This window comes from Meleagris gallopavo, chromosome 1 (assembly GCF_905368555.1).
Source record: "Meleagris gallopavo chromosome 1, MGAL_WU_HG_1.1, whole genome shotgun sequence".
Taxonomy (NCBI): domain Eukaryota; kingdom Metazoa; phylum Chordata; class Aves; order Galliformes; family Phasianidae; genus Meleagris; species Meleagris gallopavo.
Window position 1 is genome coordinate 64,153,901 of NC_139404.1, and position 510,165 is coordinate 64,664,065.

The following is a 510,165-nucleotide window of genomic DNA, read 5'->3' on the forward strand; positions in this document are numbered from 1 at the left end:
AAGTTTCTCTTTTATTTTACAAAATGTTGTGCCTCGCAGAGTAACCTACACCAATGTCCAGTTATCAAAGCTTCATTTTTGCTTTTTTTATCCTATCTATTCCACTTTGAAAGATTGTTTCAAATTCTTTTCAACATTTAATACTGAATAATTTATAGCCTACATTTACTTTTAGTGAGTATATACTCACATTTCAAATTGTCCTAAAGCTTAAGTAGTCCTTAATAGCAAAGTACTTATAGATGTATCCCTTAAAATCATTTTTGCTAACCTGAACAATTCAGAATTTTCTAATTTTAAATAGATTGTTTCCTTGCTCCTTCTGCAGGACTAGATCCAAATTTACTACAGTTTCAATTAATATTCACTGAAAATTAATAACTATAGTTGGGAATTTATCTGTTAAATTCCAACTTTCCTTCATTCTGTCTTTCCCCAGTATTGTTCCCAGCCATACATGAATCAAGGACAGTCTTTTTACTGACCTATTCTTGATCTGATTAGCTTTCAAATTTACATCCTAATATCCAGCTGATGAGGGGTTTTTTTGGTTGGTTGATTGGTTGTTATTTTTTGTTGCTGTTTTGTTTTTTCCCCTCTCTTCAGTTTCAATCTTTGACTTTGCCCTTCTGCCTCATTTTTTTTTTCCTCTCTACTTAAACCAAGCTTAACTCAGCAACAAAATGAGGACCAGAAAAGCAGTTACAAAAAATCCAGAGCATACAGGTGAGGTGAATAAAGATTAGTCTATCAACAGCATTTCATTGGTGTGCCCCCAGATGGAAAACATCTAGTGGAGTCCTTAGGAAGCTGCTTTGCAAAAAACTTAAAGGCTTATGTGAATTGCATATTATCAGTAAATAAATAAAAGAGCTATGTAAAGAGCTATTGTCTTCAAGAATAAGAACATTCTTTTTTTCTTGGAAAAAGTAAGCTTCTAAAAAGGGTAGGTAATTTTTTTTTTTTTTTTAATTGAAGCGTATTGGATGAAATCTTACATCTTCTTTTTCATTCAGCTCAGCATCAACAAAAATCAATCTGAGGGGAAAAAAAAAAGGCAAAAACCTGGAAGCTTTTAGCTGAACCAGTTAGTTTAGTGATGTTGTGTGTAATGGTAAATATTGTTCAGTAAACTTTAGCAGTATAGATATTACCTGTCTCATTTATGATAAGAGTTTTGATGTAGAGTATGGTTATATATCTTATTAAACATGGTAAGAAGAATTCTTTAAAATTATAATATGTAATTTTCTGATATTTGTATGTTAAAGAAATACAGTGAAACTTGTTGGTAGCTATGAAAATATGCAAGATCTCAAAATGTCTTTATAACAAACTATTTCTATAGGTCCTATTAGATAGCAGATTCTGATACAACTGTTAAAGTATAATGGAGCAGGAGGGAAGAATCACGTTGAAACAAAAGTAATGATGAAAAAGAAGTGTTAGCTTTCATGCTTAGGTCTATCGTAGTCTTCCTCTAAGGAAAATAATAAACAGAAGGAAAGCCTTCTGTTTCCACTGACTTTATCTTTAAACACTTTTCTGTGTATAATCCTTTCTCCCGACCTTCTGCCCTACAGGCTACAGTGTAATTTAAATGGGGCTATAGTAACTTGTGTGCTTGCTGGTCCTACTGTTTTTCTCTCAAGTCTTGGCAGATTTTTTTATACTACTGACAGCTATTTTTTCGATGTTTCTTTCAGTTCTGTATGAAAGTGCTTGGCTTCAATTCCTTTTGATTTAATCTGCTGGTTTGGGTGTGGTTTTTGTTTTTTTTTTGTTTGTTTTTTGTTTTTTTTGTTTTTTTTTGTTTTTTTTTTTTTTTTTTTTTTTGTGTGTGTGTTTTTGTGTGTTGTTGTGTTGTTGTGTTGTTTTTTTGTTGTGTTTTGTTTCCATATAAACAAAAATTATTGTTGGAAAACCACAAGAGTGATACCATATTGATCCTGGACTCCTTCACTAGCCAGACTGTAGTAGAGTATGGTTTGTGTTTGCAGGGTGACAGTGACTGATATTAGTTTATTCTTTGCACCAGACAATAGGCAGATATTTTGGTAGTTCTCTGCAGCTTCTGTGAAACTTCAAGCTGAGTTGACATAATAGTGTTTATTAATATGACTCTGTGGCATACGTTCCTGGAATACTGTGTATTGCTGTTCCCATAAATACATGTGTGTTACTCATTGTGAGGTGTGCATTTCTGTTTAGTGTGTGCCAGGAACTAATGGGAGAGCTTTGTCCTGCTATTTCATCAGCCTTTAAAATAAGGGTTGTTCAGTATGTTTATATAGAAATCATTTAGCTCAATAGATTCAAACAGACCCCACAAGAATCAGCAATCACAAGAAACCTTGTTCTGCGCTTCTTGTTTAAGGATATGTAAGTTAACGTAGCTCAACCAGAATGTTGTTAGTCTGTAAGTATTTAATGAAATGTTTCTGATAAACAATTCCTTCAAAGTAATCTGTAGGAAAAATACCTCCAGAGATCTGGAGTAAATTTATAAACCAGAGATAAGAAGGGAGGATGCTGGATGACTTTTTTTAATTTTCATTTTGGCTTGTTAAGTCTGCACATTTGAACATTTTCTATTCTATTTGAGCACTTCCTTTATTGATGAAGCTTCCTTTGGGCAGCAATGACATATTAGGGATTCAAAATTCATACCTTGTCAAAACAGAGCTATTTTTACTGAGCCAACACAACACAATTTGATTCATAATTGAAAGGTGAGTTTACGTGGGGTTTAAGTCCTGTTTAGTGAAAACGAAAATATGTATGCCCTTTAATGACAAAAAATGTATCATGTTTATCTAAAGGTTTCATCAGGAGCAATTGAAGCATGTAAGCTTCTCTTGAGGAGGTGGAAAGCTCCTTCATTCTCTTTCCAAGAAAAACTCAGGAACTATTGCATGAGTGTTTTCAAGAAGAATAAAAATACTAGAAATCAAGGGGACCTTCCTTGGTTTACTGTAGTGCTTGGGGAACTAGCCTGGATCCAGGATCTGTTGCTCCTTTTCTATCTTGTTTCATATGCTTTCTTAATTCTTCAAGTACTTCCACTCTCTTCTTGTTGATGTTATACAGTGGAACGTCAAAACATCTGCTGTAACCATCAGAAGTTAATAGCGTCTGTAATCAAGGCTGGCAGCACAAGACCAGTTTGCATATGTCTGTGGGTTTGCTCAAAGCTAGTAAGCTGTGCTGCAAGGAAATGGTTCATGTTACATTGTTTTGGAGCAAAGTGTAGTTAAATCATGGCTATCTAAAACCAATCTGATACACATGCTCTTTCAAATTCCTTGAGGCTCTTTAGCATGTTTGTATGATCTTTCGTTCAAGTTAGTGTTATTATTTGGACCGATATGTAGTTTTGTAAGGGAATCTTATTTTGATTTTGCTTCCTAAAGAAAGCAAGACGGAAGAAGCTAAGAATGTATATTGTAGAACAGGTGTTTCAGTAAGGAATTTTATGTGACCTTTGTTTGATCTTGTCACTGTAGTAGATAATTTCATAAAAATCTCTGTTAAAACCCTAAAAGGAAATGTTAGTAATTATTAGGAAAACAAAAGAGATTAAAATAGGAGACATCGTTGTGCCAACATGGAAATCCATGGTTTGCCCATCCTTCTGAGTAAAGAGTATGCTTATTTTCCCTTAATATCAAAAAGGGCATCATAGAACTAGAGTGGGTTTAAAAAAAAAAAAAAGGCATTCTCATACATATGCTATGCAATTATCATCCCTACTGCCTGAGTAATTTAGACTTCTCCACATTGAAAATGTTTTGGAGGGGATAGGTCAGTGTTGGTATTAAATGAGGTCTTGGGTAGCTTACCATCTTTTTCAACTGAATGGACCTAATTGGAGACAAGCTCAGAATATGGGATGATTTTTATTTATTTTTTTTCCCAGGAAATTGAGAGCAGACTTGTGGAATTTCTTCAGAAAGGATGTGGCTCTGGGAAATTTGTGCACCAAGGGGAGCCTGTGTATGTATTCAGAACACTTAAATCACATCAGGTTCAGGAAATAAGTTGAGCTGAAACTATCAGATGGAAGGATACTTAGTAGTAGTAGTACTGTATAGACTTTCCTTCCTCACCCCCTCTTTATAACTGCTGTGGATTGTGGATTGTTTTTTGGTCCTTTTTTTTTTTTAATTATTATTACTTTATTGTTCATTGGGAAGCATATTCCATCTTGTGATCTTGGATTAATATTTGCACCAGTTGAATGGTCTCTTTCTGAGCATATGTCTAAAACTTGTATGTAGAGATGTTCTGTACTAATGTGTGGAAGAACTTCTTTACGGTAAGGATGATGGAACTCTGAAACAGATTGCCTAAAGAGACTGTGGAGTTGTCTTCTACGGAAATATTCAAGACCTGTCTGAACACCTACACATGCAACCTATTGTACAGAACCTGCTTTAGCAGGGGAGTTGGACTTGATCTCTTGAGATCTCTTCTAACCCTTGTGATTCTGTGTGATTATGGCATGCAATTAATCAATTAAGATGAACAAAAGAACTATAGTATTTCTTATGGATATTCAATTTTTGCTTTTAATGTCTTTGCTTTCCCTGTATGCATGTTAAGATTGGTATCTACTTTAATAGTTCACCTTTTGGTACTGAAACACATTTTTTCCATCTACTAATTTATGCATAGTGAAATATCTGAACCTTATATAAATAAGTATCTTTAACACTGAGGCTGCTATAATCACTTCAATAGGCTTTCTATTGTATTCAGATGCTTCATAAGCTCTTTGGCTAAGACTAGTTTGTTGAACGTATTTTGAACATGCTCTTCTTTTAATACAGAGTATCAGATGTACTCTTCTATTCCATGGATAATACTCCATAGTGTTTTTTTTTTTTTGGTATTGGGTGGTTTTGATTTTGCTTATTTCATCCTTCCTTTAATTTCCTACTCAAATTCTTGTTCAAGGCACTGTGTTTGTGACCAAACTGAAGAGCTGCTGCTTCTTTATCTTATTCCTTTCAGAAGTGATATTCTTTTAAGAAGATACAATCTTAAAAACAAACAAACAAAAAACCCGAACCTGTTGAATTCGCATAGAAAAATCCTCAAAGCAATGTGCAATTAGCAGTTACATTAATGTAATCTTAAATTACATAGGTGAATGTTGATAAGACGTTTATTTTCGGTACTGTTTACTTATATTTAAAATACTCCTAATGAAAGATACTGCCTAATTTCCAGCCTTCACTGGTCACTTTTAGTTCTAGGGCAGCAGAAATAAGATTTTTGCCCATTTCTAATGCAGCAGTGAAAGCTAACAAGGTTACCATTTTACCGTACCACTCATTTCAGGACTATGCCCATGGGAAATCCAAATACTCTCTAACTTTGATTTTTGGGCATCATTCACTCAAAATAACAGAGCTAGGTTTAAAATGTGGGTCTGTGCTTGCACAGCGTAGGAATGCACTGCTAGCATCTATAGTATCCAGTGCCAGACTATAGTCCTGAGCTGGCATTTATTTTCCATGTGATTATGCTCTTTTAGTATTGTTCTTTCACCTTTTTGTCATAAATGGGAGTGAAAAAGATAAGTCTGCTGTCTACACGTTGAGAAGAGGAAATATTGTTTGTGCGTCACCTGGTCAGTTAATATTAATGTGCTCCATCTAACACAGTGTTCTGTACAATAGTGTATGAAGGATTTTTCACCCTTGCTTTCCAAATAATTATGTTTCAAGAATCGGTTTCTATTTGCACCGGTGACAAAATAAAATCATAGTTTTTTCTGCTGCTGTATAGTTTTTCTTATCAATTCCTTTTCTCATAAATACTCATTCTGAAGTACTCAACAACCTTAGGAAGCCATGTGACCCTTTCCTCCCCTTTATTACTGCCTACCAGAAGTTGGCTCCCACTATATAAAAGGAGAACTTTAGACCATTCATAGCTTATCTTACTTGCAATAAGCCAACAGATGAAGTTCCTCCTTGACCCTGCAGCTGATCATGAAACTGTCAGGAGAGAGTTATGCACTTCAAGAAGGCATAAATCACATAGTTAATCATAATTAAACCTGCGGAAGCTAAGAATCAGTTAAAGGCACAAAACCTTTCTAGCAGGCATTGCAGCTGCTTTTTTTTTTTTTTTTTTTTTTTTTTTTTTTTTTTTTTGCAAATCCATCATTTGGAACAAGATAAGCATCCAGGGAAAAACAAATGCCTTTTGCTTAAATGCACAAGACTTTCAAGATAGAGGTGGTTACCTGAAATCCCAGCTCTAAATAATTCAATTTGCTTTATTTAAAACAAACATTATAGATGAGGATAGGTGAGGGATTGATTATTTATTTATTTGCTGTTGAAATCATACTTCTAATGTTGCCTGTCCTGCTCAACCCAACTGAAATTGTTTGAAAACACTATTTTCCAGACTAGTAAAAATCTATGAGAATGAATGTGCTAATGGAAACCAGCACAGGCCTGGACTCTGAGGGAATGTGCAAGATGCAAGCCTGAGCCTTCATTTTGCAACTTAAATTCTAAGTGTAAAGTTTCCTGCACTCAGATATTTGAGTCCAATATTAAAATATTGGTTAACAGATTTTCCTGTGCCTTTTGCCTCAGGGACTTGGAGCAAGTGGAGCAAGTGCAGTACTTCTCTATTCAAACAAAACTACTGAAAGTAGGACTTGGCACAAAAACAATATACTTCTTTATTGAAGGGGAAGAGGGGAAAATGTTCCATACTGGGATAAAACCAGGCCCATTACCTTTATGGTTTTTAAAAAGTGGCCATAGAGAGAAAGAGGGGAAGAGGAAAATCAAGATCTCGAGAATAAAGACTTGAACCTGAATCTTCCTTGTTCAGGATGAGTGTCAAGGTCCGCTGAATTATTGGTCTCTATGGCATATTTTTTTCTATAAACTTTCTGAAGTAGTTTCATTTTCTTTAAAGAAACATTCACTGAAGAAGGTGGTTTATACCTCATTGAATCCAGTGTCCGTAGTAAATGGACATTCTGTGACAATAGGACTGTTTCGCATCAAGGCCCAGTGGGTTTTAGCTGCTTCCAAGGGTGGAAGTGCTGCATGAAAGAGAACAGCCCCAAAGTACCCAGCAATAAGGCCAGGCAACTGATACAGAAGTCACCTTAATGCCAGTGTAAGTACTGATAAGGGACAAGGGGAAGGGAAACCTGAAACTCCCTTGCATTATGGAAGTAGTATGAAGGGACATGGTTTAGTGGGGAAATATTGATGGTAGGTGGATGGCTGAACTGGGTGACCTTGGAAATCTATTCCAACCTTGGTGATTCTAAGACTCTAAGTGCCCTAAGTACTGAATTTTTCTGTTACTTTGCTTTTCCATGTCTGTTATTCTGTCTCTATGGTTTTCACTGGAAATTACACTTCTCCTCATGAAATTTGCTTTATTCCTGGTACTGTTCCATGAAAAGTTTTGCTCTTTTATGAGTCAACAGTTTCTGACAAAATCATTAAACCCAATCATTAGCAACCCCTCAATCAAACTGCTTTTGGCATACTGCATTGCAGAGCTTCTGTACAAAAAGAGAATGCATACTGCTGTGCATTACTCCAGCAACTCCAGGTACCACATAAGTTCTAGCATAAATTTTTTTTTAATGTTTGCCCCTTTATTTCCACATAATTTTGGGAATAAAATCCTTGATGCAAACACTTCTTGAGCGCTGTCAGTTCTGAAATGTCTGATTACTTGTCTGTGTTATTCAGAAAGTCACAGAATCACAGAATGGCCAGGGTTGGAAGGGACCTCAAGGATCATGAGTCTTCAACCCCCTGCCACATGCAGAGCCACCAACCTCCACATTTAATACCAGACCAGGCTGCCCAGGGCCCCATTCAATCTGGCCTTGAACACCTTCAGGGACTGGGCATCTCTCTCTCTGAATTTACAGATCAGAGTGAGATTAGATGAATGCATTGCTGCTTTCTGGTTGTAGGCCCTATTTAATAGTTTCTTTGACTCCTTTCAAAATGTGCAACATGACACTGTGTAAGGACTCTGTCTGGAGCGCCTCCTTGTCTTCTCTCTTTTTTTGTGTGTATATTTTCAGCTAACTCTTCCTAGAAACAATCTGGGATAAGAACATGTGTAGCAAAGATCTACTATGCCAGGAGAGTATCCTCATCTACAAGAGGAGTGAATTCAGTCTGTATTTAACTCCTCTGAGAAAAAGATGTAGAGAAATATTGGGAATTGAAAAGGTGTTTGTTAGATATTGCTAAAGTACTACGGATTTGAACAAACAAAAACAACCACCAGCAAACCCCTCCAACTGACATTTAATGAGGACTTTATCTTTCCATAGAGATTTGCTGGGGGAAAAATAACCTCTTTCGTTTTAAATAATGATTAAAAAACTTACAGAAAAGTGGGTCTTTCCACTGATGGCCTCCAGCATCTGCTGATGTCCAGCAGATGGTGCTGAGGAAAGCTGATTTTCTTACGTACAAAAACAATAATGGATGTTGTTATTGGATATACTTCTCCCCATTGTTCAATGCACTTTACATTGCCACTGCTCCATGTGTGCTGAGTGACATGGAAGGAGTGTTACTCAGCAGTCACTCAAGATGGAAAAATGATAGTTCTGTTCTCTAATGAGGTATTGTAACCCTCCTCAGGAAATGCTGCATTTCTCATTTAGCACACAGCCATAGAGTACTTTGTCTATTGTAAAACTGCAAAGCCAGCTAAAGACAGTTTGTGAAATGCCTCCTGTGCCCTGATAAACTGTGGCTGAACTTGAGTAGTGCACCAGTATCCCAAACCTGATAGTTTTGCCTTGCAGAAATTTACCAGAAACCTTTGATTTCACTGAAAATCATTTTATTAGCTAGCTGGTAGAGCTGACTAAATTAAAGAATCTGAAAGCATTTGTGACAGCAAAAGATAGATGAAATCACCAAGACAATTGAATTGTATTTGCGGTGGAATATAAACATTATGAAACGATTAAATTCACAGGCTATTTTGATTCTCTTGTTTGTGTCCTACAGTTTAAAATACTGAGGCCATCAATTCTGGAAGCCTCTTTAGCTTAAAATGTCTAGAGCTATCAAGTCTTCTGTAGATGTAAATTGTATAAAGCCTTTGGCATGAACCAAAGCTGAGACAAAGTAGCTGCAGACCTAGTTCTGTAGGTGCTGATCCAAAGTACTTGGTGGAAAGGGTCTAAATGACATCCATATATTTACTTAGAATAGTAGCTCTGATATTTGTACCATAGACATTGTTGGTCTAATAATTAAGTTTTCTAGATATCTGAGCAGAGGGACTACATAAGTCCTTTTACATTTTGAGAAAAGTAAAGACAAAGTAGAGCAGAATTGGAGATACGGAGGAACAGGGGAACGAAGTGGGAGGCACACAGTATGGGTCTCATGGGAAAAGCAGCGAGTGAGTCAGATCTTGGACTTCAGAAAGCAAGATGCTGCCATGAAGCACCGCAAGGAGAAAGTAGAATAGGAGGTGGCTCCTGCAATTAGCACGGACATTTGTTTTTGAATGATCTCCCCATTTGGAGACCATTCAGCAGGACTTACCTGCCTGTTCTTTACTTAGATGGGAAAAGTAAAGGGTGGGTGTCCTGTGATCAACAACTAAGGGAAAGGCTGTCTGATGACTTGTAGTTAAGACTTGTAAATCTGTGTTAATTTCCCTGTTTTGTGTAAACTTCCTGTGAAAACAAGGAGAACAGCCTCCTTGTTCCTAACTTTGTTATCAAAAGTATTAAAAACTCTTCATTATTTCAGCAAAGACTTAAGTTGAAGAGGGAGAGGTTCTCTTCCATCAGTAGCAATGTATGTGTAAACTCGAAAGAGAATATATTTTTCACAGTGGAGAATAGATACTGCTGGAGACAGAATAAATATCTTTTAAAATGTAAATGAAATTAGGAAATTCTGCAAAAAAAAAAAAAATCTGATTTTTAAAGACAACAGATTTTTTTTTTTTTTTTTTAAATCCAAGTGAAATCAAATCAATCAAAGTTGTTTCTTTCTGTATTGGTTTTTTACTGGCTTGATATTAATTACTTACTGCAGGCTTAGCGGCCATTATATTTATTTGTGTTGTTATGACTCTAAATTATAACATCACATCTTGCATTGTTTTGACTTTGGAAAAATAAATATTGGGCAGCTGTATTCTGTAACTTGCAGAATGAAATGCAGCACCTGTATCCTTATTTGAATAATTAGAATGTTTAGTACTCTAATAATGGGCTCAATAAACTCAAATATCAATGCACACTATGCAGTGGAGTTCAGTGAGGAGATTCAGGACTAGTGCTGTCTACAAGGCTTTTGCTGTACCACATGGGAAAACAGGCTGGTGTCCTGCAAATATGGCCACAGTAGTGCAGTGGGTATCTGCACTAGCAAGTTCTACCTTATAAGTAACTGCATGCCTGCATGTTTGATCTGGTTTGGGTGTGTATGTGACTTTCTGCAGGAATAAATACATGCACACAAGGAAACATCATAAAGGAAGATTAATATTGTGATCAGATTTGCTGCAGACTGGGAAGTAGAGGGTGCAGAGGTAGAGAGTCCCACCTGCAATGTGTGCTGTGGGATAGGACCCTGCACACTGCCATTGGAAATGCATTGCCCAGAGCCCTGCCTTGCCTGGGGAGATGTAGCAGGCATTTCTCCCACAGTGCAGAGTTATTATTTTATCTGGAAAGAATCCATGGCTGAAGTAGAAAGCCCTCATCCTAACTTCATGGTCAGACCTGTTCTTTGTACCTACTGCTCACTTTTGGTTAAGTGACTGGTAATCAAAGGGCATATGTTCTTATCCATTAAATGCCTTTTCTAAAACACTGTATTCAGCAGCATTTAACTGTATGTGCACCCAGTTTTTTGTATGGCCAAAAAGTGACTTCGGTGTTTTGAGAAATGGAAGAAGAGCCATCTGTATATTTCAAACCAAAATGACAAAATAACTTGATATATTTTTCTAGCACAGTCACGTGGTATCAAAAATGTTCTGTGGAGAAATTATTTTAGGCTATAAAATATTCTGTTTGTTTTTTCTGTCTACTGAGATAACAGCAGAATGTTTTGTCTACGCATATCCAGTCTTCATTAGCTGCTGGAAGATGTAAAACTGATTCAAACTTCTTGGAACTTCAGCCCAAAACAAGAATAATTTATAATGGTTTAGATTAGAAGTTTCTGAGAAAGGAACTTACTTTAATAACTGTGTTTTAGTTCATTGTTAGCTTAAAAAAATTTTAAGGGTTTATGGTTTTTAAAATATACATTATATTAATTGTTGTGAGTGATTGTGTTTCTTTGTTTTGGTTGTTTCCATCTATGTCTCTAGACCTTCCCTCGTGGATGAACCATTGGTACAATTAATTAATCCTGTTGCTCATCCTTATTTTGATAAGACCTCAGTGCCAAGAGTATGATCTTTTTTGAAGAGGCCCTATATAAACAGAATAAAATAGTCAATGCCTGAAGATTTCAGTTTCAAATGTGCCATGATCAGTGGATTATTACAAATAAACAAAATAAGTATTGCATAGACTTACAGCAGGTTTTTGTTTGGTTTATTTAATTAGATTAAATTTAAAGTAGATGTTGCTCAATAAAAGTGGAAGGAGATTATTTGATTAGGAAAACAATGAAAAGAGAAGACTCGAGAAGCACTGAAGTGAGCCCTGCAGGGAAGAAGAGAAAGAGAATTAAAGGAATAGTACATGTAAAGGAAAGTAGTTTGGAAAAGGAAAGCCCTGGAAACTGCACATCTGATTGCTGAAGAATAGGTGTTTTCCATAGTGTTTGATACTTGGTTCCCATGCCTCTCTTTAATTCCTTTTTTTCATATTAAAACTCTGACCATAGCAACATTAAAATTAAATGTATCTTTTAATACTGGTAATGTTTCAGTTAGTCACAGTTAGTGCCTATATTACTACACACACGAATATTTGGAGATGATTGTTTCTATATACTGTTTTTAGAGAGAGATTGTCAAGTGAAAATTTTAACCTAGAGTCTGGTCTCCCACATTGCTGCTTTTTAATGAAGTTGAGCCTGTACCGTCTGCTAGCCATACAAATTGCTTGGAGAACTTTCATGTTGCTATTCATGTAATAGCTGATGTGTAATTTATGTATTGTGTTTCTTCACTGATTCCAACAAAGACAAGAATTTTGTTGTTTTTCTGTAGTCACGACATCATCGCTATTAAAAAAAAAAGATGAAAAATAATTCAGTTCATTTCCTGTCATAAAACTGAAAGTCTGCACCTTAAAATGTAACAAAAAGCCATTAAAAACTGCCCACAAACAAGTAACAACTGTTTTGCTTCCAAAAATGGTTTATCAGATTAAGACAGCTGACTGGCCTTCCTAATGTTTATGCTTCAAACTTTTTCTGGTCTGTGGTTTGTTTAGTGGGATGCTTTTGTGTCACTGGCTGAAGCACTGGACCTGTAATTATGAGAAACATAGGTTTTTTTTATTATTATTTTTATTTTTTATTATTTTATTATGAAAAGAGCACAAAGAAAATATAGCTTCATTTTTACACTACCTTTAATATAAAAACTTCATGAGAGCTGAGAACATCAAATTCATACAGTTCACAGCAGCATTATTGAATCCTCCCTTACCTCTGAAAGATGTTGAATATCTTCCTGTTCTATAGAACATAGGGTCCATTTCCACTGCAGGGATCTGGTGTCTTCAGCTATTGTTTAGCTACTCCTACAATGCTGTAAAAATGAATTTGTGTTTGCAGAAGGCTCTGAGATGATCAAGAGAAAAGCGCTTAATAAGTACAAGGTATAATTATTAGCCAATGTTTAACAAGGTTTTATGATTAGCCTATTCTGCCTGTGTAAATAGTGTTTAACTTAGAGTTAATACAGAGTGGAGAACCACGCTCCCTGCTTCACTGCGTGTTACTCTTTACACTGAAACTCATCTTTTTTATCTTCAGACTGTGGCTGCTCAGTTTAGAATTCACAAATGAGGCTGCTTTGTTGATAAAAACATTGTTTATTTAAATCTTAAAAATAGGCAGGAAAGAGCCACTTGATTTCAACAGCTGCTTTTACAAGGGTGTCTTGGCAAGCAGTAGTTGCTTATTCAACCATCATTGCAGAATTAACTCATTAAGGTAAATTCAAAAATTTATTTAAGGTACTGTAAAGAAAATGTGTATTTAAAAACAAATCATGGAATCATAAAATTTCAGGGGGATGAAGGGACCTCAAGAGATGACTGAGTTCCCTACAATAGGTTGTGCATAAAGGCATCCAGATGGGTCTTGAATATCTCCAGAGAAGGAGATTCTCTAGGCAGCCTGCTCCAGTGCTCTGTCACCCTTACCATAAATAAGTTCTTCTGCATGTTTGTCTGGAACTTCCTATGTTCAAGTTCTAGGCCATTGTTCTATCACTACACGCCGCTGAGAAAAGCCTGGCTACACCCATTTGCCTCCACCTCCATTAGATATTTATAAATATTTATCAGAACTCCCCCCCCTCAGCTTTCTTTTCCCCAGGCTGAACAGATGGAGGTTACTCAGCCTTTCCTCATAAGGTAATTATCTAAGTTTGACATATTCCTGTAGTATGTTCTAGATAAATCTCTTTCCATCTTCAACTAGCAGTTCTCTGGTTTCTGAGGAGCTCCGTGGTTTTGCAGTATTGAAGTGCCCAATTGTTCTGATTTCCATTAGTATTTTCACCATCTCAGCAACAGACTACATGTGTACAAAAAGATTTCAGACCTGTCAGTGACCACATTAGAAATATGTTAGTTGATGAATTCTTGTTCAAATTACCATGCCAGTATTCCTCAGTGCCCCAGTTACTGCTGTGGATGCAATTCATACGCTTTGCTATTTAATGAAGGCATTCAAGGTAGCAAATTTGAACAAGTAGCAGAGTTACACTTGCAAGGAAGTAAGTGTCATGATCACACATGTGCATCTATCTCTCCACTCCATCTCATGTTGTGAGTTGTTGCGCAGTATTTATTCAAGATCTGTGCAGTAGTTTTGATAAGAATAAAAAATCTTTTGTACTCTATTGCTCCCCGTCAGCATCAGCACTCAGCAGCTTTTGGGTTCCAGTTCATTTGGAGTTTCTCTTTAGGTTATTTAAGCTGTTTTGTACTCTAGTATTTGAGGAGGAAAAAAAACATTTCTCTTTTAATTCAGGTGGGCAGGAGTTAAAGATAACAAAAAATGTTTAGGTATATATACATATTAACACCTTATAGTATCCAAGAGAACTTGTTAGGTTTGAGTGTTTCATAGTACTTTCCATCTCTAGCATGCATCTTCCTTTTTTGCCTGAAACCTGTCAGATTTCCATTGAGAAGATGCAGCAGCTTCTAATGCCTTTTGTTCTTTAATACATTTAAGTAATCCCAATGTACTAAAGAGAAGGGATGGGGTAAGGGAAGCAAACTAATAAACCTTAAGTCCTTGTCAACTTATTGAAAAGCAAAAGGTGTATCCCCATGAAGGTCATCTCAGGAATTGTCAGAGAAGCAGGATGTCCACCAGCCAGTTCTGCCCAGGGCAGCTATAAATAGAGATAATCCCCTCCCTAGTGCCAGCTAGATGCTAGATTTGCAAGCATGGCATTTACAGGCCAGCTCGGTTCAGGCAGATTCTGAGCAAGGCAGTAGGTGAGAAAAACAAACAAGTGATCTTCAGATCACAGGGGATGTAGAAAATCACAATGAACTCAGTATAGGAACAGAGTATTTGTGGCTTAAATAAATATGACTCCTGTGTCTGGTCCCATCCTGTCTTCTAAAAAGTGAGCAAGCATCAGTGAGTATTTCTCAAAGGCTTTTTTTCAACTTTAGTTTAGTTGGTCATGGATAAAGGAAAATTTTTCATTCAGTCAAGGAACCATTAACGTCTACTTTGAGATCTGAGAAGCTAATTCTAATACACTGATTATTAAGAAGCATGTTCAGTGTGTTTCTTTTCACCAGTTTCCCTTAAAATGTACTGCTAGCTTGGTGCTTTGTCTTTCTCCAAGAGTGAAACCAACATTAGCAGGTAACACTCACTAAAAACCATTTGCAGCACTTAGCAAAGACTTGTGAGTCTCCAGTTACATCTGCATTTTTGAGCTTCTAGTATTTGTATCAAATCAAACTTCAAGCACTATATGTGCTAAAATAACATTTCTTTTTTCTTTTTTCTTTTTTTTCTCTCATTTTGTTTCTCCATTTCTCATTTTCATTTCTCTCTTCTTTTAATTTCTCTCTCCTCTCTTTTCTTTCCCTTTCCCTTTCTTTCTTCTTTTCCCTCTTTTTTTTTTTTTTTTTTTTTTTTGTGTGTGTGTGTGTGTGTGTACACAGATTTCAGTGGTCACTGTAAATACTTATTTGCAAGAAGACTGTACCCACTGTTACAAGCTCACAGTCCAAAGGAGAGAAAAGGGAGAGTGGGAAATATGGCAAATATATGGGAAGCTCAAAGTAAGATCAGAACAGCAGAGATTCAATAAACAGCACTTCCAAAACAGCAAACATATGCCTATTACTGCACCTCTCCACAGCATCTTCAGAGGAGAAAGCTTGAAGGCAGTCTTGAAATCTGTCAGCTCTGTTGGAACACTCTTTAAAGCATTTAAAGCATTAAACACATTTCACTATAGAAAACAATATTATCTTTTTCTTCCCAGGCTGGTAGGTTGTGATGTTCTGTCATGTGTTTATTGGTTATGATACCTCACTCTTGCTCATATATTTGCTTTCGGTGAAACCAGTACTGCTTTACGGCCTTTAGATGGGCATCATTTGATTGCGATTATGCAGATTAAATATATTATATATATTAAATAGTCAAAACTTAGCTTGCTTTTACTTAGGTTTGACTTTGTTGGACTGCTAAAAGTTGTTATCCGAAGATAATATAGAGAGATACGCAGATAGACATCTGCTAAATAAATTAACATTGCCTTGTAGGAAGCTTAAGATTAGCATCTGCATTAGACCTAAGTACTATCAGTAGAGGTCTATTAACATCTCAAAAACAGCAATAACCTGTGTGCCATGGAAATGGGAGAGACGCATTTGTGGATGCTGTACTGCTGGGAAGGGCAGGGAGCTGTCAACAGGTAGACTTTTACTAAGGTTTTATCACATATTAGAAATTAATCTGAATTTTTGTGAGGGCATTAATCTATGTCTGTGAGCAAATACACGTATGGATTTCATATCATAAACCACAGAGCTGCAATTTTTTGCTTCTGTAGTAACTTCAAAATCATTTAGACTTTGGGAAACCATTCTGACTTTGTGTGTCAGCACCAGTATCTCTATGAGCTGTTGCCATTTAGGGGTATCTTATCATAGCCTGTTGTTTGTTTGGTTGTGTTTTGTGGGGATGGTTTAGTTAGTTTTTCTTCTGAGCAGTAAGAAATCCTTCAGTTTCCCATTAGAAAGCTGAATGTATTAAGTGACTAGGAGCCTCTACTTTCACTGTATTGAAGTTGCCTCTGCAACCACAGTCACTTAATGTAATAGAGGAGTTGTCATGGAGTTACCTGGTGCACAGTTTGTGCAGTCTGTGTACAACATGCTTCTGCAGTCTCCAGCAGAAGCTAATAATTCATGCTCCCAAGGCATGCAACATATGTTGGTGAATTTATTGGTTTTTAGCATCTTCTAAAATTTTCTTGTGATACCAGAATACCTAGTCTCATCTCTTCTCAGTTAGGAACTAAAGCTAATTGGATCTTTCCATATTTTTCTGTGTAAATTCCTCTGTGTCTTTAGAATTTGGAGTGGCTGCTTATATCCATGACAAGCAGCATATTGATGAGTGGTCTGTGATTAAAACCTGCTGCATGTTTTAAGAAGCACAAAGACAATATTGATAAAGGACCTTGAACACAATTTTAATTGCAAAACAAGGCCAGTTACTGTAGATTGCTTTTGATCTGCCAGGAGGTTTTGTTTTAGGGGTGTGTGTTCATAGGAATGGAAATACAAGCAGGCCAGCAGATGAGAAGCTGTGTTTGAGTGTTTCCTTGAGTTTTTTTGTAGTAGTTTTCATTTTTTTCCACTCCAGTTAAGGAACCTTCTTTTCTCTATTTCAGGTCATTCTCAAGTTTAGATGTGTGCACAGGGATTAAAAAATTTACCACTGATCCAGGTCTTCTTAAGAAACACGTTAAGAAAGCTTGTGAGTGGCTGTTGGCCGAATGATTATTAGAACTACTTATACCAAGAGGCAGGAAAGTGTGGAATTGATCAATAGTTACGTGTTTTCCTAAGAAGTCATTTAGTAAGTGATAGGGATTGTTAGGCTAAGCAAAAGAAAAATTCTTGTACAGGTTCTTTATTAAGATAATGCTAATGTAAATCTTGAGAATGTCTGCTGACGTCCAACAGTGACAGCACAATGTATTTCATATAGCCTTATATTCAGTTTACAGTAGCAGACGCCTTTGGGCAAACAGTCTCTCTTAAATTGTTTGTCTAATATAAGACGTTGGATTAACCAAGCTACCTTTTGTTAATTAAGCAAAGGCTTGCTATGTAGTCATGTAGTGTTAACTAGTACAAAAGCTTGTGGAAAAAAAATAAACACAGCAACTAAGCTGTTGTTCAGATTGTCAGAGCTTCCACCCAGACAAATCCTCAAAAAAAATAATAAAAAATCATGCCAATAGTACTGTCCTTAGTTTTGTTATTTGCTTCAAAACTGTACACAGTGAGTGCAAACTTTTTAGTATGTGCCAAAGTAGTTTGTTAAAATAACTATATCTGGTTACAGGCTTAGTTGAAGAATGTGATATGACTTTACTAATATGAGCATGTGACAAATAAAATAGCAACATACCATTTATGTTCAGCATATTCAAACTAGGCTTCCCACCCTGTTGACATGTGCCACCTCATCCAGTACCACAAATGGTTTCAGTGTCTGCTGTCTTTTCTCACTCTAGCCCTTTGTACAATTGTCAGTGTAAGTAGCGTGCAGACACAGGCTGGTTTATGGGATTTGAGAATAGACTAGGGACCGGCTTTTCGTTTTCTTAGGAACAAAAATCTCCCTTGTGGAAGGGCCCGCCTGCCAAGGCTTAGGTACTGCAGTGCAAACTCCTGCTGCTTGGCTCTGGGCACGCATGCTTACAGACCTCTGAGCGGCCAAGACCTAAATGCTCCGTTGTAAAGAGTATGTTTACTTTCTACAAACTGAAGACAAGGCTCTTGAAAACCTGATTTTAATAAAAGTTAAAGGTTAGCTAGATATTTAAAGGGGTGCGAGAATGGTTTACTTTATCCTACCTTTAAATGTTAAAGTTAGTTGGTAGAGCAAAGACAGCGCAGAAATTAATGGAGTGTATACATAAAATGGGAATACTGTCAGAGCCATTTTTTTCCAAGCATTGTGAATACTGCTGACGTAAAATGAAAGTTTTTTTTTTTTTAATTGCTGTACTCTTACGAGTACAAACATGTTGGAAAGTCAAAGTAATAGTTCTGGACACTCTTTGGAGAACCTGTAAAAAGAAAAGATACAGATTATGTCATTTTCATATTTGTAAATTATTTTGATTGTTTTAACTCAGAGTTGAAGGTTATTGAATCAGACGCTTTCGTGCAGAACCATGTGCCTGTACTCTACTTTTGAGGATCTAATTTTTTCTTGCTGTATTTTGTAGAACTGCATTCTTACCTAATAAGGGGTTTGAGAGAAATTTTAAAAATAAATCAAATTGACACTTGGATTTAATTATAAATTTCAAAGATAGGAACACAGTTCATATAACATTTCTGAATGAGGTCCATCTAACTAGTACACAATGAAAACAAAATTTATGAAATTTACATTCTTTGAGGAGCTCAGGTATGTTTTTGAGAATTTACATATTGATATGGAGGGATACCAAAACATTGATTTTTTTGAAATCAACAGGAAATTCCTAGTTCTCTGCAGAAATAAACCTGTGGCATCTAAACAAATCATTTGGTTTAGGGAATACATGCAAATAACCCTTTCTAGATCATTTAATGGAGGATCTTGTGAAAGAAGAATTAGTTACAACACTGTTGAATTTTCAGACATTACTGCTATACAACTTGTCTCTGGCCAGAGGAACTTAACCACGTCATTTGAAACTGACTCTCTGATAATGGAATTATGTAGATTATTTATCACATGACAGTGTAACATCCATGCACTTCAGTTTTTGACAGGTATATTTCTCATTCAATACATAGAGCTAGTCCTATGGTTACCAAGCTTTTGCCCAGAATGTGTCTCGTAACCACTCTGTAACAGAGCATGTTCCTAATGCACAAAATTCTTAATTCATGAAGTACATATTCCTTGCAAGCCAGTCAGTCAAAGCATTATTTTGCCTTACTGCAGATGTTTCTGCCAGCCTATAAAGTATCTTTGTATCTTCTGTGAAGACCTGCCACTTCCTTTTTATGAAGTTGTAGGTTCTAGGCACTCTCTTTTACATAAAACACGGTGCTAGACTCAATAAGCTTTCTCTTTAAGAATATCAGGGTGGTTTATAGAAAAGATTGGAGAGATACACATGCCATATCTACAAAAATGTAGTGAGAAATGTGAGCCTTCCAATATTATAGTCTCCAGAGTGCCTCTAATGGCATATTGAATGTAATCCAATGTTTTGCAGAACTCTGAAGCATGCTTTGTCTTCCTACTGTCACTACTTCCAATATTGATCATCAGTTTGAATGTATTTTTGAAGTCCACTTCAAGAACTTCGTGATTTACATGAAGATTGCCATTTTATTTCAGAAGTTTCTGATCTTTAAAATAATGGATGATTTTCTTAAAATACAAGTTAATAAAAAGTACACAAGAAGACAAAGGAAAGATGGGAGCAATGACTTTACACATCCTTTCAACATTTTCTTGAAGGAAATTGATGAGATGAAGGGGGTACGAGATTTTTTGAGACACTGGATCAGACAGCTGATGAAAGGGGAAAAATTGTAAGTACAGGTATAGAACTCAGTTCCCCTGGAGGGGAAGATCTGGCTAAAACAGGAAGAAAGAAATACCAGAGAAAAAAAGAAACAAGACAAAAACATGAAGAGTGGAGAACACTGGCCTGATCATGGAAATATCCTGAAGGAGAAACATGAAGAAGTGTTACATGAAGTAAGCGTTAGGCTAAAGTGGAGCTGGAATTTAGCAGAACTAGTGATGTGGAAGAGTAGCAAAGCTATTAGGGAAACCCTGAAAGCACAAAAATAGTTATGTTAACGGAATCACCGTACAAGTTTAAATACTGTTGTTAAATAATAAAGAATTTTTTTCTCTTTTTTGAACATTGAAGAACATATATAGTTGTTTTAGTAAATTTAGCATCATGAGAGTCTGAAAACAAATTATTGTGGAGACGCAGTTGGAACATTACAAATGTTTACAAAGGTACCTCTGAGATTGCTTTCCACAGGGGCACAACAGGCACTTTCACTGAAATATTAAACTGTCTCTACTGTAATATTGATATTTAACTCCTAAATGGGTGGAGATAGAATCTTCAAAACAATAACAAGAGCAATGAGCAACTGATAACAAGAGCAAAGTATTGTCTTTCATGTAGATAAAATAAATACTAGAGACAAAGAAGAAGTGAAAGAGGAAAGAATAGACTTCAAGGGATAGCCCAGAGGAAGATACAGTCCATCACTGAAGCTCTTTAGATCAGGAGGGTAGATCTGAGCCATGAATATCACGTGTACACATCCAACATATCATTTGCTCTGGGTTGCATTGGTTTTCTCTGAAAACAAAGCCTACTGAGATATTTACCAAACTTTCAACACTCATGGAGCTCTCCATGTTTCTAATGACTGAACACTTATTTTTCAAACTTACCTTGCAAGTTCTTCAAGAGATAATTACATTAGCTGTCTTACATTTGTGGGTCTTCTGTATTCAAACATTTAATGAGTTATTAATGAGATCTAATGCAACCAATCATAGCTCAAATTTCTTTACCATTTAGATACAAACCGAAGAGGTGAGTTTGTGCTGTATGTATAGCTCCAGATCTGCACTTCTGATACTGTACTTGAGGTTGCTGTCCATATTTTCAGTGAGTGAAAGGTATTTGATTGTTTTCACTACTGTTCAAATGTCAGTCTACAGCTGACATAATGTTTTATCTAGAAAATAATAATATTTCAGTCTTCTTCTGCCTTCCATGCATGAAGGTCATTTATCATAAAGATTTAAAAACTAATAATTCATTAGATTTTCCGCTATACTAGATCAAAAAAATGAATGGCTGTTAGAGTCCAGAATAATATTATCCCACAGTCCATAAATCATTTTAAATACAGAGATTCAGCAAGATCTTGGTTTATACTGGGTTATAAGATGTATACACAGATTCGTAAGCATTTTCTTCATATTATTAATTTTTCATGTACGCAATTTATTCATTACTAATACTGAATGACTGTTACAGAGTTCCTGCTTTGTGCAGGAATTCAGGACCATTGCAGAGCAATTAAGTTGCTTTAAAATCTCAGCAAAGCAGTAACAGGAAGTTAATTCAGTAAATTGAGAGAAGCTGTTGAATCCCTTGAGGGTAGAAAGGCCTTGAAAAGAGATCTTGACAAAGTAAAAGGCTGGGAAATCACCAACCACAATGAAGTTTAACAAGAGAGAGTGCCAGATCCTATATCTAAGATGGACCAACCCTGGACATACATATGAAGGGGATGAGAGGCAGGAGAGCAGCCCCATGGAAAAAGATCTGAGTGTTCTGTCCGACAGCAAGTTGAATTTTGGTCAGCACTGCACCCTGACAGCCAAAAGGACCAACCACGCCCTAGGGTGCAACAGGCCGAGGTCTGCCACTGGGCAATGGAAGGGTTTGTCCTGCTCTGCTCTAAACTGTGTCACCTCGAGCACTGTGCATGTTTGGAGCCATAATGTAAGAAGAGCATAAAGCTGTAAGAGACTGTCCAGGTGAGGGTTATGAAGATAGTGTCTAGAGGGGAAGATATGTGAAGAGTGGCTGAGGTCCCTTGGTTTGCTCAACTCATACAAGCGAAGGCTGTGGCGATGCTTCATGGCATTCTACAGCTCCTCACAGGGGAGCAGAGGAATAGGCACTGACAACCACAGGAACCTGAGGGAACAGCATGGAGCTATGTCAGAGGAGTGTCATGTTGGTGTTAGGAAAAGGGTCCGCACCAGAGGGCAGTGGGCATGGCACTCAAGGAGTGTTTGGACAATACTCTCAGACATGAGGTTTGAATTTTGGGTGATCCTGTGTAGAGTCAGAAATTGGATTCTGTGATCCTTGTGTGTCCCTTTCCAAATCAGAATATGCTAGGATTCTATATGCGTGCATGCCTTCTAGCTGATATGTTAAAGATGTCTTTCAGTGATTCTACAGTTTGCCATCTTTACAACTTAAGAAAGTTAGTGCTTTCATTATGTTATCTTGATTCCACTTTTGCCAGTATACTACTTCACTACATAAGAGATTCAATTGTTAGATTTAAGAAAAGAGACTTGTTGTTAGCTTTATGAAATTTAAGCTCACAACTCCAGGCATTCATGGATTTTTCTGCCTTGCAGCAGAGGAATTGCACTGATTCTAGGGGAGTTTTTATAGACTTACACTAGTATGAGTGGGAAAAAAAAAAAAACAACAAAACAAAAAAACAGCTTGGGAGTTCTACCCAGTAAGAATTGAAAATTCCCTGTTATTTGAAATCAAAATTCTATGTACTTGTCTGTTATGTAGAAATAGTTATCAACATTAAGAGAAGATAAGGAAGCAGGAGAGTGCAGCCAAATACCAGTGTACTTTGTACACTAGTGATAAAGGAAATAGCCTCTTGACCAAACCAAAAGCATGATAGTTGCCTGCCTTTGTGCTCTAAGAGTGCAACACCCATCAACATCTCTAAGTCTAAAACAAATAAACTTTAGGTGCAGTTTCCTACCTTGGCTATTATAAAAATCACAAGTGTATAGTTAAAGTACTTGCAAGTTAACAAAGTAAAATAGGAATAGTGACATAATGGGTCCGATCTTGTGTTGAGAATTATTTAAATAGGCTTTGTCTTCAATAGAGGTACAGAATCTGGCCCATATTTGGAGAATCACATTGAGAAAATACACTCAGCTGCTAGATGGTGATACGTAGAAGGTAGTGTGGCCAATAGACCAGCTGAATTGCCTCTACACCAGTGTACACAGTACAGGAGATAAAAAGGAGAAGATGAAAACTGTGGTGCAATGAGGAAACTATGATCTAATTGCTATCACATAAACATGATGGGAGAATTACACAACTGGAATACTAAGGCTGGGGGCTACAAGCGTTTAGAAAGGGTAAGGCAAGGCAGGAGGGGCGAGGCAGTTGCCTTCTATGCTAAGAAGTGGATATAATGTGAAGAGCTCTCTCTGAGAAGCACTCATGAACAGATTGAAAGCTTGTGGTGTAGAATTAGGGATTAGACCAGTGAAGGACATCTGGTGGTCGAGATCTACTACAGGCTGCCTGATTGAGGGAAACCTGTTGATGAGATCTTTTGCTTCTGCTTCAAAAGGTGTTGTGCTTGCAGGCTCTCCTCCTGATCGGGTATTTCAACCACTCAGATATCTCCCAGGAAAAAACACAGCAATCTGCAAGAAGATTCCTGGAGCCCATTGAGGATAACTTCCTGATCCAGATATTGGGCAAATCAACCAGAAGTGAAGCAGTATTGGACCTGGTGCTCACCAGTTCAGAGGATCATTAAAGAGGTTGAGATTGGAGGCAGTCTGGGATGTATGCCATAGCTGAGTTTGCAATCATAAGGAATATGAGCATGGCAAAGAACAGTCAGGACCCTGAAAGTCAGGAGAGTGGACTTCTGGCTGTTTAAAGAATTACTGGATGGGATCCCCTGGGAAACTGTCCTTAGGGATGTAGGATCAGAACAAAGCTGGCAGCTCTTTAAGGATGCCTTGCTGAGAGTGCACTTAATTCCCCAGCATAAGAAATCAAGCAGAGGAGGCAGGAAACAGGCATGGTTGAGCACAGACAACCTGAGGGAGAAGAAGAAAATGTACAGGCAGCAGAACCAGGAGTGTGTGCTCTGGGAAAAATACAGAGATGCCATCTAGAAATGCAGAGATGGAATCAGGAAAGAAGGCTTGGAACTGAATTTGGTGAGGGATGTGAAAAATAACAAGAAGAGATTCTGCAGGTAAATTGTTCAGAAAAGACAGAAATAAGAGAGTAACAACTCTGATAAATGAGAATTGAGAACAGGCCGTAATAGAGTAAGCTGAAGTAATTAAGTTCTTTGCTTCTGACTTCACTGGTAGATGAGTTACCCCCATCTCTCATGTCTGTGAACCTTTAGGCAGGAGTCAGAGGAATGAATTCCCTCCCACTGTAAGAAAAGAGAAAATATGAGACCGCCTCATGAGACTGAATGTGTACAAGCCTATGGCACCACATGGTATGCATCCCAGGGTCCTGAACAAACTGACTCATGCAGTTGCTGAGCTGCTTTCTGCCATATTTGAAAAGTCGTGACTGTCAGCTGAAATCCCTGGTGACTGGATAAAGGGAAGCATCACTCCAATTTTTTAAAAAAGGACCAAGGAAGGCAGGGGTATTACAAACCAGTGAGCCTCAAATCTGTGCCTGGGAAGATCGTGCAGCAGATCTTCCTGGAAGCAATGTTAAGGTGCCAGAATGTCTTGATGAAAGGAGGCTTGTTTACCTTCTTTATTATTAAGGGATTTTACTGTAGATGAGAAGCTTGCTGCTGAGCTGTTGTAGTTCTATGCATTTCATTTTGCAGGGTGGAGAGAAACTAACACAGTAATTTAGTGATCAAATTTGGATTGTATGCAGTCAGTAATTGTGCACTCTAGATTCAGTACCTGAGAGTTATGCAAAAAAAACCACAAGCATTTGCCTCTTCTGTGTTATGAATCTTAGTTCCACTCTTCTTTTTGTCTCCCTCTCTCTTTTTAATTGTACACTCTCTTCATATATTTTGTACATACAAGAATATGAGACCTGTTGAAACTTTGCATTCCTCTTCTCTAGAGCATGCAAAGCTTCCTCTCCCTTTAACTCACACTCGCTGAACATCCCTAGTGCTTTTTGCATACTCACAGAGGATCTGTGTAGGTAACAGCAATCTTTACCAAAGCTTCTCTACAAAAGACCATGACTTTTAAACTGTTTATTATTTGAGATTTTTCAAATCATATGATACTGGGCAATATGGCTATCAGTGATCCTAGAAGATTCCAGTTGCTTCAGAGTTTTATTTCTCTGTAAATGTAGATGGGCTTATGCCTTATTGCAATCAACCTCTCTTCTGTAAAACACCACTTCTAAGAAATAGAAAAAAGTGATGAAAACACATTTTCCTGTAGGGAGCTTTTTGCAAATCTATGTTCTTCTCTTGCCTTGTAAGGTTATCTGTTTGCTGAGCTTAAGTTACAGAAAAGCTGCTTGAATTCCCATGTTTTGTTTTTTCACTCAGCATTATTTTAAGGACTTTGTATGCAAAGACACGAGTTGATTGTTAGCCGAATCAAATACACATTATTAGTCATGTTGAGATGATACTAATATTTATACTTGAAATTATATGCAGTTCATATACAAAGAAACTCTGCAGCTCTTCTTTTTTTTGGTGTTTTTTGTGGTCTGCCCATTGCCCCCACCATCCTAAGTTTAAAAGCTTCAGTATGGTAGGGACAGGGGCTTGGCATGTGATCACTGTGCTGTGTCTTTGTGCTGGGGTCTTTGATACATCATTACAATAACAAGCATTATGTCACACAAATGTACAGTACTAAATAGATGGATGATGCAAGAAAGCAGGTTAACGGTCATGAGGTTATTAGATAATTTCTACTGCAACCAACAAGAAAAGATTTAGGCAAACTAAGTCCAGACAAAGTCAAAGCCTGAGGTGCCCTGGGGCCTGGACTGTTTGTGTGATGCCAAGTCTGCTGCCTGTTACAGCCAGGACCAACACCTTGTATCTATGGGTGTACAAGGCTTTGGGTGTTTTAAGTAGCTCAGCTGCCACAACTTTCCAAATGTTTCTCTTTGTGATTCTTGAGTCCAGCCTAGCTGTCAACAACAGTGGTACCTACGATGCCTTCTAAGGACTCAGGGCCTTGACCTCAATGGAGGGATCTGTCACCAATGTGCCCAGGCTCCGTTGCTCTCCTTGCTCCAGTAGACATTTGCAACTTTTCCTTCCACTTGAGGGTAGGCTGCCTGCTGGAACTTATTTAAGACCAAAGGATCAAAGACCCTTTTCTTTGTATTTTCATACAGGAGGACTGACACTCCGATGGGAAATCATTTTAGAGTAAAAAACTAAGACCATACCAGTATAGTGTAGTTAGGCTCTGTGCATTCAGGCATACTTGCAGGGAGAGATGAAGATAAAAAGGATAACCTGTGAAATAAAATATCATCCTTCCTTCCTAAAAGTGTGAAAGTACTTATTTTTCTTCCTTTTTCACCCTCCTCCTGGTGTTGTTATTTCTTAAGCCTTAGTTGTTACTTTACTGTACTGCTTTATTAGCTATTACTTGCTTCCTCCTATGACAGCAGACTTTACTATTGCAGCTATCAAAGTTGCCGTTGCTACTACTTTGGGGTTTAAGCTTCTTAAGGAAAAACACTATATAAGTAGGTACCTATTTAAAATTTGTCCATGTTTTCAGCATCTGAAATAATGGATTAACCTGATTTTCATTTGGATACAGCTAGTTTCTGAGAAAGTGGTTATTATTTATGCAAACAGCCAAAAGAAAGGTCCCTCAGAAAAGACAGGGTATGTTAATAGAAATGTGTATGTGGTGCTGTGTTCATTTAGCTCATCTGCTACACTCATGCACATGTTCTGATCCAGAAATAAGGCAGTAGTATTAGAGTGTTGCTATGCTGAGTTTGCCAGCCCAATAAATTGTGCCTTTTGTAGTAAAAGCTATTTTTTGCCATGCTGCAATGTTTTTTGTTTTTTTTTTATAAAATATTTTATTTTATTTTTATGTTATTTATTTTAATGTATTAAAATAGATTTCAGTTATTGTAATGTTTAAAGCCCAGACAGAAGAAGCGTACCGACTTGGTTTACTCCAACTGTTTTTCCCAGCCTGCTGCAGAGTTATGCAGCCATTTTTTACATGGGTTAAAATTACTATAAATATAAATGAAATAAGTCTCCTTATGAAATAATTTTACCAAGGAAATGAGAAAGGTACTGTCTTGAGGTAACAGCCAACTAGCGCAGAAACCGATTGTGTAAGGGAGTAGAGAATAAATATCTGGTGCTGTGATTCAACTGAAAAAGATGGTTATGCTGAGATATTTCACTGTAAAAGCCCATGTAAGTGACTGAAATGATAATTTATTTTATGTTTTGATAATACAGCTTGTAGATAAAAGATTCAAAATTTGTAAGTATTACACACTCTTCACCTCAGTTCTTTCTGTAGCTTAAGGTGATGGCATGTGGCAGGTGATGAGGAATTAAGCAGCATTAGAAAGACTTTTTGAATAGGAACAGTCTTTTGCTTTTCAGTTATCAGACTACCTTGTTGTGTTATAAATAGCAAGAATAGATTGTTAGATACACTCAGGAGGAAAGAGCGAAGGCAGGACAGGGAAGTAATAACTTATATGAGATATCAATCATATTTCCATCAGCAGAAAATAACTCATGATTCAAAAAAGCCTTCTTTATACTAGAATACATTGTTTAGAATTTTGTTTAAAGATTAAACAGAACATCTAACTTCTCAGCAGCTGCAACTTCCTGGCCTGATTTCCAATGGACATTCCATAAATAAAATATACATTTCAGAGCACCAGTTCTCTTCAGAAAAACCTATAGGCAGCTTTAGAAGAAAATTGTTTTTCAGCACAGTCTTATTAATTTGCCAGCTGAGCTATGCTTTTGCAGGGAAAGTGATGAGTAGGAAGTAGTTGAGCTGGCAAGTCGGAGTGAAGCACCTTGCAAAAACAAATGAGCAAAAGAAAAGAATCCCTGCAAAATCCAAAGCAGAATTTATGACAAGATTACTGTTCTGAACAGCAATGTATGACAGCACAGTGAGATTTCATTCAATCCACTGTCAGTAATCCTTCAAATAAAGATATGCATTTCATAGTAAACCTTTCTGCATAGCTTTCAAAGCCTTGCATGTTAGAAAGAAAATATACTGTGCACTATTCAATATTATCTATGGGGGGAAAAAAAAAAAAAGAGAGAAAAAAAAAGCTAGATGATAATCCCCCCATCATTTTCTTGGCACACAGGGCTATTTGCACATACTTCTACCAACCTCTTTTCTACTGCCTCTTCTGAGATGCCCTACAAATCCATATTGCAGAGTGTATCACAGATGGCTGTAGGCAGCCCTTCAGTAGACACAGGAGCAGGGGAAAGTACTCTCAGAAAAGGTTTTCCCGCCCTTGTTAAATTCTTGTGTCAGGAGAGAGGATTCACAGTATCTGAAAAGCTGCTTTGGAGCCAACAGAGACAGAAGGTAGACACACCATGCATTGCTTGTTGGCACCCTGTTTTAATCAACTGTACCTCTAAATATGTATCCTATTACCAGCATGTTTTAATTTCATGTACTTTGCTAGGTGTACCTCCTAACTTTCAGAACAGAGGTATCTGTACTATTTAACAGGCCAGGTGTGATTCCGTGGCTCTGTGGCCAAGTGGTACAACACAGTGTGTCTTGCATCTGTGAGCTTAATCTCATGTCCTTCCTCATGTTTTTAGCTCTTTCAAGTGAGGTATCTGCATCCAGGCTTCAAACCATGGGCAGTGCCTCATATGAGCTATCTCCTGAGCCAGGACCAAGCACTGACTGGGGAGAGCATGTCTTCAAATGCATGCCAGGGAACATGCTAAGAGCAAGATGGTACAGATGACTGTGGCCCAGCACTCAGTCTGTGTCCTGGCTTGGTTGTTTTTACTGGAATAGGCAGAGCACATAGCCAAAGAGGTCAGGATGAGAACACAGTGCTTGAATGTTTTAGCACACCAGGGACATTTGCCCTGCTGGCCTTGGCAATGTTTTCTCATGCACTGCTTCTGTGCATGTGCTCATTCTATTCCCCTTCTCCCTCCGCCCTGCCTGCTCCCTACCTTTTCATGCATGTCTAAGGGAGATGAGCTGCGCACAAAGTCTGTGAGTGTACTTGGTCCTCATCCTGTCCTCTAATGATTGGAAACACTTATTGAATTTAAATCTGTACAGCCGTGTGAAGGCCAGGCACATCTGGTTTGGGAGTTCCAGTCACAGACTTGGAAAGAGGGACTGAGACTCTACCATCTTTTAAAAAATAATGTTCCCAGGAATGTACAGAACTGCAAATACTCCCTGCAGCCCTGCCAAGGAGCCTGCAATAGTGTGTGTACTCCTCTGAACTTCTGAAGAAATCACAGTTTAATTTTGACTTGGTTTACTTCCAAGGTAATAGAGTTTTAACTTAGGCCACCCTGTGTTACACACAAGTGACTTTCCTTTGATGGGTAGTATATGCTGGTGGGGTACAAATACAAGCTATGGGCGAAAGTAGAAAACCTTCTTAAAGTGGAATTATAATTGTTACAAGTAATAATATCAAAATGAAATATTTTCTCTTGTGGCAGCAGTGTGGGCAGTAATACCATCACAAAAAAGACAGTGGTAGAAATTGTGATTTTTACTGTATGTTGACAAAGGTGGAAGTTGATTTCCCTCTTAATAGAATTTTCTTGGTTTTACGTAGGTGAGTTCATAACCGAATAAAATTCCTCCAGTGATCTATGAGTTTGCACCCTTCATCCAACAAGGTGAGAGCTTCTAGTGCCTGAAATGTTTTCCCAAGTTCTACAAAGGATCTTAAATTACTGAACAGTTTGAAAACTTTCCCAACACTGTATTTGTCTGTCCGTGCCTGGAAACTTGATGGAGTGGTAAAAATTTTGTCAGGATATCTTAGGCCGGACTTTGAAGGCTGATAATGTAGATTGATTTAGGCCAGCAATCCTTTTGGCACAAACATTCAAATCAGGAGTGTCATTGTGAAGAACTGTCAGAAAAGGGGTGCGTGCCATTGGGGGTTATTTAGTCTCTTTTATACTATATAGAGAAATTAGACAAAAAGAGATCGCCTTCTTAAAAGAACACTGCTAATGAGTTGGCTTCACAAATAAAAATCCAAAACAGGGGTCTGAGAACCTAGAAAACACACACAGTTGTAAAACTGTGCAAGAAGGAGCCACGCAGCTTCACAAACTCCAGAGTTTATGTATAGGAAAGCTGGAACAGAAGGGCTACCAGTGACAAATGGAGTCCTTTTTACTTGCTCTGTCATTATCTGTGTGGATATTACCAAAGACTACCTTCAATATGCCAACAAAGAAAACCTTCTATTATTCTAAGTTTTTTCTGTTATTCCTAGTTAATGACTGAAGCTTTATTTTAAGTGTTTACTGTAAGCTATGTTTGGATTCTCAATGTATAAACAAGCTATATTTTTTATACAAGGCTTATGCACATAAGACAAATACAGAACCTGACTGATTGTCTCTGTGTAGGAGAAATGCAGCTTACTCTATTATGAAAATTACTTTATTGTTTTGTTTGCTTGTTTTAAGAAGAATAAAATAGAGTCCACAACTAGAAATACATTTGTAGATTCATTAACAGGAAGAGCAACATGGAGCATATCTTTTGATCTAGAGTATGAGTACAGTGTGATTAGATATCAGGGTTTAGATGTCTTAACAACTTGGACCAATTGGCTGCCTATGTGGGTAATGTAACACATTTCCTACCTAACTCCTCCATCGCTTAAATGTTCATTGATACGAGAAAAACTTTAACTCATTTTGAAAACAGATTTTAGTGCAGCTTGACTCACACAGCTATTACTTCAAGTTCTCTACGACGCTCAATATGTAAAGGATAGATTGTCAAATACTGGGAACATGTAACAGAGCTTTTTAAAGAAGTGAGAAATAGATGTTAGCTTAAAATTAATTCAGTACACTTAATTCCATCTCCCAAGACATAACTAGAGAGATGGAAAAGATATGGTAATATGAATAGCAATTAAAATTACTTTGCCAGAAAATTTTATAGCCAAAGAAAGTGACCTTTTCTTCGATGGAAATCATTTGGTAGGGAGGTTGAAAGTAGCAAGGTGGATCCACATAGTCTCATATTTGGATCTGCGTCTAAACTTGGAGCCAGCATGTACCGCACTCAGAAAGTTATAGCAGAAGGGCTGACTTGAAAGTACAGCAGTTATTACTTATATCCATTTGCATGAATAAAAGTATGTGTCTTTCTTACTGACTATTGGTTAATCTAGATAAGAAAAAGTGCAACAATGCATCTAACAGAGGAAAAACATGTCTGTAAGCAAAACATTATTATTATTTTTTTTTTCCAGAAAGCAGATATTATTATTTTATATATATGTCAGCAGAGTATGTTTGATTGGGTTCAGCTCTTTCATATCTTGGCAGTATAGATTTCTGGCCTGGAGTCTGTTCATGTCTACTTGGTTGTATTTAAAGACCCTTGTAGGCCTAATAAATTAGGCTACTAAGGCACTCTCTAAACCAATATGTTCGTGGTTTTTTTGTGGAATAAGTAAGCTGGCACTTTAGATGGTTAGGATTACTTGACATGTTGAATAGACCAGTTCATGGAATGTCAGCTAAAACCTCCCCAATGTGATTCGCTATCTCTTCACCTTCTATTAACCCAGGCGAAAAAAGAACAAACAAACAAAACCAGCCACAATATTCTGCCAACTACCGTCTTTTATTTAGGGGAGGTTGCTGTTAATTTATAGTGCACTGTCCTTTTAGTTTCCACTGTGATTTTCTCATATTCATAGTTTTCAAATATGCGAGTAGTTTTACTATTTTGGTAGCAAGTTGTGGATAATCTATCACACACACTATTTTTGTGTGATTTCCCTCCATTTAATTTGTATATAAAGATGGGTTTATGGCAACATATGGACATGCATGAAAATTATGGATATCTTTTAAGCACAAGCAGGAATGCTTTTCTCATGGCCCATTAAGGATTTCAGATTTCAGATAACTTCAGCTTTTGTGTACAAAAATTTCAATATTAACGGTTTCTTGGCAGTTGGAGGTAATTGTGTGGTGACTAAAAGGCTGCTTCCACTATTTGCATTAGGCATTAGCTGATAAGTTTGAGACACAAGATTCATTTCAATCTTGGCAGCTGTCATCAGCTTATCTTCTTTATAAAAGTGATTGAAGTGTTTTTAAATTCATATGAAAAATAATGAATATGTAAGTATTAAAAAGTTAGTATATTCTGTAGTCTTACATAATCATTAAATACAAAAAATACATGTTAAGGGTCTCAAAAAAATCATAGTATTGTAAGTAACATTTATGCAGAGCAGGAAAAGAGGGTTACTACATTATTCAATCTTTTCTGAGTACAAGCAAGCAGCATTTTTAAACAGCTCTTTCACATAAGCTCTGTGCATAACTGTCCTGTTTTAGCTGATTACTAATATTTACTGGTATACCACTTCTTATCTTCCATCTCTTCTCTGGCCGTTATCCACTTTTCAGCTACTCCTCTGCGTCTTCTAACCTGTTGGACTTTTTTGGGAGGCAACTGACTGTGCTTTAGATTGTCTTTGAGTGCTGCCTTCATTTGTTGTTGAATTTCTACTAAGAAATTCATGACTTAAGTGTCATACACCTGTGTTCATAAGGAGCGTTCGCATTTATTGTGAATAACTGTGAAAATGCGTCTCAGTGTTTTGTAGCTCTGTGGCAGTGATGATGGAATATGTTTTGGAAACATAGTTCGTAAGACATTAATTGCTTACCATTTTCTTTTGACATGACAGAGAAGGTTCCATGTTTGCATTTCAGACAGTTAAATTCTTTTTTTCTTCATACTGATCTTTTCTGTAGAATTAGCTCCAACTCTCACCATTAAGAGCAAAATAAAATCACTATTCAGCCCATATTCTTATTCTTTGTTTTAATTTCCAAGTTTACATGTGCTGTAAAACTCAACAAGACGATTTCTGTTGTGAGACCTAGATACAAATTTATCATAGGGTATTACAAACATGATGGTGGTTATTTGGTTAGCCACCAATTTCCTTTCTCATGCTCTCAGTCTCAGATTACTTAACTATCATCTGGCATTCTCAGACATGCTAACTAATTGCCCTGTAGTAGACAAATAAAGAGCACATTTTACAAGTAAAGTGTGGGATGTACTAACGAATGTCAATTCATGCGTTGCCTGGATACAGCTTTTATTTGTGTTTAGGGTTATTTAATTAACTTCTTAATTGTCAGTACAGAGAATTGAAGCATACAGTCCAAAGTCTAGTCAATGGAAAAACTCAATAGACTGCAATCGACTTTGGCTCGGACATCTACTGCTACATTCATCAATAGTACTGTAGTACTGCAGTTGCAACATAAAAAACGAAAATTAAAAAGGGCTTAGGTGATGTTGGACCAGCTCATATGGTGGAGGAGAACATCACAGGGCATGCCAGATTAGTGGAAATCCATTTGAAGAGGGTATTGTTCTGTGTATTTAGATAAAAGGAAAAAGAAGTGTAGAACAGCCACTCAGGTGAACATGGTAGACTGCCTAATAGGCAAAGTATGAAGTACAAAGGGAAAGAGAACTATATGTGGTAGCAAGTAGTGATTGATCTCTGCCTGCTTTATAATGGTCTTTGCAGGAAAATCACAGAGTTTTGTACTGGCATATACTGCTCAACATTCAGCTAACAGAAGAGAGTATAAAGGATGTGTAGGTAACATTGGAAAACTGATTCATTGCTCCCTCTTCATGCACTTGTAGAAACACAGAGTAGCCATACCTTCATGTGTGCATTACCAGGCAAATTCACTTAATTTACCCAGGGAAGATGGGTGGAAATTAGATGAAAGGATCCAACCTTCATTGACAACCTGGAGCCAAGCATGATCCAATGAGTTATGATACGCAGAACTGCTAGATGGTAAATTTCCCACCATGTTACTGTAATCGTGTGGAAAGGGGAGAGATGGCAATGAGCACTTGAATATGCCCAAGAGCAGTGAAAATTCAAATGGTAAGGAATGAGTGGTAAAAAATATTAATGTAGAAGACAAGATCATCCACAGGAGATAAGAAGCATAGGGGATATATTGCTGCTGTCTTCCATGAGGCAGGCTGCCTAGAGATGTCACTCGAAGCTGTTGTCCAGCTCCAAATCTGAGGAGAGAAAAATAATAATAATAATAATAATAATAAAAGAGCAGTACCTGGATCAGCCTTAGTACAGACTCTCTCTTCCAAACCCCTCAGATAGCATGGTGGGTCAGAAACTGCCCTGGGATACCACTTGATTCCCTCCTTGATGTAGCAGAAGACATGAGGCTGTGGGATGGGGAGAGGGTGCAAGTGACTGGGGAGACACAGCAATGAGGGCTGAGAACCAGCAGGCACACAGCCAGTGCTCCTTCTTCCGTGGGATCAGAGGCAGAGGCAAACCAGAGCAAAGTGAGCTTTTCCTGCTCTTCTCTGGAGACAAGACTGATGGCATGCTGCGTGCCTTGTAGGTGTGTGTGCTCAACCTTGTAGGAGTAGAAACTTTGCATTTTGTTGGGAAGGTTTTATAGATAGGTGTGCACAAACCAATCAAACAAGAATACCCAACCCACACCTTTTCCAGCTGTTAGATTAGCTATTGATACACCTCTATACATAGGCCAAACACCATCTTTTTATTTTCACACTAAATCCTTTCTGATTTGTTGCAAAAGTGGAGGTTGACTCCTCTGCATCGCTGCCTGTGATGGACTTGATTCACATACTAACAGAATTAAGGTGTTTCTTGTACTGTAGCTTAATAAGAAAAAAATCTTCAGGATGTTTATTTGAGCGTTATTTACCAGACTTTGTTTATAAGAATACTCAAATCATCTAATCCTTGTATTTTTTGAGATTATGTGCAGCTGAAATATGAAAGAACTGTCTTTCAGGCAGATTTCCTTAAGTTCAGCATGATTTGCCCTAAATAAACTTCTACAGACTTATGGTAGCTACATAACAGTCCATCAGTCCTTCAGAAAAGTTGATACAAGTTTTATAATCTTTGTCTTCTTTCCTCAGATGATTTCTCAGAAGTCAGGAGTTTCTCACTAGAATCTCTTGCCTCATTATTTCCTTGCTGGTTCTTTGTTTTCTATTCCAAGAGTCTGGAATGCCACAATATTCTTCATTTACTTTTTGAGGAAGAAATGTCTGGCTGTCACATAAAAGATTCAGTATCTTGTTCCAAAAATTCATTGTATTTAATATTTTAACACACCAGTATTTCACCTAAACCAATATAACTAGTGTTTTTATAACAGTGATGGTATGAAGACTGAAGGGAAAGTAAGGTGTGTAGGGATATATTGCCTCCATTCTACAGCTTGCTTCTCTTAAAAAGAAATATGTAAAGAAGAAAATTGCTTCACAGTGCTGCTTTGTGCAGTTATCCCAGAATGACTGGAAGAATACAGTTTTAATAAAATATTCTAGGAGAATGCCCAATAATTCCTGACAAAAGCTTGTTTCCTTACTTTTGCCCTTCTGAGCTTATTAGAATAATGAGTAACTTTTCAACTGTGTGAGTGCCAACTAGCATGTTCTAAATAACAACATCAGAATGAAGGGTGCAGTACCCAAACCCAGAGGCCGGCATGTCCAAAACACAGGTTGGCGTGGGAAAGGCCTAAACCCCCTTTCTGTCATCCAGCGCCTCAAACAACAGCAGTCAGATTGCTAGCCTGCAGCAGGCATCTTGCTCTAACACCTAAAGCGTGCAGACATGATATTCGGTAACATCCACTAAAATACCAAGACAAGACCAGAACAACTAACATTGTTCATCGTCGTATAAAACATGAAGTACCTAAATCCAGTGTGGTTTTAGAGCCACTATATCCATAGCTCTTTGCTGCAAAAATGCTCACTTCCTTTGTCACAGACTGACATTAAGGAAGAGGTGCTAAGATCTTCCTCCTGCACTACGAAGGAAGTTTGTAATATGAAAGTGCCCCACAAAGGTAGCTTTCCAAGCCGCTTTTCCTCTTTGTACTCAGAATTCCAAATTTAGTATTTTGATGCTGTAACTCGAAAAAAAATCTCTAATATTAAATATATAAATATAAATAAATAAATTAATATTTTTTCACCCCCTTCTCCTTCACAAAAAAAGATCTCTGGAAATATCAGAAAGAAAATACTGCGCTCATTTCAAGCTGCAAACTAGACAAACTCTTTGCTCTTTATTTTGGTGAGCAGCTTGGACTCCCTTTCTCCATAACTAACCTGAACAAATATTATGCCTTAGATGACTTCAGGGGAACAAATTCCAAAACAAGCAAAGAAACAATAGACAACAAATTGTTTTATCATGGAAAAAGTAAGTACTTAATTATTCTTCTAAGAAAGATAGATCATCATTTGCAGGCTTTTTTTTTTTTTTCTTCCAGTATACAGAAGTAAAGTTTATACAGATTTTTAAGTTGGGAAGAAAAAAAAGTATACACAGTAGTTTTGAACTAGCTTCAGCCCTACTGTGCTGTGTACATAGTGTAATAATATCCTTAGCAAAACAAGGAATCGTTTATACAACCCCATGCTGCATAGGAACCCTGTAAATACTGGAATTTTACATAATGTAAAAGTGTCACGCTTTATAGAGGGTATTACATACTTTTGCTACCAGGAATGAAGTTTTGTGGTTAGTAAAAATATTAATCTATAGACCTGTTGCTGGTGTTGAGTAATACTGAATTTTAGAATACTTGTTCAAGTTCAGCCCCTTGTGTATCTCCTGCTTAGCAAAAAACACAGAGTCAGGTCAGCACTTCCATGTGTGCTGACCCTTTTCAGTCTTTTGTGATGATCCCCCAGCACAGACAAAGCAAGCACCTGCTTATTTCTTTCTTCCTTTAAAAGGGAAAGAAAGGAAGATAAAAGACCCTCAGCAAGTTTGCCGATGATACGAAGTTGGGAGGATTGGCTGACACGCCTGAAGGCTGTGCTGCCATTCAGCGAGACCTGGACAGGCTGGAGAGCTGGGCAGTAAGAAACCAGATGAGGTTCAACAAAAGCAAGTGTAGGGTCTTACACCTAGGGAGGAATAATTGCATGCACCAATACAGGCTGGGGGATGAGCTGCTGGAGAGGAGCTCTGCAGAGAGGGACCTGGGCGTCCTGGTGGACGACAGGTTGGCCATGAGCCAGCAGTGTGCCCTCGTGGCCAAAAAGGCCAATGGCATTCTGGGGTGCATTAAGAAGAGCGTGTCCAGCAGGTCGAGGGAGGTGATCCTCCCCCTCTACTCTGCCCTGGTAAGGCCTCATCTGGAGTACTGTGTCCAGTTCTGGGCTCCCCAGTACAAAAAAGACAGGGATCTCTTGGAAAGAGTCCAGTGGAGGGCCACAAAGGTGGTGAAGGGCCTGGAGCATCTCCCCTATGAAGAAAGGCTAAGTGAACTGGGTCTGTTTAGCCTTGAGAAAAGACGACTGAGAGGGGACCTGATCCAGGTTTATAAATATCTGAGGTGTGGCGGCCATAGCGGTGAGGCCAGTCTCTTTTCAGTGGTACGTGGAGACAGGACGAGGGGAAACGGACATAAGCTGCAGCACAGGAAGTTTCGCATGAATGTGCGTAAGAACTTCTTCACGGTGAGGGTGACGGAGCACTGGAACAGGCTGCCCAGGGAGGTTGTGGAGTCTCCTTCTCTGGAGATATTCAAGTCTCGCCTGGACGCCTACCTGTGCGACCTGGTGTAGGGAACCTGCTTTGGCAGGGGGGGATTGGTCTCGATGATCTCTAGAGGTCCCTTCCAACCCCTACAATTCTGTGATTCTGTGTGATTCTGTGACCCCATTATCTATCCATAAGAGCTCTTAAAATCTGATTAAAATCTGATGATGGTGGTGAACAGCTTCCCCGGCAACCTCAAAGCACAGCTCATGCAGTCTTTGGAGGAAGATTGAGAAGTGTCTCTCCTGGGATCCTTGGAGAACTGCAGTCACCTACACTAACTGCAACTTTTATACAGTGATCCAGCCTGGCACTGGATAAGATTAAGAGTTTTTTTTTGAATGATGACTGCTTACAAGTCTTTGTGTTACTTACAGTGTTTTGAGCCAGTCTTGTTGAGTGCAGCAGCGGGGGGGAAAAGAGCTCTGAGAGGACAAAAAAGTGGTGTGCCAATAAGACCTGGTGATCATGGCAAGGTTCAGCTATCCAGGTACAAGAAGGCTCAGGGGTCATTTAGTTAAGCTTATAGGCCAGAATACATGTTAGTCCCCAGGATTGCATTAACATTGCTGCCACTCTTTGGAAGAGTGACTGGACTCCAGCAGGTGTAAATGGTAGAGCAAATGTATAAATGTCTCACACTGGCAAGAGCAATCAACTTGTAGGAGAGGGAAATTTAAATCCTGTTAAGTTAATGAATAGTAGAGAGAGGCACAGATATTCAGCACCTCTGAAAATCCTAGTACTTACTCAGATATTTTACTATGGATCTAGATGCCTCTTTCTAGCCTTCCTCCCCCTGCTTATGAAATCTCAATTTCTCACCTGGATATCTCCAGTGTTTTTCCTGAGAAGATCTTTCTGTTTATCTTTTATGATAACTGTTTGCCTGATATTTAACCCAAAACAACTCTGTTATTGCAGTGGAAGAAGAGAACATCGCTGCTCCCAGGGGAAAGTTCTCTTCCCACGATTACCACAAGATGCTTCTGCTCAAAATAAGTCTCTTTTAATTCGATACAGCCTTGCATTGCTTTTTCTTACCTAACATCTTGGCTAATACTCTTCTGTGTTCCTCTTCCTGTACTGATCTGCATCCTGTGAATTTTGGTGATTTTGAAATCTTTTTCATTCTGATCCTGAGTGAACTCACATAGAGTGTGAATGTGAAAAAACATTGCACAGCCTCAATATAACCTGCTGCAAAGTGAGCATGGTCTGTTTGTTAGTTCCATTGTGTTTTATATGTAAAAATCCAGAGTTTTAACACAAAACCAAACAAGACTAGCCTGATTCAACTTGCTTTTTGTTGAGCTATTTTTGGAGGGTTTTTTTGCCACTCCTTCAGGAAGAAAATGTTTGATGAACCCGGCCTGTAAGAAACATAGGGCACTTTCATGCAGTGCATTAGGAATGGAATACAGAAACAATAATGTCTTTTTCCCCATCCATTAAATGTTTGGAACTCAGAGAGGCAGATAGCTGCTTTCCCACGCTGCTGCCTTAGTAAACATAAATAAGAAATTATGGGCTTTAGGTTTGATCCTAAAGTGTGCTGCTATCCTCTTAGATACGTCAAGTACCATCCCATTCCCACTAAGCCAGATAGGGAGATCTTCATCATTTGGTGGTATCTGACTTCAAGACATTGAGTGCTTACAGGCATGTGTGATATCCCATATCTATGAGGAAATTTCTTGTGGTTGATGTCCTTTGTTTCTACTCTTATTCACAATGCTGGTGTGTTCCTTTAAGATGACTGTAATCCACTGCAGAAGGCTCTTTTCCCTTGTTAGGTTTCTGTGCCATGGAGCTACTGAGCTTGCTTACAGACATGGGGCAGATCAGGGAGATACCAGAAAGGGAAAGGAGCCCGAAGATCATGTAGAGACACTACATGATGTAAGCCTCACAGGTTCTGAAATTTCTGAAAATTGCAGCAAACTGGACTGTATTAGCTGAAAATCAAGGACACAAAATCAAATCAAATCTGGAAGAACTACGTCTGCTAAAAAACAGCAGTTTGCTCATGGATTTTATCTCCCCTTACTTAGTAACCCCATGTTTAGAAGTTGCCTATAAAAGCTTTCATTCTTGGAAAATATGATTTTTTCTTTCTTTCTTTTTTTTTTTTTTTTTAAGAACTTCTTTGTTGCCTGTGGAGAGGCAGAAGGGAACTTTCTCTTCTCTGTACCTTCCACTGTTGGAGGAGGTTCAGGCAGAAGCACCTCAAGGCTCAGTCCTATTACATGATTCACAATTTCATTTAAGCCAATTAAAGTAAGATTTTTAATGGCTCCTATGTTCCATGCAAGAGTTCTAGTGACTCTGGAAAACTGTCCCACCTGTCAAATCAAATGGCTTCATAGATCTTTTTTTTTTTTTTTTTTTCATCCGGTAAAACCAGTAATCAAAACTCTCAGGGCTGTAGGGCTGTTAATCACAGGATGCTCGCATCCTTATTGCTAGTACCTTTGCTTACTCAGTAGAAAATTAAGTAGGAACAGGAGGACCAGCCTTGGTTTTGTGAGTAACCAAATTTATGCTCATAGTGTCTGAACTGAGGCTCATCTGAGCTGATTCAAAGGGAACTATCTCAATGTTTGGTTTTTATCCAGCATTTTTTGGCATAACAGCAGAACCAGGCCTAATACTGATGAGATAGGCCTGACACAGTTGTCAGCACTGGAACGAGAATCTGAGTATGCATCCAATATTAGACTAAGAGACACATTTCAGTAGATATAAGGTCTATTACAGTCCTTATTTGCTGTGGCACTTTGAGAATGGCTTATTTTTTCCTTCTTTTCATTTTTTTTCAGCTGCTGAATAAGAACAATATTCTCTCAGTTTAAAGTTTGATAGAATCCAAATGGAACTTCTGTAAGTACACTGTAGGTTTATTACATTACTGGACTTGGAATTTTACTCTCAAAAGAGTGCATTAATTATGTAAAGCAGACATGTAAAACTTAGAAATGCTAATGGAGCTCAAGCTATTAAAAAAAAAAACAACCCTGAGAGGTATGTTGGGACTCTGGGTTGTTGCTTCTGTACATTTGAGTGGCTTTGAACTGTCGCAATGATTTTGTAGTGTTCTTCAGGTGCTGGGTTGAACATCATTAGCTCTTGATAATTTCAAGAGTGGGTCACCAGAGGTGGACGTTATTACTGCTTGAAGAAGAGTGGGATGACAAGTCTGTCTTCCCACTGTGCTGAGTATGCCTGTGCTTGGTTCTGTCTCTGGCCTTGTATGCCATGTGGAAAACCTGTCCTCAAATGTGTGGCCAAAGACCACGTGGATCTTTCTAGGATTTCCACCTTTTTAAAAGATAGAAAGGATCACTAAGGATACTAGTTTTCTGGCTGTCATTTAACAGAAGATGGTTGTACTGATAGCACAAGGATACACATGTAAACCTGGACAAGTCTCTCCAACACTGCCCAGGGAATGTTTAGAAGAAAGATGATCAGAAACTGTCGGTACCCCAAGCCCTGGAGAAGGGTACTATAGGCAAGCATTAGACCTCATCCTACAGCATTGAATGTCACGAGTTTTCCACTGGCACAGAATGAGGAGAAAATTTGCAGCAACTCCTGGAGTCCCAGAAGAGAAGTATACAATAGGTGGACCACAGTTTCTGAATGGGGATCTTGTGAAAGATCACAGACTAAAATCCCTAATCTGAGTGTCTGCAAACTGGCAAAACCTAGATCCTAAATCTGTGGTTAAGATTTGTTTCTGAAAGAAGGTACCTAACTGAGCTTTAAATTGTTCCTAGACTTTTCTTCTTTGTTATTTTCCTACATTGTGTACAGAAGTCAAAGGTCCCATAGATAAGGTATTTGTTTGCAAGCTGAAATCCCAGAGTTGAAAGACCTGGGAAATAATCGTAATGGTCCTGAGGAAGGAAGCTAACCCACTTCCAGAGGATACTGATACAGAGACAGATCATTTGTTTTCACTAGAAAAGGAATAAATCTGTGGCAGAATCGTTTCCAAATGTTAAAGGTCAATCCAGTGAATTTTTATTTGAAACCTAAAAAGTTTTTGTAGAACTAACATAAAAATCCTGTGGCTGCAGTAGCTTAGGAATGGGTTATGGGAAATATTCACTTTTGAGCTAGTATTCAGTCTTTTTATGGTAAACAGCGGAGAGAGGAAAGCACTTAGTATTGAGGTTAGCTCATTTGATTGATTTTTAGATACTTGTTTAAGGATAAAATGAATTGCACCTTAAAAGCACTTCTCATTCAGAAGTTTAAGTGCATGGGTTAAATATAGACATAAAATTTGTACAGAATTACCACACCACAGATTGTAATTGATATGGGTTTTGTATAGCGTATTGCATGGTTTAGCCTTTTAGCTGGAACTTTCTGCCTCTTTTCTCTCTCAACTGAAGGGTTGTTTTGGCTATGAAATAAAACACTGCATGTAAAAATATTGGGAAAGAGAAAAAAAAATAAAAGCTATTGGAACAGCTCTTTAACACCCAATGGAAATTTTCTTCCCAAAATATTTTACATCAGTCGATACTCAAAAAAGGAAGTGTTTCTTGTTCAGTTTAAACAAGTAGTTTTCAACAGGGACTCTTCTACTAATTCTTTCTTTCCTACTAGTAAGGAACAAGGCCATTGAGTTCAAAAAGTGTATAACATGAGACATGTTAGACTGCTGTTTGTATCCAGTATCTATGTTATGGGTAAGTACAAGGTGGATATAATTGTAATTTGTTTTTTGTTAATTTCTTTATTTAAAATGATCTTGAAAATGCTGTCTGCTCATATAACAGAGAACCACTTAAAGCCATGCTAAGTTGTTGAAGTGATAGATATTTTTAAGTGCAATGTCCTGCACATGCACCAAATTATATTCTTTATCAGTGCTGATTTGTAGTACTTCCACACAGAAAACTCTACATTCTTCCTTTGCATACCTGAGATACCAAAGACAATATGATACTGAAAAAAAATTGATTTTTTTTTGTATTGTTCTCTTTGTTTTTCTTTAAATGCTACTTCCTTTATGTGAATGTTTTTAGAATTACATCAGGACAAGCTCCAAGGCAATTGCAACTCCATTGTGTTTCCTAACTCTTAAGTGTTTGACTTTGCACTCTCAATGTTATTTAATGTCAATTCTGCATGTAATACACATCCTGCTGAAAGTCTGAGTGCTTGAGTAGCTGCCACACACAGGTTCCAGTCCAGCAAGTGAATGAGGACTTTTTTTTCAGTGCTTCAAACTCCTTCATTTGTTCCCTAGGTGATGTGTCTGGCTCACAAGCTGATAGCCTTTGTCTCCCCATGGCATTCTTGCCAGGTGAGGTTAGAAGCAAGCTGTAGCTTGCATTTTGTCCAAAGTAGAGAGGCGATTTTTTGTTGTAAATCATGAAATAGTTTGGCTTTTGTTACTTGTGGAGCCAGGTTAAAAACCCAAATGGTGCTGCATTTTGCCCTGATAAGCAGCTGACTCAAACTGAGGGGTTTCTATCACCTCTCTTGTACCAGAGAGCTTAGCATCCCTAGAGCTGGAAATGATTTCTACACACTGATTAGTCTGCACTTTTTCACTTCTAGTTTCTTTTACTGCTCATATGCATTTTCTGTTTCTGACAACTGAGACATTTGTACACGAGTCATCCGAGGCCAGGCTGGACGGGACTCCAAGCAACATGGTCAAGCTGTAGATTCCCCTGTTCATTGCAGGAGAGTTGAACTAGATGGCCTTTAAGGGTCCCTTCCAACCTGTGTAATTATGTGATTCTCTGACTCGTCAGTTATTTGAGGAAGTTTGGTGTGATAGATGGAGTCAGTCCTAGCCGAAGAGAAGGCCTCCATGAGATGCTCCTGTTGTGATGGAGTTTTTAGGGAGAGTCCCCTTAGGAAGAGGAGAAGAAAAATGCCCCAACAGATTGCAATGTTATATGAAGGGCGTGAAGGGGAGAAGACTTGACACTTTAGAGTTCAGTTTGGGTTTGGAAGGACAAATGTGCCTGGGCTCTGTGATACGTCCCCCAGACTAATGAGTGACAAGCTGATGATTCCTTGCTTCCCACAAACTACTGGCAGTGCCTGCTTGATGCAACTAGAAGACTGCTGGCGATCTCTGTTACAGTGCCCTGCTGTTCACGCTCAGCTGAATGGAGCTCAATGCTCTTTAAGGTCACTTTCAAACTTAAGATGTTCTGTGATTATATGATTGCCCACCACTGCCCCAGAACCATTCCTCAGAGCTACTGCCCAGGCAGGCCAGTCCCTGTCTGGGCGCAGGCAGGGGCTCTGCCTTCCCAGAGCAGTCATTGTGTTTAGCCCTGCAGGATGGCACAGACTTTTATTGGCCCTTTCAGCATGTATGGGTTGTTCTTGATGGCAGCTGCTGTCCTCAAATAAAAGCTTTGCTTGTCTACATAAATGACATCCAATACAATCTCCTCAGCCACAAATCCTTCCATTTTATTATCGAAGGCCAAATACATCGGCCAGCTATCATTTGCCCTTGGTAAATCTATACTGACAGTTTACAGTTACTTTCTTTCATCTCTCCAGAAGTGAATTCCACTTAAAGGGCTTACTCCAAGGTTTTTCTAGGGACTGAAGTGAAGCTGGCCAGGCTGAAATTCCTCCAATTGTTCTTTTGGGCATTTTTTGAAGATGGACATAAAGTCTGCTTTCCACTAGGCATCACGACCTCCCCTGATCTCCATGACTTTTCAAAAATAATAGAGAGTAGCCTCACTATAAACTAACCAGCTCCCTCAGCATGCTTAGATGCAGCCCCTCTGGTCTCATGGGCCAATATGATCTGAGTTCTCACAGTCCCCGACTCAGTTTGCACCCACTGCTCATATTTCCTTTCTGTCTCATACTGCACCTTTAGAGACCAGGAAGACCTTGTTGGTACAGACTGGATCAAAGAAGGCTGTGAGTACACCTTATCTGCCCACTGTCACTGAGTCACCTACTACTTTCAGCAATAACCCATGTGCCTTTGATTTTGGCAACTACATTCCCCAGAGTTTTCAGAAAGAAAGCCCAGGCTTTCTGACCTAGACCATCCCTACAAATGCAGCTGTTGAGGTCTCAAGATCTTTATTTTCAGAATATTTTTCAGTACTTTGTTTTGGAACCTCAACAATTCTTTTAACTTCTGTTCATGTGTGCTATGACACAGTAACGTTCTGAACTGATTTAAAGTGATTTCAGAGACTTGGATGTAAAAGTAATGGAAGTGTTTATAATGAAAACATGTTCTTACAGTGCACCTATTTCAGAGCCACAATCTAAATTTTTTCCATGCAAAAACTATTTGATGCTTTCCAGAAAGAAGTTGTTTATCACTATTTGTTTCAGTGTGTGCATTCAAATGATACAAAATATAGAACTTTTAAAAAATATATATTTTTAGAATTATTTTTAAGAAACGATGTAGAGTTCTCCTTTATTCACTTCCTGCAACACGTGTTATGTTCTGACTCCCCATACAGTACTACAATACTTGAACTGATAAGATATTATTCCATTTAATGTCTTTGCTTCTCCCATGTACCCAATATTATCTTATTACTGTGTTTGTGGGCACCTGTTCCAAATTTTTCTGAACTATGCTAATTTGGCTTATTTAAAATTTTAAATTATTGCTCTTCTACCTTTATTTAATGGTCAAAGAGTGCAGCCAAAATGAACAAACCACTTCACTTATGGAAATAACTTGTACACTTTGATATAAGCTGTAGAAACATGTTATTAACTAATTTTCTCAAAACAAGTTTTAGACTTTGATTTTCTTTAAAGCTGTTAGGCTGAAAATCATCCTTACTTTTCATAGATCGTTGTGTTTTTGAGTGAGCACATCTTCCAAAACATATGAAATTCACATTTACTGACAGAAAAGAGCCATATTTTAGTATCGGTCACTCTCTTGACCTGACCTCTTCTTTTGGCCTGCAGCTCTCTTCTCAGAGTTGAGAGTAAATTTGCAATGGGAATCCACGAGTTCAAGTTTTGGTCATCCATTCAACTGAAAGGAGAGCTTGCTGTCTGTGAGCTGTGCTGCAGAATGTGGGAACTCAGCTTTCAGCACTTTAAAGGCTAGAGAACTGCTGTGGTGGTAAAGGTGGTAAAGCACTGTCAGGGCTATATGGTCCTTCCTTTCCTCTTATGTTTTTCTGGTTTCCTCCTTCTATTTGCTTTGGTGAAGGAAGAATCACAAAATCACAGAACCATATGGGTTGGAAGGGACATCTGGAGATCATCGACTCCAACCCTTTGCTAGAGCGCATTTCCTAGAGATGACCTGAAGCTGACTCAGAGGGTCATTCAAGCATGTGGAATGTTGCCTCAAAACTCAGCATAGTGTAAGCTACCAAGATACAATTCTTTAATCTGTATACTTTCAGCCAGCAGCATCTTATTCCGTGTATCTGTAGTGTGCAACTTGACTCAGACCTATTCATTAATGGAGAATGGAGGTGGCACCACAGAACCTACTGAAAGTTCTAAAAACAAAGTTATATGGTACCCATCTTTATTACAGTGCTGTAAATGACCATATGAGGCTGAAGACAAATTAATCAAGCTTCCTGTGTAAGCAAAACTTTCTGACAGAGTCAGCAGTAGTTTTATCTCCTCCCTAATTAAAGAGACATTATCTTAGTAAACGTTTCTTGTCAGATAGTTCCAGTTTATAACATTAGTCCACTAGTATCAAAGTGCTTCAATGTTCACTTGAGCTCATTGATGAGGAAGAACATTAGGGAAAGAAACAAGCAGCCAAACTTGTGTGTGCTGAAGGTACCTTAATCTTAAGTTTCATTTGATTATCAGCAGTCAGCAGTCAATAATGTGTTATGTGTATTTCAAATCCAAATAACTGAATTGATATGTTTTTCATTCTCATGGTCTCTGATTTCATTTTATTCAACAGACATGATTCTCAGACTCCAGAAGTACAACTTGCAACCATTTATTTTCCAGGATGGGGAATCAGAGTAACTATTCCCAACAGTGTGAAAAAGTTACTACTAAGAAATTTCCTTGGGAATAAGAAATACACTGTGGTTTCATACAGAGACCTGCTGCTGGATATGGTCAGTATTAACTTGGAGGCAGCATTAATCCCCAGTGGAGTACAGAGTATTGTTACCTTTAGGTTAGCCTTCTGGTTTTATGATTAATTTAAAAATGAATCCCTGCATAGTTGCTTTCCAAGGAAGAGCAGTATTTCTCAGAAGGCTCTAAGATGTTTGTTTCATAGAAGATTTTGCTGTATTTTACTTCTGTCTCTTTTCCTCATTTGAGTCAAGGAAGACACTGAATCAGCCTTTCGTGCAAGCTAGCAGCCTGTGATGATTTAATCTTCTGTATTCTAGGATTTGTATGTCTTTCCTACCATCTGATACCTATAGGGCACCGTTTTCATTCAGTATATTAATGAAAAAGGTCTTTCCATTTTTGTGCAACTATGTCTTTCTGGTTTTGGTCTTAAACAAATGTACTTTTACAAACCTGAATTTTAAAACCAAGGTGCTTATATCTTTACATCATTCTTTAAACAAATGCTTCCTGTATTTATTATGACTTAGAAGTTAAAAAAAAAAAAAAAAAAAAAAAACCTAGTTAAAATTACTGCCAGCAAAATAATCCAGCTTTAACAAAAGTTTTCTCTAATGGTTGTAGTGGTTACAGCCAGGTATGTGCCAGGACTTGCAATTCTCAGACACACGTTTCAACTACACTGTCACTTGAGATCTCTAGATTTCAGATTTTTGTTTAGGACGATACAGCTCACCATGTATTTTTTTCATGGTGATTGGACCAAATAAATATGAGGTCAAAGCATTTTGTTACCATCTCAAGATGCTGGTAAATAGCAACAGAAGAATGATATAGAACAGATGGATGTTCTCATTTGTTTAGCAGGAGAGTAATTTTCTGGAAATGGAAGGCTTCCAGCTCTGCTCTGTGGCAGTGCCTCATAGCATAATGTAAAGTGTAGAATATTGATATCTTTATCTGCTATCTACTTAGCTTACTGGGAAACAAAACAAAGCAAAAAGAAAAAAAAAAATAGGAGGGAATCATCAGTTCACGCTCAAGAAAAGGAGGGGATCACCTACAGAGGGAAAGAAGCCAGAAAAATATTAGAACATATCAGACTTTGTGAGCAGCTTTGTGAAAGACTACTTCTAGTAATATTTCCAATGAGAGATTTGACTATAGTTAGTTGAATTTTAATTTGTTAAATTAGTACTATTTTGAGATAATAATGTTTCAAAGAAAAACACATCTTAATTGAGGGTAGAGGGTAAGAATTCTTATAAGTCTGCTCTTTTTTTTTGAACTGCATTTTTATAGTAAGTTCTCTCTGGCTTTATGTTCTCATTTCAAATCTCATGGAGTAAAAACAACTTTGCCTGTGGGCTTTTTACACGGGACTTGTTACCAGAGTGATTAAACACAGGGCACTGCAGTTCAGTTCCTGCCTGTTAAAGTTTAATCCTCAGCCACTTTGTTGTTCTCTTACGTGCTTTGGACTACCGATGCCATAAAGCTGCATGGCATCTGTTAAAATTAAATTGTAACAGACTGATATAATATGTCTGAAACACCATGCAGAGTTAAGACCTATAGCTCGTTAACATGGATAATTACTACCTTGCAGAAGTCAAAATGTCTGTGTGCACAGCACCAGCCCTGGCTCAGTCACAGGCCTGCAGAGACCATGGACAGGCTGAGCTGCTCCACAGGACACACTTGGAAACTGCTGTACTCTTATGACAGCTTCAGCATTTTTGTATGCTGTCTGTTGTTAGAACAAACAAGCAAACCCAAACTCTGCAAATCTGGGACTAATCTGAAATATGAAAGATCTGTGGGGCCCAAAACCTCAAAAATAGAACTCAGGTTCAGAACCGAACTCCTAAATCAAAATGTATTACAAAGATCTCTGGATGGGTATTCAAAGATATGTAGTTATATACAAAAAGATATACTGAAAATAAATATCCAATGAGGATTACATTAGTAGATATTGGACTACACTGGTACTTAGAACATTAAAATTTCATTCCAGAAAATATTAAATCAAGCAAAATATGATGGCATCTTTACTGTCTTAACAGAAGCAAGGATATTGAACAAGGTATACAAGGTATTGGACAGTACTAACCACAGTGAACTAAATGTTCAGACATGCAGGAGGTCCTGCTTAGAAAAATATTGCTTCCTCTTGTGCTGAAAGGCCTGTTTGTTTCAGGACTTGAGAATACCATTTAGTTTCCTGTTTTTAGAGCCTGAACATATTGGAAAGGAAGCCCCGCCTTTCAGAATGCTCCAAGAAAAAAATCGAATGTTAATGATTTTTGTTTTTCCTGCTTAGAAGGATTTAACATGAAAACCTAATTTAATGAGACTTTACTGATCTTCCTCTCAAAATGTCAACTCTCAGGACTGTGTCACACAGTGATGTGCCCCGTGGCAGTGATGCCAGCAGTGAACAGATATCATGTCCAAGCATTGTAAATGTTTGCTTTGCTTTGATTTCCAAAATTTGGTCAAGAATAGCCCATCTATGTCCATGTGCCAAATCTACTGGAAGGTGACAAGATCCCTGATCTGACTAATTTTGTAGTCCAGTAATTTTGTAAGCTTATTTTTATTTTTTACTTATATTTTACTCCAGCAAACTACAACAGCAGGGTAATACACTAACAAAATCATACCCTTTGAGTGGTGAAGAAATTACCAAGAGCCTGATACTTAAAAGAAGTACCACTGCGAGTTGTTTGTTTGATAATGTTTATAATACTGTAAACAGTTCCTTTTAAAGGTGTATCCAAGTATCCAAGTCCTTTGGAGAATGAAAAGCACACATTGCTGAAAACGAGTGTAGGGTCTCCTGTTTTCCAATTTTTGGTCTTAAAAAAAACTTTGAATTGCAGTCTTGCCTCAAAGGATTAAAAAAGAATAGTGTTGTAACTCTTAGAAAGAGATAAAAGATGAGTTGTATAAATCTTACAAAAATTTTTTTGGAATAAGGGCTAGATTGAAATAAGTTGAGATTTTTTCTGGAGCTGACCCTTCCAAACCAAAATGAAAGACTCCAAAGAAAACTGGAGGCGAGAACTGCTCATTGGGATTTTTCTATTCTATTGTTTGTTTCATGCAGTAAAGCATGATTACTTAATTTAGAATCGATTGTATAGAATTATTAGATATACTGGGAAGAAAATAGTGATCTGAAAACCAAGACAGTGGGACTGAATATGGGAAAGGGCACAGTTTGAAGTTCAGACATAGAAGAAAGTGAAATGATGCACCCCAATATGCCATGCAGAACTACTCTAGGGACATCAGGCTTTTTAAAAGATAACAACAAGCTCTGTGAGTGGCGTGACTTTATAAAAAGCCTGGTTTTTTGAGATAGTTTAGTGGAGAAAAAAGAAGTACTACAAGTCTGGTACAACTACCAACCATGTTGATTTTCTTTGCATAGCTTATTGGCATTATCATCCACACACACACACACACACACACAAAAACAACATATATATATATATATATATATATATATATGTATATATATATATATACACTAAACTGAGCAACTTAAAAAAATTGAAAATGAGGTGGCAAGACTGCCTTGAAATAGCACACACAATAATTCTGCTATGTCCTATCACTTTTATGAGCCTTGTGCGTATTAAGAAATCCAAATCAAACATAGGCATTTACATAGTAGAACAGTTAAGAATAAGGAAGAGCTGCTGATTTAATCTGGGATTGTGGGTACAGGCTCAAGATACTACCATCCTAACGATCCATGCATATGACGTAGAAAATACAATTTTTGTTTTCAGCCAGCTTTGGGAAACATAAAGCAAAATTCCTAAGGCAAAGAACAGAAACTGCTGCTGAGAAGTAATGAGGAATATTAACAGTGACTTTTTAATGCTTCAGTTCAGTTTGAGACAGGATCTTGCTGTGCTTTTTTTTTTTTTTTTTTTTTTTGAGTGCACACCCCAATATTGTTATTAGCAGAAACGTAGATTCATTTCTAAGAGAAGTAGAGACTCTGCTAGCCTTAGTAATCTTTAATCTTTATTACTTGCATAGCTTGAGAAATAGAAATCAGATTACAAACAAACTGAATTTTTTCTGCTTAAGGAAAGATGCCTTTCATACAGCATTTATTAAGAACTATGGATTTTTGAAGGCTTTTTTAGGAAAATTTACAAGAGCCCATTAGTATGCTCTTGATAAAAATGTGTTTATATAAAACGTGTTAGGTAGAATCTAATTTTCAAGAACCCCACACATTAACATTATGTATCATCCAACTACATAAATTACATGGACCAGCATTTGCAATATATTCAAATGCAGTCTGGGGAAAATAAATACTATCTGAAATAACCCCAAAATCTGTGTCTTTTGCTTATAGATGGTTAAATCTCCCTATTCCTTCCTGTAGTAAAGATACTGCTGTAAAACTTACATAATTAAAATTCTAATTCTAACTGGAAGAAGCCAAAAAAGGGTTAACATTAGACGAGATCTTGAGCCATGAGGTAAACAGGAATGAATATGCCTGTGTTATAGGGAACATCTTAGTTATATTTGTGAAACCCAAATAGGAACCTGCTGAAGACAGTAACTCATTTCCAGCAACTCTCTTACAGTTTTCAGCAAAGCATGTGGCTAAAGCCCAGTTGCAAGCTGCATCGTGAGAGTAATTTATAATCCCTATGCAGTGTTTAACAGAATAGAAATATATGAGAAATAAAACACGCAAACAAAAATATAATACACATAGACAACTAAGGAGCCTGTTCTGCTTGAAAGCTAAACATCTTTAAATAGAGGTATTATAAGGCAAGAAATTTCAGACAACAAGAAATTATAATGAAATATATGAAATAGTTATAAACGTTGGCATTTCTTTCACAAATCTAAGGAGCAGCTAATTTTTTTTTAATGCTGATGTAACTTTAGTGTTTAATTGTAACAGATGAAGAAATTGGGCCAGCTGATTATTCCAGCTGTTTGGGCTGAGAGGTGTTATATGGAAAGGAATTACATCAATTAGAAGAGATAAAAATTAGATACTTATTATTTGATGTGTTTTCTGGGGCAAAGTGATTTTGCCTTCTCTTTCACTTCTTCACTTACAATTCTTTAATGCCTTGTTCTTTTCAGAAAGATGCCAGAAGTCATTTGGATATTTTTTTAAAGTTAATTTTGACTAGTCAGCAGTGCTTAGTACAAGATTGACTAAGATGGCTGCAACTAAATTATGATCTGATTCAAGCAAGAGCTTGAAGCTCTGGGTTCACAGGTGCTCACTGTCTGATGTCAACAGAAAAGGAGAAACTTGTTATATTGATCAATGGCTGTTTCTTCCTCCTTCTCTTGGGAAACAACTTTTTTTTTTCTATTTTTTATCTTTTCTTTTCTTTTTTTTTCTTCCCCCCTCTCCTTCCCAGGAGCCACAGGTAGAGCTGCTGCTCATGAAATGGTTGTGGGAGATTGACATTAAAGTCAGGTATTTCCTTACTGTTTAAGTTCATGAGCAAGTTTCAGTTGAGTTACTTGGACTTCTAAACTCAGATAGTCTGGATGGCAGTCCAGGTGCCACACAGATGGTGAGTTTGATCTTTTAATATGTCCTCTTAAAATCCTGATGGTATTAGTAGAGTTATTGTTTGTGTTAGCCCAAGAGTGCTAATGATTTCTTTTTCAGGACTTGAATAAAGTAGCCAGTTTAAAGCTTTTTTATGATGTGTACATCTTCATGTCTATATCTTCAAGATATATTTTCAAGAAGGTTTTTTTAGTTATTACTTTTTTTAAATTAAGTTGTGTGCTATCTTTGAAGAAGGTTCATTTTGTCTTGCCTTGCATTTACATGCTGGGATGTCCAAAAAGCTGGTCAGAATGCTAATGAACAGTAAATAGTTGATGAATTCACACAGAGGGGGGAAGAAAAAAAAAGAAAGATATCTCACTTTCTTTCTCACAGATGTTTACATTCTAGTCTCTTGGGGAACAAATGCCTACTCTTAGAAGGCTGAAAATTAGAGCAAAACTCAAATTTTGCTTCTCTGATCAGGAGCATTTTCAGGCATGCTTGGGAGCTCTGTAGCTTGGGAATTCAACTTTTGCAGCTCTCTCTATGTGACAATGATTGAACAGTAGCCAGGACATCTTTATTTTGTTTGAGTTTGGCTGTAGTTGATACGAGGTCTTTTCTTTTGGCTGCCAGATCCCCACTCCTAAATCATATATCTCTCTGAGAATCTAGCTATTCCAGGCTTTTTATTTGATTGGGATGACATCTTAAATATATATGGAAGTAGATAGATAGTTATTAGCTGAAGTCTTTCCTGATCTTTATGCCATTACATTTGCGAACTTAGATTTTTGGTTGTCTCTGAGATGTTGATTTTATTCTGAAAGCTCCCATATAATTTGACAGTTGCCTAACCTTCTGCATACCAGTTTAGGATAGAAATGCTAAAGCTGGAATTTCTTTGATGTAAGGGAGCCTATGAGCATCTGTGAACCTCGGAAAAGTTCCTCGCATGTGTTTTTTCACTCAAGATTTTGTCAGCAATATTTGTGGGGGATATTTGTTGCTGAGGGTTTAAAGGAATATCAAATGTGCCCATATCTCAGAATAAATGTGTGTTTCTCTTCTCTTGAACCTGGTGAACAGAAATGGTGAATGAAAATGCATGAGTGATATTATGCTTTCAAGTACTTTTTGGAGCACAGTTTTAAAACTGGAACTCTACTTAACACTCAGCTATGCAGCTATTTCTTCTACATTACTAAGCATAGTAAATATATCCATCAGAAAGTATAAGAATAGGTGCCTGTGAGTTTAGTAGAATAGTATGCAGAATCCCGTGGGTTGGCTTTGCATTTCAAAGAACAGCACTGTCACTTTCCACATAAGGTCTTCACATTACAAAGTGCTGATTGGAAATGTCTGACTGAAACAGAGTTTTTGAAGTGCAGAACTCCAGCTTGGGTGCTTCTTTGTTTCTTTCTTTTTTTTTTTTCTTTTTTCTTTTTTTTATTATTTCTGTTTTCTACTTCAAAAACACAATTCAAAATAATGCCAGAATTTCCTTTTCTGTTATTTAAAAAGTAGTAATAAACTTTTTGCTGTTAATTAAAATGAGTGAGCAGATATGATCTAAGATGGAAACGCTTGAACTTCTAAGTCAAGAACTGTATCTGATTTAAAGTTTTCCATTGGTCTCCACCTAGGAAAGGAGATGATAAAGATCCCTAAATGCAACTCTTACACCCTGACTTTGTGGATGACTAGATCTGACTCTGACACACAGAACTGTACATACAAAGCCTATTAAATATGAAGACCTACAACTGGATCTCCAGGAAATCAGTTGCATGCTGAAAACCCCTATGTCAATGGGGTTTAACTGTCAGCCTTGATCATGAAATGGAGGTCAACATTTTTTCTTAAAGTCTTACGTAAATGCACTTTCAGAAACCTCACTGTTTGTGTTTTGGAACTGAGCAGGGTCCAATTTTACTTTTCAACTGGAGTGGAATTATTTCAGGAGGTCATCTATTCTGGTTTTTGGCTTAACTCAAGAGGCCACAGGCTCATCTCAATGGCATATCTCTGTATGTCTGTAAAACAGTAACTCCCAGATATCAAACCTGCTTGCTTTCAGAACCTTAAGGGAAAGTCTTTGATAGCCAGAACTTCGTTGATTTTGCAGAAAAGCAGTAATAGGAAATGGGAGACACATGGAGCTTCTGCTCTCTCTTAGACACAATTTTGGTCTCATTAAATCAAAGACTTGGTTAATGGCCCCAGCATAACAGAATAGAAATGCTGTTTCTTGTAGTAGTTTAAAACATTATTCTGATTAACTAGCTCCTAGGAAAGTGTCAGTTATGAGAGATGGTGGAGAAAATGGGGGACGGCACGAAGCGTGCACCTAGATAGTTTGGTGAGAGTTAGAATGTCCTTCCTAAAATGAGAGCCAACAACTCAAATGCCATCAGTGAAAGAAGTGGATAGGAATGTGCAAACCCAAGAGAAGAGATTGATGTTACAGGGTAAAAATGGGCAGTGCAAAATGTAGCTTCTAGCCCTTTTGAACCAGAGTAATTTGGGTATTCGGCTTCCAGGAAGGAAGTAATGTTGGGACAAGTTCAAAGCAGTAAGGAGGCTGTAATGTGTGTAGCATGTCAGAGGTCTGCAGCAAGAAAAGATTCTGTAAGGTACACTTGAACACTGCTGTGCCTGTGGTGGGGAGGACTCCCTTCTTTGGAATGGGACAATGCAAGGGAATGGGGAGAAATTCTTTATCTTCACTGAAGCAGTAGAAGTGACAGTGATGTGAAAGACAGAGAACGGCTGGGAGTGAAGAAGGAGGATTTGTAGCAAAACTGATTTGGACTGTGAAGGAGAGACTCTGAAGGAAAGCAAGAAACTTCTATGGCATGCTTTGAGCTCATCTTACAGAAGCTACAGAGTGTGACCCTCACGTTAACTTCATTTCACAATGTTCCCTGCATGCTTTGTGTGACTTCCAAGTAACACATGACATCAGCAGACTTAATAAAAACCACCTGCTTGGTACATTTTATATTAAACTCTGCTAAAATCTCCAGTGCTATCAGGAACAGAGTATAATTAGTTTTCTCTAAATTTGCTGAGTGTTGTTAAATGGGTTCTTTCCTTAAGGAGAATAATGTAAACTTATATGCTTTACATCTAGATATTTGAAAATCATCGTTTGGCTGTACAGTCTTTTCCACTGATAAATATTTCTGTTCAAACTAACTCCTGATCCTCCTCTTGAACCTAGTTTCCTTCTAGCCACCTATGTTTCAAGAATGAATGAATGATCCCTGAGCACTAGGGAAGTATAGGGTGGGTGTAAATGGCCATCGATCTAGGGGGAGAGATCCAGTTCAACATTTTCCAGAAGGCCTCTTTAAACTTCAGGTTGCCTGGAATCTTTCAAATCAGACATGAAGCTATGTTTATACATCCCTCAACACAAGGAAGAAGCTGCTGTGAGCCAGAGGTAATTAAAATCAGCAGTTAAACTAACTGCTTCAAGAAAAGTTTGAGAAATTATTGCTTAGCTCTCTGCTAAGCAGATCCAAGGCATCTGAAGTTGTGATTTCACTGTTAAATATCTGTTAAATATTAGCTTAGTAATATAAGATAAGAAGGATCACTCTTTTCCCTGCTTTATTTTGACAAGCCTGTTCTTAATTTTCTTTAGTTGTCACAAAGTTCTGAGGAGAAAATAGGTGAACTCTTTCGCAGAAGCCTGTATTTTTTGAGGAGTCTGAGTTTCCTTTAAGAGCCACAAACGTAAGTCAGAACTCCTTTTAGTGTCTCCCTTGCTCTCCATTTTAATCTATTATTAACGAGTGAAGAGAGCTTCCCTCAAGGTAGTTTCAGTGTTTTGAGTTGAGCTGTTTGCAGGAAGTTTCTGAACTACTTTTTGCTTTATCACAAAAGATTCATGCATAAGGCTGGCTTCTGAAAACTTATTTTAGGACAGGGAAAGGAGTCATGACCCTGAAGTTTTACTGTTTATATCAGCAGAATGTCTTTGGCGTCTAGCTAGGAAACGAAAGGCCACTGGGCTCTGCTGGTTCTCTTGCTTATTTTCCAGAGTGCATTTTTCCAAACTTAGTAGAAAAAGATTTGCCTGAAGGGACACATAAATATGGAGATGTGAAAAACTTCTTAACATAAAAGTTCTGACTTTCAAGAGACAAAAATGAAAGAAGTGTCTTCCTCAGAGACTGGTGGTGAAAAGATGGCCTGAAGCTGGCCTCTGTGCTCTTCCCAGCAAGGAAGCCTTGAAGACTGCTGCTGGAACTCAAGGCTTCAAGGAATGAGTGCCCTGTGCCACCCAGTGCTGCCAGCAAAAGCTGAAGACATGTCACACTGCCTTTGTGGTCACTGTAGGAGCCAAGCTTAAAACATGGGGCTCAGTCTGGAAGTAAAAATGGTTGAGGTGCTGCTTCCACAGACTCCCTTGAATATTACCTGCAGTGAGGAAACAGGGGGAATGTCTCTCTCCTTGAGTGAGGATTTCTGCTTCAAGTGTTTTGGAAAGAAATGGAATAAACAAATATCATTTGCACTTAGTAGATTGTAATCAATACTACCCTTCTTTGCTGCCATCTTACAAGTTTGAGTGTTTCTCAGGCTCTTTTGAGGACAGACCATGAGGGCGTTATGATTCCTCTAACCTAGAAGCTGTTAAAGTAATTACATCTGGGTGAAAAATGAAAATATGTTATAGTCAAAGAAAAAAAACCTGCAGATTTGCTGACAGCAATCAGAGTTTCTAATGCTTCCTGAACTTCATATAAGTAAAAATTATTAGTAACCAAATGAAATGTTTAACTTTGCTCATCTAAGTCCAAATTCATAAACAGAAGTTATCTAGAAGTTTCATAAACTATTTGAACATTCAGGTCTAGACTTATACATATGCAATTCATATATGTAGCACAAAAATATCTTCACTTCTCCAATTTCCAGTAGTTCTGGAGGAAAGGTTTTTATCCAGTTGAAAACAGCATCTTCCTCTGCAAAAAGTTTGCTCATGGTAAGAGCAGCTGTGTCTCTTCTGATGAGTAAAAGAAATGTTACTTGCCCGTGTATTAAGAAATCTCAAGTTGAAGCCTGACTTTCCTCCCTTCCTGTTCAAATAGTGACTTTTTTCCTTTTTATTTCTTCCATGTTTCCAAGTCATTCTGGTGCCTCTTTCTTTTTAAGATTTCTGAGTTATGACTGAGAGTAATGGATCCTTCTTGGGGAAAAAAAAAAAAAGAAGTAAATGTGAAACCTTGGCCTGCTTGATTTTGCATGTTCAACCTTCAGTCAAAACAAATGTCATGTATATCACAGCAAATTCTGAAAACTAGTAACAGGGAGGGGGAGGGGGAGGGATGATCAGAAGTTATGCAAAAATGCACAGATGGAAAAGATATCAGTTTGAGGGCTGATAAAAGTTTTCTGACTTTCCTTCTGTTGTTGTGTGTGATATCTACTAGCATCGGGTTAAGAGAGAAGGAGGGCCAGCAAGTGCGTCTCATAGCAGTTGAGGCTGTGCTGTTAATGGACTTCTCTGGTTCTCTGCTTTTAGAACTCCAAAGGTGAGGCAGAGAAGCAAATTAATTAGTATATTGATATATACTATATGTCAAATAGTCACTTAATCACGCTTTTTTTAAAGAAATGGGGTAGCTACTGAAATTACACATGAATCTTGTAGCGATGGTATGTGTTCTGGAATTAAATCTGCTAGGGAAAGAGGTCTTCTATTTCCAGTATACTCTTAGTCAATATAACTATTTGTGCTGTTTTCCCATCACTTTTTCATAACAGGTTTTTGCACAAAGACTTTAAAAAAAAAAAAAAAAAAAAGAGAGGAAAGACAACTGTCCACGTAAAGTCATGCCCAAGACAACCAAGACAATAGACTCTGAGTTTGTAAACACATGCTTGTGAAATTATTAAGACAAAGAGTTTTTTGGGTTGAGAAGAGGAAAAGTCTGTGATCAACTAAAAACAATCACAATAGTAACAAGAGAAAACAGAAAAATATTGTCAGCATAATTATTTTGGAATTCTCACTTCTCTGCCCAGTGCTGCTTCTATGTAACACCCTATCATCTCAGGATAGATATGCATGGTTCAACATAACTCAAATCCACAAATGTTGTAAGTCTGGAAAACGTTTAAAATTTTTACTTAGTATACTATTCAAATGAACACAACCACACACAGTGAATTTTGCAATCCAGAACCACTAAAAAATGGATATCAATAAAATCACTTCCTAGCATTATGAAAATGGCTGTTCCTAAAAGGATCACAGATGTGATGATTATATATTTAACTTAGTTCCATCAGCCCAGAAAGGCACATAAAATATGTCACATTTTTAGTGATTTAGCATTGTTCCTTTCATTAATTAACCTTGTAAGCAGCATCATAAAACCTGTGATGAAGATAGCATGTGTAAATAAATCTGAGAGGAGCTGGCACTTTGGACAGCTTTTATATGTTAGTGTTCATTTAAGTTGTTAAACCTGCTGGTTCTTCATTGCCATTCTGCATTCTCCCCTCTTCTCACCTTGGAGCAAAATTCCCAATTCCTGACTGCCCATGGGAAGGAAGGAGGTGGTTGATGTCATTCTTGTGGCCAGATGGTCTGACCGCAAACTCCACTACTTCAGGAAAAGCCCAGACCCAAGCAGCCTCAGGGCTGTCCCTGTGTGGCCAGTGAGGACACACAGTGATAGAGACTTTTTCACAGTAGAGACCTGAAGCTTCACAGACTGCGTTTGAGTTTTAGTGAAATGGTGGCTTCTCCACTATTGCTGATATATTAGCATAAAGGAATTGAGTAACTCCAGTGACATGCATGCCAAATGCAAGGCCACAACATCATGATGCCCCCTAACAGTCACATAAGTTTATATCGCTAAGTTGAATTTTGAGTACATCTCCTGTTTTGGACTGTCATGGCATCACAGAATGAGATTCTGGCTTAGGCAGGTTTTGTTTTGCCATTGTCCTTAATGTTCCTTGTGTATGTAGGGCAAGAAATAAAAAGAAGTATGGGAACTTCTTTTAATTGAATTAGAAACATTGGTGGAAAAAGAGAAGTGGAAACAGACCACAGAACAGCAGTGGGGAAATTTACTATTCTTGTCCATGCCATTTGATCTTGTTTTCCTTAGATACTGAATTACACCTTTAGCTTGTGTACTTCATCTCTCTTTCACTGCCATCAGCTTTGTTCTGTTGCTGTTAGTTTGCAGAGAGTTAAGGTCTGACTCACTTTTTTTCTCATCTCTGAATTTAGAAAAGGACTTTCCTCTTTTAAACTTCACTTAAGAGTATTGGTATGAAGATGCTTTGGAAGCAGTGGCTTCTGACAAACCTTGTTTAGTCTACTGCTGAATTAATTATCTCTATAAAGGAACTTTGCAAATTTTAATTGTGGTGTTTCCACAAAATTGTTGAAATAAAGTGCTAATTGTGTGCATTTATGTACTTTTCATAGAGGAAAGAATTCTTATGGCCCAACTACAGAATTTAACGTTTCTTTAGAGTATATATATGCACTGTAAGATTTCTGCAATCCAAATCTATATTTGATGAATGTACAGTATGTGTTTTCTAGACTGTTCACTTTGCTGGTGGTGTGTGACAGAAGCACAGATTCACTCAAGTTGTAAATGAAATCCATCCTTAAAAGTATAGGTGAAAAAGTAGTGTTAGATTTAATTCCCATTGCATGACTCACTTCATTTTCACTTGTCTCTTTACCCTTGATTGAACAAACTGATATTTTAAATGCATTACAAATTTAATCAGAGGCATCAAATACAATACACAATGTTAAAATTACATCCAGGAAAACATCTGGGACTGTAGAATGGAAATTATTCTTGCATAAAAATTAGTTTCTATACTTTACTAGACTAATTGAATAAACAAAGTAATATTGAAGTTCCTCAGAAGTTTATATAACAGGTCATCTCCTGACATTTCCCAGATTGCAAAACAATGCATTGATCTTGAATAACTTCAGGGTTGACTCCACTGGACTTTTTCCTTTGTAGTTTGTTGAGAGTGTTCAGATGAGATCAGAGCAACTACTTTCATGTGCAAAATCATATGGTGTTAGGTTTCGGGGCTCAAGCTTTAGCCTTGTGAATTTTATTTTTTTTGATAGATCTATTTTTTTTTTTTTTTAAACTATAGCTTAGAAAGGAACAATCTCTTGAAATGAGGTTGATAATATTATTATTTCTTTACCAACGAATAATATAATACCCTGAATGTATCTGAAGCTATGTTGTTTATCTTCCTATAAAACATATAAATGGCTTAAGGTTTATAAAATATATATTTTTTCCTGAAACCAAACTCCAAGACATTGTTTTCTTTTCAAGTCTCCTCCATATGGAAGATATGCCACAGATGATGATGGTGCAAAAAACATAAGGATCAGTTCAAAATTCTGTTGACTAGCTAATTTCAAATATTCAGAAATTGCCTTTTTCACAATCTTTTTCTATATCGTAGTTATTTTCTATTTGTTTTTCAAATACTTAATAAATAGATACTGGATAACTTTCAATCAATCAGTGGTTTAATGAATATATACAATTCTCTTTCTTACTATGCTTGGAATTTGCTCAGTTACATTTATATACAAGAACTAAAAAAATGTGTAAACAGAAAACATCAGAAATCTCATATTTCCCACTAAACCATGTCCTTCAGTACAACAGTGAAACATTTCTTGAACACCTCCAGGGATGGTGACTCCACCACTTCCCTGGGCAGCCTATTCTGGTACCTGACTACAATCTGGTAGAATTGTTTCCTAACATTCAATCTGAATCTTCCCTGGCATAACTTGAGGCGATTTCCTCTAGTTCTATTACATTGGAGAAGCAGCCAATGCTCACCTCACCACAACCTCCCTTCAAGTAACTATACAGAGTGATGAAGTCACCCCTGAACCTCCTCTTCTCCAGACTGAATAATCCTAGCTCCCTCAATCACTCTTCATAAGGCCTGTGTTCCACACCCCTCACCAGCTCTGTTGCCTTTCTCTGAACACGCTCCAGGGCCTCAATGTCTTTCTTGCAGAGAGGGGCCCAAAAGAGGGGCAGTGCTGAGTACAGAGGGATGATCAGTTCCCTGCTACTGCTGGCAGCACTATTTCTGTTAAAGCCAGGATACCATTGGCCTTCTTGGCCACCTGGGCTCACAGCTGGTTCATGTTCAGCTGAGCGTTGAGTAATACCCCTCACTTCGTTTCCTTTACACCGTCTTTCAGCCACTCTGCCCCAGGCTTGTAGCCTTGCCTGGGGTTGTTGCGGCCAAAGTGCAGAACCCAGCACTTGGTCTTGTCAAACTTCATCCTCTTGGCCTCAGCACAGCTATTCAGACTGTCCAGATTCCTCTGTAGGGCCTTTCTACCCTCAGGCAGATCAACACTTCCTGCCAACTTGGTGTAATCTGCAAACTTGCTGAGGGTACACTCAATAACGTCATCCAGGTCATCAATAAAGATACTGAACAGGGCCAGTCAGAGTACCAACCCCTGCGGAACACTACTCATGACCGGTCATCAGCAGGATTTAACTCCATTCACTACCACTCTCTGGGCCCAGCCGTCCAGCCAGTTCTTCACCCAGCAAAGAGTGCACCTGTCCAAGACATGGGCTGCCAGCTTTTCCAGAATACACGGAAGACGGTATTGACGGCTTTGCTGTAGACTAGGCATCACCTTTTACACAGCATTCTCTGAGATGTCTTACTCTGTCTTGAGCTGGAAAATATATTTGAAACAGATTAGTCCTTCATTTAATTTGATATAGCCATATTCAAACCTACTCCATTCAGCTCTGATTGAATAGAGAGAGTAGCATCTTAGAATGTTACTTGTTACTTTAGCCCAATTTGTTTTGTGCTGAAGAACAAACACAGAAAAATCCAAGATTTTGTCTTCCACTAGCCCTTTTTTTCTTTTTTCTTAAACTCAGACATGAATGAAAGTCTTCTGTGAGTATTTCATTGTCCAAAAGCTGGAAAGTATTTGAAATCCAGAGGTCTGAAAAACTTATAAACAAATTCCTTCTGCTGTTGCTCTTATCTGCCACGGCTGATATTTTGCCTTTCTTCCCTTTTTGAAAACTACATTCTTCATGTATAAGGCTGGAAGAAAATGAGCCTGCATGAATAAATTGAACAGATGTGTCACTTTCTATTGTGGAGATAGAATAAGTAGCTATGTTTTATGCAAGTACTATCGAATTACGAACTGCACAATGCCAAAATACTCTTGCAGAAGCTGGCGGGCTCCCTTAGTAAGCTCAGCAGCTGTAAACCTGACTCTTTCTTTATGTGCTGACTACATGCTGAACAGTTTGAGCTCTGTCTTTAGTTTATGAATGTCTTTTGACTTTTGAGATATTTATTTAGTTTGAGAAAAGCTGTTGTTTTCATTGTAAGAAGAAAGTGAGTATCATCAGATTTTTTTTTATTGTTATTATTTTTGTATAAGTTTGCATTTATTCTTTTATTTTGTGGAGGATTTTTTAATGGTGGAGGTTTGCTTTTAAAATAAGAATTCAGAAACCATCTACATGTCTAGTTCAGAGAGAGATGAACAATGAAAACTGGATTCATTTCAGTCTGGTTAAGGACCTGGTTAAAATTCTGGCTTTCACTAGTAGTAGAGAATGTATTGTATTACTCACTTTCTTGGATTAGATGTAACAACTCTGTCAAAGCAAAAATACAAGTTATTTCCTTCTTTCATTTGTAATAGAGCCTGTTCTGAAGGTTATACTGAATTTGTGCCTTGTAAAACTTTCTTGCTGGAATTACAGCATTTAAGACAATAGAAAAGCCTAAAGTCCGATCTGTTTCTGAAAATGTAAGTACCTTATTGCATTTTCTTTTTGTTTTAGTTTAGGTGTAACAATTTTAGGGTACATGGGGAAAAAAAACTGCATTGACTAATTCTGTTCTGTCTTTCCAATAGTCTGCAGTTAAATAAACACAATTATTTCCTTTTATTCAAGCCTAATTTCTCGCTCTAAAGTTTGTATGAAATGTTACACAGCTGCTTTCGTAAGATCCAGAGATGGATCTATTCACAACACAGGTAAAGCAATTCCTGTGAACACTCTGTGCTCTAGAAGTGTTTTTGTGACAAAACTGAACATCCTTTGGGGGAAGATGCAAACATCCTTCAGTCAGTTGTGCCTTTGCTGTTGAAAAAATGAGCTTCAAAAGAAGCAGAAAGGCTCATCTTAAAATACCGGTAATTACTTTGAGAGTTTTATTACCAAAACTATAGAAGTTAAGAGCTTTACTGCTGTATGCTGCGCACTACTAAAATGGGAGGAGCTGACTGTGGACCTTGTTAAAAGTATCAGTGTAGACGCAGACATTTTAGAGTCATCCATAATAGATGTAAGTAGGTTGTGTACAATTGGGAATATGCATTCTCTGCAAGTCTGTGCTCGTTATTATTGTGTGACCTAGCTTTAACTCTGCATAGTCAATTAAAAGAACAGCTAAGTCAAGTGAAAGAGGCTATATGCATGTGTGTAGAAATTGCCCATTCCTTCATTGTAGCTTTCAAAATAGTAGTGGTGACTGAGGTTTTAAAAAAACACTTTATTAATCCTGAAAATGAGCCTTCACAAAGCAAATCGCTGACTGTATGCTTCTGGCTACAGTTTTAATTCAGCATCTTTGCTGTATATATTAGAAGACTATTTTTAACAATGTTCCTATATTGACAGGATCACTGCTTCATTTGGTGAACAAGATAGATAGTACTTGTTTAGTAATCTTGTGTTAACCACCACTACTAAAACACTGTCTGAAGAGAGAATTTATTTCTATTCTTGCTTTTTGGTAGTGTCCAGCAATGACTGTTTGAGTGATGCTTAGGCTTTCTTTTATTTTCACCCCAGGCCTGTGATGTAAGCGGTCGATATCATTATCTTTTTATATCACAAAAAAATGAAGCCCAGCCAGAATCAATTTGAAACTACACAATATTTTTTGATGCTTAATATGGGAAACCAATACTTTCCCAACATAAATTACAATCAGGATTTCTGTGGAATTTTATGTTCAACATTTGTAAAATCAAGGCACAGTATTAATGGCTACTGCTAAAATTATATATTTTTAATGTTTACTCAGTCTTTCACAGAGGCAGAATCAAAATCCAGTTATCTGGTCAGCTTTCATCTGTTGCAAGATTTTGCTTTTCCTTCCTCTATAACTCTTAATTTTAATGCCAAACCAAGAAACAATGTTCCAAATTTATGAATATTTTCTTGAGCTCCAGGGATTCTTATTTTCAAATCCCAGCTGACAGATCTCCCCTCCACCTTTTCTTCTAGCACCCAACAACTGCATTTTTTGCTCATCCAAAACTCAGCAATATTTCATTTCAGTAAGCAGAGACTGTTTCCACAGCACAAACAGTTCAGTGTTTCAGAAGGAAGTTATATTCTGCTCGTTCCATGGCATTCTGTCTGACAAACAAAAACAAAAACAAAAGCAAAAACAAAACACCAAAAACTGAGGGATTATTGAAACACCAGAAATTCTTTCTCCTTCATGGTTTCCCCAACTGGTCCCACTGTCTTTTCTCTCCCTTTCCAGCTGTCTGTCATTTTCCAATCCTCTATTTTTCTGCATCAAACTCTCTTTTCTGTTTTGCATTTGGTGAGATTGCTCACAGGGCTGGAAGGTGGGGGAATGAAGAGCTCAGAGGACATTCAGATGCCTGTCCTTCACTAGCTGGTAATACTGGTCACATGCTCAGTACTGACATGTCTGGGGTATTTTCACTACCTAATTGAAGAAAATTCCACTGAATTCCACGTGTGCAATGCGGTTTTTCAAGTGATTGTAACATGTTTGAGTTGGACCATGGTTCAAGGGGATGAAATGTTGTGCCTTCTGGCATTGGACCACCAAGTTAAGTTCAATTATTCAAAATTTGATTAATGCTTTGAAGTATTTAAATGACCTGAGGAATGAGCACTTAATTCTTTTAACAGAAGGGGAGGAGATAGGGCTCAAGTAACAACAGATATTTCCCTAACTTTGTGCTTAGGATTGACCAAACCATTTTGGCTGAAAATTTCCACATGAAATCAGCCTAAGGCATACACTCAACATGGGTAATATAAGTACCAGAGGCTTCACTGCATTACAGCTTTCTTGGTCTTCAAACAAACTCATATAAATTGAAAGTATTATGCAATCTTATTAGCAGACTGTTACCAGCCTGTTCACAACAAACCAGGTAGCATAACTGAAATTCCTAGATATGCTCTGATTGAGTTTCCTGTGATTTACTGCTGGCCTCCTTGTATTTCATTAAAAGAAGGGAGAAGGAAGGCCAGGCTTTCTTTTTTAAACTTAATCTGGTTTTCTGTGATTTTTCCCCAAAACGTAATGAATCGTATTGCAAAAACAATTTTTTTTTGTTGCACTCGGTTTCTTCTTCCACCTCTATACACTGTCCCTTTCTTTTAAATGATGATCTCTATAAACTTGACATTAGCAAATATGAAAGAATCAGAGACAGATTTCTCCTTAAATAATTTCATTTTGATTGTCTGGGAAAATGGCCCTGGTGACTGCTGTAAATATTTCAGTAAAATAATCTACAGATTTAATAATCTGCAACCACCAATGTCTACTGCTTCTGTCAACAGGTATAGATAGAATTCCCAAATAAAGTATCCGTTAAGTAAGATTTCCCTTCTAAACCAAATTTATGACTTAACCAAAATAGGTCACAGCCACAGATATTAAAAGTAAAATGAAAAACTGAAGTCATGGCCTAGCAGTAATGGGAACTGTTTTTATCTTGATATTACCAACATATTTTTCCAAACGGCACTGATTTGATCTCTTGGATATGTATGTAGCAAGGTACTCTAAGAATATTCACTTTATATCAGCTGTGTACTTGTCCTACAGATTAGTGAAGATATAGTTTACCTGAACTAAAACAATAAAATGAGTTCACTGGATTTTTAAATAAGTAAATAGTTGTTTCAGATTCTCCTTCAGACAAACTTAATTAAACAGCATAGAACTCTTCATGTTAAAATTTGGGGTATCCAGTCTGGGTTACACACCCACAAAGACAGGTTTCCCTCCAGCAAAGGCAAATTACGAAGCAAATCCCATAGCATATGGAGATAAAAAAGGCTGCCATGACTTCCATTCTATTCTGAAGCTATCATAAAATACAGCTTCAATCCTGAGCACAGTAGGCTGCTGATTTGTCTCAGCTGCTGCATTTTGTTTTCTTGTTTTCTAACATTCCCACGAGATATCACAGTATTTCTTTTTTCTTCATTCTCTGTTTACTATAGATACTATGGAACTTTCCTTGAAGGCACCTGCTGTAAGAAAAGCATTCAAGGCAACTTTGTGAAAATTTGATGTAGCCATTTTTCAATTAATTACTTATGTTAATAGACACCGAGCTTTCTAAATTCATTTTCAGGAACCTGTCCTGTTTTTCCAAAGTGCCATGTTCAGTAAGCCCTCTCTGAAAATCAAGAGATAGGTACCAAGTTTCAAGCCCTGTCACTGATCTGATGTGAGACTTCAAGCCAAGCATCTTTCATCTCAGTTCCCTCACTTGTAAATTGTGGATAACAGCCTTTTTTATACAACTGTATTAAAGCACCTGGAAGTCTAGTTGCAAAGCAATATATTTGTGATAAAATGTTCCTTACATCCCTTAAAGAAGCACATGTTCCAAAGATTAATGGCTTATAAACATTTCTGAAATCTCTGCAAGGTACTGTTTGGAATACTGAGAATCTATTATTAATAGATACTTATTCTGGGCTTTTTAAATACAAGCCATATTTTGCTGTGAGCTTTGCTGATGTTTCCCATGTGTTAGAAGACAGTTGGGGCATGTCTGCTTTTCACAGTTATGTCCTGAAGACCCTTTCTTATGAAAAACTACTGTCAAAAAAAGAATTGCATTTACAACACACATTGATAACATTTTCTAAAATCTCTTCCTCCTAGGTCACGATTGATTTCAGGGATTAAATTAAATACAAGATGTATAATTCCATCTCCAGTGTTGCAACTGTCATCCAAAACAGAGAGAAGAAAACTCTCTAACTCCAATGCGGTGTTAGAAAGCAGCATTTCTTTATTCCTCACGATATGTACCAGGTGACTTGACAAAACAAGTGAGCTTTCTGAGTTCAGGTTCTACATCTAAACAGTTAAAACATACATATGCAGTACATTGGCATACATATTCGTTCTTTTCCAATAACTCATTAATATATCCTTCTGTGCATGTGCTGTTTCATCTAGGGTGGTGGTATGATCACTTACTTTATCCCCATTTTCCCATCATCAACTTCATCATAGAGATTTTGGCTGACCTCTAGTTGTTTTTCTCCAATTTGGCAAACTTCCATTGCTTGTTAGGCCATAATGAGCAATTTCCAAAACAATATATGTGAAATCTGAGGAAAACGTCCTTGCACCTGGTGGATGTGAAAGATAAAAGTAGTCTATTATGACTCCAGTACTTCTTCTGAAACAGAATCTTTGAGGAAAACAATGCTGTTCACACACCATGCAAAGTTGAAATGGAAAGTTTTAGAACTAGCACTTGATTCTTTTTGCTAAACCAGTATATTGGTACTTAGATTAATATAGTGATCCCTACTGCTAAACAAACCAGCCTACATCACAACTCCTCCCATAATAACTGACTCATTATCCTTTTTAAGCTTCTTGGTCTACTTCTAAGGTGCCGATCACCCACTACTTCCAAGGAAGGCAGGTGGGGCTGTGCATGCTTGCTATCCCTCTGAGCTTAGCATCTAGCTAAGCTCACTTTCTGATATAGCCATGGATTAATTAGAAATTGCAATAGCAAATATGCTGAGTTGATCTATGTGTTTTGTTCTATTGTAATTATGTATTGAACCATTTTTATGACAGTTCATTTAATGCAGACTTTTTTTTGAAATAGCTGCACCACCAATTACTGTCTATACAATAGAACAGAATATCAGTGATTACATTTTATTCTGTTCCTGAGTTTTCTGAATTGACATAATCAGATGCAGTCGAATGCATTATGAATAGAGTCCTTCCTCGTTTTTGGCTTTTATGGGTAAATTCCTGTAGAAGGGAAGAAATTCTTTATGTTAAGATGTTTCCTTACATCCCACCCTGCGTGAAGTATTGCGAGAGATAAGCTGCAAATTAATGCTCATACTAGGTTCCATGGTAGTGTGTAGCAAGCTATTGTCCTGCAAGACAATTTGGTTTACCAAGAGTTAGTACTATTTTACATCCAGAGAAGCCTCTGACTTGATCCCCTCCAGAACTGGAGCCTGCATTGCGAAGTTGAGCTCCAGAATTAAATTTTACTTTTCATGGAATCCAACCATATACTATGCTATGTGTGTAGGTGTTAATCTATGAATATAGCTTTAAATCTTGGTTCTTAGGTCAAGACAGTATGTCCCAGGAGGTGGTGGAGTCACCATCCCTGGAAGTTTCAAGAAGGATGGAGATGAGAGGGATGTGGTTTGTAGGGATGGTGGTAATGGATTGATGGTTGGACTAGATAATCTTAGTGGTCTTTTCCAACCTTAATGATTCTATGACTCTATGCAATACCTTCTTATTTTGTTTGAACCTAGTCTGAGTTTTTCAGCTTTCTAGCAGCAGATTAAATCAAGCCTGTTCTGCATAGATTTATTTTTCATATCTCTGATACATACTCTGCATATATTAATGTTGCTGAGCTATATTGCCACAAAAGCTTTAGAAACCATGAGATGTCAGTTGAACTCATCACTGTTTCTTTCTAGGTAACAGTACGCACATGGTGGTTGAAAGATTTTTACTACCTATGTTAGAAATTAAACATTTTCTCGTTCGTATTTAATTAGATGTAATCTTATTTGCATTCACAATTTGAGAGTGAAGTCAAAATAATGGAAAATGAATTATATGATGGGAAATAAGACACTCTATTTTTTCAAAAGAAACTGTTGGAAATACATTGAAATTTCAGTACTAAGAGGTCAGTGGTTATTTGATGATAGAGCTAGCAAAAATATTGTTAAAAGTTGTGGCCTTTTATTTTTAGTTGTTTTATAGACTTCGATACTTTTGATATTTTTCCCATAATTTCTGTGCAGAGAGTGTTACGATCTCAAAGGTAGAATTAATGGGAACTCAAGTGGAGCCATCCACAAACTGAATCTGAGAGACAGCAAAAAGTTTATGAAAATAAATCTCAAGTATCTTCTGCTATTTAGCGTTAGTCGTATTGGACAGTATGGTGTCCTTGCAACTGAACTGTAGGGTCATATCTCAGATCTATGTCCAATCTCATGGATTCATGTCATTCAAGGAACAAACCTGCAGTTCACTTGTAATTTTAGCAGATCACACTCTGGTTCTTGTATGTTGACAGAGGGAGATCTTGATACTGCACTATGGTTCTGTTCCTCCATTGATTTTAGGGAACTCAGGGGAGGTTATTTGAAAAATTGGAATCAGTTGAAAGAAGTGTTAAAACTCCTGAATTCCCACTCTTTCCCAATATTGGCCTAATTCGTTTCCAGAGTGAAGAGCATCACCATTCCTTGTGACAAGAAATTGTGATACTTTTAAGGCTTTGTAGGTTAGGTTTAACAGAGTTGCACTCCTGGATGGTATGTTTTAAGGAAGGAGCCTCCCTTTATCTGAGTCTGTGGGAGCTTCACTGGCATCTTGTCTGCTGAAGATAGTTATTTGCACATCTGATGTTATTAAAATGTCCATGAAAACATTTTGTTGGAGCTTTTTAGTGCTACATTAACTTCACACAATGAATGACCATAGTTATAATTCTATCTGGAGCTGAGCTCAGTCAGCTGGACCAGCAAAAACCTACAGCTCTCATTCTCAGCTTTGGAAATTCAGAGCATCCATTTAGTACTAAAATCCCAAGGATATCTCTTGCAGCAATACTTGATTGGACTGGTAGCTATGGCAGCTGTGTGCTACTCTTGTGATGCTGCAAAATGGGCTGCTGTGTCAGCACTTTGCATGGATGGAGAGGCTTCAGGTTATACAAGACATATGTTGTTAATATTGAGTTACATTAAAGGAGCGATGCAAGTCCAGCCTCTGCTGCATGTGTCATGCAGTTATCTAGACCAAGATGTGCAGCCACTAGACATTCTGTGTTTTGTCAGCATGGATATTTGCAAAACAAGAGGAAGATTACCTGCTGTGATGTTGAGCCAATGGTCACTATTACGCTTTCACTGAACATTAACTTCTGCTGTGACTTTTCAAACATATTTAGCAAAAGGTGATCTTGCAAGCTTGAGCTATTAATTGTAATGAAGACCTGCTGCTGTTTACTCCACCAACTCTTCCCATAGGTATTGTTTGCTTGCATTTCTGTGTCAGGGTGATGACTACCCGTAAACTGTGCTCTGTCTGATGTCAGGTGGTTTCATGTGCCTTTCAGGAGAAAGACAGATTTTGGTGCTGATGGTAACTGTTAGCAGTTTATTACTAAATTCGCTTTTTCTTGTTATTATATTCTACTGTGTTGGTTAGATGAAGGGTTAAATTTAGCAGTCCCTTCCCATAAACTAGGGCAAACCATTTTGATATCAATGGGTTTCAATGTCACTAGTGGAAAATTTGGATCCTGTACTCTTGCTCAACAGTCAAAAGGCTGAAGTCCACCTGAAGACTTTATCACCAGAAATGCAGATAAAAGAGATGGGAGTCAAGAGGCTGAATGAAGGATGACAGGTCAGCATCTTGGGCACTCCCAGATGATGACACGAGGAAATCATGGAGGGCACTTTCAGACACTGAATCTAGCAGTATCATAAAATAGTTAGTGCAGTAAAGTAGTGAGTTAAACTAGTCACTCTCTATGGCATGTGAGATCAGAGCAGTGTGAAATCTTCCCACATGACTTCATGTGGCCCAGGCTGGTGAGGGCAGATAAGGCATCCTATATTTGTACCCAAGAAACTTCCTATCTAAGTCCTGCACCTTTTTCCCATGGAGTAGTTACACTGACTGCAGCCCCAAAACCTGTGACTTGAGCATCAATGAGCATTCAATGTCATTGTTCCACACTACTTCATGTTGAAGAGTGCTAAAACTAAAATATTGTAGGTGCAAGTAATTAATTAATGAAACTTCATAATAGGCATCATATAGTTCCTTATTGTTTGAATTCTTAAAGAAGATGTGGCTTTGAAACCAGTAGACCTGAATTTTACTAAACTTGCAGAGATGTATTTGGAAAAAATCCATTTAAATGACAAGACATTACAACTCTACACTTACTTAGAACAGCTTGATTTTTACAGGAAAGCACAGAGCTGTGCAATAAAATTAACACTATTTGAAGTCAGTTCCTCAGAAAGCATTATGAAATCTGAGAGGAAGTTTTAAAATGATTTTTTTTTTTTAAAGGAAGTGTTGAACTTCTCATTCCTGTGCCTTTTTATTTGTACATTTCACCTCAGTGAGAGTAGCAGTTGAGAAAATGCAGCTGAAGCCCAAAGGATTAATGAAAGGGAGGAAGAGGCAATTCTCTCTTCTGTTTGAGTACATTGGTGTCTTTCTTTAGAGCTAGTGATGAATGTGAAAGCTATAAAGACTAAGTGAGAAACTAAGAAGCTGGGACTTGAGAGAAAGAGCTACTTCCCAAAAGGACAGTAAAATGAGGAATGCTCTGTCAGTGAAGCTGCTGCGAGCAAAGTAGAAGTGAGTTTTAAAAAATCATCTTTTTAAGAAGACAGAAAAAGCAGGGCCCAGTTTGTAAAAGCAGGATGATGAAAGCAGGACAGTGGACTTAAAATTGGAAAAAAGAAAAGAAATAAAAGCAAACCAGGGGCTACATCCTTCCCATAAATTTCATATGTCTTTTCAGCCATTTTTGAAGTGTTTTTAGCTCCAGTAAAACAATGGTCCAAAGGACTGAAGACTTTTCCATATTAGTGGAAACTTCACTGACTTTAAAAGAAATTCAGTATGAAATTCTAACTAAGTGACTCATAGTATTTGGTCATTTCATTAGACCCCAAGAGGAAGGAAAACCTCCAAGTCTTCTCATCATCTTCTTTTTAGACTCTTAAAATCAATAGGAATTTTGCTACTTACCTAGCTCTACAAAAAATGGTGGCCATATCATGCTTCAATGTGCAACCTGAAACTATGATTTATACATTCACTCATATGAGTAAAACGTCCTGGCAGCAGTGCTGCTCCTCTAGTTCCCAGATGCTTGTTGCTTTCCTACTAGCTGCAAAAAATGAAGCTGGGTGAAAAACTTGGTTAGCAGAGACTGTCAGATAGCTGAAGAGACCACAATGACAAAAAGAGTGTGGCAGACCCAGCCAGGCCTGAGACGTGCAGCAATGGTTCTCCTTCAGCTTAAGAACATGGGAGAATTTTTCCTCCTGTCAGCATTCCTCCCCTGAGTGAGGACTGCAACCAGCCCCATAAGTGGTAGTGCTCACCCCTGGTTAACAGATATGCATGAATTTTAATGGCAGGGTGCCCCCAATGCCCTCAGTGTGGTGGTCCACATAAGTGACAACTGATGAGACTGCTCTACAGCCCTGCATGGCAGGAGTCTGAGGCAGTGGTGGCCTAGGTAATGGTTTAGAGTGGAATCTGTTGGTGGTTTTTTTTGTTTTTTTTTTTTTTGTTTTTTTTTTTGTTTGTTTGTTTTGTTTTTAACCTAGAACACTACATGAGAAGAAAAAAAGAAAAGAAGTAGGAGAACCAAACTAGGTTAATTCCCGACCTTTTTCAGATGCAGTTTCAATGATCCTAGCACATTAATGTTAACTAGCCTCTTCGTGCATATAGGCATGTTACTTTTCCCATTTACTCTTTAAGAATGAGAATTTAAGTTGATTTTGCTGAGAGATGGACTCCCAGTTCCAGGAAAGAGTCTTAATGTTCTCCTACCCCAAAGGTTAAGGCTTTAATCCTTTCCCTGGAGCTAAAACAAGCCAATGATAAAACTTTCCCACTACTTACAGAACGTAATTGTTTTCAGAATATTTTGAAAAGAATAAAAGCTACAGTTGAAAGTTTCCATTCAGTTCTCTTCCCTACTGGCTTGGGTGCTGCCATTGTTCTGATTTTTGCAAATACAAAAAAGATCCTGTAAAAGCATCTTATGTCATGGCATAATGTCATGGATTACTTTTACACACAGCTGAGTGGAAACATTGCCCTCCTCCTTTTCTCTGGCATGATAATAGTACTTATTGCATCTGGACTCACTGCCAATTATTCATCAAGACCCATACAGGGCAGATAAGTGCCCTATCTACCTACAAAGCACAAAGAGTACATGAGTGTGTATACATTAAACTTCGCTTGGGTTCCATTTTTCAGTTACTGAAAACAAGATATACAAGGACAACTTAAGTTATAAAAGAAATGACTTTCTGCTTAGATGGTGTCTAAATATTGTTCCAAGTGTCTCTGGCTTACAGTTTTATGTAATAATTTTTCTTTCTTTTTTTTTGCTGTTTGTTCTTTTTTCTTTTCTTGTTTGTTTGTTTGTATTTTTCTATCTTAATGCTAAGGATGCCAAGGAAGTTCTTGATTAGCTTAGCTGAATCAAAATCAAACATGGCTTGGCCATATTCCTTTTAGGACTCCATTATGATAATGTCTCTGGCCTTCTTACACAGCTAAATTACTTTGTGGTTTGAATGGTGAAGAAAGAGTCCTGATGTGTTTGCACTGTCAAAGTTTTCAACACTATACTGTACATTTCTCCTAAGAGCACTTTTGGAAAGAAAAATCCCTGTTGCCACGTGGCTAGACTTTAGGCAACTCTTCACAAGAGCAGGCTTCATAAAAGAGCTGGAACTGCCTTTTCTGTCTTCAAGAAGAGTTGAACAGAGTCTTACAATGTGATTTTAGTGAAATATTTAATTTAACTATACAGCTGTTAGTTGTTTATGCAAGGAGATAGAACAACGTGCTGCAGTTGAGCTTAGCATGAACAAAACTGAGCTGAAATATGGCTACAAAATGCAAAAGAAAGGCCTCTTCTCTCAATGCCATCTTCCAGCAAGAGTTATAAGCTCAAATTTCAGAATTGTTATTCATAATTTAGCTTGTGGATTATCTGGTCTTATTACTGAAATCAATGTACTTGTAAAGATCTTATAGCCTAATTCATCTGCTGGTTACATTAACAAACTTTTAAGTAGCTGACCTGAACATCTAAAGCCATTGTAATAGCTTCAAGTAAATGAAAAACTGTGAGGCTATGCCATTTAGTCAAATCTTCGGTGTGTGGGATTTCTAATATATCTTTGAACCCATGTGCTCCTGGGCCTGGAGGAAGTAACTCTATTGCGAAGATGCAGAGTATCAAGGCTCTCACATTCTCAGATATAGGCTTGGTCATTTAGAAGGTAATAGCAGTAGATGCATGTTTAATTAAAAGTTTCCAAATTCCAAAGCTTCATGTATCAAAGCCCAAATTGTGTTTTAGCAAAAGGTGCTCTCATTGAGAGCCAAAATTTTAATTGCACTTACTCCAAGTATCCATCCTAGCTTTTTCTGAATTTATTGATCAATCGAGATAGAGTTTAATAATAAACAGAAAGAAAAGAGGGGAAAAAAACTTAGAAAATGGGTTGGGTAGTATTCTGCAGATCTAACAGAAAATTTAGACCTTAATTTCTCTCAGATTTCAGTGAGCAGCTTTGCTGGCTGTGAAACTGACTTAGAGGTGGCCCTGAATCTTTATGTAAAAGTGTCTTTTGGGAATACTTAATTGTTTTTTCAAAGAAGTGTTTAAATACTGTAGGGTTTACTCACAATAATGGAAAATATGAGTATCTGACAGTATTAAAAAGATATTTGTAGCTGTGTCGGTCCAAGAGTGTGAACTGCCAACTTCAGACAGTACAGATAACACGATATCTTTTATTGAACCAAGAATTATTCATGTAATCTTTATATAATAATGCATTCAGCAGATGAACTTCTGAGTCCTCAAGCTTGAATGTTCTAAAATATTCTTGTTACAGTAAGAACTATCACAAAGTCTACCTTGTCTGCTTGTCTACACATGTTCAAAATGATGGATTAGTGGCTATTTTGGGTGCATTTTTACTGTAGTGCTATCTTAAGTCTCATTGAACTTGCGCAACTGTTTTTAACATTATAAACATGTAGCCATTACGTGCCAAACGGAACTATAATGTACTTTCTCCTTGCTCTAGTCACACTTCTGAAGGCTGTGTAATTTACACAGAGAGTGCTGTACAAATGTATTCTTGGTTTACTTTTGTTTACTGAACTTTGGTCAACCAGATAAATGAATTTCAAGAAAAGAACACAGCTATTTTTTTTCAACAGTGGAAAATAGCGCAAGCCTCTACAAAGTGACTATTATTGAAAGTGTCGTATCTGCAGAGACATACTTCAGTCAACTTTGTGTAGAGGAAAGGTTGTGTAAGCAATCTCTGCAATTATCAGTACATGATTGATAACATTTGCAGATGCCTAACCTTTAATTGCAAGCTTTTTATTGTTTGTATCAGCAGTTGTTATCACAGAATCACAGAGTTGGAAGGGACCTCAAGGTTCATGAGTCTCCAACCCCCCTGCCACATGCAGGGCCACCAACTTCCCCATTCAATACTAGACCAGGCTGCCCAGGGCCCCATGCAACCTGGTCTTGAACACCTTTGGGGACGGGGCATCCACAACTTCTCTGGGCAGCCTGCTCCAGCACCTCACCACTCTCTCTGCAAAGAACTTCCCCCTGACATCCAACCTAAATTTTCCCTCCTCCAACTTAAAACCATTTATACATCTATATACATATACATCATATAATATTATACATCTGTGGAGATGTATAATAATAGATCTAGCCTGCAAAGCTTACTGTGACTGTACATGGTCTGCAAATCTGTTCCACATGGAGTAGAAACTTGGGGCATGAGAAAATGAAAAGGGCAGGAGTAAAGTAACTATGGCAGAAGGGAATTCTCAGTTAGTACCCTGATGCTTTTACATGACAGTATTCCCAGAGACCAGGCCTTTAAGGGCAGCCAGATGTTTATACGCAGCTACAGACCTGGTCATCCTTGAGTAGTCTCAGTGAAGTAAGAGGGCAGTATTGCGTTCTGAATACAAATGGAGTAAAAATAGCAGTTCTCTCTCTGAGAAAATATTAAAGTTATCTCCCTGAGGACCAGCAGTTGTGTGTGACATTTCACAAAGGTTTTCACAAAGGATGCGAACTGGTCTCCACTGTACTAATGGAATTATCAGAAGTAGCAGAAGTACCACTTCAATTTTTCTTAAGGTTTCACAGGGGGAGAAGTTTAAAACTGCTGCCAGGCCTTCCTTGGAGCCCTCCAGATGGGGTCTGTCCAAGAGAGCATCTCCCCCACCAAGCCTGATCACTTTGTGGGCTGTGGTATATGGCTCTGGGCCTTCTTGGAAGAGAGAGTCTTGCAAGGAGCTTTTGTCACTTCATGATCACAAAAGACATAACAGTTCTGCTAAGTGGATGATACAAGGCTGCAAGAATCACAGAGGCCTTTATAAGGTACTTTGCTTTTTCATCTGGGAATCTCAGGGTACTCATAAATCTGAAGTTTATAGTGATAATTCTTAAAAACCATTTTCCTGCTGAAGGAGAAGACAAAATTATGCAGTTTGAGTATTTATTATCTTTGCTTCCAAAAGGAGGTTAGGGAGAGTCAGGCAATCTGCAGTTATATCTTTTCTTTTCCCCCTAATTTCAATGCAAACTTCAAACACCTGTAGGGACAGAGACCCACTGGGCAATCTGTGCCAGTTCCTCACCACCCTTGTTATAAAAACCATTTTTCTTATATTCAATGTAAATCTCCCCTTTTAGCTTGAAACCATTTCCTCTTGTCCTACCAAAACAGACCCTGCCAAGGAGAGTGTCCCCTTCTTTCTTACAGTCTCCCTTTAGATAGGGGAAGGAGACTTCTAATTATTTCTTCCGCTTTAAAATTGAATAGCAGAGATACATACCTCTATAGCAATACTTTCTGGTAAGTTCTGCAAGTAGCAGAGCCATTAATCTATGGCACTCTTGGGATGTGCTTCAAATTTATATACAGTGATCACATAATGCACCTCTGCAGTGTAACAGTGCATATGTTGCTGTACATAAGCCTTTGCTAGGAAGCAAAGAAGACTCAGACAAAACTGTCAGGAATAGAGAAAGCCTGCAGCAGCAATGAAACTGTGACCAAAAAAAAATGATCATGATCAGTCCCGGGTGTTGCCACCTATGATGTGGGCCTGTTAATGACTGCAGGAGAACTAGAAGTTAAAACTCTGCCAAACTCCAAATGAAGCTGAGATAAAGCATGGTGTAAGGAGTAAGTGGGATGTCAGCTATCAGATTCAGCGTTCCTGCTCATCACAAGGAAGTAAGAACTTAACTGTTGAGCAAGAAACCAAATTTGGGAGGTACAAGGAAAACAACAGCTGCCACAAAGCTGCTGATTTTGTGGTTATGATCTATACTGCTCACTTCTGGGCTTTGGGTGAAGAACCCATGGGGCACCCCTACATCTGTGCGAAGGGAGCAGACACTGCAGCTAGACATCAGTTTGGCAGCCTGAATATGTGCAGCTTCTGTGAGACTGGGGAAAGGAGTCTGCCTGGAAAAGCAGCTACTTCTACCTACATTTATTCTGGCTCCTCTCAGTTATCCATTCCTAGACAAATTCTTTTAAACACGGTGCCAAAATGGCAAGGTGCTGGTCAGTTTTCGCAAGCTGCCTGAATGACTCACCACATTTCTCAGATTACTGACTAAATATTACAAAAAAAAAAAAAAGAAAGAAAGAAAGAAAAAGAAAAAAGCCTACTGAGATTGAAAGCATTTGGCATGTCTCTGTTGTCACTTTTGTGAATCATAATAGCTCATTTATGGCATCTTTCTGCCTGTGGAACAATTCTTTGGTAGTAGCTGTCAAGATAGATGTATGGCTAAATGCAAGGAGGTGTCATAGCAGTTAGGCTGACTGTGATGGGGAGACAGTGCTGCTGCTCATACTTTCCAGGTGATGGTGTTGTGGTAAGCGGGGCAGATAGGGAAGAGAGTACAGGAGCTGAGGTGTGCAGCAATGCTGGAGTTTGCAGCTAGGGCTGTGGAGGCTGCCCTCACACAGGAGAATCCCAGAAGATACGAGTGTGCAGCAGATCCATTCAGGTGGAAGCTTCAGTGGAAGGAGTTGAGGGCAGTAGCATCTATTAATGCACTTGATGACACTGGAGCACCCAGTGTACCACTCCCCGGTTTCAGAGCAACAACCACTAGTGAACACGAGGAATTCAGTTTCTAGTCTTTGTGGGAAAACTCCATTGTTTCAGTGGGACCCGAGTAGCACTGTGAAGGGATTTGTGAGGCCTGTCCTCAGGCTGATCAGCAGAAAAGCTGGGTAATACTCTTGCTTAAATTCAAGACCTTTTGGAGAAGAATATGTTTAGGGTGAAAGGCAGTCCAGTGTCTGCTTACTACAGATCTGGCCCAACATGTCTTTGCTGTGGGTGTTATAACATTTTGATGAGTTAGGCTTTTGAAACATGAGGCTGAATTCATAATAGAGATGGCTTGGTTTAAATTAGAGGGATTTGGGTTGGTGAACAAAGTTCTGCCTATATAGAAATGAAAAGGCTGGCCTTGAGCCCTTTTATGTAAATATGTGCAGCAGAGGGCACTAGTATGTTGGTTTGTATCTGGTCACACACTGTCTAAAATGGGATTCACCAATAATATAGTGAGGGCTAAAAGCTAATTAATAGTAACAGCATACTATTAGAATATATGCTATTCTTCAGGGAAATAGGTATTACTCGTAAGTGAATAACTGGTTGTCATCTCTGGTGTGCAACATCCTTTTGAACTTTGGTCTGAATTTTTAAATTAAGCTCCCCTGAGAAATTGAGATTGCAATGAACAGGTATGAACACTTCAGCTAGCTTCCATACTGAAATGGCTGTTTAGCTCTCAGCAGCTGTTGAGAGTACAATTTAATTACAACAGCTGAGGGAAAGATTCTGCTAGGAATAATGTGATTTTAGTATAGGCCTAGAGAGCAGAACTAAAGGGCAAAAGGTTATTCGATTCTTCCAGTAAGTATGCAAAATTTGACAGTTATCAGGGATAAAGGATACAACTCATGGATGTGAAGTCATACCTTACTTGAAACACTTGTAATGAGGCATCTTGACAGGAGTTTCCTAAGAAGTCAGGTTGTTTGGAAAGCATGTCAAGATGTTGGCTGGGTAAGAGAATTGTAAATATGAGACAAAGCCATGAAGAATGAAGAACGGTTAGCAGTTTTCATTCAGCAGTCCTTTGGTAGCCGGACTTACCATTGTTTCATGATGGCTCTGTGTCTGTGAAATAGGTTTGCTAAGCTGTTCTGCTTCAAATATGCCCAGGTTTCAACAATTCTTTAATAAAAAACACTCCTACAAAGAAACCAAAGAGCAAATAAGCTAGTCAAAGACCAGCTCATTATAAGCTTCTGCAAGGTCAGCATTCAGAAAGAATTCAAGCAGCATTCTCTTAAACAGATCTTTTTTACCCAGAACTGTAGTACAGCTTGTTGATCTAGAATGGGAAATCTCTGTTCCTGACTATTGGTCATTACTATGAAAAGGACAATAAACTATTTGGAGGGGGGAAAAAAACAACAACAAAAACAAACAACAACAACAACAACAAACTGTGCCAAGCTGGCATCTTTCTCAAGAATTAAAGGTAGCTTAGTAAAACTGGGAAAAAAAGAAGTTTAGAAATTGGTAAATAAATATGTAAAGAAATTAGAAAGAGGACATCCTCCTGTGTGGATTTTTCCCAGCTCTCATTCTTTTTCTGTTCTTATGTTTATTGAAAATTCCAGTACTTTAATTTATCCTCTTAAATCTGTTCAAGACATTTAAGACAATTTAATGTCCATAGAACTGTAGTTTTGGCAGAAGTTGGTGGTGGAATCCAGTAAATATTACTGAATTTAGATAATGTTATAACATCTTAGAGTCCTTTCTTCTCCCACTTGTGACAACTTTTTGTCATGTGCATGGATACTAGATTAAGTTCTGTGAGGAGAAGTCATTGTTTCAATGAGCAATGATTAAGTCCTTAGTTTCAACATCCACAACTCTACACGCCAAAGAGACAGATTTGAGTTTCCTGTGTTCATACATGTGTCCTCATGTGTATGTTCTCTTTCTCCTCATAGTGGTCATCAAAATGAACTCTCGTAATTCAGAGAGAAAGATGAATGATGAAAATTTCTTAGATGAGAAATCAGAAAAAGTATTTTTATTTACATTACAAGCAAGGCCAAGCTGATCCTTAGTTTCGTTCAAATCCTTGGAATTCAGTGGATCACACAACTGATATAATTTCAGAAAAAAAGCTCACTGTAAACATGGGCAAAAAATATATAGTTTTGCCATAAATTATATCAAATTCAACACAATGGCTTTTGTCCTCTGTTTGCCTGGAAAGTGTCATCACAAATAGCAGTTCAGACACTTTACAGCTGAATAGCAAGAGAGATACTAGTCTGTTTCTCAGGCAGGTGTGGGAGAAGAGACTTACACATTTCCTGGTGTGAGGGAGTAGAAAGGAGGAATGTGTTTGTGTAAAAACAGAGGGGATGATGATGACAGGTCTGCATTACCCAGCTGAAAGGTCATTTGGGGCCATTCTTCCTGGGCATTCTTCGGAAAAAAAAACCAACCTGAAAAGATTTTAAAATGTACGTTGTTAATATGTTTTTAAAAAGGTTATTTTTTGAAATAAAGCTGAGCTTTAGGAGTCCAGAATTAAAGGAACAGAGAATAGAGTACTGGGGAGAAGTTACAGAAATGTTCAGCCCTAATCTTAAGTTCATGTAGGCTTTGTCAGCACTTCTCTTTTTTTCGTGGCAGTTACTGGTAATTTCAGTCATTTATTTAATTAGTCCTTGATACATGCATAGTTTGGAATAGAATAACACTCATGATTGTTTAATTATGTTTGTAGCTAAACTGTGATTAGCCAAAAACTTTTTTTCCTATCTAGGCCCCACTCACTTCTCTTTACTATATTAGTTACAAAAGTCTCCCCTTCATACATATGAACAAAACTCCAATAGACATTGTAGTAAATGTTGCACCGTGTCAGTCAAGGTCTTGCTACATAAACTTGTGAGGCAGAGGTGGTTTGAGAAAGGGAGCAGTGCAGTAATTCTGGCATATTCTTAGTTTCTATGAGTGACTACAATGACCACAAGGAAGTTATTTATCCTTTCCTACACCAGTAACAAGTCAAGTTTACGTGTATTTATGCTTATACCTGTCCTCAGCTTAATTAAGCTTTACAAATTTCACTCAACAGCTTTGATCAGTTTATTCAAACGCAAGGCATGACTGGAGAAAAATCCACTCTTAGTATTTACAAGAGCTGAGATGAATGTTGAGAGATCAAAAAAGGAGAAGTACAGGAGGAACACTACCCAATATCCTGGAAAATAATGTTCTGCACGTGCACATTCCCTGTCTGCTTTATCATCCTTACTTTCCCCCAAGGAAAGAAAACTAAGATGTAATGTCAAAAAGTAGGATATTTGGCCAATTTTAGAGAAAAAAAGCAAAATGCTGAAAAGTAGGACAATTCTACGAAAGTAGGACATCTTACTGCACATTAAGTACCTTTGGCTTATGCATATTGTATCACACTTACTTTACAAACACAATTAGTTCCAGTGACTTCAAAGTGGAGCTTCCCACATGAGCTGAGAAAGGTTTATCCCATACGATAAAACTGTAGTACCATGTGAAAATCAAACAGGATCAGAATACATATCCTGAAAAGAATCTGCATAACAGCTCTTAATGGTTGAGCTAATGTGAAAAAGAAAAATGACTGACACTTAGTTTAGAGATGAAATTAGAGGAGAAAAACAAAGTAGTTCAGTGAAGCTGGAGCAGATTACACAGATCAACATTCTAGATCTGAGCAGCTAAATATATGATCAGGATAGCTGTGCAAAACCTATGAATTTTATGTGCACTTAAGTTTAGCATAAAAGTGAGATCGTTCCAGTGTGAAAGGGTGAAAAAGATAGAGGATGATGAAAAAAAAGAGCAAAAGAATTTCATCCTTCTCATTACTTCTTCGTCATTATTGCATTAACTCAGGCATGTCCAATGTGCAGCCCAGCCCAGCTCATACTGCGGCTGCCCCCTGCCCTGTTGCCATCATGGTGGCTCTGCCCCACTGATCGGCCCAGCCCCTCAGCACCAATTGAACACTGGTGCTCTATTAACCCAGGGCTGAAAACCAGGGTACAGGATGCAGTGCAGTGGCAGCTCAAGTGATTGCAAATAAGTTTATGGATTTTCATATGTTCACTAAACACAATCCTCTGAACAGCAAAAAAATATGCAGCTGCACTTTCCATTTTGATACAGGAATTTGAGAATAAATTTTAAGATTACCAAAAAAATCATCCCATTTTTGGATGTACAAAAAGTACATGGAATAGCAAAGTTGAGGGCATGTTAATATGCAGAAACTTAATGCAACTCCAATTTGTTAATCCTTCCCTTCAAAATAAAAAGACGTGTGCAAGCAGGGCCTGCTTTGCCTGTCTGCTTCAACCAGAGATTTTCCGCAGAATCAGGGAATTGTAGGTGTTGAAAAGGACTTCTAGGGATCACCTTGTCAACTCCCCTGTTTAAGCAGGTTCCCCACAGCAGGTTGCACAGCGAACTGCTCAGTTTTGTTTGAGTACAGCCAAAATAATTTTTTCAACTGGCAGGAAGAAAGAACCAGTTCTCCTCTACAAGATTATCAATAGATACAATTTTAAAGAGGAAGTTTCCCTTCTTCTGTGTCCAAAACAAATACAAGCGTTCAAGGACTGAATGAACAAGAACTGTGTTCTTTCTTAATTTGAATTTTAGAAATTTAACAAAATTTCCAAACAAATTAAGAAAAGTGGTGGCCGGGAACAAAGGTCAGAGGAAGGAAATGGGAGAGAGTATCTTCTAAAATGCCATTTACATTGATGAAACAAGAAATTAGGTTCCCCTTAAAGCATTTAATAGATAGGAAGAAAAATGTGAATGCTCAAATGAAACTATGTCTGACCCACAAAGGATCTAGTTTTACTTCAAGTTAAACAGACAAAGCCTCAAACTTCAGAACTAGCAAGGCTGTAGGCTAATGAAAGTGTTTGCCACAGGGAAAGGTGATATCAGTTGAATGATGAAAACTGAAATCTTCAATATCACCTTATCGTCTCAAGGAATGAAGGTTCATCTCTGTTGACAAGGAGACATGAATAATATTGCTCGCCAGCTGAAAATGCCAATGTACAAATGCCTCCTAAGACACTGAAATGTGAAATGACACCTTTTTACAATCTCTATTATGGTAAGTAAAACTAACAGGAAAATGGGGGCAGACCATGACAATTGATGCTGATTACTAAAAGGTGCCATATCAGATTCAGGATTTCCAGGTACTGCATTCAAGCTATTTTCATCCGTTCCCCTTCCTATCTCCCCTGTCCAAAAATAAATGAATAAAAATAAAAATTGAATAATGATTTGATTTAAGCCCGCTTATATTATCTTGCAGCTATGTTATCTATTAGTAACTGAGATTCTACGTGTATGAAACTCAGTATAACAATAACAGGGATCTGCTGAATACATGGGTAACAAATTTCCAGGATGAAATTTAGTACTTTCAAGAAGTAGTGAATCCAAATATTTTCCAAGTCTAATTGTTCTTTGTTGACTCAATTTTTAATGACTATTTTAAAATAAGCTTAACAGTAGAAGATTGATCTTAATGAATGCCATCATTAATATGATGCTGCTGAGCCTTCAAAACATCTATTTTGTATACTTTTTACTATGTATCACTGAAATAATGCAGCTGTTTTAGTAGCCTGTTAAATCAGCAATAAACGAAGGGAGATAGACTGCCTACATGCTGAACTGCTGCACTAAAAAGGGAAGTCGTTGAGGACCCAAAGAGAACTGCAGTTTGCATTAAAGCCAGTTAATGGGCAAAGTACATTTACAAGCTCAACTGGAGGTATGACCAAAAGCTCCTAATATAACAAAAAGTGATGGGTAGATGGATTTGCTGCCATTAGCTTGCATGTAGGTCACATCAGAGCTTTATGGACCACCCCACTGCTGCAGAGGCTAACCGCCTCCTGCTAGCTCTGCCTGCTGAAAGCTGAAAGCAGAGAAGTAAGAAAAACAGTTGGGTGCATTTTGCCAAGTGTATCATAACTCTCAGTTTCTCCCTGTAAGATGAAGATTTTCTGAATTTTTACTAATCCCAAGCCAGAGAGACTATTTTCTTTGTGCTTTTTCTTCCTAAGGTTTGTAGTAGAATATGTGAACTCCCAACCAACTTGGATGAAATGTGAGGAGCAAAATTTCTTTTCTTTTGGCTTGTTATTTTATTTTGGCTTTTTTGTTTGAGATCTTCATCTTGCAATGTTAATATTGCACTGCTGTTCAATACAACTAGAACGGTAAAGGCAGCTGTAGAGATGCTACTTGGAAAACAGGCACAGTGCTTTGTAACATGGGACTGAGTAGCCCCCTAGAACTTCTAGCTGAGTAAATCAAATTTTACTCTTAGAAAAGGATTGGGAGAGGCTAGGAGAGGTGATATTTTTTATGTAAACTATTATCTAGTTTTTCTCTTTTTAGATGTTATCACAGGTTTCTGAGTGTAAGTGGGAGTGTTGGAGACTCTACGGAAAGAGGAAAACATCTGTAAACTGTAGGATTAATCTTCAAATGTTTGAGGAATTAGGATCAACTCTTTGTTCTCCTTCTCACCAGCCCTATCTGGGAAGGCTAATGGAATCTAATGGGAAGGCCTCAAGGGATTACCCAACACAATGAGGAAGATTTACAGGCCCAAATACTGTAATGTCCTCCAAAAAATCGGAGTTAGCATAAATGTAATATTTATCCAAATCTTTTGGCTTCTGAGACACTGGAGCTGCTTCATTTAAAATAAGGCTTCCAATAGCTCAGATAATGTGCTTTTGTAATTTTTCGAAGGGCTGCAGAAACTGAAAGTTCTTTTAGTACTTTTCTCAGAATAAAATTGCAGTAGAGGAAAGAGCTGGGGTTTCTTATAGGCACATGACCATTACTTACAAGTCCTTTAAAAGGGTTTTAATTCTGAAACTTCTTATTTAAAATAGAACTAAAATTAAAAAAAAAAAAAAAAAAAAACAAAAAACACATTGAATATGCCAGTACAAATTTTTCTGCAAGTGAAAGATGATTCACTGTTTTTTGTTTAAACAAATTCATTCTGATCCTTATCCTGTTACATTTAAGTTGATCTACTCACAGTATCTTTTGCAAATAATTTCTCTTCTTTTCCAACATGAATGTACTCATTATGAACTTCATTAATTACTAGATGATCCAGCTACAAGTATTTAGCAAGAAATAATACGACTTCATTTCTTAATCTGTGCAACTACATCAGTGCTCTGTAGGTACACAGATACATTGAAATGGTCTTTGATTTGTAAATAAATGTTTACTTAAAAGTAAGGCATGCTCTGTCTTACCAGTGAAAATCTCCCAGTCCTCAAATTATGCACAATATAAAATATTGTAAATACAACATCTGAGCAGCTGAACCTGACGTAGCATGTTCTTAATGATACTCACCTCCAAGTGACTTCATATATATAGGCAGATTTACTGGAATGAGCAGAAATACGCACTTAAAGTGGGTTAATGGAGTGAAGAAATTAAAAAAACATGGATTAGAGCTCTTGTGAAATTTTGGGCTGGAGTTACCGAAGCGTTCATAGAAATGGGTACATTTCTGCAAGCTGAAGAGAAGTTCAGGTAATCTAAATGAAGAAATTTTTAGGCTGACATTTCAGACTTTAAATTAAAAAAAATCCTTCCCCTGAGGACCTTGAGTTTTAAAGTCTACATAATTTATCTTAATCTCTCCTCATTTGTTTTCCCTTCTTACCTATGTATGATAAAGATTTAGGGGTAATATATATATATATATATATATAATGCTACTGGTGAATAAACAACTTTTAGCTGTGATTTCAGCAATTCCATTATCTGTTAAGACTTTTTTTTTAAAATTAGATAATTTAGCCATACTTTCTCTAAACATTAACCCTAATGACTGTGTTTGAAACCATTATCTGCACCCAGACTGAGAAGTCACTCGAGCCCTGAATGGATGCAATCATTTATCAGTAACCTCAGGAAATCCTTTTCAGCAAGTGTTTCCCACAACTATTATCTTTGTCGAGAGATTGTGCAACATACATATCAAATTTATTACCACTTTGCTTTCCCTATTACAATGCACAGTCCCTCTCTAAGCTGTCAGCTTTTCCATAGTTTTAGGCATGTCCATCTACCTTGTAGTTTCCCTCTTCCCCGATTTGGGTCTGACTCCTTTCTAAAGATCAGAGGAGAGGTCTAAAAAAATGCATATGTCTAAAAAAAAAATCCAACTGCCAAACATGCAGCTTGCAAACAAGTACCAAAACATCTTGAACTTTCCCAGCATAAGGGAGAGGTACCCAGTGCAGCAAAGGAAGATCATTATAGAGAAAAGGGTGGGATCTGTTGACAGAAAGTACGCTGTAAGTGCCATCAAACATTCCTTGTTCCTTTTTCCTCCCAGTGTTCTTTTTGCATATGAACTGCTTGTTCAGGATTTTACATTCAAAAAAATATGTTTGCCCTTGTATCTAGGAAGACAAGCAAATAAGCAGAGAAAATTTTGCCTAAATAAGTGAATGTTCCTATTCAAAATTCCGTGGCTAGATGAATGGATAAGTGACAACAGTGATGAATAAATAGTGCCTCGAACTGCCAAAATGCAGCATTAGAAAGTATAAACAAAGCCGTACTGAAAACAGATGGATTCATTTTAGGGTTTATCCCTTTTCAGTCAAGAGATGCTAATGAGGCAACTTCCCTCTGTACCCTGACCCTGACACGCTCTGTGCTAACACCAGTGAGGAGCTGGACTGGTGTTGGCTCTGAGTGCCAGCACACAGCTGCCTTTCCACAGGAGTAACTAACTACAACCAAAACGACAGAAAACACAGTTTTTTTCCTGCTGAAAAATGATAGGAGTGAATTGCAACAGGCAACAGAGATATGTAATTCCAGTAATTAGGTATTTGTGAGTATTTGTACTGGATTCATTGCCAAAAGCTAAAACATGGGGATTTGTTTGCTGGGAGTGGAAGGAGGAGGGTTTCTGACATGAAGAGAAAGCTGGTGGGATCTCGCAGGCATAGAAACTCTCTATCAAGTCAGACCCATTGCCTGTTTACGTTGCTGATAGCCAAAACTCCGTGAGTATGTAGGGCAGGTGCTGCCTCTACAGCAATTGGCAGAGAGATGATACTGCAACATTTTCTTAAGGAAACGATCCTTTCAGCTGCTTGTCTTAGAATCCAAGTAGCAAAGTTTGTTTGAAAAATGCAGGTTGTAGGAGTCCTGGTCTCCAACTCATTAAACCAAATCTTAAATATAATAAAGCCATACTTGAAGTAGAACTCCAGATTTGACAATTATGTGAATTTGGGAAGCTCTAGTCCAAATACTCAAAATATAATTAATTACCTGTGTGGACAAAAAGCCAAAAAGAAATGCATCTACCTGTGTGGCTACGTGGATTTAGGTACTGTTACTAGAAACAAACTATAAGGAAAAAAACATCCCCCACTCGCAATTGCTCTTAAAGTTCATAAGGGAACCTTGCAGTAGGGGGTTTAAAGCTTTCCATTGCTAATACTTTTTAGAGCCCACTGCTGCCTGCTGAGTTGTTCAGCTGTTTCCCTCAACAGCTTTCTCCTTGTGCCACTAATGACTCCAACAAAATTATTTGCTTTTCTTTAAAAATGTATTACCTAGAAACAAACGGTGTATCTGGCCTACGCTGCTAACAGACACAATACGTTCCAATAGAGCTGTATAAAGATGCTTTTCAACTGTATTTTTCTTCCATACACTGCAAAAACCACTTGTGGCCTTTGATCCTTCTCTGGGAGACTTGTGTATGACCTAGGTATAATTACGGCCTTCGCAGCCAGCACTGGTGGGATCTGTGTCGGGACACACCTGCAAGTTGCAATGTGTCTCATCTGTTGAAATAAGTGTTTTATAGCTATGTGAAAGGTAAAATAAATATATAACTGTAGAAAGTAGCATTATTTTAAAGAGAAACCAAGAGAACTTCTGTGAATTCACAGGCAGCAGGTAAATCAAAATGTAAACCAGAAGTATTTGCACAATCAAAGCATGATGCTCCCTTCTCTCCCTTCCTCTTTTCGTATGCAACAACTCACCTTCAATACAGTTATCTTACAAGGGTAACGGTAATGCAAAACATACATACATACATACATATACTTGCAGTACATTTTCTGATGCTTTTCATGTTATTGCTAAATGCAGAATTGAACCCCAGTTTGTTGAATGCACTGGAACAAGCATCATAAAAACTTTTTCTATGACTAGATACATTTGCTGAAAGGAATTTAATTGCATAATAACGTTGCTGCCTTATGCTGTCATTTCTTAGGTTGTCTGTAATCTAGTTTATTGGACTAAGTTCCTGGATGTCCTCTCCTACTATTCTAGATCATTCCTTATCCAAATACGATCATGTTACTAATGTAATTTTCTTTGTCCTACTGAGGGGGAAAAGATGTTTATTTGTTCATTTCGTGGAGATTTTGAAACCAAAATCATATCACAATCCTATTTCCTATCTTTCCCTAACCTTAATTCACTTTTATGTAGTCATTTGAAGAATGCCATCATGCTTGCACCTTCTTACCAAGGAGACTCTGGGTTTAGATGTATATTGTTTGTTGACCAAAGTAGGGGCTTCATAAAACTGCAGTAGAGCTATGTACCATACTCATCACCACATCTAGTAAGCTTACCTGATTGTTGTTGTAATTTTGTAGAATTAGATGGCACAATTGGTTTCCATCAGCAAGAATATGTTAATAGTGATATAAAGCAAGCAATTACTAAGTTTCTTGGGGATAGTTCAACCACAGGGAATATTCCTAATTTAAAGAAGCTTTAACTGCCAGTATATTTTTTCTTCTTAAACCTTTCTAACTTTGGATATCAAGTACAATAATAAATTCTATTCCCTGTTGTTCTTGTTCAGGGAACATGCCTAATCTTGGAATTACTGGCATCTGTACATCATTTCAGTGGTAAATTACAGTTGGGATATGCTAACCCCAAAGTGTGAGTAAAAACTCTTTCTGAATTATTGGAAGCTTCTTGGCACTTCACAATTGATTTATAGCAATTAGCTTAGTTCTCATGCTCTTTTGATAGCTTGTGTAAAATTAGTGTTGATTTCTCAGAACTAGAGTGATAGACAACTTTTCTGTTGAGAAAACATTTTGATGAAAATTACATTTCAACTAAACCTTATTTTATGCTAATCACCTTCCCTTTTTGACAACTTCCTCACTTTCTTCTCTCCAGCCCTCTCACTCCCTGCAGTATAAGCAGAGAAATGACGGAAACATTAAATTTTCCCACGCAGAAGATGTTAATGCCTTACCAGCTCAAAAATAATTTAAATTTCAAAACTATTTAAACTATTTTGATAAAAGATAATAAATGATATAAATATATTCATGACTAGAATTTATGATTTCATTTTAGATATCTTCTGCTCTGTTCTCTATTTCATTCTGCAACTACTGAAACAGGGACTTACCCCCCTCTCCTCCCCGCCCCAAAAAAAAGGATGTAACTCCAAATCAAAATTTATCTCTGTCACTAGTAAATATGGGTAGAGTAACTTTACACATCCCCCTGAAAACAATAATGAATAATGTCTGCCGTTAGAAGTTAAAAATCAACAGTTTCTCAAAATAAGTGTCTTCCAGGGTGTACATCTGTGACATAGCTGCCCAAGGAAGTCAGAGCTCTAGCTAGAGAAGGACTAACATTTTAGACAGTATTGTAATGTTTTAATATTTATGTACAGCAGGAATTTGACCTTTGACTGACACATTTTATGTTGTTTCGTTGATTTGTCTAATGACAACTATTGAAGATATGATTTCATATCTCTATGCTTCTCACTCAGTCAGGCCGAAACAGCTGAACCGTAGTGCAAATAAATGAAACTTTCATTGGGTTAATTAAGAATATTGCATGCTTAACTGAGACACCCTAATGAAATTCAGGAAAGCTTTTCCAAACTACCTTCTTCCTTATCTTAATTTTGGAAGTTTGGAATGCTTCTAAAACTTAGCAACAAATGATGTTTTCTAAATGCAATCTGATATCTGGAGGATAAAGTTCTGAAGAGAGAAAAACTAGGAGCTATTTTTAGGAGAAAATTCTTATTCTGTCTTTATACATAAAGAAAAATCAAAGCCGTACATCAACAAAAAGATCTCTCTGGAATCCATAGGATACATACCTATAAAGTGTTAGGAAAATCCCTTACTGCTTTGTGGAGTTCTTATGGATGCTAGGCATGGGGAAAAAAATTAATTAAAATGTTCTTTCTTAATCTGAATAATGAGCCTCAGAACGATCTTTTAGAACCTCACACTAATTAAGCTTCAACTTAGATTTTCCCTTAGAACCACTAAAGGAACTAGTGAAAGAACTTAGAATGCAATTGAAGTGGCAGAATTTGATAACTTAGCAGAATAGTTCTGCTTTAGTATAGAAAAAGAAACGAATGTCCTAATGTCTTCAGCTTCTTCAAGCAGTGATAAAATTCAAAATCTATTCATATCCTTCAAATACTAGGAAACATCCAGGAAATTTATGCTTATCAGTAAATCAAACAAATGGCACCAGCTACAGAACCATGCCTGTGTTCTTAACAATAAATGATAGAGCCAAACCTGCTCAAACTGGAGTCACAAATTCATTACCTCATTCAAGCTAACAGAGCTATTTTTCTAAATAAGAAATTTGGGTAATGCAAGCCATCTGTGTTTTGTTTGTTTGTTTGCTTTTTAAATCTAAATGTTCTTGCCACTCCATTTTTTACTGAGGGCTCAGTTTACGTTTAATAAACCATAGCTGCAATGCGCTTCCATATACTATCTAAAATGGTATATGCATATACATGTACGTCTGTATATACATATACGTGTATATAGGTATATAATGTTTTTTTCTGCTAAATACTGCCACATTTGCATTTTAGTAAGCAGGAAATCCAGGAGGATTACCACTTTCTTATCCCAAAAGACAGTGGAAATCACTTTACACGCCGAGGGCTATGTCTTGAACTTTTTTTAATGGGGAATTCCCATGTCACCACTACAAGAACTGCAGTTTTGATGCTCGTTGGTAGTGATGACATTACATCTCAACACTGGTAATGATGCAATCCAGAAGACTGTCACCTTCAGCCTTGTATTGGTTCAATAGGTCCTGATAAACTTGCATACAGTGTTCTTTCTGTTCCTGTCTGAGCATTTGTGGGACCCACACGGCACAAACTTTGCGATATTCTAACATTGCCAACATCATTTCTAACACAGCGAAGAGAATACGCAGCTTCGTGTAGAGTTCCCTGGTCATAATCCCCAGATTAATGTGAAAGAGCTGATCTAGACGCTCTTTCTTTCGAGGTTTGATAGTTGTACATGGCAATCCAGAACGGGATTTGTCTTTCACATCACTGTCATCACTGCTGAAGCACAACCACCCACCACCTCACTGTGCTCACATCCACTGTTTGATCTTCATAAATGTTCAGTAATTGTTGGTAAATGTCAACGAGTGCCATTTATTTCCAAATGGAGGAATGCAGTGACATGCCTTTGCTTCACACGCGCTTGCATATCAGACTCCATTCTGTCTCACTGCCCCTCTGCTGCCATCTGTCACGAGGCAACACAATGTAACAGAATATTGATGGGAAGGTTCAACCTCTACTGTCATCCCACCAACATCCACCTCTGACATCAGGGGCCAATGTAATAAAATGGGAGGCATTACTTCAAGAGCAGCCCTTATATTTCTAATGCTATTGCCAAGTGAATGATAATACGAAGTAGAAATAATAGAAAGATAATAGGAAGGAATGATTGTAAATATAGTTAGGTTATACATGATCTCGTGCTGCAGTCTATAACTGTCTGATGAAAGCATGATGTAGCACTTTTTGTGTTTAGTAACTGTTATCCTAATGGATATATCTGCTTTGAATAAGACAATTTTTCCTCCATGTCAAACATTTTCAGAATCATAACTCTTTGATTAGGAAAAAAAAAAACAACAAAAAAACAGCCTTTGAACAACAGATGAATATTCTTTTCCTTTCTTTAGTAAGATACGAATTATAAGTAAACTGATGATGAAATGATCTTTTGGGGATTTATGCTTCAAATTTTATGCGTAGGAACCTTTTTTATGACAAGTACAGGAGAAACTGATGCTTTTATTGTGGTATAATTATATTATCTAAACATTGGTCTGTAAGAGAGCAAGCAATTTCATATCTTCAGCTAATGTATCTCAATTTTGAATGTTCCTCTGCAGACATAGCCAAAATTAACTGCAACCACATATGTAGGATGCAGCAGCATCTTATTTTCCTTTCATATTATCACTCTCTAGCATCATAACAAGACTCAGAAACATTTCCTGATTTCCTGTGATGAGAGACTTGTTTTTATATCCTGAATGGATTTTCATATCTTTGGAGGAAAATCTTTCTTGTGTACATACACGTTCTTCATGTGATCAAAGTGAGGTAAGAAGATATATTCAGATCCTTCTGAGTATTTAATGAAGATGTTACAAGTCAAAAAAGCAAAAGGAGTCTATTACACCACCCTTCTCCATCTTGATCCGTATTTCAGTTTACAAGTGGACTCATTTTCTGAACTCTTAGATAGTCTCTCTCGTTTTGAAGTGGTTAAGCATGACTGTATTAATGTTGGCATTAAACACATGACTGTATCAATTATTTTTTTTTTAATCTTGAAAAGCAACTTTCACTCTGACAGTAAATTCCAGTTCAGTGGCTTATTCAGGATCAAGTCTTTTGCCAGACAAGACAGGGCTTGTAACTTTAGGGTTTCTATTAATGTGGTTTTTGTGTGTGTGTTTGATAGTTGTGTGTGTGTTGTGTTGCTAGTTTTCTTTTCTTTTCTCTCTCTCCCTTTAAAAAAAAAAATAAAATTACTCTTCCTTTTCGGTAGAGACAATTCAATATTTTCTGAAAAGAATGCTGCTTCAGAACTCTATTCTACCATCTTCATTTTCACAGTGTTTTCTGTTGTAGTATTTGGAAGAAAATAAAGACAGCTACTATAAAGCTACTATAATAGCTCTAACTGTTTAATTCTCTAAATAGAACACATCAGAAGCATGTCCCTATCATTCTACTGCACCACATGAATACTAAGATTTTCTTCATTTTTTTCCTACTTTTTCAATTCCCGTGACTTCACCTTAAAATGACAACTGCTGTAAATCCCAGACAAGAGAACCAAATAATTTTAACTAGGAGAATCAAGCCTTTCAGAAAAAGAAACAAAGTTATAGAAGGGAAGACAAAGGAACCCTGAGAAGTTCTGTACTTTCTATCCCAATATTGAAATCAGCTGTGGAGGTAATGTTAGATCTCCATTAAGCACTCACTGAGGTTTGAAACATATTTTTTTTTTCCTATACAGCAATTATAATCTATTACCTTTATCTTCCCAAAGTTATTGCTCTGAAGAAATAAGTGAAGGCATTAGCCTATTTTGTGTGGAAGAAGAAAGCCTTGGTAACCAGGATGGAAGGAATCTGTCTTTGAAAATAGTTAATCTCTATGAATGTTTAAAATTGCATGTAGGAGTTCATCGCAAATGGAGGCAGCAGAATCTTTCCCATGAAGGATAATGAGGCTTAATCACCAAAATGGCAAAAGGCATCTTAGATATCTGCACATATTCTTGGCTGAATCCTCTGCTGTAAGTTAGTAGTGACGTGGACTATTCCTGCCCCTAGAACCTCTCTTGACGTAGGCATAAAATCTAGCCTTGATTTTGGGCACTGTACAGTGAAAGCAGCCTGCCATAACTCCCAAGTGCACTGTCATTACAATTTTATCTGATATCATCTATTAGCTAAAATAATGTCATCTTCAGGTAGGGAGAAAAGAGGGAAATGTTGATCTGACTTCCAAAATTGATCCTAGCCTTTTGATAACTTCTGTTAACTGAGCCAAGCTCAGCATTTCCATGGTCAATAGGGAGAGACAGGTTCCCCCAGAGGGAGATTCAAAGTAAGAGTCCAATTTAGTCACTAAACTGTTGCCACGAGGAACACATCTCCCCCTCCCTAAGCTTGTTGAAGGGATCACAGGATCCTCACTGGGATAAAGTTGTCTTTTTTGAATATCTCATCACATGGCATCACTGAGATGCAATCTCACTATTCATGACATACAACATGTCAAAGCCACATAAAGCTCAACACACCATCATCTTTGGTTTCTGACCCTTTCTCTGACTGCATCTGTGTAACAACAAGCATGTACGTTAACATGCTGTGTCCGTGTTTTATGAATGTCCCAAATCTGGGTTTAACAATATTTTCTCAGGCACTGAGAAAGTCTGGGAATTTCAACTTGGCACACATTTGGAGCCAAAAATATAGAGGAGCAAATGGGCACATGAAAAACCTGGCCAAAATTCAGTGTCGTTATCCCAAATGTCATTCTGAATGTTCTCAGAGACTTTCAGACTCCTGATAGACTTGATCGTGCCAGTATATCTGAACCTAATGTGCTGGACCTGTCAGAAGCAAGTCCCAGTCAGCATATTAATTCATAAGCTTTATAAATATGATTCTTTAGAAGACTTTTGTCTTTGTGTTATGGATTTTTGTAATCTAAACTCAGAACTAACACCTACAGCAGTATCAGTCCTAGCCTATGTTCCATTACACACACCTGCGAGTAAGCATAGGAATGCCAATAACTACTAGTGTTACTAGAGGGATATTATATTTACTGTCATGTTTACTAACTGGGAAGCAGCATGTTATTTCTCAGTGCTCTATCAAAGTCTCTTTCATTGTCCTATAAGATAATACAATGATATCCAGAGTGTGGCTGTATGCTAACATTTTGTTTACTCAAATCCTACGTTGCACTTAACTGGCCTCCTATCCACAATATTTTTTTCAAAGTTTTCCCTTTTCCATCACACAAAATAGAGGTAATGGTCACATGATAATACATATCTAATTCAGCTTGCTAAACCATATCTACTATGACTTACTATTAACTACCATATAGTGATCCATCATTGCTGGATGTTTCCTGTTTTGCAGGTAACTGTTCTCTCACTTTAGAAACTGAAATACCTTCCTTCCCCCTCCCCCCCCTTTTATCAGTTGTGTTTACATCAGGGTCAGCTGTTGAATGAAACTTATGTGGTTTAAGATTTCATGATGAAATTGAAATGACTTGAATGATGTGAGAGATTGACTTAAGACATCTCAGATAGACTTGGGCAGTTTCTTCATTATGTATCAGACCCAGTTTCTAGCTAAAGTACAGCATGAAGAGCACCTCAATTCACAGTTTTGTTTGGCTTTAGGCTTAAATCCAGTGCACAGTGAGGAAGGGCTGAACTCTCCACTCCAGAGACTCACTCATTTCTTCTTTTACCTGAAGAATATTGGAGTACAGTAATATTTAGCAAAACCACTGAAAATGCTCCTTTCTTCCTATGTGAGATCCCATTCTAAATAATAAGTTATCTCATCATTATTGTGGTATTGCATTGTTAAAATATTCAGTTCAGATATGAATGGCATCGCAGTAAGTCCTCTACAAGGAATGCACGATAAACATGTCAGTTGAATGCACCTGAATACAGAGAAAGAAGGGAAAGGGAGGAGCTAAAATGTCTAAGTCCTGTTCTAATATAATTCTATATATTCCTTACGGAATCAGCCTCTGTTGAGCAAAGAGCAATTTAAATTTGTTTGATTCAATGTATAGCTGTGTAAATTAGACTTCAATTCAAACTAAATTGTGTCTAATTTTTTCTTTTACTCAAACAAAACGCAACATGATTTCCTTTCTTCTTAAATAATAGATAAAACATGACTTTTTTCCATAATATATTTCATTTTTCAATTTATAAAAAGATGCACTGGATGAAAAATTTCACAAGCTCTTGCAGTGATGATATTCCTGTGCCTTGCATGACCAGCTATCTAAAAAGAATGAAAGCATAAAAAGTTCTTTGTTTTCTTTCCAGAATCTGTTTATTTTTTCAGACTGAACTTTTATTTGTAAAATCTGTCAGACAAAAGAAATATCTCTGTTTGAGGTTTTTAGACGTAAAGGTTCTTGACAAATTTTATTCTTATATTTTAGCTAATACAAAGATTCATTATAAGGTAGGGGAAAATAAATGCCAAGCTGAACGCTTGAACTCAAAGTATGTTATTAAATGCATTGTGGGTGAACTTTTCCTGCCTAAGTAAAAACCAACAAACAAACAAAACCAACATTTTCTGGTAGGTATTTCAGATCTCTGGAATAGATCCATAGACAGCACTTGGGTACTTGGGCTAGGTGTTGAAGCTTAAGAGCTAAGAAAATGCCTCTTGACTGACATATCTTCATCTACGTGCATTATGGTTGTGAAAATGAGAGAAAATTCACAGAGAAGTGGGCCCTGAGGTCTCAGTGTGGATCTTATGTTTCACTTTTGCTCAGCATTAAGTCTCATTGTTTGAAATATACGTCTGAATTTTCTTTCTATTGTGGTGTGGTTTTGAAAGTGCACATAAACAGTGGAACAGATTGCGTTTCACCCAGAGTTAACTTACAGTAGCTACTTTGAATGGGATTTATACAGCAGTGATAACTTAACCTTACAGTGCCCTTCATCTTCCATGTGATGGCTATTGAACATTGGTGAGCAAAACAATGTCCTACATAGTGATTTTTATTTTGCACTGTATTTATGAACGAGGAATTGTTCCTTGACTTTAATTCTTTCATTTCAGTCTCCTGTTACTATACCTTTTCCTTGAGAGAATGACATATTTTAAATCCATCTCTTTTGTCTTTCTGCAACTTGAATTACCCGATATGGTAATGGATTTCTGTTTTCTCTAGTTCTTCTCTGCACAGTTCAGTGTTCCAAAATCCATTCAAGCTCCACCATTCCAAACTATCAAGAACCTCGCAAGGGGAGGTGTCACGGAAATTTTAGACATGTTTGGAATAGTAAAGTTGATCAAAACATTTTGTGAAACTTGGAAAATCTGATAAGGTTCTGAGTTTGTAACAGTCCAGGTTCTGGTTCACTCGGTTTTGGGTACATTCCGCAGTGTATTGTCAGGAGCTTCCACATGTAATAGCAATGTAAGAAACTAACTCCTAAAGTTGTTCCTGGCATTTTTCATTCAGTTTGGTTACATACCTGCAGTCTACAAAGAAAAACTTTTTGCAGTGCATTAGACGTAAGCACCAGTCCAGCAGCTCAGCACCTCTCCTGCTGGCTGAGGAAACACTACTGCTGCCTGACTGTTGTCCCTGTGATTGGTTGTGCCTCATCAAGCTGCTGCACATGGACTGGAGTCACAGCTTAAATCCAACCCCTGTACTCAGTCACCATACATAAACTTCATCTAGACAACTAATCTACTCCAAGCACAGGCACAAGGCAAGAGCTAAAATGTGTTTCATCTTCTAATAAACTGTTCACAATATTTGTCACTTAGAAAAGGAAAATTATTCAAATTCTGCAAAATTTACTTGGACATGAATGTTCATCTAGCCAGCAATGAGTGCTGAAATGAAATGTGAATGGAAAATGAATAATGAAATGGATGAAATGAAAGGTGAATGGAACTTCTAGACTATGTGTGTCACTGGAGCAGTGATCAAACTAAATTGTGGCAGTTAACTATGGCTTACTGAAATCTTCTGTAAAGGTGATGAAGTTAAGCTAATCTATGCAACTTTTAACTGTTAAAGTAAGGACAGACTGTCCCTCAAATTTGCTGCAAAAATGGTTGCTCAAGCACTGCTAATTAATTAAATTTGATTCTGAGGGAGAAGACTTTTGTCCATGGTGCATCTCTGTTGTTCCCTTATTTTAAAGAAGCATTATCTTAATTTACCCTTTTTTCACCCTTAATCATGAAGCAAAGAAATGCCCTTTGCTGATGTTTTCTATTTTCCTGAAACTTTTAATTTTGCTCTTCTGCATTTAAAAACAAGAACAACAACAATAAATATTAAACAGACTTCTCCAGAAAGTCTAGCCCACCACAATTGCTAACAGTAGTATTGATAGATACCCCGTAGCAGTTTTGGTTAAACCAAGTCTGTAAACCATGTAATCAGTGTGTTTTATGGATTGCACTTTCACTGACATTTTTCCCTTCCTTCAGGTGCAGGATCCTGTCCCCTTCAGCCTTCTGGACATCACTGCCTCCCTGGTAGAACAGCAGAACAGATGTTAACTACTGCAGCTGCCCTCTGTAAATGGCTCACTTTCTGCAGTGGCTCATCCACCTTCTGGCTGAACAGAAAAACAATCTGAAAGCAGTTATAATGCCATCCTCAAAGCCATCCTTCAAATGTGTGGAGTAGGAGAAGTGAAGGGTATGCAACAGACAGGTATGTGGTGGTGTGGAGAACCTGGATGCAGCTCCTGCAGCAAGTATCCCACAGGCAAGGACCAGAGGTTGCCTGTCATTGGGATGTAGAGATCTTCCTCCAACCCAAGGCTACAGAGTTACATGTCACAGGACTTGCACTGCGATCACTTGGTAGCAATTCATTAGAAAATATTCTGTGTCTTTCACATTGATGTGAAAATGTGTGAGCCCTATCACAAAGCATTCTGACCACATGCCAGCATCATAGAAGCCTCATTCTGGTGCCTGTCATTGCTGCATCATCTGGGCATTTTCATTCATTCTATGCATTTGTTATTTTAATCTTAAAATGCCCCTCTGTGCAATTCAGTTGAGATATTTCTGTTTTCAATAATACATTTTCCATAATGCTTTCCTTCCTCCTTCAGACCTCTCTGAAATCAAGCACTGCAGTCCACTGACATGTTGACAGTTTTACATGAATTAATGAAAAAGGAGTTGGAAGTGACTGACAAAGATTTGTTTATTATTATTAAACTGACTGTGAATCTAAGTTTCTCTACTGAAAAGAAAATTAAGAGAAGGAGGAATTGAAAAGAAAGTATCAATCCACAATGTATGATTAAGAATATATTCTATTCTTCAATTTATAATGAATAATTTTAAGAATTAAGGCTGCTGCCTGGAGGCAGAAATCCTTGTTCTGAATTGCATTCAGAACTGCTTAGTGGTATGGCTAATATGCTGAGAGGAAGTGAAAATGGATATTTCAACACAGTGAAAAATACTAGCTCAAAGTTGGACCTTTAATGGAAAAAGGAAAATATGAATCATCTCGGTAACAAAACAAGAAGATATATGGTGAAAAGGTAGTTGCTGGATAATTTCTTATCTACTTTTGTTCAGGTAAAAAGCTGAAATACAGAAGTCTAAGAGTCACATTAGTGACACCTCATCTTTTTGGAGCAACACACTGTGGAATGTGTTAGCTTCTTACCGTATCGCATCATGCTCGTGCTCTCATCATCTGCACACACTCCTGTTTCACACCCATGTTTCCTTTAACACTTCAGCCTTCCCCATCCTCTCAATGTTTGGCTGTGCCTGATCTGTAGTAACAGCGAAGCCTGGTGCTCACCAGGACTGGACTGCATGGCACAGGCCAGCTCAAACAAGGCTGCTTCCTCTTTCTGTTTTCCTGCCCAGAGAGGCCAGCCAACCAAAGATGAAATTCCTCCATTCCTAGAACATCTGGCTGAGCCTCTCAATGCTCATAATTATCCTCCCACTCCCAGCTCTCCGCAGGTGCAGGGAAGTGTAGTGAAGGTTCTGTGAGAGCACAGCTTTACAGTGGGTAAGTTCACCTATAAATCTCAAGTAAATGCGTGCCATATGATTTAACGTACATTTTTGGTTTTATAATTTTTGCTGACAGAGGATCTCACTGATAAAATGCCAGGTGGAATAATATCAGTTAAAAAACTTAGGACAAAACTTCCAAACTTTCAGTGAGTGCAGAACTATGTATTGCCATCAAAATCTACATCTCAACATCATATGCTGCCATATCACTAATGCCTTTACCATCTGTTTACCCTTGTTCACTTTTTATCCCTTCTCTCAACACAGGCTCTCATTTCTCAGCTGCTTTTTTGTCTTCACTCACTGCTCCTCCTTCGTCAGTCAGCCACTTGCTGCCCTCATCTCACACAGAAACCCCAGGAAAACCTTCCCATGCATTCCCTAGCAAGGGATGCTCTTGTAGTCCAAACGTGAATGTTGCCAGAGCCACAATCTGTTCCTTGTTTAGCTCAGCACAGTGCACCTAAGCAGATGGTGAGTAATGGCATGCAATGCCTACTTATCTTTCTGTGCTTTCCTCCATATGGTTCCTGTATTAGGGCTGGAAACAAACTGAAGGAGGTAGTATGAATAGGAAATGAATTCCATTAAGCTCCACAAAGTTGCTGTTAAAAATTGCTGTGTTTTTGTACTGATACAAGAGTGGTTGAGTCATTTCAGACCTGAGATGTGAATATACAGCTCCTCTGATGTTCGTAGGGTTACAACTACCTGTATCACATAAAAATGTTACGGTATGGTGCATCAGCTTGCAAGCCACTTGAGCATACTCTTCAGTTTCTCATTTTCTCATTAAAATAATCTCAAAGTAAGCATAAGATCTTGCTGCATTAATACATATTTAAATGTTCTGACATGATGCAGGACTACACAGTCCTAGAAATGGATGTTGCTTGCTCCTTTTGGTGGTGGTGGTAGATAATATTTAAAGATATGAAACAACCTGATATTAAAAAGGATGTGTTTAGATCATCTTAGATTTAGCTATATACTAAGGGGCTGCTTAAAAATGTCAAAATTTTAGGGTTCAGGATAGCATTCTCAAAAGAAGCCTATAAAGGTTTATGACTGTAGCTGTCACTACAAGCTGTAGCATTCAGTGAAACAACTTCCTAAATACCTAAAAGCCAGAATTACTTTACAGCTATTCTTGGTGTATTAATTTATCAGCCACTTGATGCCAAATCCCCAAGAGAGATTTATAACATGAGAGATGCACAAAGTACAGCAAGAACGTATCATCCAGCAGCAGCCCTGCAAATAGGGTAAAGGGAAAAGCAAGTCTTGGGTTCTTGTCCTATCTCCAGGGTTGGCTCATGGATTTTACACTGAAAAATGACAGGATAAATGACCAAAAAAAAAAAAAAAAAAAGGCAAAATAATCAAATCTGGGAGTAGAAACAAAATGCTCACCTTCCAGGAAGAAGGAAGAAAGGAAAAGAGGGCCTGGGTTTACTTTGCTTTCCTGATCTCAGATGTCTCGTTCATCTTTGCATACTCCACTGTAACCACCAGCCTGTAGGAGAACATGTGAAGCAGTCCAAACCTGAAATAAGGCCAACTTACAAGAAATAAATAAGGATTCTTCAGTTCCAAAAGGCAGCATGGCTCACCGGTGTAACACTGGCATGTACACTACAAGGACTGCTCCAAAAGTAATGCTTCCCTTTTTATTTTGTTTTCAAACTATGACAGAAATAGACATCAGTAGTATGGTAGTAGAGGTTGAACCTTTCCACCAATATTCCATTACATTTTGTTGCTGTACAATGGATGGCAGCAGAGGGGCAGTCTGACAAAATGACATCTGCCATGGAAGTGTGTATGAAGTAAAGGCGTGTCACTGAATTCCTCCGTGTGGAAAAATAATACTCATTGACATTCATTGACACTTTCTGAATGTTTCTGGAGACCAAACAGTAGATGTGAGCACAGTGAGGTGGTGGATGGCGTCTTTTAGCAGTAGTGTTGGCAACGTGAAAGACAAGTCATGTACCTATGGCCATGCCCAGCTATCACACTGTGAAACAAAGAGTGTCTCTATCAGCTCATCCACATGGGAATCAGCTAATGGTGATGATTATGCAGAAAAATACAGTTCTGTAGCTAAGAAACTGCTTTTTCAAACACTGTTACTGTGCTCTTTGTATCTGTTGCAGTTTCCATAGAAATAAATAGGAGTCATTACTTTCAGAGCAGCCAATGTACATATCATTGCAAAATTTCATTGCCTCAAACTTTCATGTGTTGCTAGAAGTTGTTTTCCAAATCCAGAGAAAACAAAACAAGTCTCTCCTCAATGATTCCACACTGCCCTGCACCACATACAGTTCCTGAGCAGCAGATGGCTCCTAGGGGCATCTTGGTTGCATGATAAGTGCTGGTGCTATGAATTGTTGCAGTGGGTTATGGAGGAATCTCAACTCCTTTGTTGATTTTTAGGGCATCTGGCAGCCCATGCTTTTGAGGGTGATATTATTTCCTTGATGATAGAACTGCATGGCTAATCCAATCCGACCTTGTAATGGACTGGTGGGATTCCTAATGAGCCATCATCAGCTCCTCCTGAGAGCTTCCTCTTCCCTCAGCCTACCTGCATTAGTAGCATGTGTGTGTGTAAGTGATCTCCAGCCATACGAAGATTTCAGTGAGCAGCTCACAGAGGCAAAGAAGGTGGCATCCACAAAAAGTGGAGATACTCAGGAGTAAGTATAGACACTTGGCTCCCTGTTCTTGCTTTGCTGGTTGGCTTATGTATTTAAAATATATTTTTATCTTATGTTTAACATCTACATTAGAAATCTTATATAAACCAGCCACTGGAGCAGGGGCTGAAATCTACGTGTCTCTGGCCCTCAATGAATGTTCCTGCCATGAGGGATACAGCTCCTCAGGTGATACAGGCAGAGGAACGTGCTTGTGGAGCCTGTCAGACACAAATTAGACATGGGGAATTCAGCTCTGCTGTCACTGAAAGACTCCTAGATGTACCCAGAAACATCAGGCGCTTGGTTTAATGCTGAAAGCAGAGGACTTATTGGTAGCTGAAAAATATTTGGATGCAGGTACCTTAAGATCAACCATGTATTTTTAAAATCGTACTAAATATTTATTTGCACCTTTAGGTATCTAAGTAACTGCAACAGTTTGATATCAGGTCGATTTAAATACTTGTGCTTCTTGCATGTTATTTTAAGACTTTTCCCTTAACAATATTTTTTCCACTCTAAAAGTGGCTTCCTAATGTGACTCAGAGGGAGACTGTCATTAGTAAGTCATTAATGAGCTTGTAACTTTGATTGTGTTCATTACATGTCGAGTAAGAATTATTTCAATGAAATAAATTACTTTTTTTTTTTTTTTTTGCCTAATCAGTAGGACAGGAATTCATGCTCAGCATCCCTTTACTCTGAAAATTTTGATCCTTTTGTTTGAAATACGTTAGCTGGAACTGTTACTTTCAGCCTGTATTTCTGTTTCTCAGCTATTAAAACAGAAATGCATTTTGTTTGTCTTACCAGGAAAAGGAACTTTGAAAATATCTGTCCTATTTCCTAGGCTGCCTCACTAGGGGGCTGCGTGCACACTTATGAATTACAAAAATAGAAGAAAAAAAAAGAAAACGTAAAACTATAGTGTACGTAAATGATTATTTAAAAATAATCATTTTCTGCTAGCATTTTTGGCAGCATGCACTCTGAGACACGCGATAATACAAAACTAGCCCAAAGACACTGCTGCATGTTAGTAAATACCACATGAGTTTTCAGGGTCATCACCCAGTACTGTCACAAAACAGGTTATGTCAGAGGCAAGCTGAGCATCAGCTTTGAAATTCCTGTTTGATCAACTGGTGACCTTCTTGAGCCTTCTGCAGAATATTTTTAAGCATTAGAAAGAAAATAGATGATGAGAAAGTCCAAGAAAACACTCTGTGTTTATAGGTGCAGTAGCTGGATCCTACAGTGAAATGAAAATGGGAAGTAGGGCCCCATCCTGCAAATATTCCTATATTCACTGAATTTTGTTTCTTCCAACCCCCATGGGACAGGGACAGCACTTCAGCCCCTTCACACTAAGGCAGAGCTTTTCTGAAGGACTCGAGTCTGCATTTGCAGGCCTCATTTTCTCACAGTTCAGCTTTGCTCCATGACTTGTTTGTACAACAAAGGTAAGCATAAAATAGGCCTTGCTCTAGAGGAGGGTGTTTCTAAGGTATTGCTTATGTATGTATGAATAAGCAGAGTATATTAATTTTCTGTAGACTAGCTTCATGTTCAGTATTGCAGTAAAAACTTATGTATAATGTGAAATCTCAGATGTGACAAAATAGTATCACCCTTTGAAGACTAGTTTCACTTCATTGGAAGTATTGAATACACTGTATTTTTAAAAGCTGTTAAATTACCAGTCAGTTGTAAACATCCTTTGACTATCCTGCAGTTAAAACTAGATGGAAGTTTGCATTTAAAATAAGGAAAAAATCCCTGAATATTTCACCCTCAACCTTGTAAGCAGCTCCATGGTGCCAGGACACACTACCTTCACCTGGAATCCACCTGAGCACAGTAATCTATATATCATAGAATCATAGAATGGTTTGGGTTGTTAGGGACTTTTAACATCATCTGATTCCAATCCCCTGCTATAGGAAGGGACACCTCCTCCTAGACCAAGTTGCTCAAAGCCCCATCCAGCCTGGCCTTTCAGGGAAGGGGCATTCACAGCCTCTCTGGGCAACTTGCTCCAGTGTATCACCACGTTCAAAGTAAAGAATATCATCCCAATATCTAGTCTAAATCTAGCTTCTTCCAATTTAAAACTATTTCCCCTCATCCTGTCACTACATGCCCTTATAAAAAGTCCCTCCCCAGTGCATATGTGTGTATTGATGAAAGATACACCCACAAAAAATACTATTAAAAAGTTATAAAAGAAGGATTCAGCCACACCCTTTCTTTCTCAAATCAGAATATTACTCTTTTATTATAACAAGACCACTCTAGTATGCCAATGGAAATTTTCATGAATTAATATATTTGATGAAGGTCCTCTTCATCAAATGGATCCTCCCCTCAATGTAGGACTTCAATTTTATTCAATGCATACTGCAATCATCCCATTATGAATAAAAGATTCTTGAAGATGTGAATGAAATGAAGCTAATGCAGTGTTGGCGTTGTGAGTATGCCTGCACTTAACCTCAAAATAGCACTACTTTTCTGCTGAAAAGTTGGATGAAAGTCGATGTAACTCGAACATCAACTACATTTCAGTGTCACTTTGACTATAAAATCACTGAGTCAGTGAGACAACTCACATGAAAAAATCTCTTGCTAGGGTTACACGGCAAATCTATCATTTTCACAACTTTAAATAGGATTTCATGTGATATTTGTTGTGAACTGCCAATGAAGTCATAAAAACATCTGTTTAAAAAAACAAACAAACATACTTTTACGTTCTCCAATAGACAGACAACCATAAATGTCATTCAATCTACTGGTCTTCATGTAACCTTTCCAGAATTTGGATGACCTAGAGGTGATGTGAATTCTTTGTTAAAGTTTTAAAATGTTTTGGAAAATATTTGTAAAATTATTTGAGAAAAGTGTCACTACTGTCCAAACCATTACTAATTGCAGTGTGTTTCACAAATAGGGGAAATTCAACTACGTTTGTTAAAGTAATATTCACAAAGCAGAGATAGAAAAATGTAGACAGAACTATCCACATATGTTGTGCAAAGTCAAAAGAATGTAAGAAAAAATTAATTAAAAGGAAGAAAGAAGTGATAAAAATGATCAAAATCTATGAATATGAATATTGAAGTAGAGACCAAGAGTGACACACACAAAGCTGGGTGAATAAGACATGGAGACAGTCTCTATTTCTCTTTCCCCCCAAGATGATGCAGTGTGGATTTGTTTCTCTCCACAGTTCCCCCAGTAGTGTCTCCTATCACTTCAGCTTAAACACAGCACTTCTGCATGATCTGGGACTTTCCTTTTGTTGTATTTCTTTTGGGAGGACAGCCTGTGCAACCTGCTAAGGATATGTATGTGCTTATTGTGGTTTCCCAGACCAGCTGCAGGCCACTGACTGTAACCGCAAACCAGCAGTGGTATGAGATGAGACCCTAGGGAAGTGTAGGCATACCAAACAAGTGGTGGCTACCCAATCCTGGACAGACAGGAGGGGCATGTAGCTGGGCTAAGCAGTCCTGTTATGAAATCTTTCCTGCCTTCCTTAAGAACTGGCCAGGGAAGACATTTCCCTAATTTAGATAGAGAATCATGTCTTCTGCAAAGATATTTCATGAAAAAGTCCCTTGGGTAGGTTAGATAAGAGTACAACCTGCTGGACATGGTAATGATGAAAGGCATTTCAACTTCTCCACTCATTTGACGTTTAACTTGGCAAAAAAAAAAGGGTTGCTTTGTCAAGAAATGACAACAGAGCCCATCACTATTAAGGAAGGAGTGATGCTGAGACGGACAATTATGACTTGGGGAAGTGTTGGCTGCCCCAAACCCACTGAGATCTCTTTGTTGTCCAGAGCGAATTGCTTTTGTTTTGTTTTGTTTTTCATCAACTTAATGTATTTTGACTTTCTATGTAATTGGACAATTGCCTTCCTTCTCCTCCAGACCTTCCAGTGATGGTACCCATGAAGCTTCATGGTTTCATCTTCTTTAAAGTCTAGAGGAAACTTCTACCATTAGTAAGAGAGATGGTTCTTCAGGTAGAAAATGGAAGGGTTTTGCCAGGTTTGTACCATAGAATAATATTATGCAAGTGGCAGTTTCTCTGGTGGATGGTGCTATTGCTCCAGCACACTTATACAATGGGGTATCACTAATGCCTCCATTTGGTGGATTAACTGCTTTGATTCTTAACTCTGTGATTTCTTCTGTTAAGTTGCTGACTGTTTTTTGTTTATTTTATGCCAGAATTGATGTTTCCAAGAAAACCTTCCTGAATATATTTTATTTATGGTAGTAAATTCTATCAATAGTACCTCTTCACTATCTTGGAAATACTTGCACAAAGGTGAGGGGTGTGAGACAGATGGATCATTGCACAGAGTTTTCCCCTACTTCATGCATCTTCTGAACAAAATCATAACCAAGGGACATAATATTTATTTCTATTTACTTTTTAATATACCAGAGCTTCACCTCTGGACTCTCATTCTTTTTAAAACAACAGGAAAATGATATCTAAATACATTGCTCTGATAACCTAATGATATGAAAATATTTATATTTTCTTTGGGTTATTGTAAGATTTCTATTCATTATAAGGAGCCTGACTTCACAAGTGCTGAAAAGCCCACATCCCCAGGATTTCAGTGAAGTCTTGAGCTGTTCACTTTCTTCAGCGGCAAAGTCAGCCTTCCAGAGGGTCTCTTCACCAGAGAAGGAAGATAGGATTTTCAGTTGCCTGTAACTATTTGTTCAAGATATTGCTTGAGATGTTCTTACCTATCAGTAGCTGTCTGGTGGAATAATATCTTGAATAATGAACTACAACCAACAACTTTTGCGTTTTTTGGTCAGTGCATGAGAAGTCTCCAAAATGAGAAGTGTTCCTTGTCTTCTGTGGAACCCACCTTCTGCTTGGCTCATCACCTACAGCTTTAAATGACTGCTGCCTTTTTGTTGAAGACCTTTAGAAGCAGAATGTGCAAAGCACCTGTAGATAGTCAGGAGATGAATAAGAGACAATTACTTCGTTTAATTCAGGAAAGTCAAAAAGCACATGCAGTCATTTCTCACATGGTACAGAATATTGGTACAATATTCAGCATCTTGGTATTGTGGACAAGTGAACTGATACAAATTCGAGTGTTCTTTGAGGAAATCTAGAGGTTATTATTTTAAGTAATAATAATAAAAATCTCCCTGATGTGAAAATTGAGATATCAGGAAAAAACAATCCATATACTTGAGTTCAGTAAGCCTCAGCAGACGGCTTGAGGCTGTCTGGTGCCTATCACACGAGGCTGGAAAGGTGCTGTCGTTGGCACAGTTGCCAGCTTCAGACAAACTCAGCTGCTGGTGGCCGAAGCCCTGATCCTCAGCGAAGCCCATCACTCCTCAATTGGCGGTGACCTCAGGGATCCAGACAGCAAAGCTCAGCAAGGTGCTTCAGTCATAACAACTGGGGTTGCAGCAAGGGTTTTTCTCTTGCTGGTAGGGTCCAACCACCACTGTAAGTGCTATTGCAAAGCTGTTCCATTAAATTTACCTAGAATGTGTCCAGCTAAAAAAAAAGGTGCAAAAGTAACAAAGGGGAGGTAAATTAAGATTTCAGTGAATGACAAAGGTTTGATCTATCTGAACTGCAGCTGTTGGTGCGTGTTGTCATCCACTGGTGAGGCCGCACCTCCAGTACTACGTTCAGTTTTGGGCCTCTCACTACAGGAAAGACATTGAAGCCCTGGAGTGTGTCCAGAGGAGGGCAATGAAGCTGTGAAGGGTTTGCAGCGCAAGTCTTTTGAGGAGCAGCTGAGGGAGCTGGGATTGATCAGTCTGGAGAAAGGGAGCTCAGGTAACGGTGATGAGAGGTAATGGCCTTAAGTTGTTCCAAGGGAAGTTCACACTGGATGTTAGGAAAAATTTCTTCTCAGGAGTAGTAAAGCCCTGGAATAGGCTGTGCAGGGAGGTGATGGATTCACTGTCCCTGAAAGGTGTTCAAGAAATGTGGTGATGCAGTGCTGAGGGCCATGGTTTTGTGGGCAATATTGGTGGTAAGTGGACGACTGGACTGGATGATCTTTTAGAGGTCTTTTACGACCTTAGTGGTTCAAATGATTCTATCCAGTACTGCAATATGTTTGTGCTGTTTTGATGCACCTAGACTTAAAAGGCATCTCTTGGGCACCAAATATTGGGAAGCCATTAGGAGTCACGTGCTCACTGCTCTTGGGACCCTGCTTCTGCCTCTGTGAAGTTGGCGTATTGTGCAGATGGAAACCAGCCCTGTTTCTCGAGGTGTATCTGGCAACCTGCTGATTGCTCTCTCACCCGCGCAAGCTGTGACCCTTTCCAGCTGTTCTTAATCTGGTCCCTTAACCTTTAATAAAAAAACACCCCACAAACATAACACACCAGCTTTCCGTTCCTCAGAGCCAAACTTTGCTAACAACATCTAGGTTGTTTTCAAACCTGGCTTCAAACATAAAAGTGACTAATAAATCTATATCCCATAATAGGCTGGAAGGCCATTATTTAAAAACATACTCGGTTTTTACGACCCATTTCTAGTGAAAATCCCAACCGCACCTCTCTGATGCTCCCCTTCTGCTGCTTACGTCCCAGATGATGGGCACGATAGCCAGAAAGACGCACCAGTAAATAAGTGAAGGCTATAAACCTGTCTCAGTTTAGCGATTTGTGTACGGGCGAGGGGGAAGAGAGCAAGGAAATTCAGTTTTCTAATCTGCTCATTTCCTGGCTCTTAGTGCTCTGTAACTTCCCAGCTGCCGATTCCGTTCCTCCGCGGTTGATGTCAGTGCATGCTGCTCCGTGCCCTGCAGTGGGACCGTGACGCTGGGGGGCTGCGGGCTGCCCCTGCCCTACGGCAGCACCCCGGGCACCCGGGGGCGGGCACAGCGCGGAGCCGGAGAGCCCGGGGCGCTGGAAGGAGCTTCGCCCGCTGGCTTCGGGATCCGGCTTCGGGCTTCCCATTAGAACAGCACCACAAATAGCAATCAATCATCATTCAAGAGCATCCATCTTCCTGACTTTTTTACGGCCTTCTAATTGCCCCCTCCCTGACAGGAGGATTTATGCCAGGCCCGGTACGGGGAGCTCTGCTGCCCGCCTGGCACCGCCGGCTCCTGCGGGGGAACGCGGAGCGGCCGCAGCCGCAACCCCCCCTTCTTCCTCCCGGCCGCCTATCTGCCGAATTGTCGCCTCCAGCAGCCCTCCGCGCTGCTCTCTCTGTTGCTCCGATCGGGCTGGGGCTTACTGCCGGGCTCTCAGCTGCCTCCGGGCCCGGGACGAGGAGCGGGCCTAACTCCCATCACCTGAATTTTCCGTGCAAAAGTCACGGACCGTCCCGGCGCCGTTCGAAAGGGAAACGCTTTCCCTCTCTCTTCCTCTTTCCCTTTCCCCGCTTCCCAAACAGGCTGCCTCACGGTCCCTCCCGCGGCTCCCGCTCCCCCAGCAGCACTCCCCGACCCCCGGCCCCGTGCCCTTTTCTCGCCCAGGTTCGGCTGTTTGTGTCCCCCCCCCTGCGGGGCACGGCCGGGCCCCTCCGGCGGGCAGCGCCCGGGGGGAGGTGATGGCCTAGAAACCGCGCGGCGCTCAGCGGCGGTGCGGCTGTGCCGCTCCCCTCTCTCGCTGCCCGCGGCTCTCCCTCTCCTCCCGCGGCGGTCGCGGAGCAGCGGGGGAGCCCCGTGCCCCCCATGTGTGGCGCGGGAGCTCTCAGGCTGCCGGAGGGCGCCCCGCGAAGAACGCCGGCGCTGGGGGCGGCCCCGACCCGCCGTCCCCCCGGCTCTCGGCGCTGACCGGGCCGGAGAAACCCCTCCGGCGACGGGTCCGTCGGGGCCGCGGCCGTCGGCGGCGGCGAGGCATCCTTCGGCGGGCGCCGCCGGACTGCACCGGGGCGTTGGGGCGGCCCCGGACTCGCTCCGGCCGCCGCCGGCGGTGACGGCGCGGCCGGCGCGGGGGAAGCTGGCGGCCGAGGGCGGCGCGGGGCCGCGGGGCCGGGGCTGGGGCTGGCTGACCCCCGGCGCCGTGCCCCTGGGGCTGGCGGGCGCCTTCCTGGGCGCGGGCCGCTACCTGCTGCGAGGCGGCGCGCGGCCGCGGACGGCGGCGCTGCTGCTGGCCGCCTGCTGCGGGGGGGAGGCGGTGGCGCGGACGGCGCTGGCGGCGGGGGAGGACCGGCGGCGCTCCCTGGCCGCCGCGGGGGTGGTGCTGAGCTGCCTGGCCGCCGCGACATGGCTGGTGCTGAGGCTGCGGCAGGGCGTCCTCATGCTCGCCGTCACTAGCGCGGCCAGGACCACGTCCCTCGTCGCCTTGGAGAGGGTCCCGGCGTCCTGGCGGCCCTACCTGGCCTACCTGCTGGGGCTGCTGGGCGTCCTGCTGGCCGGCTACGCCGAGCGGCTCTGGCCCCCGCGGCGGGCCGCCCCGCTGGCGGAGCCTCCCGCCGCCCCCCCGGCCGCGGACGAAGCCCCGGCGCTCAGGCGGCGGCGGCGGTCCAGCTCCATGATCTCCGCCGAGATGTCGGGCGGCGGCGGCGGCAAGAGCCACCGGCGGACCTCGCTGCCCTGCATCCCCCGCGAGCAGGTAAGGCGCGGCGAGCGGCGGCGGGGAGGGCGGCGGGGAGCGGAGCGCGGCTGCTGCCCCGAGGGGACGGGCACGCGGAGACGGGAGCCGCGGGACGGAGCTGCGGGCGGACCCCGGCCGCCCTGCCCCGGGCGCTGGGGACGGAGCTCGGAGCCGTTCTCGTCTCACAGCCCGGAGCGGGGTTTGCTCCTCGGGAGAGCGGCGGAAAGTTGAGGCGGATGTTACGGTACCACACCGCCGTGCCCCCGGAGTCCCGGCCGCCCCGCTGAACCGGCCCGGACCCGGCGGGGTGCCTGCGGGGCGCGGCGGGAGCGGCCCCTCATCGGGGCACGGATCGCCTCCCCTGCGAGCGGCCCGCCGTGCTTCGCTGCACTTTGCCTCCCCGGGGCTGTGCCTGACGCCGTCCCTCGGCTCGGCGTGCGAACCGACACGGGGTGCTGCCGTTCAGCTCAACTTTGCTGCCTTTAAGTGGCCGTGATTCGCACGGAGCGGGGAAAACTTTCTCGACGGTCACGCAGCCTTGTAAATGCGCACCTGAAAAAACGGGAGAAGAAACACACGGACATCTTTACCGCACGGCTGCAGAGAGCCCTGTCGCGGGCACGAGTTCGGCAGAGTTGCCTGCCCGTACCGCGTCCTTGTTTCTGTAGGGCTGCACCCCATCAGAGCCGTCCCCGGCCAGGCATGCAGCCCTGCGCGGTAGTGCATGGGGAAACCCGAGCAAAACTTTCTTTTCCAATCGGTTTTGCAAAAGACTCTGTGAGCAGCGCTCACCTGGAGCTGTTGCCCCACACCGAAGGTTTCACTCGGTCATTTAGTGGATGAGCACCACAGTGTTTTCTCGATAATGACACCGAACCAAACGGTGCGGGTGGGTGGTTTGTTTCTGGACATGGTTTGGTTGCATCCCTCTGTGGTCAGTTCTGACATTTGCTAGCAGAGGGCCTGACAGCCTGATACACCTGAGGCTTATTTTACAACCAATGTACTTATTGATTTAGTGTTTCTGTTTAGATGAACCAAATATTGACCACGACATCCCAGCAAATACGGTGTGAAAAAATAGAAGTTGGACTGAGTTCTGACTCTGTTTTCATACAAACTGGGAGAGAAAGGGATGGGAATGATTGGTAAATGCAATATGTAAGGCAAGGAATTAACATCGCTTCTCCTCAATGAAGCTCAGCTTTTCTGGTGGCTTTTTACAGCAAGCACTTGTAATGTTTTAAACACATTTCCATCCACTCTCACACTTTTCCAGTTCATGTGTTTGAGTGTAACCATTTGGGGATGGGGCTCCCTGGTTGTGGCCACATCGTTCTCTCCCTGACTGAGGCACTAACAGCATGGAGGGCTGCTGTGGACCGGAGGTGGTATCATGCTCTTCTTGTGCTCCCTGTAGGGCAGTGCCAGGTGTGACCCCATGCCAAATTGGGCTGCTGGGTGCTGGTGCTGCTCTGTGCACCCGCTGCAGGATTTTGGCAAATTTCGCTTTCTTTTGTTCTCGCTCAGTATTAATCAATAGCGAGATCTGGTGTTGCCTGCGTCACTGCGTGGTTTGAAATGGATCACTACTTCCACGTCTAGGGCGAGTTTTTCTCTCGTCTTTAAGCACGTTGTGGCTGTACGTGAATGGACTTCCTCAATAAGTGTGGCAGTGTGGAGGAACAGAGACCCCGGATCTTGGGGAAGTGCTGCAGGCAGTGGGGCTCTCCCACCTCCCAGCAAACAGAGCCTGTGTTTGTAGCCAAACATCATCTCCCTGTGGACTTACAGAAACCATAGGTAAATGTTTCTCTTTTGGACAGCTTTTAAATATAACTTGTTAAAAATAGAGAGGAGGGCTTTACAAGCAGGAGCGGGCTTGCTCTCACCCCTGGCATTAGAAACCATACCGTGCGCCCAAAGGCACTTGGTGGTGTGTCCAAGAGCCACCACCCATCTCTATCAGGAAATGGATCTGTGTCGTTGCACTGAAATGTCTGCTCACAGCTGCTGGATAACAGTAGGAGAGGTTTTAGAGGTGCTCCCCATCACCTCCCATGTATGCTTTCCCATTGCCAAGCACTTAAACTTTTATTTTCCTTCCCTCCCTGTTTGCTTCTGTGAATAGGAGAGTCTGCAAAAGTTGGAGCTTTCTCCAACTGAATTGAGTTTTGTTTGGTCACACATATATCAGTTACATTCTGTTTTTTTCCCCACTAGAACAAAAATTTGGATTTCTTTGGCCTTGTGATACAAAGGGCCGTACCAGGAATTGCAAAGCGACATCACAGAGAAGTGCATTAATATGGTTAAAATTAAGAGTACATAAGCTGTGCTTAAGCGACTCATAGGAATAGCTGCAAATGCGCGTGTGACTGTATATTACCCAGTCTGCTGAAACATCTCATCTGAATCGCTTGTCAGTTCCAAAAGGAGCTTAGAAAGTTTAGTTAAGAAAATCACCACCGCTACCGACGCGCACGCACACACTCAGATAGAACCTTCTTTAAGCTCTTAACAAGTTCTGATGTAATTCTAATTGGGGTCTCATTTTGATGCCTTCTCTCCCTCCAATTCATCCCGTTCCCTGGATGAAAGGTTCCGTGCTGCCATGTGTGTGTTTCCCATTCCCAGCCCGCTCCTGCCCGCAGCTGAGCACTGCTCCGGTGGTTCTGCCAGCACCGCTGAGGATGTGCAGCTCCTGCAGGGCTCAATTCAGCTCACCCAGTTCAGAGCAGGGAGAAATTGTGAATGGGTGAGAATGAGACAGACAATGAATGAATGAATGAATGAGCAGTTATTCCCCCCCCCCCCGCAAATGCATAAGCAGCTTTCGGTGTTTCTTCTTCAGGTTTCTGCAGACATTTTTACAGAGTGGTCTGTGTCTTGATGTTTAACAACCTTGTTTGGCCACTGTATTCTGGAGTGCTGGTGCCACCTGCCCTGCCTTTGACCAGCAGCCGTGGGAGCCTGGCGTGTCCCGCTCGGTGGCAGTGGAGGTGGCCCTGCTTGTCCTCATGGAAAGGCTCCTTGAGCCGTGAGCTCCCTATCACATGTATGGGGGACGGTGCTGTGACAGAGATGGTCAGAGATGGTGCTCCAGCAATAAGATCAGAGGAGTGGATGAGAAAAAGAAATAGATTTGTTGGATTTATTTTATTTTATTTTGAAGGAGAAATTCAGCCTTTATCTGTTCTTCCCCTTGTTTGGCAGTGAGAGCTCTGTCAGCGCAAGGAACATAACACTTTCCCCCTCCTCTCTTTCCTGGTTCTTTGATATACCCTTCTTTTATAGCCAATGGTTAGTGCTGCATATCCTGCCCCTTGACATGGGGGTAGGGTAGGTCTGCATGCAACACACTGAGATTTTAAGCACTGAAGAATTAAAAACAGATAAATGTGGACACTTCCTAATGCACATCTCCTATTAGACACAGGGTGCATTAACCTCCTTCTTCTAATACGTGTTACTGAGCTGTAATTCCTCCAATAAGATTTACTGGTGGTACCACTGGGGTCACCAGAAGCTGCCTAACACTGCGTAGCTGTCACCTGGCGACTGCTGCAACCCAACTGTGTGTGTGCTCTATGTAAGGCTCCAGGAGGAATCACGCTGCGATTCCAGATGTTTCATACATATATGTATAATATATATTATTATTATTATTTTGCATGATTTCATTTAGGCAAACCCATCTATGTGGGTTTTTTTGTTTTTTTTTTTTACTCTTTCAGCCTCACAAAAAAATTAAAAAACCTGCTGATTGAACTGTCACGGTAGACAAAAATAGAGTCTGACCTGATCGGATAAATCCAGAAATGGATTGGCCAAAAAAAAAAGTGAAGTCCAGCAGTGACTTTCAGCTCTTTCTGTGCGGTGTGAAAACGCGGAGCTGTGGGACTGACTGAAAGCCATCCTGTGTGCGCCGGCTGTCGTGTTAATTAAATAAACAGCCCAACAGTGACCTGTGTGTGTGTGAGAGGTGTTCTGCGGAGCTTCTCAGGGCTGGAGGGGAAAGCAGTGCTTTTTGACAGAGGGCTGCTGCAATCAAAGCGTTGGGTGAGGGGCTGTGATTTGTATAGGGAATGTTGGTAGAGATGTGCAGTTTAGAGCGGATGAGGGAATAAAGATGAAGGCCCGGAGAGCAAAGTGAGAGCTGTTCTTTGGGTGCTTTTTCCTTCTTCGTTGGTTCTGCAGAAGCTCCCGGATGGATCCTTTCCTCAGAGTCCCCTCTCAGCAGTGAGCACTGCAGCTTTGGACCCGTTTTTTAAAGTTTTGGGTTGTGCGTGGTTTTTTGTGAGCCCTGCCTCGGGTGCAGCGGGAGCATCAGCATCGGAGCAGGGATCTGTGACAGAGAGGGGAATATCGGTGTTCTCCTCTCTGAGCTGAATCCGGGAAACGAAATGAGATGGATCGAGGAAGGGCCGCTCTCTCCAGCTGCCTTCCCACCGCACGGCGCAGCGCGGGCCGGGCCAGGCCGTGGCCGCACCGCTCCCCTAGGGGGCACGCGAGGCCCTGCGCGGCGCAGGCAGCGCCAAAATCTGTCCGTGGTACTTAACGGGATGGCTTTTCCTTCTTTTTTCCTTTCTTTTTTTTTTTTTTCCTTCCTCCCTTCCCCCCGTGTGTTCCCCCCACATATCCACGTGATTAAAACTGCTTTTCGATTTTTCTTTTTTCTTTTTTTCCTTCTTTTTTTCTTTTCTTTTTCTTTTTTTGGAAGTCTTTGAAACTTTTAGGCTTTTGGAAGTTGGTTTACAAGCCACGTGAGTAGCTGGAAATCTTGGTGCAGAAAGGCTGCAAAGAATCTGCAAAAAAACCAGAAATCACCATTGCTTTATGTACAGCAGCATCTCATGATTCTTTGTCTGTACAGATGTTTATTAATAAATAAAATGGAAAACACTGCATGTGCAAAGAGATGCTGATGGAACAGCACTATTACTCCAGTCTTTCCTCACTGCTGCATGCTGTGCTACCCTACAGAGCTGCCAAACAGAAGGTGAAAATAGGGCCTGCAGGAAAGATATTGGTTGTGGGAGTTTGGCTGTGAAACTGCACTGTTACTTCTGAAACCTACCTGGAAAAAGACTTTGTGTCAGCTGGCAGCACTGGGCACTGAGAAACTGTGTGTGTCTTAACTACCTATCTATTTATAGATATATATATACACATAGACAAGTACATATATATATATACATATATATATAAAAATCTCTATATTTAAGTGCAGTAACTAAAAAAAATGGTTAACCTTTGGGTGGCTTATGGTGGCTAAATATTTCTCTTAGAAACACCTTAGCCTGACTGAGAGCTGTGTAAGATTTTACTATATCAATGTCTATTGGAAAATTGTAGAATTTGTTGTTTTCTGAAGATCGATTCACTGATAGCTGTTAGATTTCTGTTGTTTTCTTCTTTTGGTTTAACTAAACCTGTGTATTAGAATAACCTGATGGCCAGTTTCCCTAGTGTAAAAGTGTCAAAATTGTAGGGAAATGATGTAACAACTTTAAAACTGAATGTCACTTACTCTGAGTGCTATCCTTCTAGCTGCTGTTTGTTCACAAGCTTGCTTGTGAAATGAAATCCATATGGAAAGGTGTGAGTTTTTGAATGCCAAAGGTTAACCATGTTTTGAGTTCCTGCACTTAAGAGTTCCAGCAGGGCAGTTATACTTTCATACATCTCTGTATGCTGGAGCTGCACCTGTGGCACCAGCAAGAACCAGAGCTTTTCCTCACCCTGAAGAACAGACACTTCTGCTTCCTGAGAGACCCTCAGGAGCACTGTGTTTGTGTATCTGACCAGCAGGGAAAGAAGGAACATGTGAAGAGTGAGGTAGCAGCTGAGAGGTCGCATCTGAGCAATTTTTTTTTCTACTTTTAATCCAGATAGACTGGCCCAAGCTTTGCATAGCCTGAAGAATAAAACAATACCTCGTCTGTTTTTGTCTATTAAATGTCACTTCAGATATCAGCTAGAAAGGTGTAAATCTCTGCAGAAGGGCAGATCCAAAAGGTCTGCACAATCACATCCTATGTATTATCCCTCCGTTACTGCAGAGCTTCTAGAACTTTTAGTAGGAGAATTTTTTTCTTTTCTTATCATAGCCTGGTAGAGCCATTTCTGTGTTGGGGGTACTGAAATCCTTGCCCTGACACTCGTCAGGTGAGCAGTAGAAAGTGGTAGATGTTGGTGAAATTCTAAGATGCATTTCTCTTTAATTTTACTGGCAATGTTAACAACAGGTTGCCATTGAAAATGCGTGATTGCTGTATTTTGCACTGATAAGAAATTTCATTGTGCTTAGGTGGATTTATAATTGTAAAATAACAAATTGGATGTTTGAATCTGCAAATGTGGTTGCAACAATGTGGAGCTGTAGCGCCGCGTCTCACTCATATGAGACAGTGAACACCTTTAACTCCTAATGGAGACTTAGAGACTGTTCAGGAATATTTTAAATTTTGAATTACGGAAGGTATGGTTTGCTAAAAACGCTTTATATTTATTTTCCCTTTGTAGTATCTACTGGTAATACCTTTTCCCTGCCTCCACTAACTTCAGTTGAAATTGAGGGGTACCCTGTCCTACCAGAAGAGCAGGTTGATCCTTTTCGTTCAGTTTCATCATTAGTGAGCATGAGGGTGTGTTTCCAAACAGAGAGCTGCAGATAGTTGTTGGTTTTTGGTGTTTTTTTTTTTTTTTGTTTTTTTTTGTTTGTTTTTTTTTTGAGCAGATATCTACTCATTTTGTCTTCTTAAAGAATGAAATTCAAAGCGACCGTTGGTTGTGCTGCTTGGATTGTCACCTGAGATCTTGTGGTCTATTTTTATAAGTGTGTGCACGTCCATACATATTCATAAATCATACCTTTATATGTACATATTCATATGCAGGTGTGTGTATATATATGGAATCACAGAAACATAGAATCATTAAGGTTGGAAAAGACGTCTAAGATCATCTAGTCTCACCAACAACCCACCACTACCATGCCCACTAGCCAAGTTTCCCAGTGCCACATCCACGCTTGTTGTCGATAAATCTTCAGGGATGGTGACTGCACCACCTGCTTCAGCAGCCTGTTCTAATCTATTACCACTCTTTCTGAGGAGAAATGTTTCCTAATATCCAGCCTGAACCTCCCCTGGCACAACATGAGGCCATTCCCTCTCATCCTATTGCTGTTACTTGGGAGAAGAGGCTGACCCCCAGCTCACTGCAACCTCCTTTCAGGTGGTTGTAGAAAGCAATTAGGTCTCCCCTGAGCCTCCTCTTCTCCAGAGTGAACAATTCCAGTTCCTTCAGCCTCTCCTCGTAAGACTTGTGCTGCAGACCCTTCCCCAGCTTCTCAGAATAGTACATATTCAAATTAGAATTGGGATGATCATGGGGTTTTTTTTGGTCATTTTTTCTCCTGGTATTTTCCAAGAGCAGTTGTTATGGTATCATAGAGGGATGGGACTGTTTGTTTGTCTTTGAGAGTACAGTCTTGCAGATTGAGCTATATATGACACCATTCTTCCCAGATTTTTAACAATGATTTCTGATTTCACAGATAGGCATGTTTCTTAATACCTCACTCTCTGTAATCACCGCCTGACTTTTGATAGTTTTAATGTTGTGGTTTTTTTTTTTCCCAACTTGCTAAATTTTTCCTTTTTTGCTGTTAAGCGCTTCAGCAGTGACTTTGATAAGTGCATGTGTACTTACGTGCTCTTAGTGCATACATTCCAATATGACAGCTGAACTTGGTGCTACAGCTCAGTTCTAGAGGCGCCTGGCACTAGGTGCTTGCTTTATATGGTGCCTTTGGTACCTAGCCTGGCTTACCGCTAATTTTGGCCGTGACGTGGGACTGAGAGCTGGCTAGACGTGAGCAGCTGATAAGCTCTGTGTGCTGCCAGAGCCAGCGATGTTCTCATGGGCATAAATGGGAGCTTGTTCAGTGTGGAGCTCTGCCTGGTCAGAAGTGCGATAAGAGCAGTTGAAATAAATAGGAGACTTAAATTTTTGCAGATAAGAATGATGATCTTCAGTTGGCAAAACTTGTTCTGTTCTGTATCATGAATATATTACTGCTGCAGCGTACCTAGTTTCAAAGCAGCTGTCGACTGATTAGCGTTTGTTATTTATTAAGACAACTCAGAAAAATGAGTGGCAGAAATGCCACCTCTGTAGACTTTATTCCCAGAGATTCACTGTGTTTCTGTCGACTTCTAAATTCTTTAGGAGGTGAAACATTACAACGTAATTCTTACTCCATTACTGCTGTTATTTTAAGCTTAATTCATATGCATGGTCCATTCTTAAATGCAGTCCTAATTGTCTACTGATTTCATAAAAAGCTCAAATGAATAAACATTTTTTACTGGAGGATTTGGTGCTGTGCTTCCCATGTGTCTGTGAGGAGCTGAGTGGTGAAGAGGACTCAGCTCAGGGATTAGAGGGGGGATGAGGGTGGAAGGGGAACCTTACTCTTCCCAGTGAAAGTTCTCTGCTGTGATATGCAGACCTTTTTTGTTTGCATAACGCCCAGGAGTAGGCAGGTGTAGAACTAGGGGTATGCAGCTGGATTCCTTTGTTTTGGACAGTGCTGGCTGTGTCCAGGCCTTGCTGCAGACTGCCCTGAGAAACCGCTCAGTGGCAAATAGAAATATTGTCTGTGTCGCACTGATATTGAAAACTGCCTTCTGGGTTGCAGAAAACAATATGCTCATTCTTACTGAGCTTGCAGTCTTTGTGTCGAGCAGTGTAATAAAGGAGCATGTGATAATAGCGCAACAATTCGATGGGTCAGGGTGCCAGCACTTCAGCACATAGTCAAGCTTAAATTCCACTTGAGGATCCAAGCCTGTTGTTTCCTCTTGGCAAGGCACCTTTGGAGTCAGAGCCAGCTAATAGGAAATACTCAGCACTGGGGCTTAGCTGAAATTTAGGACATCCGAACCGAGCTTTCTGGGTACGTGTGATGTGGTGAGAGAGAGATGGCAAAAACGAAGTTTTTCAAGTGAAGCGGTAAAGAAAGATTGTTCATCTCCTTCCCTTAAATCTATCCAATCTTTATTTCACATTTCTTTTCTCATGTGCCTGGTGAATCAATCTAGTCCCAAAACGTGGGATGTTCTTCTTATGGTTAGATGGAAGGTACAGATTTGGGAACAGAATTGACCGTGAGGCAGATTCATTGTTTTTTGTTCCAGTGTTTTAGCTCTCATCATCCTTGAATCTAGATTTTTCTTTTCCTGTAGTATTTTTTTAATAGAAAAGAGAGAATATCCCTAACATTAACCTTAAAATGTCCTGACTTGAGGCTGTGATCTGCCCTTTGAGCAGGCTTTCAGGAAAGTCAGAATTTGAAATTCTATATTCATGTCTGGATGTGCTGTCTTGTTTAGATCTTTAAAATTTATTATTCTTTTGGGGGTTGCAGTAAAACTGTGATCAAAAGTGGTAAAATTCTTGGCCACGTATTAGTGCTGCTCCTTAACGGAAGGGAGCCTGCAACTTCAAATGTGCATACTTGTTTCATGTTCTGATTTGTTTCTAAATATTGTCTGTTCTTCATATAATTATGAGGAACACTGATTAAAAAAAAACAACAACACTGAAGTCAGTGTATTATAAATTTTACTGATATGCATTTAAAAAAGAAACAAAAAAAAAACAAAACCCAACACCCTGAATCCTCAGCTATTGGGAACTGTGTCAAGCCAGCTTCCTTTATAACCATGCCAGTTACTTTTCAGAACTTGACTTAGGGGCTTATAAGCCTTTTATTTGGGTAAGAATTCTAGAACTGAGATAAAATAATTGATCAGATCATCTTAAACATTCACAATAGCATGTTAACGAGGAGAGAACTTCAGTCAGAAACTTGAGTGCAGAAAGTTTATTTCTCTCTCTTGTGATCTGAGTGTACTGTAATCTGAAATGGTTCATCAGGGTTTGTAAGTATAATTGTGTCATATGCTGTCCTTGGAATGAATTTGCAGTTTCAGATGTTTTTAAACAAAATCTGCATATCCAAACTCTTATGTGTATGAATTTTTTCAAGTGATTGTTTAGTAAAAAATAACCCATGGCATTGATACCCACGTGCTCTGAGTTAACAGCTTACTTAGTGCCACTCTTCTAAGATGGTGATGAGTGGTTCAGTGTTGCATTTTAAGTTAGGAATGATTACTGTCGATGGCTGAGTGCTCCTTCCTTATTCTCTGTCTTCTAGTCCAGGAAATCTGAATCCTATCCCCCTACATTAAAGACAGGACAAAGAAATGAGGAGTGGGTTTTGGACACTCAGTTCTGCTTCTGTGTGTAAGGAAGCTGAGTTAGACTTGCTTCAGAGTGTGACCCACAAAACATTACCATCTTGCCTGGTGATAGCTTTTCCTTAGCTCATCTCACTGCTTTCCTTTCAACAAGATTCTAGAGCAGCTAATTTTTTTATTTGTTTGTTTGCTGAGCCAGAGAAATCCGTCTATGAGTCTGAATGTAAGGAGGTGATTATCTCTGATTTCAAGGGGCAAGTTATCTTGCTGTAAGAAATGCAAAGGCTTGAATGCAAGAATTCTTTGGTGCCTTGTAGGAAACTTCCATATAACGATGACAGATATGCTGTGGTTATAATATTTGATGTGAGTGTGAAGGGCTTGTAAATAAACAGAAAAGTAAAAAAAAAAAAAAAAAAAAAAAAAAAGCACTTTCAGAAAACCACGGATATAGTTTCCAAGTATTATGTGATATCTGACTTAAGAATGTATATTCATTTGAGAAAGATGTTTGAAAGTTTCCCATTTGCTAGCACCAAATCAAGAAATGCATTCAGTTGGTTACCACTCTTATTTCTCTTATTTCACCTCTCCTCATCTTTATGGAATTTCTTGGTTTTAACACTGCACTTTTTTAGTCCTTTCCATGCACAGTAGTGGCCTTTCACCTTTTTGGGACTGTTTGTTCTGAGTGATGGCTGAAGCGATAGCACGGCTCCTGTGACATCAGAAACATTTTTGTTGGCAGTTGTTCCTGATGAAAGACTCTATAATCTGACAGTGGTGAAGATGACTAAGTAGAGACAGATTTATGTGGAAATCTTATTAATACCCATAAAAGACAGAATGAAGGCATAAGAAATTTGGCTCCAAAAGAACAACCAAAAAATGCTCTGTTCTTAGAAGCATTTGGCACAGCTCCATCATGCCTTTTGTGGGAACTGGCTCTTTGTCTGGCCTAATCTCGATGCATTTTTTCCCTCCTTTTAAAGATTACTGAAAACTTCCACTTTTCCCTAACTTTCTCACAATAGAATAAAATTAATTTTCACTTTGTTAACGCACAAATCAGTTAATTATTTCAAAGACAATGCAAAACAGATGTCTTTTTTTTTGTTTCTCAGCAAATATTTAACAGTAGCTTTGCTGTGAGATCTTCCACCAAATGTCCCAAGATGTTGTATGTTGCTCTCATCATTAAGGCAATTTACAAGGGAGTAATATTGTTCAGCTACAGAATGTGATGGCTGGAAAGAAACTGCATCATGGATTGGAAATCATAATTCATTTCTTCAGTGTTTGGATCTGAGCTTATGCTGACTCTTCGAGAGCTGAGAACAGGATCTGAATTTCATAGTGGAGGTTCATCTGTTCATAGTGGGTTTTGTGGTTACAAACCTTAGAGTAGGTGGTTCTAGTTTTGTCACTTTGGGACTCAACTGAGCATTGTGTGTTTATTCCATCCTGTGTATGTATTCATTTTAGCCAGTCTATAGCTCTGTGACCCTCACTGGCTCCCCTGCCACTGGTACCAAGGCTTCCAAGAAAAGTGCCCTGCGTGGCACATAGCATGCTTATTTCACGTTTGCTGTTGACAGTGCAAGTCCCTCTATCCCTCACTGGAAAGAAATCCTCATTCAGCCTTTAATTCATTCAGCCTGATGTGTGGTGAATGTTGAAATGCGTGTGCAGTAAGAGGAGAGCCAACTCAGTGCCAGCAGTCAGCTGAAAGTTTCCTCCTAGTGGTTTTGATACTGGCCTGTGAATGCCTGTGATGCTTGGTGCATACTGAGCTACATGGGCTTGTCCTATGTAGCTGCAGTGGGGTTTCTACTTAAAATATTAATCTCAATTTTTACTATAAGACATAGTACATTCAGGCAAAAATCTGTTATAAACAAAATAGCTGAATGTGCTCTTTGCATGTGGGTAGAGCTTTTCATTGTGGAAATGGTTTCTGATATTCTGAACAATATTTCTTCCCAATTCCTGTTCCATATGTAATTGAAACAATTCCTGGTTTCCTTTAAATTATTTCTTTAATGAGCTAGGCATATAATTAGTCAAGACATTTTGTTTTAGATCTTTAAGTGATCCATGTGCCAGTGAGCATCTGGTACTTTTTCCATATATGTATTATTTTTCCCAGTGAGAACAGTATGCCAAGCTCACTCCTGATGTGAGCATATACTGATTCGAAATAGGAAGCAAAAAAGTATCTTTCAGGGCTGGCTTATGAGCAAGATCTTACTCTGTCTTTACTACTACGTCTTAAATGCATATAGATTTTAGTTCTTCTCTTAAAACTTGCTTTGATGTTATAACCCTTTCAGAGGAAAAAAAGCGACAACAAAAGTAAGAGGAAAACAGGAAGGAATCCCTGTCTGGATGAGAAAATCATTCATATCTTATAAAAATCTTCTCCATGAGTTGTTGCTTATGGACCTGGAGAGACAGCTCCCATGGACTATTCTTTGGCCTCTTTCTCTCATCTGCTGACAGTATGAGGTGTACATCTTTGCCCCACCATAGGTGGGATTGATACCCTGCAGATATCGGAGGTTCGTATCTGAAGTCCCAGGGCTGTGCTCCCATGACGGCAGTACTTGCCATGATGTTCTTCGGGTTCCTAAGATGGCATAGTTCTTCTTCATTAACTATTGGTAAAAATTCTGAAATGTCATCACCACCTGTCTTCTACTTCTGTTTTTGCTTTTTTGTGTCACTTTGGAGAGGGGCAATGCTACAAGAAAACACATTTTGTCAGGCCAGTCGGTTTTAAGTTGCTTTGTCAGATGCTTCCAAATAAAGCTGCCAGTATTGAAATCTGTTACTCCTTTGATGTTTAATATCAAATGTTGAATTGATGCTCTGCTATGCTGATTTTATGTAGCATTTTTACTGTTGTCCTCATCTTTAGGAAGCCCTACATACTTCTGGCCTTACCTTGTATGGTGCATCTTGTGTTCAACCTAAGCTGAACTTGGTGTGCAGTAAGAATGAACCTGTGGATAGACTCATCTCATGTCAGATTTCATATTAAACATGGCTGCGGAAAAGCTGTAGAAGTTAGTTAGTTCTTGTTGGCCCAGATGCAGGGGTGAGAGGTGGGGCACTGAAGTTGTGAGCTCTGTTTTAATATTGAGCTGCTCCAAGGTGAAGGGTTGCATTGCTTTTCTTTAGGTTTCAGGGAAGCTGAACTCTTCTTGAGTGAGCTGTATCTTGTTAGCCATAGTTGAGGTGATCAAAATACCACATTAAGTGAGCTGAAGAATCAGTGCCATATTATTCATTTGTCATACCTAACCTTAAGTCCTTCAAATGCGTGACTTGCTTGAGACTGGTTAGCTTCATGCTCAGCAAAATGAGCCAGTAGAGGAATTTGAATCGAACTTATTTTGAAGGGAAACATGTTTCTCTGTCTCCCCTTGCTTGCCACAGAGGCCAAACACATCACATCCGGTGTCCGTTGGAAGTCCAGAGTTCCCCCTGAATTCTTCTCGTACTTGACAGCTCCTCCCTGCTTTGTATATACAAACAACATTCTTTGAGGGGACTGGAGAGGGAGGACGTGGCTACAAACAAAACCCAGATCTTTTCTGATATGTCAGAAGATACCAGAAAAGAATAGCGTGCTCCACGTCTGCTGGTAGCTGACTTCTTTTTCATCCTGCCTATTTTGTAATAAAGGAGGATTGGTTTGGATGTTGGGAAAGCCTTTCTAGCAGTAACGGTAGTAAAGCACTTCAACAAGGGAAATTTCATATGTGTACATGAGAGGCTCTTTTAAAATAGACTTTTGGATATTCTTCTATGTGGATCTGGATGCTTTCTTTTTCTTAGGCCAGTGTTCCCAGAAAATAAACAGATAATTTCTTGCCTCTGCTGCTTTACCCTTCCTTGATTCAGGAGCTGCTATGCTGTTTGGTTTGCATTATCAAGTTGTGATTGGTGGCAGAGTTTTGTTTACTTTTCTTTTTTCTTCCCTTTCAATGGTAGCTTTGGGTCCCAGGTAGGCTTCTCACTGCTCTTTGTTTTGGCCGAGCTACAGATTGATTTATGAAGCTCGCTTGTTAGCTCAGTGCCTCTGTGCTGGCAGCAGGGTGCTTTGTGGTGTGAGTGAGATGGAGCGGCTGGGAGCTGGGTAAGAGACGGAAATCTGAAGGACGTGACAAAGCACCAAGGGCCAGGCCTTTCTGTCCCCACTTACGTCAGCTAGCAGAGCTCCAGTTTAGGGAGAGCTTTCACGTGAGGGAAGGCCTGGGGATGTGTTCAGGTCAAGTACGGCATGTTCGAGGTGTGACACCTCTCCACCCCATCCAGCAGTTCTTGCATGGTTACTTTTTTATACGCTTGTCACTCCATATTGAGTTTTCTTTTTTCTCTCTTCTTTTTTTCTTTTCTTTTTCTTTCTCTCTCTTTCTTTTTTTTTTCCTCTTTCATTTTCCTCTCCTCTCCTCTCCTCTCCTCTCCTCTCCTCTCCTCTCCTCTCCTCTCCTCTCCTCTCCTCTCCTCTCCTCTCCTCTCCTCTCCTCTCCTCTCCTCTCCTCTCCTCTCCTTCCCTCTCCCTCCCCCCCCCCTCCCTGTCCCCCTTCCCCTTCCCCTTCTTCTTTTTTCCCTCCCTCCCTCCCTCCCTTCCCTCCCTCCTTCCTTCCTTCCTTCCCTTCCTTCCTTCCTTCCGTCCTTCCATTCTTCCTTCCATTCTTCCTTCCATCCTTCCTTCTTTGGAGTTCCTTCAGCCTGAGCTCACTGGATGGTTCTTAAATGGCTATTAGAATCTCTGCCTGCCAACTGTAAAATTGCCCAATCAACTCCAGGAGATAACAATTCCCAGAGGATACCTCTGAATGCTTTGACAGTCATTAGGAATACGTCAGATGCCCTCAGGTATCTTTCTGACAAAGGAGTCTCGTTTTCAAAACTTACCTGCCTTGTTAAGAACTAAGTGTATGTACTATGATTTGTAATAAAAGCCCTCTTTTAAATTTGTGTTAATTCCTCTTAAAGAACTCCCAGTAAATGCTGCTCATCATAGAAATAAAGCAGCTTTGACTGCTTTATGAGAAGGTTTTTTAAAAAAATGTCTCAGATGAGGAAGAGTTTCTTAGTTGGATGAATGTCAGTAGGCTGGGGCAGTGTAGTCTAGAGCTGGAGCATTCCACTTTCCAGAGAAGTCTGGGAAGCACAATGAATTGGGGTCTGAGGACTGAACTGTGTATTCAGTGGGGAGGTGACAGCCTTGGAGAAAATAAGCTGTGACCAGAACTAAGATTTTCATTATTCTCCTTTAGATCAAAGGAAGAAAAGAGTGTGGTGTGTTTTGAACTGGAAAGATAAACCCCTTCCTTCCTTCTCATGCTAGGTTCCAAAACAGGGGGAATGGCATTTGGAAAGTGATGCTGACCACACCAGTGGCTTAAAATACCTGGTTAAAATTATTTCCAGAGACTTCTGTACCTTTGAAAATACAAAACTATATAGCTCTACATTATATTTAAGTTCCTTCATATGTCTTACCCTCCTTCCCCCGGACTGGGAAAGCAGAATTAATTAAAAAATAAAACAACCTCCCCTGCAAAAAACAAACCACCAACAAAATAAACAGGGAATATTGCATAGGATGATGCTTCTGTCATTCTGGTGCTTCCAGTTGTGAGTCTGCAGTGGCTAGAGGGCTGTTAATTGAATTACATCCTTGATATTTGTGTCTCTCTCCCTGTGCATGGGGCTCTGTGGACTTGGGCATCCTGGACTCAGAACAGGGATGTGAGGGTTGTGCTGTGGTCTCAGCAGTACAAGTGCAAATGACACAGTTCAGGACCAGGGCTGTGTTACGTAGAGAACATGTTTGCAAAGTGGAAGTGTTTATATATAGAATAAGTATATATGCCTATTTTTAATTGATGTGTGGGTACCTGCAGACCTATTAATAGATGAAAATAAGAAGAGGGGAGAGAGGAAATAAAGCACCACAGCTGTGATTTATAAAGATTGATGTGAAAACAAATTTACTCTGGTAATCAGAGGAAATTCTTTGTAAAGCATGTACAAGAAAGGTATTTTAACCCACCTCAATGATTTCCTGCCTGGCTGCATCCAAAGAAAATTAGATAGACTTCCCTCCTGCCCTACTCAAGGGTCACTTCCAAGTAACTATTTCTCTGCTCCCCCATTTCTGTTGACATGGGGTTTTATTGTTGTTTTTTTGTTTGTTTTTGACATTTTTCCTTTTCTTTTGTCGAATGTTTCTTAGCTGATCTTTTAACATGGTGTGTCAAACTGCATCTAAAATATTCATTGTTTTGGTTCAGCACTTAACTGTGAAATGTTCTCCAGGCACCATATATAACTGGAGAAATGGAGGGAGGAGACTTGAGCAAGTTCACCTGGTAAACACAGGGTGCAACGAGAGTTTGAAGCTAGCTTGTATGGCTTCCCAGGCTCATCTCATACAAGGTCAGCTGCTTGAAGGCTGTACTCTGGTTAATACCCTGCTAGTCCCTGAATTTCTCTTGTGTTCAATTATCTTTGTATTTGCTATTAAAGAGGATGTTTCTAACTTCACTTAATAAGATTCCTATTTCAATTGTCTGTCAAAAATGAGGATTAAGAAAATACACATCAGGGACTTTATTAGGTAAAAAATGGGGAAAAAAAGTGAAAGGAAAAAAAGAGGGAAAGTACTTCAGAAGTAGATGCTCTACTTTCTACTGCCCAGAGAAGTTTCCCTATTTTTTTTTTAAATTTTGTTTTGTTTTGTTTGTTTATTTTTTTGGCAACACAGTTTTGTATGCCTTGTCCTAATAAACCTTTGTCAGTGTGCATTGCAAACCACAAATACTCCATCTATCTGCAGGGAATAATAATAATTTGAAGAGCAACTGGAAATGAAAACAAATCTTGTTAATATAATCCATGACCTGACTTGATTTAACAAACAAACAAACAAACAAACAAAAGACACAATTGCCCTTAAAAACCTATTGAGATGCTGTTTCTGTATGGAGCTGTAGCTATTGTAGTGGCACGATGCAAGATGGGAAAGCATTTGCAAGAAACATAACCTGGAGGTCCTCTATCCTGTAACTGAACACGAACATTTGAAAGGAATGATAGATGAGCACTAAGCCAAAGATGTCATGCTGGGGCTTTTCATATTTTTCTCCAGTGATCATCTTAACATTTAATGAGGAGACTGATGTTTTCAAATGCCAGTTCATATTGTAAATGTAGCGTAAAAGACTGACTTGGGGGGAGAGGGGAAAGAATGAGGACCAACTGCTTGTGCAATGTTGAAGTAGCTCCAGCATTTAAAGGAATCAGAGGTCTTTGAGGGGGTCTGTGGTTAAGGGGCATTTTCTGCTGCATCACAACTGAGATGGTCTCATGGGGAGCTCTCTGGGTTCTTCCCCGGTGATTAAAACCACACTGCTAGGGGGGCGTGGTGATGTTGGGCCCCCAACTCTTTTTACCCTGGATACAGCAGACCCTGTATGTACCGCATGTTGTGTGGCTGTTGGTCCGTCTGTCTTGCTGTGTGGGCAGAGTCTAGCAAAAATACTATGAAAGCAGTCTTTTTGGAGCACGCTGGTTACTGAGACTGCGTGAAGGGAGGACAGGGAGGGAAAAGAACTCAGTCATTTGCCTGTGTAGGAGCGGGAGTCAGCATGAAGGTAACGGAAATTCCTCTTGATGTGGGAACAGGTCAGGAAATTACAGTCAGAGATGGAATAGCTTTGGAGAACGGCATCAGTAGGGCGCTTTTATCCAGCATTCTGCATGGTTTGGGGATTAAACTTCAGCTTGGGAATCAGATTTGACATCAGTTCTTGCCTGTTGCTCAACTGCTTTGGGCAGCTTATGCTGAAGTATCTGTGACTTCCTTTATAAATGGAATTACTGTGTCATTTTCCACATCCTTTGCTTTATTAATTTAGATCTTAAGTCAAAGCCCTGGTGTAAGAGTCTTTCTGGGGGAGGGCCTGACAAGGGATGTGCATATAATGATATCTGACATACGCGGGTCCCTAGTGTCGGAAGGAATTTGTAATTGCTGGAAATTACGTAGGAGAATACCTCTGGAGAGGGCCATTGCTTTGCAGAACTTTAATGAGATAAAAAGAGGGAAGGGATTCAGCCCAGACACAATGTAGTCTTAAGAGCTCACTGGGTCTTCCCAGCCTGAATCGTTATCATTGAGGCAGCAAAGTGTTAGCTGGTGGGCCAGCTCCTGCAGGACAAAGCACAGGGATCTCTAATAGAGCTGCTGCCCTGCATGGTGCCTTGGGGAAACTTGGAAAGCCTAGCTTGTGCCAGCATCGCCTGGTAGAATTAAATCCATTTCTGATGAGGTACTGGGTGCTGGAGTGAAGCAATCAACCCAAAACTACTTATGCTTCTGAAATAAATAGGGAAACTTCTGCAAAGCCACCAGCCTAAATCCTGACTCTTCTGTCCTCTCGCACTCAAATATGAGTAACCATGAGGCAAAGCAACTTCTGACAGACACACTTGCTGGGTGGCAGGGAGCATACCTCGCTGCGGGCAGCAGCCTTTCTGAAGTCTCTGTGGTGAGATACCCCTCACTTTTTTGTTGTTTCTGTCACATTGAGGCTACATGTTGTTCAGTAGCAGCAAAAACACCACTTCCAGTCTTCATTATCCTAGGGAGGTGTATTAAAACAGCTTGGAGGGTCTGGAGGCCTGGCAGCAAACTTGCAGTTGACAGCCTTGAAATGCCCTATCACTTATCACATCTCATCAGATCAGGTACATAATTTTATTCTCTGACAGTGGCTGATGCTGCTGATGTTCCTGCATTTTCCTTCCTAAAGGAAATGCTTGTGAGATTGTTTAGTTTGCTGATGCTGCTGTTGTTCTTGGGGCTGTTCTGCGCAGCTTATATCCCTCTTTCTTAAGCCAGTGGTGGTGCGATTGCTCCCAAGGGCTGCTGACTGCTGCATGGTGATAGCAGGGCTCTGCACACAAACACTGAACTGTTGCTCAGCTGCTCAGAGGTAACACCTAGTTCAGTCACCTCAGTTAACTTTGAAGCACAAGGTAAATTTCATGAAATTAATGGCCTCATACTCAAAACATTGCATACAAAGAAGTATTTTATATTCCAGGTGTTTTAAATTGCCTCCTTATTTATAAAAAGGGATACCTAATCAAAGTAACTATGAATAGCTTTTTGACCAAAACTGAAATTCATCTGGAATGTTTGTTTTGGGGAGAATGCTAGTAAAACTTTATTCTCGCTTGATATAAATGTTTTATTTCAAGAACACTTTGTAAGAACATTACTTGATTTACAAAGTTGAAGTGTAGGAAAAGGACAAGGAGATACCTAGGAGGGGCTGTGACAGGGAAAACAGCTTGTCTGCAAAGAGAGGAGTAGTTACAGCTAGCAGGAGAGCTGTGCCCTTAGCACAGGTGGGAGATGTACACCTAATAAGCATGCAAAAGGCCTCACTTGGCAACTGTGTGGCCATGCTGAGGCCCATGGTGACTTTCGTTCAAGATAAAAGTTCATGCTGTCAAGCTTTAATAAAATCCTATTTTAGTGAAGATAAAAGGAAGATTGTATGTTTTTCTCATGACATCAGCAATGAAAATAGGGTGATGAGTTTGGTGAATGGAAGCCTGTTTTTTAAGTGCTCTGGGTCTGCCTTTTAAACTTGTGGCAGCTAGATACCAACCACCTCCAAAGAGCCTGGGCTTGGCTGGCATCCTTCACAGTGAGAAGCAGTGGAAGGAGATCAGCATCCTCAACCACCTCACCTAAGAATGGATGCTAGCAGTAGAAGTAGGTCAACAGAGGGATTTTATTTTCCAAGGAAGGCTGTTCTGTCTGTCAGCCTTACAATTCTGTAAGTTGCTAATGAATCTATCATTTGACCTGTCATTAAATCTGCTGTATCTCATGGTGAGGTACAGGGTGCCACGCGGACAGGCAGTAGCCCCCATGATGGGCTTGTTGCAGAAATGTTAAGTCATGGCCTGAACCTGTGACTGAGCATCTGTTGGGAAGGCAGGACCAACCCAAGGGAGCTCAGGTGAATGCAGTGTACCTGAGTGACCAGAATGGGTGGAGTCAGGATCCACCCCTTCACAGACCTCATTTGAGGGTTGGTAGTGGAGACAAGAATACCTTATCGGGCATTCTTGTATATTTGAGGCCTTCCAAAGGTAAGTAGTTTTTTTTCCTTTGTTTCTGTATCCACATCTGCTGCATTTGGGCTTGTCCTTATTTGCTGTAGCTAAAGACTTATCTACCTTGCTTTACTGCTGTACTTTCCATCACATTATAGCATTACATGCTGGAGCCCCATCGCCTCTAGAGCTGGAGAGAGAAGGTCTGGATAGGTTGTAGCAAAGCCAACTTCCATTGATGTAATAATGATCAAGTATTTATTTTGTATTTTTTTTCCCTTCATGATAAGCACAGTTGGCTTAAGTAGCTTAGCAGGTGTGATGTGCTGTATGTCTTCCCCTCATATTAAATGTCTGCTTTTGGTTTATTTTTTCTGTACAGTCAGTCAGCAAAAGGCTAATACATGAAGGCAGCTTTTTATAGACAAAGCTGGATATCAGAGCCAGAGATGAAGCTTTCTCAGTTCTTCACTGTAACGTGTTTTATGCAGTTTTATGCTTTTTACTTTGTACAGTGGTATGGAATCGGAGTGCAAGAAACCAACAAAATGATTGCAATAACGTATGTAGTAACAAGCTCTGAAATGAAGCACACCTCTCCTGTCTCTTAAGGTTTATTCAGCCTTTTCCTCTTCAAACCTTTGTTTTTGCTATTCTTTCAGTTTATGCTAGGTGCTGTGCTTCCTTTCCAAGCTACCACAACAGAAACATTTTGGAACCTTTAACGTTTACATCTATACTAAAATTTTCATGAATACTTGAAGCCCAAGCAACTTGCTGCACTTCTCAACCTCCCTGCCCATTAGCGGCTCTTTTGTATGATGAATTTCTAAGGTCTTGTAGCAATTGGCTGGAATCACTTTGCTCAAAGAACAAGTGATAGGTAGTGCATAGGTACAGTAATTTGGACAGTACTTAACTCAGTTGGTTTGAGATCCAAAAATCGAGCAGGTCCTTTTTTTTTTTTTTTTCCTTGCTGGAAAAGGTAAGAGACTGCCAACTGCTCCCTTAAGTCCCATCAGAGATTCATTATCATTGCACTCTCTATCTTAAATTTTAAACAGAAGAAACGATTTACTAATTTAAAAGGGGACTTGTGTAATTTCAGTGTCTGCAACTTCTAAAAGACAGTCTCGACTACTAACATCCCAAATATGTCAAACTGTAATCACAGTCTGGACCAATTGCTACGACAAAATGGGAAGAGGCTTGAGAAATGAAAGTAATTACTGGCACGCTTACTGATAATGAGAGAGCATTTGTATTTTTAAAATTGAAAATGGGGAAAAAAAGGAAAAAAAGAAAAAGAGATAATTTTAAGACTAGGCACTGCAGGATGGCCAGGCAGAGGGCATGGTGCACATTTAAAAAGGAGCAGCAGACACTGTGACTGCTGACAAATGAAGCAGCAGCAGCATCGGAAGGGTTCTCAGGGCAGCAGGTTGTTTCTAGGAACTAAGATTACAGTGGTTATGCATACAGAAAAACTCCAAGTAGCTCACACACCCAGTTGTATATTTGTTTCATCTCTTTAGCATGGTTGGAATAAAAGTGCAGATATGTATATTGCTTCCTTGAACAATGCTAACTTTTAACTTCTTCTGCTTGATGTTGTAACCTGGGTGTTCTGTTTGGGGTGTGTGTGTGTACCTGGGGTTGTTTCTTTAAACGTGGTGTTGTAAAAGGAATACCACATACTTGGAATCTGTTAACAGGGAGTGTTACTGTGCATGACAGTGATTTATTGTACGATTAGGTTGTTGCTTCACTACGAAGAGAAAAGAACTGGCCTTGATCAAATTAACTGTTTTGTCAAACTTTTGTAGGGACTGGGGTGCATTGAAAAGAGTGTGGTCAGCTGATCAAGGAAGGTGATCCTCCCCTTCTACTCTGCCCAGGTGAGGCCACATGCGGAGTACTGTGTCCAGGTCTGGGCTCTCCTGGTCAAAAAAAGACAGGGATCTCCTAGAGAGAGTACAACAGAGGATGACAAAGGCGATTGAGGGCCTTGGAGCATCTCCCTTCTGAGGAAAGGCTGAGAGACCTGGGACAGTTCTTCCTGGGGAAGAGAAGGCTGAGAGAAGATCTCATCACTGCTTATAAATATCTGAAATGTGAGAGTCACGTCAGGGAGCGGCCAACAGCAGAACAAGGGGCACAGGAACAGGCTGCCTAGAGAGGTTGTGGAATCTCCTTCTCTGGAAATGTTGAAGACCTGCCTGGATGCCTTCCTGTGCAACCTTCTGTAGGGGACTGCTCTAGCAGGGGTTGGATTCCATGATCTTTGGGAGTCCCTCTCAACCCCTACAGTTCTGCAAACGCAGATTCCACCTATTTGAGAACTTATTTTCCTAATGGCAGTGTGTGTGGCAGAGCCCTGCATGATCTAGTAGCATTCACACCTTGTGTCTATGATTCTACTCAGGCTGGAGGGAACTGGGCTGGCCTGTTGCACCCAGCGTACGTCTCAGCCATGCACGGCAGCTCAGGAGTTTGTGGTGTACACAGTGCGACTCAGCATTGCTTTCTCCTTTATGTGTTTGAAGAACAAGAGGAAAGATGATTCAGTTGTCCAGGTCTCCATCCCAAGGAAGCACTGGCAGGGATCCTGTCAGAATTTAGATTGCTAATACAGGAAAAAATGTTTTGGCAACGCTTTTTTTTTTTTTTTTTTCCAGTCCAAAAAACTTCTACAATAAAATCTTGTTTCCTCTTTTTCAACATGAAAAAAAAATGATGTTTTCTTGGTTTGCGATTGTTTATCCCTCCCTTCATGCTCACCTTTGCTTTTTTCCTCCGGATGCAGAGACTTCTGCAAAACAGAACTGGAGGGGGAAAAAAAAAAGAAAAGAAAAGAAAAACATTTGTGAAATCAAGAACTTTGTGGGTTTGGGTTAATAGCAACTCTCTCTTGTGTCCTGCAGAAGGCTTACTGTTGCTGTGTTGTCATCTCTCATATGACAGCCTGGAGGTCTGTAGTGTGGTTGTGTGTGATAAGACTGACAGGCACAGTGGCATAATTAACACTGGAGGAAAGTGTTGGATTTGTTTCATGCACTAGTGTTGTATTTCCGGCATATTGTATGCATTTTCCTCTTATTGTGGTCTGACAGTGCACCCTGAGCTCATAACAATTTTTTCGTCCTGAGAACCCTCTCAAATCAAATCTGACTGTGGGACTTATAGGCCTCTAGGAGTTTAGGTTTGCTTCACAGCTAGAAAAAGTTACTTTTTCCATTAAAACAGGCATTAATTGGCTTTAAGGGACTTAAGATCTTTTTATCTTAAGAAACCTGTTCAGTAATAAGAAAAGCTTAAATTGTGATGATCTACTAATCAAAACTAAGATGCCTTGTTTTATGATGTTTCTGTAGCATTGAGCGTAATGAAAAATTATCTTTGTTAACAGAAGTAGGATGTGTGTCTTGATTCGTGATTCTCAATGAAAAAGTTCTGAATTAAATGTGTATGTATAAGTTTTTTCGAATCCTTTGAGTTTTTTTTTTATTGATTGCATGTTTAAAGTTTGATTGCAACATCAAATTGCTTGAAGGGATCATGTGTGCAGGATTTTTTCCTGCCTTCCCTATCTAAGTTTTCTTGAAGCTATGCGGACATTGGTACAAAATTCATCCTCTAGCCTTCAGGTTCATTCTTTCTTACAAGACTTGCTGTGCACAACTCTTTCATGTGGTGTCTCAAACATCTATCCCATAGTGGTGTCTGACTGCAAGCTGATTTTGATCTTTGGGGAAACCATAGTTAGGATGGTTTGAAATTGTGCGTGAAGCAGAAGTACATGTGCTGCTCTAATTACTGGATATAAATTGTTCATTTGTTGAAGAGTTTTTCTCCTTCTAAGAAAATTTGCTCAGATTCTTGCAGCGTGTACATTTATATTTTATACTTACATGTAGTGATATTCTACTGCATATATGTGCATCCTGATGTAAGGCTCTTGCTTACTTGGGAACTTTGGTACTTGGATGCTGTCTTGTCCTCTGTGCTTCAGTTTGATTGCAAATTCCAGCATTAATTCTTTGTTGACAGTTCATCAAGGACTTCAAGGGACACAATGCACTGGATCCTTAGCACAAACAATATTATAGTAAGAGGATGATTTGTCTGATGGGAAACGCAGAATGGTGAGCCCTGAACAACAATTTGAGCTACTTCAGGTTGTTCCATTAGGTTGTTATACCTGTAGAAATTTGTTGACTGTTAAGAACTTGATGAAAGCATTGACTGGGAATCATATGTATTCATTTTTTGTTACTTCCTGAAGGGAAGTTTGCAGATCCTTACACTGACGCATTCAGCTGCTTGGGTTTTGAAACAGGTTGGTGGTTTGTCCATTCCAAGAAGAGGCAAACTTAATTATGTAATTGGAAGATGTTAGTATGTAAGTGTACTCAAGTGAGAGGAGGATATGTGGGTTCCTTTTAGTTTTGAATCTTAAAGGTACATGCCCATAATTAAGAATAGGATACTTTTGTATTTTATTTCACTTATTTCTTTTTCTGATGAAGAACTATTCAGATCAACAGTCAGCATTACCTCTTTATTGTTCATGATGTTACAGTGATATTTAGAGGCCCCAGGCAAATCAAGATCACCTTGTACCTGGCAGTGTGTATATGTGTGCTTAAGAGATGTACCTTAATCTGATTTTTGTTTTTTATAGTATAAATAAACAGTGATATAACAGGGCAAAGTTGAACTTCCTAACGTGTTCATTACCTCTGGTCTCTAACCTAGAGATACGTGCACTTCTAGTACAGGTAGCTGCTGGAACCATGGCTCACTGATTGATTGGTGGGAGGTGATTTTACCCCTTTCTTTGCCTGTGGTAATGCCAATGGTGGTGACCTGGGGGGACCGCAGTGCCTGCTGGTGACAGCCTCTGCTGGTGATACCCTTGCTGTTGTGATTCCTTCCCTTGTTGATAAAAGCAGTGTAAGCTTTCCTGCTTGACAGAAGCCTTAGATCATTAAGCTCATTTAGTTTTAACTTCATTGGTGTGTTCAACTTCTTCTTTCTCTGAGGTCAGATGAGTTGTTTTCCATATGATTTTTCTCATAAAACCTCCGTGTTTGCAATACTGCTCACTTCCATTGTCTCCAGGTGACATAGACTTTGATATCTTGTTTCATATAGTATAGAGTATGTTTTTTACTGAAAACTTGAAGTGTTTATTTCTAGTTCTAACTTTGTAATATGGGGTTCTTACTTGCTGCAAGATCTTTCTTGATTAAAAAGCCAGTGAAAATAGGAACTTTGTTCCTGGTCCTGAGAACTAAGTTGATTACAGTTGCTAAAGCAGCTGTTGAGCCAGCTCCTTTAGAGAGACAAATGTATTGTAAATGTTAACAATGTTTATGTCCCCAGTGAACTTGTATTTGCAATTGTCTATGTTTAGGGATTTGGTAGGATTTATGCTCACTGATGTTTTGTTGTTGTTGTTGTTTGTTTTTTTCAGGTTCCTTTTAAATGTGCTTTTCACAGAGGCGTGGCTTACTAGAGATTAGTGTTGGCTATGGGCATGGTGATAGCTAGATACTTTGAGGAACTGTCTCAGAAGTTTGTAAGCAGAAGGAAAAGAATCTGTACTTTCAGTGCAAGAAGTTTTCAAAGATCTCTGCTTGTAAATTGACACGTGATTGTTGTCTTTGACATCTCTGAGCTCTCAGACTTAGTCCCAGGCAGCTTAAGTCCTTTGGGGTCAACCTGCCTTATGAGGTTTTTTTTTTTTTTTTATGAGTTGTCTCTCACTCTTGTGCTGCTACAGATTGCCCTGTGTGAAGAAAAGCTCTTGGTGAAAGTCAGGCCTGCTGTAGTGGTCTTGTTTCTTTGATGTTAGCAGTGCTGCAGGTCCTTACCTCAGCTCTGAGTTGCTGTTGTTTAGTAGTACACTTCTAAAACACTTAGTCCTACTGTTCATATATATCTATTAGCTAAGCTCTGTGAAAGATCTTGCTCTCTCTGTTGTAGTCAGAGTTGTTGAATGTACTTTGAATCTTTTGACAAATATGAAGAATAACAATAGAACAGCTTTTTGGTACACAGATCTGCTGCTTATTGTATCTTTTTTTATGTAGCTGAAAGGCTTATTGCAAGCTCCTCGGGAGGTGATACAATGTGCTATTGATTGTCTATGTGGCTTACTTAAGATTTGTTGCTGCTACCTGTACTATTTAGAAACTTGCTCCAACTGGCTTAGTATTAAACTTCCTCATGGAGCTTACACATTTCTGTTCAGCAAATATACTAGCTTTTGGGCTACTTTTACAGCCTTATCCAAATTACTGTCTTTAGAACAGTTTCCGCCGTGCATATGGTAGCTGGTCCGACATGAATTGCTGTGTTAGGAAGGAATAGCATCCCTAAAATTAAAAGTAATAAACTCATGTATTTTTCCTTTTCCATCTCTTTTTTAATGTCCCATTTGTATATGACAAGTCACAATTTCCTTGAGAAAGAGGAACTGAAATGGTGACAGGAAGACTTCAATAGCAAAAACAAAACAAAACAAAAAACAAGCAGGTCTCCAGTTATTTCTGCTAGCATAGACTGCTTTATTTTTTCACTATCTTACGTACTTTACTGGAAGTCACCAACTGTGTGTGTGGATTTTGTTCCTGAAAACTTCTAAACACACTAGATAAGAAATTTAAATAGATCTCCTAAATGCAGGAATGTGGCCACAGGGCTAGCTGTAGTAGCTAGTGCCAACTCATCAAAGGGAAAGTTTTAGAATGTTTAGTAGGCAAGAGTTTAGATGAATTGACCCATAGAAATCCTCTTGAGTTTATTATTTTGGATGTTACTAAGCATTACGTTTTATAGAATGTATCTGTGACTAACACTTGATTTGGGCAAGATTTGCTAAGTCAACCAGAAAGAACTAAATTCAGCTCAGAATAAAACTTCTCTTTAACAAGGCTGCAATGGAATGACAAAATAGGATGGATGTTACCATAGGGGGAGTTGGTAACTGTTTATCTTCGAAGGTACGTAGTTTCAATGGAAGCTGGTATTATGGTGGGAGTGGGAAAACGATGCATCCTAACATCTTTTGAAGGCTTATGTTGGATAAATAAGTGGGTCTGGTTGAAAAATAGCTGTTACGCTAGGTTGAATGAGGTCTTCAGCTTTCAAAAATGAAGATGAATTTCAAAATATTGAGCTTTTAGATATCTGTGAAGCGGTCCTGAAATTTATACCTGAGAATTGAGCATATGAAACTTACAACACGTTATTGCTGGACCCAGTGTTCTTGCCACATGTAGTGTGGATTGCAGGAGTTCCTAGGAACCTACTGGAAATTTACCTGGCTCATCCTCCTTATTGAGGTCTTCTGCGTTCCATCCTCTCAGAGAGGAGTCTTGGCTGACCAGAACCTGCTGTTGATGAACTGAAGTTTCAAATGAGCTTCCTGCAGAAAGGAAGGGCAGACAATTGCTTCTCCAAGAATATTCCAGACTTGCTGTTCATCTTCACACCTAGCTCTTCATGCAGCAGTGCATCCCAGCTGACTTCTTTGTCAGCTGTGGTAATTTGTTTTTCTTGCAGTGGAATAGGAGCTTCTGGTAAAGATGAAAAGTTACATGACTGAACAGAAAAGGCACTCAGATTTCTGCATGTCTTGTGTCTGATTTCTTTGCCAGTAGCTGTTGTGTGAAACATCGATACCAGTACACCTAGTCCTGCCCAGTTGCAGTGGTGCTGGATGTACTCCATCTTGCTTAAGGAAATAATATTCTTTTTATCCCTTCCCTGAGGGCAGAAGTCCTTCTGTGGTCCATTTAATTACTGCAGGTTATTGTGATTAAAATTTCCACTATAACAACAGGTGCCAGGAGTTGCAGAATACTTTCTTCTAGTGCCTGACTCAATGCTTACAGATTTCACTGGCACAATAGGGTTGGTCAGGAAGTGTTGTTTTTGTGTGTGTTTGTTTGTTTGTTTTGCCCCCGCTCCACTCTTACCAGCATAATTCTGTCAACAGAAGCTCAGGTGCACTTATTCCAAGCATGAAAGTCCTTTTAGTGCTGTTGCTAATCCTCCTGCAGAATCTTCTGCCAAAGTAAGCTCCACCTTGGCTAGACAATGCCACTTACTGGTATAGCAAAAGTAATCCATCTGGTCCTTTCCAAGATCCTGAAGCAGTCATGGCAGCACTTTGCTAGTCCGCAGGTGAGAGCTCTGACCTGCACCAGGGAGACTTTGTAAGCTGGAACCATATCTTGAACAATCCTTCCCCTTTGCAACTGGGTGAAATGTCATAAAGGGGTTGTAAAATTCCCCATAACTGACCTCAGGGAGATTGTGCAAGCTGCATCACAGCTTCCTAAAGTTTACTTTGCATTTCCCTCACCCAGAGAAAGTCAAGAATAGGAGACTAGTCTGCTGAGATGGTTGTATGCAAGAGAAGTTTTGTCCCACAGAGGTATGTCAGCTCCACGGTGTTGGCAGGATATATTAGCCTCTGTTGAACTTATTGTCGGGGGCTTGCTGTTATCGGTTCCTGAGGTAGCTAGTCACGTCTAGACGGTGGTGTAACAATATACTGTAAATCAAGCTTGAGATCATTTCAGCCTTGCACAGGAAACCTTCTCCCCAGTGCTCTGCAAGCGCAAACATCCATTGGTGTAACCAGAACCAGTCTGCGCTCCAGCAGGCTGCGATAGGCCATGGCTTCAGCATGTGCAGCGTCTCAGTGTGCCACTGACTGGAAGGAAGTTATATGTTCTTATTTTCACATCAAGTAAATACATTATTCAAAAGAATATTCTTTATTCTCATTTACTGCAACTGTGCATTTCACAGATCTGCTTTTAAAATGGGAAGGGATTGAAGGGACTTAAGAACTTCTATCCTCTTCTGAAGTATTGGCATTATTCCATTCTCCAGTATAGTGTCACAGCATGCTCCTAGCTTGTAGAGAGATTGGATCTGCAGCAGGCAACCTGAGCCTGCACTGGCACTGCCATTTCTTGGTTGTAACTTTATGCACAGTGTGGGGCACAGGGTCCCTTTCCCTTCTGTGCTGCATCTCTTCCCAATCTGGCATCCAAGACCAAGCTGCTGATTACTGCCAAGTCTTGAAAATGTTTGGCAACAGAATTCAGTTTTCTTACATTTATCTGTAAATTGCTGCTTCTTTAGCATCAAATTAAAAAATAGCCCAAAGTTCTGTGAACTGTAGTTGATCCTTAAAGCAGGCTTTTTTTGGTTTTGTTTGTTTTTCTCCTTGATTTGAACTTCATTATTGCAGGCTCTAGGAGTACATTGTGGGTTGAAAGAGGAGAAAGCTTTAAACACTAGTTATCTAGTTAATGAAATAATCTGTGATTGGGATCATATTCAAAATAATTCCATAGTTATTATGAAGCTCCAGCGCTTTTCCTTTCTATTTGCATTGAAAATGCAAACGTAATCCTTCTCTATGGGGAAAAAAATGAAAAAATGGAGAGTTCTCTACTCTAATACATCCTTCTTTCACACGTTTTGAAATCTGATAGGGATCAGGCTCTGTATGGTAGCAATAAACAGTTGCAGATCATACAGCCATATATGTACGTGTGTCTTGACTTTTTGTTTACTCTTCTACTCTCTCTTTGATCTTATCATGGCTTCTGGCAAGAAAAGCCATCAGCACATACAGAAACATGGTACTTGTTGGTGTCCCACTCTGTGCTACCCTGGCAAGAGATCTGTGCTTGTGGGCAACCGGTGCCCATGCTCGCAGATCTCCAGAGAACAAAATGGTGATGGCCAACTAAGCCATTTTCAATTTCCAACCTGCTCTTGTCCAGTACAGCTCTTCCTTACCACAGTGTTCCTGTTTTGACAGTTTTATCTGGTTTTCTGGCTTTTTGTTGTTGTTGTTGTTGTTGTTGTTGTTGTTGTTTTAAAGTCTAAAACACTGAGGAAGGTGAATTTTTTTCCAAACAGAGCAAGGGTTTTGATTAGGTGTAGGACCCCTTCTTCCCTTTGATGGAAATCCCAGGTGGAAGTTTCAAATTTCCTTTAACCTTGTTCTCAGGAAACTCTTCAGATCCCCAACCACAAGCTTCTCTCCCTACACACATGCCTTCCTTTTCTTATGTCTGCATCATACCAGCATGCTGTTTCCTGTTCTGCTTTAACACTGCTATTGGTTCCCCTCTTTCCTTCCTCTTTTTAGGGTTCTCTGTGCCACACGAGTTCCTAGATGGAACCTTGCAGGAATAATAACATGTCAGCTTTAGTCTGTCTTGTGGCAAGTGCTGACAATCACATCAAAATCCAGCAACTTGGCCATGTTCCAGTATTTGTACATATGCTTGCACAAGTGCAACTCTGCGTATGTGTGTGCATTCTAAATTTTTTTTTTCCTGGAAATAAATTATAATCAACTTTCCAAGTAAAAATGTGTACATTTTTATAATTTCCCCCCTCTTTTCTATGCCAAGTGTATCTTGGCTTTACCCAGCGACCTGATCAAAAACGTTAAAACACACTTAACCAGTATGCAGTGGCTACATTTATAGCATCTGACTTGAATGTTTGTTTCATAGTCTGGGTTGTAACAATCTGATTCTCAGACTGCCATTGACGTCAGTTTAATAGGAAAATTCAAATACAACCTTTATTAGATTTTCACTATTAAGTTAACAATAAAAACTTTCTACAGATGCCTTACATAGACGAGGCTGTTAACAGAAATATTACATTAATGAAAATCAGGCCTCCAGAAAGCAAGAGACTGGCTTATTTTTAAAATAATTTTACTTGCCATACTTTAGTTGACTAAAGTATTTTCTTTTTAATAATGCTAGTGGTTTAGATGTTAAGTATTGTTGAAGAAGCAATTTGTGGCCATTTGTGGTCCTGTTGTAAATCTCCCAGCTTTTCCAGAGCAGGAGAACCCTTCCAAAAATTCTTCATTTAATTGATGTAATTGTTTGCAACCTAAGATTTTTTTTTCCCCTCAGTTTCAGTCACGTGCTGTTTTTATCAATTCTTTCTTAGCCTACTCAGCCATAGTGTTCACTGTTAAATGGTAAAGTACTGGTACAATCTGAAAAGCTCTCTCTGGAGGTAACAGCTCAGATCAAGACATCGTGTGTCAGGCTTTGCACTACTTGCAGTAAAGTAGTCTCTGCCTTGAGGGCTGTGCAATGTATTGCAAGCAGATGGTGGGGAAGAAAAAATTACCTCTAAAAGGACAGAATATAAAGTAAATACATTCTGATGGAGTGATGTAGTTGACTTGTTTGTACTTAAATCAGAAAATCCAGGCATGGACTTACCAGAAGAGTCAAAGAGTATTTTGTCTCCCATGTTAGTGTTAATTAGTGTTTCTGTGACACATGATGTGATAAACCACCTCTTGCAGTCCAATAAAATATTTTGCTCATCATAAAAAAAAAAAAAAAGTAGGTGTGGAAATGTCTAGGAGGCTATTCAGTTTATTACCTTCCATTGTGGCGGGACTAATTTTACCTAAAATGTTCTGGACTGATGGTTGTAGTGACACTTAGGAAAGCTGAGGAACCTAGTCCAGGCCTTCAGTATTCCTTCTCCACCAAGGCTCTTTTAATGGCCAGTTGGAATCTTTCTGCATATGAAGTTCCAGTGGGCATGTAGAGCTGTTTGCTTTATCTTTTTAATGTTTAAGAAGCTTCTTGCCATGTCTCGTCATGGTCTTGTCATTCTATCATAGGTACTTAAAATATTCAGTTTTCTAGACTTATGCAATCAGTTCCTAGTCTGCAAACTCTCTTGTATATTGCTTGCAGGACAGTTCTATGTAAGCATAGGTAATTTTGTTGCTTTTTGGCATGAAATACTGATGTGGCTTTGACTGCATTTCACAGCAGCAAAGGATGATAAGTGAGCAGGGTTTCTGTGATCTGTAGTTATGTGGATAGTCTGCAACATCTGACTTTTGTACCGCAATTAGGGTGTGGGGAGGAAGACAACTTTCTCATTATTTATGTGGTCTCTGACAATGTGGTAAATCTTACTCAAAGATTAATCCTCGTAGAAGGCCTGAAGGGTTTGGCTTGGACTTGAGGAATTTGAATTTCCCAAGCCATATTTTAACAGCTTTGCAGTTCTATTGATGCTCGAAGAAAAATTAGTTATACCATTTTACTAAGTTGCACACTTTTGATGGAGAGTGCCTAGTTAAAATCAGATGACTTTGTTTTGGTAATAAAGGGTGCATGCAACGCTGGCCAGCGCTTAACATTTGTGTGTAGTCTGAACAGAGTACTTTTTGAAAAAATGAATCTGCCCAGAGTTTCAGTTACCTCAGTTTTTGTGTTGAATCTTGCATGTGGATGGAAGCAGTGGCTAGGTCTGGACACATCGTACGAAAGAGACAGGGAGCTATTTCTGTCTTTTCTCTTAAATCTTTCAAAGAAAAATGGGGAGGGAGAATGGAGAAAGAAGTGAAGAGAGATGAACAAAGAAAGGTGAAAAAAAATGAACAGGGAAGAAGCATGGAAGAAGAGAAGGAGCTTAGCTAGCGGCTATGCACGTGTTGTCATTTTAGTTGTCCCTTTATAGATAAATAATCACAACTTCCCCCTTACAAATGTGTTTGCCCACTGTGGAAGAAATAATGTCAGTGTGGATTGTGCTGTTCTTGTGAAATGTAAGTGTATTTGTAGGAAGCATTTTTTACACACACTGCACCTATATGAAGTTTGTTATAATTTGGCTGTTTGAGTAGAAGAATTTTTACCTCTAAGAGAAGTGTAAAAGGTCTACATATCTTTTTTTTTTTTTCCTCTTATCCTTATACATATATCCTTACACATGGTCTTAATCCTACATATCAACCTTCTACCAGAATGGATGGAGTATGTGCATTAACATCATGTATTGAGTTGCAGTGGCTGGTGTCGCACATTGAAATCTGAGTTGCTTCTTTCTCTGTGTCCCAGTGAAAGAATTAACTGATGTCTCTTCCTCTTGTGGAGAACAGCACATGTTCATCAGGTATCCATTTTCAAGGAATCCCCAGGACTCATTTTCCTTCCCCAGGATAGCTTCAAGTGGAGTTAATAAGCCTTCGTGCAGATGCGCCTCTCCATGGTGAGGTGTCTCAATGGATACCTTAGCTGGGATAACAGGTCTGTGCTTCTATCAAGCATTCTGGTTCATCGGTGCTGTGTGCTGTGCCTGAAACTAGCCAGGGACCCTATGGTGGATGCCCAAAGTGTCCGTGTTGCCAAGTGGTGCTGTGCTGGCACCAGCTTTGTCTCCATGGTAGTCTTTGAACCTTCTCCATCCCATAAACAAAGTGTAGTCCCAGCCTAGTCTGCCTGCATAGCTGAAGCTCTACGCACCAGTCTGCATCTCTTGTACTTTCGTCTTTGCCAGCTGAAATAATAAGGCCTTTAAATTGCTGTACTGTGTGCAGTTTTACATCCTTGGGGCACCCAAAACTATTAGACAGCACCTGAAGGAGGGCTATGAAGATGGGGGAGGATCCAGAGGGCAAGGTGTGTGAGGAGCCGATGAGGTGCCTTGGTTTGCTCAGGCAAGAGCAGAGGAGCTGAGGGGAGGCCTGATGGCGGCGGCAGCTCCTCAGAGGGAGCGGAGGGGCAGCGCTGAGCTCTGCTCTGTGTGACAGCGACAGGACCCGAGGGAACGGCTTGGAGCTGTGTCAGGGGAGGGGCAGCTGGGGGTTAGGGACAGGGTCTGCACCACAGGGCGGCGGGCGTTGAAGTGCCTGAGTTGCATTACTGTGCTTGAGGGATTTGTAGTAATTTAGCAGTTAATGCTATGCAAATAGGTATAAAAGGTGGCATTAAGGGCTTTGTCGTGAACTTCTGACACGTGATAAGAACAAATGAAGGGTGCCTTCTATCTGTCCTCCCACCACCCCCTCTTGAGAGCTTGGGATTTCATGAGGTGTGTTTTGGATGACTGTAGACTTGAATAAACACAGTTATTTTGCTCATCTGCCACTAAGATGACAATGTTCCATTGAAATGTTTGACAGTCTCAAGTAACTGACAGTTAATTCACATGTGCAGTGTTTATCTCCATGGTATGCCGTGTGACAACTTGGAAGTGACACCGATGTGCAGTGTGAATCTCTCTGTTTCCTCAGCGAGCTGTCAGGGGAGCCTGCAACATTTTGAAAACACTCCCCAGTTCTTGAATGTGAACAGAGGCTCTCTATTCTCAGCCATGTTATGCAGCTTTGTGTTTCATTACTCTTTTTAATCCTCAGTGAGGGCAGCATGCAAAAGTGCATCAGGATGGTGAGGACAAGGGATTTATATATTTGGATAAATCGAAACAAATGCTTTTAATTTTGGTCATGTCAGTTTAGTGGATGTCTTGCAAAAGTTCACACTTTTTTTTTCTTTTTAATTTGAAAGGTGTAACAACATTGGTTAATGTGACCGTGGGTAAATAATATAGGTTTTTCTACGTAACACTGTCAGCGCATGTGAGTAGTCATTATCTTGTTCATTTTTATCCTGTTGGCAGGTTGCTGTATAACTGCAAGGATCAATCTGAACCCAGAACACCATAGAACCTGATTTTAAGCCTTTGTTAAGAATGTAAAATCATTTTTTGCTGAATTTTCTGATCACCTCTTTTGCTTACGTAGCTAAGCAGTCAAATTTTCATTTGTGCTTTATTTGACTAGGGATGAGCTTTTATCTCAGGCAGGCAATGCACGTATTGCACAGGCATCTCAAGGATAAACTGGCTACAAAATTTCTGGAGAGGCTCTGAATACTTGTTTTGAAAGTGATTAATTTGCTGTACAACGCACAAATATCAAAAGGCAGATAGTCGTTGATGGTGGGTGGGAAAAATTACAATCATCTGTTTATTATAGTATACTTAAAAATCATCAAGAAGAAACCTTTCACTTGTTTACTACTTACAGTAAATTGTAGACTGATCTATTTTCAAGTCAGAGTGGCTTTCTGATTTTCATGGGTAAGCATGGTGTTTTGCATTATAAAGTTAGTGACAGGCTGTAATACATTCAGAATCTCTTTCCTTTTACAAAGTTCTTCAAATTTCTAGCAAATTGACTGTTCATTTGTCAATGTCACTTTAATCTTCAAAACAGATAGTGAACAACTCCATCTACTTTTTCCCACCTTTGCTTAGAAAAATAGGAGAAAAAGCATGGTTTGCTAAGATCTTTTATGATTTTATCCTTATTTTCATCTCTATTATAAATATAGTTTTCTATGTCTACAAGGTGTGAAGTTTTTACTGTCAAAGGGACTTGTTAAAGCTGATGCCATAACCATGGTGAGATTTTCTTCTATACTGACATTTAGGTAGGCTGAAAAATGTAGTCTTCTTAGCAAGCTAGATGTGTAAATTGAGTCTGGTTTTGGATTTAACTTAGTGTTTGGCATAATAGGACTCTTGACTCTTTAATGTCTGAGTTATTCCAGCCTTAACAACAAGCACAAAAAAAGAACAATCCTAAAAAATGTTGCAGCTACTTAAACTAAAAATTCACTTCTCTCCTATTAGCAACTGAGATTTATTTTTCTGTTTGACTAGCTGGATCCTTTGTTCGTGAGAATTGGCATCCTGCTGTGGTGTGGTATGTGTCCAGTAGTGAATGTGAACCTACATTGTAATGTCACAGCAGAGACGGCAGCGTGATTTATGACAGCACTGGGCAACTGTTGAGCTTTGAGAAGCTCAGGCATCCCATGGAGGTTGAGGGACAACTGACCTTGGGTTTCTACATAAGTGAAACCTGGGTTCAGCCCCCCGGTGTGGGATTGTGTCACAGTCTGGTTCTGTGCTGAGCCACCCCTGTGGTCCTGTGCTATGCTGCTCCTCCCCACACACTGAGGATTGAATAATTTAGCTGTGAAGGTTCCCTGGCTGCAGAGCACTGGTGACACAAACCACCTCCAAAGCAGTCTGTAAAGGCAGCTGCCATGGCATTCCCCTGGGCAATGATGGACTGCTGAGCTGAGGTGGGGCGTGAGGATGTGCATGAGGATGTCCCTCTGCAGGAGAGAATTCTCATCTACCCTCAGACACTGCAGCAGAGGCTTGGATGGTGTGAGGACCTATGCTGTCTGCTCAGATAGGGGAGCAAGGCCAGGCACATAGTCAAAAGATAATAGATGTGAACTGAGAAAGTCTAAGTAACAAAACCTATAGCGCTCAGAGTATCTAGGATAACCAGAGGCTCTTTCCATGGGTAATCGCAGTAGGATGGTAAAACAACACCTACGTAGCATCACAGAGATTGTTTTGCTTCATAACCTGATTTTCAGGACTGTAAAATACTGGCAGTAATTCCTAGGTGGTCTCTCGTGTGTGGTGATGTCAGCCACTTGGAGAATTAGTTTTGCTAAGCTTGCAGCTGCTGACTCATCTGTTTAAAGAAGTTGGTTCTTAATTTTCAGTGATAATAATATTTTCCCCCTAGTACAACAGTGGAGGAGAAAGAGCTGGTTATGAGGTTTAGCAGAGACTACCACAGCACAGGCTTTCCTTGCAGTCATTTAGCGTACCGCATATTTTAGTGGCTGTAATATACAGAAAGCTTCAGTTTCATGGTTCTTCTTGGAACTGATCCAGCTTGTGCTGTGAAAGTACAATTCAGCAGAAACCCTTCTTGAATATTTATTTATTTTTAGTATCCAAGAGTTCTGCATGTGGTACCCTGCATCCTCATGAGAAGAGTCCTAGCAGTGGTGCCTTGGCACTAACAAATGCCTTGATGTCACTGCTTGTTTTTTTTTTCACTTTTTTCTTTTTTTTTTTCTTTTTTTTAAATTAAATTGAGTAACAAAGTAAAGGCACCCTCTGCTTTCCTACTCTTAAAATCCAGTTTGCTCCTCTTCTCTGCCTCCTCCCAGCATCCCCTTGGGAACAAGAAGAAATGGTGTCTCTGGCAAAGGAATAGGTAGAGTTTGGTTGGTAAGTGGAACTGATTTAATTAAATCTCCTTTTCAGCTTCATAATAGATTCATTCAAGAAGGCAGAGGAGTAAGAATGTGGCTTCTGATTCTTTTTTTCCCTTCTCTTTCCCTCCTCTCTACTTCTGGTCAATCAGAGTAAAATGGCTTTCTAAATAAAATGCTTTTTTTGATGCAATTTTCTCTTGACATTTTGAAGAATAGACTGTGGTAAATTTTTACTTTTTGTCTAATTTTGATTTACCTGCTTTTGCCCCTTTCTCTGAGAATACTGAAAGACATTATTGTGTGCATAACAGTTGCTCTAGGTGCGTGCCAGTAAAACAGCACAGAATACAGATCTATTTAACACCACCTGAAACCTCACAAGAATTGAGCAATACAGACTTATTACCACAGAAATCTGTTTCCCATCCTAATTAGCTCATGGTCTCGTATTGTTAGATTTACTCTGCCAGTGCACTTTGGTTTTGTTATCTTGGCAATTGTTGATACTAGTGTTACTCAGAAAACTTGGATTTGAAATTTTGTTGAAATGCTTTTTCTTTTTGGAGCCAAAGTCTTTTGCAAGACTCATCAGTTTTGATACTGTCTTCTGAGGGGAATGTGTTTGAAAGAGAGTTTTGAAAAAATCTAGAGAGAATGTATGTGCTCATGGGTGTGCAGATATGTGAAGTGTGGTAGGCAGCTAAGGGACTGGCTTGAGATGTGGAAGACTTGGTTCAGCTTCCTGGTCTGTGTGGTACAGAGAGATGTGGGATGGAAAACTACTCTCTGACCTTTGAATTGGGTGGAGTAAAAACTCAATCAGCGGTTTCTTACCGCCAGGAGATTGCTCTGACTAATGACTTGCTTTCTTGAACTGGAAAGCATGGGTTTTTCATTTTCAGAATGAAATTGTTACACCACAATCATCTGTAAATGTTAGGCAGAAAACCTGGTTTTGCAAGATGGGATGACTTGGAGCAACAAATCTGAAGGTAGTAAACACAGGAGTAAGAATTATCCGTGTCTTAGTGTGTGTATATACACATATATATCTTTAGCACTGTATAAATTCTATAAGCAACCATCTAAACTGTTTTCCATATCAGAAGAAATATAACTTCTCTCTGACTGAACTGATGAACTCTGGCTCAAAAGTCCACCTCTGCTGTTAGGGCTATTTGAACTAATAGTAACTGAACTAACACTGCATCAGATTGAGAAGATCAAGTCTTCGATATTAAAAGACCGTGCTTGTGTACATAATCCATCTTCAGAGATGGAAAGTGTGTTCCAATATGCTTCCATGCTTGCCAAAAAAGATAATTTCCCACTTAATTTGCTGCTATTTTGCTTGTTTATTGTTGCCTTGAGAGAGAGCTTCACTGCCTATGAATTGTTCTGAGTTCAGTGGAAAATTCTACTCTCTGATTTAATGTAGTTTAAACTGAAAAACCCTATGGTTCATCAGTACGCTGTACCTCATCGATTTTCTGTGTTTTTGCTCTGTTGAACATCTTTCACTTGTCTTCGTATCTGTGCAGGAATGGATAGGTCAGCAGATTACACACATACATGAAGTCCAATGTATGTACTAAAAAGGGATGAGAAGTCCAGAACAAAGTAGAACAACCTGTTCTCTCTTCTAGAATTGAGCAAGGGCAATGATTTACTCTGTGTCTACCATTTATATAATAGTCTGTTCTCTAATCCACATAACTGCTTCCAAGAGGTAATTTGTTGCACGTAAGTAGATGTCTGACGCGGGAAGTTGAATGTTGACATTGCAAGAATCCTGCCTCCTGTGTAATCATTCTGGTGTAAACCCAGTGACAGCGTCAGGTTGTTTATTTTTCTTAGAACTGCTCTAGATTGCTGATCTTTTTTTTTCCCCCCGCTAGAAAGTCAATGTATATCCCTTTTGTACAATACAGTGCCTTTCTTTCCTTGGGAAACAGCTCTCTCGGTGTAATCAGAAACTTTATAAATGCTGTAGAACAGCTGTGCTCAACACAACAAAGACTTTGTTTACTTCGACATTATTTATTCATTATTGATTTGTTTCCTATTTTTTCCCAGTCTCCCAAAGTAATGCTGGCATGTTTGTTTGTTTGTTTCTTTCTAAAACTCCTTTGATGGATAATTCAGTCTTCTCTATGCAGCCTGGCATTCAGGAGCTTCATGATTCCTTTGAAGCTGAAATACCTACTGGGGCAGCATGAGGGGCTTGGGTGCCATAAAATGCATCACCAGGACAAGGTCTCTGTAAAAGCTGTTTGGTAAATGTTCTGATACAAGAGATTGCCGGATGAAACAATTCCTTCCTTCCTTAGTTGATCTGAAAAGTCACTGCCCTGAAGTGGATGTTCAGTCCATTCTGGATCACTGTTCCAGCTGTGGTCAGCTTGAAAGCTGATTATGGTCCAGAGAAGGAACAGGTATACTGTATGCACACGTGAATATGGCTAGATCTGCTTGGAAGCAGCTGTAGCAACTGGGTCAGTCCATTTCAGCTGATTAGACTGCCTGAGGTTGTAACATAATGGTGACATTGCAGTGAACCAGTCCACTCTCTTTTATAATATTTAAACTATTTAACTGCCACAGTGATTTATCTGAATTTTGGTAAACGTTTCCATTGCCATTCAGTAGCTGTAGTGTACTTTACTCAGCAAGCATCATTAAAAGGGATTTTTTAATTAACTGTATGTAATCTATGTTCCAGTAATGGGAGTTTAACTGATAAATTAATTTGTCCAAGCTGTGCTTATGCATAGCTTAATACAATATTGCACACACAAACACGTGCTCTCTTCCTTGCGCTCTCATTCTGTTTTTCTCTCTCTCTTTCTCTCTATCATCTCAATTACCAATTAGCTTGTTCTGCTTATTGGACTTAAATTCTCTAACTTGAGACTCCTGAAGTTGGAAATTTTTTAGCAAATATGTTGATTTTATTTTCTCAATGAAAATGCAAACATGCTAGAGCTGGGCAAAGTACATGTTAATTCTCTCATAACAACAAGGAAGAAAATGAGATCTTTTACTCTTCCATTGCAGGGGCTGCAAGTAGCTGTACTGCTAGCATGCTGCATGTTGCATGTAATGTCATCTTGTGCTATGAGGTAAAGAGCGTTGCATAATTAATTGCTATTGCAGTTCGAGAGTGCACATTCAAAACAAAAAAAACCCCATGAATTAGGCAATGAAACTTAAAACGTGGTCGGGAAATAGCTTGAAATTCCATTAAAAAGTAATGAAGCAACTTTTAAAGCAATATTTTTTTTTTCTTGAAGTTAATGGTGTTGGTACTGCAAGTAAGGCATTCTAGTGAATTCCAGTTGAGATGCCTGTGAAGATTGAAGTAGCTTAATTCAGGCATTTGTTTATCATTGGCATTGATTGGATGATAGCTACAGACCAGCTTTGGCCCAATACCTTTGTTTTGAGGCTGTGTGGACATTTTGTTACCCTTTTAATATTTTATCTAAAAAATATTGTGACAGATCCATATGTCTGTCCACCTCACCTCCTATACTGTGGTCTCACTTAACTCCTGAAATAGTTTTGCATCTCCTTATATGCACAGAAGAGAAATTACTTTGGACACACGGAATGGATAATCATCTTCAGTAAAGCTACAGAAGTCATGGCCCATCATCCATTGCTTTTATTAAGAATAATTTGATTCTGCAAATAAATTCTGTTGGAGATAAAGCATTGAAAAAAACAAACACTCCATCCCCCAAAACAGGAGTTAACAGCTAGGAGACAAACATAAAATAATTTTTTAAATGGGAAGTTTTAATCTTCTCTTCTAGTTCCTGAGCCTTTAAGGGACTTTCGAACCACATTTTCAAGCTTTAAAAAAATATTTTTTTTCCTACAAGCATGAGAACTTGAGATATCTTAAAATAAACAAAGCAAAAATCCTGCAACTGAGACTCTTGGATTTTCATTGAGTCTCATGATTCCAGCAGCTGGAGCTTTAGGAAAAAACACGAAGCTTTTAATAAAAGTCACCCCACCTAAATGGGTTAAATGTCTGGGCTTCTGTGAGATTACACATTGAAATTAAATGCAAGATACAGTAATGGGAGCAAGGCCATGAGCTGAGTTCCCATTACACATGTTTATTCAGACGGACAAAAAATTGAATTAAGGGAGTGCAAAGGAAGTGGGCAACATGAGGATGTGTGAAGTTTGAGGAATTTCTTCCTCTGGTTGTTAGCATTCCCTTCTTTATCCTTCAAGTCTGTGCTTTTGCCTTGACATTGTGCCTCTGATTTATAACGTTGTGTTTGTCCTTCCTTGTTTGTTGCAATAGAAAAGTGCAAGGATTCCCAAGCCTCTAAGCATGTAGGATCCTTGTTATCTACAGCTATTCTGTCTTCTGCAAACAAAGCTTCATCTTAAGATCTGGGGATTTGAGGAGAGAGCCAGGATGTGATGGCAGGTATGCCAAAGGGTTTGAAGAAGCTGTTGTGTGGGTGTGATGCAGAAACAGAACTGCTGCGTGCTTCAGCAGTGCTGGTTCTCTCATTTGTTTTCTGAGGCAAGTATTTGGTTTGTGTCGTCTTCTTTAAGTTTTGGGGTATATCAGGAGCAGCTGGAGAACTGGTTCTGAAATGCCTTGTGAGGAGCTGACCTATAGGCACACTGCAGCTATTTTTCTATTTGTCTCAAAACCCACAGCTCTCCCCCCTCCTCCCAGTTCCTAGGATGGACAAAAGCCATCCTCCAGCATAAATTCCGGGTTTCATACCTGCTGGCCAGAGTGTTCAGGCTGCCCCGAGACAGCTCAGCTCTCCCAAACATGCTTTGGAATAGGTGTAAGCACCTTATAGATAGTACGCCTTTCAATAAGAAATAGTTGTTAGGCTTGTTACCATAGGCAAAAAAAAAAAAAAAAAAAAAATCCTGTTTAACTGCAGAAGATTTAATTGCCAAGACGCAGAACAAACCTGTTTTCATGCACAGTGTAGCATTTCTCCCTCTTTTGCTGGAGTGAATGATTGCTGTGCAGTCAGATTCTGCACCTGGACTGTGCAAGATTGATCTGTGTCAACAAACTCAGTTATTGGAGCTGTATGATGCAGTTGGTATGGCTGATAGCCATGTAGCTTGAGCAGATGCCAACTAACTCCATGGTTCTTCTTTTCCTTTCAGTAAGGAATTCAGTAAAGGACCTGTTTTGTATAGTGGATGAGAGTTGCTTGCTTTTCGAAGATCTTCCTAAAATTGGGGAGGATTTGCAATGAATGCTTAGGACATCAAAAAATCCAACCCTACCAAGAAGTGCTTTGTTATTCAGTGTTGATGCTGTTGCTCTGGGAAGAAAAACCCTGTAATTTGCTAATTGGGCAGTTTGTTCTTTTGCGCGTTCCTTGCAGTTTTGCTTTTTGCTGGTGTGTGTGACAGATGCCTCCCAAGTCTTTCCATCCTCCTGTAGCAGACCAACTTTTTAGTCTGTGGAAGGTAACCTTATACATTAAGACTTATTTTTGTGGGAAAAGAATGTTGTATTGCTTTCAGTGTTTTTTCAGAACTATTGGTTTAGCATGGAAAAAGGAAAAGATTTGGTGTTTTTGTAGTTCTAGAATTGCTCCATGTTAAGCCTCTCTAAAGGGATATCTCTTTAATGGTTACTTCTGCCTATTCATGACTTCTGCACTTTTAAATTAAATGACTAAAAAGAGACTATATGTTGCTATTTGGAAATATGACGTGACTAAACTTGCTGTCAATTTCCCACAGTTTGCAATGTATGCAGGAGCTGCAAGTGAATCAGAGCGCAGGCTGATAAGCACACTATGTTAACCCTCTTTGATGCTCTGGGATTGGGAAATAAAGTACTTAGGTCACAGCAATGCCCAGGCGTTGTAACTGTTTGTCAACCCAGTTAGCCCAGCAGCAGATGGCTGAAGTGGAAACTGCAACTAGTGCATGTAGTAGAGTGCTGGGTGATGTGGGTAGTTCATTAGCACCTGCACTCCTGACTGTAGTTCATGCGGTCCTTAATGCGCTAGTTAAAAATAACTGAAAGCTTATTAGCCATTTATGTATGAGAGTAGAACGAGGGAACAGCGAAGGGGCTGACTTGGGAAGGTGAACAGAGGGCTTAAGTAGAATGTGCTTGAGATTGGGCTTCGTGGTGGGAGAGAACAGGCAGCCTGTGATTAAAACCTGGCCCAACAGCCCTACAGCTCCTTCCCCCACTCCTGAGGCTGGTCCTGTTGCTCTGCCTGTCTTGCCGGCCCTCTCACTTCCCGTGTTTCGAAGTCCTGCCAGGAATAGTGCATTTTATACGATGCCAAATGTATAAATTCCTCAGACCACTTGGTCTGGGAGGAATGTACTAATGGTGTGGCTGACTGAGTTTTAATCTGGGATGTTTTTAATTTTCAGACCATGTTAACTTATTTTAATCTGAAAATTACAAGATTTGTTTCAGTTCTCCAATTTATTGCTTCTTTAAATACTACTTATTTGCTTTTTCTTTGCATTTTTGAAAACAATTAACTCTTTCCAGTCCTCAGACCTCTGTTCTCCACCCTTGATAACTGGTAATGCAGTAGACTAAGTCTTCCTTGAAGATGTCAAAATCAGTGTATGTATTCTGGTTGGTTTCGGTCATGGATGATTTTTATTCCAGCAGTTGTTTATTAAAAATCCAACTAGGACTCCAGATTGTTAGCTCCTATTCAGAAGTGTTTAGTGTTGTGTAGAACTCACGTTGTAATGTTTTACAGCCATTCTCACTAGAAAGAGGTAAACTGCAAGCTGAGGGTGTGACTGAGCACCCTGTGGTATTTTTGTTCTTCACTGACGTAAGATCTAGTTTTGGAAATTTCCTTCTAGTCCATTCAAAAATTCTTTTTACAATAGTGTCAGACATCACCTATTATTGTGGCAGTGTCTACTTTTAGCACGAAGCAAGTGACTTTACTGACTGCCACCAGTGTCTTCAGGCCTAGTTTCTTGCCTGGAGTCATTGGAGGTAATCTGTGGGCCTACCCTCCAAGCCCTCAGCAAAGAATTTCTATTTCTGGAAAAGATATTGAACACATGGAAGTTCTGTTCCCTCATCTTATGTAGTTCTTTGTCTGGGTTAACTCGTTTCATATAAACATATTTGCTTTTTTAATTATGGTTTATTCCCAGTAGCAGGACCGTGACTGAACCATGATGCTGTTAGCAGATCTGTGATGCGATTATACCAGTCAAGAAGGAACAGTCAATTAGACAGCACATTTATTAAAATGTTGCAAACCTGGATCCCTGGACTGTGTCACTCAAAAGCACGCTGAGTGTCCCTGCTGTCCCAGAAGCTGCAGAAGTATTGTCCTGAACTTGGAGCTGCTCTCTAAACCTCAGAATAGTTTATGGCAATACATGTAGAAATTAGCTCAGAAAAAGGAGCATTGGTAAATTTATTGCTTTTTCAAGAGGTGGTGCCAGCACACCCAGTCAGTAACTGGAATGTGGACATACGTCTAAAGTGGTATGAATCAAGGAGCTTCACAGAAGTGAGAAGAATAAATCTTTGGTTCCTGTGTGTCATTTTGATTTTTGTTCTGTCTCACTTCTATTACAGATGTATTTGAGGTCTTTTCTCTTTTTTTTCTTTTCTTTTTTTTTTTTTTTTAAGTAGGATTTTTTTTTTCCAGCTCTTGCTATAGTCTTAACTCTGTTTAAATTCTTTCTTAGAAGATCTTTTGCTGTTTTTAGCCCTCACAGACTGCTGACTAGTTGTTGATGTAGAGACTGCCTGCTGGGTGCCAGTACAGGCTTCATATTGGCTGTTGGGGAGAGACAAGCTCTGCTTTGTTCTATGCTTTTTCATACTTTACCACCAATATGGTGGGCAGATGGCAGAAACACGAGCGCTGTGTAAATGAAACCCTAGGGCTGGGAGCAGGCTGAGAGGCAATGGACTGAGATGACTGGCTTGCCAGCAGGCACAGAATGCATGTCATCCCTGGGTGTACAGAAAAGGGGTGTGTGTGTGTAGTTTTTTTTCTAAAAGTTTCTGAAAGTGAGTGATTATGACAGAAACTGACCAAATCAGTTACAGATCCGTTGAATGTAATGAGAAGCAGGATGACCACTGTGCCTCCAGTTGTGCTGGGCAAGGCGGAGGAGAAAAGATGACATTTAGATCGCTTTGTTCTCTGCTCATTTATTCTGTTCTTGTAATGGTGGTTTTGGTGAGGCGCTGTAATAGGTAAGCAAAACAATGTTGCTTGTGCTTCTGTCCTGCAGAAATTGCATGTTTACAATACATGAAGGAGTCTGTACAGCACATTGTGACCTGTGTGCTAGGTAATTATGGAAATACCTCCACGGCACCTGTTCAAGTGCACTTCTGTGCTGACAGCGTTCTGTGGATGGGTGAATTCGTGCTAGTCTTGGTGCGGTGGCAGTTCAACAGGAGATACACAATACTAGCAGTAGGGCAGGACAGCCAAGACCTTTAGGGAAAAAAACCTTTCAGCTCTCTGATCAGCTAGCTTACAGTTGTCCTTCTTCCAAATTGCATGGGGGCAGGGATAGGCTTTCTTGACATTTTCTGCGCTGGGAAAGTCTAAGATGACTAGTCCATCTACGTTATACATAAACATTGGAGTAATGGTGGCTTGAAAAAGTATGCAAGTTACTGCCTTTTTTTTTTTTTTTTCTTTTTCTTTTTCCAAAGTTATCAGGCCACCCCTTTGCCTCTGGAGACTGGGAGCATTTGTGTCTTAATAACTAGCTCAAGTAAAGCTAAGAATAAACTTCTTGAGTTCTCACTATCACTCATGAAAATCAGCACCGCTCAACTGGTAATGCAGTATGAGAGCAATACCAGTCTTACACACTTGCATGCTGGTAAGGATTCATGTGGCAGAGCTGCTTGTTGAACCCTTTACAAACAGACCTCTACCATTCTAAAATAGTAGGTGAGAGTAAAAGGATTTTGGACCAGGACCCTAAATTGCTGATGGTCAACTTGCAATATGTTGCCCTCAAATAAATTCCTCATCATTCAGAAGCTGGATAATTTGATTGAAAATTTACTGATTAGTGCTGTATAGATTGATAGGAAGTGTTTTTTCTGGCTCTTCTGTTTAGCTGCCTGAACAAAAGCTGCAACTGGAACAAGGTCATGGGGTTAACAGAGCCTAATTCCATTACTTTCTTTGCTGCACAACTGTCTTAGTTTTTTATTTTCCTCCTTCCCTGTACTAGATCAAGATGAAATCCAAGCAGAAAAAGTGTTACTGTAATTTATTATCTACTTGAAGACAAGCATCATCCTATCCCACTTTTTCCCCTGGCTCACAAAAAAAAAAAAGAAAAAAAAAATTGAAAAAAGAAAAACATTGGGTCAAGTTAGCAGGATTGTTTTACCTCTCCTATTGTGTATGCTCCTCTGCATGGAACTTCATGTTGTATTACAGTAATTAACACTGCAAAAGAAAGTGTTCAGAAGCCTTGTTTTGAGTAAATGTTTAACTTTTGATAAATGCTGTATTGTTCTTGTGAGACAGCAGTACAAACATGTCACCATTTGGTGCCTTTCCAGCGTGCACGCCTTGTTCCTATGTGATGCTTTTGCTAAACTTGAATGAAATCAAGGTACATTAAGTACTTATCTGAAAGACAGAAATGGAATTCAGCCAATGCTCTTCAGAGTTGGGTTCATCTTGGTGTGAGACTTTCGTTGCCTGCAGCAGAATGAACTTGTCCTGCTACAGATCTCTCACTAGTTGTCCCGTTCATCTGGATGTGGTCCCATTGGTCTGTCTCTTGTCCGTAATTCTATGATGAGTAGAAATAGCATTGCACTGTTTTCTCTGCTGCCCAGATAAGACTAATAAGCGGAGTGTCTAGGTGGTGCTACTTGTTGAAGTATTGCTTTAGTAGTCAAATGCCAAGATGGGCTGTTTTGAATTGTGAGCTGCCCTGAAGGTGTGAGGAAGGATGTCTGATCGAAGAGATCAGTAGAACTGAGCTTTGGAGAGTAGACATGGAAAGTAAGGATGCTGGTATTTCAGAAAATAGAAGAGTGGCTCCTCTAAAAATACTTCAAATATCATCCAAGTAAAAAACAAAAGGCTATATGCATGTTTACCAAAAGGAGAAAAATTAACCACCGAACATCTTGACTTTTGGAAAGTTACAGTGCTATCTTCCATGTCAGTCAAAATTTCCCATGACAAACTTAATTAAAAGAAGCTAGCAACCATGAATTCAAAAGTACATTCTAGACCTGGCAGCAGATATGTGAGAATTGCTCTGATACAGATGTTTCTGCCACTGTCTTTCCCTCTCCTTTCCTTTCTGCTGTCAGACTATTTCTTCCTAATTTCTGGGAGAAGATTTGGAAACAAAGTATGTTTATGGGCACAAGTCATAAAAACTGCTTGGAGCAAATAACTTGACCATGAGGCACAAAAATGAGTACTAAGAAAAATGTACAGTTCTGTGCTTTAAGCCCAAGTTTGTTAAAAACAAAATGGAAAAAGCAGTATTTCTGCCTGACAATTATGCAGTAACAGCTGCCATGGCAAAATTGAGTCCTCTCCGAAGGAGGGCTGGACTTGCTGACATTAAAGATGAAACCCCTCAGCATATTCACCTGTACAGAATAAATAATGTGGAAGAATTAGTTTTGAAAATCCTAGCAACTTACCTTAGTGACTTGTTTTTGTGTTACTGCATGTTTGTTCTTTAAGTCAGTGAAATAAGGCTTCAGAGGTGACTTTTGGAAAGGTAATGCATGTGGTTGTTTGTGGTTTTTGTTGTTTTTTTGTTTGTGTGTGTGAAATGCAAATTACATCTGCATTGGAACATGTTTAAACAGGGCTACAGAATTGTCTAGAATGGATTTATCTTTTCTTGAAGAAATGGAATCAGGCAGAATCTTTCGTACTTTACATTTTTCTGGGAATCTGATGAATAACCCATGTTCGTAATACAAACCTCACGCTTCTATAGCACCCTAAAAACACTAGAACAGAATGCTTTTTAAGGATATTCTTATTTTAGCCTTTTTGTGTTTGCTTTTATTTCCACGTGAAAGCAAGACAGTGTAAGTACCTTTAACGTGTATATGATCACAGATCACAGTGTAATGAAAAATTTCTAATGCTCCATGTTGTTATCGAGTCAGTTGGTAGAGGTTGGCTGGGGGAGTGGATTTATCTAGCTGTTGCATCACCAGCACGTGGCTTCTGCAGATGTATCTCACCCTTCAGTACAGCCTGAATGTGTTTTGCATCTGAATTTGCCTAGTGATAGTGATTTGTTGATGGCTTGAGTTACTGCAGGCTTTCTTCCTAATAAATCAGTGTTGTTTCTGATCCTAAGTGATAGTCCTCTCTTTCTTACTGTGTTACTCAATTTGTTCTTCTGTATGAAAACATACTTTTTAAAACTGCTTTGACTAAATGAGAATCCTGCACAGCTTAAAGAAGAAGCCTTCACTCAGCCTTATCCACACTCTCTTTTTCTCTGATATTAGTATATTTCAGAATCACGATATGGCTGAAGATGGAAGGGACCTCTGTCCATCTGCTCCAAGCCCTGCTTTAGTAGGGACACCCAGAGCAGGGTGCCCAAAACCACATCCTGGCAGCTTTTAAAGATCTCCACAGAGGAGATCCCACAGTCCCTCTGGGCAAATCATGTCAGTGTTCTGTCACCTGCGCAGCATAGAAGTGCTGCCTGGTGTTTTGAGGGAACTGTTTTCCTTGCTAAAAAGAGCCTGGCTCCATCTTCTTTTCAACCTCCTTTATTAGTTGCTTCATCCATTCCAGAGGAGAGAGATGGAGAAGAAGCAATGATAGTTACGTTGTCTTTTGGGGAATGTGCAAGTGGTGAATCTCATATAGATACCTCAATTTCTCAAAATTGCCTTTAATCTGTTTTGAAAACGTTGTTTTTCTTTTCTTACTGTGCTTCACTGTCACTGAAGTTATATACTGTTCTCATGTATAGCTCAGTAAGAATGGTTTTGGGTAAGCAGGACTGGGCCTTTAATAATTTTTCTAGCTGAAAGAACAACAGCGAAACAGAGCTACAGCTCTGCATGCGTGGTTTCTGCAATTAAGGGCTGCAGCTGTTCTACTTTTTTTTTTTTTTTTGTCTCTGTGACGCAAATCAAAGTGCAGCAATGGTATTGCCTGAAGGGAGAGAGAAAGCTACTTGCTTGCTTCCCCGTGCTGATAGCTAAGCGGTGATGACAAGAAACTGGGGCAAAGGAAAGTTTAAAAGCAGAATTTGAATATTATAAATGACTGAAGATACACAGGTGCCTCTTCTTCAATGCAAAGGGAAATTAAACTGTGTGAATGTCAAAAGAAATAATGAGTTACCAAAAGAAAAATATGTAGGACTGTAAATCTTCTCTTGCTTAGAGGAATTTTGACATGTACAGTAGTTGGATTCTATGTATTATCAAATAGGTTACGGTTAATCCCATTTAAAATATGATTCATTTTTCTATACACATTTTTTTTTACACACCTTAAGAAACTAATTTTTTAACTTTATTTGAATCCTTTTTTTCATGTGTTTCAGTATTGTCCCTAATTATTTGACCCTGATGAGTAACCCCATCTTTTTATTTCTTGCATAGCTCTTAAAATGCTCACCGCAGAAGGAAATTATAAGGAAACAGAAGCAAGAACTGTATAAAAAAGCAGAGCTCTGGAGACAGAGGAGTAACTTGTCTCAGGACATACAGCAATTGGAGGGTAGAGTTGAGATGACCTGGATCATAACCAATTTATAGCTTTCTCTGCAAGCTTCTAGAGTGATTTGTGTGGTCATTCCGAGTTCTTCCATATTTGCTTGAGCTGTCTAGACTAAATTTCCTATGTGTTTTATTAAAGATAAATTTTGCAGCTGTTATATGGGACTCACTAGGAAGAAGCTAGAAATTCATTGGGGCATGAAAAGTGCCTGAAGAGGGAGTGGGAAGTTCTTCCAGGTTAGCTAATGAAGCTAGTGAAGTGAACTTTTATTATCTTATTTTGTGGTCAGTTTGAAGGAGCTTGTTAAAAGGATAACAAACAGCATGCATCTGATACCATATCTCATTACAGACTCTCAGATTTATAATCTAAACCAAGACTCCATGAGCAAAACAATGTGTTTCTCTGTTGTGAATCACAATGAACATTCAGCCATACATATACATAATCTCAGATCAGTAAAAGAAGAATCAGTTGTTGCAGGTGTAACTTAAAATGAACCATATCGTGGGAAGTGTTGGGCAAGCTGATGGCTTGTAGCCCGCTTGTGAATCTACTCTACTCAATTACGGTTGCCTGAGAGTAAAGTACTGAGTTAAGTCGAGACTTCTTCCAGCGGTGCTTGCGTCAACAAACCCACACACTGTAATAGGAAACAAATCCACATGTATTGTAAGACTGAGATTGAAGACTATTTTGTTTTAGATCCAGCTTTATTTTGTTAGTCAAGGCAAAACTAGATTGTAGGATTGAACAATTATCATCAATTTAACTAGTTTACAGGACTGACTTGAAATAAGGAAATAGTTTTAATATATGTTTATATGCTTGTTACTAACAATTTCATTGATAATAAAGAAGCTTGTTGACTCCTTTGTTGGGAGCTGGATTTTTGTCTTCGTTATCTTGACTGGAGTCCAGGGGAGTAAGGGTGCTTTGTAATGGTACTTTTAGGGCAAGATCCACAAAGTACTTGGGATTTTTTCAGGCATCTGCATCTTATTGGGTAGCCCACAAATGACCTAGCTATACTTATTCTTAATTCCTAAAGCATTATAATATTTTATGTATGGGATCAGTAGGATCCTCTTCCTGTAAATGTGCTTCAGTTATGGCTCAATTGTATGTGCCATTAGCATATTTTCACAAATCTTGCCTTTTAATGTAATTTTCACGTTTAGATGTAGTTCAGAGTGAGAACGTTTCTTTCTATTAGATCCAGTTGTACCTAAAGAAGGAAGCGAAATTAGGATTAGGATTGAAATATTTTTAGGATTTCTCCCTTTTCACAGAATCACAGAATGGCCAAGGTTGGAAGGGACCTCAGGGATCATGAATCTCCAAACCCCCTGCCACAGGCAGGGCCACCAACCTCCATATTTAATACTAGACCAGGCTGCCCAGGGCCCCATCCAACCTGGCCTTGAACACTTCCAGGGACGGGGCATCCACAATTTCTCTGGGCATCCTGTTCCAGCGCCTCACCACTCTCTCTGTGAAGAACTTCCTCCTGACATCCAACCTAAATCTTCCATCCCTCAACTTAAAACCGTTTCCCCTTGTCCTACAGTTATCAACCCTTTCGAAGAGTTGATTCCCCTCCTGTTTGTAGGCTCCCTTTAGGCACCAAAAGTCTGCAATGAGGTCACCCCGCAGCCTTGTGTTCTCCAGCCTGAACAAGCCCAGCTTCCTCAGCCTGTCTTTGTAGGAGAGGTGCTCCAGCCTCCTGATCATCTTTGTGGCCCTCCTCTGGATCCTCTCCAACAGCTCTCTGTCTTTTTTGTACTGGTGGCTCCAGACCTGGACACGGTACTACAGATGGGGCCTCACAAGAGCAGAGTAGAGAGGGACAATCATCTCCCTGTCCCTGCTGGCCACCCCTCTTCTGATGGAACTCAGGATACCATTTGCTTTCTGAGCTGTACACTGCTGGCTCATGTTAAGCTTTTCATCTATTAAGACCCCAGGTCCTTCTGTGCAGGGCTGCTCTCAAGGGCTCTACTTCCAGTGTGTATATGTGCCTGGGATTCCTCCAGCCCAAGTGCAAAACCTTACAAACTGTGTTGAACCTCATCAGGTTCACCCAGACCCACCTTTCAAGCCTGTTGAGGTCTCTTCTGTGAAAGGAAGTTGGAGCTTTACAATATATTCACTGTTTATTAACTCTATTTTCTAATCTTTGTTTCCTATAAATTTTGCTTATAGGCAGTAAGGTAATGAAGACTCATTAACCTTATATTGGCAAGCCCAATAATTCCTGCTGTTAATAGCAACTTCAATATTAAAACTTAATTAAAAATTTAAGCTAATCAATATGGCAGTGTTTCATCAAAAAACAAATAAAAAAAAAAACAAAAAACAACTAAACAATCTACATGGGGATACATGCATCGTTAACCTGATTTCAATAAAATTTAAAACTTTTCCTGCTGTTTATAGTTAAAGTAATGGAGTGCTAAAGACTTTCTACTGAGTCTAAGCTGACTCTCCTTTTTTATTACTTCCTGCTTCTAATCACCCTTGAGTTGGATTCATCTCAGCCACAGACCTAGCATTTAGCACCAAAAGACCTTGCCGTATTTGTAGGATTTTACAAGGCTTTGATACTCGTTTATCAGTGGGCAAACTTGCTGCTTGTGGTTGTATTTTTTTTTTTTTTGCAGTCGTCATTGTGAAGTGCAACTGAAGGTGGTATTCTGAAAGGACACATGCTTTCCTTTTTGTTTTTTTGGGGGGGAGTGGGAGATTGGGTTGTCACTGTGTCATTCACAACCCTGCTTTCCTCTGGTAGTAATGTCCATGTGCAGCTTTTAACTTATCTCCATGGTACTCTGGACTACATCTACACAAAGAATAGACTGCTATCAGGATCTGTAACGCCTTGTCTTGTGGGAGATGTCCTTATCTATGTAATTATTTATTTACAGCTGATTTCAGTGTGTGTGGAGTGCTGCTGAAGTGCAGGGTAGTGGTTTCTAGCTGTGCAGTCACCATGACCAACAGCTCTTGGCTGGGCTGTGGCACGTTCACCCTCTGGTAAGGTGATCTATTGCAAATTAGCAGGATTTGGTGAAGCTATTCAGTTCAGCTCAGTAAAATTAGTGGATTAAAGTCATTCAAAACCTTGAGTAATATTAGTGAAGGGATGAAATCAGGTCTGCTAAATTAGAAAACGCAAGCAGCTTCTTTAGTTGTCTCGCTAAAGGCATTTCAGGCCCTCCCACTTTGTGTTTAACTATCTGTGCTAAATAAAACCATCTCTTTTTTTTAATATTCAAAGAATCAATACTTTTTTTTTCCCAGATCCAGTTTTGTAGCAATATTTAGGGTAGATGTCCTAATTCTGCAAACCTACATAAATACATTCTGATTTTGTCAGCAGTTTAGCCCCTTTTTTAGAGAAAAGACCTTGTTTCTAAATAACTTAGTTTCAGATGCTGCTCCAAAGCCTCTTTCTGTGCATGAGGAAAGCTTTGAACACACTGAGATTTGTTCACTGGTTGTGAAAACGTCTGATCTACATCCAGAGTATAACACTAATGTGGTCCCCTGGGTCACTTACTGGGGAAGGTGAGGTATTAGATTTGCAGAGGAAATGCTCTCACACTTGCAGTTCACACTTGCTCTAAACAGATATGAAAATGCATTTTAATTTTGTTTTCTGAGACGCTGTGATTTTAAATGCGTAATGAAATCTGTGCTAATTTTATGGGGTTTAAAATAAATTCTAGTAGCCTACTGAAGTGAAGAGTTTCACTACTGTTTTCTCCCTTCGTCTTGCTTTCTCCTCCTCTCAGATTCTGCACTCTGCAGAAATTATGCCTGTAGAAAATAAGTAAACAAATACAATAAAGCTTTTCTGTAACTTCCAAAGCAGAGAATGGATCCTCTACTGGCTTGCAACATCTCTGAAATTTGTATTAATTAGACTGTCAAATGTAGGGATGATTATCATTGATGTTGCGTTTTGGCAGTGGAATTGTGGTCAGATACAACTTTATGGCACAGCAATTAGGCAACTGTGTTGAGCACAGTTGAATAACATAAGCTGCTTATAAGATCCCCTCCTCTAGCAGAGATGACAATTGGAAAGAAAACACTACACAAAATGTTTTGGCAGCCTTTCAGTTAACTAGTAGGTATTTCCTTACAGTCTTATTTCAGCCCTGCTAGTAGTCTCTGAGGAGACCTTGCTTAAGGCATCCCAGTTATCCATGTTTGTGCCCCTGTAATATTGCATTCAGAAAAAAAATACTGGTAAGCGGATTCAACTTTTATGGAATGCCACGAGAATCACTTTCAGGTTTATAGATTTGGTACTGAAATAAAAGTGGGATGGGGGAGAGAAGATGAATGCCTCTCAGATCCAGCTCCTCATACAGAGGTCTGGGAAAGAATAAAAGAGAATAGCTGAGTCCTCTTTTAAGTGGTTCAAAAACGCCAGTGTTTCTATTCTCTTCAGCTGCTGTAGTCTGGCATGGTGAGCAGTGAAGTACTGGCTATAGCCACATCCATACTTCAGTCTGCAAGAACATTTTATTTAGGTGTTGGATTTTTTTTCCCTTGAGATTTGTGATAACTGAGCATAGTGTACATTCCACATACTCTGAAAAGCGTTACTTATGTTGGGCTGGTATGTTTTCCACATCAAGGGTGGTGTGGCTGTGCCTGCTAATTGTAATAGGGATTGGGATAGTCTTTGCACCTTGCACAAAAGCAGTTTTAGTCTTGGCTGTGATCTCCTCTATTTGGAAACTCAGCAGTTGTATTAGTCAGTACAAGTGATTATTTGTGTGCTTGGATTTTTGGCATTTGCATATTATTTTTTTCCAAATTCAAGCCTTCAAATACTAAGAATTGTATCAGGATCAGTCTAATAGCAATGTGAAGGATTTGAATGCTAAAATGTTCTGTTTTCTAAATCTGTTTGTGTATCTTTTCAAAATAACTTTGCTTTGCATTTCTCTGTTTTTATATGAACTGCAGTTAAACTTGTTTTCCATTACTTTCAGTGTTTGGTATTTAACTTTCCAAATTTATTTTTTTTTTTGTTTGCTTGCTTCTTCCTCTTGGATACACTCAAGGGCAGGAACTTAGGGTTCAACTGCATTCTTTTTACCTAACTTACAATGTTAAAATGCTGTCACGGGAGCAATCAGATTTCTTTTCCTTATTTGCTCTTTGACTATTTAAAATGTTGGCTGAAGTGCCGAGAATCCTATCTAACACAGTGACTTTGTGGATTTGTGATGCAACAGTCTGTGCATATTTACCTGACTAAATGAGACCAATTTTTAGAGTGACTGGAAAGGAAAGGTTGAAAACAGGTAGGAATCAGAATTACACTCATTTATAAATAAATTACATCTACCACAAACGCTAGGCATGTGAGAGAAGATGTTTCAATTGAATTTTTTCTGTTCCTACTAATGACAGCCCATTATTGATCTAAGGGGATTTTTGAAATATTTTGATTCCGTTCTCTGTTCATGTCAGTGTAATTCTTTCTCATTTTCACAAACAAATATGAAAAATATCTGACTGCATTCAGAAGGTTCTCCATTTGCTCTGCATGTTTCTGGTAACTTTAGAAGACCTCCACCAATGGATCTAGAGATGCAGGCACACAACTGTCACCTGCACAAGGGGCCTTAGCTAGCACCCATATTTAACTTCTGTTGCCTTTGGCGAAAGATATTTTGGAGAACAGATGCAGAGGGCTTCTGATAAGGTTCCACATCTCTGTAGGTGGAAAGGTTATTTGCATGTTTTAGTGAGCATAACATCTTCAGCTTTCACAGTCTGATCTTTTCTTTCTCTGTTGTTTGATTTCTCTTTTCTCCTGTCAATCATTATCAGTAGCATGGGAAATTTTTAGGTTCGGGGCAATGCCAAAGGCATGTTTTATGTTGTTTTGCACTGGACCATCTTCCTGTGCCAACTGTGGTACAGCTATCTATGTGTCTGAAAGGAAATTGATCTTGTAAAGGTGTAATTTAAGATAAACAAGAAATAGAAGAATGGTCATTTGAGTGGCCATCTTATGAGGCATCCTAGGATATTACTGCAAGTTTTTCATGCCTCTTAAGTGCAACAGCCACAACACTTGTCTTTGACTGTGTTATTCATGTACACAAAACAAGAAAGGCAGTGGAAAGGAAGAATGATGCACAAGGTGTGATCTAAAGTATTTCATTTTTGCCACATGTGTTGATTTTAAATTCATGCATAGAGCAGCATGTGGCTTACTTGCAGTTCCGTGTAATTATCAAATGAGCCTTGCATGAGAGCAGACAACAGTAATCAGACAGTCAATTACTTACTAGTTCCTCTGCTTGATTTGCATCTCTTTTTCTGTGGCATGTTACAAGAAGTTTCTGAGAGGATTCTCAGAATATAAGAAATAAAATGACGAGTGAGAACTTTGGCTTTCATTGTCATTGAATCCAATGGAATTCTTTTAAATGTTTGCTCTCAAAGGTAAGTTTGTGGGTAGGAAGAGGAGGTGAGCATGAAGAACTTGTGGTGATTCCCATCTCAGGAGAAAATTTGGCATGCAACAAAGCACTTGGTGTGGAAAAAGCTCAGGAGTACATGGCAGTTATTGACTGTCCCTTTTGTTGTGACGTGCTGCCCCACCCCCCCCCCCCCCCCAATCCCCCCTTGAACTGATAGCTAGCAGGAATGACTGAGTACACATGGCTTTTGTAACACGGTGATAAATTGGTGGACAGTTGGACCATGATGGCTTCAAGAGTTACGTGTTCGCCATCAGTGCCCCAAGGCCATTTATGTTCTGTGTCAGTGGGGTGCATCTGAATACCATATGTCACGAAGACTAATGTCCTCACTCTTCCTTCTAATGGGTACGGCAGGCACTGCACGCTTGGAAATTTCCGTGCCTGCCTCCGAGATAAACAGTACCAGGGCCAGCTAATTGTGTGTGTTATTAAACACCAGAGCTGCTCACTTGTAAGGTGGATGCTGGCAATTAAAGAGAACCATCAAAGGGCTGCACAACAAAAATCTATTTTTCTGAGGAGGGGTTTGGGGCTAACAAGTGAGGAGGCTCTTATCCAGACTGCTTGCTGCTTTGCTATTAGAGGGAAGTATAGGTAAAGGACAGGAGTTGAAATGCCATAATTTTAAGAACTTTTCTTACTCAGTTGCAGAGGTCAGCCCAAGAAAGCAGTGAGAAAAATTGAATTTTTCTCCTAAGTGGAACTGAAAAACTTAGGTTTTAGAAGCGTACAGTCAGCTAATACAGTGCACAAAATCCTTTCTTGGCAAGAAGTCAGACTGCAGTGTGTATACTTTAAAGACCAGGGAATCCTGGTGCTGTATGTGTATGAGTAAGCAACGTATTACAGAGCAAGGCTGTTGGGTGAACACTGTGTAGCACATATTGGGTGGAGTCAATTACAGGGGTATGGTCCCGATGTAATGAATTTTTGGAATTAATTAATCTCTGAGCTGACAAAATTAAATGCTGCTACCTGCGTTTTTGCAGTCTTTCCCTTTCTTCCACTTGTTTTTATTGTGGTGGATTTAATGGAGTTCAAGGTAAACAGAGCAGTTTGTTGCTTTATTTCAGAAGCTGAATGCCTGTGGTTGAATGGCTAGTGTTGTAAATCAAAAGAAAAAGGCAGCAATGCAAAGAATAAAACATACAGATTACAGACACATTTGTTCTATCTTTTTGTGAGATTCAGGGAAAGGCTGACCATATGGTAACTGCTGTGACTATGGCTCTGTTCCTCGATATGTTTAGAAGTGCCAAAATGACTGCAGCATAGATGAGATTTTCATCCATTGACATTCATCCTTTCATTGAAATGTATTGCTTAAAAAAGTATGGGGGATGGTTGAATTTATGGAGCAGAGAATGATTGGTATTTGTTCTTTAAACAGTGAAGCTAAAATCTCGGAGGGCAGGACAGTGTCCGTGCAAATGGAAAGAACAGAAACCAGCTGGAAAAAGAGGTGGTCGTTTCCAAACCAGGTCAAATATACAAAGGCTCATATTACATAGTCTTACGTATTTGCTTGTCTGTGCTAAAGGATTCAGGATTTTTAGGGTATACTTAGCACGTGAGACAAAGTTTTCCATGTTGAGTACCTGTACTTGATGAATGCTTGAGCAAATAGCAAAGAATGAGTAGAAAAGACCAAAAATGCACATGCACTGGAGAAGGTAGAATCAAAACCTTAGCAAATCAGGAATATCTGAATGCTGTTATAAATTAGTTAGAAAGCTGTGTTTCTGGAACAGTGCTCTCCCTGAGATGTAAATTTACTGTTTAGAGAACTTAACTTTCAGAACATTCCACCAGTGTATTATGGTATGGTAGAATTTGAATTAATTCCTTCCACTGCCCCTTATGTTGTTGTTCTAAAAGAGAAATATTTTATTACATAGCGACTGTTTCACTACCACCCTTTTATGATTTGTACTGTATCTCTTACTTTTTTATTCTTCCAAGCATTTTCTAGCTTTAAAGAAGCTTCTTCAGACCAAGCATTATAGGTCTTTATCTCACATTATGGCTGCTGAATAAAAAAGATTGGGGTTGATCTGGTCAGTAAATCAGTACTGTAATTGAGAGTTGGACAAAAGTTCATTTTCTATACATTTGTTTTAAACATTAGGACGCTGCAGCTGAGCTATGGAACAAGATGCTACAATCTTCAGCATATCCCTGGTGTTTTGTTTCTGTTTTGTTTTCTCCCATGTAGTGATGGGTGATTTTGCATTTCTAGTCTGTATCAATCCCAGATTGATTCTGGGAGCTGAAGACAAGCTATCCTCCTGGTTTGGCAACTAGAAGTGGATAGTGAAAGGTAAGAAGGTGGCAATAAAAGGCTAAACATCTCCTGGAAGCTTAATAGTATAGGCCCAAAGTGGGGCATTTACAGCGTTAGGTAAAACAAAAATCTATTTTAATGGTAGGTTACAGTTATGCTTTCCCTCACATGCATGATCTTGCAGTTTAGCCACTAGTCCTGTGGGACTGAGTGGTATGTTCTGGAGTGAAGAACTTATAGTCCAATGGCAGGCTATGGCCACCATTTTATTCTCTAGAGCCTGTGGTAAGATTTCAGTCGTGTTCCCTGCCGCTATTCAATTTTGCTCTTGGGTGTGTATGGAAATTGTGGCTGGCCAAACTCAGGCAACCCTCAGCCCGATGATCTTCCCTGGAGAGATGTGAGAAGCAGAGGGTGTGATGTGCCAGGGCTGATGGCAGATCAAAGAATCGTTGAATCACAGAGTGGCTGGGGTAGTAAGGTATCTTAAAGATCACGCACTTCCCACCCCCTGCAATGGACAGGATTGCCATCCACTAGGTCAGGCTGCCCAGGGCCCCATCAGACCTGGCCTTGTTGCTGAGGAACTACATTTCTACAGTGTGTAATGGATTTGTGTGTTTATGCCGGAGCCCTGATGTGGGAGGCTGATGCTGAATGTGGAATGAAACCCACTAGCACACTACAATTCCTTTCTAGGGAGTGTGTCAGCTTCGATCAAATTTATCAAATTTCTCCCAGTTTAAGCTAGAAGGCTGGAGATCATATGTTTCCAGATTGTAATCTTCCAGTTTATCTCAACACTTCATACCTGGTAGTGCTTCAGGTTGAAAATATTATTGTCTGAAATAATTTGATGCCTGATTTGAATTATTTTTGAGTGAGTGTTGGTTTTGTTTCCTTGATTCATTCTAATCTTGCTTCCTGAAATCAATGGATTTTTGTGTAATAGGTGCACTGATTAATCCATGGTACACATCTGCTAACAGATGCCTTTGCAAGTCAGGCTAATTTGTTGAGTAAGTGGCAGATTTCTGATTACAATCTTCTTTCTCTGGCAGAGGGTAGTAATTTTATTTGATTGATATGGATAAAGGTGGGTTAAGTGGATCTCCTTGTTGCTTTTTAACAGAACTATAGATGGAGAAAAAACTTGACTTTCTTGGTAAACCCTGTTTATTCTCTATGGCATTAGCAGTCCTCTTGAAGGAGAGCTCATTACAAGATACAATCAGTCAGGTACTTGTATTTTCTCATTCTCAACCTGAAAAAAGTTGAAAGATCTATAATATTCTTTGTACTTTCTTATGGGTTTATTTGGAAATTTTTCCATTGTACTTCTATTTTTTTCTCCTTTTTCCCATAATAAAATTTGAATTTGGAAATGCATGTAAACTTGAAGAAGCAGACTTAATGATCGTCTCATCTGGCTTTCTAAAATAGTGCAAGGCACTGAGTCAGTTCTTGCCACTAATAAGTTGCGTCATTTTGCTAGGATCACAGTGTTCCAGTCTTAAAGCAAATAGTTCTAACCAGTTGTTACCATATATATGCATACACGTGGAGATACATGCACACAATACAATGTCTTCCTATCCAAAGATGATGGTTAATCTTGTTATTTGGGAGTAATGAATTAGAAAGCACCAGCTCGTTCCACTTTACTCCAGTCTTCACTTTCAGCGAGGGGGGAGATCTAAAACAAAGAAATTTGGAACACGGTGTTTTTAAAGATGATTCTAAGCATAAATGAGGAGAAATGTAGAGCCATTTTATGAAAAAAAAAAGTAGAGGACTTACCAGAGTAATTTTTTGTGATTTTATTTCCAGCATGTTAATGTATCATCTTTTAGATCCAATTTTGAAGTGATTTTTGTCCTACTTCTGAGTTCTGTTGCAATGCTGTAAGGTAAATTCTGCAGCCAGCTACATGTGTTCCCCCTCCCGGTTCTGCGCAGATGTTCACTGTGCTGAACATTTGATATGTTGATTTTGCAGACTTTATCAAATGGGAATGAAAAGCACCATTTTAACCCTGATTATTTTATGTCTGTTTATTTTCTTTTGCTTTGCCAGCAAACCTGGTTGGTTTTGCCATCAAGATTTTGTCAGGCTAAGTAAATAGCAATGTTTTAATGGCCCCACTGGTAGAAGACTCTCTTCAGATGGGAAAAGCAGGCTGCAAGGAGAAGCCAGCAGCATGTGACATGGACAGACAGTACAGCTGTGCAGGGACTCATGGCCAGAGGGGTTCAGTTGCTGAGAGAGGCCTGGAGGGGCGGGGGAGCTAAGGCTGAGGCAGGGGCAGGCCTTGGCTCCCATTTATTCCTGATAAGTGTGCTGAGCACCTGGCAGGGCAGTGTGGCAGTGTGAGTGCCGGCACTCTGAGTTCCCTCTGTGAAGAGTCAGGTTTAGGGCTTCAGGAGCCTGGATCTTCTTGCACTGAGGTAGCCAGACCCCAAGGCTTCTGTGGCTTTGTTCCCCAAGTCTTTGGTAATGCTGACCTCCCCACATTATTTTTCTGCTATTTGCCCCAGGCTTAATAGACAAGTTTGTACAGAAGGGACCACCAAACGAATCCTGAGATAATTGCTAAAAGCAAACTAAGGGTTGCTTTTTTGTTTGCTGTTTCAAATCATCTTAACAACTGCTGGGCTGTTGTTATTAATAAGTTAGGAGGAAAATCTGCAGTAGCTGTTCTCATTGTGACAGTGTTAAGAAGTGAATGTTAAAAAAATTAAAGGAGGGAAGAGGTTGTAGAGGGGCATTGGTGATGAAGAAGACAGGGGATGGCATTTGTCAGGTTACTGACCCTATACTGTTGAGAGTTCTGGCCTTCATGCTTAGAAGTTCTGTAGCTGCCTTTTGGTTGTACTTTATACATATGAAGTCTTAAAAAAAAAAATAAATAAATAAGGAGAAGAAAGATAAAAAGGCAGCTGACCTGTATAGCAGGAGCACTGCAGGGAGGTCAGTGACCTGCTTCTTTCAGCAATTAGCTTAACTATCAGAGTTCAAAGGAGGGTAAGGAGGTAATCAATAGAAACATTTAGTATCAAGGAAAAGAGAACCTTCAAAGGCTGCTCTGAAAGTAATCCCTCTTATTTTATTATATTGGCCCATGACGTCAGATACATATGTTGGCAGTAGAGGTTGAACCTTCCCAACAGTACTCCGTTATGTTTTGTTGCCCTTCAACAGATGGCAGCAGAGGGACAATGTGACAAAAGGTCATCTGACATAGAAGTGTGTATGAAGCAAAGGTGTGTTACTGAATTCCTCCATGCAGAAAAAGTGGCGCCCATTGACATTCATTTGCACTTGCTGAATGTTTATGGAGGCCAAACAGTGGATGTGGGCAAAGTGAAAGTTGGACTGCATGGGCAACATTTTTCTAGCAATGACACTGTCATAGCAGCTGTACAATACAACAGTGAGTCACCTTCATTAGTGCAGATTTTACAAGTGCAGCATGCATGCTCGCTGGCAAAAATGCATAGATAATGGTTGCAAAATAGTGTTTTGTAGGTGAGAATTTGCTCTATCAAATAGTGTTATTGTGCTCTTTGTATCTGTTGTGGTTTTCATGGAAATAAATAGGAGGCATTATTTTTGGAGCAATCTACATAAAGATCTTTCTGTTTATTTAGTAATTAAAAATATTAAATATTGAGGAATGGACTTAAAAACATCTTGATTTGGAGAGAGATTTGCTATGTGGTAAATCTCCATGGCCGCTCAGTTGGTGACAGCTGGTAAAGGATCAGTATGGGCACCAGGATAGCAGTGATTTTGTTACTGAGGTGTCACAGTGGCAGAAGGACAGCAGTGGCTGTGCCACCAAGGTTTCCCTCTGGCTGGAGGCAGCTATGGCAGCATCACATACATGTCAGAGTGACCAGGTCAACAATGTCTGCGTCACTTTAGTTTCACAGTAGAGAAAAAGGTGTCACATATCAGACTGGAGAGCAGTAGGTCCTGTATCACCATGATGGTCACCTTAGCCCATATGCTTATACAATCTGCACAAAAAAATCCATATTTTTTCTAGTCTGACATGGACTATCTTCACTTATCTGTGCATGGAAAAACAATTTAATGGTACATTTCTCCATGGTGATGTCTTGAACAGCTGAGCTGCCTGGATCAGCAACTATTTGCTCTGCTTTTGCATCAAGGTAAGAAATCCAAAGAAAGTAACCTCTGAGAAATAGGGCTTGCACAGCTACTTGGGGTCAGTGGAGGCCATACAGACATGATTGTTCCCAGCTCCCATGGGTGGCAGGATGATATTCTTCCAGAAGATATTTGATCTGCTGCAACGTGACTCGTCTTGTGCTCTGTGTAAAAGTCTTATAAAAGCCTTCAATAGTAACAGGATTTTAAGGAGAATTAGAAAGTCTGTCATAGACTACTGAAACAGCAAAGACTTGACAGGTAGATACGAAACGTGTATTTTGCACGGTTGTTTGATTGGACTCATTTTTCAGTTCCTTAGTTGGCAAAATTGGACAGCATAACTCAATACAAACACGAGAAGTTTTGACAGAAAAGAAACACAGCTCCACTTTCCCAAGCAGGTATATTATGGATTACTGTGATATTTACTTCGAATGATGGCATTCCGTAGTTACAAAGAAACAGCCTTTGTATATAATTGTTAAGATATACTTGTTATCTTGTGTACGTTTGTTTAACTTTTCCTAAACTATTTCCTTTTTAAACTTCCTTTTAAACTGAAGATATTTTGTCAGTATTACTTTCCAGTAGGCATTGAGATTTTTGGGCAAAATAGCAAATCTCAAACAGACATTTGTAGTAGGAGTGTGATAGTGGTTCCACACAGAAAATAGAGCTTAAAGAATCCTGCTTTCCGCTATGGAATAAAATGGAAAGTTACAGTATTTATGCTGAATTATTTACATGGATTTGTATGGTCTGGAAAGAGATACAACTTCTAGGTAACTTTTGTGCACTGTGATATCTTGCTAGTGAATATTTATGGTTGCCTTCTTTGTATGGAAAATACATTAACTCATGATAAAAGATCATGAAGTAATTTTTTTAGCTCTTTTTTTTACAGTTGGGCAAGAGTGTTTGTATAAATCATGGTTTTTGCTGTTTATGCTAAGAGCTTTTGAGCCTATCGACTGTTTGGAGCCAAACTGATCAGACAATAGAAGTGTATGGAATTCATTTGCTACCAGTTCTGTGGGGAAAATGGTGTCTGGGCAAAGGAGAGAGAAAAAGACACATTCCCTCCCTCTGACAATTGAAGGGAGAAACAGAAAATGACCTCAGATTGAGTATTACATGAGATCATCTGTGCAGGGTAGAGATGTTTAAGTCTCTTGTCACTGGGCTTTGCAGCATGTGCACCAACAGATACAAGAGATTGCAGACAGATATCCATAGCAAAGGGCACTCACTTAGCATTAGGGAAAACTACTTGCTCATAGTGAAAGGGTATGGTGGGAGGTCATGATTCTGAGGCAGAACAGTGTTCAGAAGTAGCGATGTTGTGCAGAATCCCATCTGGCTGTTGCTGAGTTAGCAGGAAGTACTCATGGTGTTATCATTAGAGTGGATTTACACACTTGACCCAAAATTATCTGTTTTCAAAGAGCAACCTTTCAGTGTGGCAGAGTGCAGGAAGTTATTTATTGTACAGCTGTTTTAAATTGAAACTTTGAGGATAATAGGACAATTCTCCATCTCCTCCCATCCCCCTCAAGTTGTCATGCAAGAGCACATTTTCCGTGACTCCATTCTTGTTTGAACATCAGGATATTGCATAAGCCTCTCTTGGGGAAAAGAGAATATGTAGAAGAAGAAAATGACCCACAAGGGCTATGAAGTGCAGCTTCACATATAGTGTCAATAACGAAGAACACTGGGGGGTGGGGGATAAATAGTGTGGTCATTTGAATGTTTTAATTAGTGGAGGCGGCAGCATTCAGTTCCAAGTTCTCACGCTGCTTTCTGCACAACCATGGGTGTATCTCCTAGCCTCTCTGCTCCTTCCTCCTGCTTTCAAATAGAGTTTTCCTTTTCCCTCATGGTTGCAATGTCATGGGCTGTGGGAGGACAAGACAGGAAATTGCAATGCAGATTTGTTTGCTGTTGTTTTCGTTTTACTTGTCTTTACCTGTGAAAATTTAGGTGAAGAAGTTGGTAAGGAAAAGAAAAAATATAAATAAACAGGCTAAGCTGTTAGACAACTTGTGCAAATTACACAGTGCACTTCAGGGAAGTAGCTTTGGTGACAATATCATATGACAAGTTTCATCCTAGACAAGAGAAGTTTAATACTCAGTACATTTACATAACTGATGCTGAGGGCAAGCATTCCTCAGTCACCCTGCATCCCTGTCAAAATAATCTGGAGTTCTCAGTGTTGCACAGTTTCAGGTAATACTGTTCTTTGTTGTGTGATCTTTGGTTCAGTGCTGCAGTTGAAGTCAGTGGCTCTGTTCATTTCAGTGACAAGTAAAATAAATATCTTTGGGCTCTTGTGAATCAGAAATTATACTTTTGAATTATATTACCAACTGCTTATGCATAATTTCCCTTTCTCTGCCTGAAATGTCATCATCTCTGAATTGGATGAAGCAATTCTTCAGTAGCCTGTAGTAGTGGAGGTGCTTAGGGCAGGAAGAGCAGGCTCTGGTCTCTCATTATAATATGGCCAGACTAGTGCAGAAGGTGTGCAAACAAACATATGCTTTTCATGTAGGTGTCAACATGTGCTGTATCCTTAAGAAAGAAAATGGCACCTCTGCTACATCTCTCAGAAGCAGAACTGGCCACTCACACATCTTGCCTGTTTGCAGATCATTGGGAGGGAGCTGCAGCAGTATCCTATTGGAAGCAGAAAGGTGATGGTGAAGGTGAACTGAGTGAGGTTCAGTTTGGTCTTTTCTGGCAGGAGACCAAATTATTTGGGTAACAAGAAGTCTCGGTTTTTTCTCCTATCCTTTGTCTTTGTCTCTTTTATTCTGGAGTGCACTATAGAAGCCTAGCCTGTGGATCAAAAGAAGTGAGCACATTGCATCCTTTATAACCCTCAAAATAGAAAAGTGTGAGGAGAAGTGACAAATAAACAGGGAGATGATTACACTCAAAGGGCTCATTTCTTTTGAAGTGCAAATGAACGGGATCAGTTACCCAATAAGCCCTGGCCACCTGCACAGCGCTTAAAAGGCATATTTACACCATTGTGAGAATCAGCGCAGATAGTGAAGTATCAACAGACGCTTCATTGATTTTGTGTCTAATTTCAGGAGGGAAAACAGACCTTTTAAAAGATGATGTCTGTTTGAGAAATTATCTTATATTGTTGAAGAATGTCAACTGTCAAATTGAGGGAAGATTGTCCCTTCTTTTGAAAGGTATCTCTCCTTAAGAGCCAGTGAGCTATAGCTCTACTACATGGTGCAGAAAAGGGAGCAGCCTGAGAGAATCTAGTACTATAAATCATTTACCTGAGACAAAATGTTGATAAGCATCATGGAGAAATCACCTCATTGTTTTATTATTCTAGTTAATGTGAACTGGCACTCTGTGTTTATTGCCCCTGCAATTAGAGTTTATGGAAGTTCCTCAAAGGGATGCCCTTGAATCTGATACTTAGTGACTGCTCCCTCTGCTGGTATAACAGCCTGTAACTGGAGCAATTCAGTTTCTTGCATAAATATTTGTATACAACCAACGTGTATCACGTTTCAAATTAACTGTTGCAAAACAACAGTTTTAAAAGCCAAAATAGGCTAACGTAACATCTTTGTGCTCAGGAGAGGAATTTGAAAATCATGGGATAGGAACTATTCTGAGGGTATTTTGTTTAAGTAAATATGGTTATTAACACTCACAATCCCTGCAGAAGTTTGTTTTTTTAAATCTTCACGTACAAGACTTGGGCTAATTATTATTATTCTTTTTTTCCAAAGAAAGATAAGATCTTGTCTTGTAGTTGAGATTCCAGCAGATGAGTATTTTTCAGAGAACCTCTGCTACCATGAGACTTTCTGTAGAATTGAAGTCAGTGAACATTGAAGAAAATATGGAATTTGCAGCCTGATTTCAGATTGCCTTTTGGGTTTACCAAGGATTTGCAAACCTGCATTTCATTGGAATGGTGATACTACTAAATGGAAGGTACCTGAAATCAGACAGCAGCAGATTAGGAAACTGTCAGTTTTGAAACAAATTGTTTCCTGTTTTCATAAATGAAACCTAAAATTCTGACGTAAGTTAAAGATCTTCTGATATGAAACAACCACAAAAGAAATGTAAGCGCTTGCTTCTCTGTCTTTTGGCAGTGGCTGAATATTTGCAAGTGTTGAGCCTATGGCATACCCAGGGGAGGGCACACTATAGCATGTGCACGATGTGCTTCTGGAAAGTATGGCATGTTCCTCTGGCAGAGTTTCTTTCCCTGTCTACTTCAACTATGCTTACTTTGGTATACTGTAGTTCCATCCATGCTTGCAGGACATGTGTTTTATTCTGAATTTTCATATTGCCAATAGAGAATTATAGCAGCTTCTTTGTCTACTCCTTATATATTTGCTGAAGTCTTAAAGCTTTGTATTAAGGCAAGGATCAAAATTCTTCTGGTCAAGAAGTGTGGGTTTTTTGGGTCTGACTTCAAACCTGTCAGACAGCATGAGACTAGCCACAGAGTCTTAAGTTTTTATTTATTGTCAGACTTGGTTCTTCTCTTCTCCCATTCTCCTGCTATTACTTTTTTTTTCCTAACTATTTTAAGAAGCAAAATGTGCTTAAAACTATTTTGTTTAAATTTTGATCTTTTTGAGGCAAAGTAAAGTGAAACCAACATACTTTTTGTCTGTTTTGATCGTAAGTTTTTATGGGATACAAAGCCTTATCTCTTCCAAGCAGATGGTGTACACCTTGTACACTAATGAGAATCATTAACTTGAAATCATTGTAAAAAAGGTTATCTTCAGTAGAGATAGGTGAGGAGTCAGAAGGATGGAAACACTGCAAAGGAACATTTTAAGTAGATCATTGATAATCTTTTTTATGGGCATGATTGAGTAAAAACTGAACACTTTGGCCTTGAACCAGAAGACCTCTGTAACTATGAGTGTAAAGCTCAAAAGTATAGAAATGAAGACTACAGTGATTTCGGTAAGGTTTTCTTTCCTTGCTTAAATTTGAGCACTCCTTACATGGTTCTGTGGACTGTGGCCCCTCTTGGGTGGATGGGGAAGGGAAGGATGGGAAACTGCAAACCTCTTAGTTCTGTTTGCCTGACATTTGGTTGTCCTCTGTTTGGCATATCCTAAATGGACTTCTTGCTTTGTCCCCATGTCCTCACTTGAATAAATCTGTCCTAAAAGTGGTGAAACAGTTTGGTTTTTGCAGACAGAAATTCATTCTTGGTCATGCTTCACTGGAGTTCCACAAAGGGTGAAGTCGTGCCAGATGTTTTCTAGCATGTCCTTCTCATAGGTCAGATGATCTTCTGTGTGCTCAGTTAGTACCAAAGTTATTCATTCCCACATGCTTTCCTAATAGCAACCTTGTCATTTGTGACCTCATACCTATCTATATTTGTGTTCTCAGCCTAAAACATGAAAGACTGAAAATTTAGATTTTACCAATAATTCTTCCTTGGAAAAAAGAAATAAATGCCATAAAATGTACAGGTTGGCTCATTGAAAAGAAATAACTTAGATTTCCAAGGTTCACTTTTCTGTTGGTTGTTATAATAGCATATTTTTTGTATTACTGTGCATGTAAATAAATAAAAAATAACGTTTTTATTCTAGGAATAAATGGACTCAAAAGTATCCAGAGGATGTAAAATGTAATAGAAAACAAAGAAACAAATACAGTAGTCTACAGTGTAAAACTTCATTTCTTTTTTCATAATTTTATTATTTGTTCAGTAATGGAAATACGATGTGGGTTAGTTTCCCAGAAAAATCTCCAGTTTCCTCATAGACGTTCTGTGATGTAACTCAGATTTGTCACAAACAGACCTATTTTCATGATGCTGTTTAGTGTAGCCTTAAGTTTCTTCTTTGTGAAAGAAGTTATTGCAAAACTGCAAAAGATTTAAAAAAATTAAAAATGTCCTTAGCTTGTGTGGTTGTTAGTGGTTTAGTGACAGTGTTCTAACTCTAAGCTGTAGTTTTTTAAGAGGAGAGGCACTCAGTGAAGAAGCAGAGAGAAGACTGAATCACTTAGGGAATAACTAGCAATTTTTCTGAGATTCCTCTTCAGTAACCATTGATGTTTTCCATGGCCATGAGTTGGCACTCCTAGGTCTGACTGTACCAAGCATTTTTCAGCAGAACACAACACAGTGTGGCGCAGAGCTGGCAGCCTCTAGCCTAGATTCTGCTGGCATCTGAGGCAAACTGAGTTTCCACTGAAAAATGTGGGCAAACCAAAGGTGAGATAAAATATATGAAGAACAGGTTTTGTAGGTTCTGGAATCTTACAAAATTGGGTGTTTAACTCTTTTGATCAGGCTTGTCTTTGATTGTAGGGAATCAATGTTGGTTTATAACTGGACTGAAGGTCATAGTCAAGTACGTGTTAGGATGTTGGACTTAATTTCCTCCTGAGGTTCCGTCCCACTAGCCTCTTTCTCTTATCCTATAAGCTATTAACTATTTGTATTTGAAACTATAGAAATTTTGTGATCACTAAGGTCTTTTGGTGGCTATTGAAAAAGGCAAACAGTGGTATTTACTGGCATTTCCATTAAGGTGACACATCTAAAAGTTGTGTGTATTCTCTCTTAGTACCCTGATTCTGCAAGAAATACTGCTGTGTGTGACTGGTTAGTTTTGGTTCAGTAGGTTCGTGGAGGATTTCTTCTCTTAAGAGTTTAGATCTACTCACTAGTTGGTGGCAACTTCAGCTGTACACCAAGGGAACGTGTTCCTCATACTTAAAGGATAATACAGAGGAAATGTGTTTCAGGCCTACGTCAGAAAACTTGCTTGCGAAAACCAGTGCATCAGTTCTCAACTTGTATTGCAAGTTGGGAATCCTCTAGAAAAGATATTTTGAGAGTTTATCTTCTAGAGATCTTGCTCATCTGGTGAACGTGAGGAAAGAAATGTAGACTAAAAGCAGATAAAGTTTCAGTCTGTTTTGAAAACAACTGAAATGGAAATCATGGTTTTGTTTTTTTCCATGACTAAAATACATACTCTCAGGGCTGTCGTATGAGCATGTGATATGAGAAAGTCTGTAAGCTATATCCGCTGGATCCAGAGGCTCAAGAAGTCAGAACTGGTAATTGATTTTGCATGTGCTTTTTTTTTTTTTTTTTTAATAACAGCATTGTAATAGCTCCCTTAGCTCTTTGTACGTTGGTTAAATGTGTTTGAGTGGGTCCCTCACATCTTTTGTACTTGCCAGTGATCTTGCAGAACATTATGAAAGTGGGAGAGGCAATCGTGCGAATTAAGCCTTAAATGAATAGCAGAATTAGGAGGGAAATTCTTGTCATGACAGTTACTTCTTACAAATGGACACAGTGATATCAAGCAATAAAATTTGGAGGTTTTTCCTCTACTCAGTGCTGAAGCTGTTTGTTAAGTAGAGAGTGTAAGGAAACATAACACGAAAAGTGGCTAGTGGATTACACTGGGATCTGAGGATCCTGAAGCTATCTTTCCTTGTGATTTCCTGTCAGTGATGAATTCTCCTCATGTCATCCTGTCTTTCCTCCTTGCACTTCACTAATCTGCATCAAAATAAAATCAGGGGCATGAAATCTGCTCTGTTTCCTGTAAACTCTGAAAGCCATTCCACAAACTATCCAGGCACTGCTTTTGTCTGACACATCTCACCTGTTTTAGTGTTTCTGGCTCACGTGCACATCTCAATATGCAGCCAAAGGAGAGGAAAGAAAATGCGTGTTCATTAAAGAAAAATTGGGAAAAAAAGAACTGTATTTCAAAATATCTGATGAGATTACTAGAAACAGTTGAGCGAAAGTTTTAAATTGCCTTGATAGCAGTGTTGTAAACCACAGACTGGAGGTATTGTTGCTCCATGTTAGACAGATGGTGACTGGCAAACTGAATGCCTCAGAGAACAAACTGGCCAATACTATGCAATTTGATCAATATTTGGTAATTTATTTTTTGCATCATAAGGACGCTTCATGATTTATTTTTGAATTTGTTTGTGTAAACAAAAATTCTTGCAGTGTATAAAGTAAAGCATCATTACACTGGACTCATTCTTTCTCTGCCTATAGGTATAAATAGAATGATGACGTCTTACTCTCTGTGTTCTGTGCATCATTCAAACAGTACGTCTGCTTTCCAGTCATAAAGCTTCCCCCATACGTGCTTTTTTGTTGAACACTGTGACTGCTCAAGAACACAGAATTCTTTGCAGCTGAAAGTAGTACCTTACTGCGGAATGGCAGCAGGGTACAAAATAATAAAAATAGTAATTTGATTCAGAATTGTAAGATTCCTAACTTCAGCTTCCTTCTAGAGGTGACTCATAGATGATGTTGGATTTGAAGGGGATATGTAATTTTATTTTTCCTGTGGTTGATCATGTAAGTTTTACTGAAGGGTGTGGTAGCTATTACACAGGAGCAAACACTATGTCCTGGTGGTGGTTTCACCCTGATGGGCAGCTGAATTTCACCAGACCACTTTCTTATTTGTCCTCCTCAAAGGGAAAGGGGGAGAAAATACAATAGAGAAGGTCCCAGTAGTTAGATAAGGATAGGGAGATCACATGCCAGTTACCATCATGGGCAAAACAGACTCAGTGTAGGAAAAGTAATTTATTGCCTATTGCTAACAGACTACAGCAGTGAGAAAGCCAAAGTAAACTAAAAGCACCTTCCTTGAAATAAACCCTATTCTACCACTTCTTCCCCAAGAGGGGTAAGGGAATGAAGAATGGGAGCAGTGCTTCATCTCTGCTGCTCCTTCATGGTCACTCTGCCTCTGCCCCACCATGGGTCCTCCTCACAGGTGGCAGCCCAGGGCTGCTCCTGCTGGGGTACCCAGGGCTGTGACTCCTTTAGGCCCCATCCTCTGCTGCACAGCAGTCTCCTCCATGGCTCTGTGTGTTGCCCATGGGCTGCAGGGGCACAGTCTGTTCCTCTGTGGGCCTCTCCTGGGCTGCAGGGAGTTGCTGCTCAGCGCCTTGAGCACCTCCTGCCCTTCTTGGTGCCTTGAAAGGCTGCTTCTTTCAGTTTCTTACTCCCCTCTCCCAGCTGCTGTTGCACAGTTGTTCCCTTCCTTAACTTTGCTCTCCCAGAGCATACCCGGTGTGGCTCATGGCTTGGCTGTGGCAGTGCCAAGTCTTTGTTGGAGCAGCTGGAGCTGGCTGTGGTCTGGCATGGGGCAGTGCTGGGCAGCGCTGCTCACAAGTCCGCCCTTGCAGCCTCCTGCTACCAAAACTTTGCCCCAGAAACCATATAGAATGGTAGAGTTGTCTTCAAAACGAATTTTTTTGAGGAAATCATGATACTAACTGTCATACAATCTGAAGAGAGATGTACTTATAAAATTCCAGTCCAGTTGATGAGATTTTGGAGGCTAAGGACTAGGCCTGCTGATGACTAAGAGTTGAATCATGCTGGGTTTCCCCTTAGATCAAAGAAACAGGTCTGTGGTTTCCTGGCCCTTCCAATGCTCTGTACCCAGCAGAAATGATTGAATTTCTAGTAAAGTCTCTTGACATTTCTCTGAGATGTTAAATCACTCTGAGAAACCTTTCTTTTTGAGTACTTTGTAATAAGGTTGTTTCAGTACGAATGCTTTTTCTTTTATCTCACACTGAGATCTGTTTCTTCATAGAGCAAGGATTTGGACTGGATGACCTCTGGAGGTCTCTTCTGATCAAAATTATTCAGTGACGTTTTTGAATAGACAAACTGCTGATGTCCAAACAAGTGGGAGCTCTGTTTACCATACGTACGTGCAGGGCATATCGATGTAAAAGCCTGTGCTGCAAGACTAAAAGCTGAAAATCTTATTTAATCATGCAATTCACATCTTTAATGAAGGCAAATGAGTTCATTTTAATGAGTGGGACAGAGCTAGCTGGAGGCTGGGCTGTTCTGCTGCATCTGCCGAAAGGAGATTGAGGTAATGGTGGGATTTCAAAGACATCAGTTTTAAATAGCAAGTGTTGCATTGGAAATGTGTGGTGCCACTTTAACGTGATCTAGACAATACTTTTCAGCACAGAATATTTTCCTTTGCCACAGCATATTTGAAAGGTCATTTATAACTTAGTATGTACTTTTACACTTGAAGTTGAAAAAGAAGGTTACTAGATTCTTTACTTTCCTGAAGAAGCCATTTTTATTTACTAGCTATCAACATTTTTTGTAGCTGAACTTCTTTCCCATGCTAGCTTCAAGGGAAAGTAATTTAATTGTTGTTTCTAAACAGATATACTTGAGAAAAATGTAGCCAGATAGATCAAAAATCAGTTGATGTTTTGTTATGTGCTTATTAGGTAGTATCATCTTCCTGCCCTCCCCTTCATTTATCAGCTGAAAACTTCTTTTGGTGAACTGAAAAAGTTGTGCATATCTCATTTCCTTTTTAGCACAAAATCAATGTGACAATACATTAGCCTAAATAAGTGAGCAGCTGTTCTAAGGCAAGGTCTTGGCACACAAATATTGTAATGACGTACAAAGACTATTATATGTACACCTAGAGAAATGTCCGTGTAATTCTTTTCCCCAAGGCTTAGAGGAAAAAAAATCTACTTGTTATCATGGTCACTGTTTGTAATGATAGTGTTTGCCAAAGTTTTCCACACAGCACTTCCTTTAGCTTGTTTCTATAACATCCTCTCTACCTTTTCACTTCTGTGAAGGTTTTGCCCCTAAAGAGATCCAATACAAAGAATTTAGTATGTGTTTCTTTTGCTCGTAACTGTCAAATCAGTAACAGATTGTCTGTTTTAGTGACATAGGATCATAATGTGAGTGCACGCTTTATTCTTAAGAGGAAACAATTGTGGTAATTTACTGGCAAATACTTAACTCTAAGGCAATCGGCAAAATGATTTGCCGATTTCTGCTAACCCAAAGGAAACCACAATCCAGTCTGTCTTGTATAGTTCCTGTGATTTTTCTCATACCAACAGCTGATGCTTTTTTTTCCCCTTCCTGTGACGTTACAGATAATTTACTTGGACAGCTTCTTGCCTTCAAATCAAGCATTCGTATTGGTTTATGTCAGAAGCTACTTTCTGCAGATACTTTTTGTATTGGCACATCTGATGCTTGGATTTTTTCATCTTCCTCAATTAATATACAGATTTAATTGTTCCTTTTTTACTGTATTTTTTACTGTAAACTTGAATGCTAGTAGCATTTTCAGCAGTTTAGAAGCTGCAGCTTCCATTTTTTTTAGATCTCATCTCTGCAGTTTTTGTTTTTGTTTTAAATATATACCAACACAAGCTTTTTAATACAAAGCTTCTGAGGCTTTGTGCTACAGTGGTATGATGCTGTCATGTTTAAACCAGACATCCTATTTCAGGGCCAATGTGGATGACTGAACCTTATTACCTAATATGAGAAGTTTTCCAGATGGTTTTGATGGACTGGGCAATTTGCACATTAAGTGAGAATTTGAACTGCATTTTAGAGAGTTTGTGTCTGCAGCCAATTCTAGCTCTGGGTAACAGATGAGCCATGCATTTTCTTGATGGAGTAGCTGTATGTCAGCTGGAGTTGAAACACCAGGGAGATTCAGTCACTCCTATGAAAATAAAAGCAGTACAAACAAACAAACAAACAAACAAAAAAACACAACATCATAACAACTAAGCCAACTAACCATACGAACAGAAACAAAAAAATTAGAAATGTTTGTGGTGTTTTGTTCTTTCTCTTGAGTGCCAATATAAGGGTAGCAGTGTTCAGTTTTGGAACTTAGTATATTTCCCGGTCTTTCCACAGAACTCTCCATCTAGAAAAACCTTGTCAGGAATACACAAGTGCCTTGGCTTTCGTTGAGTGACAGTCCCACTTCTGGGCCTTACTGTTTTTCTTTTTAAGTATACAGGAAGGATGGATTATCTAACTGTTTTTATTCACCCATGCTGAATTTCAATGCAGGCAAAAATCCCATCTGCCTCCTTTGGAAGTGCTTTGGCTGTCCATTTTCTTTTCTCTCCCAGAAGAGGGATTTTTCTGCTTACAAACTGGATTTCACAATCACAGAATCCATTTTCCAGATGTTTTGAGTGTAGCCTTTCCTAATGTGTTGAGTGCACTAACAAAAAAAAGTGATGCAGTTTGAAGAGCACGTTATAAAGAAAGTCACCTGAACCAATCTATAAATTATTATGTCTGTGTTGTTTGTCTTGTGAAAAGAACTTTATTTATTACTTCATCAAAGTTTTAATTTTTCAACGAGTGGAAAAGTTGCAATGACTTCCTCTTGTTTTGGAGAGTGAAAATAATTTTAAGCTGCATGGATTATTAGATAAAATGTCGCAATGGAGGGAAGCAGAGTTTGCTTTGTAGCTGATACTATGTTTATCTAGAAATGTGAGGCTTTGTTCAGCGCGAAACAGAGACAAATATATTTCATTTGCAGATGAAGATTATTACGTGCTGCCTTATTCCCTCACTATTTTGTAGTGGCTTTTTGTCATTGTTGTTGTAGTTGTTGTTATTTATTTATTCATTGCCCAATCACAGTAGTTATCTTAAACTCAAGTGGCTCCATTTTATATGAACACTGCTGTTAAATCATGGAATCGTTTCAGTTGGAAAGGACACTTAAAGGTCATCTAGTCCCACTCCCCACAGATCAGTTGCATAGTAAGCTATTAGGACTGATCCTGATGAAAACTGATATTTTGATTTTTTTTTTTTCAAGTGGTTTAATCTTTGTCACCAACTTAAAAAATAATATTTGTATAGTCACAAGACAGCACATGTATTAATTTGGGTGCGTTTTATCATTACAGTGGGTTCAACAAACTCTGTCCATAAACAGACAACGTGAAGGTGCTCACTGATTTTTCATTGCACCTCTTCACTTTTATGGTTTGCCCCTCCCTTGTTTTTTATACAACTCCTTGAAGTTGATATGAATCAAACTTTCTTCCAAGGAGGTATTTTAACCTAGAACATCTTCACAGTTGAGTTTTCATTGTTGTGTGTGGGCAGATTGTAAGGAAGTGCTGCTAGTTTGCAATGAGAGGACTAGAAAGAGGGCTGTGAGTCCCTTAAATGTTTTTCTGTGTGTTTGTTTAATTGTTGTTTTGTTGTTTTTTTTTTTCTTCCAAGAAACAAACAGAGAATCAGGTGCAGCTAGTATGGTTCATGAGGGGCAGATCTTGCTTGACCAAACTCATCCCCTTCTATGACCACTTAGTAAATGAGGGAAAGGCAGTGTGTGCAGTCTACCTAGACTTAAGCCCTTAAACTCTGTCTCCCACATTGTTCTCCTGGAGAAGCTGGCAGCCCAGGGCGAGGACAGGTATATTCTTTGCTGGATAAAGAACGGGCTGGAAGGCTGGGCCCAGAGAGTGGTGGTGAATGGAGTTAAACCCAGCTGATGATTGGTCACTAGTGGGCCTGAGGGATAGCTACTGGGGCTGGATCTATTTAATGTCTTTCTTGATGAGCTGTGTGAAGGAATTGAGTCTACCCTCAGTAAGTTGACAGATGACACCAAGTTGGGAAGATTTGTTGATTTACCTGAGAGTAGGAAGATTCTAGAGAAGGATCTGGATAGGCTGGATTGATGGGCTGAGGCCAACAGGATGAGTTTCCAGACGACCAAGTGCTGGGTCCTGTGCTTTGTTCACAGCAACCCCATGCAGTACTACAGGCTTGGGGTAGAGTGAGTGGCCAAGAAGGCCAACGGCATCCTGGCTTGTATCAGAAATAATGTGGCCAACAGTCTGGGGAGGTGATAATCCCTCTGTACTCAGCACTGATATCAAGCACTGGGTTTGGTTCTGGGCCCTCACTACAAGAAAGATGTCAAGGCCCTGGAGTGTGTGTAGAGAAGGGCAGTGAAGCCGGTAAAGGGTCTGGAGCACAAGTCTCATGAGGAACAGCTGAGGGAACTGGGACTGTTTAGTTTGGAGGCTCAGAGGTGACCTTATCTCAGCTCCCTGAAAGGAGGTTGTAGCAAGGTGAGGTTAGTCTCTTCTTTCAGGTAACTAGTGATGAGAGGTAATGGCCTTAAGTTGCATCATGGGAGATTCAGGCTAGATATTAGGAAAAACTTCTCAGAAGTAGTGATAAGGCATTGGAACAGGCTGCCCAGAGAGGTGGTAAAGTTATCATCCTTGGAGGCTTTCGACAAAAGCGTAAATTTGGTACTTAGTAACATGGTTTTGTGGGCATTTAGGTTGACGTTCTCTCTGTTTCTCTAACTAAAGGCCATGAGCATTTGGAGGACCTTCATAAACAGAGGTTTTATTGCCTGTAGCTTTCATGTTTTAACTTTAGGGGGTTCCATTTTTATTTCTGCTTATTATTTTTTACTTCTTTTGGCTGAAATTCTTTTTTGGTGACTGAAATGGGAAAAAAAAACAAAAGTGAAATCCTTCATACTAATGGTACTGCCTGTTGGTTGAAGTAGTGTCCCATAAAAGCTTGTGTTTAGATTTTCATGCCTGCTGCTTCTTTCCGTCATACTCAGTAAGTATGAGTCTTTTAATTATTCATGAACCTGAAATTTCAGGCTGTTAAGGGTAAAAGTGTTGCTCTATGGAGTGCTTGAGATCAAAGTAACAACAGTAGGAGGACACCACACACAGTATGAGAAGGCAAGTTTGGAACCTCTAGTCTTGTGTCCCGCTGAACCTCTGGTCTTGTGTCCTGCTGAATAAAACCTAATACCCCTTTTTTCCATTTGACTATTTTATATATCCCTTGTAATCATGGTATTTTATAGGGGATTTGCAAAGGCTTAGTCTTGGAAACTTCTGAAGTAATCTAGGTAGTCAAGAAATACAGTAAGAAAGTGCATGTGAGTGTGATTTAATTAATGCAAGATGGGATGCATTTTGTCCCCCTACTTACTGTCCTAATGAGAGAACTTGAGTGCTGATGCGTTTGAGATTGATTTGTTATGTCATCAGTCATTTATTGCAGTGGCTCAGTGGTTGCAAGAAACTGCTTTGTTTCTTTCTATTTTGGCAAGATCTAGCGAGCCATCCGGATGTCACTACTGTATTTAGAAGTGGTTGACCAATGGAAGATGAACTTTACCGGTCCAACTTGCTCATAATACAAAGAATTTATAGTTTAGTGCAAAAGGTGGGAACATAGTCCTGCTGAAGCCAGCGTGACCCTTTCCAGGGAGCACTGGCTTCAGCAGGGCTCCTGGGGACAGCTATGCTCTCCCAGGCAGCAATCTGATGAGAAGGAGACCTCTGCCAAACCAAAAGGGTAAGTGGAAGCAGCTGTGGAGCCTTGTCTTATCAGCTCCTTCTGCCAGTCTCTCAACTCTTAGGAGGCTCCCACTACAGCATCTGAATAGTAGAACTATGTTTCTCCAGGAATATAAACCCATATTTGTTTCTTTAGGTGGCTCTTCTCTTGAAAAAGCTATCTTACTGCAAGGAAATGGTTTTTAGAATAGGGTAGGGCTCAGAATCTTTGCCCCTCAACTTGTGCTATGTGCTCTTCTCTGTCCAGCTGGGCAGATTCTGTCTGCTTTTTCAGATAGTACCTACTAATGATGATGCCTTCATCTGAAATCTCTCTAGCTACTGAGATACTGAAATATATACCAGATGAGTTTGTACTGGGGGGGGGGGGGAAGGCAAATACGAAACATTGTAGTTCTGAGGCTCTCTTTTTCATGGAATCACAGAATAGCTTGAATTGAAAGGGACTTAAAGGGTCATCAGGTTTCAACCCTGCTGATGCAGACAGGGTTGCCAGGCCCTAGATCAGGGTTGTCCAGGGCCCCATCCATCCTGGCCTTGAATCTCTCCAGGGACAGTGCATCCTCAGCATCTTTGAGTAACCTGTAACAGCACCTCACTGCCCTATCCATGAAAAACATACGCCAACATGTAATGTAAATATTCCCTCCTTTGGTTTAAAGCCATTCCCCCTTGTCCTATCACTATCTGCCCATGTAAAGAGTTTCCTTCTTTCCTTTTCCTTTCTTTCCTTCCTGTTTATAATCTCCCTTTAAATATTGGAAGGCTGCAATGAGGTCTCCCTGCAGCCTTCTCTTCTTCAGGCTGAACAAGCCTAGCTCCTTTAGCCTGTCCTCATAGTGCTCCAGCCCTCTGATCATCTTCGTGATCCTCTCCAAAATCTCAACATCTTTCTCATGTTGGGGACCTGAGACCTGAACACAGTACTCCAGGTGGGGCCTCACATTGGAATCCTGCTGGCCACACCTCCTCTGATGCAGTCCAGGACACTACTGGCCTTCAGGGCTGCTGGCCTATGTTAAGTTTTTCATCTACTAGGACCCTAAGTACTTCTCAGGATGGGTACTCTCAAGAAGTTGTTCTTCCAGTCTGTATACATAACTGGATTGCCCCCAAACCAAGTGCAAAATCTTGCACTTTGCTTTGTTGTACCTCATTAGGTTCACAAGGGCCCATCCCTTTGGATGGCATCCCTTACTTCTGCTGTATCAACTACACCACTCAGTTTTGTATCATCAGCAAACTTGCTGCACATGCACTCAATCCCATCACATGTATCATTGATCAAGACACTAAAGAGTACCAATACCAAGACAGATCCCTGCCGTCAGTCCATCATAGAAAGCCACTAGATTGGTTAGGCATGACCTTCCCTGAAGCCATGCTGGTAGTCATGGATCACCTGCTTGTCCCTCACATGCCTTAAAATGTCTTCCAGGAGGATCTGTTCCATGATCTTCCCAGGCACAGAGGTGAGAATCACTGGCCTATAGTTCCCTTTTTCCTCCTTCCTCCCTTTCTTATAAATGGGAATGATGTTTCCCTTTTTCCTGTCCCTGGGGACTTCGCCAGACAGCCACGACTTTTCAAATATGATGGAGAGCAGCTCAGCAATCACCTCAACCAGCAGCCTTAGGCTCCCGGGGTACATGCCATCCAGCCCAATAGACTTGTTCACGCTCAGACTCGTGAGACAATCTCGAATTTGCTCTGCCCTTACATAGGGGAAAATTTGCTCCCCCAGTTCCTGCCAAGAGGTTCAGAGATGTGAGAAATATGAGAATCTGGTTGCCAGTGAAAACTGAGGCATTGTGTACCTCAACCTTCTCCATGTCTGTTGTAGCCAGTTTTCCTTTCTCATTTATCAGAGGAGGTATTCTCTCTGTGGCCTGTCTCTTCTGACTCATGTACCTATAGAACCCGTTCTTGTTTTTAACATCCGTTGCCAAGTTCAGTTCCATCTGTGCCTTGGCTTTCCTAATCCCATCTCTGCATGTCTGAACTGCATCCCTATATTCTTCCCAGGTGACAATGCCTGTACATTTCCTTCTTTTTCCTCAGTTTGACCAGCATATCCTTGCCAAGCCATGTTGGTTTCCTGCCTTCTCTGCCTGCTTTCTTATCATAAGGGGTGGAGAGCTCTTGGTGCTCTCAGAAAGGCATCCTTAGAAAGTAGCCAGCTTTGCTCCACTCCTTTAAGTCTAAGGACATGTTCCCAGGAGATCCTGTCCATCAATTCCTTAAAGAGCCCAAAGTTAGCTCTCCTGAAGTTCAGAGCCCTGACTCTACTTTTGCAATCCTTAGTGGAGCAACTCCATTTTCTGCATTTTGAAAAAGCTTTAACTGTGATGCGGTCACCTCAGTTTGATTCTAGTTGCTTTGACTAACTTAATGGAAGTGAAATAATAGGTATTTTTGTTATTGATGAAGGAAGAAAAAGTCTTTCTTTTACCCTTATCCATATTATCTAGCTTTTTTTTCAACATTTTGCTCCAGTGAGTAACATGGGTTACATCAAAGTTTGAAGAAGTCCATTAATGAGATGTTCATTGCATGTCAGTATTGCATGCTGTCTCAAGATATTACATTTTCAAATGTGTAATCTTTATCTGACTTTTGTTCTAACATAAACTTGATGAGAGGATATTGTATTAAGGAAAAACAATAAAAATATATCAGTAAAATGTTTATACAGTTAGCGAATGCCATGTATGGCATTTTTAGCTCAAAAATAAATGGAATAGTTTGTCTTCAGCAACTTGGGCCAAATATGGAGGAACTTCCTGGTTCTTAATTTCAATATTTTAATAATTTAAAACCAGATTCATACATTCAGATTCGTTACTAAATTTTCTTAGTCACAAGGAGATTTGCTTTCTACTATGCTCTGGAGCATGCAGCTCAAAGAAAAAAAAAACACCTCCCTTTTTACAGTAGCTAAGTGTTCACATCTGCTTGGACAGTAGCTTATGGCAGAGACATTAGAGGAAACAGTCTGTCAGCAAGACCCTCAGGAAAGTAATGGCCAGTCAGTATTACACAGAGAAAAATTTCTGGAGTTCTTTTCTTCCAGGTGAGTGGCGAAGCAAGAATTGGTAACTTTATAGTAAGAAGGAAAGAGATAATGGATACTAGAACGAATATTCTTCGGAGTATGAATGTTATCATCTTTTCAAAGCTATTAATTGCATGATGGCGTTAGTGTTACAGCAGGAGACCTAGGTGGTGTGGCTAGAAACTGCTACAGGCATTTACAGTAGGCTGTTGGGAGATGCTGTCATCTGCATTAACAGCTGCTAAATGGACCCTACCTGTAACTTTATGGATTTCTGAAATTATATTAATGTTGTTCTCTTTTTTTGTGTACAAAAATAAAGGTAGAATTTTATGTAGTCATAGGAAGTAAAATTGGAAGTTTGAGGTAAGTTCTGGTTTGCTTGGAAGAGTCATGGAAAGAGGGAGCTACCATAATCTGACTCCTTGCCCGTATTTGTATTTTACTCAGGATGTTTGGTGTAGTAGCAACAATAAAACCAACAGAAGTGCACAGTAAAACAAATCTAAGCTTATTTTGGCTTGGAGCTGACTAGACATTTAGTGCTGCTGAATTTTTTATCTGACTCCGTCAGCTTTAAGTTTACAAGTGAACAAGAGTCTGTAATTGTTTTAAGCTGGGACTCGATGGGTGTGTTTGTTTAAAATAAATACTCAAAATTCTGATATGCTAAGTAGAGTTTTGTTCTTTGTGATTATTATAACAAAAAGGACAAGAAATGCAGGTTTATGCTTGAACCTGTTCTCTCTCACTATGTATATAGTGGGCTCTGCGTTACTAAATATTCTGTGCTCACTTTGTATATTCTGCTGTTTTTTTTTCTGCCCTAAGGAATGGAACATTCATCCCACATGGCGTCAAAAAGTGATTTATGCTCTAGCACATTATTGTGTGGAAATCAGATTAGGAAAATATTTGGATAAGTTGTGGGGTTTTCAGACAGATCCAGATCTGTACACAGTAAGTGGCACGCTCGTTCCGTAGGTCATGTGTCCTAAAATCAGTGTTATTGAGAAAATAATGTCACTAGTATACTCTTACATTCTTTTGGGCATGTAAGAGCATTTTTAAAGAATTATCTAATAGAGTAGATTCCAAAAATATGCTTTTGATGAAAGTTAGAGTTGACATGTTATTTCATCTTGTGGCCTACAAGTTTGGTTAAAATATAGCTTCTTAAGGGTCTAAAATATCGTACGTTATGTCTGTACTATAAACAATAGGACTTCTAAACCAGGACCTGATAGCTGAATAAACCTGTAATATTTCACCATAGGGAAGATGTGTATTTAAAAATGTGTCATTGTATATGAGTAGAAGAGTCCTTGGAGAAGTTAATTCAAGAAGATTTTTTTGAAAATAGTATTTTAAAGTTGTTCCTGTTTGTTCATATTTCAGCAGCAGTTTTAGTCTTAGGGCAAGCATTTAAAAGAAATAATTTTCATTCTAGTAAGCAATAAATGAGTTATTTCATGTGAGCTTTATCACAGGGTTCTTCAATAAAGTAAGTATAGTGGCTTTTTCAGTGCAGATTCTTGAATGCTCTGTTAATATATACATACATGTGCAAGGTGGGTGGATTATCTGTGCCACGTCTGTAAAATATAGGCATATGTAACTGTCACTGTATTTCTTGTAGTTAAAGCCCCTTAAGAGACATAAACCATGAATTGGTATACGTAAAGACAAAGCTAAGAGTTAAATTGTGAGAAGGATATATACAAGTTTAAATTATCTATTTAATGTGTGCTTTCTTCTGTAGTGACAGTCAGGGTTTGGTAACAGCATTGTGTTGCAAATCTCTTCCATTGTTTTTGACATTGTCATCCTTGTTACCCTGTTACTATTACTGACTTTTTAATTTGTTTATGTATATGTGTTTTTGCAATATGTGGTTCCTCAGAACAATACATAAACCTCATTGAACTCCAGGAGAACAGTTTTCCGAGGCAGCATTGATGGTGCTTGCTTGTGATTCTTTTCTCTGTTTTTTGTGCTCTTGCTCACTGGGATTGCAGGAAGGCTGCAGAGAGCCTTTTGATGTCATAACGCTGCTGCTTGCACACTACAACTTTCTCACAGAAAAAAATAGTTGAAGCAATGCACTGCCTTCAAATGTTAAACACTGCACTTTTCTGACAGTTTGTCTTCTCAGGCTATAGGCCCTGAATGAGAAGTGCAAGTGCAGTTTGATGAATGCTTTTCTTAGCTTGAATGAAGAGAATCCAGCACATCCCCAATGGCATATGTTGTCAAGGCAGTTTTTGTGACATCTGTGCTTTGCAAATTACACTGGGGCCAACTGAGGTAACATCTTTGTATATGACCCAGCAAACGAGGCTGAGTCCTCAGCAATCCCAGCTTACCCTTCCATTTTCCTGATGTAGCAAATGGAAGATTTACAATCTTAAAGTCCACCAGGTGTTGGGCTCGACTTGTCTGCACCTGACGAGTTGTACCATCTTTCCAGTTCCAAGAGTTACATTCATTTCTAAACTTAATTTTTCATGCCTGTCTAATTGCTGACTACTCAGCATTCTGTTACCTGTAGAGAACAGCTTTTCCTCAGCGCTGACCCTTTCTGTTCTTCCTGACAGTGCTTATGTTTGCGGTGGTTCCTTGGCATCAGGCTTTTGGTTGTGGCCTTAAAGCCAGAAACTGGCACTGCGGTGCAGAGCTGTGTGAAAGGAGCCAGGGCAGTTTCCTTGAGGCTGGGAAGCTGTGGGAGGGCATGGCTGTACCTCCACAGATCTGTGTTCCTCTCTGACAACCACATCAGACCGTCTCTTTTTTTTTTTTTTTTTTTTTTCTTTTCACTTTTAATAAAGAAAAAGCTTTAGCATCCTCCTGGTTTCAAGAGACCTTTGGCAGAGGAGACTGATTTTAATTTGTGGTTTTATGCTGGTTCTGACTGGGGTGCTCTTTGTGGCTATGTGGTTCTAGCAGTTCAAGTTTCAATTTTTTCTGTTGGCAAATGCTTCAGGCATAACAGAAATTTTCTGTGTCTGTGAATAGAAGCGTTTTATTTACCTCTGATTCCTAAACCTTTGGGAAAATACTCCATATCTCTAAACTTCAGTGTTTCAAGTTTGCACTCTGTGTGTTGATTTCTTTTATCTTTTTGATTGCCCTAAATAATATTTTTGCATGTCTAGCACCACTTAGCAATGATAAACATTTTTGAGTTTTGTTTTAGTCTCCCTTTGTTCTTAAAGAAGTCACAAAGTCTTTCAAACCCTGAGGTAGGAAAGGGTGACTATCAAAGAAAATATGAAATTGTAAAGACATCCATGAGGTAAAATCCGTTCATGTTAATTAGGAAAGTACTGCAGCATATACTACTTATCCCGTTCCTCTGTATCCTTTGTAAATCGGAAGAGGTAGTTTAAACAGTATCTACCATAATGTTTTCCTTTGTTCTTAAGTAAAAAAAAAAAAAAAAAAAAAGTTTGCCATGTGTCCGTTTGATAGAAAGTAATGATTGTTTTCTGCCTTAATGACTTGGACACTCTCAGGTTCCCATTCTGTAAATTCTTCTACTCTCACATGCTGTGTGTTGCTCTACTGAGTTAGGATTTAATCGCACTATTTAGGCGTATGTGTGTGCTGGCTGCTGCAGGAACAGAAAAAGGACATCCCTGTGTGCATCTCTGCAAGTTCACCACAGCTGTGTTCAGTATAGAGAATCACAATAGGATTTTTTGTCTGCAGAATGTTGTAATGCTGTGTACTGTCGTGCTACTGGATAACCCCACCTTTAGCAAAATGGCTGGAGTAAGTGGTGGCATTTTAAAGATATCTGTAGGCTGTGATTTTTTTTGAGGATTTATCAGAGTTGATATTGTGTAGCTTTTTGCAGATTTTGCAAACCATATTTTGCAGGACTGGGGGAAGGTTGTGAAATTGCCTAGAAAGGATATGCTTTAAGTAAACAGTGCAACGGACTTGAGTTATATGCATTAATAGAAATACATAACTGATGGAAAAGACCTCAACATTGTGTAATAGCAATGATAAGTTACATTCCAAGATCCCAAGGCGTGTTACAGTCATTAATTAACTAGGAACAATAACTTCCTTTGATGACAAGTATTTTTTCCCTCTAATGAGGCACAAAGGATTAGATGCCTATCTAAAAGCAAAACATACTGTTCTTAAAAGATATTTTCAAAAGTGCCTGTTTTTTTTTTCCTCTATCCTTATTCACTTTCATTTACAGGTGTACTTCATTTTCTTGTTTCCACATTTACTTAAGTGTATCCTTCCTTAAGTGTGGTCTTTCACTGCTTTGTTGATAGCAGAAGAGTAAACAAGGCAGAAAATTTTTCTTTTAATAAAATAATATAAAATAGATATATAATAAATATAATATAATATATAATAAAATAAAAATTCAGTGAAATGTTTCAATGAAGAATTGGAAGCAGACGCTTGCAAGTAGTGAATTTTCATTGAGAACCTTATTTTTCTCTTCCCATAAAAATAGTTGCAAATATTTTTTTTTATCCTTACCAGCGTTTAGCTTCTTTTCGTCTAAAGAAAGGATATCAATTAAAGTGGAAGAAGATGATGTAATGTAAAACAAACAAACAAAAAAAAACCCACCAACCAACTGGCTACGTTTTTCTTGGTGAAGGAAGTAACAGATAACATTCTTTCTTGCTGTATGACCCATATGCTCACTTTTGTCCCATGGGGGTCTCAAGCTTATGCTTTCTTTCTATTTAACTTAAGGTTGAGCTAAGCAGACAAAATGTTATATATTGGCTATAGGTGTTCAGCCATCAGGAGAATGCAAGTTGGTCTCACAAACAGGAAGAGGTCAGCAAAATGCCACAAGAAGTAAACCCACTAAAGTTTCTCATTCCCCCCTCTCTACAGAGGACAGATGGTTCTGTGATTTACATATTTTTAATAGCCCTTCATGGGATGTTAAAGGAATGCTGCAGCTGAAGAAAGCCACTGACTGCAATAACGCCATGAATCAATATGCCAGACTGGTTCCTTCTCTTTGCAGGAAAGAAAAAAATAATGCAATCAGTAAGTTGTTCTGGTTTAGACTGGATAAAACAACGGCTGCTCTTGGGGCTTGTAAAGTTTGGAAGCCTCTTTAATATGGCCTGCTTAAAAATCTGTTTTCTCAAATCATGTCCAAATACTCTCTGTGAGCTCCCAGTCCCACCCTTTAGTCCAGTGCTGAGCCCTGCACCGTTATGCAATGCTTTTTGTGAAAACTGCCCACATGCCGTTCCTAGCAGACATCAACCTATATGTCAGAGGGCCAGGGCAACGTTGTTTTTTACGTCATTGTGGCTGTTTGTGAACTAAACCCTCTGAAAATTGCCTATTCTGTGGGGGATTCCTATGAAGGGGTCTTTTCATTGCTTTTGGCTAGTTTTTGTTTTCCGTCAGAACTTGACTGATTGAAAATTGGACTTTATGAAAACTGGCAATTGTAATGTGTTGGCCTTAAAAAGGGACTTCTTTGCTGAACAGGCTGATGCCAACTGACTTGTTCCTCAGAGCCTGTCCCCACCTTCTATGCTTGTAGCAACAGAAGGGGAAGGTTGTTCCTGGTAAGTAATCAACAGAGTGGACTGATGACTGACCTTACAAAGCTGAGTAGGTGAAAATGCTGTTCACACAAAAGCAGCCAGTCAAGATAGATGCTACAGCAATGTTGCTGTGCTATTTTGGATACCTGAACTGTATTTTTAAGAGCAGTCACTCATATCTCTTGAGACAGACTCATCTGTGAGCAACATCTACTTTATGTTGGCAATAAATCTTAGGAAGCACTTCTCAATATGTTTTTCCATTTCTACCTTTGCTTTCCACATCTCAGATCTTTCCTGTTTCTTGTGCTGGGTGGCTACTCTATTTGCTGATTATAAATGGCCCTCCTTTGTATCTCTACTTACAAAGGAAAAACAAGTGACGTACTAGACTCATTGAGTGATCCATCTCATGTCATATTGCTGTTAAACTAACAGAGAAATTGAATTTGGAAAGTCTAGTTACTAACTCTTGATGTAGAAAGTTAACATAATAAAAACAAAGACCAAAATACTCCTACTCCATAAAAGCAAACAAGATTCAGCTGTCTTCTCTCAACCATATATATACAAGGGCTGCTCTGAAAGTAATACCTCTGGTTTTATTCTTTTTTGGTCTGTGACATCAAAGGCAGATGTTGGTGGTATGGCATTAGAGGTTGAACCTTCCTGCCAATATTGCATTACATTTTGTTGCCATGAAATAGATGGCAGCAGAGGGGCAGTCTGACAAAATGGAGTCTGACACGAAGGTGCATTTGAAGCAAAAGTGTGTCATTAGTTCCTCCATGTGGAATAAATAGTACCCACTGGCATTTATCAATGCTTGCTGAACATTTCTGGAGAGCAAACAGTGGATGTGAGCACAGTGAGATGTTGGGTGGTACATTTCAGTATGATGGCATTGTGAAAGACAAACCATGTTCTGGACGGCCACACAGATTTTTATGAGCACAGCATGCAGGCTTTTTATCATCGCTGGCAAAAACACATACCTTATGATGTTGACTGTTCTGAAAAGTAGTGTTTTGTAGCTGAGAATCTGTCAAATAGTATTATTGTGTCTTTGTATACATTGTAGTCTCCATGGAAACAAATAGGAGGTGTTACTTTCAGAATCTCCTACATAGTTGACCACAACTTTGAGAGGAAGTCTAGTCTGGGCCAAAGGTAAAGGAGGTGGTGATCTTACAAGCTTTTATAGGAATCATATTGTGTGGTGAGCCTTTTTGAAAGCTGTCTGTAGTGAAGCAGGTAGTTTTTCTAGGTCTTAGACGCCCCTGTTCAACAGGGAACTGAGTTGGTAAATGATCCCTTCCGCAGGGAAGTAATATTGTCTCCTCTCCTTTGTGAATTTGATAAATCACATTTAAAAGATGGGCTTCCCGTTTTTAGACTCTTCAGCATCTTTAAGTAGAAATATACTATAAGGTAGTTGAGAAAGTTATGTTTATTGCTGTAAACCAAAGTCAGTTTGCTTTATGAACTTGAGAAGCTTTTTAATTAAATTTTTTTCTCTATCTTCTTCTGGTCTAATGCTGCTTTCAACAGTATTTGTGTGTTATTTTTCAAGACACTAGATTGTCCAGATTAAAGTATTTAAATTATGTTTGTGGAGAAATCAGTAAGAGTACAGTTCTATTAACAATTTAGACATTTGTACTGTGAGTACCTCTCCTTTCCTCACAGCATGTTGCCAATTGCACTTAAGTGATTATTCTGACGCATAGCATAGTATCACAGAATGATTTGAGCTGTAAGAGGTCTCAGGGGGCCCTGATCCAAGCTGTACAAAGCAGGGCCAGCTCTGAGCTCAGACCATGCTGCTCAAGGCCTTATCCTGTTGGGTCCTGTTGGGTCCTGAGAGTTGGCAAAGACAGAGACTGCACTGGCTTTCTGGGCTGCCTTCCCCACCTCCTGACTACCCCACATTAAGAAATTCTTTTTCACATACAATTTGAACCTCTCTGTTTTCCATTCCTGTCTGTTGTCTTTTGACAACCATGAAGAGGCTATCTTCATTTCTTGGATGCCCTCCCTGGATGCAGCCTAAAGCCATGTTATCCCCAGGCTGAACCATCCCAGCACTCTAAGGCTCTCCTCACAGGTCAGCTGCTGCAAGTCACAGCCATCTTGGAGGCCCTCTACTGAGCTTGTGATGATTTGTCGACAACATTCTTGTGCCTGGGGCCAAAAAAATTGACGTGGCATTCCAAGTATGGTCTAAGAAGTTCTAAGCAGAGGTGACAATCCCTCACTTTCCACAATTTACTAGCCATGCCCCTGTTGATGCAGCCAGGAGGCTGTTGGCCATCTATCTCTGTTGCAGGGCCATGCTGCCCATGCCCAGCTGCCCACATAGCCTCAGGCTGTTCTGCAGAACTGCTCCTTCAGTAGGCCAAGACCAGTCTGAGTGCCAGCAGGGGTTCTGCCTTCCCAGATCCCCACTGAATTTCACAGTGCCACTGTTGTCCTTTTCATCCAGTTATCTGGGTCCCTCTGGGTGGCAGCCTGTTTTCAGGCCTGCATCCCCCAAGTTGGTGTCATCTGCAAACTTGATAACACCTTTCATGATTTCCTTCAGATGATGGATAGAAAGATATGAGTCTTGTCAGTTTTCTCTAAGTATAGGAGAGTTAGCCCTGTCCGTGAATAAGGGGTGATAATTATAGAGAAACAAGACAAGTCATCTAACCAAAAGGCAAAAGCCATCATGAAGGTGATGTATGTAAGACGTGTGTGAGAAGGTTTAAAATAGGCTTTTTCTTCCATTTTTCCCAGCATTTTTTTAGTTAAACATACAAACTATGATTTTTAAAATAATGCTAATTTTAGGCTTTTAAATATTTACTAAGAATGGAAGTGATACAGTCTTTAATTTCAAATATTAAAAGATTATCTCTTGGGTTTCTCATTTTAAGTTGTTCCTGTAAATTCACAGAGTTTTAATAATTATCTTCCTGCTAGCTTTTTTTTTTGAGTTCTTGACAATGGGGATTGCAAGACTTTAGAAAAAAAGAGTAGGTGAACTTAAATGAAGGGCCAATGTGTCATGAGAGTCAGAATCCCAGAGGTTGAGCATTTAGCAGCTCTTGCTGATGGGAACCTCAGATCACAGACTCAGGAAAAACTGTTTAGAATCAGCGTCTCCTCTGTTGCTGGGGTTCTCTCTCCACTATTTGCCCCTTGCTTCCCCATCCCCTAAGTCCTGTGCCTAAACTGAAATTCAAGTTCAGTGAGTTTGGGTCTCAATTCTTGACTCCTTCATTGTAAGTGTTAATATGAAATAAATCTATGAATCACTATTCTTCATTTTTCAGATGAATATTGTAATTGATTGGGCTTCTTTGAATGGTATAGAAGTGATTGTTTTGATGTTTTCCAGTAATTGCAGGGAATCTGTATAGAACCGTGGCTTTTAAATTGATCTATATGTAACTTGTATTTTCTTACAGATTTTTTTTTTTTATTGACTAGTGGAATATTTGATTTTTTTTTTTTTTAAGACCTCAGATATTTGTATGATTGGTGATAAGGTAAAGACAGCTGTAAGACATTAATGTTCTGGCTATGTGCTGTGTGCATTGGTTGCAGCTGAAATTATTATGCTGATCTAGGAAATCACACATATGTTGAAGAAGCGAAGTTGAAGAAGAATTCCATAACAATTTTGTGATGCAATGGAGCAGTGGTGCAAAAGTGTCTTTGCTGCTCTGAGTAACAGTTGTTCTGTCAAATAATGGATGAACTTTCTTACTCTTTGACCTCTCTTGGTCTTTTGCAGAAGTCAATTTATCATGTGTATTCATACATACGCTTTTGGGGCAGCAAGTTTTTCCTTTCCTCTGCATTCGGAGGAATGAAAACATTTTGAAGGATACTTTAAACAGTATTTTTGTACCCAGACTTATTCCATCATATCCTTATTCAGTCATTTAAAGGCATCATTCCATTCTGAGATGGCCATAATCTTACTGCAGTGTCTTTGCACCTTCATCTCTTTGCCCATGTTTCAGAATGCCTTTTAATTTGTTTTTCCATTTCATGGAAAAATAGTTGTTATAAGATGCACCTACCCTCCTCCTACAGCCACACACACACGCTTCTGTAATGCGTGGCACGTTGTCTCAGCTTTGCTCAAGACTCAAAGTGCCATAGCGGGTTACAACTAATGATGTGTTATTCCTATTATGCTTGCTAAAGAATCATAGAATGGCTTATGTTGGAAGGGACCTTAGTGATCATCTAGTTCCAATCCCCTGCTATGGAGAGGATTGACACCCACTGGATCAGGTTGCCCCAAGCCCCATCCACTCTGGCCTCGAATTCTTCCAGGGGTGGGGCATCCACAGCTTCTCTGGGCAGCCTGTGCCAGTGCCTCACCACTGATAAACCATTTCTCTTAGAAAAGTTAACAGAAATAATGATTTCAAAGTCAGCAAGTTCATGTAGAAGATCAAAAGCAATTAGAAGAAAAACTTGAGCAATGAGGGACTTTTGTGTTTGCTTGATTACCTTTGGCAAAATTTTAAGTACTTATAAGGCAGGAATATAATTGAAGACAATGTCCAAGAAGCCCAACTCATGTTCCTGTTACTTTCATCTCATAAACAGACATTTCTTCTCTGCCCCATTTTAATCAAGCAACCCATAATCTAGAGGCTGCAGGGGCGCACCTGTCTTGAGTTTTAATGCCAGACTTTTTCTAGTGCTTAAACCCATACTATCCTCCTCTTCGTACTGTTTGTTGTTTAGTCAAGAGCATGAGGAAGATCTGAACTCCAGAATGGTCTTGTTGCTTCCTCACCTCCTATGTAGGCAAACTTCTAGAGCCATTTTATGGCTATCTGAGCTTTGCATTGTGTACCCATGTGTAATTCAGGTGCTGAATGTATTATTGTGACAGATGCTTAGCTAGCAAATTAGCTTTCTTTTGAAAGCTTGATTATGCATGTTCAGAGGCACTCTAAAATTTGTGGGTGTGCAGTTCCGTGTCATGGAGGCTGTCACTGTTCAGACTGGTCACCATCTTGTCACACCAATGGAAAAAAGTACTGTAAGTAGACTTTAGTTACTGTGATGTTAACCCTTTGTTTTGATCAGTAGTTGGTAATTCTGTTTGAATCCTTGAAATGTGTACTACTGAATGCTGTGCCTCACAGTTAATTTATTTTTGAGTAATAGTGACGCTAGTGATATATCTATTTGTCAACGTACAGAAAATATTAATTTTTTTAGTAGTTAGCAAAATACTTTAATAAGCTTCTCTGTGGCGTATTTTTTAGTGTATTTTTCCTCTTGTTCCTGATTTCAAGGGGGAAGGGAAGACTTCAAGGCTCTACTTGACTTCAGGAACAAAAGTGCATCTTGTACAGTTGTGTGCTACTCCCAGATTGCAGTATATGTGTTCATCTGATCTCTGTCTACTCGACTTAATTAAAACAGTGGAATGTTTGTTCAGTAGATAAAAACATTTCAGGGAGTTATTTAAATTAGTAAGTACTCTGCTTACTGTCGTTAAATGTCTTTCCCCTACTCATTCTCCTCTATTCCTTGCAGTGCCTAGTAGTGAGTGATATATAACTGTAAAATAATAACAGTTAGGTCACAGGTGGTTGAAGGCAAAACACTTAAATGAACGCTGAACCTCCTCACCATTCATTTGGAAGGTTCAGTGTGTGGGCTTTTGTTTTGTTTTAAAGAAAGTGCTTTCTAATTAAAAATACTGTTGTTTTTTTTTTGTTGTTGTTGTTGTTGTTTTTTGTTTTATTTTACATGCAGTTTTCATTCTGTTCCCATTTTCAATAAGAGAAGGTGATTGAATGTCCTGCTGCCTGCTTTTCCTCTTTCCCTTATGGCAGTGCTGCAGATGTCTGGACCAGCAGGTGATGGTCATGCTGAGGTGCCATAGCAAATGCCAAGCATAAGGCAGCTGTGCCATGGGTTCCTCTAGTCACTTGGTTTGCCAGGCGCAGTTCTGCTTCTCATAGATTATACCTGTTTTGGGGATAACATTCATGTCTCTCAATACCAGCACTGAGAGAAATTTTCAATTTTTTTTTTTTCTCTTAGTATATAACTTTCTTGCATGCCACTCCCTTGTACAGTTTTCTAGTGACTTAGATAGTATTTAAACCTAAAGCATAATTAGGCTACTTGGTACTCTCGTTCCCATTGAACTGGTATTATTTGCCTGTCCTTCTGAATCGTTATTCTCTTTCAAAGAGCTTAAAGACTTTGACTTTAGGAAGGTTCTGGCTCCTCTTTCTTTCATCAGTAATTTTTGTATCCTATGACAAACAAAACAATTTCTTCAGAAAGGAAATTCATGTAAGCTGGAATGATACAAGCAGTTCCCCCCTCACCAGCTGTGTATCTGCTTTATTGAGTTAGCTTCAGTTCTCCAGGCTATCATGAGAATTTTTGCTTAAGCTTTTGGCTTCAGGATGTTTGTAGGCTCTTGTAAGATCAAGGTCTCTGTGGCATGCTTGTGCTGCAGGGCACAAATGGTTTGTTGAGGTGTCTGTTGTGGCACTGACTGAGAGAATTCGTTTCACTTTATTTCAGCCATCATGAAGTTGTAGCTTGTCTAAAAACACCTTTCAGTTTACTAGGAGTAATTGGGGCAGACTCAGTAATGCATAAATATTTAATCGGTCATTCACTTTTCAGGGTATATCTGACTTTCAGTATGTTTTTTCCATCCTGTTTGTATGAAGTCTTCAGTAAAGGTTTGTATTTTTCCGTTTCTCAGATTTAATACCACAGCTATGAAATTTGTGGGTTTTTTTTGAAGATGAGTGGCTTGATGGGTTTTTTTGTTTGTTTGTTTGTTTGTTTTTACCTGTCCCTATAAGGGATCCAACTGTTCAACATCAGTGAAAGCAAAACATCATTTAATGTCTCCTGATTACTACCTGAATATCAAGTGCAAAGGCAAAAATGATGCATCACTTTATTTCATGCTTTTAGTTGTTCTTTTAATTTTATTAATTAATTTTCATAAGAAAAAAGCTCAGACCAGGAGGGCTTTCTGCATGCCCTAAGTAATTTTTTGTGTCAAAATGTCAATAAGCTTCTGGAAATCCCTGCTGCTTACATAACATGGAGAACCTGGTGACCAAATATGTAAGACGTCTAACATTTGTTTCACACCTAGTGTCTTGAAATGAAATGGAGAGCACAATTCATTGGTAGGAGTTATATGAATTCAATGTTAATTCATGACAATCCACCATTCTCACTAAGGTAGCTTGCCTAAACCAGTTCATAATTAGAAGATTTTTGGAAGACTCATTTCTGTTAGTTTTTACCTTGCTGCCTAGTGAAAAGCATCTTCCTCCCTTAAGAAAGATTTAAGAGGATCTGGATGAAGGGTGTTTTTTTGTGTTTTTTGTTTTGTTTTGTTTTGTTTTTGTAAACAAATGGAGCCAAGTGGTTGAAAATGGTTAATAAGCTGTCCATGTAGTATTATCTCCCCAAAATTTCACTGGTGCTTTGTTGTATATATGAAAAACTGGGTGCAAGTAGTGTTTATCATGTGCTTCCGTATGGATAATTTCTGTGGGATTTCTTCATTTAGCAACACATAGGGCAACAAGAAGGTGCACTGGGGAAAATGCACAGTGGTGTATTATTGGAGGAATGGTATGTGCTGTTTACACAAACCTGATTATGAGGAGGATGATTCAGGCTATTACTTTCTGATTTGCTTAACTGGACAACTTCAGCATTCTTTCTACATCTCGACATATTTAACTAAAAGATACCTTACTCTGTTTCTATTATGCATTTCCTGAAAGTGCAAAGAATTATCATTGCTTTTTAGAAAATATATGGTCTTTGCTAGGCAGTGCTAGAATCAAAGAGTCATAGAATCCTTAGAGTTGGAAGGGACCTTTAAAGGCCATCTAGTCCAACTCTCCTGCAGTGAAAAGGGACACCTACAGCTAGATCAGGTTGTTCAGAGCCCAGTCCAGCCTGCCTCTGAATGTTTCCAGGGATGGGGTATCCACTATGTCTCTGGGTGACCTGTTCCAGTGCCTCACCACCCTCAGTGTAAAAGAATTCTTACTAATATCCAACCTAAATCTACCCTCTTTAAGTTTAAAAATATTTCCCCTTGTCCTGATACCACAAACCCTGCTAATGGGTCTGTCTCCTTCTTTCCTGTAATTCCCCTTCAGATACTGAAAGAAAGAATTGCAGTGCTTCTCAAGAAATTGATATCAGTGAGAGATGATACCAGGTAAATTTATATATGAATGAGAGAGGTGCAAAACTTTCTCCTTTGCTTCAGACTTGATTTCAAAATAGCAGCTGACCGTTGCTTGAAAGGTAGGTGCTCTTCATTGCTCGTTTAGTCTTCAGAAATCTGTCTCCATTTGAATGGCCAGCCAGGTTTGGTCAGTGATGGCACACGTTTACAGTGGTGGCCATATTGTTTGGCTAATTTGAGCAAGAAGCAGGATGGCTTTATACCAGACTATTCAGTCACCATCAAAAAAAGTCTTCTGTACTAAGTACACAAAGGAGATTGCTCATATTTAAACAATGCCTTCATCTAGGGAAGATTTCTAAGGGTCTGTTTGGGGAATTATATTCAGGGCCCAAGTGGGTAACAAACACTGAATGGTGAACATCAATGCAAAAGATTTTGCATCTGGTAAATGTTTTCAGATGGCTCATTTTTCAGCTTTTCCTTATTCTGAATATTGCATGCATTCGTGCTTTCATCCCTGTATTTCTCCTGCCCAGTCATTTTTGTGTACAGCTGTATATGCTGGATAATACCACATTGTTTCCAGTGGCTTTATTTTCACTGAGGTTTTTTTTTTTCTTGGAATGAATTGTGTTTCAAAACTACTTGACAAGGCTGTATAATACCGTTCATGAAGCTGAATAATCTGAGAGGGAGAGTACGGGGGAGGAGAGCTATACAGGTGTAGGTATACAGCAAAATTATTTCAGATAGCAGAAGCTGCAGAGGAGTTGGCTTATGTAGCAGAAGCACTGAGGTTATCCGGAGAGCAGGGAAAGGGAGCCAGCTTGAGACGAGTGCAAATTTGTAGCAGGGGGAATAGGAAGAGAGCAGATCTGCGAAGTATGTTGGATGAAGTCCATAGGGAGCTTTACAAACCAAGAAAGATATTACTTATGCCGGGTCAGATTTCTTTCCACGCAGATGTTGTGTTAGCTCTTGCATTGTCATTATCTTGGATCTCTTTAGTGTGACTAATATTGCACAAATTTCAGATCTTATTTTCGTCTCTGTGCATGCTCAAATGCAAGGAGTAAAACTTGAAAAGCTTCCTCTGTTGCTTGTCCTTCCACTACCCCGAAGTAAAACCCTGAAACATGAAACCTACTTTCTCTACTAGATTTTAAAAGAACAAGTAGGGGTAAACATACTTTTGTTTACAAAATAGAACTAACCTGCGGGCTTTGCAGTTCAGAATACAGATCTGTAAATAGTTGAGTTGCTCCTTATGTTCTGCTGTATGATCAGAATGAGAAAAGTCATTTTTGAGCTTCCTTACTGCTTGTCTGTGATGGCTACCTTAACTCTACTGTGACTTAATGGAAGTCTAGCTGAAGAGCTGAGAACCTGAGTAGATAAGTTCTTTAGTAATGCCTCAGAAATGCTTGCTCTGTAAAGAAACTCTATTTATTTCAGTTTCCTTTAAAAAACTCACTCTGGTTCATTTTGTTTTATGTTCCATTCCTGTGTTTTTGTGACGTCCCTTTTTCTCCTAGCAACAGCTTATTTGAGAAGTGGTTTTTGATGCTGTATAGTATTCAGACAATGTGTATCCAGTGCCATGATCAAACCTGGCTTAGTGTAACTAGCTGGAGTTGCAAACATATGGTAATGACCATAAGGAATTGAACTAAAGCCTTGAGCTCCGGGCATAGTCTTTCCAGAAGAGGAAGGATCTGTCAACAGAATTGTAGCCCGTATGTAATTCCTACAAATCTGTGAGCGGGGAAATGCCAATACTTATTAGACCATGCATTAAATATCATTGACCAGATGTTCTGAGAGCTTTTTATTCATAGTGCTGCTAGCAATGAATGAGGTTTTATGCTCCCATTCTACATTTTTAAGTGAAGTGTAATGACATGTTTGAAAAGGAGAAATAGTGTAAGGCATGTCTTGCTGCCATTCACACTCCAAGACAGGTTTTGTTCCGTGGTATCTAAAGCTAATTATGCTCAAAATAAATATTGAACAGTACAGTCTCAAGTTGTATGGAATATGAAATTGCACAGTTAAGTGTAGTTGGTTCTTAATAAAATATATATCTCTCATTGCAGAGTGAATTTTTCAGAAAAAAAACAGCTCCTGAGATCCAGCCTTATCATTTCCTTGGAACTGTTATGTTTGTTCTTAGCCTTCCTTCATACGTGTGCGTTTAAATTCATGTTGCTTTTAAAGACTTCAGAAGGCTTCATGGAAAATCAGATGTGATATTCTGTATCCTATTTTGAAAACTTTTATTAGCCTACTCTACTTCCTTCTCAATTTTCTTCTTGTTTTACACTAAGGTGAATTACTTGCTGGAGTTTCTTATGTGTCTCTACTAATTGTAGGAGAGTTCTGCTTGTCTAGTTTAATTTAATACAGTGCATATTCAGCAACTTGTATGAAGTAATCCCAACTGAGATTCCTGTTTAAGATCATATAGGAGGACTTTGTTTTTCCCTCAGGTTATGTGCAGATTACACAAGTGCGCTGACAGAAGCCCAGGTGCATTCATCTAAGACTTCAGTCTGTTTGTACCTTTGAACTCAATGGTATACAAATAAATTAATCACATGATGTGTGAGCTTCCTGGTCTCCCTCAACTATGGTGGTCTGAGCCTAACATAATAATGTTTAGGTGGTGTGTTTGTTTGTTTGTTTTCTTTTTTAAAGTGCAAACCTTTGAATTGGAAAGGAATGCAGAACAGCATTCTTGAGAATGACATCCAAACTTCCAGTCTCGTTGGAGGCCTGTAGATAGTGCTGTTTCCCTTTCATCAGTACTTTGCCCCAGTGAAGGGATAGAGTGCACCTTCAGCAAATTTGCTGATAATACAAAGCTGGGAGGAATGGCTGATACACTAGAAGGGGAGCTGGGCAGAGAGAACCTGATGAGATTCAGGAAGGGTAAAGGTACTGTTCTGCACCTGGGGAAGAAAAACCACATGCATCAGTGCAGGTTAGAGACTGACATGATGGAAAGGAGCTCTGCAGAGAAGGACCTGGGTGTTCTGCTGGATAATAGGTTGGCCATGAGCCAGCAGTGTGCCTTTGTGGCCAAGAAGGCCAGTGGTATCCTGGGGTGCGTTAAAAAGAGCATGGCCAGAAGGTTGAGGGGAGGTGATCCTTCCCTTCTACTCTGCCGATGAGGCCATATCTGATATATTGTGTTCAGTTCTGGGCTCTCCAGTTCAAGAAAGACAGGGAACTTCTGAAGAGAATCCAGTAGAGGGTCACAGATATGATTATTAGGGGCTTGGAGCATCTCCCTTATGAGGAAGGACTGAAGACTATTCAGCATGGAGAAGACTGAAAGGGGATCCTGTCAGTGCTTACAAATATCTGATGGGCAGGTGTCAAGTGTATGGGGACAGGTCTTTTCAATGGTCCCCAGGGGCAGAAAAAGGGACAGTGAGCACAAACTGTAACATAGGAAGTTTCCCATGAGGAAGAACTTCTTTACTTTGATGGCAACAGAGCACTGGAACAGGCTATACAGGGAGGTTGTGGAGTCTCCTTCTCTGGAGATATTCAAAACCTTCCTGAACGCTTTCCTGTGTAATCTACTCCGGGAGACCTGCTTTAGCATTGGGGTTGAACTAGGTAGATTGCCAAACTTCCTTTCCAGCCCTTACAGTTTGGCAATTCTGTGATTTTGTGAAAAGTAAGAGAACTAGCATGGTTCAATTCATTTCAGATGTGGAATTAAATAATAAAAGGACAATACAAGGAAATCTAGAAATATCAAACCAATCTGTTTAAAACACTTGTGGAACCTTACTTATTAAAAGAATTTGCCACTTGTGTTATGTTAAATTAGCAGAGATTAATAAAAAAGATGCTAACCAAAATGATGTAAAGAGCTTGGTTTTCGGGACAAGCTGCTCTTGGGGTTAATTTGAAATGTTGTTGTTTTTTGGCCTAAGGTGATTTCTGCTCCCCTATCTTTTTTTTTTTAAATTTTAACTCAGTCACAAAGCCAGAGAATTCGATTACTCATTTTGCTCTGCTTTCCAGCTCTTAACATGCTTATGTTAACCATATAATTGGGCACTTCAGAATGCTAAGCAGATTAATTGATCGTTAAAAATATCCTGTTCCACTAATAAATTACATAAAACCTAGAACTCTGTAGTAATGTACTGTTTCCTGAGACCATCTTTCATGTAAAGTTGATTGAACAATAGAAGCTGAGAGAAAATACACTAAATGCAGAAAGAAGGGAGGAATCATTAGGATAGGATTGCAGACTGTCAAATAACCATCTGGATTGTTTTGCTTTCAGTACCCAGTCATCTTAAAATCTTAGTTCTGGAAAGGACATATGGTGTGATTTGTTCCAATTCTTCCCTATCATGGTCAAGCATGTTATGCATTCCTCTTCATAAAACAAACAAGTTTCTAATTCTTGACTTACTGAAGAAGTGTGGAACTCTGTAGGTATTGTAAATGCTTCTAGTGTTTGGTTGAAGCTTTCCTTTAAAATTCAAATTTGCTTAATAATAATTTTGATCTGATTAATCCTTTTCATGTAGTTTTTTCTTTAGTGGGAGGCTGTGTGTTAAATTTCACTAATTTGTTCTATGACAAAGGAAATTACTATAGCTTTGTCTGTTTGTTATTATTTCAGAGTTATTGCCCTTTTTCTTTTATTCTTTTCTTTTCTAAAATCTGTTTTATGTTCATTCCTTTGCAAATTCAATGGAAAGAATGTCTCAAGGCAAGGGGAAAACATGTCAAATATCAGGAGGAATGGAGTATGCATTCTCAGATTATGGCACTGATGATCCCCAAAGTGACTAACAGCCTTTTGCTTTTATTTTGGTAAAACCATTCAAAAGTCAGCCCTACTCTAAAATGACACCAAAAAATGGAAGTTGACCAGGCTGTCATTGAAATGCAAGAATATGCTGGTGTGGATTTCGGCAGCTTGCCTCTCCCTCTTGACTCTCCAGCTGAGCCTCTGGCAGCCTCTTGAAGGAGGAGTGACCTGGTGCCAGACTCTGGAGTCCCCAGAGTGTCAAAGCCTTGAAGATTGAACTTAAACAACAACAAACCGAGTAAAAGTACCAAATAGAGATTGAAAATCTTCCCTGAGAGTTTTCAAATGGCTCACATACTGGTCCATGTGTGCTGTTGGTGTAGTTTAGTTGAAACTGGGAATTTTGAACTTTAGAGGATTGCTACCACTGCCTGTAAAGCGTGTGTTGGATAAAGTGGGCTGATGATAAAGCTGCATGGCCTTTTTATGCTGCCAAAGACGACTAAACTTGATGTGGAGATCTGGGGCTGTAGTTCAGAAACAGATTTATTGTTAAATATGGCCTGTTAATAAGGAAGAATGTTTTCCTGCAGTCCACAGACAAAGATGACAAAATATCAAATACAGCATGCCAACGATTATAGTGGTTTATGTCTGTTCCCTGGCTCAGACTTAAATGACACTGAATGTAACATGCATTTTGCTGATTACTTCTTAGGAACTTTACTCTGATAATTTTTAGGTTCCTCCTAGATCCCTCTTCAAGGCAAAGATTGATTCGTAGTACTTGTCTTCGGAAAGAATTTCATTTCTGTTCAACAATGCCAGACTCTAGTTCATTCCTCAAAACCCCATTGAAGTTCACTTTTTTTTTTTCTCTCAGTAAAATTGCTATTTAATCTAATGTAAAATTGCCATGTTGCGTGCTAGCTTTTGTGCTAGGACAAACCACAGCCCTTTTTATAGATTGAAGTTATTGATTAAATAAGCAGTTGTTCTGCTATCCATCTATCTCCATTCTCAATAGTTTGGTTTTAAATTATTGGGTTTTGTTTTGGCTGAACTTCTGGGAATTTGCAAAAGGTAGCAAATGCGTTCGATCTTGATCTGTGTGTTTGAAGGTGATCTCTAAGGGAATAGAGAAGTAGATCATCCATGATCCAAGGATGAAAAACGACTTGACAGTCCCAGAGAGAGCTCAATTTGCAGACTCACCTTTCTCTCCATCTATATCTCTCTTTATATGTATCTCTAGTTATTTTTTTAAACAGCCTGCACTGCATCAGATCATTCAATTTAAGAAGTGTGTATCACCTGCTATCTCTGTTTCTCTAGCAGTGTGGATAAGGTACACCTCTGAAAATTGGTAACAGTATGTTGGTAGAAACTCAGTGATATCTTACCTTCTTGTGTGAAGAATCCTTCTATAAGTCAACCAGTTCCCATGGTTGCATGTCTGACTTAGAGCCACATGTGTTCAAAAATGAGGAAAAGAAAAAAGAAGGAGGCCCATTTTTGAGATCTGTGGCCTGAACTTTGGGAATATTTGAACTGAGCCCAATAATGTGAGCCTTAAGCCTGCAGCCAGTGCTTTCTTCCATGTATTTAATACAGGAAAATATATAACCATTATTTTATGGACTGCTTGTGCAGTTCTGATATAGCTGTTTGTAGTGGAAAGTAAGTTGTTCGCTTCACCCGAGTCCAGGAGGGGCTCTATGTAATGTTGAATTTGTGTGTATCTTCTGGCTTATTTATTAGTGTATCTTCCCAAGTTAGCAACTGCTGCTCTGGTGTGTAAACGCAGTAGTCCATTTCACAAAGTAATGATGTGTGCCTACATACTAGAGAACAGAACTGAGCTCAGACTTGGCATCAAGCCCTGATTTTTGTCACTTATGTTTTTTTTTTCCCCTTCATCTCCGTTCTGTCTTCCAGGCACTTCATCCAGTGGTGCTTCTGGGTTCCCCTGTTTTGGAACTACTGGATCACCTGGTTTTTGCTGGCTTACGCGCAATCTTTTCGTAGTTCCAAGTAAACACTGCGACAATTTCTACTCTAGCGTTTGTTGTTCCTGAGAGGTGTGTGTGGGGGGAGGATTGTAAAACAGAAAATGGATTGTTTTTACTGATGTTCTCTAGAACTCTTAATAATTTCTAGGCTTTAATTTGGGTCCAAATGTGAGCACATCTTGTATTTATTTTTTGGCTAGCGGAGCAAAGTGTGTGTTTGGAAAAGGACTCAGATTACACAGAGGCTGCTTGGACCACTGGCTTCAGCAGATGGAACTGCTTAGCAGATACTCACCCCTCCTCTGTGTTCCTCCTTAGAAGGTTTTTGCATACTAATGGCCAGCATTTAGATAGTGATGTTTTAGATCTCCTGTGTACAGCTGAGAAATAATACAGCAGATATGATAATCTGTGTAGTCTTTCTCCACCCTTCTGCGATGATGTTGATTATAAAACCAAAAAGCTATTCATTGATAAAATCTTTTGCAAGCAGGGGTCATTTGTCCATTTCCTGAGCCATGCATAAATCTATTGAGGATACTGTTTTTCTCAGGAAGAATTCTTCCTTTCTGTAATCTCTGTTCTATTTTCCATATGCTGTCCCTGGATTATGTCCAGGAAAAAAAATCGGGGGGGAGTGAAAAACCCCAAACACTAGAAAACCCCCCAACCAAACCAAACCCACCGGAACTTACCCCAGATTCAGTTGTTGCTAGCATTGATTTTCAGACTCCTATATATCTTTATATGGGGTGACTGCCAAGGCACTTTTCAAACACTCTGTTCCAGTTTCTTCTTGATGTAAGCAGCCTCAGACTTGAAGCTGCTTTGGAGTCGATTTACTTGATCAAGGATAACTGAGTTTGGACTTTGCTCTTTTTTTTTTTTTTTTTTTTTAGTGATCTACAACTCAGCATGGAAACACGTATTTTAGCTATTTAGTGAAGTTTTGCAAATAAATGCAAATTTACTTATTCACTTCTATCGCTTACAAGATTTATTTGAATTAAATTTCATTACAAGAAAATAAATAGTACTTCTGTCTGATACTTCATCGTCTTATGATAACAAAACACTCAAAAACCCTCAGATTCCCAAGTTTTTGTTAGAATTACTGTACTTGAAAGTGACTTGCTGGGAAATGGTGGAACGTGGCTGGAATCTTACTCTAATTATATGCAGAGCTGGCATTCTGATTGCTCCATCGCCAGCAGGATAGTCAGCCGGAATCTGAGAAAGAGAAGTGCTAGGGAGATAAGTCATGTTTAGAGGAATGGGAGGACTCCGAGAAACAGGATATGACACAGAGGCCATGGGAAAAAGTAAAAACTCCCCACTTGCCACAATCCCAGATGCTGCTGCTGAAGTTTCTCTTTCAGACCAAAGGGATGTGGGTCTTGGTGGGGTGGGTGCAGTGAGGAGGCTGTGTGGATAGGCGTGGGGCAGCTATGAGGAGCAGCTGGCATTTGGGGTCCTTCAATGATGCAGTCGTATATATGCTGTCAGTGTATGGTCTGTACTTAGTATGTGAGAAATGGTACTGGAATACAAATCTGTATTATTGTTTGGCAAAAGCAGCTGCTTGTAGATGCTGGGACAGTCACAAAAATGAGTAATTTTATGCTCAGGGAAGATTTGGGCCTGGAACAAAACACTGGGGATCTAAGGAGGAGCCCTTACTGTTGCTAATAAATATCCACTTAGGCAGATTTGTCACTCAAGTTTCTGAAAGTTTTGTGGCTCAATGAAAAGAACATTCTTTTATTTCTTGAGCAGCTGTTCTCCTAAATGGGTGCAGCTGTACCAGAGGGTCCATTGACACCAATTGCTTACTAATTTGTGTGTGTTGGTTGCAGGGGGTAAGTGCAGTCAATCCAAGCAGAACATTTTTTACTGGGAATACAGGGAAAGCTTAGAAAATCAAGGGCTGAGGCTTATTACATTGGAGCAAGCACAACTGCAGTGGATCTGGGACATTACTGTGAAAGCTTCTGTGGGATATGGAAGTTGGTTACAATTTGCAGTTAACTGAAACACAGATTTGCTGGAGCTATCTCTGTTTATTCCAGTGAGGGCAGACCTGCCACATGCAACATGGAAGTAATTTGAAAGATTTCCTATGGCAAGAACAACACCTTACATACGTAATGAGGGTTGTTTTTTTTTGGTTTGGTTTGGTTTGGTTTTTGTTAGAAGTATGTGAAAACAGGAGCTGCTAACTTTCAGGCAATTCAGAGCTGATTTTTTTCCTTATTCTCATTCCAAAGGGTTTTGGGGAAAGTGGAATGGAATGCTGTTTGGTATTTTTAATTGGAAGTGAGTGTGCATGTCAGTTTTAGAGACTCTTTTTTCCCTTCCCAAACAATCCCCTTCTAAACAGTGAACTTCCTAAATTCGCACCATTGGGAAAAAGAAGGTTTTAATCTTGGCTCTGCTGATAATTTGCTGCATAGCCTTGGAAAATCCATTCTATCTTCCTTTTGAAGGGATAAAATTATTCAATTGCCCAAAAAATATATTATAATCTTAAGGAAAGTATTTCAGTGGGTTGTTGTTGTTCCCCTAGACCTCTTTTGGAAAGTTGTTCTATTGTTTTTTTGATGTTTATTTTTTAGTAGGTGTGCCATTCACCTTTAGATTTAATCTATTTAATTCCTGTTTGGTGTAAAATACATGAAATGTCTTTGTGCTGCACTAGGACTTGGCAAGCCAATTGATTAATATAGGTTATAAATTCAGTCCCAGTGTAAACTACTGAAATCAACTGGAACTGCTTTTACATCTCAGAGGACATAGTTGATACCATTGCAGTTCAATGGGTAGAAAACAGGAGAAGGTTATCCAGATGAGTCTGTTTTCCTTTCAACAGTCAGTGCTTAACTTATCTAAAATTCCCAGGAATTACGTTTATTGATTTAAATTCTGCCAAGGGTTATAAATTGCTGGAAATTTTGACGTGCGCTTGCATTTCAATTGCATTCATAATAAGGTGGAGACTTTTATATATATATATATATATATATATATATATATATATATATATATTTTTTTTTTGTATATATATATATACCACTGCTGTTAAAATTATTCAGCGTTTGTGGGATCTTTTGCAGTGTATTTTATGTATTTCCACTGTCATTGCAAGGCCATCTACTTTCACTCCTGTTCCTACAATAGACAAATAGACAAATGTCCCTTCTCCTTTTTGCACAAAGAGAATCCACATCAAAGAAAGGTGAATGTCACTGCAAATTTACAACACTTCTTTGATAAACAGTTTGCAAAACATTTGATGCTTTTATGACCAACAGTGTGTTCATGGGCATGCCTAACAAGCAATAGTGTTTTGTGGTATCTCGTGCTTTAAAGAGTAAAGTGCAACATGTATTTAGAAGGCAGAGTTTTTAAATTAATATGCTATGCCTATTGGGAGAATAATGTGCTCTTTTAACACTTTCACAAACATCCCAGTATATTTTAGGTTGTTGCTGTTTACGTTGGTTCCAGTTTTCTGACATGTAAACTGGGATGGTACCTACTTTTGAATAATATATAGTGAGTGTATGCTAAGAAAATAATTAATATTTAGTGGCATTGGTAAATATGAATGAATACAACGTATCTTTCCAAAGGTACTGCAGTGTTGAGATCCATACCAAAATCAATAGACAATGGATATAAATACTTCAATAGTGGTAGTTGAGATGATACTTTCTGGTTTTTGGAAAATTGTTGTGGAAAACACAGTGCTGTACACTATTATTTTGTGATTTCTGTATTTTATACTTGTTTGGATACTAGGGACCATTTAAATTCAGTTAGTTTTGGGCAGGGAGGAAGTTTGATAGATCTGAAGTTTTTCATGGACTGCTGTGTAACTTAATAAAAAATGCCCATTTTAAGGGCAATGCTTTTGTTTCATCATTGTGGTATCAATAGATTATTCCTGTTAAATCAAATCCTATGATTCTTATCAGCCTTCTAGTTCATCTCCTATATACATTGACCATAACTACCACAGATTTGGGTCTCACCATATGCAAGAGCTTTTGCTCGTAACCCTTTTTTCTGTCCTAAGAAATAATTGGAACAGATGTCCTCCTTCAAGCTGCTTTCCTTATCCACTTACTCCTTTTTTCCTTTCTGTTATTATAAAGCATCTATTACAACATTTACTGTTTTTCTATTTAGTCCTGTGTCTGTTCTGGATATTTATCCTTGTACCAGAATTTCACCCCGAACTTTGAATAATTATTTTGAGTCCCAATAGATGTTATTAGAGATGACTCTGTCTGAAGCCTATGTAAGCAATGAAGCATTTTTTTTTATGTTTTTTTCTTTTTTTTCTTCTCTTTGCTTTGTGTTGAACAGGTGGGCATGATGCCTTGGCAGTCCTTTACAGCATATATATATATATGTATTTTTTAAGATCCACTGACAGCAGAGAGTTACTTATTTATGGATGATAGCCTTCTCATTTTAATTGAGCAGCAGCTTCCACACTCTAACTTCATGTATGGCTGTGTTACACAGGTAAATCCACATAAAAGCAGAACAAGTTCAGTTTATTGCATGAGTCTGCCTTTCTGTATATGCACAGCAGTGTTTGGCATTTAGGTGCTGCGTTCTTTCCTTCCCTTTATTGTGGGAATGGGTGTCACTTGGTTGCTTCTGTTCTTGGCCCTCTTTCAACGAAGTAGTGCACAGGAGGGCATGGGGTTTGTTGTTGCAGAAGGAAGCAAGGAAGGCTCCAGGTTCTGGGGGTAGGCTACCTTAAAACATGCTTGCTGTCCCATCTGCAGCTGGGATAGTGTAGTAAATGTCAAATACATTACATAGCCAAAAAAAAAAAAAACAAACAAAAAAAACCTTAAAACTGCTAAGAAAAGAAAATGACTTATAACTGAATTCTGTAAACCAATAATAACTTCAGTGCTTCACCACTGTTTTTTAATTCACCCATCTTGACTATAAATCATTTCAGCCACTGGTAAACTTGAAGTTTGTGGAAACTAACTGAATTGTGGGTTAGGGAATAGCTCTGATGTGAGGAGAAGGTTTCCAGCTTGCTGCTGTTTGACATGTAGAATATTCATGAATTTTCAGTTGTTAGATCACCAAACAGACTTGTGTCATAAATGCTGCTATCATTTTAGCAATATTTGAGGCACAAGGCTAAACTGAAAGCTTTTAATTTAGAGGGGAAAAGAACAGCATCCTATGGGCAGCACCACTGTGCTAGCTATATGTGGACTTAAAAAAACTTACAATACCAGCCCCCACCCAACCTCTTCAATAGCTTCTATCACCATATATCTGTTTATTTCTAATGGCTCTTTTAAATGACAGCTTCATAAACTGGAGTATCCAAAACAAAGGCCATGAAGTTTACTTTGGCCACCTCAAGTAAATTTTCCAAATCTAAACATCAGCAGTGCTTTTCATAAATCAGTCCAATGACGTCATCTTTCCAATTAGTGAGCTCTTATTTGTGTTCTGGCCTAAAAAGCTATTTGACCAGCTAATGTTTTAAGGTTTTGTAGTAGTCCAGACTTCTCACCAGTTCCAAGTAATGTGCTTGAAGTGGGAACACATTTATCAATAATTGCCACTTTTAAAGTGCAGATAGCAGACAGTGATTAATTTTCATCCCTCTTTATTGCCTACTAGGAACAACAAGCATTGTCTGCAGACTTTGAAATTGTTCATAATATGTTTTTCACTTTTCGTTGTTTAGGATGCAGGCGTCTATAATTGAATAAGTATTAACTGTTCTTCTGGGAGAGTGAAAAGAACAAAAATATACTGGGGAGGCTGTGTTTCCAGGAAAGGTAAAATGAGGTAGTGGTAGAGCTGGAAGTGAACTACCTGCCAGCCTAGGTGTGCTTGTGTTTTATTTCCCACAGCATGTTGAACTTTGGAAAAGGTCTACTTCAAATCATTCCACCTCTGCCTCCCTCTCCTACGTGTGAGCTGTGGGGATCAAACCCCTGCTGACAGGGAAGCTACCTGTAGTGCTGGGAAAAATGGCTCATTTACAGCCTATCTTTTTCTGTAGGTGAAAATGCTTCCTCTGTATGACATGGAAGAAAGAAATAGATTTACTCTGATAAGGCTTTAGCAAAATCCACCAACTGCCAAGAAACAGTCAAGCCAAGCAACAGTGTTCTTTCTTTTAATCGCATCTTCCTCTCCCTGTGTGGAAATAACAATAAGAGCTGACATGAGTTGAAAAAAGCCAGGAAATTTAGAGCTGAAGCTTAACTCCTATCCTTAGTTCACCCTAGCAACACATCTAGGCATTGCAACACAGATGCTATGTAAGGGCACACACTGGCAGTCCTGAAGTGTCAACTGTGATTGAATTCCTCTAAAGAGAAACCAAAAATTATCTTAAACACACAAACTATTCCATACGTGTATGTATGATGTACGATTTTGTTTATGCTAACGAAGTGACTTGCACCAGTGAGTGCTTACATGCTTGGCTTGAAATGCACAGATGCTCAAAATCCACATCTTTGAAACACTTTCCATCGCTGTCCTTTGAAAGAAACAGTGCTTGGGTTCCCATTATACTATTTCTATTCTTAAGCTTTCTTCATGCAGTGGTCTTTCACTGGGCCTGCTACTTCTCATTGCTGTGTCTCATCTTGTTGATAGTAGCAATGGAAGAATTGTGAGCTAAACAGTCCTTTTGCCATTTTTTTCCCCCTCAGTTTATATCTGAGACAAGTTAGAAGTCACACAGCCATTCGCTTGCAACAGACGCTAAAGATGCAGCATCAGAAGATGCTGAAGTCTGAATGTAATTCTAAGGTAGGCAATGCTGTAAGATACCTGCACGAAAATACAAGTGAGATACTTTCTTTGTTCTCTGCCTATTCTAATGGTATACTTTTTGTTTCCTGCTTGCCATTATCATGTGGACTTTGCTATAAAGGCTGAGCTATGAATTGATGGCAGAGTTGTTTGAAAATAGGGAAACTTTCTCTTAATGCTCCGTAAGAAATCTTCAGAGTCCTACGGAACACTCTCAGCAAACTGGTGAACCGGCCATCTTCTCCTTGGTGTACCAAGTGAGCATGTAATTGGAGGCGGGGCAGGGCATTATATCCAGTACTGAAACTGTTGAGTAGAGTGGGATGAAACCTTCCAGTGTAAACCAAAAACAAATTCTGGTAGACTTGAGACAGAAAGAGGGCCTTGATACTTGATACTCCAGATACTTGAGCTGGAGATGTCTAGTCAGTTGACTAGAATTCAAGTTCTTGTTGAGACAGCCGTGCAGTGTCTCTCTGCAATAAGATTTTTTGCCTTACCTTGTAAATCATAGAATCATTGAATCATAGAATGGCTTGGGCTAGAAGGGGCCTCGAGGATTATCAAGCTCCAGCCTGCTTGCTGCAGGCAGGGCCGCTGACCTTCATATTTGTTATTAAACTAGGTTGCTCAGGGCCCCATGGCAGCCTGTTCCATAGGCAAATAGGGTTGTGCTTTCAGTTATGACCAAATGGGCTTAGTGAGGTTTGATGTTTTTTTGTTTGCTGTTGTTTTTACTATGGGCCAAAAATTTTTTTTTTTCTTTTTCATAACTTTTGCAGTCAGTTGGATGAGTTCCTTTTTCTGGAGCATAAGATAGGTGGATTTGTGTGGGAGTTACAGGATTGGTTCAAGGGGGCTGTTCGGCTAGTTTGTCAACATTCCTTGTAGAGATATTGGAGAATCCAAAATGAACCTTATTTGGATGCGTTTCCAAATAATGGGTGTCCAGATGATGTTAAATATTCCTGAGACTTGATGCACTGTATATTAATTTGCCGAATATGGTTTCCATTGGAGGACTATGCCACATCTCTCTTGTGAACAGTGTTTTAGTTAGATGTTGCATGAGACAATTTCCAATTTGCTAAAATAAAAGATTCTGTCGCTTATCCATGTTTCATTTCAGGGATTTTTTTTTTGTTTGCTACTTTATGTGATGGTCTTTCCTGAGATATGCTGTTTTGGAAATATTTGGTCATTAAAGAGAATTTCAATTTCTTGTGCAACTTACCTAAGACTAGTCTGCAGAAGTGTTACAGTCATCTTGAGAGAAGATCAGATGTGTGGAACACTTGCTGACAGCCTAGTAGGAGCCAATCATTGTCCGGGGCACAAGACTGAGTAATTTCTGAAGTGGGTTAGATCCAGAAAGCTGAGTCTGCATGTTTCTTTGAGTGGCTGAAAATACTGGATTCATGCATTATCTGGGAGCTATAATAGGTAGCAGGTTTATCAGCTACACTGTTGAAGATTCTGTCTGATGATGCCCTTATCTCCCTGGTGCTACTGTTCCAGGGCAAGTGCCTTTTTTCACCCCTTAAGCAGTGGCTTCTCACATGTCTGAAGCAGAGGCCTTCTCCTCTCACTGTGATCACTTGAGGATGCCAAGATCAGCACGTGGTGGGAGCAGAATTTGGGTATTTCAGGTTTGCAGTGTGCAAGTAGAAAGAGGGAGCAAAGGGAAACTGTACCTCTGGGACTAGCATTAAACATGTTCTAAGGGGTATTTTTACAAGTTAAATCAAAACCTTGAAAAGAACGCAAAAAGTAATTTGAGCTCAGAAAGATGATAAGATAGAACTTGTGTGGAGTCTGCTACCAGAGTCCAGCATGAAAGTGAGTAAATTGGCTTACGTATAGGTGAGACAAGATAGCCTGGAATAACTGCATTCCAGCAAAATGGGACAAAGATTGCTTTTCAGCGTTGAAAAGCAGAAGTAGTGACAAATGCATGAACTGTAGAATTTTCTGTTGTTGTTGTTGAGGGGATATTACTGACATGGCCAGTGCTGATTTCCCAGCCTCATTGAGAATGCAGTGGTGGTAGATACATCTGCCTGTGCCACGTTCTGTAGGGTTTCCCTGAGCTGTAAGTCCTGAAGGGAATCACTTCTGGCACCCCTAACAGTTGTGTGTGGGATGAAACCTTGAAGAAGGGGAGTTTACTATAGACTATGGGACTGATACTTAATCCAGAACGCACATGACTGCAGTGCAGAAAGGTGCTCTGATGTCTAAAACATGAATCCAGGAGCAAGAATCTGCAACTGCACATGTCCTGGAAGGAGAAAAGAATTGACTTACAGAGATAGAAATTGATGATTAGCAGTGTGTTGTAGTACGTTTTGATATTCAGCACCCGCCACAGAGAGGGAAAGATAAATTAAGTGGAATGAAATAACATATGGCCAACTCCTAGCTAAAAGTTTATAGCATAGCTCTCAGTGGCAGGCTATATGTTCTGCGAACAGATTATGTCACCAATCTGACTTATACATTTAATTAAACACAGATATAGGGTTTTTGTTTTGGTTTGTTTTTTTTTTTTTTTTTTTTTTTTTGCAAGAAAGTAATCTGACTGAATCTAATCATACTGTTTTTGGTAAAACTGTAATTTCTGAGATGTGCTTTGAGCTTTGTGGAAATGTATTTTGTCTCCATAAGCTAAGAGTTTTTTAAAAATGCTTTCCAGAAGCTGAAAGACTTAAACCTTATTGTCAGCTCCATGCACAGTAATCTGCCTTGAGCTACATATAATGGGTTGAGCAGTTTTTAGGGACTGTAATTCTGATTAATTTAGAATAATTGCATAAAACTCACTTCAAGAATGCAACTTCTTGACAATTACAAAAGAAACTGCATTTCTGAGCATTCTGTGGTATCATGAGCAGATTTGCTCTATGTCAGCACTGCATTCTTCCTTCTCTGCAGCATAAATGGGAGAATTGCGGGTAGCAGTACATGTGACCATGTGGGTAAGAGTAGCCAGTAGGTCTGAGGGAGTTTAATATTCCTACCAGCGTTCTTGGGAGCCTGTGACCAGTGGTAAATAAGAGTGTCTTCTTATTGCAGAGTTTTCTTGTTGAAGAAAAAAAAAGTCTGAAAGCAGAAGATTTAATCTGGGCAATATATCCTATTTGAAGCTCATTCTCCTTCTATGAGTTTATGTGAAGACTTTGCCAGAAGAGAGTTCATGCATCCAGTGAGATAAAAGGCAGCTTGCCAGCAACTGCTTTTCCCCCTAGATCTTTTAGCTTTCTACTTGGTCTGAAATCTTTTTCAGGTGCACTTTCCCTCACTTGTGCTGCTCAAATTTGGACCATGCCTGGAGAATTTAAGCACTTCATAGAGGTGCACTGTGACAGGGCAGGAAGGAACAGGGCTGTGTTATCTGGAGTTTTGTCTTACCACAGAGCACGTGGATGTGAAAGGACTGAGTGTGGGGAAAGTTTTAAGGAGGTGATTAACTCCTGAACTGCTAATGTTTGATATAAATTAAAAAATATATATTATTAAAAAAACCCACCACCACCAACAAAAAGAACACAAGAAAGAAATCCGCAAGGGCTTAAGGGGATAGGATTGTTCTCCTGCAAATGAAAACATATTCTATTTATGGTTTGTACTCTGGGCAGGCTTTAGTAAAGTTTGCGTTAGAAAATGTCTAAGTTCACTGGAGTGCAGGAAAAAAAGCTGCTTCTCCGACTGCTGAGAAACCAAAGTGGCAGTCTGTTATTTCAGGGTATGTTCTGTTGTGAAGAGGAAGTACTGAGCGTGTGAATAGCTAATAATGTCAGAACACTATGTGATTGCCTAAAGTGTTTGCACTCTTTTTGATAAAGTTGCTATGTCAGTGTCCTTTATAATATCTAACGTACTGCACCGTAGCTGTTAATTTTTCTCTTCTTTGGATTAGGTTGTTTAACCTTTTTAATTTGCCTGTTGCTGATAGCAGGAGTCGTCAGTATGGTACTCTGTGTAGTTAGGAAGCTTGCAGAGCTCAGGGAATGCTTTGCTCAGCTCTTGAAAGGAATGGCTTGCAGTTGTTGAGCTTTTGGACCCAGGAGTTCTCAAATGAGTTCCCAGTGGAGCACATTATTATCTGTCAAATGCTGAAGAAATAGAAAGTAGGTCTGAGCAGGTGCAGAAGCAAAGTGTGAGAGAAAATGGAAAAGAAATAGAACCATTTCTGTGAGTAAAAATCAGGAAATATGCCATACTCTGTGAATTGCCATTGAGAAAGTAGAAAGCTGAAGAATGAATGAATTTTAATGTATAATGAAAATTTAATTGAATTTAGAGTTGTAGCACAGCAGTATTGTCTTGGCCAAGCTTTTGTCACATAACCATGCAAGTAAAAGAAGAGATGTTTAAGGCTCTTAGGAACTCAAAACTGATCTGTAACTTTTTTCATTACGTGGACATTGACCATGGGAGCACAAAACCTTCTTTTGTCTTTATATTACATTCTGGAGTGATTTTATTCTTTATTTTATTCTTTATTCAACTTGTTGAGATCACAGTGTGTGGTAATGTGATTTCTAACTTAAGTAACAGTTCTGCTGAACTATGAAATTTGCAGGTGTTCTGTTTACTCTCAGCAGTTCTCTAGATAATACCCTCCCATTTCCACTTCTTAAAATAATGCTAAGTAAGACAATCTGCCCCTCTCTTCCCTACACCTCCCTTGCAGCTACCATTTGTGACAGTGATCATTGGCACCAAAGAACAGCCACTGCTGGCTCCTGTATTTAGTTGCAGTAGTAGTACTAATGAGCTTATAGTGCAATTGATCCTGCTTGTTGGAATTTTATTCTGTTAGATGACCATCAGCTGTTGGAGACAAAGGCTAAAGATTTTGTCTCCTCCTTCCCGTAATGATAAAAGTCAGTATTTTTAAAAAATGCAGAGTTACCATTTTATTCTTTTTTTGTTTCATACTATTTGTTTATCTTTTCTTTAGTGACCTTTCTCCATTCAGAAAGGCTGCATGTGTCTTTGGACAGCTAATGATTTATTTAGGCTGGAAGCTATAGAGAACTGTTAGCTTTATTAAATGCAGTGATGGGGATTTCTGAAATTGCTCTGATGAAGGATTCATTTATGTAGTAGGGCTTCATCTTGCTCTTTAGGTAGTTTTAAGTTTGTATTTCTAAAGCATTCACAGTAATCTATTTACACACAATTTGGAAGTATATCAGATCTCTAAAATTATCCTACTAAATTATTGCAGCCAACTTTTAATGCAGGTCATAATTAGTTACTTGTTCCAGTGGGGAATTAAAATCAAGCTGTTAGGCTGTACATCTTTGTCAAAGAACAAAAGGCTGTGGCTAATTATTCTGGCGGTGTGGGACTGCTGTCTGACTCATGATGCAGGAAGGAGACCATTTGAAATACAATCTCTTAGGAACGTAGCTGTGTATTGCATCCATGTTGTGAGCTTAACAGGAAATGATGATGCCTTCCTGGCACGGAGTTACTGGCTAATTGTCTTTCAGATCACAGACACTACTGTGATACCTGTGTGGTAATTTAAATTTACATTCCATTTCTTGAAAGCTGTGATGTCATACAGTGTAGTACACACTAGATCATATGGGAAGAACAGCCATTAATGATATACTGGGAACAGTGGGAACATGGATAATTCAGAAGCTTCAAGCTTCCCAACTTAAATTTGCCTTATCAGACGCAGAACATTGCAGTGAAATCTCAGAGGCATTGTATCAGCCAATTCCAAACTACTGTAGTTATCAAATTATGTGTTTGGCTTGTAATCTTATTGACTATATAGGCAGTACTCATCATTGCTGTAGAGAGTACAACGAGAGCATCAGCATTACAATGAGCTTAGTCTGTGTGTCCGAATTCTCTTCTGGCGTGTCCTTCTCTCATTGCCTTACTCATTTGTAGCCTCTTGATTTCATTTCTCCACTGCATGGTCTGTAGCACTTACTTAGCAATTTATTTCTAACTTCAAAATAATTGTTATAATAGGTAAATGGCACACACTGATCTTGCTAAAGCATCCTTTTTTCTCATGAAGAGAAGGAAAGGAAATCACTTCAACCAAAATTCTCAGATGAACTCTGACTTGTTGGACCAAATATAAGTGCATCTTTCAGCATTAAAGGAGAAAGAAAAGAGAAAATGAGGGGGAAAAAAGAGCCTCCTTGCACATGAGCTTATTAATATAATGAGAAGAGGTTCCATAAAAGAAATCCTGGATGACTATAAGCATTATTGCCCTGGGCAGGCGTCTGACCTACTAAGTAATTTGATCAGAACATAAATATTGAAGTTCTAATTTGGCTCAGTGAGGACAAGCAGACCATAGGGTTACATCCTTGTACGTCAGTTACGTACTTGTTCTAAGATCCTGTGTATAGGAGGCGAAACTTTGCCAAAAGTCTTTATGGGACAGCTAAAGAAGAAAAGAACGCAGAATCTACAATGGTGAATGTATGCTGTCAGAAAGGTCTAATGGCAGACCCATTCACAACACACAGCTCTGTTCACCTAGGTGCATGAGGAGGCTTTTATTTTAGGAGTCGGAGTGCACAGCAAAAACTTTCTCAAATATGGATGCAATCAATAGGAGTGAAAGGGTTGAGTATGTCCAGAATGTGACGTGAATGAAAATGACAGACAGCAAAGGAAAAAAATTAGTTTTATGTATGCGTGTATATGTGCACATGTACAGTACATGGAAACTAAGTCAAATTTTATGGAAAAGGTCAGTTGTATGGAAGATGGTTAACACAATTCATGTAATGAGTGCACAGATGACAGCACTATATGAGGAAGGCTAGAGAGCATTCAGATGTTTTGGGGTAAACCTGACCCGATGAATTTCATGCCAGGATATGCTGGATCTGCTGGTGGCCATTTTTGTGAACACAAGGGATACAAACTTGTAGATTAGTGTTAGAATCTGTATTTAAAGTAGGTGAGTAGGAAGTTTTAGATACAGTTCTCAAAAAATACAGTGAAACAAAGTAGTCCAATGACATTACAGCACCTAGAATGGAAAAAAAAAAAAATCACCTGATGCTGGTGTTCAGTATTTTCACAAACAATTTAAATAATATACTTCAAGGAATGTTCATTAACTTTGAAGAATGCATGGAGTTAAGGGAGTCTGTCAGTGCCTTGCAGACCAGACTTGAACATCAAAATTGATCTGGGCAGGTTGCACTCGCAGTGTGGCAAATGCAGTACAATCCAGTTTGATAAGTGCAGATTGCTGTAGCTAGGCAATAGTAATGAGGACAGGGAACAATTTGCTCAGAGCAGCTATTTAGAAAAAAATCTGATTTTGTTGTGGATCACAGCCCATACTTGGAAAAATAATGTTATGTGGTTGTGAAAAAGGTTAGTGCTATAATGAATACCTAAGCCAAACTGTTGTGTCAGCAAGACAAATCACATAACCTTTCTGCTTTGCTCTGAACTTATTTGGCTTCAGAGGGCCCATGTCTAACTTTGGGCCTCACGCTCCAGGAAAGATATAAACCCAAGTCCAGAGGCGAGTACTTAAAATGACTGGAGATAAAGAAAACATGAGCTCTGAAGAAAGATTGACAGAATTTGAGCTGAGTTGAAAAAAGCTGGAGGAGTAACATGAGTCTTTAAAAGGTTCCCACAAAGAGGGAATAGTGATCTATTGCATAAGTTGAAAGAGAATAGGATTACTTGCACTGGCAATGGTACCAGTGCTGTCAAACAAAGAGAACTGAGTGTCTGTCAGGAATGTCACCACCATAAGTGATCCTGATTCAAGGTGGGATATATGACCTCAAGTAACTTAGAGGCTCCTACCAGTCGTCATTTGATTCAGCGATGACCATGCACTGACCCCCAGCATAGTAGCATAACTTTTAGCAATCAAAACCACTGAATGTAATTCCAGATGCTAGTTTGTAACTGACTCTTGCGCTTTTCAAATCATAAACCGATGTTAAATTTTGTTAGAGAAAAACATGGAGCAGAAAAGGATGGTTGAGAGAAGAGTGATGTCAGCCTTGTGCTCAAAATGAACCTGTTCTTCTGCATGGGCTGGCAGTTTCTCACTTACATCGATCCCTTGCAATAATTATGCACTTATATGTGTTGATGACCAATCTCTAAAATTCTTTATACTGTGATTTTTTTTTTCTCTAGATCAAAGCTAACTTGAGAAGAATGCACCCATACATACATATGCAACTTATCAAATTCATAAGAGTTCTTTATTTTGTCTTTGATTGCATCCATGTGAATGAATTGTAGTTTGACTTTTGAAGTTTCCTTTTGGATGAAGTTTGCCCATAATTTTTCCTTTAAGAATTATCAAGATGAATACTCTCACTCTTAATTAGAGCTTGATGTAGGAAACTGTTTCTGCAGTGAAGTTAAAAATTGTAAAGAGATATGCAAGCTGTTAAAAAAAAAACAAACAAAGCAACTGTTCAGCTTTGAGGTAGAAAGTGAAAAATATAATGTAGAAATACTGGGAAGTAAAGCTGTAACTAAGATTTCTGCTAAAACACTAGTACTTCCCAAGGTTCTATTTGTTTATTTATTTATTTATTGGTGCACTTTATTTACTACATCATTTTATCTCGGTGACCATTAGCTCAAATGCACATTCATTTAGCTAAAATTCTGAAACTGAATGCAAAGGTGAATAATTTTTAGAGTCTAGGAGCTATAGATATATCCTTTAAATGATTTCTTATTATCTTACATTTAAAGATGTGAATTGTTTATGATTTGTTACTAAATTTCTCATAGAAAGCAATTATTAAACTGTTGCTACAATACATATTGATATGTATATATATATATTGCTTTAATTTTAAATCCCTTTCTATTATTAGGGTAGAAGACATAATTACTGTCCTGCTGTACTCATCATTTGAAATGATGGGTTTGGGTTTTTTTGTTTGCTTGCTTTTTTAAACTGTTTTTAAAGAGCATCAGATGTGAGATTTTTAATGGCAGAAACGTGTGCCGTGAGTGTCATCTTCATCCTTGTTAAGAAAAGTACCACAAAGCACTGAGGCATAAGATTATCATCTGTTGCTTTACTTCCAAGCTCAGCAGAGCAAGCAAGCAAATGTTTCTGCATTTCTGCAGCTTTTAGGGCTTGTTAGTTGAGATGTTTAATACTGTATTCATTACCACATTTGCTTTACCAACAGATAGCAGAAAGGAAATTGCTCTTTGCTTTGAAATCCAACATGTTATAAATTGGCCAGAGCAGAGGATGACCAGCACTCTGCTACCACTTAGGTACCACACTGTTCAGTTTCTTAACAATTCTGTCAAATGCTAAATTAGTATTTTTCTCATGAGGATATCAGGATGCATAGGTTGATTGGAATTGTGTGAGGCACTCCTGTGTGCTCACAGCATCACCTGCTACTTCTGTCTTTCATAACATGAAGCAGAACAATAGTGTTCTTTAAGATTTCCAGCAGAAAATTACCAGTATCTTGCAGCTGTTCCATAGGATGCCTAACCATCGCGTGCCTTCCTTCCTTGCTGTGAAAACGTGGAAGTTGGAGCAGGTTTGTACAGCTGTGTGCCCTACATGTGTCCTATCGTGTGCCTGTTTAGCAGAGAGCAACTTTAGGAAGTGTCATAGATTGGGCTCGTGTCTGCTCTGTCCTCTGCACATTTGCTTGAGCCAGGACTCCGAGCAGAGCCAGGGCAAGTGCACGATGCCTGTTAGTGGTCTGGAGCTTTCCTTGCCAGGAGAAGTAGGTTTGAATGAGCCGGTGTGTCCAGACAGTGAAGTGCCGTGCAGGAATACAGCTGTGGTCTTGGAAAGCAGCATGGTTGTGCCTTGAGCAGCCGCTAATTAGGCTGGACAGTGTGCCACAATGACGTGGCCAGGCGGCTTCCTGCACCTGGGCTGGCTCCTGGAGCCTTGCACAATGTTGTAATTATACAGTGTAGACTTACCTAACTTGTTTTGCAGGAGCCCCAAACAGTTTCTGGTCTGGTAATGATTCTGGCTGCTAGTGATGTGGGGGAGATTTGACCTGATACCTGTGATCTGGCAAGTCCTACATCCTATTTCCAGAGATTTTGCATTCTTTGATATATAGCGTAATAATTATTATGGATTGCTGTGATTACTAAAGACAGCATCTGAGCCTTTTATTAAAAGGAGCAAACCTTTTGAGACTTGTAGGATTTAATGTTCTTGACCAGCTTGGTATCTCTGGGTAGCTGTTTCTTCTGCATTTGTAATAACTGGCAGATCTTCTTATTAAATTCAATATGAGAAAAAGCATATTTCCATCGAAATGAATACCTCAGGAATGAATTCTGTTTTGGTGGGAAACACTCCAATCTGTCTGTGCTGTTATTTTGTTCGGCATAGGAGTCCTTCCATATATTTTACTGTACTTGTTTTTGCACTTACTTGCAGTTCTGTGTAACAGAACCATATATAGGTATGTGTGCTTTTCTGTTCCCAAGCCTCTGCTAGTCAGTATGTGCTTGTCAGTGAACATGCACACACAAACTGAGCTCTTTAAAGTGCAATAAAATCAGTAAAATTTGGATTGACTATTCTATTTAAGCATTTCATTTTCTTTGTGATGTAACACAGCTTATTCATCCAAGTAATCTTCAATACCCCCAGTTCATTGGCACCACAGGCAAGTTGTTAAAACATTACCCAGTCACATTAAAAAACTACTCATTTTTCCAGCTTATCTTTTTCCTTTAAAGGCTAGATTTCTAGAAAAGTTGGTTTCTTTATTGGCCTTATTTCATTTAGAAAAAATTTTCTACTGGCAAAAATTTCATTACTGGAAATCAAGGATACTGCAAGTCCTTATTACCACCTGTCAGACGCATCTATTTGTCACTGCATTGCTAAATGTCTGCAGCAGCCCCAACAGTTATGGGACAATCCTTACCTTGTCATGTACAAGCCATGTGCTGTTCAAAACAATAGATTGAACTATATAACAACCAGTATATACAGTAACTATATAGCTCATGCTTTCAGATACTATCAGAAAGAAAGAATAATAATGATCCATATAATGTCCTATAAAAATTTGAGCCTTTTCTAGAGGGGTGACCAGTTCCCTATTTCTTACCATCATCCATGACCTCTGCACATCCCTTCCAAAAGTAATGAAGAATAATAGTTGTGATTCTGCTAGTAGTTTCACTGCTATCAACTTCCTTTCTTCTAGTCTTTGGCATCTATCTTTAGCGGGCTGGTAAAGTTAGCCTGGCAAAGTGAATTCTCATCTATAGGTACAGAAGAAGACATGCATATACCTGGCATGCTCTGCTTATTATTTATAGCAAAGAAATACTAGAAAGTTGGCCCAATCTTGAGATGAGTCTAAGGGAAAAACAGTAGCTGGTTGGTGTTAAAGTGAACATAGGTCTGGTTGTGTTGTAAATGGAGAAGGATGCTTGAAAAGGATCTTTTTTTTTTTTTTTTTTTTTTTCACAAAAGGCATATGTTCCTTAGGTTGCCAGCACATGTTCATAATTGTTCAGCTCCAGCTATGCTTAGATACCATGATTATAAAGATGAGAGTTACAGGTAAAAAAAGATTAATTCTTCCCAAGTTATTGATTGGAAGTATGCCTAAGCAGCATGTCATCTTCAAGTAACTGGAAGATCTGACTCCCTCTTCTCAGATCCTAATCTGACTTCAGTTATTCACTCCTCTGACCTTTCAGCTGCTCTGAAACTGAACCTTCACTAGTTCACGTGATCAGAGTTCATCTCAATAACATGCAGTAGATAAAAGTGTGAGACTTTTTTATCCTCCTTACCTTGGCTTTCAAAAGAGCACTGAATCATAGTTTTGCTCATAATATCCAATATGGTAAGTGATTTGGGTTTGGAGTACTTAAAATGCTTTAATCTGACCTGGAGGTGACTGCTGGCCTGTTGAATTTATGAAGAAGGTACTGCGGATTTGTGCTGAGAGCAAATTCCTCTTGTCAGTTAGACCGACAGTACAATAAATTTCCCAGTGACCATGTCAGTGATCATCTCTCTGCTTTGCTTGAAGTGGGATCATGGGATACATTTGAAAGGCAAAAGTCTGTAACAAAATGGTGTGAGCACCACTGTAGTGTCACACGTTGTATTTAAAAGCTACAGTGGCATCACGAAAAAAGAGAAGACTCAAAAGAAATATTTGAGGTTTTCAAAGAGTAGGTTTCCATGAATTATTCCAGGAGCTCTGCTTATTTTATTCAAAATAGGGAAAGAAATTGTTTATCTGGTACTATTAGTACATCACGTATATGAAAGCACTGTTTTATGCAGAAGAATCAGGGATGGGGGACGAGGAAAAGGTCTGATAAGTGGAATTTAAGCTTAGAGATAAAGTATGAAGGAAATAAGCACCAATTCAACCTGGTCTGAGGATATGTTAAGCTTTTCAGTTACCATGTTGCCACTGTCATTTTAAGTAGTCATTTTATCTGTTCTTTCTTTTAAGATAGTCAGGCATCTTGCTATATAAGATGAAGAATGTTGACACTTTTCTGGAGGAAGTCTAGTAAATATTAATATTCTGGCTTTGAACTCTGGGAAATCTCTTACAAATTACAAGTTTTAAAATGTCATAAAAACATCATGTGAAAATTAATTTTAAAGAACTCTTTGTGTGTTACAGTAAAAACCATCTGAACCACCCCATGCTAGAGATGTGTGGCCTCTGTTGTCTGCAGGTGCCCACTCTCCTCTGCCCTCAGCAGAAGGAAGAATTAAACACCATTTAATTCTTTGTGGAGTTAAAGTTCACTGAGTTGAAGCTGTCCCATGTGAATTCCACCATTTTTAGAGGCTGCTTTATGTGACAATCATACAGCTTAGTGATGTATAAGATATGCTCCTTTTTACTTGCCAATCCAGAAGACCAGATACCTTAAGTGTTGAGAAGTTTTTTGAGGCTGGTACATTTAATTTAAGCCACTTCTTCTCCCCAGGGTTTTATCCCATGTCACCCTAACAAGCAGTATTCATCAATCTTGTAGCTCAAGTCGTTGCTATGGAAAAAGTCTAGCACTGTTTTTTACATGGAGGTCTTTTATCCTTCCTCAGACAGAGGCGTGTTCTCTATTATTATCAGAAGTAAAAAAAAAAAAAAAAAGGACCTTATCTTCTTCTCTTTAACCTTACTAGCTTATGGGGTGGTTTATATATTAAAAAGCATATATTAATGTATTCATATACATTTATATATGTATTTATATATAAAAGGCAGTTAAAAAAAAATTAACTGCCTTTCTAAGGGAATACACTTAAGTATTCTTGGCAGAACATCAAAAGATTTTTGACATTCTGGCAGGAAGAACTCAGACAATAAGGATAGTGTTATACTGTACCTGTTGTAAGAGAGGCATTCTTTGGGAGGATGTTGAAGCCTTGCACTCATATTCTCTGCGCACTGTGAAAAACTACTTGCTTTAATGCTATGAAGGTGAAATGGCTCTATATAGGAAGAAACAGCTCGGAGAAAGGTAAATGTAGCAATGATGCTGGTATATTGAATGCTTGCTTGCTTTCTTGATTATAATTATATTTACCTTTCAAATTAAAGTATTTCCTCTAGGTTCATTCTATGACAAGACCAAAGCTGTGATTGAGTGCAGAGCTGGGGGTTGTGTGCTGGGAATCAGATATTCTGTTTGATGAAAAGTTGCTGTGTCTTTCTAGTTTTGTTGCATACTGGGCATAGGAGGGAAAGAGAAGTATTTCAGGGTGCTAGTTGTCTTCTGTTTTGTAGCACTAAGAACTCTTCAATTTAAAAGTATAGATTTTCATAGGACTATGGCATTAATCCAGTATCTGTTGAACAGCTGTCAGCCTTACGGCTACATGTTTTTTCACAGTTTTTGTTGTTGCATAGATGACATTGTTACACCTAATGCTGCTACTTTCTTCTTCTTGTTGTTGTCGTTTTGTATTTTAGAAAATCAGTTCTGTGACAGTTGTCACAAATAGGGATCAGTCGTTTCTGATGCACTCAGTCAAAGTGCTCTGCTATTGGCAGTAGGCAGAATAGCGTTAATTATAGGACATTAATAAGGACAAAAGTAGCAACTTACCCTTTTCAGCAGTCCATTAGCACTCTTGACTGATTAGCTCAAAAAGCACCAAGGGCTCCAGAGAAATCAGTCAGCAGTGAGTCAAGCCAAACCTTGAGTCAGCAGCGCACCACCCAGCTGTGGAAGCTCACCAGGAATCCATTGCCCTTACAAGAGCGTAGCTGGATCCTTCTCTCTGGGGCTCCTAAGGCTGCCCTCAATGTGCTGCAAGAAATCTCATTAAGCAGGAACAGGTCACCACTAAGATTGTGAGGAAATGTTTAGGAGATGGCTGAGTTCTTTTTGCTCTCCTCAGGCTTCCTAAAAGGCGATTATGGGGAAGGTGGAACCAAGTTTTTCTCAGAGATGTATATTACAATATATAGAGATAGCTGTTAGAGCAAGAGAAAATAAGATAGATAGAGTTTTTCTCATTATGGGTAGTTCTTTCCTTCCAGAACAACTGTGGCACATTTGCTTTGGAGATGGAAAGCTTACCTGGACCAACAACCTGAGCTAATCTAACATTGAAGAACCTAGTGCTTTGAGCAGGCACATGGAATAGAAAACCTCCAGAGGACCATTTCAAGCTATATTTCTCATTTTTTGATAAATTACGTATTTAAGTAGGTTGTCTGTCAATGATTAATAACCTTGTAGTTAATCCAAACTGAGATTTAACCATAATGTTTTAATTGTACTTCTTTCTTCAAGAACTCTGAGATTTCTAAGCTTGATGGCTTCATCTCTGGATTAGTAGGGCAAGGTTTCTCTTAGCATTCATAGGACTACTTGCTGCACTTCCTGCACTTGCTGGAAGTGAGATTACAGAGGGTTGAATTGTGTGGGTTTGTGCTTTGGAATGTAGGCTGCGACCGTATGTTGTAGTGTTTGCTACTTTCGGAGTGCATGTCCTCACCAGGAGCTGTGGCAGTGATGTACCAGCTTCTTTTCTGCATAGAATCCCCAAATTTGTGCCTAACATTGTGGGCCTTCAAGGCCACATGGTTTTTGCAGTGGTGGTAGTGTGCATTCTGGAAGTCCAGTACAGCAATTAATAGAGCTCTGTGTCTTTCCAGGTTTTTGTTTTTGCAAGAATGAAGGTGATAAAACACTTTAGACAAATGGATTGAGTTTTGTAGGCTCTGTGATACCAGAAAGACTCACTCACTTTTTTTCTAACTCTTTGTATCTCAAGTGCCATTCACCCAGGCTCTTATCTATCTAATGGATTCCTCATGTTCCTTCTGACAAAAAAAAAAAGTGATTAAAAAAAAAAAAAAAGTACTGGAAGTACTAATTTGCTGGCTATTTTTCCTTGTTACTTGTTTCCCTAGCAATTAGATTCAAAAGTAATGCATGAGTAACCTAGTAAATGCAGAGATTTTCCTGCTTGAAAGAAAGACAACATTGTCATGAATTTATTCTCTTTTAGGAGATTGAGAGCCTTACCACTCCCCAAGTTTTCCTTTTCACATTTCTCTCAGGGAATTCATTTTTTTTACCCCTGACATTTCTTGAAGTGAATGTTGAGTTTTTGTTTCTACTGTCATTAGGCTGACCTACCTGAAGGAAAAGTTCAGACCCTTCCAAGGAGAAGATCAAAGAGGTCAATTATAAATGAAAGGTAGGGGAAGGAGGGATATTTTCCTTCCTTGCTTCATCATTTTCACTGATGGAATCTGCAGAAGCAGAACAGTCTGGTGTTTGTAATGTTTGGGGATGGCTCTGTGTTTTCTGAGCTCATTATGGAAAAGAGCCAGATAGAGAGCTGGAGAAGTTAACAGCCTGCCCACGTGTTTAGAATGGGCTGGGGAAACTGCTTCAGGTTCCTATTTCCCTATCCCTGCCCACAAAAAAAAAAAAAAAAAAGGAGGGAAGGCAGGAGATTTCTTTTATGAAAGTGGAAAAAAAAGAAATAAAAAATTGAAAATTTTAAGAAAGAGAGATGGGAAAAATCTATTTTTCTCCCTCCTCTTTGGGGTCTGGTTCTAGAACCAAGTAGAGCATTTGAATAAGAAAATGACATGTTTGGGTTTTCAAACACTTGAATTTCAACTTTGCTGTTGGCCTCAGAAACTTGTAAAGAAGTCCAAAAGAAACAGTCTTCCTCTCCAAAGAGGTTTAGCTTGCATCATGTGTGCTCCTTTGCTTGTAGAGTCATGTTTAGTGATGTAATGAATAAAAATGTGGAAGTGGTATTTTTCAAATCGCACTCTCTTCCAACTCCAGCCATGGACAAATGAAATGAAGGACTGTTTATAGCCCATATTTGTCACTGTATAGATGAAAGCCAAAAACATTTGGCCTTATCTTGTTTTGTTTCATAAACTCTTGATAGATTCTCCCCTTCCACCCCCCCTGAAACCAGAGGGAAGAAAAATGTTGACTTTGGAAAGTATGATCTCTCCTGACAGGAGAGGCACTGATGTGTGGTTGACTTCTTTGGATTCCTTTCTGTTTTTCCTTTTTTTCATTTTGTTTTATCCCTCCAGCAGAAGCCAATTAATTGGGAGAAATCTTAAAACAATCTTTAGAAAGTGACTGCAATGGCAGCTCTGTAGTGCATACCTACTGACTGAAGGCTGTCCATTGGGTCGTGATGCAGGAAAGCAAAATGCTACATATCTTCAGCTTGAAAAGGTTTTCCTACCCTTAAGTTTTTGTATTTCTCCAGAGAATTAATAATTATCTGAAGTCAAGACCTTTTGTATCTTTTACACAGTCTTGTCAAAGAAATAATTCTGGGTGGCCTCTGTTGAGCAAGTTAGCAGATTTTTCGCATAATAGAATTTACTTACGTTAAAATGTGCAAGCTGACCTTGGCAAACCAGATGCAACTTGTGATATCGCTATGCTCATGGCAGTAATCAAAAGATATTGCTTAATTTCTTTCTTCTATTTGAAGCTTTCCAAAGCATAGTAGAAAGCTTGAGCTTTAAATAATGCTGTAGCAAAACACGATATATTTTTTTCTTGTTCCAGTTCTTTGCTTCTTGTTAGAATTTTGCCCTGTCCGTGTGGTTGTGTGTAGAGGAGGGAGAGACAGGTGCAATTTCTGCCCTATCTCTTCACCGTCTTTTCTCATCTTTTAGGAAGAGACATGGGGCCATCTACTTCAGTCATGAGAAGGGGGCTTGGAGGCAACAGCACTTCAGCTCTGCCAACCATTCCTCAGCTGCTTGGCTCAGAAGTGAACCTTCCTCCCCCTGGACAGGTTCACTTTTCTGTTCGGGAGCCTTTACGCGTAGGAAAGGAGATAGCAATATTTCTGATGACATGGTGACCATACAGGTGATTGTTATTGTAACAGCCGTCTTCAAGGGGGACGCCGCCATGCTGTCACTGCATATGATGGGCTCATACTAGCAACAGCGGGATAACTGGGTCTCTTTGCTGAGGAAGAGATTTGGTCTGAGGTACTCACGATTCTGTATTTACCACCAGGTGCGAGACAGTAAAATTATTTGGCATTTAATTTAAATATTTTGTTTTGAAGAGAGAAGGGATTATTTATTTATTTATTATTTATTTGTTTGTTTGTTTGTTTATTTAAAGGGAAAAAAGCTTAGATTTTTTGATAGAATTTAAATTCTAAGGCATAAGTAATTCTTGGCACTAGAACATACTTAGCTAAAGATTATACACTTTTGCAAAAACTTAGTGGTTTTTTTTTTTGAGATGTGCTTAAACTATGCAACTTTTTTATGCAATATGTGCAGAAGTGTATACAATTAGTCTTTGAAAGATGGTGGAAAGTAAGACCTGGTTTAGGGTCAAATTCAGGAGCTTTTGATGGTGAGAGAAAATGTCTTATGTGAGATATGAAAAGGTACTTTTTTATATAAAGTAGATTTTTTCATGTTGACCAGGTCACTAGAGCTACCACAAGTAGTAAGGATATTGTAGGAAGGATTTATGTTTCATCTTTTTTGTAATTAGTTGTTTTGATATTTTCAGATTTCATTCCTGGAACTCAGAATATGTACAAGCCTTACAGACTTATTTGTTGTAAAAAATAATAATTACCTCAATTCTGCGAATGAGGAGGAGAAAGTCACTTCTCTGAAGGCATGAAAAGCAAATTGAATTTTAAACCTTCCTTGTTTTTACAGTCTGCATGTACTCAGCTAATTAATGTAATGCAAACTGGACAAAGAAATATTTATTCCCTCTGTGTTTCCCCTGACCTGAGCACAAGCATCCACATCCTTCATTAAATCAGAGATCTGATAAAGATGTAGTCCAAAATGCAACTGCCCATTTACTCATAGACAGGCTCTGTTATAACGTGGTTTCTCACTTTTCTTTCCTCTACAGAAATAAATTATGTAGAAGTACCTACTGAACGACAGTACATGTCAGAAAATCCTCTGAGAGAGCATTCTTGAAAGCTCAAGTTAACAAGCTATCAGGCTAAAGGACAAGGTTCTGGAAAAATAGACTGCTAGGAAAACAAATTAATGAAGACATACATTTAGAAACTATGAGAAGTGTTTACCTTTTTTTCTTTTTTTTTCTTAAAGATAGCATATAGTTTCATAAGGTTATGAATGGGTGGTTTCTTCCTTCGGTTGGACACTGATGTTTCTACTGGATCAAGTGGAATTGTAGAATCACAGAATCACCAAAGTTGGAAAAGACCTCTAAGATCATCGAGTCCAACCACCCACCTATCACCAATATTTCCCACTAAACCACGTCCCTCAGTACAGCATCTAAACATTTCTTGAAAATGTCCATGTTTGGTGACTCCACCACCTTCCCGGGCAGCCCATTCCAAACACAACAAAACACAAACCTGAACCTAAAATCTTTTTTTATTATATTATACCAAGCTACCATTTCTGAGCCTGTTCATGTTGAATAATTTCACTTGTTCCTGCTTTTAAATATTTGCAAAACTTGAAGCAGAAACAGAAAGTTCTCACTTCTCTGACTGTATACCTTATAAAATTCATCTGAAAAACATTTTACAAGAATTTATTGAGCTTTCAGAAATAAGGAGAAGATTAGAATTGTGATAGCTTGTATGAACTTAACTAACCCACACTGCAGTACTCCTTCATTTTCACCCAATGTCCAAAGCCTTTAAACAATATGCATCTCCTACACATACCTGCATATTTATTTTCCTACAGCTTTCTTGATCCAATCATTGCACAGAAACCTGTGTTGGGTGTAAATTTGTGTTCTCTACTGAGGGAAGCAGCATTTTCTTGGATCGTATTTTTGAGACTGTCAGTATGTGTTTAGAGAATGAGTCAAGAGATTGCAGAAGGAAAAATTCAGGGTTAAGATAGGTGAATGATGCCCTAGAGTGCTGACTTTTTGTGCAGTACTAAGCAATTTGTTTAAAATCCAGATTCTTATAAGTGAGTTTCTGTTTTTATGACTGCCTGACTCCTTATTTTATTTACTGAATGCTTCCAGAGATCAATGGGAACTGTTTTGAATGTGGAAAGTGTTATATAACACCAGAAATTCTCAGAAATAAGCCTCAGATTTTTCATACTGTACCTTTCAAATCAGTAGATGTATTTGACCTGACACTCTTTGTCTTAGTCTTCTTCCTTAAGGAAGTCTTATTCAAATAAATATTGCCAAAGCTCACAGATACTATGGTTATGAATACTGAAAAAGAAAATAGGAGGATTGCCATAGCTTGGAGTTAAGACACCTTAGTGCTGCACACACTGAAGAAAATAGAACTGCTCATTCAGAAGCATTTGAACATTTGTAGGCAGCACGCAGAATAGGTGCTGAATGAGAAATGACTGTAGTGAGGTGCTTTGTGGTCATTTAATTAAGCTGTATGCCATACAATAGAAGAAAGAGTGAAGTAGAATTGCACTTTTGTGTTAGAAATGTCCCTGTGGATTTCCTTTTCCTTTTTCTTTTTCTTTTTTCCTTTTTCTTTTTTCCTTTTTCTTTTTTCCTTTTTCTTTTTTCCTTTTTCTTTTTTCCTTTTTCTTTTTTCCTTTTTTCTTTTTTCTTTTGCAGAATTTTTTTTTTTCATTTCTGAGTTTTCCATGGTACACGCCATAAGAGTTGGAAATGAGCATGCACTCTGTCATGTGGATGCTTCTCCCGGTTCTCACAGCTCATAACAATTCCTATTTGTCTTTTCTCTGGGTCGGATTTCTACTATTGATTCATTATCCTGCCCTGTTCTCAGTGCTAAGTAGTTCACCAGTGGCAAGTTTTGTTGAAGACCTTGGTCTACACATCCCTTACTCCATCCTGTTATCCACATTATGCTGACTCCATGTTTGTTTCACTCCATTGGTTCCTACCATGACCTGGCTAAATCTGCCCCTCTCTGAGTACCACCATGTTTCCCCAAACTTGTACATGCCCCAAACCTTTGATACTGCACATTTTTTTCCAGGACCGCTCCCTCACTTGTCCAGATCCTTGTATCTGTATTGTTTTGCAGTGGGTACAGCCTGACTCTAGATTTGGGGTACTCAGGCTTTTATTCTGGCAGTGACACTCAGTTTTCCCAGCAGAAGATGGGAAATGAAAGACTCTTTGCTCTGCACTCCCTTATTTTATCAGGGAGAAATTGCTGTTTAGTCATCTTCTCAAAAGTATTTAAAAATCCATGAAGGAGCTATTCCGCAGTCTGTAAGCACTAAGCACCACTGTTAATGAATGAAAGGAAATAAAACCAAAGCGAAGTTAGTGGTTGTAGTCCATAGCAAACGCTCAGGTAATTTTCCACAAAGGCACAGGGAGGCTTTCAAGCCGTTCTAGTGCTGGGCATTACTGCAGAAATCTAGCAACATTTTTCTTCGAAGCATTGGCCCCGAAGAACAAACATCACTGGCTTCGGGGAAGTCAAGTCAGCTTCAACGTGATGTCTCCTAACATTTGTTTTCTTTGCTGGATAATTAAGTACTGCGTGTTCTGAGCTGCCCAAACCTGTGTACGCGGCCATCTGCGCCTGCTGCCATATGCTTCCCTCAGCTTGCCGCAGCCAGATACTGTAAGTGCCTTTTCCAACTGGTGAGACCTAGCAAGGGGAGGATTATCTATCCTAACACCAAGACAGTATTTCTCTGGAGGAGCAGCAGGGGTGAAGGAAGAGGTCTGTTGGTTTTCATGCTTGCCACTTGCAGCATTTGAGGGTAATCCTTCTGCAGAGTGGCTGCCTCAGATACTGCATGCAAAAGACCTTGTAGCACAGTAAGTGCTGCATATGCAGGGAGATGTTTTTGGTTTTTTTTTTCCCCCTTTACTGATGTATCTTTTATTTTAAATTTAACAATTTCCTTTCTGCAGAGTAGAAGCAATATTCTTTGACACCCAGCTCTGTAGCTTTGCTTGATAGCATAGCAGCAGTTCTTCAGAAAACTGGGTTTTTTGTTTTTTTCCTCCTAGTCTTGTGCCTGTGAGCAGAAGTTGAGAGTTAAAGAGGTCATGCTCAGGTTTCCCTGCATCTTTATTTTTAGCTTCATAGATCATTTATGAGCAAACTTTGAAGATGTGTGCAACCAGTCAGTAGCGTGCATCCAGAATTTCTCATGGTTATCATTATCCATGTATATGTATGTGTGCTTAGATACGTAAATATATTATGCAGACTCCATGAAGAATCCCTTCAAAAGCATTGCTAGGCAATTTTTACCGTAAGAGTTAAAGATTTGAAGATTAGAGTCCCATGCACAGTTCCCATGGGCCTATTTTTAGTTTCTCTTATGGGAAGAATGGCAAAAAATAGACCAGGACTGTGATTCGGATTTAGTGCGCATAATGTTTATAGGTTAGCTGACAGGAGCGTATGCATGTGTATGTGCCACAGGACTTTAGTACTGCATTTCCTGGACATTCATTAACTGGACTCTGAGTAGAGCTACTGTAGTTTGAGTACTCACAACAGGAATTTTAACATGCCGCTGTACAATGCATCACAACTCTGAAATGATATTTGCAGCCTTGGTTACTGACCCGAAAGATCCATGTTTCTCCACCAAGAGGTTTCTTGAGTTCAGCAGTGTATTTCTGGATTTGTCCACAATGCTTTGCTCCTTCACTGCTCTCCCTTCTTACAGAAGATGGGGATGGGGAGAGGATGCACATGGGTTGTTGCATTTATAGCCTTCAAGTGCTCTAGTATACTACTGGTGCTGCATAAATTTAAACATTGGAGGTGATACGAAAGGCCCTTTCATCCTCTCTCGCTTCTATGGTTGCAGTTTTCACCGTCAGCTGCCTATGCTGGTTTTCTAATTTTTGTTTGTTCCAACAGGTCGTGCTCAGGCTGGAAGGCAATCATTATTCCAAAGTGTTAATTGCAGTGACTGTATGACTCTAAGAGTTCATGCACTGTGTTCTGATGCTCCTTTTCAAGCCATGGCTGCAGGGATCACATCTCTTCTCTGAAAAAAAAGTGCATTTAAGCATTAAGAGTTTTATCAGACCAACTTCTGCAGTAATTAACCTTTTCATGGAAATACTTGCCTCATGTTTTTCAGCTAACTTTCAACTGTAATTGTTCTCTACAAAATAAAATTCTTTGCCTGTTGACTTAGCATCTGAGAAGAAAAAAAATGAAAAAAAGTGAGCATCTGTGCAAGGTTCCCCATCCTGCGGACTTCATGCTTTTGTGTGGTTTGATAACTTATAAAAAGAAGTGATAGTACTGAAGTTAAAAATATTACTAACCTGTAAGTTGGAAAGAGAAAGCAAAAGCCACAGCTTTAAAAATTGGAGCAAGTACTGAAAATATTTCATGAATGCTCCATGCCCTTTCAGTTTTACACTTACAGAGTATTTGCACTTAAAAACAGAAGCTTGAAAAGTTCCCATTTGGAAATAAACAATAAAAGATCCAACCCTTTGTTGTTCATCACTCAGAATCATAGAACTGCTCAGGTAGGAAAAGACTTTATAGATCATCAAGCCTAACCACAACCTAACTGTTCTACCCTAACTGTAGCAACCCTCCGCTAAATCATGTCCCTGAGCACCACATCCAAACGGTTTTTAAACACATCCAGGGATGGTGACTCAACCACCTCCAAGGCCTTCACAAGCATTGTTGCCCTCCTTTGGAAAGGGCAACTTACTGGGAGACCAAACTAAACACTTCACTGCCTACAGTATGCAAGTTCATTGATGTGGCTCTTCATCCAGTGTGCTGGAAATGATCGTTCAAAGTTGGATTCACTGGCCATAAAGGAGCAAACTATTTGAACAACTCAAAAAGCAAACTTCTACCTTGCCCTCATTTTTCTGCCCCTCTTTGTCATTCTCTGTTTATGGAAGAGGGTTGAAGGAGGAAAGGCAAATATGTCTCTACTTCTGAGACTTTACTTGGATGGCAGAGATGCTGCATGCTGTGACCGCAGATCCAGCTTTGATGCTGCACCTATTTAAAATTTTATTTCTCTTCTCTGTGGCTGCAGCACCCCAACAGCACCGAAAACTGACACAGTGCCTACAGATTTAAAAGTAAAACAAATACATGAGGTAGAGCCAGTTTGGAGTGATAGATCATGAGGGTGGGATGGCCGTATCCCTTTAAAAAAGAAAAAAAAAAAAAAAAAAAAAAAAGGGCGTCATCAGATGTGTTTGCCTTCCATTTCTGCTCTTCTCCTGTCTATCTGAGAGCAGAAGACCCAGCAGGGAGGCCTGCCATCCCAGCCCCGCTCCCTGTGGTCTCCTTCACTGCCTCTCCTCAGCCACCACTTCCCAGCCTCCAGCCTCCAGTTGGGGTGGTGATGTCAGGCCTCGTAGCAGCAGCCCTGTTGCGAAGCTGTAAAGCATTATGCAGGGCGAATAAGAACTCTCTTATGAGGTTCTGCAGCTGGCTGGTTGCAGGCGCATAGCAGTGGGGATGTTTTGAGAGAAAGGCACTGCTTGACAAAGAACCCAGTCTCCTGATAAAGGTTTATACTGGCACTTCCCCGTGTTTATAATACCATATGCCAGGGGCATGGCCTCTTTTTTTCATCATATTGTTGTTTAACCTAATCAGCTCGTAGGTCAGGGAGTCTGAGAAGCAGAAACTTGATATCGATATTATTTTTTCCTTACATTTCTCAGGCTGGAGTTACAATATTATAGCTCAGTTTCATACATAAAGTGAAGGCAGTTTGTCAGGACCAATCATTTCTGTAATGTGAAGAAAATTTTATTTTTGAGAACTTTCTCAAAATTGACTATCACCTGCTTTTTTTTTTTTTTTTTTTTTTTTTTTGTGTGTGTGTGTGTAGATATTCGAGATTGTTGCTTGCTTGCTTTTTTCTTTAGTTTATCATTACAGGATAGTATAAGCATAGTTGTTTTCAAGGAGGATTTGGATGTGTTTTTAAAACTTCTTTCCCTTGCAACCTAACCTTAATAAGTTTTTCCTAGATCTAGGTATTAAGACTTGCATGATCATGCTGTTCTCCTATGAGTTACTTTGATAACTGGCACTTCAAATACTCATATTTGAACTTTATAGTCATTCAGAGTGATTGCTCAGTGAAATCTATAGTTCTGTCGATAGCTAGAAAGGCTTTGGGTCTGGTGTGACTGCTATTTTGGGAGCTTGTTATTTTCAGGACAGTAGCCCCTGAGTTCTCCAAACTGATATACAGCCCCTCATAAGCTGCATAAAACCGGGACACTTCCTTCAGCCCCAAAGAACTGAATTTGGGCTTGAGGAAAGTTTTATTGTGAACTGTTTCAACAAATAATATGCATGGCATGAGGGTGCATCCCTCCATTCACGTACTCTGAAAGTTGCATTTATGGCTTTTTGCAACTGTTGGTGTTAGAGCATCTCTTCGATTGTTGGAGGCTGAACTGTGGGTACAGCGCAGGCTGTGTTTTCCTAGGGCTGTACAAATTCTTCAGCAGTACCTCGTAGTCAACCTGGTGTGACTTTTTAGCAGTCAAAAGTTTGTTGGACAATGCACTGGCAAGAAAAAAAAATGAATATAAAACAGTCCTAGCTAGGAGATAGGCTATACAAAACAAACAAAACCAAAAATAAACAGCAGCAAAAGCTAGAAAGAAGCCTGGACTCTTCTTTTCACTTTCCTTACTGGCTCTTCAAGGTACAAATTATTTTCCTGTCCTATACCACCTCCGTATCTCAAGTCTCTGTAGTTATTTCTACAGCTGACTGTAAAGCACACACAAAATACTTGTGTTCTGAAAAAACCTTGTCAGTAAAATATTTGTTTTAATCATTGTATTTTAGTTTCCTTTGCTTTATCTGCTGTGTGCTAGAAACAACCTGCACAGTAAGAGTAGACTTTGCAGTTTTCAGTTTGCATTAAAAAGATATCTTTGTTTCCTTGTGCTTGCAAATGAAATTGTGAGCTATTGTGGACTATTATTTCAAATCCTTGTGCATCGCAAGTGACTTGCAGATTGTTTTTCATCTCCTTTCTCTTGGAAGGGATGGGTGGGATCCCCTACGTGAGCAATGGAGAGCCCAGAGCAAAAGGCAGAACAGCCGGGTGTTTGAGCATGTGAGCTGTGCTCACACCCCATCAGGCAGGCAACTGTGCACCGCTGAATCACTCTGCAATTGTTTTGTAGAGTTTTTCTCAACAGAGCCATTTATCTATTTGAGTGAGCTTTCAAGCCACTTTCTGTCACATGGGTGGGACAGGCTTTTTCTACCAATCTCAGCCAAGATCTGACAAAAAATCAGAGATTAACTGCATCCTGGTACAGCTGGGTTTTTGCTCTCAACTGAAGCTGCTGCTTCCTCTTGTTCCCACTGAGACTTGGGGACAACCATAAGAGATTGGTGAAGAAGAATGGAGCACCTAAAATTGCCCATTTAATCTCTATCTCTTGCTAGCTTGCTTAAGGATGTATCCCATGGTAGTAGGGTTGCCTTTAAATAACAAAATAAAAAAACGAAAAGGCACTTTTCTATTAATATGAGCAGTTAATATGAGGCAGACAAAATATGAACTCTGAGCCCTGTCCATTCTCATCTTTCCTTTGTTTCTTCAGTGCAGATTTGAAGGGCTGGTCATGGCCCTTTCTGGTCACAGAGGCTTAGATGATCTGATATTCAGTGAATATTTTATTCTGCAGATGTTCCTTCCATTATGTAAGATATATATTAATTAATAATGGAAGAGTTGGAAGATTCTCGGCTCTCTTACTAAGGGTTGGAGAGGAAATGCGTTCTCTCCTCAGTAAGCCAACCTCCCAGTCCTCGTGCATGACCCTCTGCACAGGGTGGGCTGGCACTGAGTGACGCAGCCAGCATATCAGATGTGTGTGATGTACACAGGAGATGTTTGGCTCAAGTCAGCATGTAAGCAGCATTAGAAAGGCTTTCTGTTGATATCTGTACAAGTAAAATTCCTCCCTGCTATGAAATTCTAGACCTATGACTCCCCCACATGCAGCAAAATAAAAACAGCCATCTGCTTGCCATGTTCTTAGTACATTCCTCTTTGGGGTTTGTTGTTTTTTCTCCCTTCTTTCTTCCAAGAAAGTTGACATCCCACTTCCAACCTCCTACTACTAGGATATTAACATAGATGGTAATCGAAACTAAAGATTGCTCCAGGAATAACTGCAGCCATTTTCTGTGCCACGAAGATGAAGCAACCTGTTCTAGATGCAGGTCCCCAGGTAGAGGTGAGTCTGTAGCCAGGAGGGTCTCTGCAGGAGATGGCTATCACGGTGCATCACAGGCAGAAAGACATGCAGACTTAGTCTCCCATCGTTTTGCACCTTGTTGCTATGTGACAGGCAGTGCCAGCTAGCTGAAGCGTTTGTGCTGAGGCTGAGAGTCCTCTAAGTTTGTGCCCCAGCTCAAGCCTGCTTTTAAGCGCATATTACTTGGTTCTTGTATGAGCTCCAAGGATATTCCCTCTTCTCCTCTGCCTCCCATTAAGTAACAAGATTACAGCAAACTGTTGGCCTAGATATAGCTTGCCGTGCTCCATGGGTTGTAGATCAGACTCTGACCTCATTCTGTCGTTGCTCCCTGATGTCTGCATTCTGTGAAATCTGCTGGGTCCTTTCTCCCTAGGGCTGTCTCTCAATGGCATCCTATTGTGCTGAGCTGAAGCATCCCCAGCCACTAGCGCAGGGCTGAGCTGGCTGCTGGGTGCATGCCTGGTACCCCTCGGCCTTGGGAAGGTTGCTGGTCTGGGAGGTGGGGAGTTTGGCTGCTCTCACAACGTGGAGAGATACCCAATGGCTGGATTTGTGCAGGGATTTCAGGAAAAATTTCCAAATGCAATTTGTTGTCCAAAAGAAGTAGCTTGAATATTTTGAAATACTCTGTGAGTGAAGTTTCATTACCAGCAAGCAGAAAAAACGATTTGGGTCAGTAAACCCTTTTGAGCCTGAAACTATAGTGTGGGTTTTTCCTCTTATTTTTCAGATTTTTAATTCCAATCCTATGTAGTAAAACAAAAAATGAAATGCTGTTATTCCTAGATACTGAAACAGGAGGTTCTGGTGTCCTTGAAGCGTCCTTCTGGTCCCTTCCAGTATTTGCATTCAAAATGAAATATTTTGTAAATTCATTATGGTTTCAGTTACCTCAAACTGAAACCATAATGAATTTGTGAGGATGTTACAGCTATGGTATCTGTGTAGCACATTTTTAACTGTCTCTCAAGCTCTTGAAATCAAAACTCAGCGTGTATTTGCACAGCAAGTCAGTAGGAATTTCTTGGTAGTCAGTCCTTTTGCAACAGCAGATAGTTCGGCAGTGGATAAGCTACTGGGTAAATTTTCACATGCTTTCTGACCTTTCTGATGCTGGCATTGGCTTGTCTTCTCAAGTAGCAACCAAGATAATCTGGCCCCTGAGATAAAGAAGAAGAGATAAAGTTATTCTTAGCAGTCTCTTGCTTTGGTTCTGGCATTTTGTTCTGTCCTGTCCATCCTCCTCGCAGGGTGGAAGGATGCAGCTTGTTTGTTATGGTTCACCATATCTACTATCCTAGCCTTCGATTTTGAGCAGAGCTGAGCTTTGCCCTTCGGGGCTTTCCCACCAGCACAAGGGCAACCTACTGTGTTCTGGAGCTGCTACAAATCCTCAGGTTTCAATCCTTGTGTTTGTTTGTTTCTCCCTTTACAGTCCTGGTAGTTGGAAGGCTCCTTTCTGACAAAGAGGAAATTTATCTCTTCCTTTTTTCCCCCTCGAATTCAGATTCCAGGAACTGGAATTTCTAAGAAAAAACATGAAATGCTTTGAGAATTATTGTCCCTTCAGACATAATCTGTACAACTGCAGAAAATCAGCATACGCATCTTTTGTAACTTGTGATGGAAGTGTTTAGTAATACCACAGGAAGAGGTTCCAAGTATTTTGAGTTTTATCTCTGTATTTTTATCTCCTTATTTCTTGCACCTCTGTGTTTAATACTGTGGAAAATGTTGATAGCATCATATATATGGAGACTGAATCCTACTTTTCAGTCATAGGGTCGACAAAGCATGCCATTATATGCTTTAAGCAAATTGTTGCCTGGCAGCCCTCCTGCTTTTTTATGGCCATATCTTCCTCATCTTCACACTGCAGGTTGCCACAGAGGAGAGCATTTTCTCTTCACTGCAAATATTCACTTCTGTGCATCTTCTTGGTACAAAATCCATTTCCTCCCACCAGACTGGCTGTCACTCCCAGTCCACCCTGAGCTTTCTGGATTTCTCCCTAACCAGCACTGGTGCTCAATATGACCTGCCTTTCACTGAGGATGACTGTAAGCCCTGGTCCCAGGACCACACCACGTGCGTTAGGGAAGAGGGGACGGATGTGGGGGAATAAATGTATTAGGATAGGAAAAATATTTAGTATGTATACATTCTTGTTTATGTTCTATATTTAGGTATGAGAAGGGAAGTGATTTTTTTTCCTCTTCTGCAGCTCTCTTAAACTTATAAAGCATCTGTTCCTCAGCTTTTGTCGCTGCTGCTTGAAGCAAGGTTGCTGGTGGCCCTGGTTCTCCTTTAAGGAGGCTTTATTCTGATCAAGGACCCACTGAGCCTACCAGAGGTGCACAGGCACCCTGCCTTCAACCCTCTGTTTTCCTCCTGTTTTGACACGTTTATGGAACAGGGGATTTGGTGCTAATAAAGTGGATAAACTGCAGTTTATCTACCATTTTTCCTTTTGAAAAAGGAATTACGTGGAAAAATGAAAAGGGGAAGAGAGAAAATAGTCTCCAATTCATGAAGCTCTGGTAGGGAATGCTTTTGTGCCAGAGATGCTTCATGAACCACAGTCACTATGAGTAAACTGGAAAGCTTCATGAGGATGCTTTATTCTCCTGGCATTTCAGCTCTGCAGCCCTTCCTCCCACTGTTAATCTCTGTGTTCCAGTGTGGAGCTGAAGTGGTTTTGCCATCTTTAAAACTTGGGGAAGGTTTAGGTCAGGTTTGGGGCAGAGCTGTTGAATTTCTTCTTCATTCAAGTAGTTTTCTCTAACTAAGGCCCTCGCTGAGTAGATGATTGCAGGCTGTTCTGCTACAAGCACAGGGGAGAAAGTTGCACTATTTTTGATCCTTTGAGGTTTCCTAGCTTTCCTGTTTTACTTTACTTTAAAAAAGGAAGGCTGTTGATATTTGAAGCCAGTCCTCTCTCTGATATTTAGAGGACTGAACAGTACATTTTCCAAAAGAGCGATAAGATCTGGCAGCTGAACATGAGAATAATTCAGTTCCCTGGTGTATTGCCTTGACTCCCCCAAAAAAGAACTTGGACATAAATAGTTGGTCAAAAAGAAGCCTATGGTCTCATCTCATGAGCTGGAGGTATTTAGATTCTGTTCTCAGTTTTACAGAACTGTGCTGGGTGAATGCCTCAGTTATTCATCTGTGAAAGGGAGATAAATGTTTTCCACAAGTTTGTAGGGTGATCTGGAAATAAGTGCTTTAGAAGTGGTTGATGCTAAGATTTATCTGATTTGCAGCTGATCCTTAATAACAGTGAGAGACTCAAAGCTATCTTACCAAGTTAGGATAATTGCATCTAACCTAATCTCCTGGACCAGCCTGGTTCCCAGGCATAGGAGCAAAAACAAAGGACAACATCAGGCCATGCTGCATTGATGGAAATACTGTTATTAGCATGAGTGCATCTGTCATCAATACAGATCTAGAGATCTCTTTCAGATAGTCACAGGACCAGATCTCCTCTGCTCTTTGTCACTTAGCAGTGGTATGGTTTTTTCTTCTCTTCCTTCTTTCTGTTTCCCCTTCCTCTTCCCCTTTTCTTTTCCTTTTCCTGTTCCCTTTCCTTTTCTTTTTCCTTCTAGCTAGAAATACAAGTACCTTTCCATCTGGACTCTCAGGGTTAGGGTAAAGTGATGTATTACTGTTTACAGAAATGACACTTGCTGAAGAAAAATATATATTTTAGAGAAGTTGAACATAGATGAAAAAAAATATTTGGGACATAGGAAGAAGTAGTTTAAATTACTTTTTCATCAAAGGTGATAGTAATGGTGATTGTAATGAGGTTGAATGGAAAAGAAAGCTTTGTTTTTGAAGGACTGTAGAACAGCTTGTCATTAGAAAAGGAAGTTCTTTTGTGTTTTTATTTTTAATCAAGTTTGTTACAGAATTTTATGTCAGCAACACACATAATCAGATTATGTGAGAAATAAATGTATAGGAAAGTAGGGGCCAGCAGTGAAGGGGCAGGTAGTTGTTCATATGAAAGAAAGCAAATTTCAGAACTTTTCATTTGAAATAGATGAAGATTTTTGATATGCAGCCACGGAAGTGGTTCTTAATTTTGTCGAGCCTATCTGATAAACGTAGTTTAGGCAGAAGATGTTTATTTCAATAGCAGAGTCACCCAAAAAAAAGAATGTTTCAACAACTTTCCAGCCATCCAGTTTAGCAGAACCAAAAATGTGGTCCTGAAACAGAGAACAGGGGCTGCCATACATCTCAAGCCCACTCTTATCTTCCTACATCAAAATCCCGCTTTCTGTGGGGGTCCCTTCCTTGCCGTGTTCTCAGTCACTCCAGAAGTCCACCCACTGTGTTCATTTGCACTGCGATACCCCCAAATGGCGTATATTCTATACATCCCTTATACATGCACTACGATAGAGTCTGCCGCTCTCGTGGGCTCTGGTTTTGCCGTTAGCAGTGTGACGCTATGGAAACACTGCCTGGGTGACCACGTGGAATTAAGTGCTGGCAGACAGTGTTGCAGGGGAATGTATTTTATGATATCCCTGTAGGACAATGTGCACTGTTTTATTGCTTCAAAAATAAAATCTTAGAAATAAAGCCTTTGAAGAGATGTACTGGTTTGAAAGGCAGGATTTAAAATCATGGAAAAAAAACTCCAGCCACTGTGAAAATCTACTTTGACTTCCAGAAACCTCCACTGAAGCTGCTCCCGTTGGAGGGGGAGAAGCTGAGTGGTGTTTCCCCCATGCACCACAAGCCCAGCATTCCTGTGCCTGACTTTTGTCTGTTTATATCCAGTATCTCTGCAATCCAGATGGGGAAGAGCACGTGTGACAGCGTGTGTGTGATTTGGAGCAGCAGATGGGTGCGAGTGACAAACTGTTGTGTGTGTAGGCACCTACCTAGAGATTACTCAGAGTCCTGCCTCTCTGTGTTGTTGTTTTGTTCCCATGCACCGTTATCAGGGAGGGTTCTGGCATGCAAGGCCTCACCTAACCTGACAAGGATCCTGAGCAGGCATCCTCATTCTGCTGTCTTTCAGTATGGCTGTCAATCAGTGATGTGCCTGCCATCTGAAGGAGCACTGATTGTGTTAAAAAATGGAGAGACAGAAAAGCAAGGTGGGATTGATTCTGCACTGCATCTCCTCAGTAAAGATATCCTGCATTGGTGCTTTGTTGTTCCCCATGTGGGCCTGTCATCCTGCGTTTCTTACCCTGTTTGAGCTGCTTTTCCTTATCCTGCTCTTAATCTGTATGTGTGCTGCATAAAGAGAAAAGCAATGGGAAGTTTGCTGAGAGAAGAGGTGGGTGTTTCTGCTGCTGTTGTACACCATGAGCTTTTGATGTCCTTGCTGCATGGGCATGCCCTTTTCAGCCAGTACAGGGCTTCACACCTTGTCCAAAGGCATGAAAATGATGCCACTTCCAGCAGCAGTGAAATTTACGGCCCAAATGTATTTTTATGTGCACTGTCACTCTGCATCTTTGGACAGAGAGGTCTAAAACCTGCATGTAATTTGCTCACCAGAGCATGTCTGGTGAACGTTAGCAGGGTGAGCAGTGCTGTGGTCACACACGTGTATGTGCTTACCGTGCTAGCAGTGCAGACAGTGCAGGGTTCAGTGTCTGTTCTTTCACTTCTCTGTGTGTTTGCTCTGCCAGCTCTAGTGTTGAGGCTGTACTGGAGTGCCAAGGCAGAACCTCACTCTGAGACAGGGAAGCACCACCATTGGGTGTCTTTGAGCCCCTAAGTCAGAGGTGGGTGATCCAGTCGTTGTGCTTTTTGGCCCAAAACATGCTCTGTAGCCAGGAATCTTCATGTGAATCCCTGCGTGAAATGATCATGATGACTGGGAAAGACCCCTGGTTACTGCTGGGCAGGGCTCTGATCCCACACGAGTGCCCTGCCTAGGACAGCTGGAGGAGATGCAGGAGCCGGGCTGCTGGGAAAGGGGGTGGGCGAAACATGTCGTGCTGGGAGAAGATCACTGAGCTGATTTAATTAGTTCTGTTTCACAGGATTCATTTTTGCTCGGGTCACTGCTACATTCATCTATTTGCTTTTTTTCCCCCCTCTTAGCAATAGACAAATGCAGGGTGATAATTAATTTGGCAGGTTGATTGAGATTGGGTGGTGGAGAGGGAAGTTTTCCTGGATGAGTGATGAGGCACTGCTGGTCGAGCTTAAAGTGAAAAGTCTGAAATAGAAAGTAGTTAGTATAAAATCCCCCCAAGGGTGTTTTTAAGCTGAATGTACTTTGAGTTTTGACATTGAGGTTTTTCAGCAAGCTACCAGGCTGTGTGCTGCGATTTTGGGACATTTGTTAGCTGGGATCTGGCTGTTGAAATGCCAGTGCTATTCTTCTGTGTTGGGAAACCTCATAGCTAGGAAAACATGGTATTAATGATAGAAGTCTGTGTGAGCATCAGGCTTGGAATTAGGGTTGGCAGGATGATGTTCTCTGTTTTCCAGGCAGCCCTGGGAGCCAAGGCTTCACCTGGGCAGGCGCAGTGCTGCTCCCATGCTGGTGGAAGTCACTGCTGGGCTGTCCTTCTAATATACTTGAGAGAGGCCTCATTCTTGATGTCTTGACATTTTTATTAATAAAGCCCTGGTCTCCCCCACTGTTATTTATCTTAATGAGCATCAGGAAAATTATCTCCTGAAACTTAAAAAAAAACAAACAACAACACATGTTTATGCCTCTCTGCTGCACCTACTTTAGCCTCACCAAGGGCTGATTATTGTGATTGTTGGGCTTTGTGCTTCACACCAGTCAGACATCACATTGCCACATTAAAAAGTTTGGTTTTCTCTTTTCAGTAAGTGCATGCAGTAGCAGCAGAGACCTGATTTGTTCTGCTGCTTACTGGATTTCCATTTCTGCGGGGGAACGGCAGTGCAGTGCTCGTTCATCTTCTCAGACCAAAGCGTTTGGTCCCCTTCATGCCCTTCCTTCTTGTAAGCAGCTGTCTGTTCTGGCGAGAGGTTCCAAGTTGGCAGCTATGCTAAAGCACCCTCCAGTATGCACAAAGAAAATGCAACGGAGACGCAAGCGAGTCATGCTTCATCCTTCCCACATCAGTGTGGCTAGGTTCTCTCACAGAAGAACCACTTCTGAAGAGTAAATGTCTGCTAAAGATTCCATATCTACTCAGTTCTAAGATTTTTGTTGTTTCTTTTTCCCCTGCTGAGATTGCCAGTAAGAATATTGGTGGTTTGACAAGGTTTTCTCTTTTCCTTTTTTTCTTCTTTTCCTATGAGGTAAACAGTTATCCACTGGGAATTGCATTGGGAAATTCCTGTTTATATATCGTGTGCCAGGAAGTACTCAACTGCTAGCTTAGTGCACTGATTGAACTAATTGAGACTCAGCTGCCTTCAATATGACCTTTCATGTTTTGAGTTAGCATTGTAATTCACCTAATATACTGAGAGCTTGACTGAAAAACACTTAAATGTCTTTCTGTTCTTCCAAAGTGTTTGTGATTGCTATGCAAAAAGAGTCCTCTGTATCTTCAAGGAACTGATTTCTCAGGAAGCAGGCACTCACAGAATCATAGAATCAGAATCACAGAATAGTTTAGGTTGTAGGGGACCTTAAAAATCATCCAGCTCCACACTCGTGTCGTGGGCAGGGCTGCCACCCACCGGATCAGGCTGCCCAGGGCCCCATCCAACTTGGCCTTGCAGAGATGGAGCATCCACAACTTCTCTGGGCAATCTGTGCCACTGCCTTACCACTCTCTGAGTAAAAAATTTCCTTCTAATATCTAATCTAAATCTCTCCTTTTTTAGTTTAAAGCCATTCTTCCTTGTTCTGTCAGTATCAGACTGTGTAACAAGTTGGTTCCCCTCCTGCTTATAAGCTCAAGGCAGCTTTATCTTCTCCAAGCTGAACAAGCCGAACTCCCTCAGCCTTTCTTCAGAGGTGAGGTGATCCATCTCTCTGATAATCTTTGTGGCCCTCCTCGGGACTCACATTCCTGTGTGTAGGTGGGCAACAAAGAATATTTTGCCTTCAAAGTTTTTGTTGAGTAATAACAGAAAAACTGTATAGTAAACTGGAATTTCTGAAAAGATTGAGAGGAAAAACTAAAGCAAAAACAGTATGAGTAACATATATTACACAGTAGATTTCTGGTAGAAGTGTTCAGATTCCTTGAAAAAAAGAAAAAAGAAAAAAATCAGAATTACATACCTAAAATGTGCTTTCAGGCTGTATGCTGGCTTTGCTGCAGCTGCTAGCAAGCTTTATCAAGCCTGTGCCAGGTTTGGTATTGTGACTGGAGTTCTTAAAGTGTAGTTAATGATTCCCAATGGAAAAAAGTAAATAAGCTTTCTGACTTTTTTGAGGAACTTAATTACACTAGAATGGACTCGACTGTGTAGCTTTGAAATCTGGTCACTTACTGTGTGTACTCTGAATAGTGAGCAAGGTTTAAATAGTAATTTTTTTCTTCTTTTTAATTTTCTATTCTTGCTCTTTTGCCAGCTTGCTGGTAGACTTAGGAGTCTTGGTAGTGCTATGTTTTCCTGACACTCCCATACCAAGGAATCTTCTTCCATGGATTACTGTCAGTGAATTATGGCTATGGCTAAGGCAGGAAAATATCAGAGGCTCATTTTTTATTTCACTAGAACAGATATTTTTTCTAGAGCTTTAGTTTTCATCACAGTGCTCAGAATGGGAAAGTGAGTAAATGGAAAATTTGGTGAATGCTTTGGCTTGTTGAATACTTATCCACCAGGTCAACATGCTGATTATTCATCCACCGGATCAGTTTAAGTGGATAAGAAATCTGCTTATGGTCATTTAAGTTGTTTTGTTCATTCATTACGGAAATCTTTTAAATATCCAGATAAGGCTATTAACTTAGGAAGCCTTTGCTAGGAGAAATCTGTTCCACATCTGCATTCATAACAGATCCACATCTGTTCCGTACTTAGAGGGTCACTGAATTAAAACAGTTACTTTTCTTTAAAAATAATGAAAAAAAAAAATCCAGATCTTTTCTGTAGTTTCTTACAGCTTTGCCTTCAAAACCCATTGTTTAAAATCCCTTTTGATGTATGAAAGATTAATAGGTACCTGAGAAATTCAATGGTAGGACTGAAAATAAGAAAAACCTGTAGGGATTTGTTTTACTACTGTCATCTGTTTAAGTAGTTGTGACAAAAATTTATATAAATCCAGAGACAGGGTGTGGAGGTGGATATTCCCCTGCCTTTTCTTTTTCCCACCTACATTTTTTATTTCACTTCATGCTTTTGAAAGCTAAACCTGCTCATTTCAAAAGATGGCAGGGAGCAATGGGCACAGGAGTTCCCTGCCGGGCCGCTTTGCTTTGCCATACATCTCCCTGCCTCCATGCAACGAAGCCAGCATCCCCGAAGAAGTCAGATGCAGTTTATTGTCTGGAAATACTCTAAAAGGTCATAAGCTGCCATGAGAAAAGTTCTCAAAAATGTAGTCTCTCTTGCTGTCTCGCCCAGCGCCAGATATGATCTCATGGCTTTTATTCCTTTGGAGCAGAGTCCCTTGGTAAGCACTCAGAATGGTTTCTTCTCTTGTCTTTCTGGTTGTCCTCCTCTGCCACAGCATCACCCAGCTCACATAGTACCCCGCTTTCTCCCTTCCATTCTGCCACCGTGGCTCTGTGTCGCGTTCTCTTCCTGCTGCATGTGTCTTTCCCCAGCACTCCAGCTTCAGGGGCTTCACCCCCTGCCTGTAGGGGATGCTTCTGTGAGGAAACTGCTCAGGCCTGTTCTTCCACGTCCCTGTCCCTGTCTGCAGTTCCAAGCAGCACCAAGATCCAAAGCAAAGCATTTTTTCTGGCTGCGCCTTGATTTAAAAATTGTATCTCTGCTTTCAGCTGTTGTCCAGCAGCCCTCAAACATTTGAAATGTCTTATTTGATGAGGAGGCAGCTGAAAGTCTGGTTTTTTTTCTACATAATTTATTCATTTAGTTAGCTAGTTGTCTTTTTCATTTTGACTCATTGGTTTACTTTCTTTAACCAGCCTCAAAACAGGGGCTGACCTTGATGGTTCACAGGGCTGTGAAGCATTGGGAGCTTTTGTGTGGAGAGCTTTCTTCCCACTGATAGCACAGCCAGAGCGATCAATGGGGCAAGCATGTGGCTCCCAGCTCTGGCTCTGACAGCTCATGCATGTGGCTGGCCCTGGGAGCTGGTGAGCAGCGGTGGGCAAGGGATTGTTTCCCAAGTATTGGAGCATTCTGCTCTCTGTGTGTCATGCCCTTGCATGTCCGTGTACATACATGCTCATCATGCAGCAAGGATGGTGTCCACACCAAAGCAATGCTCCCTAAGTCAGCGAGGTCAGTAGATGACCTTGTTTAGTCCCAGCAGAGCGCAGGGATCAGCCTGTTGCATAGAAGTAGTCCCCTTCAAAGTAGCATGTACAAAAAAATATGTACCTGACTCCTCTTAAGAAATGTTTCTTCTAATATGCAATCAAGGATATAATTTGTGCTGCTTTTTGTTATTGTTGTTGTTGTTGTTACTGAAAAAGAAATGTATTGGGAACATTTTGTGCCTACATGCTGGTAACAAACAGTTTCTTTTTACCGGTGGAAATATGATCCAGACTGAAGCATAGCTAATACCCATTCAGTCAGAGAATATGTATCAGACTGTGCAGCATTCAGCGCAAGCTGTAAGGAGGCAGTGTCAAAGAACTCAACAGTGAGACACTGTTTCACATCCTCAACATGCTCATTCAACAAAATCTCTTCCAAAGAGGGAAGATGTTATGCTCATGTTTATATACAGGCTCTGCTCTTTGGCAGAGGTTAAGGCCAGGTGCCAGCCTGTAAAATGGTTGGATGCTCCTATCTAGCGCTGCTGGACACTGGTCCCCAAAGTATAAGCAACTCCTAAAATTGCTGGCTGACACCCAGCCAGAACTTCTCAGAAGCTCATCAGCAATTAATTTTACTGCTGCTACATGTCCTGAATACTAATAGGAGTGATAAAAAGGCAGTTTTTTCCAGGTTCTCAGCTGTTCTGAGGAGCTTGGGTTATCCTATTTGTGTATTGCAGACAGTTCACCAGAGAATATTGGATGCCGACTGGTTGGCTTGCAGTCAGATGGGCCAGAGGACCTGTTTCTCTAGCATTCCTGTGCTCTGCTTTGTACTCACCTTTCATAGTCATCACTATTTAATTATCTTTATAGCTGTAAAAATACTGTGTATTTGTGAATGTGTGCCAAATACAATTCCAGAGCAATAGACTCTATAATCTGAATGGAATTAGAGTAGGCTCTAAATTGGTTTAAAGTCCTCTATTAAACATTAAGTATTTCTGCTTCATCAGTTCTCAGAAGTACTTAACATGAAAAGATTTGCTCATTCCCTTTAATAAAATTCTGTTCAGTATTATATTTACTTAAATAAAAAAAACCTGTGGTTTCCAAATGCTGTTGCATTCTGCTACTGGTCTCCTTCCCCTTCTTAATAATATATATGAAACTGCTTATATTTTAAATGCTTTATTCCCTCCATCTGCTCTTTATACCTAATTGTAGAAGTTATTTTATTAAGAATATGCCTTTTCTATCTTTTTTTTTTTTGTAAGTCATAGCATAGTTAGTAGTATTCCCAGTTCAAAGGTGCCAAAATTAAAACCAAAGCCAGAAAATACAATGAAGAGAAAAACAAGACCTAAAAAAACATTTATGAAGATTTGACTCGTCATTCTTCACTTGCTCTTTTGATTTATTCAGATCTTTTGCAGTATGCCTAGTTCACATTTGCCTGCAGTTCTTTAATACTGAGGAGGGTTAGAAATATGGCTTATGAATTTTAATGAAAGTTGAGATTTTTATGTAATCATATGCTGGGAGTTTCACTAAATCTCCAAATAGAAGTGCACTTAAAGAGGTGAGAGCTGAGCCAAAGATGCTAATTTTTCTACTTTAGCATAGGTATCTCAGCCCCTACTATTCCTTATTCCTTTGCAGGTATAATTGCATTAGTGTACATCTGGTTTGCATACTAATTTTAGTTGTACAGCCACAAAGTCTGGAGACTTCATAGTGTTTACAAGAAAAAAAAACAAAAACCTGCACTTTACTGCACAGGATCCCACCTTAAATACAGAGAGTGAACTAGCTCTGTCTCGTACCTCTTTTTCTCTTTGTGACTATGATTTTGATGTTAGGGTCTTTCCATTACTGTCCTCCTCCATTCCTGACCCTCATGTCTGGTTGATCCAGGAGAGAGAGAGGCTGTTTTCCCTATGGACCTGTTAGCCAATTTGTAGGGTAGAGAGAGCCAGCTGGCTTCCATGGAGCCCATCTTTTTAGGCATTCTTGAACATGCAGGAGTTGTTCTTGCTATTGAAAGTTGCCTTTCTCTTTGAGTTAAAACTGTCAGATCTAGGCTTCCAGGACAGTTTTGGATGAAATTCAAAGTAGATGCTTGCCTTCTGAGCAAGATAAACTTCATGTCAGCATATGTGAGTTTGATTTTGGCTTTATACTAACTTTTCTGCTGCTGCTACGCTTAACTCCAGCATGGTCAGTAATTGAGTAACCTGAAGTCATTTACCATGACTCTGGACCAAATCAATTCCTAGTAGTTTGGAGAGGAAATTGGAGGGTCTGGAACAAGCCTTCTGTTAGTGATAAACATAAATCTTCTACTTCCAAACGTGCTTTTATGTCTGCCTCTCTGTTTTCTTGCACACACCAATTAAATACGTTTTTTCCCCTCATATTCTGGTTTCAGAAGATTGACTCTGACTCAGGTAGTTTATGTGCGTTCTCTCTGTTTCTGACTGTTGTTATTATGGCTAACAAACTAGAAGGCTGTGCTGCTGTTCAGCAAGACCTGGACAGGCTGGAGAGTTGGGTGGAGACGTGATGAAATTCAGCAAGGGCAAGTAGGATCCTGAACCTGGGGAGAAATAACTGCATGCGTAAGTACAGGTTTAGGAAAGGAGCTGCAAAAGAGCTCTGCAGAGAAGAACCTGGACGTTCTGGTTGATAACAGATTGGCCATGAGCTGACAGTGTGCTCTTGTGGCCAAGAAGGCCAGTGGTATCCTGTGGTGTGTTAAAAAGAGCATTGAGGGAGGTGATCCTCCATATCTATTCTGTCTTGGTGAGGCCACATCTGGAGTTCTGTGTCCAGTTCTGGGCTCCTTTGTTCAGGAAAGACAAGGAACTTCTGAAGAGAGTTCACCAAAGGGCCACAACAATGATGAGGGGTCTGGAGTATCTCCCTTCTGAGGAAGGGCTGAGAGACCTGGGACTGTTCAGACTGGAGAAGAGAAGGCTGAGAGGGGATCTATCAATGCTTATAAATATGTAATGAGGGGGAGTTAAGTTTGATGATGCCAGGCTCTTTTCAGTGGTGCCCAGAAGCAGAAACAGAGATAATGGACAGAAACTGGAGCATAAGAAGTTTTATCTGAACATGAGGGTGTTTTGAGGGTAACAGAGCACTGAAACAGACTGGCCAGAGAGATCATGGAGTTTCTTTCACTGGAGATACTGAAAAACCTGTCTGGACGCATTCCTTTGTCATCCACTCAAGGGAACCTGCTTTAGCAGCAGAGTTGAACTGCCTTTCCAGAGGTCCCTTCCAACCCATACAATTCTTTGATTCATTTAGCACAGTGTGGCTTGTTGAGCTAAAGGGTGTCATACCTATCCAATTGTCCCTCTGTAGATTGTTGTAGGTTGACTTGACAGAGATTTTGTTACAATAGTTTTCTGTCTAAAAAATTGAACCCATTCTGTTAATGTACTCCATTTTTTTTTTTTTTTCTTCCTTCACTCCTTAGTTACTGTGGACCATTGCAGATATGCCAAGGACATTCTAGCATGACTTGAAAACTGTTTTCTAGAGTGTGAGGAAGAAATATATTTTAAAGCCAAGCATATTTTGGTAGATTACAAAAATCAGAGGAAAAATGTTAACTTCATAGAGTCATATATTTTATTACTATGCTTAAGAACTGTTTAGGGTTGACAAGAGCTCATAGTAGGCTATAACTCCTCTTTTCCTTCCTTTTGTTCTTCATTTTAGCTGGTAACAACCAGAGGAAATCAGTAGAAATTAGTATATATGGCATAGTACGTGACATTTAAAGAGAGAACAACGATGCTGCAATTCTTTTACACTAGGGTCAATGGATCTATCAGCAAAAATACAAATACATCTGATTCCAAGAAGACACATTTGTGGAGAAATTAAATGAAACATGGATTCATGGATGTAGCAGTTTGCTAATAAAACATTACCAGATTCATTGTCAAAATAAGCAAGGGGTTGCTCTACAGGTCACAATACATTTATCACGGTTGCCCCGTTGGTGACTTTGTCCTCTCTTCAGTAAGTGATTTTGGTAGTTAAATGCTGAAAAGTAAAGAAAGGAATAGTTGTTAGAGGCAATGGACTATCATCGTAGCTGCCTTATCTGACCTGACCAAAAGGCCCTTGAAAGTCACAGGAGAAGCAGCGAGGCACAACAGGGGGTGTAGTGGGGCAAAGGAATTGCAGGAGAGTGTTCCAGGAGCTGTCCAAGATGTGAAGCTTCAGACTGTGACTGAGGAACAGGGTGAACGAGTTGTGCTTGAAGTGACTGCGTGTTGCAGAGGTCTGGATGTGAGCTTGAGGATTGGTGGTGGTCACAGGTAACCACCTCTGCCACACATCAGCCTGGTTCCATGGGCCTTACTGGACCAGCCACCTTACCAGCTCCTCCAATGGAAATTGTAACTGAGCTTGACACTTAAACTGTGTTTCTTAATCTTCATGGTGTCAGTTAGGCCATCATTTGCTCTTCAGTAGACTGTGGACTTGGTGAGGATAGGAGCATGAAAAACCTTGCAGTGGGATCTCATGCTGAGTTGTTTTTTGAGGGTGTGATACGTGCTTCCAAGCATCTATAAGAGAACCACAACAACCACAGTCAAACCTGTAGCATTATGCCTTTTTTCTTAACTGTGAAATGGCATCTATTTTGTATTAAGTTCGTTGTTAGACATTGTTGGTAAAGATATCCTTTATCATACTGTAAGTAGCAGGTGGTAGCTTCATGCCAAATTACTTTTTCTTCAGCCAAGCAAATGAAAAAGGCGGACACCACTTCCCTTGAAGGTGTGGGGGCTGAGGAATTGAAACAGAAGAGATTTTGGTACAGAGGTGCAGGAGACAGAGAGGCAGCATAGGTATGAGGGTCTGAGCAGAGATTCTGTGAGGCACATAGCCTTTGCTGAATGCATCTCTTGTATCTTTTCCATTCTGATCATTTACCAAGAGGCCAGCTTTCATAAACATGAAAGCTCTGTTTAATACAGAAATGAGCAAACACTACAGTATGGAGAAACTGTCAGGAAACCTGACACAGCCAGTATTTCCACCAACAGAATATGAGAAAGGAAAATAATTGCATTAAAACAAGGCTAGTCATAAGGCTGTATTAGTTTGGGTTTTTTTACAGCATGAAACTTCTGACCTTTGATACCTGTGTGGCTAGTTTGTCTCAAATTATGAGAGTGGGCAATTATATGTAGTAAGTTACAGAAAATAAAGTGACTAAGAACAGTTGATGGAGAAGATACAGATTTCATATGAGATGTCTCTGCCTTTCCTCTTCTTTTCAAAAGTATTTTTAAGTCTCTTTTGTCCTAGGATGAATGTTTTTCAATAAGCATAGGTTGTAAATCTCTTTGCCTACCTCTAATGTGGGAGAAGGCATTTCCTTTAGGAAGGAACTTTGGGGGAGGGGAAAGGAATAAGAAAATGCTTACAACTGTAAGTCACCGAGTGTCATATTAACCCTCCTGTTGTCATGATTGTATTTTAATATTTGCATTAATCTGTGCTTTTCTGGGTAAGGCAAAGCTTACCCAGAAGAGATCCCTAGGCAACTGTGGAGCAGTGAGCTCCTGGGCTGGCACGTGTGTTGGCAGAACACTGAGAGGTACAACCTTTGTGCTGGGCAGCTTGGGCAGCACCACACTGTGCCTGGTCACTCGCTGCGGCCTTCCTAGGTTTTCTGACAGGTTTGAGAATAGCTTTGGTGTCAGTAGTTCACGTTTGCACGTAACCTGCAGGTACATATAGCAGTAATGAAGCCTACTGCATATCCTCTCTCCTCTTTTCTGTTCCCTCATCATGATTCACGTGGAAAGAACAGATGTATACAAACTGTATGTTGATTAGAGAAAGAGAGTGAGTGTCTGTGTTAGTATATTGTTATCGTAAAATCATAGAATGGGTTGGATTGGAAGGAACCTCAAGGATCATCGAGTTCCAACCCCCTGCCACAGGCATGGCTGTCAATTGCTAGTGCTGGATCACATTGCTCAAGGCCCCATGCAACCTAGCCTTGAACACCTGCAGGGACAGAGTATCCACAGCTTCACTGGGCAACCTGTTCCAGCAGCTCACCACTCTCTCAGTAAAAAATTTCCCCTTACATCATTATGAAATATATAAAGGTGTATGAAGTATATTATGAAGTGTAATAGAAAAAGATGAAGGCTCTTTTTTGCTGGGGTCCATCTTACAGAATTCAACGCCTGAATACTTTTCACAACACAGCCTGCTGAAGTGCTTTGCAGAGGATTTGAGAGCATAAGTTGGGCTGTAATTAATGCTTCTCTTCTCTTTAACTCGAGAGCCGCATACTACCATCACATATCTTCATAATTTCCACAAGAATCTATCATCTCTATACTCTGTCTTTACTTTCCTTTTATGCAATGACTCCCAACTTACCTTTTGAGGACTTGTTATTTACTTGTTTATTACCTTGAGAAGTTCTAGAATAATTCAGTGGTGAGACAAAAGTAAAGCTGTCACTGATTTTCATGCCTGTATAAAAAAAATACACTGCTACTTAACAAAGAGTCCACTGGATTTGATGATCTCATTGAAATGTCAGCTCTCCTTTTGCCAGTTCTACTGCAAAGATTTGGCTAACACTGAATCTGACAGTGGAAATTTTATTGGCACGAGCAGTGTCGTGCTCATGGTGATGCTCGATGTGATTTGGCTCTGACCATACAGGTACAAACTTACAATGACGCCTCCGAAGACTTCTCACTCTCATCATGAAGTTAAAAACTGTGTGAATTAAATCATAAAAGATTTTTTTTTTTCCTCTCAAAGGAAATTTTTGATGGACATCAAAGCATGAATGTTTCAACTAAAGCAAATTGCTGCAATTTATCACTTACCTGTGCTTTTCTTTGTGCTTTATTTTTAGCTCATGGGACATTCTGAATGGGATCACAAACGAGGACCCAGAGGATCACAGGTCAGTTATTTGATATTATGTATTTCTTTTTGTAAGTCTGAGGTATTCAAGCAGATTTTCTAAGATTGACAAAATTGTTCATTTTATTAATATGTGAAAGATTGAACCAGTAGAAAAAAGCATAAAACTGTCATAGCTTTCTCTACTGTAATTTCTGAGCTCTAATCCAAGCAGTTGAACCAAGCAGAGCTTAGTACTACAGCAGAAAGAAATTTATTTTAGTATCAGAAAGATGTATCACGTGCTGAAAAAGCATTTCTTACCCTACTGTATTCATCAAAATAGCAACACAAAGGAATGCAATTTCAAATAACGTGTGTTCTTTCAAAAAATCCTGACAAACTTGTAAAACTTGGATGGCCTTCTCATCTTCTTCAATAATAAAGGGATTAGTGGTGTTAGAAGTGTACAGGGAGGTGGGGGGAAACTATGCATAGTTACTGGTTTGCTGTTGACTCATCGCTGAAAAGAAGTTACGCTGTTACGGTTAATAGCATCACGCTGAAACTCTTTACAATTATCTGTAGAATTAGAATTACTGCAAGGGAGATACTGCTACTAATACGATGCTCATGAATTTTCATGCTTGGGAAAAGCAATATCTCCCATCTGGTACTGAAATTATATACATATGCTATTAGGTCTTCTGTGTTTTAGATTTGCTTTTATTTCAGATGAAAGATTTGTGAATATCTAAGTCTAAATGGATAATAAACAAGCCCTGCTGCTATGAAGATACCTGCTATTTGCAGCTTTAATTTCAGTAGGGTAGTTCTTGGAGTATCCTTCATATTCTCCCTTGCAAAAATCACTGGAGAAGCAGCCTTTTTATTGACAAAATATTGTATGTGAATCTGAAAGCTGCTATGTGTTTTGTTAATATACATGGTTTGCTATTTCCAGTGCAGAGCTCTTTTACTAAGCTGTCCTTTTACTTTCTTGCCCTTGTGATTGTAGAATTCTACATTTTTTTTCTTAAGATTTTTAATCTTCTGCCTCACATCTTACTTCAAATCCATCTTGAAATTTGCAGGATGTTTAGCATTTCATTATACAGTATAAGGTGGATTAAGATCTGATTTTTCCCGTAACAGCAAGCTAGTTTTCGATGGAAAGATAGAAATTTCAGAAAATTCTATCCAATTGTTTGAGAACTTTTCAAAACTGTTATGTCATGGTAACTCCTGAAAGCGTGTTCCTTCAAAACTGGAGAAAACTGGAGGAGGAAAGTAAACTTTTTACACAGGTAGATAGCGATAGGACAAGGGAGAACGGTTTTAAACTCAAAGAGGGGAGATTTAGATTAGGGGGTGAATTTTTCACTGAAAGGGTGGTGAGGTGTTGGAACAGGTTGTCCAGAGAGATTGTGATTGCCCTGTCCCTGGAGGTGTTCAAGCCCAGGTTGGATGGGGCCATGGGCAATCTGATCTAACGCCTGATTTAGTGGTTGGCAACTCTGTCTTTGGCATGGAGATTGAAACTAGATAATCTTTGAGGTAGGTCCTTTCCTACCCAAGCCATTCTATGATTCTGTGGTTCTGTGAAAATCTGTGTAGGTATTCATCTTCAAGTACATAGTTTTGATCAAGTTATTTCTCAGTACTCTTTTATTTTTTCCATGTGTGGGTGTTTTCCAAATTTCTAGAAAGTATTATAAATCTTGGAAGAATGTTGTAAATCTGTCAATCAGTATATACCACAGAAATGTTATGGGATCTTGAATAAGATGAGGGGAAAAAAAAAAAAGGATCCAAGCTCTCTAAGCAGCATGTGGTGTCATAATACCCTGTCACAGGAAATAACGAGAAGATTTTCAGTAGGGGAACAAAAAGAAGCTTATTTCATTGTATTATAGCCTCAGACTTACTTATATGACTATGAAAACTGTCTTACGAGAGCAAATGTTAAACATAATTTCTTTGAAGGTGAGAAAAAGTTGAGGACAATTTTTACATACAATATAAAAGATTGGAGGTTTCATCCTTTTGTGATTCAGTTGCATTGTTTCCAATTTCTATCCTTAGTAAACTTATCCTTTATTAAACAAAGTCCTGTTTAAAAATTAAGGTGAGTAATTTTCTTTAGAGATGGACTGGAAATTGCATGTGGGAACTGCCCTGTCATTGCTTGTGGGGTTTCCCTAGGTCTGAGGGGCTTTCCTCCAGCAGAAAAATAGGACTTGGAAAGAGAGGTGTTTATTGGCCAGTGACTGGGCAAGTAACAACAGGAGAAGCAAGGGGGTGTGGATTCTCTTGGTCTTCAGTGATCCTTCAAATGTTATGAGGAAAGTGGGAAGACAGATCTTAGGAAGCCACCTGTGTGTGTTTTAGCAATGTCACTTGAAAGCAAGTAGAACCACTGGGTTACCATAGTGTAAAATTAAAATTCACATATAAACTCATCAGATTATTCTACCTAGACTCATTAAGTAGAACTCTAATCCTGTCATGATTTATTTTAAAACTAGTAGATTTTCTATGGTTTATGTTTGAAATGTAAAAGAAAAATATTCTAGTGCATGTCATAGTTCTTAATGAACCATCTCAAAAATATGTTCATTTTTCTGCTTGTAGCAAACTGAAGAAGTTACAGGTAGCACTGATTGTCAGATAGTCTTAATCTTTTAGGAATTTCTGTTTTCAGGAATTTGTCTCCTCATAAGCATCTGTATTTCAGTAGAATATATGGGACACGTAAAAAAGTTTTACAGTGTTTAACTTGCTCCTGACTTCCACACCTGTGCCTCGCTGAGTCCATTACAGATTGCACACATAAGTACAGAGATCACTCTGAAAGTAATGCATCCTATTTATTTCCATGGAAACAGTTAGAAAGAGCACAATAGTACTATTTGGTAGAGCAACTTCTCAGCTACAAAATGTAATTTTCCAACATAGTCACCACCATTAGCTATGCATTTTTTGCCAGTGATGAACAAGAGCCTTCATGTCATGCTCATAAAAATCTGCACCAGCAGAAGTGATCCACTGTTTCACAGCTTCTCTGACAGTGTCATTGCTAGGAAAATGTTGCTCTTACAGTCCATTTTTCACTGGCCCCAACAGACAGAAGTCAGAAGGCACCAAATCCAGACTATTCAGTGGGTGTGGTAGGACAGTCCAGCCAAGATTGGCAGTGTGCTTCATGGTCTTCAAACTGGTGTGGGGACTGGTGTTATCATGTTGCAAGAGAAAGATTGTCTTGTTCTTTGGCCTGACTGAAAGTTTGAGCCTTTGGCTTACTCAGTGTCAGAGCTGGTGGTTTGGTAAGGTTTCCAGGAAATCCAGAATGATCAACCCTTTCCTATCCTAGAAGACAGTGAACATCACTTCACCCACAAAGGACAATGTCTGGAACTTTTTCTTTGATGGGGAATTCCCATGTTGCCTCTCCATGGACTGCCCTTTTGACTCCAGCTAATAGTGATTACTGATTAATGCTCTGATCTAGGAAACTGTCATCTTCAGCCTCGTGTTTGTTCAAAACATACCACCTACCACCTCACTGTGCTCACGTCCACTGTTTGGTCTTCCATGAACATTCAGGAAGCGTTGATGAATGTCACTGGCTTCCATTTTTCCTGCATGGTAGAATTCACTGCCACACCTTTGCTTCACACGCATTTCCATGTCATAGAGTATTTTGTCAGACTGCTCCTCTGCTATCATCTGTCACACAGCAACAAGGTGTGACAGGATATTGGTTGGAAGGTTCAACCTCTACTACATCCACCTCTGACATCATGAGCCAATATAGTAAAATAGGAGGCGTTACTTTCAGAACAGCCCTTGTATAGTTGTAAGTACATGTGTTTTCAGTTAGAATAACTTTTCTTTAAAACTCTTGTTACTAGCGTGAATTGCATGTTGATTTAGAAAGAGTAAATGGCAGTACATACCTCTTCATTTATTCCTTCATTTTTTAATCTCTAGAAATAAGACTTCCTGCTGTTAATTCTTCCTGCGAAAAACTTATTCTCTAGATGTGATATCACGCAGAAACTGCAAAGTGGATTTTATTATGTTCCATGCTTGAATTTTAAGATTAAGACTGATTGAGATCCACAATTAAAACTTCAGAACTAGAATTCCAAGTTTGAAAAATTCCTAAATGCTTAGGAATTTTTACCTCACCTAAGGAAATCTTTCTGCATATACATGTGGTCTGTAAAAACACATCATCTAACTTGTGCAAGGGGAAAATATCCATGTTTATTTCTAATGTCAGTACATGTAAAAAGGAAATGTGACTAGCAGAATCAATTCTTGGCAATTAGGCAAACTGTATTTTAATTATTCAACGGTACTTCGAGTGGCATCCACAATACACTTTCTGCAGACATTTTCAAGGACCTTGAATATATGGGATTTGTTTGCTGCTCTGTCATAAAGCCTTGTTTGGCTTGCTGAAGATGTAGGCGTAGCCCCAGGATTCAGTGGAATCGAGTGATCGTTCTTCCAGCATCATAAAGGGATGGTGATCAGGAGAGAAACAGTGAGGTCCAGTGTTTTTAATTCTCTTTAAATATAAAAAGCTCTCAATTATATATCTGAGGTGCTGCGATTTACCCCTCCAGTTCCTAAGCAACAGCTATTTTCAGATTGAGTGCGTCTGGTGTTGTCTACCTACTTCATGCTTCTGCGAGGTAATTCGTCAGTGCACTATCTCGCCTGATTCCCTTTGTCATGGCACTATAAGGAGACAGATGCTTTAAAGAAACAGAGGAAGCTTGGGCAAAACCGGTGTGAACCCTGCAGCTTTCGAAACTTCTGTACGTCGGGGAGTTCTGCCGTCTACAGCCATGAAGCAGAGGAGCCAGAAATAAGGTTCTCGGCAGTGGTTTGGAAGAAGCCTTTTTCTTGAGTGTGAAAAGCCTCTAGAGCAGATTCAAAACCATGAGCCGGAAATCTCTGTACTTGCTGAAGCGTAGATGGGAGTCGATTCCCGCTACTGACCAGGTACTGTGTTCTGGTGAATCTGTTGTGTCACTGTGCTCCCTTGCAATGCCACTGCAAACAGACCTGCAGTGATTTAGTTGTGGTGCTTGGGGTTGTCCAAATACAGTGAGATCCAGCTGATTTTTGCCTGTTGATTCCACGATGAATAGCACAAAAATGCAGGCAAAGCCAATTTTACAAGAGCATGTGCTTGTGAATGTGGAGGTGTCATTGCAGCTCACTAATGCAGGCTTAAGTAACCAACAGAATGTCCCTGTTCCCAAATTAAATGTTTGTTAAAGGCTTAATTAAAAGGAAGGTGTGAATTGCAAGTATTTTAAACAAATCAGCTAAGAAATTGTATAATCTACTCCTGGTAGTTTCTTGGTGCATATCTTTGCTGCATTTCTAATCTCATATATATGTATGTATGTGTGTGTGAAATCCCTGGTTACAAATGGATGTAATGCACTAGCAGAACCTCAGCTTTTCCAGCATCATCTTGGTTGATGCATCATTTCAAGTATGTTAATAAAGGCTGAAATACAACAAATGTAAATGATATAGACCAGATGTAATGTAAAAACTGTGGGATGCTGTTTGGAGCAAGCATCATCACCATAGGTAATCCTAATATGTCATAAATGGGAGTAGGATTAGTACATAACCTGCTCTTGCACCAAGTGCTGTAGAGTTCTGTGGGTTGGGTTTTTTTGTTTGTTTGTTTTTTGTTTTTTTCTTCATTATCTTAGTTGACATTTAAAGGCTCTAAAAGAAATAATTCTTGAAATAATATATAAAGGATAATGGAGGAAGTGGCTTATTACATGCCCCAACTCAGGTTTTCTCTTCGTAGAGTGGTTGACTATGAAGTGCGTCTTTGGATGCTGTTACTGATGGGAAAGCATCAATTTGGGAGAATTTTTTTTCATTGGAAACAAAGATGGAAAGCAGAAACACTTCTCAGTTTTTCAGAAGGATTTTCTTGTGCTCGTTTTGTTGAGAGGGGGCAAGGAGGGGAGGTTCCATGCCATATTTTATAGGGCTGTAGATTTTGAAACTAAATTGGACTGCTGTGAACATCTAAAGATCTCAGGCATAGTAATAATAAAAAAAATATATGTGCTGTCACCTCCTTCCTATGTTTTCTGTTTTTTCTGTTTAAATAAGAGTGTGCATTTTCTTAATTTAAAGGCTTCAGATGAATAATAATTTACCATGTTCTCTCATAGGTTTTCCCATTTTGTTTAATATATACATAAATGTTTCACATATGACTTTGCCTAATTTAAATCTGTAACCATATCAATTTGCTACAGCTTTGAAAGATAAAAATATAAAAGGCTCTGTTTCAGAAACTATTTATTTATTTATTTATTTATGCTGAACAGGTACCTAGGTTATTCTTCTGATTCCTAGCTATCTTTTAACCTAGCTGAAATACTAAGTCTCAAAGGAATCAGATTTTCTGCTAACTGAAAATATTGATCCAGCTCAGTCAGGCATTCATAAATGTCCTGGTAAAAGAGGGGTAAATAAATGCAATATTATCAATGTCTCCTGTGTTATTTCTGTTAGGAAGACATAGGGATATAGTGTATTTTCAGAGGAAAGCTGCCTCTTGACTTCCTTCTTCCTCTGACATAAATGCAGATCCTTGGTTTATTATGATCAAATACTTTAATATCAAGGGATGCCTGTTGTATTTTGATTGTTAATCACTTCATTTTTCCAGTGTTTCCTTTAAATTACTCCAGTTCTGTTAGGTACGAAGTATCTGGAAGAAATAGGTAATCCTTATCTTGGTGTGAGGTGTGTGCTTGACTTTCCTGAGCTGTGTATCCTTTTCATCACAAGCCCCTGAATGTCTCTGGAAGGGTTTAAAAGAGAAGAGAAAATTTCCCTGGCCCATCTACCACTTGGGGAAAAGTGAGATTCAGTAAGTAAAACATGTAGATGGAGCTGACCTCTACTCTGCCCTGGTGAGGCATTTAGTGTAGTACGTCCAGTTCTGGGCTCCCCAGTTCAAAAAGACAGATCTCCTAGAAGTAGTCCAGCAGAAGGTCACAAAGATGATTAAGGCCTGGAGCATCCTCTGTATGAGAGAAGGCCGAGTAATCTGGGTCTGTTCAGCTTCAGGAAAAGAAGACTGGGAGGAGATCTGATAAATATTTATGAATATTTTCAGTGAGGTGGAAGGCAAATAGATGCAGCCAGGTTCTTCTTAATGGTGTGTAGTGGTAGGACAAGGAACAGTGGCCTGAAATGTGAACATAGGAAGTTCCATACAAGCATGCAAAAGCACATCTTTATGGTAAGGGTGATGGAGCACTGAAACAGGTCGCCCAGAGAGGTTGTAGAATCTTCTTCTATGGAGATACTCAGTACCCATCTGGACACCTAACTGAGCAACCTGCTGCAAGGTACCTGCTTTAACAGGGGTGTTGGACTTCGGTGATCCCTTGAGGTCCCTTCTGACCCCTGTGATTCTGTGATTCTTTGTGACTGTGAACTGAACCTGTAAGGATTTTTTGGAGGTACACTAAGGGAGGAAAATGGTGTTCAGCTTCAGTCCCATAGAGATTTTTGGCTGCTGAACCACTGTTGTGCTGAGCAGCACAGGTGGATTGAGACTTCTGCATAGCAGGAGCATTTTCTTGCTCAACCACACCTTGCAGGAAGATGCACTCACTGTGTCAGATCACCACCACAAGGAAACAGGCAAATTCTTCAGCAGCCTGATGGTGCTAAACAGTTATTATGAAAAATAATAGTGCTGCCTTCTGGTGCCAATTTGTTACTCAGCTCTTAAAAGGATGTGCTAGCTTATTATGGTCCACAATAACCTTGAGTAAATAACATTATTGTTTGTTAGGTAAGCAGCCAGTAACATTGTAGGTTATTTCTCTATTCATAGAATATGAAATATATTTATGTTAGTGAATGACAAAAACCCTCCAAACTGATTTACCTTTATTTTCATTCTTTTTATTATTATTACAGAATTATAACAATGTCAACATACACACAGAAAAATAAACAAAGAAGTAAATAACCCCCCAGCATCCTAAGGGAAGGAAATAAAGCCATAATTTCACATTGAAGCTTGATACTCTATTTGAACATACCACATAACCTAAAAAAGCAATTCAGAGATTTTTATTCCTCATCCTACAAACTTTCCATCAAATTGAATGACAGCCATTTAGGAAAGACAAAAGTGATCAGGTTGCAAATAGGGGTAGAGAAAAAACATGAGTAGTTATAATGGATATAGACAGTACTTTTTGGAGGGGGGCATGGCAGTGTTACATAATTTCATTTTTAATTTGAGGTTCATCATCTAAGCTTGCAGACTCATCACAGAAATCTCCATGGTTTCCAGGGGCTGCATACTAAGCAATTTCTTTGTAGTCATTTGCTTACTTTTTATGTATATCAGAGAGTGAGGAAGGTGAGTTTGAGTTTGAACCCTGAATTAAAGTTTTATGATTTCAGTTGATGAGAAAAGTCTTACCTAGTTAAATATTTTTATGTGTGGGAGAGCCTGATCCAGTGGGTGTTTTGCATGGGTGGATGTAAGCAATATGGTGATGAATTATATACTAATGTCTTAAAGAAACACTAGTATCTCATAGTGGTTGAATCTTGATTATCTGTATATCTCTCAATAATTTCAGAAGGAGCTGGGTTTTCTTAGATTTGAGGGAAGAATATAGTAATCTGTTTTTTTTTTTTTTCCTTGCACATCCAGCAGTTAGGATTGCCTGAACATCTCTGCATTGGGAAATTGTTTATAAGGCTGTTAAGCTTCAAATTTTAGTATGGTTTTGAGGGGAAGATCTTTCAGTGTTGTTTTTATTTGGTGTATGTGTCAGAAGATCTTGCTTTTTGGACTGATTGTATTTTTTTCTTCCTAGTAGCTACAGCTGAGAATGTGTTCACTGAACAGATATGCATTTCAAATGCTGTGGTATCCAAATGAGCCAAAGGTGGTGAGGTGTTAAATACTTGCTGTAAGGATATTGAGTATTTCCTCCTGCCTAAAATTCCCCATAGACTTCATGAGCTATACTGTTTGTGTATAAGTTAGTTTTGCTACATATCCTAAGATAGAAAAAATCTTCACACATTAGCCTATGATATAACATTTAAATGAGATTGTCTGTATTTATTTGAATTTAAAAACAGGAACAGGATTTAGAAACCCAGTAATTTATACACAGGTGTGTAGATACTGAATTCAAAGGGATGTATAGTGCAGGTAAACAAATATATCAATAGTATTTCTTCAGATAGAAATGCATGCTCATAAGAGTATAAACAATGGCAATGCCTTCAGTACCTTTAAGTCATCAATTTATATTTTTATGGATTTGTGTAAATCCAGGGAAGTGATGCCACTTACCTGCCAGTGGTTTACAGCATAGCTATGCCTAGGGTAGTTTACATTTAAGGTTCTGCATCCTGCTTCTTACCGCTAGTCCAACAGACAGAAGAAAATCCCATAGCCTGTAACCATGCAGAGTGTTAAACAGCAAATAAATGGATCCCAGCTTGACTTGAGTAATAATGGAAATTACAAATGCAGGGATTTTTTAGGGTTTGATATGAGGTTACATCATATTTTCACTCTGTTTATATATGATTTTATTCTGCTGGATTAAAGTTCTCTTGAAGAAATGGAAGAATTTTACCTTGTCAGGATTTAAACCTTCTTTCCAGGATTAATGGCCTTTCTTGCTTGTTGTATCTTGCCTTTTTGCTCTGAACAGTCCTCACTTATAACCTTTACATATCCCTGAGGATGGATGCATCCTTTCTGATATCTTTGTGAGAATGCTGGAACTTCTGTGCTTTATTTTACTCTCAAAAGTTTTCTGTACTTGCTCCCAGCTGCACCCAGAGATTTGACAGCAATGTGGCACTGCCAATTGTCTTTATTCTGAGCCATTTTCACTGGGAACTGTTGTCGCCTGTGCTTCTTAACCTTGGTAAGGATGTTTCTGCAGGGGACAGCAGTGGCTGAGGTTGTCTCACAGACAGGCCCAGGACAGATCACTATCCCTGTCTGTTGAAAGGTGCACCATCCTGTCATCTTTTGGACCAGGATTAAAACCTCAGTGCAGCAGGGATTCTTGGAACCTGCCTCCTTTCTGTGCAGAAGTCATTAACTTCTTTGTAGAAAAAGAGGTAAGCAGTTGATATGGCGAGGAGGACATGGAGCAGTTGATGTGAGCTTCTGTAGTGTTCCTTAACTTAAGATTCACTTTGCCTGAGGATGAACAGTAGAGCTGCAGTCAGCTGGAGTCAGTAATCTCTTTCTCCTTTTAAATACCTATGGTCAGCAGGTTGTGCCCAGTTATTCCTTTTCCACAAAATGTCTCCCAGAAGGGCTGCATCAAATGCTTGGAGCTACTCTTACCATGGCAGCACCATCACAACATCATGGAGTCCACGTAGGAGGTTTTAGTGACATCAAAATAGGTACACCCATCTGTATGCAATGCAAGTCAGAGTGGAGGTATCACTACATCATTCTATCATTGCATGTACTTAGAAGAAGTTCACATCAGCAGTCAGTTTGATGGGCTGCAGGAGTAGCAGCATGAGTGACCAAGATCCCAGCTCCCATTGTATCTCTATCTTATTCCAATCCGTGCTCCTAGATTTTATAGCTTTTTCCTGTATAATTCATCCCTTCTTCATCTCCACATCAGAAAGATGTTTCTGCTGGTATACATCACAACGGCGAGTCTTATATCTAACCCTACGTGAAAACAGGTCAAAATTTGCTTCCTGTTAAGAAAATTTTTGCTGTTTTTTTGTTTTCTGTTATTCATTGTTTACAAAACTTTAAATTATCCTTTCATTCAGTAGATCTCACAGCTCTAACAGCAGAGAAGAGATTTGTGGACTTCAGACTGTTATGAGAAAGAGGTCTTATGAGAGGGTTGTGAGTTGGTGGGAATGGAGCTGAGGCTGGGAAAGGAGAATCACTTTTGCACAGAAGGCAAGGTGCTGAAAGCTGAGGCTAGGATGAGAAGTAATCTATAAAATACTACCTTGCTTTCCAATGCAGTAAATAAATAATATAATACAGAAAGCGAGCTCAAAGAAATAAACTGCCTCAAATTGCACATCGCTTCACTCAGAATTGAGGAGTTGAGCCACAGGCACTAGTTATGGCTGTGGGACCATTTCTATTTGGCTCCAGGCTTTCTACCCTGCTGCTGTAATGAATGTACAGAGGGTGAATGGGGTGGAAATGAGCTTGGCACCCAAGAGAGTGCCCATGTACTCCTGCCACTGCTCAGCAGATGACTGGTGGTGATCGCAGATGTTCTGGAGGCGATCAGGCTTGCCAGAATGTACTCTTAGGACTAGGAGCCAATGTTTTCCGAAGTGCAACAGAGATGCCGTTCATTTCAGTAGGATCAGCTCCAGAAATATGCTAGTCATCTTGCATGCCTTTGGCCAAGCAAGAGCTGTGGGGAAGTCCTGGCACTGACTGTCCTTCCATACTGGCAAGTGGCAGTGAAAGGTCCAAAATGATTCAAAAGAACCTGAAGTATGATAAAGTAATAGCATATTCTGTTGATGTAGAGCTGAAAGAGTCTGGGAAAACAAAAGATAAGACATGTCTGAGTAGCAGCTGAGACACAGATGAAGCAAGGGAACCTCCTATAACCTTCCATATCCATCATTTGTAGAGTAAAGAAATGGCATCAACCACTCTCTGAATTATCTCCCCAACAACTTCTCCATTCCAGTATGATTGGCAATGGCATATCAGGAGTGGATTAGTAGCTTGATAATGACAACCTTCTTCTTAAAACTCAGTCACTTTGTCATGTCAATATTCTATGTAACTAAGCAGTATCTAAATACAGATTTCTGCAAATACTGCCTATCTTTTTGAAAAGCTTCCTCTGCCATTAATGCTCTCAGGTTTGCAGAGCAAGTTCTGATGCTGTTGTGTCAGAACAGTTGTGTGGAAAAGAAACTTTCTGATGATACTCAACTTCAATTGAATATTTTATTTATTGGGAGAGCAAGAAAGTATGTTCCCAGTTCAGGAAGGTTGCAATTCGAAGGATCGTAGCCATGCTGCGTTTTGCAAAATAAATCAAAATTGAGATGAAATGACAGTCTGAAATGACATTCAAGTGAAGTGATTCCTTGAAGCTGCATGTGAAGACAATAAACAGCTGGGAGGCATGACATTTTATGTAGTATTTTTAAAAGCAGAGATAGTGGGAGGAGTTGATATGCTTCCTTCTTTTTCCTAAGCATTACCTTGGACTAGAGAATGCATATCTACTTCTGTGATGTGGATATAGGCTGATTATGACAGTTGGATCTGGAGGATGAGATTGTGAACTGTCATCATTTGGAACAAAGGAACAGTATGTTTTCTCTTTGGGGTGATCGTATTCCTGAAATACTCATTTATCACCCTTCATTTCTCTCATAATCACAGTGTATCTTTCCAGTCCAACAGTTTTCACTATTTATCTTTGTTTTCAGATACCTATTTTTTAAGCTATGTAAGTTTTCTGACAACAGATTCTACTTCTTAGTCTTCTGGCTTACAATTTTCAGCTCAAAAAAGAACAGTTAGGAGAGTCTGTCCCTGTACATTTTTCCTTTTTCACTTGCAAACTTATTCACTTGTAAACTGTAATAACAACAACAACAAAACCAACCTGATGCATCACTTACATTTCTTTATTGGTCTAGGGTGCTGAAATATACTGGCATCTGATAGTGAGAGCTACTGGCTACCTTTAAGTGCCCATGTAGAATCTGGGAGTCTTTCAGAGAGCTTAGCTGAAGTTAAAATTCTGAGCTTTAACACAAGCTAAAGTCATCTTCAGGCTTTCAAATTGCATATTCCTCAAATTGACAAAATTTGGGCGTGCTAATGCCAATCTCTGCAACAAAAAAATACACTGAGAAAGTTCTGAGCCCACACTGGTGCATCTCAAAAAGATTAGCAATTAGTAGTGAGCAAAAAAATTGTCCCTTCGCCTTCTGGAAATAGCTATGCTGGATAAAATTTTCCAAACACAGGTTAAGTCTTGGCAAACATGGAAGTCTTCAGTGCAAATGCTGAAAGGTTGTTTGAAAAGTATAGAAAACTGATGACAGGATCTTATGAAAGAAATTGATGACCAATGTAATAATGGGCAATAACAGTTAGCTTTCTTGTAATAATGTTATTAAAAAAGTAAAATTTTATGGCACTTTGTCTTCTGAGATGATGAATAAACTGATTTTCACCTCCTTTCAGCCATTAAAAGCTGAGAATTGTGACACCAGGTGTCCTATTTATTTACAGTAGCATCTTAAATTTCACTTACTGTTGATGTGCATTCCAGATGTTTGTCACCTTCCCAAGTGTTGAACACAGTCATAAATTTTTTGCTTTCCTGTTTTCAGAGATGAACTCAATTATGGAATGAACATGGTTAATTTACTCATTTTTTTCTGAGTAGTAATTGAAGTCTAGTCTTCAGCCAGGCTTCTTCCACTGGTATATTAACAGTAACATTACTAGAGGATGTGGGTGCCTCTGACATTCCTTGTAGTTTCACAGTGTAGCAGTCCTTTCTTGTTGGAAGATGTCTTCAATAATGAGGACAAAACGGACTCATTTTCCACTGCAAAATTGGTTTTAAAGCATTTTTATATTATTCTTTTATTATTATTATTATGTGCTTTGTTTTGGTACTGGGGAAGACTGTATGCTGTAACTGCTGCTCTTTGGGAAAGTTACAAGGAATAAATAAGGGAAAGCATTTCCTATTGTTCCTTCCTTACAGAAACTCATCCTGACTCTCTAGTAGCTCATTTTATGAGTTTCCCAGTGGAAAAGCTCACAGCTGATCGGCTCTGTCCTCAACACCAGATGTTCTTTTTCTGCTTGACTTTAGTAGAGAGCTGTAATTTTGTTCTGTGTCTGATGGATCAGCGTTCCGAATTTCAAAATGAATTATTGGAGCAGCCTCCGGAGATTTTTGAATAAGCCAGAGCTGTAGTAAATCTTAAAGTCAAGTCATAAAAAAGAAAATTTCTTGTTGGGTTGGATTTTACAGATCAAAGGTTCATTGTGTAATAGGTCTGCATTGCTCAATTTTCAATTCCTGAATAACCTTGAATGTTATAAGAGCAGTATGAATTCTTGCAGTCCATAAAGGAAGTCTGGAGATTATCAGACCTGAATCTAGAGTTCATAAATTTTGATTTATTGGACTTTATGCAGGACTAAAAAAGCTATTTGTTATGGTGAATAGGCAATCCTCTAAAGAAAAGGTAGAGGTATCAGTTATTGTACTGTAAAAAAAAAAAAAAAAAAAAATCTGTTTAAAAGATATCTTCATTAATGACCTGGGCGATTGACAGAGTGCAACTTCAGCAAGCTTGCAGATGATACAGATCTGGGAGAAGTGGCTGGTACACCAGTGTTGCACTGACCATCAGGAGAACCTCAGCATTCTGGAGAAATGGGCTGGTAGGAATTCATGAAGTTCAAAAGAAGGAAATGCAAAATACTCCCTCATGGTGGGATTAGTAACCCCAGACACCAGCCTAGGACTTACTGGTGGGGAGCAACTTGGCAAGGAAGTTATCTTGGGGTTCTGGAGGACACCATGGGGTGAGTAAAGGAAATGGAGCCAGTCTACTTTTCAGTAGAGCCCAGTGAGAAGAAAAAAGGTAGTGGGCATAAACAGGAATTCCCATTTAAAAATAAGAAAGATCTCATTTACTGGCAAGGCAGTTGGATTCTCCAAGAAGTAGCCCAGGGTAGTTGTGGAGTCTTCATCCTTGGAGATATTAAAAACCCACCTAAGCTTGATTCAGAACAACCTGCTCTAACTATCGCAGCTTTCATCAAGGGAATTGAACAGATGATCTTCAGAGGTCCTTTCCCACCCTGAGCCCATCTGCTATTCTCTGTCCTATGTAACCGTGAAGATAGGTTTCTGTGTGGCACTCTATTTTGCCCCTAAATTGCAAGAAGGGTTTTTTTTTTCAGTAACTTAGGCAGTTCAGGGCTATGATGAGAAGCAGTATTACTATCTGATGCTTGTCTCTGATAATATTCACATATTTACTGAATGCAGAATTGCCAAGAAGGTCTTACTGAAAGTAATGCTGCAGTGTACCATTCTGTGACCTTTGCAGTTCTTAATTCATCAGCTGATGTCCTTCCCATTTCTGGATAATGCTGGTAAAAGGGACAGAAAACTCTAAAGAGAGGGGATATGTTGTTAATAATCATATCCTGCTTGTTGAATTGTGGAAGTAGGTGAGCTGCAGACTTGTAATGACTCTTCCTCTCTACATCTCAGCCCCTGGAAGTAGCTGGAAGACACGTGGCAGTAGCAGATGTTTCCCTTTTCATTTTCCCTACATCCCCCCTCACACACATCACACCACAAAAAAGCTGTAGATAGAGAAGCCAGAAAAATATCTTTCCAAGCAGTGCTGAGACTTTATTAAAAACTGGCTAGCAAGATAGTGATTTAGAGCATGTAATCCCTTCTCAGACTACATAGATAGTATTTTGGTAGAAACCCAGGTAAACTTTCTGTTTCCAGTAACTTTGCTTCTGAAGCACAAGAATCCAGTTCTCAAAAAATAAGCTCTAAAAATTAGGGGAAAAAAATGTTAATACCATCTATTATTTTACTGGTATCTGCCAGACAATTTGAAGTTTTCTTTCACGTGTAGTTTTGAAAGTCCTTATGCTTTTCTCACATACATGCCCTCAGCTTCTGAGTAAACCCAACACATGTGGCATTTTCGATTTTCACATGCAGGATAGAGGGACTTAAATCTTCAAAGTTAGGTGGCAGATGTGACAGGGATGTGGAATGAAAATGGGCTTTTTGCATGTCATATAATCACAGACCAGTTTTTATAGGTGTCTAAAAATAATAACTGTCTGTACATAGGGATTGTGTTTTAGGACTCCTGGGGAGTTTTATGTACTTGCTTCTTTTAAATTAACAGTTGGAGTTCAGAGAACAATCTGCAGATAATTATTTTGTATTAAGCTATTCATTAAGATGTAGTGAATAGAAGGGGGAAGTAGCTGACAAATGAAGTTTTGGCAGTATTTTCTATTCCTTACAACTCTGTGGGAAGTGAAAGTGATCAATATCAGAAGTCCATGATTAGCATCTCAAAGGATTGAGGTTTCCCTTGAGAAAGGGCTCTCTCAGAATGTGGATTGTTACTGGGATTTTGATGTGGTTGCATTCTCATCACAGAAAACAGGTTCTAGACAAAATCACACTGTAGATTTTGACTCACTTCTGTCCAGATAGGAGTTGTTAGAAAATATGATTGTCCAAGTGGTTTCTATGTGTAGCTCCTACCTCCTGTCTTAAAAAGGGACCAACTTTCTTGTTTGTGCTGGTCTTAATGTCAGCATGAGTACAGCTTGATGTTGGTGGAAGAGCAGCACAAGGCACAGGTTCTCCTTCATCAAAGCATATGGTGCAATCAGTTGTGATGACCCTTCCCAACATGCTTAGGGTATAGTAGGGCCTGCTTTACAGTTTATTTATTTATTTGTTTGTTTATTACTGAAGAGCAAACAGAGCATGCAAGAGAAGGAAGAGTGGAAACTGAAATGGAAATGCCTTAAGAGGGTTTGTGAATCAGTGAGGTGCATTGTCTGGTCCTGTACCAGACACATTTTTCAGGGTAAATCTCATAATCTCTTGGCGTGGGGAATCCCATTGGCTTTGGGACTGCAAAGGCAGCACCTTTCTTTCAGGACTGTGATGCTCCTTCCCCACTCCCCCAGTACTGAGTCTTAGAGTTAGGAAGGAGAAACTGGAAAAGTTATGCAACTGGTTGATGGATTCTTGAGATGCTCAAGGTCCTAGGGATGTGCTATTTTTGTTCCTGCAGGCATTTAAAAAAATGTGCTTCCAACATTTTGTTTTGGAATTATTGCTGGAGTTCTGAAGTCCAGGAATTTTTAGCAAGTCCTCACCATGGGAGCAGAAAAGAAACAAATCCAAGATATTTTAATATGGCACACATAGTTCTGCTGTTGCCAAAGGGAAGTGCTCTACTTAAATGTCAAGACAATGTTAGCAACAACTGACTCGAGAGAAATAATTTGGTGATTCCAGTCCAGTTAGTAATGGTCAGCTGTCTTTCACAGAAAACTCTACACAGTCTTTCAGTGCTTGCAAGATGCTTACTGTGCAATGGGTATGTAAACTGCACTCTGCATGTTCCCTCAAGCTGGGTTTTTCAGAGTCCTTATCGTAGGGTAGGTGAACCTTCCTTTCCTAGCATCTCTCTGGTGTGTTCCAGAGAGAACCACTGGACGTAACAATCACATAAATGCACAGCACAGTTTTGGGATCAGAAGGTTCACTTTCTGTTCTCTTTAATTAGACACTGACTTTCCTGATCTCAGTTGCCTTTGCAAGGGAAATAGATAAGCTGTATTATTTTAATTGGCTAGTTCTTCCCACTGTGGTACTTCTCATTTGGAGTACTTTTCTCTTTTTCCTCTCATTTGCCTGATTCAGCATTCAGTTTTGGGCACCTGAATATGGAAAGGACACTGAGGTGCTGGAGCAGGTCCAAAAAAGGGCAACAAGGGCTTGGAGAATATGCCCTACAAGGAGAGACTGAAGGAACTGGGGCTATTTAAACTGGGAAAGAGGAGGCTGAGAGGAGACCTTATTGCTCTCTTCAAATACCTGAAAGGTGATTGCAGTGAGAGTGGGATTGGTCCCTTTTCACTGGTAACAGGTGATAGGATGAGAGGAAATGGCCTCAAGTTGCATCAGGGGAGGTTTAGGTTGGATATCAGGAAAAACTTTACAGAAAGGGTTGTGAAGCACTGGAATAGGCTCCCCAGAGAGGTGGTTGAGTCACCATCCCTGAATGTGTTTAACAACTTTTGTGTTTAAAAACTGTTTGGATGTGGTGCTCAGAGACATGATTTAGTGGAGAGTTGTTAGAGTTAGGGTAGTATGGTTAGGTTGTGGTTGGACTTGATGATCTATAAGGTCTTTTCCAACCTGAGCAATTCTGTGATTCAATGATTCCCTTCTGGTATGACCTTAACTAATTAGAATCTATTCCACTTGTGTTTCTTGTCGCGTTTCAGTAACACTGTTGATTTTGTATAGTCTTTTTGGCTATTATCGTGAGATTAGAATTTAACTTAGTCTTTTCTGTAAATTTCTCACAGTACCATGAAATTTCATATACATATTGTTCCCAAGTCTGTTTTAGAAGTGTTTAGTTCAGTAATACACAACTGTCATTTTACCAGATGCTATTTATTGGACCCTAGCCTGTTTTCCCATTCAACTGTAATGCCTACTCAGTTCTCTATGAAAATTACTTTATATTATTGGCATCCTGGACAGATGTTTTCATCTGACTGTTGTATATGTCAGCACTTAGAAGCTTTTCTTCAGCTCCATGTTTCGTGGTCTTCTTGAATGCTTACTGTATTACAGTCTCTAACTCTTTTTTTCCTTCTTTCTACAAAAAAAGCTCTAATGCCTCTTAATGTTACTTTTTGTTTTGCCAGAAGCCAATTATTATTAGGAGACCAGATGGAGATGCTTCCTACCAATACCCTTCTAAATTTCTCACTGACCTCCTTTGTGTCATCTTTGGTTCTGCATAGACCTTTGAATCCAAGCAAGGTTGTCTTATCCTTGCCAACCTTCTTTTCCTTATGTAACATTTCTAATGTGGAGCTTTTCCCATCCACAAAATGAAGTCTAGGTTCCCAGTATTTAAACCTTAATGTCTGAAAGGTCCATTGCTTTGATATTTTAACGTGCCCTTTTCATCTAAGGATAAATCTTCAAATGATTCTTGTAACTCCTGTCTATCAGCTGCTGCTTTTAATAGTTTGATTTGCTTTCATCGGAACTTTTCAGCTTTCATCCTGTGTCTAAACTTAATTCTTTCATTATGGCAAATGACTATATCATAACCTACTGAGTCTCTCTGAAACAGGAAAACAAAAGCTGACTCAAATTTCTTTATAACTTCATTTTGTTTCTGCAGACATTTAGTTTGTTTTTCTTTTTCTATTCAGAATGTTTTTTTCATTTTTGTTACTATTTCATTTCATAAACCAAATGCTATGGCCTTGATTGAACTACAACGCTTGTTACCTTACATGAGAATATTGATAGTTTACAGACCAAAAATTATCCATGCCAGGAGAGCTGAATTTACTTAGATGACAAAATGCCCTTCTCTGCAACAAAAAACATCGTAACAGATAATGTGACCACGTTTTTACTGTTTTCTGCAATTTTTTTTGGCTTGCAACTGAGAGAACAAAGTGAATTTGGCATTGCTCTTTCAGTTTATAAAAATACATTCTTTGTCTTTTAAGTGTTTTAACTTTATTTTATTTACCTTCTTTCTGTTAAAAAGTCAGCACTCAGCGAATGTTTTTAATTTTATTTTATTTTATTACAATTCATTAACAAGGATGAATAATTTGGCATTACTAGGGGAATAAACAGGATTAGGTGATGAAATTTCAGGAATTCCAAGGTAGGGTTGCCACTGTGTTTAGGGGGATGGAATAGTCTGCTGTGTGTATAGTGAGCTCTGGATGCCTTAGCAGGGTGTAACCTGGTTTCTAAATTCCTGGCAGCCGGAAATATTGCTCAGTGAGAATTGCCATCCAGGTGATGCCTTAATTTGTTATGTCTGTGTGAAGATATTATATTAACGTCAAAGAAGATTTTTGCATAAGTGCAAGAAAATGACTCACTCCATTCTCTTTTTTTTTTGGCCAGCATCTGGAATATGGTCAGTATCACTGCATCCAAATTTCTTCTGTGCACTGAGTATGCCACAGGGTGAGGCTGTTGTGGGGACAGCGACCCAATTTGTGAATTTCTGTTGCCACTAGGATGCCAGAGCACTTGCTGTGTATTCAAATTCTAAAACAAAACTTGGCAGAAATCTCCCCTATGATATGTCAGTGAATCCATCTCTTCAGCAGCTATTGCTTTCTGAGCTCAGTCATTGTAAGAAGACTTCTCAATTATTCATTTAAGACCAATATAGATGTGAGTGGGTGTATTGCGAGAACTTGACATCACCATTTGCATCATGTTGTCCACTTCATGACTCTGTGGTTTAAATTTTGAGGCCACATGCAAAACTCTGCCTGTTTTCTCCTGTGCTGGCTTTCCTGCTGCAAGAGAAGATTTTTCCCATGGTCCATGTCTGATGCAGTGTAAAAGGAAGAAATAGGAAGCAATTGGCAGTATTTAGAGTTAGTGAGTAAAGGGAATTCTTCTGGTGCTGCCTCCTGCTAGCAGGAGTGCTACATAATCCTTTCATAAACATAATCCAAGCTGTATCTTACTGTTGCTTCATTTTTCCCCTTCCACAGTCTTCATTTCCTACCTACATTTGTGTGCATCCCATTTGTTATAGTCCAGCATTACCCTGTAGCATAAACAAGCCCCCTCTCTGAAGTACTTTAAAGAGCAATCATATCCCCCTCTCAGCCATTACTCTGCCACTTTTAATAGAGTTTGCTTTTTCTAATCTACCCGTAGGATATTTTTTTCCTTCTTCCAAAGGTTCTTTTCTTCATTTGTTGCAGTTAGATGGAATTCAACTTTCTTCATAAATCAGATATAAATTATAGTCCACATAGGTATGTTTTTAAGGGAAAGAAAATAAGTCAAGTATAAATCTATATTTTTACCTTCTTGTTCAGAGAATAATGCTTTTCCTCTATGGAGTATTCTGAAAGTATTCTGGGCTTTGTACAATGGCTTGAAACTTCCCTGTGCATAGTGAAAATACCTTTTCTGAATTATCTGAATATTATGTTCTGTTGTTGCAACTCCTTTACATCAATGCCTTGTATGAATGTTCTTGAACTGAATCGTGAATTGACCATCTAAAATAGAGAATCTTTGAGTCTGATTTAATGCTCATACTGGTAGTCCCCAGGAATACAAAGTTTAACTGCACTACTGATTTTTTTCTCCACTTCTGTCGTTTAACCACTCATTCAGCTTTCTTCTGTTACGGTGTCCCAGTTATCTGTAGTGTGAGCAGTGTCTTCCAGAGCTGTCAAATGCACATGTCATTTGGTGACTCTTCTTATTGTGAAGTGTCACTGAAAATATTATTAATTGAAGTCTTTCCCAAGACTTGCCTTTGAGAAACTAGAAAAATAATCTCCACAGTCTATACTAACTCTTTCTCATATCCAGTTACTCAGAACTGTAACCAGTTTCTTCAACAACATCCAGAGCAATAGGTTTCTGTCTGATGTAGGTAACAAAAGCAACAGAACTGTGAAGAACAACCATGTGTGGTAGCAGAGTGGTACCATGCCAGGGGACTCAGACACTGAGTCTATCTGCTATCAAGAGGACTCTAGTGATAGGAGAAGATGTCATGCAACTGCATACAGATCAAGTACTTCAGGGATGAATAATAGAAATTTGTGGTCTAATCTAGCAGCTTAATGTGCCATATGAGTTCTCTATGGTGTGTAAAAAGCAAGGCAGAAGTTTTGCAAAGTGTAATTGATAGGCACAAGTGATACAATTCTTGGAAACTCAGAAAACTGGAACTCTTAAGTTATGCCACACATATGTATATATGGCTGCTAATTAGCAAACAGAAAAGGGATATAAAGTTGGCAGAGCTCCAGAAGGCAGAAGTATTGTGCCTGCTGCATTTACATTTTGTAATTTGATTCAAGAGAAAAAGGGAGTTGGAGTAAGTTGCCAGTCATCTTTCTCTGTCCCCCTGCTTAGCTTTGCCATCCCTGTACGTGATCCACGGGAACAGTTAAAGAGGAATCTAGTCCTTATTTAAAGACAATTAAGAATTGCATTTTATTGTTATATTTTTCTTACTACAATGTCATTGTTAGATTTGTAATAAGGAACTTATCTTGTTGTATTGCTAAGGTATACTTTTTTTTTTCTTTTTTTTTTCTGTCTAGTGTTCAACGCTGAATGCCAATAACTGAGAAATTGGAAACTCTTAATTTTCGGTTGTTGAATGGCACAAATCATATTACAGACAAATAATTGTAGTGTAACCCAAAACAAGTTTGGGAACCTTTCTCAGTGTTCCCAACAAGCTGCATGAGCTGTTTGGATAGCTAGTGTTGCAAATGCAAGGTCCTCCTGGCAAGCATTACCAAAGAAAGGCATTCCTGGCACTAGCGCAGAAAGAGAGTGACAGCACTCAAATTGCTTGTGATGTTGGATGACTTTATACTGTGCAGCCCAAGCATATTTTTAATGTGCCTAAGAAAGAGTGTTTGATACCATCCCTTTCTCATATATAGGGTTACCAGATACTGTGGGACAAATATGGCAGTTCAGTGCTCTTTTTTTTTTTTTTTTTTCCTTCTCTGTCAAGTTGGAGTTTCTTCAGATTTGCAGTTTTTGTGAATAATGTTTAAATAATATGCTTTCCATAGGTATATAGATAGATCATATATGTAGCATGTAGGCGGACTGTGAATGTGCCCTGCATTTAAAAAGCTATCTTATATAATGCAAAAAAATATTTTGAAATATGAGTAAATGTGTCTTGTCTTTTCTAAAGAAACGTTATTTCTGTTGTTTATTATTTGGATCTGATATACCAGACAGATCTGCTCTGGAGAATCAATTACAGCTTTGGTGAATGTTCTGCTGGGCTGTTTGGTTCCAGGCCTGGGCAGAGAGAAAGCAGAAGCTGTGCCTCTGCAGACCCTGTACTTTCAGATCTTGAAATTACTTCCTGGCCATGAAATCTGCAGTACAGACATGTCCACAGCAGGAGGGTTGGAACTTGATGAACTAGATGATCTTTAGGGCTCCTTCCAACCCAAGCCATTCTGTGATTCCATTCTGTGATTATGTGATTTTAAGGCAAGTTCTTATTTGCTGTTTGCTCCCTGATTATAATACCATTGAGAAGTGTCACAGAAGTTAAGTTTTTCAAAACTAATTTTGGCTACAACAGCTTTGAAATGGGTCTGCAGCTCCAGGTCTTCTGGCTCTCCAGCTAGTCACGTGAAACTCATTTCTTATTGTTGGAAGTTTTCTGAGAAGTAGCGATTTTTACTTTTTTTTAACAGTGTTTCAATTTCTGTTGACTGAACTCAGCAGTAAGTATCATTTTATTACCTGTTAGAAAGAAAGGCAGAAAGTACTAATCCTAGGAAAAAATGGCTTGTTTCCTTTTGGAGCATGGAGTGAGTACACATGAAGAGCAGCTAGGCAGTGCTCCTAGTGTAAATGTAATCATTTAGGATTAGATGACTTGCAAATACAGTTTAACCTAAATGGGCTGCTCTACAGGTAGAAAATCTAATTAAGCCTAATTAGTCAGTAATTTATGTTTCCCATGCCATATACATCCCAGTCCCCTGATAACTGACATTACTGTAACTCCACTGGGAACCAGCTGGACAGCAGAGGGTCGAGGCAGCAGGCCAGGCTAGGCCTTGTGGCAAGTCCTCTCTGCTTTGGTAGTGCCACCAAGGCATTACCTCATCAAAGCTCATGGCCACGCAAAGCAGTCTTGAAAGAATTGGAATATCTTCGACTTCTTTGTGCTTTTAGACTGAGTTGAAAGCAACCAGCTTTTTTTTTCAGCTGTTTCAGGAGAGAGCTGTTGAGGGACAGTCAGAAAGACGTCAACATTAGCTTTACTTTGGTCAAACACTGCCCTTGAATAAAAAGTGAGGGTATTTTGTATCTGTTAGATAAATAACTGATGAGATTTCCATCAAAGAATACTTTGTTGTGACTAGAGCATTTCTTAAACTCCATAGGTAATTTTTTTGCAGTGTGTTGGAGTTTGTTGACATACAAAGGAGCACATAATACTTCCAGAAGTGCTCATTAATCATGGATTAGCATGTATCTGTAATTGTTGTCCTGATTACTTCCCTGATTGAGTGTAAAGTGAATAATATTCTTGATAGCATCTGCGTAAAATGCATATATTAGAGAACGGGGTCGTAGGTCTTTCAGAACAAGTTTTACAGTTGCCAGCAGGAGGACAGTTGAAAGAACACATTTTTTCTTTGATACAGACACATCATTAGTTGGTGCCACAGCAGATACAAATTTCCTTTGACTGTCCCACTGAAATTAGATCACCTTCCCTCCCTATGTCATCTGATAAAATTAATGCAATTACATTAACATTAAAAGAACAAAAGGAACATGTGACCACAGCAAGGGGGCACACTGACAAAATAGATTTCAAAGCAAATACCATCTTTTGTGCAGCTTACATGGTGCTGGCCTCCTTGTGAGCCCAGACTTACTATTCATTCATAAGACAAAGTATAAATCTTCATAATTAAACTGGAAATAGGAGTGAATTTTTTTGATGTTTTCCAAGAGAGATTTTGGTCTGACAGAATTTTTGTTGCTTTAACTGATGTCCTCTCTCATTCTGGGATGGGTTGTTTTTGAGGGGACAGTGAAGAGCATTGGAAGGGTTACCTACGTGGAACAGATGCAGAACAGAAGACTCTCAGTTTTGATCTCTCTCATGTCTAATTTGCTTAGGCTACGTTGAAAGACCAGTGCCCATTCACTACTTGAATTTTTGTTTGTGTGTTTTTGTTTGTTTGTTTGTTTAAAAAGCTTCTGAACAGTATAAAACTTCATGGTAAAATACACTAAAGGGTATAGGGAAGAAGATGAAACAGAAAGTCTTTGATTGGAGCTGACCCACAAGCAATTGTAAGAAGAAGGTGTTATATTCTAGTCTGGTGGGTTTTCTTCCCTACCTCATTGAAGTCAACCTGTTTCGGCTGCACAATGACGTGTGGATAGAAGGAAAATTATCTTTGGTATCAGGAATTTCTTGAACAACGTTCCTGTATGAGCCCCTGAGGAGCTGGGTTGGCAGGGAATTGAGAGAAGGGGGCCATGTGTCATGTGAACCTCCGTCAGGGTCTTGTTCGGAGCATTATAGGGACTACATCCTCATGCTGATTGACATCAACACTTTTGCTCCCGCTGCAGATCAAAATGCCTTGCATTTATATGCTAAGGAGAGGATCTGCTGCTCCATACACCTGGTGTAGAAAGTAACAGTGGATGGGTTGTTCTTCTTGACTTCCTGCACTGTCACCTGCTGCCCCAGCAGTAACCATGCAGCTCATGTTGGAGGAGATGGCTCCTTGAGAAGTGCCCCCTACCCTACTGGTCTGCTGCCTCCTTCTGCACTCTCCTGCAGACACAAATAAGTGAGCTCAGCAAGGGAACCAGCTTTAATCTTCCCCATAAACTATTACCAGTGCTGTCTTCATAGATGGCTGCTGACTGTTTATCACCAATAAAGCTATGTGGGCCAAGAAGAAAGCTGCCTTTAAATTCTCAGATGATGTAGCAAAGATGTCAGGAAAATCATTCAAGGATCAGCTAACTGACTGGACGTACTGAGGATGTAGCAACTAGAAATGGTATGAGACTGTGTTGTAACACTTTTTGGAAAGTGTCTGTTTTGCATGTCACTTTGCTAATCAAGTTTTAGCTTAATGAGACTCTAAAGACTTAATCATTTCTTCAGCACACACAAATGCTTCCCTTGTATATAAGTCTTCTTTACTGTAATGTATCTTCCATAGCACAGAGTAATTTTTCTGATACTGTTTGAATTTATTTTTTTTTTTGCATTATTTCAGAGAGGGAAATATCCCAAAAGGCACATGTGTGTTTGCCTGCGTATGAGTCAGTGAATGAATGCATGTTTTATTCGTCTAGCTGTTTTCAACCAGGCACTGCTGCGACGCTCAGCAGGCATGACTCAGGTGGATCTGCGCAACTGCTGAAGTACTCTGGTTTTTAACACGGAACCGCTGGCCCCATCTGACTACCCTCCTGTTTGAAGTTACAGTGTAGCTTGTTCTTAAAAATATTTACGGTATTTGTGGAGATCTTCCTTCCCCCCCACCCCCCCACCACTCTCCCAAAAACGGATGAAGAGAGAGTTACTAAGGAAGAGGTAATGCTGAAACAGGGAGCACTGTGTTGCAGGGGAGCCTAGATAGGAATGGAAGTGAAAAAAGAATGACGATGTCTCCTCAGCTCATCTTCCTGCCAACTCAAAATTCATCTGCATGGGATAACCCATGCCACTCTCCAGTGAATCAGCAGCAGAAGTGAAAATTCTAGCTTGGGAGATGTCATCCACCCCCTTATTCTCTTAGCTTGAATTTAAATATTTTGAAGGTTAATTCACTTACACTCACGCGCTGACTTTTAACAGGAAAACTGAGTCTGTGGGCTTCAGTGTAAATTATTAGAATGCCAAATAACTGAGGTTAAATTTTTGAATGGTTGTTTATGCCAACAGTTTATAAGAGTGGAGGAAATAAACCTTTTTTGAACAGCTTTCCTAACAGAAAGTGTGACTTAAGCCAACAGAAATGTGCAAATACATAGCTCAGTGCCAAAACTGCCATACATGAACTAGATTTATTATACACCAAGCAGAAAGAAATTCAAACATTCACTCCAACCCTCATTCTGTGCTGAGATTTGAGTAAAGGGGGTGTCTCTAGAAGATAAACTGTTTGGGAAATTAAATTTTGGAAGAACCCCCCCCCCCCAAGTGTGACATTTTTTTGCCATCAGGCTCATGTGATCTGCTGTCATTACAGTGTGGATGAACTTCCCAAAGGTCGACATCACAACTCTGTTCAGTGTCACAACTACAGTGTGTCAAGTTCATAACAAAATAAACCTCCCACCGGAAATAACTTCTCTTTGAAGCTCCAAAACTTGCTCTAGTCTCAACTTTAAAAAAAGCAGTGTCATATATCAAATACACTGGAAAGTTATTTCAAGCTACTTTTCTATGATAAAGCACTATGGTTTGGCCAGTGCTGCAAGTGCAGATGTATTCACTGCACTCCAGGCTTTGCCAGTGCATTATTTTATTTATGGCTTGCTCCCTTCCGTTTTAATTTTTAATAACTGTTGGTAAAATTTGTCACATTGCTCCATGCTAAAGACTTTAACACACTGGTAAGTAAATTTAAAGCTCTCTGACATGAAATATATTCTGGATTGACTCACATGGCAGAGAACACAGGGTTTAGCAAAAAAGGCAAGCTCACAAGTGTGATTTAGCTACCCGTTTTCAGAAATAATTTTGTCTTATTAATGGGAAAGTTAAAAAAGCAGTGGTGACAGAGCTCAGCTACAAATATAGCACTGCTGTTGCAGTCTAAGCTCACGGACTTCCAGCTCGCGCTTGTAGTGGCTCTGGTTTGGTGAGGTACTTGAATTTAAGCACAGTTATAGCTTGAAATCTGCACATGACCCTCTCTGTGATGTCTCACTGACCTTGAAATCCTTTCTTTGTGGTGATAGTGAAAATGGAACTGAAGTTAGGTGTTAGTTACTACTGTCAGTAATCAAACTGAAAGTATGTTCCTTTGAAAAGATTGCAGTTGTATGTATATCTGTGAATGTACCTGTGCTTAGGTTTCTAAAGGCTGACAAGGAGATGTCAAAGGACTTTTAGCATGAGAACCAAGTTTGGTAATATCATTATGAATAAATTTAGTAATTACAGTAAACAGCTACTTTAAAAAAATGCATGGGCATTATGTCAGTAATGTAACTAAATTATTTCTACTGTTTTAGTGTTATTTATCCTAATGTAGAGATTTCATTTGGAGCCTTTGTCATTTTTTCTTCCTAGGATAGTAAGATTTTGGCCTCCTGGAAAATCTGGTTAACTTGTTTGCTAATGGCCTTTAAAAACTCAAGCATAGCACTTGAACTGTATATCATTGTTCCTGTCTGTGATTTATAGTGGTGAGTTGTGTCACAGACCTCTGTGAAGTTTGCTCAGGTGAGAGCTACATGGACACATGGTAAGAGTGGTATGCTCCACCAACAATGCAATAATAGGTGGCCTTGCAAGCATTTCACCCTATAGTGCACGAGGCCAGGATTTCTGTGTCACCTTCCACTGTTGGCTTTGTAGTGGCCGCCCACATTGTGTCAAGGTCGCATTCCTCCCAGGCTACCAGCTGTGAGCTGGGAAATGCAGAGCTCTCGGCAGAGAGAGACTCAGAGAGGAGGCATCCTAAATGACACAACCACATGGCTATCTTGGTTTTATATTAACTTTTTAATGAATGCCTCAGTATTAAATTCAGGAGGTTAAAAACATTCTTAGAAGGTTTTTTTGGTAATGCATGGTTGAAGTCTGTAGCCTCCTTGTGGCTTTGAGGCATCAGGAGGGTCTCATGAGGACATGCCGGGACCTGACATCAGCAGAGGGGCTGGCACAGCTCCCTGAGGGGAACAAGCTCTGCATTGCTTCCCACTTTTGGGGACCTGAAATGAGGAGTGAGGATCCTTACAAGGACAACATAAGGAAAGCAATTAACGTAAAGCTGGGTCTATCTATGAGGTTATTGGAAGATCAAATGAGTGAATACCCACCAGGCATTCTAGCCTAGAGAAATGCTTTAGGATCACCTGTCCTGCTGTAAGGAATTTATGCCTTTAATGGCCAGTGGAAATGTCCTGGCTCACATAGTGCCCCCAAGGGTTTTGGCTTGCTCAACTCTATTCTCAGTACTGAAAAGGCAAAAAGAGAAACTGCTTCAATCAAAATCCATAATATATCACTGACAACCTGAAAATGTTCCCTTTGGGGTTGAGAACAAAGTGAGTATTCATTTCTGACCTTCAAATCCAGCCTATTATATAATAATATTGATGAAAAATTGTCATGCCAAGCATGAAATAGTCTATTACAAGTTGTTCCAGTTATCATCAGACATGAGGAAAAGCCCAAAATGCTTCTGCAGTGTACGACTATTGTGTGGCAACATCTAATCATTCTTTAGGATTATATACATGGATTTTCACTTCATCTTTCCAGCATTTTACAATCCCTCTGTCCACCTCTTCCCCCTCTCTCTCATCCCCAGCCTCCTAAAAATAAAGTTCTTGGTGGCTGAGTTGGTGCCATACGGTCTAGTACTCTGCGTGGCGGCTAACTGGTTAAAGAACAGCTGAGGATGTTTTCATCTATTACCAGGGTCAGCCCTGGTAATAAAACATCCCCTAAAACTGTCTGTCAGTATGGCACATGTTAAGACTCTTGGGCTGATGGCCTCTGAGAAGTGGCTGTAGCTGGTAGTTTGGTTGCATGGGTGCTACCTCCAGCCCAAAGGGCCAAACAAAGTCCTTGCTGTACAGAAACTACTATGCTCATCCTGTTTGTCTTGTTTTTGGGGGGGTTCGTTTGTTGTTGGTTTTGTTTCAGTGCCCAAATGCAAAACCTTAATACCTGATTCTCAAATGTCTGAGCATCCTTAGGTGGCAATGAAATCGTAGGGGAGGGAGTGTAAGGATCAGGAGGAGACATCCAAGTGCCTATCACAGTATTAAACAGTAGATTTATCTGTTGAGTGAAAACTTGAACTATTAAAATGCCCCAAAACAAGTTGCAAAAACTAAGAAATGCTATTTGTACAAGGATAAACAAATGTTTGTGGGAAAGAATCTGTGCATGATACTGATTTCCTTTAGTAAATGAGGACATCCCTTTGAATAAGTTACATTTAGAGTATGCAGTGTCTGAATACTCCTCGCAAAGCTTGGAACAAGAATCGCTTGAGAATCCAGCATGTTGTCTGTCTGTCTGGACTTTGTGATAATTAGGAGCTGAAAGCTCATGTGATAATTGGGAACTGAAAGCTCGTTAGAGTGGAGCTTCTAAGCCTTTTCTTGGAACATGTGGCTGAGGAGCACCAGGATCTGCGAGAGCTTCAGGAGGTGAAACACTCACGTTTGTCACATTGCCACTTAGAAGCTGTGCTTTTTTTTGAGTGAAGGACTGGAATGAATGGAGGGGTATCTTGCTCTCTCTTGCAGTTGTGTGGACAGACATCTAGGCTGTGCTTCTCATGGGTTCCTTGAAGTATTATTCTAGAACAAGTGAAAGAAGGCATAGTAATTTCTTATTTATTGCTGAATGTAAGCTCTGCTGCAGATTGCTGTAGGCAGAATCACTCAGTGGAAATTAGTTGTGTCATTTGTAGAGTTTATCTTTAAACTGATGCTGACCTGAGAGATAGGAGGAAAGATAGGAAAATTCAGAAAATCTGTGTCCAGTCTGTCACCTTTGTAACTGGAAGCTTATTTTCTTATAGCTTCAAGTGAAGACTCAATATCCACAAATTATGGATTGATATTTTTATTATTTATGTATTTTACGAAATCATTAAAGAATTATTACTTATAAGCGTTTGTACCTGAAATGGTAGCAGGCAATAGCTGTATCTCCCCTTCATTCTCTGATTTACTCCTGTAAATCTGATGATTTACAACTAACCCAATTAAATGCACACTTCCCTTGTAACTGCCCATAAGCTGGCAGACAGTAGTCAGTTGTTGAGAGTTTTGTTCATTTCTGGGTTGGCTGAACTGAACTGAGCATAAACTTTCAAGCTTAAGATGTGAGCAAGGAAAACTTTACGATTTCCAGGCAGAGCTGTCTCATTGCAGTTATTTACACAGTGCTGCTTTGACTTGCTCTTAAAAAATTGCACTAAGGCAGAGATTAGGAATTCAAAGAGTGGTTTTGTAAGCAAAAATGCTTTGGTTTCATTCAGTAAAAAGACATGTAGGGGAGGGAGAAAGGGGGAGTGAGCAAGGGGGAAAAAGATTATTGCTTCAGGCAGGTTTTATATACGTAGTCAGAGAGATGTACTCCTTCAGAGCCTTGGGAATATGCATTATGTGACATAGCTTCAGCGAGACAACTTGTGTGTGGCCTCTTCACTTCATCTCTCCCTCCTCATCATCACCCTGTTGGTATGGATTTGGGTCTCCTTTTGAGAAACTGTTGTGGAGATTCAGTTTCTTTCTCAAAGCTTTCGTAACGTTTTACATCCCTCACTAAAAGTAACTTAGGAGCTTTTCACTTCAGGATTTATGTGGAGAACACATCCATCCTCTTGATGTTTGGGTTCTGGTGCTGCGCTGTTGCCCCTTCCTGCATTTTAATTGGATTGTTCGTGGAGATCAGAAATAACTGGAGCAGTCTTTGCTAACAGCAAAAGGTCCTTTAATACAAATAGTTGACTGGCTTAGTTTACAAGCAGGTATGATGGTATATCACTATTTTAGCTCATCACAGGGAATGTAGCTTATAATAAGGACTTAAATGTAGGTATTGTGCATGAGTATTTTGTATGTGCAGTGGTGTTTTTGTTCTGTGCTCATTGGCATGTAATTCTTAGAAGCTATATTATGCCTTCTATTAATATAATGGAAAATTAGTAACCGCAGCTTACAATATTATACCTGCAGGATTTGAATATCTTTTATACAGTGTCTTGGGTCATTTATTGCTTGTTATCATGAGAAATTTGTATGAGATTTTACATACATTGTAGAGAACTTCCTTCCTTGTGGTCCAGATGAGTTTGCAGGAAACCTAGGCAAAAGTAGCTAACACAAGTGGTGCTTTTTCCACACTTTGCAAATGTACCAGGGCATTGCTGAAAGCCTTCTGTCTTTCCCTGCAGTCTACAGTGAGAGATTTGTTCCCTGTATACAAATTTGCAGCATCCTTACAGTGGCAAGGCAGAGTAAAGGAGAGGCTGTAGTGCTAAGGGCTTAATGTTTTGTGTCTTCAGCTGGTGGTAGGAAACTGCTGCTCAGTGATACAAAACTCTTTGATGAGACTTAACCACATACTCTGAAAACCTCCAGCAGGTTAAGGAGAGCAGAAAAAAACTCCTTTTTTCTCTTTTTTTTTTCTCTTTTTTTTCTTTTTTTTAACCCAAGATCTGCAGATGCAAGAGCAGGAGAGAACAGCATGCTTGCCTGCACTGCCTGCCCCTGAGTTACAGGGCTGTGGGCTGGCAGTGCTGCTGCTACTGCAGGTTTTTGAGAGCAGCAGCCTGAAGTGCACACACACGGAGGAAATCTGCATTCCTCCCCCTCCTGCCCATGGCTTTTGCTTTTTTGGAGGAGGCGGTTGTTGTTTTTCAGCGCTTGCTGACGTCAACTAAATTGCCAGATGGCATTTCAATGCTTTGCAAAGAGACAGGAGCCTTTTATTACCGAGGTCACGTGGATCTCATTCATTTGCATTCCCAGAAGTGGTCTAAAGCTTTTGCTAACTGTACAGGCAACGAGTGCTCTGCACCTTCTAGAGACCCAGAGGGCCTTTTGTGGGATATTGTTACCTTAAGCAGACCTGATAAGGAGCATGCATAGATGAAAGTTTTGCTTCGCATTCATTTGGCTACCAAATATTGAAAGCTTCCAGATGGTTGTGCTTTGCAGAGTTTTGTTGTTGTTGTTGTTTGCTTGCTTGCTAATGACAAAAGGATACTTCTGAGAATTGAGGGCAATAAAAGACCTATAGCTTAGCTCAGAGAAGGTTACTTATAGACTCTTGCATACAGGTGCTTAGTAACTTGCAGAACAAATGTGCAAGCCCTGCACTGTGACAAATATTAGCATAGAAAAGCAGCTATTTGGATTTAGATTTTGAAGATTTCAGGCACTATCACTGGAGCTTGGATTGCAATGTGACCTATGCATTGAGATGAGACTTAGTCCTTTACACTTTTGAACACTTGACTGAGAACTCTGTAGCAGATGCACAAGATTAAAACAGTTTACTTGCTGTGCCTGAGCCATTCCCACAGCAGCTGGGCAGGGGCTATGGCAGTGTTTGAAGGGCAGATCAGTCCCTTACTGACGTGGTACCTCTGGCAGCAGCCCTTGTTTGAAAGCTAAACCAGAAGGGGAGGAACATGTGATTAGATTTCAAGTGGACTGAGACCTTGAAGAAATGATCCTGGATGAACTTGCAAATCCTACAGGAGAGCACATGGATGTTTGGGAAGTGTGCGGCTGTGGAAGCATTCTGTTTATTGCACATGACCAAGATGGGACTTGAACTGGTTTCTCAGGTCAAACGAGCATCTCCAACATTCTCACCTTTGTCTGAAAATGAAAGGTTGGAGTGCTTTTTATTTTTCCCTGAAGCAAGTGTGAGAATCTTGGCTGGATCCCATGGGCTCTGCGGTGATGCAGAAAGGAGGCTAAGAAGTCTGGTTTGAATTCAGACATCATGGTTTAAAACTCCCCTAACTGACGTGAGATTACCATAGGCTCCAGAATGGGCAATAACCTTTGCTCTCAAATCAGCTTTTCATATATTATGTTTTATTTTCTACCAGTTCCAGATTCCTAGCGTGCCCCCGTGGTGTTTCTTTGCTCAGAGAACACTGCAGTGACTAAGATGCATTTAAGTTACCGAGGGCCATCTGTCTGAAAAGAACATGTAACCCCATGATCTTTGCAAGTGTGAATATTTTCTAGCTTAACAAAGTGCTATTGAAAGGCATGAAACAGCAACACCACATCTACCCCCTGTTCCTGCTCAATAAGCCATGTGTTGATATTGCTTACCCTTGTCTTACCGATTTTCCAGCTGTATGACATGCCCTAAGTTCTGGTGATTTATCATGGTATTCTGTGTATGTTAAGCATTGCTGTAATTCACATGGTGTTAAGTGGTTACAGAAGAACACACGAATAAATATAGTGAATTATTGGACTCTTTAAATTTGGTACCATTATACTCATGACAAGGAAGTGGAGAAATTATTTTAAGCTGACTCAGAGCAGACTGGTTGAGGTTGCGGACTATAAAGAGTAATAACTAACTTGACCCCGCTTTCATAACTCCATTCTTCAGCTGGGGGAAGAGAGAGTACAGTTTCTTTAGGGCTGGTGTCTTAGGGAAACTGCTCACACTGTGTTCTGATACCTAATTTAATTTCACAGGGGAATAGCGATCGGCGTTCGCATTGTGATTCAAAGATCACGGAGCAGGAAGCAGCCTGTCAACTTCGAGGAGCTGGAATGGGGGGTGCTTAGCGAAAAACAAAAATACAGTTTGAGAAGGAATTCAGCTCTTGAGCACTGCAGGCAAACTTCAGTTCTGCTGTGACTCTGGCTGAAGTTAGAGGTAAATTTGCCCCAAAGTTATCAGTGTGCAGAGTCTTGAGTGCAAATGAGTGCATTACTAGACTGGGGGAAAAAGGAGAGAGAGAGAGAGAGAGAAAGGAAGGAAGGAAGGGAGGAAGGGAGAAAGGGAGAAAAAGACCCTTTTCTATATAAGATCAGAGGATTTTGAGACTTCAGTTTTAATGTGCCCCTTCTGTACTTCCATGCCAAATCAGCTGCATTCTTGCTGTAATTCTACAGCCACTGAAGCCTGTATCTAACAGCACACGTGCTACTAAATGCTTTGCATCCTTTGAAAATTGCATTAATGAAACTGAAATAAAGCATGCTTACATCAGCATGCACAGGCAGTCTTTTTTTTTTTTTTTTTTTTGCTTTTATATTTCATTATTAGCATTTTTGCAGTATTGTTTCATTTTCTCTTTCACTAATATTTGTATGCAGTTACTCAAAAAAAAAAAAAAAAGGGCAAAATAATATTCAACCAAATTTAGGGAGTGCTTTTTTATTAAATGCTGCATAATTGTGGATGGAATTCAGCTCTTTTATCAGCTCTGGTAGAAAACTAGAAATGGAGGATGGAAGGATATATATGTATTATCCTTACACTTTTGACTCAGTTGTCTGAAGGAGGTTCTGCTTCCTTAATACAGTTGTCAAGCACAGCATATATAGCCAGGGAGTTCTGTGTTCCTACAGAAATGTCTGTAATCCTGCTACAGAACATTTTTGCGTGAGAGTCGGTTCAAAATGTTATGAGATTCCCTCCATCTCCCCCAGATACAGTGATTTCTTTGTTGTTTATACAGGGTTTTTAAGATCACTGGAAAGAATGCAAACAGCGAAAGACTATTACTGGGCTAATATATTTAAAAAAAAAAAAAAAAAAAGGATGAAGAGCTTTTTCCTCCTAAACTGATGGTAGCATTTTGTGTGCATGGCAGAGGTGCAGTTGCAATTTGAAGGAAGAATAGTGCCATCTGGTGATCCCTGGGAAAGGTTTTTCCACCCCTAAAGCTGCACAATCCTACAGGGCTGTATTAAAAGTTCTACTCTGCTACACTACTTTTATTGTGCTACAACCTTTTCTGAAGCACTGACTCACTTGAAGCTAGCATGAGGTGTCCGGTTAGTATGCTTTTAAGTGGAAGTATTTGTTTGAGCTGTATTTCAGTCAGCTGTTTTGCACTGCTCTCCCTATCTTCCCTGAGATGCAGATCCTTTTCCAGCTGTGCTTTTCATGCCAGCAGCTGGATGTGCTCACACTTGTGCCTCATAGCCCTGACTCTTGCCCTCTCCTCTGTCTTTGTGCTGCTGACCCTATGGGACACAGGCAGGCCATCAGGGAGAGATGACCAACAGGGTTCTCTGTTCCATCCCACTGGGGGCTCCCATCACCGCTGCTATCAGCGCAAAGGAATCATCGTGCTGTGGTGAAGGTGAATTCATAAATAGTTTATGCAGAGTGAAGTGAATGTCATTTTACAAGCAAAAATAGCCACTGTGTGTGAAATAGAAGTATGTCAGTGGATGGGCTTTGTTTGAAATAATTTATTCTGTGCACTCGGCAAAACAGCTTTTAACTGGTTTTCATTTAAGCTGATCACACAAGCAAGAAGTTAAAGCAGAGCCGAAACCCCTAAATCATACATCGAGTCAGAATGCGATTCTTATCTTTTTTGCCTGGTTACTAAGTACACCTAAATCCACACAAATCACGCTTCGGAGTTAAACATAAAGTCCTGATTGTAACTTGTCTGTTTGTTTTTAACTGGCACAGGCTCATCTGGCTCTCTTTATACACAAAGGATTAGCTAGTCTTTAAAGATGGCTTTTGATTTGCATTTTCTTCTCTGCTTAAAAAAGGCCAACTAAATGTTAATTCCTTTCTTTCCAATTAATTCCCCTCTCCCCTATTTAAACTGATCTATTAACGTGTTTAAGTTTGAGGTATCTTGATTTATATGGAATTGGATCATTAGGCAATTAGTTATGGCTTATAGGCATATTTCTATCATGTCAGAGAAATATTAATTGAAAGCATCTTTCCTAAAAAGCAAAATGAAGTGGAATCTCATTGTGTTTCCTTTGTGTGCCACCTTGATTTTACTGATAGAAATCCAGCCCATTTCTTTGACCTGTCATAGAAGATAGAATGGGGAAATGGATAAAGTTTTATGCATGTTTATTTTGGTGAGCCAAATTTCATTTAACCATAATATCAGAATTCAGCTTTGTTCTCTACAGCCATTTTTACTTGCAATTAAAAAAAAAAAAAAGACAAAATGGATACAAATAAATTTGTACTCAGTTTGTGGGCAGGCTTCCCACACCAGCATTCCCATTACCGGCAACCTACTGGTGTGTTGCAAAGTATGAGCATCACCAATAGATGTTTTCTGGTCTGTGTGAGCATATTGCTGGGAATTACAGTAATTCACATTTTGCTGGGAATTTGTCCTTTTAAAAGAAAAAAATAATTAACTGAATCCTTTTTTTCTGGAGAACGTTATGTTCTTATGTTATTGCCAAAAATCTTCCCATATGCATTAGAAGAGGAGTGTATTCAGAGAGAGTTGTTCAGTACGTATATATATATTTCTGCTGTAATAGGATAAACAGGGTGCCTGGGGCAAGTGGAAACACTGGATTGAAGCAGTCAGGGAGATAATGTAGATGAAGGAAGGCTGAACCCACGTACTTCATCAGCTTTGTCAGAGTACCGTATGGCAAACAGTTTTGCTTGTGGTCTGTTTCAATATGTTAACAAAGATGTTGACATAAAGCATTGCAGTGAGAGATGTACATGACTCTTCCACAAGGTCAGTGGTATGAACTCAAGTGTTCCCTTGTGATTAAAGCGGTCTTACGTGTTTGTTGTTCTGAGTCACCTCCGAGTTAAACTGACTGTGGAGGGAGATTTAACTGAAATACCTCACGCTAGGTCACTACTGTTAGCAAACCTGAATACCAAAGTCATCTTCAAGGTCTAATCCATCATGAATGAGTCCTACTTAAAGAGCCTCTGACAGTGAGAGACACACTGAGGCTCTGAAGAAATGTTGAAAAAAAAGGAAGAAAGAAAAAATAGAAAAAAAATAAATTTGTTTTCAGCATGGTTTCATCATCTTCTCATTTCTTACATTTTGCAAAGTTGAAGTGACATCTTATTCCTAAACTTAAATCAAAATGCTTTAAAATTACTGAAACAAAGCCAAGACTAGTCATTTCAAGTTCCCAAAGCAACAACTTTCTGTTATGGTACATAATATTGGCAATAAAGTTGTCAATAAAGTGAGGCTCTGAACGTCCTTTTTTGAAGCCTGGTTTCTTGTTTGTGAGGACATCATTGTTCTTACTGAAAGACACCCCTGGCAAAGTTATTTGATTGAAAATGAAGTGCTGTCATTTAACAACTCAGTAATATGTCTGCTGGATTCCTCTTGAGTTGTTACCAGGGCTTGCTACTGATGTTTCTTTTCAAGGTGTTGATGTTCCATGTTCAAGGAGAGATTTCTGAGTTGATACTGCTTTCCTGTACCTCCCTTTCAAAGCAGTCTATTAACCTGTCTGCCGGGAGACAAGAATTTCTGTGTGGTTTTAAGGAACAATTTCCAGCTGTTTTGAAAGTGGCCCTCTTTGTGTCCTCCTCTTTGATTTCAACTTAGCAATAAATCATCCTCTCCTCCCAAAGCCCTGGCCCTCTCTTCATGAGTTCTCCCTACTTCTCAGTCCTCCTCTACTTTTCTGTACATTTCTGTACTTGCCTTATTTTTCCTGCCCTCAGCTTCAGCTTGTAGCTTGTGCTTAGTGGTGGTGGCAGAGTTTGCATACTCTAAAATGTGTCCGCATTTTACCTTACTACTTGCCCAAAAAGTAGTAGATGTCAGTGCTGCAGGTGACTTACTCATCACACAGTGCTATTTCTTTTGAGTTGAGTCTGTGGTCATGTAGGATTTGACAGCTGTCTTCTAGCTTCACTGCAGCTGCTTTTGTTTCTTAATGGTCAGCAGTAGGAGCACTTTGAACCTGTAACTTTAAAAGATACCAGCAGTGTTTCTGTCAGTTGTATTAAGAGAAAAGCAGTGACTTAAGCAGACACTCACTTGTTTTCTTTAAATGTAATTTCACTATTTCTCTTGTGACAGGTCAGTAGGAGTGGGTTGTCTTGTCCCACCAAATTCAGTCTACCTGATTTGTTCAGTAATCACAAGGGCTTCCTTTGCACTCACTGACATATCTTTATTCATTTCATTCTGTGTATTTAGGTGAACCACTGAAATTCAGCTTCACAAGTGTATTTAGTGTTTTAAATAAACTTGTATAAACCACAGTTGATTTTTTTCTCTTAATACCTACATCCAAGCTGAAAACATAAGTCACTGTAGAAATAGAAATCATTGTTTAGATAGACTGCCAGCATAAGCACCAGTGCTTCATGATCTGTCTGTTTTTTGGTCTCTATGGCTCTGATGTCTTTTATAAATGAGAAGCCAAGCTGCTAAATTTAGACTTGAACTTGAATCCAAGCTTTCCAAAAGCACAGAGGTGTTTTGGCCCTCATCAAAGAACACAGATCTCCAGCCAGGTGGCCAAAGATTGGTATGGTGAGATGCTTGTGATGCAGAAGTGCAGATTGGATTAGTCTCTAATTCTCTAATTCGAACTGGGATGCAATCAGCACGTCATAGCTGAGATTATTATCTGCATTTTCTTCTTTTTCTTCCAGTCAAGAGCTAATCACAACCTGAGAGCCGTAAGCTGAAAGGAAGACTTTCCTTAGACAGAAACTATACAGTTACTCAGTACTAATCAGTCACCAGATTCAAGAAAGAAATTAGTGATATCTGAGGTTTCTTAGAAAGTTATAGAGCCTTTAGTGTCTGATTCACACATTGTACAGTAGTTGTGGACTGAAAATGGTCATCTTATGCAGCCAATGACCTCTCAATGTGATCAACCGTACACCTTATATCTCGAAATAGTTTTTTCTCTTGTGTGACAACAAAAGCAAAGTAAGCCTACAGTATAAGCTAACCAAATGTGTCTTTACGTAGATCCTTGCAGGCCAAGACTGAAGTAGGTTGGAAGCAGTCCTCAGGGCTTGCTGGTCTGTCAGCTTAGATCAGTGCTAAGCAAAGAAAATAATTTCAAACATCACAGAAGACATGTAGAGGATAGCATCTTATTTATCTTGTACATGAATTACTGTTTCTCTCTACTCTGTTCTTCATTGAAATATTTGCCCATATAACACCTAGGAGAGGTAGAGGATTTTCACGTATAGTGAGTGTTTAGTGTGCCACTCACAGTTCCTGGCTTCAGACGTTGAAGTAGCTTATAAATTAGAGAAATCATAGCTCTGCAGTGCTGATGATGAAGGATTTGGAAGCTGAAAGTCCCTAAGGCTAAAATTGCTTTTCTTGAATGAGTCATAGTGTAAGAATTTCAAGCCAAGTCTTAAAGAAAAATGATTAATTCTTTTCACAGAGGAATTCATTAGTGACATAAAGTCATGAGAGGGGGAGGAGGCATCTGTAATACGAGATGGTTATTAAATGGTATTAGTGTGATCACTCTAAATCAGGAGAACAAAAGTAATGCAAACTGCAAGGTTTCATAGCGAAGAAAATAAGAAAATAGTGTAAAATTTGACCAATTTAATTGCAGTGAGACAATCACTTGATTTTTATAACATCAAGATTTGTCTTTTTTAGCCTCCTTTGGTTAAAGTGAAAGCATATTCTAGAAAATCAGCCACTAAATATCATTAGTGTTCTGGCCACATGAAGAGGTTCGTGAGATCTTCTGCCCGCGTTCCTTCAGCACATGCAAAACATGGCCCAGGATATGCATCTGGCTCTTGCTGTAATTTTCAAATCCCTACCATAGTTTCAGTAAGAGCAGTCTGAAGTTTAAGGACACTTTATTTGCAACTTCAGTGATAATTATATTCTAGATTCTAATTTTTGTCTTACTCTGATTTTCAGCACTTAGTGAACAGTTCTTTAAACATCAGAGCTTGATTGTTCCCCAAATTACTCCCCTTATGGCAACTCACCTCCGGTTTTCATACACACATTTGATGCTCTCAGCAGCAATTCTTTCTCTCTCTTTTTTTTTTTTTTCTTCTTAATCTGGAAGCTGTATTTATTTGCATTATGGTTGGAGAAATATTTAATAATGCTGTTCCTTTAAATCCCATTAAACAGTTCATTGTGAAGGACCCATTTTGAGATGGGTGTGATTTTTTAGACGGCCTAGTCTTCATGTGTATTTCTACAACTTGCTGCTAGTTGCAGTGTCACTTCCCAACCTGTATCCTGAGAGTCTGAAATATTTTGAAAGGGAGAAAATACAGGAGGATACGGTTCCTTTGGCTTTCTTTTAGTGTAGCTGAGACTGTCAAGTTGGAAATGCGGGAGGATTAGTTAGTTCGCAGGAGGCAGAATGGTGATTATTGCTTTCAATGGATCTTTTTTAAACTCATGCTGGGTAGTTGGCTGCTATGTTTCAGTTCACCATGGAATCAAAATAGCTTCCTGTGCTAGGCGGGCAGTTGGTTTGTTGGAGCTGTAAAGTCAAATGGGTACAATCACCAGGTATTAAGAGGTGGCATATCCTCTGCAATGTGTGCACCTAGCATGCTGCTCCTGCTGGGCCCCAGCTGCTATTGTTGCATCTCAAGTTGAAACTCAAGGCAGTTGTCACTGTTTTCTTCGCATGAATGCAAACTATCAGCTTCAAGCTACCAATTTGTGACCATCTCATGTACAAATTGAAGAACAATAATATAAGACAATTGAGGACAGTCTCTGCAGTACAGAACTGTACTCCTCAGTCTGTGTTATTCAAAGCAGATTTGAGCCCCGTTTAGCATTTAATTTTTTCCATCTGCTGTGTCTTAAAGAAAAGTGCTAATTTTTAAAATCCTGAGTTTAGCTGGAGTGTTGTCTACTTCATAAATTATACAATCTGACTGACTGTGATTTGCTCTATATCATCAAATAGTTTTTAGGCTGGGGTAGTCATGATAGCTGAAGGTTTTTAAGGCAGCCAAATCACACGGAAAGTCCCTGGGAATTGGGTGACTGAGTTCCCATGCCTCTGCTGGGAACACCAAGCACCAGTCTCAGTGTTTCCACAAGATTTCTGAGCTGCAACCAGCAGTCTTAGCCAGAAGTTTGCTCCATGCTGTCACCTCCAACCAGGAGCTGCTCTCCCTGAATCCTTCTTGCATGATGACATGCACAGAAAGTTGGCAAAACTCCAGCTATCTTCATTTGAACTGGGTCTTCCCACGGACCTCAAGGCCTAGCTGTTTCCAGCTCATCCCGTACCATTCTGGTGTCCTGCAGTGCCACCACTACCACACGCTCTGGGTGACAACTTCCTGTCCCTTTTCCCTATGATTTCTTGGGGAAGATATGGCAGAAGGGAACATGGAAAACTACATCAGTACTGTTGGAGTTAATAAACTGGAGTTGTCTTCCATCAAATATAAATGGTAGGGAATTCTTCACTTACATTAGGATATGGCCAGTACTTGAATCCTCTTAGGTGCAGACTTCCCTATCTTAAGCCATGAATCTTACCAAAACTTAACACCTCACTCCTTGAGATGATTTTTATGTACTATACGCAAAAACCTCTCCCACTTATTGCTCCTTTAATGCTGATGTCTCTGCTAAAGCCCTGAGATAGACTTCCCTCTGAGCAGCTGTGGCCCATCAAGGCAGATGATCACCCAAGCTCTGAAGAGAGAAGCAATCACTGCAATGATAACGATTACCATGACCACATCCCTTAGCAAAAGGGGAGAATATTTTGTCCAGAGGAGGCTACAAGGATGATCAGAAGGCTGGAGCACCTATGAAGAAAGGCTGAGGGGGCTGAGCTTGTTCAGCTTGGTAAACAGAAGTCTCAGAGGAGACCACACTGAGGCTTTCTGGTCATTAAAGGAAGCTTAAAAACAGGAAGGAAATTGATTTTTTACACAGTCTGATAGTGATTGAACAATGGGTATGGTTTAAAACTAAAAGAGAGGAAACTTAGATCAGATATTACAAGGAAATTTTTTACTCAGAGAGCAATGAGGCACTGGCACAGGCTGCCCCATCCCTGGAAACATTCAAGACCAGGTTGGATGGGGCCCTGGGCAGCCTGAGCTGCTGGGTGGCAGCCCTGCCCACAGCACGGGGTTGGAACTGGATGATTTTTCAAGCCCTTTCCAACCCAAGCCAGTTGATGATTCTATGAATAACTGAGGTGTAAATCTGAGCTGTGGACTGACAGTGCAATTTGGGTTGTGTTCCTTTACCACTTGGTACGTTGTGCACAGCACACAACATGTAGGCAGTGTGTGGAGGTGTGCATGTGTAAGACACGCTTTGGTTTCTGGCACACCACAGACTTTGTGCAAGACCAGCTCTGGTTTTGGTTTTTCCCAGGGAAAGTGAATGGCTGTACTGCACACACCATGCCTTCCGTGGATTAAATGGTATCAATTTACTAAGAATTCTTAGCATGAATAAAGCACTCCGACAGTGTTCTCGTAAATGTCTGAACAATTTTTCTCAAATACTGAAATAATCCACCCCAGGCAAATTCCTGACATGGGCCAGTTCAGTCTGAGCTTTTTGGCTGACAAAGTTATCACAAACTGTAAGGTCCTGTAATGGAAGAAGTTTAGTCAGCTGTAGCCATGAGTTTTTTGAGTGGTGTCACTTAAGGTAGGGGTGCAGGATGTGAGGACGGTTCTTGCAGCCCAACGAGATTTGCTGTAAATGGTGAGATGCATTCCACAGTTCTTGTAAGAAAACAAAGCATTTCCTCCCTAAGCCACGTCTTTTTCTGAAAGATTCCAAATATTTGCAGTGTTGTGATTAATCTGAATAGTTTAAATATTAGAAATATTAAAAATGGTGTTGCTTTCACCCTGATTTTTCTGAAGAAAGTAAGATTATAACGTAAGCGTTCCAATCTTTCGGCTTGCCTGAGCCGTATTGAGTGAAGAGAAGTTCTCTGCTACACATATATATATATATAAAATATGCAATACCGTTAATATATATTAAAATATATATATTTTTTTAATTTGAACATAAAAAATAGTGCAACAAAAACATAAAGCTAGCAGATTGAACAGATAAGGCTTATGTGATAGTGTGTCTGATGGCTTAAAGCGCATTTGATAGATGGGGAGAAGCATTAGAGATGATGATGTAGAACAGGATACTGGAGGAAGATCCAAATTAGTGGCCTTGTGGTAATAGATGACAGGCAGCTTCATGCAGAGAGAGATTACTGGAGAGAAAACTAGAAACCTACTCACTGCAGTGCCCATAGCCCCCAGCCTGCCTGCCTCCTGCTGGCTGTGTGGCTATAGGGCTGTTGTCAAGAAATGGTATGTTGGTACTGCAGCAAGTGCTTAGGGGGCCAAAGTGACAGCTCTGCTGTGAGAACCATTTTATTATACCTTCTCTTTGCAGAACTACCCTGGTTTTGTAGTTACATGCTTTTGGATGCTTTCAAGCGTCAACAGCAAAACCAGTGGTTACAGTGGTGATTAGGAAAGGTCTTCTCTGATCAGTGTGCTGAGACAAAAGGAGGATGCAATATTTAGTCCGACCAAAGAGTATGATGAAGCTTGTGGCAAGTCCACCTCCAGAGAGAAGTGGAAATGCTGTGCTTCATTAAGGTGGAGTAAAAGTCCTCAGAAATGTCCTACTTCTGAACAGAAATCCCCAAATCTTGCATTTGGACAAGATAAGAATAAAATAAATTTTAAAAGTCTGGGTAAGACTCAGTTCTACAGCTTTAAATTCAGAAGTGTGGAATGTCACGGAATTGTCCACACGCTTTTCTTTTCTCCTTAGTCATCCACTGAAAGGTGGAGTAGTTAAGTTTGTGGCGCCTTTAAAATGATTCATTATTTCCATAGAAGCCAATTCATGTTTACTCTTCAAATCATTCTGTGGACATTAAAATAATGGAGAATTATATTTGCTTTTAATTTTGTTTCCAGACAGCTTGGCTTGAGTGCTTATGATGTGACTTGGAAACTATATCGCATTGTGATTTACTGTTGCTCGTAATTGTGTGAAGATTGAAGATATGCTGGATGCTGCTCTTTCCCTTTTTCTCCTCCTGCCTCCCCCATTCTTTCACTTACAGAGTGTTCTCAAGTGCAGTGTGGTGAAAGGCCAGCACCTCTGCCTTCACGGCTTTTCCTTCTACATGCCGCAGCAAATTAATATTTTATTTTTTTAATGTGAGGTTATGTGAAATGATTTCTGGTTTCTGATTGATAACTTCTTTTACTTTACCCTTGTTTTTCATGATATTATTGTTATTATCTTTTGATTGGTTTGTGTAGTCATGTTTGTGTAGTCTTGAGGTGGAGAGAGAGCAGTGTTTTTTAGTTGATCTGAGTGAGTCCGATCATAGGTAGAGTCAACTGCTTCATAACCAGTATCATTTCATAAGCTAAGTTTATTCATCGGATATTATGGATAAAATACTTTGTTATTCTTATTTTCCTGAATTTATTTTTCATAAATTTTTTTATCTGCCTTTTTTCCTAGTGGATAAAAAGCTATTCTCAGATTTTTATGCATAATACAATTTAATAGAAGAAAACAAATTGGATTTTGTAAAATGTAAAACAAACAAGCAAACATGGCCTACAGAAGGTTGAAACTTTTTGTTCCAGCCATATTACAGAATGCAAAATACATTATTCAAATCTAAAAATTTGAAGTGATAATTACAGTTTATCAGAACATTGTTTTCAAATTATATTTAAGACTGCTCCTAGAGGATCCAAATGCTCTGCTCTGGGAAAAATTGCCTGTGTTACAGTGGGATGTGCTGCCTGTGATTTGGTCCTACAGTTGCAGCAGTATGGGCGTTTCTTCATCTGTGAAAGTTTTCTTGCAAATTCCCAGTAAGCTCCCAGCCATGTAAACCTGGATGATTGCTGTGGGTGCTAGGAACTGTGCTAGGATCTGTCCCTATTGCATATGCTTCTTACTATGATATCTGCCCATGTTTTGTTTTCATTTGAATTTAGAGAAAGAAACCCTTTCTTTTATGCCTGAAAAGAAGACTCTAAAAAGTCAAGAAGTGGATTTGGTCCTGGTTAGGAATTGCAAGTGGTATCACAGCCTCAAACACCCACCTCACTGCCAATTTTAAAACAGCAAAAATAGAGAGGGAGAGTAGTGGGGAAGAGCGGAAGCACAAAGCCAACTGTTTTACAACATCACAAGGAATTCATTTTATTCATTACTTTGGTTATTAATGTGTTTAGTTTATATGGTTTTGGTTTTATTTCACAGAATCATTGAATCATAGAATGGTTTGGGTTGGAAGGGTCCTTAAAGCCCCCTCAGCCCCAACCCCACTGTTGTGGGCAGGGCTGCCCCCCAGCAGCCCAGGGCCACATCCAACCTGGCCTTGAGTACCTCCAGGAATGAGGAGCTTCTCTGGGCAGCTGTGCCAGTGCCTCAGTGCCCTCTGGGTAAAGAATTTCCTCCTAACATCTAATCTGAATCTGCTGTCTTTTAATTTAAAACCATTCTCCCTTGTCTTATCAATATCTGCATCTGTGAAAAGTCAGTCTACCTCCTTTATAGTCTGTTCAGTTTCTTGTTCTCATGCCCTAGTAGGCTTTGGTTTTAGTCACCACGTGATATTGCTTAAATCAGCAATAGGTGTAAGTCACAAATGAGCAGTAAGCCAGACTTGTTCAAAACTCATGGGAGGAAACTGCATTCACAATTGTTATCACAGACTGGTATATGAATATGGACCAGTGCAAAATTAAAATTCACCTTAAATTAGCTGGTTTTTGCTGTCCTTTTGGTTTGATGTGTTTCTTGGCTGTGTTTGTTGTTTTTCGTTTGTTTGTTTTTCTTATTTATTATTATCAAGTTAGAGAGTTGTTTGTTTATGTTGATTGCAAACGTGTTATTCATGCCTCTGTTCCCAAGTATCCAGCCTTCGGGTTTAGATGAGTAAAGAGGTTTGGGCAGAATCCAGATCAGTTCATGCAGAGGCTATGCAGAAAGTAGAAAAGTACATAACAAATCTAAACATGAATTTTGTATGTACTTTTACTCTAAAAAAAAGAGTGTGTATATATATGTGCATGTGTGTATGCATATATCCTATGACACCAATCTCAAATTTTCAGCAGTTTACTGTCTTGCCTAAAACATATGTCACTATGTATATTTTGTTAAAAAAATCAAGGTTTCTCTGTCCTTTAAGGAAACTCAGTTTACATTCTGAGTAAGGGTTTAAAAATCACTTGCAGCCATCTACTTACTGTTTTATTTTAAATCCAGTATGTTAAAATGTTTCATGCATTCATTCAAACTGCTTTGAGAAAATAATAGTTTAAATATCTGTAATTTTATCAAGTCAGAGTATTTGATAATAAAAATTCATTCTGAAATTGAGCAGGGTGGAAAGCCACGTAGCCTTCATGTGAGGTACCAATTGAAAGCATCTGATCTGCAGTATCTGCAGTACTTTTTGAGCCAAAAATACAAGAAGGTACTATCAAAATGCTGTATGAAGAGCTCAGAGGTTTCCACGTGAGGTGGTTATTACCCATACTGTATCTAGTAGTGTCAAGTGCAAACTTGCAAAGAGGAAATCACTTACATTTCCCATTCTCCCCCTGATGGGGATGTAGGCTGTGGAGTTGTGGGCCTAATATGACCTGTGAGGTGCTGGCACAGCTGAGGGGCAGGATGAGACCCAGAGTGCTGCATCCCTGTTTGAGGGACCAGATTCTCAAAGAACTCAGTAAAGTCCAGCCCTACAGTTGGGCAGGAATGTGGTAGGCCCCAGATTGACAGCCTCCATGCATATCAGAGGCCATATGGTAAAATACACCATTGAGAAGAGCTCTCCCTCACTCCGCTTGGTGCTAATCACGGAGAACAATGCTGGCTGCTTTGCAAAATATTAGTACTGCTGCACAAAATCTGGGCGCCTGCTTACGGCCTGCTGAGTCAGACTTGTTTACTTTGTTGAAGTATTAATCTTTGTCTCTAATCGGCAGTCAACAACTCTAGGCTCCAGGCTTAATAGAATTTCAAACTTAGATTATGCAGTTTTGCTGAAAGTATGAGGCTTCTATCGTGCTTTGAATTAAATATTCTCCCTCACTCCCCTTTGGTCTGTTTTCCATGGCAGAGGCAAAGATAGATAATTAATTCCTCCCATCCAAAGCCTTGTCTTTTAATTTAAGAATTTTTTTTAGCATTGGCCCGAATCTTCAGTTTGGAACACTAAGAAGTTAAGCAATGAAGACAGCCACTAAATAAACTTCAGCAATTATCTTTTTTTCAGTAAGATGAAATAGCACGCAGTGTATCAAATACTTTCTTTGTCGTGATACCAGATGAAATCAACCAGAAATGTGGGGAAAAGAGGCTGATCTTCTCGTTGCATGACAGTGTGATGAGCATGGAGTGCCATCTTCTGATCCTGTGGCTTGGCTTTGCATGAGCAAGTAGTGGGATGCGAGGAGAGGAACAGTGGAGTGAAACAGCTATTGCTGGGACCTGATGCCCACGCTATGCAATTGGGAAAGCAGAAAGGAGATGCTGAGCTCTACTTAGCTAAAATAGCACTTTCTTCAGGTACTTGTAAAGTCCTTTGTGAGAGAGAAGCAGCGTCAAGCTCTGTTTTGCTGTTCTTTGGTGTATTTTGAAGTTTAAATGATGTCACTAGTGAGTCATTCCTGGCTCTCCTGCTAAGCAGTCTGCCCAGTTCTCCATGCTACGTACCTGACACTCCAGGAAACCCATATGCTCTTTTCACAGACATTACTTCCTCTTTTGGAATTTAGATTTCACTAAAATATACACCAAAAAAAATCAGTACAGAATCTTCTGGAGTTATGTCTCAGGCAAACTGCTTATACACCTACCGAAAGTCCAAAACAGTAGGATTGAGTTTATATTTCAGAAGAATGGCAAAGGAAAAAATGTTCAGTCTTAGCGTGTCTTGAATCAGTGACTCCACTTAGAGTTTATGATGACAGATAGTGCACCACTAATTGTGGCTGAAATGTCACTGCTGTATTCAAAGTTCAGAACTGACAAAAGATGTTCCTGCTGCATTTCTACTCTGCTTCTGCACATATCCAGTTTCTCTCCCAGCAGATTTCAAAGAACCTCAGTCTTTTGCAATTGTATCATATAGTTGTCATTTCACAGATATGAGACATATTGTGCTTTTGGTAGTAGATTGTATATTGCTCTCTTGGGTTTCAGGACAGATGGTAATCAGAGCCACTGAATGTTGGGAAATCCTGAGGAAGTTCAAAAATGCATTCACAGATCAATCCTCTTGTGCATACACTGGAAGCCCGGTGCTCCAGCTGTGTTAGATTCCCTGTGCACCTGACTGTGTACAAAGGGGATTTGCCTAGGCCACAGTTAGTCTGAAGTGCACAATATACAGAACAGTATCTACATATACTGAGAAAGGTGTACAAGATTTGCCAGTGATACAGACTGCTTCTTGATGTTATTTCTGCTTATGCATTACTTCAGTTAACAATTCTTTTTAAATGATACATGTAAAATAGGGATACATTTCAAACCTAAGGGAAAGCAAGGACTGCTTGAACTGGTCATGCAAAACTGTAATCATTCTCATCGCATCTTTTTGAATAAAATAAGCAATGAGAAATTCACTTTCTTTCTCTTTTTTTTTTTTTTTGTTTGTTTGTTTTTTGCTTTTTTGTTTAGCTGCAGAGTTGCTTGAAATTGAAAGTTTTTACCACTGCACCAGAATGCTGTATTTTACCATCATGGTGATACTTTTAAAATTTCAGTATATACTTGGGATTTGATCCTTTCATCTAAGCATAAGTACTGAACATAAATTAGTTGTCCTAGATCCCTCTGTGGACAGAAGAAAGGCATTTTGCAAGAGGGACTCTTCCCATCCTACGCTATGCAGTGAAATTTATTTGTGCAAATAACCCCTAGCCATTGATTGTGTCTCTGTAGGGAAGCCTGAACAATTCATTCAAATGGATTAAGTAAACTGCAGATGTCAAAAGCCAGGAAATTAGATATAACGAAGTTCTGAACTCTTTGCATATTCTGAGCATTATGCCTGATGTTCAATCTACTCAGCATGATTCTCCTTATTTAAATAATTATTTCATGTTACTATTTTTTCATTCTGTTGATAACTGCTGTAACAGAAGTTGCTGAGAAAGTTCACCATTGGAGATACTGCTCCAAGTGGTTGCAAACTTCTGTTCTCTTACCTGTACTATTTTTGTCTTCTTCAGTCTTCTGGTACCAGTATCACAGTGGATATTGCAGTCATGGGAGAAGCGCATGGGCTCATTACAGATCTTCTGGCAGATCCTTCACTGCCTCCCAACGTGTGTACTTCGCTGAGAACAGTGAGCAACCTGCTTAATACACAGTTAACCTTCCAGGCCATCCATAAGCCAAGGGTGAACCCTTTGGTATCCTTCAGTGAGAATTACACATGCTCTGACTCGGAGGAATGCCCAGAGAAAGGAGAAAAACTAGCAATTCCCAAGGTGAGTACTGGACAGTAACTCCATCTGCCATCTTATGATTTGGTTCTCCTTAAGGGATAGCACTATGCTAGTGGGAGATCTCTTCGGGCTTTTTCCTTGTTCGATTCAGGTTACCATTTTATGTATTAATTATAGTTTTCTATAGAAAGAAAATTAAACAGAATGCTTATTTCATAGTAAAACAATCCCTGCATATCCTATAACTCATGGCCAGCTAAACTTTTGTTCAGGCATCTTTAAAAGATGATGTTGGACACAAAAAATTCACACAGATGATGCACATGTTTCCTTGTGCATGCTCATCGGAGCTTAAGAGAGAAGAAATGATCAGGAACAGGGCAAGCAAAAGCTTTTCATCATCCAAACTTACAAGTCTGACTCATTAGTTCTCACGAAGAGTTTACCCTCCTACTTCAAAGATTTTTGACACTGCATGTGGGGTGACCAGAAAAATATATTACTGCCTTGACAGATGGTTTTATGAATGCTTGGGAATTCTACAGGGACATAATCACTGTTAACTGTCGATGTTTAGGAAGTTAGCAGCTAGAAAGAACAGATCAGCTTTGAAGAAGTATGAATTGTACGCTCATTGCTGATGAGCTGTCCTGCAAGGTCTGCATTTCACTTTCAAAGCCAAACCAAAATACTTTTGCCATGCAATCTCACTTGTAAAATTAAATATAGACGGCATATATTGCCTAGTGAATGCTTTTAACTTTCAACAGTTGAAATGACACAGCCAACATTCATTCTAGAATTTTCTGGCATCTGAACTGCAACACTTGTGATTCTTTTTAATTTATTTTAGTATTATGATAATTATTACCCTGCTTGCCAGTGTAACAGCTACATATATGGAATGGGTGTTTGCAGATCTTGAAGCACGAGTTCTAGTTAAGTTTAGTGCGTATGTGTACAATGACTGTACTCTAGGCTCTGAGAGGAAAGATTTAGTGGAAGAACACTGCCATCACATGAGCAGACACAGTGAACAGATTATAGTTTGCAGTTGCATAGTATCTAGTGAGGAGCAGAAAAAGGAAGGATGAAGAAATAAGTTAATGTTACAGAGGAGCAATATGACTGAAGAAATCACTGACCTGAATGCATTATGGTTCATAAAATTAATAGTTCACAGTCATTTATTTATGTGTCTAAATATAGATTTAGAGTCTTTACCTTAAGCATCGGACACAGAGTATTTGGGATAAGTTAACTTGCTAACATATTTATCTGTGTGCTTGAGCTTCATACCTAAGAGCATCTTCCATCTTAACTTTCTCAACCCTCTGGCAAAGTCAAAGTTCTTTATCACAGAGACATATTTATTTTAGTTCTTAATTATAAAAACTACAATATAATTACAAGAGAAACATCTTACAAAATCATGGTACAAAGGCTCTCTGTCGTCATCTCTTACTATCAGTGACTGCATTCCAAAACTTTGGAAAAATGAACCATGTCGTATTAGAGAAAAGGGAGAGTCAGGTGAAAGACAAATGCAGAGTGGTCAAGAAAAATCTTATGTAAAGGATGATGCTCTGTCTAAGCTTTTCAGAAGCTTTTTTAGAAGCTTGAAGTTGTGTCTTGAAGATCTCCCTACTTGTAGACTCTACAACTTCTCTGGGAACCATTTCCAGTATTTGATCACCTTCACTTTATTTATTTGTTTGTTTGTTTAGTTTACATTTGAATGGAATTTCCTGTATTTCCATTTGTGCCCACTGTCTCTTGTCACTGGATCAAAAAGCTGATCCATCATCCTCCCTCTTCTTGCATTCACATATTTATTCACATTGATAGGATCTCCCTTTGAGACTTCTCCAGACTGAACAATCATGGTTCTCTCAGCCTGTTGTTTTATGGCAAGTACTCCAATCCCGTAGTCATTTCTGTAGCCCTGATGACCTGTTTAAGTGCTTTTGGCCGCATCATATAAGATTAATTTCCAAAGAACACCATTAATGTTGTCTGTCTCCATTGAACTCCAAGTGTTGGACACTTACAGCTACGGAGTTGTGAATATATAGCTTTCCTTGAACTTAAAATAGGGAGGAAATCCTGTACCTTCCAAGCACTGATAGCACCAGCCTTTGCTGAATTCACTGGAAGACAGGCACCATATTACGTGGACGAATCCAGAACAAAGGTATTTTACCAGATACTGCCAGGCATATTAATCAAATGCTATAAAATGTTTTTCTTCTGCATGTTTAAAGTTTTCAAAAGCCTATATACCTATATAGACTCTAAGCAAGTGATTTTTCTCTAGCGCTTACGAAGAAGCTTGCCTCCAGGACTGCTGAGACGAGTGTCCTCCACTTGGACCACAACAACATCAGCCACAGGTTTACCCACACTGGAGCCAGCCCCAGTGAGAAGAGATCGCAGTGCCAGCATCAAACCTCACGAATCATCTTCATCCAGGTTACATACTACTTCATCTCTCTTTTATGCCCATCTTTGACAACATTTCTTTGGTTCTGTGTGGTGATGTCCATCACTTAAAAGTTATAACTCCAAACTATGTTTGAACAATTTCTACGTATCTCAATAAGTCAGGTTACCAAGGAAGTGTCATTCCCAATTTTAGTCAGATCATGCTGTAACTATTACTATTACCAGAAAGCAAAATGAAAACAGCAACAGCAACAAAAAACAAACTGTTCATTCTAGCAAAGTAAAGGTTTCAGAAAAGTTGAGGGTTTCTTCTGCATTTCGAAATCTGTTGACAGTAGAGAAAAAGATAGGACCTGAGAAGGCCCAACATCCATAGATGGATAATTTGGTTGAATATAGCCCCAGAGCACTACTTTTATCAGCCTTTCTATCATACAGGGAGCCTAGGTGCTCATGGCAGCTTGCAGAGTTCACTGAATGTCTGGTGCAAGAAAAATACATGGCTAGCCAAACTTCCCTTTATAAGGAGTCCCATGTATCTCAGTAAAAGTAAATACAAAGAAGCTATAATCAAATGGAAATGTTATTCCAGTTATTGGTCTGTGGTTTGCAGGGTGCATTTGATTTATACTGTTGATCCCAAATTCACATGCACTATTTAAGCATCCTAAGATGGGAAAATACAAGGGAGAAGGAAAGCAATTAAATATTATTGTTGGTCCTTTTCTACAGTTGTTATATAACTATGCTTGATGAGCCAACTGTGCAGGCTATCAATTCTTTCTGCATGTAATGTCGCCAATTGTGTAATTATAGCTCTGTCAAGCCTTCCAGCCTACTGTTTGCAGTTCTTTTACAGTAGGAGAAAGAATGCGTATTCCAGAAAGGGGAAAAATGAAGCCCATAAGTAAGTCTAGCTTTAAAAATGTTTTGTTTGGCAGAGCAATACAGATTTACTTTCAAGGAAAATAATGTTGAACTGAAGAGGAAAAAAATCCCGATTATCTGCCACTTCCCCTGTACCAAAATCAACCATACTACAGATCATAGAAAAGGGATTGTTTCATGAATTGGAGAAGAGAAGGAGTGACAGTGGAGTTAGTCTGTGGTAGTTTATGCAATAAGAAACTGTTCATCTTGTTCCCTATACACTAGATTTCCATAGTCACAGATTTGCAAAAATCTCCCTTAAATCTCTGTTTAAGATTAGGAGTCTTATATTCCTGTATCCCTTTGTCACAAAAATAGTAAGTCGTAGTCATCTTTTAGCTTTAAGTGATTTGGGAAAAAAAACTTCCCTATTCCTGCTCTCAGTCACATCTCTGTCCAGTGAATCTTCCTTAAGAAGTCAAATAATAGAGTTGTGATGGTTTATTTCTTTTCCTGTTTGGTTGGTTTTATTTTTCTTTATGGTGGACCAGTGTTTTATATTCTTTCTGCCAACTGACAACCCTCCACCACTCCAAACCAAACCAAACAAAAAATAAAATAACAACAGAAAAGATGACAACAACAACAAAAAAGAGCTGGTTTCTATCTTTCTACATTATTACATATTATAGAAATTTGAGTCAATGAAGACAACCAGCAAATGTTGATAAGGCAGTGCTTGCTTGTCCGTCACAGTAAAGTGTTAGTGGAATTAAGACACGTTTTTGCTTCTTTTCTCCCTCCTCCCCCCAAATTTGGCTAAGACTAGGCTGCTTTAAAAGCCTGTCTTCTGCCTTGTCTGAGATGCAGCACTAGATATCCAGAGCACGAAGTGCTCCACCCAGGGAAGAGGCACACCACCAGCAGCAGCAATGCAGTGCTCTGCTAAGCCTCTTCTGGTCTCCTGAAGTCTCTTCTATTGCCCAAAGGGTTAAAGGATATCTGCCTTCACAGCTGCATCAGAATCAAGGAGATATCAAGGAGACTGATTTTTCACTTACACTGAGAATTTCTGGCACTTCTGGTTGTTGTAAAGAGGTATTAAAAGACCGTATAAATTTAACATATCTCAGGCCAATTTTGAAGCATCTTTTTAACTGATCTTTTTGTAAGTAAAGTGAATAGGCGTGAGGACAGACAGAAGTCCAGGACTGCCTACATTGTAAATATGTTTTCTGAATATAATATTCCTCATGAATAGTAATCCAGCTAGCAGATAGATGCTATTTTCCTCATCAGAGATTTTGTGCCATCTCAGTACCAGAAAGTTCTTGCTTTGTCTTCTGATATCTTCAGATTTTCCATGTAGGTTTTACTATGTTGAAAAAGGCTTGTTTGCCTTCTCATTTCACAGCACTGACTCTTGGAACAGTTCCCTTCTGATGACAATCACAAAGAGCAGGTCCTTCTCTACGTCTTATGCCATGTCTCCTACCAACCACCTGAATGCCAAAAGGCAGAGCCGCCAAGGTGAGTGGTCACCCATGGTCTTGTTGGACTCACTCAACTTCTTGGGAACTCGGTGACTAAAATATGCAGCTGCTTTTATTCTCTGCCCAATCTGTATATTTTGTTATTTTTCCATCAGTATGAATATATCCATTTACTTTATTTAAAAAATAATCAGTGGCTTAAGATGCTAAAACTCACCTGATGCCATTGCAAATGTTTTGATTTTATGATTTATAGAGGCTATTCACGGCATGATAAAGCAAGTGCTATACTGAGGTTTGTTTTGATCCATGAAATTCACTTGACAACAATAGGGCTGAGAAAAGAGTATTTTCTGTAACATTTGTTAAATTAAATGTTTCTGTATGTTGCCTGAGTTTTCCTGAAGCACAGTCTGCATAATGCCGTTTGGAGTTGTAGGCAGCAGCCGACCCTTCTTAATACAGCCATATCCAAGACAAAAAGATTCTATCTCTGAGCTCTGTCTATGTATGTTCATTGTCAAGGAAGTCCTTGTATTTCTTACTGATGTTTAGAGAAGAGAAATATTTTGTTTTTATTTTTGTTCTTTACTTGGCTCATAGGACCTTTAAAGAAATGACTTCTGTTTTAACTGAGAGACTGATTTAGAGAAGGTGACTTCTTTATTGATAATGGAATGTGCGGTATAACAGACATGAAGTAGTCTTAATCCACAGTAGCGTGGTTCTCTTCCCTGTACAAATGAGAGATAAGATAACATTTACCCATACCTTAAATTGCAATTGATCACAGTGTTTTTTTGTTTGTTGGTTGGTTTGTTTTTTAATTCCTCATGTTGCTTTTTTTTAAAATTCTTCATGTTTTTTCCCAAACATGGAATAATATTGAGGTAGTGTTATTTAGAAGTACTGGCCACTCAGACATCAGGTGGAAATTGATAGATGCCTGAGGCCTGGCATTGAAAAAGTCAGGGAATCCAAACTTAGAGATGAGTTTGAAGATACGGCTGCACAATTATTCTACAAATATACATATCTCTGTCACATCTCTTTTTTAAACTGGAAAGTCTTTTTAATCCCCTCTTGTACAGAAGACATGTTACAATGAAGATTCACTAGCAGAATATTATCTTACAAGGATAGCCAAACAGCAAATTGAAAACATTTAAACTTGAACGTAATGGAGATGTAGCATCAAGGATCCAGGGATTTATTGTGGAACGTAACAAATCCAATTTAGACTTATGATTTTCAGAGATGAGCACATTAACTTGAAAATGTGTAGTTAATATTTTGTACTGGGAAAACAAGACTTAGCACTCCTATCTGTCAGTTTTACATTCATCTGTTCTGCTTCCAGAAAGCATTAGTAGTAATCTGGTTACCCAAAAACATGAGCTCCCTAGTGGTGAAGGGAGAGCTCTCTTCCATCACAAGCAGTTTTTGACACTGAAGATTGATTTTGATGCTTTAAGCTGTTTACAGTTATGGATTTTTAATTATGATTTGCTTTTATGTTCTGAATAAAGAATTGCTTCAATTTGCAGTAATTATTACCAGTTAGACTGTTGTATATTGGCTCCATTGGCAATACGTAACAATTCTTGCTGGGAGTTGCTCTAGATAAATTTGTTAACCTATTAATTTACAAAATGCGTCTTAAATTATGCTTGGAAGCATAGCATTTTAAAGTACTGCTAGCTATATTTGTTTTGGCAAAACTCTCAAGTATAATTAGACATTGCATCAAAGTCACTGTTTTATTTCTTCAACTCTGAACATTAAAAATTTCTGCAGATGGATACACTTAAAAAAAAATATTATATCATTCATCTTCTCTTACTTTGATTGTTCAAGGTTCCTTCCAATAGCAATATATGTTTTCTCTCACTTTTGGCAAGAAACGCTTAAATGTCAGATTATTTAAAATAGTTTATTTTTGTTTGTTTGTTTCACTTACCCTGGTAGGAAAATGTTCAAAAGACAGGAGTCCAGACTAGCAAAAGAGAGCTGGCTGTGATTAGAAATATTGTTGTGAAAGTCATTGTATGAATTCTGAAACTTCCATTAATTGTTGAAAAATACATCTATGGCATTCTGTGGCAGTCATAAAAGTTACCTGATAGCTTATACCTCAAATATAGTTAAAAATCCAATTTAATCTCTTGTTCGACTAGAAGGCTTAAAAGTGTTTTTAAAACATATTTTTGTCAAATAGAAAGCAGATCTCTCATTGGATTAGTAGCTGTAAAACAGCATTTCTGTAATTTAATTAAATTTCCATGTCATTACTATCGGATAACTTTTTAACTGCTCCATAGGATGTAGCTTTCTGATCTCAAAACTAGTATATTATCTTTGTGGAAATCACTGAATTAAGACAGCAACATGAATCTTGTTTTCCGAGGAAATTCTGTAGTCAAAAACTTAGATGATTTTGAATATCTCAAAATTACAGTATAGCAACTGTCAAAGATTATTTATTACTTATCAATGGGCAACAGAAATCATATTTTAACCTCACGTCACAGTAAGCTATCAGGAAAAAGCATTGGAACTATAGACATATCCTGCACGATTAGTATTTCATAAACTTAACCAACATATGACCTCATTCTAAGTGAATTGTGCCTGGAATGCATTTAGATAGCAGACACAATTCAAGCATAAAACCAGTTAAAGCTCCCAGTTTACATCATTCAGCTCTGGAGATGAACATGGTAGATGAGCTGGGATTGAGTTCCTACAGACTTTAGAACTAAGTTCATGAGGTATGGCTATTTAAATGCATTTCCATTAAGGAGAGATGCTTTTTGCACCTCTATGCTTTATTGTAACAGAACCGTTTTATCTGAGACTAGAAAATGTAAGCTGGATTTAAAGAAACAGCAGCACTTTATATCACACACTGGGTTCACTGATGCATTTCATCTTGGGAGTGGTGCTGAGATAGAACTGAGGACAGGAAGAACAACGCTGATGTTTGCACATGTGAATATTACTAGATTCTAGCTCAGGAGTACAATACCATGCGGTACAGGTAATGGTTATGAATTTTCCATTGTGAGGAAGTCATAATTGAAAATAAGTTCAAACTGCATCAAATAAAGGCCAGAATCAGGAAGGAACGCAGAAATGGTACCATAAGTACAATATTTTACATTAACATGATGTATAATTACTAAGAATTGCTTTTCTATTATTATTCTTTATATATTGCTAATAATCTCACATGTAGAAATCCAAATTTGCTGGGAATGTGGGTTAGCCGTTCTTGTCTCTTCTGTACATATGAAGACAGTAAAGCGAGGAGAATCTGTAGATAAGTCTGGGAACTGGCTTGTTGGAGTTTGGTGCCTCTGTTACTGGAACATACAGATATTAGTATTGATGTCCCCAGTGTATGCTTTTCATTTCATGCCTTCTAGTTTATTCATCCTACCCAGTAGGGAGAATATGCTCCATGCTTTGAGCACAATCTTCTGCAGATGGAAGCAGCTGATAGTAATGGAGCTTCTGTGACAGCCATGAGCTTGGCTGAGAGTAGAGAAGGGTTCTCTCTCTACTTTTTATTTTGGAAGCTATGCTTCTGCTTATGTATATTGTGCACTCAGTCAACTGAACTATCTACTGCTATGGTTAATTGACAAGACTTTTCTCTTGCCAGGTATCCCACCAAATATTTCACCACTCACCTCTCCATGCCATTCACCTCTTCAAGGGACGCCTGCTACGAGTCCTACCGGAAAGACATCTTCTGTGTCATTTCCAGACTCTACAGATACTGACACCAAGCAAGGTTTAAAGCCACACAAAGTCTTAACTGCTACTCAGAGTGCACCTAGCCTGTCAGAACCTAACGTCAGCCCTTCTGTTATCTGCAGCAGGTAAGATGGTAGTTTGACATACGTTGGATCATTTCACATTGTCCTCACAAACAAACTTTAGACGCATGTGCAAGTTCTTGTAATCTGCTACAGTATTGATATTTTACCCTATTTAAGTAGTTCTCAGTATGTAATTGTGTAGGTTGCTGCTACATTTACAACTTTTACATGTCTGCTTCATGAACAAATTCTTCATCAGTAGCTTTCAGATCTAAAAGTTGGATTTCGTGTTAACGGCTTGAGTTTCTCATGCCATGCTGCCAACATGAGCAATCACTTTGAGGTCATAGGCCAAGTCTTTCAAAACAGGCACCTGAGGTTAGATACAAAAATATAACTGCTAGAGTTTAAAATCTGCTGGCCTATAACCCTCTGCCTAGTGTCTGATAGAAGTGTTCCAGCAGTGCCTGAAGAATAAGGAATTCTGATGACTGGCTCAGAAGGAGTGGAACTTGTCTACTCTAAGTTAGAGTCAGATTACGTGGCATTGGGATTTCTTTCAGAACTCAGTTGCTGCTGAGTTCCTCTTACTGCCATGAGTTACAGTAATGGTTTAATTTCACACTTTAAGGCATCGTATTATTAGATTTGTCAAATTAGGCTACTGGAGCTTTCAATATATGTCCAGCTCAGAATAGCTGTAAACACTGGTATTTAGAAGCTGGCTCCAGTACAGTTTCAAATTGATCTTATCTTTTAGTTGTTACTTTTAATATAGTAGTAAGTTGTTTGTGAGTATTGGCTAGCCAACAGGCACCATGTTTGAGCTTTCACAGTGTAGATTGCTGTATTCATAGTACATGGTGCTCTGTAGTTACTGCAAAAAACCTGCCTTGCCGCAAAATAGTACCAACTCAGCAAACCCCTGCAACAAACAAATCAACTCCCTCCCTCAACAACAATTGAGGTAATAAACTCTCAATCAGATCTATCCAGGCAATGGCATCAAGACAGCAGTTTTCATTTCACACACAGTGACATATGATAGGACAACCGAGTGTGAAGGTGTTATTGAACACAAGCATGTACTAGGCAATGCTGTTAAAATAATGTTTAAGTCATGTCTCTTAATTTTGTTTATGGGTGAGACAGATATCCAGTGAAATAATGTTCAACAATGCTGTGATTAAGAACTATCTTATAATCCCTACACATAAAGGGGATTGGTTTAAAGTGTTTTATTTGGGCCACATATACTAAATAAGTATGAATTTGTATGTGATCTGAAAGCAAAGAAGTGCATTCATAATAACACTAAAGCCTTGTGACACAACCAGTCAAAAGCTCTGTTCTTCTTATTTACATTTTGGCTTGTTATCATTGACCTTATGGAAATTGTGCTATGCATATCATAACATATGGATTTGTAGTTTTATTTTAAATTCTTTCAGATCTTCATGATTGCAGGACATACCAAATTCCAGAATATGTTTTTAATGACCCTGACAAATAGGATTTCAGCCATTTTTGTATGGTGCTCTTACAGTGATGTAAAGTTTCTAGTCTGAAGTTTGACCAATTTAAATACTTTTTTAATTTTTCTCTTTGCAAAGACTATTTGTACCACAAAATATGAAGTACAACCAGAGAAAGATGTTAAAATGTCAACATAGGAAGATTTGTTATAATGCTTCTAAACATTCTTCTGTCAGGTCTGAGATACACTAATATTGGAACATCGTTACCTGAGATGTTCCAGCTAGCACTGAATTCCTGCTTAAAGGGAATCACACAAAAGGAATAAAGCATTTTCATGCAAATAAAGAACCAGGCATTTGGAAAAGCCTTACTATTGCAGTCCTTCCCACAGTGTCTGTTTTGGCAGTGATGAAGCAAATTCTGTTGTGTTGTTTTTTTTGCTAAATATCTGAATGCCAAATCAGTCACCTTGTGTTCTATCCCAGACTCCCCCTTTGTTCTGCTATAGTTGGTTTGTTGTCACTGCAGTAATGACAAAATAACTTCTTGCATTATTACAGAGAAACAATGTGATGATGTTGAAATTGAAATATGTAGCATTGTATGGCATTTTGGTAAATTTTCACTCTTTTCTTTAATCCATGCTCATAGTGCGGCTGTAATACAAATAGAGTTTTTTGTTTGTTTGTGTGTTTTGTACTGATAAACTTCTAATTTAAAAGGTGGCATATAGTTTAACTGTAGGCAACACAGATTAATTGCATTGGTCGGATAATATAAGGTATTAACATGTCTTTTTCCATTTCTGTCTTCCAGTAAAACTTCAACTCGCTCTTAGAATTTTGTCTTTAGAATACAGTCGATGCCATAGCTTGCAACATATAACTTAATCACTTATTGCCAGCAGGAATTCTTTTTGCATAAGACTATCCAATGCACATGGTCTTTATATTGTGTATGTTTCTTGTTGTTTCAGCTGCGGCAGACCCTACAATCAAATAGAAGCTGGTGATGGTACACTAGATAGAAGCGATGGTACCACCCACACCCTAAATAGAACAGGTAATTCTTTGTTGAACAAAAGCTCCTCATCCTTTAAGATGTAATAGCTGTTCACTAAAAGGGCAGATGCCTCAGTCTCACAGAAAGAAAACATATGAAGGTGAGACCACACAAACTGCTTTTGAGGCTTCTTTCCTTTTTTGCTTGTTCAACATCTGGAAAAGTCTCATGAAGAATATAGATACATTGGAAAAATAAATACGGTTTCCCATATGGTTTAACCTAAGCTAGCCAGCACAAATAATGGCCGTCAAAATTTTTCCTGGTTTTCAGTCTCTGTTCCAATTTTTTATACTCTGCAGGATATATGCTTTAATACCTTTGGACAGCTTGTTCAACTTTAGACCCAGCCAAGCAGCACATATGTATTATGAGTCAGAGATTCTGTTAATATTCAGAAGGTCACAGGATGACGTTCTTGCAGTCCTTGCTGTTCATACAATCAGCTTTGTTACTTGTTTTCTAGATGATCCTGCGCAAGCCACTTCTGACTATGAGACCAACAACAGTGACAGCAGTGATATTGTACAGAATGATGATGAGGCAGATTGCTCCAAAGAAAAGGCACGGAAGGGATCTGTCTGTAGGACGTATGCACCTGAGACCATCATTCTGCATCCTTTGATACCACCTGAGGTAGCTTGTTTAAATTCTGTTGTCAACGCCGGCTGAATGTATACAGAATCTCAAAAAAAGAAGAACGAAAAAATAAATAAATAACCCTCTAGGGCAATGAAAGATTAAGTCCATGATTTAAAGCAAAAAAAAAAAGTCATCAGGCTCATACCTTTTAGTAGATTCTGAGCACTGACCACCTGTGAGGCACTAACCATATATTTTGATGAATTAGTATAAGCTTATGGATCTGGCATTTGGCACTTGTGAAGAGTTTGGCTTCTGTGTTAGTGTTGCCTTTAAAGGGAATAGATTGGAAGGAAAAGAAATTACCATCTCAGACTACCAGCATGATGTACTGTCTTCCTGCTCAGCCAGTTCAGCTTCTCGATGACCGTGCAATCTTGATAATACACAGCGAGCCTTCGTTTAAAATAAGTAAACACTTTTTTGAGGTTACTGCATGATATTATCGTCATCATATGTCTTGAATGTAAGAACACTGACAAGTGTTGATCTTCTCACAACCGCTGTATTCAGCTGTGAATTTGATTCAGAGGTTCGGTTATTTTTTTTACAAGCTGCTGTACAGCTGGATTAACAAATTTAACTTGGGTTGACCTCTTGAAAAAATCATTCTAATCTGTTGAATTGGAGTTGGACATGCTGAAAGGAGGCATTTTTCCTGACATATTTACTCATTTACAGTTTCATAGAAATAAAGGAATACAGGGAAGTGTTCAGAAGAAATGTGATAATAGGGAAGTACCCCATCTTTTGTTTGCAGGCCTGGAAAGTGGTAGGTCCCGATTTGATAAGTCTTCCCTAACAACATGCTCCATTAACCAGGATAGATTGTAATGGATGTGTCCTGATGCAGAAGGAGAAACTGAACATTTTCCCCTCTGTACTGCAGCAAATTTTACAATGAAGAAAACTCAGTTGGAAATGAATGAAAGATTCCCATGAATGAATGAATGAATGAATGTCTGTCATGGCTAAGTTCAGAGACTGATGTTTCATAATACAGAATTTCCTATCCATATGAGCGAGACAAATTATAAAAGTGTCTAGCTGCAGGGCTGGTAGAAATGAGGACAGCTCTGCTGAGCTGAATAAAACACCATTGGCTTAGAAATGATTCTGACATGACCTTAGTTTTTCAGAACATAATTTTTTTGCATGAATTGCTTCACAGAACTGAAATTTATTTTATTCTATTTTCTGGCATAGGACAAGCCTGTACTCGCTCCTGAGCCTCTGGTTATGGACAACTTGGATCCTCTAATGGAGCAGCTTAACAGCTGGAACTTCCCAATCTTCGATTTGGTAGAAAAAATTGGAAAGAAATGTGGTCGGATTCTCAGTCAGGTAAGAATGACATCTCATCTGTGATGACTCGCTAGATTATTGAGATTTGATTTATTTGACGTAGTGCTAGGACCCATAAGATGATTATCCTGTAAATGATGATCCCTGACATGTAAACTAGAGCTGACAATATGAATTCCTTGTCAATAAATTTCTTACTTTTAAATTCTCATCACTTTTAATTTAACAATGTGAAAGAAAAAAAAGCTAGATACCTATTTTGCCTGCTTCTATCCACAAACAAGTTCGCATAAACCCTTTTGAACATCCTTACCTATCTACAGGATCTGCTTTCATCCCTTACCGAAGTATTTTGTGAAATGATTTCTCATGGAGTCCACCATGGGAGTGTTAAACAGTAAAAATACTCAGTTTAATGCAGGAAATCCTTTTCTATATTGGAGATTTCAGTCAGGAAGTGCAAGAAAGTAAGGTTTCAAGAAGTGGACAAAAAATAGTCTTTGCTGTATTTCCTCACCTTTAAAGAATGAACATTTGGATAGTAAATTGAGATCATTATTCTGTCAAGACTAATTTTCTATGAATCAGGATGTGAGAGCTTTATGCTCTTTCTTTTCAGATGTTGATTTTTCATTCTCTTCTCTATGTTGAATGAAGATACTGACACACTGACACAGCCCTTCTGTATTCAGCACAGTTGATATCAATTCCATAATCAGTTTCTTGGCTGAACTCTGCTCTGTGGTTCCCCTTTTCCTAGCATATTGACAAATCAGACATTTTTTTCTTTTATGGAGGTATTCAAGTTTATTAAATGGAAGATCAAGTAATTATATTTAGGATTGTGAGGAGAAAAAAAACAGCACAGGAGACTGATATAGTATCACTTTACAAGGTATTATGTAGCGATGAACACTGGAAAGAAGTATTTATCTTTATTAGAATGTGGGAAAATAAACACCCACACACAAACACAGTGGCTGGTTGGTCAGATCTGAGAGCATGGTCTGCCTTTTATCATTCTGTATTTTTCAAGTAACATACATACTTAACCAGCCTACCAACTCTCTAGGTTAGTTTTGGAGAAAGAGGCAAACTGTGGCTGGATATGGGCATTGATATATATTTACCGTTGATGGAGACAACCATGCAATACACAGGAGGCATGTGATTAACATTCTCTTCTACGTGTTCTTTGTCACGATTTTGTTTAGCAGCAAATAATCTTAAAGACTAATGAATGAAACATAAGAAAAAATAGAACATTTCTAGTGTCATAACTAGCAGTTTGAATGATCAAGTTTGAATGAACAAAAGTTTCTTCTAGCTTTGTCTGGCTACTTATGTAGGTCTTCGACAATTTACCAAGTTGCATGGAATTCTGTACCTCTCAGGACAATTTCCTTCTGCTGCCCATGCTTTTCATTAAGACTCCACACTCTGTTTCTAAACATTTCCTTCTTGATCACATTGTTCTGTGTACATTCTCACTGTTGCAGTGTCATAAAATGAGGCCTGTGAAATATAACAGAGAAACATAAATAAGTAATATTTGTGAAAATTCACCATCTTCTGTAGCAGCTGTTCACAATAACTCCCAGTGTCTTAGAGCAAAATGTAGCAAGTTCAACCTTGTTCTTAAAATAAAGATAATTCCTATTGTTCTTTCCTCCACCTACTAAGACGTTCCTAACAAAATTATTTTCAGAAGTAAGAGATCCAAAATAAGCAATTTGTTTTCTGCAGATAAAACGTATTGTCTTTTTCTTGTATCATTTCAAAATGCTGGATAGTATCAACAAAGGAAAACAAAAGCTGTAATGATTTATTCTCTGCTTTTTGCCATTAAGTGGACTCATCCATTAAAAAATAAGTAAATTAACAAGCTGAATTAACTATGTTTGTCTTGCTAGGTTAAATTTATGAGATGGAACAAAGTGGAGTTGACATGTGCCTCTAGGGAGGCATTCAGTTTAGAAAGCAAATGCTGGCATAGTGACTTTAAAGCTGCTTGGGATGTCTGTTTCTCCTTTTAGTAATGTTAAATTTATTTAGATATATAAAAAGACCCTGAACTAGTTGGTGGCCATAGAGGCATCTATGCAAAATACAGTGGAAAGCATCCTAAACATGGCACTAACCAATATGCATAATAGGGGTTAGGGAGGAATTTGCATACCAATCTAATTTGAGAAAGGAACAGCAAAGCTTCCAACTGAGATGGTGCTTCACAACAGGCCATAAAGTTAGATAATGCTTTCAGTCACACTTCTTACAACTCGTACAAAAATAAAAACCTGCAGAAGAGAAACTCATGTTCTTTGGAAAGCAAATAAAGAATGTGTTAAAGGATAGGCTAAAGTCAAGGTCCCTCTCCAGCTTTTATTGCAAAGCCTGAGAAATACAAAACATTGGTGGTACTTCTGCAGTTTTTCTACACCAGCAGCATTGAGATAGAGTGCTGTCATTGCAGTGCTTGGATGGTGCCAAGAGGAATATTTGGACATCTCATGATCGTGCATGACTTCTGAAGAGAGAAACTGCAGCAATTATAGGGGGGAGTAGGGAAATGCTAACCTAAACCTTGCACAAATCCTCTGAGACTTGAATGTATGCCCCTTACACCTAGGAGAGGAGGTATGTGTGAATGACGATCCCCACTTCTAAAAAAGCTTCCATTAGAAATCATAAGGGAGAAGCACTTGTTCCTGTTCAGACAGCAGCATGAGGGGTAGCTGTGTTATAAATGATTCACCCAAGCACTAGCAGCTGTAGCAGAGACAAACAGAAGATGGAGGCAGGAGGGAGGAGGCTGCGAGAGCAGACAGTATGAAGTGGCTGGGCATTGCCACAGCTTCCTCAAGGCTTGTCCTAGGTTGTGGGGGCTGCACCACAGCTGTGAGTCTAAATGATTACATCTCTAAATGACTTGCTTGGCTGTTTCTCTGATGACCGGAGAAAATAATGCCATTTCACTCTAAGTCATGGGGAAGAGCTACCATTCATATCCATCACAACCTGCTTATTTTCTCACTAGCTGCAGAATTTTCCCCAGAAAATCCAAGGAAAGGGGAAAAAAAAAATGCCTTTATTACATATTTTACTTAAGGTCCCTGTTCTGTGTTGGTGATGTAGCACTGGAAAGTTTGGTCTTGCAGGTTAATATTCCTTTATCCTTCCACTTTGAGGACAGAGACATTTAGCACGAAACATGGAGTTCATCATTCAGTGATCTAAGACTGGTGTGTGAAATACATTATCTCTCTGTATGAGAAAGATTGAATCGAGACTAATTCACTTCAACTACCATTCCAGATAGATTAGCAGGATTCTATGTGCCTTCTAATCCAAATTACACATAAAGACAGTCTCTTTGTTCTGCCTCAGTAGAACAGGATCTCAGTTTTGCCTTTTACAGCCCCACATTTTCTTTTCCTTCTGTGAAATGACACTACGGTTTTCACCTGGGCTGTCTCCCTCCTTTGTAGACTGCATCCATTTAAATACAGAACATTGGAAATCACAGAATCGTATAGGTTGAAAGGGACCTCTGGACATCATCAAGTCCAACCCCCTGCTAAAGCATGATCTCTACTGCAGGTCACACAGAATCGTGTGCTGATGGGTCTTGAATATCTCCAGAGAGAGAGACATCACAGCCTCTATGGGCAGCCTGTTCCAGTGCTGACCCCCTCAAAATAAAGAAGTTCTTCCTTGTGTTTGTATGAAACTTCCTGTGTTCTGGTGTGTGCCCATTGTCCCTTATCTCGTTGTTGCTCACTTCCAGAAAGTCTGCCCCCATCAACTTGACTCTGGCACTTTAAATATTTATAAACAGCGATGAGATCCTCTCTCAGCCCTCTATTCTCCCAATTGAAGTGTCCCAAGTCTCAGATCTTCCCTCATCTGGCAGATGCTGCAAGTCCGTAATCATCTTTGTGGCCATTTGCAGGATTTTTTCTAGGAGATCCCTCTTTTCTGAACTGAGGAGCCCAGAACTGGGCACTGTATTCCAGATGTGGCCTCACCAGCACAGAATAGAGGGGGAAGATCCATTCCTTAAACTTTCGGAAGGAACTGCTCACAGGTCACATGTTTATATATGTGGTGTACAGTAGGAAATAGCTGTGGATAGTCATTTGGTTTACATTAGGGTGTGAAACTCAGAGCAGAATTTGTAATAATTTCTTATCAGTATAGCACTCATCCTTTCAAATGTGTCTTAAGTTGCTTAGCTCTAGACAGACCATTACCTGATAAATGGCATGAAAAGGACAATATTTAGCTAACAGCAGTAAATAAATGAAGAAGCTGAAAGGCTTTGGGGTCTGATCTGTGGAAGAAATGAAGAAGTGATACAGTAATTTTAAAATGTACCATTATTTTCTATGTTCAAGCTTATTGTGCATTTTGTCCATTTTGTAATTGTTCCTGTTTGCATTTCTGAACTTACATCTCTCCTGAACACCCCCTCACTCAGCCATCACATTCTCCTTTTTGATATATTCTCTCTTGGATGTCTATAGCAACTTTAAGCTGCTTGCTGCCTCTGAAATCCTAAAGTCATTCTTCCAATTTTATTGCCAAAATGAGAGGTAAAGGAAGGAGATGATGCTGAGAATCCCAATCATTCTGTCCTGTTTCTCATTCTTTCACTTACTCCCTCTTTTTCTGGGAAATGAATTGTCTCACAAATGCTTCTTGAAGAAGTTTGTGGGGAAATTTTCCCAAGACACTAAGGAGCTCTGGCTATTTGCCTGTGTGTATGCTTCTGAGGTGATGGCAGAATATGGGAGATCCATGTGCCTGAAAGGAAGAGAAGAACATCTGGAAGGATGTATTGAAGGAACAAGAACGGTTTGGTAATGATAAGTTGTCTGTTTGTCTGTGCTACGAAAATGCAAGTAGCTGCTGCTATAGCTGAATCAGATTATGTGCTTGATAAAATACTACCAAGAAAGCAGATTTTTGTGGGATGATTGGAGAGAATGATTTTTATATGTAATTTTTAGATTATTTCTGGACGACTTAGCAGAATAATGTTTCTTTTTTTTTCTTTTTTTCTTTTTTTCTTTTTTTCCCCAGGTATCATACCGGCTTTTTGAAGACATGGGGTTGTTTGAAACCTTTAAAATTCCAGTGAGGGAATTTATGAACTACTTCCATGCCTTGGAATGTGGATACCGAGAGATACCTTGTAAGTAAACATTCCCAGCAGATATTAGCACTTCCTTAAAGCTTTGGGTATTTTCCATACACTTAGTTATTGAAGCATTTTTTCTCTTATTATACCACGTACTTCTTTTTTTAAACAAGATGCTCTTTTTCATTAACCTTCTTATATGTTAACTGAGATCATACATTCTCCATGCATATATTACTTACATTTACCACTGCACATTGTTTCAGAAGACATTTGTGCAGTGTCTAACACAAATAAATAACAGAAAAGGGTGATTGAAAAGCTCAATAGCAATAGCTGACCGTACTGTATGCATGAAATCATTCATGCTTTCTTGATTACTAAGAGAGGAATATTTTTCCTGACTTCTGCTGCATCACTGACAAATAGATGGCTCTTTAGTCAGAGGCCGGTTTTATTCCATAGCCTCACTCATCCTCTTTCATTGCATTTGCTGTTTCACATTGTTTAATAATAATTCATGGGAAATATTTTTGCAAGCTTGCAACCAGATGGAACTACCATATACAAAGAACAGTTTTCTGATGACATGTTTTCTGATGATGCAAGCATATCCCTGTCCTAGCTGAAGTTCACTGAAACATTCCCCTCTGTGAGAGATTTGGATTTTTTACTATTTACAGAAACAGTGCTATGTTATCAAAATAGACATGCATTGTAAAGGAGAAAAGGTAGACAAAGTAGTTGGGTGCCTCCTGCTCTTCCTCAACTACGCCTAGGCTAGTATTTTTCAGTGTGAATCATTTATTCACTGAAAAGCCTGCTTTCAGTCATCCTCAAAGTACTTGCTAATTCAAATCTAACTTAACGAACTACTTCAACTGTGAAAGACTATTTTTCTCTCCGGAGAAGAAAGGGGGTTATCGCCCTGTTAGCTGGCAAATAAAACCTATGCTGAGAAATATAAGACACCCTGTTTACTTTCACCTCCCAGAAAAATGTCTGCAAAATTGATATAAGTCATATAGTCTCACTCTTAAAATATTAAATATAAATTGGAACAACTAAACAGTGAGGAACTGAAAGCAAGCTGTCTCAGGATGCCCTCCAGCCAGCTGATTTGGACTCTCTGTTGGGAAAGTGGGACAACAAATTTCAAATCTTTCCCTGTGTTTGAATCTGAGAGGGATTATAAACAGCAGATTATAGCCTGAGGCCTTGTATATGAATGTCCGGCAGTCTTTCCTCTTTGTTTTCAACAACTTTCAACATTTCTCTACTCATAGGGGCTCAGGAATTTTTGTGAATCTAGCCTTCCATTTCTGCGGCTTTTCTTATGTGTATTTCATTTTATAACCAAATATTTTGTCTGATACATAACTAATTTACCTTTCAACTTTTTATTTCTGTGAAGGAGTAGAAAACAAAACAACTTGCTTTGATTGAACAATGAAATCAAACAATGAATTGAACTGAAAAATGATGACTATTCCAGTTGGATTAAATTAGTACAGATGTTTATCCAGCTTTTATCCTATAGAAAAGCTTTAGAGCCCTGTGCAGAACTTGATTTTGCATGAGGAGATTAGTACTTCAAGAAAGACAGGAAGGAGATCTCTTCCTTATTTTCCTTTTTTATTTCCAAAATATATCCATTCCTATGCTGCTTACCATTTTGTTGTTAAAAAAATAATTAAAGAATTGTAGCTAATGATCACTAACAAATATTTAAAGGGGAGGATAACAGGAGAGCAAGAGAGGAAAGTGAGGGGTAAATACTAGGGTCAAGTGGCATAACATTATGCCCACATTTAGTAAGCAAAGTGACTGCAAACTGTAAATATAATAAACGTTTGAGTATTACAACCATCTGCCCTTGGCAGGTAGAATTCTAGGCTGACTTCTAGGCTCCAGACCGCTCACCAGTTTCGTTGCCCTTCTCTGATATATTCCAGGGCCTCAATGTCCTTTTTGTAGTGAGAGGCCCAAAACTGAACACAGTACTCGAGATGCGGCCTCACCAGTGCTGAGTACAGGGAGATGATTACCTCCCTGCTCCTGCTGGCCACACTATTTTTAATGCAGGTCAGGGTGGTGTTGGCCTTCTTGGCCACCTGGGCACACTGTCAGCTGATGTTCACCTGAGCATCAACTAACACTTCCTATTCCCTTTGCTCTTCACAGTCATCCAACCACTCATCCCCAAGCCTATAGAGCTGCACGGGGTTATTGTGGCCAAAGTGCAGGACCCAGCACTTGGCGTTGTTGAGCCTCATCCCATTCACCTCAGCTCCAGTGAACCAGCTTATCTAGGTCCCTCTGAAGGGCCTCACTACCCCCAGGCAGATCAACACCACCTCCCAATTTGGTGTCATCTGCAAACTTACTGAGGGACACTCAATCCCTTCATCTAGGTCATCAATAAAGATATCAAACAAGATGGGCCCCAGTACCGACCCCTAGGGGACACCACTTGTGACGGGTCGCCAGCTGGACTTAGCTCCATTAACCACTGCCCGTTGGGCATGGCCCTCTAGCCAATTCCTTACTCAAAGAAGAGTATACCTGTCCAGGCCACGGGCAGCCAGTTTCCCCAGAAGAAGCCTGTGAGAGACCGTGTCAAAAGCTTTGCTGAAGTCTAGGTAGACTACATCAACAGCCTTTCCCTCATCTACCAGTCTGGTCACCCAGTCGTAGAAGGAGATGAGGATGGTCAAGCCTTTCATGAACCTATGCTGGCTGGGCCTGATCCCCTGGACATCACTCACATGTTGTGTGATCTCACCCAAGATGATTTGCTCCATAACTTTCCCTGGTACCAAGGTCAGGCTGACAGGCCTGTAGTTCCTCAGATCCTCATTACAGCCCTTCTTGTAGATGTAGTATGCAATTGCTTTGAGCACTGTAGTGTTGGGTCAGTAAAATGGTGAAGTTCTCTGTGCCTGAGCAGAGGGTGCCACAGGTATAAAAGCAGGCTGCTTACATGTCTTGCTACTCCCTCAGAGTACAAAGGTTTTTCCACCTCTAATTAATGCAATCAACTTTACTCACTGCTTCACAGAAAGGAGTTCTGAACTTGTGCTGGTAATTTTTCTTAATGATAGATATGTGACATCTCCAGTGCTATCCCAACTCTTGACTGTTACCTTCTTTCTGTAACATAATTCCATTCCTATGAAGACTGTTCCAGCATTTAGTTTGATTATGAGACACATATGGCTGATTAGCATTATCCGGGCGTCTCCCATTAAAGTGAATGATTACCTAGAGATATAGCCAGCTCCTCTGAGTTAGAGGGATGAGGATAGGCTGCCAATGCAATCCCATATTTTTCTTTTTTGCTCTCTGCTATGCATTTGTGCAGAAGTCCAGCAGAGGTAGCATAACCACAGATCATAATTTGGAAAAGCAGATTTCTAAGAGTGTTATCTAATCACTATACTGTCTCAAATTAGCCTAAATTGCAAGTTGAAATACTTGTCTTTCAGTGATTCTGCCCCAGATGTAAGCTATGGTTGTGGTGCAGCAGTATTACTCCTCTTCAAGCATCATGTTTGCTCTTGTTGGTGTATATTTACATGATGCTCTGTGGTGAACTAGCATGCAATTCTTTTTTCAGTTACTTGTGTTGATTGTTTATCTGGCCTTGAAGGATTTGTGGGAAAAGCCTTGAAGTGACTTATCTCTCATTTCTGCAAAGAGAACTTGTAGCAAGCCAGATAACAGGAGCTGGGGCCTCAGCTCTTAATCTCTGGTCAGCAAACCACAGAAAAGAACCTGGTTTAACTGTGCAACATGCACGTATCCTGAGCTTGATTTTGTGGAGCTACCATTAGCAAGTAGGTTGAAATCTGGCTACTGAAGACTTTGAGCTTTTTCAACTGATTTCATTGGAATCAGAGGTTAACAGTGAATATTCAACTCAGTGGCATTTAACTAGCAAAAGGTAGCCACTGGAGTGAGGAATAGAGCTAGAAGACTTATTGTTTAATACTTTCTTTGCAAAGTTTCTGCAAACTGCTCTGCTGCTATTTTTCTCTTTCTGGACTGATACGAAGACTTAGAGTTGAATTTGCTTCATCTATGGTAAAAGAAAAGCTAAGCATTTACAAAAGACAGCTGTTATTCATGGTTGTGATAACATTGGATTTGTCTCTGGCTCAATTGACTGCCATGCAGTACCCACTAGATGGTGCTGATTTCCCTCTGTCAGAAATAATCATGTTTAATGGTGAAGTCATTTGTTTTGTATCACAGATCACAATCGAATCCACGCAACTGATGTTCTGCATGCCGTGTGGTACCTTACTACTCAGCCCATTCCAGGACTCCCAACTGTGATTAATGATCACGGGTCAGCGAGTGATTCAGGTATATTTAAATATACAAGTATATATGTTGTATTTTTAAAACTTTTGACAAAATTTGCTGGAAGAAAGCCAACAGCTGAGCAATGAGTGCTGTACTTGTTATAAAGAGTAGTACATTGGATGCTGAATGTATGTTTGTATAACTTAGAAGAGAATGGAATTGGTGTTCCAAAACCTAATATTTTATATTCAGTGTGTGAATGCAAACCTTTGTGGTTGCCCTTAATAACAGGTGTTTATTACCATTTGAATTTTACAGTAGGTTTTCTTCTAAGAAACTGTATTAGCAGTGCTTTCCATTGCTCCTATAAAGATGTAAACCTTTAAGTCTTCAAACCCTGCATTATTTTGCTATTATGAAGGCACAGGAACACACAAGTGGAGGCATGCACTGTTGCTTCGTGGTGGTTGTGAAGTGTCCCTTTGCCATTCCTCACTGTCCCCAAAGAAAGAGACTTGCTACTACCTTGCAAGACCATCCATCTGCTGTCTTATGATTCCTACTTACAAGCAGATTTTCTTATTATTGCACCTTTGTATTAACTTCTCCAACTTTAGGTATAGCAACTAGGGGGCCTGTCTGTATTTTGTGGGCGTTCTGAGAGATTTGCCGTTAAAGCAGAAGTTTGTTCCACAGGGAACATTTCTACTTCAACGTTTTTTTGCTGGTGTTTTTGTGGCACACACATGCCATTTGTGAAACTCTTGAGGATGTTTTGGTGGTGGAAAGGGTTGCTATTCCTGGAAAATTTTGTTAGTTATCATACCAGCAGGGGATATCATAACAGCCTCCAATCATAGATCAAGAGAAATGGGTTGAATGAAAGGGATTGAGGTTTGGGGATTTTGGTGTTTGTTATTTGAAATATAATCATAGAATCATAGAATGGCTTGGGTTGGAAGGGACCTCAAGGATCATCAAGTTCCAACACCCCCCCTCTGCAGGCAGGGCCACCAACCTCCATATCTAATACTAGACCGGGCTGCCCAGGGCCCCATCCAATCTGGCCTTGAACACCTCCAGTGACGAGGCATCCACAGCATCTCTGGGCAGCCTGTACTATCACCTCACCACTCTCTTGGTAAAGAACCTCCCCCTGACACCCAACCTGAATCTTCCCTCCTTCGACTTAAAACCATTTCCCCTTGTCCTACAGTTATCTACCCTTTCAAAGAGTTGACTTCCCTCCTGTTTGTAGCCTCCCTTTAGGTACTGGAAGGTTGTAGTGAGGTCACCTTGCAGTTAAGTGCTGTTCAGCTGCATATGAATTCATTCAATGCATCTCACAAAATCTGCCACTGACAGGGACACATTCAAGCTGTTTCTAAAAGAGGCTGGTAAGAGGATTAGCAGCAAAGAAGTAGAAGTCTAGACCTTGGATTGGAAAACATGCATCTACACCTACTGAATTCATAAATGCTATTCTACTACTTTCAGAACAGACAGTATTTCACAGACTAATCTTTATGGTGAAGCAATTAGATGAAGGTGTTGGAAAGATCAAGTTACCCACAAAGCTCCAGCATGTCAGTATTATTGTCAGTACTTTTTGTAGTTTGAGAGCAGCCTCTGCTGGAGGAACATCCCTGGAGGGATCTGAAATTGTACCTTTCCAATTGCTTGCTTTACTGCATCAGGTCAAGTATGCATCAGAAAGCATTCAGGTCAGAACATGTTTACTCTTCAGTTAGCTACTGTGAATTCTCCACTCCTTCTGCTTTGCTGTTCCCATATGTTTCAGCAAGTCTCTGAAGAAAAAAAAATGGTCGGGAATTTTCTAAATGTATTTATTTCTGTTCAGATTCTGACAGTGGAATCACTCACGGCCATATGGGTTATGTGTTTTCGAAGACATACACACCTACAGATGACAGCTACGGATGCCTAGCTGGCAACATTCCAGCTCTTGAGTTGATGGCTCTTTACGTAGCTGCAGCCATGCATGATTACGATCACCCAGGAAGGACTAATGCCTTTTTGGTGGCAACAAGTGCTCCTCAGGTAATTAAGACATCACTGTTAAGTTCAGAATGTGACAGATTTCAGTTGTCACTGGTGCCTGCAGCTTAAGCACAATTCTACCGAATACCAAAGTAGCTTATCAAAGTGACAAAAATAAACACTTACCTTGGGGATTGCCAGTAAGTCTCTTTACACACCCTCACCACATTCTATTACTGGTACTGTTAAGAAAAGTGTAGATAAAATGTCATGGTGAAGGAGAAGACTGACACAATTTATAACTGGGAAATAAAGGAAATATCATTCTGCACAATAAGGCACAGAAAGATAAAAAGAAACAAACAAACAAAAAAAGCCAGTAAAACAAAACAAACAAAAAGAAACCACCACCTGTGTAGTTGCCACGTGCGCCAGACAAGTAAGTTTCTACTTACAATCATAACAAATATTTTCTATTGCTCCTGCAGTATATGAACAGCTGCAATCTTTTACAAACGTATCTTTACTTTCTGCCTCTATCAGGGAAAAAGATCATCTTAGTTTTACAAATGAGTAATTGAGACTTACCTAAGGTTACATGGAAATTGCTGCCAGTGCTGGCAGTGAAATTCAGCAATTCTGATCGCTGTTTATTGGCTTAATTATGAGATCATCTTTATTTACTTTACGTAGCTGACCTGCTTGGCTTCAGCATACTGTGTTGAAAGAGAATTCTGTGCACAAAGGAAAAAGAAAGGTATTGTGATGGTGCAAAGTTGGGTAGGGATGCAGAAGTTCTGTATCTGCTCACTAACTTGGATCCAGACTTCTTTCTCACCAAGGGCAAATCATCTGGCCATGCTTTGTGCCAGTTTCTGTCTATAAACTTATAGTAATGCTCCTCATCTTTGCAACATGTTTTTGTCATCAATAACTCTGATGCTCTTGCTGGATAAATAGCCTGATGGGAAACATGCTATTACTGAACTCATTTTTAAAAGTCAAAAAAGTTAAATAATTAGCTTTCATGTATTGCCTGTAGTTTGAGAAAAAAATAATGGACAAAGTTCAGAACCTTCTTGGTTCTTTTGTTGTTTTATTTTGTTTGGTATTAATCTAGTATCGCATGAGATTTGGACACTTGTATTCAGAATTTGTTTTGTACATATATATGTACAAATAATTTATAAATATATATATATATCTATATTTCACCACAAGCCGTATGAGCTTTCAGTAAAGCTGAAGTGCTGCTGGACAAAAAATATGCCTTGAGGAGTGGGGTCTTGGCAGCAAAATATATGTACATTAAATTATTACTGTGTAGTTAGACAAGATAGACTGTAAACCTGCATTGCTTCAGCAAACCAATCTCTGCAAGAAATAATAGATTCTATTCTTCAGGATAAGGTAGAATTTTTTACTTCTAGATAGCAAAATATAATTTAAGTGAAAAGTAATGAAGAAAGCCTTAGCACTGGAAGATATGTTTTTATATTTCTGTAAAGTAGAAAACTTTACACAGAAACATATTTCCATAAAGGAAATAGTCAAGAGACTGAATGCTGCTGAAGTGAAGAGACTTCCTAGATTGTTGTTGTCCTGTGAAGTCCACTTTCTACGTCTTTTTTTAATTTCATTTCTGAGTGAAATTGCTATCACAATGAGATATATGCATCTTGGCTTTTAAATATTTAACCAGTTTTGGAGAGTTGTGCAATGTTGAGTTTCAAACTGGAGTTTCTTCCTTTTTTTTTTTTTTTCTTCCGAGTTTGGAGTAAGTCTAATATTGACAAAATTGTCAGATACAAACCCAAAAGATAGTAATCTTTGCTAGTACTAAGACTGGCTCTGGAAAACAGGGAAGTGCAACTTGATAGTATTGATAAGGCTTATATGTATTAAAACAAACAAATGAAAAAGCATATTAGATATTCGTTGTCAGGTGATGTGGTTTAGTATGGAACCAAAGACTCTTAAGCATGAAAAATCCAGATTTTAAAACAGATTTTAGCTATCACAGCAGGTCAGCTGTCTGCTTCTAATTCTGCAAAAATCTTATGATGAAAACTCGGGATATTCTTTACAAAATTAACAAAAACCAAATCTGAACATCCTTCATTCATTACACCCACATCATTCTTATTTCTGTAATCACGATGTTTCTTTTGCTGAGCTGTTTCCCATATTGCTTTCACAGGCAGTACTATACAATGACCGCTCCGTCCTGGAGAACCATCATGCTGCTGCTGCTTGGAACCTTTTCATGTCGAGGCCAGAATACAACTTCTTGGTCAACCTCGACCACGTGGAGTTCAAGCATTTCCGCTTCCTTGTCATCGAAGCAATTTTGGCTACTGACCTGAAGAAACACTTTGATTTTGTTGCCAAATTCAATGCCAAGGTAACAAGATCCATTTGGATTTCTGGTGGGTGGTCAGAAAAGTTTCTGGGGCTTGTTAGCATCACAGTGAAATGACTCAAAATCTTGATGTGTTGCTTTTTCTTCTGAATTTTCTTTCAGCTACTATAAAGCATTCTGATGAATATTAATCTCTTGTCATTTTTAAATTATTTCAATTTAGTGCCATAGCTTCCTTCTTATGGTTGGTTGCTTGGTGTTTTTTTTGTTTGTTTGTTTTTGTTTTGTTTTGTTTTGTTTGTTTGTTTTTCCCAGAAGTTGGTTTAAGGTAGGCTCTGTTGATAACATACAGAAGGACATTATGAAAGGCTAATTTAATCTGTTGAGGATATTATGCAAAATGGGACAATTTCATGAAAATCCCACTTACATCCCACTTTTCAGCATTGTTTGCTTGTTTGCTAACATTTTAGATGTAATAGCACTCAGGGAGAATAATCAGAAGTATTACCGAGTTTCCATAGTATCTGAATACTTAATGTGACTTTTTATCTGTTTAATCATACTGTTCTGTTAGGAAAACACAGAAATCATAATGATTTTGAAATTCCAATTTGAATGCAGTGAAAGGATGATCCTTCTCTCTTACTTTATTCCAAACAGGTATACCCCTGAGAAAGAGATCACTAGAGATCCTTCCTTTTCACTCTGTTCAGGGAATATAAAATCACAACTCTGGGAATATATCTTAAAAATTACTGTATAGTTTCAATCCAGTTTCAGTTTACTGGAAATAGTAACTTGTCAGGTTACTTTAATAAACTCCATTGCTCATGTAAACTGTAAGTACATTACCTAAATAATATCTGCTTGGGAACTGGTATTGCCTTCTCATTCCTTGAATAAAACCAAGCACAGTGTGTTTCCTGTCCCCGATTAGGACCTCCTAGCTGATTTAGTGACATACCTATAATGTTTTCTTGCGGTCTTGCATAGGCTGGACCTGTACCCTGAAAGTTAGAAGCCTGCAAATGTGTGACTGGTTTTGTTTTTCATTATCCTATAACATTTCTCTTTGTTAGGCTCCAAGAAGGTGTAAAAAAGGCCTTAAATTATGGTTCAGGGTAGAGAGAGAACTTATTTGGAGATCCATAAACATCTTAACTCCCTCTGCACTTCTGTTCCTCATGTTCCAGATGCCTCTGGTGATATTAGAGGGGATTCTCTTTGTCTTTTAAACCCCTTGACCATTTTCACCTGACTAATTTTTTCTTTAGTAGTGAGCTTTCCAGCAGATTCTCATCTGTCAGGGCTACAGTGACAGTAAAGCACAGAGAATTTAGGCTGTCTGGATATATCCTTTGGTTTTGACAGGACAAAATAATTCATTTCTGTGAAGGTAAGCAAAGAATGAAAACAAAACAAACAAAAACCAACAACGACAAAGAAAATACAACAAATAAGCTAAACCTTCACAGAGGTATAAACTGTCTTAACTGTAGAAGAGGACAAGCTTGACTAGCAGTAAATGCAGAGTAATAAGCATTAATTATGACTGCTGAAAACTATATTTATGTTAAATCTATCAGGACAACAGTAGACGGATCACTGTGTAACTAAGCATGGTTTTACCTGAGACACTGAAGGTAAATAAGAGAACAGTTTGATGTATCACGTCGTGCTAACTCATTATAGATTTGTAAGGACAGATATTTACCTTCTTCTTTGTCCTGATTGCTTGAATAACCAAATGGCCATGCTTGGAATAAAAAGTGGAAGAGAAGGTTAAAATACTAACCAGTGTTTGTGGCTGACCCTAGCTTTCCCTGAGTAATCACTGCCTTAAAAGAGATTATTTGGGTTTGTTAGAAAAGGCTTTTTTGGACCAGAGTGTTCTCACACAGCAGACCTCACACGTTTCTTTGCGAGGAGGTGTTGCAACTCTGATAAACTGAGCTCTAAATGATTGTGTTATTGAATGAGTAGCTGAACTGCAGTTCATTGTACTGGGACTACAGCCAGAGAGACTATAGAAGTCAGTGTAAACTTATGTAATGTAAGCATCCTCCTCCCATAAAAGCTTGCAATCTGGAAAATAGCAACAAGAAATAATGAAGGAAGTTCGCTGTGTGTCACTTTCGTGATATTAATGTATTGGGGAGGTTACTCATAACGCTAGTTATGTTAGATCATCTGTATTAATGGCAAAACTCTCACCATTGAGAACCCATTGCTGTATGGGACAGGGGATCTGGTGACTGGAAACATTTAAGTTTCATTTAGTCATAGCACAACTTTCTATCCATTTTCAACTATTGCAAGCTTGAAAATTAAAGCTATGTTACAAGGAGGATTTGAGTTTAAAAAATTGATAATAAAATAAATTCCTCCCCACTAGGAGATAAACTAGATGAAAAAGCTGAGGTGGAAAAATGTGACTAACAGTAGCAAAAGGTGATATCACTGACTGTTCAGAGATGGAAAAGGCTGAAGTCTTCACTTTTTTTTTTTTTTTGCCTCAGTCTTTTTGGGTAAAATGTGGCTTGAGGAATCCCATATCCCTGAGATGTGCTGGAAAGTCTGGGGCAATGAAGGCTTGTCCTCAGTGAATGGGATCAGGTTAAACAAACTGACACACACAAGTCCATGAGAGTTGATAGGATGCAGCCATGTGTATAACTGCTTGGTGGAGAGACTGAAGTAGATGGAGCCAGACTCTGCTTATTGTTATCTTGTGATGGGACAACAGCCCAAAGTGAAATGCAGGAAATCCCATTTAAGAACAGGAATGGATTTGCTTCCTGTGAGAGGGATCATATACTGGTAAAAAGTGATCAGAGAGATTGCTGGAGATACTCAAAACCCAACTAGACACAGTCCTGAGCAGCCTGCTCTGACTGGCCCAGATGTGAGCAAAAGGAGTGGACAAGATGAATTCAAGAGGTGCTTTCCAACCTCAACCTTTCTGAGACTCTTCGGCTTTAGAGAAGTTGATAGCACATAGCACATTTTATTGCAGGGAGGTATAGGAAAAAGTAAAAAGGATAAAAAAGTGAATCCATTCCAAAAAAAAACCTAGATCAAATAGGGAAGTGGGTCTGTTACATCCATCTTCATGCTGTAAGAAAATCACTATGGCATTTGATGGTAATTTATCTTTGTACACTAATTAGGTAGTAACTTTTTGGAAAATGTTAGGGAAAGGTTGTATTTGTCTATTTTCCTAGTAATGCTTTCAAATTGAGACATTATTTGCTAAATATTAGTTGGTCATAATATTCATTGAATATTCATATTCAATAATATTCATAATATACAACAACATTCATTGTTTTTCACTTATTTTTCTTTTCAGAGATTTTTCTTTTCAGAGATTCATCTGCAGATCATTGTACAGATAATTGTAAATTCCAGCCTCAGCTTAGCTTATCTGCTTGCACTCATGGTTTTGTTAAGCAGCTGAACAGCAAGATATCCCAAGGCAGAATTTTATCTGTGAATGCATTCTTACCCAGGATTACTGTCATACTTTTCCTTTCTCTATCTGCTAGGTGAACGATGATGTTGGGATTGACTGGACTAACGAGAATGACCGCTTACTGGTTTGCCAAATGTGTATCAAACTGGCTGACATAAATGGGCCTGCAAAATGTAAAGACTTGCATCTACAGTGGACAGAGGGCATTGTCAATGAGTTTTATGAACAGGTAAATAAAAGCACGTCCAAGATAGTATCTTCTGGTTGCATGTTGTGTGCTAAACAGTCCTGCAGTATGCTAGTGTTGGTGCTGAGTGAAATTGCAGAGAACAAGTCTGATGGAGTTGCCTAGAGTTCAACTGGCCAACCCTTTTGCTGGACTAGTGACCTTCAGTGCCATTTGGCACTGAAGCTTCTGATGTGTCCGCAAAGTATAACATTTTGGTGAAGATTGTTATAAAAACCAATAAAACAAAAACAACACATGGAAGTGAGATATCTTTTCTCTGTGCTTCAAAATTGAACTTTCATTTGTTGACCTTTCAAGATACCAACATGTTTTTGACCAGGTAATATTGTCTGTCTTTGGCTTTTGGAATATTGAGGTAAACTCAGGCAATACATATCTTCGTGGAAATGAAACTGTCCAGATTCTAATCTATGCTCTCAAATGTAGATACCTGTGTTGCATTAATGCATTAATTTGCATAACAAGATTGGTTAAGGGGATTTTTTTTAACTGAGGTGACATTTAATCTTGACATTTCTGCTCAGCTGAACACTTGCTGATATTACCAGAGGTTTTTATGTTATAGGGGTAACTTGCAGACTTTGTAGTGCAAGAAAGTTCAGTTTTCTGTCATAGGAGGACGGAGATAAAAGTCGTCCTATACCTCCCCTCCTCTGTGCCCTCTCTTCCCAAGAAAAGCTAGCAAAAAGCTTTCTGGGAAAGATTTACTGCTTCTGAGTAATGCCTACTTTGATAGAGATCATTCTAGTATTCCCAGGAAACACTTAATTATGACCAAAAGCCAAAAGGAATTCTTTGTTTAAAGATATGTGTAATAAGGACAAAATCCACAAGAAAACTAGGTCAATGAGGTGGCTGGGGCTTGTAGCTCCAGGTAGGTTGTTCAGTTTTGTCCCCTGCAAACAGATGACTGACTACTAGGAGAATGAGCTAACAATCAAAATCAGAAAACATTCCAGAAAATAATGTGAAGAAAGAAAGTAAACATTGGTTTTCCAGCTTTCACACTCAGTGTAAAGTGCAGGTCAGTAGTAGTGGACATCATTTTGAATAGTTATCAACTAACATTCTTGTTAAATTCAAGCTATTGGTAGTGAGTCCTCTTGCAAGAGTAGAGCTGTAATTCAATTAAGCATTTGACGTAATGGTACAGTCATAATGTCATGCTGGCATGTTATGGAAGTGGCATTCCAGTAGGACTATTTTTCTTTCATCATTTTTAGTTGGCTTGGTGTGCAGTGCTCCTTTTTGTGTCACATTTTTTTTTTCCCATTCACTTCAGAGAAATTACTGCTATTTTTCATCTCCAGGGTGATGAAGAGGCTAGCCTGGGCCTGCCTATCAGCCCTTTCATGGATCGCTCTGCTCCTCAGCTGGCACACCTCCAGGAATCCTTCATCACTCACATTGTGGGACCACTATGTAACTCCTATGACTCTGCAGGGTTGATGCCAGGAAAATGGATAGAAGATAGTGATGAATCAGGAGACACCGATGAGCATGAAGAGGAAGAAACAGCAGAAATGGAAACTTGTGAAAATGCTGAATCCAGTAAGTTGCTCACACTTTTATTTTCTTTTTTTCCAACAGAAGTTCCATACAGTGATCAAAAACTAAACAGTCAAATTGTAGAATCACAGATCAGGTTCAAGGTGAACCTCTCCAAAGTTAGAGAGATTCAGTGCTGTCCTTGGTGAAATCATCAAAAAGCTAATTGGAGATGAGATATAGGGGAGGGAGTGTTGTCACATTAGCACTCCCTCCCCTATATCTCATCTCATGTCTAGAAAACATCAGCCTTCATTGCCCTAGTGAAACACTGATACGCAGCCTTTTCTCTAACAACCTCACCTTTTCTCTTCTTCCCTACACCCTTCCCTGGCTTACTGAATCTCATCTCCTTTTTCTGTTGGGAAAGCTGAGAAGTGAAAAAAAATTGGTAATTGCTATAAGCCATATTAGGACCAAAAATTAAAATATCCGTCTCCTGATGTGACCTTTATTCTCTAGTAAGATTCAGATGTTGTTCTTGTTAACACACACACACACAAACACACGTACACACAAACACACATACACGCATACGTTTTAAATTTAGCAGGATAGTGTGCACAAAACTGAACAGCAAGCATTAAATAAGCACGCACTGGTTTATTTTAACACCTTGTGATCTATCAGATCTTCAAGATCATCTCTGTAATAGAAGGTAGAACTACGCATTTCTATGGCAGATTCAGGCTTATGGAATTGATTATCGGGGGAAAGCTGTGAGATTGATAACCGGCAGAGACCCCAAAGCACTGGAACTAATGTTGCCATATTAAAAAGGAAGATTAAGGATGTTCTCCTCACTTATCCATTCTAAGCTCTTGCCTTACTTTTAAATCCTCAGTCACCATTTGCCTCATTGCTATATTCTCTTTTGTATCTCTACAAGTTAAACAATGCTGCTTTTAAGTTAAAAGCACAGAACAATAACACTTGTCACTTTGAAAATAGACCATTTTTTAGTCATCTTCTGTTTTCTTTTCCATGTTCTACCCTGTGATAATATTTATTATTCATGCTGTTGCTTTTAGGCTGTGTATCTTTTTCAAAACCCTAAAAATAAATATATCAAAAGGTTTGAAATATCCAAACAAATTCTTCCTCCTTCCTTCTTACTGAATGTGAGTTGCTGATTTCAGTCATACATACATGTTAAAATCTGCTTTCCTCTCATTCCCTGCATTTTCTGTGACTGTATGGATGTTAATTACATATCTACAGGATCTTTTGTGTGGGTATAGTCATTGGAAATTTTTTCCCATGATCAACACAGTTTTGGATGTTATAATTTTTTCTCTGTGAAACAAAATAAAAGTTTGAGATGTAAGTTGCATAGATATTAAGCATTGTGTTGGTGGAGATCTTTTTCTTGATGGAGGTGTCATTTAGATAGATGGAAATATAGTTTTTGCAGAAAACGTAGGTCCTGATTCCCTGAAGAAGCTCAGTTAAATTTAGAGTTATAAAACTTAAGGTAGCTTAAAATGAGTTATTGCTTTTATCACTATGCATGGACATGTAGTTTTCCCAAATTTTTGTTGCAAGGATGCAAATTAAACAGACTCATTCCTTGGTTATTCAGGCAAATTTTAGCACCACACGCAAGTTCTCACCAGTCTCTGAGGTAGCGGCAAGATGCGGGGTCACCCGGGAAACGAAGGAGAGAATGTCCTGCTGTGGCATTGGCAGAGCAGGGGCTTCTTATTAGTGCTAAACCTGAAGGTTTCCTACAGGGAACCAAGGGCTTTCTAATGAAGGATTGAGTTGGATTTGGTCTGTGCTCAGTGAAAAGCTCTTTGTTTCCAGTTCAAAAGCTTCAAGGGCTAAACGTTTTGGACCCTGACACAGGCATACTTTAGGCAACCTGCAAATACTAATCCACGCAAATTTATTTGGTACAAAACATTCCTCTACGTCACTTTCTTTAAAAAAAGAAATCAGCAGTTGTCTTTGGAGAGGTTATTATTTCAGTTCTATGACTACCCTTGCCAATGTTAATGATCAAGAAAACTTTTCAAGCTTTGTAGTTTGAGTTAAGAATCTTCTCTTTCATTTTTGTGGTGCATTGTGTTGGATAAGCTATAGAAACATTGAAAAAAAAGACACTTCTCTTTTTGTGGTGAGGTACATTGTGTTGGGCAGGCTATGAAAACACTTCAGACAGCAGAACACTTGTGGTGCAGTTGTGTCAGGGTTCTTGAGAACTAACTATGGCAAGAGCATTCTGTAGATTAACAAGAGGTGATTGCTTCAAAACCAGTGATGAGTAAGCTCCCTACTAGTATTTAACTGTATGACCACTTCATCAGTGGTCAAACTCTGCCATTGGAGCACTGTTGTGCAAAAGCTTTAAGGTAATCTCTATTGCAGTGATGCTGCAGCAAATCTCTGTCTTGGAAAAGACAACACAGGAACGTGTTCCATCCATTCATTACCAATGTTCATTAATTTTCCTCCTGATCAGACCAAAGCTAAAATGTGAGAAAACAAAATCAAGAATATTTTTCCAGAGCGATAAGCAGAGATCCATCTGGGGATGAGAGATTAATGTGGGTGTATAGAGTAAGTTGCCCAGTGTCTTGAAGCACTTGATTCCAAGAAAGTGAGTGGAAACAGCTCAAAGACCTTTGTTGTGCACAAAAATTCAGGCACTAGATGTCTCTGTGAGCTGAATGGTCAGGGATGGCATGCAGACTATGGCAGGAGAAGGCTGGGGTTCAATCAGTGTGGGAAATCAGCATTCTTTCCCAGAGGTCTGGGGAGACATGGCTGTCTGAGTTTTTAGGAGTGTTTAAGTTGACAGTTTTAAAAATCTATTGGTCCCTGTTTGTCATCATGCACCCTTATCCACTTCCTACACTTTCAATCCATTCTTCTCCCTTCACAGAAATCAGTACACTAATATCACATGGTATTTTACAGGAAAGAAGAAGTTCAAGAGGAGGAAAATCTACTGTCAGATCACTCAGCACCTGCTTCAGAACCATAAAATGTGGAAGAAAGTAATTGAGGATGAGGAGAGGTTAGCTGGGACAGAGAAGCAAGGCGCGGAGCAATCCACACTGCACCCATCTTCAGAACAAATTCAGGCCATCAGGGAAGAGGAGGAGGAGAAGGGGAAGCCCAAGAGAGATGAAGAAGAGAACACAACTGTAGAACCGAATCAATGACAATATTTACAGCAGTATTTTAAGACAGATTGACTTGTGCACGGACTCTTTCTCAAGCCAGCACAGCATTTAGACACCACACTGTAGAAGTATGGGATTATGCGCCTACAGCTGTTTAATTTGTTTCTCTTTCCTTTTTATGATGAGGTACATTGTTTAAACTCCTGTGCTCAAGGAAGCTTTCACACTGCTACACCGGCTTTTACAGACTTTCTTTAAAGAGATTTGGGGTGGGGGTGGGGGTGGGGAGTGGATTTATATAAATATATATATATATATATATATAGCCAGGGTTTTTGGCTGTGCACTTCAGCAAAATGCATTTAATGATATATTATGGTCACTGTGATATTTACAGAAGGAAGTTATCTAAAGAAATGCTGTTTCTAAAGCACATTTGCAGTTAACAGCAAGGTACCAGTTAAGTAGCTTTTGCTCTTAATACTGAGGGATAAAAGTTCCAAAGCTTTACATGTATCCTGCCAACATATACGTGTATGAGGGGAGTGCTCATGTGTCTGGATGGATATAATGTCATATAGCAGAGTTTGAGACTAGCTGTAGCACATCCCAATACATGACAATGAACAGGAGGCCTAAATTTTAAGAATTTGTGCCCATGAGGAGCCCTTTGTGAGGAACATCTTCCTTCTCCTCCTCCTCCTCCAGCACCTCCCAAACTGCTGGCAAAAGGATGTGCCAGGGCACTTATTCCAGAAGGGTCACGAGGGATTGTGCAGCATGCTGCCTGTGAAAGGCCCCGACCCTCTGTCCACCTCTGAGTGTAAGAATGGCATATATGTTTGAGCAGGAAGCAGAAAAGAGCAAACGTGTGTGCATATGCAGAAACTAGAGGCAACACTGCCATCTTTCCACCCAGACCTTATGCCTCCACACATCAGTGGCCAAATATACCATATAAGAGTGAAGCTAAGCACCATCTCTTGAGAGCAAAGGAAGGGGAGTGTGGAGATCGTGCCCCTTCTCTGAATAAAATGTGAACGATGCATTAGGAGAAGGGTTGGAGAATGGTGCCAGTCCTGCGGATGTCTCAGCAACCACTCATAGGAGCTTCAGAGAGCTTGGATTTCAGTGCAAGGTGCTGGCTGGGAGCAGTTTGTTGCTGGTGTTCTGCCTAGAAGCAGCGTGTTTGATCCCACCAGTATACTTAATGGTTTTTTTCTTTTTACTTTTTTTTTTCAAGTGAGAGGATAAGATTGGTCCTGTAGAAGAGCAGATCTTTTTGTTTTGTTCTGTTTGTTTTTTCTCTGTTGTTTATGCTGTGAGCCAAATGTCTATTTAAAAGGTTGAATATTCACTTTCAATATTTTATTTCACGATATTGTATTTGTCAATGATTAGCTATCTAGATGTAAATATGGAAAAATTTTTATGGGTTCCTGTAGATAATGATATCTTTAAGAAAAGGAAAAAAAAAAAAAAAAAGAAAAAAAGGGAAAAGTTTTTTTTTTTTTTGTAAAGCTAATTTTTTAAAAATAAATACAAAGGCATTTTTATATAGTGTAGCCATTTTCAAACCCAACAAAAAAGTCTTAAGTAATATATACAGACCCTTCTGGGAAGCCACTGGTCTGCAGGATCATGGCTTTTACATATTAATGCTCTTTGGGACTGGCAACACCATCCAGTACCACAACATTTAGAGCGTTTGGGTTTTTATTTTTTCCCCACAAGAAGATCTATATATGTAGATATAGCTTTATATATATATACATATAAAGCTCAGTATCTCTCAAAAATGATTAGACTATGTGTTCTCTTTTATCCTAATCCTGTAGCCCCTTGCCAAGAAGAGGATTGTTTGTGGGAGTAAGAAGGCTTGTGAAAGGAAGAGTTTGTAGGAGAAGTCCTTTCTGTGTTAAATAGCTGACACTGCATCCATCACTTTTTGCCATTGTTATGCATTCACTGTACTTCATGGTCCTATTGATACCTTCCCCAGAACATTCTCTGCCAAAGCCAAAGTATGTTGTCACTTCAAAGAATCTCTCTGCTTTGCATTTCTGATAGAGTGAGATTTGCTGGAAGAGAGGAGTTTGGTTTCTCACCAGTAGAGATTGGTGAGAAAATTTTGTCCATGCATTTAGACAGAATGACTCTAGAGCGTGGCTCTGGATGCTCTTATCAGAAGAAAGATTTAGACAGTGGTTTTCAATGAAATCCTAAAAACAAAGGTTCAAACTGAACTATTATTTTAAATTGAAAGTATAGAATTCATTCAAAAGAAAGAGACATCGCGTGTATTCTCTGAGATTCCAGCAAATCTCTCCCAGCTTGCATCATTTCACAGTGCAGTTTTATTAACTCAGGTCTTTTACAGTGAAGGATTGCTGACAGGCCTAAAATCAGATGATCTTTGATTTTATCCCAACTGGAAGCAGTACCTGCAAGGAACCAGAAGTAGCTGGGACTGGTTAACTGGGTAAGAGGTAACATTTTTTTGCACTCCATATAGTTATTGGTAGAATCCAATTTCTGCAGTGTTCACTCCTTATCAATCTGCATTTCTGGCAGGAAACGATCAGGGGATTCCTAAGGTTGATTTACATATAACACAAAGAAATGCCAGAGAGATTTTGTCTCAAATGTGTGAATACAGTTTTTTACTTTGTTGTGGTTTTTTTTTTTGTTTTTTTTTTTTGTTTGTTTGTTTGTTTTTAGTAGCTAGTGAAGCAGATTTTTTGTCAGTGGTTGGAGTTCTTGGTTTTTTTTATATACTAGTTTCTAGTCCAAAGGAGGCAACACTTCTGAGCTGCAGTTGCAGCTATGTTTCTGAAGCTAGACCTTGATGGTTTCCCACTTCGTGCAGTCCTTTGGTAGTGCAAACCCCAAATAAACCACAACCTGTGCAGTATTTTTGGAAAAGAAAATTCCTTCAACAAAGCATTCAGACTTCAGGTAGGCTATTTTAAATGTTAATATGAGTTTCTGTAATGTATGTTATGCAAAGGGGTTGGTTAAATGCTAGAGAAAGCCCTGTCTAGTGTTTGCAGTTAAAAAATAACGTGAGCCATACATGAGAAATAAGTTGTGGGAATTTACTATGACAAAGGAATTCTCCAGTCTCCTTGGAGCATTTTAATTTTGCTTATTCTGTGAACAAAGTCCCTTACAGAAAGCTGGAGAATTGGCTATGCGTCACCAATGCCTGCAAACTCGTGCTGGCTCTCCAAGTAAATGCCTGTCATGTTGAGGGTGTGGGTGGTTCCCAGGCAGTTGTGATCAAAGAGTGCATTTTTCACCAATGCAGGTATAGTTAGTCATCAGTTTTTACCCTAATATCATGTATGAATGTCTCTACATCATCAAGTTATAATCCCAGATCACAGTAAAATTTACTCAGAACCTTTTGACTGGTGGTTTGGGGGCTTATACTCTTAATGTTCTACTGTCAGAAGTTCTTAACATTCTGACTGTCTGAATGAGGAAGGAAGATAAGTCTATAGTGTTTCAGATAGGTGCTTCTAAAAGTATAATCTGAGATCTAATCAAGTTCCATTCCCAAATCCTTTTTCATGCTTTCCCTTTTGGACTTTAAGATCATTTGTTTTCTTTAGAAAGTTCTCCTCAAGTCCTGTCTGGTGTTTTAGAAACAGCCTGGCCCTTCCATCTTTCCTTCTTTCCTTCTTTCCTTCCTTCCTTCCTTCCTTCCTTCCTTCCTTCCTTCCTTCCTTCCTTCCTTCCTTCCTTCCTTCCTTCCTTCCTTCCTTCCTTCCTTCCTTCCTTCCTTCCTTCCTTCCTTCCTTCTCTTCCTTCCTTCCTTCCTTCCTTCCTTCCTTCCTTCCTTCCTCCCTTCCTCCCTTCCTCCCTTCCTCCCTTCCATCCTCCCTTCCTCCCTTCCTCCCTTCCTTCCTTCCTTTCTTCCATCCATCCATCCATGCATCCTTCTGTTCCTGCCAAACTGAGCACTGGTTTTGGTACAGTCCATGAGGGTTGTCCAGCCCATGCCCCAGCTTGGGCACCTTCACATCCAGTACTGCATCCATGCTGAGCCATGAGCTGAGTAGGTGTGGGGTGGCTATCAATTTTCAAAATGAACCTGGTTTTAAATGAGCCACTTGGCTGTGACCCAGAGAAAGCATTGGGTGCTTGATCAGCCATCACCCCAGTGGGATGCACCCAATGGTCCACGTGTGGGAGAGGCAGTACAGGTGTGCTCTGGCTCGTGCTGAAGAGGAACCATCCAAGAGAAACAGTGCTCAGTAGGTTGGGATGGCAGCAATGAGTTTGTGGGTTTTCTTTCTCAGAAAGCAAAGGCTTTTGCCTGCTGGAAAATCTGTGATTCATAAAAGATATAATAGTTTCAATTGCTTTTTCAAGTAGTGTTATGGTTGAGATGTTCCTGTGTCACTGTTTGAAGCAGAAAAGGTTCAATATAAGCATGAGCAAGAGAGTCTCAAGCCATATGGGCAGATAAAATCAGCTGCCTGCATCTCCTATCTGCTGCAGCTGACAGGCAGTGCAAGGGTCAGACCTGGATATTGGTTGGAGGTTATGGGTGTTCTTCAGCTCAGCAGTGCTGTAATTAGCCTCGAGTTGTGGCAAACAGGGAGAGAGGCAGAGTGGCTGTTTTTGGAAAGAGAAAAGAAAAATATAATACAGTATGAAACAAACTTTGTGTAACATGCTAACTTTTCTTTCAAAATCAAATGCACCCCCACTGGAGTGAAGTAAGCCTAGGTTTTCTGGGGTTTTAATCAGTTTGATGTTGCAGTGTTAGTCAAAATGGTGGCAGCATTAAAGGGAACTGTTTCCAGCAATTAGGGGCATGAATATTTTTTTTTATTATTTTTTTTTTAAAGTAGCTCAACAAATAAACCATCCTTTGACATCTGAATGGCTTTTATTTATTTTAGTATTTTCTAATGTTAGTGGAGTTAAAGCCTGGAAATTTGAAAGGAAGGAGGAAATGCATCTTTGATGCGTTCTCAGTTTCCAGGCTTCCTGAGGAAACTGCACGTTTAAGTGTTACTGAGTATATGGGGGAATAATTGAAATCGAGGTGACAGCTATCTTAAGCAGTCATTGGAAGAGTTAGCAAAAATACTCATTATTGAAGGCAAACCTTGAATTAGAGCAAAACAGCACCAGTGCATTTGAGAACAAATGAATATGATAAATCTTTCTTCGAATTTCATCACTTTCATTCAGCAAAACAACATTCCTCTGGAGGTAAATCAAAGCAGGGCTTTAGCCCATGCTGTGGTGGTTATTGAATCGCAGCATCAGAGGCAGCAGTGTGAGAGTTACCCTCCATTTACTTCCCAATTATGATTTATTCAGAGGCTTTTAGTGTGATTTGCCTGCCAGGCAGGTGATTTTTGATGAAAAACACATCACGCCTCCTCAGCAGGATGCACATGTCACCCCTATGCAGCCCTGCCTGAAGCCTTGGAGCTATGGGAGCCCCTTGGAGCCAGCAGGCAGCAGTGCTGGCACATCTCTGGAGAACCCTTTCCCACAGTGACAACAGAGCAAAAGCTTGAGCCAGTTCACAGTACTTCTTTGATAAATCTGAAGCAACAGTAAGCACAGTGCAGCTTGAAGGCCTGCCAGCAGCACGTGAGATGTGTGCAGCAAGTCCTGAGTGCGTGCACATGTGAAAGGATCCTTTCATCAAGGTGATGGGGTTGGGTGTAAGCAGTGGGCTGTGTTGACGGGCTGTTGAGCTGAAGTATGAAGTAAGCCAAGGAGGGTTTTAGTTTTTCTGTGTTCTGTCATCTAAAAAAAAACTTTTCTTGGTGCTAGGGGAGGAAAACAATTATAGCATTTATTTCAATTGAGATTTTCAGGTGGCTAGAGTATGCAAGTCCAGTATGTCAACTGGACAAGAGGTGAGACCTGTGCTAGTTATGGTGGTGTGTGAGATCTGGGCGCTGAGGAGCACACTGAAATTTGCAGGCATGGGAAGTGCTGTTCCCAGCAGTGAACTGGATGGGAAAGTGCAAGCACTTTGCTTTCCAGCTGTGTGGAAGCACAGAGCAGAGAAAAAAGACTTTGTCACAGCCATGAGCTGTGTATCCTTTATGACTGAAATCTCCTGTGCTAGTTGAAGAGTTACAGAAATCAGCTCAAACAAGCAAGGGGCAGCACGAGTCATGCCAGCAAGGCAGGTGTGAGGCTGCCATCACATCCTCTCTCTCTTGGGGGATGAGCGGCACGGTATGAGGCGCGGGGAGAAGCAAATGTTGGGTGTCAGCTGGCTGTTGTCAGAGCAGCTAGAGAAATGCCTGCAGTGATGCAATCCCATCCCTTGCCCACCTGGCTATGGCTGGCTCAGCACCGTGGGCTTAGAAGCTTTGCTTTCCAACTGTCTTTCTTCACCACAGCAAATACTTAGAAAGAGACCATGCTCATTGCTTTAAAATATTTATTTAAAAGAGATTTGGTTTTTTTTTTTTTTTTTTCCATTGATCCCAATAATTTTGCCCCCATGTTTTATACAAAGAAAAATAGTTCTGTGACGTGAACAGAGAGAAAACAGTTAGGGATCACCATGCCTGTCCATACTTCTCCAGATAGAAGCCTGTCGTCTGCTCAAGCTGCCTTTCCTTTCTGAAGTTCCCTCTTGTTTCTGACGTGCAATGAAAAGCTGTATTTGAACGCAAAGTTTTCATTTTAGGTGTTTATAAACCCGAATACAGTACTGCAGATGGCATTTAAAAGATCAAAGGCGGCATTTAGAGCTGCTCTGTGGCATTGATGGTGTTTTTAATATTTCAGCCATGTTAGCGTACGTTTGGTCGTTACTTTTCTGAAGTTAAGTGCTCTTTTCTTGAGTAATCGATGTAAGATGTCTGCATGACAGAAAGTAATTTAAGTTCACTTTTTTAAAAGATGTGATTCATGCTGTAGGCTACATTTGTTCAGCAGATAACATTTTCATGGAGGGGTAGCAGCTTATTTTTTGTTAATGCTTTCAATAGAACATAGAGGGCGTTTTCCAGCAGAATCACATTCTGAGACCTTTGCCTCAGCAACTCCAGCAAGAGTGGGACCTTTCAAAAATAACAGCTTTCCAACACAATTTTGCCATCTGGGTAAAAAAGTGCAAGTATGTACATCAAATACAAGCTATACTTCCAAAAAAAAAAAAAAGAAAGAAAAGAAAAAAAAAGAAAGAAAGAAAAGAAATCAAAGTAATTAAGAAAACAGTTCAGCAAGGTCAAGACACTTTGAATGAAAATGCGAAGTGTGTGGATGTGTATGAAGTACTCAATGGCCCACTAAACACTGGGGCCGGTCATTCAAGTCTTGTATTTCTGAATTCCTCAGAGGCCTATCAAGGCCTTTGAATTGAGAAAGCCCCAAGGGATTCGGCCCTCTCCTGTCCCAACCCACAGGCTTTGGCTCCTGCACTGCTGCTCTGGGTGCCGAGGCTCAGGCGGGCTATGTGATGCTCGCTCAGATCCAGCATAGTTCCAAATGAATCCTTCCCAGAATCGCTCGCTTCGGAAGGTGAGAGAAAGAGGGGGGAAATATATCTATTTACGTATACAGCTTTGATATACGGCTGTATTTGAGAAGGCTTTGGGTATCTTTGTAATTCCTTTGCAGCAATATTTTGAAAAAGAACTGCCGACCAAAGTGGCGATGCAGAGAAGTGCCATCTTGTTCAGGATTTGTACACGCCAGTTTTTAACACAGTGTTCCTTTCACTAAGTACTGCATACGTTAATTTATATTTATATCTTGTCAATATTGTTGTAACCGAGCTTCTCCTTTTTAAACACTTCAGGAACAAGGCCTTGTATTTTTAGGTGATTTTCATAAATGGAATAATTCTTTTCCTTTCACTAGTATCTTGCACTCAATACATGTAGCAATACTTAATATATTCTCTTCACAAGTATTTGTTAAGTGATTTAGTTAATGGCTGATCAATGTTTTGTACAAAATAGATTCTGTACAGGAAAAAAAATCTTTTAGATAAACATTATTTATTTTTACTGTTTTGTAAGTTAGACACTATAATGAAGCTCCTTTTTGCCAGAATTACTGGAAGTGCCTCTTGGTAAAATGTATTATACAGTAAATATGTATTCAAAATTATTAGAAATACTTGTCACAAAATGAACAATGTGGATGTTGCAATGTGAAGACAAACGTACAACATAAATATAATTCTGTGGTATCCTGTTTGCTGTGTTTCTTTCTCCTTTATCGAACAAACTCGTTCTCAGTGCTCAGCTTTTTGCTGACAGGCCCGGCAGGGGTGACCCATCACCTCTCCAGACTCTCACCCACTCAGGTTGTGGGAGGACTTGAGCATAGTTTGAAACAGGCCCCACCAGCTGGCCAGCACCTGCTTGGAAATGCAGCCACTGTGTGACCTGCCAATGTGGAAGAGGTATTTTGCCCTTTCTCCATCTCATTTATTTTCTCCAGTTTGGGTACAGCAGGGCTATGCAAGTACAAATGTATCATACAGTCCTTCTTCTGAAGTGTTTGTCTGTATGATAAAGCAGATATACATTTAACCACCATTTAATCTGCCAGCTTTCTTTCATGTGCGTTTGTGCCCCGTGCTCACGTTTATTGGTACCTGATTATCTGTAGCTTCACCCACAGAATTCTGTGCTATATTTCACTAATATTACATGTTAACTGCTGTGTGACTCAACTAATCCGTGGAAGGCCTCATTATTAACATCCTTCTTTGATGAAGACCAGTATTTCATTATCTGTCATCTGTCTGCTTTTAAGTCCAATATGGATAACATGTCATTATTCAGTGAAAGATTTTGGTAGTCCATGGCACATACTACTATTGATATCTAGCCTGGTTTCTTGGATCACTGTTTATACTTTTCAAAATAACCCATCTTACAGCTATCTAAAACTTTTCCTTTTTTTTTGTCTTAAGTTTTATTACCTACTTTCATCAAAGACCTGCAGAGCTTTTTAGCCAAGTTGTTTGAAATGGCTGCATACAGATTTTCTGGATCAGCTATGTAGTCAAAACCTCTTTTCCTATAACTTAAAAATTCCAATTTTCAAAATATGGAAAAACCATCAGCCACAAACCTGGCTGCCAGTTTTTAAGTCCCACCAGCTTATTTGTCCTCTGGCTTAAATTTGGAATAGCAAAATGTAAGGAAATGTGCACCAGGCAATGATTAGGAAAGTATTAGTTGAGAATGGTCCTGATATGAAAGAAAAATACAGTTATCTCTATTTTAACTGAAATGCTCATGAGGCTGCAGCTGGTCTGTGTCAGGCATTTAATAACTTCATGGTATGGAATTATTTAATGGAATTATATTAATCCAGAGATTCACAGCTGCCGACCAAAAAGCACACTGCTGGACTGACAGAGAAAAGCTCTTTTCATTCAGTGCTTCTCATCACAAAGGCAGGCCTACCAAGGTAAGAATGCACTTGTCTTTAGAAATCACAGAACTCTCTCTGGAGCTCTTCAAACAGCAAGAGGTTCCCATGGGAAGGGATGAGCAACAAAACACAAAGCAGAAGCAGTCAAATCTGCTAATGAGACCACACATGAGCATGGTTCTCCCCCTGCTCTGATAAAACATAAAGGAGACTGTGACGCACAGTCAGTAGAAGTTCAATTAAATGCTGTGTTTTCCAGGTGTTCAAATTACTCTCAATTGCTCAAGCAAATCCACTTTTCTAAAACCCACTTAAAGTGTTTCACTAAAAATAGAAAGCTCAGGGAACTGTTGGCTCTCTGCTTAACAGTGCTTGCTTTATTTTTTCCCTCCCATCAATTCTCTCACCGAAATCCTGTGGCAATAGGCATTATCCTTCGTGCCACCCTGGGCTCTCTGGATTTCATCTGACTCTTCGTAAAGAAGTACAGGGCAGCAAACTTCTGGGTGCTGCCCTGGCGATGGAGTGAGTAGCTCTGGGACAGCCACCTCACACCATCTCAAGGAAGATTTTAAACAATCTGCACTGGGATCTCAAAAAGCAGCACGTTCAGGAAAAAAACATTAAAGTCAGCTGCTTTGTTGGTCAACTTCACAGTCAGAAGCTGATCCCAAAATTGCCTTTGTTCATGAGCCACAAGAGAAAACATGCGAGTTTAAAGTTGTACCTAAGGCTTTGATGATTTGTGTTGCACTCAGGCCAGCCTGCTGGTTGTCATCACCAAATAACATGGGACAGACACAGCTGTAGTTATTTGAAAGTCTGACGCGGATAAAAGGTTGCTGCAACATCTGCTTATCCGCAGCCAGAAAGAACAAAGTCCTGTTTGATCTGCATGATGACTTCACTTACAATGATTTTTGTTGTCGTTGCTGGTAAATTACTTCCCTTCACAAGCTCTTGCACATGGTAGTTGTTTATTATTGTGCTTGCCAAAGGCACTGAATTCAACAAACTCAACACCTTCAGTGTAATAAACTCTTCTGTTAAATTCTTTACACTTTTTCTTCCTACATTTTTAGCCCAAATCTTTGTGTTTAAACCTAGTTCAAAGAACTTGCGTAACAGAAAGTGCTCTCGGATTTTATTAAGATTGATGGTGTTAATCTTCAATGGTTGGCCAAATTCCAGTTTCTCTCATTCTGTTCTTTTAAACTAAAATTCTTCCCAGAGCTCCGGTGGGTAAAAATGCTTCCTGCCTTGACAGCTGTGTCATGTTGCTGGATCTTTCTTTCAGTCTGTGTCAGAGCTGGGATCTTTGCAAAACTTGGTTCTACATAGGTATATATAATAATTGATAACGCTTTGTTTTACTCATCATTCAAGAAGGACAACCTCCTACCTCTTTCACCTGATCTTTTACAAGGTTACCTTCTGCAGCTGTTTTCAAGATAATCTAGAGCCATTGAGTACACATTTCTGAATGTTATCCTAGGCACAAGCACAGAGAACATATGTGGTAAAGGGGGCATCATTCCATGGTAAGGCTGCAGGAAGTACTAAATTGCACCTAACTGCTATTGCTTCTAACAACCAATGTGTATTATTTGTCTCTAGTTCTCTGATGTGAAAGGGACTTGTAAGGTTTCTTCTGAGAGTGGTTTTCCTATCCATTTATGCACCTAACAAGAATGTTTTCTGACTGCAATGAAAGAGAAAGTTGATACTGAGAAAAAGTGAATTCATAGCAATAGATAAGCATGGCTAAAGCAATAGAAATCATGCAGGCAGTGAAACTGTATTGCTTTATTTGTTAGCTGTAAATGTCTTGGTTGTATCTGTTTGTTGCTGACTCCAGGCTGTTTTCCTAAGTATCACAGAAAGAGAAAATATAATTTAATAATGTTAAATTATACTAAAATTCAAGTACTTAGAGACATTCATTGGAAACAAATAGCTGCTTCCAGGCTATCATCATGCTGTTACTTTTATTCTGGCAACTGTTTTTCCAGACTCAACAATGGCAGGATGCCTTGAGCTCACTGCTCTCTGGACAAGGATTTAAGAGAGAGAGATCTTTCTGAGTTTTTTTCCTGAGCTCTGTACAGGCTTCCTGCATGGCCTTCAGTAAACATTAATGATATCAAATCCTCTCCTTCAAAAGTAATTATTACTTTTTAGCCAGTTTTCTGTGTCTTGACCACTGCATCTTCTCTTCAGCACTGCCCTCGTTGAAGATTTAGGAGATCACTGCAGTACAAGGACTCTGGGCCATACCTGTTTCTCCTTCTGCATGAGTTGTTTCAGGAATAGCAAGGCAGCTCAGAGTCAGGGTATTTACATTTTAGCATAAATACAATAAAAACTGGCCAAGTGTCAAGCTAAGCAGTTAAGGATTTGTTCTACTGAAAGTCTGTACATAGCTTTACTTTCCAGTGAAATAGTAAGGCTTGGGAATGTGTTTTCTGTCAGATCATAGAAAAAATAAGAAAATGTGGTCTATTAAAATCCTTTTATATATATATATATATATATGTTTGTTTTCTTAAAAAAAAATTAAAACTTTCCTTCTGTCAGAAAAAAATGAAAGTTTCTTTGCAGTGTTCTTGTTTGTTTTCAGGCTACAGTGTAAAGTTTATATTTGCAGGCAAGACCTTATGATTTAAATGTCTGTTAGAATATGTTTTAATAAAAAGTCTCTTACAAAGAAAAAAGCTTAATGCTTCACAACTCTGTTTCTTTGAGACTTTACAAGGTTAGTGTTTGTTCATGACATGCACTTGAAGAAGCAGCTCCCTGGAGCTGCTGACCCACAAACCCACTGTGTGATGGGTGTACTGATATGGCTATGAATTAACATTGCTCTTGTCCCAGCTATTCACTATTCGGCTAGACTAGGCTTTGTAAATGTAATTAATTTAACCCTGTTCTTTAGAAATGAAGGTGGTCAGGCTTCTAATTTCCTGTAACTTATACAAGGTAGGAATGCAAAGAAAATGGAAACGAACCTCAAGGAACAGCCTTCAGTCTGGTCCTTTGTCCCTGTATCTGCTTCCAAGGCTTTGTTTCTATTATAGAATAAGTATATATAAATAAGCAATTTCTTTTAGGACTATGGGAAAGCAAAACCTTTCTTCGGTAGACTGCCTAGCGAGCTTCCAGCGGGTTTTGTGTCACTGCACTTAGGCAGCGCTCTGCTGTGGGAGGCAATGAAAAAAGAAAAGAGGGTGGTCATTGCCACAGGAGGTGGCATGTCCTGCTTCATGACTGGTAGTGGTTTCTCTCCCATGCCCCAGTTCTTGTCAGTAAATTGAAGTAGGCAACCTACTGCACTGCCTTCCTATGCAATATCCGCAGTATGGAAGGCCCATGAGACTGATATGTTCCCGCCTAAACAAGAATTTCCTCTCTGTCAGATGAACTCACTGAGTTACTTTAAGTGAGGATCTTTTGTTCATTTTTTCCAAGCGTCTCCAAGTCCTCCACGTACAAAACATAAATATGACTGTTTCTGAAGAACTGCTATAATTAGCTCGTAGTGGAATGGTGATACTCATTTGGAAGATGTAAGAAAACTTTCCATAATGGAAAATATCTCCCTCAGGATTGTTTGGGTAAAGCTCCAGTTAAGATGTTATCTATACCTATAAGGAAGTCAGAGAAAGATCTATAATGAAATTCCAGTAAAAATGTACCTGTGATAAAAAGCTGATACTGAGGATTTACAGTGAACCAAAATCCAGAAACAATGAAAATATTGCAATAACCCTGGCAGACCTCATTCTTCAAAGCATTACTTCATCTTAAACCTTTCTTTAGATATTTTTGCCTTAGAGGACTATGCCTCAGTGTTCATCAATACAATTTGTAGCACAATGAGGTCTTGGATGATTTGTGTGAAAGAGATTTCTATAACAAATCTGGGATTCTGAATAGGAGCCTCACCTATCTCAAATGACAGTGTGGTGAAGGCTAACAGTGACAGAAAAGCTGGAGTTTGTCAGAAATCATTGGAGGAGACAAGGCCAGCAAGAAAGATTTAAGATCAGGCACAACTAATACAGATCCTGTATTGTGTAAACTCAGCTTTCCTAGTAATTGAAGGAAACAGGCTGTAAGCTGCTCTAAGAAAGAGGCTGAAAGAACTCTTAATTCTCCTAATCATTAACTCCTGCAGACTACTAGGCACCCTGATATCTTGTAGAAAAGAGGAAAAGAGATTTCCAAGTTTCCAAACTGGCCAAATAAGGATGTAAGACATATTAAAGTACAAAATGTGAATTACGTGCCACATAATAAATATCCAGCCATGTTAAAAACCCAAAATGGAGATATAATGAAGGAATGGATAATCATTTGTAGTAAACCTAGGAAAACAGGAATTTGCTCCAACTGTTGGTGTTTGGCACCTCCCACTTTGGAGTACCAGCGGGGGTTTTAGCTGCCATGGCAACAGACCCTATGCAGAGGGTGGGGGAGGGCAGGCAGAGGGAAGGAAGAAGAATTTGTATTAATGCTTTCTCTGTCTGTGTAATGAAATCGCACAGGTTAGCAGAACAGGTTAGCAGGCTCTATAACCTTCCTCAGTTCAAGTGAGTGTGCTGAGAATTAGCTGCGTCTCTCGCCATTACACAAATCTGAAAATTCAAGTTGCCATCTCAACAGCCATAGACCTTGCTCAGGAGAAACACAAGTTGTTCATGAAGTTTGCATGATTTTCCTTCGATTTTGGCAAAAAACTTGAGTGATTCTCCCACGCAGCTTTTTTCTCTCCTTTAATACTTATTTTCCACCTTTTACCATCACTTCATCAGGGACTTTGCTCCGGGGTTTTGGGGGAACAGGGAGCACTGGGCGTATTGGAAAGGCTTGGAAAGCTCAGTGCAGAATTTCTTCACCCCACATCCTATCTTCTCCCACCCACTCTATCTTTTCTTTTTCTCGTCCATTTCCCCCTTAAGTCTTTTGTTTTCTGAGAATGAGCAATTAAGACGATCAGGATTATTTTTTCTCTCAAAAAAAATCTTTGTCACGTGCCCCATCAAACTTGCAGCACATTGCAAAGAAAAATACCCCTGGGAGGGCTTAGGTGCTCTTCAAACTTTGTAGCTAGGGTACCCAGCACTGTTACATGCCCATATACCTAGAGTTGATAGGAGGGGAGAAAGGAAGAAAAAAGTAAGGAGGTGTGGGAGGAGGATGGGGAAGACGAATACCAAGTGCTCAGGCAGAACAAGGGACAGCAGTTCCTCCACCCCTGTGTTTATTCCTTTCTCTACCTCCAATATAAGATGGACCATCTCTAGGCTGGGTACTTTCTAAGAGGTGGTCTTCCCCTCCAACTTTTCCCGCTTCTATGTTGGGACCAGAGACCGTGCGTGCATGTATGGGTAAGCATAAGCGATAGAGGGAGCTTACCAACAGGTAGGCGTCATCTGGGGGTTTCTGCTGCCAGGTAAGAGTTGGGTTTTCTTCTCCTCGTTGAGCTGCCTTTTCAAGACGATGTTTCTGTCCTGGTCTGCCGTTTCCTCTTAGTCTAGCAAGTGCAGCTTCCACGCCTGTGGGCTGCCACACAACAAAGGCATGTCTAAGGAGGCTTATTGCAGAGCAGACGTGTTTCCACTGGGGGAAGGACTTTTTCATTGCCTGGGCTTTGAACGAGCAGAGAGGCACTCCGGGAGCTGCCTGGTGGAGCCTCAGCCCACCGCATGCATGTTTGGAGACAGGCCCTTCCCTGGACCTGACCGTCTGGCTGGTCCCACATGCCAGCCCTGGGGAGGGCACGCGCTGCTGCTGCTGCCCCTGCAGTGCCACAGGTGAGCAAGGGGCCCGTTCACAATGGGACAGAGACAATCCTGTTAGCAGGGGCTGGCACCTGGCTGATGGCTCTGGCGATAGGCAGGGAGATGTTGTGACCGTGGCCAGTAGCTGTCCTCGAGGCAGTGTCACCAGCCCAGATGTGCATAGGTGGAGTGGATGTGGTAGCTTTTGTATTCTGCTCATTTTATTTATTTCAGAACTCCCTCAAAAGGCAATGTTAAAGTAGGATTGGGTTTGATTTTATTCTTCCACATTTTTCCCCCCTTGATCCTCACAGAGTTGAGAATGTCCCTGGTTCTGATGGCTCCTGCTTAGCTATGTTCAAGAGAACTTCTGCTATTTCACAATTAGTATTATAGAATGCATTGGCAGAATTAGGCAATCCTCTCACTTACGCACCTACTCTTCCTTGACTATTATGGAGAAGAGCAGCTTTAAATATGGGAAGAATTTTTTTTTAAGACAGAAAACAGCCTAATGCAGTGCATTCTTAATTTCTAATAAAAGTTACAAAATGGATTTAGAAGGACTAACCCATGGAAGATGCCTAATATCTTCCGAGTGCAATGTAAGCTTCCGAGGATACTACTTGTAATTAGGAAATTCTGCTTAGATGGCATTTGATTGAAGGAAGAGAAAATGTTTTGTCTGTGTGTACACATTTAACTGTTTATGTTTTGGTATACTTGGGTTTTTTCTCACCATGTGGTTACTTGCTTATGCAAGAGATGAATATCTTTCTGCCAGAAAACCTGCACTGTATACAGGCTTAGCAGTAAGGACTGCTAAAATCAAGAAATATGTTTTTATCATTGTGAATATTACGTGGTAAAGATATGTCCTTAAAACAACAAGCAAATCTAAATCTTGTGTCAAAGTAATTGTTAGTGCAGTTAGGAGTTTGTTGTCTAACAGACACATCTGTAAGAAATTTTTGTGTATATGTGTATGCATCCGTGCCTAAGCCCTCCTGCGGTCACAAAGATGTTGATAAAATTCTAGTTCTTTGTTATAATTATCAGCCTACCTGGTCCAGTAACCTGGCCTCAAGGAAATGTTGTGCCACTGCTTTGGATTATTTTTTGCCAACATTCCTGCCATGTCTGGGATGGAAGAGCCAGTACAGGCTATCTGTCCTCATGTTTCATGGCAAACTGGAGAAAAGTGGTGCCCAGGATGACAGGGCAAGAAGCTAAGGTTGTTGCTACACCCAGGTCCCCAACCAACCGGGTCAGATTCCATGGGTAACTCCTTGGTCTGATATCTCTGACCCCACCGTGCAGCTGGAATTGCATTACAAATTCTCTCAGTATAAAACCAATGGAACCAAAAAGACCTTTGAGTGACAGTAGTTTGTGGTCAGAGAAACACCCATATTTATATTTGTTGCACAAAAAAGGAAAGGCTAGAGCTAACAATGCAGTGGTCTATGGTACCCTGGGCACAGTGTTCTATTCTCTGTCTTAACAGCTTCCTTCAGAGACATTGCCTGCACATCTGAAGAGATGTGCTTGTACTGACAAGTATAAGCGTTGTTTGAGCACTGCTGTTGATCCTTTCACAAATTGCATTCAGTGTGGCATGATGCATTCAAGCACCAGACATTAACTTCTGTGATGGAGTTAAGTGTGTCTTATTCCATCTCAGCAACTCCATGACACATTTTTCATCAGCCCTGTATATGGGGTGCAGTGGAGGAGACCATGCATGTCCCTGCTGCCCTACTAGACCTTCCCAAACTGGACGCTGCTTTGCTCAAAAATAAGAAAAATGATCTTCATCATCCATGTTTCAGATGTTATCCTTTCTGTTTCTGTAAAATAAAGGCTTATTTCATGTGCTTACGTGGCAGCACACTATGAGTCACACCCACATTCATAAGCTTGAATGAATTTACCTCCATGTGAGTGCTGTGAGGTACATGCAGTCATTCTCCACTGTACAAGCTTGGAAGTGTGGCATGCAGTGTGACGTTTCCCAAGACCACAACAGAGGGAGAAGGCTGTAAGTTTTTTGCAAGCACAAGATCCCTGAAATTCACATACAAACATACATATTCTTAAAACCTTCTTTGCCTTTCATTTGTGTAAGATCTCTGTTTCAGACAAACATAAAAGAATAAGAATTTCTATTTTCGGCCAGTGGTTCTATAAAACAGTGCTGCTCAAATGTGAACACAGAAGCTGATTTCATATTTACAGATCTGATTTAGAGAGATTGAAACTAAGAACCAAGTACTGTACTATGTAAGTAGAGATTTAAGAATTACTGATACCTTCTGTTCCCAAAGTGCAGCATTTAGGTTTTCTTTACTTCTTTGTATTTACCTGCAAAGAAGCAAATTCACATTTTTCCTGTAACAATTGACAAAACCACTGAGCCCTAAGGCCCTATCTGAAATGGTAAAGGGAGCTAAACCTCTTTATTCTTGTGTAACTCATTAGCTAACATCAGGCGATTAGAGCTAATGTTTCAATCTAAAACAATTCAAGTCCCTCATTAACAAGACTAGATTTCCTTTGATCTAATTACTCAATGTCCCATATATGTGGGAAATTCAGAGATCAGCTCTGAGAAATCTCTGCAGACATGGTCACATCTAGAAATGTGAACTTACACATAAGTTCCAGAAATGTGATTTAAAATGTTAACGAGCCTCACTTAGTCTGCTGATGATGCTTGGCCAAATGTTCAATGAAATCACATTGATGATAGCACAAGAATGAAGATGAAGATTGTTTACTGAGTACGATTTAATCTTCATTATGATAGGCAAGTGGATTGCAAATTTCCTTAATTAAACATCCAGTGCACTGGTCAGATTCTGTTGTAAAGTTTGATAATTGCTGTTGTAGGGAAAACAGTACAAGAGGGTGTTGCTGTCACATGACAAACTTTTGAGGCTGAGCTGAAAGGATGCCCTTTAAAAATGTTCTTCGTGTTTTCTGGTTTAGAGGCAGGGGATATTATCATGGAGATTTCTTCAAAAGAAAATGCTCAGTTATTCTCAAACAACACAATCCTGCCTGTTGACCGATCTTCATTCAAATCTGAATCTTCTACTTCCAAGGAAAAGCAATCATGTTGTGGAGGTATAAAGGTAGAGTAAGAGCTTTTGAATATTCTGGTAGGGGCTTAGAAAACTTTTTTTTTTTTTTTTTTTTTTTTGTAAACTAACCCTTTGTAAGTTGTGATTATGTGTTGGTGAGTCAGTACAAAATTATTAAAGACACTTCGAAGCCACAATAATATCTGCCTCTGATCTGTATTTGCCTAACATTTGGCAATATTCAAATATAACATGTTGATTGAGGCTTGCATGTTGTGAGATCTTCATCCTGAAGGGTCAGTTATATCCTCCTTATTGCACCATGCTATTTTCACGAAGTTAAGAACAGAGCATAAGAAGCCAGATACTACAGTCAGACAGACAGATGTTAGCACAGATGGCATTTTTAACATTGTAGCCTTCCAAGCGCTGGGAAATATTATTTGTACTATGATCTGTGTGTTCTGAGTCCAATGCTGTTGTAACATTCTTGATTCAAGAAAACTTTGTTTGAAAGCACTTTGAATTGAAGTATCTCTGCTTTATTAGCATTCCTGGTACCCACAGTACTACACTGATGCAATGGAAGCCCCCTGCCTTACAACAAGGCTATACCTCAGATCACTGCCCCTTGGAGGAGGATTCCCCACTTTCTGGGACACCTGGGATACAGAAGACAATATGATGCTTTGCATGTCATCTCTACCCACTGTCCAAAGCCAAGTTGTGAAATGCTGAGACTCCTGGGTGAGGTCTCAATAAATCACCATACAACAATGAGAAAGATGATTTGAGTTACATGGAAAATGATTCATCAGCTTTGCCTAGCTCTTTACAGATTGCATATTTTTTTTATTTTTGTTGTTCTTCCAAATGAACGAAGATACTGGCAATTTATTCACCGATCCTGATTCAGCTTCCAATTAAGTCACCAAGACCAATGCCTATTTAACTGAAGTCTACAAATTAAGCAAAGCAGTTAAGATATAGTCATGTTAATGAGTCTAATAACTGCTATCAACATTTTATTTCTTCAATGTTCTTCCTGATTTTCCCTGCTCCTGTAAAGGCCTGGAATTGGGATCCTGCCTTGAAACAGAAGATGAGTTGTATTAATTAAATTTGTAGCACAATAGTAATTTTATCATTGTTCTTCCATTTGCTTTAAAATAATCCGATCCTTTCAATGAATAAAACTCCAATCATAGATTAGCCAGTTAGGAATCAGCTTATTAGATCCAAAAATAGAAAAGAAATAATATTTCAGCTCAGATTTTTTCTGGTCCAGATTTTTTTTTTTGCTTCTCAGAACCAAAATGTTGTGATTAACCCTTAGACTAAAAAAAAAAAGAAAAGAAAAACAACAAAATAATGTGTTGTTCTTGATGGTGATTTGTTTCTTATTGTTTTGTTTTGAACTAATTACCAGCATTCCTGTGTTTCAAAATTACCTTCATAAACAGAAAAGATAGGATTAGATATTTTACCTACAGTCATTCACAGACCACTGAAGAAAGTGAAATCCTGTGGACCTTTCTGTCCCAGATCTAAATCAGGAGCATTTTTCCACTGTTGTACGTGTTCTCCATCTCTCTACAGGAACAGCTCCAAACCCACTAGAAAAATGTGTACCAGAGGGACAGAGAAATTAGACAGTTCTAATTTCACCTGTATGATTTTCTTGTGGAAAACCATAGTGGCTTTCGTATTGCTATTTAAAATCCAAGAGTATAACCACACAGAAAATATAAAAGATTAAGGCAATATTTTTAATAGAGAGATTTTTGAGAGCCTTTACCACGGAAAATAAGAACGAGACGCTGTTCATTTACACAAAAGTGCTTCTGAAAGAGAAATAACCAGCTCTGTATAAAGAAAAAAATGCATTGAATATGACACAGAGCTATTTTTGAACCTTGACACGAGAACTGGCATCCAACAGTGACGTCAGTATTACTACTAATGTGCCTTGTCAAAGGTGATGTCGTAAGGAGTGCTGCGCTGGCAAGGTTCCAGCATGCTGGAAAAGCTTTCAGGCTGATTGCCCAGAAGTCAGACCTAAGGAGTAGGACAAGAGTCTTGGTCACTCTGTATACCATACAAAACTGTGTATTTTAATTTTTTGTTTAAAGATTTGACACTTTTTGCAAAAAGCAGCCATATACATTCAATTAGTGCTGCTTGTATTTGAAGGTAGAAGGCAAACTTGTGGTTTCCAACATCAACCTCATGGTGTGTGAGTATCCCTGGAACTAGTAAATTTAGTAAAGCTGTGTTTACATTAGGCAATAGCACTGTAGGAGTGGAACAGCTGGTTCTGAGGACCCTGTGTTCATCCTACATGCATTTCAGTGTGGGGAGTTATTTCAGGCTTGATATAATGCTGTCCCACAGACTGAAGAGCCTTTAGTTGTTATAGTGCATCTTCCACTTTAACTATTTTGGAAGAAATTTATTCTGCTTGTTTGTAGTGTGAAGCACTGGGGTCGAGAATTTCATTTCCAAAGCCCAATCTTGAGTCAGACTAGGACATTAAAGCAGTTATTAGAAATAATAGCTTAGAAATAACTAATAAAGTAAAGCAATCTGCCTGATTTTAATCACTGTCAATTTCTTTCACAGATATTTCTTGGTGCATTATCTTTTGTTTATTTTGCTAAAGCACTGTCAGGAAGTTATCTAAAAAGCACTATCACGCAAATAGAAAGAAGATTTGATATCCCTTCCTCTTTGGTTGGTGTTATTGATGGCAGTTTTGAAATTGGTATGTGCTGTATAAATTCATTTTTGCTTTCAGAAAAAAATACAATGATGCAATTTGCTGTGAAAAAATGTTTGTCAGAATCTTCTCTGACTATTAAAACTGAGCAAGGTTTACTTAGTAGTAATCATTATGACTATCAACATGATTACACTGGATAGGATGTGGTTGCTAACACAAGCAAATCAACATAGTCCTAAATATTTTGTGATTTGATATGCTTATCTGTTAGTTAATTAATACTAATAGACATGCTAACTGAAAAATGAGAATTCAACAACTTACAAAAATTTTAGCCTTCTCTCTCCTTCAGTAGGGGTACAAAACTCTAACTGTGTAATCTGTGTTCATTGTCCAGCCTTGCACTAAGGTTAGGAGTATGACATCATTTCATGCTATTTCAAACGACTGGCTTTGTCTCTTGGCTGATCAGTGAGTTGTGGTATTCACAGAAATGAAATCTTAGTTGGTATGCAAAGCGTTGTTGCTCTACCATCTGACAGTTATCTTTTCCAGTTGTTTTTCCAAATGTTTTCTTATGAAACGTACTGGGCTCCTGGAAAGATGCCTGGAAAGAGGTTGAAGTACCAACCACATGCAGTCAACCCTCTCCCCTGAAATGGCTGCATACATTGTGAATAATTTTACTAGGAGGTGTTTTATCAACAAGCCATTAAACTTAGTTTTCCTTTTGTACTCTCTAAGGGAACCTCCTAATCATAGTTTTTGTAAGCTACTTTGGAGCGAAGCTTCACAGGCCAAGAATAATTGGAGCAGGCTGCTTAATTATGTCAGCTGGAACATTCCTAATTGCAATGCCCCAGTTCTTCATGGGACGGTAAGCGCAAAATGATTGGTATTTTCCAACTGGGCGATGCATGCTGGATGCTAGTTCACTGAGATATGTAAGGATTGACTGTGAAAAGGTCTACAAAAATAGTTGTATACAGATGTGGATATTCAATCTAATATTTATTACAAAGACTTATTTTATTACAGCAGAGCTAATATTTTAACACACATGCCATCCTAAGTTTTAATCAACTTAAGTTTTATTAGCCTGTGAGCTCAAATATCAGCCATGTTTTGACATGGTTTAAGAATTACTGAAGATTTGGTGAAGAGATGACAAATCATGAAGACAAATATGAGTATCGAAGAAGAGTCAGAGTGTGCACCCACTGTCTGATTCTCTTTAGTACAGATTAATGTATCACAGTACAGTAGATTTCCTATTAAAATGAAATGCATCACTGTGACAGAACCAAATGGGGAATATTCATACACTACTACATATAAACCAAGTGTCATTTATTCACTGCAAACGGATCATTTGTAATTCTAGATGCAGATGAAATCTGCATTCAAGTGCTGTATTTAAGTGCTCTCCTCCATGGTAGCAAGAGATTTGTTTGTTTCTTTTTTCTTCTAAGTTGGGAGAGTAAAAAACAACTTTGGTTTGTAAACAGATATCAGTATGAAAGATTTCCTTCCACCATCAATTCAACTGTTAGCATCTCTCCATGTCTGCAGGAGAAAAGCCAAACTCCACTCTCGGCCCTGGAAAAATCTCAAGCCAAAATAAATGCAGGTGAGAGCAATCTATTTTACATACAGTGGTGAGCACCCCAGAACATACCAGAAGGCTCTCAAACGTTGACTTAATTAGAATGAAAAAAAAATTGGAATCAGATGGATCTGTCCCATAGAAAAGCCAGATCTTCCTAGTGAGACAAATTTTTTAAAAGCAAATGAACATCTGCCACTACTCACAGTCTTTTCAGGATGCCTTTTTAGATGTCTTTTCACCACTTCTGCCACCTCTTCTCCAGCAACTTTCTGCAGCATCATGGCTTGCAGAAACCCTAAACTCACACAGGACCCTTGGAAAGCTTTGGTCTTTTCTCTGTCAGGAAAAGAGCATTTAGGTCCTTGTCCTGCTGGAAATAGCAGATTAGGTCTTCCAGACTGCAGACCCACTTCCTCATTTATTTTCCTGCCCACTGCCCTCTGTTTTGCAGAGCTGGAAGCTGTCTCCCCACTGAGGTGTGCTCAGCGCAGAGCAGAGGAGCTGAGGGGAGGCCTGATGGCGGCTGCACCTCCTCACAGGGAGCGGAGGGGCAGCGCTGAGCTCTGCTCTGTGTGACAGCGACAGGGCCCGAGGGAACGGCATGGAGCTGTGTCAGGGGAGGGGCAGCTGGGGGTTAGGGACAGGGTCTGCACCACAGGGCGGTGGGCATGGAGCGGGCTGCCCAGGGCTGTGGGCACGGCTCCAAGTGCTGGAGTTCAAGAAGCATTTGAACAGCGCTCTCAGACGTAGGATTTGGATTTTGTGTGGTCCTGCATGCAGCCAGGAGGTGGGCTAGAAGATCCTTGTGGGTCCAACTTTGGATGTTCTGTGGTGCTAAGATATTTATAAAACTGGCCGACTTTTAATACGTTTTACTAATTACCTGGAGTAGTTCTTGCTAGACATGTGTCTACCTCAGCCTGATGGGGTTAAAACTGCTACCACCACTTTTGGCTCCAAAACTTTTTTTCAGTTTTTCCATTGCTTTTCCCACGTTAAAAGCATTTTAGAAGTCCTGTGCATTCACTGTAAAAATGTTGTGATAAAAACACATTGTTGTCTCTCTTGTGATATATCCAGGATGTGAAAAAGAAGCAGGCTCTTCTATGTGGATCTATGTTTTACTGGGAAATCTTTTGCGTGGAATAGGTGAAACTCCTATCCAGCCTCTGGGAATTACATACATTGATGATTATGCCATTGAAGAGAACGCTGCCTTATACATTGGTAAAGTAAATAATTCACATTTTTTTTCCTAATGGATTTTTCCTTAGAGAAAATATAGTCATTTTTACTAATGGAGTGACTGTTGTTGAATTAGCTTGCCCTGATTGTTTTACTTGCATTATTTCCAATATTAAAGTTTATTTAACAATCATATACATTAAGGGTTCCAAGTTCCCCTTTAATTACACTAGCACAGTCCCATTATCTTAATTTGAGGAAAGAATTTGATCTAGGGTTCATGCTGTTACTCTAATCTTCCTAATTCTTCTGAATGGAGACTGTTGAGCTTCTGTGCACATTCAGTTCTCTGGAAAGTGATAAAAACGTGTTATTTTAAGCACTTAAAATAGAGTCTCAGTGGGCACTCATGACTTCCCCTTCAGACTGAAACAGGATTACAACCAATAGTAATTGAGGCTTGAAAAAGTATCACCTTTTTCTTCTTGTATTCATTGTGTGAAGAATCACAGAATCACAGAATTGTAGGGGCTGGAAGGGACCTCTAGAGATCATCGAGACCAACCCCCCTGCCAAAGCAGGTTCCCTACACCAGGTCGCACAGGTAGGCGTCCAGGCGAGACTTGAATATCTCCACAGAAGGAGACTCCACAACCTCCCTGGGCAGCCTGTTCCAGTGCTCCGTCACCCTCACCATGAAGAAGTTCTTACGCACATTCGGCGAAACTTCCTATGCTGCAGCTTATGTCCGTTTCCCCTCGTCCTGTCTCCACGTACCACTGAGCTCTGTGTATTCACCTAAAATATTATCAAAAGGTCTTTCTCCATCAACATCTCCTCTCACAGTTTCCAGCTTGGAAAAACCTCAGGATCTCAATTTAAAAGATTCAGTCTTTCCAGATTTGCAGATCAGTTTTGAACATTCAAAATATGGAATGTTTATCTTAAGGAGTTTTGAAATATGTTAAGATTGGATACCAAACCAAAGTGATTTTTCTGCCTGCTCACTGTCTACCACGATTTAAAATTTATTTTGGTAGATGATATTTGTTTTCCAGTTACTTCAATCTAGCCAGCTAAAGAGTTTATAGTAATTATAGATTGATTAGAAGTTTAGGCTATCTAATTCCCTGATTTATTATGTTGGGCTGAATTTTGTTTTTTAATTGTTCTTTAACAACAAAATATCAAAGTGTCGTTGAAGTGCATGAAATTTTATTGTTATTTTTTCCTTCTTGCAAAAGTGCTGATTTGAGTAACTGATGTGCAAGAGAGCAAAGGTGGATTAGTATTTTAAGACTGTCTGACTTGTTACCTATCACGTTGTACTCTGTTCTTTTGTGCAACAAGAGCTGATGTTCACTCACTCAGAAGAGTAACAATCCCCTGGTTTCCATTACAGGCTGCGTACAGACACTTGCAATTATAGGTCCAATATTTGGCTTTCTTCTTGGATCTCTGTGTGCCAAACTTTATGTTGACATTGGCTTTGTAGACCTTGGTAAGTCAGAAAACTCAAGTTTAAAAAAATCAGTTTAGTTCCAGTATGCCTGTTTTAGGCATATGTTCCAGTTAAAGAACTATTAAGTTAGCTTGTATAGATAAAAGGCTAATGAGGGCAGAGCAGCTACTCTCTGAGATAAAATGGATGACTGCAATGCAGTGCCTCATGCAGTAAAATCTATCCACAAGGCCAAGTATGGAAGAAATAGGAGGCCTGATGCTCCCTCAGACCCAGCACAGCCTCAGCTGGTGCCCTCAGGAGTTGTGCTGGTGAGTAGCTACTGGCAGACAGTAGGCACCAGGAAGAGACAGGACTGAGGCTCCTGCCAAGAGAATTCCTTTTTCATTTTCCAACAGACCACCATTGCCTAGAAAGCAGGTCTTGCAATGCATGCAAGAACTCTTAACTAACTTCCTCCTGATACTACACCTTTCTTCTTCTAGCTGGGCTTGTGACCCTTAAACAGAACAGCATAATTGGGGCAGCAGTGTTTTTAACTGGACCACTCCGTGGCCTGATCCTCATAGCCTCTTTGGGAATATGTGAGTAGAGTTTTGGGACACCCTGGTGTCAGGAACAGGAGACCAGTGTGACACAGGAATCAGCAAGCCTTGTCACCTCCCTGAAATTGCTAAATTGTTCTTATATTATCCATAGAGACACATGGCACAGCTAAATCTGGTGGTGGGAGAACGGACTTCTCTGGAGAAAACTTCCCACAAAATCATCTTCATTGCTATCAGCAAGCATTCTTTAAACAACTTTTTTTTTTTTTCCTTCTTTCTTGACTTTCTCCAGACAGCATAACGATAACTCACAAGGATGTGGAATGGGTGGGAGCCTGGTGGCTGGGTTACCTAATAGCAGGTGTTATCAGTGTTCTGGCTGGTATTCCCTTCTGGTTCCTGCCCAAGCACCTCCCAAAACCAGAGAGCAGAAAGGACTCCAGCACCTCTTCTGAGCAGTCCAAGTTCATCACTCAGGATAACAAAGAGCAACAAAAATCTTATCAACCGCAAATGAAGTTTGCTGAGATGGCAAAAGGCAAGTCATCAGAGCTTCTGTCCTGACTGCTGAGTCTTTTTCACACTAGCTTTCAGATTTTTTAACAACCTCAGAATTATTTTTTTTCCTTCAGATATCAGTTTCCACGTAATTTGTACGCACAAAAAGGATCTCTTAATTGTTCTGCAGACCTGCTCTTGCATGTAGAATTTATCCATCTGAGAGTTTTAAAATTATGCTAGTGGTACAGCAAATATAACAAACCTGTAAAAGTTTGTCATTCACAGAATTTGGCTGTTGCAGATGTGGGGTGTCAAAAACTAACAATCTCAGTTTCTAGTAAACCTTCTTTTTCTTTATAGTCATCTGTAAAATGCATATAATGGCTGATCAGAATAAGGATAGGAACATACCAGGTACAGTACTTCAGGAGACTAACTCTATTTTAACAAAAGTGGTTCTTTTGAACAACTGCATTTCCTTGGCTGTACTTTGCCAAAAGTATTTTCCCTCAATACTTCGATCTGTAACTCAATGTCTGTGCTTACTGTCAGCTGTGCATAGCACCATCTGCTCCTAATTTCAGCTGAAAGATGTTGTGGCTGTTGAGGACACAAAGTAGTTTTCTGATCGAAAGAAGGCCTAAATCAAGATAGCTGTTCTGGAAAGCTAATTCTTAGTACTTTAGACCAGCATTCCCACCATCCAGGAGTGCATCTCTTACAAACATAGTGGGGACTCTATTCCCCCCAAAATGTCCTGCATTTCTCCTCTGGAAGACGCAGATTACAAAACATTATTCACAGCAGTTATTCTCTCTCTGGTCTGGTTGTCATTTCTACTGTTTTGTCTTACAGACTTCTTGCCATCACTGAAGAACCTCTTTGGAAATCCAGTTTATAGTCTGTATTTGTGTGCAAGTATCCTTCACTTCAATTCTTTAATTGGCATGGTGACATATAAGCCAAAATATATTGAACAACAGTATGGGCAAACATCTTCAAAAACTAATTTTGTTATAGGTAATGCTATATCTGCTTCTTGATTCCTTAAAAAATGGATATTTTAGGAGTGGTGTATGCATACATAAATTGCTCTTGAGGCTATGTTGTTTTTTTTTTTTTCTCCTTTCCTTCCTTATCTGGCTTTTAAGTAGTTGCTCATAGAAGGTAAGTTACTTTATTTCTGCTTTAGCACTTGTTAGCTCATAGTTTATCTGTACAAGATTGCACAATCTGTAAAAGTTTGCACAATTTGATACTTCATTTCCAATTCTTCCAGAAAAATTGAAAAATAATTTAGTTTAAAATATTTGACATAAATTTGTCATCAGACAGATCTGTTTCCTTGCTGGCTTCCCACTTATTTCAACAAAATGAAGATCAACTCAGTTCATGCTAAAAGACTGACCATAAAGTAGCTGTGATATTGCTTTCTTACTTTCCAAAGAAGGTTGGTGTTAAGTAAAAGGAAGTTAAAGTCATATAAATGATCATGTAACATATGAATTAAAATTAACATTATCTCAGTGCAATGCAGGTGAAAGGAAATCAAGTATTTTTGCCCTAACTCTATCTAAGAATGAGTTAGTCACTCCAGATTGTATGGAGAGCTTGAGAGTGGGCAGTGTTGGTTCTGCTGGCACCACTGAGCTTCTGCTCTGCCAGACTCACAGGAAGAAGATACCTTTCTCATCTAGCTGCAAGGGCAGCATTGAATATTGAGATGGCTGCTTTTTGAGGATGCCTTCAGGATGGTGAACTTCACTGTCCACTTTGTTGAACCTACAGGCTCAGCCTCAGTTCCTGAGGTACAGTGACTCAACAGCATTAGACAGCAAAGGGGTTTACATCTGTTCAATGCAGAGGGATCTGCCATATTTGAGGGCAGCTTTAGTTGCACAGCAACGAAGTATATATATGCAGAAAAGCTGTAGTGATCCATTGTGCTATGTTAATTCCTTAAAGATAGAGGCTGGAATTTCCTGGCACAACAGCCCTACAAGCAAGGAGAAATCTTCAGGCACAGGCAATAGCCAGAGAAAGTCCTGGAAACAATCCCTACATTCAGCACAGTACTTCTCATTGTATTTACAGATTTTCTGGAGCTAAGCTTTCAGGTATGTGCAAACTGAGTGAGGATTAAGATCCATCTGATTTCACAAAGCGTACAGGCTACATCCACCAGGGAAAATGTGACAGCTTAGCTAGGGAAGGGTCCTGGCCAAGTGATAATCACTACAACAAGATGTTTTCCCCTTTTCTCCCTTTTCTTCCTCTTTCAATCCACTCTTGCTGAGAAAGCTGAGGACTTGCTTGTACTAACAGTGCCTATTTCTCTTTCCCTTCCTCTTCAGTCTTTTTCTATTTCTTTTTTGGTTTTCTATTTCTATTGCCATATATTTCTACTGCCATATATTTGAAGGACATCTGAATTGTCAGAGAAATTTGAAGCACTGTAACATCAATAACAAAGCATGCTGGAGGCTAGAAGAGGATATTTTTCAATAGTCACAAACTAAGGAACATGCTAGAAAGAAAAAGGGTGTGTTTGTATTATTTTCCATAAATATATGCACAATATTGTTTTCCATGATGCCAGTGTCAAGCAATAGGTTGATCTGTAAGCCCATAAAATGTATATATGAATAAAAGAGGTGCATAGGAATGGGCAAGCATGGTGTATGTGCTTTCTGGTACATCATGCAGCTCCCATGCTCAGTCTCAATCTCTCCATACAAGAGAAGGAGAACAGGAAAAACTGCAGCTTCAAAGTGTTTGGACAGGGCACCCACAAGAGACTGTTGTGACTCTACATTTACGTATGCTGCGCTTTGGATGCTACTTCTGAAATCCCCTGAAATATGATTTTCACATGAATGCAGATGAAAAATGCCACCCAGTGAAATCTCTTGAAACTCAGCAGTAACTGAATGGGGCTATCATACTTGCCAAAGTACTGACTTATACTTTTGCCAGATGGAATAATTCTCTTTGTAACGTCAAGCATACTTCTAGCATCAGTGCTCTGCACTGCTTTTTCCATGCGTACAGATGGATTTAACACTTACTCAAACCAGAAATTCAAGAGATCCCAGTGCATTTCCTAGTAGGGAGATCAGATGCCAACATGAATATGTGTTTTTCATCAAGTTGTTTGAAATCTGAATAAACTTCAGAAACTTCATCATATGTTTGAAGGCATGGATGTTTTTGTACTTGCTTTTGTTTTGTACACTCGCTCAGCTCAGCACCACTAGATGTCAGCATGAAATAAAAGCTGCAAAACAAATAGAGAACTCTGTGCAAACCAGAATTTAATATTCTGAAGCTAGCTGGTAAAGCTGGGAAACTCAGTTTCAGTAACTATGAAATCCAGAAGTGTACCTTGTTTGATTGTGCAGTTTCTTTTATGGTGGTCTCTATTTACATCTTTTTGATGTAAATAGATCTGCGTTGAGCAGATTTTTTTTTGTCTTGTCCATATTTATCAATATGGACATGGCTTTTAGCAGCACTATTCCAGTAAGAGTCAGTGGTCACAAAATGTTTCATATTTCCTTCACTGCTCTTCCACTTGTTTGCTTGAAGCCTATTAGAAGAAGGGTGCTCATGGATTATATGTATTTGTTAGGGATAAAAAACTCAGCTAGGGGAGCATTTCCACAACCAAAACTGGAGAAATTGCATAAATCTCCTGTGTGTGAATGTGATGGCATATCACTTGCTCTCTCCCTGTCTGAGGCTTCTTTGGGGAATCGTTAGTTTTATGGCTCAATAAAGACAGAAGGAGCAGGTCTTTCTCCAGGCTTTGTACCACTGGGTAAAACAGAATATGCCGCTGAGAATTGCAGTTTGGGCTCTTGTTGCCAGTGCAAAAGGGAAGGAGAGAAGCTGCCCCATCCCTGGAGGGATGTTCAAGGCCAGGTTGCTGCCCTGTGCAGTCTGATCTAAAGGGTGGCAACCCTGCCCATGGCAGGGAGTTGGAACTAGATGACCATTAAGGTCCCTTCCAACCCAAGCCATTTTGTGATTCTATGATTTCTCAGACAACACAGCCCTGGATCATGGCCTCTGTTACTCCTTCTGTTGCTCCATGGTGAAGGACATGAATAGAGACACAGGGAGGGTTCTGTGCCAGAACCCCACAGGACCTTGGCTGTCCATAGCAGCCCAATGTCCCAGGCAACTTTTCTGAGCCTAGAGCACCATTCAAGAGGAAAGCACTAGGAATATTTGAATCAACACTACAATGATCCCTCCTCTGACAAACTCATAGCGCAGAAAACCACCTAGCTTGAGAAATTAGAATGTTGTCATCTAGACCTTAAATAAGGTATTGCTGATACTAAGCTTTCAAAGACCTACCAATGAAGCATTTCCCTAGGAGCAAGTTAAAAGCAGTACCAGCACATTCACAGAAACAAATTTGGACAAATAAAATGCCCAACTTGAAGAATATTCATATTTTACTGCTTCATGTTATCAGTGCTTCTGCTTTAGTTGCTGAGGAGGATAGTCCACTGAGCTAGTTTTCAATAATACCAATTATTTTTCTGTTTGATTTCAGGTCTTATCAACATTCCTGCTGTGGCCTTTGGCATATTCTCTGGGGGACTGATCATGAAGAAATTCAGAATCAGTGTTTTAGGGGCTGCAAAAATCTCCCTAGGATCATCTTTTTTTGGTTACCTTCTGTTGCTCTCATTGTTTGCCATGGGCTGTGAGAACTCAGATGTAGCCGGACTGACCATATCTTACCATGGGTATGCCAAGAAGGGCAAACTTCAGCATGAAGTGCTACTGTGAAGAAAACTCCTTGATCGTTGTATTCCACAATGTATATGTTGTTGAAAAAGTGAATGATCTAAATATGTTTCTCAGAAGTGATTCAAAGCAGTGGAAACCATTCTGTCTATTCCAGTGGGCATTGTGTCAGACCCTGTTTGTGACTGCTGCCTTCAGCTCTTTGGGTTTTGTGTCACAAGTGCAGATTATTTTTCTGATTATTTTTTAATTATTGTTGCCATGGGACTCATCCTTTGAACACAGAGATTCCAGGAAATGTGAAGAGTTCAGCAGGGGAGTGAGATTCAATTAGTTGTTCCTTGTCTCTATGTGCTGCTGAGCAACTCATGGTGTTTAATAGCCTCTGAACCCAAAACTGAGTGTTTAATGAATTAACATGAGTTAACCATGGTGTTAGCTATGAGGTACACTTGGTCCAAGCCCTGCTATTACAGTCCCTGGAGCTGCATGGTGGTTGTATTCATCAGCAGCTAGATGAAGGTGCAGGTAGAGTTGTCTTGCAAGGTAGTTTCTTCAGTTTGAATAAATGCATTTGGGTCAGGGCAATCCCAGGTTATTTATACAAACTGGGAGAAGAACCCCTTGAGAGCAGCCCTGTTGAGAAGGACTTGGGGGTCCTGGTGGATGAGAAGCTGGACATGAGCCAGCAGTGTGTGCTTGAAGCCCAGAAGGCTAACTGTGCTCTGGGCTGCATTAGGAGTGGTCATCAGAGAGAGAGAGGTGATTGTCCCCCTCTACTCAGCTCTTGTGAGGCCCCATCTGCAGTACTGTGTCCAGGTCTGGAGCCCCCAGTACAGGAAGGACATGGAGCTCTTGGAGTGAGTCCAGAGGAGGGCCACTAAGATGATCAGAGGGCTGGAGAACCTCTCCTATGAGGAAAGGTTGAGGGAAATGGGCTTGTTTAGCTTGGAGAAGAGAAGGCTCTGGGGAGATCTCATTGTGGCCTTCCAGTACTTGAAGGGAGCGTATCAACAGGAGAGGAAATGGCTATTTATAAGGGTGGATGGTGATAGGACAAGGGGGAATGGTTTTAAACTAAGACAGGAGAGGTTTAAGTTGGATATTAGGAGGAAGTTTTTCACACAGACGGTGGTGACGCAGTGGAAAAGGTTGCGCAAGGAGGTTGTGGATGTGCATCCCTGGAGGCATTCAAGGCCAGGCTGGATGTGGCTCTGGACATCCTGGTCTGGTGGTTGGCAACCCTGCACATAGCAGGGGGTTGAAACTAGGTGATCATTATGGTCATTTTCAACCCAGGCCATTCTGTGATTCTATGATTCTATGAAATCCTTTTCTGATATTGTGAAATCCTCATGACATCAGAGAAATAAGAATCTACCCTGCTGTACTGATAGGAAGAGACAACGCTTTAATGGCCTAAAGACACAAACCCCAATAATAACAATTTTCTCCACATCTGTCAGAAAACATCACTGTGGTTCCTCTTTCTCCTGCAGGACCAAGCAGAAGGTTGGTTATGAGCAAGGCCTGTTCTCAGAGTGCAACTTGGGCTGCATGTGCTCCCAGAATGACTGGGATCCTATTTGTGGAGAGAATGGCATCACCTACATTTCTGCGTGTCTCGCTGGCTGCCAGGCATCCAACGGCAGTGGGAAAAACACTGTGAGAGCCTTTCGTTTCCATACATGATGTGGTAGCTTTCCTAATAGCCCAGTTCTGTGAGAGTGAGTAAATTAAAAATGAGTAAGGCATGTCCTCTCCAACCAGAAACTCCTGAGGTTTTTAGCGATCTGCCACCCGCATTTAAAACTCTCTCAACTGCTGTTTCCATTAGAGATTCCAAGAAGAGAATGTAGGAGTTATTTTAGCTGCTGGCTACAAAACTACAAAACTATTAAAAAAAAAAAAAAAAAAAAAAAAGGAAATGCATTCATCAAAAGTATCTTTTTCTTTATAAAATTTCCTTAACTAAAATGCCTTTTTTCCAGTTAGGATTTAAAATTTTGGCTAACCAGAAAAGCATGATGTGCAATTCCTGAGCATTTTCTTGCTGTTCTGGTTATCACACACTTTCACCTGCTGTCTTACAGGTATTCTTTAACTGCAGCTGTGTAGGGATTCTGGAATCTCCATCAAGAAGCTCCTCAGCTGTGATGGGACCATGTCAAAAAGGAAATGAGTGTCCGAAAATGTTTCTATACTTTCTGGTAATATCAGTTATCACTTCATATACTTTGTCAGTAGGTGGCACACCAGGATACATACTTCTTCTAAGGTAAGCAATCATTATTTCTGCTAACGTTGGCAAATGTTTTCAAGATGTTTTGATGTATGAAACTGGGTCTCCTTCTATTCCCTAATACTGTGAAATGTTTTCAGCTGTGAGGTAGCTTTCAAATTATTTTTTTTTCATTTATTAACAGGTATTCTACCATTGATACAGCGTGTTTATAGTTACAGATACACGCTATATGTTTTTGATTTTAAATATAATATAGGAGGCCTAGCTATCATTTATGTCAAGTTCTGCTTCACTTAATACCTTTTACTCCACCAGAACAGTGTTAAACAGCCGTGGCATGAATGGAAATGAGCTTTACACATACCAATATGTGCATGTATATGCTTATAGGTAGTCAGCTTTCCCTGCTTCCTATGTATACCAACATACACATACACAGAGGTCACCTAACCCAAACTATCTACATGCACTCAGCTCTTCTTCTCAAATCTGTTGTATTGTTCCATATCATTGTTATATCCTACATTTCCCTCTTCAAATAATAATAAAAAAATGATAGTTTTGCATGAGCTGTTTTTTGTTTTGGAGTTTTTTTTTTTGTTGTAACAATCATGAGTTTATTAAAAGTTAGTCCCAAAGGATTGTTCCACTATGTACTTAACTGCTGGGACTGTTTGTCCATCACTGAGTATAAGCTTCTAAACTAATTTTAGAAAGTGCAAAAGGAACATAATACTTCCAGTGATTAATCTGGGTTTTTGACAGCTTCTTGCAATTTTTGGATTCTAAATAAGTGCTGCTCCCCTCTGTCTTGGAAGGCTTTCTTTCTCAGTTTCTTTTTCCAAATTATTTCCATATGTGTATGTTCTACTTCTCAAACAAAACAACACTAAATACTCTCTAACTAAGATTTATTATTTTTGTTTTTTCTTACACCCAATTTTTCTTTGCTTTTGAATGAAATTTTCTGGAACGGGACAGTGTCTTTATGCCACATGGAAAAAGCCAGTGTTAGAACTGGCTGTATATAGACTATATAGACTATAGGGAAAAACCTAAATAAGGAAATGTAACTTCTGCTGTGATTCCAGCACAACCCTTGAGCCAGAAGTAATGCTCGTACAGAGGCTTACAGAAATGGTTGAGGATGCTTCTCCACTGATCTCCACAAGCACTGACAGTGAGGTCTGCACCTTCACCCATGCACACTGCATAGCTTTCCCCATTTATTGTGAAGGGTGTTGCACTGAGCACTGCAATAACACATGGTGTCTGTCCAAGGAGTAACTGCAGGAAGAAAAATCATATTTAAATCTTCTTTTTTTTTTCCTACTGAAGCTTATGCACTGTTGAAACAGTCTTGAATCTATGCACCAAGAGGAAGATAACTGACAAGTTCAGATGTTGTGTTGCCCCTAGTAAAGCGGGATTTTCTGTTGAATAAAAGGTGGTGAGGATGCAGTTTCCTTCTCATATCCCTCCACGTGTTTTTTACCTTATATCCATGAAGCATGTGGGTGAAAATGTACACCTGTGGTATCACACAGAGCCTTTGCAGAATCTCTCATGCTCAGCCTCAGCTGTCCATCTTGTCTCCACCACACAAAGCTGAAACTGAGCATAAATTGCACAGAGATGCTTGTACCTTGCAGCTCCAACCACTTGTTCCCAGGGGACTTACACCTTAGCGGATCTATTTAGAAAATCTTGGGGAGCTTTTTCAATAACAATCCTAAAACATTTTATATAAAAGCAAAAAAAAAAAAAAAAAAAAAAAAAAGGCTTTATTGGTTCTGCTCCAGTAGCTTTTGTTCCTGTTGAAAATTATTTTACTTTGAGATACACTTAACTGAAACTGAGGAGTTAAGTGTTTTTCTGCTGAACTGAAATGTCAGAATCCAGTGCACAGCTAAATAAAACAGAATTCATCAAGTTCAATCCCCTTCTTTTGTCCCCTGTAAGTGACCTGCGGGCACAATTCCACTCTAAGCTTGTGCTTGCTTTTCTGAAATCCATCACTGACTGTTTTCCCTGAAAATCTGTTTGAACCAAAAGTGTGCTTCTGTTCCCAGAAAAAAAAAAAAAACAAAAAACAAAAAACAAAAACCGAAACCATCAACAAATGCTCTTTGGAAGCAATCCCAAGGTCAAGCTGCAAACTTCATTTAAGTTTGTGTTTTTGGTGTTGTTTTTTTTTTTTTTTAACAAGTTACCTTTTTGTAAGATTATTCAGTATTGTCATCTCTGATAAGATTCCGGCGCTTAAGCAATTTGATGGTTTTGGATGAGAAGCCATTGTTGCAGCTGCCATGGAGCACAAACACTGCTAAATCCCTAAAAGCCTGTAAGATTTAGTGACATTTACTTCAGGGGTTTACAAGACTGAAATCACTGAAATATGCTTGCAGCTGGTGACAGTCATTTGCTGAAATGTCTTTTTTAGAGGTATTAAGCTAATTACAATTGCCAGGGAACTTGGGAAAGCCCTGAAGTTGCGGAGGAAATAAACCCTGTTCTTCAGATAGCTGTTGTTTAAGCACAAGCTACTAATAGAATGTGATTAGGCAGTGAAAAAGAAGTCTCAGGTCTCCTGAAAGATTTGGCTTTCACGATCTCAGACAACTACAGTTTCTGTGGAAAAGGTATTACAAATGCTCAAATAATTATTTTTTTTCCCATCTGAAAGAGAAGGCTGTAAATCCAACCGAACACATAATAAATATTGAATTTTTATCTTCCATCCTTGGCTTTCCATGTCCTTATACTTGATTAAAAGGACTTCTAGACTGCAACCTGCTAGTGTAGCATATATAATTGAGGACAAAGCAAAGATTACTATCATACTGCATTCAGTTCTTCATAGATGACAATGCCTGTATAAACCATGAGTAACAGACAGTATGATGATAAACCATGATCAGGTCATCAGAGAATAAAACACTTGAATCACAAGAGAAGCATACAATGTTGTTTTTTTTTTAACTGTCTATACTTTGATTTTGTCTTCCATATATAGCCTTCATGCCATTTTGCAATTTCCCAAAACTATGGGAGGATGACCCAAGTACAATCTATAATATGAGTTCTTACTGCTGTCCTGGCAACTACATTGGGAAAAAAAACAAAACTAAACAAAACTGCTGGAGAGCAAAAGAGCTAGTTCTGCAATGTTGAGGGGTGTTCCTGACTATGGAAGCTGAGCCTATCCCTTTTCAGAGAACAGTGGCCATACCTCCTAAGTGGTGTGTTTAAATTCATAGTAACAACTGAATTTCAGCCTGTTTTTCATAGTGAAAGAAATGACAGAGACAGTAGGGAATTTTATCAGGTAGCACAATGAGGCACCTCTCTTAGTCACCACACATATTAAGCACATCCCATTTCAGCCAGGTGACCATCAGTGTACACAGATTCTAGCCGGATTAGGTCTTGTAATAGGCAAACTGGGTGAAACAGCACACTTAGATTGGTTCCATTGCACCTTACTGCTAGCTTGAATAGGAAGAGTAGCTGTCCTCAGCCCTACCACTCCCACTTTTCTAGGTGAGCTACCTGCCCAAGGCTGGAGCAGGGCTGTTCTCAAGCCAAAAACATCGATATCTGTTCTGGGCCCCTATACAAACTCAGAAATGTCCAGCTGTAAATGGCCTGTTCTGTCAGACAGTGGTTTGAATGATTTACTTTTACAGGAATTTTGATCTTGCTCCTAGACACAGAGTAAGGGCAATGTTGTACCTAAATACCTTTTACCACTTCAAGTTATTAGCAACAATTTCAGATATTTTTAATTGAAAAGGATTGTTACGATGCATGATTTTACACAGTATTCTTGTCTTGTATCAGTAACTCCAAAGTGCTGGTCTTATCTGAAAGGGTCCCGCCTTGAAATGTGATATTGAATATAGATGTTTAGAATCCTTGCTATATTTATATATTTATATATTTCTGTGATTCTGTTGAAGTTGATACCATCGAGAAAAGAAAAGTAACATTTATTTCTTCCCTCATGACTTCTAGTTTGATTCAAATTCTTTACAATCAATTCTATATTTCTACTTAACATTTTATTTTTAGATGCATTAAGCCACACTTGAAATCATTTGCACTTGGTATCTATACATTGGCAATAAGAGTACTTGGTAAGTCCAGACATATTCTTGGATGTATTTTAATGTATTCTTTACTAATCATTTATCCTAAAATTAAATTTGGATTGTTCTAAAGAGCAACTTCTAATTGACAAGTTAACATTATATGGCTTTAAAAAATATAGGAAAAGGATTGGAAAGGTGCAAATTTATATCTGTAAAACTGGAGCGCCTTTCCTATGAGGAGAGGTTGAGAGAGCTGAAACTGTTCCATTCAGAGGAGGGATCTCACTGATGTGTATAAATACCTGAAGGGAGGTTGCAAAGAAGATGGAGCCAGACTCTTTTCAGTAGTGCCCAGTGCCAAGACCAGAGGCACTGGGCACAAACTGGAGCACAGGAGGGTCCCTCAGAACATCACGGAAAACTTCTGTGCTGTGTGGATGATAGAGCACTGGCACGGGTTGCCCAGAGAGGCTATGGAGTGTCTTTTCTGGAGATCTTCAAAAGCCACCAGGATGTGGTCTTGGGCACCCTGCTCTGGGTGTCTCTGAATGAGCAGAAGTTGGAGCAGATGGACCCAGAGGTTCCCTACCAGCCTTAAACATGTTGTGATTCTGTAACTGTAAATCCTACTGCTGTGACATAGCTATAGTAAAAATGTACCCTGCTAACACATATAGAGGTGGCAAGTGATCCTTTGTACTATGAAGCCAACACAAAAACTACTTCCTGTCTCTGTTTATTCAACATCAAGCATGACAGAACAGATAAGGCTGAGAATTCATAATAATTTTTCACGTATATTTTTATGAGTCACTGAGGGAATTAATCTAAGTAGAGGTGTACTGGAGGTCAGAGTTCACTACCATCTTTGGTAAAGATGCTTGCTGACTTCAGCAGGCTTTCTGATGATCAGCTTCATTTCCGACCCAATCCTCATTTTTTGTAGGGAAGAAAGTGTTCATTTGGGCAACACAAGTCGTGACTTCTTAAATTAGCAAAAAGTGTGAAAGTGTCATTGCTATTTGAATGTATAACTTAATGTTCTATGCTAGTGCCTGTCTAGATCAGAACTGCTCACCCTGAAAAGTAATCTTGCCTCTGTTTTTTTGTTAAATACACCCAGCTGGGATTCCAGCCCCAGTATATTTTGGAGTGGCAATAGACACTACTTGCCTGAAATGGGGAAGCAAAAGATGCGGGGGAAGAGGAGCATGCAGACTCTATGACTCCAGTGCACTCAGGTAACAGCTCTTCTCTATTCATTCTTTAATTTACTTTCTTTAAGTACATGTACAGCCAGCACTGGTAGAATTTCTATCAGAAAATTTTGGTTAAAAAAAAAAAATCTTGAATGAAAGAATTTGGCCAGCAGAAATAGCAAGAATGCTTAGATTTTAGCATTCTCTTCTGGTTTAGGCTTTTTTTAGTCCATGCTATTTCAGTACTAGTGGAAGTCACTAAATATTCAGAAAAGAAAATCAGTTAAAATCTCAATTTTCTACTGAGCCTTCCCCAAATTTTCTTAGCAAGTCTTCTGTGTGTATGTGTGGAAGGGCTGTTAAACCTCATCACTGCTCCATTCTGGAGATGGACCACAAAAAGTAAGAGAAGAATGTGTCACATCATGCCTAGAATGCCTAGTCCTAAAATGCACTGCTAACTCTGTTGATTTATTGCTAGAGAAAAGCAATTGTCTCAACTGTGTTTCTGAAAAACATTAGCAGAAATTGAGAATGGAATAACAATAACAAAAGGGAAAAGAGAGAATAAGTCAGCTGCTGAGGTTCCAATGCCAGGAAAATAAACAAAAATAAACAAAAATAAAATAAAATAAAAAAATGAGGGGCACATCATGTTTTGGAAATTTGAAGAAAAGAACAAAAGCTCATTTAGGACTCATTCCTAACAAAGAATAATGATCCTGTTATTGCTGTTGATATTGCAACTGTCATTAGGTTTGTAAAGCAACAAAACCACCGAATGCTTTTGGTATAACTGGTACTGTTTATGTAACAAGCAAAAAATTAATTGCCCTGGAAACGTTAGCATTCTTCTTACTGATGTATATCGAAAAGGAGGAAGTCAAACGATGCCTGAGACCCTTTTTGGCCCCAGCCTGTGCAGTGAGCTGGGTGAACTCCAGCATCATCTCCTTACCACTTTTCTTGAACACATTCCTAACTTATGACGTGGAAATATAAATGTGTTCTAGTTGTGCCTTGCTTTTGAGATAGGCTCTGACAGATTGTTTTTTCTCTCAGATACATGTACCTGGGGCTGACATTGGTGTTGGGCACTGTGTCCATTTTCTTCAGTATTGCTGTCCTCTGGGTTCTCCGGAAGAGGTCTGCTCCGCAAGATGAAACCCTCTCAGCCAATGGGGAAAGAGACACCTGTGTGACAAAGAGCAGGAAAGATAATTTTGTCAATAGTGATCATTTAATTCAAACAACATACTGGCCAGAAAAGGAGACTAGGCTTTAGGAAGGCAGATCTCCACCATGATGTTATCCAGTAAGTGGTGTTTCAGGCAAAAATTTGTCAGCAGTGAAGCAGTATTTTAGTATTCACCCTGAATAATGTTGACCTTCCTGTAATTTTCACTGTAAATATGAAAAGCAAAGAATACAGGTATTTTAGCACACGTCCAACTCTGAAAACACCACTCACCATTTGTCCTGCTGAGTCAACAGCACTCAAGGGAGGGGACTTGTTATGGCTGGGGAGATGCAGATTTCTACAAGCAAGTTTTGTGGCTGCTGAGAGTTCCATCCCTCCTTGCCAAGCTGCACAAGCTGCTGCTGCCCCTTTTCTGGCTTCTGTGTACAAAGGGTGGCTGAAATGTAGCTTTCAGCCATACTACTAGCCTGACTTGGCAGCCTACAGTGTGGAGCAGGAGGACAGGGGTTTGCAGGAAGGACAAATCAGCTACAGACTCTGGGCATCACCTGCATTCAATCCACAGCATTTAGGCCATCAAATGTTGTGGTTAGGAATTTCTTTTCAAGTATAATCTGCTACAGCACAGCAATAACAGCAAGAAATATTGTCATTTTAGTTGACAATTCCGCAGGAGTATTATCCAAAGGAAATTGCAAAATCAAGCTTCTTTAGCCTCCAGCAGTTTCTTGTTTCTAGCTAGTACTCAGTGGACTGAATAATTCCATGCATTCTATGCAATGTAATAACACCCTGATATGAGATACAAATGATTAATTTTTTAAAAAGCTATGATAAGACAGCTTCAGAAGAATAAAATGAATTTAAAGACAAAGTGATTTGGGGCTTTCCTTTCTAATTTATTACAGTTAGCTGAAACTAAGATGTGTCATACTACTCTTTTGTACATGCATTTTGCAGTTTGATAATGTTTGGTATGAAATGAATTTAAGGTGGGGAGTACAAGGAAGGGTTGCTTAGTATGGAACAAAACCTCAAGAATGCTTGCACTGAACAAGATGATGACAGCACCACTGCAGATTGCATCTGTTAAAGCAATTAATGCTTTGGTGTGTGTGATGAAAGGTAGGTTTTACCCTTCATCGTAATATTGGCAAAACAATCTTGGTCTGCATCACTTGCATCTCAGCAGAGACTGCAGGTACCACGCTGCATTGCTGAGTTTGCAGACCAGAGGTAAATGCTGAGTGTCTTCTGTGTGATGTGTGGAAGGGAGCAGGGGCAGAAGAATAGGACTAACTGAGCTTTATTAATGATACACATTTACAGCGTGCCATTAGGGAACTACCTGATCTTTTCACAGACAGGTATACTTAGAAGAGGAGTGTTGCTTAAGCACCTGTCTCAGCAGTTGGTAAGGATTTAAACCCATCACTTCATACAATACGGTTGATAGAGGAAGGACTGATGCAGCCCGCTGTTTGCCATGTGAGTGAGTCTTTTAGGCAGCGAGTCTGAATACAGGAGAGTTAAGACAGGAACTCTCAAGTGTCCAGCCAAATGAGCATCAGTGGCTGCAGGCAACGAGGCACTGGAGGACTGTCTGGCTGGGTACTGAACCAAAGAAACAAAATAATGAGAAAGCTTTTAGAGTACGGGACTAACTGAAGCATTCTGGCTAAGGTGAATCACTACGATTGGCATCCTACTCTCAGGTCTTATTCACAACATACTTTTATAAAAACAACAAAAATACCCAGCTGCATCAATATCCAGGATTAAGAGAGATACTTCATATCATCAGGTCTCAAGGTAACTAAAATTTAATCTTGGTTTATTCCCAGTTTCAGACAATGCATACTTCAGCAGATGTCCAAGACTTACGAAACCCAGTGCCAAACAGAAATCAGTACATTTCCAGAAATTTAAAGAAAATCGAGGGAAAGGGGAGAAATCATACTATTACATGAGCAGAGAAAGAAAAGAAATTAAGGAAAATAAATGTACCCTACTCTAATTAAGAAAGAAATGGGAAAAAAACCAAAACATTTTGAGTTATGATCTAAGTTTATGTATGTAAGCCTGTATGTGGTGGATGATGATTCTGAAGGATGGGTTTTACTTGCATGAATCACTTTCTTTTCACGTAAAAGGAAGAAGAGTACTATAAAGTAATTTAATTCAGCAACTCTTATGTTTTTTTATGGTTTAAAAATGATCACTCTTTTTCTCTCATTCTTCAGTAATGATCATACCGTAAGTTACCAAGCAGATATACTCCATTTTCACTTTGAAATATTTCCGACTCTGCTACTATACTTCAGTATTTCAGGTATTTAAGTGAAAACACAGATGTATATCTGATCAGAGATTCAGGTTCTGGATTGTTTATCATTGATGAAGAAATAGTTTCATTACTAATTTGAGCCTGACAGATTCTTCCTACCACAATTCCTTGCCTTAAACTAAATCTATGACTGGTAACGTATCACAAAGGTCAACAAATTTAGGGATTTTGTTATTATTACTTTTTAGAATTAGCAATATTAAACATGCTTGAAAAACTGCAAGAAAGCAAATACCTTTCATTTCCAAGGGTGAGACTGTTTAAATAATTTCCTTAGATTTCCAAACCACTGCTGTCAATCTCCGAGGACAGAGTGCAACTCATTGCCCTGTTAAGAAGCACCTATGGGCTACATGCCATGTAAAAACATTATTAATACATCTTCCTCTCGTAAGAAGCACTGGTCCTAGCCTGAGCCATTTCAGATGTGTGCCTGTATTCTGCCCCTCTATTTGCTCTTCCTGAGTTATTGTCTGGTTTTCCAGGATTTTCCTAGAGCCTGACTTCTTACTTTGCATCAAGTTGATTGTCACTGAACTGAGGCTGTGACCAGTGACTTGCAGCTCACCCTAATCAGGTGCTGAAAGTACAGCTCATGAGGGGCTTACCCTCAGCTCCCAGCTCTTGCCCCCTCATGGAGCAGCCCCAGTCAGCATAAGCCTTTAGGCTAGAGGAGTTAGGTCTGACTCAGGTTGATCCCCTCTTCTGGTAACATGGAGTCGTTGCTAACCAAGCGTTGCAGAAGAAATTCTTCCTCGCTGCTGCTAATAAATCCCTGGAACAAATAAAATCCACAGTTGCCATTAGGAAAAAAAAAAAAAAAAGATAAAAGTAGTTAAAAAGTGGGTTCTTTCAATGGTGATTAAGACTACTCATTAAGCAACTTGTGGTTAATATCACCAAGAGGTGTGTTAACCTATGGCACATCACAAATGAAGACACTTCACTGAATTTTGAAGAGAGAAGAGGATTTAGAGTAAATGGAGCACATCAGCAGAGCATGATGGTAACCAGGTCAGTAAACTTCTACTCATGGCTGTTGAGCAAGGCGAATTTGAATGAAAGGCTATCATATACAGGTGGTAAAAAGACCCCTCTTCTTGATCCTGTGAATTTGAAACTTGTGAAAGGAGCAGCTGAGAAATAGGGACTGGTATAGAAAAAAGCTTTGAAGGTGCTTTGCAGTCAGGAAGAATCTGACATAGAGAAAGAGATTAATAGCCTGTTGAGAAAATGCATTTTGTGTCCAAATTACCTTTACGTACATGAAGATTTCTAATAAGAAGAGTTATTTAATTTAGTAGATAATGGTAGACTATGTTGCAGTGTCTGGAAATTAAACTGTACAGAACTGGATTAGAAATTAGATTTTTTTTTTTTTTCCACTAGAACAACTGTCTTCAGGATTTTCTGTTATCTGCATTTATTAGATCAATAACTGACTATTGTGAAACAACTACTCTAGAGTAGCAAGCCAGATGAACAGCTTAGTGAAGAGATTTTATATGCCAGATTTTAAATTTCTTGAGCCATAAAATATTTCTAATCCTTGTATCACAGATAATATGCTAGACTATATGAAAGTTATGGGGGTCTTACCTCACCTACAAATTCATGTTTCCATTGCTGCTATGCTGTAATGCAACACATACGTGAACTAGCTCCCAGAAAAGCCTAGGTTCTCTCACTTGCCAATGACTTGCACACTTTCAATTCTGTGTCTATGATAACAACTCCCAGACAAGATACTGGTGAAGACTGACTGCAAAGAGAAGACATACAATCAACCTGACTGACTACTCTATTTTTTTCAAGTGGAAAAAAAATCAATACTGTTAAAATAGAGCTACCAGTTCTACTTTTCACCAGAAAGGTATATGATACAAATCAATGACAAAATTATCTGTGAGTCCTTATGAAAGCAAAAGCTCCACAGAATAGCAGAAGGAACAAGTCCCAGACAACAGCTGAAATGGAGACGGATTTTGAAACACCAAATCAGTTTGATAGTATGTTTTTATTTTTTGGTAGCTTTACAACAACGAGCTGCAACTAGATGCACTGGAGCAGGAAACTCTTTTTGTTATTATAAAGGTTTTCACATTCTCAGGAATTCTGTAGCAGCTTAGTATTTGCTGAGCTACACGCTATTCTAGTTGGTTAAGGAACAGTTAAAATTTAAAATCCAGTGGTTTTCTTTATTAAGTGATCAGTGCCCCAAGATTAAAAAGGCCTCTAATCGAGTTACCCGCTGCAGTTGGCCCCTGCTTGGCTGACTGCTCCCAGCTACTGCCAGCTCACGCCTTGTAAATGGGTGGCTTAGCAGCTACTTCTGCTGGGAGTCTGCTGCCATCCTCTGCCGGAGGAGACTGCAACCAGCTCCTGCTGTAAAGGTGATGTTTAGCGTGGCTTCTGTATGGATTGCTTCTATTCTGGAGAGTAATCAGTGATGACTGATATCTTGGTGTTCTTATTAAGGGGGTTTTGCTATCATAATCCAATTACTACCCATGAGCATAAGTTATAGTTGTATGGGAGGGCTTGGATGGAAAAAAAAAAAAAAAGAGGATGAGATAGCTTTTCTCAGGTATGAGGCCGTACTCTTGGATCTAAATTCAATACTTCACCATTTCCAATTCTGGTATTTTAATCAACAATGCATTTAACTCAGTGTTTTTTAAAATATTTTTAGGATGAAAAGGCAAAATAATAATAATAATAATAATAATAATAACCTTAATAATTGACAGTAGATCTGTCAATACATTTGAAAGCAATCTGAAAATAAAACTATGGGAACAGAAGACTCCATTGAAAAATACCATAAACAAGAGAGAGTACTTATCTTGACATGGTCAGAGCATGACAATAGAGCTTGTGACACAGTATCAAGGAAAGATGAGGAAATAGCTGTTTGTTTTTATGTGCCATACAACATTTGCCATAGGTCTTTTAATGAAAGTCAATAGACCAGGGCCAAGATGCCTTCATTGTGAATAGAAAAAGTCAATCCTTCTGTACATGAATGGAGTTAAATATGATTAGTGGCTGGTCAAAAGTGGTGTTCTCCATGCTGATGGGTGGATCAAGTGCACGTTCAGTAAGTTTGCAGATGACACCAAATCAGGTGAGAATGCTGATCTGCTTGAAGATAGGAAGACTGGATCAACAGGCTGGGTTCAATCACATGACATTCAATGAGGCTAAATGCTGGGTGCTGCACTCTGGTCATAACAACTCCATGCAGCAGTGTATACTTGGGCAAGAGAGGCTAGAAAGTTGCCTAGCAGACAAGGATCTGGGGATGCTGGATGACAGCACTGAGCATGATCCAGTAGAATGGCCAAGAAGACCAAGGGCTTCCTTGTCTGCATCAGAAATGGTGTGGCCAGCAGGACAATGACAGTATGTGTACTGGGCAGTGGTGAGACTACACCTCAAGTACTGGCCTCCATTTTGTGTCACTTACTAACAGAAAGATTTTGAGCCAAGGAAACTGACAGACGGACTGGGAAAAGACGTGATGCGTGACTGAGGCAACTGGAATTGTTCGATCTGGAGAATAGTAAGCTGAGGGGAGACCTCATCTCTCTATGCAACGACTTGAAAGGAGGCTGCAGTGTGGAGGGTGTCAGTCTTTTCACTTAGGTGAGAAATGGTAGGGCATAATAAATGGCCTCAGGTTGTGCCAGGGGAATTTTAGACTGGATATCAGGAGGAATTTCTTCATGGAGAAGATGGTAAGGCATTACATCAGGTTGCACAGGGAAGTGGTAGAGTCGCCATCCTGAGTGGTATTTAAGAGATGTATGGATGTGACATTTGGCTACAATTAAAAGAAATCCATAAAATACCAAGGGAGATTTATGGAAGATTATGGACCAAGTTATCCTTGAAGCCACTGATAGGCAAACAGTGGAGTGGTGATAGAACAGCGACTGGATAGGAAAAAGCTACATAAAGGAGTATACTGGGAATATACCAGCCAACTAGACAAAAAGCAGCTTTGCAGGAAAGAACCTTTGTGTCCTAGTGGATAGTGAGTTAAAAATGAGACAGCAGTGCACCTTTGAGCCTACAGGACTAACTGCATATTAGGTTATGGTTACAAAAGATACAAAATACTGAAAAAGTGATTCTTTCTGCCTGTTCATCATTTGTTGAACTGCATTTGGAATATTGTATTTTATTTGAGTCTATCCAAAACAAGAAAGACATTGGCAAACTGAGTCAAGGGGAGCGGATGATGCATTTGATTACTTTATTTAGCTATCCAATAGGAGCTCATGCGGAAAACAATTCCAAAGTCTGTCTTGCACAATAAGGTGAGAGGCAATGGACACAAGTTGCAACAAAGGAGATTTTGATTATATATACGTATACATACATATATACAGATGAGAGAGGTCAAACATTGAACCAGGTGCCAAGGGATGCTATGGAACCTCCATCCAAATCTTGACTTGACAAGACCTGACCAATCTTACAAAGCTTTGAAGTTATTCCTACTTTTAGCACAGAGAATTGAACCAGGTGATCTCCAGAGATTCATTCCAATCTAAATTGCGCTTTAAGACATTTTTCTAAGATGAATTTTTTTTTGAAAGCATCCCAAACTTTGATGAAGACAACAATTAAGACCCGTTAATTTTAGTGTTCTTAGTTAAGTGTAAGTCTACCTTTTGATTTTTCATTATTGATTTCTAAATATATAATGTATGACATTCCAGCTTAGACTGCCATTTCCTTGATAGTGTAGTTTCTTATTCTAGAAATGGAAAGGAAATTATAATTAAGTGTCAGAAATAAAAGCAAAGAGCAGCGCAGTATAACTCTGATAACAGCACTGAAGGCTATCCAAAGGTCAGCATTATTAAGTACTCTACAGTTGTTCATGGCAAGTAAAAGCATGGGCGAGGTTATTGTCATGGCAGTGCAGAGTACAGAAGCTGCAAGGAATGGCACATTTTGGTGTAACGTCTAGGCAGACAGTAATCACTATTCACATGCTGTAAAGTGGACTTCTCTTTTAACTATAATTACTCTTGGGGATAAATTGCAATCCACAATAACAGCATGATCAAATAAAATACTTGTCAGGTACCCAGTTCAGGATTCCTTGAACTAGACCTGTAAGCAGGCAAAGGGCTGATCCAAAGTACACATAGCCCCAGTACACTTTCAGGTTGGCTTTGCCTGTGTTGTCAGTAGCACTGAAGATGTAAATTTGAACATTCTTCAAAACACTACTGTTTCTTCAACACCCAGTTTGTTCAATACACCTAATTCATGATATTTTCTCCTTCTGTATGTTCTTGGCTGTCTCTATCAGTCTTAGATGAATGAACATCAGCCATAGATTAGGAAAATAAAACATCTTATTCAAATACATTTTAGCTATTAATAATCAGGAACACCTTCGAAGTCAGGATACCCCATTTTTAAACATCAGGGAGGCGTGAATGACTTGAATTTATAAACTGAATAAGCTTGGGAAAGCAGGTATTTCACAAAAGGGTGCACAAATAGAACACACTTGCACATTTTCTTCCCAATTAATTTTTGACCACTGTAGATAACATGTATTTTGGGACCTTTAGCAGAGGGCAGAACTGGGAGGAGACAAGATTAAAACTGCTTAAACCATAGTTTGTGCTGGTAGTTAATGATTCCTCTACCAAGTACCAACACAGCCTTGCTTAAGGAGAGAATATTCTTGCTTTTGAGCATTTGTGTGGTAGTATAACTTCTCTTGTTGTGGATACAGAATCTAGGTAGGAACTGCTTTAATATTCTTTTTGTTTGTCTTAACCTCAAAATTTCCTTTAGTGTTTGTAGCTAATGAACATTACCTGTGTGGTTCTGTCTCTGTTTCTTTTGAACAACTACATTGCTAATATTCATGTTGTAAATATTAACATTTTAGTGATTATGTTAGAATTTCTATGTGTCTTTCTGAAAAGTAAACATCATATATCATGAACAATGCAAGCAGCTTTAGGCCTGCGTGGCACTACGATGTTCATTTGTCGTATTTCCTTGACTTGAGAGGTGTTATGATGAAACCATAATGTTTTATGAATCAACAAGGTGACTGGATTAACACTGCAGCTATTGTAAATCAATACACTTCCATAAGCTATTTGATGAAGTCTTGATCGTATAATTTTTAGTATTGTTTGACTGATCTTTCCCTTCTGCAAATGCAAATGTCTCAAGCTAGTACTACAGCAGAATGGCTTGGGCAAGTGAAGTTTAATAGTTTTAGAGAAGTCATATAACTGAATGAATATATTTGATGCGGAAGGCTTCATACTTATCCTCTGCTTGTAACCAGCTCCTTTATTAATTAAAGATGGGGGGAAAAAAAGAGCACTAGGTAAATCTAGAACACGAACTTCGTCAATACTTGAAACTCTTAGACTCAACAGCTAATTTATGTTGATATCAATAACAAACTAACCTTTTACATATTTTTTTTTCTTATCTTCTTGTGGCATGGCATTTTCCCAGCCCTACTCTTTCCATGTAGGTCAAGGTCAACTGAGGACAGCAGGAGATGTTGCCAGCATCTCCAACTGCTGATCTTTGTACACAGCTCACTCTGACATCTCTCCAGCACAAACTGTACCATCTTTTTACTTCCTTCCCATGCTCCCACTCTTCTCCAGCAAAAGCAGCACCTTTTCCAGTAGTATCTTTGCAAAGTAGTGATGAGCCATTCTCCACTGACAGGAGCTGGTCATCTTTGTTCTTGCCTGAGAGACCTTCACTAGATCTCTAGAGGAACTAGTGACCATCACCGAGCTGTCTTCATACTTTTCTGTGTGCATCAGGCAGCTTTTGCAACCAGAAGCTGAATTTTACTTTATTTTTCTTTTCTTTATCATACTTGATCTTGCCTAATACTCTAACATTTACATGCGGTTGCCTTTTTTTAATCTATTTACCTCTAAATTTTTAACCTTTCCTTTGATACTTACTGCTTTTACTTCAGTCTGTCCTCCATTCACATTCCTTCACAACCTCTTGCTGAAACATTTACCAGAATGGGCTGATGATGTCTGGATATACTCAGTTACATTTCTAGATATCTAGTTGCCTTTGTCTTTTCTCTATTTTATCTCATATTTCTACCCTCATGTTTCTCCATCTTCAGTCTTTCTGTCTTCGTATTCAGATTCTAAATTATGTTGCATCTTCAATCTCTCTAAAAAATCCGACTTCCATAGCCCTGTTACCATCAATGATTTTTTTCCAGCATCTTACTGTAGTCCTTTGTCTATCTTTATGAGAGAGAGAAGCTAATATCTTCACATTACACAGAAACAGCTACATTTCAGAGGACAAGGTGCTCATAAGTATTTCCCTACTCCTCAAGCACTAAGAATCTTATTTCACAGTCATTTCTGCTGGTAGTGTGCAGGCATGAGGAGACCCTTTCCTCTGCTTCTTGATCCTATCTTTCTGAGGAGCCAAGGAGCAGGATAAGTTTTGAGGTTTATTTGTGGACCTGTGTTTCTGACCCACACTTACAGCACAGCCACAGAAGCAGAGGTATTTGCATGAGTCAAGAGTGTGGGATGCAGTGGGAAAGGAAAGGTATTGTTTATGTCAGCATTAGTACCTAAGGATATGCTCATAAACTTAAGTGAAGAAAACTCTTTGTGTGTACTTGCTTTAAATTTCCTTACATCTTAACCCTGCTCCATTTAAATGGAAGGAAATATTCTTCATCATCAAGCGTGAGAAAAACACCTACCCTTTAAATGCTCTGGAAAGTTTTGCTCTGCTAGCAGACTGTAGCAGAGAAATTTGCAAATGCAGATGGACATTTTCCAGCACTGAAAAAGTTCATCCAACTTTTTTCAGCTCCATTCAACCATAGAAAACCTCTCTTCGTAGGAGTTTCCTTCCCTCTCTATCATTCTCACTCTTTTCTGAAATGAGGAGGGTACTGTGAAAGGTGAAATAAATCAGTCCCAGTCAGCTATAATTTGGGATCATTATTGCCAATACTCTTATCTCCTCTGAGTGTCAAAATCTGCGGAACGGAAGAAGGCTCTCTTTCAAGCAATTCCTTTTTTTCCACGAGACTCTTCAGTGTCATCTGGATCTTTCTTCAGAAATCTTTTCTGTTTGTGGTTGGAGATGCACAAACGGGCAAGTGCTTTCCTTCTTTAAATAAATTTTGCAAATAGATATGTAGAGCTCCCTTGTAGCATTTCACTGAAGCATTCTCCTTTTTATTTGCTTACATCTCTCAAATATTTAAAAAGAAAAGAAAGAAAGAGAGAAAGAAAAAAATGAGAAAAGAGAAAGGTGAAGTATGTAGTATTCATTGCAATAAAACCAAATTCAACTTAATTGTGGGACAAATCTTTCAACATTAAACAAAAAATAATAATTCACAGGAGAAAATAATTTGTCCTCTTTGAATACAAGATGTGCTCTTCCCAGTGGAACTGGTGCAGTTTTCCTGAATTCTTTATTTGCAAAGGATTTGAAGCATCAGTGAATATAGCTAGAACTCTGCAGACAGGGGACTAAGGACACCCTGTATAGTGTTGCAAGAAGAAAAAACATGCAAGCTCCCTAAACGAGGTCAGATAGATAAAGTAACTAATTCTTTGATACCAGGAATTGTTGCCAGCAAATTGGTGCAAAAGGGCTGGTTGAATGTCAGAGTTATTACACAAGACTTCCCAAAATGTTGATTGACTCTTAAGCAACGTGGCCCACAAGTGCAGAGCTTCCTTAGTGCTCCCCATGTTTTGGTACTGATGTCATATTGACCTCTCTGGTTTACTTTTTCTCTTACTCCTTTGCAGAAATAGTTATTTTAGTATTAAAAGTCACTCTAGGCATAGAAAACCCCCATGCTGGTGAAGGGTGTGTGAAGAAATATTTCATCTAAAAAAATATAAGATGTCCAAACAAAGTAATTCAGAATTTAAATACCTAAGCCATTAAACCAAAATATTTCCAATGGAAAATTCATTTTCATCATCTCAGTGCTTTCCCATGACTACAGTTTCATCAGAGATATTCTCAGACAACTCTATTTTGGCATGTTTGTTTTTATATCTGTTATCATTTTCTCTTGGGTTCAGATCACTCAGCAGAGAAGTCAACCATGACAGCAGAAACTGAATCCAGCAATATCGATGACTCAAGCCAGGAAGCAGAACCTTCCCAGCTTTTGGACAATGAAACAAGTGAAAATCTACCAGTCAAAAAGAAGGCCTCCTGTTGCACAGGCTTGAAGGTTTGGTGCTTACTAATATCACTACAAATTACCACTGTTGTATGTTAAGGAATGCTGTTCAAGATCTGACATTACAGAGTACATCCTTTTTCCCAGTATCGCTTCTGGATCTAAATACACACCAGGAGCACAGGAAAGGGTTGGATCTTATCTTTGTCCTAACAAAAATAAGTGCAGACCTAACATTCTTACTCTCAAGTTATTCACAGTTAGGTCCTCATTTTTGTTACTGAACAGAGGTAGCAGTCTCCAATGGAGGACATGAGGCATCCTAAAACTGATGGTTATTATACACTGATGTCTGGAACTTGCTGTCAACACTCATTTTTAGGGCCGAAATGGAGCGCACAGGAAGAATAGGTTGAACAGAGCTAGTGAACCAAAGAGAATTTTGCTTTCATGTTAAAGCCTTTAATATTTATTGCTTCTGGCTGAGGTGTAAATGCTACCTGGACAAGATTTCTTGTGATACCAATGTGTTTGGGTTTATACTTTGACTAGTTCTTCAGCCAGCTTTATCTCAGATTCAATTCCACAGACTCCGTGGAGCTAGAACACATTCATCTCTATAAAAAGTTCTGTAAAATGAAAGATTAATGGAAAAAAAATAGGCAGTTGCAAGCTTCTTATACATCAGGAGTGATTTGGACTGAGTATCAGGTGAAGTTTGTTATATTTTTTATTTTATCTGACTCAGAGATACCACCCATATACACCACAGATATAGAATCTGAGCACTCTGGAAGACTCACAGGACAAACTTCACTATTATATGCACAGGCAATGCTGCAAGCCTGTGGATCTATGTCTGTATGTTCCTGTGAATGACTTTATGGCAATTAGGCTTCAGTGAACACAGTCTTTTGGTGGTATAAAACAAACTGTTCTTCAACCTCTTCATCTTGTCAAATATTTTATGCTTACATGGGGACTGCACTTACAAACTTTTAATATGTAAGTCATTGTTTGTGTGTTCATGCCTATCAGCAGTTTGTGATTTCAGCCAAAACATCCAGGAGAGCACTGCTTTCAGTGCAAGGCAAAAAAAGGTGATTCTTACAGACCTTTTTCTTTTTTTGCCAGGAGCTCAGGAGATCTAAAACATCAGGACAAAGTCTGTGCTTGTGATATTTTATCTTCATTCCTAGACCAAAAGAAAATAAATATACCTATTTTCAAACGTGTCATTGACTGCATTTCTTACATTAGACAGAACTGCAAAGTCTAAGCCTATATTTACTTTTGTTTATTTTACTTGTGTTGTATTGGAACTTTTACCCACTGAGCAGTAAGTCTATTTGTTTTTAGATTATGTTGAAATAGTTAGACAATCTTTAAACAAACTTAGTTTAACTTCTTATCAAATACATTTTTATTTGCAAAAGTCAAAATGTGTGTTAGTGGAAGCAACTATAAAATTAAAAAGAATGTCAAGCTTTTTGGTGTCAGATATATGATATACAAGTGACACAGACAAAAGGCACATATCTCATTATATTTTAGACAGTGATGAACAAATCAGACTGTACTATTTCCAGAGACGTCACAGAATCTTGTGCAAAGACTTTATTTTGGTGTCATGGCTACCTATATGTTTGAGTTAGAACCAGTTATGAACTGGCATAAAATAAGTGTCACGAGACCCAAACAGAAAACAATTGGAGCTGAGATTAATTGTAGGTGAGACTAGTTTCATTAAATCAGTCTTGATGAGGTATGCATATGCGACAAAATCTACATTTCTGCAACATCTAGAAATCTCATTATTTTTACTGCCCAACATGGGCCTCAGCTGTAACCATAGGATGTCAGCAAGGCAAGCAGTCCCCAGTTTTTTGACTGCCAAATTGAAATTCTACAGCCCTCGGGATTTCTGCTTTGGGCCACCTCTGGCTTACAACACAGGTCAGATCAGGCTTTCTGGTTTTAAGATGGCTGTTGCAACCTTGAACGTAAGTAAAGCAAGTGGGAGCTTTCAGTGCAACACCTAGCACCAGCCCTTTCCATCAGGGAAAAGCTGAGTGGTGAGCAAACATCAGTGATTACATCCTGGCACCACTCTCATAACCAGAGTACAGAAAATTCAAAAGCAGTGTTGTCAGTGTAATTTGAGTAACAAGCATACACCATGATGATTGCTCCACATAGTTTCAAAAATATTTTGATTTCTATGTGACATCTTCCCTTGCCCCTACCTCCAATTTTCTATCTCAATATTCCCTCAGGTGTTTCTTGCTGCTTTATCATTCAGCTACTTCAGTAAAGCTTTGTCTGGTACAATTATGAAAAGTTCCATCACACAAATTGAACGAAGATTTGACCTTCCATCCTCTACTGTTGGTTTCGTCGATGGAAGCTTCGAGATGGGTAATAATACTCCATAATATGCAGAAAACTATACAGAGAAATATGAGACAAGGCATCTAGTATTAATTTTGTTCATTATTTTCCAGGTAATTTGCTGGTGATCGCATTTGTAAGCTACTTTGGAGCTAAACTTCATAGGCCCAAAGTAATTGCTGCTGGATGCTTTACTATGGCTTTGGGAAGTGTTTTAACAGCAATGCCTCATTTCTTCATGGGATAGTAAGTACAGATTAGAGTAACATAGCATTGGACTTGAGGGAACTAGAGACTTGTATAAGATGGTGTATTTGTGAAACAGATTGTGCTCTCCTTACAGAAGCAGCTTTCAGCTTCAGAGCCAGCAGATGTCCTGATGCTCATAGAAATGTCCTGGCTCATTTTCTGTTCCAAATCACAGAATCACAGTCATAGGTGTTGCAAGGGATCTCTGGAGATCGTTTAGTCCAATCTCCAGCTCATCAGGAGATCCTTTTGAGTAGGTTGCACAGGAAGGTGTCCGGGCCGGTTCTCAATATCTCCAGAGAAAGAGAGTCCACAGCCTCTCTTGACAGCCTGTTTCAGTGCTCTGTCACCTTAAAGTTAAGAAGTCTTTCCTCATGTTCAGATGGAACCTTCTGTCTTCTAGTTTGTGCCTTGTTCTGCCAGTCAGCACCAACAAAGAGCGTGGTCCCATCCTCTTCACACTGACTATTTAGTGTTGATAAGATTCCCTCTTAGTCTTCTCCAGTCTGAACAGTCTGAGGTTTCTCAGCCTTTCCTCAGAAGAAAGAAGCTTCAGGCCCCTCATCATTTTTGTAGCCCTCCAGTGGACTCTCTCTAAAGGTTCCCTATCTTTTTTGAAATGAGTTTCCCAGAACTGGACGCAGTTCTCCTCACCTGGCCTCACCAGGGCAGAGTAGAGGTGGAGAATTATCTGCTTCAACGCTCTTTTTAATGCATCCCAGAATACCACTGGTCTTCTTGACCACAAGGATGCACTGCTGGCTCATGATTAACCTATTGTTGTGCAGGACACTCTTGTCAGAGCTCCTCTCCAGCAGGTCAGCCCCTAACCTGATGTGTGCTGTTATTCCTTCCAAGGTGTAAGGACCCTACACTTGTCCCCGTTGAACCTAACCAGGTTCCTCTTCACTCAGCTCTCCAGCCTGTCCAGATCTTCCTAAATGGCAACACAGCCTTCAGGTGTGTCAGCCACACTTCCCCACTCCATATCATCAGCAAACTTGCTGAGGGTGGGCTCTGAATCTTCATCCGGGTCACTGATGAAGATAACGAACAGGACCACACCCAGTACCAACCCCTGTGTAACATCGCTAATTACAGGCCTCCAACTAGATGCTGCACCACTGATCACAACTCTCTGAGCCCTGACTGTTGGCCAGTTCTCAGGCTACCTCACTGTGTGCATTAAGTTTGCCTAGAGAATCACTGACCAGATCCTCCTTGAACAAGGGGAAGTCTTCCTTTCACCAGACTCTCCTAATTCCAAAGTCTGGGATTTCTGAGGGGCAGCCTTACCAGTAAAGACTGATGCAAAGAAGGCAAGACATTCAGTAATTCCATCTTCTCAGTGTCTCCCATTATCAGAGCACCCATCTCATTCAGCATTGGGCCCACATTTTCCCTAGTCTTCCTTTTTCTTTTGATACAATTAAAGAAGTCCTTCCCGTATTCCCTGACCTCCCTCACCAGATTTAATTCCTAGCCTTCCTTGTTGCATCCTTGCATGTCCATGTTCACGTCTGCTAAGACTAATGTCTCTTCTCTAGGTTCAGAGGAACTTAAAGAATATATTTTTTTATGATGGTAGATCTTGCACTAGCATCAGACTTGTATTTTCCACTGCTTAATGCATCTAGCTCATCTGCACTGGGAAACTCATAAACTGTCTCATGGATCTCAGCCTGAATTTTTATGAGGAAACTATTCTGCACTTTTTCCTATGATGAACACTCTTTGTTTCAACCTGAAAAATAAGCCTTCCTAATCAAATAGAGCCAGCCTAGTTCCTAGAAGCAGACTGTGTGCTTTATTGTGTTGTTCCACAGAAGCTCATTGCACATGCTCCTCAGCAAGGCTCACATCTGCCTTCCTTGCTTCTTCTCTATCCTCACAGAAATGTTTATCCAAGATAGAAAGGGAGATTCAGACTCCAGAGATTGTTCTTTTTCTCCCTGGTAGTATGGTCAGTATAGGGATCTAACTTGGAGCAGACCCTAAATGTTGACAGCAGATATTCAGTCCTGCCTGAATTACTTTCAAAAGTAATTTCCAGCTTAAAATGTTATATCTTCCAGATGAGCATTTCTAACTTTTATTTGCTATTCCCTTCTGATATTCCACATTTTTTAACTATACTTAAGTAAACTTTCTTCTTACTCCTTCAGTAGCATTTTGGATTGATACTTATACGAAAATACCTTTAGGGAAATAGCATTCAAGTGATTCCTGGCCTACTATACTAGCATTTCCATACTGAGCCTTGCTTCTAAAGCTACTGTTAAATGTTTTCAGTTATAAGTATGAAACAGCATCAGACACAAGATCTTCAGCCAACTCAACTCCAAGCATAAATCCCTGCTCTCCACATCAAGATTTGAATGAAACCTTTTTGGACACCTCCCAGTCTGGTAAGGAACTATACGTGTAAATATAAATACAGGAGTTAGTTTGGTTAAATGTGCAGTAAATCATTGTCCAGTGCAAGATGCGCAGTTAGGTTTCTAACTTCAATCTCTACCTTCCTGAGAACATTAGAAATACTTCAGTGCATTCAGTCTGGAGAAGAAACATCCAGCAAATACTAGGACCCAGGTCAGAATTTTCCTATGTTCACATTCCAATTTTCTATAAAATGACCCTAACTCTGAAGGAGATGCTGAGTCTGTTTGCAAAGAGATTTCTGCAGGGTTTCAGTTACTCAGGTTTGGAGGAAGAGATGGAAAGAGGGCAAGAGAAGTTGTACAGAATCAACTGTAAGTTGAGATTTCTATGATCTTACTTACTACATGGAATATAGATGTTATACGAGTTGCTTTGCATGGGTAACGGGTAGAGAGAGAGTCAAACTGTACACACTAACCATCTCAAACTTCTCATTTTATATTCCAGATAACATAGTAATGATAATATCAGTCTGCCTTTTTTTTTTTCCACATGGACTTTTTTTTTCTGACGGGTGATACTTACCTGTACCTTTAGGAATCAAATACAGTGAAGGTGGAGGAATGTGATTTATAAAGATTGTTAAAAGATATAAGGAGGTTGACAACCTCTCATTGATCTTCTTTAAGGAGAATGCTGTTCAAACCTTAAATACTAACTTACAACCATGTGCTGAATTTCCTGTGATTTGTCACTATATCTCCCCTTAAACTATTCTATAATGAAAATCTAACATCTCATTATCTACAGCCTGTGAGAAAGAACCATCATCATATACATGGATATATATCTTACTGGGAAACATGTTACGTGGAATTGGTGAGACTCCAATAACACCACTGGGCATCTCCTATCTTGACGATTTTGCTAAAGAAGAGAATGTTCCTGTATATGTAGGTAACGTCAACATAAAATAAACTGAGAGATTCTTAATATAAGAGGTTGATTATCCTCTGCAGGAGAAAACATTCACCCATTAAAATGTACTATCATCTGCTTCATTATATTTTCAGCATGTTTGCACACAATAGCCATGTTCGGCCCAATGTTTGGTTTCCTGCTGGGATCCTTGTGTGCCAGACTCTATGTGGATGTTGGATTTGTGGATTTAGGTAAGCAAAATAGGCAAAGTGAAAGAAAGTTAATACCTGTTGCTAACAGGTTCATCTACATACTTGCACAAGAGTATTTTAAATACTAATTGTATTAACTTAATTCTATTTAATTTACCTTAATTATATCATTTTTATTAATTGTATTTTATAGTTTGTTATAATTTTATTAAATTACTGGAAGCTTTTGGGGGTGAAGGCTGAATTAGACAAGGAACATTTTAGAACCTTCTAGGTTTTAAGGATTAAAATACGTGTTTAATCTTAGAATTTAGTAACAAGAATGCTCGGAGACTAAAGAATTTTAACTAAGTTAAGTTGCAATCTTAATGAGAAGATTCTGCTAGCACATTAGTTTTACAGTTTTTGTGGATCATAAAATCATAGACTGACTTGGGTTGGAAGGGATCTTAAAATTACATATTTCCAACTAGATGATCCCCCCCCACAGCAGAGGATATGAGTTTTGATTCCTTCACTGCATAAATGTTCTCTTATTTGGTGTTCATTGTTACTGCTGAAATTCAACCACTGTACAAATATAGTTATTTTAGCAAATTAAGTGTGGGAAGTTTCATCTTCTCAATTAACTCGGTTCTGTTTCATTTGATTATAGGAAAAATTGCTATCACTCCACAGGACTCTCGCTGGGTGGGTGCATGGTGGCTTGGTTTTTTAATAGGTGGAGTGATCAGTTTCCTAGCTGCTATTCCATTTTGCTTCCTGCCAAAGAGTCTGAAAAAGCCTCTGAAATCCAATAAGGACAAAACTTCACCTGGTCTCCTGGAAAATATGGGAGCCATGAGGAAGACACTTCCTCCTGCAAAATCTAAGCCAATAAAGTGGTCAACAATGCTGAAAGGCAAGTGTTTTGTGTGAGTCAGGTAATTACGGAAAGCAAATGTACAGTAAAAATGTGGTACTTCTGCAGAATATTTTACCTCCCCTACACTTACATGAGTAAATGTACACTTCCATACAATTAAATGAGTAAATGAGTTAGCTATCCCCAGGAAAGGAGTTATCCAATAAATATTATGAGAGGTCAAAGAGCTTCTTCAAGACTGTGAGGCAATTATGATTACCTGTATGGCACCTACTTCAGAAATTCTGCAATAGAAATTGGAGTAGAGGAAACGTCGTTTCTGCATCAAGACATAAAGAAAATATCAGAAGTCTCCTTTTGCATTCTGGAAAACCAAATCATTTTTCTGGTTATCACAGAGCTTGTAAAGATTCTGAAGCTCATTGCTGCCTGAGGAAAACACAGCAGGCTTGAATTCTGATTGTGCAGACCTTACACGATGAAAAGGGAGGAAAGGTGAAGGGAAGAGATGCTTTCTATCACCAAAAATTCCTCCTAAGTTCAGATCCCAATGGAAGACGTGCTTCCCTACAAAGGCACCAGTCACATAGCCTTGAAACTTGTAAGCTGAAAGTAGTTTTTGCTTCATGGAGTCCCTTTGTCTTCACATGCACAGAACTCAGGCCTTAACCTGCAATTCACTCTTCTGTTAAGGTTCTCTCCTCCTATCTCAACATCTAGAGTTTTTCAATGGCCTGGTTTTGCTTTCAGGTACTCACTAGCAAAAGTACAATTTGCCCTTGGATAGTTAAAAGAAGGATTTTGCCCTAAATTTCATGGATTACTCACCTGTAATTATTTCATATAGCTTTAAAGCCAACTCGTTTATCTCTTTCTTTCAGATTTTTATACCTCTCTGAAAAAAATATTGAGCAATCGAATGTACATTACATTTTTGTGTTGCTCACTGTTACAGTTCAATAGCTTTATCGGTTTCTTGACTTACAAGCCAAAGTACATGGAACAGCAGTATGGACAATCTGCATCTAAATCTAACTTTCTAATAGGTGAGTTACACTGCAATGACAATTTATTTTATAATGGTTGAACTGGAAGATGTTCTGGCATCTTTTTCTGGGACTGATCTTTCCTGAACTTCATTATATGAAAGCAGCATATAAGCTAGGTTTAGTGTCTATGGGGACAGAATAAATAATTATATCCTATTAGATTATTTATGTTTATGCTTAATTATGATTAAAATATTGCATTATGATACTTATATCATATAGTATTAATAGCATTATATTCTAGCAAGGGTACTCAAAATATGCAATTAATCGGGTCAGGGGAGTTTTAAATTCTCTAACATCTGATTGAGGGATACCTTGCTTGAAGAGAGGACAAATCACTGTCAGCTAGCTAGCTAGACATACAGTCTGTTTTGAAATGTAAGAACTTCAAAATAGTATATGCAACCCAAAGATTAGGCTGGGTGAAAAGCCACCTGGAGTCATACAACGTACCGTTGCCAGGGACATCAACTAAAGAATGGAGTTTGACTCTTGAACCCAGTGTGACTAACTGATTTTAACATTCCTCTTCAATAATCTCTTTCAGGATTGACAAGTTTACCACCTGTTGGAATTGGAATTTTCCTGGGAGGAATAATAATGAAAAAGTATAAAATGAGCATCATTGGAGCAACCAAGTTTGCATTTACCATGTCTTTTTTTGCCTATTCCTTCACTCTCTTGCACTTTGTTGTTGGCTGTGAGAACCAGGCGGTAGCAGGAATTACAGCATCATATGATGGGTGAGTATAAAATGAAGAGAAGGTTTTTCTCTACAGCAGCAATAGTTCAAATACTGTACGAGGACATGAGATCTAAAAGACAAGCATGCTTTTGCAATGCATAGAGGGAGCAAAAAATACCAAGTGTTGTTGTCATAGCTCTGTTGATCAGCAGAGGGCAGCTTGACAATGTGCAGCACTGGTAAAAGTTCAATCAGAATCACATTATCAAAATCACATCATTACTAATGCAGGAATTTCAGCTGCTGTGGGAGTGATACTTCTGTTTCACGCTGTGCCATCTCTACATCAGAAATAATTTTCTTGCAAAATTTATTCGGATCCAGTAAAAAGATGAAGAATTCGTATATTGTACATTGGTAGCACATCCCGCATGGATATGGAAAGACTGCAACACATCAGACTCTCAGCCTGCTCTTAAACAAAATGAAGCTTTAATGCCTAATGGAGACGTTCTCTCCTGTCAAGACAGAACAAATATTCAAAAGTTAGAAGCTATTATTAGTCCCTTGAGCAAAGATACCAGAACAGGAGCTGTGCATTAGGAGGTGGCTTTCTAAGGCACCCAGAAAAACACTTGCATTTGGATTGGTGTACGCTCTCAGAAGTCTAGATTCTACCAGTGCATTTTTGCCAACAGCTGAAGAAGTACCTGATAAGGCTCTAGGTACAGCTGACCTCTCAAACAGTTTCAGTTTTTTCTGTTCTGTATATGCCTGGGAGTTAAAATCAGTAGTAGCAAATTTTGTCCTAGCATTATTAATAATCTAGTGATCATTTTAATATCAGCATGAGTGAGATGAAATGTGAAGCAGAAAGATCAGTATTTTAGACGTTCAAATATTAAAATGTATGCCCTGGTCTTATGAGAACAAAGACACTGTCACACAGAAGGGACTACACTGTTCTCAGCACTGAATTAAAAGCTGTTCTTACTCTTGTCTCAACTCCTAAGCAAACCCATTCCATATCATGAAAATGCCATATTTTCTGACTGCAATTCTGGCTGCAAATGTGCCAACAATGTGTGGGATCCCGTGTGTGGAAGCAATGGGCTGACATACATTTCAGCATGTCTGGCTGGATGCACGATTTCAGAGGGAGATGGGAAGAACATGGTAAGAGCATGCTCAATTTTCTGTAGCTTTTTACTAGCTTGCTTTACATTTAGCATCGGGGGTTTCAGTAGTATAATGTGTTTAATAGAAAACAAAGTTACTGGGGAACTGTCACTAAGGTATTTATGCCTTCTGGCTACAGAATTTTGTGGATTGAATGTAAGAGGGGGAAAATAACAGTTCAAAATATTTACATGCTTTCTGAAGTTTATTTTTGGTCTGCCTTTCCCCTTATATTAGCAGATTCTCTTGCCTTCAAGTCCTGATTAAAAGCTATTGCTTTTATGCTATCTGTACACCTGCTGCTGCTCTCAGGCAGTCTGCATAAGCTGCATCTTGACAAGTTGCTGCTTTTAGCTCTGAGGTAACTTTGGTGGATCAGCTGGTGGATCAGCTTTAGAAGAGGGGGACCTGGGATCCAGGTACTTTCCACAGAAAAAGCCATTGACAGGCAAAGACAAGTAGCAACAAAAGGGACACCCCCCAAACCTTGCTTTTCTCCTCTATCAGCCCTCCAGAGACACAAAGACAGATTCAGAAGTCCTGCAGATACTCCATACATCTTTCAAAAATTGATGTTGTGTCCAGTGCTAGGAGCATACTTAAATATCCCTTCCTTATCTGAATGCAGTTTGTAGTAAAGAAAAAAAGCTGCTGCCCATTGCCTCAAAGATAGGCAAACAAGAAAATAGTAAGGCTTCAGACTCTCCCTGTGTCTGAAGGCAGGATTCCTCATTGCCTGAGAAATGTCCTACCAAATCTGTATTGTGTCTTCCAGGTCTTCCATAACTGCAGCTGTCTTGAAGCCAGCAGTTCATGGTCAGGAAATAACTCTGTCACCTTGGGGCAATGTCCAAAAAGTGATGATTGTTCAACGATGTTCATTTATTATACAGTAATACAAGTCCTAAGTGGCTTTTGCTATGCACTGGGAGGCACTCCAGCATATTTGATTATGTACAGGTAAGTTAAAATGTGTAATGATGGCTCAGGCTTTACAGTGAGGTGATCAAAGTCATATCTAGTTTTTTTTTTCCCCACTTTTCTTTGAGAGAAGGCGACTCTCTTGCAGTATAATATGATTTATCTAATGTGTTTTGTCATTCTGCTTATATTTGCAGCTGTTAATATCAAACCTTACTTGGCCACTGCCAATAAGTTGGTTCTAGTGTGTTGCTTCCAAATACTACATCATGTTTTTTCTTACGACTAGCTTTCCAGAACACATCCTCTTTCCCTGCTTGGATATTTTGTCCGTGTGGATTTAAAATAGCATGCATTTGTCAGGATTTCTGGATGTGGAGTCATCTGACATATTGGGCTCTTCAGATGTTAGGGTATTTAGAACCTCTGATGGTTCAGTTTGAGGCTCTGGTGCTCATGCCTGTTGAAGTATACCAGGTGCAGGCACACCAGGATGTGCTTCAGAACAAAGTATACAAATTAGAATATACTTTTCAGTAACCTAAAGAGAATTTTCAATCAGTGGCAAATTTAGTGGAAGTCCTAAGGGCATTATGTTGTCCTTAATGAGCACAGAAAACAAAAAGTGAATTCACCTCTGTGAGACATTTTTCTGAGGGCTGACCGTATTAATATTTGTAAGGAGATATTAGAGACTGGATATATAATAAAATCAGTGAACAGTCTGGATGTTTGAAATGTGGTTCGCCATGAGACAGATGGGCATTGGGTAGTTCACGATGTGCTGTCATTTGTGCATAAAAAGGTGCTGCCTTAATGCTGCTACTTGCAAAATTTTTGTCCTAGAACAATATGATATTTTCCATCAAGTGAGTAAGGTATTTCCCATCAGGTAAAGAACATGTATGCCAGGGAAACAAGGCAGTTTAGAAACCTATTTCATTAACACTAGTTTAGATCATGACTATGCCTTTAAAAATTCTTACTTAACTATACTTAGTGAATGGACTTCCCAGGAGATATGTGATAGAAAACAATAGATTAATTCCCCATTTTCATACCACTTTGTACCTTTTCAGCAGACATAGGAAGCACTCTCTTTCCGAAGCTTAGTTTTATGTCATTTTCTGAGTGTTTAGTTGGGTGAAATTAACAGCAATAGATATGTCTAAACACTTGATAGGCAAATCCTTCTTACTCATTCATCTCTCTTTCAGATGCGTTCAGCCAGAGTTGAAATCTCTTGCAGTTGGTCTGTACACTCTTGTTATGAGAATGCTAGGTAAGAGATGAGCTTCTGACTAACAAAAGTATCTGCTTGCTTGGCTTTAAATGACAAGGATGTAACAACCTACGTAAACCAGATGTATACTTGAAATACCTGAAAATTCTGAGTTGTTTCTGGAGGTCCAAAATACAGTGTAGAGTTCACAGAGAAGTCAGCTAATGCAATTTTGAAAAGATCTGACTTGCTGATTAAATGATATTTCACTTTGGAAGCCTGGGATTTCAAAATGGGCAGAGTTTTTGAGCAAAATTAAAATATTGTCTTGGAGTTCTGAATAATTCTGTAAAGTCTCAAACTTATCATTCACCCGATGGCTAACTGAGACACAGTGATGCAAGACCAAAAGGAAATGCTCTTCATTCAACACTAATACAACTCTGCTCATAGCAGATTGTTTTCTCCACATTGAAACTTTGCTTTCTTGGGATGATTAAATTTCATTTCCCTATAAGCACAAGACAATGCTCTTCTCTTTTTCCTTTTTTATTTGAGGTTGTTAATGAGACTGTTGATTAATCTGCCTAGATGGGCAAGAAAGCACCTCTGTGTTTTCTTTTATTCTCTTTATCGACACAATAGGAATAGCTTTTCATAAGTATACAGAAATGTGTGTGAAGAATCAAACTACATGGATTTGTTACAGTGCCTAAAAAATTGACAGCAACTTATAAATTTGGGCTGTAGTCTCTAGTCCTGATTGTGATGAGACCTTGGGGACAGCAAGGTGTACATACATTTTGTCCTTTTTTATTTTCCTTGTCATGCACTGTTCGGGCAGAATTTCTCCATCACTCAGGACTAGCAAAGCCAATAGGATTCTGGAAGCTTTTCTGGCCATGAGGAAAGAAAAACATCACAAGAAAAGAACCTCCCCCTTTCTATAAGCTTTTTTTTTTTTTTTTTCCACTCGTTTGAGTGTGCTCCTTCTATTGTATGAAGGTGCAGAGCTGTAGTCACTGATTCATGAAAGCCAACACTTCTCTTCAGTGACTTGGAGATCAATTCTGGCATACTCCCCTCTTCATTCTCTAAGGAACATCCCCAAAACAGCATTTTTCCCATCATACCTTGGCCACAGCTTAATGATCATAATTTACAGGTCTTTATAGGCAACTCATTGAGTTCACACTGTCACAAGAAACCTAGGGTAAAACAGGTTAAAAACATACCTATTCCTATAAAATAATTTCCTATGTAAAAATGCAAGAAGCCCATGTAGAAGCAAAAGTAATGTGAAACATGGCCCTGTCCACACTGAAACCTGCAATACTCACTTTTGATTCAGCAAGGGTAAGATTCTGTCTTGTGTCTGCCATCTTTTCCAATAAAGCATAAGCTCATATCTGTCCAAGTCATGCCAGGATTGTTCTACACTCATAGATATTTTTGAAAAGCATATTCAGTACCTCTAGTCATGTATACCTGGTGCTGTCCCTTTAGATGGAAGGCACTATCAGATGCTATCTGACAGAGATGAAGAGAAGAGCCAGCACTGTTAATTTAAGCTGTATGTGGAAATCTGACCTCTGCATCTGTTCAGTGCTGCAGACAATCGGTCCAGCTCTCTTCTGTATCATCTTAGTGTGCACTGGATGCCATGCTCGAGAAACCATTATGATGGAAGAAGCAGCATGCATGCTACAAGCCTGGTCAAATCTCCACCATCAGACCACATTCCTTGAGGCTGACAAACCCTATGGCACAGAGAGAGTGTCCCAGCTTACAGTTATTCTGATAAAGGGAAGGTCCTCAAAGTCCAACTCACATACTGCAGCTATTGCAGAAAATGATTTGCTTCTAAGAAAATATAATGCTAACTTTTAAAAAATATGTCTTTTCCTGTGATATCTTGAGACATTTTTGCTTATACCCTTGCAGCTGGGATCCCTGCACCAGTTTATTTTGGGGCACTGATTGACAAGACATGCTTGAAATGGGCAAGCACGAGATGTGGGCAGCGAGGGGCTTGTAGGCTATACGACTCCAATGCATTCAGGTAAGGCAAAGTATAGCACCAGAAGTCCCAAGCATTTTGTCTATACAGACCCTCCTTGATCTGTCATATGGTAAAATGTGAGGCCACTGATCAAACATAATGGTCTCAACTCAGATTTGGTCATCCCAGAATTCCTGAAATTGAGAAATTTTAAGATAAAATATTAAATTCTTGGCTCTTCAGTCAGTTTTTGCATTGTGCAAAAATTCTTTAATATAAATGACAGGAACTTTTTGAATGGAATATCTGTTCTAATATCCTTTGAGTCAATTTAAAAAACCAAGGGCTGCAAGATTTACCAGTGAGAGGGAAGGTACACGTCTACCTCTGTAACAACTTTCATAAGCAAATAAAAATCTTTAAATTCTTTAACAGATGATTATAGTTGTCAAAATGTCTACTCTGTGGTACCATTCACAAAGAGTGAGCTTTAGAATTGCCTTCCCCTGAGCTTCTATCTGATTTTTATACCTGTGTGAGCCTTGAAAGTCTTTAAAAGTTATTTTCTTTGACTTGAAAAAAAGACACTGTCTTTTATTCTCTGACAGATATGTCTACCTTGGTTTATCAGCTGTGTTGAGAGCTCCTTCCTACTTGCTTGCGATCCTTTTCTTTATATTGATAAAGAGAAACATTCAAAATAAGAACTCCAAGCTTGCAGAAAATGGAGGAAGAGAAGATGTTCCTATGAATAAAGAAGATAACTGCAAAAACAGTGAACATTTGGCAAGTTCTTCTGAGGCAGAAAAGGAATCGCATACTTAGAACGCCATCTGGAACAGCGTAATATGAATCAGGACAGCTTCTTTTAAAAACAACTTTAACAATGTCATGAATAACTAACTAATGGCTTAGAAAGTTCAGAAAGGCAAAGGAATAGTAAACCTATGGTCAACAAAAAGGAAATCTTACAGTCAGATATGACCTCACGTGTACTTGGCTACAAGTAACAGACTAAATAAATTACTTGAACCAAACCAAGTTCTCAAAAGGTAAAGAAAAGTCTCCCATGGTGTTCTCAGCAGAGCTAGTCAACAGTTTTTTAATGGGGTCAAAGATGAGTGCTGACAGAACAGCCAAATCCCAGAGTCACCAAACACGGGGATGATTCCATGCGTGGAGTGGTGCTGGAATGGCAAGCAGCAGTCTCACAACAGCATTCTGATTTCATCAAGTTCAGTTGGAATTCAAAAGAAAAACAAGGCCCTTGAGCAAAATTCTTCCCCCTTATCTAAGTGAGTCATTGCAACCCTTTGCAACTGCAAAACTGACAACAGCAGTATTTTTCCAATAAGCATTTTTCTCTTAGGTCAGCAGAAAAAAATTATACCACAGAGTAAATAATTATTTTTTTAAATCTCAGAAGTTGTAGCATTTTATTAAAAGCTTTTTTTTTTTTTTTTTTTTTTTTTTAGTTAAGTGAGTATGAAACATAGGAACTATTTTGAATTTTGTAATTCTGTTGTTTTCTAAGCAAAATTCAACGCATGTTCGTGGCTTTATTGCTATGCAGCAATATGTCCAGCAGAGGACACTCAAACAATAACAGTACACCTCTGACTACTGCCCACGGTGTATCTGTCGTGTTCAGGCTTTAGCGTTTTGGGAGAAGTTCATCAACAGGTAGGCAAAACATTCAGCTGTATTCTCGTGCACCTTAAAACTTTTTCAGACCAGGACTTTAGCTCCTCTTTTCAAAGTCACTTTTGTATGTCTCTTGGTTTGAGTTCATTACATTTGCATCCGTCAGAGCTCGGCAATTGTTACTACTTCAAATAAAAAGATGTATACATGTGTACCATGTCACAGCAGTGATTCAATTCTCTGGGTGATACTTTAAAACAGACGCTTAATGTTCAGTGGGTTATGCTTAATATACATGTTAGCTAAAAAAGGCATATTAAGTGAAATGCTGAGCTGTTCTATGTTGTCTGTCATGTAGCAGCTAAAGGGAAAAGAAAGGGACTTTTGTTTATAAATTTCAGTGATACTTACTGGAGGCAATGATTCGCTGTCTAGCAGAACTGATGTGACTCTTTACTTGGTCAAATTGCATTTGCAGATGTTTAATGCATCCAGGTCACAAGAATGACTCACACCAAGTCACAAGAATGACTTGCGGACCCGGATGAGCAAACCACCTTATCCAGCTGTTGAAATTGGAAGTGAGTTTTGGCAAGGTAAATTAATAGAACTGCTTAGTTCTGCTTTTCTTTCAGCTGCTTTGTCCAGATAATAGTTTATTCACATGTCTTGGTGCATATATATTTTCCTGTGGTGACTATGGCCAGAGTTTTGGATGAGACACTTTTAATCCCAAATCTGAAACCTTTGAAAACATATTATATATGAAAAAGCACACCAATATAAATTGGGAACAAGAACTAATTTCAGATGGCAGATTATGAGAATTATGCACGAGTAATCAACAATGCCAGAATAAAGGGTTTCGACCTGTAGCAGACTTAGGAAGCTGTTACTGCAGGCTGGTAGGGTTAAGAATGTGTCGATTGACTCACCTCTTTGGATGCATAAACAAAGGCTTGCACAAGATGATAATAAACTGCTTATTGTTAGGGTTTTCTTTCCCTTTCCTAGGGAAAAAAGCAAGAGATAAAAGCAAATCAGACACTTAATTTCTCCTTATGATAAAACTCTGTAATTTCTGTGCTCTGTACATTTTGTGTCCTGAGAGCCCTTGGTGCTTGAGAAGCACTTAATGTATCAGTGTAAAACATCCTTGAGCACTGTGAAAACACAAAGGATGCTATACAGGACAATGCATGCATGCAGTGAGTGATCAGTTGAATTAGGGTCACAAGCCTGACCAGCAGTGGACAACTGATGTGTTCTACTCACTTGCAGGATAAATGTCTCATACGCAGTTGGATCTCTCAAGGCATTCAAAAAGTGAATGTCAAATTCTTTGTTACATTCATCTGATATCTTACCTTTTTTCAAATGTACATGCTAGTGGTCAGTAACAGCATTAACTGATTTTCTTAGTGTACTCTCTCTTTCACACTTTCTGGAATTCCTTATTTTCACTCACTAAATAGCTGCAAGAATTTACATGCAAAATCTCCTTAATTTCCAATTATTCATACTATTTTTTTCTTATTGAAAACAGGTTTTGAATGAGCGTTCAATAGCTGATTCATTTATGAGTCACCATTAATTTCAGCCCACTACTCTTTTTTTAATCCTCATTTGAATATAGGGGATTTAAAATGTTATTTTCATTGACTTTAGGAATGCACTGAGTCGGTTGAGAAGAAGCATTATGGAGAGTAAGAAATGCTTTTGCCCTCCAGGTCTCATAATTGCCTTTATTCCAACTTTTGACTCCTCTTTAACTTTCACTTCTGGTCTAGAATGGATGCTGCATCGATGGCATCATCACTTTTCAGCTAGTTCTTTGGGCGGTCCAAATATTAGCAGGGCTAGGAGTGCTGCCATTGGGTGAACTGCCCTCTAGTAGGATCTCTCAGATATTTCAGGTAACTTCACCACTATTAAAATAATAACCTATTAGTAGCACTAAGTAATATTTCAGGTTTCCTTGTGAGGTCTGGACTTGAGCACAAACTGTATGACAATACATCATTAATATGTATTGCCCTTGTTCTACTCTGAGAGACCACGACTGCCTGCCTCTTCTGAGAAGGGCACTCCAGCAGTGGTGGAGCTGACTCATCCTGAGGCCCTGCTCTGAAAAGCCATACAGACACAACAAGCTCAAGCCATGACTCACAGCAATGGAAGGGAGTCCATAGGATGTGGGAAAGAGGAGCAACCATCTCAGCAGAAGCACCAGCAAAGCCACACTTCTAGGTGTGAGTCAGCAGACAACATAGTGGTTGGTGACCATTCTAGTTACTGGTGACCTTGCCCATGGCAGGGGGGTTGAAACCAGATAATCTTTGAGGTCTTTTTCAACCCAGGCCATTCTATGATTCTATGATTCTATGATTCTATGATTCTATGGTTCTATGGTTCTATGATTCTATGATTCTATGATTCTATGATTCTCTGATAGGGCCACCTCACACTCTGAGGTGCTCTCTCATACCAGAGAGCAATGACCCTGTGTAAGCAAGTTAAAGCAACAACCCAATTCTTCTATCAGGGACACTAACTGTGGGTCTCAGCCAATCAGGCCACAAGGAAAAAGCTCCCTCCCAAAGAGCTGCATATGACCCCTCCATAGGGAGCTCAATAACCATGCCAGAGGATCTACTGAGGCACTTGGAAGGGTACCCTTGGAGCATGCCTTCTGGCCTCATCTGAGGCTGCATTAATATTTCTCCTCTGGAAATGCATTCTGAACTATGGGAGTGGCAGAATTTGCTAATATGAAATACAAGCATGAGACAAAGTGTAATGCAAATTTAGTAGATACAAACATACAACATCAGCATCCCCTCGATGAGATTATAACATAATAAATATGCATTCAAATGAGACAAATTTGTTTACTGTTTTTGCACATAAGGAAGAGCACTTATTCATTTCAGCAACAGTGTCCAACTGAGAAACAGTTTCACTCTTTTGATGATTTCTTGTTGAGTTTAGAGAAGAAAATGTTCCATTTTTATTTAAATGCCCTTATAGTGTAATGCAGCTGAAGAGATGAATTATTTAGATATGATAGACAATGACTCAGAATGCCTCTGGTTTAAGATGCATATCTGTTACAATAGTTCTAGAAATACTTCTCAGATTGCACTATGTAAGGTTTTTTTTTTTTTTTTCTGACAAATCTCTAGGTTTCCTCTTAAATACATTTTGTCCATCTGTATTTTTTTATAACCATTTCTACAAGGCCTCACAACTTTATTCCATTGATCTTATGAAATCTGTTGAATCCTAGTAACCTTGATCACTTAAGACGTATCACCTCATTTTTCACTATATGTGATAATCACATTATGGCATGTTTAGAAGACCTAGGTTAAAAAAAAACGTACTTCAGTCCCATCGGGCTATGTGATAGTGACACTCATAAAGCATGTATGGCCTAGGCCTAAGCCAGGGCTTTGCTTGGACCAGCCTTCTGGTGTCCAGCTGCTTCTCGTGGATGACTGCAGGCCTGTGCAGGCATCCCAGCTGAGAGGCCACAGCTGATGACTGGAATAGGCCGCCTGAGTTCCATTAAGTGACTGGGTTAGGGCAAGTGCTTGTTTTCCCTCTACTCTGTGATGACTGAAGCCGCTGTGTACAACAGGTGGGTTGGGCAGGAACATTCCCAGCAACAAGCATGGGTGGGTGGCTGTGTAGGAAGCTCTAACCATCAGCTTCAACTTCATGGGCTTTCCAGTATTACCCGTCTTTCTTTGTTCCACCTGTGATAGTGGAAATCCCCACAAGCAAGCAGCTTGTCCCAAGAAGGAGGAACAAGTCCCAGGAATTGACACAGGAATCTAAGTGCAGTGACATCAGTGGTCTCAGAGGAGATCAAATCCACTGCACGTGAATTTGAACCCACACAATAACACCATTGTGCTGCTCCTGATCATGTCATGGATGCAAAGCCTGGATTTTGCTTGTTCCTTAACAGAGTTCTGCGCACACAAGAGAGAAACCATGCTCTTATTTTCTAAACCAGACACACTGACACAGGGATTTTAGACCTAAGATGAGGATCACAGCCTCCTGTGGGGCTCTGCCAATGCATTAGACAAGACCCAGTCTCAAAGATCTAGCCGGACCACAATCTGGTCAAGGAAATGGACAAACACCTTTTAGGTTACACACAGCATATCTGTATATTTTCATTGTCTTTCATTTTTCCCGTATCCACCCACTCCCTACCTCATCCATGGCCATAAATAAAATAATCAATACTTTCTTTAAAAAATAACCTCTCTGTCCTTACAGACCAATCTAATACTGGGGCAGAGGGGTCTCCTGGAGGAGCCTGCTCAGCCTCAAAATTCAGATGTGTCTGTAACAATAAGGTTTTTTTGTTGTTTTTTTTTTTTTTTGGCTGACTTGAACTGTGAATTATACGCTAGTAGCATAGAATAAAGCTATGAATTAATTAAAGAGTAAGATATATATACATCACTGGAGAAAATAATGTGTGATTCAGACCTGTATTAACAGTTTCAGCTAGAAATAATTTTGACCATATTGCAAGCAAGAAGTTGGCAAAATGACAATATATTCCACAGTGAAAAACTTGTAGACTAAATCTAACATTACTGCTGTTTTTGTTAAAATATTTGAAATGCTTTAAATTTATTTTGACAGTTTGAAGTATTTTCTGTTTATTTTGTGACAGCTAGCACTCTAGTCCCAATTTATTTTTGTGCCATGGTAGACAAGCCTTCTTGAAAATGAGGATACAAAATCTATAGGAGGGTTTGCTCTTTGTAGGGTACGTGATCCTAATGCATACAGAAAAGTGTGAGTTTAGGGCTGCTGATTTGTTGTGGTTCTGGTGTTTTTATTTTTTGATGAACAACTTAAAAATATCATTACAAAAGGAGCCATAGGTCATTATGTCTGCTTGATTATGTATCTAAAAGTAAGGAAATGCCAAATAACAAATGCATTGGCTTCTTGGATAAGGCTCTATCTTCTGTAACTATTCTGACAGAAGGACTTTGATAATGCCAGTAAAGGTCTTTATGATAAACTCAAACAAGAGTTGAGTAAACTCTAGGCTCATGCCCTTAAACCTTCCACAGTCTGATAAAAATCCACCTGTTCAATTACCTCCTCATTGATTTCAGTAGAATTACTGTAATTGGCAGCCCACCTAGCTGTCTGTAATGGTCTATTAACTACCTGATTTGTTGTATCTACTCAAAAGCATATCTGTAGTGGCAAATTAAAATGCCTCTAGCACAGTTAAACACTTTATCTTACCATATAGTGTTTTCTCTTTCTCTTTGGAGAACACTAGGGAGATTTTTTCAGCAAGGAAGGTAACTTGTTCAGTCATCAGTTAGTCTTTGACAAAGCAATTTTCTGAGAAAAGGCATACATGGCACGAAAGCATATCTGATCACACCTGAGAGCACTCAGCCGGGCCATGGACAGAGTTGCCAACCATTAGACTGTCTGCCCAGGATCCAGCTTGGCCTTGAATGCCCTCACAGATGGAGGTCCAGCCTTCCTCACTTTTGGGCTTGCTGTGGTATTAGTTTTTTGAAGGGGCCATTTGAGGATAAGGTCAGTGACATGAAACCCTGAGACCCAGGGCTCAGCTGACTGTGTTCCAGCAAAACTGACAAGTTTTGCTGCAGCATGGCTGTGTGACATTGTGAAGAAAAAAAAAACAACAAAAAAACACAAAACAACAATAACAAAAAAGCCACCTCTTGTCGAGCTTTGAAGAAGAACATGAGATTAACCTGTCTAGAATAAAAAATGGGAAAACACAATGAGAACTGTAACTGCTGAACAACCTATAGCTAGAGGATCAGGAATTTAAGAAATGAGAAATAGTGATAAGAATAGGCATAAAAAACTAAGAACAATGGTGAAAATCAAAAGGTGACAATTTACAAAAATGAAGGACAATCCATTCCTTAGTATCACTACATGATGGACAGCCAAGAGCAATTTGGCAGGGATACTCTAGCATCAGTAACAGAGCTTTTCACTCAAGTTTCTCAATAGAGTCGCAAGGACTTCTTCACTTCTTCACATACATCCTTGGAGTTGGGAGCATACTAAGCCAGAAGCTCATTTAATACTACCAGTGGTAGCATTTATGCTATTACTGATGGTTGGGATTGTTATGGAGAATGATGTTAAGTCTCATTTATCTAAAAAAGTCACAGCATCAGGTTGCAGCTGGGGTAAATATCTGGATATGAATCATTGGATCTGACCAGAATCTCATTTCTAGTCTGACATCAATTGTCAGTGCATGCTTTCCAAGACATTTCTTCCTGGCAAAATCAAGCAATAGGTGCAAAAAAGCTTTCATAATTTTTTTTCTTTTTTTTTTTTTTTTTAAGGCTGTATATTAAAAAAAAAAAACAGTGTACAAAAATAAATATCCAAACAACAAAAGTACAAAGAAGATGATGTTAGTATGAGTCACCTGACTGAGTCTATTTGCCTAGTGCAGATCAGGAGTATTTCTGGAACTGCCAATATATTTGTTCAATGTTAAAACATTGTTTGTAGAAAGAGAGAGGCACACAGTTATTTTCTGTCTGAAAAATTCCTGGGGTTTCTGGAACTTAGATTTTTCTTTAATTATTTCCAAACCTAGACAGAGTGTTTGTATCATCTATACTAGAGAAGTTTTCGTTCCCCTTTTCTTGAAATGCACACTACTTCCCCATTTTTGTTGGCAGTTTGCAATCAGAGTTCTGATTACAAAAGACACAAGGTCTAAATGTGCTGGTCATTGCCTTTTAGCAAAAAAATGCGTGTAACTTCATCTCCAGGGACAAGATCTGAAGAACTTGCTTTCAGCGAGTACTAAATCAGCCTTCCCCTATTTCTTGCTAGCACTTATACAGGGCTGATGGTTCATGAAAGATGAGATAGCCATGTCATGTGAAGAATCCCTGAGCTAATCTACCTATCGAATTCTGGGAAACTGCAAGCTGCACTATGTTTCAAGGCTTGCTGGTAGTTCTTTAAACATGGAAGGAAATCTACATACCTGTGGTATAAATGCAGTGGCTATTGGGATAAAAATGCCCTTACAAACACACATGCAAACAAACAAACAAACAAACAAACAACAAAAACAAACAATAAAGCACTGTAATTTTAATACCTATCAATTTATTGCATCAGTTCGCAGTAAGTTTACTCAAACTCAGCACTGAGATGTGCTGCAAAATTAATACACTACTTTCTTTTGTTTGTAATCCATTTTGACTGTAAACATGTTCAAGCCAAACCCTAGAGTCTCTGTGCAGTTCTTGTTCATTGGCAGCCATAGGGTTCTCACCTGAGCAAGGACTGTAGGACCAAGTTTGTAACAAGGAACCACACCACAGAAGCCACCAGAGACTTTGGACTAGGAATAAAGATGGTAAAAATGGAAATAAGCTTATTGTAGATTTCACCTTTTTAATTTTTCAATTATAATCAAAATGATGACACTGAAAAAAACCTGATCAGTCCTACAGGCAAACTAGAAAAGGACTGGGAATACAAAGATGGAAGAGTCCCCCTAAATTTTGAAAACCTTTTCCCTCTACTTTTTTCAGATAAGGAGAAGAAGAAAATAGGGTGAAACAACTTAAAAGTCAATGTTTCAAAGGTATTTTTTAAACCTCCAAATGTAGACCAGCTGTTGAAGTCAGGTAGACCCCTGTTGTGTTTAGAAAAATTGAACACTAGGCAGAGTTAAGAAAAAGCCTTGTTTCCTTTTTACATACAAGTTTCTTCACTTTCTTCTGAGGTTTTTGCACCTGGAAGAACTTCTTTTTTGTTCACTGTAACTGATTCTTTGTTGATTGTTTCTTCTGCATTTTTAGTATCTGTCACCTCTTTGTCATCTGTTTTGAAGCGTCTCATGATTAAAACACAGAGCACCATGTATAAAACACAGCACCCTGCCCGCAGTCCTGCAATGAGGCCAAGATAGACATTTCTAGAAAAAAAAGGATGACAAAATACATTTATATTAATATTTGCCACTTCTGAGTGGGAAAATAGAACAAAACAAAAAAAAAAAAAAAAAAAAAACAAGATACCCAAATCATTTATTCCCAGCCAGGTATCTTTCCACGTTTTGGGAAATGACAAGCAAAAAGCAAACAATCCCATAATTTTCAGTCTCAGACAGGCCCTAATCTGGTCCTACACTCCTTAAGGAAATGTCTCCTCTCTGAAGGGTTCAGCAATTGATGAGTTTTGCCTGCTTGCCCAACCCTCCCCCATCCCCAGGTGAATTTGGTGAAGTGTCTTACACATTAGGAATCAGAGAAATGACTGTTGAGGAAAATTATCCTTGGTGCTATAACTATTGTACTGTTTCTTGGTCTCTCACAAGCTCAAAGCACTGCAGAATTACTCAGTGCATTAGGTCTTCATTGAAGGAACTATTTCTGGTGATGTAAGGGAGTTCACAGCAATGTCATACATTAGACTTGCAAGGCTGGATATAGATCTGGGCAGCCTGGCCTAGTGGTTGGCAATCCTGCACATGGCAGGGGATTTGAAACTAGATGATTGTTTTTTTCAACCCGGGCCAAAATATGATTTTATTGGTTTTTTCAAACGTATACGGCTTATTTGATCTATTAGTGATTATTTTAAAATTATTTAACATTTTGGTGCTTCGGTATCCTAATCTGCTTATTAAAAAATTATCATGTGCAGAATGTATTTCAGTTGTTACTGGTCAAAGTTGCCTCAGAAACCAATTTCCTAATCACATACTGAAGACTTTAGCTTACCTGAATGCTTTTGTGTCATATATTCGGCAAGAGCCAGGTCCACCACAGCTTTTTGTCCCCCATTTCAAGCAGGTCTCATCTATCAAGGCACCAAAATAAATAGGGGCTGGGAGTCCACCTGCAAAGAAAATATTTATTACATGATCTCAGATTTGCAGATCTCATTAACATTGTGGTGGAGAAAGGAAAAAATTAATTGCAGAGTTTCTGAATTATAGCTACTTAGAATGGGATAAAAAATCCTGCCCTGGCTTTGAGAGCAAAAGACTTCTGAAAATTTTTAAACAACTATCTAAAGAAGATTATATCTAGGGGTGAGGGGAGAGAGGGAGAATGTTGCTAATCCACTTCAATGGTATTTTATTAGAATTATGTAAAGAAATAATATAAATAAAGTTTCAGTTCCTGGTATGGAAATTACATGTCATCATACATTAATATCTGTGTACACTAATGTATCTATTCAGTCAGATATCTGTGTACACTAATGTATCTATTCAGTCAGTTTGCAAATAAAAAATGGCTGGCACAGTGTCAAGAGCTCTAATTATACTCTCGATCAAAACCAGTCATGCAGTGTGTGTTACTTATGAAGCACTGAAAGATTCCCTATTAGATAGCTATGATGCTTACATACAATCAGTAAGATTCCAGTTATAATGTGATTTTGTTATGAACTTTTTTATGAAAGCACAAAATTGATTCCCTGCAGCATTCAGCTGAAAGATCCAAATGACTACTTGGGTGTTTCTTCACTGGGGAGATGTCAGAAGTCAGGAAATCCAGACTAATCATGCTTAGATAGATGCATACAAAAAACAAATAAATAAGAGTTCAATACACTTTCTTTTCTTTGACTAATTCCTTCACTGCACAGAAAAAGATCTGGTGAGATAATCGTAATACATAACTGCATACCAGGAAACATATAGCTAGCTCTTCCAAACGTTCTGAAATGTATTTTCTGCTTACGATTAAAGTTCTCCAAAATCTGCTCTCTTTCAGAGCAAGGAGTTTGAACTGCCTAGTTTTGGTCTATCTCTTTGATTGCCTACTTGTATGACACAAGGAAATGAAGTTTTACCTAGTATTCTACCACCTAAAGTTTCAATCCCGACAGCAAAGGATTTCAGGTCTGGTGAAACAGACCTAAAAAAGGAAACAAAATAACACAGTTTTGACATTTTGAGGAGCAACAGAGTAATACAGTTAAACTGATGGCTATGCTGTGAACATCCTAATGTGCACCACTGCAAGAATAATGTGGCTAACTTTGCAGAGCTCACCCAACACCAATTGAAAATGTTCACCAAAGTTATAAATCTAATGTTGAGCCTCCTTCTGTTGATTTCAGTGGATAAACTCCCATCAAAATAGTTGGGAGTATTTAGAGAAACTACTCTTAAGCCAAAGAAGAGAAAATTACAATGATTTTTGGGAGAGGATGCATGGGAAAACTGAAGTGAACCAACTAGAAGTAATCAGTTTGTTCCGTAAGTTCAGCTGCAAGAAGCTGCCTTTTCTTTTGAAGGGGCTGTACCAAGTAGTGGCAAACAGACAGCAATAATGAGGTGCAATCCCTGCTAGCTATCTGCTTTTGTAAGTGGAAGTGAGTTACCTGGCTATAAGAGCATCTCATTGCTACCAGTGGAAATACAGACTATGTCCATCAGAGGAATTAGAAGAATTCACAAAAAGCAGCAGAGAGTACTGAGCTGGCACAGGAGCAGGCAGGGGGCTTGCCACGGCCAGGCTGAACAGGAATTTACACTACACCAGTTCATCATCTTTTCAGCAGTAACATTAATTGCTTCTCATTATACACATTAGTATTCTGGAAACTTTGCCCAGCCTTGTCCATAAACCAGGCAAGCAGCAAGAACGTCTGCACCCACAAGTACTGCAAAAGAATCAGCAGCTTAGGAAAGCTGGTTAACTAGCCATGTGCACAGACTGCTGATGATTGCAATTCACCCATAAGCATAACTGAAATAAATTATTATACAAAAGGTACAGAACATGGTCTTTTCTTCTGAGAGTAAAATAGCAGTGCTGCATTACAACTGAAGAAATAATAATACAAAATTATTGCTGCTGACATTGTTCTGTTTGTAATCTGTTCATGTCTGTCTTGACATGGGTTTCTCACAACATATAAAATATTCTGAGCCAACAAGGCTTCACAAAGGTGAATGCTTTTCTCTGGGGTAACGTGAACAGCATAGTCACCTTGGACATGACTTAACGCCACACTCATTTTGGGTTCATTGCTCTGTTAAACACATCCCTGTCATCAGAAGTGAAATGTCAGTGTAAGGCTTACCCACTCTATTACCAAAGTATCAACTCAGCCTTAAATTGGAATTAGGGAAAGATACAAAGCCCCAATGTGGTCAACATGACATTCCTCACAATAGGAAACAAATGGTATTTTCCTTATCAATCAAATGGTATATTCCTTTTCTCTTTCCCCAAGCTTTATGGTCAAGGTAAGGTAAAGTATTTCACCTAAACATAATCATGTATGTAGGAGTGCCTCCTAAGGCTAAAATAAATGCACATGCAGTCTGTAATGCTAAAAAATAGGGAAATGCTTTGGTACAGCTCTCTCTTTGGCACTGTCCCAAAACTGCAGATGCATTGCCATGTCCATGCTCTTGTCCTTCCACACAGCTGCAATTATGAAACACCTGAAAGGAGAAGATGAGAAGTCATTTAATCAGAATTCAGTGACTCAAGATGATTTTAGTGGCTACATTTTTCACTCTCCGTAACAGGCAGACTGTTGTTTACAGTGAGAGGACCTTCCTAGTAATCCCTGCAGACTGATGGCCAAGTTCATTAATATGCTCCAGTCATTTTGCACTGCTCCAGAGACACAAAGCAACTATGATTCTAGTTCCAGCCATTCCATTGCTAGGAATGTAGGCACTAAAGTGTAAAGTGAAGATGGGTAAAAACTATAAAATTTAGATGTGAATTGTTATCCATCCATTCTGCTCGGGAATCCTATGAAGTACACAAGTAACAATAAAAAATATGTCGATATGAACACAATAATGAACACTAAAAATCAGGGTATCTATGTATCCAAAAGAGCATTTGATGCTGAATTGAGTGTGAGCTGTTTCATAGCTTTTGAAGTTAGCAAGAGACATGAGTTTGAAAGCCAAATCCCCTGAAGTGAATGAAGCAAGAGAATATGGCTATAAATGCAACAGTACATTGTTTGAAAATACTGCCTGTCTTTTCAGTGTTGTTATATTAAGATAATTCTGCTTCTGCCAGAAGACACGGACACAGTAAAAGATCTAGTGAAAAATGTAAAGCCAAATTCACAGTTACACTGCTGAGAAGAAAATTAGCTTTTTAAAAGATCAAGAAATGTAAGGCAAAAGCATCATGTTTCATGTCTTGCCTGAGTAGCTCACTTACCTCACCAAAACTTTTTTTAAAACTTGCAACAATTCATTCAATTTCTACTACAAAGCTAAACATGGACATGTGTCTACAGGATTTCTTAATCACAAGGCCAAAAAAAAAAATGTATTGAAAAATCTAATTGCCTGCACAATCATTTATCTTTACATTTACCATATTCTTTCCCATCCCAGTTGATGATTTACATCCCGCAAAGCAGGCTGTCATGTAAGTGATGCCATTGTCCCCACATACAGGATCCCACTGATCCATCTTGCAGCTGCAGTCAGCATTGCAACTGGCCATGAAACTGTTTTTAGGGGAGGAAAGTTGCTTAAACCTGAAGAAAAAGAGCAAGAAATAAAAAAAATAAATAGTAAAATTAAATATTTAAACTAAATACAAGAGAGTAGGAGAAATGATGAGAATGTGAAACAATTAATATGTACAGATATCTACTATCATCTAGAAGAGCGAATTTACTGTATGGAGACAAAGCTAATTTTGACCAAACCAAACTACTCTTGGTATTTTTCATCATCTGTTAATATTTTTACAGATTGTTGATGAAAAGTTATGGAACTCATATATCAGGTATTTTTGGCTAGAAGAAATTACTAGATGTTACTTTTTCATTTGAAATCACATCTGAAATTGTAAATGAATCTCTTGTCACATGTAGACTATGCTTGCCCCTAGCAATAGGGAAGACCATACTGTATCCAAGTACTGGAAATGATAATAAAAAACTACATAAAAACACAGCAGCAAGATACTCTTGATAGTTATTCACTGAATCAGAGCTAGCTAGTGGCAATGAAAGTTGCACTAGTCTGAAAGGGAATAGCTGCTTCCATCTCAGCTCTGACTTTGTTCAGCAGCTGGAACAACCCAAACTAACTGGAAGACAACTAGAATCAAGAATGTAAAAAGTGAAATACTGAGAACATGGTGGAAGAGCTCAATTTTCAGAAAGCATTGGGAGCTCACTACCCACAAATCACCTCTGCTTTGAAGAGTTTCCCCATTTAAAGAAAAAGTTTTAAAACTTTTTCTTTGCCTTTTTCCTTTTCTTTCTACCTATCTCTCTAACCAAAGCACTTCTCAAGTGAGCAACATTTATCCTAAATATTTTGGAAAGTAAAATAACAATATTGGATTATGTGTTCAACCACAGGTATCTCTGCAGGACAAATATCTCATATCTTTTATGTAACTAGCCTCAGATCTGAACTGGGTTTTAGGTTTTGCAAAACACCTAGATATTCTTCTGAACATAGACTCCATTTCAAAAACAAAACAAAACAAAACACAGGCCTGAGTTTCTGTCTGAACTGAAAATCTAGCAAGCTCTGCTGGATTCAGTTTAATCCTTCAAAATCCCTTGAAATTTGTTGGACCTGACTGAACTAACTTTAAACAGTAGGTAATTGTGGTAGGGCTGCTAGAGTCAGAAAAATACAGGATGTACAGCCATGGTCCTGGTAAGGGAGGGGAAATATTTGTGTGCTCACCATATCATCCTGGCAGCATCACTTTCCACCTCCCAGCTGAAAAGATGAACTCAGGCAGGTCAGCAGCTCCAAGTACCAAGTACCAAGAGAGGCTGGCAACTAACTACCCATGCAGATTGGCAACTGCTCATCTAGAGGATGGTGCATTCTAGAGGCAAAGCTACTAGAGGGGACATTAGGAAAGACACTCTCCAGAATCTGTGCTGCCATTCAGCAAGACCTGGATGGACTGGAGAGCTGGGCAGCTAGAAACCAGATGAGGTTTAACAAAAGCAAGTGTAGTGTGTTGCACCTTGGAAGGAATAACTGCAAGCATCAGTACAGGTTAGGACATGACCTGCTGGAAAGGAGCTCTTCAGAGAAGGATCTGGGTGTCCTGGTGGATGACAGGTTGGCCATGAGCTAGCAGCATGCCCTGGTGGCCAAGAAGGCCAATGGGATCCTGGGATGCATTAAAAGGAGCATGGCCAGCAGGTCAAGGGAGATGATCCTCCCCCTCTGCCCTAGTTAGGCATTACCTGGAGTACCACACCTGGGCTCACCTGGAACCCACTTCTGGGCTCTCTGCTACAAAAAAAGACAGGCATCTCCTGGAGACACTCCAGCAGAGGACCACGAGACAATAAAGGGCCTAGAGTATCTCCCCTATGAAGAAAGGCTAGGTGACCTGGGTCTCTTCAGCCTTAAGAAGACTGAGAAGTGATCTTATTAATGTTAACAAATATCTTAAAAGGACGTGGCCAACCTCTTTTCAGCAGTTTGTGGGGAAACGGCCATAAACTGGAGCACAGTTCTGCCCCAATATGTGAAGGAACTTCTTCACAGTAAGGGTGACGGAGCACTGGAACAGGTTGCCCAGGGAGGTTGGGGATTCTCCTTCTCTGGAGATATTCAAGACCTGCCTGGACGCCTACTTGTACAGCCTGCTGTAGGGAGCCTGCTTTGCAGGAAGGTTGAATCTGATGATCTCTAAAGGTCCCTTCTAACCCGAACAATTCTGTGTCTTCTGTGTCTGTGTCTTCCATATTGCCGACATCTGGCAATAAACAATTTTGAAAAGGAATTTCCAACTCAAATTTGAAAAACAAAATCAGAGCATTCTGCACAGCCCTAGGTACTAGGTATCCTTCCATCTTGACAAGTCTAATTTACTATCTAGGATTTTCTCATATCACCTGCAAAGGAACAAGACTGGTATAATCACAGTAGCTCCGCTGTAGCGGAAAACACAATGATTGACACAAGTGGGAGACCTTCAGTTAGAATGAAAATTCATTCTCTTAAACAGACATATAAGTATATATACATACACAGGTAATGTTTTGGAACTCATCTAAATTCGAATTTTCCCTAGATTAGAAAGTTTATGGTTCAGATGAGACTACAAACTCAGATTAGTTTATGAGAGTAGAGGAAGACAAGTAATGCCTCATGCTCTGCATGACACAGGGAGCAACAAACACAAATCCAGGGGAATACAAACCCAGAGTAAGGCACTGTGAGACCAGCCAGCTGGATCACCTCACAATTACACATAAAGTACAAGAGGTTTAACAGATATGCTACTATAAAGGAGATGCATGCAAACTTTGCCATTCCGGTTACGTGAAGTTTGAATTTCTTGATCAGATAGCCTCCTAGAAACATCCCCAGGATTGTAATGGGTAAAAGTATCACGCCTGCAAATAAAAGGTAACAGAAAGGTGTTAACAGCTGCTGTTTGAAGAGACCATTTTTTTTAGAAGAAATATCTAGTATTAGTACTTTCTAAAATATCAGATACTATTTTTTGACAGATCATTTGAAGTTCTAAGAATTTTTATTACCTTTACATAATTCAGTTTACTTCTTCGTTTGCACTCAAGTCCTATTATGTCGTTAAAAAATTTTCTCCTCAATATTTCCTACCTTTTTATTACATTGTTGTTTGCATGCATACTGAAGCCACAATACCCACACAGCTGCCTATCAGAAACTTGAGTAAATGAGAGAAGTGTCTTAACTTATGGGTATTTCTTCATCTAAAGCAACATACTTTCTAACAGTTGGGGGAAAAAAAAAAAAAAGGCCAAAACAGAACATGAAAGAAAGTTCTGTCTCATTTTGCTTCAGGTTCCATTTTGCTTCAAGATCTGCATTTAGATCTTATCAGTTCGGCACTTCACAAACTCCAGTCTCGATACTCACATGCAAAATTGAGAGCTTCTGCAAGGTTTAATTGTGAGGGGTTTGTTTATGTAATCCAAAAAACAGTAGATAAAAGAAAGTTCTTCCTGCTTTTGTGTCTGACCCACAGTGAAGGAAACTGCCTTCACATTAAAGCAATAGAATACAAATTCTGCAATGTCCTCAAATACCCTGATCTTATTGCCAGATTATGAAACCATACTAATCCATCACTGTAAGATTAATATCACTTCAGCACTGGTTTACTGTTTTTTTTTGTTTGGTTTGTTTTGTTTTAAGAACATTACAAAGAACTTATTTTTGAGGGAACCAGCAAATAGAGAAAGAGCTTTGAGCTGAAAGAAATGACTTGACATTTTACGTTTCAGTTTCTCATTGCATATGAAATGTGTATTTGTGATCAAAACTGAAGAATGCTTATAGCAGAGTTTTATCCTATAAAGGAAAATCAGACATGTCACTAGACATTTTCTCAATTTTGGTCTTTCAGTTCTTATGTTGTCGTAGTTTGTGCGGGATTTTTTGTTTACAGAAACAGACATAATCCCAATCTCAGTCTTTTTAAAAAGCATCAGCCAAAAAGATCCATCCAGTGCTAATAATCCCCTAGTTGTCTAAATTAGGTAGACCAGGAAAATGAACAATAAAATTAGTTTCAAAAAATAGTGGAAAAATAATAAATCTCTACATACTTTTTTTTACCAAAAACTTCACAGGAAGATCATCATAGAAAAGGATACAAAATACAAAGAAAACTTCCTTTCCAAAATTGGAATTTAAAATAAGGACATGTACCTACCAACTAGAAAGATAGCTTTTGCCACTGATACATTAAATTGCTGCTCCATAAACTTTGTCTCATATGTTATCAATCCAACAAGAGAATTATACTGCAGAATGGTGAGGAACACATACACCAGGAAAACTGGATTTCCAAACAATTTCTTCAAAGTTGGTAGGAAATCTGCAATGGAGAGGTACATGCTGTACACCCTGCTAAACACAGAGAAGAGTTGTTTTGACATCCTTTGGACTATAAAACTAAGCTTGATTTAATTAATGTCTGTACTGTAAACTATAATTCTTTGACAATCAAGTTCAAGTGAGAGTTCAAGTGAGTTTCCCCTTGCCAGCTCTTGACCTATAGCACTATTATTGCATGACGCATCCAGACTGAATGGTATGGTGGATGCTAGATTGGGCAAGAGAAATCCTAGATTATAGACTTAAAGGATCCTTAGACTTGGAAGTGACCTTTAAAGGTCATCTAGTCCAACTCCCTGCAAGCAGTTGATATTCAGAAAAAGGAAGTGAGTACATGGCCCAAGCAAAGGCTAGAACATTTCCTGAGATCCTTGACTGGAGCATTCATGTCAATAAAATTAAGACAGTGAAGACAAAAACCTGCATTGAGTTTATAGTCTATCATCTGTAAATCACACTTGAAGGTACTTTACCAGGAAATGTCCTGCCCCTCCCTTACACATGCAGGCATCCAATTAAAGCCATAGGGAGTCCCCTATGAGTGCAGCCATGAGTAGTTGGACCTGATCTGGCATGTACTAAACTAACTCGGCATCACTGAGGTCATACACAGAAGACATGAATTCAGTGAAATTCCTCCAACTGTAGTAGTTACACCCTCAGAATCACAGAATATTTAAGGATTATCTTTAAAATTATCTATTCTAACCACCCACTTACCACCAATATTGTCTGCTAAACCATGTCCCTAAGTACTGTATCTACCCTTTCCTCAAACACCTACAGAGATGGTGGCTCTACCATTTCCCTGACAGCCTGTTTGAATGCCTAACCACTCTTTTTTTGAAGATTTTTTTCCTAATATATAACCTGAACTTCCCCTGGCACAACTCAAGACTACTACATTCCATCTTATCACTGACACCTGGGCGAAGAGACCAACCACTACCTCACCATAAAATCTTTTAGAGGAGTTGTAGAGAGCAATAAGGCCACCATTGAGCCTCCTCTTCTCTAGACTGAACAATCCCAGTTTCATCAGCCACTCCCTGTAAGACTTGTGTTCCAGACCCTTCATCAACTTTGTTGCCTTTCTCTGGAAATAGGCCAGGGCCTCAGCACCTTTCTGTAGTGAAAGGCCCAAAACTGAACACAGTATTCAAGGTATGGCTGCAGGAGGGCTGGCTGAATGCAGGAGGATGGGCACGTCTCTGGTCCTGCTGGCTACATTATTTCTGATTCAAGCCAGGATGGTGTTGGCCTTCTTGTCACCTCCGCCAAACTGCTGGCTCACATTCAGCAGAGCGTCAACCAACACTCCTAAATCTTCCTCCATGCAACTCTCCAGCCACTCTACCCCAGGTTTGCAGTGTTGCATGGGGTTGTTGTGACTAAAGTGCAGGACCCAACACTTGGACTTGTTAAAGCTCACCCCATTGGCCTCCGTTCATTGATCCAGCACCTGTCCAGGTCCCTCTGTAGGGCCCTACCATACTCAGGCAGATCAACATCTTCTCCCAGCTTGATATAGTCTGCAAACTTACTGAGGGTGCACTCAAATCCCCTCATCCAAATCACCAATAAAGATATCAAACTGGGCCAGTTCCAATACTGACCCCTGGGGAACACTACTCATGACCAGTTGCCATTTGGATTTAACTCCATTCACCACCACTCGCTGGGCCTGGCCCTCCAGCCAGTTCGTTACCCAGCAAAGTGTGTACTTGTCCAAGCCTCAAGCTGCTAGCTTCCCCAAGAGAATACTATGGGAGAGGAAATGTCAAAGGCTTTGCTAAAGTCTCACAGACTATGTCAAAAGCCTTCCCTTTGTCCATCAGTTGGGTCAGCTGGTCATAGAAAGAGATGATGTTGATCTGGCAGGACCTGCCTTTCATGAACCTATGCTGGCTGGGCCTGACCACCCAGTTATTGCCCTTTGTTTCCCTCCCATATGTTGGCCACAAGTAAACAATATCCTGCCAGCTCATAAATGACAGCTAGAATGTTTTTCACTTTGTCATTCTTGTGGTTATAGACGTATGATAGCTATTGGATTGAACTGAGAATATGCCCAAAGCAACAGTATGAGCTTTTTCTAGCTGTCTGACATAAGGACAGATTTCATCTGTGACTGAAACACAATTAAGCTAAGATTAAACAATCTTAGCAATTAAAAATACTAATAATTAATATTGCAATTACATAACAATTGAGAGAAGTCATTCCTGTCCACACTTGCATTACAAAAATTTGCATTTTGCTGAAGTTTTACAAACTTACGCTTAGCTCAAAATGAACCTGTGAGAGAGAATTCATATGCAGACTTTTGGGCAATAATCTTTCACCTTTTACTGCCTCAGAGAACTTTAACTGTGGCTGAGCTGGGGGGTCTGTTTTACAGTGATCTCCTTGAACAGGCAGATGACTGATCTTCTTTGGATTCTCATCCTCTCCTTCTTTTGTTAAGGAGTAAGGCAGAAAAAAAAAAGGTAATGAAGCAATAAAGTTCACTGCTCCACAGATGAGCAGTCCAAGCCACCAGGCACCAACCCATCGAGTATCCTTGGGATTTATGTTAATAGCATCTGCAAAGTGTGGGAAGACAGGAAAAAGAGATTAAATATCATGCAGAATAGTTAAACTGTTTGTACACATCCTTTTATATGCTATTTAAAAATAAAGGCATTTGCGTTTCACATGAAGAACATGAGGAACTGAAATACGGCTTGTATCAAAACTATTCCAGACAGTCATAAGACATGCCAATATCTTCATCTATACACATGATGGCATTTCTTTGCTCCACTCTATGCACTTGTGCAAGTACAGATGTTTTGAGCACTTTCTGTGGGACAAGTGACAGCAACACAGCCAAAAGAGAACCTCCCTTTCTCAATATCCTTCTGTTCCCTCCTTCTTCCATTCCCAAGCTTAATAGCTTTCCTTGAAAGTTCCTCAAATTTTCACTAGGATTAGGGACATGAAAGTGATTTAGACAAATTTTTACTGTGTGTTTTTTAGAACATACTTTTTTGCCATCAAAAATGTAAGCACAGAGAAAATTTGCCCATTTGTTCTCAGTTGTGCAGCAAGTGTGCTGCAAGGGCTTTTACAAGCATATAAAGAGGCCCACAGTGTTTCTACAATGGGGGTAGGGGGCTTAAACTAAGGGCTATTCCAGTCATACTGCAGTGCTGTACATATTAAAATGGAAATAACATGACTTTTTTAGTAGAAAAACTTGCCCTTTATGAGAGAGAGCTCCCCTTTGTGGAGCAGTAAACTGGGAACATGCTTCCTAGCGTACAGGTTCCTGCATACATGTAATGCACCACCTCACCATTTCTTACCGATATCCACAACACCAATATCTACCCAGAGGCTGGCACAGAAAGATCCAAGCAGGAAACCCAAAGTCGGCCCAAACATTCCTGAGGATCTCACCAGACCTGCAACAGAAGGAAGCAGTGCAGGAGAGTGAGGAGAGTGTGCGTACACATACTTGAAGAGAGGAGAGGAAAAGAGAGGCAAAAGAGGCAGGTACAGGTGTGAGGGGACAACTCACTGTAAAATGCTAAGTGGCAGGTACCATGAACCATGAGTGGCAAATAAGCTGCAGTGAAGAAGCAGGCAAGACAGGGGTTGTAGAAGAAACAGGAAGAAAGAGAACAACACTCTTATCTCTATTCCTCTCTAATTTCAAATTTTCTCTGGGGCATCGTTCAGTTTGTGAAAATTAATTAATGAACATGCAACTCTAGGCCTGCTGGAGATATCATAAGCATATTTGCAACTATATTTGCAACCTGCATGATGTTATTTCATTGTAGAATTCAAGGCTTTTTTTTCTTTTTTTTTCCTGTTCTCTTTGTTCTGTCCTTGGTTTAATTTTAAATAACAGTAGTTGCTCTGATTATGTGTATATAAGGCATATATTTTTACAGTTGGGAGTCATATTCACATGGGAGGAACACTAAGAGTGCATGAGCATGGGATTAGACACAAGATCCTGAGAAAATTTTCATCAGGCAACACAACAAGGAAATATCAGTAGACTTCTGTTTCAACAGAGTCCATTAGGCAGCATCTTTGTTGATTCATGAAGCACCAGCATGAACAAATCAGCTAACAGTTGTGCTAATAGGTGCTTAGACAGCCCTAAAAATATCAACAAATCTAATGATCAGGTCATGAACCTCTTCAAAATCAGCTTTCAGCATCGCTGCTAGCCTCACTGGGACTCCTGTTTCCCTCACTGCCTCTGCTTAGAGAGGGGATATCACAGGGTCAGGAGAAAAAGATAGCTGCACCTGGAAGCAATTGAATCAGCTACAAAGGTTAGCACACACCTATGAAGCTAGAGTTGCATTTTGAAGATAGGGTATGCAAATACCCTGGCATATGGCCACCAAGGCAATCAGGAGAAAATAAAAACATCCTCAAAATAATGTAAGCATAGGTCCTCACTGCTTATGTTGATCAGCTGAAGATTGGCTATGAGGTGGTAATGCTTTCAAAAAACACTCAGTTATTCAGATTTTTGAATTCTAGAGTAGCATTGCCACTGGGGAAATATTACAAGTTTCAGAAGGCTTAATTTTATTCTGAAAAAAAGGAACTCTTGACCTGCTTGTTAGCTCTTGCCCATGGTTGGCAACATGCCTTGTAAATCCTACTGTGTTTTCTACTGCAGAGATTTTTCTCCTGTTTTGCAAACTTCTGAATGCAGTGATTGCTCAGCTTGTGATGAAGGATTTGGATAATAAATTTTTGGTATATAATTTAACTGTACAATATTTCCTCTTTGCTTCATTGCTCCAATTGCAAATTGATTTCAATTACATCTCTCATTTAACTTCATTGGAAGATCTGGCCTTTTAGATTAAATTCTGGTGCAACCGAAGTTACTGACCTCAGTAGAAAAAGGAATCTGACACCAGAAGCCTGGAATTAGCTCTTTATGTTTATCCTTTAGTCTAAGGAAGATCTTACTATTCAAAAGTATTCAAGCTATCTCCAAAATTCAAATACTCAGTGACAAATTACTCAAATTAAACAGATTAAAAAAACAGCACATCATTACCAATGGCCTGGCCAAGTGTTGTGCAGTGTTTTTCTTTAAGATACGATAAGCTAACAGATAAACTAAGAGGTGTATATGCAATAATTTTGCATATGTCTGAAGCTTTTAGATTAATTACACTCACATAATCTTTAAATTCAAGAATAACTTCACTAAGTTAATATTGTACTGTGATAACACAAAGCCTAATTAATTCACTGAGATATTTTCTTATCACTTTTTTGTATTTACCCTTTATAATTAATAAACAGGCTAAATAAACAGTAAATCACTCAGACATACCAGTTAGTCATTTACCGTATATTTACATAGCTTAGTCAAGTCTTTTTATTGATGAATAATATAACCAGATCTAAAATTTGTAGCGTATGTTTGGCCTCATATATAATTTTACTGAAATCATAGGCTCAACAGATACAGGTTTATCTACTAGTTCTCAACTCACTAATGAAATTCCCTTCATTCAAACCTTCTGTGTCAGTGGGAAATCAATGAAACTGAATTAAATAACTTGACTATATTTTCATCTTGAACTCTGCTACTACACTTAGTTAATCATATTAACATTACGTTTCAAATAAACTCAAAAATTCATTTATAAAAATGGCTAATGAAACTTTATTGGTATAGGCCAGATCTTCATACATATATATTGGCAATTCTTTAGGTACCTAAACAGAAGTGAAATATCCAAAAATCTTAAAATACTTGAATAAGTTAGGTGCTTAGTGTGTGGGAGCATTTTTGAAGCAACCACTCCATCAGAGCAGTCAGCCTAAAAGATTACTCACCAAAAGTAACTCTCTGAACAAAGTAATCCAGTATTACTACCTCCTGCTGAAAGCCAGTAGCACATGGGCAAGGATAATTGTATCTCATAGTTATACTGAGCAGTGACCCCGTGCAAAATAGCTTTTCAGGACTCTATATTTTATACAGATATATTGATACAGAATATATTGTACCACCTTAGGACTATGTTGGTAACCTGGTAGAACTACATACATTCAAAGAGTTTGGTAAAATTCAATCTGAAAATCATAGGATTTTCTGGGGGAAAAAAATATCAATTTCCTGTCTCAGAGACTTCTACACCCAAGCTATAATCTCTGCTAAATTCTGTAAGATAGCTTTAAGAAGCATAATCTTTACTTTTCTTTGCCCTTCTATGGCAAGTCTTGTTTTATTACTGTCGATTGTCAATTTCAGCTAAGTTTTAAAAATACATTTAATCAGAAGCACAGAGGCAATCAGAAGTATTTTTGATAACTTGAGTGGAACTTCTGGTTTGTCAATTTCCTTCACAGTGTTTCCATTTTCATAGAATCAAAGAATCATAGAATAGCCTGGGTTGAAAAGCACCTCAAAGATCATCTAGTTTCAACCTCCCCCCCACCATGGGCAGGGTCACCAGCCACTAGAACAGGCTGCCCAGAGCCATATCCAGTCTGGACTTGAATGCATCCAGGGACGGGGTATCCACAACCTCCTTGGGCAACCTATATATGCTCTCCCCCTAAAAACATCTGCAGTGACCTAACCCAGTAGTACTTCTCACTGAGCTCTTCTTGAAACTGTCTTGTTATCTCTATGACCGGTCCAGCTTCACCAAGCTTATTTCAGGCAGCAGTTTTGTGCTCCCTCAGTCACATGCAAATACCAAGATATGAAATCAATTTGGCAATCAATAAATTAGCTTGGGTGTAAGTATTTCTGTCTTGAGCAATAAATTATCTTTCATCAAAACAACAACAAAGTGTTCATTAGAAGGAATTTGTTACAACACCTTATCTAAGTTTTTATTTTTTCCTCAGGTAACTAGTGACTATAAAAGGCTTTCATTAGGAAATGTATTCCTTGTAAATTTCAAAAAGTCAGATCAAAACTTCTGAAAACACATGCTTTCATTACTGTGATGAAAGATAATTCTCTCACCACTAGGAAGAATTTACTCTCTGAAGCTGTGGTACTGAAAATGAGGTGCCAGCTAAGGAAGGTATGATTTTGCTTTGGAGAAATTAGTATTTGACTATGTTTCTTTCCATCACAGACAAAATTAGCACATTTAGTAGCAGCCACTCAAGGAAAGCAAAAGGAGAGTTTGATAAATACTCTTCAAAGATAAAGATGAGATCTGTTTTTCATTGCTTTTTTTGTCCCCATTCAACACAAATTATCTAGGAAACATCAGAGACAGAGGTTTTTTTACAAGCATGAGCAGAAGATTTTTTTTTTTTTTTGTATTTTTTTGGCTAATAAAAGTTAGAGAAAAGAATGCTGAGCATAAAAATCATTCATACACATATTACCTATGTAAAATGCCGAGTTTTCTTCTTTAGAAAAATCATCAATGTATGAAACCCCCAGTGGCATAACTGGTGCTTCCCCAATTCCACGTAAAAGGTTCCCCATCAATACAAAGAGCCAAAGATAGGAATTAGATGTTTTTTCACATCCTGCAGACCATAAATATTTACATTTTTGTGAGCATAATTCTGAAAGTACATTATTGCAACAGAAAAATAACATAAAAATGTTTTTCATATTCACATACATTCATAATTGTGTGGGTTTGTATATGTCATGATTTCTAGCAAGGGCTTTGCTATTACATTTTTCAATTAAAAAAAAAAAGAAAAGAATTGTATCGAGTGGGGACAAGTAGAGGAAGGGAATTCAAAAAAAGAGGGGGCATAAAATGGGGAATCCAACATCAGAGCTTTAGCTTACCTGAATTTTTCATTGTGCTGGGTGTTTCTGTAACATCTGAGACTGAATGGCCCACAGAGGGTGCTGGGGAGCAAGCTGATACACTTGTAGATGAGTTGTCCACAGTAACAGCTATCCTTTCATAATTATAACTGGAAAACAACTGTGTAAAATACAACTGACATATCAAAGACTATGTTTTGCAGAAAGCATGTATAAGCCTTGCATTCATGGGGTTCCTGCCACACAGAGGCAGAGTGGAGAGGCCATTCACTTCTAGCACTGAAAAAAAAGGGTATCTTCACAGCTTTTTGAAAAGTGACCATTATTTTCTCAAGTTAAAGAGCTTATTCCTTGGCTTAAGAGATCATTCTTTATACTGAAGGACAGATTCAGAGCCTGTCCACATCAGTCTACATACAATAGTGTTGATCTTTCCATACTAGCACCTGTTTCTTGCCTATGTGACAGATGGGTAACATAGAGATATCTGTGTTAGTTTAAAACTAGTAGGTTCAGGATGTAATACTAATCATTCTTTGTCTATAAAGAGATTAATCAGGCCACAAAAGCTATGTGCTAGTTTGTATTTAAGTAGTCCCTACTAGAGGAAATTAAATTGAAACCAGCTTGAGTATATTCATTCTGCACTGGGATAAATGGGGAGTTGATATTCTATCTGGCTCTGTAATAGAGTTCTAAGCTTTAATATTTTGAAGGATGACAGCTAGCTGTCCATGACCACCGTGTTTTGCTCAGTGTTGTAGAGAGTGGGCAATCTTCAGATTCTGATTACAGGTTTGGGCTAAATCAGAAATTTCCTTTGATCTGCGTTTCGTCTATACTATCTCTTGCAGTACAGTTTTGCTGCTACTTCACAGAGCAGTGACCGTGGCTGCTTTCTGAACAATGCTCCAAAGATATAATTCTTTTCATGACCTCCTTATAACAGATACAGGTCTTGGAGTTAAAGAACAGATAAATTAAAAGCACAGGGAAAAGATTTTATTTTTTGAGGGACAGAGAAGCTATATTTTCAACCATTATTCACAGAGGATGTTGAAGGATTAGAGGTATGAACTGATTTTGATAGCTATGTAAATACAGCAGCTTAGATCTGAAAGGGTATTTAGATATTTAATCTTCCTGAATTCAGTGGAGAATAATAAACACCCTGTGATGGAGGAAGAAAAAACCTCTTCCACCAAGATCTCACCACAATTCACTGACACATCCAGAAGAAACAGTGATTCTCAACTCAGATGTGCGATTAAGCAAAGCCTTTATATGGTTGAGGTGAATTCACGCACAATATGAAAACTCTCCATATTTACCGTCCCATTAGGAACTGAGGCATCACTGACAAAAATGCTCCTAATGACATGATGAGACATCCAACAGCAATTACTTTCGGTCGATGAACTCTTGGACCAAGATAGCTCACCAGTACCATTACCATTAAGTTACCTGCATCATCAGGAGAGATCATCAGTAATATTATGAGGGGAAAAAAGATTTTAAGGGGTAAAATATGTTAAGAAGTATTATTTTTACATTTTAAAAACAGTACACATACCTAACTCAAAACTGCCATCAATAATGCCAAATATTGATGATGAGATTTCAAATCTCCTTTCAATTTGACTGGACATGCTCTTCATGTAGCTTCCAGAAAATCCTTTTGCAAAAAAGGAAAAAGCTAGAGCTCCAAGAAATATCTGAAGAGAGAAAATAACTGAGTTTAGAAAACAATACATTTTTCTTTATGTCTGAATTCCTCAACAGCAGAAAAATGAAGTGCACTGTTTTTTAATTTTGTAATGAAAAAGTCCTTGCCATTTTTTTTCTTATTAAAACAGAAGATTTTTCTTTGACTTTCAGGACTGCTTGCAAAGCCTCTTCAACTACAATGAAAACGAAAGTTGGATGCACCTGCTGTGTTTTTACCACATACTGTTTTAGGTATTTCCTTCCTTAGGGAAAATTTGCAGCAAAAAGCTGTTTATTACTGGTATTATGATTGTGTAATGTTTTAATTAGTCCTACTTCTCCTATTCTGAAAAATATGTACAAAAAGATGCCTAAGTAACTACTGTTTTGCTTATAGCACATATTTAATTGATTTGCTAGTAAAACATGACCTTATCATTTAACTGTTGAAAACATTTATTGATTTCTATATGCCTAGAATCATAGAATTCTTAGAGTTGGAAGGGACCTTTAAAGGTCATCTAGTCCACCTCCCATGCCAAGGACAGGGGACAGGGCATCGACCACATCTCTAGGCAACATGTTCCAGTGCCTCGCCAGCCTCACTGTAAAAAACTTTTTTCTTATATCCAACCTAAATCTACCCTCTTTAAGGTTGAAGCCATTTCCCCTTGTTCAATCACCGCAGACCCTGTTAAAGAGTCTTTCCCCTTCTTTCCGTAGCTCCCCTTTAGATAATGAAAGGCTGCTATCAAGTCACCCTGCAGCCTTCTCTTCTCCAGGCTGAACAGCCCTAGTACTTTCAACCTGTCCTCGGAAGGAAAGGTGTTCAATCTCTGGGATCATTTTTGTGGCCCTCGTCTGGATGGCTCCAACAGGTTTATGTCTCTCCTGTACTGAGGAATCACATCCTACAGCATTGTTTGCAAATCATGTAGTATAAAACATTACCATACTGAATTTATTGAACTTTGGCAATTTCAGTATTCTAAAGAAAATACATGGTGAGGGTTCCTTTCCATACCTTTAGCTTTGAACAGTTATGGCACATAACCTTGGCAGGAGCCACAGCACTATTGCTGTCCCGGAAAGGTGGCTTGTCCTTAAGTTTGCCAGTGGTGATTATCTTGTCCATGGTTTCCCTCCTGTAGATCTGATCTCTTGCTCTTCCTGTTTGGAAGAATATCACTATGATATCTTGGACACTGACACCTTAGATATTCCAGTCTGTTTAATTCCTCTAGGAACATATTAAAGATCTCCTTCTGAAGGTCCTGGAGGTCAGCTGAGCACTGAATGGAAGCCATTTGGTTGTCCTGAGGGCTTTTAGACTGGTGGGCTGCAGGGCCATGGCAGTTTTCCTGGAGCTGACCTACAGAAATTACTCAACTGGCCTGCGCAATTTGTCCAGATGAGACATCCAGAAGTAGTTTGGATTCCATGAGAAAGTCCACAGATGTGCAGAAAAGTAAAAATTCTCTTAGCCACCCAACTTCCCCCCCAAAAATTACTCCTACTGATAGCAAATAGGCACTATTGTCTAATACAGAGATATAAAGCGTCGGGAACATTCTCACTCCAATTTTGTAGCTTTCAATTCTAAATCCTAATCCAGGAGGATCCACCAAAAATGACTGTAGAAATCAAACACGTAAATTTCAGAATGATCCATGTTATATGAAAGGGATCGTTTATATGAAATATGATCTTAGATCATCTTTACCAGCTTGCAAATCAAAAAGCATTAAAAAAGTTTTAGATAATTTACATATGGTGAATTCAGGCTTAACTCAGTTGTTAGAGGGTGGTAGCTGAAAGACAAGTTTCTCTATACCAAATATATTCTTTATTGTGTTTATCTTTTATTTTGCTGATGATTAATTTTGCGAAAGACCTATCTCCATTAAATAAACAATATTTAAATCAGTCATGTGGTTTTATTTTCACAATATTTAATGCTACACTGCCAGCTAATAATCTACTTCAAGCAAATCTTAAACTGCATAAACACATCTTCTCTTATGCCTAATGAAAGAAGTTTCCATGCCCACTTGATAAAAATCTGTACTTTGACAAGAGTGAATCATTAACACTAGCATTGTTTAAAATCAAATGAGGCCAGAAGAATTATAGAAACATCTGTTTCAAAATAATAATTAATTGTCATTAAGAATTTTATTACAAAGGGATAAAGCAACCCACAGTCCACTATGCTTATCCTTTTAAAAAGTCTAATTTGCAGAGTTCTGTTGTTGCACTTTATGTAATCTCTTTCAAGCCTAGTGACTCCAAGATGTACACAAATCCTAGTTTGTCTGCAGAGCAATGGTGCTTAGCAATTAAGCAAGTAAACAAACAGGAGAAGGAAATGAGAGAGAGGAGACACACAGCAAGAGAGACAGAGGGAGGGAGAGGCAGAGAGAGAACTTACTGTGTGTCACTTCTGCGTCAGGCTGTTTCTTTCCTGCGCCCTAGGGCTCTCAGGCTGGAAGCCAGTGAGACGTCACAGCAAAAGCACTGCCTACTTAGAGGAATGGAGCACTCCAAAACATTTTTTTAAACCTTGGATTTCCTTCTTAAGGTGATTGCAAAAGTTTCCCACAGCTTTGCAAAAGAAGGCGGGTTTCTTGTGCTATCATTCCTTTGGCAGCCTACCCGCCTGCATGCTACTTGTGCCAGCCTCTACCAGGAGGAACAACTTGTTTTCTCCCCTTTTTAAGCCTAAACACTAACGCTGTTTAAGCACCTCTCCAAAGGTGACTCTCTACCATCAAACCATGGAATGGCTCAGCTTTTGTAGAAGAGCTCTGAGAGGGAGGCTGTATCTTGCAACCTCAGTGACGTGCAGCTATTGGTGCTTTTGATGAGGGTCAGCAGAGATACTAAAAGATGAATTAGCTCTTCAAGAGGACATGAATTGCACATTTACATCAGACAGCTTTTGGTATGGGCCCTTGATTGTCATGACCATGATGCAGAAGTGCGAGAGGACTGTCCTCATGGTGTCCAAATGAGAGGTGAATTCCCTCAGGAAATCACAGCTTCCCATTGTAGACTGCCTGCCTATTAGAAATCAAGAATACCTGACATAGCTATAGGCAGTTCCTGCAGGTGCCAACAGGAAATATACGATGACAAACTGGCTGCAGACTGACCACACAGAAAAAATGAGCCAGCCCAATTCTCACCTGCTAACCAACCACACACTCAAAATCTGTTCTCATGTCTAGCAGAGCTCATACAAAGCACAAAACTGTCACATCATTTTCTTCATTAAAGCAGAACTGTACAGCACAAAGGAAAAAATCTGATCTAGGTAGTCTTCCCAGGCTTTGCAACACATTCTCAGGAACTCATAAATGTACAAAGTTTTGTTTTCCCTTAAAGCTTAGTAGTTAAATGCGATCGTCTTAACTGATATATTCACACTTGCTATTGAACTAGTATCATTTTCTGGCATTTATAATGATGATTATATATTTATTGATTTATCATGGGTCTTGGGTTTTATTCATTTAAAGTTCTGACTTTCTCATTTTGTCAGTGGAACTCTACCCTTCAGCATGTCACAGATACTCAATCAACAGATTAAAACTCAGCCCACTTCTACCTTTGAATTACAAGATATGCAACACAGAAAATGTTACTTACAGTAGATTCAATTGCAGTGTTTCCTCATTAGACTCTTAACAATAAATTTCTCACTTAATTAACTCAGTTTCAACATAAGGAAAGAACGTATGAATTGAAATTTCTTCTTCTCCTAAAAGAGATTGAAATACAGGAAGTGCAATCAAACCTAGACTACAGATAAACTGATATCATATTTCTATTTAGACTAAGAGTTATCTTTTCCTTGTGCTTTGTGCTTTAATTATTGTTGAAAAAATAATAATTTCTTAGAATCATTCATCAGAATAAATCAGAATTGGTTTCATCTGATAAATTGAAGCTACACATATTGCAATCTGTATTTAAACAGCTTTTAACTATCAGTACATTGCAAAGTTTGAGGAAAGCCATATATAAACATTAGCAGTGGTCCCCTATTTTCATTACCATCAGCTTGCAACCAGGTGGAAGAACAGAGGTCTGTTGGAAATATAATTGCAAGTCCTTTGTATATGTGGAGAGAAAGCAGAGCACATTTCTTAAATTGAGACAGTCAGAATTTTCCATCAGTGCTTCTGTAAATGTATTTTAAAATTGAATATGAAGAGTTTTATCTATAGAGGGTATGTCATTTCTTGTGATTGTCACACACAAATTATAGGATCCACAGGAGTGGCAGCACAACATGAATTCAGTGCAGACCCCTTGGGATGAGCCAGTCAGTCACAGGAGGAAAAAGAAGTATTTCCAAAGCTGAATTCTTTGCTCTATTTTAGATACTTACTTCAGAGTGAGATGAAATGAATTCCAGATGTGGCTGTGAAGCAAGGCAGCAAGATCAGATTTTGACAGCAGAAAGTCAGGAGATGAATCCCACCACAGAAAATTTCAGCACTGCTCTGGAAATTGTCTTCTGTGGCTTTGGCAAACTGAACTTGGGCACATGAGCCAGCGTTTGTCACCATGCCTGTCAGCACAGTTCCATCCTGAGGTGGTGGCTGCAAAGAGACATGGGAGGAACTGGGCCCTTGTTACAGACAGGCAGTTCAGTAAGGTGAGCCACAGCCACCGGGCTCTGGCCAGCCCACTGCACGTGCTGGCAGAGTGCATCAGCAGTACACACCTGCCCTGATGTGGGCTGTTAAGCCAGACACCAGCCTGACAGCTGGCTGCACCTCAGTCCAGCCCTGGGAACTTGTTTGGCAAGGCCTACAGGGACACAGCTGCTCACTGCCTGACCCAGTGACAGCCAGCTGCAGCCCTGAGTGGTGGGCATCAGAGGTAGATGGAGGAGTCCCCAGCACTCAGTTCAAGGTGTGGCTTTAGCAGTGGGAGCTACTCGCTTAGCCTCAGGGTGCTGCACCTAAGGCCACCTGCCATAGTCCCAGAGTAGGACATGGTATTCCTGGCATGATGTGCCTGACTGAACGTAGCTGCACATTGACACCCTTGGTGTGTTGTGAACTGTGACTATGGGAGCAAGATATTCTAGGGCTGAACACAAGAAAGGACATTGAGACCAGGTGTGTGTACATTCCCAGGTTCAGCTGGCAGGTTTCCCTAGGAGGCTGGTTTGTGGGCAGTCATGCACAGATCTGCAGAAGTGTAGGGTTGGCCTCTTGCCATGCAGAGCTGAACTAGTTGGCAGCCCCACTCAGGAGGCTCTAGGTTGAAAGCTGTACCTTGCCCATCACCAAGAAAACATTGTGTGAGCAGACATTGTCACCGTGTTAAATGCACCCAGCAGCACCAACTGAGATGGACTGCCAGAACAGCTTTGGATTGAAATACCATGAGCCAGGAGCCAAGATAGCAGCTAATAGATGGTGTGGTGATGCCATTTCTGGGTTGACATGGCTGCAAGGCCCAGGCTTAGAGAACTCAGCTCACAAGCCAGATGGGATGGGGCCAGGTTCCTTTCAGTGGTACTTAGCGACAAGTCAAAGGGCAATCATAGAATCATAGAATCATAGATCACCTGAGTTGGAAGGGACCCATAAGAATCATCATCTCCAACTCCTGGCTCCATGCAGGACCACCTAAAAATCATACCATAGTTCTGAGAGCATTGTCCAAATGCTGCTTGAACTCTGGCAGCTTGGGGTCATGATCACTGCCCTGGGCAGCCTGTTCCATGCCTACCACACTCTGTTGAAGAGCCTTTTCCTGACATCCACCTGACTCTTCTCTGACAGAGCTCCATCCTTTTTCCAGTGTCAGTGCTGGGCCTGATGCACCCCTGGATACAGTCAGACTTCCTAGCTATTATACAAGGTTGAAATGAAAAAGTTAATCCATTTCATGACCCAATGAAAAACAATTGGTATGAAAAAAAAAAAAAGAAGAAGAAAAAAAAGAGAAAAAAAAAAAGGAAAAAAAAAAAGGAAAAAAGGGTCCTAAAAGCAGAATATCTAGACAGTTAAAATAAAGAACAAAAATGAAGTAAATCTGACTTTGGCTTTTTAAAGCAGCATGATTCATTTTACAAACCCCAAACCGATGAGATCTAAAATTATAATTTATAAAACAGTTCATTTTAAAAATCTCAGTACTTTCAAGTCATCATCAAGATATTAAAAGACATGAGTACAGCACATAGCATGGGAGAAAGAGCAGAACACAGTAATTACGCATCCATCTAACGTAATACTTTACAGCTACTACCAATGAATCTAGAGGGTCTGGTTTACGCATTCACATAAAGGTTTAAAAAGGTACTTAATTCACAATCATTGAAGAACATGCCAAACATTCACATACCAGGGAGAATGTCTGCCAAAACTTTGACCTTGAAAATGTCCAAATCTGGCCTAAAGGACCACATTGTACTGTCATGGCTCTTCAGTTCATTTTGTTCTCTTCAGGTCTCATGTGCAGAACCAACTGCACTACGTGACACCTGCAGGACTTGATGTGACCAGTCAAGTGAGAAGGAAAAAAAAGCTGGATGAAAAAGACACAGAGATAAGGTTAGGTCCACACTGAAGCCCCTGCACAGGCACAAACTGCAATATAGGAAGTTCCATCCAAACATAAAGAAGAGCTTTACTGTGAAGGTGGCAGAACACTGGAACAGGCTGCCAAGAGAGGTTGTGGAGTCTCCTTTGGAGATACTCAAGACACACCCGAACACTTTCCTATGCAATCTACTGTAGGGAATCTGCTTTAGTAAGGAGTTGTACTAGATGATCTCCAACCTCTACAGTTCTGTGATTTTGTGTAAGATGTTCAGTCTTCCTGTTGATGCCAATTTTTCATCTCCAGAAATGAGCACGAAGTATTTGAGCTTGCTATGCTAAGCTACTGTGTGATATTATTTTAGTAATTCTAGCTCCTTCAGGTCTGGAGAGAATTAATAAAAGACAAAGATTCAAGCAGTAAAATCACTTCAGAATGCTCTTCTATGAGAATATTCTCCTGTAAAACATTATTAGGTAACTGTTCTCAGGCCACCTGCAAAATTAGTGCAACCTAATAATGCAATCCAAGAATTTTCTCCCTAGCCCTCATATAAAACCTTGCTCTGATGTTGTGTGCCAGCATCATAAAATGAGACACTATTTTCAGAGCAGTCCTCACAATAGCAGTGGAAGAGTAGTGTTACCAATTGCTTCAAATTATAAGATATTAAGTCTGTGATCATACTGGAAACAACAGTATTAATTTTGGAGGAACAGACACAAAAAATCACATTAAGTCATACAGTTCATAGTATTATGTGCTGTGTGTACCTTTGAATTTAGATCTAACTTGTGCCATTAGCTGTGCTTGAATTATTTTGTCGTCCGAAAAATAAGAGGTTATCTCAAAAAAATCAGGTTTTTGCCAGTGTTTTGTCAGACTAGTCAGTGTTAACGAGTGACTTCTAGCCCAAGTCTCCAGCAGCTATTGGATCAATGCTTTCACCTCAATAAGGGAATCACTGATCAGCTGTATTCCATGCTTACAAAAAAAATATCATGGCTTTTGGCCAACCCAAAAAAATGTAGTGAGGATGCTTTCAAAATTTTTGAAGTAGAATACAACCACTGACAGCCTTCAAAAGGATGCACAACTTCATTGTATGCCACTGAAAATCACCTTTTACAAGTATTTTTTTATATTAAAAATAAGCCTAATAAACTAACCCCCTTTTTTGTTTGCAGTAGGAAGTCTGTATTATAAAGAAAGTAAAGTAACTCTATGATTATGATAGAATCCATCAGTAGCAATGCATGCATCAAGCTGAAATCTCTATAAGCTTCAGTTCAGAGTGGGATCTGCCCACCGCATGCACCCTCTCATTGGGAAAACAAAATGTACCTGAGCCAGAGAGTGAGGAGATGTAAGCACTCTCTAAGGGAGCAGGACTGCCATGTGCTGTTGTGCCCTCATGAACAAAAGGCCAACAATTCCAGAGAGCTCAAGAGACAAATTCTCCACCGAGCAAAAATAAATAAATAAAATAATAAAAATAATAAAAATAATAAAAAAATAAATAAAATACCTGAAGCAAATTAAAAAAAAAATCAAACTATTATTAACTTGGATGAAAAAATCTGTATTAAGAGATAAAATGAACACAACAAGGTGGCAGTGACATACTGGGGAAAGTTCCAAGATAATAAAATTAACAGACTACAAACAGATCTCTAAAGAAGTAATGGAAGTCATGCCACGAACATTATTAAATTGGACTTGACAAACATTACTAAATATTTGCCAAGAAATATTATCTTACTGTCGAGCAAGAATGTAATTGATTTTATGTTCTCAATTTATAAAATCAGAAGAGCTACATCAACACAATTAAGAGTGAAACAAGAAGTCCAGGCACTACGTTGCTCCCATCAACACAGCCTGCCTTCTGCAGTGTGAGAACCTTATAAAAAGAGAGTAGTCTCTCTGACATTTGGCAGCTGGGAGGGTCTGCTGCTTGCAGTACAATACTTCCATACAAGCCAGATGTACCGAGTATGAGGGAAGGAGTGATCAAGCATTCCTGAAGTAAGAAGAAAAAACTTATAAAACAGTGGATGCAGTTTCTGTAAAATACGTCAGTGAAAAATTTACACATTACTGATGCAGAAGCTGAGGAAACATAACGTCAAGATCAATTTCAGATAATTTAATAAGGGAAAAAATAAGACCTGTGAATGAATGTCAAATGAGTTGTCCCGGAAAAGGAGGAAAGGAAGAAAAGGAAAGCAAAAGCAAATTAATAATAGAAAACCAAACAATATCCGAAACATTGTAAATATGAAACAAAGCACTTTGCAGCGTTTAAAATAAAAATTACGAAGAAAAAAAAATGTGGGGAAGAAATACATAGTGCTCACTGAAACATTAAAAACAGTTTTTAGACAACCTCAGTTGGAAACTTGGACAATACAAAAGGAGGACTGAGGACAAATGAAAAGCCTCTGGGACGATGCAGTTCAGTCATTGGAGTTTATCGAAAAAAGCTGTACCAAAAGGGGTAGAAAAAAAGAAGGAAAAGAAAGGAAAAGACAAAAGGACCGAGGTGCTGTTGGGGTGAGTGCTGTGACGGCACAAGGACTGCGGTGACATCACTGAGCAACAGGCTGTGATGCCACCGAGCTTTGGGCGCTGGCAGGGCCTGGCCCGGTCACTCTCGTGCCTGGACTCCTGCCGAGCGAGTGTGTGCGGCTTGGAGGTGGAGCGAGGATTTTACTTGTGTGTTGGGCTGTGCTTTGGGGACTGCTGGCAGCTGCTCTCAGTGCCCATCCGTACAGCCATCACCTGTAATCCCCTGGCCTGCCTGGCTCAGGCAGCCGGGGCCCCACGGGGTGCACGTGCAGCAGCACAGGTGAGCTGGGAGGGGACACGTCACCCCATGGGGTGAGCTCTGGGATGGGGGAACCGCCATGGCCAGGGCTGCAGTCTGACTCCGTGAGGGCGTGGGGCATGGGGCAGCACAGGTGTGGGATCTGGAGGGTTTCCTGCTGAGGGAGCAGGACGTTTCTTCTGTCTCTCCCTGGGACAAGGAATGACTATGGTGGCCTCTCTCCCTCTTGCAGTGCTCATCTTCCACTGCTGAGGCGCTGGTGAAGGAGAACGATTCATCTGCACTCCCCATCAGGCCACGGCGTGAAGACCATGGCAGCAGAGGAGGCGTGGACGTGTCCCATCTGCCGTGAGGTGCGAAAGGACATTGCCTACGCAGTACCGTGCTGCCATGAATTCTGCCTCGGCTGCATCCTGCGATGGGCCAAGCAGAAAGAGACCTGCCCGCTCTGCAGGAGAGTCATGGCAGTCGTTAAGGTTGCTGGGTGGGACGACGACAACGACCTGGACTTCATCATCTGTCCCCCAGCACCACCAGTTCCTGCCTGCTTCCAGGCAGGCATCGCCCACATCTACAGCCCCCAGCATGATGCGCCATCCCCTCCACGCTTTCTGCTGCTGCCAGAGGAGCAGGAGGCTGTGGAGGCAGAGGAGAGGCCGATGGTGGGCGGTCTCCTGATGGAGGTCTGGGCAGCCCTGTTCAGGCAGCACCGGGAGATGCTCGACCCTGTGCTGCCATGGCTGCGCCAGGAGCTGCGAGCCATCTTTGGGACACAGTGGCGGGACGCAATGGCAGCGGAGAGCCTCATCCTGAACGCCCTGTGTCACATCGGGCTGCACAGCGAGGCCCTGATCCAGCTGCTGCGGCCTGCCCTGGCGGACAGAGCGGAGACGCTCATCCAGGGCCTTGTGAACGCCCTCGTGAGCCACTGGGGAGAGGAGGCTCACAGGCAGCGGGGCCTCCAGGGCGTCCACGTGTCCGGAGGGCAGGAGGAGGGCCCTGCAGCCAGGGGGCAGGAGGACAGCGTGGTGGCCGCCCCTGGCCCCGCAGCCTCCCCACCAGGGACCCTGATATCAAGGCCTAGACCCAACGGCAGCCCCGGTTGTCCCGACGGAGTGGAGCAGCCCAGCACATCACAGGCTGTCGTCCCTGGGGATCTCAGCCACAGCCCTGCTGCACACATCCCCAGGGAACTCGAGGAGCCCCGTGAGGTGACGGAGCAGGCGGCAGCATCAGGCCCCTCTGCCCAGGGCAGCAGCCCCTCCGCTCCCGGCCACTCGCCTGCGAGGGCCCGGCGGCCCCGTAAGAGGAGGGCTGGCAGTGACCCGGACCCACAGCAGCCCTGCAAGAAGCCACCCCCGGACGAGCACTAGCAGGGATTGCACTTCTTTTTAATCAAAAAAATAAAGTGAGAAAAAAAAAAAGATGTCACAGAGCCTCAGGATTTTACGGGTTGGAAGCGACCTCTACAGAGATCATCACATTCAATCCCACCCTCGTCCGAAAGCAGGTTTCCCACTGTAGGTCTCCCTGAAAGATGTCCAGGCAAGTTCTGAATATCTCCAGAGAAGGAGACATCACTCCCCACAGCCTCTCTGGACAGCCTCTTCCATTGCTCTGTAATCCACACATTAAAAAGTTTTCCTCGTGTTCAGATGGAACTTCCCACGTTCCATTTTGTGCCCATTGCCCCTTGTTCTCTCACTGGGAACCACTGAATGAAGACTGGCCACACCCACTTGACTCTCTTCCATTGTGTATTGATAAGCAGCAATAAGATTGCCCCTCAGTCTTCTCAGTGCTGAATACCAGGTCTCTTATCCTTTCCTCATGTGAGCGATACTCCATGTGCAGACATATGAATGCAAAGTGCAGCCCCCCGTGTGCACACACATGAATGCAGTGCTGCTGGGGTGAGTGCTGTGACGGCACAAGGACTGCGGTGACATCACTGAGCAACAGGCTGTGATGCCACCGAGCTTTGGGCGCTGGCAGGGCCTGGCCCGGTCACTCTCGTGCCTGGACTCCTGCCGAGCGAGTGTGTGCGGCTTGGAGGTGGAGCGAGGATTTTACTTGTGTGTTGGGCTGTGCTTTGGGGACTGCTGGCAGCTGCTCTCAGTGCCCATCCGTACAGCCATCACCTGTAATCCCCTGGCCTGCCTGGCTCAGGCAGCCGGGGCCCCACGGGGTGCACGTGCAGCAGCACAGGTGAGCTGGGTGGGGACACGTCACCCCATGGGGTGAGCTCTGGGATGGGGGAACCGCCATGGCCAGGGCTGCAGTCTGACTCCGTGAGGGCGTGGGGCATGGGGCAGCACAGGTGTGGGATCTGGAGGGTTTCCTGCTGAGGGAGCAGGACGTTTCTTCTGTCTCTCCCTGGGACAAGGAATGACTATGGTGGCCTCTCTCCCTCTTGCAGTGCTCATCTTCCACTGCTGAGGCGCTGGTGAAGGAGAACGATTCATCTGCACTCCCCATCAGGCCACGGCGTGAAGACCATGGCAGCAGAGGAGGCGTGGACGTGTCCCATCTGCCGTGAGGTGCGAAAGGACATTGCCTACGCAGTACCGTGCCGCCATGAATTCTGCCTCGGCTGCATCCTGCGATGGGCCAAGCAGAAAGAGACCTGCCCGCTCTGCAGGAGAGTCATGGCAGTCGTTAAGGTTGCTGGGTGGGACGACGACAACGACCTGGACTTCATCATCTGTCCCCCAGCACCACCAGTTCCTGCCTGCTTCCAGGCAGGCATCGCCCACATCTACAGCCCCCAGCATGATGCGCCATCCCCTCCACGCTTTCTGCTGCTGCCAGAGGAGCAGGAGGCTGTGGAGGCAGAGGAGAGGCCGATGGTGGGCGGTCTCCTGATGGAGGTCTGGGCAGCCCTGTTCAGGCAGCACCGGGAGATGCTCGACCCTGTGCTGCCATGGCTGCGCCAGGAGCTGCGAGCCATCTTTGGGACACAGTGGCGGGACGCAATGGCAGCGGAGAGCCTCATCCTGAACGCCCTGTGTCACATCGGGCTGCACAGCGAGGCCCTGATCCAGCTGCTGCGGCCTGCCCTGGCGGACAGAGCGGAGACGCTCATCCAGGGCCTTGTGAACGCCCTCGTGAGCCACTGGGGAGAGGAGGCTCACAGGCAGCGGGGCCTCCAGGGCGTCCACGTGTCCGGAGGGCAGGAGGAGGGCCCTGCAGCCAGGGGGCAGGAGGACAGCGTGGTGGCCGCCCCTGGCCCCGCAGCCTCCCCACCAGGGACCGCTATATCAAGGCCTGCACCCAACGGACCCAACGGCAGCCCCGGTTGTCCCGACGGAGTGGAGCAGCCCAGCACATCACAGGCTGTCGTCCCTGGGGATCTCAGCCACAGCCCTGCTGCACACATCCCCAGGGAACTCGAGGAGCCCCGTGAGGTGACGGAGCAGGCGGCAGCATCAGGCCCCTCTGCCCAGGGCAGCAGCCCCTCCGCTCCCGGCCACTCGCCTGCGAGGGCCCGGCGGCCCCGTAAGAGGAGGGCTGGCAGTGACCCGGACCCACAGCAGCCCTGCAAGAAGCCACCCCCTCGGAAGCACTAGCAGGGATTGCACTTCTTTTTAATCAAAAAAATAAAGTGAGAAAAAAAAAAGATGTCACAGAGCCTCAGGATTTTACGGGTTGGAAGCGACCTCTACAGAGATCATCACATTCAATCCCACCCTCGTCCGAAAGCAGGTTTCCCACTGTAGGTCTCCCTGAAAGATGTCCAGGCAAGTTCTGAATATCTCCAGAGAAGGAGACATCACTCCCCACAGCCTCTCTGGACAGCCTCTTCCATTGCTCTGTAATCCACACATTAAAAAGTTTTCCTCGTGTTCAGATGGAACTTCCCACGTTCCATTTTGTGCCCATTGCCCCTTGTTCTCTCACTGGGAACCACTGAATGAAGACTGGCCACACCCACTTGACTCTCTTCCATTGTGTATTGATAAGCAGCAATAAGATTGCCCCTCAGTCTTCTCAGTGCTGAATACCAGGTCTCTTATCCTTTCCTCATGTGAGCGATACTCCATGTGCAGACATATGAATGCAAAGTGCAGCCCCCCGTGTGCACACACATGAATGCAGTGCTGCTGGGGTGAGTGCTGTGACGGCACAAGGACTGCGGTGACATCACTGAGCAACAGGCTGTGATGCCACCGAGCTTTGGGCGCTGGCAGGGCCTGGCCCGGTCACTCTCGTGCCTGGACTCCTGCCGAGCGAGTGTGTGCGGCTTGGAGGTGGAGCGAGGATTTTACTTGTGTGTTGGGCGTGCTTTGGGGACTGCTGGCAGCTGCTCTCAGTGCCCATCCGTACAGCCATCACCTGTAATCCCCTGGCCTGCCTGGCTCAGGCAGCCGGGGCCCCACGGGGTGCACGTGCAGCAGCACAGGTGAGCTGGGAGGGGACACGTCACCCCATGGGGTGAGCTCTGGGATGGGGGAACCGCCATGGCCAGGGCTGCAGTCTGACTCCGTGAGGGCGTGGGGCATGGGGCAGCACAGGTGTGGGATCTGGAGGGTTTCCTGCTGAGGGAGCAGGACGTTTCTTCTGTCTCTCCCTGGGACAAGGAATGACTATGGTGGCCTCTCTCCCTCTTGCAGTGCTCATCTTCCACTGCTGAGGCGCTGGTGAAGGAGAACGATTCATCTGCACTCCCCATCAGGCCACGGCGTGAAGACCATGGCAGCAGAGGAGGCGTGGACGTGTCCCATCTGCCGTGAGGTGCGAAAGGACATTGCCTACGCAGTACCGTGCCGCCATGAATTCTGCCTCGGCTGCATCCTGCGATGGGCCAAGCAGAAAGAGACCTGCCCGCTCTGCAGGAGAGTCATGGCAGTCGTTAAGGTTGCTGGGTGGGACGACGACAACGACCTGGACTTCATCATCTGTCCCCCAGCACCACCAGTTCCTGCCTGCTTCCAGGCAGGCATCGCCCACATCTACAGCCCCCAGCATGATGCGCCATCCCCTCCACGCTTTCTGCTGCTGCCAGAGGAGCAGGAGGCTGTGGAGGCAGAGGAGAGGCCGATGGTGGGCGGTCTCCTGATGGAGGTCTGGGCAGCCCTGTTCAGGCAGCACCGGGAGATGCTCGACCCTGTGCTGCCATGGCTGCGCCAGGAGCTGCGAGCCATCTTTGGGACACAGTGGCGGGACGCAATGGCAGCGGAGAGCCTCATCCTGAACGCCCTGTGTCACATCGGGCTGCACAGCGAGGCCCTGATCCAGCTGCTGCGGCCTGCCCTGGCGGACAGAGCGGAGACGCTCATCCAGGGCCTTGTGAACGCCCTCGTGAGCCACTGGGGAGAGGAGGCTCACAGGCAGCGGGGCCTCCAGGGCGTCCACGTGTCCGGAGGGCAGGAGGAGGGCCCTGCAGCCAGGGGGCAGGAGGACAGCGTGGTGGCCGCCCCTGGCCCCGCAGCCTCCCCACCAGGGACCGCTATATCAAGGCCTGCACCCAACGGACCCAACGGCAGCCCCGGTTGTCCCGACGGAGTGGAGCAGCCCAGCACATCACAGGCTGTCGTCCCTGGGGATCTCAGCCACAGCCCTGCTGCACACATCCCCAGGGAACTCGAGGAGCCCCGTGAGGTGACGGAGCAGGCGGCAGCATCAGGCCCCTCTGCCCAGGGCAGCAGCCCCTCCGCTCCCGGCCACTCGCCTGCGAGGGCCCGGCGGCCCCGTAAGAGGAGGGCTGGCAGTGACCCGGACCCACAGCAGCCCTGCAAGAAGCCACCCCCTCGGAAGCACTAGCAGGGATTGCACTTCTTTTTAATCAAAAAAATAAAGTGAGAAAAAAAAAAGATGTCACAGAGCCTCAGGATTTTACGGGTTGGAAGCGACCTCTACAGAGATCATCACATTCAATCCCACCCTCGTCCGAAAGCAGGTTTCCCACTGTAGGTCTCCCTGAAAGATGTCCAGGCAAGTTCTGAATATCTCCAGAGAAGGAGACATCACTCCCCACAGCCTCTCTGGACAGCCTCTTCCATTGCTCTGTAATCCACACATTAAAAAGTTTTCCTCGTGTTCAGATGGAACTTCCCACGTTCCATTTTGTGCCCATTGCCCCTTGTTCTCTCACTGGGAACCACTGAATGAAGACTGGCCACACCCACTTGACTCTCTTCCATTGTGTATTGATAAGCAGCAATAAGATTGCCCCTCAGTCTTCTCAGTGCTGAATACCAGGTCTCTTATCCTTTCCTCATGTGAGCGATACTCCATGTGCAGACATATGAATGCAAAGTGCAGCCCCCCGTGTGCACACACATGAATGCAGTGCTGCTGGGGTGAGTGCTGTGACGGCACAAGGACTGCGGTGACATCACTGAGCAACAGGCTGTGATGCCACCGAGCTTTGGGCGCTGGCAGGGCCTGGCCCGGTCACTCTCGTGCCTGGACTCCTGCCGAGCGAGTGTGTGCGGCTTGGAGGTGGAGCGAGGATTTTACTTGTGTGTTGGGCTGTGCTTTGGGGACTGCTGGCAGCTGCTCTCAGTGCCCATCCGTACAGCCATCACCTGTAATCCCCTGGCCTGCCTGGCTCAGGCAGCCGGGGCCCCACGGGGTGCACGTGCAGCAGCACAGGTGAGCTGGGTGGGGACACGTCACCCCATGGGGTGAGCTCTGGGATGGGGGAACCGCCATGGCCAGGGCTGCAGTCTGACTCCGTGAGGGCGTGGGGCATGGGGCAGCACAGGTGTGGGATCTGGAGGGTTTCCTGCTGAGGGAGCAGGACGTTTCTTCTGTCTCTCCCTGGGACAAGGAATGACTATGGTGGCCTCTCTCCCTCTTGCAGTGCTCATCTTCCACTGCTGAGGCGCTGGTGAAGGAGAACGATTCATCTGCACTCCCCATCAGGCCACGGCGTGAAGACCATGGCAGCAGAGGAGGCGTGGACGTGTCCCATCTGCCGTGAGGTGCGAAAGGACATTGCCTACGCAGTACCGTGCCGCCATGAATTCTGCCTCGGCTGCATCCTGCGATGGGCCAAGCAGAAAGAGACCTGCCCGCTCTGCAGGAGAGTCATGGCAGTCGTTAAGGTTGCTGGGTGGGACGACGACAACGACCTGGACTTCATCATCTGTCCCCCAGCACCACCAGTTCCTGCCTGCTTCCAGGCAGGCATCGCCCACATCTACAGCCCCCAGCATGATGCGCCATCCCCTCCACGCTTTCTGCTGCTGCCAGAGGAGCAGGAGGCTGTGGAGGCAGAGGAGAGGCCGATGGTGGGCGGTCTCCTGATGGAGGTCTGGGCAGCCCTGTTCAGGCAGCACCGGGAGATGCTCGACCCTGTGCTGCCATGGCTGCGCCAGGAGCTGCGAGCCATCTTTGGGACACAGTGGCGGACGCAATGGCAGCGGAGAGCCTCATCCTGAACGCCCTGTGTCACATCGGGCTGCACAGCGAGGCCCTGATCCAGCTGCTGCGGCCTGCCCTGGCGGACAGAGCGGAGACGCTCATCCAGGGCCTTGTGAACGCCCTCGTGAGCCACTGGGGAGAGGAGGCTCACAGGCAGCGGGGCCTCCAGGGCGTCCACGTGTCCGGAGGGCAGGAGGAGGGCCCTGCAGCCAGGGGGCAGGAGGACAGCGTGGTGGCCGCCCCTGGCCCCGCAGCCTCCCCACCAGGGACCGCTATATCAAGGCCTGCACCCAACGGACCCAACGGCAGCCCCGGTTGTCCCGACGGAGTGGAGCAGCCCAGCACATCACAGGCTGTCGTCCCTGGGGATCTCAGCCACAGCCCTGCTGCACACATCCCCAGGGAACTCGAGGAGCCCCGTGAGGTGACGGAGCAGGCGGCAGCATCAGGCCCCTCTGCCCAGGGCAGCAGCCCCTCCGCTCCCGGCCACTCGCCTGCGAGGGCCCGGCGGCCCCGTAAGAGGAGGGCTGGCAGTGACCCGGACCCACAGCAGCCCTGCAAGAAGCCACCCCCTCGGAAGCACTAGCAGGGATTGCACTTCTTTTTAATCAAAAAAATAAAGTGAGAAAAAAAAAAGATGTCACAGAGCCTCAGGATTTTACGGGTTGGAAGCGACCTCTACAGAGATCATCACATTCAATCCCACCCTCGTCCGAAAGCAGGTTTCCCACTGTAGGTCTCCCTGAAAGATGTCCAGGCAAGTTCTGAATATCTCCAGAGAAGGAGACATCACTCCCCACAGCCTCTCTGGACAGCCCTTCCATTGCTCTGTAATCCACACATTAAAAAGTTTTCCTCGTGTTCAGATGGAACTTCCCACGTTCCATTTTGTGCCCATTGCCCCTTGTTCTCTCACTGGGAACCACTGAATGAAGACTGGCCACACCCACTTGACTCTCTTCCATTGTGTATTGATAAGCAGCAATAAGATTGCCCCTCAGTCTTCTCAGTGCTGAATACCAGGTCTCTTATCCTTTCCTCATGTGAGCGATACTCCATGTGCAGACATATGAATGCAAAGTGCAGCCCCCCGTGTGCACACACATGAATGCAGTGCTGCTGGGGTGAGTGCTGTGACGGCACAAGGACTGCGGTGACATCACTGAGCAACAGGCTGTGATGCCACCGAGCTTTGGGCGCTGGCAGGGCCTGGCCCGGTCACTCTCGTGCCTGGACTCCTGCCGAGCGAGTGTGTGCGGCTTGGAGGTGGAGCGAGGATTTTACTTGTGTGTTGGGCTGTGCTTTGGGGACTGCTGGCAGCTGCTCTCAGTGCCCATCCGTACAGCCATCACCTGTAATCCCCTGGCCTGCCTGGCTCAGGCAGCCGGGGCCCCACGGGGTGCACGTGCAGCAGCACAGGTGAGCTGGGTGGGGACACGTCACCCCATGGGGTGAGCTCTGGGATGGGGGAACCGCCATGGCCAGGGCTGCAGTCTGACTCCGTGAGGGCGTGGGGCATGGGGCAGCACAGGTGTGGGATCTGGAGGGTTTCCTGCTGAGGGAGCAGGACGTTTCTTCTGTCTCTCCCTGGGACAAGGAATGACTATGGTGGCCTCTCTCCCTCTTGCAGTGCTCATCTTCCACTGCTGAGGCGCTGGTGAAGGAGAACGATTCATCTGCACTCCCCATCAGGCCACGGTGTGAAGACCATGGCAGCAGAGGAGGCGTGGACGTGTCCCATCTGCCGTGAGGTGCGAAAGGACATTGCCTACGCAGTACCGTGCCGCCATGAATTCTGCCTCGGCTGCATCCTGCGATGGGCCAAGCAGAAAGAGACCTGCCCGCTCTGCAGGAGAGTCATGGCAGTCGTTAAGGTTGCTGGGTGGGACGACGACAACGACCTGGACTTCATCATCTGTCCCCCAGCACCACCAGTTCCTGCCTGCTTCCAGGCAGGCATCGCCCACATCTACAGCCCCCAGCATGATGCGCCATCCCCTCCACGCTTTCTGCTGCTGCCAGAGGAGCAGGAGGCTGTGGAGGCAGAGGAGAGGCCGATGGTGGGCGGTCTCCTGATGGAGGTCTGGGCAGCCCTGTTCAGGCAGCACCGGGAGATGCTCGACCCTGTGCTGCCATGGCTGCGCCAGGAGCTGCGAGCCATCTTTGGGACACAGTGGCGGGACGCAATGGCAGCGGAGAGCCTCATCCTGAACGCCCTGTGTCACATCGGGCTGCACAGCGAGGCCCTGATCCAGCTGCTGCGGCCTGCCCTGGCGGACAGAGCGGAGACGCTCATCCAGGGCCTTGTGAACGCCCTCGTGAGCCACTGGGGAGAGGAGGCTCACAGGCAGCGGGGCCTCCAGGGCGTCCACGTGTCCGGAGGGCAGGAGGAGGGCCCTGCAGCCAGGGGGCAGGAGGACAGCGTGGTGGCCGCCCCTGGCCCCGCAGCCTCCCCACCAGGGACCGCTATATCAAGGCCTGCACCCAACGGACCCAACGGCAGCCCCGGTTGTCCCGACGGAGTGGAGCAGCCCAGCACATCACAGGCTGTCGTCCCTGGGGATCTCAGCCACAGCCCTGCTGCACACATCCCCAGGGAACTCGAGGAGCCCCGTGAGGTGACGGAGCAGGCGGCAGCATCAGGCCCCTCTGCCCAGGGCAGCAGCCCCTCCGCTCCCGGCCACTCGCCTGCGAGGGCCCGGCGGCCCCGTAAGAGGAGGGCTGGCAGTGACCCGGACCCACAGCAGCCCTGCAAGAAGCCACCCCCTCGGAAGCACTAGCAGGGATTGCACTTCTTTTTAATCAAAAAAATAAAGTGAGAAAAAAAAAAGATGTCACAGAGCCTCAGGATTTTACGGGTTGGAAGCGACCTCTACAGAGATCATCACATTCAATCCCACCCTCGTCCGAAAGCAGGTTTCCCACTGTAGGTCTCCCTGAAAGATGTCCAGGCAAGTTCTGAATATCTCCAGAGAAGGAGACATCACTCCCCACAGCCTCTCTGGACAGCCTCTTCCATTGCTCTGTAATCCACACATTAAAAAGTTTTCCTCGTGTTCAGATGGAACTTCCCACGTTCCATTTTGTGCCCATTGCCCCTTGTTCTCTCACTGGGAACCACTGAATGAAGACTGGCCACACCCACTTGACTCTCTTCCATTGTGTATTGATAAGCAGCAATAAGATTGCCCCTCAGTCTTCTCAGTGCTGAATACCAGGTCTCTTATCCTTTCCTCATGTGAGCGATACTCCATGTGCAGACATATGAATGCAAAGTGCAGCCCCCCGTGTGCACACACATGAATGCAGTGCTGCTGGGGTGAGTGCTGTGACGGCACAAGGACTGCGGTGACATCACTGAGCAACAGGCTGTGATGCCACCGAGCTTTGGGCGCTGGCAGGGCCTGGCCCGGTCACTCTCGTGCCTGGACTCCTGCCGAGCGAGTGTGTGCGGCTTGGAGGTGGAGCGAGGATTTTACTTGTGTGTTGGGCTGTGCTTTGGGGACTGCTGGCAGCTGCTCTCAGTGCCCATCCGTACAGCCATCACCTGTAATCCCCTGGCCTGCCTGGCTCAGGCAGCCGGGGCCCCACGGGGTGCACGTGCAGCAGCACAGGTGAGCTGGGTGGGGACACGTCACCCCATGGGGTGAGCTCTGGGATGGGGGAACCGCCATGGCCAGGGCTGCAGTCTGACTCCGTGAGGGCGTGGGGCATGGGGCAGCACAGGTGTGGGATCTGGAGGGTTTCCTGCTGAGGGAGCAGGACGTTTCTTCTGTCTCTCCCTGGGACAAGGAATGACTATGGTGGCCTCTCTCCCTCTTGCAGTGCTCATCTTCCACTGCTGAGGCGCTGGTGAAGGAGAACGATTCATCTGCACTCCCCATCAGGCCACGGCGTGAAGACCATGGCAGCAGAGGAGGCGTGGACGTGTCCCATCTGCCGTGAGGTGCGAAAGGACATTGCCTACGCAGTACCGTGCCGCCATGAATTCTGCCTCGGCTGCATCCTGCGATGGGCCAAGCAGAAAGAGACCTGCCCGCTCTGCAGGAGAGTCATGGCAGTCGTTAAGGTTGCTGGGTGGGACGACGACAACGACCTGGACTTCATCATCTGTCCCCCAGCACCACCAGTTCCTGCCTGCTTCCAGGCAGGCATCGCCCACATCTACAGCCCCCAGCATGATGCGCCATCCCCTCCACCCTTTCTGCTGCTGCCAGAGGAGCAGGAGGCTGTGGAGGCAGAGGAGAGGCCGATGGTGGGCGGTCTCCTGATGGAGGTCTGGGCAGCCCTGTTCAGGCAGCACCGGGAGATGCTCGACCCTGTGCTGCCATGGCTGCGCCAGGAGCTGCGAGCCATCTTTGGGACACAGTGGCGGGAGGCAATGGCAACGGAGAGCCTCATCCTGAACGCCCTGTGTCACATTGGGCTGGACAGCGAGGCCCTGATCCAACTGCTGCGGCCTGCCCTGGGGGACAGAGTGGAGACGCTCATCCAGGGCCTTGTGGACGCCCTCGTGAACCAGTGGGGCGAGGAGGCCCACGGGCAGCGGGGCCTCCAGGGCGTCCACGTGTCTGGAGGGCAGGAGGAGGGCCCTGCAGCCAGGGGGCAGGAGGACAGCGTGGTGGCCGCCCCTGGCCCCGCAGCCTCCCCACTTGGGATCCTGACATCAAGGCCTAGACCCATCTGCAGCAGTGAAAATGCCAACAGAGTGGAGCAGCCCAGCACACCACAGGCTGTCGTTCCTGGGGATCCCAGTCACACCCCTGCTGCGCACATCTCCACAGAACAGGAGGAGCCTCATGAAGAGATGGAGCAGGCTGCAGCATCAGGCCCCTCTGCCCAGGGCAGCAGCCCCTCCGCTCCTGCCCACTCGTCTGTGAGGGCCCAGCGGCCCCGCAAGAGGAGGGCTGGCAGTGACCTGGACCCACAGCAGCCCTGCAAGAAGCCACCCCCGGACGAGCCCTAGCAGGGATTGCACTTTTCTTTAATCAGAAAAATAAAGTGGGAAAAAAAAAAAGATGTCACAGAGCCTCAGGATTTTACGGGTTGGAAGCGACCTCTACAGAGATCATCACATTCAATCCCACCCTCGTCCGAAAGCAGGTTTCCCACTGTAGGTCTCCCTGAAAGATGTCCAGGCAAGTTCTGAATATCTCCAGAGAAGGAGACATCACTCCCCACAGCCTCTCTGGACAGCCTCTTCCATTGCTCTGTAATCCACACATTAAAAAGTTTTCCTCGTGTTCAGATGGAACTTCCCACGTTCCATTTTGTGCCCATTGCCCCTTGTTCTCTCACTGGGAACCACTGAATGAAGACTGGCCACACCCACTTGACTCTCTTCCATTGTGTATTTATAAGCAGCAATAAGATTGCCCCTCAGTCTTCTCAGTGCTGAATCCCAGGTCTCTTATCCTTTCCTCATGTGAGCGATACTCCATGTGCAGACATATGAATGCAAAGTGCAGCCCCCCGTGTGCACACACATGAATGCAGTGCTGCTGGGGTGAGTGCTGTGACGGCACAAGGACTGCGGTGACATCACTGAGCAACAGGCTGTGATGCCACCGAGCTTTGGGCGCTGGCAGGGCCTGGCCCGGTCACTCTCGTGCCTGGACTCCTGCCGAGCGAGTGTGTGCGGCTTGGAGGTGGAGCGAGGATTTTACTTGTGTGTTGGGCTGTGCTTTGGGGACTGCTGGCAGCTGCTCTCAGTGCCCATCCGTACAGCCATCACCTGTAATCCCCTGGCCTGCCTGGCTCAGGCAGCCGGGGCCCCACGGGGTGCACGTGCAGCAGCACAGGTGAGCTGGGTGGGGACACGTCACCCCATGGGGTGAGCTCTGGGATGGGGGAACCGCCATGGCCAGGGCTGCAGTCTGACTCTGTGAGGGCGTGGGGCATGGGGCAGCACAGGTGTGGGATCTGGAGGGTTTCCTGCTGAGGGAGCAGGACGTTTCTTCTGTCTCTCCCTGGGACAAGGAATGACTATGGTGGCCTCTCTCCCTCTTGCAGTGCTCATCTTCCACTGCTGAGGCGCTGGTGAAGGAGAACGACTCATCTGCACTCCCCATCAGGCCACGGCGTGAAGACCATGGCAGCAGAGGAGGCGTGGACGTGTCCCATCTGCCGTGAGGTGCGAAAGGACATTGCCTACGCAGTACCGTGCCGTCATGAATTCTGCCTCGGCTGCATCCTGCGATGGGCCAAGCAGAAAGAGACCTGCCCGCTCTGCAGGAGAGTCATGGCAGTCGTTAAGGTTGCTGTGTGGGACGACGACAACGACCTGGACTTCATCATCTGTCCCCCAGCACCACCAGTTCCTGCCTGCTTCCAGGCAGGCATCGCCCACATCTACAGCCCCCAGCATGATGCGTCATCCCCTCCACGCTTTCTGCTGCTGCCAGAGGAGCAGGAGGCTGTGGAGGCAGAGGAGAGGCCGATGGTGGGCGGTCTCCTGATGGAGGTCTGGGCAGCCCTGTTCAGGCAGCACCGGGAGATGCTCGACCCTGTGCTGCCATGGCTGCGCCAGGAGCTGCGAGCCATCTTTGGGACACAGTGGCGGGACGCAATGGCAGCGGAGAGCCTCATCCTGAACGCCCTGTGTCACATCGGGCTGCACAGCGAGGCCCTGATCCAGCTGCTGCGGCCTGCCCTGGCGGACAGAGCGGAGACGCTCATCCAGGGCCTTGTGAACGCCCTCGTGAGCCACTGGGGAGAGGAGGCTCACAGGCAGCGGGGCCTCCAGGGCGTCCACGTGTCCGGAGGGCAGGAGGAGGGCCCTGCAGCCAGGGGGCAGGAGGACAGCGTGGTGGCCGCCCCTGGCCCCGCAGCCTCCCCACCAGGGACCGCTATATCAAGGCCTGCACCCAACGGACCCAACGGCAGCCCCGGTTGTCCCGACGGAGTGGAGCAGCCCAGCACATCACAGGCTGTCGTCCCTGGGGATCTCAGCCACAGCCCTGCTGCACACATCCCCAGGGAACACGAGGAGCCCCGTGAGGTGACGGAGCAGGCGGCAGCATCAGGCCCCTCTGCCCAGGGCAGCAGCCCCTCCACTCCCGGCCACTCGCCTGCGAGGGCCCGGCGGCCCCGCAAGAGGAGGGCTGGCAGTGACCCGGACCCACAGCAGCCCTGCAAGAAGCCACCCCCTCGGAAGCACTAGCAGGGATTTTTTAATAGTTTTCCACAATGTCTTGTGTTTAGTCAGTTCACTTTCTCCTCCTCTACCAGTCTATCATCAACAATATATCATTATATTCGTGCAGTTATTTTGTCTTTAAGAATGTTGTGCTTGTGTGATTTTTTTTCATCATTCCTCATTAACATCATCTGGAGTAGTGAGAGTTTATGTTCTTGTCCCGTTTACTGCCCTTATGGGAATTGTGAGTATCCTGATGTGAGCAGAGGGTCGGCACCTCTGGAGGCCTTCGGCCTCTTCCTTTCGTCCCTGTCTCCCCTATTTCAGCCATGTCAGCTCGCTGTGAAGAAAAGTACATGCTTCCCTTGCGCTTTTGTGTTTTGACTCGCATTTTGGATTCTCTTGTGTCTCTCGTTTTGTTTTTTTTTTTTTTTTTTGGTTAATTTAGTAAATTACCTCCTCAAATCGTTCCCATTGTGTTTTCTCTTCGTTAAAACTATCTGCTAGCTCTCTGCCCTTCCCCCTCTCCCGGAGCACAAGTGGCCTGGGGCCGGCCGGGTCTCGTGGCAAACCGTTAGTACCCTTTTTTTTTTTTTTTTTTTTTTTCCTTTTTCCCGGGGCTTGTGCCCCCTGTCACGGACTTACACCTTGGGATAACCCCGTGACAAAGGATTACAGAGCACATAAATGGTTTGTTTTTCTGTGGAGAAGTCTTTAGAATGGGTGTATGTGGACTGGGCACTGGTTTTTACAATGTTATTTGAAATACACACATGGAACGTGTGGGTACACATTCGTTCTGAAATCCTTTATAATGTGACAAGTAAATCAGCAAAGTGGAGTTCTTCATGCTTCTCTGTGCCAAGTGCATGCCAAACGTATAGATGTGAATGTTTGGTTTTGTTTCCAAATAGTACATTTATTTCTATGGAAGTTTGAATAGATTGCCTGTTCATTTCAGGCTCATCTAAAAAAGTAAACTTGATCCACAACTTACATTTCTAAATGCAGAAAGAAGCTCTTACCTGGAGCATTTTTCTGCTTTGGGGCTTGTACTCTACTTTTGCCTAATTTGTCTAGAGGCTTCTTCATTGCATTCTTAGAGAATCCTGCACAGAACAGGCACAGCACACTGAGAATTCAGGCAAGAATTGTGCTGCTGCTCTGTGCATCCCATGCCAGAGTCAGAACAGCAGCTCTGTATCTGGGCAGCCTGCTATGATTATCACTGGCTTACCACACTACGCAGAAATATTAACTCTTCCACACAAGCACTTCTCCCAGTCATCCAGCTCTCTGGATGGATGAAACAACTCAGAAATAGTTAGTTTCCCACAATCACTGTGCTCTATCTGATACTGTAGGCACAAACATAAATTGAATATGGTGCATTCACCAATTGGAGATCTGGACGTTAAATATTAACGTTTCTCCTTAACAGTCATACCCTGTGTAATGCTCCATAGGAAGCCAAAGCACAGGGCCTGATCCTGCAGTGTAAATCCAGTATTCCTTTCTCCCCTATTCCCCCTCACCACTTATTTTTTTTTTTTTAAATGAAACTATTTGTGTAAATAAACACGCTGAGGCTGTGCACCCACTGCACTTTCTTTTCCAGCATCCAATGATTCAAATCCACCAGGAGGAATGATGAGAGTTACAACACTGTACTCGGTTGAAAACTAAAGCAAATACATAAATAAATAAATCAACAGCAGAGATCATGTCTGCCTAGCAATCTTTTGCAATTCCAGAGGTTTCTGCTGAAACTTAAGATTTTTAAAAATCTGCTGTAGTCTTCATTCCAGAAAGTTTTCTTGAGATCAGTTTACTACCTACAAAAGAAATGAACATTGTGTGCCAGACAGCAAGCAGCTGCCTGCACTCTGGCCTTCCAGAGAGCTGCCTTGAAACAATAGTAACAGCAAAGGTACAGAATGAACTGGACCACTTTGTTTTCCATTCATCTTAAATAAGTTTGTTTTTTTCAAACCCATCTCAGAGCTGTTTAAATAATAACATTATAATGGCAGGCAGCCTTTGTGAAATACCACTCACAAAAACAAACCTTTGTAATCAACTTTTTCTTTTGCACTACTGTACAGGGCTTTCTGCCCCTTTGGTGAGGACCTTCCCCTCACACTGTCCAGGCTGTAAGGATCCAGCAAGACACCATCTGTAGCATATACAGACACGCCTACCTGTCTCCTACCATCTGCTGTTTGTATTCTCTAAGCACTTCTCTTGGAAATGAGCAATCATATATCACACTTCCAGCACAGGCTCATCCTCAGGAGACATTAGACATTGCAGTGCCTAATATTTCACCTTTGAGTGGGACCTACTTATTTTTTCCCCTGTTGTTTAAATCCCTTATAACCAATCTTATGGCACTGCTTCCCCGAACAAAGCAAGAGAGAGGCAATTACCTGGTAATTTCTCACATTCTCAAAGAAGTCCTAAACACAATGAAAGTTTAAAATCCTAACCAGCATTAACTGGGAACACTTTATACCTAATTAAGAATGGAATAAACTAACACTAATTCTGTAGAAATGAAAAAGCAAGGGTAACCAAGAACCTGCTGCTGGATATATCTGGTTTTTATCATGTGACCAAATTTAAATAAAATAAAAAGTAATTTAGAGTTTTTATGTTCCAAATCACACCTCAAGTGTGATCAGAGTGTTCCTCTCTCCACCCCCACAGACTGAATTAGTTCTAGGTTCTGTGAGGTTTACCTGTATTAAAAGAATCTGTAGGGAGGAGCTATCTGCCAAAACTCAACCTGAGATAGAAAGAATGAAGAAGCAACCTACCATTTGCTGTAGATTAAATGTCTGAAAAAAGAAAGTGAACTGCCAGCAAGATTTATCCAAAACTGTAATGCTCATATATTCAGAAGCAATGCATGTTAACATACTGTGTTTGCATCACAAACACAAAGCTAACATTCATATCATAAATTGGAAGGCCATGTCCTCAACAAAATTACTGTGCAAGGATGCAGCTTTGGTTACCACACCTCTCTTATTCGCATCAATTAAAACCAACTTGCCAGGTAACATTTTTACCTTCTAAATGAGAAACTTTTTCTCAAAAAAAAAAAAAAAAAAATATATATATATATATATATATATATAGCTTCAATAGAATACATCAATAGCAATTTTAAATTGTGTTTAAATAAGAGGTTTCAATTCTTACAAGACAGAAATAACGGGGAGACAATCAAGTTTATACAGACAAAATTTTCCAAAATATATATAAAACTTAATAATGTCTTGTAAAATGCTTACACTTGGAGATAAAATAGCTGACAAAATTAAAAGCTGATGTAGAAGTAATAATGTCAGTATGAAAAAAAAAAAATTAATAACCCAATAGCATACCCTGCACAAGCACAAAGGTGTGCTTTGGCTGATGTTTTTCAGTGACACTGGCAACTTTGTGGTTTCTTCTTTAGAAATGTCAGCTGAGCACCCAGTCGTGATCCAAAAGATAAAAGCAGTGGAACATCAGGAATTACAAAAGGCATTGAGTGCAAAATGCTAGACAAACAGATGATATGCATACAATTTCCATACTGTTGTCTCTAAAATATCTCCAAGTTGCATTGGTCATAGTGCCAGAAAAACATCAATTGTATGTTTTTCAGAGTCTAGCAGCATCCATAGCCAGCACCTTGTCTTCCACCTGATGGGTTTTAAGGACAAAATTCACCTCATAGGCACTCTTCACTGAGCTGAAACTTTCCATTTTCCCAGTTCCCAGGCACTTGGAAAAGAAACATACTGCCTATTTTCATTAATTTGGTATGAGACTCAAAATTTCATATGCTACTATTTTATAAAAAACAACAAGACAAAACAAAATTGCAAACAAAAGTTAACTTCACACAGCTTCTTATTGGCATTATTGTCATTTTTGGCTTGTGTTATCCACAGTGCCCAAACTTACAAGCACAAGGTATATATACCATCTGTGTTCCTATTGCAGCCCACAGAGTAAGTGGCTTCTGTTCAGAGGTGCATCACAACGACAGCTGGGGGTCAGTCTTTAAATCTCCAACATCACCTACTTAAACAATAATTCTTAATGAGGCCATTCATTTTTATATCAAACACACACAAATATGCTTCCTGAACTGAGGTCAGCATGCTCAGAACTTGGAAGGATCAAGCCTAAGTTTTGGATTTACAATTGAAGGAATAGCTCCAGGAATATTCTTCTAACCTCTCGATCTAATCCTAGGAATATTTGTTATACAAGACAGTATATCATAAAGGTTTTCTTACAGTTACTTTGGAACGTCCTGTACTCTCCATTTCCTGGTTTTGCCCTGCAGAAGTGATGCTTCCACCTTTCGCTTAATCCAAGAAACCTCTCTGCCATGCCATCACTCAACAAGCATCTGCTGTGCTGATAAACAGATCGAATAGCAGGCTAGTGATTTCAAAGCACCTGGGGAGGGTGGCCTGTAACACTGCCACATTATCAGGCAAATGAACTGGAACAATTAAAAGGAAAATAAATGCATGTACTGAAAGACTAAATTGGAGACTTTCTTATCTGCTTCTTTCCATTTCAAAGCAGTGAGTTAACTAGGCCTGACTCTTTGACAGCAGTCCATTTCAGTGGCACAGGTTTGTCTACCTAACAAGGCCCTTTTGTTTGCTACAGCTGTGAAACCTCAGTGCACTGTATCTTTCCAGTTTCCCAGGTCACCTTGGCACTAATCCATGCCAATGACTGCAAAATACCTCTAACTGCAGATTTGAGGGAATATAATGCCCAATACAAGTTGAATTATGGCTTTCAGTGAATTCCCCAGGGCAGCAAGAGCAAAGCTTAAAATCAGCTGTGCTCAAGAGGCCTCTGAAAGTCCTGGGCATAACCAAGGTCTACACTCTTTGCTCTGTCACAAACTGCATCACATTTTTCTTTTTCATTTCATTCCCCTTCCTCAGGTTACCCTGTTGGGGTTGTCCAGTTCAGAGGACTGAGAGAAATCTTATTGCTCTCTGTGGTTCCCTGAGAAGGGGATGTAGAGGGACGTTCCAGGCTCTGCTCCTGGTACTGATGATAGGAGGGGAACAGTACAAAGCTGCCCCGCAACACGATCAGACTGCACATAGGGGAAAATGTTCTTTACTGTGAGGGCAGTCAAACAGTAGAACAGGCTCCCCAGAGAGATGGTTGATGCTCAATGACTAAGAGGTACTTGGATAATACTAGCTTTTGGCTAGCGCTGAAATGCAATTGGATTTAATGTGTTAAATCCCTTCCAGATGAACTCTCCTCTCCTCTCCTCTCCTCTCCTCTCCTCTCCCTCCTCTCCTCTCCTCTCCTCTCCTCTCCTCTCCTCTCCTCTCCTCTCCTCTCCCCTCTCTCTCTCTTCTCCTCTCTCCTCTCCTCTCCTCTCCTCTCCTCTCCTCTCCTCTCCTCTCCTCTCCTCTCTCTTCCACTCCACCCCACTCCTCTTCCATTCCACCCCACTCCTTTTCAGCTCCATTAGTTGGATGCAGATAGGAGCTGTGACCAATCTTTCCAAAATAATTAGTTGTAAGAAAGTAGTACATTTGAAAAAACTTTAAACTCTGGAGATAAACTCCTGCTCTATGGAAATAAATTGGTCTTCTGTTTTTAATTCTGTGAGGGACAGGTGAAATTCCAAGCAATACACACATAGTGTTAATAAGATATCCCAAGGCAAAACAGAATATAAACTAATATAAATACTTTGAGAAAATGTACTTCCTGCTATTCTATGGCTTAAGAAGGTCCCAGATAGATAAAATGGCAGTGAACCCTTGTCACATAGGCTAAATGGGCAGGAAACATTTGCAACTATTGGAGTTTTAGTGTATGGTATAGACCAATTGGTCTACAGCATAGAATACATATCAAGAAACCCCCTTCATGCCTTGTGCAGTAGAGAATAATAGTCAGGGCTGGGTTGTTGGTTTTTGTTTTTTTTTTGCTTGTTTGTTTGGTTTGGTTGGTTGATTTGTTTTTTGGGCTTCCAGCAGCTGTAATCAAATGGCTTAAGAAGCTCTTTCTTGGCTGTCTGCAGACAGACCTAAGGTCCTCTGCACTGGACCAAACATTCAGCTAAACACATTGTACTCAACCAAATATACACATAGTGTGACATATGCCCTGCAACAAGGTCTTCCGAATGGGTTTACTCTTGAGATTTTTAAGATAACTCAGGGCAATGGCTTGCTGATGCTAAACACCAAATGGGTACTACATTCATTATAGCATCTGATCTGACAGAAATAAAAGTTGAACAAAGACAACTACTGCTTTGTATCATTCAGGTAATAATTTAACTAGACATGAGAAGGTATGAGATTTAGCTTACATCAGCATGATGGGCAAAATACTTTATCATTTTTTACTCCCTACGTACAAGTTATCTAGTAGAGTGAATGCAACTGAAGTGACAAATCCTGGTAACTTTTCCTTGTCCATGCTCTATGCAAAACTTAAAATATCACCGTAGTACAGAATTTTTTTTAATTGTTTTTTATTTGTATTTGTTGTTATTACTGCAGCACATGACATAAACTAAGTTCCCAGTATATTGACGGCCTATACTGTGTAGAATACCATACAGTTCTTGCTTGAAAAGACTGACAAGTTCATGAAAAACTCAGGCCCAATAAAGCTTCACATCTTGTCCACAGTCAACAAGAGAGATTGTGGCAGAAGCCATTGAAGAATTCCAGGACAAAATCTAGCATCACTGGAGTCAGTTGCAAAACTCTCACTACCTTCAGCAAAACCAGGATTGAAACTGTATGCTTCTGCTTTGTACTCCTTTGCTCAGATGAATCAAATCTGGCATTTTGTCATATTTCTACTCTTTGTACCTTTGCACCAAACACATTTTTCCTGTAACTCCTGTTTATGAACTGATAATAATATGAGAATATAATTAGGATGTAACTTTGTGAAAATTTAATAATCTCTGTCCAGAAGTTCACTAATTAAAATAAGAAATCTTTTACAAAGATACGTCCAAAATTTACATTGTGAGGTTTTTTCACAATATATCCTGCATTGAAATGCTATCTCAATGCTTATTGTCCTTTATCCTGCAATTCTACTGGTGCATTTAATGAGACATTCCTTTCAGATGTAAGTTGCTTCTTTAAAATAAAGAGAGTTATTAAACCTGGGATAAAGGACATTCCACGTAACAATGCTGGCAGGCCAAGGTAGATCCACCTGAAATAAAAGATGCACTTTGTGAAATATGAGTATTCATGAAAAAATAGCTAAATTGGTCAGCATATGTCTTATTGTGATAATTGCCCAGATGCTCTAAAGCTGGTGCCCTGATCCTGGATCTCAAGAAAGATGAACCAGTACTATAAAAAAGAATATATCAGTGTCAGTGAAGTGGCTATTTATATCACTGAGTTTCAGGCAACTAATTTAACTAGATAAGTCAGCCACTTTGTCTCCTTACAGCTTTCTCTGTAGGGAAAAAGAGACCTGAAAACGGCAGCTTAGATAGGAGTAAAACTTCTGGGTAGTCATGTGTTAGCCTTCTTTCAAAACCAACCTCTCTACACAGTATTATACGGAACCAGTCTGGGACATTAGTTGAACAATTCCCGCAGTGCTTCCTGAAGGTCTAAAAAAGGTATGAAATGTAGTTGTTTAGATCAAATTCCAACTTGTGTAACTATATAACATCTAAATTTCCCCTAGAAGTGAATTCAACTATTATTTCAACTCTTTTGTTGTGTTGTTTTTTTTTTCAAATATACAGTATAAAAAGACAATAAATGTCTGACATTTTTCCCACAAGAGTTTACTGCTTTTAGGTCTTTCCATCAGAATTCAGCATTTTTAGGTGTGTTCTCCTGAAAGATTGTGAATGAATGAATGTAATTATGGTTCCAGAAAATTCCTGGCTAACGGACATTCCAGCATCTATGACAAAGGCTGGCTGCAGTCAACAAATGAAGCCAACACCAAAGAAATGTGTTTTGTCAAATTTATAACGCAGTTTGACTACTAGAAAAATAAGGAGAGCACATAATTGAACCTATATGCATTTAATAATACAGCAAGGAGGAGAAAATAGTATGAAGTAGAAAATATACCTGTATTTGACTATGTCATATATCCTACACGCTCCTTCTCCACCACAAGACTTAGTACCCCATTTCATGCATGTAGTATCTATCAAAGCTCCAAAAAAGATGGGAGATGGAATTCCAGCTAGAAAGGATATTAGCAATGTTTTAGTGAATAGCATTTTTTTTTCTGATTAGCATATGCACCAAAGATCCTACACTGTTTCTTATCTACTCCATCTGCCCTGTCATCTTCCAGTATAAACCACGTTTTCTATATTCCTTATTTTCCCTTTTCTTCCTTATTCACCTATCTTGAACAAAAGATTATATTTCCTCTTGCATGTTTACCAGTATATTCATTAAAATATGGACTGTGACTAACAACAAAACTCAGTATTTTCTCTCATCAGTGAACATAATTGTAGTGTTCAGTGAACACTTGGTAAGAGCAAAAAAATATAGATGACTTTCAGATGAGTGCCAGATCTAGACAGCCTATTCCCCAGTATATGAAGGCCGCTCTGAAAACAATACCTCCTGTTTTATTCTGTTGGCCCACAATGCTAGAGCTGGATGCTGGTGGTATGGCAGTAGAGGCTGAACCTTCCCACCAGTATTCCCTTAGATTTTATTGCTGTGTGACCGATGGCAGCAGAGGGGCAGTCTGACAAAATGGCGTCTGACATGGAAGTGCATGAAGCAACGGTGTGTCACTGAATTCTTCCATGTGGAAAAAATGACACCCATTGACATTCACTGTCTCCTCATGAACATTTATAGAGTGCAGAGTGGATGTGAGCACAGTGAGGTGGTGATCAGTACATTTCAGCAATGGTGACAGATGTGAAATGTGAAAGACAAGTCATGTTCCAAATGGCTATGCAGATGTTTATGAGCATGGTATGCAGGCTCTTGTTCATCACTGGTGAAAATGCATAGTTAACAGTGATGACTATGTTGAAAAACAGGGTTTTGTATTTGAGAATTTGCTCTATCACTGTTACTGTATTCTTTGGATCTGTTGTACTTTCCATGGAAATATATAGGAGGCACTACTTTTGGAACTATCTGTGTAAATAAATGACTGTTCTCATTTTCAATGTTGCCTACATCCATAAAAAAGAAAAAAACATTTCCTGTTCAAAGGCACTGTGTACTAAAGTATATTCCTGTGTCATGCTCTTATGGGTCCTGGTGTGATTCATATAGCTGCTGCAGATCTAACTATGCTTTGGAAGTGTGTTAGAGCTTTTCTTACCAAATACTCTTGCAGCTAATTCATGGACACCCACTCCAAATGACTTTTCTTCAGGCTTTAGAGACCTGTATTGTAATTATATTGTAAATAGATGAACAGAGGTGACCTTAAAAATATAAATACTTCAATTTTTTTTTCTTTACTCTTCAATCAAAACCTTCATCGCATTAAATCAAAATCATTCTTATTAGACGAGAGTTTGAAAGAGTTCATTATATTCATTAGGTGAAATTCCTTAACTAGGACTGCCAAATCACAAAAGGAAAAGCCATTTTCTCAGTATCGTTCACTTGGACAGAAGCCAGCATGAAGTCCCAGAATGTACAGTGGCTTTATCAACAACATGTTGAAATAATCAATAAAGAAATTGGTATTACACATCCCTACATTCATTCAGGGTACAGCTGATAGCCAAAAGTAACATCAGTGTAAAACTGACCAAATTTAGCACAATACTAAACCTTAATAAAGCACAGAAATGACATAATAGCTTTCTTTTCTTCCTCCCTCCATGCACAAACCAAAAACTTTAATTTCCTGGGGGTATGTGATTAAGAGTAAAAAGTCCTGTCAGTTTTCTAAGGTAAGGACATTATACTGTACCTTATTAAGACCATGAACCCAGGCATTGCTGCTAAGGAAAAAATGAAGCTGCCAACTAATTGCAGTATTAAAAAATATTGAAGCATCTTGTCACAGTTTTTTCCTTTGTCACATTGGCCCAGAACTGCAGAGGCATTTTGAAATGGAAATTCTGAGGCTGCAACACAGGTGCAATTTTCAAATACCTGCCAAAAGAGTGTTTGAATCACGCAGACTTGTCAAAACTCACACATTGAGAATAACATTCATGCATTTGGCACCTAGCTCACTCTTCCTGCTCCTGAATATTTTGCACGCGTGCAGCACTGTGCTGTGGCCTCTTAATCAGTCTGCCAAGCACAGGTCCAACTTGTGGTGTGTGGGATTAGAGGCAGGGAGGGAGCTGTGTTATATTTACATAGCTGGCACTGCACTTCTTCAAGAATGCCATGATCAAATGAGCTATTATATTCTTATAACTGCCTGCTTACATGGCTCTTCCACTGCCATTAGATCTGATTCTCTTTTTCATAATCAGTCTTTTTAATTTATAGGAGAAAAGGGAGAATTAAATTCATGCTATAGACTTTAATTTTGAACAAAATGTTCTTGTGCACTCAAGATTCCAATTTGCCATACTTTGAAAACAATTTCTCACACTATTTTAAGATCCCTTCAGTTGTAAAAAAAAAAAAAAGGACTCTTCTTCACTATATTCTTTAATTTACATTTAATATAATTTTCATATTCTATTTGGAATTTCTGATTCTATCCAATGAACTTGTCCGATCTACTTATTACCTTACAAATCCAAGTAAAAGTACATCCCCTTATACTGATACGGCTATTTCTCACTTACTGTGTTTCATAGCTACAGCATAATAGAACTGATGCTTTACCACATTTTTTCCAGTTCCTGTTGAGGCCTTACACCCAGCCAGACAAGATGATACATAAGTGATTCCATTGTTCGCACAAACTGGGTCCCATACTTTAAGTGTGCAATTACAATCTCTGTTGCAGTCAGCAAGTAGAGTATTTTCTGCATATGACAATTGATCTATTCTGAAATACATTTAGAAGATGAGGAAATATTTTAGTTATGAAATAACTATAGTAACCCTTTGAAGTTGTATTCTGTTTTGCTATTATTCTATTCTAGCTTGAGGGTTGAACCAAGATACACAATCCTACATACTTCTGTCCTGGACTCTGAATACAGAATTATGCCTTTCTGTCTTTCTACTGGCTGTTATTTCATATTTTGTTAGTCACAGTATATCATATTACATTATATTATGCTACCTATTAATAGTTGGACATGCATAAGCTATAAATTTTTTCTCATCTGTGACATGTATGTTCTTGATTGTCTCTAAGTATTAAATAAAAGTGCATGTTCATTTTCCAGAGACATGACTCACCCATAATGATTAATAGCAGGCTTCAAATCAAGAAACTGCAGGTAAGATACCCTCTTACAATTTGTTAGAAATAGAAGTCCAGTTAAGTTAAAGAAAGATATTTTTTCCCTCTGTAATTCTGAAACTGCATTTGATGTATTTGATTTGACAAACATCTTTATTTAACCTGCTGTTACTTTGCTTGAATGTATAATGAAATTAATTAAAGAATTAATTTGAATGTGCTGCTGTATGAGAGTGGAAACTAAAATGTACCTGGCTCTGTTTCTCAAAACTGTGGAGTCCCTGGCTAATTCTTGGCAAGAAAAATCCAGGTTGGACCTCAAAGAACATACCCTTCATAGGAAACCGTTAGGCCAGCAACTGGTGAAGTGTCACAGATAGTCCAAAAGGCAGTAAAATATAGAAGGTAATCCAGAAAAGTTACCCAACATGCTATATGTGCAGCCTGGTAGGTATTTATCTTGAATTTCTTCATAAATAAGCCTCCAAAAAAGTACCCAAGGCATATAATTGGTATGTTGTAAACACCTATTTTAAAAAGTAAAACATCCGTGTTAAAATAAAGAAGGAGAACATCAAAGCTACTTGTAAAGGGTGACTGTTTTGCAATGACTCATATAGCTCCTGTGACTGAGTAGTTTAACTAAAGTCGGAAATGATGCTCTACTTGTTCTCTTGCATGCCCAAAACGTCTATGGAAGTTAACAGCAGCTGTGAACTGCTAGGAGAGCTGGAGGGTAGGACTAAAATGATTCAATGGAAAATTGCTGTCTGCAGTTGCAATGTAATTTCAACACACATACAAAACAGGGTTTTGGTACAGCATTCCTAATTGTGAGAGAAACCCAGTGGGAGCAGGTCTTGAAGCACGCTGAGCATCATGGAAAGAAGGAACAGACATTAAATTTCTGTAGGAGATTGTTGAATGTGCTCTCACTCTTCTCAGCTGTTAGATACCTTAATAAGGAAAATAGTGACTGAAGGACATTCAGGAACTAGTTTTACATCATCACCATATGGTTTTGTTGGCATTTCTCTAGGCAATGTTGGTTCTCTAACAATCCTTGACTGCCAGTGGGCATGGAGGATGTGAGGAAAGGGGAAGACTATTGAATGTGACAGAAGATTCTCTCAAAGTATTGTGTACTTTACAGAAAGCAGCTTGTCTTTAAAAAAAAAATCCAACAATGTAATGTCAGTGCAAAAAAGAAAGTATGATATTTACATGCCTTTGAACTAACAATTTCAAAACACTGGCAACAGAGAATTATAGTAATGCTCATAAAGTCCGGGACATTCAGTGTTCCTGGGATTAAAGAAATTATGTGGCTGCTGTGGAGATAAGTACTGAGTTAAGGAACAGAAGTATGGCTAGATGTATTTTAAGATTTTCCTTCTATGGTGATTCAATAAATTCTAATCTAATTAAGCCAGAGCAGTTACACATGAGAACACTGAGAATTTAAGAATTGAAAAAGAGGAGCTATAAGAAGGCTCTGACACTTTCAGGGTATTTGCTTTGTGCCACAACTACTTGCCATTACTATTTCCAAATGTACACTGCCTTCTTGTCCCTGCTCATATAAAAAAAAAGACAAGCTCATAAAGAGACATAAAAAGACATTTGGTCAGTGCTTTCTTCCCATGGAGTTCTGCATGTGAAAGAGGACCTATTGGTTTCAGAAGGCTCAAGAACATTTGAAGAGTAGAGATGGGAAAGTGTTGAAGATCACGGGCAATTTTAACTACACATACATTCAACCCATCTGTGTCTTACGAGTGTTAAGAGTGTTGTTTCCATGAACATGAAGTATACCCTCTACTTTAAAGAATTACTTTTAAGCAAAGATGATGTAAGCATTGGTCTCCTACACATTCTTAATGTGAATTAAAATAACCTCTCTGAAATCAGGGGTTTAAGTTTTACATCAGCTGAACTTTCATAGAATCACAGAATCACAAGGTTGGAAAGGACCCACAAGATCATCTAGTCTAAGCATCCTCCTATCACCATTACTACCACTAAGCTACTAAACCATATCTCGTAGCTCCTCATCCAGCCTCTTGAACAGTAGAATCATAGAATCACAAGGTCGGAAAGGACTTACAAGATCATCTTTCTGGCACAATTCAACTGATAGAAAGGGGATTATTAAATTCTTGAAAGAAAAGTAGGAGATTCTTAGCAGAAAATGCATGGCTATTTAAAAATGTTTTGTAGTGTGGAATCTGTCATTTATAGAAGCGTTTTCCCTTGTGTATACGTGTGCATACACACATTAATATACATACATGTATATACATGTGTATATATATATGTATGTATGTATGTATGTATGTATGTATACAGAGAGTTTTAACAGAGATATGGTAGAACAGAATGAATCAACTTTACCAATTAAAAAGATGGCATCTGATGCAGATTTTCCGAATTGCTGTTCCAGATATTTAGGCATGAAGGATATCATGCCAAGGAAGGCGCTGAACTGTAGCACACTTATAACTATAAATAACATATAAACTGGGTTGCGAAGTAAAGCCTTGAGGAATGGGAAGAAATCTGAAATGAAATAATGTAACAAGTTAGCATGATGCTTTATGAAACAAATAATACATTGTTCGGTGTTGCTAAGAGGAAAAAGAGAGGACGGTGGTTCTTAGCTGGATCAGGATAATTCTTGTGCTTTGCCAGACACCATATCTCAAAGATTTATTGGTTAGTTCAGGCTACCCTCACACGTTTCTTCTCCACAGAGATAGCCTCTGATATACTTATCCCCGGTAAGGCTACTGCTTATGAAAATCATAGTGATAATTTGATCATGAAAGTTTCAGGAGACTTTCAGCTCTTCAGTGTCTGAACTTTGCACTTGTGGACTGACAACAGCAGCTACTCCACTACCTTTCCTACTACTTAGCTCATGCCCTAAAGCATCCACCAAAATCCTTTTTCTGCACCTGCCAGGCAAAGGGACTACAAAGAGGGAGGGGTGCAAACACACTAGGCACCTGTGATTACATGCACAAGACACGTGATTACAGAATCACAGAATCACAGGATCACAGAATGGCCAGGATTGGAAGGGACCTCAAGGATCATGAATCTCCAACCCCTTGCCACAGGCAGGGCCACCAACCTCCACATTCAATACTAGACCAGGTTGCCCAGAGCCCCATCCAACCTGGCCTTGAACACCTCCAGGGATGGGGCATCCACAACCTCTCTGGGCAGCCTGTTCCAGCACCTCACCACTCTCTCTGTAAAGAACTTCCCCCTGACATCCAACCTAAATCTCCCCTCCCTCAACTTAAAACCATTTCCCCTTGTCCTGCAGTAATTAACCCTTTCAAAGAGTTGATTCCCCTCCTGTTTGTAGGCTCCCTTTAGGTACTGGAAGGCTGCAATGAGGTCACCCCGCAGCTTTCTTTTCTCCAGGCTGAACAAGCCTGGCTCCCTCAGAGCCAGTCTTCAGAGGGGAAGTGCTCCAGCCCCCTGATCATCTTTGTGGCTGTCCTCTGGACCCTCTCCAACAGCTCTCTGTCTTTCTTGTACTGGGTGCTCCAGACCTGGACACAGTATTCCAGTCACAAGAGCAGAGTAGAGGGGGACAGTCACCTTCCTGTCCCTGCTGGCCACCTCTCTTTTGATGTAGCCTAGTATACCATTTGCCTTCCGAGCCACCAGGGCACATTGCTGGTTCATGTTAAGTTTTTCATCTATGAAGACCCCCAGGTCCTTCTCCGCAGGGCTGCTCTCAAGGACCACTCAGTTATTACAACTATTAGCAGTGTGGCAGAAAAGGCCTGAAAAGGGAAGTGCCTGCAGTTATTCCCATCAAATGCTCAAAGTCTGCATTTTCTAGTCTTCAGCTAAGTAAAACACTGAGAAACTATACTTGTAATGTCTTTTCTATGTGCAATGTCTATTAATTATTGAAACAAGAAAATATACAAAAAAAAATAATCTTTTTCTAATGTTCTCTATTAGCTAATGTGCTGAGCTGACATCAGAAAACTACAGGAAAACATGAACTTCTGTACAACAATGATAGTTCATCTATGCACTTATATTTTCAACTAGCACGAAAATATAAGATTTTTAAAAACAGCTTCCTGCAGATATATGGTTTCCCAGGTTTATAGATCAGAAAAACGACAGATGTGAACATTGCTAACAGTAGAATGAATAAATGTAAATGAAATAGATTTTTGTTTAACAGTCATTAAATGTTTATGAGACTCTTAAGCACCTGTCTATTCCCTTTGTGGCGTTAAGTTGGACTCAAGAAATGCACAAGCCTTGTGCTGCTTTCCAGCTTTGCTACCCAGAGAATGTGAGGTACAAGCATCTAATATCTGCAACTGGTCCAAAGCTCACTGAGGTGCAGTATTCTTAACCAGATTTCAGTGCATTAATCCCAGCAGGAAGAAAAGCTACAAATCTATATGCATCTGAAGTGCTGCAGGGAGAAAGGGGTGAATTCAGATCCTGAATCTATGAAACCTTCTGCCTCTGTGAAGAGACATTCTAAATGCTTGCTCAAATTCTTTGTACTACAGAGAGTAGAAAATCATAGTATGCATTTCGTACCTTGGACATATTTGTTTTTTAAAAAATGCATATTGCTCACACCTTAAGGACAAAACTAAGACAAAAATAGAAGATGGTATAACGTGCCTTTAGCAATTTCATACATCGTCTGTTTGGTTTCCTTTTGTTCATTTTCTTCCAGTAGTACTCCTTCCTTTTTACATGCCTCAGACTCATTTGTTTCCCCTTCTTTCACAAGTGACCTGGGCAAAAACCAGAAAGGTAGTCCTGCAAGAAAATTCACTAATGCACAAATCAAAATGCCCAGCCACCACGCTCCAACCCAGCGGACATCAGTAGGTGTTATAGTTAGCTCCCCTAAAAAAGAAACAAACAAAAAAAAGCAATGGCATCTCAGTTAGTTTATAAATAATTTTTCTTTCATTTTTTGTTTTTCTGATCACCTCTGATGTAATTTGTTAAAAGCACTTTAAACATTTAAACTGAAACTGATAAAAGAGAACAAATATTCTCCAAACTTCTACTTATTCATCTAGCAAATTTCATCATTTCAACCGTTTGTGCTAAATTAATTTTAGCCTTTTCCTATCTAAACCTAGATGATGCCATCATTCATCAAATAATTTATATGCAGATTCATTCATGTATGTGTGAACTCAGGGCTTTTATTGGATTGAATATCACATTGGCTTTTTCCGTTCTAAAAGAAATACCAGCAAGTTAAAATGAATACACTTCATATTTGAAGTTAATTCAGAACTTCATATTGCTGGTTGATAGACCATTATGCCAACTGATTTACATAAAAGATTTTATATATTCAGTGTAAGATTTTACATATTAATCCATCACCTGCATCTACAGATTCCAGATCAACAAACAGTTTTGCACAGAATGATGCCAACAAGAAACCAAGAAAGGGGCCAATTACTGTTGCAGTATGTAGACAACCTAGAATATGAAAGGAGAAAACATACAAAATCAAAACACAGACATAAATATTTTCTGGAAATAATTCTAGATGCTTAGGATAGCTTTACTGAATGAACATTTAGAGCAAAAAATGACATTATTTCAACAAATAATTAAATTGCAAGTTCTACACTACTACTGTTTCAATTCAATTTAATTCAAACTGCATTGTTTAAATGCGGTAATGTCTTTCTTCTCTCTTCTTCACTTTTGTTTACTTTCACGTTTGTTTGGGGAAAGGGAATTAGCATGATAAGATAGGTTTACCCTGGTAGAAAGGTGAATTCTCTGTTTTGGCAAAATCCTCCAAATATGAAATGCCTAAAGGCATGATGGGAGTTTCACCCATTCCTCGTATTAAGTTTCCAACCATCACAAATATCCACAGCAATGACCCAGGCTCCTTTTCACACTCTGTGAATAGAATAAGAAGCCAGAATTAATGCTTTGATTCTACCAGTTACATTCTAGATATGTAGACAAACAACTGACTGACAGTTTAAACTGTGATTAGTAGATCAGTCCTGTAAAATATGGATATAAATAGTTGCTATACTATTCTGGAGCAAAAAGCTCCAGAATAAAAAGAAGCTATTGCACTTGGTGGAGTAGAGTTCAAATCCCTTCTGTTTCCATGCCAAATCTTGTCTAAACACCTGTTGGTCCAGTCACTGCATAAACTAGGACTCTTCCTGTACTCCTCTCCCTCATCAAAGCTACCATTTCTCCAGCAGTTGAAAGAAAAATACCCCTGAACAACAGTGATATAGTGATAAATTTATCTTGTCTTACAGATGAAGGCCTTAACATCCTTTTCTGTTTCAAGATTAGTGCTAACTTGCCGTAAAGTGAGGCAGGTCTCCAGAAATTTGATGCAATGCAAGCAAAGCCTTGGACTGGCAAAAATAATTTATATTTGCTAGGTAAAACTGCTATTTTTACCTTACACTAATATTATGCCATATGTTTTCATATCAAATTAAACAGCAACATGGACACTTATACCTACATTTTTCATCTAGAAAAAAGCCATTTTTAAAAGGTTTTCTTGCCAGTTCATAGCGTGTCTCTGCATGTATCAATTTACTATGGTCAAGCTGCTGAGATCTCATATGGGACATGTTTAGGATACTGGAAATAAAACACTTTGTTTCAACTTTTTTAATTAAAAAAATAATAAATTGCTAGAATTGATTTCTTAAATAAGAACAGTTTACTTTAAAAGAAAAGGGAAGGGAAGGGGAGGGGAGGGGAGGGAAGGGAAGGGAAGGGAGGAGAGGGAAGGGAAGGGAAGGGAAGGGAAGGGAAGGGAGAGGAGAGGGAGAGGAGAGGAAGGGAGAGGAGAGGAGAGGAGAGGAGAGGAGAGGAGAGGAGAAGAGAGAGAAGAGAAGAGAAGAGAAGAGAAGAGAAGAGAAGAGAAGAGAAGAGAAGAGAAGAGAAGAGAAGAGAAGAGAAGAGAAGAGAAGAGAAGAGAAGAGAAGAGAAGAGAAGAGAAGAGAAGAGAAGAGAAGAGAAGAGAAGAGAATGTATGCCTTTTCATATTCTTCTACAATATTCCAAAGAAAGGTTTTTCAACTTTCTTCAAGTTTATGCCATAATTAGTGATGTAGTAAAGACCAAGCATCTATGAGAGGTATCCCTCTCATAGAATTATAGAATCATTAAGGTTGGAAATGACCTCTAAGATCATCTAGTCCAATCATCTTCTTACCACCAATATTAGCTACTAAACCATGTTCCTCACTGTGACATCTACCCATTTCTTGAACACTTCCAGGAACAGTGACTCCACCACCTCCCTGGACAGCCTGTTCCAGTGCCTGACCTATCTTTTTGAAAATAGGCTATTCCTAATATCCAAATAGAGCCTCCCCTGGTGCAACTTAAGTCCATTACCTCTCATCCTATCAGTAGTCACGTGGGAGAAGTCAAACCCCACCTCACTACAACCTCCTTTCAGGTTATTGTAGTCTTGGCCATGTGGGCACACTCCTGTCTCATGTTCAGCTGAGCACTGACTAGCACCCCCATATCCTTCTCCTTCACACAGCTTTCCAGACATTCTGCCCCAAGCATTGCAGAGGGTTGTTGTGAACAAAGTGCAGGACCCAACAATTGGTCTTGTCGAAGCTCATCCCACTGGCCTCAGCCCATCAATCCAGCCTGCCCAGATCCCTCTGTAGGGCTTTCCTACCCCCTAAAAGATCAACACTTCCTTCCAGCTTGGTGTCATTTGCAAACGTACTGAGGGTACACTCAATTCCCTTGTCCAGGTCATCAATAAAGATATTTAAAAAAGGACCTGCCCCAGTACTGACCCCTGGGGAGCACCACTTGTGACTGGTCGCCAATAGGATTTAACTCTATTCAACATCATTTTCTGGGCCCAGCCATCCAGCCAGTTCTTTACCCAGCAAGGAGTGTACCTGTCCAAGCCATGGGCTGCCAGCTTCTCCAGGAGAATACTGAGTAGTCTTTTTTAAAAATTCAGGTAATTGTTGCATAAAGGCCATACACTACTGTTTGACTACTGTATGAAAATTCATACCAAGTAATAAAAGGCAGAAAACGTCCTCATTTCACAGTGAGGTGCCACCATTTGCTTCCAAGACAGTGAGAGCCGTGCAGAAGTACTGTTGCTCTACGCTTGCATTAAACAAAATTCCTGAACATTCTAGCTTCTTTGTCTTCTTTCAAACTGATAGCTGGATTCAAATTGATCGCTTCTAATTTTCTGAAGTTGATAAGCCTCCAGAAAAGCATATAGAGAATAAATTCCTGTGAGAATTTAGCAAAGCCTTTGTAGCCTCCCTAGACAAGCTACCAAGGAAGCTCAGGCAGTTCAAACTAAATGCTTCCTGCTGAGGTAGTTGAATACCATAGAGATTAATCCCATCCTCAGTGTGAGGATTTCATGCTGTCTCTGTCTCTTTTGACTCCACAGTAGTTACTTTCATGCATATACTATTGCCAGTGAACATGCATGTTTCAGTCACCCAGATAAGTTTCAGCCTAGTTTACGTTATTTTATCTTTTCTTTAAAAAGAATTTGGGAGCTCCTTTTTTTGTTCTATCTCTATTTTTCATTACTTTATATCTTGTGTGGTACAGTAAAAAAAAAAAAGAACCTAGTTCCTTCTACCCATTGTCCAATGTATAGTTTCCCACCTCCTTACAATGTCATAGTATTTCGAGTTTTAAAAAAGGAACATTTCTGAGGATAATCTCATGTTATAAGTCCCTGAAGTGGAATGATAAGATATTAACCAAGCTGTTTGGATGCTGTGGAAAATGCATGAAACAGAGCTACAGCTGTGGAGTCACAGGCTAAGAGAGAACAAGGCAATAAATAAATAAATAAATAAATAAATAAATAAATAAATTAATTAATAACAGTGAGCTAATAAAAAAATACTATTTACTGAAATACTATAAAAACTGAGGGAGAAGTAGTAGTAGACACAGGAAAAGTCATACCTGTTGATGGTTCCTCTGTAGGTAAAGAGAACAAGCTTTGATTAACATGGCACAGAGGCACGACTGAAGAATTCTCCTGTGGTGAAACGCTGCTTTCAATATGATATCTATTTGAATCAAAGTAAAACACGTACAGATTGAGAACAAATATATGAGTGAGGAGCCTCATAAATCTGTTTCATGAAGCTACCTGAAAGAGGAGCATGCAGCTATAGCAAGAAGGAAATCCACTTCAAAAATTAACTCAGAATTTATAACAAATCAGACTAGGAAGAAAAGAAACAGTGCAGTGTTTGATCTGGACAATTACCTAGTCTCTGACATAATTGTGTAACAGATGTTTCAGAGAAAATGATGAAATACCTTAATGAAGTCCCTCATATCATCTTTTCCCCTCTTCTCCCTACATTCTAATCCAATTTACACCTTAAGCAGAGGGTGCCATCAGGGCTGTCAGAGCCATACCACATTGGGAGTAACAAGAGTAGAGGGCTCACTGATTAGAAATTAGACAAGCCTAAATGATTATTTTGTTAAGCCAAGAAGAAAAGAAGTGTGAAAAGGGTTAAAAAGTCATTATGGTCCGTAAAGCCCTTGCCAATGCAGCATTCAAGTTCGATCTCTCAGCCAGGGTCCAGACCAAAGGCATCTGAAAAATCATCTTGCATTGCATATTCAAGCGGATAAGATGCAGTAGTGTAGTGTGACTGCATTGTATCTTCAGAAAGTCCATGCAAGTGGTAGTACAAGAAGTAAGACAAGGCACAGCAAGGCAAGATAAGATAAGATGCCCAGCAGAGTGGTGACAGTCCTCAGAAATGATGGCTGACTTCTGAAGCCATCTCATACGCAAAACCATCAAAGTTGCTCTGCAGCTGTTTTATCATGCTCATGCTCAGCAATTCCTCACTCATTAAGCAATCATATTCAGTAGAAGGAGTTGCATATTAAAGCATGTAAGGATCACAAGAAGCTGTTGTGATTTAACCAAATATGGCAGCTCCAGCCCAGGGCTGCTCCCTAAGGGCTCTCTAAGGACTGCAGCTCCTTCAGACCTCATCCTCTGCTTCACCACAGTCTGCTCCATGGTTGCATGGGCAGATCTGCTCCCTGATGCCCATAGGCTGCAGGGAGACTGCCTACTCGACTGTGGGCTTCTACTGGGTTGTAGGGAGCTTCTGCTCCTCACCTTGAGCACCTCACACCCTCCTTGATTCCTGTAGGGCTACTTCTCTCCCATTTCTCACTCCTCTTTCCCAGCTGCTGTTGCACAGCAGTTTTCCCTGTCCTTAACTCTGCTCCCTTGGGGACACAACTAGAGTAATTCCTGGCTCAGCTCTGGCAGTGGCAGGTCCCTTTTGGAGCAACTGGAGCTGTCTGAGATGGGGCAGCTCCTGTTATGTTCTCACAGAGGCCACTCTGCAGCTCTCCCTCTGCTAACAAAGCCTTGGCCCATGAGCCCAGCATACCAAAATACTCACCTTCCAAATAGGAAATGAGGAAATGATGTCAAAAGACAGCCAAATGCAAAAACCGTGCAGCCCAAAGCAATTACTTTGGGTCTGTGAAACTTTCCTCCAAAGTAACTCACAAATGCTATCAGCAGCAGGTTACCTGCAGAAAGAACCTGATTTGTATTTACAAACAAAGCCATTCTTTTACTTTTTAAATCAAAGAGCAATTTTCATTACATGTTGTTAGCTCAACATCCATTACTTCTCCTATAAACCTATAAAGACTGTAACTAGACAGAGAACTGGTTAAGTGGTGCAGTAATACCCTTCTATCTGTGATATTCTTCTGAAAGACTTACACCACATGAGAAGAACTTGAAAATAGGAGGCAGAATAGAAAAGAGATTATGGTGAAAGAAGAGGTTTTTGACCAACCTGTGTAGAGAAGAAATTTCTCACAACTTTATGTAGAGATTAGGCCCAGGACTACAAGATAAGAGCTGCTTTGGGAAGTTATCTCCTGGGATACTCTATTTAGCAATGTGTGGGAAAGTATATATTCAGAGGTATATATTCAAGTGTTTCTGTATTGAAAATATTAAATATGAGATGACATTCCAAGAAAAGAGGAATAATAAATTGATATTAATTTTAGTAATAGTTTAAGAGGAATAAAAAGATTTTGTAACTAGCGCCGTTTAAAAATTCAAATGAGATAAAAAAACTGGAATGTCTCCTCCTCTACTTTCTCAGTGCAAATAAGAGATGTCTGAAGTCTCATACCATGAATTAAGTCCTGCAACAGTAAAAATTTGCTAACTGTTCAACTTCTAATTTTGTGATCGTTTTGTCAAAACAACAAAACCTTATCTATGACTGGTGAGCGTAATGTTCTGAAAGAAAACAGCATCTTTTTTTATGTATGATTGCTAAACTGACTGCATTGAACCAGTAGCTTGAATGAAACTTGAATACATGTATTTGTACAATCCTAATAAGATCTTATGCCTACACTTGCACAGTCTTAATAAATACTTCATGCCTGGCACATACACTGATCCTTAATCATTTTAAATATTAATACGATGATTCGTAGTTACTTTACATCCCTGGAAATAAGAACACTACAACTCAACTTGCTATAGAAAAGTGTATATGAAAGGATGATCTATTTAAAATAAATAAAGTTTTTACTTCATTAATTATATTTTTATATAATTAATCTCAGCCATTTAATATTTCTTAAACTCTCCTTATCAAAAGCATATATTCTGGGTATTCAGTCTCTGTCATAACACTGAGTTGCCCCATAACACTGCTTTGCAGGCAGCATCATGGTGTCACAAACAGTTTCTCCTACTTGAATATGCTGAAAAGGGCCTTGTGTCTTACCCACCAGTGTGCGCTAGCCTGTGCAGGTCTTTTCCTCAGTTGAGCCAGGAATCATAAAGATCAAGACTTCAATTTTAAGAACATAAAACATGCTTTGACAATCTCCACTGAATTGGGTCTGAAACTCTTAAGTCTTTTGTTTGGCTTTTGTGGCAATGGCAAGACTTAAGTTTGTCACTGGGCAGTGAAGCTCACTGACAGATTTGAGGGGCACTAACAGTAGAAACCTTATTTACAGTTACATGGGTGTAAAACTTAAAATACTATTGAGTTTGAGTAAGGAGACAATCTACTCCAACCAACTTTGAGTTCACTGATTAAAAAGAACTGTAAAAATACTAATATGAACTTACATTCAAATTGGGTCCATCCAATCATTCTGTTTTGTTATTTATTTATTTAGTTTAAAGCTTATTAAATAACAAACTGACAAATAGGTTTGTCAGTTGTTCTGTGATAGTGTGAGAGTATACAAGTTAGCTAAACCAACCTCTAATCCTAAACATCCTCATATAAGTTGTTGTGTTATTTTCCAAGACACTCATATGTAAGTATAACACAGGCAGTAGAACAAAATTGGTCACTATGCTGTCACAAACACCCACTGGCAGATTGCTGATGGACATGAGAGTCACTAATACATAGTCAGCCAACATTTTATATTTTCAAAGAAAAAGAAATATTAAAATGAGTAATTACCAATTTCAAAGCTTCCATTAATGATTCCCACTAAAGATGCTGGAATATTGAATTGCTTCTCTATCTGTGTGTACATGCTGTTCAAGTAAGCACCAGTCATCGTTTTACCAATAAATGCAAGTGACAGCGCCAGCAGAAATAACTAGGAAGGGAAGAGTAGATTGTATGAATTCAAAATTATATATTTAGGAATTTACATGGTTGTTTTCCCACCAGAGATGTGCTTCTAAGTAAAACAACTGAATACTTTCTGATTTACTCACAGAGGAATATAATGTAAACAGAAGCTCAAATCCCATTAGTTAGCTTTGTCCACAGAGTTATGGCTTCACTGAACCAAAAAGGAAAATGAGGACATAATTTGTTCTTCACCTGCTCCCAGTTACCAAGACTATCTCCAGAAACCTTAATCCCCACTTGCCCAGCCAAGTCAGGCGTGGCACAGCCTCACCCAGTGGGACCCTGCTGCAAGATTTCCATCTGCAGGACTGTGGAACACCTGCAACCTGAGGGAATAAAGCTTCCTGTGCTGGGTGCAAGGTTCTTGACTCTATGCTTATCTCAGCAGTTGATAGAATTCTTGCAGAATTCAGATTGTTGCCTTTGATAGAATTACTGGATTGAGTAGCTGTTCTGTCTCATCAGTAGAGGTCACGAGCCAATTTCAAACATAAGCAGTAAAAAGTGTGTCCTTTCTGACAAGAATCTGGTAGTAAGTGACCATGAGAAAAAAAAAGAGAAAATAAAATTATATATATATACACTGCAGCATTCAAACGCTATAAATTTTAGGGTTATTAATAAACATTATTTATGAAATAAAATCAATAGTATTTTTAAATACATCTACTACGATAGCTAAAAAGCATAGGTAATGTATTTGGGCTTTGAATCCCTCTTAAATCAAGCTATTTTTTAACTCTTTATAGTGCTTCTTGACAACATGAATAGTCTGGGGTTACAACCACAGCCATTTTTTACTCCCATGTCACAATTGGCTCATTTCACAAGTCTATAAACAAATGGTAATCGTGCCAGACTAGAGGGATCACATAAGTTCAGAGGTGGAAATTCAAAGGAGCAATCAGGCATATCTCTAACACATCACAGAGTTCAGGGACATAAAAAGCAACATACTTGGTTTCAAGTTTGCTTGACCTCAGTGTTCAAAGCATTAACGATAAGGAACAGACTGTTCATTCATTTATTCTAGATTTTAACTCCTACTGAATGACTGTAAGTGCAAGTAACTGTGGCTCTGCTCATACAAAATCGCTAAAATATTTCTGTACCGTAAGCCTGGAAATGCCGCAGAATTTGTCGTCTGCACGTGGTTTCCGAGTTTCTTTCATGTTGCCTTTTTGAGTCAATCCTGATGTCTGAATCTGTCTACTGATCCCTTTATAGTGTTGAAAAAGACAAAAGAAAAAAAAAAATTGGCCTACATTTGCAAAAAATAAAAAATAAAAACAGCATTTCTCGTGAGATACCTCATATTCGATCATCTTCCTTAAATAATTGCAAACCAGTCTAACAGCAGTAGATTCCAACATAACTTATAAGCATATGCATGTACATTTTCTAATTGAGAAAATTTGACCAAAAAAAAAAAAGGACATAACAGCGAGCTATTTCACATCAGATACTCAAGGCTATCAGCACTATAGTTTCAGCATTGTCTCACAGCAGTTAATGATGAACTCAAAGTATGGTGAGATGACACCTAAAGGAAGATAGAAATATGAGAAGATCAATGAGACATATGCATGAAACCATATAAAAATGGTGAAAAATGGCCACAGGCCAACCAGAAGGTAAAGAATGGAGAAAAGAAACCTTCGGAAGGCGAAGTAGTTTGTAACTGTCCGAACTGCTTTTCAATCTTCTTCACAAGCATTTGGATTGAACACTGTGGGAGGCAACACTCTGAACATTTGTATGCCTGGCTGACACATACCTGTCTTCTGTGGTCTTTAGCACTATCCCTGTCCCTGCTAGCCGTACAAAGGACATTTAGTTCTGCTCTGCACATTCTGTTATCAGCTCTTCCACTTGAACCAATGTAAGTTCATTAATTTTAATAAACATTGTACTGAAGCCTAGTTTCTTGACATTAAAAGCAGAACAACAGATAACCACACACACACACACACACACACACAAAACCCCAACAACCACACTATAATAATTTATCCCATTTTATGCAAAAAAAAATCCTCCCTGCCTACATTTAGTCATCTCCACCTTAGGTTGACAGGTAGAGCTTCTTGTACTGCTAAGCCACATGCTTTCTTATACATTTTACCAATTTCCCAAAACTTTATTTAAAGAAGGAGCAATATATTCCAGGGACTTGGAATATACTGACCTCTAAAAGCCCCTCCACATCTACTGCTTTCCACAGAGAGTTAAACATAAAGAACATCAGTAACATCAGTCAAAGGATCCTAAGGACTACCAGAAAGAATTCATTAAATCCAGTTATTCACTACAGTTCCCTACTGCCTGATGATGTAAGCTGAAGAAATCCAGAGCAAGTCAGAGCCCTACCTTACAGCTGGGACAAATAGAGGCTCATTTCCCCTTCTTCCTTTTAGATGCACTTTCAAAGTTCTACTTTGCAACACCTGCTCTTCTCAATGTGTTCCACTTCACAGCTAGGAAGCAAGCTGTCCTTGACAAGTCTGCCAATAGAACTCAATTGCCCTTTCACATTCTTCAGCCCAACACCCTCTCAGCCAATCTCTTCACACACTAATTTCTACAACAATGTTAATCCTCTCAAATGTATTTCTTCATTAATTTGATTCTTGGCAAATTCATGGGCATGAATTCCTTCCATAGCAACCCTTACATTTACAGTCTTTAAAAGTGTAGCACATTATTGTACTGTTCCTGGAAATACTTAATTTAAAATTAAGTGTAGCTGATTAGCAACTGAGACAATTGATTCTCTTTTATAGTTTGTGTTTTTGCTTTCTTTAAGGGTGTTTACTCATGTTTTGTCATCAGTATCAAAATGTTTGTGGAACAAGCAGGGATTAAGGCCTAGCCCATACATACCCATGAAAGACGTCCTGCTTGACCAATCTCATTTCCTTCTATGACCAGTTGACTGATTCTTGGGTGAGGGAAGGGCTGTGGATGTAGTCTACCTAGACTTCAGCAAAGCCTTTGTACCCTGTCTTCCACAGTATTCTCCTGGAGAAGTTGGCAGCCCATGGCTTGGACAGGTACACTCTTTGCTGGGTAAAGAACTGGCTGGATGCCTGGGCCCAGAAAATGATGTTGAATAGAGTTAAATCCTTTTGGCGACCAGTCACAAGTGGTGCTCCCCAGGGGTCAGTACTGGTGCTGGCCCTGTTTAAGATTGTTATTGGTGACCTGGATAAGGCAATCGGGTGCACCCTCAGTAAGTTTGCAAATGACACCAAGCTGGGAGGAAGTGTTGATCTTTCATGGGGTAGGAAAGCCCTACAGAGGGATCTGGGCAGTCGATCAATGGGCTGAGGCCAATGGGATGAACTTCGACAAGACCAAGTGTTGGGTCCCCCACTTTGGTTCCATGCAGCACTACAGGTTTCTGGCAGACTGCCTGGGGTATTAGTCAGCAGCCAGCTGAACAAGAGCCAGTAAGGTGCCCAAGTGGCCAAGAAGGCCAATGGCATCCTGGCTTGAATGTATGTATCATATGCTGCCAGCAGGAGCAGGGAGGTGATAGTTCCTCTCTACTCAGCCCTGGTAAGGCCACACCTTGAGCACTGTGTTTGTTTTTGGGCCCCATCACTGCAAGAAAGACACTGAGGCCCTGGAGCATGTCCAGAGAAGAACAATAAAGATGGCAAAGGGTCTAGAGTGCAAGTCTTGTGAACCAGTATCATTCTGTCAGGAGAAGAGGAGGCTCGGGGGAGACCTTATTACTCTCTACAACTGCCTAAAAGGAGGTTATAGTGAGGTGGAGTTTCTCATAGGTAACTGGTGATAGGAAGAGAGGTAATGGCCTTAAGTTGCACCAGAGGAGGCTCTGTTCAGATATTTTAAAGTTATTCTCAGAAAGAGAAGTTGAGCACTGTAATGGGCAGTCCAGGGAAGTGGTAGATTCACTGTTCCTGAAAGTGTTTAAGAAAAGGGTAGATGTGGAATCGAGGGGCATGGTTTAGTGGGCATGGTGGCTGCAGGTTGACTAAATGATCTTAGAAGTCTTTTGCAACCTTAATGATTTGATGATTTTACAGCAAAATATGCTTATATAGCTTTGCATTTTCTCAGAAATTCTGCATAAGACTTTAGATCCCAATTAATCTTTTATTCCTTTTCTTAATATTAATGTGCTTTACTCAGACTGTAGTCACATGCCATGTCAAAAGATGAGCAGCAGACAAAGAATGCAGTCCCTATATCTGTCTTCTTCTGCTCCTCAGAGTTGGTAATAGGATTCTGTTGCTTATTGTACCAGTCCCTGCATTTCACTAGTGCTTACGGGACACATCATCTGGCTTTACAGGTTTTTCTTCTGGTGCTAAAGTTAGTGGTCCTGAGTTATTTCCTTCACTTGGGGCATCAGAAACATCACACTGCCTATCATTTGATTACTGAAGATAATGTTTGCTTTCACTTATTATTACCTCCCTTCAAAGCATGAATTATTGCAAAAAAAAAAAAAAAAATCAGTTTGATTTCTGTTTGACTGGGAAGATTATTAAGTGTGTGAACTGATTAACAAAATAGACAGAATGATGAGTACCAGTTGTGTTCCTGAGATTGCTTTCCTCAGCTTTAAAATATTTGGTCAAACAGAACTGAAAGCAACATAGTCCAAGATTCTACATCAAAGAGATATAAATGTGTAAATCATTCAGTTTAGGTGCATTTATATTACAGTTTAAAACCACTTTACAACTCACACTGCAGTTTCTGCAACTAAAGATGAGCCAATAGTGTTCTCTATTCTGTCTCCCATCTCTCTGTTGTGCACTCCTGTTGCTTATTTTTTACTTCCTGGATCTTCTGCAAACCTCTAGCTTATTAAATAGGCTGGAAAAAAAAACTGGTTTCCAGGTAGTGAACTGATTTGGCCCGAGTGGTTCAACAAGTGTCAAGAAAGAGTAGGAATGTGGAACAAAAAACTTGAGAAGAGAGGAGAAAGTGAGGATAAAAGCAAACTAGGAAAGGGTGAAGAGAAGAGTGCCTGAGCACCAGTGATGCATTATGTCACCTCAAATATTTGTAGAGTAATGACCGCAAGCCCTAGCCTTAGCTGCCCAGGCCAGCCCTGAACACAGCCCTACAATCATCACAGTTGTAAGGAAATTATCTCCTTAACTGAGCATCCGTTAGCATTTCTTTAGCCAGCAGCAAGATGAGAGACAGCTTATGCTGCAAGGATATTCACACAGGGGCTAAATTTTGTAACAAATAGCTTGGGAAGTTTGCATGGGCCAGGTGAGACTGTATTTATCCAAAAGTTTGCCCTCACGTTCCAATTCACCTACCAGGTGTAATGTAAAAACCTGCACCTGAATTCTACTCATAGGTCTGCAATATCCACTGAACTTTCAGGGAAGAGGTCAATAAAATCCCTTTTACAATAACTTTCTCTTTCCTTTTCTGCACTGAGTTTGGAATACATTTACGCAGGCTAAGAAATTAGTTAGCAGTAACATCACAACTTTTCTAGCCATCTCTGCTACAGAACTGAATTTCCTTTCTCTTGTCACAAGCAGCCAGAAAGACCAACAGAAATCAGAAAGTGCATCTACAGAAAGCAGCCACTTCGCATGAAGAGCTAAAGCACCAATGCAGATGGTTTCACTACAGGCTGCATTTATAAACTAAATGTATGAAGGACAGTGGATATAATTTAGCCTACAATATAAAAGCATACATCTTGTGGGATCAGAGTAGGCATAGGCTGTGTGGCTGACAGCAGACAGGCTACAGTTGAGAGGTGGGAATTTAGGCTTATTTGTACTACACTAAATCCATAACCATGTTACAGTTTTAAACAACATTTCACCTTAATTAACAAATAAAAAGGAGGGGATAAAAAAGGATACATGTGGATTTCAAAGACTTGGAAGCAATATTGTGGCAGTTGCCTTCCCTGAGTCCCAGTGGACCATCTTATTTTCAGTGTAAAACACATCCTTCATTTAACTCAGTTTAGTCATTTGAGTAAACAGATAAGTTCACATCTTGTTTACAAGAAGGATTAAAATAATGAGGTAACTAATTATTAGCAGAGAACAAATAGAGTATCTATCGGGACTTTTAACTAATTTATCTTAGTAGCTTCAAAAAAACACTTTAAAATGTTGTTTCACTAATCACAATTCAAACTGTTACCCAAATGTAAATACACTAATGCTGGATTGAAACAAAGGAAAGGAAAAGATTCTCAGGGCAAAACAATCAGGTACTTACAGTTTTGAGAAGATTTTCAGAAGAAATGACTGATATTGTACACTTAAACTTTGGCTTTTATTCTGAACAGTTAAAAATTAACCCAAGTATAATTTACTGCAGAATTTTTTCTTTTGGCAGTTACAGATGTACATTTCAGAGAACCTACACGGATACAAAAGACCCAGGCTTAAAGAGTGTACAGAACTATGTACATTTACAGGATGAGGCAATGTCCGAGCAAAGGATGACAAGAGGTCAGACCGAAAGACAGGAGTGAGTCTGAGTTTCTCACATTTAGGAAGGTTGTTTAAGCTGAGTTACTAAATGGAAAGCAGAACAAGCATAATCACTTGCTATGTTTTGCTTTCTTGGAATTACTTGGAAGAGATTTGGTAGCTCTTTGCAGGTGCATAAAGGACTTGCCTCTGAAGCACAGTGGTATAATATCACTCTCCCCAGCACTCTTCCCAGCTCCAGGTCTTTTGTGTTTCTTCTTAGTATAACATCTTCCTGGATCAATTTTTGAAGTATTTAATTTTAACTACATACTCAATAACGTAGGTGTTGTCAGTTCTAAAAAGGGGCAAAGATCCTAATGACTAGGCACTGCAATATTCACTAGGGTCACCCTCGCTTTTAGGACAGTAGTTGGGTGACGTCAGTGCACTGTGCAGAAGAGAGGTACAAAAGCTGCCCATGGTCACACACCGCTGAGGCAGTGCTGCACGCTGGGTGCTGCTAGTTATTGATTAGTGGATGTTACAAAACCAAAGAGTGGAAGGTCATGTAACTGTGATCAAAGCAGGCATCAAATCAGACATGGGATTCAGGAGTGAGACCCTCAACTACTGGTGCTGAAGCATGCTTCACCTGTGACCCTAAGTATCTTGATATGTTTCTCATACAGGAATGCACATGAGAAAGCCTAAATGCAAGGTCTACAAAGTTTGGTGAGGGTGGGATTGGGATTAATGAGCACCTGGCTCTCAGCACAACATCCTTGGACAAGGCTTCTCAGCTTTATTCTACCTGAAGGAGCACCCGCTTTGGACCCTGGACTACAGTATGCCCCTTAAGGTTTGGCAGCTTGAAGTGGGGAAATAGCAGACCAGCAAAGTCTCATGTATTTAGAAGTATATTGCTGTACTGAAAAACAGGTACTAGTAATTCAAGTTACTAGTAACATTCTCTGCCTTTAGGCCATCTAGGCCTTAGGCACTGTACAGACATTTTTTAGAAGTTCTGTTGATGACCTAGAGACCACCAGTGACTGAGAACCCCAGTCTGCTCAGTGCTGCACCACACACCACAGAAGAGGTGAGGCACTGTTCTCAATTGTTTCTTAGAATAAAAACTGACAAAGGTAAATTACTGAGTGCATACCTTCTCAGTTGTCACACACTAGAAAATATCTCAAGAAAAAAATCTTTTAACATTCTTCCAGTGTGAGAAAACCTTCATTCTCCCTCAGAAGACATACATTTCACAAGAGTTACAACCCAACCCTGCTTTCTGTTCTTTCTTCATGGTGGCCTCCAAATTATACCTGATGACTATCTGTACTGAAATTTTGCTTATATAGTATAACTTTGAAATTCTGTTTCTACCATTCATTTCCTTAAACTAAAATCTGAGGTAAAATATTATTTCCCATTAAGATATTTTGAAGGTTTTCTTGCATTTTATATTTTCCCCACATACCTATTGCTTCCTATGGAAAATACTGCTTTTTGTTTGCAGAACAAAGTACAATGAAAAAACAAGACTGAACAGAGGTAGAAAATGGCTTAGTATAAATCTCCCTTAATTCAGTATGATCATCCTTGCTTCCCTAATACAGCATCTAAAGGTGATGAAGGATGAGGACACTACCCACCCAAAGAAAAGTTCTTCAACAGGGTAAGTCAATGGCTTTGTAGTATTCATTCAGCTGCAAAGTGAGTTCTTTCTTGTATCATCACTGGGTGCAGCAGTCCTCTGTTCATGGCTATGTCTCATTTTATATAAAACAGAAGTCCTGACACCATTAAAGCATTACTCCTGCTTTTACATTAAAAATACCAAAACTTCAGTAGTCTAATTGGAATAATTAGCTATGAAAATTTGACTGCAAGTAATCAAGAGAACTGGTTAGGAAAGTGCACTTAGAACTTGATACCTATTTATTGTAACCGATTGGAAAGCAGAACATAAGATCTCAGTTCAGCTGATCTTTCCCACATGCTTAGCAAACATACTTACTAAACAAAGGTTTAGTATTCCTTTCTTCCCTCTCTGATTCCATCCACTTTTAAATATTTCATCTCACAAACATTGGTAGGATATATTCAACATATATTTTATATTTTAAGCAATATTCTTTGCAGAGAGTAAAGTGGTCATGATTTTGACTACAGAGATTCCTATTTTCAAATCATGTTATCCTTCATACCTACTTAAAAGTATCTAGGTGACAATAAGTGCTCTCTTTCCTTTAGAAATAATTTTTAAAAAAGATAAAGCAGCAGCAGAAGAAAATACCTTGTCAAAAACTGAACTATTCCTCATGATGGTAGCTTTAATTACTGCATACTTTATCTCAATTGACTTTTGTAGTTTAACGATTCACATTATCAAATACTCATATTGCCCATTCCAGAAGATTTCTTCTTATATGTACTATCCAATTTGATCAGTTCAAACTATACTACACTAATGAGTCTTACCAAGAACAGTTTGCATTCATGAAAGATTAATACAAACTTTCTCTTTGGTAGTGTTGTTTTTCTGTGGCACCATGAGAAGGGAAGTACTTACTGAATTATATGAATCCTGGCTTCATAGATCAAGGATCTTAGAGACTGCTGCTTACAAATCAACAAATGCTATATATCCATATTATTAGCTCTACAGCCCTAGAGGAAGACAAGTACCTTTTACTCAGAAAACCAAATAGATTATTCCACTGAAAATAGTGTTTTCCCAGAAAAGAAAAATAGACTAAAAATATATTTATTTATTTGATTTTTTAGCTACCTGTGAGTGCTACAGAGCTTTTGTATTTTCTCAAGCATTTTGAAAGCTGAAGGATATCAAGGGAACATTTTTATGGTAAGTACACATTCTCAGTTTTAAAGTAGATAATTGAATCCTACTTTATATGGTCTGTGTGTATAAAAATGAGCCTGAAGTAACACATCTCTAGGGGCCATACTTGAGCATTTTGGTGGATGGGCTCCTTCAGTTTCTGAACATTTTCAGTGGTTGGATGTGCTTAGGTGCCACTGGGAGGCACTCACTGTGCATATCTTGACCTTTATAACTTATTTTTATTTCACCTCAGAGGATTCAGCAGGAGGACTGAGATGCTGTCTGAAGGTGAGAAGTCACTCCCGGTTCTTTCCCAGGTGTCAGCAACATGCACACATTAAATTCCACTCCAAAAAAGATCGGGGCAGAGATTTGAAATTCACATGAGTTCATAAATATACACTGTTTAATATTCACTGAGTTCATGTAAAATTCAGTAAGCATGGAATTCGGTATTTTTCTCTACTGTGACTAATATACAGATAATACAGTACTATAGAGCATCTCTGATGTCCTAGAGTATTGAATTTTCATCTACCCCTATCTCATTTGCACTGAGTTCACTCTTTCCTGCATTATTAGTCTACCATTTGAGAAATTGAGAATTTACATATTTTCTTGTATCTGTGGACAGATCTTATTTGAAGGACACTCATCATTCCAGTGCTCCAATAAAAGGAAAATACCTTGAGAGAGTAAAATATTTGTATAGAATCAGGTATACTCTATTTTTAGCAAGTAGTTTTGTTGAAGATCCTCATATAGACTCTCTCAATAAGTACTAGAGACAGACAGATATTTCCAGAGAGCAATTTATCTTATCTTGAGACAGCTGTCTAAAATGAGTGGGAGGAAATGGTCTCTGGAGGTGCTTCTCTTACTTTTGATTTGAAAGCCTGAAGAACTAGCTTAGTCTAGGTAACTAACTTTTAGACAAGTAAAAATCAGGTCAAATGACATCTATCCTTGATCTCTCTGCTCCTTATGTCATTCTAGACCTACTTGTCTTGGCCAAGGAACAAAAAAGTCTGCCAGCAAGTAACTCACTAAGATCAGAACCCCTTTACAATTGCTTGTGGAGCTCAATTGAAAATGCAGATTTGCTCTAAATTTTCAATTAAAAAGCAAGAACAACTATTGGTCTTAAGCCAATGTTATAAATAATGCTTAATTATCTACTCAAGGTACGCAGGTGACTTTTGGCCTCAGTCTAAATATGACTCATCATTTTGGAAACACTGAGGTCTAAATCGCTCGTTTCTAGCAGTGTGGTAATATCCAACCACAGTCGAATCTTATTTGGGAAAAACTAGACATATGAGCTACGTCTCCACAGAACTAAACACTACAGCAATCGTGGGTTTCACATCCTACAGGACATAGTATAACAAGCTAGGTAAGGAAGTTGTGACACAGATTATTTTCCCAGTCGTCTCCCCCACTAGCTCTGAGCTGGACTAAATCCAACCAATGCCTTTCTCAGTTGTGCCTCCTGAGATCTTCTTCCCTATTGCAGGCTTATCAGGGGACACAGCAGAACTTAAAATGTTAGTCCTCACTTGTACTGACTGGGACACTGGCCATCTAGCACTGTACTAGTTGCACACCCATGCTATTTTCAGTCAGATGGAGGCTAACAGAGACAACTTCTAACAGGGACAACGTGGGATTTTCTTTGTTGTCCTCTGGTCTTGGTGCACACTCCAAAAGCTTCATTGCAAAATTAAACCTTTGAACAGAACAGCCAAACTGAATCTGAAAACCTCATGACCTTTCAAAATGTTTTTGCTTTCAGCTGCTCACACATGTCACAACATCTGCTCAGACCAAATAAACCTTCTCCCAGTGTTTTGGGAACCTACTTCCTCAGAAGATAGAGATGAAGAATCAAAAAAAAAAAAAAGAAAGATACAATAATTTAACAGTGCATTCTTTAATCAACAATGTATTTATTCTAGCAGTCGTTATACAGTATACTGAGGTATACTGTGGGGAGCCAAAAGATCTCACTGCACTGGCCAATTAAGAGATCTACAAATGCGAGCTTGATTTACCCAAGCTAGGCAGAAGAGAACCCAGCTGTGTTTAAAAAGTGGAGTGTTTTGTTTTTTTTTCCCTGCAAATGCAGAAATACAGAAATGTACAAGTCCTTCTGTTCATTTTGTACCTAAATTCAGAATTAGTTTGAACATAATATGCCACTTTCTTTTCTCTCACCTCATCAGAGCACATTTGTCAGCTACAGTCTAGGTGAAGATTCAGATCTGCCTTTCATCCTTGACTCTAACATCGACTCTGCATTCCTCTTAAAATCAACATCATCTCAGTTTTTTCTCCTGTAACACAAGAACAACACAAAGAAGTCATTTGTAGCATGCATTAATACCTACATGGAGATAATACTGTCTATGTGCAAAAAGTCATTTGTAGCATGCATTGATACCTACATGGAGATAATACTGTCTATGTGCAAAATGCTAATGGTTGTTTGTTTTCATAATGAACTATATTTATTTAAACTAACAATACTGTCATAATACTGTTTCTTTCTTAAAAAAGCAATTTACCACATTGATTTCTACACGTATGAATGCATTGTTTCTTGGTTTTGGTTTAGCAAAACAGGCTCAGGTCTTTCAGGCTTGCGGCAAACTTTAAAAGGACATAAAATTCTTCATTCTCCAGAAAATCTGCCACAAGGCTGGAAGACGTTCTGTTATACAAACTTCTATTTTTAAATGTTAGAAAACATAAATGTTCCAACTGTCAAAACAGCTGATCAGAAAAAATTAACTACTTAAAATAAAATGTTGAATAGCTAATGATATGCTTTTGGGCAGTACCTCCTTTTAAAAGTACAGATGGATTTGTTGTGTGTTCAGGTTGTCAGCTTTCCACTAACAAGGCATATTGGCTCATGAACACGCTTTAAGAGAAGTTAAAGGAACAAATGTACTGTAGGTTGACTGGCAGTTCAAAGGCATCAAAGACTCTCTGGAGCCTTTTCCTCTAAAAAAAATGACATTAACTATGATTCATCAATCAGTGGTTTATGTAACCTGAAAGCATTTCACTTTTGCTATCCATCAAGTCCCCAAGTTTCTCGGTGTGTGATAATACTCTTTGTGTGCAGAGATACCATCACACAGCTGGTTAGATACCAGTTACTAGAAAATGCTTAAGGGTGATACTCCTGGCCTTTCTAAGAGAACTCTAAATGTGGACCTCATTCTTAAAAGGTGAGAAATATCTTAGATGACTAAGAGGGGAAACTCAAGGAATATGGGTGACATTTCTGGGAACTGGGCACATAGCTTTGCACCTACCTTTGAGCACAACTTTCTAACTACAGACACCTCATTTCTTTTACATGGGCAATTTTCATAGGATCTCCCTTTCTTGCTCAGAAAGGTTTAAATTGCATTAATTATACCTCCTCTTTTGACAAGGGAAATTAACTGACTTCAGAAAACTGTACTTTTCAGATTTCATCATTAAAAAAATACTTCACCTCCATGGTGGCTACTTATTTATGGTTCTTTTAACAGTTGTTTAAGCAACCACTGCAAACTATTGCAAGCATTATAAAAGGCAACAGGACAATACATAACTTAGAATAGTAGTCTGTAATGATTCATTACATCATGGAGAATACTATGAGAGTTTATGACTACTGCTTATAAAATACTTTAAGAATGTCTTGAACTTTTGTTGACGTGAAATTATATGAACTGTTATGTTATGTTGATGTGGAATTACATACAAAGCTGCCAGAGTTCCTCATTTTTTTCACACAATATCAATAAGCATGAACAGTGTGGCAATTTGAAAGTTCCTGGAAATGAAATCAGTGATTTTCCAGCCTGGAAAAATGCATGAGGAAGGGCTATAGTGCTTCTGAAAAGGGTAAAAAAAGGAAGCCTAGAGTCAAAGTCATAGCCATAGCCAGAAGTTTATCACTGGCTATGAAGACCACCGATTTAGGCAACAGCTTACACAATACAAAAGGCTCTGAACCCAAAAGAAGAGCTCATGCTATCCATTCTAAATAACGTTTAGTAAGTACTCGACACTCATAAATTTAAAAGATTTAAAATCTTTAAGTGTGTGATTCTCTGCTGTTCTGTACAGGGTTCTTTTTTTGTATCAAATGCTATGAAAATATGTATTTTCATCTTAGTCCCATGAAAACTGTAGCATTTGTTGGCAAAATAAGCATTAATATGAAATTATTTTAATGTGTTGACAACATAAAATTTCCAGAGCCTAATTTTCTTTCAGTAATATAGTGTGTTCAGTTCTGCACTGGGTATTTGGTTCAGTGACAGTTTCTTGCAGAAAGCATTACCTTTTGAATCAGCCACATCACTTGTGTTATGTCTTCTGTTGTCAGGGAAGATCTCAGCCGAAAATGGAGTGGTGGGTAATCAGATGGAAACAAGCAATATTTGTTGTAAAAGACACGACTATAAAAGAGCCAAAATGCACTAATCCTGGTACATATGCTGAATTCCTAATGAATTTTTAATGACTTCTTTTGGTAGAGAGACAATTTAATGTACTGATTCATGTTCCCTGTGCATATCAAAATCTTTTCTCATCTCCAAGTAGAATGAAAAGGTCAAGTCTTCTGCTCACATATACAACAATGCAAGAATACAGTAAATGCAACCCTCCTGCACTTCTCTTTGAAGGAGGGCTATCTTCTTTTACAGCTACATGTGTTGACATGCCATAAATAAGTTAATTTATGTTTCATACTGTTGTCAACGAAAATCCTCCTACGTAAACTAGTACGCTCATTTGCCCCCACAAAAAAATTATTACTTACATGACTGATTCCCAGTTCAGCACAACTCTCTCTTTAAAACAGGAGAAAAAATGCCACTATTAATGGCAGAGCTGTCAAGACAGCATCATCTGAAAGACTCAGAGTGTTTCAAGACAAAGCCAAATTGTCAATCTCTACTGCAGCTTGCAGAGGGAGGAAAAAAGAGTCTGATTATTGAAAGTGAAATAATGTAAAAGAAAACTTAGTTTAAACTTATGCACTGGATCAGGTAAGAAGGGCTTGTGATGTGATTCTGTGTAGATTTACTTTGAAAACCATCAGTTTCTGTAACTGATGAATGACTCCATTTGCTCTGTACTTTTTAGGTATGGAGGGTAGCTCCTGTTCTCACAGAATCTTCTACAAATCCCTATGCTCTTTATAAGTTGTTGGGGTGGGGAAAAGGGATTGGGATTTCTGATAGTAAAACTTAGTAAATCAGTACTTAGTAAATCAGAAACAGTACTTCTTCACAGACCTAATTCCTTAATCTTTTTTGAGGTGCACATGCAAGTTTGCCTATTAATAAGAATCTATATACTGTTGTACTGGTGGTATGCACCATATTACAGCACTATATCTGAAAGCTGAATAGCTTTCTATAGATGAATTCTTATAGACAGCTACATTAGTTAATGGCTGTAGCAGATAGCAGTGGATAGCTTAGGTTATGAGAAAGGAAGAAGAGCAGTAATAGTTCATGTTAACTAGTCACCCTCAGCACTGTCTAGAGCCCTAGTATGTGAGACTGATAACCAAAGGAGAGCTCAGCTTTTTCTTCTATTTCTGGAAATGACTTGCAGGACAGGGAAAAAAATGTCAAGAATTTAAACTATTTGTTGTATTCAAAGGTGAATTGTTAGATGCAAGCCAGTAGGAGCCCTGCAACTAAAGCTCTATTAAATGTAAGCAGGACTGGCATTAGGAAATATAACTCACTGATCGTTGTGCTGTCAATTCTGACTTTTCTGATCTAAACACTGGATTTATTCTGCTTGCTTGGGAAATTCCCAGCTGTAGGAACTGATTCAGCACAAACTCTCCTGAACTTAACGCTCCGAGCAATCATTTGCAACAGCCTTTGTAGCTACATCATTGTTCTGTCCATGATGTGAGCTGAGTAGCATAACACAACATAAAGGCCAGATTTAAGGTGCTGTTACGTACCCAAATTACTTCATTCCATTTGCTAGTCAGTTCCACGAATGGTTACCATTTCTGAATTACCTCAGGTGGGTGGTTGGACTGGATGATTTTAGAGCTTTTTTCCAACCTTGGTGATTCTGTGATTCTATGATTCTACGATTAACTTTATCTCCATTAGCTCTTCTGCTGCTGCTGCTTCCAGAACTCTTCAGCAGAGTTAACTCCAGTTTAGGGATCAACAAGAAGAGCTGTTTGAGTTTCTGTCATTGCTTAAATGGCCCATACCAAGTAGGAGTAACAAATGTTAACTTCAGATTAATCATAAAGCTTTTTATTTTCTGTTTTAATACAGAAGACAAACTAAACTGTGAGTTATTCATTCATGTCTAATTCCTGGTAACTGAGCAACAGTGTAATTTAATGAAGACAGCCAACTCATACAGCAGAATGGCATCTGGAAAAGTGCATGTAACAGCTAATAAGGTTTTTTCTGACTCTCACAAATAGAAAAGGGACATTCACTATGAAAAGACTGTAAGAGTGCCATTAACATTAGTAAGCAAATATGAAATGCAGGAAAAAAAAAAAAAAGTAGTCATTAAAAGTGGAAAATGGCTGTCCAGAAGGGGTCAAGAATAGCCAAAGAAAAGCAGTAAATGAAAAAGAGAGACAGACAACCTTAAATGTCAGATTATTGAGGACTTAGAAAGTTAAAGCACCCATGATGGAACTCCTTTCACATACCTTTAGTCACCTCTGGTGTAAACATCTATAAAGGAGCAAGGCTGTGCTTACAGTCAGCAAGGAGAAACAGGCACAAACCTAAGCTGTTTTAGACTCCCACATTAGAAACACACAGTAGAGCACTCTCTATACAGCTCACATTTAGTTAGAAAAATCCCACTCCCCAGTACATAAGAACAGCAAACACTTGAGACAAGATTGACTCCCTGTTCCTTGGCTGCCAGTGCATTACATCGCAGAGCAGGTTCATCCTCTTGCAAGTCAAGATATTTACACAGGAAGTTTCCAGAAAGGATTGGAGTATTGACATACCATATCCTCTGGGTTCTCTGTAAACCTCAGATCTGGTGTCCTCTTACCCTCATAGAGGCACAATATTTTAGACAATTATTTTTATGTGGACTTAAATCCCAGTACAAATACATACAATTATCATGTAACTACCCAGGATAGAGTCTGTCCTGTGTTTCCTTACTAAGAATACTCAATACTTTCCTTAGCAAGATAACATTTGTTATGCACAGTAATTAAGGTGGTTTTTTGGTGGTTTTTCGTTTTTTTTTTTTTTTTTTTTTTTTTTTTTTTTTTTTTTTGAGATCAGGGTTATTGAACTTCATCAGTGTTAAAGATAGTTTTGAAACCACTTCAATTGAATGGTACTAACTGCATGGTATACTTTGGGCCAGGTTCTTGACATTTCAGTCATGAATATTTCTGCTGTAAGAGATATTCTATGATTTCAGATTTCATTCTTGCTTGTGTGTAAAAGCACTGACATCTGCTTCAAAGAACGTGCAACAGAAGAAGTAATGTCTTTGTTTTGTGAACAAAAAGCTAGAGAGACTTGTCACTAATTTTGGCAAAATGAAATCCAATCCAGGAGAAAATGTAAGGGTCCTGGTGCATCATGAGCACAGTTTCATTTTTACAACACAATCAAGAATACCTCCTTTCCATTAAACATTAGGAGCACAGTTTCATTTTTACAACACAATCAAGAATACCTCCTTTCCATTAAACATTAGGAGCTCCCCATGGCAGCTTGAATTGGGATCTGAGATTTAATGCTTCTTTGAAAATCTTGTTTAACTTTTCTTATCTCCCATAGCTTGATTCAGTCTTGGTACATCCCTTACATGCCTTAAAAAGTAACTGATTCTGAATAACGAAACCAATCTTCTAACATCTCAGATCAGAACTGCATCTGATATATCCACAGCTTTTCAGGAGCTGGAATAACCTGTGGCTGCTTTTTTCCCAAGCACTGAGCATGGAAGCCACTCCTGAGAGCCAGTGGGACTCAGACCTCTTCCCGCACCAGAGAAAGTGCACTAAGGTATTCAAGTTCAATGTTTAAGCTATGAATATGAGCTGCTGTTAATTGTCAGCCAGATTATTTTTTGGCACAATTCTATCTCTATAAAATGGGTCTCATCATGTTTTCAGTTCAGGGGAGTGAAATGACTTCAGTGATACAAAATGCCAGTGAAAATGACAGCAGACTGTTTTTTCATTCCAGTCAAATGCTATAGTGAAAACATCAATAAGAACTCCATGGAGAGATAAACTTGTCTCTGAGTTGCACAGTACACACTGTCATGGTGAAGACATAGCAGAACTATTCTTACTTCTTGCACACTGGGACTGTCCATCCAGGGTGGAAGGAAAGGAACCTAGGGGGAAAAAAAAGAAAGTATATCATATCATTAAAAACAGACAGCAACATATTCTAGAGCAGAATCCCACTTTTTATAACAACATTTTGTCACTTGCAAAAATCTTATTGACAGACTAGCTACTGTATTCACTGTGAGAGGATTATATCCTGGCTAAATATCCTTTCTGCATTCAGCCCAAGTAGCACAGATGACCAAAGAGAGGCAACAGTGGAGCTTTGGTTATTTTAGTACAAAATCTGCTGTTGCAGACTAAACTGACAAAGGTGGCTTCCAGTTATGACAATGCACTTGGCACTGAGGCAGTTAGGAATTAAATCCTGTTGTCTGGCAGTACAGAAGATGCATGTGACAACTTCCCAGCACAGAAAACTTCAGCTGTGCTTCTTAACCCCCATAAGTAAATGAAAGAGCAGTTTTCCAAATGCATTTGGGCACCTAAAGGTACACCTGAAGACCATCATTGTGACCTGCCTAACTCCCACTGAAAAATATGCAGTCAGGTAATTAATTTTATTTTTCATTATCTAAAAGAAAAAAAAATAAACCTAGTCTCTTAAAAGCTGTATATTTTTTCTCTGAACCGTACTCTGGGGACACTAGAAATAAATGTACACAGGCAGCCTTTGCTTTGGCATTTCCTAGCTTTTCAATATTAGTCTTTACCTTCCTAAGAATACCATCTGAAACAATTTCCATGCATGAAACAATGAATCTATCAGTGCTAACAAAAGATTTTACATTAATAATGAAAGAATTTTCATTCATATTCATAGTTAACCAAAAAATGAACATGATTTCTATGTTGTAACCCTGAATGCTCACACTATCTGTCAATTTAAATCATTTCCCCTCTTTTCTTATTCTTCACTTAGCTTTTCATCCTTCCGAACATGATTTTCTATTTTGATCATCGTATCCTTCTACAAGAAACCTCTTCAACGTTGTCTGTTTTCTAATAAGTCTGTTTTCTTATATTTTACTGATCTGATGTCTCATTTACTCCAGCTTTCCCTATAACTTATGTTACCTTATTTAGCCCTTGAAAACACCCACGGGGAATATTACCTCAGCATCTTATCACAACTGTAAAGCCGAAGCTACAATTCTGATGTGCAATGTGCTATTATCTTCAGGAAGGCATCCTGTATATACTAGGCTAATGTTTACCAGTGTGCTAATGTAACGATGACCAAGCTGCCTCTGCTCCTCTCTGGGGCACCTTCTATCGATACGGATGGGAATTAATGACAGTCTCTCTCTGCTGCCTGATGTCAGAGCTGAGAAAGGTGTGAAGGGTATATAAGAGCTGTATTACTTGTCAGCAAGGAAGGGGGGAAAAGGGATACTCCAGAGCTAGGTGCAAGCGTGAAACTGTGGCATGCACCCTTCTCACTAACGCAGGCGT

General features: G+C 39.8%; 13 protein-coding genes and 1 long non-coding RNA gene across 17 annotated transcripts; 11 read left to right on the plus strand and 3 right to left on the minus strand.

Annotated features, from left to right (window-relative positions):
- Nucleotides 1-107,761: 107,761 nt before the first annotated feature.
- LOC146545368 (uncharacterized) lies at nt 107,762-111,571 on the minus strand. Its single transcript, XM_085231291.1, has one exon. The coding sequence runs from the start codon at nt 111,569-111,571 to the stop codon at nt 110,762-110,764; it is 810 nt and encodes a 269-aa protein (XP_085087417.1). The 3' UTR covers nt 107,762-110,761.
- Nucleotides 111,572-111,603: 32 nt separating this feature from the next.
- PDE3A (phosphodiesterase 3A) lies at nt 111,604-357,767 on the plus strand. Its single transcript, XM_085231279.1, has 16 exons — nt 111,604-111,918; nt 264,635-264,685; nt 314,008-314,268; nt 316,544-316,698; nt 318,956-319,071; nt 322,702-322,921; nt 325,317-325,402; nt 325,869-326,038; nt 327,251-327,388; nt 332,435-332,546; nt 336,750-336,863; nt 338,665-338,864; nt 341,005-341,208; nt 344,718-344,873; nt 346,205-346,445; nt 349,365-357,767. Exons 1-16 carry the CDS (start codon nt 111,604-111,606, stop codon nt 349,610-349,612), a joined length of 2,787 nt encoding a protein of 928 aa, XP_085087405.1. The 3' UTR covers nt 349,613-357,767.
- LOC146545369 (uncharacterized) lies at nt 126,810-148,304 on the plus strand. Its single transcript, XR_014885127.1, has 2 exons — nt 126,810-132,368; nt 134,159-148,304. It is a non-coding gene; the product is annotated as an uncharacterized LOC146545369 (long non-coding RNA).
- A 9,973-nt stretch (nt 357,768-367,740) lies between the features above and the next one.
- LOC100538613 (solute carrier organic anion transporter family member 1C1-like) lies at nt 367,741-390,163 on the plus strand. The gene is made up of 14 exons (XM_085231324.1): nt 367,741-367,886; nt 370,458-370,599; nt 371,302-371,434; nt 372,066-372,187; nt 373,247-373,393; nt 374,754-374,852; nt 375,654-375,899; nt 376,718-376,882; nt 380,430-380,625; nt 382,126-382,291; nt 382,720-382,904; nt 386,946-387,010; nt 388,089-388,206; nt 389,227-390,163. The coding sequence occupies exons 1-14, from the start codon at nt 367,758-367,760 to the stop codon at nt 389,447-389,449; spliced, it is 2,136 nt and encodes a 711-aa protein (XP_085087450.1). The 5' UTR covers nt 367,741-367,757; the 3' UTR covers nt 389,450-390,163.
- Nucleotides 390,164-397,343: 7,180 nt separating this feature from the next.
- On the plus strand, nt 397,344-416,868 carry LOC100540670 (solute carrier organic anion transporter family member 1C1). 3 transcript variants are annotated; one of them, XM_010713605.3, is made up of 15 exons: nt 397,344-397,486; nt 400,826-400,980; nt 403,206-403,347; nt 403,434-403,566; nt 405,862-405,977; nt 406,762-406,908; nt 407,025-407,123; nt 407,740-407,985; nt 408,831-408,995; nt 409,549-409,744; nt 410,700-410,862; nt 411,641-411,825; nt 413,004-413,068; nt 414,953-415,070; nt 415,619-416,868. In XM_010713605.3, the coding sequence occupies exons 2-15, from the start codon at nt 400,849-400,851 to the stop codon at nt 415,833-415,835; spliced, it is 2,124 nt and encodes a 707-aa protein (XP_010711907.2). In that variant the 5' UTR covers nt 397,344-397,486; nt 400,826-400,848; the 3' UTR covers nt 415,836-416,868. The 3 variants fall into 3 exon arrangements, with proteins under 3 accessions (XP_010711907.2, XP_019471563.2, XP_085087435.1); XM_019616018.2 differs by having other exon boundaries at nt 397,346-397,486; nt 400,838-400,980; XM_085231309.1 differs by having other exon boundaries at nt 397,367-397,486; nt 400,835-400,980.
- Nucleotides 416,869-424,351: 7,483 nt separating this feature from the next.
- Nucleotides 424,352-447,945, minus strand: LOC100540824 (solute carrier organic anion transporter family member 1C1-like). 2 transcript variants are annotated; one of them, XM_085231334.1, is made up of 16 exons: nt 447,459-447,945; nt 446,714-446,825; nt 444,087-444,232; nt 442,929-443,070; nt 442,687-442,819; nt 441,374-441,504; nt 440,953-441,099; nt 436,911-437,009; nt 435,906-436,145; nt 433,376-433,540; nt 431,873-432,068; nt 429,050-429,215; nt 427,964-428,145; nt 426,540-426,604; nt 425,456-425,573; nt 424,352-424,647 (listed from the first exon to the last, which is right to left on the minus strand). In XM_085231334.1, exons 3-16 carry the CDS (start codon nt 444,195-444,197, stop codon nt 424,425-424,427), a joined length of 2,118 nt encoding a protein of 705 aa, XP_085087460.1. In that variant the 5' UTR covers nt 444,198-444,232; nt 446,714-446,825; nt 447,459-447,945; the 3' UTR covers nt 424,352-424,424. The 2 variants fall into 2 exon arrangements, with proteins under 2 accessions (XP_085087460.1, XP_019471537.2); XM_019615992.2 differs by lacking the exons at nt 446,714-446,825; nt 447,459-447,945 and adding an exon at nt 445,494-445,659.
- Nucleotides 447,946-452,773: 4,828 nt separating this feature from the next.
- Nucleotides 452,774-453,835, plus strand: LOC146545370 (E3 ubiquitin-protein ligase Topors-like). The gene has a single exon (XM_085216823.1). The coding sequence runs from the start codon at nt 452,774-452,776 to the stop codon at nt 453,833-453,835; it is 1,062 nt and encodes a 353-aa protein (XP_085072949.1).
- A 1,125-nt stretch (nt 453,836-454,960) lies between these two features.
- LOC109364830 (E3 ubiquitin-protein ligase Topors-like) lies at nt 454,961-456,031 on the plus strand. Its single transcript, XM_019611428.2, has one exon. The coding sequence runs from the start codon at nt 454,961-454,963 to the stop codon at nt 456,029-456,031; it is 1,071 nt and encodes a 356-aa protein (XP_019466973.2).
- Nucleotides 456,032-457,154: 1,123 nt separating this feature from the next.
- LOC146545371 (E3 ubiquitin-protein ligase Topors-like) lies at nt 457,155-458,225 on the plus strand. Its single transcript, XM_085216824.1, has one exon. It carries the CDS (start codon nt 457,155-457,157, stop codon nt 458,223-458,225), a length of 1,071 nt encoding a protein of 356 aa, XP_085072950.1.
- A 1,124-nt stretch (nt 458,226-459,349) lies between these two features.
- On the plus strand, nt 459,350-460,419 carry LOC146545372 (E3 ubiquitin-protein ligase Topors-like). Its single transcript, XM_085216826.1, is given in 2 exon segments — nt 459,350-459,815; nt 459,818-460,419. Coding segments are annotated over 2 exon segments (1,068 nt in total).
- Nucleotides 460,420-461,542: 1,123 nt separating this feature from the next.
- Nucleotides 461,543-462,613, plus strand: LOC146545373 (E3 ubiquitin-protein ligase Topors-like). The gene has a single exon (XM_085216827.1). It carries the CDS (start codon nt 461,543-461,545, stop codon nt 462,611-462,613), a length of 1,071 nt encoding a protein of 356 aa, XP_085072953.1.
- Nucleotides 462,614-463,737: 1,124 nt separating this feature from the next.
- Nucleotides 463,738-465,028, plus strand: LOC146545374 (E3 ubiquitin-protein ligase Topors-like). Its single transcript, XM_085216828.1, has one exon. It carries the CDS (start codon nt 463,738-463,740, stop codon nt 464,797-464,799), a length of 1,062 nt encoding a protein of 353 aa, XP_085072954.1. The 3' UTR covers nt 464,800-465,028.
- Nucleotides 465,029-465,924: 896 nt separating this feature from the next.
- On the plus strand, nt 465,925-468,355 carry LOC146545375 (E3 ubiquitin-protein ligase Topors-like). The gene has a single exon (XM_085216829.1). It carries the CDS (start codon nt 465,925-465,927, stop codon nt 466,993-466,995), a length of 1,071 nt encoding a protein of 356 aa, XP_085072955.1. The 3' UTR covers nt 466,996-468,355.
- A 5,033-nt stretch (nt 468,356-473,388) lies between these two features.
- LOC100540976 (solute carrier organic anion transporter family member 1A2) lies at nt 473,389-497,322 on the minus strand. Its single transcript, XM_010713592.4, has 15 exons — nt 497,310-497,322; nt 492,179-492,285; nt 490,887-491,028; nt 488,823-488,955; nt 487,342-487,448; nt 484,132-484,278; nt 483,745-483,843; nt 483,019-483,249; nt 480,736-480,900; nt 478,673-478,868; nt 477,813-477,978; nt 476,935-477,119; nt 476,332-476,396; nt 475,098-475,215; nt 473,389-474,210 (listed from the first exon to the last, which is right to left on the minus strand). Exons 2-15 carry the CDS (start codon nt 492,236-492,238, stop codon nt 474,063-474,065), a joined length of 1,962 nt encoding a protein of 653 aa, XP_010711894.3. The 5' UTR covers nt 492,239-492,285; nt 497,310-497,322; the 3' UTR covers nt 473,389-474,062.
- Between the last annotated feature and the right edge of the window lie 12,843 nt (nt 497,323-510,165).

What these genes read in the sequence shown, in the direction of transcription:
- PDE3A (XM_085231279.1), top strand. Translation starts at nt 111,604, where the DNA reads ATGCTCGCCGTCACTAGCGCGGCCAGGACCACGTCCCTCGTCGCCTTG. An exon ending in GAGGACCCAGAGGATCACAG is followed by an intron (nt 264,686 to 314,007) that starts GTCAGTTATTTG and finishes TGTCTTCTTCAG; the next exon opens with TCTTCTGGTACCAGTATCAC. An exon ending in TGGATACCGAGAGATACCTT is followed by an intron (nt 332,547 to 336,749) that starts GTAAGTAAACAT and finishes TTTGTATCACAG; the next exon opens with ATCACAATCGAATCCACGCA.
- LOC100540976 (XM_010713592.4), bottom strand. Translation starts at nt 492,238, where the DNA reads ATGAAAGAAACTCGGAAACCACGTGCAGACGACAAATTCTGCGGCATT. An exon ending in GGGTTCATGGTCTTAATAAG is followed by an intron (nt 476,397 to 476,934) that starts GTACAGTATAAT and finishes ATTACAATACAG; the next exon opens with GTCTCTAAAGCCTGAAGAAA. An exon ending in TATGACATAGTCAAATACAG is followed by an intron (nt 474,211 to 475,097) that starts GTATATTTTCTA and finishes CTTTTATTTCAG; the next exon opens with GTGGATCTACCTTGGCCTGC.
- LOC146545375 (XM_085216829.1), top strand. Translation starts at nt 465,925, where the DNA reads ATGGCAGCAGAGGAGGCGTGGACGTGTCCCATCTGCCGTGAGGTGCGA.
- LOC109364830 (XM_019611428.2), top strand. Translation starts at nt 454,961, where the DNA reads ATGGCAGCAGAGGAGGCGTGGACGTGTCCCATCTGCCGTGAGGTGCGA.
- LOC100538613 (XM_085231324.1), top strand. Translation starts at nt 367,758, where the DNA reads ATGGAGATTTCTTCAAAAGAAAATGCTCAGTTATTCTCAAACAACACA. An exon ending in GGATACATACTTCTTCTAAG is followed by an intron (nt 382,905 to 386,945) that starts GTAAGCAATCAT and finishes TTTTATTTTTAG; the next exon opens with ATGCATTAAGCCACACTTGA. An exon ending in TATGACTCCAGTGCACTCAG is followed by an intron (nt 388,207 to 389,226) that starts GTAACAGCTCTT and finishes TTTTTCTCTCAG; the next exon opens with ATACATGTACCTGGGGCTGA.
- LOC100540670 (XM_010713605.3), top strand. Translation starts at nt 400,849, where the DNA reads ATGACAGCAGAAACTGAATCCAGCAATATCGATGACTCAAGCCAGGAA. An exon ending in TTTGGACACCTCCCAGTCTG is followed by an intron (nt 405,978 to 406,761) that starts GTAAGGAACTAT and finishes CATTATCTACAG; the next exon opens with CCTGTGAGAAAGAACCATCA. An exon ending in TACGACTCCAATGCATTCAG is followed by an intron (nt 415,071 to 415,618) that starts GTAAGGCAAAGT and finishes ATTCTCTGACAG; the next exon opens with ATATGTCTACCTTGGTTTAT.
- LOC146545368 (XM_085231291.1), bottom strand. Translation starts at nt 111,571, where the DNA reads ATGTCGCGGCGGCCAGGCAGCTCAGCACCACCCCCGCGGCGGCCAGGG.
- LOC100540824 (XM_085231334.1), bottom strand. Translation starts at nt 444,197, where the DNA reads ATGGACAAGATAATCACCACTGGCAAACTTAAGGACAAGCCACCTTTC. An exon ending in TATTGGTGTTGTGGATATCG is followed by an intron (nt 436,146 to 436,910) that starts GTAAGAAATGGT and finishes CACACTTTGCAG; the next exon opens with ATGCTATTAACATAAATCCC. An exon ending in ACATACATGATTATGTTTAG is followed by an intron (nt 426,605 to 427,963) that starts GTGAAATACTTT and finishes TTCCTTTTTTAG; the next exon opens with GTCTGTTTCACCAGACCTGA.
- LOC146545371 (XM_085216824.1), top strand. Translation starts at nt 457,155, where the DNA reads ATGGCAGCAGAGGAGGCGTGGACGTGTCCCATCTGCCGTGAGGTGCGA.
- LOC146545374 (XM_085216828.1), top strand. Translation starts at nt 463,738, where the DNA reads ATGGCAGCAGAGGAGGCGTGGACGTGTCCCATCTGCCGTGAGGTGCGA.
- LOC146545370 (XM_085216823.1), top strand. Translation starts at nt 452,774, where the DNA reads ATGGCAGCAGAGGAGGCGTGGACGTGTCCCATCTGCCGTGAGGTGCGA.
- LOC146545373 (XM_085216827.1), top strand. Translation starts at nt 461,543, where the DNA reads ATGGCAGCAGAGGAGGCGTGGACGTGTCCCATCTGCCGTGAGGTGCGA.